The sequence below is a fragment of the Dromaius novaehollandiae genome, chromosome 8, assembly GCF_036370855.1.
Source record: "Dromaius novaehollandiae isolate bDroNov1 chromosome 8, bDroNov1.hap1, whole genome shotgun sequence".
NCBI classification, from domain to species: domain Eukaryota; kingdom Metazoa; phylum Chordata; class Aves; order Casuariiformes; family Dromaiidae; genus Dromaius; species Dromaius novaehollandiae.
Genome location: NC_088105.1, coordinates 30,468,668 through 31,028,434, shown reverse-complemented (window position 1 = coordinate 31,028,434; position 559,767 = coordinate 30,468,668). Strand labels below are relative to the sequence as shown.

Below are 559,767 nucleotides of genomic sequence, written 5' to 3'. Positions count from 1 at the left end.
CAAATTGCAGTAGGTACCACTTTCCCCGGGGCCAGGAACTTTTCTCTGGCCTCCAGGCTCCATTTAGGAAGCAGTTTTTCAGACCTTCCTCAACAATTCAGTTGTTTGGGCAGTTTTATCTTTAGAGTTGCAAAACAGGCTTGCTGGTTTCTGCTGATGTGCGCAATCTCAGCTGCAAGATGTCGGAGCAGAGCCCCCTCTCCTCGGGGCCTGAGACAGGCGCTTGTCGAGCAATCAGAGCTGTTCTGGTTTCTGCTTTAGAAACAAAAAGGATGGAGATTTTAATGGTCCAGGCTAAGCAGGTTGGCATTTTTCTTTCTTGCTGTGCTTCAGCGGGAACGTGGGGAGATGTATGATTAACGTTTTGCTGTGGAGTACATTGCAGCAGGCAAATGAGTAGGGGCGGCTTCCTGCGCCTCTTGCACTGCCCCATGCTCTGCCTGTGCCCAGGACTCCTTGGGACTCGGAGGTTAAGGAGGAAGGAAACACATCCACTACCCAGGCGAATACCACTTTGGCTCTTTACACCTGCCACGGGGGCTGTGAAGTGTATGCATTGCATGGCGAGATGTCCAGCTTATTTGCTTTTTGTGGAGCTGGTGTTCGAGGCTTTGGTATTCATACGATCCTGCTGTTTGGGACTGTCTTCTTAAAGTTCAGCCCTCATCTTCCCTTCCTCGCCAGAGCGTTGTTTTGAGGGTCTGCAGAAGACTTTCTTCTTTTGGTTTCCAACCATATGTCTCTAAGTGGAAGCACCATGTAATAGTCAGGTTATATGATGATTAGGACAATTTCTAAAACGCTTTGCTGAGGTTGTGGGTAAAACTCTTAAACTGTGTTGTCTCATATTACTGGCTCCCCCTTTCAAAGGGAAGAGAGGAATAAACTCTGGAGTCACTCATCTGTTTTTGCTTTTTACTTCATTTCTGTTCTGTTTTGATGAACTCACTGAGTTTTGATTGCTTCAAATTCCAAATTGAAATAAATCTTCTGATAATTATCTGGCATGCGTGGCATCTCCTGCCAGGGAGCCCTGCTTGGCTTGGGCTGCGGAGCAAATGGGGCGTCAATGCGAGCTCTCAATGGCTTTGGGAGGCTGGAGGGGTGGTGATTCAATTATGTGGGGCTTTCACTTTGTATTTCAGCCAGCGAGCAGATAGTTGCCCAGAATATTGCAGGACTCTTTCCCTTTTCCCTTTTCCCTTTTCCCTTTTCCCTTTTCCCTTTTCCCTTTTCCCTTTTCCCTTTTCCCTTTTCCCTTTTCCCTTTTCCCTTTTCCCTTTTCCCTTTTCCCTTTTCCCTTTTCCCTTTTCCTCTTTGTAGATGTAATTACTAAAATACATCTGTGGTTAAGGATGCCAGAAGGGCTTCATGCCACATAATGGCAGAAAACCCACTGCTAAATGGCTCACTTCACAATTTTCTCCTTTCCTTTCAGTTCCCTGGATTTAGTGTTAACTGCTCAACTTAGGTTTCCTTTTGTTTTAATTCTGACCAATTCCAAAGAGAACAAATGGATCTTTCCTTCGTTGTGCGTCTGCATCTTTTTTTCCTTTATATTGTAGCACCAGTCGTCCTGATGACAGTTCTTGTCATTATGCGGTGTCATTTTAGATGTTTGCACTGCACCAAAAGCAAACGAAGGAGCCTGCAGTCTAGTCTGTGTATTGAATAACAATGTTTTTCCAGCAAAAAATCTGTTAAGTTTTTAATCAGAAACATGAGTTTTACAGAGGCAGCCTGTAAACTGCCTCCAACCCAAAGAAGTGATGGTTCAGATTTCACTGGTTATCAGTTTTTGCAGCCCTTTATAATTCTGAAGACTGCTATGCAGTGGAGTCATCTTGAACTTGAAAAACAGAAGAACTAATGTTTTACAGTTTGTTGTGGGTCCTCTGGGACAGCTTTTTGGATTTCAGCTGAAACAGAGGCTCTTGATATGCAGTTGGGAGATCCTGGGGGGAATATTGGGCACAGGTATGGTCCCGTTGTATGAAATTAGGAGAAGGAACCGGAAGGAGCAAGTGTAATGTTGAAAGGCTTAAAATCACTGCACTAGAATCTGCTTCTCATGAAAGATCTTGTAGGGGGCTGCATACTAAAGAGGCTGAAAACTGCTGATCTTGAAGAGCTGAGCTTCTTTGTGAGGCATCTGTCTCCCAACTGCCTTCCTTTCGAGCAAGGATGACTGCTAGGGAGCTCTTTGCTCTGCAGACCTCCTGCTGCCTTCCTGACTTTTCAGGAGGGTCATGTGAAAACAATGTGATCAAAGCGGGTTTTTTAAGTGTTGTTTTATTTAAAGCGTGATTACTGTTCTGCAGAATGTTTTCATTGTGTAAAATTGGATGATTTGACTGCTAATCAAACATGACCCCAATCTTTGCTCCATGGACTCTCCAGAAAGGTGATACTGATAAATTTGTGTGTACTGGCCTTGCTTGGATTGGTCTTCTTCCTCTTAGATTTTCAAGTAGTTGCATTAGGAATAGTGCCTTGCTGTTGCCTTTGAAATGTGTTGAGCTTCGTGGATATCGGTGGACAGTGTTTCAGGGATACTTTTTGTAATATGATTTGTGAGTGTTGGGAAATTGCCTGGTCAAGAAGATGGCAAGGAGTCCGGCTGCTGTGGCACAGCTGTTGCAGTCCTTGGAGTTGACTCGGTATTTGTTTTAGTCAATTTGGGTGTGATCTGTAGTTTTGCTAGGACTAGTGGGAATGCAGCGAACACATGGTCCTTGTGGAAGAATCAGAAAACTCATCTGCCAGCGTGATTCAGGTGGTTGGGTTTGGGAGCTGCTACAACCCATTTGGATACTGTGCAGGTCCCTCCACTGGCTGCGCTCGGACTTAGTGCAGGTGCCTCACAGGTGCCATCAACATGTGTCACACACGGATGAAAACCTGGCGGTCCCCCAGGGATGTGCAGAAACATTGCCACCCCTTCCATAATGGGAAGCAGGGCATGGGGGCAAGTGATGTGTCCACGCAGAAAATCAAAAGCCATTTTAGGAAGAACTCTGACTGTGCTTCTCACCATGGGAAGTGTCCTGGTGTGGGAATGATGTTCCTCTTGGCTCTTGCTGTCAGAACCTGGGAATTAAGCTCTGCAGAAACCTACCCCAGCCTGCCATCCCCCTCCAGCTTTCCTGGGATCCATCTCTTTCAGGCTGTGCCCATCTTTTTTCTTCTGAGGAGGTAATGTGGGACCTGGCTGTGGGCAGAAGCTGCCTAGCCTTCTCCCAGCCCAGGCTAATGAGATATTCAGAAAAACTTCATCGGCCGGTGCCTTTTATGCAGTGGTTTAAAGGCCTGCATATATAGGGTTGGTGACCAACATAGCTACTACAGGGTGCTGTTCTGCAGCAGTTACTCGTGAATGACTCCCTGTCCTGGAGTTAAAGTCACATCCTTCTGGAATAATTAATACACTCACAACGTATTCCAAAATTTTTCTGGAATAAAGTGTCCACAGAGGGAGCTGATCTGGAATAGCAATTGCTGAATAATTTGTTCTGCAATAACAAGTTAATTTCCCTATATAGACCAGCCCTAAAAAGCGCTGAAATTTAAGCTATATTGGTTTGGGGGAAAAAAAATGGAAACCACTAACTTTTTGTGAAACTACCGAAGTGAGCTTAGCCTTTTAAGAATCATAATAACATTTCTACGATGTAAAAATGTTTGGCTGTGATCTCCTCAGTGAAATTCAATAGCAAAAGAAAGAGAGATGAGTTTATTATAAATTGGGGTTGTAAAGCTTGGCAGGAAAGTGCATCCTTATCTAATGCAGGCGCGTGCGGGGAAGCTAGCTGTCGGCATTGCAACCCAAATTGGGCTTTGCTGCATGGGGCTCCAGCTGCTCCGGATTGGGGGCCAGCAGCGGTTTGGACTGGTTGCTGGAGGGGAGGTGAAGCTGTTCCTTATTTACCTTCAGAAATACAGTTCCCATGCAGGGACAACTCTTTCCTTGGGGATGAAGTGTCTCATCTTCTGTAAAGGTCCAAAGACCTTCCAAAAACGTCAATCCAGCCTCGTTTTCTGCATCTGGAAGGGACGAGCAATAAGGAAGGAATGGCAGAAATGCAGATAAATAGCAGAAAAACAGAGCAAGCTTGACCCACCATCCTGAGACCACTCTTTGGAGATTAGCTGGCTGCTGCCAACACTTCTCCAAAGGCTGTTCTTGCAAGATGCTTTTATCAGGATGTGTCCAGGAGGGCTTTGAACACCCCAAGGGGCTTCACCTGCCCAGGCTCAAGGTGATGCGGGGTTGCACAGACCCCTCAGCATCGCTGCTAGCCGAACCGCGCTGCGTCCTCGCCCCAAGCCTGCGGCTGGGGTCTGGGCCCAGCTACACAATGGGTGGATGGAGAGCAGACAAGAAGTGCTGAAATTTCAATTTTTTTATCCATTTTCGGGGAGCGTTTTCAGTGCAGAGCCCTTTTCTGTGCTTAAAAACAAGGTTTACCTGAAGGAAGTTAATTGACCTTTGCAGCAAACCTGTTACTGAGACTGTTACCGCAAATGCTATTGAAATGCTCGATAAGTAGTAATGTTGACAATACTGCCAATAACTTAGAAAGTCAGATTTTATCCTCCATTTCTTAAAAAAAAAGATGCAGAGCTATTTTTAATGGGAAAAAAATATCTTTTGGGGGGAAGAATTTGGAGCAGATTTTGTTCTTGAATCTAGGCTGCCTCATAGCCTCAGAAGGCTTCTGAGGGCCAGGAAAATTATAACTAATAGCTTCCCTATAAATTGTAGAGCTGCTATTTTAAGGTCTGGTATCTCGGGGAGGACCAGGGTTGTGTTCTGCTTCCCTCCATTGCTGTGCGATGCCCTGGTTTCACTCTGACGCGGCGCGGGGTGCGCGTGCTGGACCGGCTGCTGGTCCTGCCCCTTGCAAAACAAAGACGTGTGAGCAAAACACATCACGATGCGCTGGGGCTTGCTTGGGCTTTTGAATTTGTTGGTGGGTATTGTGTCGTGTTTTTTTTCCTTTGGACGTGGCTTGTGTGGGGAGGGAGGTTAACACACTGCCTTAACACATCACCATCTGCAGGTCTGGGCAAACCTTCCTTTCTCTTCCCTCCCCATCTCCCTCTTAACCCCGCGCCTGACCTGTCGCCCCGGAGCTGCTTCTGGTTCGAGGCAGAAGCCAGCGCTGTTCCCCAGCCCGAGGCCAGGCCAGGACTGCGGGGAGCAAAAAGGCCCGGAAAAGTTGCCAACACAGGAGGGAGGCCGCATCTCGGAAAAGCAGGTCAACAATGGGAGCAAATTCGCGGAGAGAAAAGGATGTTACTGGCGCTGGAGTAACTTCTTGCCCTACCAGAAGGTGCAGCGGGACGAGCGCACACCAGGAGCCAGAAATGGCGAGTGCAAGGAGGCTCTGACCAATTTAACAGGATTACATAGACATAACTCACTTTTTATTCAGCCGGAGCTGCTGGCCCCATGGCTTCTCCCCTGAAGTTCAGCCTTTCTCTGTGGCTGGGTGCATCCGAAGGCTGGGTGTATCCGAGCGCTTTCTTAGTCCTCCCAGATTCCTTAAGCAAAGCTGCTCCTGAACTGCCAGGTCATGTTCACGTGCTGCTGCTGCCGTGACCCGCTAAACGGCCGGTTTGGTGCCTGCTGATTGCAATAAAGTGCGAAGCCCGGGGCTGACTAGGTCTGGATGTGAAATCCCTGCTGCCCCAGCCGGTTCGGCTTGCGGGCGGCACAAAGCGGCCGGGTCCTGCTGGCCATGGCGCGGCCACGCAAACAACGGCGGCGTTTTGCAAAGGCTTCTGGCGCACTTGGCATTTGCTTTTAGCAGTTGGGATTATGGTTTTTCTTTTGCGGGGCGAAGCGGGTTGCACATATCACCACATAAAAAAGACCACGGGGCAAACAGCGCCGCGAGCTCTCGAACGCGGCGAAGATCCACGAGTCCGCAGGAGCGACGCTTTCATGCGTGGATGAGAGGCATTTCCTAATTAAGACCCTTTTATATGTTACGAAGCCAGCTTCTCAGCTGCTGGAAATCTGGGTGGCTCCACTGAAGTCGGTCGTTGACCGCAGCTCAAGATCGAGCCTCGCGTGCGAGATCTGGCGTGCTGTGTTGGTGTCCCCGAGGCTTTTGGCGGTGGTGACGGCGCGGAGCTGGGCCGGCTCTGTGTGGCGGTGTGAACCGGTGGGACGCGCAGACTCCGGCCAAAGCGAATCTCCTCTTCGTGGGTATTTTCTTTCATGCTTGGAAATAACCCTGTATCTTGTGAGAAAACACCTGAGTAATAACAAGGAGTCATGTTGCTCCTTGTTCAGATACAGCCGTTAACAAACACAGAGAGAAGGTCGATACTTCGGGGATTATCGCACGGAGAAGCGCTCCTTTTTATCTCTTGATTTAGAGCCCTTGCACTCACCCGTCCTCCCAATGAATTTACTGCACGTACTGATGCTATCTTCCTAATTTTCTCTTGGTTTTAAGTAAGTTCTTTATTTTTAAGCTTACCGTGAAATGTACCGTAGCAGTCAAGAACAGAGACTTGACAGCGTTTTGCCACCAGTTATTATGCATGCGGTACATGTTAGCAAAGATGTGGTGAACTCTTCCTCTCTGCGAGCCCTCTATGTTGCTTATGTTGCTGCAAAAACGATGCTTGGATTTGGTCCGGGCTGCTAGCACAGGAATTCAGCTCGCAGGGCCGCAGATTAGCAGAGGAAATCAGTCAGGGCTTTAAAACTGATTGTGTTTTTTCCCTTCTTCCCCCAGACCGTATGCCCTCAGAGGAAGGGTTGCGTATCTGGATAGATTAAAACAACCACATGTGTTGAGGGGTGGCGGAAGGATGTGGCAGAGGATGCAGGCTGGGGCGTTTTCGCGCTTGGAGCCAGGAGCAGCGTTTTTAGGTTTGAATGGGCGACAAAGAGCGCTGCGGGCTGGGAGGAAGGTGGGAGCGGTTTTGGCTATTTTGGGAGAATGTCACTGAGCAGGACCAGCCTGCCGGAGCGCGGACATGGTCAGACCTCCCCCCCTGAGCTGAGCAGGGGCTGGGGAGGGGAGAAAGAACTGCATTTCAGGCTCCTAGATAAACAAACACCAGAAATCTCGTAAGGGTAATAATGGAAATCACTGGGAAATTGAGTTAATACAAGGGCATCTGTGTAAGTGAATGCTTGGGACAGGGAAACGGCATTGTCCTTTAACTCTACTAATGCTGGCACAGATGGGAAGCGCGGCGCGCTTCACGCATTAGCTGGCTCGGATAAAGAGCGGAGCAGAGGCCGGGCCGTGTGGCTGATTAGAGGTTAACAGGAATAGAAACTGGCGGATTGACTCTTCATTTGCAGGAGGTGTGCTGGGACGGGAGCAGATGGCGGCGCGAGCGTCCCTCCAGCTTACTCAGCTGCTCCGAGCCGCTTACGGCCACCTCCGGCACAAACAAGGCTCCTCGCAGCCTCCCTGCTTAAAGCTGCAGCCCGCGCTGCTTCCCCGGCATGCCCAGCGCCATGGCGTTTCTCCAGGCCGGTGGCGGTTCGGGCTGGAGGCCTCGGGCACGTGCCCGCGGGTGGACACGCTTGCGGCCATGGTGCTTCCCGTCCGTCCGGGTCCCGTCATGCTCCCGGACGAAGCTCCCCGGTTCGCCGTGGCTCTTTGTTACAGCTCCTCTGGCATCAGCTCAGCTGCAGCGGTGGCTCGGGGCTGGGGGGTGTAACCGTCTTCCGGAGCTCGGGGAAGCCGGGGCTGCTTTTCTTGGGTGGTAATGATGGAGGAAGGGAGCGTGTGTGTGGTGGGGGCAGGGTGGGGGGTGTGGGGGGGAGGCGAGGGGAAATGTCACGCACAGAAAGCACCAGGCGTCGCGCTGCATGAGCGTCGCCGGGTGATCCAGCACCCGTCCTCCCCGTGAAGGGCTCCCTCCGCACCTTCCTGTGCGGCAGCCGTGTATCGGGAAAGAAGTGACTTTGGGGAGGGGGCAGGATGCAAATTCAGATGCTCTCCTCTTGTTGAACCTCGCCAAACACGGATTCCCTATTTTGCAAGGGAGAAATTGCAATTGATTCAGCCTTTACCTCTTTCTTTTTGTCCGCTGAGCGCTCTGAAAAGGCACATTTTATCTGTGTGTGACAACACCTGCCTGGGGTGCCTCTCATTGAGCTCTGCTGAATCAAAAGAGCAACAAGAAAAGTGGGTTTAATTGCACACATCTTCAGCGGAGTCTTTCTTGCACTTGCAGCACAAAAGGCCAGCCCTGCGCTGCCTGAATGGAGCCTGGGAGGGCTGCGCTGAGCACTACTCTCCATTACTATCGGAGGCAGATGATTCACTTTGCCGGAGCATTGTCATGTGCAAATGAGTTCATGAGCCCATCTCCTTTCCAACTGCAAGGTCAGAGACTGAGCAATTGTCAGGATCAGCCGGCTGGAGGAATTGATCTAGTAGCTAGAAAGCTTTTGGAGATTTTACTAACCTCCGTTTCCTACCGCGTAAGCACACAGACACCTTCCTCCCAAGGGTGTTGTCTACATTACAAATATTGACTGATTTTAAGTTCGCATTTGGAAAGATGCTGTTTCAAGGCTCGGAAATGTGACCAAGAATGGCTTACAAATAACACTCAGCGCTGCAATTATTATTCATTGCTAGTTATGGCTTTCACACAGTGGAAAAACAAATGGTTTTTCCACTACAAGCTGGAGCTGCAGTCCGTTTAATCACTAAAGAGCTTGGAATCATTTTAGTTTAAAATACCTTTCCGCTGTGGCTTGGAAATTTTAAAAATATTTGGGTCATGTTAACCTAGTTGTATATGACTTGCGCTGAGAATTTCAATTTACCTTGTATGCATCTGCTGAGTCCCATAAATATCTGTGTATTCTTTCGCCTTTGCTTTCTCGGAGCTCTTGCTTGTCTGCAGGCCGAGCTGGCAGTCTTGCACGCTGCAAAGCAGCTGCTGCTGTGCCGGGAAGTCGTATTGCAGGGAGCAAAACACTGCCCGGTTACCAGCTCTAACGTTAACCCCACCGGGCATCACCCATGGGTGGGGGAGAGGAAGGGAGAGAGGGTACTCGAGGCCTCTTGGTTTATTAAGATTGATGAAACTGAATTCGGTCAAGCCCGGCAGATGCCACATCAGAGTCATCCCGGCAATGTCATATGATGTGTGCATTTATCACCATTACGTGCCAGCTTTCCGGGCGGCTTCATAATAGGGCAGCAGCCTGTCGTGCTGCGGACACGGATTTGAAATTGGGTTAGTCTGATTAGACGTGGGGCGCTGGGGGCTGCGCTCCCGCCGGGGCTGCGCAGAAGCAAATGTGGCTGACCGCTGGGAGCTGCCCCGGTGGCTTTGCATCACTGTGCCCTTGCTGGTGCTAGTGGAACCTGCTCAAACTATCATCCTCGGTTATTTGGAGGACGCTCGTGGTTTTAACTCCCAGATGTGGGGGTATGTTCTTCATCTGTAGTGTCTGCTTGCATCCAGCCAGTGGTGCCTGATTGAGGCAGGTGGCCATGCCCATGCTTCTCCCTCTGCGGGGCCATTCCTGGGTGTGCCTTGAGGCTCCTCGAAGACCTCCCAAGACTGAGGGGTGTCTGCAGGAGGCAGAGGGGCCACAGCGACCTGAAAACACGCTCCCTGCATTAGTCATGTGTTACTGATCCTGGTTGTCCATGCCTGTGCAGCAACCTCAGACCATTTCTAGAACCTGGTTTCCTTTGGGCCAGGGTTGAATCCTGGCAGAGGCCGATCTTGGGTAGAGGCTGCTTTACTGGCAGGGTTGCGTTCATGCTCCGTGAAAGGCAAGTGAGTGCTGCGCTTGAAGAGAGAGCTAATTTTTCAGAATGACAACTGTGACTCCTGCCCAAGCTGTGGTGTGAAATCTGGGGGATGGTTGTGAGCAGCAACTGCGAGGGGGAGCGATGCCGAGCTCTCTCGAGTTCCCGTCTAGTGTTGTATCTGCAGAGTCCTTCTCTTTCTTCTCTATGCAGGACTTCAGGGTGCTCTAGATGACACAATTAAGAGAAGGGAGCAGGTTATACCTGGGCTTTGCTTGTTTCTTGGGTTTAAATTTCCACGTGTGGTCTAGGACTAGGTTCGTAGCTGAGTTTGTTTTGGAAAGGTTGAGCAACATCACTTGTTTTGTTATGGGAATGATTTGAACTTACCACCTTCTGAACCTCAGATATTTTGATACAATCAGCTTGCACGTTGGTTTTACCTGCTATGGTTTTCTGAAGGACTCAAGACTGAGGTTATGTTTTGAGGAGGTTTCATCAGATTTAATATTCAGAATTTTAAGGCTGATTTGATTTTCTCCCTGTATGGATCACAGAAGCGGAGTTATAGAGACTGATTTATGAGCAGAGAGGGCAGCTGTGTGGTTTTGCTCTCTGAAGCAGGAACTGTTTTCTCCATCCTCCTGTCAGAGATTATCTTAGCTTCTAGGAGAGATCAGCTGCTTGCAGAGTCCTGGATAAACTAGTGCAATTTTCAGGATCAAATGCAAACTTTGGTTTTTCTTAAGATGTCAGGCTGTGAATGCCTGATCCAGCAGCAATGGCAGGAGCAGCCGAGTCATCCTTAGGTCAGGCAGTTGCACGCCAGGACCCCGCAGCCCGCCCCGGCTGGTGAACTGGAGCTGCAAGACAGTCTGATAGTTGGCTCATGGACATCTGGGTTAAAAATGCTTAGCTGAAAGCTTGGCTGCTCTTAAGGAACTAGAAGAGTTTGCAAAGCTCCTTTTGGTTGAGTAGATTTAGAGATCAAAGAAGTTTCCATCTCAGTTAAAGATGCTTTTGTTGAGGCCTTAACAGCCATGTCTTAGCAGGGAAGTCTTCTGTGTTGGAGCTCCTGCTGAAGGCTTGATTCTTCGTCGCTGTGTCAGAGCCCAGGGGTATTTTGTGGATGTGCATTGCTCTCTGCCTGCAGTGTCTGCAAGCAAAATGTTGTCCAGCTAATGAGTTTAGAAGTGCCACTGGTGTGGAGCTCATGAACTCCCAGAAGACATTTCTAGGGTCTGTTTTATTTTAAATCAGAGGCAAAATGATATCCTGTAGCACTAATACAACATCAGAGCTGAGACTACAGGAATTCAGAATTGGGAGCCCTCAACACTGAGGTTGGTGTTCTAGTACTGATGAACCGTCTGCATTTGGGTCTAGGAGTAAACTCTGGACTTTGGCGGACTGTGCAATCTTCTAAGCACCCCGGTCGTTATCCTCCCAGCTCTTCTGTGAGACCAAGGATGGAAAATCTCCTCCCTAGTACAGCCTGCCTCGTTCATTGCTGCGACTGCTTGACATAACTGTTGCCCCACTGGTGGAGGAGGAGCCAGGTGGAGCTGTCCATGCCATTCCTTTGTGAAGTGCATGGGTTGCCTCTGAGATCTTGGGACCACGGTTAGTCCTGGACAGAGGCAGGTCACCATCCTGCTGGCAGCAGCAGAGTTTGTTTCGGCTTGGGGCCAAGATCTGCCTTGGCAAGGAAAAGGTGCGTTTTGTCCCCATCCGATGGGCAAGCAGAATTAGGGAGAAGATGCGGTAATCCTGCACCATGCTACAGTGAGATCTGTGGCCGTGTTCAGTGCATTTTTTATGCTGGTTTTGTTCAAACACAGGTAACATTTTGATGCTTCCACAGCAACCTCCTGGGGCAGGTATAAACTCGGCCCTTTTTGCAACGTGGACCGAAGCTGTATTCATGGGGAAGTAACTATAAGGTATCCGCCAGTATTCAAAGCAGGAGAAGGCTGATCTGAAGCAGGGAGAAACCAAGCTGCAGCGAATGAAGCTGTTCCTGGGACAGAACTAGGCTCAGATGAAGTGTAATGAATCTGTAGTTACAAAGATGAGATTTAATTATTTCTTTTTCATGGTTTTCAAGCCCTGGCACTGTCACTTGCTGGCAGCAAATCAAACACCAAATTCGTTTATATTAAATGTATGCTGGGAACAAAAGATGAAGTCCTGGATAAGCACTCGGCTGTAGGAACTTCTTAAATTGAAACATGCAGGGGGGGACACAGAGGAAAATATTTGTTTTTGCTCTAGCGCTATCCAGGCCCTGCGTCCGCGGCCCGGGCTGCGTTTCTTGCTGCTGGAGTGCCCACATCGCCTGCCCCGCTCATGTGGGATGTGGGATGAACGCCGAGGAGGGCAGGGGACAACTGTCCTTTCCAGGGTTATCCGTGCTTGGAGCGGGTTCATACACTGTAGCATGGTAGCAACAGCGTTTTGCATGAACCAGGAGTGAGTGCTTGGTGGATGATGGAGTAACCATACCATAACCTACCTTTTAACCACCGCCTCTAATCTGGTGATACCCAACCCTTCATGAGAGGCAGGGAAAGGGTTTTGGAGCCCCAAAATGAAGGGACCGTCTAAAGGAATTGTCCTGCCCCATCAGTAGGTAAAAGCCAGGTTTTGAGGGTGAGAACGATGCTGGCTTGGCCAGTCCTTCTCCCACTGACGGGTGCGTGGGGTCGGCATCATAGCGGAGACCTGGTTGTCTGGTCGACGAGCCGGGCTGAGCATGGGGAGCTGCGCGCTTACCTCTTGTTAATGTAAATATTCCCAAATAATGCTGTTGTCCTGGCCAGCTCCCCTCTCTCTCTCTCTCTCTCTCTCGCCGTGTTTAATTTCCGACTAAGCTTTTGATAAATGCTTTGTATAGAGTTTCTAGTTTATCTTAAATAGACCTGCTGCCGTGACAGCTAGAATCTAAACTGACACTTGACTTCAGGCTCGAATGCCAGATTAACTTGGCAGCCGCGGATGCACCAAATGGTCCCATTCGGCATGAAAATTCAGGCGAGGAATCGCGAGGATCCTCTCGCCGGCTTCGGGAGTGGAGGGGGATCACGGCTTGTGGGATTTCTGATGTCACCCCGCTGGCGTCACACGCTTCGGCACCGCTTCTCCCGAGCGGAGCCGGGGAACGGAGGCACCTGGCAGGTTTTGCCGGCGTTCGTCCCTTGCCCGGCATGGGCCGCGGCTCGGCAGCGCCACAGGCACCCGTTTGGGGCAACACCGCGGCCCAGAGCAGCATGGGGAGTGTCGAGATTCAGACCACAGTTTATATATTTTCGGACATACACCTGTGTGAAACAGGTTGTTCGGTTAAATGAGCAGAGCTCCTCCAGCCTTACTCTGGCTACCCCAGTCAGGATCTGGCCCGTGATCCGGGTAACGTAAGCATTTTCAGGCAGCGTTTATAGCTACTAATTTGTCTTCGAGGGCTTTTTATATATGTGTGTGTGCGCATATGTGTGTATATGTGTGTATATACATATATTATTTCTCAAGAACGTCGTTTCCAATCCTTTCAACTTGCAGAAGTAAACTAGGGAGAAACTGGCAGCGAATTGGAGCCGCCTGCCAAGCGTTGCAGGCCAGAGAAGTGGTAAAACATAAACACTTTGGAGTTTATCCGGGAGATTTATACAGTGCGGCTGCCAGAGGACGCCTCCGTGCGGGGGGGGGGGGGGGGCCGCGGGCCCCAGCCGTGCTGTTCCCTGGCCGCGGCGGGGGGGGGGACGAAGCCGCTGGAGGCACCTTCCCTCCCTGGGGGATGCGGGTTGTCCCGTCTGGCCCCTCCTGCCGCTTTTGGAGGCTGGACGGGACGGAGCGGGGCTCCGTCGATGCCGGCGGCCCGGCGGCAGCACGGGTCCGCTCTCCCCTCCCTCACACTAAAGCGAAAGCAGACCTCCTTGACACTTAATCAGATTTGAATGTGGTTTTTGGCGTGGCTTTAAAGAGACTGGCAGTGAATAGCTGGGTTTTGATGCCATTTATTAAAAACCTCTGGTAGAATTTGTCTCGGGAAGCCTTTGTGAGAGCTGGCAAACGCACAAGGGTTTGTTGCAGTTAATGTATTTTAATCTTCCCCCCCCACCCCCTCTCCTCTTCTGCCGTTAATTGTAGGCCTCTCAGCTGTCTGCCGCCTTCTCCAGGGGGATGGCAGACTCCGCAGAGACCTCTATTCAAGCAGAGGCGTAATAAGTGACACGGGGAGAAGTGAGCATCCTCTTCGGGGAGGCCGGCAGGGCTGCTGCCGAGGCGGGCAGCCCCGGGATCGGGGCCGTGGCTGCCGCGCCGTTCTCCAGCACCGACCCACCGGGTGACCTCGGGCACGTTCACTAACCGGCCCGTGCTGCCGTGTCCTCCTCATGGGAAGGGAGGAGGCGAGGAGAAGGCATGGCGGCGTGTCCGGCTGGGGAAGGGGAAGGCAGATGTGGGGGCAGACAGGGATGTCCCTTTTCTGGGAGGGCGTGCAGGGGTTGGTGTTTGGCTCCCTTGGCAGCTCTCTTTTAGGGAGGGCTCCCAGGGAGAAGCTAGGGTGTCTTAATCCGGCCTTGATTTCAAAATGAGGTCAATGAGCATCCAGTCTCTTCTCTCTGACTTTATCTCGCATTCGTCCGGTATATCCACCTTCCTCGGACCCAGAGGACCTTCCCTTCCATCTTAGCCTATTTTTCACTCCTCACCTGCTTTTGAAAACTGTTGGGACTTTTTTTTTTGCCACAGTTTGCACCTGAAGGTGAGAGCAGGCGTTTCAGCCCCTCCCAGCACGGCCGGGGCTGGAGGCAGCATGGGCTGAGGGACGTTAAGCTTTTCATGAGCAACTTGGGCTGTCACGCAGGTCCCACTGGAGAGCGACTCCCTGGCCCTGAGGAGCTGCTGGGTTTTGAGGAAGGCTCGAGTGCCAGCAGCGGGTTCGCAGGGGGGCAGCAGATATGGCAGAGCTCTAAAAACAACCGGTTTCCTCCTAGCCCCGGGTCCAGGCGTTGTTCCTGTGGCGGCTCTTTGTTCCCCCTCCGTGGCAGAGCCTGGATCTGTGGTCGTGCCAGGAGCTGTCTACCTGGCCGAGGGACTGAGGCTGGAGTTGCATGTATTTATTTTTTATTTTTGTCTGCCTCATCAAAGAAAAGACAAGCTGGCCTTTCTCCACCAGCCCTTGCTCCTGTGAGTTGCGGTGCGAGTTTGGCGAGCCGGAGGTGTGGATCGCTCCCAGGAGAGAAAGAGGCTGTGAGAGTCTTAAACGCCCGAGAACCGAGCGGCTTTGCTCTTCCCCTGTGGGTTTGGCTGTTAAATAAACTCGCTGAAGAGACGGGCTGCGTGTTTGTGTTGGTGCAGAAGTGCTCTTGTACGCGGGCTGGATTTTGAGTGACGGTGCAAGCTGTCGGGACAGTGTGTGTTACAGCTATGCTCCCTGGTCCCTTGCACGGACATGTGCGCGCTCCTCTGGCGCTAGAGTTGGTAGGGCGCCTGCCTGGGTTATTTAAGCTGAAGTCAGCACACACAGGGTGTAAGTGAGAACGGAGGGGACCGAGTGGGTAGTGATCTGCCTTTCCTAGGAGATCGGCAGGCAGCGTAGGGGTTTTGTCCTTGGGTGATATGCTCCTTCAAGCAGTAATGCCCAAATGGCTTTTGGTGGCCTTGTCCACCACCCTGAGCTTGCGTGGGCGGTGGTGGTCAGTGCCAAGCTAATGTGGTGTCTCCTTGCTCTTGTTTTCCCCATCCAGGTTTCCACCTCAGTGGGACGGTCACGGAGCCTGCGACTGCCACAGAGCCAGAGGTGACCTACAAGGTGGCCATCAGCTTCGACCGCTGCAAGATCACATCGGTGACATGTGGCTGTGGGAACAAGGACATTTTTTACTGCGCCCATGTCGTGGCGCTCTCGCTGTACAGGATCCGCAAACCGGACCAGGTCAAACTCCGTCTCCCCATCTCAGAGACCCTTTTCCAGATGAACAGGGACCAGCTACAGAAGTTTGTTCAGTATTTGATCACGGCACACCACACCGAGGTGCTGCCCACTGCCCAGAAGTTGGCTGATGAGATCCTGTCGTCCAACTCGGAAATCAACCAAGTGCACGGTAATTCTTTGTTCTTTGGTGGCTCGGCACTAATATACTCCCTTTTTGGGGCTGGGGCCCCAAGGGGTGGTTTCACAGGGGTGGTTGTGGGCTTCATTTTGCCACGTTTGTCTAGCACTGCTTAGAGAGGGGTGACAATGTCAAACTGAAGCTAAAGCATGGGCATTGGTACCACACTGGTGTTGGCCGTGCATCACCATCCCACCCTTCTGTTCTTCCTCGTGTTTCTACCCATCAAATGCTGGCTTCAACAGACAAGAAAAGACGGAGCTGGCAGGCTCGTGGTGCACAAGGAGTAGTTCAGAATGGCACAGAAAAGTTGAGGGCAGAGGAAGGAAGCATGTTTGCTCCCCAAAAGAGAGGGCTCTTCTGGAGGCTCACTGCTGGGATGCCAGGGATTGGAGGGCGCAGCAGGGACGTGGCTCCTCCAGCGTGCAGTGACACGGTGCCAGCCCAGCCCTGCACGTTGCTAAGTCAGATGCAGCTGAGCCCGCGGGAGATAAAACTTTAATCTCCGCAGGCGTTAATTTGCCCATAATAAATGAGTGCTGCTGTCCTGACCTAGCGCACAAAGGCAGCAGCGATGTGTCATGGGGCTTTGTGTTTGGAAGGGGCTTTGGACTTCCTCGCATGGAAGGTGCCCTGTGGGGGACAGTGCCGATCCCAGCCCTGCTCCAGGTGACTGCTGGCCCGGCAGGTGCTCACCCTACCTGGGGAGCTGCCCTGGGGCTCCCCTCGGCAGCCTGAGCTGGGCACTGGGGCTGTGTCTTTCAGAGGAGCCGAGTAGCTGCAGTGACCCCTTCCCAAGGAGCTGAGGTTGCCCCTGGCCCCCAGCAATGAACTGCGCAGCACCGTGCCTGGCCCTCCACCTGTAAAGCGGAGATAATAAACACTTATCTGTCACGGAAGGGCGTTGCAGGGATTAACACATGCCTGTTAAGTGCTCTGAAGATGAAAAACCCCATATGCAGCCTAAAATAGGATCTGGACTGGTTGAATCCACATGTAGAGGTGAGGCTGGGGGTCCACCTCATCGCGCTGGTGATGGCAGCTCAGATCTCAGGCGTTTTCCCCTCCCCTCGGCTCCGACCTATCATTCCTGCTTCCACCTTGGGAGAGGCTTTTGTCTCCTCCACTGGGCCACATCTGCTATGTGTGTGGTTGTGCCCTCAAATTTCCGGTTTAGGGGGTTTCCTCATTTTTTGGCATTAAGAAAGAAAGAAGAGCTGTGGTACTAGATCTGCAAGACACTGGTGAGCTCTGCTCCCTCCCTGAACTGATCCACTGGCACTTAGATTGGGAAAGATCGCTTTTAAACCATTTTTTTGAGGCTGCTTTCTCCTAAACAGATTGAGGAAAAGCTTTTATGGCCCTGAATATTTATTGCTATAGAGTCAGCAAAAGACTGGTGATTGTGAGTCTTACAAAGATACAGATGTTGGCTCCAGTTCAATATCTGTCTCTTGTTTTTACAAGTGGTTTTGAAAAACAAAGCAAAAATTCTCTCTCCCCTGAGACTTACACAAATTCATGCCCTCCAGTGCATGAGTTTGAACTGACAGAGAAACGCTGTCTTATTCCACCAGAGAAGGCAACTACCCGTTTGGCACCTAGCTAGACCCACAAGCAAGTTCAGTCCTCTCTAAGGAGAAATTTAGCCTGACCTCATTCTGGAGAAGAATGCAGAAGATCAGCATTAAGATGTCAAATTAATAAATTTCTCACCCTGTGGAAAGGAAAGCTCAAGAGCAACCACCTTCAGGTTCAGAGAGGGCTGTTGTCCAGGGCTTTGGCTCACAATCCTTGACACCGTTGCAAGCTTTGCCCTCTCCATCCTGCCAGTAAAGCACAACCACAGTGCCACTACACTGCAGAGAGCTACTTGAGCAATGAACCCAAGACAAGGAGCCCGGGAAGGGCTGCAGCCCACGTCTGTGTGGGGCTGCCAATGTAAGAGTAATCCGGCAGTTCCTCCAAGGCTCGAGTTGAAAGAGATCCAAATTTTTCTCGCATCTTGCCCTTTGCGGCTGCAATTCACATGTTCATAGAGGGTCTCTGATCCTGGGATTTGGACTTCTTTTAGGTATGCTTTAAATAGAGCTTCATGTACTTACACACACGTTTCTTGGTCTTGATTAGTTCAGACCCTTGGGGTCGCACCTTTGTTGGCCTCTGGATTGAGGCCAAGGTGGCTTGTAGGAGGGTAACCTTGGCCACCCAACAGTGCCCTGGTGCCTGAGCAGAATGACACCTCAGAACAAGAGCAGCCTCTCCAGAAACCCTTTCTTTTTTTACTTCCTCTGGAGGTCTGTTTAGTTTCAGATAGGCATTGAATCTTCCACACCTGCCTCTGCTCACCAAAAAGGCTGCTCCTTCTAATTGCATGTGTCGCAGTTTCTCTGGCTCCAGGAAGAGCCCTCACAGTCTGTGCAGTGGGATTGCCCATTTTATAAAATAATGCTCCCCTCTCCGATGAGGGGCGCTCTTTCTCCCTCTGCAGAGGCTGAACAGCAAAGAAAATTACAGGCAATTGCCTGCATTTGAGAGCGCACCGGTGCCTGGGGCATGGCGCCTCTATCAGGGCTTTAGATCTTTGCTCCTTGCAGGAGCCGGCAGCCGCGGGGCTGCACACCGTACACCGTATGCCGATCTTCCAGGCTGCCTTCCTCGAAGGAAATGCAAACTATCCAGTAATGATGCAGTCTCGGAGCGCAGCCAAGGCACTTGCTTGTTCTCTAAGGATTCAATCAGAGCAGAGAGCCTAGGTGTGCCTGGCTGTCTGCTTCCCACTTGACCTCTGTATGCTTAAGTAGGTCACGTTTCTGCTCTAGTAGATCGCTGCAAAGGGCAGCGTGCTCATAGCGAAAGTGCCTCACGTGTCTAACTCCTCCACACTCTCCGTCTGAAGTGGCAGCTCGAATGAGGAGACCACAGCGGCTTTCGGTGCTGCTGTTTCCCCTCCCCAAGCACGTTCCTGCCTCTTGTGGAAAATGTCAGCGTGACCGTCCGGCACGGAGCCAGGCTGCAAGGTTGTCATTACACTGGCAAATGTGACTCGCTGCTTCCTGGCCTTTCTCGTTGGGGTAGCTGCTGGGAGCAGCCATGGCCTGCAGCAGGAAAGCTTTGGTTCAACAGCAAAAAGTCTTACAGGGTCAGGAACATCTGGCGGTGGCCATGGTGTTACCCTGTCCACCCCCATTCCCCACTTCTCTCCCTGGTGTCCCTTGGAGCAAGCCAATTCCCTGCACCCCCTGGTTTTCTGGAGCACCAGCCCATGGCTCATGTTGGTTTGCTGCGGTGCCAGTCTGTGGCCTTGAGTCCAAGAAAATGCAAGCAGAGAAAGTGGCTCTGGGCCACCAGCAGCCATGGAAAGTCCCAGAACTAGGTGCAGTTTTGCTGTGTGTGTGTGTGGGACTTGGTAGCAGCTGTGCCTTCTTCCATGCAGTACTGCCAGTGACCCGCGGGAAGAAAATGCCCCTTTGAAGTGGGAAAGGGGAAAAGAGAGTGAGAAGGAACTGGTTTGGAGTGGTAGAATATTGCAGAGAGGGCTGGGAGATGTTGAGAAGGGCAAGGCTAGGAAAAAGTGCTAAAACTGGATTGTAGACAGGCAGATGGCTTTCAGGGACAAAAGCAAGTAAACCAGAGGAGAGGGTGATAAAAAGCACCACGAGTTCTGACAGCACGAGGGGCTTTCACGCTCTGGCAGCATGGAGCCAGCATCCTGCAGCAGTGAGCATGTGGGGTCCAAGGCAGCTGCAGACTCGGGAAGTAACACATCTCCTCTGATGTTTCAGTTCACGCTTGCAGTGAATGATTTGAATTTATTTTAAGAGGAAAACCAGATCAGTGAGGGGAGTACAGGAGGAAAGCTGCTGTTTCCCTGCAGGCAAACACGTCCTTTGAGCCTGGTTAGGATGTCTGGACTTTGGAGGCAAACATTTGTTTCTTAGTGAGGGGGGAAAACAGTCTGTGGCCAAGGAAGGAGATGAGGCTGATGGAGACCATTGCAAGGCCAGAGACGGCAGTCATTAAAATTTTCAATTAGAAGCTTGAAGACAGGAGTGTATGGTGGGAAAAGAACAGTTTGCAGAGGGGCTGCGCTTTGTGTGCGGTGCCCTGCTGGCCTGAAGGGCTGCTGCAGGGCTCTGTCTTGGACCAGGAGGTGCAAGGAAATGTTGAAGCTGTGAAAAGTGGCATTTTCCAACACAGTGGCTCTGACACAGGCACTTAGAAGGGTCATGAAAAACATTTTTTTCTCTGGGTGTGGCATCTGGTGATCTAGGGCCAAAACATTTCTGCCTTGACCTGTTTCTCTCTTCATGTCTCAGAGCCCGTCATCTTGGTGAAGTCTCCCTGCTTCTTTCAGAGAGGAGCAGGGAGACAGGAGTAGGTTTTGGTGGTCCTTGTTTGCAGCTCAGTACCTCACCCTATTCTAGCGCTGTGCTTAGGCCTGGCAGGAGAGCTGCTGACCTCAGCCCAGGAGACATGGTTAGGGAGGTCTGTCTGCTCCATGGAAATGCTAGTTGATGACACAGTGTCTGTGGTGCTCAGCTGACCTGTCTAGAGGCTTTGTGTGTTCTTCTGAGCTCAAAGAGAGAAAAGCCACAAAACCTCTGCTGTCTTGCAATTCGGGACAATCCTGCAGAGAATCAGCTTGAATCACCAAGTGGCTTCTGTGGTCCTGCATTGAAGGTCTCTGGAGCTGCCTTGGAGGAGAGGACCCTCCAAAGGATCTCGGAGGGTGGTGCCTCAGGAACGGTGCAGGATGAGGTTCGTCTCAGACGCTGGTATGGGAATATCAGGTTCATCTAATGCAAATGCTGTAAGGATACCTCATCTTGCTTCTGTCCCAAATGTATTCTTGACTACCTTGAGCCTACTGGTTCCTGGGCTACTGCTGTCCTTTGCCTTGTACGCAGCGAGGCGGTTGCTAGGTCAGCTGGGTAGGAAATATCTTCCCACTTGTCCTGTCACACTGAACTGTGGTTAACATTTGAGAAGTCCTCAGGTGGTCTTCAACTCTTAGGTCATCCCCCAACAGTGCCTGGAGGGCAGAACAAGACACTGGTAAATCTGTTTGAAATTCTGCCTTTCCCCGGAGGAGGAGGAGAAGGTCAGGTCTCCAGAGGATTTGTGTTGTGAGTTGCTGAGCTGATATGACTTTAAGGGAAAACAATACACCTGAGTGCTTGAGAGAAAGGCTCTGCCAGCAGCTCCTTTCGCCCCTGTCTCGCGGAGCCTCTGGGGCTGTTGAATGCCCTCTGGAGTGCATGTGTGTTGCTCCTGGCAAAGGGCCTTCAAGCAATGGGGGGCCCTTAATGTTGGTCCCAGCTGTACAAGGGCTCTACAGGGCTCTTGCTGGGATTCTGCCCCAAGAGCACTGGGAGTCTCCTCATGATGCACAGCAACAATTAGCATCGTACTTTTACCACTTTTTCATAGCTCCCACCAAGAGACCTGTGAAAGCACTTGGCAGACCTGAGTGAATTTGGCCTCTATGCTCCTGCTGAGAAGGGCAGTGTTGGGCACGCGCAGGCAGCACATGGAGAAAAGTGAAGTTTGGGGAGTTAAAAGCCTGAATGAGTTGGCTTTGATCTTGGTGTCGCGTGGTGAGCCAGGTAGGGGAGCAGAGAAGTCTACAGAGGAGTTTGGGGCTTGGCTCCAAGGACCACAACAGGCATTGGGTGTCCGCGTGCCAACATGTGGCTGGACTGTTGGGCCCCGTTCTTCAAAACCAGACCTGTTTTTGGAGGTGCCTGTGGCTGGCAGCCGGGAGCTGGTCCGGTTTTGCTTGCTAGATCACTGTCAGATATTTTCGGATCTTCATTCTTCCTCAGGAGGCTCCATCCGATCTGCCTCCGCTTGGAAATGAAACGGGAGGCTTGGGAGGCTCAGCGGAGCTTGAGTCCTCCCCCCCTCGCTTTGCCGCTATTTTTATCTCTCGTTAGAGTTCATTTCCTTTCTGGTGCCTGGTTATTTTCTCTTTGAGGTTTTCTGTTGTTTGTTTATTTGGCCGTATCCTCCCCCCGCCCCACTCCCTCCCCGAGCTGGGTGGCTTTTCGTTCACTTCTGTTTTCTTTCCAAATGCTGGAGACGCAGCCCAGAGGCTTGCAGCAATGCCACGTGCAGTCATGAGATGGCCCTGGTGAACGGCGGCAACGACTGCTTCGGCACGTGTTGCTTTTACCATTGGTGTGTCAGCACCAGTCCCCAGTTAAAAATGGTAATTTCCCTTTCTTTTTGCATGCCACGGCTGGTGGCAGGTCTGGCTGTAGAGCACGTTGGCCAGAGGACTTCCTGCCTCTGAAGATCCACGTGAGGCTCCCATAGGGCAGCCAGGAAATATTTGAGCTTTCGCCCAAGTTTTGCTCTTCTGCTCTGCGCCTGCAGCGGGTGTTGGGACACGTCGTGTCTGCATGTGTGCAGAGAGGGTCTTGCCGCCTCTTCAGCCATGGAAACGTGCTTTTTTCCGTTCCAAGAGAGGACTTGGTTTTCTCGGCGTCTGGCAGCTGATTTCTGAGCAAGGTGTTAAGTTTTCCGTGTCCAGGTTTGCTTTGTTTTTCACTTTGTAGATTTTTCCAGTCCTTGTTCGTCCATCTTTGTATCCCCTCTGGAGAAGCCTCTCGTGGATGGCGAATAGTTAAGCACAGAGCCCGGGCTGAGGGAGGGCTCCTGCTCTGAGTGATTGATTGCATTTTTATCTCTGTTTCTACAGCCAGTGTAAATGGGCTGGTGAAGCACTCTTTCCACTCAAGATGTGTGTTGGTGTTTCCTTAAATCTGAATCCCGCCGGACAAAGATGAAGCACATCTGAAACAGGCTGTTTGGATCAGGAATGCTGCTATATGAGAAACGTGTTACGCAGGCTCGGGGCTGTTTTACATGCCGTTCCCGGCTCGTTTGGAGCAGAGACATGGAATCGCTCGTCGGCTGCGTCACAGCATGCCACTGGTGAAGTCGCCACGGTGTTAACATTGGCAATGGGAAGTGGACAAATCCTGCCATTAATATTTAAACACCGCACAAATCCCGTTGTTTGCTCTTAAATGTTTATCCAGCTCCCCAGAGTAATTGGGTAGCCCATTATCTGCCTGCTTGTGTTGCATGTGTAGGAATCTGATATTACAACCCTCCCTATGAATCTTTTATATGAGAGCAAAACAAATTTACAAGCACATTTAGATTGTATTTGGAGTTGTGGGATTTGCGTTACTAATTTGGCTGTGGTCAGAACCCAAACGTGAAACGTACTCAATGTGTTGCGTAGGAGGAGATTTTTATTTAGCTGTGCGCTCCTTGCCTCTCTGTTTGTGCTTGCCGTTGCTGACGCTGCTGGTGAGCAGCTAGCGCTGAGGGTAGGCCTGGGGAAGCTACAAAAATGATGCCCCTTTTTTGCATCTTGCAAATTCCTTAGTTTAGACTCGCTGCAGCGAATGCATGGCCCTGGTGAGGGACCAAGGATGGACTGAGCTCTGCAGCGCTCCATGTCCTCCCGGTCCCTATGGGTGCCGCCAGATGACCCTGCAGACGTAGCTGGGATGACGGCCAGGCTGGATAGCTAGCGCTGGGAGAGGCGGGCAGGGTGGCGGGAGGAGGATATTAGAAGAGTGCGAGCATCTCGGATACTTCAGCGATGGGGGCCGGATAAGTGCTCGTGGTAGACAGATTAGTCACCGGTTCCTGATACGGGATAATCGCTAGCTCGTCTGCCCTTTATCTGCAAGGGGGAGCGGAGATAAGGACAGGGCTGGGCGGGGGGGAAGGAAGAGGCATGGAAAAGCTGAAACGTGCTGTGGACAGGATGAACTGTCCCCGTTGCGCCGGCGAGCCCTCGTGGCTGATGGCAGGGCTTGGCCACCGGCGGTGGGGGAGCAGGAGCAGGTCACGTGCATTGCTGGTTCCCTCCTGCACAACTTGGGGCTCCAGGCAAGAGCCCATGTGCACATCCAGTGGCTGCGATTTTCCTGTCTGCTGCTTTAGATCCTGTCCCAATTACATTGTGCTGTCGACTATAAATTATTCTGCAGCAGGAGCACCATCGTCCTCTCCCTTCAGCGTGGCACGACTGTGCCTAGGGCTTGCTGGAAAGGCTCTGGGGCAGTGATTGTTAGCAGAAATTAAAGGAATTTTGTAAAGGACATTAAATACAAATAGCTGTATCTTATCAGGTCAGAAGCATTCTCAGCCTCTGCCAGCAGAGCAAAACCCCTCGGGTTGATGTCCTCTCGTTTATAAGCCAAGAAGAGACAGCCGCCCTGCCGAGGAGACATCCTGCAGTTGGCTTTTCATGAAGCAGGTTTGGGCCCTTGGTTCTGTGTCTCCTGGGAGGTGCTGGGCACCTCTGAGCACTGGGGCCCTTTGTGCCCCCCAAAGCCATGGCAGGGGCGAAGGAGCAGGGTTTCAGCAGCAGGCAGTCGTGAAAGCAGAGATGTTGGCTCCCCGCTCTGATGCCAGTCGAGCAGGGAAGACGTCATTAAGATTTAATTGGAGGCATCTCAGCTACACCTTTCCCATGGCTGTCCGTGTGGTGCCTCGCTGTTCCTGTGCTGACCTCCTTGCTTGAGAGGAGAGGTGAGGAGAGCAGCAGGTTCAAGCCAAGTGGCACGTGCCACCGTGGTCCCTCCTCATCACCACTCTTCACCGAGGAATTTCTGCAGAGTCCTTCTGCTTCGCAGAGCCGAGAGGCTGCGTTTCTGTTATGTGATGTTCAGCAGCAGGGCGCAGAGACGCCAATCGTTCTGCGCAAAGTCACAGCATCCATCAGTGCCTTTCGCAAAGCTGCCTTTGAAAAATTGGAAGGGTTTTCACAAAAAAGTTTGGGATTGGGATTTTTTTTCTTTTGGTGATTGCAAACTGACAGCAGCACCATGGTGCATCTTTAGGTTTAACAGGTGTCCTCTGGCACTGGGGCTTTTCGGCGCAGGTTGTGCAGGGATGGGCTGGCTGCTCGGTGGAGGCTTGCTTAAATAAAATCGTGACGTGGAGAAGGAGGAGGAGACCCGTGTGCGATTCAGGAGCCAGAGAGTGCAGGTCTTTACAGCTGCCTTGCCTTCACCCCGGGGGTTTTGAAGGAATGCAGGACCATGCTCTTCCTCAGGCTTATTTCACATGGGGCACAGAGGGAGAGGTGATGTGGCTTTTGTTGTGTTCCTCCCCATCATCAGGCATGATTATCCTGGCTGACCCTGGGCTGGCGATGAAATCTGAGCAAACATAGCCCTTGTTGTTGTCACCCCTGGACTCAGTGGGATGAAGGAGCAGGGCTGTAGACACTAACTCATTAACTCCGACAGCTGCAGCTACTGTAGCTGCTGGGGAAGGAGAGTGTGACACTGGTGTCTAGAGCTGGACACCTGGAAATCTGGCTGTGTTTCCCTCACCTGAGCTGATAAACACTCAGCAGAGGTGGGTCCATTTCTTCTTGCTGTCTGCTATTGCTGGTCCACTGCTATAAACTTGATTGCCTCTTTTTCCTCCCTCCCCATTCCCCCAGGTGCTCCTGATCCCACTGCTGGGGCCAGTATCGACGATGAGAACTGCTGGCACCTGGATGAAGAGCAGGTCCGAGAGCAGGTGAAGCTGTTCCTATCTCAGGGAGGGTACTACGGCTCGGGGAAGCAGCTCAACTCCATGTTTGCCAAGGTGAGGAGGAGCTGGCTGCTCTCTTTCTGCTGCCCTCTGCTCAGCGCATCAAGTCGCTGGCAGCTTGCTTGCTGCCCTGGCGCCATGCCTGTTGCAGCTGGGAATCCATGCTCCAGTGCCTTCTCGCCCGGTTGCTGGGTGGGCTGTTGTAATCCAGCCGCTGGGTCAGGCCTGGGTTGGCTCAGCCTCTCTCCAGGCCGGTCCTTTCCTCCTGCGCAATGGGGTGGCAGAGATTCCTGTGCAGAGGAGGACTTTTCCTCTGTCTCCCCATCAGCACGGTGTGGAGGATTTCAGTCCTGCCATCTGCAGAGCTGATCCAGACCATGGAGAGGCTCCTCTCTTTCTTCGCTCAAGGGCCCTGTTTCCAGGTTCCTGACCACTTGGGTCTCTTCGAAGCGTAGGATGTAGCTGGCACTCACTGGATGTTGACCACCCAGGTCACAGCCTCTGTGTGAGCATTATCCCTCCAGGGGACCTGGTTTGTCTTACAAAGGACCTTCGCTCTGCCCCCTCCAGGTCCGGGAGATGCTGCGCATGAGGGACTCCAACGGGGCCAGGATGCTGACGTTGATAACGGAACAGTTCATGGCTGATCCTCGGCTCTCCCTCTGGAGGCAGCAGGGAACAGGCATAACAGAGAAGTGCCGGCAGCTCTGGGATGAGCTGGGTAAGTTGCAGAGAGCCAGAAAAGGACCAAACATCCTGTGCTGCTCAGTTGAACCTTCTGGCTGGCCAGAGCTTGTGTTTGGTGTGCTAGCCAAAAGCCTTTGCCAGGACACAGGGGACTGGTGAACCCATGGGGGCTGCTGGATGTAGCCTGGACATGGAAGTGCCATTCCTAGAGGAATGGTGATCCCAAAGGGGAGAGGCAGATTCTTAAGCCTTGTCCTGCCTAACCAGCTTCTGCCTGCTCCGGTGTGTGGTGGAGTTGACGCAGCAGTCCTGGGCTGTCCCGATTATCTGGGACCTTGGGTGAGTAATCTGGTTTGTGCCACAATTTCACAGTGAGTGGGTGAGCTGTTCTGCAGCCTGCTGGCAGGAGGTGCTGTGTAAGGGCAGGTCTGGGGCTGGGGCCAAAGGCATGTTGCAAAGCTAGAAGAAGGATGAGGCTGGTCCAGGGGGTGGAGCCCCATCCGTACAAGGAAGACCTATGTGTGTGCATGCCCTTTGGTGTGGAGGAGATTGCTATAAAAATCTCTTAGGAAAATAGGGGAAGAAGGGCTGTTAAACACAAGTACAGCTTCTCTTTCAAGAAGTCCTTCAACCAAAGGTTGTGGGAGGGTGGATGGGTTTCCTGGTAAAGTATCTCTCCACACTTGCCCTGCTCTTACAGTTTTCCTCAAGTATCTGTCCCTGCCTGCTGTGGGAGTTGGCATACCAGGTAGAAGGAGCTTTGGTCTGAGCCATTGGAGCAGTGCTTATGGCAGGAATTCCTGGAATTCATTGATTCACATGCCATCACCATCCAGAGTGGTAGCACCGTGCATGGCTGGAACAATTGGGTTATGACGTAGCTTGAGAACCCCCGCTACAAAATCACACTGCCGTAAGCGGTCTTGTCTGCGAAGTGCTTGATAACTGACAATCAGCCGCCAGTTTGCTTTGGCTTTCAAAATGTCCTTGACCTACTCTCTCTAGCACTGTGGGTTGTAGGGGAGAAGCTCTCCCACGGAGCCTTCTCACTGCAGTATTACAGTAACGGGTAGAAACTCCAGCTGAGATCACAGACCCTTGTCCTAAATGCTGAACAAATGCAAACACAGCCGTGAGATTTGAGAAGCTGGCCAAACAACGCAGACAAAGGGCCGGGCAGGGCCAGGATGCCTCACTTCTGCGCGAGGTTCCCTAGATGGAAATCAGCGTACAGGCTCTGGAGAGCTCATCTGTGCTTGCTTGCCAAAAAGATATTTCCAGGATTTCAGGATGCTGCAGCTAGATGGCTGGATGCACAAGAATCCTGGAGAGGTGGCCAATCCACCAAGCCAGAATTTCCACATGGAAGAAAACACATCTGTGAAATATGGATATATGGAGGTCTAGGCAGGCCTGAAGGCAGGAAGCAGTTTGCCCAGAATTACAAGTTAGTTGGCCTGAATTCAAACCAGATATCCAAGCCAAGAGTGCTCCCTCCCTTGCAGTATACGTCAGGGGTAAATGGTCAGTTTTCAGTCCTGGCCTAACCATGCAAGGACCTGTTTGGTGCATTTAGTTTCACTCGGCAAAGCAGGGGGAAGTGATAGTACGTCCTCATCAGCAGATGGCAGGATGGCTGGGGAACGTCAAGCCCTAACGAGACAGGATCGGTATGACAGCAGGTGAAACGTGGTGCCAGCCAACACACGTCAGAGAGAACGGCTTGCCTGGCGTAGGCATGCTGCTCGGGGAGATCTCGGCACTGTCGTGCAGAAAAGAAGCCCCTGCAAGAGTATGGTGATGGTCCAAGTGGTGACCCCAAGGCGCAATGTGCACAGACAGGGTAGTTTTCAGAACGGAGAATATTCCCCCGCTCTTACACCAGGAATTTGGTGTATTGGGCCTTGAACAGTGTTGACTCTAGGAACAGAGCATCCCACTGAAAGGAAGAGTGGAAACACGGAGGCGTCAGGAACAGCAATGAATTGGTAATGTTCACTAGTAACAGATATTAGCAGGGTGGAGAGTGGCGGACAGTGTGGAGAACCCTTTGTGGTGGTGGTGGTGTGCACATCACAGGTCAGGTCTGCTGACAGTCCTGCTCCTGCTGCCAGGGCCAAGGGGCGTTCAGTGCGGTTGGGAAGGCAACCAACTAAACAAGCAAGAGGATGCCTGTTTTCGGGTATGGCATTGTAAAGTCCTTGTGGCAGCGAGTCGTGCAGGTGACAGCTTGTCCAAAAACATTGCTGGGTGGATAACAATAGCTGGCGTACATGGGGCAGCGAAGACACGTTGTCGAAACGCTTGTAGGCTGCAGATGCCAAAGCTGCCCAGCGTTAGCACTGCTGCGGCTCTGCCAAAGGGAGAGGGTGGGAGGGAGAAGAGAGGCCCTGCGCCAGCTGCCGCAAGGAGCCCTGGTGCAGACTGCGTTCCTCTGCCTGGCACTGTGAGGAGAAAGAGAAAGTCAGCCCTGACAAAATTATTTTGGGCACATGTTTAATAATTAATCATTGATTTTTAACAAAGACCGCATCGCAGACTTGTGTGGGATTGCAAGAAGATCAGCCTCAAAGAAGATTGTGGATTTATACTGGGTAAAATGTAAAGGATTTTGCAGGATTTTATAGTTTAAAAAAAAAGAAAGAGTGGCAGGGGGACAACATCATTTGTTTGTGCATGTGCGGCAAACTGAACATCTATTGCACTGTCTGCTGGGGAGCCAAAGGACAGACCTGTTGGGAAGGGAGCTGGGTGGCGTGGGAGTATTTGCCCTGGCGCATTAGTACTTACGATTAAAGCCTAATTACGAAAAATAGACGAAAAACCAGCTGAAGTTTAGCCTGACCTTAATCTGCCTGGAGACGGGTTTATTTATCTCGGCCACTTGTTTACAGTGGGGAATTTCAGCAGATTAAGCTGGGGAAGCGACCCTGTGGGAAAGGAGAGAATTTCTTTGATGGTTTGGAAACTTCAGTGCAGAATCAGAGTGCCTGTCCTCTCTGGGGCCCACAGCCAGGGATGCTGGGGTTGGGAGGCTTTGGTGACCCCTCTCCCTCCGCCTCGCCCCGTAATCAAAAAGCAGTTTTGTTTAGAGGCTTAGCTTAATCATGATCTGCTGTTGTGTTCCCCACTTAACCTTCTGCTGTCGGAAAGTTCAGATGAAGGTTTCTGCAGCATGTGAGCAGACACGAAGTCTGACCTAGCTCAGCGTATCAGCCCGTGGACAGGGTCAGCGGTGTTGTCAGCTGATGTCACTTAACCAAAGTGCTCAGAAAACCCATCTTTTCCATTTCCCAGATAGCTATCGTGGCATTTCCCCACCGAGATGGATGTGAATCCCTCTCCCCTTGTCCTCACCACGTCCTCCCTTGTACAGCAGAGCCCAGGGGAGTGGTTGAGCTCTCGGAGGGCTCCCAAGAGCAGGTTGCCAAGTCATGAGGATCCCTAGGATCACAACATAGCAGGGTTGCGGGAGCCAAAACTCTGGTGGGCGCATCACGTTCCTGGAAGCAGCGGAGCTGGAGCATCGAGCCTCGTTACAGACTGTCAGCCTCTCCGCTCTGAAAAATGAGCCCTGAGGAATCTGCCACGGTGGTTTAAGACTTGAGCCTGCAGTGGAGGCAGGGGAAAGTGGAGCGTGCCCATTGCCCCTCTCTCCTGTGCTCCCCGAGGCATGAGCCAAACCTGCTAGAAGTTGCTCTTTGCTGCAGAAACCCCAGACTGGATGCAGAGGGTGGTGACAGCCGATGGGAGCAGCGGTGGGGAGGGGGTGTCCGAAACCAGCCAGAGCCCCGGGGCTGCTCAATACAAGGAGCCAGACCTAGGATTTAGCTTATGCCAGCCCAAGGACGTGGCGTGTTTTATTCCCGGCTGGGGCGAGCAGCGAGCAAGCACTCAGCTGATGGTCAGTAAATCCTGGCTGTCCAAACAGGATCTCGAATCAGGGGCTTAAGGAAGACCTGACTTCCAGGGCTGAGGCCTGATTTTCCAAAGATGCCATGTCCGTGCAAGCTTCTCTGCAGCCAGGGGGATCTGGGGGCTGTTCAGCACCCCTGGTCGTCTCTGAACGCAGCGTGGCACAGATGGGGCTGTTGTCCCACTCTGTGCTCGCTGCCGTTGCTGGCTCTGGGCAGAATAATGCCTCTCTGTTTCTTTTCACTCCTGGGCATTTCAGTGATTAGGCAGTGGCTGAGGCTGGCCTGTCATGCTACCATACTTTAAGTTCCTGTTCTGTAGTTGCTGCTAAGCCACTTAGCAGAACATATGAAGTATTTAGTTTTCAGCAGTGGAGAAATGCCTGGCTTCGCATTCCAGTCCCTCTAAAGCACGTCTGTTTGCAGAGGGGAGATAATGGCGCAGGAGCGAACGACGTGGCCCTGCTCGGGGAGGGATGGGACCTACCCCAAGCCCTGCCCATTGAGGAGGGCTGCTGCCCCCCTGTCCTGTGCTATTTGACTGACTTCAGGGCAACTTTTCAAAGGGCTATTGAATGTTTTTGGAAACTGTGCTGGCCGTGGAAGCATTTGAAATATCCACCTGGGAATGTTGTCTCTGAGTGTAGCCAGAGGGGTCCCAAGAGCCCTAGATGAGACAGCTCCTCTCTTGTGTGTGCAATAATCTCTGATATTGCAGATCAGAAGGCTTAATTTGCCTCATTCGTCAGACCAGAGTGGAATTTCACCACTGTTTCCTGGCATGTGGGAACAGCAGTTCTGAGACACAAGTGGAGGTGGACCGAGAAAGGGCTGTTCTGCGTGTTTGCCGATCTCCAGTAGTTGCAATTGCTTTTCCTGTGCCCTTTCCTGGATGCAATACTGCTGCCACCATCTGCATTGTGATGCCCTGACGTCTCTCCCGCTGAGCAAAGCCGCTCAGCGCAGTTAAAGCGTGCACAGCCCTTGTGCATTACGTGCTGTGTTAATGACTGAAACAGCCATGCAAGTGTCCAGGCAGAGTGCAAGCTGCGCTCTGTGAATTGGGAGAGGGTGGTGAGGCTCAAACCATGTGTTGCTGCGGGTGAGAGGTTTCCACTCAGTCCTCTAATGTAGCAATGGGAATTTGGGCAGTTTGGCAGCAGCCCCGGGAAGGCAGCTGTGGCCAGCATCGTGCTTGGAGGCTGTCCTCTTCTCAGCTGCATTTGCGGGATGAAATGCAAAGAAAATGAGAACACAAGTGAGTTCATGGCAGTTTCAGAGCCTGAGAGTGATGGGGAGGAGGGGGACAGGAGTTGCCAGGACTTGCATCTCTGTTGTCCCACCTGCTCCTCTTGCAGCCCAGGGTGATGATGTTTGCACTTATTTGAGCTGCTGCAGTCCTGCTCGAAGCAGTGGGTCACCCAGGAGAGTGACCTAGGCTTGGTTAGCAGCACCAGTGTCAGCCCTTTCTGATGAAAGAATTAGTCGGATCTTAATGATGACAGATGCTCCTGGGCCTGGTTTTGCCTCTCATGTGATGGACAGAATTGTTGGGCACATGAGGTCCTGTGATGAGCCCAGTGGTTGTCCAGGTGCACATCCTGCTGATGCACACCTCCACTTGCAGGAGCCTTGTCCCTTGGAGGGCTCTCGCCTGCAAGACATCAAGCCAAACTCCAGGTTCCTCTGCTGCAATCTGGGAGCTACTGGGGATTAAATAAGAGGGGGGGGGGGGGAAAGAAAGGAAGAAAATACACCAAATCTCCTTTTTAAATAGTTGAATGCAAATGGCCTGAAGAACAATGGCAGATGAAATAGCATTCTGAGCGGGCTTTAAACTGCCTGGAACGTGGGTAGGATCAAAATCAGGTTAGTCTTTGGAGATACAGACTCTGCAGCTTGCCAGGGTGTTTTTAAGCATGCTTTGATGTGTAGTTCAAACACTAGATTTGTCCTGGCAGACAGCACTCACAAATTCATACACAGCCGATCTCTTCCTCCCTCCTCCCCACTGTCCCCCATCTCATGAGATTATAATTTAGCTTCATTACAGAGGAGTTTTACTTTTATTTAAAAGCTGTCTAAATCCCCCTCCTGGGTCTGTGCATTATGCTGCGATGAGTTTATGGATGCTGTTAAAATGTTCCTGGCTTTCATGAGGAGCACGGCAGCAGCAATGCAGAGGCCAGGTGGTGCTGGAGAGCATTGCCACACGGGTACGGCTTGGCATGTCCTTTATTTCTTCGCTTTGTTTAGGGGCGCTGTGGGTGTGTGTCGTGTTAAACCCCCACTGCAAGCTGGAAGAGAAATCCTGCTGGCTGCGGCAGCTGCGGAAGTGGGGCGAGATGGATGTGTGTCCCTTGGAAGATGGCAATTATGGCAACGAGCTTCCCAACATCACCAACGCGCTTACGCAGAGCTCCAGCCACAGCCAAGGTGAGTGTGGGCTGGGGGGAATGGAAATCCAGCCCATGGCCACAGAGTTTGGGTCCAGGTCAAAACTTGTCCCAGAAGCTTGACGTGTCTGTTGCTAGCTTGTACATGCCAGATGTTTCCTTTAGCTAGTCTATCCTGACCCCAGCAAGGTAAAAATGCTGCTTTGGTGGAAGGCAGTCCAGGTATGGTGTTTTTGCCACAAGAAAATCTCACTTCCCTAAATCACAAATTCTTTGGCTCGATGGGATTCAAGTTGTGTTTTTTAGAAGTTTGCTTTCCGTGGGCTTCTGGATTGCTCTGTTTAAAGCTTATTTCACGTGTGTCCATAGTACTGTGCAGCAACCAGAAAGGCAGTTCAAGCTCAGCACTTCGGTCACGTAGATGAAAATTGGCACTGCGCAGTCCTGGCACGTGGACGTGTGCGAACGCTGAGCACTGGCTCAGAGCTGCTTCTTCTGACGTCAACGGGAAGTTTACCCGGGGCTTCGTAAGGAGCAGAATTAGTCCAGTGCTGAGTGTTTCAAAAAAATCCCCCCCAAAGCAAATCACAGGGAAAAGAGACCCCCGCACGGCACAAAGCTGTGAGAACGCATCCAGACGCGTCAGTTGGGTCACCCTGTTCCCCTGCGGGCACAGAGCAGGGCACGGTGCTGGGGCTGAGTGTGCAGAAAGCAAACGTGGCTCTGGGCACTGCTCTCCCCGAGGACATCCAAGCCGAGCAAGTTGGCTTCCCTTATTTCGCTTGTCATCCCGTGGGTGATGTCTCTGGGAGACAGAGCAATGCAAAACACTTCATGGGAGCTGATTTTGGAGACTCATGAAAACGTTTGATTCTGTGCTGCACCTTGGGTGAGTTTACTGGCATTTTGAGCATAAAATCACTTCTAAAGACCGTTTTAGTGACTTGAGAGCTCGAGGAAGTTTAGACCTGTAGGAACAGGTATGCAAAAGCTGTACAGAAAGCCAGTGCTGCCTGAATCGGTGCAGAGCTGAGCTCTGCAGCCTTTGCTGTCGTGGGGCGGTGAGGCATAGGAGGTGGTGCAGAGCCCCTTTCCTAGCCGTTGAGCTTGGCTTACTGTTCTTTTATTCAAATCATAGCTGGAGCAGTTCAGTAGATAAGTCATTAGCCAAGGCTGTTAAAAGCAGTTCAAGTGCAGAGCACAAACGAAGCACCTTAGTTGTGGGTTTGTTCATTAGTGCTAAAATATTTTCTCAACCCCGACAAAGCATTTGATCCCTTTATATTCAAGCACTTTTTCCCTTTCCTTTTGCCTGAAATAGACATTAATTGAAACTTACTGCTCTTACAGTGCCTCCATCTGCTCTGCTATAATTGGTCTTTGGTGTATTACGTGCAGCCAAAGTGGGAAGAAGAGAGGGGGGAAGTCAGCCGTGCTGCGAAGGAAACTTCGCTCTTCTGGGTGTAATTAGTGCTCTTGGCCTCCCCTGCGGCCGCCGCGGTCCCCCAGCAGCAGCCCGGGAGAGGGGCCGGCCTGCCAGCCCCTTCCAGCTCAGCCCAGGACCATATGCCCTGCGCGCTCGCTGCGCCTGCCCGCCTCGCATGCACGTCATCGGGGATCGGCTTAATTTCACCCTGGCCTTGCTCCATCTCCTGCGGGGCCGCGCGCGGGCCTGGGACTCCCCCCCGGCGCTCCCAGCTCTGCAAAGGGTTTGCTCCGGCGTTCGGAGCAGGTCGCCAGGGCTAAGCAGGTCACGTTTTTAGATACGCGGAGACTTTCCAAAGCACCTCGCTGCCGCTCAGCCTATGCCGAGAGCGTCCCCCCGTCCCTCCGCTCCTGCCCGTCCAAGCCAGAGACTGAAAGCAAAGCTGATCCTGGAGGTGTCCCAGGGTTAGTGTTTGTGAATATGCAAATAGTGCTGCAAATTGTTGCCAGCTTCTTTTATTACTGAAGGATAATGGCTGTTTCCTGAAATCCTTCCTGTTAAAGTAAACCTGCTGGCTCGAGGAGGATTGGTTCTGTACATAGGAACACCTGTTTAATTTCTATCCACCTCAGGGTGCCTGCAGCATTCAGGCTAATTGCTTGTTGCCATCGTTTCCAGAGTGTGTTTATCCAGCCGCCCTGGTTCAGCTTTGAGCAGAGCCTTTTGTTTTCCCCTCTTGAATTCATTTAACTTGGCCGTCTCGCAGATTGCAGGACCTAACATTGAGCATTGCACCGTGCTTGGGGCTTCCTGTTCTGCAGCCTTTTTTTGCTGCCGTGTTCCAGCGTGGCTGGGACACATAGTCCCCTGTAGCAGGGGAGCTACAGCCAGGCCCTCTCCTCCCCACAAACCACCTGTGTGATTTGCCCGGCCGGAGTGAAAATCTTGTTCTGCCCCATCGTTCCCGGATAGGAAGCAAGCAGCCAGTTACCCTCTCTTGCTGCCCAACAGCACTGTCCAAGAAAAACGGTGACCCAAGAGAAATCTCAGCCCGGAAGAGCCAGACCAGACAGTTGCCTGATTCATTGGAGAGCAGGTAGTAACTGCAATAAGCACCAGTTGGATTTACCAGTAGTATCAGCCCGGTTGTGTGAGCAGACACCTCTGTCTTCTAAGGTAGAGGGACCACATGGATAGATGTGAGTGTAGGAAGCAGCCTGTTCCTTTTTATTCTTCCATTAATACATAGCAAGCTGTGTTATTTTGGGTTGCATAATAACAAAGCAGCACTCGCTAGCTTTGAATAATGTCATTTTAGTTACAGAGCAGCCTGGCTCTGAACACAGGCACAGACAGATGATTGCTGCAGAGCTGTGGGGTTTAGGATGGTGCTGTCTCTTCCCTTCCCAGCCCCCTTGCATGCCCTGCAGTGTTTACTGGGAAGGTGGTGGTTCCCGACTGCCCAGAGGCAGGTGGGACTTGCTAGCACAGGTCCCTTTGCAAGCCCAGTGCTGGCCCACAGTAGCTGTCTGCACTCTGTGCTTTCCCCCTGGAGGGCTGCAATTTTTTTTTTTTTCCCCTGAGGTACCAGCCTTGTATGTGACAGCAGATTGCCATCAGAAGGCTAACAGCAGCAGTCGAATGGGTCCGGCGCTGGGTCTGTGCTTGCTTCCAGGCTCCTTGAGGGAAGGACTTGCCATGTCTCAGCTGTTCCTGTGCTCCAAGCCTGGAGCAGCGCTAGCTGAGTCGTTCCCAGCTAACGTCCCTCACCGTCACCTTGAGCATCCTGGAGCTCAACATGAAGGCTGCAGACGGTCTCATGCAGGAGCTGTCTCTATTGCTGGGCTGCAGGAAGGTCCCGCTGCTGCTCCAGAGGCACTGACCGTATTTCTCTTTGCAGACTCCCTGGCCAGGCCCAGACGAACTGTGTTCACCCGTGCGATCGAGGGCTGTGACCTCCACTGGCAGGACAGCCACTTGCAGCGCATCATTAGCAGTGACTTCTATGTGTCTCCCTCTTACCAGCGCGAGGGTGAGAGCCTCCTCTTCAACTCCCAAGGGCAGCCGCTGTGGCTAGGTAAGTGTCCAAATCAATGGCCCTTGTGCGGCCTGGGTGGGTAGGGTTGCTAGCACAGGCGAGCCACCCCAGGCATTGGAGCTCTGCAACCCTGAGTCCTTCCTCCTAATGGAGAAACCCAGTGGTCTTCCTGTTTGTAAGCTTCTGCATCCTAGATTGAAAGCACCTCCTTGCCCTTAGCCTTAGGAATGGGACGAGCAGCAAGACTCGATGTGCAGGTGCACACCCGCGCCCCAGCCACAATCTCTATAGCAAGTCCCACATACACAGCCGTGGCAGGGAGGTCTGTGCAAGCCAGCCTTCCCTTGGGCAGCTTGGGCCAGGCTCACAGTGTCCTCTTTTATCCTGCCTGTGTTTGGCTGTCCCTAGTGCTGAGCTCCCAGTATTCCCTGTACTAAGGGACTGGGCACTTAGAAACAGAGTCCCTAGAGAGCTGGTGGGGAGCAGAGCTGTATCCTTGGGATCTTTTCTTCCTTGCTCTCACCTACTCTTTAGTCTCCCCTGAAATGCAATTAGCAGACAGTATAATTAAGCCTTGTGTGAGCTTAGGGCATACTGGGACCAGTGAAGCCCAGTGCTGTGCAGCCAGGGAGGTGACTGTACGTACATGGAGAAGGTCAAAGCCCACCACTGCACTGTAGTCTGCTCAGAAAGCCGGGGTCTGCAGTCACCTGGCCAAATGGGAAGAGAAAGTTTATGGCCACCAAGACGCTTGGTTTATGGAGCAGATGGCATTAAGTTGTCATTAAAGCCAGGAGATGGATTGAAAAGGGCTCATGTGAAGGCCACTGGTACGTCCTCTGCTAGTGTAGATAGAGCAGGAGAGGACATTATTTTTCTGATGTAGTCGCCTTTGATTTTGGATTTTCTGCTTTTGCTTTCTTGGTGCCCTTTCAGGGACACAGTGCAGGGAGAAGAGTGTGATTTGTCAGCGGCTTTCAATGATGAATTCAGCGAGAAGCTGAATGTTTCATCCGTTTAGCAAATAGAAGGAACCAACAAGAAGCTCTTCTGTAGATGTGCTTGTTCTTAACCCCCTTTCTCGTGTGTTCCCTGTGGGTGACTTTTGGAACATGGAAACCCCATTTGCGGAGGTGGTTGTTCGCATTTCCAAAGCTCTCTGATCTCTTCCAGGAATAGAAATTATCCCTTCCCATAACTTTAGATCTTATGTGTTTGCCTTCCACCCCCCACCCCCGGTAGGACATTTGCAAGAAAATGGGATTTTAGCCGCTTGTTATGCGGCATGTCTTGTCATCTGCTCCTGCTAATTTCTCAGTCAGTCATAATCCTCTCCACAGTTGCTTGTGATTTCAGGTGAGCAACGAGCAGCAGGAGCAGATGAATTTCTAAGCAACCATGAGTCTTGGGGGGGTTTCATGCAACTGTTCCTAATAATAAAACACCAGGTAGGAGAACTGCAGAAGAGACAGTTTCTGCAGAACTCGCTCCATGGAGGCATCAAGGAAGCTGTTCAAAATGTCATCCCAAATCTGCCAGCTCCCCCAGCACAGTGCAGGAGGCACACTGCCTTATCCCATATATCTCCTGTGTAATGAGAGCAGAGAGTTCTTGGAGGAGATGGAGAGAGGTTGTTGGATGAACACCAATGAAAGAGACCGTAAAATGGGCAGATCTTAGGAGCGATAAGAGGCAGGGTGTTTGGAGCTGTGGTGTTACAGGAGTGGCACACTGAAAATGCTTCCAGCAGACTAGACAAGGTTTGCGGAGGTCAGGGTTTAGGTACTGCAACGGCTGCCACAGGTTAACCATGATGGGAGTCCCATTAGTATTCCTGGGAAGCATCCCTGCCATGAGCAGTGAGAGTCTAATGACTTTAAACGGGAGCAGGAGTTTAGACAGGGCGTGGGGAAGATAACAGAAGAAAATGCTCAGAAACTGGATGCTGTCAAATTCTTTCCCCCATCAGTAACATCCCAGGGGTTTCTGTGCTTCTCTGCCTCAGCTGTGCCTGTGTTTGACCTTGCCTTGCAGAGCACGTCCCAACAGCCTGTGCTCGGGTGGATGCCCTGCGCTCCCACGGGTATCCCAGGGAAGCTCTCCGACTGACTGTTGCCATAATCAACACCCTGCGACTGCAGCAGCAAAGGCAGCTGGAAATATATAAGCATCAGAAGAAAGGTATGACCAGTGCTATCACAGAAGGATCCTGCCCGGGTCTGGGTAGTGGTGTCACAGTCGCTTGAGAAGGTCCTCTCCACCCCGGACTTGGTGCTGCCCCAGAGCAGCAGAGGTTTATGGTGGGCAGTGCTGTAGGTGACTGCTCGCACCCCAGAAGAACAAACTGATGGACGTGATTGAGCCAAACTGTGTTGGCACCCACATGTTGAGGACAGAGAGGTGCCCAGTAACACATGAGGTCTCCGGGCTGCTTGAGAAGCGCTGTTTGTGTTCCCACTGTTGCCACGTGTGCTTGTGTGTAAGGGTTGTGCAGGTGACTGCGGGTGGTACCTGCGTTAAAGAGAAGCCACTTGTCAGAGGAGCTGCAGTAACTGGCTGCGTGTGCTACCTCGACTTTGCAGTTGTGGAGTAAAATGTACCAGGAGACAAGAGCAGCATTTTTCATTTTGCAGTTGCAGTTGGCAGAGAGCTGGGGTCAGCTACTACAATGCAGCTGATGGGGGGTAGCTTCTTGGGGCCTAGCTAGCTCAGTCAGGTGGAGGCCATCAAAAGTTGGAGTTTTTAAAACTTACTGAGGGTCTTTGTTCCCTCCAGAGAGATTTCTACTTGTGTTTCCAAAACATACTCAGGCTACCATTGCGAATGAGTCCTTAAGGTGCAGGTCTTACTTTACAGACTCTGTCTTGGACTCTGCAATGCATTCACCATTTCTCTTCCCCCGTGTCCACCGGGAGCAAAGAACAAGCAGCTGCATCCTCTGTGGTCCTCGACCAGATTCCCACCAGCTTAGGGATGCCCTTTCTGTTGGGTGACTGCTCCCTCTCTTCCTGTGGCAGCCTGTGTGGCAGCTAAACTGCTTGTCATCCTCTCCAACTAATGTGCCAGAGTTGGCCCCTAGTCTCTAGAGGTCCCCTTGTCCTAAGCCGCTAGGGTAAGGAAAGGCCTCTGGTCTCAGAGACCTTTCTGAGTGCAGAAGCTGTCTTTACGTTCCTCATGTTTTGTTTTGTTTTGTTTCTTTTCTGCAGAGCTGCTGCAGCGAGGGGCAACAACCATCACTAACTTGGAGGGCTGGGTGGGCCACCCTCTGAATCCCATCGGCTGCCTCTTTCTCACACTGACTGAAGCCTGTAGATTAGAAGAGGAAAATTGCCTTGAAATTTCAGGTATCAAGGCTCCTCCTCATTCTCTTCCAGATGGCTCCAGCTGAAATGTGCCCAGCAGGCAGGTCCTGGGTTTAGCTTTTGGGCTCAGGACTCCTGGGCTCCAGATCCTTACTCTCTCCCTCTTTGCAGGAGCAGCCAGGACAATGCTGCAGTGCAGAGGGAGGGAGATGGTGCCTTGGGTTTGACTGGCCCCAGGATTGGCAGCCAGAGCAGAGCAGCGTAGCTGCATAGCAAAACTGGGCCAGGTGGTGCCAGCCCACGGGAAAGTTCTGGTTTTAACTGTTGCCCTGCGACACTTGGCTCAGGTCACTCTTGGCTCAGATCTCCCTGGTCTCCTGGTAAGAGCAAGAAGGAGGGCAAAGCCCCAAATCCTTGCCCAGGAGCTTTTGTCCATCAGTCAGGATATCCTGTTATCCCTGGCAGGCAGCAAGGGAAGCATGGTTCTTGCTTTTGAATTTCAGAGGTTTTACTCTCTGCTGTGGATCTTCCACCTGGGAAGGCTGCTCTAACCCTGCAGCATCTCTCCCCCTTCTTCCAGACACAGGGGACTCCAAACCCCCGGTGTACCAACACGTGCCCGTGGCCACTGGCAGCCAAGACAGCGCCGAGTCCTACCTGTCCCTGGCCTTAGAGGTGGCGCTGATGGGGATGGGTCAGCAGAGGGTGATGCCTGAAGGCCTCTATGCCCAGGACAAGGTGTGTCGCAACGAGGAGCAGATCATAGCTCGGCTGCAGGACCTGGAGCTGGACCCGGTGCTGGTGCAGACCCTGCGGAAGCAGTGCATCCTGCTGCTGGAAGGTGGGGGCTTGGCACTGGGGGTGGCCAGGTGGAGGGGGCTATGCTGGTGGGGCTTGTCCATGCGTGGGGCCAGCCCTCAGAGGGGCTGATGCATGTTGCGTTGCAGTGCAGAGCATTACTTGAGGTGCTGTGCCACCACCAACACCTTGAGCATCAAGGTTTTTACATACTTTCTCTGGTGACGCTGCTTGGCCGCACATATCTCATGTTTTGGGTTAGGCATCTGTTGCCTTTTGCTCCCATCGCGTTGGGCTGCTGTCTGTTTGGGTTATGAGCCTGAAGGCATCCAGGCAGCCGTGGGTTGGTGTATCTCTAGGAATCACTGACCCAAGCCAAGAGGCCATATCCAACTGCCTGTGCATCTTGTTTGCAAAGAAAAAGGGGTTATGGGGGATGCTCGCAGTGGTGATTTGAGGGAAACTCTGCTGTTTCTCTGGACCACTAGTGTGCATCTAGCTGGCTCCTGTGTCTCAGCTGGGTGTTGCAATGTCTCTGGGGTGCTCTTTCCAGTGTTTATGGCTCTCTGACCTGATCCTGACTTCTTCCTCTGTGCACATGGTGCTGAGTCTGTAGGATGGCTGCTCTGCCCCAGTGCCATGATCTGGCAAAGCAAGGGTTTGCTGATGTCTCTGGAGCAAGACTGCCTCAAAGGCGTTATGGAGGAGAGTGCAAAGCACGTGACCTAAGCTTCAGAGGAATTTTGACGTGAAAGGTTTTTTACAAAACAAAGCAGCAGCCATTTGCCCTGGATCCAACCTTATTAATGCGCCAGGGACTTGTGGAGCAGATCTGGGGTGCTAACCCCAGAGAGAGCTCCTGCTGTGCTGATTGCTGATGGGCTCTGCTTCTGCCTAGGTGGTCCCTTCAGTGGCTTGGGAGAAGTGATCCACCGTGAGAGTGTCCCCATGCACACCTTTGCCAAATACCTGTTCTCCGCCCTGCTGCCCCACGATGCAGATCTGGCGTACAAGCTGGCTTTGCGGGCCATGAGGTTGGTGCATGTTTTATTCTATCTCTGTCTCTGTTTTTCCTTTCTGCTCTGCTCCTCTGGGAAGCTGGGACTCTCTGCAACCTCAGAGCAAGGATGGGAGCAGAGGCAGGCCTAAGACTTGGGATCCTGCACTGCACGTCCTGGTGCCAGGCAGCAGTGTGCCTTCTCCATGTTTGGGTGATTCCTGGTTTTCAAGCTCCAAATTTTCAATTCCAAAGGCGTTTGCACAGGCTGGCTGAGGTCTGCTGGTCACATCCAGCCTTGCACTGCTGCTCTGTCCGTTTGGCAGCGAGTCCAGCCCTCTGTCCAGCTCTTTGCACTAGATCACCTGAGGTTGGGCCACCATCTGCCTGTCCTCGTGACAGCCAGTGCAGGTCCCAGGCACACACTGTCCTGTCATCTGCCTTCTGTCTGCAAAGCCTTGGGGGCCCTGCAGCCCCCCTGCCCGCAGGAAGGGTTGTTATCCTGCTTGGCAGGTGGAATGGCACAGATGGGCAGATGATTTGCCCCAAGCTCCAGGATGTTGCAGAGCTGAGCGGAGAGTGCAGCCGCGCTCTGTTGTCCATTAAAGCCCAGCTCCGTCTCTGGGACCAGAGGGGAGCCTATCCTGGTTCCCCTCAGCTCTGCCTGTGGGGACAGGGCCGATGCTGAGAGCTGCCCCATCTCCCTCCCCAGCGTGTGACACACTTGGTCATACCCATCTGCTGCAATTTTGGCAGGGGCTGGATGGGCTTGCCTTTGCCCATGCCCTTCCCCGGGATGTTTCAGGAGCATCCCGCCGGGCTGCGGTACCCCTTCCTGCGGCATCCCGGCTGTGGGGCCCCAGTGGAGCAGGACAGGGGTCTACACTCAGCAGGGCTGCAGGTCCCTCCCGCCATGCATTGTTGGGGAAGCTGCTCTTGCAAAGGCTGGAAATTCCCAAATGAGTCGCTGCCTGAAGGACAGGAAACCCCGGAGTGTCCTGGTGCACTGTCCCCCTGACACCATGAAAAGTCCCAGCCTAGAAAATCACCTTTCTTACGGCATTTCCCAACCATGTTGGGTCTTCTCTCCCCAACTTGGAGGGAAATTTTGAAATCCCCCTGCCTTGGGAAGAGCTATTTAGGGGACAGCCAGACCGAAAGAGCAACCAGGGTGCTCTGCAGTGCTTGGGGCCACCATGCCCAGCCGGACCTAAGGACACGCAGGTCGGTTTGTGCAAGGGGGACCCTGGGGAGCAAAAGGGGTCGTCCATGGCTGCCGAGCAGGAAAGGCACCCAGTACCCTGGGAGCGGGGCAACCCCACTGCAGCCCCCAGGTCCCATGGGGTCAACCCAGCTGGAGGAAGGGTTTGTCCTGCCAGGGCTCAGTCTCTGCCTCGTGCTGCAGGTGGGCAAAAAACACCATTCTCCTCAGTGGTGGAGGGGATGCACATCACGTTGCTCCCTCGTCATGTGTGTCTGTGCCTGGCCCTATGCCCAGCTGGGACCTCCTAGGTCAGGGGGTCTCTGATCTGGGTGGCAAGGTTGGGTCTTTGCTCTCGGGTGGGTGCCCCGAGCCCACAAACAGGGAAAGCAGAGACTAGCTGATCCTCAGTGACCAGGGAGACAATTTCCCTTCTGCAAGCCTTGGCTGGCTGTCGAGCTGGTGACACTAGCACCGACTCATGTCAGGAAATGGGGACGTGTAAGAGCTGACATGGTTGTATCGCTGTGGCTAGCAAAGTGAGACCTCCACTCCCCTTTCTGAGGCTTCCTTTTCCCCCGAGTTTTTCAGGCTTTTGCATATCGCCACACCAGCAGGTAACCCAAAACCACTGCAGGGGCCCTTGGGAAATGTGCCGCTGCTTCTGATCATAACTGGACATTTTAAGAAGAACCAGATGATAAAGCCAGGAGTTCTGCTGTGCGCTTTGACATAAAAGGAGCGCAGAGGGAGGAGGGCTTCTTTCTTTTTTATTCTTTTTTTTTTTTCTTGAGGCTTGTTTTCCCTTACAAGTTTATAAATCACTTCACGGATCATTTTCTCCCTTTCAAGTAGGTCTGAGCTTGATCCCTGTGCCCATGTGTTGTGCATGCAGCCTGGGGAGCCCCCACACATGCACAGCAGCAGGACACTTTCAAAGGCATCGCCACGGGCGGCTGCCTGAGAGCAGCCCCTTCCTCACCTTGCCAGTGCTGCAGGGACGAGGGGGCGACACCGGGGCTCTGATGTTGCCTCCTTCTGCTGCCCTTTTAGGCTGCCCGTGCTAGAGACCACGGCACCGTCGGGCGACGTGACGCACCCCCACCACCTGGTCTCGGTGGTCCCCAGCAGATACCCGCGCTGGTTCACCCTGGGGCACCTGGAGTCACAGCAGTGCGAACTGGCCTCCACCATGCTCACAGCAGCCAAAGGTTGGTGCGGGGCCAGCGCCGGAGAGACTGGGGGGGCCAGGGAGGTCTGGGGGAGCTGGATGCGTGGCGGGTTCGCGCCACGGTTTAGTTTGCAGTCTCTTGTCCCTCTGCCTGGTTGGTTTTGTCCTGCACCACAGTGATCTTCTGCTCAGGCTGCAGAAGGGAGAAGACTCCCTGGCTCAGCATGCCGCGGGTGGCTTTTGGCAGGGCTGGCGATAGGAAACGGATGTGTTGTGCGGAACACCAGGATCCCAGCTGCAGGTGGCTTGTAAAACACCTCCTCGCTGGTCTCTTGGGCCTCTTCATTTCCTACCCAGGCACGACGATGGAGGCTAGCAGAGGCTTTTCATTAAACTTCCATTTGTTGAGAAACCAACCCCACCACCTTCTGGCGGCAAACCTGCCAGGCTGGTGAACGCTTTGTGCCCAGCATGGGCTGGCGAGCTGAGCACTTGTGGCTGGCTTACCGTCCAGCACAGCATCCGTGAGCACCTCCAGAAAGCTCCAGCCTTGCTGGCTTTGCAGCACCCGTTCGCTCCTTCCTGCCCTCCTTCACCTCGCTGCTTTTCTGGGGCTGGCTGTGTCCTTTCCCCAAATTGTGGTGACCTGATGGAGAGCTGGTGCCTGGACAGAAGTGGTTTATCGTTAGTTTCTTCTCCCTGCCAGCCCTTTACGGGGATGAGTTTTGTGCTGGAGGTATAGGGCCATTGGATTAAATGTTTTTTCTGACAGTGCTGTTCCGTGGCTGTTCCCTCACTGCAGCATGTCCCAGTGCAATCCCATGTCCTCACAGCATTTCTCACCCGCGCCCCCGTTAACCATTTTAGGGAGACTTGGAATTTGGTGATGGTGCAAACGGCTGCTGTGCGTGGCAGGAGGTATTTTTAGCTATTAGTCATCCGAGCTGTCTGTGTGTGCCCAGGTGCAGCTCTAGGTTTGCTGTGTTGCTGTGCATTATTTGGTTTTCTTTACACGAAATTCAGCTGCTCAGTTTATGACTGTGGGAGTAAAGCTCTGTCTCAGATGTCTTGAGTCCAGTAAAGCAGCAAATCCGAGTAGTCCTGGCCAGGCCTTTGTAGTGGGAAGGGATTACTGCACAAAACAGTACACGTCACAGAGTCACAGGGTTGGAAGGGACCTCTGGAGATCATCTAGTCCAACCTCCCCTACTCAGACAGGGTCACCTAGAGCACATTGCACAGGATCATGTCCAGGTGGGTTTTGAATATCTCCAGAGAAGGAGACTCCGCAGCCTCTCTGGGCAACCTGTTACAGTGCTATGTCACCCTCACAGTAAAGAAGTTTTTCCTCATATTCAAATAGAAGTTCCTGTGTTTCCTGTGTTTCAGTTTGTGTTTGTTGCCTCTTGTCCTGTTGCTGGGCACCTCTGAAAAGAGTCTGGCCCTATCCTCTTGACACCCTCCCTTAAGATATTTGTATACATTGATAAGATCCCCTCTCAGTCTTCTCTTCTCCAGGCTAAACAGGCCCAGCTCTCTCAGCCTTTTCTCATAAGAGAGATGCTCCAGTCCCCTAATCATCTTCGTAGCCCTATGCTGGACTCTCTCCAGCAGTGCCATGTGTCTCTTGTATTGGGGAGCCAGGAATTGGACACAGCACTCCAGATGTGGCCTCACCAGGACTGAGTAGAGGGGGAGGATCACCTCCCTCGACCTGCTGGCAACACTCTTCCTCATACACCTCAGGATACCATTGGCCTTCTTGGCCACAAGGGCACATTGCTGGCTCATGGTTAACTTTTTGACTCCCAGATCCTTCTCTACAGAGCTGCTTTCCAGCAGGTCAGCCCCCAGCCTGTGCTGGTACATGGGGTTATTCCTCCCTAGGTGCAGAACCCTGCCCTTGCCTTTGCTGAACTTCATGATGTTCCTGTCCATCCAACTCTCCAGGCTGTCCAGGTCTCTCTGAATGGCAGCACAGCCCTCTGGGGTATCAGCCGCTCCTCCCAGTTTTGTATGTCAGCAAACTTGCTGAGGGTGCACTCTGTCCATTCAGGTCATTGGTGAATAAGTTGAACAAGACTGGACCCAGTACTGACCCCTGGGGGACACCACTAGCTACAGATCCCTCCAACTAGACGCTGCACCGCTGATCACAACCCTCTGAGCTCTGCCATTCAGCCAGTTCTGTTTGTGCGGCAAACAGCTTTTTTCTTTGATGTTCCTAAACAAAGACTGACCTTTCCCCAGCCATTTAGCACTGGGCATCTCCCCAAAGCCGTGCTTTGCTGGGAGAAGTCTGTTTTACAGCCATCAAACTTGAGCCCAGGGTAGATGGAATAAACCAGAGGTCAGAGCCCTTGGGAACATGCTTGACTGGAGACATCTGTCCTGGGACTAGCCAAGGAGCAGGCAGGAGATCGATCCAGGTCTCAATTTTCTGTTTGCAGCTGGAGGCTGATGTGGGGTGGCTGACACGGGGTGGCTGCGTTTGGCCGCACAGTGCAGGCAGCCTGTCTGGTGCTGAGACTGCCCGCGCGGCTCTGAGCTAGGGGGTGATTTGGGATCCAGTCAGTGTGGCTGTTTGAAGCCTGCCTGGAAAAGCAGCAAGAGCAGGGAAAATGCCGAATTGCACTGCTGCTCTTCCTAGCTCAGTGCCATGTCTGAGGCAGGAGATGCTGTTACATAGGAGAGTGCATAAGGGGGGGCAGCGGGCCCCGGATTTTGCGGTTTGGGCTGAAAGTGATGGCCAGAATGAATGGAGGAGGTTCAAGCTGTCTCTCCCCAGCTGGAAATCCAGCCTTGCTGCAGTTTTTCTAAGGACACAGAGTGAGGAGGCTTATACCGTCTTGCTGCGTGGCCATAGGGATCAGAAGTGTCGTGGCAACAAACTGCAGGTGGTTTCTAGCAGGAACACTGGGCAGCAAGGTGGTTTCCTGCAGAGCGTTGTGGTGCTACAGCCATAACAGGCACGAACAGGCAGCGCGTCCCATGCAATACAGCAGAGCGAGGTGTTACCGGGGGACTGAGCTGCTGTGGGGGCAGAGGGGGTTCCTGCTTGATGCTAGTGTATTGAAAAGTGTCTGGTGTCATTTGGGACTTTTTATCTTGGTGGGTTTATCCTCACTTTGAGTGAGGATGGATGCTGCTTCATCGGTGAGGACGGATCCTGCTTCATAGGCTGTGTTGCCTCAGAGGACTCACGGAGGAGAGATTAAAGCAGGTCCTGGAGGCCTGTGGCCTGAGCTGCTCCTCGTTCCTCCAAAAGGAGCCTGGCATTGGCACTTCATCAGCAAATGTACTAATCCCCTGGCCACGGGACTGTACTGCAGGGACAAAAAGGGACAGACACTCTGTTTTGCTGTCAGACTGCAGGGCCTGATCCTGCGTGCTTGCGCATCCCTCCACATGTGCGGCTGGAGGTGCCTCCATGGCTGCAGGGGTGCAGGCTGACCTTGCTGAAGGGCTGGTTCACCACGCGGTGCAGGAAGGGGACGGGATCCAGGGAGAGGGGGAGACAGGCTGAGTCATCTGACCATCCTTGCGTGCACCCAGGGGACATGCTGCGCTTACGCACAGTGCTGGAGGCCATCCAGAAGAACATCCACTCCTCCTCCTTGATCTTCAAGCTGGCCCAGGACGCATTCAAGATTGCCACACCAGCTGACAGCAACTCAGACACGACGCTGCTCAACGTGGCGCTGGAGCTGGGGCTCCAGGTATGAGAATGCGCTGGGGATGCCTGCAGCCCTTCTGTCCCCCTTGCTGTGGGAACAGCCCTGGGGGGCTCTTCAACTGAGCAGGTGGTCCCCCAGGTCACCTAGGACTTGCATGGAAGGAGTAAACTCATTGTGCGTGGCCTTGAGCGGGGCAGCTCAGTCCCAGGAGGTCCATGTGCCTGCTGCAGTTTGGGTGGAGGTGAGGCAGTGCCCGAAAGCCTTGGGGAGCCGAGAGGCATCAGGGCTGTGGGGATCTTTGCGAGAGCACTGTGGTCCCGGGTGACCTTGGGTGGTCCAATGGGGCGGCTGGTCACCCTGGGTTTGCCTTGCAGGTAATGCGCATGACTTTGTCCACCCTCAACTGGCGGCGGCGGGAGATGGTGAGGTGGCTGGTGACGTGTGCGACAGAAGTGGGTGAGTACTTCGCTACCTCGCTCCGCCAGGGGGGAGCTGGCCTGCATGTGGTGGGAGCATGGTGGGCACGGAGATCCCAGGAACAGTTTATAGTCTTGGGCCAGGGAGTTAGGGGAGACCCAGGAGACCTCCTTCTTTCTTCTTGGGCAACTCAGTGAACCCCCAGAGTATCAGCTGGCAGGACTGGGGCCATAGCAAAGGGTGGATTTGGGACTGGGATAGGCCCCCCAACCTGGGCCAGGCTGGAGGTGTTTGCTGTACCCTGTGCCATGGGAGTGCAGGGTGGCATCCCTGTGTGCCCTTCTCCAGACCTGTCCCTGTTGTAGTGGAGGCCATGGCTCTAGCGCTGCTGTGGACTCGCTTTCCTTGGCTGTGGGTCCAGGGTGGCTCCGGATGTCCGGAGATGCAAGAGGAGTCCCATAATCCAAGCCAGGCTCTGGGGCTCTGCCGTGACCCCTGTGTCTCTCGCAGGAGTGAGGGCCCTGGTGAGCATCCTGCAGAGCTGGTACTCGCTGTTCACCCCCACGGAAGCCACCAGCATTGTGGCTGCCACAGTGATGTCCCACAATACCATACTGCGCCTGAGCCTGGACTACCCGCAGCGGGAGGAGCTGGCCAGCTGCGCCCGCACCCTGGCACTGCAGTGCGCCATGAAGGACCCCCAGAACTGTGCCCTGTCCGCCCTGACGCTCTGCGAGAAGGACCACATCGCCTTTGAGACTGCCTACCAGATCGTCATAGACGCTGCCTCCACCGGCATGACCTACACCCAGCTCTTCACCATCGCCCGCTATATGGAGCACCGAGGCTACCCGCTCCGGGCGTTCAAACTGGCCTCGCTGGCTATGACTCATCTCAACTTGGCCTACAACCAGGACACTCACCCAGCCATCAATGACGTGCTCTGGGCTTGCGCCTTGAGCCACTCTCTGGGCAAAAATGAGCTGGCGGCCATCATCCCACTGGTGGTGAAGAGTGTGCACTGCGCCACAGTGCTCTCGGACATCCTTCGCCGCTGCACCATGACGGCCCCAGGCCTGGCCGGCATCCCCGGCCGCAGGAACTCGGGGAAGCTGATGTCAACCGACAAAGCGCCCCTGCGGCAGCTGCTGGACGCGACGATAAGCGCCTACATCAACACCACACACTCCCGGCTCACCCACATCAGCCCGCGGCACTATGGGGAGTTCATCGAGTTCCTCAGCAAGGCCAGGGAGACCTTCCTCCTGGCGCAGGACGGGCACATACAGTTTGCCCAGTTCATTGACAATCTCAAACAAATCTACAAAGGCAAGAAAAAACTGATGCTGCTGGTGCGAGAACGGTTTGGGTGAGCCCCGGCCGCTGCCACTGTCACTGGCAGGGTCCGGCCGCGGCACAGGGACACGGGAAAGAAGAAGGAACGAAAGCGGAGAACACCTTCCCCCAATCGGCAGAGGCTGCTCTGTTCTGTTCTTCTGTTTCTTTTTTATTTTCTTTCTTTTTTTTTCTTTCTTGGATTTAACCATTTCACATGCTGAGAGGATCCAGAGATTCTTTGGGCACAAACCAAAAGGCAACCACAGGAAAGGATGGTTTGCTCAGCCCTTGCCCTCCCTTGCCAATACCAAAAGCTAACCTGGAAATCTAATACCTCTTTCCTGAAGGAAGTCGTTGCTGGAGGGATCCGAAGGTTGCAAAGTGCAAAAATTTTAAAAAATTACATGGGGAAAAAGAAAAAGGAAAGAAAGAGCGAGCAAAGAAACCCGCAACACTAGAACCTCATGCGTCACCAAAAGCGATGGCTTAGCAAGAGTGCTTCTCCCGCCCGCCCGAGACATGCAAACTCCTCTATTTGTGAAGATACTTCAATAAAAACAAGTTAAAGTAACTGTTCTCAGGGATTGCTTACTAAAAGTAACACAAAAAAGCATTTATGATACTGTAAATACTATAGTATATGTGTCAATTATTAAATTGTAAAGTTATAATTATTTATAATTCTGTCTTTTATTTGGGGGATACTTGAAATTGTCGTGGGCTGGGGCGATTATTTTTATTATTGCTATTATTATTATTATTTAAAAAACCAACAAAACTACAAACAAAAAGAGGAGAAGGCACGCGAACATTTCTCAGGTTTCCATGGCATCGTCAGCAGCGAGAAGGGTGTGGGGGGAGGCGAATGTCCGCTCGACTCGCAGCCCCGGGACAGACGGACGGGCGGACAGATGGACAGAGGAGCGGCAGCCCAGCGCTTGAGGACAGCGAAGGAACGGACTTGGGCAGCGCTTGCTCGGACACGCACGGACGCCGGCCTCGCAGCAAGCCCTTCGCCCCCGACGGGCTCTGCCCGCGGTCTGCACGGCGGTGCCAAGGGCCGGACCGAGCGGCGAAGGACGGCGCAGCGGGCGCGGGAGCAGCGCGAGCCCATCTTGTACATAGCCCAGTTTTTAGCCTTCTCTCTGTGGGCACACGTGTGTGAGTGTGCAAGGTGCGTGAGTGCGCGTGCACGAGGGGTGCCTTTCTTAGGGGGAGGGAGAGGGGGGCAGGGGCAGCAATGCAGCCCCCTTGGGGCATTTTTACTTTCCTCTCCGTTTCCAAGCTGCGGCCAGTGTGGGGCTGCGCATGCAGCGGGCGCTCGGCTCTTCCCCACGAGCAGCCAGGGCCGAGCTCTCGCCCCGCTGGAGGGCGAGCCCTGCGCGGGGACAGACTCTCTCTTCGGCCCCAGGCCGGCAGCTCTTAGGTTTTGTTTCATTTTTTTTCTGAAAGGTCGGGAGGGCTAGGGGGGCCGGGGCCATTCTGGACAGTGACTTGTAGTTAGAGAACGTGGGCTAGTTATCTACTGTCTGGTTTGATGTTTATTTTTCGGAAAGTGACTTGTGTCCGCGCTCCGGCCAGGAAACCAATTGTACTCAGTATCTGTTGCCACCGAAATAGCATTCTTCAACCAGTCTGTTTCTCTCCTTTTTTTTTTTTTTTTTTTTTTTTTTTTGCGTGCGTGCGTGTATGTGTGCGTGCGACCTCTTCATCTGATGTTTAATAATAAAAGGGATGAACGTTACTGCATGTATCTCTACTGCCTTTATCTGAAGCCGGAGGGGTTTCCACGCATGCTGTGCAGCATGGGCAGCACATACGATCCAAGGAGGGCAGGCGCTGCAGGGGACGAGGTGAGGCCGCTCTCCAAGGCATCCTGGCTCCCTTGCCTTGCAGAGGGGCAGAGAGCAGCGAGACACCTTGGTCGCCCTGGGGTGTGACTCCCAAGTGCGCTTGGCATCAGCGAGTCCCAGTCCAACCTGGTGGCACAGCCTGCCCTGGCCACTCTGGCTGGAGCAGCGTCGGAGCAAGCGGTGGCCTCGTCTTGATTGATCCTACAGCCAGCTTTGACCGCAGTGAGTGGGCTGTGGTGTGGAGTTTGGGGGAGTTGGGGGGGGGGGGTGGCACAGTGTCATAGCCCAGGGCTTCTGGGTGCTACCAGCACCCCAAGGTGCTCGCTCTGGGGCTTGCTGAGCCCCAAGCAGAATTGTGTCCCCTGAGGAAGGGATGGGTTTGCATGGGGAATTTCAAGGTCTGGTGGGATCCCAAAGAAAGTTGGCAGGGAGCTGGGGAGGGTGATCGTTATGCTAGGGCCATGCTATCTGCACCCCCCCCACCCCCCCCCAGTGCAAGCAGGCTCTGCCTCCATCCCAGCCAGCGGGGCTTTGTGCAGGTAGTTGGTGGCACCTGGAGGACTCCTGCCACGTGGCTGGTGAGCACAAGCTGGCTGTCCCCAGGGTGAGTCCCACTGGGTCTGCTACCAGCACCGGGAGGCCCCAGCACTTCTGGGTTGGTGTTGCACTGCCTGAGGGAGGCTGTGGAAAGGCCAAGCCACAGCAGGGCCATGCCAAACAGTCACCAAGAGCTTTAGCAGTGGCCATGCTGAGCCTGTAGCAGAGGTGGGATGTGATCCCCAAGCCCCTAGGACGCATGGCACCTCTTCTTCCTTTGCTGGGCTGAGCCTATCCTTAGTGCCTGGAGCTGTGGTCTGGGCTCACATACCCTCTCACAAGTGCCTGGCAGAACACTTTCCAGCCCGGCAGGGAGAGCTGGCCTTGGTCAGGGCCTGGCAGTCACTACCCACCCCCCAAAGCTGCCCAGACCCTGCCTCGCTAGCTGGCTGCCCGCCACAGCCTTACCCAAGGCAAGAGGAGAGGCCAGGGGATGGCTGTGTCCTCCCTGTGGCCAAGGAGCCACCGTGCTTCCTGCTCCAGGGCCTGAGGGGGATGGCTAGACCCAGGCTGGACCTTGGTGCCAGGCCCTCAGGGCTGTTAGGGCTCCCAAGAAACTGCTTTACAGGTTGGGGGTCCCTGGAGTCCCTGTGTGCCCCATCCCGACTGCAGGACTGGGCTCAGGGGCTCCCTGTCATCCTCACTCACACCCCCACTGGGCTGGCAGCAAAGCCCATGTCCTCTGGGGCCAGCCAGTTCCCCGTCCCCACCCCAGCCAGAGTCACACAGCCTCCACGGAGAAGGTGCTGGTTTAATGCTACATCCCAACCTGGAATGAGCCCTGCAACCATGCAGCACTCAGGATGGCCATGCTTCAGCCACAGTCCTGTCCCCTGAGCCCCAGGGCTCAGCTGTGCTTGTTCACGTGGCGGGAGTGAGCATGCACGGCCTCCACGAAGGCACCCACGTGCTCGGGGCTCATGTCAGGGTAAAGGCCGTGGCCCAGGTTGGCGATGTAGCGTTGGGTTCCGAAACCCTCCAGCATCTTCTTCACCAGCTCCCCAATCTTCTCCTGCAGGCATGGTGGGAAACCATGTGTCAGCCCCATCCAGCCTGGGGTAGCCAGTTCCCCATTAGTCCCCATCCAGCCTAGGGTACTTGGCTCCCTGTGCCATAGGGCAGGGCGCACACACAGTAGCACACACTTAGTCCTGCTGGGACAGAAGACGACTTTCCAGGTGGGGAAACTGAGGCAAGGAAGCTTTTAACCCAGGCCAAAACTAGCCCCTGTTGCTGGCCACAGCCATCACTTACCTTAGGTGAGTAGAGGGCACAGGGGTCCAGGTTCCCTTGCAGGGTGATGTCTTTGCCTACCTGTGCACTGGAGTGGAGAGGAAGCAGGTAAGTTGATGTGTGCAGCTCAGAGAGCAGGGGCAGCCAGATGCTGGTCCAGCCCCTACTGTAGGGCACACGGGACACCTTAGTGCAGCTCCTGGTTGCTGTTAGCTCCATGTAGTGCTGGGGCTTGGCTCTCCCCACCTCTGGGCCAGAAATCCCCAGGCCTGTGCTGGCCCAGGGCAGAGGAAGGGGCCAGGGCACCCAGCCTGAGTTGCAGTGTGGGCATGCGAGTGCCATGCCAGCCTCTTACCGAGCTTCCTGTGGCCGGATAGTCCAGTCAAGACCAACCACCTCATAGCCAGCGCAGGCCAGGTCCCCCAGCGCGTAGTGTGCATCCTTCGCAAAGACAATCTGGGGAGGGAGGAGACAAGCAGTGACTCTGCTCTGGGCCAGGCCCCTCTTCATGGGCTGGAACAGAGGATGCTGAGGACAACGGGGGATATTGGGGAGGATGCAAGAGGTACCAGGAGCTGCAAGGAGGGATGTTGTCATGCTGCTGCTCCCACAGCAGGTTGGGGGAGCAATGCTTGTAGGGGTGGCAGGTGCCCAGTGCTGAGCGCCCATGATGGGCTGGTGGGGACTGAGTGCAGACACCGGCTCTGGAGCTAGGAGGGCAGTGCAGGGCCCTGCTCATGGGTGGGTTGTGCCCTGCAGCAAGGAGTTCCCAGACACCCTCTGCGCTGGTTTCTGGCCTGTTCTTACCCTCCTTCCTCCCCCACTGCTGTAGCAGGGAGCTGGCCATGCTCCTCCTCCTCCTCCTCCTCCCCATGAGCCCCCAGGCAACAGGACTACCCTGGGCAGCCCTGGACCCACCATGGGCACTAGAGGTAGCGCCTCAGCCTTCAGCTTGCTCTTCACATCCCGGGCAATGTCTCGGATGTAGGGCAGGGCAAAGTCCTGGAATTGCTCCGGGCCCAGGTGCCCCGCGTGGGATTCAAACAGCTGGAGTGCCTGTTGGAGATGCGGGGTTGGGAGAGCCGTGGGCACCACGTGCCCCAGTCCCCCCTCCTCCTCCTCCCAGCTGCTGGACCCCCTCTGCTCCTTGTCTCTAGTCTCTGCCCTCCTGCCTGGACTCGACCCTGGGACACACCTGCGCTCCAGCAGCCACCTGCCCCACCAAGTAGTCAGTGATGACATCTGCCAGCAGCCGCAGCAGTCGGTGGCTTGCATCGGGGTGACGATAGAGCCAGCTCTTGGCCTTGGCCATCGTAGTGGAGCCACCACCTTCAATCATGTAGGACATGAGCGTCCACTGTGGGAAGGAGAGAAGAAGATGAAGAGGGAGATGGAAGATGTGAGGGACCAGTCAGGGGATCCGTGCTGAAGGCAGGACCTGTGAGCGCCCCAGAGCCTGGGGCTCAGCTGCTCCCACATCAAACATCCCCACACCTTACACAGGATGGATTACACTACTGAAGCTGGTCCTTGCAGCTCTGGGGTGCTGGGGATGGCATCACCCCAGAGGAAGGAGTAGGGGAGACCATGCCCAACTGAAAATTCCACCTCTCGGAGACCCATCACTTACAGGTGCCCCGGAGAAGCCGATGAGGGGCACCTTGCCCTCCAGGCTGTGCCGCGTCAGTGTGATGGCCTGGAAGACGTAACCTAGCTCCGCAGTCACATCCACCTTCTGCCGCAGTTTCAGCAGATCCTCCACCTCCTTCAGGGGCTCCGGGAAGGTGGGTCCTTTGCCAGGTGCCATGACAACATCCATGCCTAGTGCCTGAGGATGGGGAAACGAGGAAGAAGCAGGAATGGGACAGTTCTGGACCAGACCTCTTCCCAGCCGCTGCTTCCCGCTGCCAACCACAGCACTCACCTGGGGCACCACCAGGATGTCGGAGAAGATAATAGCAGCATCTAAGGGGAATCGTCTGAGTGGCTGCAGATGGCGGAGGGGAAGAAGCAGTGTAAGTGAGGAGCCCAGGCCCCCTCCCCACAGATGGCTCAGACATGCACACAGCCACCCTGGACAATGGGGTTCCTGAGGCAAGTCAGGAATCTGCCTGGTTAAGGGTGGTTGTACAGCCCATGCTACCCTGTCCCATCTCAGTGGATCGCCTGGTGGCTGTCAAAGGGCCCCCAGGCTAGGCTTTGGGCTGCACAACTTCCTGGGAGATGCAGCCACCCAGGATAAAAGGCAGACTTAAGGAATAGGGAGAAAACCTGTCCCAGTCTGGGAGAGGAGAGGGGACACACAGACCTCCCCAAGGGCCTGCTCACCTGCAGCGTCAGCTCACAGCACACCTTGGGACTCCGGCAGGTGGCGAAGAAATCCTGCGCAGCCCGGGTCTCCCGAAACTCTGCAGGAGACAGGCACGAGCATGACAGGGTGCACATGGGGCAGCACCAGCTCTGCCCTGCTGCCCGACCGGCATCCATTCGTCTGCTCACCGGGCAGGTAGCGCCCTGCCTGCCGCATGCACCACACCGGCGTGTACTCTGTCTCCTCGCCACGGGCCGCTCGCAGGAATGTGTCATTCTTCAGTTTGGGGAAGCCCTTGGGGCTACAGCCAGGAAGGAGCAGAGACAGGCTGTCACCAGAGAGAAAAGGGGCCCGGGTGCCACTTAACCCTGCTGCAGAGCAGGCAGGACAGGCCAGGAGGATGATGCCTTGCACGGGGCCAGTAACACACTGCCCTGCCTCTTGCAATGGCATCACTAGCGCTGGCTCCTTGCCTCAGTTTGCCAGCAGGACGGGGTCTAGAAGAGACCCCTTGGTGCTGCCAGGGGCGAAGGGGATCTCAGAGAAGGCAGATCAGTGCTTTTCCCTGCTCGTGGCCAGGCAGGCTGCGGTGTGAGCAGAGCCAGGCTGGTCCCCAGGCACCAGACACCCGGAGCCCGGGGGCCGCGGCACTCACTGGGCTGTGCGGGGCCAGAGACCCCCCGGGGCAGCGCCGATCCAGGGCACGGCTCAGCCATGGCTCCTGGGGCAGTGCCAGCCTGGGGGCCAGGACCAGGGCTGGCAGCCTGTCCTCGCTGCCCAGCCGATCTCCTCAGCTGGGAGCGTTGTGGCAAATACCTCCCCTCACACATGACCTGGGATCTCTTCCCGCTCCGGATCCGGCCCTACAGGCCCTGAGGACAGGGCCAGCACGGGGGGCCTCCCTGGGGCCAGGCAGTGCCTTGCCCAGGGCCCTGTGAGATTATGTTATCAGGGGCAGCAGTTGCTTCCGCTTGGAGTGACTCAGGGCCACCAGGACCCTGGGCGGCCCCAGCGCGGGGTGGCCCTGTGCGCGCGCCACATTCCCCAACCCCTATCTTGGCCACACAGGCCCAGGTTGGCGGCACGGGGCTGAGCCCCCGCGAGCCAGGGCAAACTTGGCACACGTGCTGCTGCGGAGCGGGCGAGCCTGCACTTCGTTAGACAACCGGCAGTCCCCGACCCCCTCCCGGCGGGGCCATCACCCACGGGCTGAAGCCCGGCCGGGGCGGCAGTGCGGAGTGGGCACGGAGATCCCGGCCCCGCCAGGGTCCCCTGCGCAGCACGGTGTGGGGCTGTGGACCAGTGTCCCCAGTGACCCATCCCAGTGCGGGACCAGTATCCCCGGGGCCAGAGCAGTATGGCACCAGTGTCCCCAGTGACACACCAGTGTCCCCAAGGGAGGGCCCCAAGGCCACACTAGTGTCCCCAAGGGAGGGCCCCAGGGCCACACCAGTGTTCCCAGGGGAGGGCCCAGTGCCGCACCAGCGTCCCCAGTACGGGACTCCAGTAGCACACCGGTGCCACACCAGCGTCCCCAGTGCAGGCCCCCGGTGTGGCGGTGCGGGCACAGGGGAGGCGGCCGGACCTGGTCCCGTCCCCTCCCCCGCCGCACCGGAGGGGGCCGCGGGGCGGCTCTGCCCGCCACCCTGCTGGGCCCCAGCTACTCACACGAGCCGCTCGCTGCCCTCCATCCTCCTGCGCCCTGCGCCCCGGTCCGCCTCGGCTCGCCCCGCCCCGCCCCGCCCCGCGGGCGCCGCCATCTTGTCGTGGTCCCGCCCCTCCGTACGCGGCACGGCCGTCGCCATGTTGCCCCCTCCGTACGCCGCCATCTTGACCGGCTGCTGGCCCTTCCGTACGATGCACGGGCGCCGCCATCTTGCCCTGCCTCCGCCCCGCGGGCGCCGCCATCTTGCCTGGGCAGCGGGCGGGGTTTGCCGTAAACCCGCGAGTAGTGACCCCGGGGGGCTCCGGTGCAGGGCTCGGCCGCCGCTGCCGCGGGCCGGTGCGGGAGCGCGATGCGCGCGGGCGCGGAGGCGCCGCACCAGGTGCTGGGCCGGCTGCGGTTCCTGCTGCAGTGCAGCGAGTGCTTCCGCCGCGCCCGGGCGCTGCCCGCCGCGCTCTGCTACGTGCCCCGGGAGGTGCAGTACAAGATCTGCAAGGACCCCGCCGCCGCCGCTGCCGCCGCCGCCCGCAGCCTGCTCAGCGTCTGGGACAGCCCGGGGCCGGCGCGGGGCGGCAAGCGGGCGGCGCGGGCCACCATCGAGGTGCGGAAGGGCGGCTGCCTCCGCGCCACCGGCGAGGAGTACTGCAACGGCGCCGGGCTCTGGGTGAAGCTCAGCAAGGTAACGGCGGCGGCGCCCGCGCCCCCCGGCCGCCGCCCTCCCCGCAGGGTGTCCCCTGCCCCGCCGTGTCCCCGCCTGCCACCGGTCGCCTCCCCGTCACCCTCCGGCCATCCCGTCGCCGCCGCGTTTCGTCCCGTCCCCGGCGCCCCCGGGCTGGCGCGGCCCCCCGGCGCTGAGCGAGGCGCTGGGCCCTGCGGGAGAGGCGCCGGGGGCCGCGTCGCGGGAGGCCGAGACCGAGGCAGCGTCGGGGCGCGCCCCACGCAGCGGCGCGGGTGGCGGTTCGGAGCGGGACGGGGCGGGGGGCGGCTAAGAACCCGCGGCGGCTTCGCCGTCCGGGCAGCGCTTGGCTGGCTGTTGGGCAGCGGGGGCGGGCGGTGCGGGCAGCCCTGCCGCCATCCTGCCATCCCGCGGGCCTCGCCGCTGCCGGCCGCGCTTGCTGGGGCGTCCCGTCTGGGGCCGCCTTCTCCGTTGTGCCTCGACGCCTCTGAGCTCGAGCCGGGGCCTCGGGGCCCTCACGGGACGCGTCTCCCTGCGCAGGAGCAGCTGGAGGAGTACAAGAGCGGCTGCGACCTGGAGGAAGGCTGGGTGCTGGTGTGCAAGCATGCAGAAGGAGGGGACAGGCTGGTCCCGGTTGAGTCCACGGAGAGGATCCAGAGGCAGCAGCAGCTGTTTGGGGTCGATTACAAACCCGTAATCAGGTACAGGGCCATGGTCTTCCCCACAGGTCAGCATAAGCGTCCGCACAGTCAGGCCCCTCTGGCTGCTTTGACAGCCCACACGCAGCCCCTCGCTCTGCTGCTGTCTGGAAAGGGTGCAGTGCACGGGACAGGGCAACACCCCCCTCCAGACCCTGACCTGGAGCAGCAATCAGGATTTTGTTGTCCACAGTGAAGAGCTGGAGACCTGCACGTTAAACCTGGGTCCTCAGCTGTGATGTGCTGGAGGTTTTGCATATGGCAGTGATTCATGTGCTCGTGTGTGTTTGCACTGCTGCCTCACCTGTGGTCTCTGACGTGCAGACTAACCCTCCCATCTCTCGGCATCTCCCTGTCCCTGCACTGGGCATCTGCCCAGAACAGGTCAATTCTGCCTGAACTGTAACCAGTCAGCAACTCTCTTTCTAAGAGCAGCTGTGCTCTGAACTTTTCCCCATGATCCATGTGTGAATCCTGCTTTTTCAGGTGCACTGTGGTGCAGCCACAGTGATGGGAGAAGTGGGAGAAGTAGTCCTTGTTTAAAAAGATCAAAAATCCCATTTCCGCTGGTGCCTCAGTCTGACCTCCCACCCTCCAGAGCACTGGCCCTGACTGTTTGCTGGAGAGCACAAGAACAGCTGTGCTGTGTCAGGCCAAAGGTCCGGCTGACATGATATCCCCCAACACTGGCAAAAAAATGGCAAATGTAATAGTTCTTTCCCTAAGTTAGCCCTTCCACAGCCTCCAGCCATTCCTGGGTCAGGGACTTCCAGTGCCAGAGATGTTTAGTAACTCTCTAGTGGATTTTTACTCCTCCATAGGCTTTTCTGATATCTCCTTGAATCCATGTAAACTTTAGCACCTGCAATATCTTGTGGAAGGAATTTCTGCAGATTAACCACATGTAGGATGTGGAACCATCTTCCTCAGTGTGTTTATACTCTGAACCCGCTCTCATTGTTTGACATCCCTTTCTCCTTATACGTGAGTGCAGTGAGGTTCTCGTTGGCCTGTGAGCTGCTGCCTGTGATTTTGGTGTATTGCTGCTCCTCAGCCGCTCCTGCTCTGGACTGAAGAGTCCCAGCCCACTGGGCCATTTCATATATGAATGCGAGATAATAGGGAACCTGCATAGCTGGGTATGGCCTGGAAGAATTAGAGATGATCGGGAAGGAAAGGGCAGCCAATGAGGCTTGAGGTGACAAAAGGTGCAGTGTGGTGGGGGATTTCCCATCACCTCCTCCTAACTACTCCTTGACTGCTGGCTCCTTTCTCTGGATTCCTCTCACTTCCCCCTTCTTTGGGTTGTTTCAGGTGGGAGCAGGTGGTGGATCTGACGTACTCCCTGCGCCTCGGAGCAAAACCCAAGCCCATGGAGCAGGACGAGGCTGCGGTAGCGAAGCTTCGGTGCGAGCTGATTCCCGGTGTGCATGTGTTTTGGCTGTGGATGGGAGCAAGCTGCTGCCTCTCTCCCACTGTTCAGACAGCCGTCTGCTGCAGATGGGGGCGGGGGGGAGAGACAGGCAGCGGGGGAGCTGGGGGGGTAGCTCTGCTCCACACAAACAGCCTTGTCCTAGATAAGCCTGCACAAAGCACAAAACAGCGTGAGACCAAAGCGAGCAGGGAACAGATTCACCTTCCCTGATGCATTGGCCTAGCAGGGGTTAATGCAGCCTTGCTGTTCCTGGGTCTCCAGGCTCTTTAACCCCCATGCCCTCATAGGTATGTGCCCCCAACATGGACTTACGAATGTGATGAAGACCTGGTGCATTTCTTGTATGATCACATTGGGAAGGAGGATGAGAACTTGGGCAGCGTCAAGCAGTATGTGGACAGCATCGATGTCTCGTCCTACACGGTGAGTAGCATGTGAGGTGGGGTGCAGGGCTGCATCAGCCCTGCTGTGCCCTGGGGCTGGGTAGCGTGGATGGTGCTCTGTGTGCTGCGCTGTTCTGGTCTGTGTGTTGGAGGACGTGGGAATGAAGACCTAGGCTCAGAGGGGAGTGTCATGCGGTGTGTTGTGTGGGAGTAGTGTGTGACCTGTGATCTGCGAAGCAAATGCTGATGGTAGCTGCTGAGATGGCTTTAGGGAGTTTGACATCTTCTGCCCTGTGTGTGGCCCTAGAGCACTCTGGGATCAGCCCCAGTGTCCTTGTATGGGAACCTCTATCTTCTCACAGCCCAGCAAATGGAACTGGGCCAGTTGGACCCCCTCTGGCTCTGAGACTTATGCTAAGAGTAGCCTCTAAAGGGCAGATTAATCCTGCTCCCATCTGATCTTTGCTTCATTCACTCCCCTTTTCCAGGAGGACTTCAACGTGTCGTGTCTGACCGACAGCCATGCAGACACCTACTGGGAGAGCGACGGGTCCCAGGGCCAGCACTGGGTGCGGCTCAACATGAAGAAAGGCACCATTGTCAAGTGAGGTGTCTCTCCCCTTGCGCGCTGGCTTGTGGCTGGAGTGGGGCCCACGTCTGTCAATCTGTATGCATGTCCATCATGGCCCTAGTTCACCCTGCCCCCGCTGCCCCTTGTCCTCCACTCTGGACTTGAAAGGTTCCTAGCCAGCATCACCATAAGTAACTAGGGCTCCTAGCACCAGTTGCATGTGCTTGATACAGGTGTGGCCAGGCCATGAGGGGAGCAGCGGTGGATGCAGGGTGTATCTCCTCCTAATTTCATGGTTCCCTTTGCAGGAAGCTCCTGCTGACAGTGGATACCACCGACGAGAACTTCATGCCCAAGCGGGTCACCGTGTATGGGGGTGAGGGGGACAACCTGAAGAAACTGAATGACGTTGGCATTGATGAGTGAGTGGCAGGAGGCAGAGGGCAGTGTGATCCTTGCAGGGGCCAGAGGGTGCTGGAAGCCCTGACCCTAAGCAGTTATGCCATCACCAGCCTGGCTTAAGAGGTGCAGGACCTTGGGAGAGGCGTTCCCTGTCTCTGAGCCTTGGATTCCTTCTGCCTACAGTAGCAAGGCGCAGTGAGCACACAGGCAGGAATCTTCTGATCCAGACTTGCAGCCATCATCCGTATTTGTTTCCTAGAGTAGTGCTGGAATGGTGTAGTCTTAGGTGCAGACCCTATGCATGCCTTTTCCTCCTGGGCTGAGGTGTTGGGCAAACAGGCTGCAGATGCGCTAAAGTCTAAGGGATGCTGGGAAACCCCATGCCCAACTCCTGCAGGCCAGTCGAAGGGCCTTGCTGTGCCTGGTTGTTAGCACAGAAACACTGGCATAGCCCAGTAGCTGCTGGGTTAATTCAGGGAGCCATGTTTGTCTTGTAGGGCCAGTCAGGAACAGGTTGCTTAGACCTGAGGTACCAGGAGGTTGAGGGTTTCACGTAGGTCATGTTTTTGTGGTGTTGATGGAAACAGAAGGCTGGGTCTGGGTTCCAGTCACGGTTTCCTGTTTTGGAAGCTGCATGCCGTTTTACCTTGTGAGCAGTCAGATGGATTTTGGCAGGATGGGCAAGGAACAGCTCTGCAGCCCCTGTCTGTGCTGTGTTTGCAGGAGCTACATTGGGGATGTGTGTGTCCTTGAGGACATGACAGCACACCTGCCTGTCATTGAGATCCGGATTGTGGAGTGCAGAGGTAGGCCCGGGTGTTATGGCTGCATCTGTAACACTACTGTCCTGTAAGGTGCCCTATGTTTAGGGTTTGTCCCTGAGGCTTATGCCCTTGGCCCTGCTGGCTGTTCCAGCAGAAGATTCATGGGAAACTCCAAAGGGGCCTGAATGTTTGCAAGCTCTGTGTTTTCATCCCATTTTTTTGGCCTTTGATTTCCCCCCCCCCCCGCTGTGAAGCTCCCACTTCCTCACGGAGGTGTTTCAGGCTCTCAGTGCCCAGCCCCAGAGCTGGCAGAGCTGTTCACATTTCCAGCATATTTACTGGAAGCTGGCTCTGTTCTATCCCTGACTGGAAGTTGGCTCTTCACTGTTTCTCTGAGTTTCTCAGGTGGACAGTAAGCCCCAGGAGGAGAGCTATGAACACCACTGCTCAGGAGCTTTGCAGTCCAGCTATGCAGGGAGCAAAGCCAGCATGAGGCTGGAAGGGCCTTGTCCTTGCGTCTCTGCCAGCCAAGGCTTATAGCCCACTTGCGTGTGTGTGTACTGCCCTGGCTGGAGGGCTCTCTTTCTCCTGCGCTTAGCATATCATTCATGCTCTTCTTTGGCAGATGATGGGATTGACGTTCGACTCCGAGGGATCAAAATCAAATCCTCTCGACAGCGGGACTTGGGGCTGAGTGCCGACATGTTCCAGCTGGCTAATTTAGTGCGCTACCCCCGCCTAGAAGGGACAGACCCTGACCTGCTCTACCGGCGGGCCGTGCTCATTCAGAGGTACATTATGGAGGGAGCAGGCCGTGTCATGGTGTCACCTGCGGGTATCGGTGCCCTCTTCAGGCCAAGTATGGCCAGAAGCTGTGTGGCTCCCATGGGAAGGGCATCCTGAACCCTGGAGGAAATAGCAGATGCATTTGGGGACAAAGTGGGATCCTGGAAGTGAACTTCCCTACACTTTAAGCGGAGTCTTACAGTTTAAATTCACTGTGTCTTGCATGTTGCGAGTGCAGCACGCGTGCGCTGTGCTTGGGGCAGGCACACACAGAGTCCTTCGTAAAGGCTGCAGTGCTCAGGAAACAGGGATTTAGGAGAGAAGTTCTGTGATTTAAGTCCTCATTGCATTTTGTTCAGATCAGTTGCTGCTTTTCTGCCTGTGTCTGGAGTTGCCTGGTCTGGAATAGGTTTGTTCAGATCCCTGGCCCTCCTGTGTGTCACAGCACCTTCTTCTTTGTGATCTAGGTTCATCAAGCTCCTGGACAGTGTCCTGCATCACCTGGTGCCAGCCTGGGACCATACTGTTGGCACATTCAGCAAACTCAAGGTGGGAGGTTTCTGTCTCAGCTGGGGCCTGCGTCTGGCAGGGTGACTTCACCTGGGCTGTGTCAAGGGAAACAGTCACTGCACGTTGCCTTTTAAACAGCTCGAGAGACTTATCTGACTGAGCTCAATTCATTAAAGCTGTGAAAGACAGTATTGTTTGGAGGCTAGTTTCCTGTTAAAACACTGATGTGCAAATATTTGGATACAGGGTAGCAAGCAGAATCAAACTAGAGCTCTGCGGTGAGAGCACTTCACCCATGAAAGGACTCAGACCCTGGCAGCACTGGGTGTGATCTGAATGCATGTTGGCTCTGAGATCTCAGCCCAGGACACTCTTAAGTTTGTTCTAGAACTTGCTGCTGGCAGTGCTGAGCTGGCCATGTGAGCCAGGCTTTTTACTAATAAGTACCTTCTGGCTTTAAGCTTTTGATTTGCATCTTTCTCATCAGACTTGGCTCATCCCTCCAGTCGCTTGTTTGCCTCACAACCTCTCCCAGAGTTTGTGTGCTGGGCATTGGTAGGGCATTTCCTTTTTGTGTGCTTCCAAGCTATTTGTCAGAGAGCGTTGTAATTCCTGTGATAACTTAGTGTAAAACCCAAAGAATGTGAGGATTTTTATTTATTTATCACAGCTCGATTTGGTTACAAATAGGAGGGCTATAAGACCTGTGGTCTGGCGGGTGAGTGTGGGTAGAGTCCAAACAATGCCAGAGTGTCATATGAGGGCTGATGAAGAGAGAGTCAGGCATGGCATCTCCCTTAAACCAGAAAGCAAGGTGTCTCTGAGGCAGTGGGTGAAGTGGAGCAAAAGTTGTTCAGGAGAATGTGGCTGTGTGTGGATTGCAACAGCTCTGGGAAGGGGAGAGACCTGGCAGTGCAGTGGTTCCAGCAGGAAGCAGATGAGCTGCCTTGGGCACCGCCGGGCACCTCTGACATCTTTAACATGTCCATTGGCAGCATATCAAGCAGTTCTTGCTGCTGTCCAAGCGGCGCACAGCTCTCATTACCCAGTGTCTGAAGGACTCGGAGACCAGCAAGCCCAACTTCATGCCGCGGCTCTATATTAACCGACGCCTGGCCATGGAGCACCGTGACAACCCTGCCCTGGACCCCAGCTGTAAGAATGCTGTCTTCACCCAGGTACTGCCCCTCCTGGGAGGGGGTCGGGGGTCCCTGCTGCTATAGGGAGAGTGAGGTATCCCAAAACCAAAAGGAACCAGGAGAAGGTGGGTGGAAGGGGTGACTTGGGAGCTGGAGTTACCCAGAGACCTCAAGGCCTCTTTATATGACTCCTAAGCTCTGCAGATACATGTGCTGATGGTCCCTTATCTAGGAATGGTGCTAAATACATCTATGGCTCATCTTTCAGGGCCTCATCCTGCCTGGGCTGAGGCAGAGATTGATGGAGAGGCAGGGTGCCCCCGGTATAGGATGCTAGGAGGAATTTGGGAGATCTGAGCTGAAGTCTCTGCTCTACCCTAGATTCTCTCCATGATGTGTTATTAATGCAGAGGATAACAATCCTGTTACACTAAAGGGGCAGCAAACTTCTCCCTCCTGCCCTGTGGGAGTGACCTGCCCTTCTAGGCTGAGATGCCAGTCTTGATCTTCTCTGCTTGTTGCAGGTGTATGAAGGCCTGAAACCCTCCGACAAGTTTGAAAAGCCCCTAGATTATAGGTAAGTGGTGCCTGGGGGAGGGAGGGGGTCACACACTGCTGGGAGCTCTGTCCTCTGGCACAGCAGGATGTTTGGGAAGCACCTGTGTACCCGCTGTACTCTGGAGACGGGTTGCTAGGGCAGGATATGGCTCAGCCAGGGTATCAGGGACTCTTCCCCAAGGTGTTACCTCCCCACTAAGGATGCGACTGGCTTTGGAGAACTGATGTCTTGCCCTGTCTTAGGCCCAGGCTGGTCTGCTCTGGGCCTCTGGTGTCCCAGCTGTCCCTGCTGCCTCCCCAGTCTCTCCTCAGCTCTGGGTGCACTGAGCACCTGGGGTCTGAGCAGTAGCTCAGGCTGTGCCTGGTTTCCCACAGGTGGCCGCTGCGTTATGACCAGTGGTGGGAGTGCAAATTCATCGCAGAGGGCATCATCGACCAAGGTAGGAGCTGCATGGGGCAAGGCCCCTCAGTGGGGCAGAGTGGGGAGAGTTAGTTGAAGGGGACACCCCTTTGCTGCTGTGGCTCATGCTTGCCACCAGTGTTACTGCCCCTGGATGGGGGAGAGGGCAGGCAGGTCACCATGTCCTGGATAAGGAGACCTGCTTGCTAGGATGTAGATTGGCCCCCCATTAGTCACTAGCAGCAGCGCTGACAGTGCCGAATGCTCCCTGTGGCTGTCCTCCATGGGCCTGGCAGGGATGTTATTTTTCCTGTCTTATTTCCTCTGGTGCCACAAGGCACTGAGAGGAGCCTCCTGCTCAGCAGGGTCAGGTTTGACCAGCGTTCCTGATCTTTGTTTCATAACCCTGAGGGTCAGCATATGCAGAGTTTGCATCACTGAAAATGTGGGTCTTTTTTGGTTTGCAGGTGGCGGTTTTCGGGACAGCCTGGCGGACATGTCAGAGGAGCTCTGTCCCAGCTCAGCAGACACGCCTGTACCCCTGCCCTTCTTCGTGCGCACATCCAACCAGGTGCTGTGGGTCGGGATACCTGAGGCAGATCTTTCTGTGCCTAGCAATGCGGTGTTGTTTCTGTCCCCCTGCATGCCAGGATTGTACCTGCCTTTGCTGGTCCAAAACCTCTCCTCCTAGCTCTGGAGACTGCTTTGCTGCATCCAGTTTTAGGATATACTGGCAAGTGCCTGGACACTTGTCTCTCATTGGGAATATTACCAGGAAGGGCAGGGGTTTTTCAGGCTTGTTCTGTTGTGAGAAGTGCCTAGAGTCACTGCAAGAGCTGAGTCCATGGTGCGTTGTGCTGGGCTGAGAATGTGATGTGGAATTTTACTCTCCCTTGTAGGGCAACGGCACTGGGGAAGCCAGGGACATGTACGTCCCCAACCCCTCCTGCAAAGACTTCCCAAAGTATGAGTGGATCGGGCAGATCATGGGAGCAGCTCTGAGAGGCAAGGAGTTTCTGGTGAGCTGTCAGCCCTGTCCCTGCATGGAGGTTTACCCCAAAGAGAATCAATAGCCCTCTTCTGCAGCCCATCTGACAGGAACGTGGGAGGTCTCCGTGATCACATAATGGGGCAAAGCCTCTTTGTCAGGATTTGGGGCCACAGGATTAGGAGACCTCACAGCCTGAGTTTTGGGAGATTATGCTGGGAGCCTGGGAGAGGGTTTCTGGTCTCTGCTCAGCACCATGTGTAGGCCAAGGTACCTGGTAAGCCCTGCATGTGCAGAAGGCAGGACAAGGCCTGAGGGGACGGGGAGAGCAGGGAAGCTCCTGTGTGTCAAACTATAGCTCTGTGTCTCATCTGCACTGTTGAGCCCCATCTCCACCTCTGGGGACATCTCTTCTCCCACAGTAAAACTTCTTTTCTCTTTCAGGTCCTGGCTCTTCCTGGCTTTGTATGGAAACAATTAACAGGGGAGGAGGTCAGCTGGAGCAAAGACTTCCCTGCTGTGGACTCTGTGCTGGTGAGAGGGGCTGGAAGGTGGTGCCTATTGTGTTACTTGTGGTGCTTAGCAAGGGGGTGGTTTGTGTCCCTGTCACCATGTTGTACTTGCCTCTTATGATGTGTCAGAGAAACAGGCAAAAAAAGGGCACTCTTAGCACTCATGCAACCCACAGCTGCTATGGAGATGTAGCCATGCTGCCTACTGCTTCCAGCAGGCAATGCCCCAGGTTCTGCCAAAAGGCGAGTGCAGATCTAGACAGTGTATCCCATGCTGTGCTGCTGTCCCAGTCACTCCAGCCTTTGTCTGGGAAGGAAGGAGATGTGGGCTCAGGCACGTGGCTGCTTGCTGGGCATCTCTCTAATACACACTTCTCTGGGAGCTGAGCAGGTGAAGCTCCTGGAGGTGATGGAAGTCATGGACAAAGACACCTTTGAGTTCAAGTTTGGGAATGAGCTGACCTACACAACGGTGCTGAGTGACCAGCACATGGTGGAGCTGATCCCCAATGGCAGCAGTACTGTGGTGCGCTATGAGGACCGCAAGGAGTTCATCCACCTGGTGCAGAAGGCTCGGCTGGAGGAGAGCAAGGAGCAGGTAATGCTGTCCCAGAGCATCAGTGGCTGAGTTTGTGGGTATCACCTTGCTCTTGGAGACAACCCCTCTATTCCATGTCTGTTAAAATGCATTGCACATAGTGTCCCTATGCTTGTTAGTGCTATAGTAGTCAGTCCTTTCTGGTGAGATCCTGGAGCTCATGGGTTTGCTGAAAAGAAAAGTGGCTTGTAGCAGCATGGGATACATGTGGTTTTTATTTTCAGACCTGACATGGGCTTCTTAAATGAACTGGGATGCATCTCTGTGGGACCTCGTTCCCTTCTCCAGGTTCCCTGGAGCGTTTCCTGAGCAATTGCATGGCTTCAGTCCAGTGCAGTCCCTGGAATCAACTGTGAGCCAGGAAAACAAGCAGGACATGCGACTCAGCTGTCCCACCTCCTTTTCAGATCATGGCCATGCAGGCTGGGCTGCTGAAGGTGGTACCTCAAGCTGTTCTTGATCTCCTCACCTGGCAGGAGCTGGAAAAGAAAGTCTGTGGAGACCCTGAAGTCACAGTTGATGCCTTGAAGAAGCTCAGTAAGTGAAGGGCTCCACCAAAAACTATTTCCCTGAAAGTGAGATGATGGTCTTCTCCACCTCCTGGGACAAGGAGAGGCGTAGGAAACAGATACATTATCCTTCATTGCAGTGAGAAAGTGGGCCTGTGTACTTCTTGCCCTTAGCTGGGTGCTGATAGGGGCAGAGGTGCCTCTTGCCTCTCTGCTGGGCTGCAGAGGAGAGGCTGGGTTGTCCCTGTGTTCCCGGTGTCTGAGCCTCTCTGGAGCTGAGATCTGGATCTGGATGTGCTTTCTGGGGAGAACTTGAGTGCATGTGTCCCCACACCCTGGGTCTGCGTGCCAGCAGCCTGCAAGTACCTAGAGGTCTCTTCCAGTGCTGGCAGAGAGCCTGTGGGGGAGCAGGGGAAGTCCTGCTGTAACTTATCAAGGGAGGAGCCTAGGATGTCTCTAGCAGACTCCTTTTCTGTATCCTTTCTTCCAGCACGATTTGAGGACTTTGAGCCATTGGATACCCGGGTTCAGTACTTCTGGGAAGCGCTCAACAACTTCACCAACGGTGAGTGATTCGTTCTGCCCCTGCATGTCATCTTGTGTCGTGGCAGCCCCTGGGTGCTGTCTGCAATCTGGGAGAGGGAAACCACCTATCACTGCCTGGGGAACAGATGGAAGCTGAGCAGAGCAAGCCACTGGGCTGAAAGACCAACTCCTTGCCAGTGCTGGGGACACCTGGAGGTGGCTGAACTCCTCTCACATGTCCCTGGGATCAGCTGTTGTCTTTGCCCTCTCTTCACAGAGGATCGTAGCCGCTTCCTCAGGTTTGTCACTGGCAGAAGCCGCCTTCCAGCACGGATCTACATCTATCCAGACAAGCTGGGGTGAGTCTGTCCTTCTCTAAGCCGTAAGGCTGACAGAAACCATATCATAGGGAATCTGTCACCCAGTCTTCCCTGCTTTATTGGTCTGCTGGGTCTGACCAGTTTCTTACCTTCTCCCCAAGCTCTGAGACAACGGATGCATTGCCAGAGTCCTCCACCTGCTCCAGCACCCTCTTCTTGCCCAACTACGCCACGTAAGTTGTATTGCTCCCTACATGTGGTAGACTGTGTGTCTGGGCTCTCTTCTCAGCCTTGATGCTGACCCATAGGTCCCCATCACTTTGCCATATTTAAGCTGCCCTGACTGTACTATGTGGCTGCTGTGATTCTCTCTGTCTGGGGTTGTTGAGGCATAGCCTCCATCTCATAAAGTATCTTGTGATCTCAGCTGACAGATACAGCAATGGCAACTCCTCCTTGTTTTCCCCCCCCCTCCTGTCATCCCTAGAGCCAAAGTGTGCGAAGAGAAGTTACGCTATGCAGCCTATAATTGCGTAGCCATCGACACAGATATGAGTCCGTGGGAAGAGTGATGTTGTAGCCTGACCAAGCAGCATGGACAATTGTTCGACAAAACCATGCAATGGGAAGAGCCCCCTTTTACCCCCAGGATGTGTATATATAATAAATGTGTAGGTGCGAAGCCTGGCTCCCTGCAGTGGTAACCAGCACTGCTTTGGACAAGGAGGTTTGGGACTTTGGCAGGGTGGGAGCTAGCTCAGAGAGTAAATGTGATTGCAGGAATGAAACCCTGTCCCCAGCCATGATACATCGGAAAGGTCTGGGAGGTTTTTGTAATGAGTTTGTTCTCCAAATGTCCCTGCTGCAGCCCATATCTCACGCCCACCCTTCCAAGGCAGTGCTCTACTCCAAGTAGAGATAGGGTAGGGCCACAAAGCTGCACGGTGGCTTATGGTACAGGATGGAGAACTCTGTGAGGTGCTGCTGAGACCGTGGGGATGCTCAGAGATGCTTAGTGTTTCCTAGCCTGAGTGTCCTGACCGCATTCCCTTGTCTCATTCCTACTTTCGCATGAGAACATAGAAATGAGGTCATTTGTCTAGGTTTAAGAAGAAATGGGGCAGACTGGTGGCAGGCACTGCAGGGATGCCTCTGGCCACCAGGTGTCACGACAGACCTGCACACCAGGGCACAGCAGGACTGTGGGTGCTGTGAAGGCAGGGCTCCTGTGCTCTTATATCCCACCAAATCCCAGTTAGCCACACCTGTGTCGACCTGTGGTTCACCACACCTGTGTGCTGCAGTGTTTGCTGGGGGACCTGCTTCCCTACAGGAGATGGAAATTGTCTACTTCCCTCCTGCTCTGTAGTCTCCCAGTGAATGGCTGCTAGGCCTCCAGCATGCCCTGCTGCATTCTCCCAGGCCCTTCAAGCCTTGGTTTTCCCCTCAAAGCCTGTGTTATAACTAATAAGTTACAGTTCTTGCAGAAATGTGCAGGGAGGGCCAAGCTCTTCTCCCAGACAGCCGGGGTTAGAGCAGCAGCGGGCATGGGAGTGCCAGGCTCTGTTCCCCTCTGCCATGGGGAGGGAGGTGGAGGTCTCCAGTGCGGCGGGCTAGTCCTCACCCCAGGGCAGCAGAAGGACTGCAGATAGCAGATGTTGGAGCTGCTCAATCACATGACACACTAGTAGGTCAGCATGTGATGGAGGTGATGAAAGCTTTACAACTTCAAGACCATACAAAATGTTCTTTCACCTTCCCAGCACTGAGCAGGATAGCAGCCTACCACCCATGAGCTACCAGATGTCAGTTTGCTTTTATACCCCCTTCCACAGCTATATTGTCAGTCTTTGTGGTCTACTGGGCCATCATTACTACAGAGGCACTGAGCCACTATTGCTGGAGTGGGGCTGATGCGGAGAGTTAGGACTTATCCTATGTCTAACACCTCATACCTTTTCCTCCCTGTTGAAGAAACCTGCTATCCAGAAACTGCTTCCAGTCCTAAATGAAGTCCATCTCTTCACCAGTTTCCTTTGAAACTGCTGTATTCCCAGAGCTGCTGAGAGGAATTGTACTGAAAGGACTGTAGGATCAGGAGAGAGTATACGCTGAGGTTTCCCATATCACAGTGAGCAGGATCTAGGGTGAGCAGGGATATTGTTTCTGGTAGCTCTCGCCTGCAGCAGAGTCTTCCACACTCAGTTTGATGGGTGTGAAGTCCTGTCTGCTGCAGGGTTTTTTTTTTTTTTTTTTTTTGGAGCATGATGAGTTACCTCAGAATTGAGCTCTTCAACTTTGTGGCTGATTTCAACGTCCAGTGTGGACAGGAGCAGGGCCTCTGCATGATACCTTTCCATGCTGGAGGCTGAGTCATTTCCTAGGCAATTTGTTTTAAATGGACAGGGGTGAGCTGGTGAAAGGGTTGGTGAAGGAGCTTTTCCCTTCCAACCAAGCTGGGGAGCCCAGAAAGCAGCTGGGTAAGATGGGATTTGAAATGGACTTGTAGATCCTTTCTGGCCACCGATGTTTGGGTGGCTGTTTCTAAGGGAGATCATGTTGTTTATTTACTGAACAGAACTAGAAATAGCAAGAAAAAAAATGGACTCCTCTCTGATTTTTCTACTGCATTGTACACGGTGCTTTTAGCATAGATCTCATCAAAGCCACAGATGTGCTCTGTTGGCTGGGCAGCGGGTGGCTAGCTGGCTAAGATGGGTTGATAGCACTGACAGGTTGATGGGTCACTCAGGGTGATGTCCAGGCTGAGGAGAGGCACTGATTGCAGTGGGAGTTCACCATATTGGCGTCTCTAAAGCAGGGCAGCCAAGGCGTCAAGCTGATGTGGCTGGGCAGCAATGGATGTGGGCCTTTCCCCAGAAGCGCTGTGGCATCTTCATCCTTGGAGATGCTCAAATCTTATCTACTCATGGCTCTGAGCAACCTGATCTGACTTCCAGTTTCACCCTGCTAACTTCACCTCTGGATCCTCCCAACCTGAAGTATTTTATGACTGTTATTACTCTGGCTTCCCCCATTTGTCCTTCCCCGCTCTTTCCCCTAGTAAGGGCTTTTAGCCCCCCACCTTCTCCAACCGTTGGGTTTATTTCCTGCTATTGAGAAAACACTGCTCCCCAAGCTTCCTAGATTGAGTGCAAGGGCTCTGGGGGATGGTCCTAGCTGGTGATGGGGATGACTTTTTATTTTAAAAAGCACTAGCAGGAGGGTTGCATCTGGAAACTCATCCAGGGCATTGTGGGTTTTACCCATCACAAGCATACCGAGGAAAAAGGTTGTTTTATCATATAGTTTGGACCACTCTGCATTATGGCAATATATGTCTCGGAGAACGACAACAGCAGCTGCTATAATGCTGTGTGGAGGTGCAGAGATGTGTGAAAGCCCTTCCAGTCACAGGACAAGCCAACCACTGCAGTGAGGTCTTGACTGCAGTCAGCATGTGGTCAGAGGATATCTGGGCAAATGTGGCTGCTGCTGAGCAAGGACTCTAAAATAGCTTGCAGATGACACCATTAGTTTGCTGTGCAAAGGTGAACTGGGGACAGGGAACTGGTAACCTGCCTGGATTTCCTCCATGCAGTCCCATGTCTTGTATGTGGTGATTTAAAGCCAACTGCAAATTGAATTTCTGCTGTGATAGCACAGCGAATTGTGGAAAAGGTCAGCCTGGCTCAGCTCCAGCCAGGCTCGGGAGACAGAAGTGTAGGTGTTATTTCGGTACTGGGTCACGTTCCTCCTCTGATCTCTGAAGTTGTGGGTAGTGGCTGTTTCCTATTGTATTGACATTACTCAAGTTGAGTGTGACTCTGCCCTGCCTGGGAATTTTGCTGTGCTGTTGCCCAGGATGGGAGAGCCCTCATGGGCAGCGTAGGGAGCAGTAAGCCAGGAACCAAAGGCTGCACTGCCCTGCTCTGTTGCTGGATCTCAAGTAGGTAGGAGATCAATTTTCAAGCGAGTGACACCCTGAGAAAGGTGCTCGTGCCGACGTGCTGAGATGAGGCAGAGCTGCAAGGAAGAAGAGGTGTCCGTGTGTAGGCAGAGCTGCCAGCTCTGCAGGAGGACAGGGAGGGAGGAAGTTGGCACTGTTGGGGTGTGTACAGCTATGAGAGGAGCTGGGGACAGGACTAATGCTGTTACGGCTCGGTGTAACTGCTCGCTATACCTCTCCTGATTTTCAGCTTGCTGAATTGTCATAGAATAGCTTCAGGTTATTAATACGCACATGTAGACTAGCCGTTCTTGTTATTCCACTAATTAATAATTATTAACTAATAATTATTAATAATTAATACCTTGGAGTATTAAAAATTATAAATAGGTTGACAGGATCTGAACGTCCCTACCTCATGTAGGATCTAAAATAAAGTGAACTAACTATTCTTGGCGTTTCTGATCTTTTTTTTGTCTGGTGCGGCTGGGAATTCTGCATGCTCCCGTCGTGATAAACAGCGTCAGAGACTGATGGCGCAAGAGACAATTGAAGGTGAAGCAGCAGAAAGTGGCCCCCACGTTACCCTTTGCACAGAAACTGATGTCACCAAGGTGGCTCGGGGTATTAATTGATACAGCCCTTTGTAGCATTCTGCAAGCAGCTTTACGGGGTGACACAAGCCGGCCAGGGAGGGAGGGTGAGGGACAGGACGGGTGTTGTTCCCCCCTCATGCCTGGGGCTGCTGCTGGGCACTTTGCTCCCAGTCCTGGTGAGACTATTTGGAGACGTGGGAAGACATTCTTCCCCCCCACCCCTTTGAAGCACCACGGTCCAGGGCTTTTTCTCTTGCTTTGTTTCTTCCATAGATCAAATGTATCTGTGTTACTACTAAATTTTTAAGGAAATTGATTGGTTTGCATCTGGTGAGTGGGAAGCAGGTTACTTGGAGAGGCTTTTGCCTGTGGCAGGGTCACTTGTTCTTACAGGCCTGGAGCCGCAGCTCTAGCTCCGTGGTTAGTGCCTCAGGCTCGGTTTGTGAGGGTTGGGTTCTTGCCAGGAGGATCTGATCTTTCAACACCTCCAGGAGGTCAGCTGTAACTACCAGCCAGGGACCCAGGAGTCCTGCTCAGCGCCACCCTGGGGAGAAAAAAAGAGGACTTTGTGTGTGGAGCCTGGGGCATGCTGCCTACTCGCCTCCCTGGGCTGCGGTAGCTGGGGGAAAAAGATGCTCTTTTGCTGAGCTCTGACCTCTGCACAGTGGGCTCTGGGCCTGCGGCGGGCCATGCACCTGTAGCCCACAAGGCGTCCCGCTCTGTGGCAGGGCCTCGGGAAGCTGCTCTCCCTGCTGTAGCGATCCCATTCTTAACCGTAGCCCCTGCCCCAGGACAGGGGCACGCCAGCAGGGCAGAGCTGGGCAGGACCCATGCCCATCGTTGCCCCGCAGCGCTGTCAGTCCAAGCAGCAGGGAGGACTGCCTGGCCATCCCGCTCCGTGGGACAGACTCGCTGCGCTCGGGAAGATCCCGTTCAATAACTCCGCAGGGGTGACGGCCCGGCTCCCTGGGGCCGTGTCAGCTGCCTCTTGGCACTGTACCTTTGCAGGTAGGGATGGGCCTGGACTATGACCTGCCGTGAAAGCAGGCAGGCGCCAGAGGGGTGCTTGAACCTTTGAGCTCTGCCAGGCTGGTTGTTTGCTGCTCCTACATGCAGCACTCTGGGCACGACCCAGAGAAATGCAAATACTGCAGGGTGGAGCGGAGCCGCTCTGCCACCGCCTCGGGATGGTATGTGACAGGCAGCTGTGACATGTCACGCCACCAGCATTACAGGGTGCTTGGGTGCTGCTGGGTGTCGCAGCACCACTCCTGCTGCTGGGACACCACGGTTGCACGGGCCAGAGCTGCTCCTGGGCAGGGAGGCCGCGTGCCCTCCCCGACGGGGCTGCATGCTTGGAGCCTCCCCAGCCCACAGCAGCGCCCCAGTCCCCAGACGCCCCATTCCCACGCCCGAGGGGTGCCCGGAGCCCAGGGTGGCCGCTTGCCCGAGTGCCCGTGGTGCCGGGGTCAGGGCTCCCCCTCTGCTCGCAGGGGGGCAGGCAGGGCCGGGCAACACCCCCGGGGCGTGCTGGGCGGAGCGGGGCTGCCCGCGGCGGAGGCGGCGGCCCCGGCGGGCCGGGCGCGGCGGGAGGCGGAGCCGGGGGCGGTGGCAGCGCCCGGGACGCCGCGGCAGCGGGGGCGCAGCGGGAGCGGGGGCCGCGGGCCGGTGCGGGAGCGCGATGCGCGCGGGCGCGGAGGCGCCGCACCGGGTGCTGGGCCGGCTGCGGTTCGTGCTGCAGTGCAGCGAGTGCTTCCGCCGCTCCCGGGCGCTGCCCGCCGCGCTCTGCTACGTGCCCCGGGAGGTGCAGTACAAGGTCTGCAAGGACCCCGCCGCCGCCGCTGCCGCCCGCAGCTTGTTCAGCGTCTGGGACAGCCCGGGGCCGGCGCGGGGCGGCAAGCGGGCGGCGCGGGCCACCATCGAGGTGCGGAAGGGCGGCTGCCTCCGCGCCACCGGCGAGGAGTACTGCAACGGCGCCGGGCTCTGGGTGAAGCTCAGCAAGGTAACGGCGGCGGCGCGGGGCGGCACCGCCCGGCCTCCGCGCCCGCCGCTTGCGCGGGTCTGCGCAGCCTGCACCGCGCCCGGGCCGCCCCGCGCCCCGCGCCCCGCGCCCCGCGCCCCGCTCGGAGGAGCCGCCCAAAGCCTTCGCCCCGACGGGGCGCGGGCACCGGGCTCGTGACCAGCGGTGCAGGAGGGGGATGCGGAGCAGCAGAGCAGCGCAAGGGGCTGCTGCGGGGCACAGCACGGCCGGGAGAGCGGGAGCGAGGAATAGCTTTACAGGGGAAGGAGGGAGTTGGGTTAAGTTTAGAGACACACGAGCTGGATTCGTCCTCCATCACTTCTTCGGATGTTATCGCTTCCCAAAAGTCGGGCCTGGCTGTTCGGGGCTGGGTGACATCCAGGTGTATTTGCACAGTTGTCACAGTTCCTCAGGGCCTTGAAATCAGCGGCCTCAGGCCCTTTTGTGTCATGAAGCAGCTCAGCTTCTTAATAACCTTCCTGCAGCACCCGAGTGGGACAGGCCCCAGGAATGCGGCAGGGAGCTGGTTTGGGGTGTTGGGTCCAGACAGTTGTGGCAAGTCCAGCTGTGATTTCAGGAGCATCTAGAAGAGCACAAGGGCTGCCATGACCTGGAGGAGGGCTGGCTCCTGGTGCAGAGATTTGGAGAGGCAGGAGATAAGCTGGTCCCAGTCGAGTCTGTGGAGAAGATCCAATGGCAGCAGCAAATGTTCGGGATTGATTATAAACCCGCGCTCAGGTAGGGCCCAAGCCTGCTGCCTGGCACCCCTAGCCAGGGGACAGACATGTGTGTTGCTGAGTCGTGAGTGGCTGATACCCTACAGAGGACATGTGGCCCAGCTGTCCCAAATCTCTTGGGCAAGCCCAGCACAGCCCCACTAACCCCCTCCATCGCAGGTGAGACAAATGTCCCTGCCAAAGGGCCTGCGCGCAGGATGGTGCCACCTCTTAGGCTACCTGTGCTTGCTTCTGGCAATGCCCGTGGAGGGTAGACGTCAGGGTGTTTCAGCACTGCTCAGCTTTGGGCTAAGCACCTGGCCCTGGGTGCTGCTGTCTTAAAGGCTGAGGTGGTAGTTGCTGGGGCACGCTGAGCACTGACCTGTCTCTTCTCCCATGTAATTCCTCTGCTGGGGCTGTTCCAGCTGGGAGCAAGTGGTGGATCTGACATACTCCATGCAGCTCAGAGAGAAAGCCAGGCTTGTGGAGCAGGATGAAGCCGCGGTGCAGAAGTTTCGGTATGAGCTCATCTTGTTGAGCGGTCCCGCAGCGGGGTGGGGGTCAGGAGGGGAGGCCGGGCGCCATTCGATGCAGGCGACCTTTGCTCCGCGCACCCTCGGATCACTTGCATGGCACTGTTTCCGCTGGGCCGGGGTGGCCATAAACACCCGGCGCGGTGACGGCGATACAGCCACGTCTATCAGCCGAGGAGTGGTCCCCCTTTGGTGACTGTGGGATGCTGGGGTGCCCAGACCGGCCAGCGCTGATGGGTGGGCTGGGAGCCGGCTGGCAGGTCTGGGCCACAGACTGGTCCCCCCCGGCCAGGCGTTAACGCTGAGCCTGCTGCAGATCCGTGCCGCCGGCCTGGAGCTGCGAGTGCGACATGGAGCTGGCGCGCTTCCTGCACGATCACAACAAGAGGGAGCTGGAGAGACGGGACTGCATCAAGGAACACGTCAACAGGGTCACCGTCTCCTCGCAGGTGGTGCGTAGTGGGGCTCCTCCAGCCTGCGCAGGAGTGAGCTGGGCTGGGCAACTCTGGGAAGCCCCAGAGATGGGAGGAGTAATGACTCTTACTAAAACCTCCTCTCACAAGGGGAGGGAGCTGGAAGGTCTCCGGGTGTCAGCCCTTCGTTGGCCCTCGGGCAGGGAAGAGGCTCTGCTCAGGGCACGTCTCCTGGGCTCTGGGGGGGAGCTGGAGGTGTCATGGTATGCCTGGCACGTGCTGGTAAAAATCAGCATGAGCCACAGCCCGTGGGATGCATGAGCCCCACCGTGGCCTGGAGGAGATGCAGCTGGCAGTGCCTGGTGCCTCCACGAGGGGCACGGGCTGGGGTAGGTTTTAGCGAAGCTGGTGTGAGTTGGGCACCTGGAGCAAAACCCTGCTGCATCTCACTGGCACTCGCCAGCCTGCGAGGGGTTGATGGCAGTGTCCAGCTTGCTCTGTACAGGAACTGCCATCCACCAGCAGCCCGTCAGATGTGGGGACTGGCCTGGTCTGACCTCCTCTGGCCTCCTCCTGGGGGTGGCCCCAGCACACCCAAGGATGCTCACGCTGCCTCCTTCTGCCCACTGCGCTCTTCCAGGAGGACTTCAACGCATCCCATCTGACGGACGGACGGACAGACACCTTCTGGGAGAGCAATGGGCCCCTGGGGGGTCACTGGGTGCGGCTCAGCATGAAGAAAGACTCCATTGTCAAGTGAGGCCTATGGGTATCCCGTCCCCGGCAGGGATTGTGCCGGAGATGAGCAGGGTCTGGGGGCAAAGCGTCTTGTTCATCTTGACTACAGCTCTTCACCTGGGCTCTCTTGGCCACAACCTGAGGCTCCAGGTAGAGCTGGGAAGACAGCTGCCTCCCAGGAGGGAGTTGAGTGTGCACAGCTCTCCTGGCAGCTCCGGGGGCATCTCCTAGGTATCTCCACGCCCAGGAGGCTCAGAACAAAGCTAGTTCTCACTCTTCTCGTCTCTAGGAAGCTGTGGCTGGTGCTAGATTCGCAGGCCTCATCCTTCATACCCAGACGGGTGGCCGTGTACGGCGGGGAACCAAACAAGCTGCTACATCTGCGAAGCGTCTTAATCAGCGAGTGAGTAACAACAGAAGCAGCGTTGGTCCAGCTTGGGCCAAACTCCTAAATTGTATCTGTGTCCAGTGTGGAGACTTAAGGAAAGTGCTAGGATATATCTCAAGCGATGTGTCCCTGACATGGGCTATCAGCGGATCTTGGCTCCCTGAGCTGGAGGTTGCATCAGTTGCTTCAAGTGTGGTGGCCACCCATCCTCTACGTGCTAGCCAAGCACCTTCAATTGTACTTCTGGTCTGCATGCTGTTTTGTGGCTGATGGCCAGTGACTTTGGGGATTCTTCCCCCTCTTCACGTGTGGGAGCACACACGGCTGTCATTTCCTCTCTGAGCATCTCTCTCCCACGCTAGAGCCGAAGAGTCCTGGTGCGCTTCACCTCCCTCTTTGCTGCATCCTCCCAAGCTGGCTTGGGGCTCCGTGATGCCCTCTTTGAGGCAGGCACCCAGCCTACATGCACCGCTGTGTGCCTGGGATTTACACAGGGATTTGAAGATCTCCTTCCCCAAAACTGGCCTGTTTGCCCTTTTGCTTGAGCAGTGAGATTTGTCCTTGAAGAAACATCTGCAAGATGGTCTCTTTCCTGGTGGCAGGAGCTAATTCCTCGCTGCGTCTGTGCAGTCGTTGCAGGCAGTTGTTTTTCGACATGGCCCTGTAGGCCTTTGAAGGGGCTGTGTCCAAAAACTTTGTGTCCTTTTCTTACCTACTCGCTCATCTCCAGAAACTCACCATCTCCTTCGAAACACCTCACCCTCATGGGTGAGTGCTCCCCAGCCCTGTAACCTGCTGCCATCTATTTTACCAGTTCTGCTCAAAAAACGTTTGTGTCGATGCATACTTTTGAGATGTCTCCTGTGAGATCCCCCAGGAGCCCTGTCGGGAACGACACTGTGGCCATTTCATATTTCTGTTCTGCTCTCTCTGCTGAACTTATGCTCTTCTGGTTCTTCTCTGGATGTGGCTTCTGCCTTCTTCAGGATGTCTCTGTTCTGTGCTTCTCCATTCCCTGCCCTCCTGCTGCAGCCCTCGGTGAGCAGAGGGGATCGTGCTGTGGGGGGCTCAGAGTGTCACAGAGTCCTAGTCTGGGGTTTGCTGCCCACTTGCTGCTTGGCTGTGGTCGTGTTGCAGAAATACCCTTCTCTCCCCTTCCGGCAGCCCTGGTGGTTTCAGGTAGCTGGGGCTGAGGCAGGGTGCAGCAGCCTTGGAGGCAGTACAGAGACAGGAGCAGCCAGATGGGCAGCATGGCCTGAAGCGCAGATGCTGCTGGTGGGACCCCGTGGACTCCGCGAGGGCTGCGAGGGGCATCTCTGCCATCTCCCTTGGCCCAGGCGCCACACAGCTGGACAGCTCAGCAGCCTGAGCCGTGCAGCAGGGACAGATACGGGTGCTGTCGTGGAGCCCGGAGCCACTGGGGGTGGGAAAGGGGCTGTGCCATCTCCTCTGTGCTGTGTGTGCAGGAACAGCTTCCGTGACGTGTGCATCCTCCGCGACATGAAAATCCACCTGCCGGTCCTGGAGATCCGCATCCTGGAGTGCCGGGGTGAGCTCACATGGCCAGACTTGGGTTTGCCAGCTCAGCAGTGCCCATAAACCTCTTGTAGCCTTCACAGGTGCTTGTGGCTTTTCCTGTCGTGCTGGCTGCTTTGGTCCCTTGGAAGAAGGGCTGGGGATGAGCCCCATTTAGGATGCTGCAAGGCAAAGCTGGAGGTGGCCCCTTGTCCCCTATCGCAACAGCCCGCATCCAAGCTGCGCTGGCTGCAGGTCTGCACCCACATGGCATCTTTGTCCTTTCTTGGCAGATGACGGGTGCAACGTTCGCCTGCGAGGGATTAAGATCAAGTCCTTCTGGGAGTGGGACCTGGTCCTCAATGCAGACATGTTCCAGCCGGCCAGGCTGGTGCGGTATCCCCTCCTGGAAAGAGCGGACGCAGACACGCTGTACCGGCGGGCCGTGCTCATTCAGAGGTACAGCATGGGGATGGTCCCTTGCTCACAGCAAGCCCAGGCCCTGGGGAAGGACCATGCCCAGCCTCTAGAAGGGGGTTGCATGTGTCTTTCTTGAAGTCTGCTTGTTCCTTTGCTGGATGGGGCCAGCACTGACCCCACCGGGAGCACCTCTGCAGTGAGCCAGCCACACCACTGCAGCATGGGCCACGTGCTGGGGCTGCTCTTGATTGCACTTTTTCTTTGGGGGGGGGCGGGGGTTTGTCCAAAATAAGCACTTGGACAGAGGATGCTCCTTGGGCACACCCCCTCACCAGATCAGGGCCCCTCCATGGCCTGGAGGGGACCCACCACGTGTGGCGAGCTTGTGCCCTGGGCTCCGTGCTGTGCTGGGGCAGGCTGAGGTGGTCTGTGGGGAAATCCCAGGGATGTACTGGGCTCTGCATGCCCCCCAGTCCCATCGCGTCCCCGTGCTGCTCCTCTCCGGTCTTCAGGTTTGTCACGCTCCTGGACAGCGTCCTGCATTACCTGATCCCCATCTCGGACCAGACCATTGGCACCTTCAGCGTGCTCAGGGTGAGTGTTCGCAGGGCTCCCACTGCTCACTAGCCTGGGACGTTGCCATCAGCATGTGCAGGCTGGAGCACGGCCCCTAACCAGCCCTGCGTGTCCCTCGCTAGAGCATCAAGCCATTCCTGCTGCTGTCCAAGCGTTGCACAGCCCTCCTCACCCAGTGTCTGAAGGCCTCACAGAGCTCCCTGCCACACGGGCACCCAAAGCTGTGCATCAACCGGTACCTAGCCCAGGAGCACCGCGCCAACCCCGCGCTGGACCCCCGCTGCAAGAACGCCATCTTCACCCAGGTATCCTTGGCTCGGCTGGGGCACTGAGCAGGGGACGTGTTTGCTGTTTGAGCCACCGCTCAGCCTCACTGCAGCTTGGTCCCCTTTCCACCTTGTGCTTCTCTCTAGCTGTACGAAGGCCTCAGAGCTTCAGGCAAGACCGAGCAGCCCATGGATTACAGGTAGGGGCCGTGCTGGGATTTCAGATCTGTGTTTGCGGGACGCCACTGCCCCGAGCAGGACGTGGGTGCAGGGAGATGCCCGATGGGGCTGTTGCTTCCCCGCAGGTGGCCCCTGAGCTACAGCCAGTGGTGGGAGTGCGAGTTCATCACGGAGGGCATCGTCGACAACGGTGAGAGTTTCACGCCCGTCCCCGGGGCTCTTCCAAGGGCACCAGCTCTCCTGCGCCTGGCAGGGACTGGGGGCGGCTTGTGGGGGGTCACCCGCTGCTGCAGGGTGCCCATGCGATCCCTGATGCCTTGTGGGTGGCAGCCCTGCTCTGTGCCTGTGGGGGGGGTCCCTGCATCTCCCCTACCCCCTGCAGCGCTGCCCCTGCCCCCCGGCAGGACAGTCCTGGGGCAGCCGGCTTGGCCGGGCCCCGGGCTCTGTGTCCAGCTTAGCCCCCCACGCTAACCAGCCTCTCTTCACGTTGCAGGCGGAGGCTTTCGGGACAGCCTGAGTGACATGTCAGAGGAGCTGTGTCCCAGCTCGGGCGCTGCCGCCGTGCCCCTGCCCTTCTTCGTGCGCACGTTCAACCAGGTGCGGCAGGGCAGCACCCAGCAGCTGCCTGTCCCAGCCCCGGGGCACCCAAACCTGTCGGTGCTCCCCAGGCCCACAGCAGTCAGGGTGGTTGAATTTGGGCTCGGGGAGGTCCTGCAGGCTCGGCTCCCCCTTCTGCAGGGAGCCATGGGACAGGCTCTGGGGAGAAAATTCAGCACAGACTGGTACTGCCTGTGGGTTTGTCCCTCAGTTGCGATATTTTGGGGATTTAGTCTTTTCTTAATGCTTGCAGGGCCATCAGCCAGCCTGCTATGCACTCACCCATCTGATGGAGGTCTCCTGGATGGGTGTAAAAGGGGCAGGAAAGGCAGGCGAGGGGATGGAGAGGGAGGGTCTAAGGGTGGGCTGGGCTTGGCTGGCCCCGGCTGGCTGTGTTGCGTTTTTGGCTGTGGGTGCTAAACCCCTTTCCTTCTGCAGGATAACAGTGCTGATGACACCAGGGACATGTACGTCCCCAACCCCTCCTGCAAGGACTTCCCCAAGTACGAGTGGATCGGGCAGCTCATGGGAGCAACTCTGAGGGGCAAGGAGTTTTTGGTGAGCCCAGGCAAGGGGGGCTGGCGTGGGTCAGATCTGCCCCAGATGTTGCAGCCCAGGGGCATTGGTCTCCCTGCTGCCACATCCCGACTGGGAGTGTTGCCTGGGTGGAGGGCTGTGTCCTCGGCCGGTGCACAGTGAAGGGGATGCATGAGGAGGACACGCATCTCCACTCCCTCCTGCAGGTCCTGTCTCTGCCGGGCCTGGTGTGGAAACAGCTGTCAGGGGAGGAGGTCAGCTGGAGCAAGGACTTTGCTGCCGTGGATTCGGAGCTGGTGAGTGGGGATGGGGGCCGGAGCTGGCTGTGCATGCCTGTGGCCTGCTGGCTGCTCTTGCAGCAATGGCTTTTACCTATTTCGGTTCCAGGTGAAGCTCCTGGAGGTGCTGCAGACAGTTGACAGGGAGGCCTTTGACTTCATGTTCGGCAGAGAGCTGACCTACACAACGGTGCTAAGTGACCAGCGTGTGGTGGAGCTGATCCCCAATGGCAGCAGAACTGTGGTGAGCTATGAGGACCGTGAGGAGTTCATCCGCCTGGTGCAGAAGGCTCGGCTGGAGGAGAGCAAGGAGCAGGTAATGCTGTCTCCCAGGGCTGACTAGGCTGCAAGGGGGACCCTGCCCCATATGGCAGGCTCTCCCAGTACCCTTGTAGCCAGCAGCTGGCCTGGACCCTAACTGTGGGGTTGGTGGCTGCAAAAAGGGGTCCCTAGTACCAGTTCCAGCTGGGCAATCCTTCCATGCATCCCATGCATGGGCTGCCTCTGACCCCCTGGGGATGATTTCTGACTCTGTTATGAGCCATGGGCCCTCTCTGGGGTCCCTTAGTGCCTTGTCTCAGTGCTCTGGCCAGCTGCCCCGGGCTCAGACCCACCATGGCAATGTGGGACCCCTCCTGTGCTCCCCCAGATTGCGGCCATACGAGCTGGGCTGCTCCGCGTGGTGCCCCAGGCCATGCTGGACCTCCTCACCTGGCAGCAGCTGGAGAAGAGTGTCTGCGGGGAGCCTGAGATCACGGTGGCCGACCTGAAGAGGTTTAGTAAGTGCTGGAGCAGGCTGATGCTGCTCTCCACTCTGCAAACCAGCGCCCTGTGTTTCTTCACCTGGTTTTGGATAGGGCGCCAACCCTGCTTAGGGGTACCAGGGGCTCCTGGGAGCTCACTGAGAAGCCCAAGCCTTTCCAAGCAAGCCAAGGGTGACCTTCACCCCATTCGCATGTGTCTGCAGCCCCAAGCTGCAGAAGAATCCAGGCCGTGCTCTGCAAAGAGGGTCTTGGTGGAGGATCATGGCTGGGGGAGCCAAGGCAGCAGGCAAGGGGAGCTGAAGCCTGCCTGGGCTTGGGTAGGAGGTGGCCCCATCCTCTCCAGGAGCAGTGCCCTGGGTTTGCACCCTCAGCTGGGTGCTGGCAGGTGTCAGATGCTCAGTGTGTGCAGGGCAGAGGGAGAGCAGCCTGGCCTATGTCCTGAGAGTCCCTTCCTTCCTCACCTCCACTGTGAGGACGCGCAGAGGGGCTGCATACGTCCCATGTTCATTTTTCCTTGCTGGGAGTCTCTAACAAAGCTTTTGTGCGTTCCTTGTTGCAGTCACGTTTGAGGACTTTCCCTCCAACGACTCCCGCGTCCAGATGTTTTTGGAGGCACTTGACAACTTCACCAGGGGTGAGCAACCCCCAGGCCTTTCCTCACTTGTTGTGTGCACCCCAGGGAGTGGTGGGTCCAGCGGGCCAGGGCTACCCACTGCCCTGTGCCCCCAGGGAGACTCACCAGAGGCCATGAGCTTCCCTGAGAAGCCATCCCCGCGATGCTGAGACCGTCCCGTAGCTTTGCTGTGCACTATGTGCTCCTGGGGTGCTGCTGCAAGGGCAGTCCCTGCTGCAGCTGCGGGTGGCCGGGGACCCCACTGGCAGGTTGGGGAGGTCGAGAGCGGAGCTTGCTGGCCCCAGCAGGCCCTTTCGCCAAGACCTGAGCCTTCTCCTTCCTCCCAGAGGATCTCAGCCACTTCCTCAAGTTTGTCACTGGCCGGAGCCGCCTCCCGGTTGAGATCACCGTCTACCCGAACAGGACGAAGTGAGTGTGTCCTGTGCTGGCCTGGGTATCTCTGTGCTCTGCCAGGTGCTGGGTCCTGACTGGTTTCTCCTTTCTCCATAGCTCGGAAGCGGTGGACATGATGCCAGAGGCCGCCACCTGCTCCTGCACCTTCTACTTGCCCACGTACTCCTCGTGAGTGGAGCTGGGCTTGGGGCAGGGGCGCTCACCCTCCCTGGGGCTGGCATGGGGGTCCCGTCCCCCTCTTGGTGCCCACTGCAGCCGTGACCCCAACCTCTCCCTTCCAGGGTCAAGGCCTGCGAGGAGCTGCTGCGTTACGCTGTCTACAACTGCATGTCCATCGACACGGACAGGAACACCTGGGACGAGTGAGAGCCCCGCGGGGCCCACCGGCACGGGGAGCTGCTCTGCCGGTCAAGAGGAGCTGTCCACCCCCAGGGACACCAGATTCAATAAAACCGCAGGTCGGAGGCCCTATTCCCTCCATCCAGCTGCAGATCATGTTCGAGTCCGTGGTTTTTGAGGGCCAGCTTGGAGCATATTTATTCAGCACCCTCTGCAAGGCAGGCAAGTGGGGGGGCCAGTGCAGAGCGCCGTGTGCTGGGTGCTCAGGTGGTGCACGGTGCTGCAGGATGGCAAGGGTCGTGCGCATGCATAGGGTGCACATCCGGTGGTCCTGCACCCCGGACACGGCGTGCGCGTGGAGCCTGGCCTGTCCCTGGGGGCCGGTGGCCACCAGGTGCCGCACGCAGCCTGGCCGCTCCGGACCAGTACGGGGGCACCAGCGAGCACCCGCTCTGCGGGAGCTGTATCAATCTGCCGCAGGCTCAGCCCCGACACCAAACTGGCCCTCACCCTGCCTGCTCCCACCCCTTCCTCGGGCAAGCGTTTGGCGGTGAACGCGGGTGCTTGGCACTGCACGCGCTCGGTCCTGCACCCGCGTCCTCATCTCCTCCTCCGCATGGGTTTTCCTTTCGCCCTGGCAGGGCTACACCATGCTGAGCCTGGGTGCACTTGGAAAGAGCCTCCAGCTGTCCGAATTAACCCGAGATTCAAACTGTTTCCCAAGCCGGGCTGGTGTGGCCGGCTTTGCCCACACCCCACCCGGCACTTTTCCCTGTTTCCCCTCTCTGGGCCGAGCATCGCCCGGTCGCGCCGCCTCCCTCTCCTCCCCCTGTGCCCACCCACGTCGCCAGCTGGCCGGCCGGCTGCTGGAGCCGTCCCCTCAGCCGCGTCCTGGCATGCTGCGAGCCAACGTTTGCCAACCTACTGCGGCTCGTCGCTGGCGGCCGGGCACTGACGTCTCGGCTCAGTGGCATCTCCCTCGGGGCGCATGGCCCCATCACGCTGCTGGGAGGGCTGCACGGCACCCATGGGTGCTCTCCATCCTGCTGCCAAACCCCACAGCGTCGGCAGCGCCAGTCCTACCCCGGGGCTGGCTGCCGCACAGTGTGGGGAGACGCGGGGTGTCCCGTCCATCTCCATGCCCCTCGGTTACGCACGTGCCTGGCTGTGCAGGGCTGGCCAAACCCCTGCCTGCAGGTTGGCTGTGTCCTGTTGTCTCCAAGCGTTCGCTGCGTGAGGCCCCGGGTACCCCGGGACGTGCCCAGCCAGGGATGCTCGGCACGAGCGGGGCTTGTGAGGTCCGGCCCCACAGCAGGGCTGGTCCTGCTGGCTCCGGCCACTCTGGGATGCAGGATGCTGCCTTGCACGGCCTGTTTGCCCGGAGAAATTGCTCCCAGTGCCCTGCTTCATCCCGCAGCCTCCTCCTCACCCTTGTGCTGAGCCGCTGGCTGGAGAGGAGGGTTGGTGCCTGGTCGCTTGGCCTCCTGCGGCTCCCGGGACCCCAACCCATGGGGAGAGGCACCCTGGCATCCCCCAAACAGCCATAGGTGCATGAGCTGGGCGAAGTGTGGCAGGCAGAGCCAGGTCCGGCCCCCTGATTGCCATGCCCGGAGCTGACAGGGGCAAACCTCAAGCTTGCACAGTCCAGCAGCAACTCCACCAGCCCTGGCAAGGGCACGCAGCCCCCTCCCGGCCCCGGCTTTGCCACGTGGCCGTGCTGCGTTTCAGAGGGGAGGTGAGGCATGCTCCCTCCAGTCCCCGGCTCCCCCCGCACCGCGCGGCCCCAGCCCTTCCCCAAGGGGCTCACGTGCGTTGCCGGCGCTGGAGACGCAGTAAGGATCCGGGTACAGCTCGTCTCGCATCCCAGGCGCTTTCCACGTTGATGATGCTTTTCATGTGGTGCCAACAACAACCGCGGTGCTCCCCGAGGGCGTGGGGATGCTCAGAAACGCAGCCCCGCATGGAGCCAGCGCCGCGGATGATTTATGGTGCGCGTAAGGCTGTCTGCACGCCGCCGTGCCAGCCCAGCGTGTTGGGGCCGGAGCCCGTCTGGCGAAGGCAGCGACGCGGGAGGCGGCGCGCTTCCCGCTCGCACACCTGGCGAGGCCGCCAGCCGCCCACCCGCCCGGGGCAGCAGCCCCCTGGGAGGCTGAGGGGATGCCGGCCCCCCTGGCCGGGCAGTGGCCCCGTGCAGGCATGCGTGCGCAGGCGTGCGCCTGGCCACGCTCGCACCATGAGCCCCGGCAGCCCGATTGCTGTGGCCAAATCTCCAGCTGTGTTTTACGCAGGCGCCTGCCCTTGCAAAACAGCCAGCTCGCGTTTAATGCCCACCCCACCGGGGCGGTCTGGGCTTTGGCTCCTGGAGCCATGCGAGACCCCCCCATGTGTTGCACAGGTCGCTGAGCTGGGCTGGAGGGGGGGCAGCGCTACCTGGGGCTGCATGTTTGTCAGTGCATTTTGTGTTTATTCAGTCCAACCTTGAAATTCCCTGTGGCCTTGCTTTCGGCCAGCTCTTCTGCACGGCTGCTGAGTGCATATTGCCCAGAGACCCCTGCAAATGCCCCCCCTTGGCAATGCCCCTCTGCAAATGCCCCCCCTGTGGGCTGCCCTGTCTGCAGTGCACCCCTGCAAGCTGCCCTCCGGCAATGCCCCCTCGCAATGCACCCCTGCAAGCTGCCCCCTCGCAATGCCCCCCTGCAAACTGCCCCCCGGCAATGCCCCCCCGCGCAGTTCCCCCTGCAGGCCGCGCCCTGCAGTCCCTGCCCTGCCTGCAGTCCCCCGCCCGGCCGCGGGGGGATGCTGTGCCTCCGGGGCCCCTCCCCCAGCCGGGTGGAGATCCATGACTCGGCGCTCCTCAGCCTGGGATCCTTTCCCTCGGTATTCCTCTCGCTGCCCTGCCGGGAGGGCGTCGATTGCTGTGAAACGCGAGAGAGGGGGAGGATCCATCCTATCGGCTCTCCACCGCCGCCGTGAGCGATCGAGTTGCTCGGCTGTCCGCGCGCGTGCGCAGTGCGCTGGGGCCGCCATTGCCGTCCTGTCAGTGCGGCGCTGGGAGCCGGCGGCAGCCAGGGCCGAGGTAACGGCGGGTCGGGGGGCGGCGCGGCGCCGCGCACGGGCTGCGGGGGGGCGTGGGGAGGAGCGGCTGGCGGCTGAGAAGCGGTGAGGGCCCAGGTTCGGCGAGGCCGAGCCGGCCCGGCCCGGCGGTGCCCTGGCAGCCCAGCGCGGGCCTGCTGGGTCCAGCGCGGCCGTGAGCGAGCGCGGCCTGCCCGTGTGCTCCCGTTGCAGCATGGAGTTCCAGGCCGTGGTGATGGCGGCGGGTGGCGGTTCCCGTATGACGGACCTGACCTCCAGCATCCCGAAGCCGCTGCTCCCGGTGGGCAACCGTCCCCTGCTCTGGTACCCCCTCAACCTGCTGGAGCGCGCCGGCTTTGAAGGTGAGGTGGGACAGGGGTGGGGGAGGAGGAGACAGGCTTCCCCCGGCCATCTCCTGCTGCGTTTTGCCTCTCCTCTCGTTCAGCCTTGTTGCTGTTGCCCTGCTGACCAGGGCTGTTGTCTTAACCACAGGTCCCTTCTCCACTCCAGAGCGAACTGTGACTGCTGTTGGCCCTTGTTGCATCCTTTCCCTAGTGCTAGCCTGCCTCTCTTTTGTCCCCCTCCGTCAAGGGTTTTTCTGTCGGTATGCTTTCACAAATTTGTTGTCTCTCCTAGTGTCGTTGGATATCTCTCCCTCATTTCATTCGCTGAATCATTATGGTGTGAGACTTGTGTCAGCTCCCTTGGGATGTCCTTTGGTTTGTTGTTCCAGTCTGGCCTGAAGTTCAGGGTTACTTGCTGTATTTGAGGCACTTAGACCTTTGTTATTCCTGCATGGAGCCAGGTGGTGGGTTTTGTACAGAACAGGACAGGGGGAACTGGCAGAACTCTAATGCTGTTCCGTGGGCCTTGTTTTCCTAGAGTACTGAAACTGCAGATAGTATATAGTGAGGTTCTTTAGCATTTTCTGCTGTAAGTTTTCTTTACCTTTTGGGTGATGGACCAAATCTTCCTGTGGTGTTCCCTATGTTACTTTTAGCACTTTTTCCTCATACCCTTCTAGCCTCTTGCTAGCCTCTTACTATTGTAAGAGTATGAAGGAATGGAAGAAAGTGTAAACTTAAGCTTTTGGGCTTAATTTTATTCATTAATAAACCTTTAATAATTTTTTTCATTTGGAATTGTTTTTTGATGGCTGTTATTGAAGTCTGCTTTCTGAATGTCAGTTTTCTTTATTTGGCTGTTCTCTCTTCTCTTTTTCCTTAGGATCATACTTTTATCTTGTGGTATGGACATATGGGTAGCTAAAAGCTGCTTTGCAACCATTTCTGTGCTTTACATGACTCTTTTTAGCTATTCAGAAATAGCCTTTTCCATTTGATGTTCTTGGTGGTGTTATGGTTGGATCTGTCTTCTTTCTTTTGGTTGTTATGCAGAAATCTTCAGCTTGTTTATCCCCTACTAAAATTTGGACCATGCAAGCTTGTATATGCATCCTCAGGGAGCTAGCTACCACCTTCCTCCTCTTCTCTTACTCCAGTGGCATGAATTCTCCCCCCCAGTTTTCTGTTGTGTCAGTTGGATCATAATTTTTATTACTTGTTATGAGTGTTTGTTCCTTTCTCTTTGTTTCTCATATGTGCCTATGCTGATTGGCTCTTTCCTTTTTGTCTTCCTTGCAAGTGCCTTGTCTCTCCTTTGTCCGCCTTACTGGATTTGTGCTGAGAGGTGGGAGTTCCTTCTCCATCAGTTATTTTTCTCCCCAGCTCAAGATGTTGCTATTCTGTTGCTTTGTGTAGGTTCTTCAGCCTGTTTTGAATCCAAGTTGGCATGTCACATGGGAGAGGGGAAGAACCTCCCCTCTTTCTACTACCAAACTGCCACACAACTCAAGTTTACAGTCTCTCCATCTTTTCTGTTAACAGATGCAGTATGACTTCAGTTTTGACCTATACAAATTGATTTTTAGTGTGTTTTCAGCTTATAACAGAAGCTTCCTAGGCTGATGGCTATGTTGTTTGCTGTATTTCTCTGCTAAAATCCCATAGGTTTATGATGTTATGGGTTGGTTTTTTTTTTCTGTTTCAAGGTAAACTGAAGATTTGAGTCTTGGGTTTTCCTCTTTTTCCTCTGGCCTCAAAAATTGGTTTCTTTTGTGGGTGGTAGTCTTTTCCATAGAGAGTTGTACAGGATTAGGATGGGCAAAAGACACATCTAAAGTGTCAGTGACATTAATGCAGGGTCTCATGGTGGCATTCTTCAGTTCATACTCTTTGAGGACATAGTTTGAGGTCACTTGCTAATGATAGAAAACATCTTTGTTGTGTCCTGCTAACCCTTGTGTCGCTTTACATCCCCAGTGTGTCTGTCCCTTTGAGTAAACTCCCCGCATAAAGGAGAGAGTGTTTTCATCTTCAGTAGGAATTGCATCTCTTTTGCAAGACTTATTACTGGCAAGAGATTTTGAGACTCAAGCCTTTCGACACTTCCATTAGGCTTCATAAATAAAAAATGAACGTGTCTTATTCATGATGAATACATTAGTGTCTTTGCTTAATCTTGCCCTGCTTTCTTCTGTCATAGAGGTCATTGTGATTACAAGGAAGGAAATCCAAAAAGTGTTAAACCTGGACACAAAAATGAAGCTGGATTTTGTGTGCATCAGTGATAACATGGACATGGGTACAGCAGATTCACTAAGGCATATTCACCAGAAAATTAAGGTATTGTTGGCTCTTTTTTAACCTTGACCAGAAGACATTTATTTAAAATATACTCTGCTCTTCAGAAGATCTGAGTTTTGTCTAGAGTGTCCTGGGGGAAATCAAACGGGATTCTAAATGACTAGAATTGACATCTAGGAAGGGTGGAGCAGGCCTAGGCTTGGCACTAGCTTCTTAGTGTTAGCTTCCTGGCAGGGTAATAAAAATGTTGCATCTGTTCATACAGTTTTTGGTGTGACATATGATAGCTGTTGTCCAGCTAATGCTTAGGAAAGTAGAGTTCTGCACAGATGTTCATTTTGCTTTTAGCTTAGGCAATAAACTGATATGTAAGGAAAACTAGGTTCAGTTCTTAGCCCCATGACAGGCTTACCTGTGCCATTAGGCAAGTGACTTACTCTATGCTTCAGTTTTCTGCTTCTCCTATGCTTTTGTTGGCTTGGTCACATTGTAAACTCTTAGATTAATAGTGCCCCAAATTTCATAAAGGGCTGCTTTTCACAGTTGGGTGCTGTTTTAGTAACTATGTACTGTATTTTAACTGCTAACTATGTATGTAAAAATACTCCCATGTAAGGCTGAAATGCTGCTTGGAGTTCTTGCCAAGATGAGGGGTGGAATTTTGTTTTTGTGGTTGTCATACATAACCTTTCTGATTTATTCCTAGTCTGTTTAGGTCATCTTAGCCAAATTGTCTGTTTAAATAAATGTTGCAACAGAATACCAATGGACCATTTAATGTCCTGAGGTGTCTTTTGTCTTCAGACTCTTTTTGAAGGTAATAAACTGCAGGATAACAGGCTGTGTACTCCTGAGAGGAAAGCACCAATAAAGACAAGATGAGACTTAGCAGGAAAATGTGGGTGTCTGGATGATATAATGAGAGTTTTTTGGCCGGGGATTGATGCACAGACTAGCACGATTCAGTGAGCAAAGAGAAGGTATAAAGAGAAGAAGCAAAATCAACAAGATGATATTTTAACTTAACTGAAGGTTTCTGTCACGTGAAGAATTGCGCTCTGTCACAACTCAGTTTGGTATTATTTTTAAATGTGTGTATGCAATAAGGAAACAGCTGTCTGCCCTGCAAACTGTGACCATGGTCTTACAGTTTTATTGCCTGATCAGAGTGATAAGTCCAGCTGTCTGGTTAGATCTTTTTTTGGCAATTCTGGCAACTTTGCTGAGGAGGCCTGAGGGATGACAGCGAAGAGTGTGAGGGTAAGAAATAGAGTAGAAAATGGACTGTTTCTTCTGAGGAGAGACAGTGTTGGTTTGTGTTTATTTTCCCAAAAAAGACTTAGAGAAGATGGGAGGTAATACTGGGAAACGTACAACTTTTCAGTAAACTATGTATGAATGTCAGCAATTGTTTATGCCCTTTTTATTCTATGTCTTGATTGTCTGGCCAAAGAGGAGATAGCGCTCTCTTATTTGAAACATGCCTATACTAAGTTCTTGAGCAAATTGCTGTGGTGTGTATTTTGGAGTCATTCCATTAGTAAATGCATACCACTTGTATACTTCTTACAGGATATACCCTCTCCTGTCTGATATAGGTGAGGGAACTGCACAGTATAGGCAGACGAAAAGCTGCAGTATGTTGACTATATCTATGGTATAGCAGGAGAGGATTCTTGCTGAAGAATGAATTCCCCTGATGAAAACAACTGCTGCTTGTGGCCATAGTTTGCTGGCAGACTTTTTGTAGCCCATGCCAAAAGCCTCATGAGGAGCTTAAACTGGTTGCTGAAACTTTTATTTGTTGCAAATTGAGTTAATTGCCTGCAGACAGAAGAGCAAGTATGCTCAGTAAAAATGAGGTAACATGGCACAGTATAGACAGCTTGCCTGTGTGCAATGCAAGTGACATGGAGTGAAGCCAAGATTATAACTGCGCTGTAAGAAATATGTCTAAGGCTTGCTGAATGGCTGATCACAAATCTTGAGATGCACATAGGTACTGAACCACTCTAAAGCATAAAATCTCATGACTTTCTGCTTTGTCTTGTATTTAATTGAGGGGATTCCACCTGTGTAGCATTGTTGTTCACTATGCCTGCTTTAGCAGGCTTTTTTGCCGTGTTGCACCTTCATCAATAAAATTTGATAGTGTAGAGATTAGATATTGAGATTAGATTTACAGAATTGTATTCAGTAGTAGCGTAAGAATGCATGTGTGCAAAGCTTATAAGGGCTAAGGGAAGACAGTTTTCACTTTGTTTCATCACTTTTTCGTGCTAACTTTTTTGGGCAGATGAGACTGCCTCTGTTCATAGCAGCAAGCAGCTGACTCCACCAGACTTAGTGTTTCCTGGTTGTTCAGAAGTTGCAAGAGAGCAAAGGAAACCTGTTCAAGTTTCCTGTTTGCTCTTTGCCCACTCTACACACACAGGCTTTTTTGGACATCTTTACTTCAAGAGTTGAGGTAGTAGATATGTGCTCTTTGCCCTACTGGAACTCTTCCTGTTATTTTTGGCTGTCTCAGCCTACAACTGATTGACAAGGTGGCTGCTTCCTTAGGTGTTTTATATTCGTTACAAGTCTGAATGTATCCTTTTCTTGGATCCTTCCCACAACAAAGACACTGTGCTAAACTTACTTCTTCATAATGAGAAGTAATGAACAACAAAAGACTTGGTCCTGTAAGTTCTACTTCATGCGTTCCTAGGCCTGAGTGTCAGACTAACCTGTTCTTTGCCAGTAGTTACATAATTGACTTGTTCCTGTGTTGTTTTTAAGACATTCGATTCTGGTGTCTGAATAGCTAACACCAGTAGTAAGTTTGTCTTCACAATTCTTGGCCTGAGAACTGAGGCTTAAAGAGATGAAGTGACATACCTAGGATCATTTAAAAAGATATGTAACAGCACTGGAAACTGGACACCTATCTCAAATCTTTCATGGTTTTATGCACAAGATCATCAGTCTTTACTGTGTGCACATTGCACACTGTTCCTCCACCTTGACAAGGCCAGCAGGACAAGAGATTAAACATAATTGCTTTTAATGGAAACTGCTGGAACAGGACTGTAGTAGAGCTGCAGTCCAATTTCTGAACCACAAGTGCTTTTTCAGTGTATGCTAGAGTATGACTTTAAAATGGTCCTCAGTGTGGTATTGTGTTGGTTTAAATGTAAGTAACTGAAAACTCATTTTGCAACATACACGGTAGAAACTGATAAAGAATTTTTGTGTCTGTTCATGTTAAACTTTAATTGGGTAATGACAATGCACAACATTGATAAGTGTTTTATTAACATCCAGCACCTAAAATGACATGATCAAGAAGCAAAAAGTGCATGTAGCAGTTATTCATGTGCCTCCTAAATGTTTCCTTTTATATGAGGGTATGAAAACAATTGAAGAACTTTGTGACAACTATTGATCTGAACTTTTAATTGTTTTCCTGTCTACAATCCCAATGTTTCCTAGAATGCTGTCAGTTTGGGGATACTGATATAGTCTGTATACTTTATAGCAGTTTCTATGGCTATGATTTTAAGGTCTGTTCTTCATGTTTTTGGTATACTTCCCATATCACTGTCAGTGTCATTCTTTTGACCCTTTAACACCCTAGTTTTCTACCCATCTTTTGCAGGACTAGTAATGGGTAGCTTTTTTAAAACATGAAAATGGTGAAACTGCAAAGATTTAATTCTGTTTTCATTATCTATAGGGTTAGAAGTTATAGAACACAGGCTGTCTAGACTTGTAGTTGGTGGTATTATAGTACTGCTCTTGTTGAAACTGCTGCTTTATCACCATTGGAGTGTTTACAAGTCTCTGTCACCTGATGATCTATACTGATGGGAGAGCCTAAAAAGGTTAAACAGAGAGACAAACTGGTCTTGCATCCCTCTAGGTCTGGATGAAAAATTGATGAGCTTCCCTGGTCATGAAGGCTATAGTGAGCTGGCCTGTCCCAGATGGGTTACTTTGTTTTGTCAAGAAGCTGGTATATAGAGGAATTTTTTTGTATTTTGGAAGATGAAGGTGCTACCTTTATAGCTAAGTAAATTCATTATAGGAACATCAATTTCTGTGCCTTCTGATTTCCATTTTTCTTTTGGTCATTTGCATATGCAATTATACCAGAGTAGTTCTGAAGTAATTTACTTAATGAAAACTCCAGTACTTGAGCTGCTGCTGTATCTGCAGCATGGAAGCGAAAGAAGGTGTGGATCCAGCAGTACGCAGGACTTACTGGATGCAAAAAGAGGCACTACAGTAGACGTTTTCTGCTCACTGTCTGGCAGGTTCTGAAAAAGCTATGTAAAGTAGTGGAACGTACTCTTCACTAAATATTTTAAAGACAATAAAGAGATATGGCAAACCAAGCAGCTTTGATGGATTATAACAAGGAATAAATAAAGCAGTTATATCCTTAGATTCCCAATTGTTAAAGCATTGCAGGCATGGGAAGCGCATAGCTTTTGTGTGCTTTGTCAAGGTGCCTGTAGAGTTTGTAAGGGGGAAGAAGTAATCTGCTTTCCTAAGAGTCAGTTTCTCTAGAAGATAAACTTTCATTTGGGACAAATGGGAAAACAATTTGGATGTAGGGATGGCTTAAGCCAGCCATGGTCAGAAACAATTAAATACTTCTTCCACAGAAAATGAGAAAACCCCAAACTTACTATGAATTTGTCTTAAATTCGCCTCACATTCTTTATTGTGAAAGTATGTGGTGTTTCAAGATTAAAGGCTTTTAGAAGAGATCAGTGTTGGGCACATGTTAAAAACAGTATGACTGTTCAGCATACTGCTTTAAGCCATGAGTGATGTTACAGGTGTGACAGCAGGTGCTTAAGTAGAACTTGTTAACTTCTACATCCCTTTTTTAGCATCCAAACCCTGCCAGCTTCTGGGAGCAGTGTGGAAGTGTTTTTTAATCTTTTTTAACTTCTGTTTAAATCATATAATATTGGTTTCTCCTCAGTAACTATCTCCAGTCCTTGTTTCTGGTTTTCTTTGGAAAGCAGAAACGGCTGGAGCATTCAGATGATTTGAATCTGAAAAACAGGGACATTAGTAAGAGCCCTCACAGTGTCAGTGTTGCTACCTGATATGCTTTTCAGCAAGAGAAAAGATGCAAGTGCTGTCTACAGCAAGCAGTAGAAGATGATGCAGTCTTGCTTTGTAGGCAGCTCAGCTTGCAGTGGTGACTTTTTATCATAATTGTGGGCAGTAGACTGCCTCTTAAAATGTTAGCTTCTTTTGATGTCTCCTGAAATCTTACGTAATGTAATCCCCTAGCTTACTTAGGAAGGCTTTTCCTCTGTAGCTGGTGTTAGTACACTTTTTTTCGAGTTGTACCGTAAAGCCTTCTAATACGTCTGTCAAGGCTTTTGTAGGGTCATTCTCTCCTATATATTTCTCTGACTTCTTCAGTCTAATTTTATGTCTTCAGCTATTTGGCTTCTACCACCATTCTTGAGGGACTTCTCTCACAGTTTAGGAGACCTCCTTCAGATGATTCACAGGATTGGTATGTAAAATATGTGTGCCATGGCCTGCCATATTATTGCACAGTAATAGTGTCAAGACTTTGGTAATACAGAGTTCCCAATGTTGGGGATTAATAACAAGACATTCTGTTATGAGCTAGGAACCCAATAGTAAATTACAAAGTCCCAGAATGTACTCACTGAATGCGGGGTGATTGTGAGCATGAAAAGGTAAATGCAAGACTAGAATATATTGGGAAAGTATGTTTCAACAGAGATGAGAAATTATTAATGCTGTTGTTCAAGGCAGTGGCAAGATTTTGCCTGGAATACTCTACAGGTGTGGAACTCAAATGCATGCTTAAAATAAGGTGAATTCAAACTGGAACAGATGCAAAGAAGGACTGCTGGAACAAGGAGGAGGAAGGAGAGTTTGTATTATGAGTTTGACTTATTTCTGTGGCAAAATCAAGGAAATGTACTTGTTCTCAGTATTTTGGGAAAGGGGAACATGCACTAGGAAAGCAGATAAGAGATTCAGGATTAAATATAATGGGGGAACAAATATAAATGGGTTTAAATTTGCTATGAAAAAACGTAGAGTGAAAATTACAAAAAAGTTTCCATCAATCAGAGGAGAATAGGGTTATGGAAGAGTCTTCCAGAAGGAGTAATCAAGACAAAAAAAAATCCCCTAATTTTAAACTGGAGTGAAGGGTTTTTTTGTTTTTTTGTTTTAGTTTTTTTTTTAATGAACTAAGTAATTTGATACCTGTAATGGCAGGAGGCTAAGCTCTGACTCAGGAGACCTCTTTCAGAACTGTGTTTCTGTGACCTTCTACTTGTACCATTCATCAAGCTGCTGCAGAACTTCTTATGGGTTGTAGGTTATTGCTGACCAAAAAAGAAAAAAAAAAAAGTCATTGTAACTTACAAATGAGTTCCTGTGAAATTTAAGCCTAATACTTGGCCATTTTGTTTTAGTGCCAAATTTTACCAGACCCAACAGCCGCTGCCTGGCACCACCTCTCAGGCTGGGGCCTCTCCAGGCAGCAGGTTGAGAAACCTGGTTAAATCATGAATCTGCATTTCAAGCTGAAGTGGGAGGTTGATTGGGTGTGCCTGGATCAAGCATTTGTCTTCACCGAGTCTATATTATTTTCACCTTCTGTTAAGCTCCCTTGTGTCACTCAACTATACTCTAGCCAGTGATTAAAATGTGGCGTTCCAGCAGAGTAATAGCAATGGAACAATTTCACATTTTCCTTCCTTGATGAGCCCTTAGTTGCGTTAATGGAAGCCCTGACTAATATGCTGTGAACTAATCAGCATGCCTTCTGCTACTGTCACTGGTGAGTGCTTGCATATGAAATGTTTCATATCAGGTGGTCCACCTGCTTTTCGCTGTTTCAAAAAGTAAGATTTGAAAGTAATATAGCTCTTAAAGCAAAGCAAAACAAAACCTAAAAGGCTGCCAAAAAGAAGAAGGAAAAAAAAAACCTTTCTTTGAACAAATAAACAAAGATCGAAACTCCAGATCTTCCTGGTATGTGCATCTTTGGGAGCCATGTTGTGGAAAGTGTGATGTCACGGTGGTGGTCTGTATGCTGCTGAGGGTCACTGATCCGTGTAGTCTTGGACGGCATAGCTAAGCGCTTCACTTCCTCTGTTGAAAAATCTCCTTTCCAAACACATGATGTAAGTAAGCTTGCTGTAATGGCTGGAAGGTGGAATCTGAATCCTTCTGGTACAGCTGAGCAGCGTTTGGTGAGCATGGAAAGAAAAGCTTCAGTCCCCATAATATGTGGCTATGTATTATTGTACTGTCAGTGGAAATTAAAAAAAAAAAAAAAAAAAAAAGAATGAAATGCATTTGTAAGAGGTGAACAAGGTCCGTCTCCCTGTGAGCAAGACAACTAAACGTTGTATTCATCTATTTGGAATAGTAAAAAGTATCTCATCAGTTTTTTCAGTAGACTTGGTGGCAAATACTGTTTACTGTGTCTGCCTAAATTGCAAATAAAAGTGCTCTCTTGCCAGCTTTTTTGTCTCTGCTTTTCATGGTGGTGGTAGCACACTGCATGGGGAAAAGCAGATGAGTCAGGTGGCAGCACACAGGGTATGTAGCATCTTGTCTCCAGCTCTACCTCTGATTCAGTCAGGGTTGAAAGTTACCACCATCGAGGTACTAGGCAAAATTAATTGCTAATTAACATGCCCAAGTCTCATTCCCAAAGCACAGCTGACTGTCATAGTAAAAAGCCCACATACTGGCAGGTACTCAGACGGGTGCTGGTAGGAGTGAGATAGCACTGCCTGATTGATACCTGCTTGATGAATTATGTTCAGGACTCTGCTCTGATTGTTATTTTTCCTGGCAGTGAGGGAGTTAGAGAATTCAACAGTTTTTTTTCCCTTTTTTTTTTTCTTTTTTGAAGTTACTCAGCTTTAAAAGCATGTAGTTAATTAATTTTTTTTCTGCCAGTATTTGCTATGGATCAGGGTTAAAACAGCAGAAGTTTGAATGAGGCAATTAGCTCTGAAGGTTAGGATCCAGACTGGTTATTAGGGCATTTGTTCTTCTGTGCACTGTCAGCTTAGAGTGATGCTTCCTATTATGTACACAGGCAAAAAATATGCAAAGACTTTAGGCATTTTGCAGTAAGAGTCACTGACAGACCTGAGATGCCTGTCAGTTCTAATTGTTGCATCTCTCACTGCGTGTCCTTATCCTTTTCAAGCTCCTGGCAGCTCCAGTGCTATGCTTATTATGTTAACCAATACCTCTTGTTTCCATGTGGAAATTAATTGTCACCATTTCCCCCTGTATTACAGTATATGTTTTCATTCAGATCCTCAGTGTGCTTTCTGATGAATTGCACAAATTTTGCCTATTTTAGTTGCAGACATAGTAAGCTCTTTGCACATGTGTATAATTAAAATCATTTTCCTAAAAGCATCATGGTAAAAGTCTCCTGTTTTCTGTGAGCTACTCGGACTTTTCATTGTGTGGATGTAAGTAAAGTTAGTGTACTTTTTTTTTAGTTATAAAAGATGTTTTATTTTCCCTATTTAAAGCATATACAATCTTGTATAAGTAATTTTGTGCTATGTGTAAGGGGGAAATTAAACCTTTAATATAGCTAATCTCAGTAAACAACATTTTGCACTTTTTTGCTTTAAAATTGTAGCTTTCATGGGTACATGAAGGCAAAGAAGAATTAAGTGCCCTTTATTATTTTATCAGGCATTGAAAACCTTTTACATTGATAAATCAGAATCAAGTTTATAGTTACCAAAGCTGTTCTGTGATGAATGTTCAGAGAAGTGGTAAGTCTATATGAAGTGAATTTGGTCATTTTATTTCCTAAGAAAAGATAAAGTTTTAAGAGTGTGGAGGGAAAAATGTTGGAGAATCAACATCTCAAAGCTGCCATCTCTCCTTGGTGCTGTCAGTGGAGAGGCCAGAGATGTGGTGTGAACGGACATTGAAGACCTAACTGTCCCCGTGCACGAAGGGAGGTGTGAAGGCGTCTCTGATGTCCGTGTCTGCCTGGACTCCATAGAGCAAGAGCTGTGTAGGGTACTGTTTGGTGTTCTTAGATGACGTCCTTGTTTTAAACTTTAAGTCACCTTCTGGTCTGAAGTTTTATTATTTTTTGACTTGTAACTTCTGATCTCCTTAGCCCTTCCCCATGAGCAGGGCCTCCCTGGTGTCAAGTAGGGTGATACTTGCAAGGAGGTGTTCATTTGCATCTCCTTCTGGAGTAATGTTCCTTCCTTTCTATCTGCAGCCTTTTTTCTTTGTTTTGAGCCTGGATGACTTCTATTTATATATTTCCCCCATGACTAGATGGCTTATGGATCTTGATAGCCCTTCTTTCATCTGAAGTTGGGACATTTCTTGGCAATTGTGAGCTGTACAGCTGCCTCAGTTATTCTGCTGCAGGTGATGTTTCTTAGTGAGTATTCATCCCTCAAAAGACAGGATGGAATTGTTTAGATCAAAGAAAATTGCATGTGTTAAGTATGTAATTCCAGTTATTGGGGGATGTGGAAGGCAGCAGTTGCCAAACATCAACCCATGGACTTACTGTGCTAAAAAACCTCTGTTGGTTTTGCAGCCTGGTACAGTAGTGAGATCCTAATAATAACAGGAATAGTAGGATAACAGGAAGGAGGTGATGTGAACAGTATGGGCTTTCCTGGAAGGTATCATTTTGTTCATCTCCTTTTTTCTGTCACTGTTGGCTTTGTTACTTTGTTGAAACCATAGTGAAGATCAGTAGATTTGTGAGATGCCTGGAATATCATTTTGTGTTACACATTCATGTCATGTTATGTTAATCAGAAAACCCATGTAGGTTATGGGATTTGTTTTTTTCTGTTTGTTTTTTGCTCTTTTTTTTTTTTTTTTTTTTTTTTTTTTTTTGAGTTGTGTACTGAAAAGGGAAAGACCATCAGATTTCCATATTTTCTTGAACTGAATTTAGGCATTTTCTTGTAGTATACATTCTATTAGCTCCTTTGGGAATATGATGAGGATTTGGGGTGTAGACTAACAGTGCTGGAAAACTCAGTGGAGATCTTGAAATCTTGATAGCATATTAGTTACAATATTGATTACTGCAGACCAAATATCATGGAAAAATTGGAGAGATGCTAGAGGAGAAAAAATATGCCTACACAGTATTAGATGGGGAATAGCAAAGAAATCTAGGATTCAAAACCGTAGGTTGCATTATATATTATACATCTTAAGTATTCATACTCTTGACTTATTTTTACATAACATGGCATGACTAGTTTTTATAGGAAAAAACGTGAACAAAGCTAATCATGTTTCACTGCATGTGGGCACTCAGGCTACTATGAAGTGACAGTGCCACTGAGTTGTGTTTCAAAGTGGCTGGTTCTGTTGAGCCTGTATTTTGTGGAGCAGATTAGCATTTGTGTTTTCTGTTAGAGCTGGGTTGATACTGGATTTTGTGTAAAGACTTTTTGCACCTTGGAGGGAGAGTTTAACACTAGCTTTTATTTAAGATCAAATGAATATTAGCTATGGGATGGCAGAACGATTCCTGAGGACATGTGCTGTATGTCTTGGTTTTCATTAATATTCTGGTTTGAGACTGAAAGGAACTATTATGAGCCTCTAGTCTATAAAGTAATTTGCACAGAGTAATTAGGGCTGTTAGCCCCAAAACTTGTGGATGAGTTAGAGAATGTTTTTCTGAAAGATAGCAGGTCATTAGTCACATGCTTGTTGAGGAAGAGTCTATTAAACCCTTTGGTGTTTTATTCTAGATGATATTTATTATCACTCTGAAAACACTTTGTCTTTTACTTCCAGTTTGAACACTGCCGATTCTGATTTCTAGCCATTGAAAACAGTCATGCCTGCGTGGTGTTGTGTTGCTGAAATATCCTTTGCTGTTTAGGTAATTGCAGGCTGTGGGCAAAGGCCGTCTTTCTCTTCAATAAGTTGAGCCGTTTGAGCTCCATTAGGACTACTTTTTATTGCTATTGTTTGTATGACTACAGCACCTGACTGCCTAAGGCTCTGCTTACATTAAGTGTTAAGCCTGGGCTTGAGCTCTGGGCTTTGGCAGCAAGCCTGCTGAGCCACTGCTGTTGAGATTGGAGTCTGACTGTGGTATTCACCTTTCTGTTCATGTGAGGCAGAGTCCAAGATCAGCTGTGCAATGGGTCTGTTAGTGCTGCTGTCCAGGTAGTCCTGGAAACCTTCCTTCCATGAATAGGAGTGACGAGGAGAACTCCGTTTTTCTCTGGAGTTCTTCTGTCTGCGAAGAAGGGATCTGGCCATGCTGTACATTGAGCAAAGGGAGAATTCAGCTTGCCAGGCTGACCCTCCATGAGCTGGTGAATTCTGGGCCTGGATTATGCCATGCTCAAGCCCTAGATCAGGCTTTTAACAGTTTGTACAGGAGACAGATTTGGGCTTCTCCCCTGAGCTTTAGCATGTGTGGCTCTCATGAGTGATGGTGTTCTTGTTCTGGATGCCTTGCCTTAAATAGGGAAAAACAGTCTCTTCCATAGGGTGCTTCTAATCTGAACGCAAATCCAGGAGATAATGCTTCCCTCAGACAAATGAGGAAGCATAAAGAAACAAAATAGTATGTGTCAGTATGTTAGTGCAGCATCCCAGCGTACTGGTAGCCTGATGATTGTCAGTTTTCTGTAGGTGTAACAGTAGCAGAGTTCTGAAAAAGATGTTAATGATAAATACTGTGCTAGCCTGCAGGTGTACGCAGAGCACTTCTTAGATATGCCCTGGCAGGGAATAAAACCATGTCCTTTAGAAATTACAAGTAAGTAATACACTTGGCATACTCTGTTGATCTAAGAAAGAAGTAGACCTTTTGCTAAGTGAATGACGAATGAAAGGGATAGGCTCATAAGTGGAAGGTAAGCAACTTGCACTTGATGTTATAGACGGTGGGGAACCAGTGGAGAGGGGTATTGTGCCTGGAGAAGGAAGCTGGGAAAAGACTTTTGGAATACTATGCAAGCGCAGCAAGATCACATTAATCAGAACGAGAGTAAAAGATGCATTGCAAAGCTTATATTCCAGACCACCTGGTTTACTCTTCTCTAAGTGTCATGATATCAAAGTCCTGCCTGAAAAAAATTCATAACAAGTTTATGAGTTTATATAAGTTTATGTGCTCATCTCTAAACTTCTGGTTTTGGTTGCTGATGATTGTAAATTTTCCATCCCACATGTCAGCTGCAGCACTAGGTAACAAGACTTCCTCCTGGGAGGAGACAGGATGCCTTCAGGGCTTGAATATCTTTCCTGTTCTGAGCTTATATATATGTAAATCAAAAAATATTGATTTTGGATGCTAGCTCTTGAGATGTGAAGATAATGTAAAATAGTGTTTTCATTGTAGGATCCCATCTGATACAATACATAGGATGAGCCACACGATGGGAGCAGGGTTAAGTTTCCTCCCCAGCTCCTGGCATCTTTCTTCCAGCTGTCTTTGAGAAGATAAAGAGTGATGCTGACAGGTTACATATGCGAAGGCATTCACATTGCCTTAAGATATCTTCACCTGATGAATTCAGGGCCTTCCAAGAAACTAGAAGAGACTCCCTTGGCTCCTGAATTAGACTTCTCTGGTTAAAAAAAAAAAAAAGAAAAAAAGTCACCTTTTTCTTTCACTTTAGGACACTGCTTTTCCCACCCCAAAAAAAGAAAACTTTCACCTTTTGTTGAGGAAGGGCTGCTTTTGGATTTCAGATTGGGGAACAAGCTGGTCTGTCCCCAGTCTCATCCTTAAAAGAGTTATGAAGGTGCTAGTCTGCAGCAAACTTGCTGTTGCAATGTTGTTTCATATCTGCTAAGTACTAAATCATGATTTGCTTCTGAATCCTGCTATCAAGGTCATTATAAAAGCAGAGTGGGAATTCCCAGCCAAAGGCGGTCATTTATGTTGGTAGCTAACAAGATCCTGCAGACATCAAAAATAAATGAGGTTCCCTGATCCAGTTACAGCAACAGCCAAAAAGCTTCAAAGAGGTCACAGGTGTGGAAATTGGAGGACTCTTAATGGAGACGGAGATAAAAAGGGATTCTCTAAAGCCTTGGATGTAAGTCTCTGATGTGAGCCATGGTGAGTAATGCAATTGCTAGGAGGTATCTCTAGCTTTGCCTAGAGCATGCTAGCAACTAATCACAATGTTTGCCCGTAGCCAAACTGTTCTCTCCCTTTCCATGCTTTAGAATAACAAAAGTATTAGGCAGAAATGCCGCTGTTAATGCAACATATGGGTGAAGTTCCAGACTATTGTGTATATAAACTCTCGGTCTTAATACCAGCAGTAATTATAACTTGTTCCTCTCTCTCTCATAGTGTGGTGACACCCCAGGAAGTGATGCAAAGTTCTCTGTTTGTGCATGTGTTGACTTAGGCTGAGTGCAGGAGCAAAGTCCATGTAATCTCTCTTTTTTTTTTTTTCCTCTCTTTTTTTTTTCCTGTCAAAACTTCAGCTGTAATACTGTGCAATTGGAAACTTTTAGCATTTAACTTCAATGTTTTGTCTGTCTTCAGTTCTCTTAGAAGCTGGTTCTGCTGCTAGTGGATATGTTACTTCTTTTCTGTTTATAATGCAAACTGACATTTGTTTTTCTCTTTCTCTTGAGGCTGATTTTGTTCAAATTAGAGATTTCTTTGCAACATATGTTTTCTCATTTTCTAGTCTGTAGTTCTTGAGGCCCCTCAGCAGTTTAGGCTATGAGGTCCTGCCCTTGTCTGTACTTGATAGAAAAAGTATAGTGAATACCATTAAAAAGTCAGCTTTTGCTGCCAGCTATCTGTGGTAACCTCGATATCTCCTGTTTGAACAGAAGGGATCCAGCAGTCATTGCTGAATGTAGAAGAGTTTTTAGTGTTGCCCTTGGTATGTAGGGTGTGAGCAAGTCCAAGGCTTTTTGTTTGTGCTGGTATATTACACCATGTAATTGCATTCATCTTTTGATCTATGGTATGAATTAGTTCCATTGAAAACGTTTTCTATTTTTAAATCAGTTGTCTTGAATTTAGTTCTTGAAACGTTCTGCCTTTTGGTTTTGTTTTCTTTTTTGCATAGATGTTCCATGTTGTGCTGTGTTTAATACAATTGTTAACATGTTGGTTTTGAGGGTTTTTTTTATAGTGCTTTTCTCTGTTTTGTATGAATTTCTTGATGTTTTGTGTTACAATGTTGTATTTATCCAGACTGAGGGTGTTTGTTATCTCATAGTATCTGAGTACCTCAGAATTCTGAGAAGATTTGTCTCTAGTGCAGTGGTATTATCCAGAGTTATAGAGGGAGAGATGAGATGTGGAGGTTTTAAGTGCTGTGTTTCCTTATCTGACTTGACTGAACTGTCCGTGTTCAGTGTAGGCTGAGCTGGAAGCCCAGGGCTCCTTCCGCGCTCAGTAGAGAGGTAGACGCATCTTCTTGAAACTCAGATTATAGGTGGGATAAATTGACCTCGGTGGAGAGAAACTGGCTCCTGCAGATTAGAGGCTGAGTCTAAGTTTCTAACTTGAGTTCCTTTATTGCAAATCCAAGGTTAAATGGGATTATTGAGGACCAAGTGACTCTCCATAGGCCAGTGTCATAATCTGCTATTTCCCATGGCTCTTGTGATGCCCACACAGAACATGAGCTTGCTCCAACGTGCTAGAGCTGCTTCCCCCATACCATAGTAGCATTTCAGTGTTCCTTTGCATTCCCCAACCCGTAGTCGTTCACTCTTTTCTTTTGCTTGGGTCATAGTTTCTTTAAGACAGGGAATTATTTTTTTCACGTGGCCTGTTCAGCAGCTATTGTTACAGAGCCCTGGTCTGTCATTGTGCCACAGAAGTATTAAACAAAATGGCACGTAGCGAGTTTGGCAGAGCAGGAAAGTGAACGTGAACATCAAGAATTTGTTTTGTGCTCCAGCCATTAGATAGTCTTCCTTGACTTAAGCCCCTTGCCCTGTCCTCCCCCATGGTTGTAATGGGTGTTGAGGGTGCTGTTTGTAAAGTTTTGTGTGTGTAGTTTTCTTCCTTTGCGGTGGTTGTGCTTGGGGTGTGTGCTTGCTGGGTTTTTTTTAATCAGTTCATGTTGATTCTTATCGTGTGTTTGTATAATAGTTTGGGGTTGATGTAATCATTGTTACATCTCTTAATGAAATATATGTATGTGTGTCCTAGGTGTTTGCATAATTCATGAAGTCAAGTATGTTCACATACCACTTGTTAGCACATGAGTGCATGTAGTACATGCTTCTCTTCTTTGTATCAGTGGCTCATTGGGAAGGTGCACTATAATTATATGGTATGTATAGAAGTATATACTTAAAAAAAACCATAAGCTCTACCATTTATTTTCTTTCTGCTCCACCCGCCCTAAGAAAGTAAAGAAAAACACACACTTCTGCTAGGCTTCTAGGATAGTTTATTTTTTCATTCAGCCATTAGTTTATTCGTTCAGGAGTTGTACACTGGAAAAAAAGTGCGTCCATTAGACAGTGAGGGCTTTATTTATGAGGGTGGTGGTGTTTCAAAGGGGAGGCTGTCAAGTCCCAAAAGAGCCTTTCATGGTGTATTCTCAGCGTGCTTCTGAGGCCACTGCTCTGCTCATCAGGAGGAGAGGCAGAAATGTGGGCTTTACAGAGCAACTGTGTGTTTCACTGGTCCCTGCGCTCACTGACGTTTATTTACATATTGGGAGAGTAAATGGGTAGAACAGATGGCAACCAGACATTTGGTGGTTCTGTTCCCGTAGGCTCCTCAGGGGTCTTGCATTCAGTTTTTGCAAAAAGCTTGTCCTATAGTGAGGAGAAAAAAACCCAGGAGCCTGTTCACAACTATGAAAGGCTTGCTGGGATTTTACTATAGTGACAGATTAAAGCACTTAGTGAAATGTGAAATAATTACAGATTTGTTTTACAAGTCCAGATAATTGTTGTTTAAGATAAGTCCACTGGTGTGTCTGTGTCTCCCCCCGCAGTGATTTGAAGCCAGAGATCTCTTCCTTCTACAAAATGAGTTTGAAAAGAAGCAGTTTCTTTATCTAGGTCCTGGATACATTTTGGGCTTTTCTGCAAGTATTGTAACTCATTTGTGCTCTTGCAAAAATTGAATATCTGAAAATTTTGCAGGGCTTTTCAGGGTGTCTAGTATGTGTTACATTTTCCACTATTTGCAGTTATGAAACTGAAGTTTTACTTCCATACCAAGTTGGATGTTTTTCTCCCTTGCTTTTTACACACTGAAATATTGATTCAGGGCTGTTCCAGAGTAGCAGACAGGTTGCTTTAGTGGTTTGGGGTTTTTTTTCCAGTGTATGCATGTTGTTTGTTTTAGACAAGTGATAATTAAAACAATTCTCCTAGGCAAAACCATAATAAAAAGTACACATTTTGAAAATAAGTTAAAAGGGGAGGTGTAAGTCAGGTTTTGAATGTGTAAAACTCTCAACCTGCACATTGTTACTTCCCATAAAGCAACCAGGTGTTTCTCGGTAAAGTGGGGAGAAATCACATGAAAAGTGAAGGCCTTGACCTTATGTGCAGCGTGCCAAATCAGCATCTCCCATAGTTTGAAATGATGAATTCTCATGACTTACTGGTAACACTTGGAAGCTTCCTACCGTTTGTAGGAGAACCTGTCAAATAATGTATGTACCAGACCTCAGTTATTCTCATCTACAGTGTGGAATCTCCTAATACTAGGTAAAAATCTGTAAAGCAAACCTTCCAGGTCAATGCTGAGCTATTTCTCTTTCAACCAAGATGGCATTCAAAGTAAAAATAGAATTATTGATCCTCTATCAGTAAGTAACTCAGACTTTACCAAGTGTTTTCTAATGCCCTTCTTATTAAATAATGTCTTGGAAAAGAAAAAACTGGGAAACCATATTCCCCTCCTCAGAGAGGCTTATATAGTAAATTATGGCAAAGAAAGTGAAAATGGTATATGTCAAGAAACACTATCATCTTGAAACACATTTAGAAGGCTGATCATTAACAAAAAAAAATGAAGTGGAAACTCACTAATTTTCTGTAGGCCGTGCTGCAGAAATATTATGTTAAGATTAGTTTAAATGAAGATAATTGCCAAACTACTAGATTTTTGGCAGTATACTCCACAAGCCATGTAAAATGCAGAAAATCATTTCTCAGTAAGAGTTTTTAGCCTGACTGTATTGGTAGTGTGCAGTGTTAATGAAGCTGCTACGTCTCACCCAGTGTGTGATTACATTTCTGTGATATATGCAGCAGTTCTCTTAAATGCTTTGTAAAGCACTTTGAAATCCTGTGAGATCAAAATTAAATACAAACCTGTTATTAAATAGGACCTAACTTCCTCAGTTTTTTATATGGGGTGTTGCTGGTTTTAGGAAATGTATTTCTAAACTGAGCCCACCATCACAGCACAATTACTGAGTAAATCACATCCTAGATAGTCTTTGATTTTTTTTTTTTCCCCCTGATAAAATAACATAGTTTAAACCTTTTCCAGTGGTTTGTAGCCAGATGCAAAGTCAGCTAAAAAGATTTCTTCAGAAAGATTTCTTTTTCTACATCATTATGTAACTAAAACTAGCCATTATAAATACTGTAGAATTTCATGGCAGTCTTGAAAGTCATGACTTCTGTGTCCCAGTTCCTTCCATTAGGAGGAGATGGCAGTTTAGATGATCACATTTTCTTTATGGCCCAGAGCTGGATAAGCATATAGCTAATTCAGGAACAGCAGGACTCAAGCAATGTGAACTGGTAAAATTCAGTGCCTCAGAGTTAATTGTCTTGCGTCCAGTAAAAACCTATACCAGTAACTTTTTTTTTTTTTTTCAGTGTATGTTTGGCACACCTTGTGTAAAAAAGCTAAATGTTTCAGGCCGTATTTGTTGCTAAGTCATCAGATGCTAGTCCATATCTGGTCATGTGTCTCTCTGAAGGGCTTATTATTTTCTTCTGTCTGGCAGACTGATGTCTTGGTGTTGAGCTGCGATCTGATCACAGATGTTGATTTATATAAAGTTGTGGATCTCTTTCGGACCCATGATGCTACTCTCTCCATGTTGATGAAGAAAACTTATGAACCCACAGAAGTGGTACCAGGACAGAAAGGGAAAAAAAAGCCAGGTATGTAGATAGGAATATATATATATATATAAATAGTAGAGAAACCATTAATATGTATAATATGTATGATTATCCATCAGAGAGTAAAAGAAATTAAAAGGTACAGATACCCTATTTTCTCCTCAGATACCTTAGTGGGGGTGTGACTTGCTTTTTTCCAGTTCAGAATTAAGTATTAGAGTCGTGTAATCTTGCAGACTCTGGTCCAAAGCTCACAAGAGTTCAGGGAAAGGCTCCAGGTGACTTCAGTGCGTTTTGGATCACAGCCTAAATTTTTGTTACACATGAACATTAAAACCATTAGGTTTTTCAGGAGCACTCAGCATCAGCCAGATTGTAACTGGGAATTTTACCATTGACTTTAGGGAGCAGAGTTAGATGGGTAACAAATACTTCTGGAAATTCTTCCCTCTCATGGTATGTACTGAATTACTCTTCTGAGATCACATCCAGAAGCCTTTTACTAGGCAAAACTCCCACTGATTTCAAGGACTTGGTTAGATGATTATCTGGTCCCTCTTACCATAATATCTGAGTTAGTGCCTTGTAAGCTTTAATGTATCTATTCTCACAACACTGCTGTAAGGCAGGGCAGGGCTATTATCCCTGTTTTACCTATATACTAAAAGTACTGAACACCATACAGTTGTTCCCATACCTTACCTCTCATTTTCTTTTAATGATATTGTTAAATTGCTGAGGCTTGATTATTGCTGGTTGAGTGTGTCCTGGTCCATAATTAAAGCTCACAGGCATTACGGTAATACGAATAAGAAAGCATGGCTTCAAACTGTTTGAAAGAGGAGGGAAATGCAAGCCAACAGTTGTACTACGTGTGTGTCTGAAAGTGGAGGAAATGTGTGGTTGTTTTTTTTTTTTTTTTTTTTTTTTTTTTTTTTTTAAAGAAAGGTACTTAGACTTTTTACATGAAAAGATTCTCTGGAGCAAAATGTGAGAATAATAGAGCTGAAAACATTTAGGAATTTGACTCCCTAACAGCTCTAACCCCCGCCTGTTTTTAAAAAGGCAATCTAAATCATAATTGTGTGTATAACATTGTCAAGAACATTACTATAGCTGCACAGTTGAGCATTCAGGAGTTAGGAAGGGCCTGGAACCAATGGATCTACGATTAAACATCATATAGTTGCCCAGTAAGTGAGCTCTGCTCAGCACACAGGGCAAGGCAGGGGGAGGTCTGCGAGCAAAAACAAGATCATCTGAAGGCTCTTACCAAATGTAAACACATCAGGTTGCCCATGCATTCTTAATTTGCTTGTTTCCTAAAGTCTGTGTGCATGGCTTTGTAGCATTACTCTTCTTACATTACTTGTATAATAGTTTGTGTATGATTTCCCAGATCTGTAAAAGACCGAACTTCAGAACATTGAAATTCCATCATGTGGAAGCATTTTGACACCACAGTGTTTATGTGTGGGATTGGATGCTAAAGGTCTCCCACTAAGAGCTACTCAACTTGAGCTGTCCTGGATAGCCCTAGGAAGTTGCTGTTTTCTCTCTGAAGCATCTCAGATGAGACAGGTACCTTGGCCAGTCTTTTTCACAGTCATTTGCTAGCGATAGAGGAGTGGTGAGACTAAGGACTTTCAGGTTCTGAAATTCCAAGCTGTGGAGGGGGACAGTACGGTTTAGGGTGTACAGGCCCTCCTGCCTTTCACCCCTGCTTGACTGAATGTGCCCTATTGCTGCTAACATTGCCCAGTCTCACCTCATCTCTTTTCCCATGCTTGTGTCCTGCTGCTGCCAGCCTCTATTTCTCATCTTAGTCTTGGTCTCTTTGCTTAGTCTTTCCCTTCAAGCATTGTTGCCAGAAGTCCAGCTTCTCTTTCACATATCCCATTCTTCTTTCACTACCAGTCGAGTCCCCTATTCCATTTCAGACTTCTCATCTCATCCTGCTGCTTTTTTCTGTCCATTGGCCTCTTTTTTTTTTTTCCCCTCCCTTCAGATTCCCATCTCCTTGGTCCAGTGTCCTTCCATAGCCTGTCCCAGGTTTGCCCAGTTTTCAGGGATTGTTTTTCCTCCCCCTTCTAGGCCCAGTCTTGCTAGAGTCCTTGTTTTTTATGCTTTTTTCCCCTCCTCTGTCCCCGTCGCTTTCGTTTGTATGTTTGTTTTTTTTCCTCTGTGTTAGTAATGTTATAGAAATGCGACAGATTGAGCTCTTTTCCCTGGAGCAGTCATCACCGTGTGGCTGTGGAGCCTCATGCCTTGGGTGCTCTGTATGTACCACCTGATGGTCCAGAAGATCTTAGATGGCACCTGCTATTTAATCAGTTCAAAGAGTTGAGTGGTTGAAAAAAACCCCTTTCCATAGGTGTAAAACCTGCAAAAATTTTTGCAGCTAAAATAGACGACTTGCAAAAGTATGTGAAACTGCAGTTTTCCAAAGGTTTGTAACAGAACAAGATGGTAAAAGTTGCATTCTTGATTTGCAGATCAGCAGCCCTAACTAAATGTCACATTCCTTCTCCAAAGAACTGGCGTACTGGAACTTTTCAAAGGAAGGGCCCCTTTAAGCTTAGGCTAAACACTGCCTTAGAAGCAGCTGAACTGTTTTCTCTGAAATTTTCCAAATTTCCCTCCTAAGGCAGGCAACTGGTATTGAAAACTTCATCCCAAACAGTTCAAAATTGACGAGGCTTATAAACAGCTAAAGACAAGATACTAACACAAAGTATTGGGCAGCCTTTTGTGGTAGGTGGCACTATTAACTCCTCCTCTAATAAGTGGCATATCAATGGATCATTAGTTCTGATAAGCCACTAGATGTATTTGCAGCTTTATTTATTGTTAGACTGTTGCTACAAATTCATTATTTTTTTTGAGTCAGAGGAGAGCGAGACCTTTATCTCCCATACCAAGTCATTGCTTTTAGGATACTCTTGAACATTCAAGACCTGTGATGGAGGGAACAGCTTTTAAGTTATCGTGAACTGCAGCCTTCATCAGCTATAAATTGATACTGACGATTGTCTTAAATGCTTGGCCTAATTCAGTTGCAGGTTATAGAGTGAAGTTCACTGGCTTCTATACTTAGGGGAGGTCTCATATTGACTATAATCATCCCACTGGCTTTTAAAATTGATAAATTAGAGGCATGGCAATCAAAAAAACAAAAGAGTGCTAATGAATGGTACTAATCCAAATAAACAGTGTGTGTCAGAAGTTCAGGGACCCAGAATGGAGTCCCCGTGCTTAAAGATGACTTGCAAGGGACTGGATGGGGGAAGAGTGCCTGAACCTTCTGTGTATAAAGAAAAGCAGAAGAGATGGGGATGGTGACTCTTCCCTGCTTGTTTTTCTTGTCTTGAAAGCAGCAGGCATGTCATCACTGGTATTCCCTCTGTTTGCCAGAAGACCTCTCTGGTGGTCTTGCAGGCTGCGTTGTGTGAATTCTCTCCCCTTAATTGAAAGGGTGGAGATACTGAATCTTTAACAAAGATGTCTTTTTCCCAAATGTCAATTAATTATGTTTGATTAAAAAGCGTTTTGGATGATCTGACTGAAAGTTACTTCTTCTCCCCACTGAATGGCTCAGCATCCGTCCTCTCGTGATATCATAATTTCTTTAGGTCATTAAAGCCCTCAAAATTGATCTAATTTCTAGGGTACTTAAAAATTGCAGTAACTGTTTCAGATCCTTATTTATCTCATGAGGAGGCAAAACACATCCTGTATTCCATTTTTATACTTTAAATCATTTTTTAGTTAACGTCATTGCAGATTTAACATTTTTCTCATTCATTCCTCACAGGCTCTTAGTAAGCTAGCTAGCTATTCAGTCTTCCGTTTTATCTTTCCTCACCGCAGAGCGCCAGTGTGATTTGAAACAGCCCTCTTGTGTCTCTGGGTAATTGATTTTTAGTACTAAATTTTGTCTTTTTTAAATTACGAAAGTAATGCTGTTTATTGCCAGCGTACAGTGAAAAACTTACTTTGACCTGACGTTCACTGCATATAAAATACATCTCTCTAACATGATTTTACTGTCTGTTTCTTATCGATCCGCATGCGCCAGAGGAACTTGTTTGGCAGTAGTTATGTAGCCAATATATAGTTCTGTTTTCAGCAAGTTTTCTTTTTTCTTTTTTGGTGTGTAGACAAGACCTTTCCTATAGCGATGTAGTATGTTGCAAATAGAGATATCGTAGGTACATTTAGTAGATAGGCAGCAGCAACCTGAACTTTCTTTGAGAGAGGTTCGGGTTCCCTGACTGAGAAACACTGGCATTGCTCTGCCAGGAGACCCTGATTAGGTGGCGGTGGGGATAGTTGTCTAGCCCCTAGTCTCAAATTTCATCGTGCTCCCTAGAATGAGGTTTGTCACTGCTTTCAAGACTCGATTCTGATTTTTACGACGTGTGAGCTAATTGTACTTAATTTGTCATATTGTTGCATGTTCAGGCCTATTTTTGTACTCTTCTGCTGTATAATTAATTTCTGAGAAGGGGTGGGGAGATTTCTGAAGAGGGTATGCTTGATCACTTGGATCAAAGGCTGCCAGTAGGAGAGCTTTCAACAGCTGCATAGGTTTGACTGTATTTTGATAGTGGTTGTTACTATGGTAACTCTGATGGAACAAATATGAAGAAAATAAAGGATGAGGCTGAATTGGAGGAAATGGGGTTAAAATGCAGTTTAGCTGAGAAAAGATCTTAAAGAATTAACTTCTTATAGAGGATGCTGTTATGTGGTTAAAGGCTTAGGATTTAGGAGATTGAATATTTGCCAGTTTGGCCCCAAATGGGAATTAATGGGAAAAAGGAGGTTTTGTTAGGACTATGCATTCTGTATGTGTATTCTTGCATGGTCTATGTTTGTGTGAAGAGCAGTCTACGGGTGCCACCAGAATTATGGCTCATATTACCAAGTGCAAGAATAAGTTTCTTCTACTGTGTTCAGAAATAAATGCTTTAAATTTCAGTAGACCAAAGTCACTGTTAATGCACTATTACTGTTTGCAGCAAATAGAAATTGCCACAGTAATATATGTGAGTATTAAGTATTCTCTTTGGCAGTTTTACAAATAGATATTTAAAACAAGTTAACCCACCCAGAAACATCAAAGTGGTGGGAGTTTTCAAATCTGTGCTGTTTATATGTATTTATGTGCATGGTTTAAGTTTTCTATTGCTATCAGTATTCACCTGAAATAGGAGATCAGTTGAGAAGTAGTTATGTCTTGCCTAAATCGTAATACTCTCCACACCACCTAATTCTAATGTAAGAAATTGAATGATTTATCTTGAGGAGGAAACAGCTGGATTTTGAAGAATTTTGATTGCCATGGGATTTGTCATTATGTAAATTCAGGTAGTAGTTTAAAAAAAAAGAGAGGGAGAGAAGGGAGGCACAATTTAGCATAGCTCAAGATAGTGTTGCATGTCAGGACCTGTAGTTAGCATCTTCATAGCAAGGGTGCAAAAAGCTGCAGGGACAGTGTTTTGAATGTCGTGATCTACATATCAGCTACCCTGATTGAAAAGAAGTATATGAATATTGTGCAGAATTAGTACATATTTATTATTTGCTGGGTCAGTCTTAAACCTAGTCTTTCATGTTTCAGGGGTGGTTGGTGGTCCCATTTGTCTTTCCAGTCTGCATTAAGACAGGATTATGTAACGATTGTGTTTGATTTTCTACTTCAGTGGAGCATCGCGACTTTATTGGAGTGGATGACACAGGAAAAAGATTGCTCTTCATGGCTAATGAAGCTGACTTGGATGAAGAACTTGTCATTAAAAGATCCATCCTTCAGAAGTAAGCTTATGAGTCCTTGTAACAGAAACTGAACTTGGAATGGGTAGAATAGGAATGATCGATAAAGACAAAGTGGGATGAGGAGGGAAGAGGTAAAGAAGCTTTTGCAATTTTCAGTGAGCAGCATTTGATTATTCATTATATCATTACAAGCAGTTGATAGGCTTGTCTGATACCTTTATTGTGAAAAATTCCAGGAAAAGAGATGGAATGGATGTAAAGGTAACTTTTCTGGAAACGAAGCCAGTATGGTTACAGTTCAGATACAGCCTTTGTAGTCTGTCCCATACTGACAGTCAGGCTTCACCTCTGTGAGATTAGTCGCGTGTAGGGCAGCCATCTGAGAGCTGGGAAATTCATCCATGTGCACCTTGTAAATCAAGGATGTGGACATCCAGGACCTGCTCCTAGGTAATCTCTTCTGTGAAAGTATCACTGATGTATACTGTAGGCCATGTGAAGTGTTTGGGCTTTAATAATCCACTGCTAGGTGTTATCTTCCCTTGAACATCCCACTACCAGATGCAAGGTAGGTGCTATATGCCTATGGAAGGATGACTCTTCTGCCTGGGTTTAAGATTTGCCCTTGGAGAAAGGTGGCCAAGAGTGGGCCATGTTAACTACTGTGATGGCAAGAGCCTGTCCCACAGCATTCCCACTGTGTCTCTCCTCAGTTTTTCTTGAGCATGGCAGGGAGCAAGCTGCGGGCATGCCTTCTGTGCATGCACAGCGGTTGATTTGCACAGTATAGTAAATTCAGTACTGTTGCATTCTGTGTTTTTGACCAAATAAAGAATAATAGATCTATCCTGGACTAGGGAGGAATATTGTATCTACTGTTAGTGGTAGGCTTGTCTTTATGGTTTTCTCATAGCACAAGCGGGTGGCTATAACATAACAACTTAGAAATTGCTGTAACACATGTGATCTTAGTTGACCTCTGATTTTACAGGCTCATCTAAACAGAGGATTCTCATTCCTGCTACCCTATAGCTAAATTAATCAGACTCTATCCTGCAGGCCAAACTCTGCCTTCAGGAACACCTGTTCAGTCACATTGCTTCAGCAGATCTTCTTGAGTGTAACTGTTTGGATTTGGTAAATGTGGTGTGTTGGTGATGTACAGATGGGATAAAAATCTGTATGTCTGCCTGTGTTAGCTTTGATGGTTTTGCCTGCGTAAATGTAATGTAAAGTGTTAACCAGCTTCTAAGTAAAGCCCACAGATCATAGTCTAGAAGCACAAAGAAGGAAGATCTGCTAAGCATATACAAGTCACCAAGAACTTGATTTCATTTTATGTATTTTATTGAGGTTCTAAGGACGTCAAGCAGCCTGGCACTTTGAAGCATCAGGCTGAAGCATTGGGTCATTATCCACTTGAATGATCCTCTAATGCTGCTGTCCTCTGAAACCGCCTGCTGTGGATGCTAGTGCAGTCTCTGCGTTTTAGTGTGGTCTCTGGTTTTACAGCCATCTTGAAGAAGTCGTGAGGAAAGCAACGTAGTAAATGGAAATCATGAAATATTTTCAAGTGAGGGAGTTCCAGGGTAGCAACAACTGTGGGAGCTCTAGGAAGACAAAACGTTGGCAACTAATGATGTTTTAACCACTGCATTGTCTAGACTTGCTCAAGCCCCAACTTTCTCATGTGAGAAACAAAAAGCGACGCTTAAAACCATCTTTGAAGTCTTTTTTTTTTATACATCATACATCATAGTAAAGCAAGAAAAAAAGAGCAAGCCCAATCTTGCTTTTCTTATGGATCGCTTGAAGTGACTGACTTTCAGCTACCATGTTGGCCGTTTCTTGATCTCTGGACTTTGTTTTGATGAAATAACAGACTTTGTGGCACGATGGGAGAATTTCCAGTGCACTCATTGTTCCTTTGTAAAACACAATAGACATCTTGAGGGTATTGCTCTTGTTTGTTTTGCTTTTAGTGATCCCTTTGAAGGGTTATGGTGGTCTTGTTACATGAACTCTAGAACTCTTTCAGTGCTTGGTTTGTTCTGTGGATCCTTTTGATTTTTTTTTTCTTTTTTCCCTCCCTTTTAAGGAGGGGGATGGAAAGAGGGACAGGGAGGGAGTGGTGGAAGGAATGGGAAAAGGAAAGCTGAACTTCTCTTTAAAGTGTAGACTCTTGCTACTGGTAAAAATCTAGATCCCATACAAAAACTGTTCAAAGGACCTTTGGCTTCCCCTTCTCACAGGAGGGAAGTTCTGTTGACAAAACATCCAAAGCTGTAGAACGCTAATTTAAATCCTTGAAGAAAAACCTTTTTCTTGACCTTTGCTGCCTTCCTATCATTGGATTTCATGCTCTTTACTTTCCGGCCATAAAAGAGCAGCTGGTGGGGAGGGACAGGGGAAAATGCACATTCTCCTGTGTACCTGTTGAGTATTGAATATTTGTTTCCTCTTGACTCAGGCATGTTGTAATAACTAAAGTGTTACAGAATGAACATTTTAATGAGATTTATAAATTCCTGGTGTAACCTATTTTTCTCTCTGTTCTGTTCCTGAGTATGGTTAGGACTTCTTTTAAGGATTTGTTGGTTTGGTTTGGTTTGTGAGCTGCAGATAGTTCTTTTGGTTTTGAGAAACACCTGTCCTCCTTGTTATACCACAAAAAGGATTCTGGATTTTGCTCCTTTGATTGCCAGAGCAAATCTGACCAAGCTTTCTGTTCAGCTGTTACGACTGCCCATTTTTTCTGTGCAGTTAATCACTCTCAAGACAAGTCCCACAGGTAGCATCCTCCCTCTAGTAAACAAGCACGAAACAGTATCAAATACATCCATTCAAGCACATTTCTGTGTGTCTAACACTGCAGCAGCATGGGCTGGGAGGAAAATTTATTGGTAGTGCCTAGAGAGACTAATACCACGGGGGAAAGCATTTTCAAGGAAATGGTTCCCTGTTTGGGTAATGAGAGCTTATAAAAAGCCATGAACAGCCTGTTTGTGTCATTCACTCTGGCAAATAGCTGCAAGATGAGATACTAGAACGAAAGAAATACAGTTTGGGGAAGTTTTGGAGCCAACTCGGGGGTCCTTTGAAGAGAAAGAAAAGAAAGTTATGTGCTCATCCCTGGAGCCTGGTTTTGCCGGTGACATCTCTCTGACTTAGGGTTTGGCAGAATGAAAGACTGAGGAAATAATGAGAATTCCATAGCTGCCTGTTTTGTTTTTGGAGAGAGAGAGGGGGCAAAGGTATTTGTTTTCAAAGCGTGATTACAATGGATGGGGAGTTTTTCGCTCCACCTCTGATATTTATGGTCATGCAAAGTGAGACAGTAAAAGACACCTGTTGGAGCAGGTCTAAATTTGGAGTGTTTCCTTTTAAGATACTGTTGGCTGTTTAAGGGTGAGTTAAGTCTTCGTGGGTGTTCCAGCTGCACAGATGCAGGTGCAGGTCTTCTCCTAGAGAATACGTTAATAAATCACCATGACAATCCCAGCTACTTATTACCTCATACATTTCAGACAGAAAGGAATACCTCATCTCTAAATATATATATAGTACTAATATGACTAACCTTGAAGTAACAATACAGATCTGTTTTTAAGATACTTTAATAAAAACAGGGGGGTAAAGCAGGGGAGGAATCTTTTTCTTCCCTTTCCCCTTGCATCACAAAAGTAAAAATGAATGGTGTAGTATCATTTTAAAAGTCACTGTTGCCAAGTGGGTAGGTAGTGGGAGTTCAGAAATAGCTTTGATACACTTGATTTCCTTTCTGTTGCCTTGGGACGTTGCTTTTTTTCTGCTGATAATTTGTTTTAAATAAGTGGATCATCTATAAACGCTCTGTGACTTCCTTAGCGTTTCTGTTGTCCGAAACTGCCCTCCTTGGGAAACAAGCATCTCGGAAATACTTTGCCACTCCAATGGTGCTTCATTTGTTTTTGTTTCAAAATATAGCTCCATGAGAAAGAATGGGAGTGACACAGTTACAGGCAGGTGCTCCGCTGTATAAAACATCCTAAACTAGATCCTGGGCAGATGTCCTCTTTCAGACCCAGCTGTGCTGGTGAAGGGGGTTACCACCTCCAGGCTGTCCATCCAGCCCCCATCTGGATGTATGAGTGAGTACTTCATAAGCCACTTACAAAATGAGTCGGATTACTTTTAATAGATTAAACAGCAGGACTTTGATAACGTGGTTCATTTTGCTCTGTTCATTAGGGAGTCTTCCCACAAGCAGTACCACTGGCAGATCTGAAGAGAGGGACGTGATAACTCAACCCAGTAGGGGAACCCTGAGGAGCAATGGGGGAAAGGTCCAGGGAACCATAACTCCTTTGCTGTACTCAGCTGCCTGCAGAGCGAATATATATGTATTTGTTCTGGTGTTGTTCCCATGTTGGAAAAATTGGTAGTCTTCAGTATTAGCAAACTTCTGTTAGTAAGTTTTCTTTGCATACAGTGATGTTTTGAGGAATACTGTGAAAAGGGGTTGGAAGTTTTGCTTTTTCTAAAAATGTGACTTTTTGAGACTGATGTATTGGTCTTTTTGTCTTTGCTATTATTTCAGATCTGCTCTTTTCATAAATAAAAAATTTTCTGATTAGCATCCAGAAAACAAATCTGGTTCTTTTTTGCTCCTCCATCACAAAAATAAAAGTTGTTTGTGTGAATTTAGGTAATGATCCCTTTGCAGATGCGCAAGCCAGAACAGAATCTGGTTCCCCTTCCCAGAACTGAATTGGTTTCACAGTACTAGTAGGAATTTAGAAAGTTGTAAAAAGTTATTTTAGCCAGTAAAGTAAGCAGATCTGACTCTGAATCAAAACAGGGGAACTGGGCCTATTGAATAAGAGGGTGCGATTTTTACACACTAACTTTTCAGACTATAACCACACTTTTAAAACATTGGAGTAACTTTAATCATACTTCTCTACAAAAGAGGATCTTGCTGAACACTTAAACAACAACTCACAGGCCAACGGTCTGTTGCTGAAGCCACGAGTTGGGAATAGATGTTCTCAAGATGCCGTTGGAGATCTTGCTTGCCTGTTTAGAAGTTCTCAGTTTACTACGAGTAACTGCTATAACCTAAAATGAATTAATTTTCTCAGAAAGTATGCCTTTTTATTATGCATTTAAACTTTGCTCAACTTGTTATGCTTTTTCTGAAAATACATTGGGGATGACTATAGCTTTCAACTTCAGAGGTGGAATTTTTTTTAATAATGTGTTGTTTTTAAAATAGATATAGAGAAATATAAAATACTTTAATTCATTGTTTTTATATTTTATGTTTGTGCAACAAATATGAATATACTGTGAAAGCAGTTTTTGAGACATTGAGCTTTATATATTACAGAACATACTGTTATTGCTGTTTTTAATACTGTTGCATCCACTGGATTTTATTGTGTTTTGCTGTTGCTATATTTTTTTATTCATTCAGTGATGGGTTGAAAGAATGTACACCATATCCGGGTCCTGCTTATAAAGGCAAGGGCATGCCATGTCTTGATAGCTGTATAGGTAAGAAGTCATGAATCTTAAAATCTGGAATTTTTAGAATTGGAAATATTAGCAAGAACACTTTTTGAGTTTAGCCACAGAAAGACTTATTGGCAGTGGATCTAGCTGGACTACAAGCTTTTTGCCAGCATTACAGAAAGCGTAAGACTAAAAGCGGAGAGCACGGGACTCAGCATTTGGTTTCTAACCATCAGTAAACCTATGTTGCCTGGACTGTCATTAGTCATTTGTCTGCCTACTGCTGTGGTCTCAGATCAGCAATCAGCCCGTGATTCTGTTCTACTTTTCAAAGTTTTCAAAGGAGGAAGAGATGACTGTATTGTTTGGAGGCTGCGAGTGCATGTGACTTGCTAAATGCAGTGCTTCGTATGAGTCATCGCGCCGGACAATGCTGGGGCTGAATCTCATTGTTCCTCTAAACGAGGCTTGGGTCTCGAAAAGATGACAAATGTTCTGTTCATTTTAAAAAGATGTTTTAATATTTTAATACAGTTGCCGCTGTGTCTGTAATTTTTAGCAGTGCAATGAGTTTAGTTTATTTCACAAAGTAGGTGGGAGCTGTATCCGTCACTAGTTCTTTGTGTGTCACATTTACCCTGGTTGATCCAGATGTAACCTGTTTGAGCTAGAAGTTCCTCTGCATGGTCTGGTTGGGGGAGAGACACAGAATGATCAAGATTTTGCTTTGAACCTATGTTTTCAGCCATAGTACGTGTTTGATGAGGTATAATGTAGCTAGTTGTTGAAATCTTGGGGTTTCGGCTTGTGTCCGGCAAACCCAGGATGACCAGTAAGTGATGAAGGGGCACAGACTCCTTATTGTGCAGGCGGGATGGTACAGAGGAAAAAGTCAGAGGTCAGAGGAGTTATCCCTGCTTGTGTGAACGCTGTCAGGCTCTCCCCTACCACATGTCCGACATGTGTTACTCATCAGCGGGATGTGGGACTCCATGACGCAGAGCAGACTGGAATGCAGAGTTAGTTAACACCCGCTGTCGGGGAATTTATCAGCCAATGTGGAATACAGGGGGGAGGAAACTGCCTGGTTTAAAGCAAAGTAAGGGTGAAATGAGGCATGTGACTGTTCCTCTTCAGTTAAAAAGTCTAATTCTGCTTGGGGCTGAGGGCCTGATTGCTTAGCCCAAGCAAAGCTTACTCTTGTGGTTCCCTTACCATGTTGTCTGTCTGTCTTTTTTTATTATTATTCTCTACTGTCATGTTTAGCAGAAGCTTTTTCAGTGGGCTGGAGGGAAATACCTGTGGGATTTTTGCAAGGCGCTATTAATCTAGCTCATGCTAAGAAACCTGCATTTTGAAGAACCTTTCCTTCAGCCTGGTCATTGAGATCCCAAACCGCTAACTCGCAGGGATACATAAAAGTGATAGTGATAGCCTGTCTATTAAAATTAGCAACGCTTGGTATCAGTTGAACCACAGTTGCATAATTTTTTTAATGCTAACTTATTACACTTACTTCTTAGCTACTGTGAACTCTAACCTGGATGATTTGTTCTGGTGTTTAGCACTATTAAGAATAACGCAAAAGCCCTAATGGAAAGAGTCAGAATGTACAATTAGCTGCTTAAAGGTATATATGTGCGCTTGTGATCCTTATTTCACTTTCTGCTTTACTCCTAGCAAATATGTATCTTTCAAAATGTTTCCATTCATTCAGAATACAATGCTGAATTCCCTCTTGAATAGCCGTTGTGTGGTTCTCCCCGAACAGCATTGTGCTGGCAGTTTCTGGAATTACACAGGAAATGAAGAGCATAGCAAACTTTCCTTTCTCTTGCGAAGACGCGCTCCCCGGGGGTCTTCCAGTGGATCGAGCAAATAGCAGAGATCTCTTCCTAAGGGCAGCAGCATGTCCTCTACGTTTCTGCTTTGAGCAATAATCTTTGTTTTCTCTGGCTTTAAATCCCTCTTTTTCTCTTCTTCAAATTGACTGTACCTTTTCTCCAGCTAATAAAGATTGGATATAGATTGCTTCTGCTAGTTGTGAAATTTCTTATCCAGCCATCATAGAGATTTCTCATAGAACTCCCTCCTTCCCCAGCCACTGACCATGAAGTACTCAGCTAGGAATTAAGAGCAAGTGATGATTAGACCTTCATATGCTGACTGGCAATGCAGTGTTACACCTTCCACAATTATGCATTTTAAACATAACTTACATGTACCTGCATACCTGCCGATTGGCCAGCAATAGCTGTTGTTATTTCTTTAAAGAATTTCAAGATGACCAGCTAATCTTAAAGGAAAAAACCCAAACAAACAAAAAAGACCCCCAAAAAACCAAAAGAGGAGAGAAGTATTCTTAATTTCAGATTAGTGGAAGCTCAGGAGTTCAAAAAATGTAGGGTCAGTCAATGCATACAGATTTAAGGGTGCTCAGAGAAAAAATGGCTGATAGACTTTAAGCTCCAAGGGTTGGAAACAAACCAATAAGAAAGCAAGTGAAATTCAAGTTAAAGGTGAACTTCTAGTTTTTCTGCGTATAAATCCTCTGAGCAGCTGGTGATATTTGCAAGAGCACAAGAGACTTTTCAGTATTCCCTTTGATTTTTTTTTCTTTGCTTTATTATTCTCAAGCTGTAGCATTAAATATCATTTCAGAGGCCATGTATGTCCCTAGCTTCTCTCTGTCTTGCCTCTACAGTACAGGTGTTCATGCATATATATGTGTGTATGTGTGTGTATATAAATATATAGAGAGCATTGTTCACTTTTAATGCACTGGTACAGCATTTATAGAGCTCTTTCTTTATTATTATTATTTCTTTTGCTTCCTAATCACCCCCCATCCCCACCCCCAGATGAGCTACAGCATTGCTGAAAGTCTCTGAAATTCTCACTTTCATGACTTTGAATCTTAGCCAGGTAGAACAGTAATAACAGAATCATGGCCAGCGGTGCCATAAATTTCAGCTAAAGTACAGGGGAAGAAAGCTGATTTCTGTTTGTACTATTGTTAGAGATATTTATGCAGGGCAGGTCTTTCAGCAAGTGTGATTATTTTCAGAGAGGCCCTCTCTCCGTTCTTGCATTAGAATGGGCTGGGAATGTGTGTGGGGAACAGCACCTGAGGAACAGCAGCCATACAGAAGGAATAAAATCCCTTGAGAATAAGACTTCTCTTTATGGCCATTTTTCACTTCTAAGGCCACTTGAAAAATATTGTTCTTCAGGTAGATCTTTTTCCTAGATCCCTGGGTTAGCGTTTGGGTGCTTGCCATTTTCCCAGACCAAGAAGCTACTGGAGATTTAAGCTTTTCAAGTAGGAAAGTATGCAAGCACATATTTTGCAGCACCAGACGCTATTGAAAGAATAATGGACCCTTCCCACATTCAGCTCCATTCTTCTTACAGTCACTGCCAGACCTCTGGAGCCACTGCGCTAGCAAATGATTACATTCTGTTTCTCTTCCGTAACTCTTCCTAAACAAAATCTTAATTGAGACATTGATTTATACAATTTAGATTCCTTTGTTAGTGAGTTAAAGGTAGCCTCTGGTTATTGAGGGGATGGATCACTGAGCCAAATTACCGCTTGCTGGTATGTTTTTCTATATCTTACTACTTGAGAAAATGGTATATATTTAAGATCTGAGGAGTATGTCTCTTGCATGTGTTTGTTTTAGATGCAAGTCGTGATAGTGTAGCTCTAGAATGCAGGATTCTGTGTTTTTTTCCAATTTGCCTTATTATATGAAGGCAGAGACTCGAAAAAATTAGACTTTGACATGTTTTTGCTCTGCCCTTAATATTTGGCAGCTGAAAAGGACAGATTATGACACTAGGGAAACTATATAGATTACAAGGTTTTATATGTGGCAGGGATAACCTCATGCCTGGGATAAAAAATGACTTTTTGTGTCCTGGACATCTGTTGACTTGAATTATTTGCAGAAAGGTTATCTGACCTTATTTCCTAGTAATTTATAATTTTCTTTGGGGGGGGGGGGAAAGAGAGATGTTAATCTGTTTAATTGTTATAGAGAGCCATTAAAGTAAGCAACCTTTCTGTTTACAGAGGAAGAGTTCTCTTGTTCTGTAAGTGATCTGGTGCTGGAAAGAATGTAAATTAAAGTGTGAATTGATATACTCTCACCTGTTTGCATTAAGAAGATAGCCTTATAATTAAAGTATGAAAAAAGAGATCCTGCTTCTCTACCTGGCTTCGTGGCCCCTAATTTTTATCTCTTACTTTCTTCATTTTTAAATGAACATAATATTACTTTCCTGCCTCATAAGAGCATAAATCATGAATGTTCATATCAGCACTGTAAATATAAAATGCTGCTCCGAGTATGGGGTATTAACTGTTGGCTTTCCTACCTTTAGAATCAGAATAGTACTTCTACAGAAAGCAGCTGCTGTAACATTGCATACTGTATGAGTTACAAACCATGTTTAAATCTAGATGTTTGCTTTCAGCACTTGCATTTCTGCATATGTCAGACCCCAATAGTATTTAAATGTATTGCTGTGTAGTTTATTGTGTATTATATTGTTACATGCTGCTGTTCTTATAATCACTCTACTGTCTGTAATTTCCTTTCAGTTTAGTCATTTATTCTCCAGTCCTTCATACAAAAGCACTGGACATACGGTGAAAAATAAAATGTTTTGTTTCGCATTAGCAAGCCACTACTCCTGGGTATATGATCCAGATTGCAGATAGGTGGTTCCTTGTGTACACCTGAACTGGCTTTGCAAACAGTGGCTTGAACTGGTGCTGCTTGTAGCGCTGCACCTGAGCTCGCATGCAGGTGGCTGTACTGCTGCCAGGACCAGGCTAGCCGTGCCAGGGCAGTGGCGTAGCTGTGTGCAGAGCATGGCCTCGGAGCTAACAAGCCCTCCTGGGGCTCACAGCACGCCACAGAGGTCCCAGAGGGACTCGCTAGGAGCCAGCTTTGGTGCAGAAACAGTAGTAGCATTGTGTAGGTTTTCCGAGGTCTCTGTTACTCGGGATGAAGGAGAAAAGGTGATATTTCTTAATCCTAGTGTTTGTTTTGCTGTCGTCTACTTTCAGCACAGTCATCTGATGGCGGTTCTTGAACTCTGAAGAATGACATTTTTATTACCAATATGTACAACTTTGGTCAGCGCTTTCAGGTTCTACCAAAATGCAAATGTCAAGTAAGAGTTAAAATCCTTTATAGTTCTTACTTCAAATAGTTTACTTTTTATAGCAGAAAACTAATTCCCTTTAGAAAGTGATCACTCCCAAGAGTACTTGTTTTCATTTCTCCTAAGACGTTTTAAAAGCATGCCAACGATTTCTGCATTAAAGCGTCTTTTGACATGATTTGGGCTGCCAAGTGAGCTTCTCGTGTGTGCTTTTTTGTGAAAACTTTATTCATGAAGAGAAGGAGTTAGTTTTCCAAATAACAGATTGTGTTAATAAAGCAAAAGGTGATGCTGCCCTGCGAAATAGTGGCCCCAGAGAGATCACGTGCATAAATGAGGATATAATGAACATGTACGTCAAGAATACTACAAACAGCAGAAATGCCAAATGCTAGGGCTGAAGCACAGCTGAGGAACCTGCTGGAAAGAAGTGTGTCATTTTAGCTATTCCTTCGTTTTTGTGTTTTTCAGTTATAAAGGATAGTTTTCACCATAACGAAGGCAGAAGGCTGCAGCAAAATAATTTAAAGGCTAATTTCCCCTTGACACTCCTTCTGTCCATTGACTTCGTAGTTTTCATAAATAAAAATGTGTTGTGTCCACTGTGGAAGTGACTCGTAGATTCAATTCAGGACTCTTGAAAGCTTTCCATCTTTTTGCCTGCTCTATGCCTGCTGTACCACTGTTGATTTCCACTTTTCTTAAAATGGCAATAAGAAAACTTAAGTTTTAATTCAAGAAAGTCTCAGTGTGAGTATCCAGAACCTAGATGTCTTAAGGCACTGCTGTTTCCTAAGGTTTCCAGATATGCTGGCATATAGCTGGTGAGTCATTTTCATCATTGGTCAGATATTTCGGAAAGTTACTGTATGGTGGAGAGATGAAAGCTGAACTGAGCTGTTCATGGTAAGAACAATTAAAGTTCATGAGGACTGTGGGGAGGTACTACCTTATAGCAATTTGAGGCTACAGCCAGAAGTGTGCGGCGCATGTGTGATAGTCAAGGACAATGGCAGTGCACACAGGTGGAAGATGGCAGGGCCGTATCTTTGCAAAGGCTGAACTGATTTCAAAGTGCCATGTTACTGGTCAAAATTGTTGATGCCTGCTTGCTGCAGGCTGGATAGAGCCTTGGTATGGAGAGTTAGATGAAGTTATACAAAGGAAGGAAATTACTGAGCCTTGAAAGCATTCCTTGCAGGTTGGCGTTGACTTGAACGTGAGCTTTGTCTCTAAAAGTAGGCGGTCTTTTCTTATTTACACTTAAAATTGATATTCTAAAAATTCTGGGATGTTTGGGCTTCTAAATCTAACATGAGGAAGGACAGCTATACAGTGAAAGAAGTGTCCAAGAACCCATTCTTAGCAGTCTTGTTCGTTACCTTAAATAACGTTCCCCTAAGTGCCACTGTTAGTGTCCTGAGTAGAGTCCCACGCTGGTGTCTCTGAAGAGGTAACTTTGTAATCCACTTGGATAGTAAGACCCACAATAGGTCTTAATATAAAAATGATCGGTTGAGGTTAACTGTTACCAGAATGTACAAAGCAAAAGTTTTGCTGCTACTTGATCATTTTGTGCTTACTTGCTAAGCTGAGATTTTTACCAGTTATATTTATTTATCTTTTCTGAGAATCTTTTATTAATGTAGCTACTTCGCTGCTGAACGACAGCATCTTTTTGCACACTGCTGGGTCGCTTCTAGCTTCGTTTTGAAAGGAGAGGTTATCCTTTTTTTTTTTACTAGAAATGGAAATGTGCTGTATGGTTTGTACTTCCAGAAAATTCTTCTGGATTTTAGTTTGTATTTGATTTTTGGCTGGTTTGCAAGAATATATGCTTCAATTGATGCAGTCACGTTTTTGATTGAGAACATACATAGTTTGTATACATGGAAAAAGTATCATTTGCGTGTAGGGAAGAGCTCATGGGAGTGCGTTTGAGAGCGCTTATCTGCACCTGGGCATATAAGTTTAACAAATGATCTTATGTGTATCCGTTGTGTATTTGTTTCTTTTTATCAATGTACGTCAGAGGTCTGAATACAAATAAAGTGTGCTATGCGGGCTAATTAAATCAATGCCTCTGTAAAAGAGCTTAGTTTCTGGAATTGCTCTTGTAAATCTCAGATATAAACAAAAACCTAGTTATTTTTATATCGTTTCCCTCTGCCTCATGTATGTGATTCTGGGAGTTGGGGAGTTATGTTTGTGCTTTTATTTTTATAGCAGAATATTTGTGTGGCTGGATTTTTATTGAAGCATAATTCCTGGTTTCCTTAAAGCTGAGCTGTGCTACTGTACAGTCGAAACATGCATTAATTTCAGAGTAACTGTAAAAGGTTGTTCATTTTGAAGCCGTCAAGGCAGCAAAATTGTTTTCAAGGGTTTCTTCATTAAGAATTGTTTGCCACTTTTGTAGAAATTGCTGCTTCAGCCACTGAAAGTAAATGGGAAGCTTTTCCTGAAAGAAGGATGTACAAAGAACAGCATTTAGGCCACGGGGTCTTACTGTCCCTCCTTCTCCTGCCCTACTTGCCTGTGGATGATGCAGGTACCACTACTTTTTATTCTGTTTCCTTTCACTTGCGTGCTGGGATGAGCAATATCCAGAGGCTCCGTTTAAGCTGAAGTTGGCTTTAGTTCTTTCTTGGTTAGTTTATAGTTTCCTCACAGGCTGTGAACGCCTTGTGCTAGTTCCTTTGAAATGCAGAACAAAAAGACAGTACCTGTGTTAAAAGCTGAGAACCTAAATGGATTATACGATTATGGATACGGTCCTTGCTTGCATTAAATCTCATATTCCAGCTCTCTGAAGTAAACCCATCTTTTAATGAATTCCTATATAAATATTAAATCCACTTTTTGTTAATATAGAGGTATCTGAATTTTGTTATTCGCCATAACCAGTTTATTGCCTCTAGCCAGTGATGTCTACGTCACTACCACGAAAGGCATACTTGACAGAGGGCTCAGTTGCTGTCTTCTCCTTTTGCTTTTCAATCCTAGCTTGTGATCAGCAGTGGAAATAGTTCTGTACTATTGCTTTCATTATTAGGGACCATTAAAGCCTGGATTAATAACATTTCTCCTATCTGTTTCATTGCTGAAGCCAAGCTGTGTCTCCAAACAAGTAGTGTGCCCATGTCCCCTTATCACAGCCATAAGACACTTGCTAGTTTTAGCCAAAAACTGGGTTTTGCAATTGCATCTGCAAAAAAATATTATACCAGTATTTAAATTGTGAAAATACACTGAGCAGTGTCTTATTAGCTGTCAGGACAACTTTTCCTTCAAAAATATATTTTTTAAATGACCAATGACTGTCTCTTGTATTTATTACAAAGGCAGCTCCCTCACAACCCATCTGCTGTATGAAGTGCGCTAGCACACGCTGGGATATGCAGAACGATGCTCTTGTTTGCACGAAGTTTCTCGTTCAGCAGTAGCCATCCAGGAGAAGGAAGCTAACTTACTGCTCAAAATACCAGCTCACTGCATTGAATTTGCCAGGATTTTCTTCTGTCCATTGTGATATTCTAATTGCCACTGTGATCACCGTGAAAAAGGGAAAAAAGTCCTCCTACCCAGCCTTGAGCTGTTATTCAGGTCCTATTAATTGGTGAAAGAGGAGAAAGATTTTAGAAATCCAACCCTGTCCTTAGCATGTGGTGCGTATTTATGTTTATGTTCAGCTGGGGTTTAATGTTGTAGTGCTCCAACTTTACGTCCTCCCGAAAGCATTTTAGGTGTAAGCTTACTTTCTTATAGTAAGTAATATGATGCAGCAACTTCTGTTATAGCTATTAAAAGATCTGGAAATTTTAAATCATGAGTAATCTAGTTTAACCAGAAACTACTCCAGCATGGTTCTAACCGCTGTAATTACTTGTTTAAAAAATGTAAATTTAGACTTTGGGTGGATGTTTCACCCTTCTTGTGGTAACAATAGATTTTCCTGAGTGGGTTGGTGTTTTGGTTTTTTTTGTGTTGTTTTTTCTGATGCGTATGTTCATCATCCCACAGTATTTCTGATGGTGTTTTGTAAAATGCCAGTTAGCTCTTAAAATAGTTACTCATAAAGTTGTTCTGAGCTGAAAGGACAAGAGTTCTCTGCACTTGATTTCTGTCTGATTTCAACTCTCCTTTGGTTTTAAATTCAGCTGTTACTCTACAAAAAGATGCTGTATTTTTTAATTGCAAGTCTTTGTTTTAATGAAGCTCCTATTTGACTGTCAAAGTATTTGTTGACAAGTTAAATAGTATCATTTCATTTGAAACTAGAAAGGAATGCAAATATCCTAGTATTTCTTATGTGATGTTCATATCACTCAGGGGATTTCTTCACTGCAGAATTGGGCTATATTCTACTGCTGGCATTTTCCCTAGCCCTGATGGCTGTCTGTGCTCAGAAATCTCATGGCTCAGGGTTGATGTTGCCCTAAATCCAGACTAGCATGAATCTGTGGCTGTGTCTGAATAATTGGTTGAGTCACTGCTTCCGCTTACCCGAGCCAGGAAACCCCTCTGTTTTTCTGCAGGGAAGCAGCATTCATCACGTCTAGCTGTTAATATCTTACTGTAGTTTCTCCTAAAATGTATTTTCCTTATATGTAGACCAGTCTGTGTCCTGGCCACCACAGCCAGGCTCCTTCTGCATTGGTGGCAGAGTCTAGTTTTGTACCTGCTTTCTTTTAATTCCTGGCTGAGATGAAGCTGTTTTCATTAACTGATTAAATACTTAGACATTTATAGTTGTCTGTTAAGATCTTGTCAGGATGAATCATGCTTACTGTGTTACCAACTGCTAAAATGTCCACATTTAAAGTGGAGTTGAGATGTGAATAGGTATGACTGTAAAACCTTGTCATGAATCAAAAGTGAGACAGAAGCAGTAGGTTCCAGGGGGAAATCAAAAGGAAACACAGGTCAAAGCATCAGTCTAGGAAGCTACAGAACCTCAAGGAACAGGAGCTAAGAATAATTCACTTACTGTAGATGAAGGAAATGAGTGTTGCCAGATTTACTGCAGAGGACATCCTACATGGGCTGGATTTAGGTAGTTTTTGGTAATTTAAAACATAACACTTGAATTTTTCCCTTCTTCGGATTCAAAGCCCATGTTGTCTGTCTTGTTTTCTAGACTCTGAGTGTTGGGGGCAGTCAGACACCGCTCCGTCTAACACAACACATGCATTGCTGAATAATGCTTAAGATGTAAAAATTGGATGCGCTCTTTTCTTGTCTGTCTGTCTGTTTTGTTCTCTCTGTCCATTCTTCCTTCTAACCCTAATGGCTTGCTGTCAGTCTCTTGTCAGATCGTTCTTGGGTTCCATGAAATGTAACTGTGGAAAGAGAGATAAATATAATGCAGTGGAGTTTGCATGCGTTGCCTTTTAGTTTGTATTTTAAAAGGAGAATGCTGGCTGACTTTTGCAAACGTGGTGGTTTGAATGCATATATATATCTTCTAAACAAAGGGAGACATGCATCTTCTGTCAGAGGAGCCCATTTGCTTTTCAATTGAAGATCCTGCCAGAGGAAAGTGAGTGATCGGGTATGGCCTGTGCACAGTAACAGGTTGCAAGAGGGATTTTTAACTCTGATAAACTGATGGTGCAGAGGAAGGTGGCTTTCATGAGGTACCTGGAAGGTTGTTCACAATGGGAAATCTAAAGGTATGTGTGACAGCTATGGTTTGTCCTGCTTCTGGGCACTGCACTGTGAAAGGGAAATGCTTATTTTCAGCTTGGCTTTTCCGCTTCTGATTTTCCTTGCAATTGGGGGTGGGGTAGGGTGAGGGGTTCTTTTTGACTGTGTGCTTCAGTAGTCTGAAGGTAGGCAATGAGCTTAAATCTCTGAATTTTGCAGACCACAGATTATAAATTGTAAAATCCACCTTACCTGGGGGGCACAGAGTGTCTTTTGAGCCTTATTCAGCAAGGCTGTGACCAGTGAGTTGCACTGTTCTGGGTACTGTTTTGTTTGTCTTTGAGCCTAGGCTAGTGACATAAAGAAATTGTGGCAGCCTTGCTGTGTTCAAGCTATATATTGCTAGTGACCTATAGCTTTGACCTAGTATTTAGTTTCACTATTTCCCATGCATTTACTGTAATTATTTGATTTAAGAAAATATATCATATGTCTGCTGCTTAGCCCTTTGGGAACTGGCGTAGGAGGGATCAGCAGGAGCTGCTGTTCTTCAGTAGCCTCTGCACTATTCTCCAGCTTCAGCTGTTTGCTTAAAACTTGTTCTTCTTATGTGTTGTCATCCTTTCAGCCCTGGTGATTTTAGGGAACTGTTATTTACTAATGCGAACTTCCATTAAGCAGGAAGCAAAATGAGCTGAAGTTTGGAAATTATTAAGCTTACCAGGTGCAGGCTTTTAGCTCTTTCTCCTTGTTTAACAAAGAAAGCATTTCCCAAAGCTTGATTAAATCTCTTAAATCATAGTTTAGCCCTGCATAAGACAAATAAGCTCAAATACGAGATCTGAACCAAAGTGACTAAGCCATGTCCTGTTCTGTTGGAATTGAATCAGTTATAGTGTACAATAAACTATTTTATTGTCATCCTGGCCTTAACTGTAGCATAAGATGATTACATTGAATGCATATAATAATAAAGCTTACACTTTGTATATACTGCTTTAAATATTTTGGCAAACTATAGAAAGAACTTTTACGTGCAAGGCTTGATTAATTCTTTTCCTCTGTGTATAGAACAAGTAGCTGCCAGAGCTCAAGGGTAAAACCTATTAATAATGTCTCTCCCGCAGTTCCCTCCCTCTTTTACAGTGTATTCTGTTCATACTGAACTCTGTACTCATCATTTTGGTCTCTCTCTGTTGCTTTCCCAGTTTCTGCATGGCAATTTGGGGTGTTCTGGCAGAGTTGCATCTAGTAGAAAAGCATTACTGTAAAAGATTTGCATGAACTACGTGTTTCAGTGGAGGGCAGGGAAAGAGAAAAAAGGTAGGGTGGTTGTGGGGAGCCCTGGTTCTGGCTTTACTTCCTGCTGTTGTTAGATTATATAGTTGTAGTTGGTATAGTTGGTATGGCAGAGGCGACCTTAGATCCAAGCGTAGGGAAATGCCTTCCCCAGCAGCTGTGTCCAGCGTGCTCTCGGAGGGGTGCACATGCAGCCAGCGACACAGCCGTGCGTCTGCCAGGGAGCGTTCCTCTGATTTGTGCATGGGTAAAGAATTACTACTATTCTCATTTTTCTTTTTATATGGGGAAACTGAAGCAGGGCAAAGAAAAACAATTTGTGTAAGGTCACGGGAGGAGTTGGCAGCACAGCCATCAGAACCCCTAGCTGTTCAGCTTCAAAGTCAGGGAGATGGTAATGTTAAAGCACAAGGTTGGTGTCAAGATAATTACTCTTTTCTACAGGAGCTCACACTGGATCGTTATAAACCATTTTTTACCTGAAGCAAGTATTAATCCTGTGTACTAAGTGTTAACCTATACTCTTTATACTGAAGTGATTTAATCTTTGGCTGTCAATGATAGTAGGTTCCTTTACCAAAAAGTTTTCAGCATATTTTTGTCAGAAACAGGTTCATAACTTTTGTTACGTCTCATGGGCCTATTACAAACGTGATACAAAAAAAAGGCATGTGGTGAAGGTTTTAAATTAGAAATATTTATTATTCAGAAGACTTTCAAGCAGCTTAGCTCATTAAATCAATAAAATTTTTTGATTTTAAAAGTGCTTCCCACTCCTGATGCAGTGTCTCTTTAGAAGTAACAGCTGAAGGGATGGAATATTGTGTTCTCCTTAGGTAGCTGTCAGACACGTCTCCTGGCATCTGATGTTAGAGTTAAGTTGTGAATGTGGCATGTCCTCCATTTCCAGGTCCTCAAGGGACCAAAGTGTGTCTTTCTCTCTTTTGTTACAAAAGAGATTGTTACAAAATTGGGGGAGGAGAAACGGGGACAGCCTGGGGTGCCTCTGAGCTTGGAAACGGATGTCAGGGTCATGGGGCCCCTGGCACGTTTTGTAACACAAGTAGTAGTAGCCTATGCCTTCTTCAGATCCATCTTGGGGAAGTACATTTCTGCCAGACTGTGCCCCTTTCCCCTCTACTGCAGCTCTCTTATGCCACTGAAGTATTATTATTCTTCATACCGTGAACAGAAACAGTTTTGCCACTTGAGATCCTGCACCACCTAATTAAGCTTTACTCATTTCTTCTTTACAGTCTAGCAGAAAATAGGTGACTGAACAGAATTTTGCAGGATGGCCCAGAAACTGTCAAAGTTGTGCTGTGCACTGTCTACAGCTACTGCTCTTCAGCCCAGAGGTGGCAGCATTTCACTGGTGGGCAAAGTGGGCTTTGGATACAGTAGGGATATTCATTTTGCTAAGTGCTTTGGGATCTTTTTGGCCAAAAGCACTGTGTAAAATTAAGGTCATAAGGTGTCTGGGATTTTGAAGAGCCAACATAACAGTGGTCTTTCATTATTAGTGAGTTTACAGCCAAGAGCTGTCCCGTAAATGAGCAATGTGATTCTGAGATTTTTTTTCTTTAAAAGTAGGAATGCTTGAGACATTAAAGGTGGTCTGGCAGCTTTTGCTATAAGACTTCTTTTAGTGTTGATCTGTATACTGGTTTTATATCAACATGAGAACGCCTCTGCCGTGCAGACAATCAAGGGTCAGCCCTATGCATTGGATTAGATGGTAGGTTTCTTCATGTAAGAATACATATGGAGAATGTGATAGACTGGCTGCACAGACTATATGAGCTATGTGTGATTTAATTAGAAAAGAAATGAGAGTGGAATGCATAGTTTGCACTTACTGTGCTTTTATTTTTTTGAGAGGTATGAGGTTGGGGGAGGATGAACTAATACGCCACAAGTCAAGGGCGGACATAATTCGCATATCAGTTCAGAAGCCAGATTAATCATTGTAGTTATGATTGGTTTTTCACTGTGTCAGTGCTCGGATTAGAGTACAGATAGCCTCAGGTCTTGGAGCTTATTTAAAGACCTTCATATTTTCCATCAGCAGCTGTATGAAGTTAAAGGGAAAGAGGCCATGGGATTTCTCTTTCGCAGCTAGTTTATTTGGGAGGTGGTGAGGTTAATGTGGCAATATCCCATGCTTAGTAGAGAGGCTTTTTGGCTTTAAGCATTGTGTGTGCTCCCTTCAGATTTATGATTTTGACCCTAGCCTGGCATTATCACATTGTCAGTGGGAGTGCAGGGCTGGTTTGAACCTCCAGCTCTTGGCGGTAATCTCTCTTAATTAGTTTCCAGTTGAAACAATTGTCCGTCTTTTTGCCTTTAAACAGGGGAAGTTTGCTCTATCAGTGGTTGATTTCCCTGAGGGAGGAAATCCTGAGAGAGGTTATCAGGAAGAAAAAGCTCAGGGCTCCCCTTTCAAAGTAATGCCATGTATGAAGCATGCATCAATCCTGTTAGTACTGCTTATTATTTCACAATGGTGTGTGAGGAATTACATACACCAACCTTTCTAAGGACTCTTGCAGACCTTTATGCACCCTCACCCTGCATCAGGATTTTGTGGAATTACGTGCTAATAAAAGCTAATTTTACACATTAAATTATGTTCTTGGAAATTGCTCTTTTAATTGCTGATCTTTCCCTGACTTCTCAACAGATCTTGGAGGCTCCTCATTGTCAACTTTCTGCCAGGGAGCCCTCCATGCCTCATCGTTAGGGCTAAAATCTGCCATCACTTAACACACAGACCTTGCAACTGGGAGCAGCCCCTTCCCTTGCATGTAAGCACACACAAATAGCAGCCACTATAATGGCAGAGCCAATGGGAGTTTTACCATGTGTTTTAATGACTTGTGCTTGATTACATTTGCTAGATTGAACCGAAGTTCATTTAGTAATTGGTGTGATTCGGAGAGAGGGTTCACATTTGACATTCCTAGCTCATTAAAGAGCTCCAACAATGGCTGTTACAGCTTTCATCTCTATAGTGATCCTCTCAGATATATATCCAGTCATTTTCTTTTGCTAAACTGCCCACCCCAGCATTCATTAACACTTAACCATCTGCAGCTGGCCCCTCCTAGCACCTTCTCTGTTGCTTTGATGGTATAATTAAAAGCATTCTGTATTATCTCCCTCAGACCAGTAAGTCTAGGTGCACCAGCTCTCGGCACATGTACTATTTGTTATTTGATTCTCTCTGTATCAGCTGTTCCTTGTGACTGTCTCATTTTTCATGTGTTGTAAAGATTAGCTGATGGAGAGAGAGATCAGAGGCATGAGAAGAGTGTGGCTTTCAATATTAGTAACCAGATGCTCATTTGACATGGTGATGGAGTTTGTTGTTATCAATTAGATTACTTGCCTCCTTTTCTTTTATCTGAAGATAAACTGGCTTAAGCACTAGTCAGTGAAAATTAGTGTCATCTTTAGTGGCTTGTTATGATAGAGTACTCTTATCAGTCTGGTTTAGGGTGGCTATTCTCTCCTTGAGTCTGGTTTACAGAAATCACAGCTTTGTTTATGCAAGTGCCTAAACTTGCCTGTTTGACCTTTGAAGCTGTGATTATAATATTAATCTGTGGGACTGTTTGGTTGCAAGTCACTTAGGTGGTCTGTATTCCAGAGGATTTTCGTTGTGGGACCTCCCTCCTGTCCAGCGCGATGTTCCGTTATTGCTTGTATATGCAACACTGCAAGCTGACTTAAAGGGCTGTTTCTGTACATCTTGCCTGGCTGTACTTTTTGTGATGGAGCTGCAAGTAGGATCGCACTGTGCTACTGGCTGTCCCCTGTCACTGATTTGTGTAACTTTGTTATAAAGTGGCTTAGCTAGAGTAAAACTTTATCCGTATGCAAATATTGTACAAACCTCCTCAGGACCCTGCCCTGTAGCTAAATAGTGTTATTCCAGCTTGCAAGTGGAAAGACTGGGTGTATGAAAGCCACGCAGACAACTGGCAACAGAGCCAGCATTTTTTGAGGAATTCCTGTTTTATGCTCTCCTACTTGATCTCTCCCCTTGTAGCCTTCATGCCTTGCCTTGTGTTTAAGGGTGGCGGAGGGAGGTGTTATAGATCTGGAATAGGGAGGGAAAGCCTGGTGGCAGTCTGGCACTAAAGAAGCTGTCTCCTGTTTGTCCTCTTTAAGCTAGGAATTGTTTTCTTTCCTCACTTTTCCCTTTGCTTCCTGCTTTGTTTCCTCTTCTGTTTCAGTTTTTTATGCCTCGTTCCTTCTTGCATTGCTTTATTAATTTTCCCTACTTTGCTGCCTGCTCCATTTCTCTTCTTTTTTTTCACCCATTACAGTAAATTTATATATAAAATTAATATACACAATATAATAAATAAATACCAGGCAGCACTTTTTTCTTGGAGAAAATATGAAAATTCTCCATCTCTTAGAAATACACAAAATGTTGAAACCATCCTCAGGCTACAGAGCAGGAGGGAATCTACTGACTTGCAAATGCAGGAACTCATTATAACTAGTGGAGTCCTTATCCTCTTGGCATAAGAAACATTGCTATGTGGGCTGGCTTCCACAGCAACATCTGGGTCACTGATAACATCAGTACTGGAGCATTGCTAGGTGAGCTCATGTTTTGTTAATGAAGTAATCTACTAAAAGCATATATATATCATTTTTGAGTACAACGTACTTTACTGCAAGTGTTATACTATTATTATAAGAACTTTCCTTTGCAAGTGGGACTTAAGGAGATTGTCCCTGTAGTTAATAATATGCCTAGCTTGAATGGAATGACCTGCTTGAGAAATGCCATCTAAATAATAAAATTTTAGCACTTAAATACTTTGGTAGTTCAATTCAGTAATCAAGAGAAATGCACTGAAAAATGGCTTGCTAGAACTCCTGATATTCTCAGTAGCTTTAGTGTTGATAAATATTCCAGCATGCTAGTACTGGTTTACTAAATATACATATTAGCTCCAGACGTTGTGAGTGATCCCTCTACTGAGCTAACAAAATAATGAAAGTAAAAGCAAATGAAAGTGGTCTTGATCACAAACATCTGACTTTATCACATCGTGGAGTAAGAGAACAAAGATTGGATGGCATATAGTGATGATATAGCTGGTTCAAACTTCATTATGAAATTCAGGCATCAAAGGAGAAAAACTAAAAATACAGGCAGTTTCAGGTATGAATTGAATTTTTCTCTCCTTAATAACCTTCCCTGGAGATCACAAGTCTAATTACAGGTACCTCAAACAGCCCAGTGTAGTCCCAGTTTGCCTTTTTTGTTGTTTTGTTTTTATCTACAAGCTAAATACTTCTGTGGCTTTTCTGGCCTGTGAAATAGTGGAGGGCGTTCAGACATCCAGAACACTCTAAAATGAGGTTACAGGTGTGGGAGGGAAAGCAGTATTGGCATAAATGTGATTGGCATATCAGGTGGTTTTGAGATAGGTTGCATATAGGTTTTCCACTGTGTCCCAAGAGCAGAGAATGCACAAAAGGAAGTAATAAATGAGTCTTTCTGCTTTAGAGCTTTGCTCTCAACAGAGGTTTGAAGCTATTAGAGATTTCCGAGTTACTGAAATATTAATGTGCCACTGGTCTGATAGGTGAGGCTTCCTTATTTGAAGGCTGTTTGGCTAATGATGAGAGGGAGTTTCACTGACTTTGTCCATCTCACTGGGCAGACTAGGCAAATGCTCTGTAATTGAGCTGTGGCAGTTGTTTCTAATGTGTAGTATAGAAAAAGGAGGGCAGATGCCATCTCCAATCCCTATCTCCCTCCAAGAAGTGTTGGAAAAAATACAGTAGTGTTGTTGTGTTTGCTAGTGGAACATGCACAGCCTCGCATATTAAGGCAGGCACTTAGCCAGAAGCTTTGAATTATTGTACCCTGACATTACCCGCTGTAACTTTTAGCACTCTGGGCCCATTACTTTGGCTTCCTGCCCAGCAATGTGCAATTTCCACTTACAAAAATAAGAAGATGTAGCAGGAGTAATGACTCCTTGGAGGAGGTATGTTCTTTTGCAACAAATCAACCCAGAGCCAGCAGGTGTAAGTTCATAGACACAGTCCAATAGTGGCAGCCTGCACCATTCTCTCTGTTAATCCAGCAATAGATGGATAGGAATAGATCTGTGCTTGTAAACTTTTCTCTGTCCACTGACTTAATTGCAAAGTCAAGCTTTCAAAAATGGTCATGCAAAATTCCATTATGACTTTCCTTTTTTTCTTTTCCAGGCACCCTAGAATGCACATCAGAACAGGGCTAATGGATGCCCATCTCTACTGTCTGAAGAAATATGTGGTAGACTTCCTTGTAGAAAACAGGTAAGACACCTGGCAAAACATGAGGTAGCAGCAGGTGTTCATGCTAACATATGGTTCATAACATACCTTTTACAGGAAAAATTGTTTCATTAAATCAGCTGGCATAAAAGAAATGTAAAAGAAACCAGTTTTTAAAGCACTCTAACTACAATGAAAAGAATGTCAAACATTACGTCTGAGTTTCTTACTCAGATTTTTTTTTAAATCTAATAACAGCCTTTTAAAAAAAAATCTGGTAACAGCAAAAGTGAAGGCTAAAATTTTTGCCTCTTTTCTGCATCCCTTGTTTTCCTAATGTATCTGTCCTTCTTGGCTGCTCATTTCACCAGAGCTTCCCCATTGTTAGAGCTGTGAATACATTTCTGACCTTTGATTTCCCCTACCACAGTCTGTTTTGGTCTTTGAAATCACCTTTTCTCTCCCCCTTCACACCCACCACCACTGCAGGTGGGCTATCTCTGTAGCATCCTATGTTTTTAGCTTGTGGTATTCCTCTCTAAAAACTCTGAGACCACCCACTGAGAGTAAGAAAAACATCCATTTATGGAAGCGGAAAAGGATCTTAGCTATAATATTTCATGAAACGGACAAAAAAAAACCCTGTTTGTCTTTAAAAAACAAACAAATGAACAACCCCCTCACAGTATGTAGTTCAGTTTGGGAACGACTTCTAGTTCTTAGACTTTTTGTAGCTGTCTCCTGCCCACTGTACATATCGAATGCTCACTGAGTTCTCAGGAGTATTTCTCCCATTTTAAGTAAGATGAAAGATAAAGGGGTTGACTTAGTGTTGTGTTCGTAGCGCTTTTCCTTAACAGATAAACTGACATGTAAGAAAACACTGAGGGAAGAAAAAAGGAATTTCTGGTAGTCTTGATTGTATACAATTCTGGTGATGCAAGTCTTCAGCTGGATACATGTTTGAAGGATGGCTTCCAAGATAAGGTTCTGTGAGTGAGTTAAAGTTAAGTGGAAAATCTGTGTTAACCTGCAGGACAATTTCTTACCATGTGCAAGAGTAGAGCTTATCCATTGCTGTGACTGGCATGTGGAGGCATTGTACAAGTCGTTTTAGTTTTAGTTTCCATTTGTGTATAGGAGCATGTTTGAAGGTGAGAAAGCTCCAGGAGCAGCAGGTAATTTAGATATGGAACAGATCCTTTATTCAGGAGAAAGTCAGTGGCATTTTGAAGTCCTTATAAATCATATAGTAGCGGGAAGTAGTGTTTACTCCTTTCTTTTGTCATAATATAACATGTAGAGCTCATTTCTTGACATGCCAGCCATCTAGTTTTGCTGGAATTAGACATTTCTGAAATATTAGACATTTCACACATTCAGTTTGCTTTCCCCAGTACTTCATGCTGTCTTGAATTTAGATCATTAGGTCTGTGGGACAAGGACAGTCTTTGTTAGACATGTCACAGTGCATGACACAATGAAGCCTCTGAGCATAAACAGCGGTAATTTCAGATTTCAAGGCTTTATGCTATTTCCATTGAAACTGGTGAGATCTTTGGCTTTGTTAGTAGCAGGATTTTATCTTATATTAACCAAGGCCAGCAGAGTGAAATTCTGGTTTATACTTCTAGAGCTGTTTCCAGGGCTCTTTAGGAAGTCTGACTTTTTGCAAGTATCACCAGGGCTTTTCCCTTTCTGCAGAGATCATTCTCTATCTTCACTATTTTCATGGAACTGTTCTTCTTTTCTGTGACACTTCTATTACAAATACATAGTTATAGCGGCTAGACAGCATTTCTGTGACGTGATAGCAACGTTTGGATTACTAGGAGCAGGTAGCTGCTTCATTCTCTTTATTGCCTACATGCTTGTTCTGTCAATTGAGAGAAAGAGTCAATTGCAAGCAATGCGCTTTACTGGCAAATCTGGGGAATGGAACTTTTGCCATGATGAATAACGTGGGCTTTCAGGCTTCTGGCATTGGTGGGCATTCGCAGCTTGTTTTTCTTCTCCGAGGAAGGGGAGGATGGAGCATACTCAGAGATCTTTCCATGTTTGGCAGCAATATGCCAAGACTTTTGAAAGACCCCGTGGAATATTTTTGCCTCAAAAGTACTGACATCTACATAATTGTTTGGGTTTAAGGATTTTTTTTGTAATACTTTGTTTTTTAGTCCAGAGAGAAACTTTAGTAAGATTTTTGCCCCTCTGCAATCCCGCACCGGGACTGGAGAAGCTCATATGCCTTGTTTAAGTTGTGTGTGTTTAAAACTAACAGCAGGGATTGAAGTGAACAGTGAAGCTCTTGTACGGTGCCAGGAAGTACTGACACAGTGTACTTCCTCAATATTACAATATTTACATTGTGTTAATATTTTAACAGTGGGGTTGATGGCAGGCAGAACACCTTTTTTTCATTGTTTGTAGCTCAGCGAAGCATTTACATTTTTTCAAATTTTATTTTGACGTACGAGAGCAGAAAACTGTTGTCCAGCATTAAAAATATCAGACACTACAACTAGCTTTAGTTCACCATTTTGCAGAGGAAAATTATGATTACTTCCAGGTCAAAGAATTACATGAAAACTAATGTGGTGATATACCTAGGATCTGTTGTTCAAGGTGGGATACCCAGTGTAATCCTCAGCGCAGTTCTAAAGCTGTGGTTAAATGGCAAGAGCAAGCTCTGTGAATGTAGTTTGTATATGTACCTGTAAATTGTATTCCTTCACTTTGATTAAATCAATGTATGAGCTGTATGTGAAGTCCAAATTCACTCGTGACTAATGTGAAAGCAGGAAAAAAAACTTAGCAAAAGTTCAACTATTTAACATTTCGTCAAGTGTATGTGTTTTCCCTTAGGATTTGGGACAACTTTGTAATACACCATCTCTGGAAAAAAGCTCAACCCATATTCAGGTCCAGAGTGGAGTCATGATACAAAGGTTTCATTATCAGCTCTGTCACTGACTTGCTCTGTGATACAACACAAATCTCTTGATTTTTTTTTTATGCACTTGTTTCCTCCTCTGGGTGGGTTTATTTGGAGAATAAACAATATTTGTAAAGTGACACTGATATTCTACTACAGAGGATGTTAGGAGAGGTCAAAATATTATGCAGTAGTCCATAACACAGTTCATAATATTTTAATATAGCTTATGAACTGTTTTAACAAGACTGAATAATAGGTTCTCCTGCCTGAAGTTTTATTGCACTGTAGCAAACCAAACAAGTTCTTGAGTTTTAAAATGCAGAGATCTGTAGTGTGTTTGAATTAAGATCAGAGGAAATGGTCTGTGTATCAGAACCCCTTCAAAAATGTACGTCCAGACAAAAATCAAAAATATCCTATCCTTCACATTGTTTAAACCTGAGGTATTTATTTTTTCAGGGAATGAAACTGCTTGTTCTTTCCTCCCCTAGAGGGGAAAAAAAAATGCATTATGGCAGTTAAATCCCCATCTCCATTTATCGCTCATCTACTAGTTCAGTGCTGAATCTTAGTGAAATCCGTCCTCAAGCATATGACAGTCCCTGCCATGCCTGAATCTCCCATAGTCAAAGACCCGTGGCTTCAAACTGACTTTGGGAGCAGTTGAAGAAATTATTGCCCCCAGCCGTTTGTTATTCCCTTCAGCAGGGATTTACCCCTTCCCTTCTCTCCGCACTCCTGCATCACTGGGATGGACTGATTATCTCAGTACTGCCTAAACAGCTTCAAGGCACAGTCAGACTGCTCAGGTTAAACGGCCTTCACTGGCCTTGTCTGTCTTTGCCCTGGGGTGAGCAGGAGTCCTCGGAGCTCACGGGCGCCATCCTCCCTGGGGCTGCAGTGAGGACTGGCACTGACGGCGTCTGGAACTGTTCCCACTAGATTCACGAGAGGCCACGGGACCGTACCCTGCTACCGACCAAATGTATCCCTTCTTAACATGGACTTTGACCTAAATGTAAGCAAGGAGCAGCTTGTTTGTACTCATTTTTCTGCTGATTATAACTGTCCACGGAGATTTTCTCTGCAAAGACCTTTGGTTCGTCCCCAGGTTCCTTTCTGCGTCAGTGAGGTTAGAGTTACTGAGGTTGGTCTTGGTTTGGCTGTTGTGGTGAGTCTGCCAAATTGTGTCACATCTTCGTGCAGAGCTGGTATGAGGGGGGTTAGTTAAAAATCTGTTCTCCCTGTACTCAAGCAAGAGCTTTTCTTTCCTAAACATTTCCTTTCTCAGAATAAAGCTAACCTGAGATTCTCACACGTGGTGGTGTAGGTGCTGTGCTTTGTAGAGTGGGGAAGGACAGACAAGTACTGGCCGTGTGTTAGATGCAGGAACTACTCTGCCAGCACAGGGCAGGGATAGTTGAAGGTGAACACCTGCACCACATGATGAACGGCACAATATTGCTTTTCTTGAAAAGATCATTATGCGGGCCAAGCCAGCAGGCTGCAGACAGAAGCAGAGGCTGTAGCTGGCTGGGGGCACGGCTCCACCCCACAGCTGGCGGGCCTCACACCCCCGGGGCCTTGGGGTGGCAGCCAGCACGGTAGCCAGTCCCTTTTTTGGCACTCTCCTGAGTGTTAGGTTGGAATCCTGCCTTGTTGCTCCATTTGCAGCAGATGGAAGAAGAGAGTCCTTATTCCCTTTTCCCTTGTGAACTTCATCTGCAGTGGAGGGCAGGATCTGGGCCTGTGCTTTGTATGTGCTCACAGTTTGCTTGCTAACAATCCCAGCAACACTACTAGCAGAAAAAATGTGATAAAGTGAAAATGCATAGTAGTTTGTATTCTGTTTTTCCAGAAAGATTAAGCTGTAGCCTGGTGAAATAAAAGATACCTGATTTAGTCCAGGGAGGGGGAAAAATATAAAAACTCCTCCCCCGTAAAGTCTTAACACTGAAAATCCAAACTTGCTCTGAAAATTTATGCTTAGAAGTGTTGCAATGGGCCTCTATGTAACCTCTCTATATGCATAAAAGTATGTAGGTAATATGCATTTATAATACTTATCAAGCCTGCTTAAATCAAAGAAGTGTATGGTCCCACTTTAAAATTCCTTCCCAAAATTGCTTCTGTCAAATTTCATCAGTGCAGAGATTTTTTTTTCCCCAGAAGGGTATTTTCCCTAACTTTACAGGTTATCATTGATATGCTAACGAAACCTTAGTTACAGGTTGGACACGCAAAGCTACATTTAAAAATACCGAAATAGCAAAGTTAAATACTCAGCAGTTAGGAAGCGCAACAACTGAGGCCTCCTGTGCAACGTTTTGCTGCCGTGTGCGCCGCACATTATGGTTCAGTCTCCAGTTACACGATTCTGTACTGTTCTTCCTCTGTGACCATTGCCTCATTTGATGCATGAGTTGCTCAGTGAAGGGGATGCTGTTTAATACTTAATTTCTGTGGTTCAGATTAAGGCCACCAGGCTTGCTTGGTGCTCACTGTTTAAACCCTTAATAAGATAATAAGACAATTACTTTCCTTATGGATTCTTGATCCTCATCACCATGATACTGTAATGCTCCACATACATTTCATTAATTGATCTTTTCAGCACCACTGTGAGTGAAATAGTGGTCTTACCCAATTTTAAAGGGGGAAACTAAGGCACAGCACAACAGTTTGTTTCAGGTGTCTTTGTTTTAGGTACTTCATTTTTCAGTCTGTACTATGATACAGAGCTCTCAAAATATTGAAAGAATCTTTTCATTGATGATGGTTGTTCCAAAGTGACACTAATCAAATAAAAAAACCATGCAACCAGTGGCAGTCTGCAGAAGTTGTATTTATATTCTGCATTCAGCAGCATCTACAAACTCCTCTGACAGAAATGGGGGGGGGGGGGGGGAGAGGAATCCAGTTCTTTGGGCATCATTCATTTGCCTTAAATATCAACAGTTCTTTTCTCTCGTAGCCCTATGCCTTGTACATTTAACACACATGTTCTAACAAATGAGGCAGGCATTCTTCTGCCTCATTACACAACCCTGATTCATCCCCAGGGCATAGTCCATCTTTGCATTGGGTGAAGAAGAGATCAGGAAGGGGAGAAAAATAGGTGAACATGTTTTTAAGGATTGTGTCATAATGCGCACACAAAAGGATGTCTTAATTAAGGTTGCATAGGCAACATAATTCTAGCTTTTCTTAATTTGAGCACCTGAATTGTTATCCTGATGTTCATTTAAAACTGCACTGTGTGTGTGTGACATTTTTCACATTAATCAGTGAGACTGAGGCCTAAGTTTCTCACACAAGCCACTGTGATTCCAGCTAATGGAGCAGCTGTTATCAGCAGAGATTTATCACCTCTTAGGTTGGCCAACAGAAGGAGATGCGATGCTCTGAACTTCAAAGAAAATCCTGCTCAGTCTCTGTAACCTTGGCCTGGAGTGTACTCTCCTACTCTGTGGAGCTGTGCATAAGCAGTCCAATTACCTTGCAGGAAGAAAGAGAGAATGGAGTATGCCCAACATAGAGGGACTCAAAAAATTTAGCTGCTAAACAAACAAGTCTCTTTTAAGCATGTACAAACAGTAGTTTTTCAGATTTAGTTTGATGTAGTAGGGGTACTTTTTATGAGTTTACAAATCTAATGCCCTGACGAAAAGATGACCTTGTGCCAACTGCAAGCGTGGAAGTGCGAGAGCTTTTCAGTAGAGCAATTGAAATATTTTTAACATGCACAAAACAAAGTATTTTTCTGTAATTTTGTTCTTGGAAATAGCTGAGACATTTTTGATGAAGCTATCCAAAAAAAATCAGCTTGAGGCAAACACCTGGCATGGGTAATTTCAGCCAAAACAGTTAAACTTTGGCATAGTTTATGAACAGATGAAAACAGAGCCTTATAATAGGGAATGCTGGGCAACTCATCCATAGGCACCCCAACTGCACCACCTCTGAAAGCTCTTCACCTGAGTTTTTCTGAAAGCAGATGCATTGTGTATTTGCTCAGATGTTATGACTTCACTGTTATACACAAGACTGGTAATTCCAAGGTAAAATCTTTGTTGCATTTAATCATTAAGGCATTTTTCAAATCACTGTTTTGGTCTGAATCTAGTGCTTTTGAATCGTTGGATGAGGAAATGCCACTGTTTCCAATGTATAGTCACCTGGGATTTGGGCAGCTCTGTTTTGTGGCCAGAAAGAGTGATTTGTGATACTGGAAGGGCAAATTAGAACTGTCATGAAAGTCAAGAATGATGAACAGCAGCACTGTGGTCACTTTGAAAGGTCTGACTAAGCATTCCTGGTGCTCGCTTGCCACCTGGGAAATAACTCTCCCTGTGGAGCCTTCCTGCCCCAGGGTGCTGTGGCAGGAGGCTGAGCTAGGACTAAGGAAGCAGATCGGCTCCTCTCCAGTTTATTCAGCACTGGGGGCCTGCCTGCTGGAATTCACCAGTAAGGAAACTCTTCTCTGAACTGAGCACATTTGCAGCAAATTTTATACCCAAAGTCAGTGTGATTTGTGTGCAAAGTTACACATTGTGTTTTGAACTGCTGAAATAAATTGGAACAAAACGTATGAGGTCATAGAGCTCTGCCTTCCCAAACTGCTTCAGCTGCAGTCCCAGAGCAAACGTCTGCCTTCTCAGCTCCCGCTGTCATGTCCAAAAAGCCTCAGATGGGCCAGCGCTGAAGGGGAGAACAGGGTTTGCTGTCTCTGTGCTCTGTGTTCTGAAATCTATGGCCCTGAGAAGAGCTGACTTGGAGACACCCTTCTTCTCCCTGAAAAGTGGTAGGGACAGTGCGAGGAAGGCAGGGATCTTTGAAAGTTGGAGGTGAGAGTGACTCACTGCGAAGCTCCTGCTTGGATGACTCTGTGCTATGCTGTACACAAAGGCCCCTGCAGGTTTATATTAAGGTGCTGCCCAGACTAAACCAGTGCATTTTTTTTCTTTTTCCCCTCTAAATGCCTTTTTATCATTCAGGCTGTCACCTGTGTTTCCTGGCAAAGGCTGCTGGCTGGGGGAGGTCTGGCAGAGCTGAACACCCAGCTTGGTGGTCTTTGTATGGCTGCCTGAAAGATGGCTTAAAACAGAACCTGCTCTGTGAATACCTGTGAGTTAACATGTGTCAGCCTTGTGGCTGGAAGGTTTCTCCTTTGCTGTAAAGAGAGATTTTATAATGAATACTTTCCTTGTGATTAAAACGGGTAAATAAACAAATAGCTCCTGCAGGAAGTATACTGTGTGAAGACAGAGCAAATAGATTGTAGCTCTCCAAACAAGGAAAAGAAAAAAAGCCAGCTACTCCTTAGTGCATTTAATCTATTAGAATGTGAAATGGCAATTTATCTTTCCCATTTCCTTTCCTCGTCAAACATATCCAGCTGTTTGAGTTTTCTCTGCTCTGTACTAGAAATGCCAAGACTTGAAACTTGTTGATGTCCTCCTCCCCCAGAGGATCATTACCTTCATCATCTTTCCATGATACCAATCCAGCTCACTCCTGAAACCTTAAAATCCAGTGATCCAAACTAGATTTAAACAAATTATGCTTTTCAGCAAATCACTTCTGTAATATAATTCCTTTTTCTGTTAGTGGACTACTTGGAGCAGACGTGTCTTTGGATATGCTCAAATGAGCTGGTTTAACTTTATAAATAATTGCAAATCTTTCTTTGTGAGACCACAATATGCTGTATTGGCTATAAGCCTGAGATACTTAAGCGTGCTTGGTCACATGTAGCACAGTATTCTGTGCATGCAAACTGATTCTAATGCAAGTTTTTGTGAAGGTAATCTTAAAATTTGTTCATTTATCCTCTGGCAGTGACCTACAGTATCTGATAATGATCCTTTGGGTTCCCTTTGAAAAGTGAATATATGAAGGATGTGAAAATGGCCACTAACATGTTGATGCATTGTTTGGGAGGGATATCTGGCAGTCTTCTGTCTAACTCCCTGCTCAAAGCAAGGCTAGCTGTCAAGTTGCGCAGGGTTTTTTCAAGTTGAGTTTTGAAATTCTCCAAGGATTGAGACTGTCTCTAAGGACTGGAGACACTCTTGGCCCTGTCCTAGGGTTGCAGCCCTCACTGTAAAAAGTTTTATGTCCCAACTGGAATATCTCTTGTTGCAGCTTGTGTCCATTTTCTGTTGCCCTTTTGCTGTGCACCTCTGAGAAAAGTCTGGCTGTCTTCTGTATTGCTTCCCTTGAGGTAGTAAAAAACTGTAATCAGATCCCCCTGTACCCTTCTCTTTTCCAGGCTGAGTAAACCCAGCTCCCTCAGATTGTCCTCATGCATCATGTGCTTCTGGCCCTCTTGGTGACGTTAGTTGGACTGTCCCTGATCTGACAACAGACATTAAAAGCTCTTAATTACCTTTTCACTGTTCCATGCAGTTGTAGTTTTCTGGGCTAGACTTCAGTCAAACTGACTTTTGTCTTCATATGAGACATGGATTTTTGAACCAATGATGGTTCCTTCACCTATCTGTGTGCTTCTTTTTTTTTTTAAGCCATTGTCTCTTGGATAGTATTATCCTAAGCATTCTTCCATCATTGCCGTACCTTTGCTTTCACTTCCATGCAGCACTAATTGTGTGTAAGATTATACTTGGGGTGGAATGATTATCTTATCCTGCTAGACTTTATCCTGTGAGGAAATAGTCCTTATATGTGATATTATGGCATATTTCTCTTACAGTAGAAAACGTATTTTTTCTCCTGTATTTTCTGTTGAGGTGATCTGGATTTCTCCCTAAGATTTTGCCACCATTAAGAATTTCAAGATAATGTTTGCCTTTCCTCCTCTTTCCGGATTAGCTTCTAGATCTCTCTTCTTCCACACCACCACAGTCGCTGACTGATCCTTCTGAAATGGTGCACGTCTCCTTTCACTCAAGAGTTGATATTTTAGGAAAAAGATAAAATAGTGATTATTTCCCTACTATTCTACTTTTCATAGTTTTGTATTACAAGTGTTAGTACAATGTCAAGTTGCATTGCTTCTTAGCCCATTCAACTGAAACATGAATAATAATAAAGATGTCTATAATGCTATTACAGACTTCATGATGGGAGCTTTAACTTCCTATATATAGAAGTTCTTAAAGAAGGAATAAAGTGGCAGTTGCTAAATATACATATATATGTATGTTGAGTCTTATCAAAGGAGTGTAGACCACATTGTGAAAGCCACAGTACAGGGTACAAAAGAAATGTCCTTCATGGAGGATGGGGACAGCATTACTGACCAGTACTGAAGATGGGAGTAAAGGTAGAATGACTGATGGGGAGAAGGCTGTAGAAATGGTAATTATCCAGGTGGAAGCAGGACTGAAAGAACTGAGCATCAGAGCTTCTAGTTTATCTCCCACACTATTGAAAGAATCAGTGCATGTTTAGGAAGATGGTCAAACTGAGAATGGTCCCATTTGATTGCAGAATGGCAGACAGAGTATCTGTGTAAAGAGAAAGATCTAAGAAGTGATGCAAACATCTACCGTGCTTTTAATACAGCCTCCGTGGAGCAGGCTGAAAGAGCTTGGTCTGTCTAGCCTAACAACAAAGAATGAAGAAATCCCTGTAAATACACCGTGGGGGGAAGCAGAGGAGGAAATAGAGTTAATTAAGTCAGAGATCCGTATTGATACAGGAACAAATGGTGTCAATTGACTACAGATATTTTTAAACAATTTAGAAGATTCCTTTAAGCAGAAGTTCAATAACACTGTTGAGTGTGGGGGTCAGTTTATCACAAGGTGTAGCTGATATTGCTTGTCATGATGGCAGTTCCAAGATTCCTTCCCAGTATATATTCCTGTTAAACACTGTGGGAGGTGTCTCAGATGGATCTGTATCTATAAGCTCTACTATTTTGTGAGAAGTCTTCTCTGGCAGGCAAAGTCCAGCACTCCTTAGGAAGCTTTCTTAGTTCTTGGAGGTTACTGAATAGTTGAAGCTTTGTTTGAGGAACATGAACCAGATCTGTATCATGAAAGTGTATATATATGAACAGCCGCTTAATGCTACAGACATGTCTAAATTTTTGACATTTACACATTGTATGCAGACAAGTTCTGAAGTGTTTTAATGTAAACATATATCTAAATGTATATTTGTGCACCTTACGTTTACACAGCATATCAGTTTTACAGGCACACATCAACCTGACAGGTGCATAATGTACATATGTTTGTTTAGGCATATTATCAGAATGCCTCTGTGCAGTGCAGTCTTCAGAAAAGGAGCCTAGTTTCAAAGGCACTTAGAAAAGAGCTGAGAGCTGAGATACAGATGGCTGCAGAGGCGGAGGTGGGGAGAGAATAGGGAAAGATGAGTTCTGGCAAGGACTCGCATTTGGTGCAGGTGCGCCTGTCCTAGAAGAATGGGATGCTGTCTGGGAATGAATGAGATCCATTCCTCAGCAGTTCGTACGGCCTGCCAAACACCCTGGGTGGCCTCCACAGCCGCAGAGACTTCGGTGAGAGAGAAGTTCTAAAAATGTCTAAACCTGCTGGCGTTCCCATGCAAAAGATATATTAGTCTGGAGCTGCTTGGTGTTCCAGGCTGTCTTGTGAGTGGGCAGAGTTAGGGTTACTTAGATGACCTGAGCTGGGTGCATGCACACTTTCAAAGGATTGAGTATGCAGTTGAGGAGTTTTAATTTCTGTGGTCAGTTTTGAGAAAGCTGTCTTGTTTCCCAAAGGTCTATTGGCAGAAGTAGAATTTAGATCCCTGCTCCTCTAAGTGTATCCAGACTTGATGGAACTTGGAAGAGCTTTTTTTGTGGTTTGCATACACACCATCTCTTCCATACTTTGATCTGGATCTTCTCTGAGTTATGTTATCTGTGACTGTCACTTGTATGTCTTCCTCTGATTTCCCTCCATCATCCAGAGTGCAGGGATTTCAGAGGCAATTCTGCAGTCTTACGAAGTCATTCATAAACTTGAGTCTGCAAAGCAAAGCTGTGCAGTTAGGCAAGCTTGCTGTGCGATGGCCTTTGAAATATTGTCACACAGTGTTATGAATGTGGGAGTAGGTTGCTGTCAGATTTGAAGGTCTTGCTTAGAAAATAGTATGGAAAGACAAATGAAGCAGAAATGCAGTCACGTGGAATTACCTTTTAGTAGAACGTTTCTCAAAGTTTCCTTGCGTTGCCTGTAGGCTTTTAGCTCCAAAAATAATAGAAGATACTGACAAATATGTTTATTAATATGAAATTGGGGGTGTTGGGAAACAGATTTATGCTTTCTGTGATAACAGTTTGGAGAGCAGAACAGGACAAATAGAATGGAAGTAGAAATGATGTCTGTTTGAAGCCATGATTAGTTTGGGGGGTTATTGAGTTAGGCACAAGTAACCGCCTGGTAATTAATTGGTTCGCCTGGTTGCTTTGGAGTTGTTCTTTTAGTAAAATTAATCTTTGGTACACAAAACAAAGGCAGAAAAGAGTATTGAAAGATAAAAGAGCAGAATTTGTCTTCTGGAGGGATGTGGCACACCCTACAAATTTATTTTTTGATACTTTTTCCTTTTCTATGTAGTCCTTCTCTGCTTTCTCCACATTCTTAGCATCTCTCAGAAATTCCAGCATTTTTCGTAGTGAATCAATGAGAAAAGGGGAAAAGGCCTGTAATTGCTTTTTCCATTGTGCTCGTTAAAACCACATTGTGGGAAATGGACCCAAACACTGTCTTTTAAGTGGTGTTGAGTCTGAGGCAGGTGGTATTAACTCAGAACTGCATTAACTCTTTTCAAACCTCTTTCCTGTTTCCTTGAGGAAACATGCCTGGTGTATATATGTGGAAAGGGCTGTTTGCCTGCCTCTTGCATTGACATTTTAATTTGGTCCATGATATAAATATCATTTCCCTAATCCCCCTTGCCCTGACCCTGTTTTGTCTTTTCTTCAAAGTAAGTTGACTTTTTTTTCTTTAAGGAGGGGGGAGGAGATGGGAATGGTGGCTGGCTGCTCTAGTTTGGAGCATTAAATGCTCGGGGAAAAAATCTCAGAGTAACTGTTGTTTCTTTCTTTGTATTCACATGGAAATTTTTAATCTCCATCAAAGGATCAGGAGAAAATAACGTTGAGATTCAATAAGAGAGCTCCCAGCTTACATGGAATTTTTAAATGTTATTTGGCTTTATCCTTTAAGCGATGAGAACCATGAACTATGTACCTACAGGGTTCAGAATTAACTTTTCTCTTTCTTCCAACACACCCTCTCTTTTTTTCTTTCTCCCTCCCTTTTTCTTACATCTTTATTGTTCTGCATAAACATGCAGCTTCTTTTTGGCTAAAGCTATAAGTGCCTTAGGATTTGTTTAGTTTTATTTATGTATACATTTCTAACATTAATTATGAGCACCAATCTGAAATACTGCATCGTGTTCTCCTTTTGATGTGATCTGAAGAATCTCTATTGAAGGCCATGGAGCTAAGATCACAGCCCAGCCTATTCTGTGCTTACATAGTCATACAAGAGCTACCATTAGACTACTCAGAAAAAAAAGACAAAACTAGATAACAAAAGGGCTAATAATCTGCCAGTTTGTGGTTGGGGATCACAAATGCTGTCTGCACCTGTGGAAATAGCTGATTGTGCTAATAATGATAGCAAGGGAGACCCCCTGTAACTACCCCATGGAGAACAAGACAGATTTCACAGGTGGGTGCTGACAACAAGGGTAGATTTCACGCTTCATCACAGATTAATAAAAAAGGGAAGATATTAAAATGCTAATACTCATTAATACTATTTTGTGGTGTTTAACATTAAACATGGAAAATTAAAACGAATGACAGCCGGTAAATGGAACTGACAGTTGTGTTCAGCGTCTGAAGCTAGTGAAAAATAGCTGCAGGAAATGAAAGCTGAGGACGCTACCATTCCTACTGTGGGTCAAGCCAAACAGCACTTTATAGCACCTGGATTTTTGCAAGATTACCTAAACTTAAACTTTAATAGACTCTTCTGTTGTTACAAAATATTTGATGAGATTTTTTTTTACCAGCATTGGTCAGAACTGTTTTTTGTGTCATCTGAAAGACAGTCTCCAGCAATACATGCGTCTAAGAGAAGAAATCACATAGCCTATTGAAACATAATCATGCAATATATTTTTTTCAAGGGTAGGTGATCACCTTCCGTTTTTTTCCCCAAATTCTCCTTGTGCTTCAGTTGGCTCTATTGTTCTTCATTTCTCACTAGATCAAGTTTTGATAAGCTTGCCTTTGTCCCAGAGGCAGTTGCATTTCAGCAACAAGTAAAAGTTGGCCCTCTGTGGGCCATAATTTATGTGTGTATGTAATGTAATATAATATCACATGGATACAAACTTCAAATGTCCGAATAGACTTAATTCTGCCATATTACAGGCCATTCTAATTTTATTTATGGTTCCAAAATTTCACTGAAAACTTTGGTGTAGCTATGTTTAAATTTGATATTTAAAGATCCCAGAGTATTTTCACCTAAAGTTCTTCACAAGTGAAAATTTTAGTTTAGCACAAATCTTAACTCTGTTCTTTGTCATGCAAAAATTACAGGATTACTGGGAAGACGCAGTAGTACATAGGGACCGGGGATAAAATGGTTCTAAAAGCATGTCGCTTATTTTTCTCTGATGGTGACAGTACTTGGTAAAGTTGCAGTTGTTTGCCCCACTATAAATTTCCATACCTTAAAATTTTAGGATTTAAATAAAACTAACTTTGAATATGCTAGGTTTATAATGTCTAAATCTGAGGAGAATTACAAGGTCAGTGCAGCCTAGCTGAACGTGACTGACATATTCTGAGCTATAGCTACTTTTAATATAGAAATCCTGGGGGTCCCTTCGTTTTTAAAAATTTCATCTTCACTTGACTCTCTAGCTGTTTCTCTCACATGCATCATGAATTTCAGCTGCCCTCTCTTCTTTGTTTCCTCTGCATATGCACATCTTCCCTTGGTGTACTTGCTAGTTTCCCCTTTGTCGTGACTAACTATTTGAGTGGAGCATTGCATCTCAGAAAATATTTCTTCTTTTTTTATCCTTAAAATTTTATCAAAATTGACCCCTTTCAAAATTGTTGCTATCTTCCATTGTTCTCAAGGGGCTGAGGCCACATGGGTGTTCCAAGATTTTGCCCCCCTTCCATTACAAGCAATAATTCAGCAGCACTCTCAAATCTGTGGCAGTGTAGTTGAAAACCCGCTACTTTCTGTTGAAGTGAACACAGACATATAACTTTAAAAAATAAAATCTTAGGGAACGAAAGATCATGAAAAAGGCTTGTCACTTTGGTTGGAATTTTCGAAAGCATGTTTATTTTGGCAAATGTTTCTCAAAAGCAGGTTCATTTTTATCCTCTCTACCCTCTAGATTTTCCTGTGAGGTGTCAGACCATGGTAACTCAGATTTGGCTTAGAAATGGATTTCTGCCAGAAGTTTGTATGACCTCCTCTCTTTCTACCCACTCCCACTTCTTTCTCCCAGATATAGTAGGTTTTTTCTTATGTTGATCTCAGTGAGTATTTCATTCTCACTTCTTGGTGCTTAAGAATATAACAAGCTCAGACACCAGGGTGATACCAAGTTTTAAAACCTGAAGAGAATAAAAAAGACTGCTTTCTTCAGAATATACAGTCTTACACTTATTTCTTCTTAATATAGGCGTGTGTAGTTCAGGATTTTATTAAAAGAATTTTTTTAATAGAGTGGACCAGAAACCTCTTATGTTTGTTTTTTCCTGAATCTAGGTTATAGGCTAGTTGGTTCTTCCAAACTCTTGCTAATTTTTTCTCTTGATGAAGGCTTTTCAGTCCTAACCCTCCCTTATCTCTAATTCCTTTTCTAGCCTCAGCCAGATGTTTGTTTTCCCCTGTTGTTGACAGTCACTTAGATAATATTCTCATGCTGTCACTTTGTATATCCACGTTTGCAAGATCTGTCACAAAAAATTCCCAAATTTTTATCACTGAGTGCCTCACTGCAAATTTTGTAATATTTTCCAAATTCCTTTAACAGTCACATAAATCCTGCTTAAACGGCAAGCAAGGGTAAACCTTACCATTTTCTTCTATTCCAATAAGAAGGGTGTGTGTCTGAGCCACATCTTACAGATGACCCGGAGATTTACTCCACCTTTGCCGAAGGAATGTGGCTAGCACTTCAGAGAATTGCAGGAAAGCTTCAAGAATTTGGCCAAGAAAGAGTAAAACATCGAATACCAGGGAAAACTTTGTCTTTCCCCATTTCCACTGCTTTCATTTCCTACTGTGTTGTGTTGTCCTCTGCATCAGACTGTTTAAGGCTGCCAAATTCTTGGGTATTTTATAGGTAATATATCTTATAAATGCCATGGCCAGCCTCTGAGGGAAACACAGGATTGTCGGTTTTGGACGGAGTATAAAACCCAAGCAGGAAATCATTGCAGAATGGCACAGCTGCAGGCAAACATTTTAAGCTAGTAAACTGCCCATCTGCACACCCACACGTGTGTCAGAACGCAAGGCCAAGACAGCCATGGCATACGCGCTTGTGAACGGTTAGCAGGGAGAGATTTCGTGATTAAAAAACGAGGTGTTCTGCTTCATTAGTTCCTGAAATACAACTGTCTGAAGATGATTATAGTATTATTTTCAAGAACAAGGAAAGATCGTAGACTAGACCTTTTATTTCTCTTAAAAAAAAAAAATGATAAAGAGCAGAAGTTCAGATCTGGCGTGGTTCAGATGATCCCACAGCAGGACAGAAGATATGGCACAACCTGGCAGTGGAGACTTGAGGAAGAACTTTGTCAGGAAGAAAGAAAAACACTTTCTTTGTTCTCTAGGGCAGAAATGGTGATCACATCTGACTCTGAAACAAGTCGTCAGATTGTTTTGGTCCTCAGGTCTGTGTCCTCATGGTTCACCTTAACAGGGACCTCGGAGGGTTATGTGCTGTGTGTTTCTAAAAGTTTGGACTGTTTGAAATTCTGATTTCCTAGAGATTTTGCTGACCAAAATCACTTTCAGGAAACTCATTCTAATACTTTCCTCTTTTGTTTAACCTATAACTGGCTCCTAGTTTTACTATCTTCTGTTCTAAATAATTCCTCTTTCTTTGTGGGCTGTCATTTGTTGTTCCTTTATCAAAGCTCTCGGTGTTTAGTTCTCCCAATCCTTCATCAGAAATTTAGCACTTCCCCTTATACAGGACAAGTCTGAGTTAGCTTTCTGCATGGTTTTCCCAAGTGCTACTTTCAATAATCCACAATTTAGTAAATGAATGCAAATTGTTAAAATAACGAAGTAACAACCATAAAACTGTTTTAAGACTGCATGTCAGGCACTGCAACTGTAACAACTATTGATCTGGGGATTTTTTCCAAATGTATTGAAAAACAAAATTATCTTCTAATGATCAAAAATAAAATGCCAGGGCTATAATCCCATTGTACAGTTGACTTCTGACTTTAGTATTTGTCTGTCTGAAGGGTTATCTTGATGCACTGTAATGTATAAATCAATGTAAGAGGGAAGATAATCTCCTGGTCAAGGTCCTTGTTATGCATTGTGTACAGCTGAAGTCTTCAGAACCTTTCTGTTGACTTTGATGTATTTGGATTGGGGCACCTAAAGACTGTGAAACTCTTGGTTCTTAAACATGTTAAAATGAGTTCTTTTCTCTTGGTTAAAGGACTAAGTCTTTAAAATGTTCCTGGTATTTTATGTGAGCAGCAGATGAGGACATTATTGTCTATGATTTGTTGTCTTCATTTAAGGATCAGATATTTCAGATGTTCTTGAGCATTTCTTTGTCCATCACATAGAAAAGCTTCTTTGTTTTTTCCCCTGTGGGTACTTTAGCCTCTCTTTTCCTGTCAACCAATGCCATTTTTAAGCCACATAAATGAATTTTGGTTGTTACCATTGTGGTGTTGGTATTATTCTGCATTGCCTTTGCACAAAAGCATGGATTTCAGGATGATGCCATATTAAATTATAGGCATCTCTGTTAAACATAGGGGAATTAGGTGTGAATTGTCCTTATTCTGAAATCTCTTTTATATTTTAATGCATTAAGAAAGCACATGACTAGTGGATGCTGTCTTCTTGCCAGTTGTCTTGGAGTACTGGCATTTTGACTTATGTTGATGAAAAATGTGCAAAATGTCTGATAATGTTATGCTATGCAAAGAAAACTAAAGCATGTAAGTTTTAACATTCATGGACTTAATATGTGCATCTCTTTTCCCAGGACGATCACATCTCTCCGGAGTGAACTGATTCCACATCTGGTTAGAAAACAGTTCTCTTCTCCTACATCATCGCAGCAGGGACAGGACAACAAAGAGGAGGACCAAAAGAGAAAAGACCAATCATCCCTAGGTCCGTTCAAGTATCACAGGTTTGGTGAAGGTTTTAAAGCCCATATGTTACAGTTGAGATACTGGATAGAGCACAGAATTAGCCTGAAGCACTAGGTTCTTTTTTTTCCCTCTTGTAGTTCATGATAACAAATACTCTAGTAGATTTCTTTTTCAAACAGGATTGTGCGTTTTATAATTCTTCTTTCTCCTCCCTTATTTTGGTGTAAATAAAGAGCAAGTCAACTGAGTGCTCTGTACTTTTCTTCCAGAAAACAGTATAGCTAAATGTGCTTTTGAAAATGTAATTTTAGGAGGACGTTCCATTGGGTATGGCACCAGACTAAGCCTTAACTGCCCTACACTGGGAACTGGACAGGATCTCAGATCTTGGATTTTATTTTTAACATTGCCACAGTCTCCTTGTGTGACCTTGGGCAAAACAGTGCATCTGTCCTGTTCCCTTGATTCCCACCTGTAGAATAAAAATAAGCACTTACTCACTACGTGTGATAAAATCTGTTAATGATTGCTAAGTATCTAGCCATTCAGATGATGTGGGGCAAAGATTTTCCTTCACCAACAATATTTTAATAGTACTCCTCTTCAGAAAGTATTTCATTAAATCCTGTCTAACCTCATGCATGTATGTGTTCTCCAGACATTTATAGTTTCATAAAGGAAGATAATAGCTTGCTGAAACCTGCTTCAGATAACTCTTGTTGGAACGATCATAGAGGAGATATGAATGAAACTCTCCACGAAGGAAAAGTGCGCTGCTATGTCCATATAATGAAAGAGGGACTGTGCTTCCGAGTGAATACTCTTGGGTTGTATATTGAAGCTAATCGACAGGTGAGAAAGATACGGAACTGACGTGTGGGAATGCAGCAATAGTTTATGGGGCATTTTAGTCTCCGGGGGTGGTTCCCTGGATATAGCTGAGGAGTGCGTGGGAATTGAACCGGTGCCATATTATGTACGCGTATTGCCATGCTGGTTGCTGAATAGGGACATGAGACAAGAAAACAGTTCTGTCACTGACTTACTCCACACCTTTGAGTTAGCCAAGAAAACCCCCACCCCAGATGTTTTTCTATTTTTTGGGGGGGGTGACAAGACCTACAGCCAAAGAGCGAAGACATCTGCAAAATAAGGCTGGAAGGAGCTTCAAGAGATCATCTAGTCAATGTTCTCCCTGTCCCAAAGGCAAGATAAGTTCTGCCTGGACTCTTCCTAACAGACATTTATCTAAATGATAATGATGAAGATTATTAATGTTTTGGAGGAAAACTTAAAACTACCCATACATTAAGACTGCCTAATGCTTAGCATTATGAAAGAATTATTTTATGAACAAGTTTCATTGCAGTGCCTGTCCAGGTAAAGACAGAGGTGAAACATTGATCTGTTGCACCTTTCACTTACTTTCACACTACTGAGCATTCATAAAATAAAAGATCAGAGGGGAGGACTAGAGAAATCCTGTACTAGTTAATAAGCTGATGATTAAAAGTTTTTACTCTTAGTATGTTCTTTTTGCTGTACTGGCTGATACAACTTACAGGTTGTCACTTCACTCTCCAAGTGATGAACTTTGTGTTGTCAGGAGTGGACAGTTTCCTCTAGTTTTAAAAGACTGATAGCAAGTGCAGTAGGGAGAGACTCAGGATTTCAGGAAGTGGGGCTGGGAGTACTGGGAGCCCTGGAAGTGGTCACTTCCATGCCTCTGCTCTCAGATTGAGTTGATTGCTTTTTATTAAAATGAATGAATGAATTTATGCAAATTTGAATTGCAGCATGTCAGAATGAGTTCACACGCTGGAATTCTTCCTCCTAGGTGCCTGTAGAGGAGCACAGAAATAGATTTGTTTTGCACTTAGGGGCATGAGTTGGAAGTGAAGGAGACAGCACTGCTGTCAGAGACAGAAAGATTCCCCCAAGAATATCAGGAACAAGTGTGCCCAAAGGGTTAAGGGAGAATACCGCTTGCTAGGGGAGGTGTGCGTGTACATTTGGCAGCAGCCACTTCAGTAAAAAGTTATTGAGTTGAGCCAGTCAGACTCCATGTGGTTTTTTTGTGTTGTTTTTTTTTTTTTTTAACCTAAATATTCTACATTTTGGTCAGTTCAGGAAATGTGTTTGCTCCTGGGTGGTACGTAGAATTAGTACTTTGAAATCACATTGGGGCCTTCAACATTGGAGAGGATTTTCCTTGAATTTTTAAGTTTTCCAGAGTGGTAAAATTTCTAAGGAAACTGTGGAGGTAAAACATAGAGCAGAACTTAATGAGTGGTTGTGAGAAGGCAGTTCTTTTCTCAGTGCCACTGTATTTTGTTTCTCTTATTAATCCTGATAACAGATACACATTTACATTTATCTGCATTCTTTTACCTGTTTTGTTGGTTTCTAATGAAGACTTTTGGTGTCTTGTTTGCTCTTATCTTGGTCTTTACAGACCAGATTCTGATTCCCTGGCTGCAAAGCTGGGATCTATAACTTTGCTGTCCAAGAGGACAGACTCCCAGAGCAGTAGCAGTCCGGTCCAGTAGCCATGGGAAGGAATGGCATCCTAACCCATTGCCCTTCTGGTGAGGAAACACTTTACTCATATCATTTCACTTCCAGCTGGGTTTCTGGATGCCTGCAGCCTGTGTGTGGGCAGGTGGGTTCAGGAGGGAGTTATCTTCAATAGCAGGAAATAGTTTCTTTGTAAGATGAATTAAATCCAAACATATCTTAAACCTTCCCTTGACCCAGGCACTCCCTCTGACTCCTGCCCCCTATCTAACCTTCCTTTTCAGAGCAAAATGCTTGAGATAGTAGCTTTCTAGGGTCACCCCTCAGGCTGCACTGCCATCAACTGATTCTTATAAGGGGTTTGCTCTGGGCAGTAAACCCTTTATTTATTTCACCACACCACCTTTCCTCCAAGGAGGGCTTCTTGCCTTTCCTTGTTTCTTTCCCTTTCCACAGGCCAAAACTGGACAGTAGGAATCTTTCCAGCCTGCGCTGTAGGTATGCATTGGCATCTGTCTATTGTAGCTGTCCCGCTATGTGTGAGGTGAGGACAGCGTCCCCTCACCAAGCCAGCATAATCCAGATGAATTGGCTTAGTTCGTGGTGCTTTGGTTATATGGTGTTTTTCTTTAGCACCTGCATCTTGGACTGAAGGAACTAACCTCCTCTTTTGTTTTTTAAAAAAACAAAGAAAACACAAGCCTAGTGAGAAGGACAATCTCCAGAATGTGAAGAGCAATAGATGTAGAAATGTCTGCTGAGGACAGCAGTCAGCCTGAAATGAAAACTTGGGGGTGTGACTATTCCTCGTTCGTCTGAGTGAAATATCAACTGTAAAAATCTTATCATATAGAAAGCACTATTTAACCATCCTTGCATGCTGAAAGGGAAAGGTGCTGGTCATATTATGAATATCCAAACAATTTTCTGCAAGCACCTAATTTGAGACCTTGATTTTTATTTTTTTTTTTCTGATCTGATCCCAACTTCTTGAGATCTGTGGGATCTACTTCTTGAGATTCACTCGCAAGCCTTCTGCTCTTGTTATCGCAGCTTTCTAAGGAAGTGGTTTTTACACAATCATACTGCATGGCAGCCCCTTCATAGCAACTTTGGATCTTGCTGGCAACTTTGAGCCAGATTTAACAGAGCAGTAAAGATCTCAGAGATGTAACATTCCTAACAGTTTTGTAAAAATAAGTGCCTGGGTAGCGAAAAGAGAGAGACATAATGAGTGCCCCTTCCCGATCCCCTGATACCATCACCGTGCTGAGAGGCAAGCTGCCTTCCCAGATGGACAACAGCATGAGCAGAGCTCCACAGCAGCCCCAGCATGCACTGCTTCTCACTCAGGCATACTGTTTGCTGTGACACAGGCCTTTTAGCAGTTACGGATTAATTTGCCACCTTCTGTACATTCCTTGTTTCTTTGGCTGCCACCTCTGTCATACAGAGATGCATCATACATTGCATCACCACTGCAAGTAAGTCTCTACGGCACAGCGTCTGTGCATTGCTGTGAGGCTCCCACCGCCCCGAAACCCTCATCTGTGCTGTCATCACCTCTTCTGTGGTGTGTGACCTTGGCCCCAGCCTGACGCCAGGAGATGCAGAGTGCCTGAGGCTGTTCTTTCACCCAGAAAAGGAAGAATGATAGAGTGATATCCCATCCTCCTACTATGCTGGCTCCCCTTTCTTTTCAGGAGCCAGTTTCAGAATTGCTCTCCATGGATTTGTTCTTGGCTACCTCATGGACCTTGTCTCTCTGTATTACCATCTCTGCTTTGTCTGCTTATCTAACACCTGCCTTCTCTCTGTCAAGAGCCTTTTCTTCTGCAGCTTTCTACCATCTGGAATAGCCACTTGATCAGCTTCATTTCTTTCTCCTTAAACATCTGAAATACATTTCTGTTGCCTATACCTCAGCTTGCTACTTTATTGAGAGGGCTGAATGTAGTCACCTTTTTATGCCCGTTTACTCTGTTTTATATTTGGTACTACTTGGTTGTCTCTGTTGTATTACTGAAAGGTGCAAAACATGTTGAGTTGCATTGGAAATGGCAGATGCTGGACAAACCTGTGTAATTGTGTATGGGGTGTCGCTGTGTTCTGCTGGAGCCAGCCTGCTTGCTGCTGCTCATCCACTACTTCTCCACAGGTGGGAGGCTGAGTTGAGAGGAGACACGTAGTGCACTGCAGTGGAAGTATACCTGCCTTCTTTATAAAATGGGAAGATGATAAACCATGCGTATCTGGTTGTAGATTTAAAATGCAGGAACCTATATTTTCCTGTAAATTGTTTATTGGAGATGCATAAGTGCTGTGAAAACTAAAGCCTGCCTTGAGCAATTTATTTAACAAGCTGATATAGCACTGTCATGTTAACTAGTGATGTGGGTTTCTTCATCCAGGTTCCCAAGCTATTGCTTAATCTTGGTTTAGAAGAACCACTGGTTCATGTATCTGCGCAAGTCACTGACAGAGGCATGGTAAGTGTTCCTTCTGCCTCTCTCTGCTCCTTCAAAATTGTCTGCTTGCCCTTCGCTTCAAGAACTGCTTCCTAGAATTCAGTCCCACTGTTGGAAATGAAGCTAAGTTCTAAAGTACAGAATGACAGTGTGAATGATACAGCCCAGAGTCTCCTCGTGGACTCACCCATGGGTTCCTGCCTTTCAGTCTCAGTCATTAAAAATGTTCAGTAAAAGTGCTGCCTTACCCCCAAGTCAGACACTGCAGTCATTCATGACAGCTGATCAATCAGTTCAGTCGATTTGCTTCCCAAAGGGCATGAAACTTTGAAGGGGTCAGTATTTTAGCTCTGATTCTTCATTAAAACATTTTGGTTGAACCCCAGCTTCAAGCCTCCCTTTTACAAGTCTCACTGTGCAAACCCTAGTGAAACCATTGAGCACCAGTAGAGCTACTCTTAAAATGCTTGCCTTAATGCCTAAGGCCTACAAAGCTGGGCCAGCTAATGGAGTTTTGCTGAGCTCATGGACCTTGGGAAAACTGGCCAACTGTCTGTCTGGGGAATGGGGCCCAAATTTTTAAATCCTTCCTCTGCTGAGAATCCCTAAAGGAAGAGCGATTCTTTCTTAATGAGTACTTGAGACATGTGCATCCATATGGAGCACATGTACGGAGAATACATGTCAGAGAGCTCCAGATGCTTGGAGTGAATTCTGAGGTGATTTAATTTGCGAGTGTGGTGCTGTGCCCCAATTTCCATTCTGTTCCTGTCTAGGTTGGATCAGACAGCATCATTGGGTCATCCACGCAAGTGGGAGAGAAGACATCTGTTAAACACTCCATCATTGGCAACATGTGCACCATAAAAGACAAAGTTAAGATAACAAACTGCATCATCATGAACTCTGTCACAGTTGAGGAAGGGTATGTCACCTCTTTGTATCTCAGTCCCCTAAATTTGTTGTTTCCTTTTCTAGATAGATTCTGAGTCAGGAATTGTTGTCCTGTAAGAGATCCTCAGGTAGAACAGTTGATCCTAGGAGGTGTGTTTCTAAGGACTGACTCAGAACTAACTCTCTATAAAGAGGTCTCAAATGCACAAGTGAAATTATTTAATGAGAAGGCTGTAGAATTGAAACATAAATTTCTTCTTTTAAGAAGACATCATACCATCTTCAGAATGTGTAAGCAGATTAAGTGGATGAGCTTGTGTGTCATCCTCCCAAGCTTTATCTTAATGGCTAGATCTATGAGTATATCTAAATTATTTGGGATAAGAAATATATTTTAAAGTGGTACACTTACCAGCTAGAAATGCTCTTAACACTTTTGAACATTACAGCTCCACCTAAAATGTCATTTTCTTAGGTCCTTTTTTGTCATCTTGCAGCTTTACTTTACTATTGCAAATGCTGAGTAAGAGTCAGTGAATAAACTTTTCAAAGAGAAAATCTGCCAGCTAGTAGAGGTTTCCCATGCATTAAAGACAGTAACTAAGTAGGTAGCCTTGAGCGTTCAATTTCCAAATGTGGGAAAAGTGGCCTACGTATAATTGTTGATGTCTGCATGCCTCCATCTTTCCATGCAAGCTGGCTTCCTGTGGATGTCAGTGGAAAGGAAACTGCTGATTGAGTCTGTGCAGGCCTGTATAAATTCCCTGCTCCTTCATGGCTTGAGGTTTGCCTAGGGCCTCAGGAAAAGGGCCAAACTCTTAAAAAATGCCAAGTTGGCTCTCAAAGTTGCATATCTGAAAAACAAAAAACCCCAAAGGATGTGGGGTCTATGGAGGGATACTGCTGTTACATAACTAAATTACAGGTAAGTAGGGTACCTTACTGCCAAGTGTTTGTCTTTAATAGAAATCCACAGTAATTTCAAGCACATCATAAATCAAAATTCCTTTGAGTACAGAAAATAGCTAGTTTCCAGTTCAATTGCAAATGGATCCAGTATGGCTGTATCACAGGCGCTGCTGTCCTAAGAAGTAGCAGAACCTCTCTTGTTTGATCATGAGATTCCCTGTCATTTTGATTAATGAATTGATGGCACAGTCATAATGGTATGGTTTTGCATGTGAGGTGAGTAGCTTTACTGTTAAATCACAAAGGAGGCTAAGTGTGTAAACAGTGGTATTTTTATGAAGAGTTCCAAATCAGTTGTGTTTATCTCCACTGGTATGTAGTAATATTCTCTAAATCCTAAACAGAGCTCAAAGCTGTTATCTTAAGCACTCCACAAAATTCTGTGAGCATTATAAACATGGTATGATATTAATTTTTAAGAGGGAAAAATCAACATTTTGGGTAGCATTTTTTTGAATTTCTGAAAAATGATTTCATCCCTGGTCCCTCTCAGAGTAAAAACAATGTAGCCACCTTTGAATGAAAAATCTGATGGTCCCGGGAGTTCACACCCTCAGCTGCTCTATAGCCATTGCATGTTGACGCACTGGAGCCTAATTTGCTATGTTTCTTCTCAGCTAGAATTAAGATTTTACACTGCAGAGCTTTATTTCAAAGCATACTGTAATTCATATTGCAGAGAGCTGCACAAATACTGTGCTAATAAAGTGTTTCTTATTGCATCATGGTAATCTTTAAGATTAGAGGAGTGAGAAGTCACAGATATACAGGCAGTGAGATTTGGAAATAGTTCTAGCTGCTAAGCTTTATTGAAAGAAGTGTTGCTTGTAACTTCATGAAAATAATTTCTTTGTATTTTGGCCTTTGCTTCTTTCATGGCTTTAATTAAAGCTGATGGATTTTTAATAAAATGCGGATGATTCTGAAACATTTTGATGGATCCATTTGCAACAGGTGGATAAATTTGATGTGGTTTTATTTTAAACTGTCCACAGTGGACAGCTCCCCTTTACAAACATCTCCTCTCCCAGCCATCTCTAAATAACTCAGGCATTATCTAATCACTGACTTCATAAAACGTCTTGCACTGTAGTTGGAAAGTCAGTAAATATTGGCTGATATGAGTCAAAATGAGTGTAATAAAAGTGCCTTAACGGATATATTTCATTTTCTGTTGCATAGCGAGTATCTCAAAGGTCAGTTGGTTTTAACGCCATCTAAGGTATTCTATATTAGAAAAATCTGGAATTGCACCGACAAATGGATAAAAACTGCATCATTTAAAGAATATACATTATAATGCTGATGTGAGCTGCCTCACAAAACTAATGGGCTACTATCATATTATGCCCTAGTCACATGTGAGTGATAACTGAGGGCTGGTCCCAGTAGAGTTCATTGCAATAATACCAACTTGAAGTTGTAGGCTGAGAAGACTGCAGTAGAGCACATATTATGGAAAAGACAAAGTTGTTTAGACAACCCAAGGAAGAAAAAAAGACCAGATAAACCATTTTTGAAAGTTGGGAAGCTGGGAACAAACATGCAAAAATTGCTCAGCATTCTGAGTTTATTTAGCAAGAGGTGTGATTACGCGTGGCACTGCCTGGTAATTCGTTTACCACTTACATCATGTCTAGCTTCTCTAGGTTGAATCTCACTTTCTTTTTTTGTCCCCATCTCATCTGGAAAAGTGGTCAGCAGTTTCAATTCACTATATTAACACAGAAGAAAACAGATGAAAAAGTTTTATCTCTTGATGGTTTTCCTTTGATGGTGTGAATCCATGATCCTGTTGGACCTGCTATAGTTCCTGGGACTTTGGGATCCACAAATTACATCTCCAGACCAGAAAGATGTTTTGAATAGCCTCATAACATTTGGTATCAGCTTTTGGAAAGGATAAACAGATTCTTTCTGGGCAGTTGGGATACCATGGGGTTCTTAGCACAAAGCTAGGTTCCTTTTGTTAGGCTGTGGTTAATTCATTATCGGAGCAACTGAGGTTTTGACCTAGGCGATACCCTTTAAAACAATTCCTTCCAGACTAAATAGATCAAGGAACTGGGGCTCACTTGAACAGTGTCATTGCATACTGTTTGGAAATTATGAACCATTCTCAGCAATGGTTGATGTGTTTAATAGTCTGGAGGACCAGTAGCAGGGTTTTTGTTTCCTCAGCCCTGGTGTGCAGTGCTTCTATTACATTATATATGTCTTCAGTGAAGTGATTTGAGTAGATATGAATCCCCCTTAGAAGAGATTACAGGGGATTAAAGAAGTTAGTAACACAGCCAAAATAGTTGGTAGTCATCCTTTCTCACTGTGCAGCTAATTCTTCCATCAATGAGACAATAAAATAGCGAAGATTACATATGTGCTGAATGATGGACTTACTTGACCAAGCTGGGAGGGATGTAATTTACAGAACAGTGCAAGTGCTGAGAGATGCTGCCTGCCCAGGTGACAGGCTGCAGCAGGGAAAAGGTTCTTGTTTCCCTCTGGACGGCTCCCCAGAGCTCAGTGACAAATGACTGCACTGAGTTACATACTTGGAGAAAATCTATTAATTGAGCTGAAAATACAGGTCACTTGAAAACTTTGTGTATCTCAGTATGCCTGCAGTAGCTGTGTGTGTCTTCAGTCTGTATAGCATCTTGGGGTTGACCCTTCTGTTCTATTTGCATTAGAGGAGATGCTGCACTACGGCTTTCCTCCATTCATATGCCTTTGGTATAGAAGTCCTCTCGTTACAGTTCACTTACAAAGGAGCAATCTGTTGCCAGACTGACTGAAGCTGGTTGTGTAGCGAGACTGTTTGCAAATGAGACATGTATCTCTCTTACATTAACTCCACTCTGATCTCTTCATGTAACAGAAATTAGAGTTGCTAGAGCTTGAAGACAATCTTGCAATGGATTATGTTGACCTGAGCGTGCTAACTTTGTTTCCTTTGGTACCGGAAGATGGCATCTTATATGTGTAAACCCTACTGGCAACTCAAGTTGAAGTAGCGGGGCACACTTAGCCTCCATGAAATGAGACCTGGGTATGGATGGAGGAATTTAGCTTCAGGTTTTTGTTTGGGGTTTTGTTTTGTTTTTTAAAACTTGGCTTTATTTTTAGGAGCCTTGTAGTTTTACTTACTTTGTTAGCTCCTGGCAGCAGGAATTGTCTAATTGTTCTGGTTATATAGGACCTTGTGCTGAAGGGCTCCAAGCATTGCAAGTAATATTAACAGGAAAATTGTGTTGAATACTATATTCCATCCTAGCAGATAAAGATGTAGAAATCTCTTGTTTGTTAGTAAAATGATCTTAGTGTATACATTTACTGAAAGGAGCTGTGCCATTTTGTCATGTCTGCAGTATATCCTTGTTCCTTGGTTCTGGAAGCTGAAAGTTTTCCTGGGAAAGATTCAAGAGATGGAACTATAATAGGGGAAGAAAAAAAAAAAAGGTTGTTGGACTACTTACAGGTTAGCTGAGGAGACAAGATGTTAGAAGCTCAGATAATTATCAAGTTGAAAGGTCCACAGTAAGCCGTGCTTTGAAATGGCCCTGTTGACGTGCTGGGGATCAGTACCATAGGAACTCCATGGCAGATTTAGTCTCTGAAATGAAGTATTTTCCTTCAATCTTTATTCAAGAAAATGTAATGAAGTGATATGCAGTCATAACCATTTTTATGAAAGTCATTAATAGGCTGTTGTGATTATTTCAGAGGGGGTGACAGCAAGACACAAATGGCCCAAGATTACATCCAAGGTTTCACCTGCACAGCTAGAAAGTACCAGATCTTCACAGTGACCAGGGACACACAGCTTGTCTCACCAATGCTTTTATCAGAACAAACTGCTCACTGGGTAGGGGGTGATTATTTTTTTAAAAGCAGAAAAGATTATTATAATACCTTATCTGGTCATCTGCCTGGCACAGGCCAGAGAAATTTATGCAGTACCTGCTGAGTTGAGCTCAGCAGCTGTTGGTTTTAAAAGATGGCAGATTGTTTTCATTTCAAAATCATAAACAATTCAAAGGCTATCAACCACTTGAGGAAGCTGTTCCAGTGTTCATTTTGCTCTCCCTAGCTATTTCTAACACATTCTGGTTCTGCGTTTTACAGTCTGCAGACAGAGATGCTACATGTGGTACAGGGGCTTGCCAGGATAGGTGTAAGCTGCGGGATCTGGAGTCATAAGCTCTGACGGGCAGACACTGCTATTCTGTGATATTTCCATTGCTGGCCTTTAACAGTTCTCTAATTGTAACTCTGCAAGGTTCCCTGTTTGAGTGTAAGATGTTGTGTTTATCCTGGTGTGGATATACTTGGACAGGATGTGTCAGAAGATTCCTCACCGGAAGGTGCTACGAAACTCCTCAAGCTGTATGACAAAATGTGAATAGCAGTGGGAGAAGCAGCAGCTCCCTTCCAGAGAGGAGCCTGCAGCAGACAATTGCCAGAGAGTGTGATGCAATGGGCAGTCGCGGTTCAGGAGCTGCAGGACTGGGATTGCAGATGTGACTCACAGTATTGTGTGTGTGTGCAGGGGCATGAACTGTTGAACAATAACCTTGTCTCCTTATTGTGTTTGTAAAGCTGTAAGCATGTAGCTGGAACTACATAAACACATACTACCCAGAGAAAACTGGCGAAACTCCCCATATGACACTGTGCCAGGATTACCTTTTGGAAGGGGAAGGGAGTAAAAAGAAAAGCAGATATGCTTCAGATCACGCTGCACATGATGGCAGCAAACGGCAAAGCATTGCGGCATCAGGAAACTTGGAATGCAAGAGAGAGGCCGCTGAGAGCTGTAGGTTATGAAAACTGCAGGGAGGTGATTTGAATATTGAGGACAGAGAGAAAGTTGGACTAATCCCATTGGGAAATGTAGAAAGCCTTTAGGAGTTCTAAGTGCCTAGGCAGAAAGAACGGGCTGGATTAAAAATTCGTACGGAGGACTAAATTAGCCAGATTTGTGGAAGAAGAACTGGTACTGTTAATGTTGGCCAAAACTAGCATTTTCCTTGTTCAGTCATATCAAGACGATAAGTTGTGTGTTGGATTTCGTTAAACATGTTCCAGCTACCTGTGTTGAAATAGATGGCACAGTTGCTGTAATGTTACTCAGTGAATGGATTGAAGAGAGACCACATGTGACCAGTTAAATGCTACTTTAGTTTACCACATGTCTCCAATTTATTGCTGCTTTCTATGAGAAAATGTATAAAGGAAAAAAACAACAAGCAAGCTGAGTTGGATTGACTACTAACTGCAGATTGATTGTGAAGTTTATTGGTTGTTTCCTCAATAGTGCCAAATCAGCACCTGATGTAGAAACAGTGAGTGGTTTGAAGAAAGTTCTAATTAAAACCAGGATGGAATTGAGCATTTATAGGGGTTCAGCACATAAGTGGTCTTTCTCCCCTTGGATAATAGCAGTACAAAGGAATGATCCTATTGCCAAGGCAACATTTGTTGAAATTGTAAAATATATTTTACAGCACATTCCCTCATGAGAAGGAATGAGAAAACAAAGTTATTTCCAGCACCATAGCTTGCAAAAATGGAAATAAAGTTCTGTTTATGCCGGGATTCCCAAACATTTTATTTTTTCAGCTGTTTTTTAAGAGGGCTATTGTCTTCTGGACAGTTTTTCTCACAATACTAATCGCACCCCAGCCCTGGATAGCCCTAGAAAGAAAAGCAAGTTTAGGATAGATACCGGAGAGAGCAAAGGAAAAAATACGTACTTGATTCAGCACACATCTGATAAAAGCATACACATCTGCTCAGTTTAAGCATATGGATGAAGTGTATATGTGGATAAACATATCAAGTATATGGATAAGCATGAATGTATGGATAAAGTTAGGTATGGCGCTTGCCTGTAAGAAGGGCTCTTATTTCTCTTGGTTGCGTACTAAATATGGTCTGTCCATTCTGTCACACCTCTTGGTTTTATGCTGTAAACTCTTTTGGTCAGTAACCATTATTTTCATTCTGCTATTTAATTCAATGCACATGCTGTGTAAGATGCTGAATAGAGACAATCTCTGGCCCACAGAGTTTGCTTTCAGAAAGAGAGAGAGGACAAACTAGGAAACCAGTGAGCAGAAAACAGCTGAGCTACTTATAGGGCTAGTTTTCAGTTAGTTTCAACTGAAGTTGAATTGTGCTATATCTAATATATTTAGAGTATTTCTCCTATAGAACCTGTTATATCATGAATGTCTGAACCATTATTAACAGCAACTCCTCAAAAGCATTTTCTTCTGGATAGTTTCCTTGTACATCAATCTGTGTTAAATAAACCACCTGCTTTCTAATCTCAGATACAGATGTTTCCCTGATAGTGCAGGGAGCTCTTCCCGGTTTTTCAAACATCTTGTACATCAGATGTTGAACTTAAAGCATTCATCAGTTCTGAAAAGTGGCATTTTAAAACAGCCCCTCTCACTCTGCTGATCTACTTCTTTATGGGGCCAGAGCTGCATCTGATTTCAGAGCTATGCATAAGCTTCCCTGCCTCCTGCTAGCCACATGGATCTAATGGAGAAGGGATATGGAGTTTTTCTAAGGCACCTGATTGCTGTTGATTTCTGGTGGGAGCCTGTGTGTAAGTGCCTTTGGTGTTCTTGAAAAGCTTCCCCAACCTGGGTATGGAAAAGGAAGAGTTCTCATGTTGTGCCAGAAATGTTCCTGTAATTTCCTAAGGGAACAGTGGGACTGAACGAGTTCAGCTTAACTTTAAGAACCCAGGCTCAATTTGTAAGGGTGACATTTAGAAAGTCCTCTTTTACTTGTAAACCTAGCCCATATGATACAGGAGTTGATTTAACAAATAATGGCCAGTGGAGGGATACAGTTCCCAACCCAGAATTGCCCTTGAAAACCCCCAGAGAAAGTGTCTTTCTACAGTATGTGTTAACTATCCCTCTCAGTCTGGCTGTGCCAACTATTGAGCAAGTAAAGCAAACACAGAGCTGGGAATCAACATGCTTTGTTACCTTAAAATAGAAATTTGTAGCTTTTCCTGGGCATCAGCTGAGTGTTTTTAAATTCATGTGGGACATGGCCCTCCCTCTCTCTGTCAAGGAGTGAATCCAGAGAAAGGTCAGTTTTCCCATGTGTGAGGTTTCCTGCTGTAAAACATGTTTCGGTGCACTTTTGCTGAAGTGTGCAAAACTGGGCTTTCAGCTGCATGAAAGGCTACCAATTTGTTTGTTCCAAGATGAGCCCAATTTAACTGAAGTTTCAGAGGTGAGGCACAACCTTCCAGGCCACCTTCCCTGACAGCCCAAGTTTCACTTAATAAAACACATTAAGGTAGGTTAGAGGCAATTCTTTAAGGTCAGTTGAACTTTCACTGGAAAATACGAGTGCTGGCAAGTATATGCAATATGTAATGCAAAATGTTTAGGGTGTGGGGAAGTGTAAAGGAGCCATACCACAGTGATGAGCTTGGCTAGAAAAGAGAAATTAAACAAGTTCCTTAGTGAAAACACCCTCAGAGATGGGTTAAGAATTTAGGGGGTTGGTAGAATGTTTTTGTTACCCCCAAGGGGAAAAACAGGAGATCAAAGCCCAAATTCACATAAGAATGCTTGCTTTGAAATGTATCTGTAAATTATAGCACGTATGTTGGCATCTATTGTAGTCTTTGGTATTTACTTTAGTGTATAATGTGAGATTCACAGTACCCTGAGTTCTGCATCTTAGTGTGTAAAAATAAATGCTGATGAAGGCAGCATTTCAGGTTCTCAAGTTTCCTAATAGTGTTTTTGCCTCTTCCCTATTTTCCCATGGTCTTTGTGCCTCATCCCTGGGATTGTGTGTCCCAGCCACGGACGCTCTGGCTCAAGGGTATTCCCGTAGGGGTTGCTGGAAGGTTTCAGAGCTCCCTACCTGCCTCTCACCATTAAGGTGCCTGTTGTGGCTGTTACCTTCTTGGTCAGGGCAGAACGGGATGTTGCTCCTGGGGGAATCTGCAGCTGTTACCCCTCAGTCAGCAAAGTAGCTGCCGAGGCATGTCGCCCTTAATTTTTTACTCTTGAATCTGTTTCGTAGCTCATCCAGAGGAGCAGGAGCCCTGACTTCTTGGCATGGCAGAACATTACCAGCAGGCTGTCCTAAGCTTTATGCTTCAGGCTCATTCTTCCCCTCGAGTCTATATTTTTAAGCATTGCATTTTAGACACCTCATTTGCTTTGCTGCCCAACAGAGATTATGTTGGGTTTTTGGCACAATTGGATTAAACTAGCAGACCTGGATAGCTTCCATTGGCATTTCAGGAGATTTGCTGTAAGGCAAACCTGTGACATTCATACCTTCCTAAGCTTGCGCGACTAGGGTGAGAACTGCAGTTGAGGTCTTGACCTCAGTTACTTAAGCCTCTTTCTCCCAGGAGTGTTCATCACTTTAATCACAGAGTCCTAAATAATCGGTTGGTAGCCTGTAATGAGGGGTTGTGTCCTGGAATCCTGCAGCCTGCTCCCGGTGTGCCGAGCACTCCCCGTTTTGATTTCCCATTCCCCCCAAGGGTGTTTGATCTCAGATTTACACTTCAGAAAATTAAGAAAGGTACAGCACCTCAGTCCCCTGGCAATCTTCCTGCTTGCAGTGGTAGGTGCCTTTCTTTCCTTAAGGATCTCAACGCTGCAGCGATTGACACACTTGATTTAAGAGTTTGATTTATAGACTGATACTCAGCCTGAAAGTCAGCAGTTCCAGGGCTGCATAAATCAGCCTGTCTCTGGGCCTAATACTTCCTTATTTATAATTTCAACAGGAGTTGGAATTCTTTCTCAATTCTTTACATTTCTTTCAGATGTAATCGACCACCCTGTCCTTTGGTTTGAAGCTATGTGACTTTGCCACAAATAGAGGGAGAGGGAAGTAAGCTGAGGCCAGGAATTGCTGTGCTATAAAAGCTTCATATTGTATGCTTTTGGACTTTGCTTTCTCCCAGCTTCCTTCAAGCCCACACAAGAGATGGACTTGAGGTTTTTCGGCTTTCTTCCCCTCCCCCTCCTTGCTCCATACATACGCTGACCTTTTAGAAAAATAAATAAAAGATAAAGCAGGACCTGGAATGTTGCAGAATGTGTGTACATTTTGCTCTCTGTTGTTTTCTGCTGGGATTAGTTGTTTACAATGGGGGAGAGAGGGAGGGCAGAGGAAGGGGGGGTCTGTGGCCTTAACTGAAATTAGTGGCATTTCGGAGTGATCTTGTTAGGTGGTCCACAGTTTAAAGACCTAAATCCTTGTAATCCCCCCATGCCTCCTTGGCCACTACTCCTTTTGCTCTTGTTCTCTCACTTAAAAAAAAAAAAAAAAAAAAAGAAAAAAACCCAAAGTCAGCCTCTCTGTCTCTCTGATACAGGCACATAATATACACACACACACACACGCACGGGCACGCACACACACACACACACTCTCATATGCTTTCATTCACACATTGTACCTGTATAGCAAATTAATGTCGTAGCTAGCTGAAATCTACATCTGTTACCACTACAGGACTGGGCTTGTAAAACGCACTCTCTAGAATGCAGACGCACACTGAATATTTGTATTTATTTTCTAAAAAACACCGAGCTGCCAGACTTTCAGTTTGTGATTACACTTAAAACAAATTCAAATTGAAATTTCGGACATAAATCAATGCCCCAAATTAGTTCCTTTTGTGGGTTTGAACATGCTCTTTGGATTTTAAGGTCAGAAGATATCCGTTTTCACAGTGCTGAAAAGTTTAAAAATATACTGCGTTTTAGGAAGAAAAATAAATATGGTTTGCATTATAAAGCAGTACATCAAATATGTGCGTATGCACACACACAACAATGTTGGTGAAGCTGAATGCTGTCAGGTCACCTTTGAGGACTAAGAGCACCTATTTGTTAAGCAAGCCAGGAAACACAGCAGCTATTTATCCAAGGAGAATACAGCAGATTGTCGTGAGATGTGGTATTTACCCTGCAAGAGAATAAAAGTTTATTCTTTACTCTTCAATGTAAAAAAATAGTAAAAATTAAATAAACACACAGAATACTTCTCTTGGCAGGCTTTATGGCATAGTTTAAAGAAGGCATTTACAAATGGTTTCAAAATGGCTGTATTACATCTGTCAGCGGGTGAAGGGAACACCCACAAATTGTGTTTTTATCTCTCAAAGTTTTGTTCCACTTGAGCAATAAAAGCCGGATTCACTGCTGTTTTGTGTGATTGGAGTAATCCTAGTGTTGAGTATGGTTTTAAAACTTCTGCATTCAGTTGGTTTTATAAGTTTTAAGAAACTCCTGGGGTGGCAGAGTACTTTGTTTTTATTTTTCGCTGGCATTGGACAAGGATAGGTTTGCAAGCACCTGGCACAGACAAGGTCATCTTGGTTCCCTGGCCTGTTCGTCCCAACAAATGTTTTGGCAGGAAACCTCCTTATCTTTGATGTTAATGTCATCAGCAGTTTCTTTTTTACAATGCTCTTCTTTCCCTGGGAGTTGAAAAACTATCCCCAATAGGCTCTGAACACACATCCAATGTTCTCCAGTCCGAACTCCAGAACGACAGCTTAAATCCCTTTTCCGTTTGTGTTACAGCCCACGAGGATGATACTGAGAGGTATAGCATACCCAGGGCTCTTCTTGTGCTCCGAAGAAATGATAGCTGGTGGGAACCTAAAAACTGGGCCCTCCCAAAGCAGGGGAAAGCTCTCTTCTGAATGGTGCGAAGTGATGGAGGAGGAGGGTGTTTTGGAGTATGCATTTTGGATGGCAGCCATTTCAGTGGGAAACGAGGAATCTCTCCCATCACCTTCGCTAGTCTTCTTGAAAGCCAAGCCAGAGTCGCAGCAGCAGCAGGCAGTTCTCCCTCCACTGATTCATTTCCTAGCCTGGTTCCAAATGCTGAATGTTCTCTCTAAGCAAACACGGTTGCACAAGAGGATGGTCCGCGCCGCTCTACTGGGAAGGAAGTGGATTGTGACAGTGTGAGAGCAAAGGCAGGCGGGGGTCTGCTCTCTATCTTTGCCGCTTTTTGTCTTATTAACATGTTAGTAGAAACCTTGCCAGGGCAACCTGAGCTGATGACTTGCAGCATAATTGCTCATATTGCCTCCTTATAGGTCAGAGGAGGGGGAGTTTGGGCGAGTTGAAAGAATGATTGTTCAGAGGGGACAGTCTGTTCAAGGGGGGTCGTAACTGCTAACCAGTGTGGCTGAGGTCCACTTTATCTGCTTTTACTCCTGCGGAGTTCGTACTGTTTTTGCAAGGCAGATGGGTTCTGCTTTGACTAACATAAGCAGCAGAATTGTATATGTTTAATGCAAGAATTTGTATAATCGATAGTGAGGATGTGTTAGCAGGAAAATAGTGGCAATTAATTTTAGGATTGGCGGTGTGGAGTGAGGATTGATATTTCATTTTTTTCCTGAGGAACGCGGCTGGCTAGCTCTCCCCAGGACATTGAATTAGGCTGAGGGTTCTGCCCTGCCACCAAAGGCCCTCTGCGCTAGCAGCTCAGGCTCCACGATAGCTCTGCTGTCCATGAGCCAGCCTGATGGCGCAGTGCAGTGGTGTATCACTAGTGCAGTGAAAGTGTTAAGCAGCGGTAAACTTGTGACCAAGGCAGCTGGAAGTGTCACAGTGGTTCATTAAACTGCGGGAGTCACCACATAGAAAATCATTGAAGCCAAAAACTTTGAAAAGAGATCAGCTATTTGACGGAGGATAGCAAGAATATTCACAATTCTTATAATTAACATTAACAAAAAAGGGGAAGAGTTTTTAAATGCTATGATTCAGAGTGGGACTAACATGAGGGGGCAGATTATCTGCGTCTAACTGGGGTTATATATCTTGCTTATACATTTCTCACAATCTGCTGTTTTTGATGTGTTAGACTTGATAAAGTAGTATTTTTAAGCACCTTTTAGCTGGATGCCTTCATATTCTCTCTCCTTCAGTGATTTCTAGCTATCTTTGCACATGTAGAAATCAGGAAGCAAATCATCTGCAGAATAGCTTTTTTTTTTTTTCTCCATAGCTTTGAAAGAAACTACATTTAATACCATTTAACACTACTCATGGTGTTGACTGAGCAGCATTTGAGTACACATCATGGATATTTGCTAAGATTCACAATTTCCACGTTACTGCTTGGAAAGGCACAGACCAAAGCAGTAACCCCTTCAGTGTCCCTCAACAGGGGAGTTACGGAACCAGCACTTGGACTTTCGAACTTCTTTCCTATCTCAAAGATCGGATCAGATCAGCAGATCTGAATGCTTCTTGTTGCAGATTCAGAAACATTTTGCAAGAAAGAAGGTTACTTTTGTAAAGCTCAGTCCTGCTTGGCTGTGCCCTCTGCAGCATTTCAGACTCTGTGGTGTCTAAAGCTACATGGATGTGAAAATCTCCTAGGAGATTAGAGGAGTTCCAGCTTCCATTGGTGTGGGTTTCATTGGTTTAATATTGCAGAGCAATTTTATTTGGGTGCTTGAATGTAACATGAACAAGGTCCACTAGTTGAGGTATTAATCTGTATGAAACTTCTCAGCAAAATTCTCAGGAATGGGCTGCTTCTCTTCTTTTTAACTGGGCGACTGAGGCATAGAAGTGACCTCTGCAGTTCCCCAGGAAGTCTGTGGAAAAACTGAGACTTGATCCAGATCCCAAGTCCCAGGCCAGTGTCCTGTCTACGGAGTCCTCTGGCAATGTTTATTCTGTTAAAGAAGTATACAGGAAAGCAATTCTAACAAGAGGTAAAGCTAGAAACTTTTTTTGCAAACCCATTCTGACAAATGACATTTAAGTTTTTCCAGGAACAGAGTGTCAGGATCAGGACAAGAAAAGTGGAGATTCTGAGAAAAGAGCATACCTGAGTCTACTTACAGGATCATGTCGTAGGCTTATTAGATATTCTGGCAGATAGCTGTGTTTTATGCCTGTCATTTTAAATCATTTTCTTTTTTCACTTTGTGTTTGTTTTGTAGGTGCTGTCTTCAGGGCAGTGTTATCTGTCATAATGCTGTGATAGAGAAGGGTGCAGAAATCAAGGACTGTTTGATTGGTAGTGATCAGCGGCTGGAAACCAAAGGTAAGCAGAGAAGCTGTATTTGCAATGTATTTAGATTTTTTTTTTCAGTATTTCTTACTCATGATTTTACTCCTGTTTCTTCATGAAGGGCCAGTAAACAGTAGCAATTCTACAATGTGCTGTCCAGTAATACTAGGATTTGCTTTTTCATGGAAAGTACAGCTTCTTGGCATAGGAGTAGTTCAGGGACTTCCTCCTCTGAAGATGGCAGAAAAATGCTGTTTTATTATAAAGAACAAGATTGGGTGCTGAGACAGTCTTTTCCCAGAGACCACAGTTAGATCAGCCTTGAAGTTGTGCTCAGCAGAAGAAGCTGTTATTTTAACTAATAACCTTTGTCAGTGTCAGGGGTGATGCATTCGTAGTATTGGTTGCACAAACTTCCTTCTCTCTGTAGATGCTACTGGCCAAGGGTGCCAGCATGCTCCCATCCACCTTGCTCCAAGCAGAAGCTCAAGGTGGAATATCATACTAGGAGCTGCTGTGCTCAGTACTAAGTACAAGGGCAGCTACGTTAAGATCTGCTTTACTTAAACAAAATGCTATTTTGGGGCTTCAGAGGGGTTACCACTACATGGCCCTCATTTGGGCAAAGTCAGGCCATCCAATCAAACTGTGAGTAGCAGTGGCTCAGTAACCGCCTGAGTGGAACTGTTGATTTCCTGCCCTAACAGATAATGGGCAGGAAATGGCTGTCTCAATGACTGCATCCCAAGCAGAGGGCTTTTTAATGAATATTGGTTGGGGTTTGGCAGATCCCTGCTCTAGAGTGTGGGCTGAGGACAAAAGTGAGTTCCTTTGCAGGCTCCATGTGAAATTATTTAGTCAGACTAGGATTTGTTTGCTTGCTTTCTCTTTATAGCATATGGGTGAATTCCCAATTGTAACTGTCCTAGCACAGAGCAAGGTTTGCACTTACGAAGTATAGCATGACCTGCTGTTAGCTATCTATATGATGAGTTTTCCTTTAATTAGAAACTAAAAGTAAAAAAGATTAATGAAAACAAAGTATTGATACTGCAATTGCAAGTTTCACATACTCTAGGAAACATCTCTTGCATGTTCTCCTGTGCACTGTGGTCTTGGTCATGTATATCTCAATTTCTACTTACTCATGGCTTTGCCCATCACATCAATCTGAATCAGTGGCCTTAGTGTAACATTTGGTTGTTAAACTGCAGTGTGAACTATGAGGAGACAGGCTGTAGATTTAGCTAATATTTTATGAAATAAAACTATGCTTGCTTTCTTTAGTAGATCTTATCAAACTGGAATACCACCCTTTTGACCTTGCTCACATCTGCTTCAGTTGTCCCTTCCAGGATGCAGATCCTAGTCTGGTTGATTTTGGTATGGAAGCCATTCTGTCTCCTTGGTTATCTTTGTCATCCTTGTCTAAACCTTTTTCAGGGTCTCTAGATGTGTTTGGAGGGAGAGAAAGAGAGCTGAAACCCATGGTTCATTTGCCTGTTGTTGCAGAGGCTGGTGCTCACTTCTGCAAAGCTTAAACCCAGTGCTCAGTGAGCCTGTGGGCTCTCTAGTTGAACTTTTTAGGAAAGTATGACTGACATTAGCAAAGACACATTCAGGCAGATTATGAATATGCAATTATTCTGAGTGAGAAAAAATAATAAAGACTTAGTTCATTTCTCTGCCTCAGTTTCCTAACCGTTCTGGAATTTTTTTGGGCTGGGGTCTGGTTCTCCTCGGTGGTCTGGGATCTCTCTGTGCAGTTCATGACTTATTTCCTGAACTATGGAGTCTTTCCAGCCCAGCATGTCTCTTCTGACCTTGGCTGGTCCCACAGTAAACTGGACCCTCTCTTTCTCACTGTGAAAACATGCCCATGACTTCCCTTCCCCTACCCAAGGCTTCCTGTATCTTGTGCCAAGCTTTTGGTGTGGCCCTTTAAGTCTGTTTCCATATTCCCCCTTTCATCAGGACTTTGGCTGTGTTGTTCTGTTTGGTAACTTTTCCTTCCTCAAACTCGAGCCTCCACAGCCAGGTTAGAAAAAAGTAGTTCTCTTGGTTTGGAGCCACCCTTTGTTGCAAGCTGATCACACTTCAGCAGACATAAACGGTAGTGGCTGGCTGTTGATCCTGGTCTGGGAGCTACATGCTAGAAGCCTGCACAGCAAAGCTGCATACACCTTCCCAGAAACATTAAAAAAATACAGCAGTACCTTATTCCAAAGCATCAGCCAGGATTCGTCAAAGGTACAGAGATCTCTGCATCGTCCTACACAGTCCCAACCAAATCCCACAGTTGACTTTACTGCAGAACTGGCTGTTTGCTCCCTGCCCTGCTGTACAAGTCCTGGCCACACTGCCCAGGCGGTTCAAGGTACAAGAGCTCTTTGAGCCAGTGGTGCGCTGACCTCCTTTCAGAAAAAGAGCTCCATTTCCATGCAAGGAGCATGGCAGAAGAACAGCTACCACAAATGATAGGCAAACGTAACTCAAGCCAGCTCTCATGCTTTTCCTTCTGCAGAAGAGGCAGGGGCATATTTAGGGTGGTCCAAATGGTACAGCTGGGAGTAGTGGGACTGATTTAAACACAATTTAGGTTGGATAGCTGGCACGTTTTCCTAACGATGTGGTCTGGTGGGCTGTGGGATAATCTCCCTGGGGACATGGTGGGAGACCTCATCACTTAATAATGGGCTTGGCAAAGCTCTGGACACCTAACTAAAGCAACACACCAACACTAGCTTTTGGGGTAGATCGGATGCAACCTATTACTTCCAAACTGAAAAGAAAGTTAGAGACAGAGGGAGGCCAGGTTGCTGTCAACGGTGACTTCCCAGTCCTGTGTTGACTTCAGCCCCATCACACTACTGGCCAGAGATGGTACTTTTTAAGTGCCTCTGTTACTATCAAGGTATGGAGTCTTTTTAAACTTCTGGATTTGCAAGAAATGCCTCCAGAGAGCCCTACCATTCTCTCCCTCCTGCCTGTATTACCATGCTTAGGAAGCATCCACTTTCCTTCCTCTTTGTTACTTTAAGGTAAGGAATTTGCTAGTAGAGAATTAAGAGACAGGCTGTATGAAAGCTGCCTCACCCAGGTAGCAGTTTGAAAAACATGTTGGTACCTAAGAAAAAGGAGGGAATTGTTAAAGGGATAGAAATGGCAGGCAGCAGTTCTGAAAGAATTTAATTGCACAAAGCATTCAATCATTGTTTCTAAGACAGTTATTAGGATTATGCTCCAGCCTTTTTGATGAGCCTGTTTTTAAAGAGGAGCTCAAAAACAGCATGCACTCATTGCAGCAGGACTAGAGAGAGGAAGTGTTGCTGATGGGCCAGTCAAGGAGTCAGATGAGCCCTAGAGTTGGTGAGTACAGTTCTCAAAGGAGTGTCTAGGCCAGACTCAGCAGGGAATAAGTTGTACATCTGGTATAGGTAAGTCAGGAAGAGGCATGTGCAGTAAATAGTCATAACCTTTCCTCAAAGAAACACCAAGAAAGAGACATTGTGAAGACATGCACATAGGATAGAATCAGCAAAATCCACACAAAACTTCCCACCTTATCCCTCACCTTCATCTTTGTTGTCTTTGGGACAGGGATGTTATATGTGTTGGATATTAAAGGGCCAATGAAGTCCAGGGACTGCCTGAATCTTTGCACACCCAAAAACTGCATTACAGCAATGTTGTTGCTGCAAAGTGTATGTGCAGAAAGGGAAAAAATACCAGCATTCAGGGTGCTGGTGTAATCTTTGCTTGGCATCCTTGTACACACTTAGTAGTAGCATTAGCTCCATGACCAAGGTGTAGACTAAGACTTTACTGTGCTTGGTCCTGTACAGTTTTTGTGCAACCATATATTTTTTTTTCCTTAGTGCCCCTGTCACAGTCAGTGTCCAGAATGGGTAACATTTGCTGAATGCAGAGTTGTTCCATATTCCTCATTTTCCTATCATTTTTCAGTTTGTGGCTGAAACCTTAAATACTGCGCACTATGCAAGAGACAGGATCTTTCCTTTCTTATGGCCTTTCTGCAGCATTCATCATATTAATGCTTCACAACAGTTAACAACCTCATTTTCATCTCTTCAGTGTAAACGTGGCTGGGTTTTCCTCCTTTTTTACCCTCAGAGACCTGAGGGACAGGGAGATTCAGAAGTCTAGGACTTAGCGTTATATAGTACCTTACGGATTCAAAGCCAGGATGCCCTGCTTAATTCACTGTGCCTGCAGTGTGCTGTGGTCATGGCTGAAGCATGTACAAAGTGCCTAGTTATTGACCACTACTGAGATGAATGTGGAAATAGCATGCTAGTAAGATGTGTACAGCACAAGCAGGGGTAGAGCCAGGTTCTCCAGGGCAGCGTTCAGCATCCTTGACCAGGAGTATATCCTCCTGCTGTGGGCACCTTCTTGCATCTGCGCCTTCCAGAGCAGGCCCATGCTGTGCATGCACTGTGGCAGCAGGTGATGATACACCTACCAAGTGTGCACAGAGAAGCTCAGCTAAAGCTGCACATCACCTGTGGCAATTCCAAGCTATTACAGACTTGATATTTTTGCCTTAACATTCTCTTTGTAAACTTGGGGGGGGGGCTCAGTCTGAAAAAAGCAGTTTTATGGTATGGGGTCATATTGGCCCTTGCATGGATCATTAGCAGGGTCAGAAACTTGAACTCCATTGTACAGCTTCTGCTGCTCTTGTTAATGGGAACTAACAATAGTGGTTTTTCTTCCTTAAGGGGGAGCTGGATCTAGACCAGGACAAGAGAAGCTCTTTGCCAGCAGATTTTGCAGGTGTCCATGGACCTCAGAAGCCCAGAGATCCACTGCTGGTCCTGGGGGGAGAAGGCTGTAGTAACTATAGGCTTTACTGCTTCTGCCACCCAGCATGAGCCCTTCAGTCCCAGCTACATCAGCAGTTTCCTGTCTGATCCTAACTCCTGCTAGAAACCTCTCTGTTCTGGCTCTTTGTTCCAGGACCAGTCTCACCCATTCCCAGTCTTCTCTTTGGCTTCTCCTCCAGTCTTTGTCCCATGGAGATTACTTGGTTGTTCCCAGACACCCACCTGACTCCACCTCCGGTCTCTGATCGTAGCTGCTATTTCCAGTCCCCTTGCCTAGCAGTCCCATGCTCCATTTCCCGTCTGGCACTCGCCTCCTGACTGCTCTGAGTCAGACAGCATCCCTCTCCGAACCGCCTGAGTGCCCGGGCAGGATCATTCTGGCCACAGGAGAGAATCAGTTCTGTGCCTAGTGCTGCACTGGCCAATGGCCCAGGGATACAAGTGTCAGGGGAGTCCTGTTTTCCTCCTGCACTTCAGTGGTCAAGAGTGCTCAGTGCAAACAGAGTCTCTGGAGCTTTTAGCTGCCCTCCTGAGAGCATTTGCAAACTGAGATTTTTTTTCCAGTGGCTTATCACGTAGCCAAAACTGTGGTTTCTCACAAGAACAGAAAAAGGCACATATCCAGTAAGGAATGGCTCCTGTTTCCGATCATTTTCCAAGTCCTGTTCCAAGCCTGGAGTTCTAGGACTTCTCAATGAAACAGTGTAAGATTGTTTTATATTAATGAGGGCCAAAGAGCACATTTTTCTCTAATGGCATCCTCTGAAGGCAGGTACAGTTTAGGAAGCCTCCACATGTGAATGGCTGACTGCTTGTGAGGGTGCTTCACCCTAGCCAAGATGTGGCAGGATGGGGACAGGAGGGAACTAACGGACTTTCTGATGCCCTTTCTGCATTTAAGTAGGGCCCAGCATCTGCCCTTGTAAGATGCGGAGTGCTTCCTGGTGAAGTCTTCGGGAACTGAAAGCATTTAGCACTATACAAGTTGGGATTAGAAAGCATGCTGCAGTGCAGATGGGAGTTATGAAAGCTCCCAAAGAACAGACACAGACTAAACAGTGCACACATGTATATTGTGCACTGGAGCGCAAGATGAGCTGGAGAAGATGTAGGAATGGTGTAAAGTCATAGTGAAACTGAGAGGTCTGTGGGATTTGTTCCCTAAAGTAGTTTAACTGCTGCGTCTCCCTGACAAAGACATTAGTTAGCAGTTAAAATAGGTCTGTCTTTAAAAGTTGTCATTTTTTTGCATCAGTGACATGTTTCTTTGTGCTCCTAATAAGCCTGTTCTCCAAATTGTAAAAAAATTGTTTATGAGTTCTGGCCTTAGTGGTGGCATAAAATTTCCCTAGACTATCCATTCAATAACACTTTGTCCTCACCTCCGCTGCCAGGGACTGTTAGGTTGCACACACCATCTGTCCCTTGGCCAGGGAAGTTCAGGCTACCTAAATGAATGGGTTAAGTGAACTGCCGCACTCGCAGCATGTTGATTGTGAAAAATCTACCCGTAAGGCAGCAGTTCTTAACCTTGTGGAAATATTTTTACATGCTACAGGCGGAGAAAATAACCACTTGTGCTCTGCTAGAGCTCAGCCACATGAAAGAGCAAGGAAGAATACCCTGATGGATGCCTGAGAAAGGAACGGGACCTCTATTTGTGTCCAACATAGCAAGCAGCAGTCTCCAGGCAAATACGGCATCTCTGCCATAGCAGGAAGTGTGGATAGAGTGTTTCAGACTGACATTTCTGAGATCCATGCTGGCATTTGCTATGAGGTGATGATATCGCCATGGGAGCACATTGATCGCTATAATCCAGTCCCCCTCTTAAACGGGTTGCTAGGGCTCTGACATGTTACTAGGACTCTGAGTGTCTCCCACTCCCCAAGGAACTTGCTATCTCATGCACGTTCCTAGTTCTTGATCTCACTTTCCCTCGACTAACCTTTCTCTTAAAACCCCTAGTGATGACTTTCCCATACATCTCTTTCCAATTCCTTCACTCCCTCCAATCCATCTGGTCCAAGCTGCACTGAAATCAGCTCTTTTTGAGCACTGCATTCGTTGTTGCTTTCACCTTATGCTCCCAAGACATGCCTATACCCCTGGAAGGATTTGAGGGTGAAGGGGTTAATACCGATTGAACTGTCAGAAAAGCCTCTGCTGCACCAGGTGAGTGTTGGCGCTGTGCGTTGGTGTTTGCTCAGAGTCAGCGTGCCAGAGGAGTGAGATCTGTACTGACCGCTGGTGCTTGGGCTGGGAGCTGGGTCAGGGCCCCCCCAGCTGCAGGCCAGAGCTGATTTGCGTGCAGTCATTGCCAGCCCAATTCCTAGTGCTCCTGGAGGTGAGCTGCACATCCCACCTCTCGGAGCAGCCGGGACACGCAACCCACGGGGGAACATCGCGCCCTGAGACCTGCAGGTGTGGCTGACTGTTGCACGGTGGGGTTAACAAGGTGCCCGGGAGAAATCTGTGAGACCCTGCTGGCCTTTGGGGCCGCGTTTTGGTCACCCCCCGTCTCTAGCTATCACATAAGTAAAATGTAGCTAGGGAAAGAGCAGGCTTGGACTGGAAAGCCCTGCTGCTCTCTAAACACAAACAAATCAGCCCCCATCACCTGCTTCCCTTCTTTATCTCTACATGTAATTTAAAACACCCTCCAGCCTCCCAAAGTCAAGCTTCAGCTGCTTCCCATCCCCTTAAGCCCCTTTAGTTCCTCTCCCCCCACAACCTGGCTGCTTTTCCAGGGCCAGCCATCACTGCAGAGACAAGTTGCTCTTCTCTCCCACTCTCTGATCCTTTCTGTCCTGGGTGAATGTGGTAGGAACCACCCACAGCGTGTTTTCGTGCATGCGTTTCTGCAGCCACCCCTCCCCCCTTCCTAGTTTTTTAAGTTAAACTATCTCTTGCTTTAAAGAGAGCAAATACACAGCAGTGGCTTTCATCACTGCTGTATAATAGAGCAGTAATTCTGTGCCAGGGACTGTTTTCTATTTTATTTTAAAGGGTTTATAAAACAGTGTATGTAATTGAGTGAGTAAACTGAACGTTTTCTGGAGCCCCTGAGGGCTGGAGCTTCGTGGTGGTCCTGGGCCTAGGCCCTAACCTTTTTTTTTTTTTTTTTTTTCCTTTCGCCTTCTTCCCCTCCTCCTTTACAACCCAGCGTTGCCACCAGCAGCAGCAGCAGCAATCTGTCTGGGGCTAATTGAGCAAACAACAAGGAGATGCTTTCACATGGCTTTTAAAGGAATGCTCCGGCATCCCCTTTCTGTAAGCAGTTTCACAGGAACCTGCCAGGACGGCCGTGCTGGGCTGCAGGGGGAAGCGCTCGGGCTGCAGCCCCGTTCTGGTGGTGGTGGGGTTTGTGCTGGGATGTGGAGTCATTTCCGCCCCTCTGTTTATTTGCATTACAATTTGTTTTTAGCCAAGCACCAAAAGCTGTGCTGCTCCCCAGCTCGCTAGCTCTCCTTGTGCTGCGCGTATGTTTTTAAGGGGCTAGTGTACAGTATGTGTAAACAAATGTCTTGCAAAGCAGGAACGCATATATAACGCGTGACAGGTTTTTGATTTACGCTCAGTAAAATCTCTGTGGACATTCGGTTCAAGCACCCAGGCTGACTCCAGGCTGGGCTGCGTCAGCAAGTTGTAGCAAAGTGCTAATCAGAAGGTTGAATTTGTTGATCAGCTCTGGATTTGCTTAGCACCAGATGCTCCCAATCTGAGAAGATCTAGTTGAACATGATTTAAGATTGCAGAGTCCAACTCTAAGGCCTTCTGAAAGTCCTTTCTCTAATCCCTCTTCTCTCTCTGTGGGCTGAATGCATCTGTAACCCTGCCAGTGACAGATAAAAGGCAGCCTGGTAAGAAATCCCTAATGGGGAGCTGGAGAAGGAGAAGGGAGCTGAACAGCTAAGCATGTGAGGTACTTCCCCACCACCACCCCGCCCCGAGTTTCAGGCAGAGTTTCGCATGAACTGAGCCTGCTGGTACCAGCCAGAGCCACTGGCAACTGGCAGCCGTGGCTGATAATGAAACGCTATCCGCAGCTCCGCTCTCTTTGGCGCACGCAGTGGAGTCAGAATTCCCTTCCCTCTGCAAGGAGGGCTTTGGGAAGCAAGGAGGGAAGCAGGGTGAATCCTTATCTGCCTATCACATCCCTTCGGGGTGCGGAATTGGGCTTTGTTTCTAGCAAAACCATTCCCTTTATCGCTTAAAAACTTTCTTGCAGATTTAAGGCAGGCACATTCATGTGTTTTCTTTTAGCCTGTACAAGAAGAAGTGAGTTTGGCGATTTTATGCAAGTCTCTGAGGTAGCAGTGACATGCTGGGCAGGCTGTGTGTGCCCACTTCAGATTCAGCGTATCTGGGCCACACAGATCAAGGAGGTGAGGAAACAGGCAGAGGAAAGGGAGGTCAGGGAATGCGTGTTCTGATTTCCCGTGCGACTTTGGCAGGCCTTTTAGCTCTCTAAACTTGCTGCTGCCTCAGTTTCCCTATCTGTAAAATGAGAATGCGCTTATTCACCCATTCTTGAAAAGCATTTTGAGATCATCAGATGTAAAATACAAGGTATCAGAAGTGCCTATAAGCAAGGCAGTGCAAAATACAAATGTTTGGTACCACCTCTGCAGCAGAGTATGTGACAGGACCTATCCCAGCTCTGCAAGTTTAGGACAGTGCAGGATGCTGTATGAAGTGAAGGATAAAGTTTCTTATTAAAAATATTGCTACAGATAACCTATATATAGAACCATAAATTGACATAGTGCTTTATAAGCATAGATGAAGGCAAGTTTAATCTGCAGAGGCATAACGTAATTACTCTCACTGGATGCTAGCCAGGGTCTTATTCACATCACAGAAATCAACATGATAGGTAGTCTGCTTGGAGGAGGTTCAGGAATGGAGTCACAGGAGTTGCTACAGGGCCTGTTTGAGATATATTGGGAAAGTTGTTGGGAGTGAGGAATGTTATAGCAAGAAGTGCTGCAGGTTGGATTTGAGGTACCTTGGCAAAGCTGTGTGAGGTCCAGGAGGGGAGGAGAAAGATGCTGAAGGCTGGACTTGGGGCTATTGGCAGAGCTGTGCTGGAGAGGTTGTGTGGTGCTACCTACATCACACTTGCACCTGGCACTTGTACAGTCAGTCCCTCATTTTCCTGAGCACCCCATCCACCTCTGCTTGTCCTGCCCAAAGTGCTAGAGATTGGGCTCCAAGCTCCAACATCGCGATCCAAGTTCTGAGACGTCAGCGTGAGGCTCCAGGTTTAATTATCCGTTGTCACTAAATACCCTGAGTGAAGGATTGAATCACCTGATCTGAGGCTGAAAGTGAGAAGCGACTCCTTGTTCTCCTTGTTCTTTGTCCTCAGGAAGGGTCTCTGAAAGGCAGTCGTGAGGCTAACCCAACCCTATCCCCTAGGCTGAAGAGTCAAAAGGATTCATATGATTGTGGGGTTGGGGCTGTAGTTGGAAATTATCTCTCCACAGTGCAAATACTCCTTGAAGTTTCTAGAGTTGTTTTTAATCAAACTTTTTTCTGGAGTGATGGTTTGCCTGGTGCAAAGATGATGTCTTGAATTCTAAACCAAGAGAAGTATTGTGTTGGCCTGGCCAGTTTGGGGATTGCCAGGAATTTCTTTACGTAGCTGAAGGTAGCATGTTTGCTGTTTTCCAGCCGTCTTGCAAAATCTGCTCCCCTGAGGGGAGGAGTTTTAGGTGGGTAAATAAAACACAACTAGTTATTTACATCATCCTTGGCTCTCTATCTCCACTGCTGTGTAAGGTGTTGGAGACAACACAGCCTCCATTAGTATATCTGAGCACCTCATGGGCCTCAATGGATTATCCCAGACACCCTGGACATGAGAGCTGATTATTATTACCGATGTATAGAATGGAAAAAAGAGGTACTGAGAGCCTAGGAGCACCGTTCAAACCACCTGAACTCCACCTGAAGAGGTGTCCAAGTCTCAGAGGGTGATTTAGATTCCCTGCCGAGCCCTGACAGTACCCTGAGGACACCTACTTCGAGCACAGAGGCATTGTGTCACGTTCTGAGGCCCCATGCTTGCTTTTTTAGGCACTGGTCTTTCAGTTTTGTGTTTTTATTATTTTGGCCTTAGATGCCTTATTTGCAGTCCTTCCCGGACAAGCTGCTTGTGCATTTTAAATGGGAGGCTCTTTCAGTACAGTGTATTAGCAGTGCTGGGGCAGGGACTGGCACACTAATACGTCCAGTGAGGCTGTGCAGAACTCCTGGGAATAGGCAGAGGAGTGACCTTGTAAAAACGGCGCCTCCAACAAAGCTGCTCCATGGGAGTCTGCAGTGGGCTGTTCTCCGAATCACTGCACCCCTCAGCCCCGCAGAGGTGATAACTGTGCTCAGAGGCCTTGCTTCACGTAGCCAGCTTTGGAGAGAGTTCATCTAGATTTTTTGCATCCAGGAAGAAGTCAGATTTAAAAAAGAAATCCCTTTTTTTGCCAGAGTTGAGTTGGGGTTGCCGAGAGTCTCAGTGACTGCATCCCTGATGCTGAGCAGCTGCTCGCCTCCCGAGGCTCAGTGCGCTTTGGGGGCACGTAGCAGTCTTTAGGGCCAGGCTGGATTACTGATAACTAATTTTATGTCACGTTGCCATGTTGGGTGTTGACGGCTCCTTGCCCGGTTGTGGTTGTACACCTGTCAGCCGCAGCTGTGACTTCCGTGGGGCCTTTGTTGTTTAGTAGTGACACATACATGTAAAGACTCTCATTAGACAAACCTTCCGATGTTTAGTCAGTTGTTTAGGCTTTTGCCATGTGTGTGGGATACTGCCTGAGAGACGCTGGAGTGCAAAGAAAGGCAGCAAATCTGTGTTTGAGTTCCCTAAAATCTGCTTTTCTCATTTGTTTTAAAGATGCAGATTTGAAAAATGCAAGGTCTGAAACACGGCTACAAAACTCAATTCCTCTTCTTTTCCTCCCTCTCTCTCTCTTTTCAGCCAAACATGTTAATGAAGTCATTGTGGGCACTGAACAGCTGATGGAGATATAACCCGAGTAGGTTTTAAAGACGATTTTATGGAAGCCAGCAGCAGAACCAGATGTTCAGCATCGTAAGATCATCCGTACAGATCAGTACTGGCACAGTTTACCCTGTCATTGCTCCTTTCCTGTTCAGCTTTATATTTATGTCTTAATAAAGAAGTATTTACAGAGCGGAGTGTCCGTCATCCCCTCCCCCCTCATTGACATGCATGCGGGTTTGTGCTGGGTAATATCGGTTCCTGCACGCCGAGCGAACGCACTGTACTTTTCCAGTAGGACGAAGCGCGGGGACCACACAGATTGTGCCCAGTCGGAAGAACGACTTAGCTGATCTCCCTGTGATATAAACCAAGTCCCTGCAGTCTCGCACCGCCGTCCCCGACGCTGGGAGAAGCTGCTTGGGATGCTGCTTACGCGTCTCATCAACGCAGCAGGCAGGCTGCGAAACACAGCGGCAACGCAGGCGGCATCTTCGCAGCCCTGCAGCTTCACCAGCCGCCGCTGCCTCCTCCTCCTCTCTCTCATGGTGTTGCCCCATAGCACAGAAGTGTTTAATCTGCGCCTCTGCTAGTCTGTAACGCGGCTGAGGAGTGTGGCGCCCACTTCCACTAGGGCTGAATTGGGGCCGTTACTTTGAAATCCTGCCCAAGAGCAAGTATGTGAGGGGGCTGAGGGCTGAGGGAGTGTGGAAGGAAAGTGGAACATAAACAGTGGATACTATCTGCCTTATTTTGGTGGTGCTTGTGCTTGTAGGTCCACTGTTTCTCATCCCAGACAGGAGGTCCCTTCCCACATCTAAACGATCTGTGGATGACTATACATATGTGAGATGAGTGGAGAGCGCTAATGCGAAATGTACAGCCTTGTGGTCAGTGGTCGTGCCAGGATTGTAAAGCACCTGGATGGGATTGAAACACAAGCTGTTCTTTAACATTTAGAAATTGGACACAAGTTCCTACCTAAAAGCTGTTTATTAGAATCTAGTAGGATTCAACGGGACATTTATCTGAGCCTGGCAGTTTGACATCCAGAGGTGCTTACAGCAACTGGCTGGAACGATATTTCATTAACTAAAGTGATAAATTTTAAATGCATGCTTCATGGGCACCAGTGTCCCCTGAGGAAAATTACAATTTCCTAGGTAATTTGACAGGAGAGAGATTATAATCCAGACATTCCCTGAGTTTCATAAACAAAAATCCTACTTTAAAGGAACAGATTGGACTGGAAAGTATGGTTAAGGATGAGATTTTGTCTTCAAGGCCTTTTGCAAGCTGCAGAAAGAAGAAAAGTACTGCAGTTCAGTGCAGGCTTTGTGTTAAAGGTTTTACCTTGTGTATGTGTGCAAACATGTTGATAAGATATGGACCCTTTTTCATCCAAGGATCACAGAGGCTTTACAAAGGTTAACAAGAATCTTACATCTCTGTGAGGTAGGTGAGCATAGCATCCATCTTACGTGTGAAGAAACAGAGCGCAGTGGAGCTTAAAGAGCTTCCTTAGCATTTTAACAGAAGTTTATGGCAAAGCCAACAGGAGAGAGACACAGGTAGTTTGATTCCTGGTCCTTTTGCTTAAGCACAAAGCCCTTCTCTCTCTGTTTATAGGATACATCTTACCTTCTGAAAAGTCAACATCCCCTTGCTTAATAGCTACAGTTTTACCTCCTTGTGCCTTAATTATATGTTAACGTCTCACTTTAGTCCTTTTGTTTAGCTGATTTAAGAAGAGGGTGGGGGTCGCTTTACTGTGTCGGTTACAATGTAGCATTAATTTAGTGTTCTCTGACACTTGAAAACCTGGCTGGGATTTGAGGCGTTTTCTTTTCCTTTTTGCCTTTTACGACCTGCAGGTGTTTGGTGTGAGATAAAAGTAGATCCCAAAGTGAGATTTCACAGCACAAATTATCAAAGTGAAGATTCACTCTTGATGTAGTCTACGTGTGTGGCAGTAATTATGAAAAATAATTCGGGATAATAGGGCCTTCGGGAATCCCAAGGCGGGCACTGGGAGGTTAACCCTTCCTCATCTAACCTGGTCTCTGTGCTGCTGTCATCATCAGGTGAGCAGACGATGGGTTGAGTCAGGAATCGTTGCACATTGAGTGCTAAGTGTTACAGTCTGATCTAGGAGGTGAGCTAGGAGATGAAGTTCTGTTCCCAGGTAGTTCCAGGTCTTTCTGCAGAAGTTACCTGTACCTTCTGATCACCAGCTTTGAGGAAGAGTTCATCTGTGATTGCAAGGAAGTCTCCTCACCTTGCTGTGCTAGCAAACTGTAGCAACTGTGCATTACAACACTTGCCCATTGCAGTGGTATTGGGCACTAGGCACCATGGCAGTGCTTTAAAGCCAACATTTCTCTCAAAAGATGGAACTTCCGAGCTCTGTAGATGTAGATGCTGACGCTTTCTTGACAGGTTTGTCCTGAAAGCTGTGATGCCCAGGGAGTCCCCGCTGGATGACCCCCTCTGGCTCCTGAGAGTTTCGCTAGATTGTGTCCAGCCTGTGCTTGCCAAAAGTTTTTTTCTCTGTGGGGGCAGGGGATTGGAGTGGATGCTGAGCCAAGATGGAGTGTGTGCTCACACCCAGCCTGTACTTCTATATGTCCTTTGCCTTAGGCACAGGGAGAACCTCTTTCAGTAAACCTAGCGCACCATGACCGTGGCACCATCAGCCATTGCTCTGCCTACAGAATAGGAAAGAGCCCAGCCACTAGCTGGCACCTTGCTGTGTTAGTGAGGCCTGAGGAACCCTAAGGCTTCTGATCTGATCCCTTCCACCAGCTCCTGTGAGAGGTGGACATGGCACACAGCAGCTCTGCAGCAGGAGGGTGAAGGGGGTCCTTCCCAGTATGTTCGCAGCTGAGCCCGTTTGTAAGACACACAGTTGGAGAGAGCAGTTGTTGGGCAGTTATGCATATCAGGAGCTGTGGCTCTCCTGCCTCAGACATTCATGTTAGTATGTTGATCCTTCTGACAGAAGCGGCTCATTTGATCCCTTCTGTGGAAATGCTGCAGTCAAAACAAAGTGGATGGCTCCCATCTTCCAGGTATCACTCACTGGCAGTCTTGGTCTTGAGCCACATGAGGGGGAAGAGAACAGTCAGCCATTAGTGGGGACAGTGGGCTTCCTACCCCAGGAGTGTTCAAGGAGATATGAGACCCTTTGCACCCAGCTTGGATCTTGCTTTTGGGAGAGTATCTTTGGCTTGAGGGCAGAAGGGGAGAAGAGTTCCAGGCTGAGGGGTTGTGTGGCCTCAAAGTCTGCAGGTCTGGGTCCCCTATCCCCTATCTTCAGGTAGGCTGGGGAAGGTGGGATTGCAACTCCATGTGAAAGTAGTGCTTGCAATCAGATCTGGGGTGTGAGGGCCCTGCTGCTCTCTCAGAAGCTTGGGGAAAGGGTTTTTTTTCCTCCGATTCATCAACTTGCTTTCCTTTGGAGCATCAGACACCAAGCAGAACAGCAGAGGCATGGACCAGTGCTGTGGTCATGCATAGGCATGGACCAGGACATTGTCTGCCTGCTCTTTCTTTCTCACCTGATCAGACTAAAGCTAGCCACTGCATTTGGATCAGGGTCAAATGGACAGAGACTGTGCACCAGGGGAGCATCTGCATCTCCCTCCCAGTCTGCCCTCTGCCACCTCCCGCCAGTCCCCAGCTCTCTGCTAACGCGAACTTCTGCATGGTATGGAGTGAAATCAGCTTGACTCAGTAGAAATCCATGGCTCTGAGGAAGGGCTGTAGCACCTTCTGCAGAGGAGGAGGTGATCCAGGGGCCCTTCTCTTGCCTAATTATCTGTGGAACTTAGAGAAGTTGATATAGTGTGTGCAGTCCTAGCAGTTGGACTCCCCTGAACACCCTTTGGATCTGGGCATTACAAGGACTCACCAGTCTCTTACTGCTTCCAGCCTCCAAAGTTTATCATGCAGAGCCATGGTGATCTTGTACCCTTCCTTGCTCTCTCCTGCACCCCATTTTCCTTCTTCTGGCTGCCTCAAAAGAATTTTTTCACCATGTCCTGCCCATCCCTCTAATTTCAGTAGTGGGACCTTCTTAGGCTGGGAGACCATATTTTTCCTCATAAAATCCTGCAGGGCCTGGGAACATCAGTGTTTTCAAGAGGAGCCTTGCTGATTCTACATGGCCAAATCTGTACTAAGGGCCAGGGGCTTCATCTGGTCCCTGTCCGTCCTCTGCTCACTGGGATGTTTCTGGAGGGGGGCTGGCATGTGCCCATCATGACCTGGGCCGTGGCTCTTGCAGAGCACAGCCATGCTGAGCCTCTCGCTTCGCTTTGCACAGCTCACTTGGTGGTTTCTCCTCCCTGGGGGCGGCTGGAGAAGAACGCGATGGCTGTTGGTTGAATGTGTTCATTGCCACAGGTTTGCGCTCTGGGTCTCCTGGCTCCCCAGCAAGGAACGGTGGAGGATTTCCTCCCACCCTTCCCTCTCCCTTTATGCTCATTTGGGTGTGAAGAGCTTTCATCTTCTTCTCAGCCAGATTTGGGAGGTTGGATGGGGAGCCAGGGGCTCCAGAAATGCTATGAAGCCTCTGGGGACAGTCTAGCTAGTGTCTTGCTTATGGGCAGGATTAGGTTGAGCCTCAGGCTGGCATATGGAGAGGGATTGCCTATGCTGGCAAGGACTGCGTGAGGACAGCAGGTTGCACGCTGTAGTGAGTGGTACTGGTGGGCGTCACCAGTCCTGGGACACCACAAATGCCATCAGCGCTACCTTCCTGCCACATGTGGTCATTTTTGTGGCCTTTGGTCACTAGTTTTAAAGCACTGAAGATGGCAGAGAGCAGTCAGAGATAGATCACTTTGGCCCTTTGGCTGTGGCCGCTGGCCTGGGGCTGCTGTGATCCCTCCTAGCCCTGCGAGAGCAGGGCCTGGCCCCACGGCAGAGCAGCTGGGGCCAGCCTTCAGTGTGGCTTCAGGGTGTTGGGACCATGTTGGCCACCTCGAGCATATAGATGGGAGCAGAGAGGGGCCAGGAGGGAGGCATGGGGGGTGCTGGCCAGGAGGCCTTGGGACCACCCTCACTGGGCAGAGGTGCAGGGTTGAATCATGGACAAGAAGGTGCCCATGGCACTTGCTGTGATCCAGCACGCCGCAAACACCTGGGCACCTCTGCCTAAGGGCTGCGCAGCAGGCAACCCGCGTCGGTTTGCTCAGTCTGGGCTGAGCAACTGGTTTCTGGATCCTGTTGATTTTCACTCCGTCTCCAGGGAGCCAAGGTCCACAGACAAGTCTATGCCTCCCAGACGGGCCGGCAGACGAGAACTTCCTTCCAGGCCCTATAGACAGACATTTTATATACGTTAAAATACGTGTATATATAAATATGGAAAGCAAGAGCTTGAGAGAGCTTGAGTCTAAATAAACTTGTATGTTTAAGACTTTTAAAATGCTAATGTTGAATTTAAGGGGAAGGGGAAAGCAAGGGGATTGTTGGACTAAACTCCAGGACAGCTGATGAGCTTGGATCAGTGCCTTTACAATTCAAGGAAAATGGGATAGTTTGGGAAGGAAAAGGGGATTTTCTTGTTTTTGTTTTTAGTAGAAAATAAAAGAAGCTGCCTTCTTATTTGCTTCCCTCCCCCACTGCCGGAGCAGCAAGCGACTGGTGTTGTATGCATAAGCTATTCCTTTGTGCAACATCTAAATGGTTAATTGTGTTTGAGGAAGATGTACGGGCGAATGGAGGGACCACCCAGCAAGAGACAGACAAGAAAGAGCGATCTCTGAAATGTTTAACCAGAGAGAGAGCAAAGTTGTTTAAAAATATTTAATTTACAACATTCCACACTGCTGATTATAAATTGGCCGTCCAAAAACACTGCTGCGTGCGGGGAGGGATCCAGGCAGCATGAAACAAATTCTTGTGATTGTTTTTCCTATCTTCCTCTGTCGTTTTGTTGGGAAGTTTAACCCTGCAGCGGGATTCGGGTCACCTGAGGCAGGAAATACGGTAAACGCCGTCCTCTGCGAGCGCTCCGGCGAGGGCCGACAGCCCCTGGAGCTGCTGGGCGCCCCAGGAGCATCGGGTCCAGCGGTCCCGCGGCTGCTGCTGCCACCTGCCCGGTGTCGTGGCTGTTCCAGACCTGGAAGGAATGGCTGCGAAACGCTGAGTGGGGACGCTGGCAGAGTGCAGGGACGGGAGGCCAGTAGTGCTGGGGCATTGCTGGGACACGCGTGTTTGGGATGGCCGGCTGGTGACACCCAGCTGGCTGCCTTGTAAAGGCTCCAGGGAACAATTTTCCCTCTGGTTTTCACCCCTGGGCCAGGATTCCCTTGAAATGTTCAGCTGTGCTGATCAGGAACAGAAAGCCGGGAATTCCCTGGCGACAGTTTGAGAGAGGTGGGAACCCGACTGTGGCCAGGCTGGGCTGCGCGGGGAGCACCCCGGTCCCGCCGGGGCGCACGGGCTGGCCAGCCTGCCAGCGGTCCCCGACCACTGTGGCATTGCCTGTAATGCAACCCGGGTGGAAGGTGGCTCTTTGGGGCCGCAGCACTTGGCCATGTCCCCGAAGCCATTCGCAGCGGTGATGGGAAGGAGCCAGGGCCTGAACCCTTGCTGGATAATTGAGCAACAGCAGCGCCTCCTCCCCGCTCAGGCCTTTTTGCAAATGGGGTGTTTGGTGTCAGATGCCTGGAAGAAGGGATTTGGCTGCGCTCTGCTTGCAGCTGCCTCTGATCTGCAGCTGGCTTCAGTGCCCCAGCTGCCCCACGCCGCGGCCTGGCCCCCGCTCTCCCCACGCGAGAGGCTGGGACTCATTTACAGGAAAGGACAGTTCCCTCTGGGTGATGGTCAGGACATCTCCCATTGCTGGGGATCACTCCTTCTCCCACCTTGACATCCTTTTGTGCCTCCATAAAACCCGTTCCTCCCTTGGCAAGGAAGGTCTGGGAGAGCAGGACTCCTGGGTCCTTTACCCGCACCGCCTCTGGCCCCAAGAGAAACTGGGGAAGCCATGACCAAAGCCAGTGGCGGTGGCCTCCCCACCAGTGCTCCTGGGTCCATGGTTGGCAGCATTCCCACCCTCATGGCCCCCCCAGACTTGCTCTCCCCCTCCATGTGCTTGCTAGAAAGCTGCTGCTGCTGCATGGCTGGGGACAGCTCTTTCCTGCGAAAGGAGACGGATCTGTCTGTCCTGGTGTCTGTCCTTGGAGAGCACAAGCCCGGATACCTTCACGTCCGCATGCCCCGGACCCACCACTGACGTGGCCAGGCACCCCGGTAGTCCTTGGGAGCCCCATGGGCAGGACCGGGCCGCTGGCCTCAGCACTGATGGCGAAAAGGGAGCGCGGGGAGGGCTAATTGCTGGGGATCGCTGCAAGTTTCCTAACCCCTAATTAGCTGGGAAGCCTCGGCAGCCACCTGGGCGCTTCCTCGCGTGCGCCGAAGGCCTGTTAAGCCCGAGGAGCTGGGGTGGGTTTGGCTGCTTTCCCCGGTGGCAAGCTCGGCTCTTGGTGGCTGAACCGCTCCGGGCCCTGCCAGCCCCAGCCGGTGCCGGGAGCGAGAGTGGAGACAAAAGAGCTTGTGTCCTCCTGCCAGCAGCCGGCCCCGCCGCGCGGCCGCCCGTCCAATTAAACCGTGCCCGCTTCCCATGCGGCGGGGCGCCGGGCCGTCCCGCCCCGCTGCGAGCGAGCCCGGGGGACCCCGGCCCCTCGAGGCCTCCTCTGCAGGCGCCAGCGCCCTGCTGCGCCCTGCCCGGGTGCCTCGTCCCCGCCGGGGGCACCTCCCGCAGCCCATGCCGCTGCGTGGTTTGCCCCCTGCGCCCCACGGTGGCTCTCCCCAGCCCCGGGCATCTCCTCGGCTCCTGTTTTCCACTTCTCGCACCCCTGTGCTGTGCCGCAACCTCCCCCGGGCGCCACTCCAGATGTGTCCCCCGCCTGCTCCAGATGTGCCCTCATCTGTGCCTCTGTGGGACCCCCCAGCGGAGCCAGCTGTGGCCGGAGGTGCCGGATGCCGGCATCACTCAGGGCGCCCGCCAGGGAGACTGAACACCCCTCCCCATTCCCAGTCCCTCCCAGCACCGCACTGGTGCAGGCAAGACCTGGCGGCAGCAGCCGCCACAGCGCGAGCGTCCCCGCGCGCGGCCCTCCCGCGCCCCAGCCCGACCCGCGGGGCCGGTGTCACATCCACTTAGACCGCTCGGAAAATCCCTCGACCTGACACCTTGTTAAATACCCACCAGGGGTCACAGTTCCTGGGTTTCTTTTTACTGCTTTTCCTTTACCCCGCTGAGACGTTTCGGTTGGCAGGAACTCCCCTGCACTATTAGATATCTTTCGGGGAACAAGAAACCTAGATCACTTACAAATTAATTTGGAGTTAAACCTACAGAAAATTAGAAACATGCTGCTTTGCAGGAGAGAGCACTTGGCCAGCGATCAAGAAAAATACATCAAAACCGCCTGATTTGGTGCGTTCGGCAGTGGCCGGGGGAAGGGGGCTGCGCGCTCAAGGTAGCCGTCAGCGCGCTCGAGCAGGGCCGCAGCCTCCTCTCCCGGGAAAACCTGCCACGGACCAGTGACGGGGGGATCCCGCTCCCAGGCGGGCGAGGTGCAACGCCCCAGCCGCGGGGCGCCCTGGCCCCATGGGGCCGCCCGGCTCGTGCCCCATCCCCAGGGGCCGCCCGCTCCAGGACCGTCGCCGATGGGAGGGGGGCAGGCGGAAGAGCGGCGATAAGATAAAAGGTCCGGTTCCCATGCGCGGGGTGCCGGGGGGGCGCGGGGCGAGCGCCGAGGCCACCCAGGTTTCAAGCGCACGGCCTCGGTGCCTGACCCCTGCACATTCAGAGAGCACTTCCTAAATTTGTCTCCTGTGTTCCTGACTCACAAGCAATTTCCTCACCCATAAAATGGTGTCGGCATGAAAGGACCGGCCGGGACACCAATTACTTGTCACCGTTTTACCACCCCACTGCTCGCTGGTTTGCAGCCCCCCCCCCGGCAGTGCCCGGCCAGGACCTGCCCCCGCCGCGTCGCCCCCTCCCCGGCACACGGCCGGGCCGCCGGCATCCCCTGCGCCATGGGCGGCAGGAGGTCCCCGTGCCCAGCACCCAGTGGTGCCCCTCATCGGAGCCATCCCGTGCCTCCCGTGCTCCTGGCATCTCGAAGGCATCTCCCAGCCCAGCCTGCAACCAGGGGCATGTCAGCCATCTCCCAGGCCCTCAGCACCATGCTGACATTGTCCCCTCTCTGGCGTTGTCCCCACAGGCATTAAGGTCCCCACGGCTGCGCGGGAGGCAGAAGGGCTCCTTCATCGCCAGCTTGGTGGCACCATGCTCATTGCTGAAGGTGGCTGTGGCCCTCTTCCACCTGCAGCCAAATGGCTGCCTCAAATCCCCCCCCCTCCAGGGGACCCAGGGCCTGGCCATACCCCCCGGCCTCCTCCTGTGCCCTCTCTGGGGCTGCGGACCCCCTCTCCCCACCTGGACAAGCCGGGCAGGGCCGCATCCTCAACCCAGCCCGGCACCGGTGCATGGCCTCACCGTCCCATGCCTCCGTGACCTGCCTCGTCCCCCTCCCTGCCCCTCTGCACCGGCCGCATCCTGCCCCAGCACTATCCCCTGGGCTGGCACATCCCCAGCTGCCCCCGTGGCCGGGGGACTAGGCTGGGGCCGGAGCGGGCAGGACGCCGCTGGCACAGAGGGGGGGTCTCCAGAGGAGCTGAGCATGGCCTGGACCCCAGAGAGCTCCTATCTGTGGCCTGGGAGTGGGGAGGACATGGATACATACGGCCACAGCCCGGCTTTCCCGACCCACAGCAAGCCGTGCAAGGCTTCGTCCCGAGAGCGGGCGAGATCCGCTGCCAGGGGCTGCTGCGCCACGTCAGCTGCTAAATGGGTTTTATGGTGGGATTTAGGGACTTTTCTGCTGGGTAATTGATTTGCCCAGGCAGTAAAAGATCAAGGCAGGCGCTCAGACGGTGGCTCCCGGCATCTGCCCACCGAGCGGGCCGGGGCGCGGGCGGCCTGGGGCACAGAGGGGGTGAGCAGCCCCGGCGCCCTGCTCTGGCCGCGGGTCCCCCCGACGCCAGGGTGCGCAGCGTGGGGCGCCGGGGCCCGGAGCCACAGCCCCACCGCGATGGGGGGAGCCGCTCCGGCCGGGAGTCCCCTTGCAGCCCCCCCCCCGCCCCCCACATCCTTGTACCCCCCCCCAAGCCCCACCACAAAACAGCCCCCAAAGGAGACAAAAGGGGCTGTTTGGGGACCTGCCACCTGCTAGTCCCCATCCTACAATACCGCAGTAAAGAGGCACCAAACAAAGGCCTTAAAATCCTAAAGGGGCCCATTCATTAGGGTGACAAAGGGGGAAAGAACTACATTATCATAATTAATCCCGGTGCTGGCGGTGGGTGGCAGGGCCCTCTGTCTTCCAAGGTGGTGTGGGGACGGCCGGTGTCACCACGTCCACAAGCTATTGTGCGCCGTGGCCTTGCGGGGCTTAGGCGGGTTTTAAGCTCTGTAAACACCGAGGGACCCCCCCATAGCTACCGGGGAATGGTGTCCCCCCCCAACCCCGTCCCCTCCCCACGGAGACGGGTCTGTTTGTCTGCTTACTGCGGCCCCCCAAAATCACGGGGCTGGGATGGGTCTGCGCCTGTCCCCTCGGGGCACCTGCCCCCCCCTCCCCGGAGCACCAAGGATTCGGGGCAGGAGCTGGATGCCTGGGTGCTGCTGGCCATGCTGGGGCTGGCAGCTTGCCGGCCTGTCCCCAGTGCCATGCCGCTGGGGAACCGCACTGTGACACCCCTCTGCTCCCCTTCCCTGGCCTCGGAGGTGGCTCCTGCCAGTTTATCCCTTCCCGCTGACATCCCAGCCCGGTCTGGGGGAACCTGCTGGTCTCCGGCACAAGGACCGGCCTCTCTGCCCCTCTGCTCCATCCCGGCAGCCCTGGGGACCTCCCTGCTGTCGGGGAGGGGACACTGCCAGTGTGGCCTGGGAGATGCAGGGAAACTGAGGCACAGTGCAGCAGGCAGAGGTGCCCAGGGGCCATAGGGGACCTTAATGTCCCGTCACTAATCCTCTGTGGTGGGGGCCAGCCCCCTTCTGCATCTCTCCGGGATGCTCCATCCCTTCTGGACATACCCTCCCACCAGGCAGTGCATGCAGGGAGGCTGTGGGGGGGCCGCTGGGCACCTTGAAGCCCCCGGGGTCCCTGGGAGCGCCCGCAGCCGGCTCGGGGCCGGGGCCGGGCTGGCGGTGCCGGCGATCCCGAGAGCACCATCTGGTTTCCAACTAACAAACGCCCGGCGCTGGCTCCCGGCAGAGGAGTTGCTGCTGCGGCGGCGGCTGTTTACAGCATGCAGAGGCTGGGGCATGTCCCCGCCAAGTCCCCTCGCCTCTTCCCCGCTGGCCGAAAGGCTCTCGTGCAGCCACGCAAAGCCCAGCTCCAAGCCCCACTGCAGCCACGTCCCAGCCCCTGCCCGGGGGGGTGTTGTCCCCGGTTGCCCATCCCTGAGGACCATCTGCTGGGGGCCAGCGGGTGTGTGTCCCGGCAGCCCACGCTGAGCCCTGGCCTCGGGGATGTTCCCGTTTCATGCTAAGGGCTGGGACACGCCGTCTGGGGTGGCAGCTCGGGTGCCCCCAGCCCCACATTCCCCCTCCATGGGGGCTCAGCTGGCAGCATGGCGCCCCGCGCTCCCGCGCCCGAGCCCTCCCGCGCCAGCTCCAGGCCGGTGGGTGGCCTGGCGTGGGGGAAAGCACCGGGCTGCCGCCTTGCACCCACGGCTGCGGCTCTTGTAGCCGCTGGTGCTGCGGAGACACTGCGCGGGGTGGGGGCCGCACAGAGCCATTTGCCTTTAATCGAATTTATTTGTTGCAACCCCAAACAATGTAAAGCAGCTTCTCCCAGGCTCCAGCTGCCTGGCTGCCCATTAAAATACCATCTAGAACAGCAAATCCCCCTCCCACCTTGATACGAAACAGCCGGTCAGCAAGAAACGGCAAATGCTGTCTCCCTGTGCACAAGCCTTTCCCCGGGTCAGGGTCCTGTGTCCTGGGGGGGGCTCAGCAGCTCACCCAGGTGCCCTCCTGGGTGGCTGTGGGGGAAATAAGGATCCCAGCACCAAGACCCAAAACCCCTGGGTCTCAATATCACCAAGAGCCCCTCGCTGTGGTATCTGGGCAGGGGCAGGCTCAGCCCTGAGGAGGGGGTCACCCGCCCACTGGCATGTTTTCCCGTTGGCTTGGAGCGGAGGCATCCCTGGAAGCAGCGCCTGGGAGGCAGCCAGCAGGCAGCGACGCCACAGAGCGGTGCCCCAGCTGGGGGATGTCTCAGGGGGCTCTGGGAGCATCCTGAAACCGCCGGCACAGTGCCTCGCAGCAGAGGAGCCCCGTGCTGGTGTGAGGGAACCAGGATGGGGCCCTGCTGTGCTGGGAGCCCAGGTCCCAGGGAAGTGCTTGCTGCCCCAAAATGGGACATCGGGCAAACCCAGCTCTGCCCCAGGGCTGTCCCCTGGCCTGTGGGGCTGCAGCAGTCCAGGTGGCCTGGACCGTGCACTTTGAGAGGGTCTGTTATCACTCCAGCACCCCACAGAGCCAGGAGGGGAGATCTGGAGGATGCCCCAGAGGGAGCCATCAGGGAGCAGGGGGGAGCAGTGGGCAGAGAGTGGGCAGAGATGCTGCCCATGGCAGCAAAGGCATGGCAGTGCCCGTGTCCCCGCAGAGCTCTGCAGAGGCTCCGGGTCGCCGTCTGGCCCCGTCTCTGTACCGGTGTCACCAAGCAGCTCCCGTCCCTGGCACCTGGGGGCTTGCCACCCAAGCCGGGCTCTGTCTGCCCCACGTCAGCCGTCAGCGAGGCCACGGGCTGCTCTCCTCGGCGCCGGCCTGGGGACGCCTGCGGCTGCTCGGTTCTGGGCCAACCAGCCCATGGCTTTTCCAGCAAAACAGATGCCTCTGCCATACCCGCAGGGCACCAGCGGGAGAGCCACAGGTAGAAACGCGTGGTCACAAGTAGGAAGCGGCAGGCGAGGAAAGGAGACAGCGGGGACGGGGAAGCGGAGGAGGGCAGAGTGCCCCGCAGCGGGCTGCGCAGCATCCAAGGAGGAGGACAACTTCACTTTTAGTGCTAAGTTTATAAAAAGAAGCAGCTGCCCAGCGGTAGTACGGGTCCGCCGAGGAATAGGAATGGTGGAGCTGTTAATAGCAATCAGGCACAAGAAGTGCTGAATAGCTGTTTCCCTTCTGTATTTGGGGAAAAGCCAGATGCTACAGGCCTATCGCGGGATGAGGGAGAAACCCTTTCTGCGCTGCTAACGCCCGTGGAGGAAGTTAAACAGCGGCAGCCCTGGCGGGTACAGGCCATGCCCGGGGGTTGTTAAGGAGCTGGCCGAGTCCCACGAGTTGTTCGTGGGGCTTTTGCCCAGTTCTTGGCCAGTAATGAGATACCGGGACGAGGTAGCAGAGGCGATGGATACTGGCAGATGTGGGTTTATCGAACCCCCCTCGGGTGTCTTGCTAGGTCTGCAGGTGTTGCTGCCCCGCGTCCATGCACGGCCTGTGCCCAAAAGACCTGGGGATGGTGCAAAATTAGCCGAGCTCCCATAAAAAAGTAAAAGCTTGGCCAGCAGACTGGCCTGCCTTGGCGCTGGCACATGGCAGTAGGGTCGGGGACGAGCCGGGAGGCAATGCCGGTGCTGTGAGAAGCTGCCATAGCCGGCCGAGAGCCTGCCCCGGGCCCATGGCGCCTGGGCAAAGGTTGGTTCCCCAAGGAACTGGCGCTAAATCCCCCAAGAACAGCCCCAAAACAGGCCGGTGGTCGCAGGGACACAGCTGGCCTCCCTGGGACCCATTAAATTGTAATTATGCTGCACATTATTGCTAGCATTTACCACTCACCCCACAGATATGGGGGGCACTGCGTCCCTCTCCCTCCAGCCCTGGGCGCCTGGCTTGGCTCCCCACAGCGCTATAGGGGCAACATGCATGAGCACCCCAAAGAGTGGGGCACCTCGCTGCCCCCTGCAAGGCCCTGGGGGGGTATCAGCCGTGGGTGTGGGGGGGCGGCACCCTGCCCTTGAGGGGGTCCTGGGGAGGGGGTGTGTGGGGATTCTTGTTGCTGGAGGTGGCTATTGGAGGGGCTGCCCAGCCTTTGGGTTGGGATGCCCAGGCCTTGGGACTCCTGTCCCTTGGGGGGCTATGGGGGAGATGCCCAGCCTTTGGGGGGGGGCTGCCTGCCCCATGGAGTGACTATGGGGGGATTGCCCAGCCCTTGCAATGTCTATGGGGGGCTGCCCAGTCTTTCAGAGGGGTATAGGGAGGATAGCCAGCCTTTGGGGGGGTGCCTGGCCCTGGGGGGTGGCTATGGGGGGTCTACCTGGCCTGGGGGGGGATAGTGGAGGGGGCACCCATGTTTGGCTGCCCAGCACTGAGGGGTGGCTATGGCGGGAGGTGCTGCCCTTGGGGGGGACAGTGGGAGCAGGGGATGGCTGTGGGGGGGACGTCCTGCCCTTGGGGAGACACCGGGACCAGGGGGCGGCCGTGGGTGGCTGCCCTGGCTGGGGGAACACCGGGAGCAGGGGGCGGCTGCGGAGGGCTGCCCCGGCCGGCGGGGCACGTCCCCGCGGGGCAGCGGCGGGGCGCCCCTGGCTGGGGGGCGGCCGTGGGCCCCGCGGGCCCGGGGGCAGCTGCCTGTGCCCGCGGCAGCGCTGCCGCCTCCCCCCGCGGCGAGGCCGGGCCGCTGGGGGGGGCGGTCGCCGTGTGTGGCCGTTGGCGGCGGGCGCGCCGTTGCCTAGCAGCGGCGATGGGCGCTGCCGCGGCGGCGGCGGCCAATGGGAGCGGCGGCGGCGGCGCGGCCCCGGCGCCCCCCGCCCCCGCCTCCCCTTTAGAGGCGCGGCGGGCGGGCCGGCGGCCCAGAGCCGCGCCGCTCCGCACCGGCACCGCGCCCCCCGCCCGCCGCCGCCGCCGCCAACGGCCCCGGCCCCGCCGCGCGCATGGGGGCCGCCGCCGCCGCGCTCGGCCCCACATAACGGGCGCTGCGTGCCCCGCCGCGCCGCGCCATGCCGGTCGAGCCCCCCCGACCCGCGCCGCCGCCGCCGGCCCCGCGCGCCGCCGCCCGCCGCCGCAAGCGGCTCGCCGAGGTGAGGGGCGGCGTGCTCCGGCGCGGCCCCGCGCCCGCCTGGGAGGGAGGCGGGCGGTCCCCGGGGGACTCCGCGGAGGGTCTGCGGCGGCAGCGGGGTCTGCAGGGGCGGGCTGGGGGCTCCGGAGGGGGGTCGCGGGGGCTCCCGGGGGACCTTTGGGGGCTCCGGGCTCCCCGAGGGGAGGGCTGGGCTCTGCAGAAGGAGGCTCAGGGTTTGGGGGGGCATCTCGGCTCCTCAGGTGGAAACTTGGATGTGCAGAGGGAGCTTCGGGGTCTGCGGAGCGGCCCTTGGAGAGCCAGGGGAGGTCTGGGGTCTGCGGGGGGGTCCGAGGCTCTCCAAGCAGAGCTTTGGGGTCTGCAGGAGGAGGTTTGGGGTCTGCAGAGAGGCTCTCCGTTCCCCGAGCGGAGGTGCGGACTCTGCAGAGGGAGGTGAAGGTCTGCGGAGGGGTGCTCTGCTCTCCCCGGCAGGCTTGGGGTCTGCAGAGCTGGTTTAGGGTCTCCTGTTTGCGGCAGCCTGGGGACCCCCCTACCTTCCCTGCTGAGGCTGCCGCTGGGCCCCCTCGATATCACTGCTTGCAGCCCCCTGGGTGCCGCCTCTGATGGGGGGGGGAGCCGGGTGAAGCAGCGGGGCTGTGGGCTGCCGTCCAGCCCCGCTCGGCAGCATCCCCGCTGCCAGCCCCGTGGGGATGGAGGAGCCCGCGCGTCCCCCTGGCCTCGCTCTGTGGCCGCCTGGATAGTGGGCAGCTGCTGGGGGCATCCTGCCCCATGGAGGGGCCCTGGGGCAGGGTGTCCCCTCTGCTCCAAGCCTGATCCTTGCCCTCTCCCCAGGGCAGGGCCGTGGGCCAGAAGGCCCCGCTGTGGCTCCGGGCCCGGTTTCAAATGCTGCTCTTCGCCTTGGGCTGCCGGATCCAGCGGCACTGCGGGAAGGTGCTCTTCGTGGGGCTGCTGGTGTTCGGGGCACTGGCCGTGGGGCTCCGGGTGGCCTCCATCGAGACCGACATAGAGCACCTCTGGGTGGAAGGTAAGCACAGACCCTCTGGGGAGAGTGGGCGGGATCGGGTGCCCACCAGCACCGCGAGAGCAGATTTGGGAGCGCCGTCCGGCCGCCGCTGCCGGCACAGCTTTGTCCTCCCGTCCCACCGCTGCCGGTGCGTAGCTCCAGGCACGGAGGTGCGCGTCCGTCCCCAGCTGCCGGTTGCTCCCGATGAGCGTTTGTGCCTTAAAATCCTCTGGCTGCTGCTGGGCGGCAGGTGACAGCTTGAGCGGCGGGCGAAGGGCACGCAGGCTGTGTGTGGGGGGTTGGGGGTCCGTAAAGGTGGCGGTCTCCCACGTGCGGGTAGCCGGGGGCGCGTGGTGCCGCGTGTGCGAGCGCGGGGACGGCGAGTGCTGCCGGGCAAGCGTGCGCGTCTCCATGTGTGATTTCGCTCCCCGTGAGAGTGGTGTAGCTTTCGCTGCCGGGACCCTGCTCAATATCAATAGGAAAATCCTTGGTGGCCTGTGCCGGGGGGCACAGGGCTGTACCTCTGCGGGGCTGTCAGTTAGAGCCTGGCACAGGTCACATACTCCTGCCAAGAGGCAAAAAAGGAGGCTGCTCAGAGCACAAGCAGCCAACAGGCAGGGTCAGACGGGAGCAAATCCTCATTTCCTAGTGGAAACATTTGATAAAAAACCCGATTCCTTTGTTATTAAAGTTCAGCGCAGATTTTCTCTCCCCTCTCTGCTGCCGTCTCGTCGGATGGCAGCATTTTCCAGCGCTGGGATTTAGTTTTCCTTCGCCTCCCTCCCACTTGGGAACTTTCCACTCCCGGTGGTCCGGGTGAGGAGCGCCCCGTGTCGCCTCTGCGCTTGGGTGCTGGCTGCCACCCGCCGCGGCGTCGGGCTGGGCTCTGCCACCCCAGGGTCCGCGCTGGAGTCGGCGGGGTGCCGTGCAGGGGCAGATGTTGCTCGGCGGAGGGGTGTCAGCCATCTTTGTGCGGGAGCGCTGCCTCCTCCCCCACGCCCTGCTCCCTGTGTGGTCCTCAGCTACTCTTGGATTTGGTTCAACAATAGAAGCAACTTTGCTCTCCCACCCCCTTTTTTTTATTATTTAAAAAAAAAAAAAGGGCCCCTTGCTGCTCACACACACATGCGGGCACGGATGCGTGCCCGGGGATGCCAGGGCAGTCCCCACCTGCTTCCTCCTCCAGGAGGGGTGTTTGTCCCCCAGCCCTGTCTCCATCACCCCTTTGCTCCACAACACGTAGCAAAGAAATCCGGTGATACCTCCTGGTCCAAGCGGAGCTGCCTGAATGGTGGCTGCTGGAGGAGGGAAGCGCTCCCTCCCTGTGTTTTCCTTGCTCCAGGTCACGGCTCTGGCTCTGTTGTATTTCTTTATTGTCATTTTGGGGTTGGTGGGGGTGACCCCAGCCCTTGCTGTGCTTGCAAGGGGCTGGTGTTTAATGTCGCTACAGCTGGACCAGGGAAGTGGTTGCGGTTGTGCCCGTTGTGGTGAGAGAGTGGGACTCATGGCACACTGGGATGAGGAGTGGTATGGGGAAGGGGCTAAGCCTGGGCATGGAGACAGCTTGGCAAGGCAAGGCTGGAACTGCCCAGACGCCTGGCTTTTCTTGCAGACATGCTCTGCTCCATGCCATGCTTCCTGCTCGCATGGGTGCAGCAAGGAGAGACTCTGGCTGCTGTTAGCAGGATACTTCCATGGCACGGCACTGCACGTGCCATGGGGAGGCCATGCAGCCTCTCTAAGAAACTGGCTCTTGTGGCTAGGGCATCTTCCTGGGCGTTGGCAGCCCAGCTGGATCTTTGCCCCATGCCTTGTACACCGCTGGCCTGGGGTGTCCTGCCTCTTTCTGGCTGATGGGTGAGCTGCGGTATGCACGCAGCCCCCCTCTTGGACACCTGCTTCCCTGCAGACCCCCTGGCAGAGCAGTGCCCGGGGCTGGGGAGGGCTCATGATGCTGCAGGGGCATGGTGCTGGCAGCGCTTTGCAGGGTGTGGGCTCTGCCCCCAGGAGCTGCAAGGTGTGTGTGTGTGGGGGGGGTGTTGGACAGGCTCCCAGGTGGCATGGTCCTGGTGTGCTTGGGGAGGCTGTTGGCATTACCAAGGATGGCATGGCTGGTGATTTTAGTCCTGGATGGTCCCTGATGGGCTTGCATAGGTCAAGATGTGGAAGGAAGGACTTGCTGGTTTCCAGTGGCTCTTCCAGTCCCACATAGCAGCTCTGGGGCTGCCTCCCTTCCCTATAACCATCCATGGCTAACTCTTCCCTGCCAGATCCTCTTTCCTGGCCTTTGCTCCTGCATTTTCTGGGGAGATCAAAGCATCCCTTGGTGTCCTTGGATCCCTCCCTGATATCTGGACCCCTGTCCCATTGCAGCGGGCAAGTGCATTATTTGAGGGCAAGAAGACCTGGTGGCACGAGGCTGCCTTGGGGAACAGGACAGTTTTCTAGACTGTGCGGTTGTAGCTTGAGCATCTCTGCTTCTTCTGGATTTTCTCAGCCACCACTTTCTCCTCTTCCCTGGGGTGCAGCAGGGTGCCTGGGTGTGCATGTTGCTCTGTTGCTTCTGTGTGGAAAGTCCAGTCCTGCCACATCGGGTCCAGGCAACACAGCTCTTGGGGCTGCACTGGGCCTGCTCAGGCCTTGCCTGCAGGCTGGCAAACCTGGGGTGTCCCACTACCCTCTGGTCAGCTGGGCCCCCCAAAGCACTGGCAACCCCAGAGGTGCTGGGGGACCCTGGCTCCAGCCCGCTCTGGGTATGTGTGGGGAGATGTTTGCAGGAGCGTGATCTGTCCCAGCCCTGAGACAGTGCCATGAGGTGTCTCAGGGGCAGGGTTTATGCACCAGGGAGTCCTGTCCTGTCCTGCCAAGCCCATCACCCCTGAGCCAAGAGGCCTGTGCTGACCCTCCAGCTTGGAGACGGGAGGCCCCAGGAGGCCTCCAATGACCCTTTGAAGCAGGTCTGTACCTACACACCCACCTCTGTCTAGACACTGAGGGATGTGGGTTGGTTATGCTCCAACCCAAAACATCTCGCCCAGGTGAGATCCCAACCCTGCAGGAGCGGAGCTTGATCCCATGCCGGGCTGCCCCTGCCACAGGCGGAGTGGAGACTGCGGGAGGATGGGGCCAGCCGTCCTGAAGCCCAGAGCCGGGGACCAAGCAGGCACCGGTGGGCTGAGATGGGAACGATTCACATCAGGGCCTGGTGCCCCACAGAAGAGCAGGGGGGGAGGCCAGCCCTGCTTTGCCCTCACACAGCCGTCTCTGTGCTGCTGCTCGGGGCAGCATTACAGCCGTTTGGTGGGGGAGTTTCTGAGCTCGGATGGGGTTGCAGCCTGGGTCCTCAAAGGAAAACATGGGATCTCCTGTCCTGACTCAGGAGGAGGCCCCAACCCAGTGTGCCCCTGCTGGTGCCAGGGGGCTGGGATCTGGCTGGGGGGTGCTGGCTGTGCCCCTGGGTTACCGCCTGACCCACATCCCTGCCTGCAAGATGGAAGGAGGCCATGTCACCCCATAAATTGGACTCGACTGTGGAAATGTTCAATTAGGCTCCTCCAAAGCAATTAGCCACTCAGAGGCTTTGAAATCCCGGCTAGCTGCTAGTGTTGAGTTACCTCTAGACACCTGGCAGCTGTTCCTGGCTCTCCCCGGGTGTTTGCAGGGCCAAGGGGCTGGGGCGGCGAGCTCTGGGGAGGGCAGAGCCCTGGGTGGTGAATGGGCCTGCCTGATTTATAGTGCCGAGGGCTGGTTCAAAGGAAGGCCGAGTTAATTCCTAACCGGAACAGCCCAGCGCCCTGCGCAGCCGTCGCGCTCTCAAAGAGCTGCCGATTCTCCCTGGAGAAGACCCTGTCCGTCTTCTGGAGGGGTCAGAGATACCCCGAATGCTCTGGGGAGGGGGGGAGGCAGTGAGGGCCAAAAGCAGATGTTTGGTAGGGGGCAAAGGGGATTTCTCGCCCTGCTGGAGCACACTGCAGATTCCCCCCTCAGCAATAGCTTTTGTCCTCCCTTGACCTCTGCGATTGGACTTGGCAGGGGGTGTCCCGCTCCCCAGCACCTGGGGTGCAGCCCAGGAGCTGCCCCTACCACAGGGGCCAATGGGAGCTGAGCCCCAGCCTGGCCATTGGGAGCTTGCCTGAGGAGAGGGCTGGCCCCATCTTTGCAAAGAGGGGTATCCGAGAGCGGAAAGCCACAAACAAAAACCATGGATGAGGATTCAATGCCCTCCCTGCCATGCCTTTGCCCCCAGCAGCTTTGGAGGAGACCATCTGCGTGGCCTCTGGTCCCAGCCCATGTGGGATGGGGCCGTGGGAGGGGATAGGGTGCTGTGGCCATTTCTGGGTGGGCACGGTGAGAGATGGGTGGTCTCATCGCTGCTGCCGGGTGCGTGTTGTGTTGGGGGGAGCGGAGGTGAAGCCAGGGTGCGGAGCCAGGGCGGGGGGGGGGGTGGAGCTGCGCAGGGCTGGAGCCGGCTCCGTTCCCGCGTGTGGGGCTGGGATTGATGCTCGGGGGCTGGGGCAGTGAAATGCCAGCCGTGACTGTGGCAGCTGGTGTGAGCCAGCCTCCTGCCCAAGGGGCGGTTTCCAGCGCTGCTGCATGCCCGGATGGGCGTCCCGTTGGGACAGGGCCCTGGGTGTGGTGCCTTAGCTGTCACCCCCGTGGGGCAGGAAGGGGCTGCCTGGAGTCCCCAGCGCTGCCCTAGGGGCCCTTCCAGCCTGGCCCCGCAGGATCTTTGTTTCGGGACCTTGCAATCCTTTTTCTCACTCTTTTTGCGGGGTCAGGAAGGGCTGAGGCGCATCCCCAACCTCAGGGGGCTCGGCAAAGCGAGAGGCAGCTGGGATGTTGCTGCGGCGGGGTGCTGAGACCGCCTGCCCCGTTATCCCAAAAATCTGCTTTGTTTGCTTGCTTCACTTTGGCGTTTGCTCCAAAGCACCTTCTCTCCCGCAACCTCGGCTGGCTCTGAAAGGACCTTTCTTCTCGGAGACTAGCTGGGGCTTGCTGGAGAGCCTGCCTTCCCCTGAAGATGGGGAGCAGGCACATTGCCTTTATTTATTTATCTTTGGGAGGAGAGTGAGAAATCTCTCGTGCTTTTCCCTTCCTTGACAGCTCGGTCAGCTTTTCGGGCCGGAAAATTTTGCTAATTAACCAAAAAGACTGGGAGAGTTTTTTCAGATGGCTGTGGCTCATCTGCACGTATCCATTTTGCTTTGCTTTTTAACTTATTTCCCCCTCTTTTTTTTCCTCTTAGAAAGTTTTTTTTTTTTTTTTTTTAACTTGCTCAGATATATACATAGATCTGGGGAGGGGGTTCTTTTTGCGTTTTAAATGTTATTTGGCGGATGGGAGGGGGGGCAGTGCGAGGGACTGAGAAGAGGGTTTTATTATCTGCCTCTCCCTCGGGCCTGGAAAAGTGGTCTGAGTTCAAAAAATTCATTTCTTGCCTGAATGAAGCCAGCAATGTGGAAAAATTTCACCATTCAGAGCGGGATGAATGTATGTTTCAACCACACATTAAGTGACATTAGCAAGCAGTGGAGTGCCTAATGTGGCCATTTTTCACAGCAGCCAACAGAGGGGGTGATTAGCATAATTAGTACAGGCAGCCCTATACATATGGAAATGGCAAATGCCTAAATGCCAACACCAGTGGAAATTTATGTCAATGCTGACAGGAGTCTTAGCGGTGAATAGTTCCCAACTGAATCTCCTCTCCCCCTCTTTCGGGGGTCGCGCTGTCCCCTCGGTGCCGGCCGAGGCGGTGTGGGCTCCTCGGCAGCTCCTCGCCCTCCCCCCGGCCGCACTGGGAACCGGCGCTTTGGGATTTGGGGTAATAAAGACATTAATTTAGCTCCGCCATAAACAAAAGGCCGGGCCGGGGCTGGCGGATCGGGAGCAGGCCTCAAACGGGCCTTTTCAGGCCTTTCCGTCGCTGGCTTTTTGAAGGCAGGCCCTCTTTTTTTGGCCATGTTTATTTAGAAAGGCGTTGGGAGAGCGCTTTTGTTGGGCCGGGTTTGTTAGAGAACAAGCCCCGGGAGACGCCGAGGGAGCGACAAACCCGCATTCATTGGTGCTGCCGGGGACACCCATCTGCCACCCCCGTGGGGCCGGGGCCAGGGCCCGTTCCCCCCCCCCCCGAGCCCCCGTCTCGTGCCCGGCCCTGCACCGGTGCGCTGAATAGGGCCCGTTGGACGTGTTTTGACAGGATGGGGCCGCGGAGGCTTTTCACAAGGCCGGCGGTAGCAGCCGGGACAGGTAAAAATGGCTCTTTTAGCATGCCCTCGGCGAGACTTCCTCCAGAGCAGCGTGAGTCCTTTCACAGGCTCCCTAATCCAGCTAATCCGCCCCACAACACTTTGAAGGTGGCCTCTGGCTTGTGCGCCGTTCAGCGCAGGGGACACGGTCGGCCGTGAGATGCGGAGGGCGGCTGCGGGACGTGCCCCCGCCACGGAGGGACGCGGCGGCGCCGCCGGACCCCCTCCTCTGCCTGCCGGGCCGGGGCCGGCGTCAATCTGCCACCCCTCATGGCTTTAACCATGCAAGGCCGCCCGTGTGCCTGCCAAGGGGAGTGGCTCCGTGGCCCAGGGTTTGCAAGCATGCGTGTCCCCTGGTGCTGTCCCCACCAAGCGAGGGTTGCTGCAGAGCTCGCCCGGGGAGTTTCTCCGTGAGGACATCCTTTCCGGGGAGATTTCGGCACAGCTTTCCCGCGCGGCTGTGGGCTCGCGTGCTGGTCTTTGGGGCTGCCCGGCCTCAGTGGGTTGGGGTGGGGTGTCGCAGGGTGGAGAGGGGGCTGTTCCCTGGAAGGACCCTGCGCCCCTCCAGCCCTCTGGGGCTGAGCCAACTCCCCAGTGGCCCTGCGTCAAGTGTGCTCGCAGACCCACCTTCTGCCCAAATCCAGGACTCGGCATGTTTGTCACCACGTCCTGGAGTCCCATTGCGCCCAGGGAGGCCACAGGTTGGGGCCTGGCTTTGCCCAGGGTGGGGGAGAGCTCGGTGGGGGGCTGGCAGCCTGCCCCAACCCACCGCCCTCCTGGTGCTGCCTGGGCGTGCTGCCCCCCACCCTCAGCCCCCTGCCCCCCACCTGGGGGCGCCTTGGGGCTGCGCAGGGACAGGGCCACCTCTCGCCCTGGATAAGCATGACAGGACACCTGGGTCTCCTTCCTGCCGTGGCTGGTTTTTTGAGGGGTGAGCTGAGGGGCTTGCTGCTGAGCCTAGCCATCCCCCTGCCTGGGGGGGCAATGGGTGTCCAGTGGGACCTGGCACGGGTTCTTCCATCCCCCAACCCTCTGTGCTGAGTCTCAGGGGTGCTCACCGTCACTGTGGGGTGGGATGTTGGGGGCACCCCACTGAGCCAGGGAGCCCTGAGGGAGGTGTGGGTTGAGATTGGCTCAAGCCCTTTCCTAGGCAGGGGCAATGCCACCCCCGTGCAAAGGGATCGGGGCAGTGGGGGCTAGTGGCTGGCGCTCTGTCCTGGGGGCCACCTGGGCTGCAAGCAGGAGCAAACCCTTCCCCTCCAGGCCCATGGTCCCTGGTGCCAGGCTGGGGGTGCCGCGATGCTGGCACCACCCGGGCAGGCGAGGGCACGAGACGGTCCTGTGGGGTGAGGGTGAGCCAGCTGCAGCCCGCGGCTCCCAGGGAAGAAGCCACGTGTGCTGTGCCTGGAGGATTTGGGGAGCCGTGGCGGTGGGGGCTGCTCAGGCAGGGTGGCCAGGAAGGGGGCAGGGAGGCTCCCGCCCTGCTCTGTAATTTTGCGGCGGATGCCGTAATTACGGGGAGGGCTCCTGAGGCCCGCGGGTGGGAGGCAGCCGCCCGCACAGCCTCCCTGGCTGCCAATGACCCAGGCACCAGGTTCAGCACCGCTGACCCCTCCCTGGCACCAGCACCTGCAGAAGGTGGCCCTGTAGGGCCCCCCACAGTCATGCTGGGGGCCCCCTGCACACCCCAGGCATTTGGGCATGTGGGTGGGCTTGGGGTCCTGTCGCCTCATCCAGCTCATGTTGCTGCTTGCTTATACCCAGTAACCCTAACCCCCACCCCCACCCCCAAAATCCCCATCCAGGAGGCTGGTGGTACCCAGCACTGGCATCCAACCCATGGAGGATGCTTCTACAAGGCAGCGCCGCCTCCGAATGCCATCCTGGCACAGGCACGGCCGCAGGGTGGTCGGAGGCAGCCAGGGCCAGGTGGGCGGCCCTGGGCAGCAGAGCCCGGCGCGGAGAGCTGGGGGTCCCGTAGCTCCATGCAGGGCCAGGGGGTGCTGGAAGGGCAAAGCCAGCCCCCGCCAAGGAGCCCGGGTGGGTTGTTAATAAGCAGGACCGGGCGTTTGATTGGAACCAGAGGGCCCTTTGCATGAAAAAGCCAAGGGCTCCTTTCGTTAATTGGAGTAAAAGAGAATTTACATACAGTTCCTCATTAATGTGTTCATTGTTGCTATCATGGCGGCTCCCCCAGCGCCCCGGCCCCCTCCCCTCGCCTTGGGGACCGCGGAGCTGGGAGCGGCGGGGGGCGCACAGGGGAGGCTGCGCGCGGGCTGGCTCCGTGACGTGTGGGGCGTCTTGCCCCGGCCCCAGCCCGGGGCCCCGGCCCGGCCCGGCCGGCGGGCGCGCGCCCGTTTGAAGTGTCCTTGGCAGGCCCTGTGTGCGCTGCCTTGTCTTTTCATGTTGCTCTTTGGTTAATTAGGGTGTTGGAATTTGAGGCTTCCTCACTGCCTTTGAAGCTTGCTGACGGCTCGCAGTGCCCTGTTCCAAATTAACACTAATTACAAGGGGCGGCTTTTTATTTTCTTTTTTTTTTTTTTTAATTTTTCAGGGGGCTTCTTTCCCCTTCTGTGCTTGCAGATGTGCAGTTATTCCTGCGGCCGCGCTCAGCGGTACGCGGAGATGCCCGCCGGGAAGCCAGGGCTGCTGTGTGCAGCAGGATGCGTCCCCCCACCCTGAGAGCAGCGGTGGTGCCGGGCGCCCGGCTCCTGGCCCCCCCCGGCTCGTGTCCACCGTCCGTCTGCCCGTGGGGGTTCTGCGTGGGTGGTGTGGCTGAGATCAGAGCAGCTCGGCGCACCTCCTGCCTGACCTCCCAGCCTGCGGGGAGGCAGGGGCCGGGTCCTCTGCCGACACCCAGCCTGCCTTGTGTCCTCGGCCCCTTGCCCCGGGCGCCGACATCCCCTGTGAGACACGCGCAAAGGCCACGTCCGTGTCCCCCCGGCCCTGGCACGACCTCCATCGCAACTGGCATCTGATGGACACCAGCTGCTCCCCAGCCCAGCCAGGAACAATAAAGGCGCCCCCCCGCTTCGAAAAGAGAAAAAAAACCCCATGTAATAAGTCATTAAAAGGGAAGATTCTGCTGCTTATTTGTGGTCTTGCTTTGGCCTCCTCTGCGCTGGCCGGTGGCCAGGCCCGCCGGGGCCCTGGCCTCTTGCTGAGGGAGTGTCCCGGCACAGAGGAATCCTGCTCCATCCTCCGTCTCCCCAGCGCTGCACGGTGCCTCCTTCCCGCCGCGTGGTGACTCCTTCCCGCCCCGCGGTCCCCGCGCACCCGAGGGAGCTGGGCAGGAATCGGTGGCCTGCAGGAGAGAGCCACCCGAGGACATTCCCTGACACTGGTGTTTTTGAGTGCCCGTGAGTGCCCGGCCTGTGGTGTGGGGTGGCCGTGTACAGTGCCTGGCACCCTGGGGTGGCCGCAGCGGGCGGTGCTGGGATGGGAGGCTGTGATACGAGATGACCCTCCGGGAAGGGGTTGTGTGGATAGGCTGGGAGCAGGGCGGCCTTGTGGTTGCAGCTTGTGCCTCCTGGGATCTGCCTCTGCCCCCCTGCTTCTTTGGTGAGCTGGGCTGAGCCGCACATCCCCACTTCGCTGCACTGGCCAGGGATGGGAACCCCTCGTTTGATGGAGACAAGGAGAACAGCTGTCACTAGGATGCTGCTCGTGTCCCCATCTCCTGGAGCAGCCTGGCTCCTCCATGGAAAGAGCCAGAAAGGGTTTGATCTAAAACCCCAGACTTTTCCCTGCAGCTGTGTTGGAGGGGGGTGGATTTCACTTCCGTGCTGAAGCAGTTGTAGATAAAGTCTGTGGCTTTTCCTGGAAACATTGGCCCCACTGCATGCAGAGCTCTTGCGCTGCCTTTGAGGAACGAGCTGGCAGTTCTGGACATACTGCGAAGCCTTGGCACGAGCGGGGAGGGCTGGGGTTGGCACAGCCTTGAGGGGCTGCGGCTCACCTGGCTGCGGGGAGCTGGCATCAGAGCCGACCGGGATGGAGATGGGTCCCTGTGCAACACGGGGGCTTGTGCCTGCTATGCATCCTCTATGGGGGCCGGGGATGACATGTGGCCCAGGCCATGGGTGTCCTCACAGGGCTGCAGAGGCCATGCATGTGGCCCAGGCCACAGGTGGGCTCACAGGGCTGTGGAGCCAAGGGCTGGGTGAGCAGCCAGGGTCAGCAAGACTTCCCATGGGCGGTGAGATGCTGACGGTGCCCTGCAGGGCCTGTGGGAGCTGTTGGGGTGAAGGCACTGCTCTCGGCTTGTTGGGAGATGCCAAAGGAACATGGAGCTCCCTGGTGTCCTTTCCCTCCCCTGCTGTCCCCTTGCCTGTCTCCAAATGCCTCCTAGGGCAGCCTCCATCTGCAGGGGTTTCATGGTCCTGTTCCCTGGAGAGCCGAGTCTGACTGTCCCCAGCTCCATCACTGCACCCACTAGGGCAGCTTGGCCAAAATGCTGCCCACCTTGGGGTGCCAGGGAGCAGCTGGGGGTGTTTATGGGGCAAATCCAGCAGGGATGAGCTGGGAGGGTCCCTGGTTCTGCTTGCTGCGTCAGGAGCTGGTTGCATCTGGCATGCCTGGTGTCTGGCTGCGGTGCACGGGTGGGAGCGGGGGGTGGACAGGATATGTGAGCTATCCGCCGTGTCAGCCGTCTGCAGGGTTTTCCAGGGGAAACCAAAGCCAATGAGACTCTCTGGGGCTGGAAACATCTGTGTCAGCAGGAAGGGGGGATTCCTGGCCCAGCGTGGGCTGTTGGACAAGCCCTTGGGGGAGGGAGATTGCTGGTACTGCCTGTTTGGGTCTCACAGGGTGCAAGTTCCCGGAGGATGCAGCAGTTGGGACATCACGTGGCATGAAGTTCCCTGGATTAACACGGCACCATATAACGATGCACGGCCTTGTTCCTGCCCTGCTTTCCCTATGCATCCCTGTGGCAGCGTGATGGGCAGGGTGGTGGGTCATGCGCTCTAGCCAGTCTCAGTGCTCACGAGGTGCTGTGTGGTTCCCTCTGCAGCAGGCAGCCGCGTCAGCCAGGAGCTCCGTTACACAAAGGAGAAGCTGGGTGAGGAGTCCGTCTACACATCCCAAATGTTGATCCAGACCCCGAAGCGGGAAGGCGAGAACATCCTGACGCAGGAGGCCCTGCAGCTCCACCTCGAGGCTGCTCTGGCTGCCAGCAAAGTGCAAGTCTCGCTGTACGGAAAGTGAGTCCGGCTCCGGACAGGGACAGGGACCCCCACTGTGCCTTGCTCCCCCCTTGCCATGCCCTGATGCCCCATGCCCTCTCGCAGGATGGAGCCCATCCTCAGATCTCTCTTTTGCCTTTCTAGATCATGGGATTTGAACAAGATCTGCTACAAGTCGGGTGTCCCCATTATCGAGAACGGCATGATTGAGAGGGTAAGTCCAGGGTATGGTATGACATCCAGGACACTCCGGGCTCATGGCTGGATTGACAGGGGCATTTGCACGATGAGAAATTCCACCACAGGAGATCTCTCCCCTGGGAAATGGGCAGTAGATGGGCCACAACTGGGCTGGGGGACTTTCCTGCCTTGGATGCTTCAAAGGGACCTCCAGCTCTGTGTGGAGGGTGCCGCCCAGGGGGAACTGGGGACGGCAGGAGATGGAGAGGGAGGTGAGGCAGTGCTGGGGGCCTGGCACATCCCTGCCACCCCCTCACATCTCTTTCACCCCACAGATGATTGAGAAGCTATTCCCCTGCGTGATCCTGACACCACTGGACTGCTTCTGGGAAGGGTCCAAGCTGCAGGGAGGATCAGCCTATCTCCCGTGAGTGCGTGGGGACCGTGTCAGGGTGTGAGGGAGTTGGGACACCCCACAGGGCTGTGTAAGGCCGAGGGATTGGAGCAGAACACTGTGGGCACAGTGGCTAGCAAAGGTCTGGGCTTTCCAGCCCTCCTCTGTGCAGCCAGGCCCTGCTGTCCTCATGGCAGAGCAGTGCTGATGTCTCTCCACTGTGCTGCTTGTTCTGCTAAGCCCCAGGAGGGTCTTGGAGCACTGTCCTACCACTATCACTCACCCTGCTGGGTCAGCTCCAGGGGGCAGGTCCCTGTCCCTGTCCACAGAGCCCTGGTGGCATGGACAGAGCCACAACGATGAAGCAGGGAGCTCTGGCCCAGCGGCTTGTGCACAGCCTGCCCAGTCCTGCCTTGCCACACCGGGCCATGGCACCATCCATGGTCAGGAACACAGGGACAGAAAGACCTTGGAGCCGTGGCTTTGCCCCATGCAGGTGTCTGGGGACTGCTCCCTCCTCTCTCAGCCCCGCAGTGCTTTGCAGGGCTGTGATGATAGGGAGGAAGCCGTGGCATCCTGCACTCCTGAGCTGTGCCCGTGGCCATGTGCCGAGGGGCTTGGAGTCACCCAGGCTGGCCAGGAACTAGGGGCAGAGCTGAGATTTCCCTGTAGCAAGCACCACTCTTGCCATGCCCAGCTGAGCCCAGGGCTGGAGGAAGTCCCCTTGGCTGGCTCCCACACCGCGCCAGCCCGTAATTGTGTTTCTGTGGGGCTGGGGAGCCCATGGGCTGGGAGGAGGGGAGCCCGCGCATTCTTTCTGTTTACAAGTGTGTTTGTCTGGGAGAGACCGGGGAGACTTGTGCATTGTCAGCAAACGGCAGCCCCACGTATTCTCATGCTAATGCTACTTTGAAAGCTGCCAGTTGCCAAACAGATGAAATAGTGGCGTTATTCAGGCTGCTGCGGGATGGGAGGAGGGGGGAGGAGGCCTCAGCAGGCCCAGCTAGAAGTGGGGACCAGCTTTGTCCCCCCAGATCTTGGGCTCCCTCCAACTCAGCCTGGCCGGAGTGACGGGCTGGTGTGGTCATGCCAAATGGGGCACTTGCAGCCCCATCTGCCCAGGGTCAGCAGCATCCTCTGCTCTGGTACCCGCCTGGCAGGGTGACACCCGGAGCAGCGACAGGGCCCACCTTCCCTCCACACCAGGGCAAGTTGGCACCCAGATGGGCACCTCTCAGCGCGGCCGACCACTGGGGCTGCGCCGGCCAGCCCAGGGGACTTTCTTCCCCCCTTTTAACACCGAAGGGTGAGCAGGGCGGGAGCTGAGAGAACAAAGAGCAGCAATCTATGGAAAGACAAAAGGATTTGCCCTGGCTCAGTGAAGCAAGCGAAAGCAGATAAAAGGGGCTCTCTTTGGAAGCAGCAGCAGACCCAGTTGGTATGTGGGAATCTCAGAGCGCCCGGCTCCAGCCCAGCCAGCCTTCATGAATTATTAGACTGCGTTTCTCCCCAGAGCCCACACTCACTTGGGGCTTTTTCTTCCCTTCTTTGGAGCTTTGGGCTGGGTTTGTTGGCTTTTTTGTCTCTTTTCTCTCTTAAAAAGAAGCTGAGCGAGGCTGGGAGCTGGCCCTGGGAAGCGTGGCTGTGCTAGAGCCACCATTGGCCCAAGAGCTGGGCATCCCAGTATGCTGCCCTGCCGTGGAGCTGACAGCCCCCCATCCTGCTCCGTTCCCCAGTCTCCCAGGGCTGGGACAGATGTCTGGGACAGAGCATCCTGCATGGGCAACAGAAAAGCCCCTGCTACCAGAGTCCCCAAGTCTTGAGGGTGCTTGCTGGGCCCCCAAGGACCTGGTGCTGGGCATTGCTGAGCCCCAGGCTTGTCTCCGTGACCTGCTGAGGAGGATGCTCTGGGAGCGGCAGGACTTTGCTACTGTGCCAGGACGCATGATCACCAGCTGGCTGAGCTGATGGAGATGCCTCCCAGCAGATGCCTCTGGTTTTGTGGCGACCTAGGTGTGTGTCTGCATCTCTCCAGCCCTGTGCTGTGCCAGAGGAGCTGGACAGGCTGCAGCTGAGTCCCTGTGACCCATGTCAGCCCCCTCCCCATAGACACCCTGCACCATGGAGCACCCAGCGTGGGCACACAGGGAAACCAAGGCCAGCACTTGGCACAGGCACCCAGCTACGTGTGGCAGAGCAGCACGAAGCACCGTGACGAGTCCTCACCACATCTCTCTGCCTTCTCTCCATCCCAAGCTCCAGAGCTGCAGGGCAAACAGAAACCTACTCCTGAGCGCCAAAGCAGCCAGCTGGGGTGGTGGGATGGGCCTGGAAAGGCTGGGTGGGGAGGAGACACCGGGAGCCCTTGTGTGCCTGCTCCCCTCTATCAAGATGTTAGCCTGCGGGCAGTAATCGGCCTGACTGCTTGCACAAAGCGGGGCCGGGCGGCTGGGCGCGCGGGGCCAGCTCCCTGCCCTTTGTCGCAGCGTAACAGGATCAGGCATGCTACTTGACTCGGGGCATGGCCTGCTGCGCTGTGCAGTGCTGCACCGGGGCATACAGGGTGCCGCAGGCAGCCCCGGGAAGGGAGGGACAGGCTGGGGGCTGACACTGCTCTTCTGCATCCTCGCACCCTGGCTAGCCCTGCCTTTAAGGGCACCCCCAGGGCTGTCAGGGTGCCAACAGCTGAGTGTGCACAATCCCGGGCGTGGGATGGGGTCTCGGTGGCAGTCCCAGGTGTGGGTTTCAGCATCCCCCGTAACCCCGGTGCTGCTTTCTCCACAGAGGCCGCCCAGATATCCAGTGGAGCAACCTAGACCCTTTGCAGTTGATGGAGGAGCTGGGGCAGTTCACGTCCCTGGAAGGCTTCAAAGAGCTGCTGGACAAGGCGGAGGTAGGGCAGGCTTACATGGAGCGGCCCTGCCTCGACCCTCGAGACCCCCAGTGCCCCTCTAGCGCCCCCAACAAGCAGAGCCAGCAGGTGGGTCACATGCTGCAGGGACCAGGACGGGTACAGGTCCATGGGGCTTGCTGCTCTCCTGGCCACTGCCTTCCGTCCGGCTTGTGCTGGGGGTCCCGCATGCCTGACACAGCCTCCTCTTTGTCTGCAGAGCCCTGACATCCCAGCTGAGCTCTCCGGGGGCTGTCACGGCTTCTCCAGGAAGTTCATGCGCTGGCAGGAGGAGCTGATTTTAGGTGGCACAACAAAAGACTCCCAGGGCAAGCTACTAAGGTAAGAGCCACTTGGGTGCTGCAGGGTGGGCATTCACCTGGGCAACAGTTCATCCAGCAGCCAGTGCCTGTCCAGGACTCACCGGAGGGACAGCTTGGGGCAGTGTCCCCTCATCCAGGGCCCAAGGCACCCCTGCCCCAGTTGTAGGAGGGGCTGTGAGGCTGTGTGAACTGCCTGGGAGCTGCAGAGCGTGGGTGGAGGGAGGAGGAGAATGTGTGGGGCTGGCGAGCAGGGCAGTGTGTTGGAGCAATGCTGGAGGGGGTCAGGACTCCTGGGCTTTTCCTGCTTTTGGCAGATCAGAGCGAAGGATGAGTGACTGCACTCCTGGGTCCCCAGCCAGTTCTGGCTGGAAACATTGTGCAACGGGAGGAGGGGCTGTGCAGGAAATTGTGGCTCCTCTCCTCGGTGCTGCTGAGAAGAGCGAGATCTGGGGCTGAGGGTGGGCATCAGGACGCCTGGGTTCACTCCCCATTTCCATGGTGGGGATGGGAGCCACAGGGGTAAGGGTGGGCCCCGTTCCCAAAGCACGGGGTGCCACAGCTGGTCCCAGCAGGTTGTGTGCATGTCCCCCAGCGCTGAGGCCCTGCAGACCATGTTCCTCCTCATGAGCCCCCGGCAACTATTTGAGCACTTCAAGGACGACTATGAGATCCATGACATCAGCTGGAGTGAGGAGAAGGCAGGTGCCATCCTGGAGGCCTGGCAGAGGGAATTTGTTGAGGTAGGCACTGGGGCTGGCCTTCAGTCTCCATGCGGGGCTGCACACAGGTTACCCTGCACGCAGCATCCTCCTTGCACCCAGCTTTCACATGGCTGCGGGTCCTGCTGCCACTCTCTCATGGTCTAGCTATGCCTGGAGAGTCGTGGGTACCTGGTGGCCCTTGGAGGTGATGTTCACCCACCTGGGTGACTCTTGGGATGGGCCTGTGAGGGGCCGGGGGGCCCAGCCTGTGTAACAGAGTGTGCGTCTGCCAGCTGGCGCAGGACTCCATCCCGCCTAACGCCACGCAGAATGTCCATGCTTTCTCCACCACCACGCTCAATGACATCATGAAATCCTTCTCCGATGTCAGCGCCATCCGGGTGGCCGGAGGCTACCTCCTCATGGTGAGTATCCCCCCTCTCTCCATCTCCTGCCGTCCATCCCTCACCCCCATGTCCTCACTAACCCTCTGCCCTCTTCCAGCTGGCTTATGCCTGTGTCACCATGCTGCGATGGGACTGTTCCAAGTCCCAAGGGGCTGTGGGCCTGGCTGGGGTCCTGCTTGTGGCTCTCTCCGTGGCCTCAGGCCTGGGTCTTTGCTCTCTGCTCGGCATCTCCTTCAATGCAGCCACCACGCAGGTATGTGCTTGAGGAGGTGCTGGGTACCATGCGGCAGGCAGGGGTCTGGGGTGTTGGGTGTGTGGGTCCCCTCTCCTCTCCAGCGGTGGCTGTGTCCCCATGCTGACGCTGGCTGCTCTCTGGCAGGTCCTGCCCTTCCTGGCCCTTGGCATTGGTGTGGATGACATGTTCCTCTTGGCTCACGCCTTCACCGAGACCAGCCAGCACATCCCCTTCAAGGTGAGAGCCATGCCCTGCACTGGGACTCCCCGTCTGCCCCCAGCACCCTGCAGCCCCTCTCATCACTGTGCCTATCTGTTCCTTCCAGGAGCGGACAGGCGAGTGCCTCAAGCGCACGGGGACCAGCGTGGCTCTCACCTCTGTCAGCAACATGATTGCCTTCTTCATGGCAGCCCTGGTGCCCATCCCTGCCCTGCGTGCCTTCTCCCTCCAGGTACAGCCCCATGCCCTGCTCCTGCCTGGGTCCCTCTCTGGGAAGCAGAGACCCTCCCTGGGGATGGGAAGGGGTAGTTGCATCCTGCTCTGATGTGTCCCTCCATCCACAGGCTGCGGTGGTTGTGGTGTTCAACTTTGCTATGGTGCTGTTCATCTTCCCTGCCATCCTGAGCCTGGACCTGCACCGCCGGGAGAAACGCCGGCTCGACATCCTCTGCTGCTTCTACAGGTACTGTCTGCCTCCCACTGGGAATAGGGCACATGGGCACTGCTGGGCTCGGGCAGAGGATGGGTCTGACCCTCATATCCCTCCCTAGAAGTGGTCACGTGGGACAGCCCTGCAAATCTCCCTTAACATCTTCTCTTTTCCCTTCTTTTCTCTCTTCTCCTTTCCTTTCTTTGCCCACAGCCCTTGCTCCTCACGGGTCATCCAGATCCAACCCCAGGAGTTTGCAGATGCCAACGACAACCATGCCTCCCACCCATCCCCCTATGGGCACCCTGGCATGGCCACCAGCACCCAGATCACCACCACTGTGCAGGCCTTCACCCAGTGCGACTCCTCGGGCCACCACATTGTCACCGTCCTACCGCCCACCTCGCAGGTGTGCACTTCGCCGGCGGTGCTCCTGCCTCCCGCTGACCCACTGGGCTCACAGGTCTTCACACCGTCCAGCTCCACACGGGACCTGCTGGCCCAGCTGGACGAGGCCAAGGGTGGGCGGGAGTGCGTGCCCCTGCCCTTCTGCCGCTGGAGCCTCTCCGACTTCGCCCGGGAGAAGTACGCCCCACTCCTGCTGCAAACCCAGACCAAGGTGAGGTGGGGACAGTTCTGGCTATGCAATGCGAGGGGGTTGGTGGCAAGGGCACCGTGTTTGACCCACTATCCCTGCAGGCTGTGGTGGTGGTGCTATTTCTGGCACTTCTGGGCCTGAGCCTCTACGGCACCACCATGGTGCATGACGGGCTGTACCTGACGGACATTGTGCCACGGGACACCAAGGCTCATGCCTTCATCTCGGCCCAGTTCAAGTACTTCTCCTTCTACAATATGTTCATCGTCACCAAGGGTGGCTTTCACTACCCTGGGGCCCAGGCTGCTCTGCTCAGCCTGCACCAGGCCTTCAGCACCGTCAAGTACGTGGTACGTGAGGGCAACCATGACCTGCCCAAGATGTGGCTCCACTACTTCCAGGACTGGCTGCGAGGTGAGGGACATCCCTTTCCTTCCTCTCCATGCCCTCCCCTGCTCAGGGACCCCTCCGCAGCCTACACACTCCCCACCTGCCCAGATACACTTTCCCTGGTATGTGGCAGCCTCTGGGAGCCCCCAAGAGTGGGAAGTCCCACAGTGCCCATAGGGTGCCAAGCAGTGGCAAGTCAAGCCCTGGGTGTCTCTGCATGCCTGTTTTGTTGTCACTGCACTCCCTGGGGTGCCTGGGGGGCTGTGCGGAGCACTGGTCCCCAAGGGAAGCTCACATCCCATGCTGCATCCCCAGGGCTCCAGGCCACCTTCGACAGGGACTGGCAAGCTGGACGCATCACCCATGACAGCTATCGCAACGGCTCCGAGGATGGCGTGCTGGCATACAAGCTCCTAATCCAGACTGGCAACAAGAAAGAGCCCTTCAACTTCAACCAGGTGTGTGGGGATGGGGCTGGCACAGACAGCGGGTGGGCCCAGTGTCTCCCTGGGGTGGGGGATGCAGGCTGCCGTACTGTGGCACGACTGGGCTGGAGACAGAGCTGCACAGTTGGGCTGTGCCATGTAGTGTTGTGCCGCACCATGCCCACTGCCCTGCTCATGCCCAGTCCTGCTCTCTCCCCATAGCTGACCACACGGCGGCTGGTGGATGAAAATGGCATCATCCCCCCTGACACCTTCTACATCTGCCTGACGGTGTGGGCCAGCAACGACCCCCTGGGCTTTGCTGCCTCCCAGGCCAACTTCTACCCTCCTCCACCTGAGTGGATCCACGACAAGTACGACACCACGGGCGAGAACCTGCGAAGTGAGTGGCACATGGCAGGGTCCCCACAGCCTCCCTCCTGCCCTCAAGCATCCCCCTGCAGAGAAATCCCATGTTTCCTGCACTTTTCCTGCCCCGCAAGCAGGAGAAACCCTCCTGCTCCATGCATCCCTTACCCTATGAGCATTCCTCTGCAGAGAAACCACCCTACTCTTGATCCCACACTCATCCCCCTGCAGAGAAAACCCCTGCTACCTGCATCCCCTGACACTCTGAGCAGCCCCCCACACCATGAGCATCTCACTGTGGAGCCACCCTGCCCATGCCCCCCCTGCCATGTTGCCCAGCCCTCACGCTGCCCATGATCTCCTCCCCAGTCCCGGCAGCCCAGCCACTGGAGTTCGCCCAGTTCCCCTTCTACCTGAGCGGGCTGCGTCGCACGGCTGACTTTGTGGAGGCAATTGAGAGCGTGCGGGCCATCTGCCGGGAGGCCGCCCAGCGCCACGGGGTGCTGAGCTACCCCAGCGGATACCCCTTCCTCTTCTGGGAGCAGTACATCGGCCTGCGGCACTGGTTCCTGCTGGCCATCAGCATCCTGCTGGCCTGCACCTTCCTCGTCTGTGCCCTGCTGCTGCTCAACCCCTGGACAGCTGGCATCATCGTGAGTACGCGCCATGCTGCCTTCCCACCGGATGGGGGCAGGGACAGTCGGCCCTGCTCCCCTCCTCCTGGGTGGCCCTGGGTGCCTGCTTTATCTGGAAGGGGCGATGGGCAGGTAGCCAGGAACATCCTGTATGGGTGGGACAGGGTCTTGGGGACATGCCATATAGAGGAGGCAGGGGACATCCGTATGGAGGAGGCAGTGGGTGGGCGACACCCATGTGGAGGGATCTAGGAAATGCCATATAGAAGGGGCAGTAGGTTGGGGACACTCCCTATGGAGGGATCAGGGACACCCATACGGAGGTAGGTTGGTGACACCCTGTTTGGAGGTGGCAGTGAGCTGGGAATGGCCCTTACAGTGGATGGGCATTGGGGACACTTTGTATAGAGGAAGTGAGGACTACCCCCTATAGAGGGGACAGAGGGACACCCCAAAAGGAGCAGAAAGGGACAATGAGGCGGGGATGCCCTGTATGGAGGGGTAGGGACAAGGCTACCCATCAGGGCCACTCGCATTGACCTCCGCTGTCCACCAGGTCTCCATCCTGGCCATGATGGCAGTGGAACTGTTTGGCATCATGGGGCTGATGGGCATCAAGCTGAGCGCCATCCCTGTGGTCATTCTCATCGCCTCAGTGGGCATCGGTGTGGAGTTCACCGTCCACGTGGCCCTGGTGAGTGAGTGCAGACCTGGTCCGACTGTGGGGTGCCCCAGTTCTCACTACTGGGTGCCCAAGCCCTGTTAACCATGTGTCTTGGGGGGAACATGGCTGTGGCATGGGCAGCATGCTGGGATAAGCCCCGCGTGATGCCCCGACCCTCTGCAGGGCTTCCTGACAGCCGTGGGGAGCAGGAACGTGCGTTCAGCCGCGGCGCTGGAGCACACCTTCGCCCCTGTGATGGATGGTGCCGTCTCCACTCTCCTGGGCGTCCTCATGTTGGCTGGCTCTGAGTTTGACTTCATCATGAGGTAAGCACCAGGCACCGTGTGGCAAGGGGGAGATGCCAGCTTGCTGCTGCCCAAAAGCTCATGAAGTGGGGGGCGCTGAGAGGGGCAGCCCCCTTGGCTGGCAATGGGGACGTGGGGCACCTGGAGAGGACATGCCCTGCCATGGGATAGGAGACAGGCTGGTGGCCCTGTGCAGGGGCCTCTGCAGCTGGGGGAGGGTGATGGGCGTACCCCGCTCTGGGAGGTCCAGGGAGGGGAAGGCAGCGAGGGGAAATGCAGCCTGCCAGGAAATACAATTAATATCCCCAGTGTAAACATTTCCCCTCGGCCAAGCGTGGGACAAACAGCCCAGAGCTGCCTGCCAGAAGACAGAGGGGGACCACGAGGGTACTGACCCGCTTCTGCATGGAGCTTGGGGAAGTTTGGGGTTCCCCAGCAGGAACAGGGCCGGGGGTGTGAGTGCGGGAAGCTGTGGGTTGGGATGGGGTTTGTGGGCGGCAGCGCCTGCTCACCCACTCTGCCCGTGGCCCCCGCAGGTACTTCTTTGCGGTGCTCACCATCCTGACGCTGCTGGGGCTGCTCAATGGGCTGGTGCTGCTGCCTGTCCTGCTCTCTGTCATCGGGCCTCCCCCTGAGGTACAAGACCCCCATCCTGCTTCTCCCCATGCCTCCCTCACCCCATACCTGCCTCATCCTGTCCCCCATCACCCTGTCTCTCTGTCACCCCATACCCACCTCTATTTATGCCCCATTTCCCCCAGCCCTTTCACCTTGTAGCGCCTTCACCCCATACCATCCCTTATTTACCCAGTCTTAACCTTGCCCCATGTTCCCCTCACCCTGTATCCACCTCAGCCCATCTTTCACCCTATACCATCCCAGCTTCACTCCATTCCCACCTCACCCCATCTTTTCTTTGTCCCATCCCCAGCTCGCTCCATCCCTGCCCCACACTCCCCTTGCCCTGTGGTCACCCCTTTCCTGCATGTCTTCGGGTCCCCTGATGCCATCCCCTCTCTGCAGGCATTCCCCATGGATAGCAGCCCCTGCCTGCCCCCACCGGAGCCGGTGCCCCCCTGCCTCAGCCCCCGGGGGCTGTACATCCGGCGTACCCCAGCCTGGCCCGCTGCCTTCGCCGACGCCTCGGACACGGAGCTGGGTGGCCCTCGGGTGCCCTGCGATCGTGGCACCTTCGTCATGCCCCCCGCCCCGGCACACATCCTGCTGGAGGCCGGCAAGGACCCCAGCTTCCCCCGCATCACCGTGAGTATTGCTCTGCGCCCACTCCGCGCTTCCCAGCACCAGGGGCTTCAGGCACCTCTGCGGGCTGCGGGCTCTGCCGAGGTGGTTACAGCAGGGGGGATCAGGACTCCTGGGCCCTCTCGGTGGCTCTGCAGGGGAGTGAAGACATGCTCCAGTCATGTGCTTCCTGCCCCTTGGCGAGGGGATCCCTGCCCGGCTCGGACCCCGCTCACGTGCATCTCCCCGCCAGGTGCTGAAGCCCTACAAGGACAGTCCGGAGGTATCAGGGAAGAAGGAGCCGCCCGGCCCGCAGCAAGCGCCCTCGCTGCCCTTCGGGGAGCCAAGCCCCGAGCTGCCCAGAGACTACTCGCACCCGGCAGTGCCCCAGCCGGGGCAGCCCTGCTCGCCAGGCACCCGGCCTGCCCCGCACAGAGCTCCCCAGCCCCCACGGGCCGCCCTGCCCACCTACAGTGCCCACGTGCAGGGCCCAGCCGGCAGCTACGCCACCGTCACGGCCACCGCTTCGGTGACAGTGGCCCTGCACCCCACGCTGCCCGGCTCCTACCCCAGCTTTGGCCCTGAGGGCTTCGCCGGTGGTGAGACGGACTGCCTGGAAGAGTCCGGTGTGCCCGCTCCTCGGGGCACCGCTGTGCCCAATGCCTTCGAGCTGCAGAGCCTGGGGCGCCATGGGGCAGGCGCGAGGCACTAGGTGAGTTGGATTGTGGACGTGGTACCCTTCCCTGGCACGGCCCCTCTCCAGCCAAGAGCCCAGCAGCAGGGCTGGTGCCCGTAGGCAAATACCCAAGAGGTGCCAACTGCCCCGGCACCTCTCGCAGGCACAGGCGCTGCCATGGGCCTGTGCATGGCTGCTTTGCGATGCAGGATCATGCATGGGACGGGTTTGCAGGGACCCAGCTGACCCCCCGCTCCATCTCTCTGCAGGTTGCTGGCTTGCAGATGGCACCAACACGCTGACTCGTGGGCAGAGCATCTCCCCAGCGCCAGCAGGGCACGGGCCTGGGGCCAGAGGGTGCAGAGCAGGGTCACTCGTGTCGTGCTGCTAATCACCGGAGTGGCGATGTCCCAATCTTGGCCCCGTGCCGTTGAGCCAAGGAGGACCGGCACCCGTGTCCCCTCCGGAGGGGCTCGCCACGGCAGCGGGGCAGGCTGGCGTTTCTATGCAAGCTGTGTGCAGGCCATGCTGTGCCCCCTGCCTGGGGCTGTGCTGATGGCACCGCGTCTCCCCCCAGGGCTTGGGGTTCCCCTGCCCCAGGCCTGTTGCCCCCCAGAAATGGAAGCACTAACCCCCCCCCCCCCTCTGTTTCTGGAGCTGCTGGCAAAGGCAGGCTCTGTGCCCAGCCCTCTGCCGTGCCAACTCCTCCATCGCAGGGGTCACTGCCTGCTCCCCGTCACCTCCTCGGGGACCCCAACCCATCCCATGTGCTGGGGTGCCCAGACGGGGAGCCCCAGTGCCCCCATTCCCAAAAGGGGGCAGCCCCAGAGCCAGCCGTGCCCTGGGGTGCCATGGACAAGGCCTGGGGCGGGCACCCTCCCACCTTTATTTATTGCAAAGGGAAACTATCTATAGAGAGATATATATTTTTAAGCTTATTTTAAAAGATTTATTTCTCAGCCCGAGGCCTCGCGGGGCTGCCCAGGTGCCAGGCAGCGAGGGGGCAAGCCCTCCGCTGGTGCAGGCCTGCCCGCTGGAGGCAGCGCGGGCCAGCAGCGAGAGCCCGGGGCAGGGATGCTGGCGGCCGTGGGCACGTCCCTCCCCTCTGATGCCCTACCCCGTGCTTTGGTTTCCCCTTCGGTGAGCATGGCAGGGCCGGAGGTGGGGGACGCACCGTGGAGCGAGGGAGCCTGTCGCTCCCACTGAACAGGCAGGTTTGGGGAGGTCCTTGGTGTGCTCCTTGCTGTGCCAAGCCCCAGTGCTGTCCCACGGTCACAGGGTGCAGTCGCGTGTGCCGTGCCCTCCTGACTGCCCGTGCCGGTGCACATGCTGGCACGCCGTCACGCTGGCGCGTGCCTTTGCAATGGGCAGATCTAGCTGGAAAAGCCCATTTCTGTGTCCCCGTGCAACACGGCTGTCCTCCCTCCCAACCCCCCCGCTACAGGCAGAGCCAGGCGCTGTCCCCGTCTCCATCCCCGTCCCAGGCACCGTCCCGCGCTGTTACCCAGCACTTTAACTCCAGCAGTGTTTGCAGCGCCCGTGGCCCCGGCCACCCAGGCCCCTGGCCACGGCTGCTGAGCTGGGGTGGCCCCGGGGACCCTGTCCCCGTGCTAGGCGTGGGCACGGCGGGCAGCCCCCCCCCCCCACACACACACGCCATCTAAGTTATTTATATCAAAGAGAGCAAAGGTTTATTTTTGTAGTTTGTACAGGCGGTAGTGGGGACTGAAGGTTTATTTTTAAAGAGTAAATATATATATTATATATAAATTACCTGCTGTGTCCGGCCCTGTCTCCTGGGGGGCACCGCTCTGCATGTGAGCAGCACACAGTGCGTGTGCACTGTGTGCAGCATGAAACCGGGTGCACATTGCGCAGCCGTGTACGTGTGGCAAAGCTGTGCGTGTCATATCTGTGCGTGCAGAGCATCGCTGTGTGTGCACAGCTGGGGGGGCATAGCCATGGTCCCCGCATGGTGTGTGTGGGCCTGTGCGCGTGTCCTGGGGGGGGGGGGGGGGGGGAGGGGGGGTAGCTGGGGGGGGAGCACGTGCACACCATTGACGCTGGGGTCTGGTGCGGGGTGCCGGGCCTGGGCGCTCCCCAGGGAGACACCCCAGGGTGTCACGGGGCTGCAGGGATGACACTGGCTCCTCTCTGCCCCAGCCCAGCTGCTCCACTCCGGAGGCAGCTGTGTTTTGGACGTGGCTGCAGCCACCACCCCTAAGTCCTGCCTGTGCCGCCCACTGTGCCCAGTGCACTCCCCAGCCCTGGGCAGACACAGCCCCTTTGCAAAGGGAAACTGAGGCACGCACAGGCTGCAGTGTTGAGGTGCCGGAATGCCCTTGCTCCTTTGCTGACCCCCGCCCCCGGCCCCCCAGGGTGGCTGCTGGCAGAGGGGCAGCTTTTGCAGCCCAGGTGATGCCCAGCATGAAGCGTGGCACGGGGTGCTGGGCCCCACTCCTCCGGCCAGGGAAGGGCTGACAGTGGGGCCGGGAGCCCCACGGCCCACGGGCAGGTTGGGGCACAGGCTTGGTGCCCCTGCTGGCGCCCCCCCCCCCCCCGTCCCAGTCGGGGTTGGGCAGCTCTGGGGCGGGGGGTTGGGGGGGGGCTGGTGTTGGAGTGTGGTTGCTTGGTTTTGGGGGGGGGGGGGGGCTCCCCTCGCACGTGCGCTCCCCCTGCCCCGCACAGCCCCCAGATCTCCTGCTCCCCCCCCCCCCCCAACCTGGCAGCCTGGCCTGCGGTGCCCGCTCTCGCCGCCACTTGTACTGCGGGGACGCTGCCGTGGGGGGGCAGCACGGCCCTGGCAAGGGGAGCCGGGCCTGCTGGGTGCTGAGCAGTGGGGCTGGGGCACTGGGGTCACCCTATGGCCCCGGGTGTCCTGGGCCCTTCCACCCTCTGGAGTCACCCTGCATGGGCCCCACAACCACCCTGATAGCCCTGGGGTGGGGGGTGGGGGGCAGGGTCTGGCATATGGGTGCCACGGTGCCCCTGCACCGGCTCCGGCCCCCCCCCCCCCCCCCCCCCCAATCTCTGCACCCCACTGCCAACTGCAGTCCATCACCAGACAGCCCCAGAGCCCCCCCCCTCCCCCCGCCTCCAAGTGCACCACCTCACTCCCGGAGCCATGGCGCGGGTACAAGTGTTTTATTGCTGCTCTCGGCCGTGGCAGCGCCCACCTACCCAGCCCCGCGCTGTGCCCCACATCCCCCCCCCCCCCGGCCCCATGCCCGCAGGGCTCTTCAGCACCCTCAGTGGGGGCGTTGCTGGGGGGCCGGCCCCCCCGGCTTGGCTGGCCCCTACTTGGCGTGGGGGTCCAGGAGGCGGTGGTGGTCGCGGGGCCGTGTGCCCTGCCGGGGCCGGCAGAGGCGCGAGGGCACGCCACTGCCCTTCCTCAGCGCGTGGGACCTCCAGGCTGCCGCGATGCTCTCCATCTGCCCACGCCGGGACACTGCCATCAGCACCGGGGCGCCAGGGTGGCTCTGCCCCCCCGCCCCGAACCCACTGCGGTCGCAGGGTGCTGTGATGCCTGCTCACCGGGATGAGGAGGTCCCGCTGGTTGTGGGTCTCCAGCGTCGCCAGCTCGCTGGGCGCCAGCAAGGGCAAGCGCAGCTCGCGGACGGGCAGCGCGGCCACCTCGGGCACCGGCCGCTCCAGCACGGCCTGGGGGATGCGGGACGTGGGTGTGGGGCCGGGGGGCGGGGGGGCGGCACTGCCCCGGGGACCCCCCACCTCGGGGTTTGCACTCACCGAGCTGACGTGCGCCCACTGCCGCACGGCCTGGACCAGCTCCAGCTCGTCGACGGCCAGGCGGTCACTGCGCAGCACCCGTGCCAGCACCGCGTCCGAGAGCTCATGGAAGCCCCGCGTCCGCACCACCGCCTGCGGGCGCAACACGGCGCCGCGCCGCTGGCACCGACACCCCCCCAAACCCTGCTGGCACCATCCCTTCCCCTGCACCAAGACCCCTTAATCTGGCACCCCAGTGCTCCCCCCACCTTCCTCTTCCTGGCACCCAAGCACGCCCCTAGCAACCCTATCCCCCCCCCCTTCCTGGCACTCCTACATCCTCACCAATCACCCCTAAACCTGCCCCCAGCACCCCCCCAACCACCGGTCGCTCCCTTCCTCGCAGCCCCCAGCCGCCTCATCCCCGTGGGGGCCGACCCTCCCTGCAGTGGGGCTCCCCGTGCCCTGGGCTGCCCTGGGCCATGCCCCCCCCCCCGCCATGTTCCCACAGAAGTTGGGGGGGGGGGTCCCTGGTACCCCCCGCCCGCAGCCATACCGCAGTGTAGCCCTCGATGAAGGCCAGGCAGTGCTGCTGGAGGTCCGTCTGCCCGTAGGTCACTGCGGCCTGTGGGGCAACACCGACACCTGCGAGGGGGGGGGGGGGCAGGGCAGGAGGGAAATCCCCCCCCAAAAGGCCAACAGCGAGGGACATGTCCCCATCCCCATGCGATAGCAGCCCGGCGTGGCAGCGCAGCAAAGGGCACCGAGCGCGGCATCGCCTCCGCCAGCAGCCCAGCGGGGGCCAGCGCTGACGCAAGGAAGGGACGAGAGCGAGATGTTTTCAGCAGGTTTGTTTTGTTCTGGGGTTTTGGGGTTTTCTGTTTGTTTCCTCTGGGCCAGTTTTAGCTCTGTTTACGCCGCAGCAGTCAGGCAGCCGCGCGCGGCGGGCGCTGCTGCGCACCGGGACCTGCATCCCACCCTGCCAGCATCGCCTCGGCCCCCGGAGCCACGGAAAAGCCCCTCGCCAGCTTTCGTCAGCCGGGGGCATGGCAGCGTCTGTGGGGCATGCAGAGGTGGGGGGCCGGGGGTGCTGGGGAGGGCGGGCCAGGCTGGGCTGGTGACATGGTCCCACATGTCCTAGGAGTATCAGCTGCACCGTCCCACCCGTCCTTGCTACGAGACCCCCCCCCCCCCAGGGGATGGAGCTGCCCTGCCCGGAGCAGCGCCTGCCCTAGGGCCCCTGCTTAATTTTGGGTGCTGGGACTCTCCACAGGGTTTTGGGTGCTCCCCCAGGGTGGCCAAGGGAGGGACGCCCGGCAGGTCAGCATGGACACGGCTGGACCTCAGTGATGGTCCCCGAAGGACTGCTGGGTCGGTCGGGCTGGCCTCCGAACCAGGAGGGTCCCCCAAAATCCTGGGTCTTCCCAGTCTGGATGCAACCACCCATGACAGCAGGACCCCAGCATGGGGACTTCTAGGGGGACGCAAGGACATGGCCACGCCACGGGCTGCGCTGGCCCCAGAGTGACAGGCCCAGGAGCAGGCAGGGCCCGGAGGGGGGGCAGGAAACCCTGCCTGGCTGTGGGGCCGAGGGGAGGAGGGCCGGGCCTACTCAGGCATGTCCCGAAATAGGAAGGGTTATTTTTACCCACCGTGACACCACGTGGGACTGTCTCACCTGCAGGGCCTCGCAGACCTGCTCCACGCTCAGCGTGTCCTTGATGAACTCCACGCAGAGCTGAAAGGCAGACGGAGACGGGTCGGGCTGGGGGAGCAGAGCCACCCCGGGGCGCTCAGCAGCCCCCAGGCCCCCCAGCCCGGTGCAGGGATGAGGGACACCGTGACACAGGGCATGCAGCCATGGCCCCACCACGGGCCCAGCCCGTGTCCTGCTGTGGGCTGGGGGCTCCGGGAGCACTGCTGCCTCCACGGGGGAGCAGGGGACCATGTCAGGGGACCTGGGGGATCGTCGGAGTCTTGGCGCTGTCCGGGGCTCCGGCTGCAGCCCAAATCCCAGCAGTGCCAGTGCGATGCAGCCAGACTGGCACGTTTATCGAGCGCTCTCCCACCCATCTCACGGCTCCTGCAAAGGGGAGCAGGGCCGCGTGGGCAGAGCCACGGAGGGCAGCAGGAGCAGTCAGCACTCCTGGGAAGCCCGAAGGGACACGAGGGGCAGGGAGGAGCCGTCAGCAGCCGGCTGGAGGCAGAAGGGCTCTGAGTCACCAGCAGCGATGGAGGAGGGCGATGAAGTCACCGTGCAGCTGGGGACACGGGTTTTCCCTGCTGGGCAGGGGTCAGCCCCTTTCCCTGCCACCCCCGGCCAAGCGCCGGCACGTATCTGCACATCAGCCCCCGGATGGGACGGTACAAGGTTATCCCTCGTTACGTGCATTTGCTGGATTGTCCCTCCCAGTACTTCCAGCCCTTCCAGCTCCTCCCTCCCCGCAACTCTGGCTCCCGTTCAGCACCAGCAGCCTCAGCACCAGCAGCCTCGTTTCCTCTTGAATTTTTCCCTTTTCCTGCTCTTCATTAACTCGCCCATTCCAGGAGGTGGTCGGGCTCCCCCTGGTATTTCCACCTCCGTCCGGCCCCTCCGGCAGCCCTTCTTGCCCTGCATCGCTTTCACACCAGGCCAGAGCAGCCTGTGTCCATGTCGTCGGGGGTGGGGTGGAGGCATTGACCCGCACGGGGTAACCCGGGCGGCTGGCTCCAGGGCTCCTGGGGTGCCGGTCCCCTTCTTTGCAACACGTCTCGCTTGCCTTCCCCGCGCGCCTGGCAGTCTGAAAGCCCAGAGCCCCATGCGGGAGCCCGCCCAGCCGCTGCGCCCACCCCGGGGCCCCTCAGCAGCGGGCGTGCAGCAGCTGCGGTTATGGCCTCGGCAGGGTCCTTCCTTTCCGGTGGGGGAAAACGGAGGGGAAGTCCAGGCATGAGGCAGCCGGTCACGGGGTCGGCCCGGCCACAATCCAGGAATCCCTCCGATGACGTGTCCTGGCCGTGCTCCCCGCCAGGCAGCCACGTCAGCTCCTGCCCCCTCCTCGCCGCCGCTCCCTGTCCGTCCGTCCGGACACAGCCCCAGTGGCACGCGCTGGCTCCGAGGCCGCCTCTGCTTTCCGCACTGCTCCATGGCACCATGGCCAGGGTGCCGGGCACTTGCGGCTCCCCAGTGCCGGGGCTTTCCCTGGGAGCGTCCCGCTGGCAGCTGACCGGAGGGCAGAGGTAGCCCCGGGGGCGGTGAGAGGGGGCTTTCCTATTGCCCTTGCAGTGAGCAATCCCCGCAGCCAGGAGGAGGAGAGAGGCCCTGTGCCCTTCCCTGGGATTCCCCAGCACCCCGAGGTGGCTCCCAGTTCCCGGCCCAGCTCTGCGTCACCGCAGAGGGGGAACCCACCGGAGAGCCCCTCTGGGCTCGAGAAACAGGGCTGCCCTGGATGTGAGCCAGGCCCTACCTTGCACAGGTCCTGCAGGCCATACTCCACCGATGAGGTCAGCACCTCCAGGGCCTGAGCAGCAAGAGAAACCCCATGAGCACCAGCGTGCAGGGCCCCGGTGCCAAGGGCATGCGTCCCCCTCCTGGTCGCCATCACCCCATCTCTCCTCTTGCTACCTGTTGCACCCAGCTGCCAGGTCAGGAGGTAGGGGAAAGGTGCTGCCATGATAGGGGACATGGAGGTGGGGACATGTGGAGGTGTCCAGCTCCGGCTCTGGTGCCACCATCCCAGGGGCCTAGGTCCTCCTGCAGCCCTGTCCCAGGTGCCACGAGCTCCCTGTGGATTTTGGTCACATGGCACCAAGCTCCTGGGCAGGGGAGGCCAGAGCTGTCACCTCCCTGCCTGACATGCACGTGGCCAGGGAGCCAGGTCCTGGCTGTGCCAAGGCTGGGGCTGACACCCACGGGACGCGGTGCTCCAGACAACCCCTCCCACGCAAGGCTGAGGCCCCACACGCTTATTGCACCTCCCGTCGGGAAGGCTTTGTGCAGAGCCTCCCCTCCTGCTCTGATGGCCCAGGAGCAGCAATGAGCCCCCTCCCTGTGCACCCCAGCTCCTCCCTGCTGCACCCAGAGCACCCGGCCGGCCCCGTGCCCCACTCACAATGTGGCTGTTGAGGGTCACACAGTTGGTGTAGAGGAACTCAATGACGGCCAGGAAGACCTCGGGCTGCACGTTGCCCAGGACGAGGGGGCCCTGCGGCGGGACGCTGCCGGGGGGGCCCTCGCCCTCGCTGCCCGCCGGTGCCTGGCTCAACATCCCCTGGAAGGCCTGGCAGCGGCAGGCCAGGACGCAGCGATGCGCAAACACCTCCCGCTTCTCCCGGCCCACCACAAACGTCACGTCGCTGCAGAGAAGGAGAGAGGGCTGTGAAGCATCCAGCACCCTGGGAGGCAGAGGGGCCAGGGCCCCCTGGGGCTGGGACAGGGGGTGCTGGCCTCAGCGAGGGTGGGATTTCTCTTCCGCACATCCAGCAGCCAAAGCAGGACCCTTTATTTTTAAGGCAGGGGCTTTTCCCAGAGGAACCATGGAGGTGCCTGGGTGGGCTTTGCTCTTTGCTGCTTATGGGTGCCTGGGTGCTGCAGGCAGGCTGAGGAAGACGCGTCCTCTGGATGATGCGGAGACCCATGGGGTGCCAGCCCAGATCCGAGCAGAAAAGCCCTCAGCCTGCTGGAGAAAGTGGCCTTTGCTTTGAGAGGACCCAGGTGAAGGAGAGCCCCACCGTGCAGCTCGGCTCGCAGTGGCTGGCCAAGTGCTCCAGGGTGCGAGCAGCTCCGGCATCGCTGCTGGCGGGCTGGAGCGTGGGGCACACGGGGAGCCAGGGTCCGTCCCATCACCCTGCCTCCCCACGGCCCCCCACCATGGCCCAGGGCCTCGACCACCCCATGGGCCCAGGCAGGGAGGCAGCACCGAGGGGCAGAGAGGGGGTGAAGAGCAGGGAGGGGTTGAAAATTCTCCGGCCAGCGCTGAAGCATGGTCTGGAGCAAGGTCCATCCATCTCTTCCTCCTCTCCTCCGCTCTAGCCCCCATCCCAGCGAGCAGGAAGGGGCTGTGCATTGCTGTGACTTGCCCAAACCATGCTCCGCTCACTGCGAGGCTGCGCTCAGACGCACCGGGCACAGCCCGACCCTCACGGTGGCCCCAAGGGCTGGGGCCAAGGGCAGCGTGAGCACAGCCCCCCAGGCCCTCCGCGAGAGTTGCTGTGGGGGGAGTGGAATAAACTGCTCCATGGCTATGGTCCACGGGCAAAGTGCAGGATGCAGATTGCGGGATGCAGATTGCAGATGAAGGGTGCAGGATGCAGATTGTGGGATGCAGGATGTGGATTGCAGGATGAAGGATGCAGGATTCAGATTGCGGGATGCAGATTGCAGGAAGAAGGACGCACAATGCTGGTTGCGGGATGCAAGATGCTGGATTTGGGTTGCAGGATGTGAGCTGGGATATGCAGGCTGGGGCTGGGGGCAGCCAGACCCTGGCAGCTTCCCTACCGCGCCGCACGGCTGCTGGGGAGTTTTCTCAGGGATTTCTCTTCTGGTGGTCAGAGTTTCAGCAGGGGTGGGGATTTCCTCTGAGGCAGCCGGCTTTCGTGCCAGTCCTTAGCACGAAGTGGTCAAAGAGGCCCACGCAAGCCGGCCAGCTGCCAGGCAGGAGGTGGCTGGTAGGTGGGGGAGGCGGAGGAGACAGCTGTCCATCTTCCCTTCCCGAGGCAGAGGGACGTGGAGGGACAGACTAACTGAGGCCACAGCTGGAAACGAGCTGGAGCAGAGGGGCGGCGCACAGCCGGCTGCAGCACCGAGGACGAGGGCACCCCGGGAGCGATAGCGCGGGAGTTCAGCAGTGCCTGCGATGCCCTATCGCAGCGCCCGCCCCGCATCCCTGGGGAGGAAGGGGCCTGGCAGCACCCAGGGGTTTCTCTCCCGCAGAAAGCAGGCCGGCAGCCCACGGGGGCCCAGCACAAGCTTCAGGGCTGCGCCGCTGCGAGAAAGAACCACGGGAGCCCCCGGGACCCGCCTGCGGGCTTCCCCCGGGCTCCCCGGCGGGTGCTGGGCTGCGCGCCGCGGTGCCTGGGGGTTCCCGCGCCGCCCGGGGCGGGGGCTGGATGCGACCCCGTGGAGGGCCCCAACGCGCCAGAGCTGCACCGCGACGGCAGCGCGGGGGCCGGACGTGCTCCGCGGCGGCGTGGGGAGGGGGGTTGCGTCCGCGGCCCCTCACCTGAACTGCGGGTTGTTGACCAGGGAGCGGAGGGCGGCGGTGAAGGCGGCCGCCTCGCCGTGCAGCCGCACCGAGCCGGAGCGGGCCATGCCCGCCGCCGGGAGCGCGCCGGAGGAGTGCGGAGTAGGCCGGAGCCGGCGGGCAGGCGGGCCCGGGCCCGGGCGCGGGGAGGAGGCCGCCCCGCCGCGGCACGGCCCGTTGCTAGGGAAACCAGCCGCTCGGCCGGCAGCACCAGGACAAGGCGGCCCGCGCCGGAGGGGGCCGAGGGCCGAGCGGCGGACAGAGGCGGTGGGGAGAGCAGCGTGGCGAGGAGGCAGCTGGAAAACTGGCGTCTTGCTGCCAAGTCGACTCCGGCCGGGCGTTTTCCGAGCCGAGAGCGGAGTGAGGAAGCAGGCGTCCTGCTCCCAGCCCTGCTGCAGCCCCGGGTTGGGCTCTGCCCTGCATCGCTGGAAGGACGGGGGCACCCGCAGCCCAGTGCTCCGATGGGACAAATGGGGCAGAAGGCTAAAGGCAGGCTGGGATGTAGGAAGAGGCTGCATGGGCATAAGTTAAATGTGCAAAAATATCACCTCCCCCCCGGACATGCCCAGCCCTTCGCAGAGAGCTGGTGGGCACGACCAGGGCCGAGCGTGTGGTCCCCGGAGCCATGGGGCGAACACTAGCCCTGCAAGCGGCTCTGCCCCACGCAGTGACCAAGGTCTCCCCCACCTGCCAGTGCCATTGCAGCCTGGCTCTCTCAGATTTGCAATGGATATGAAAAAGCAGTGCTCCAAATGTTGCCGAGGCATGACAGCCTTGCCCAAGGCTGAGGCAAGTGAGGTGCTGGGGGATGCCCATTCCCCTTTGCGCAGCTCCTAGCCAGCCCCACGGACAGGGGACGGGTGCCCGCAGAGGGACCCGCCTTTGCTCTGCGCAGCCGAGCAAGGGAGAGGGAGGAGCAGGGACGGCAGTGAGGGAGCAGGGTCCAGCTGCCAGCGTGCTTGGCAGTGCTAGCCAGCAGCAGGCTATAAATACCTCTGATGGGCGATAGAAACACAAAGGCTTTCTCCACTTTCCTCAAATAGACCGGCAGCCGGGCCAAACAAAGACGCACTGATCCGGGCCGCCGCAGCGGACCAGCTGGGCTGGGCTCTGCCGGCCACGGGCAGAGAGAAAAACCCGCTCTGGGCTGGGAGCTGCTGGCCAGACTTGCCCTCTGGCTGGGGCACAGCAGTGCATGGACCCTGTGGCACGTCGCTGGGCTCACCACTGGTGCCCACCGTCCCATGTGGCCCGTCCGCAGGGATGCCGTGGGAGAGGTGGCCCAGGAGGAGTGAGCATCCGAGGATGCGCCCAGGGTCCAACCAAGCCCTTGGGCTCCTGCAGCTGGGGTGCGAAGCAGAGCGCGGTGGCGCAGCAGGCTTTTCTCCACCCATCACTCTCCCGTGGCACATTAGATACCTGCGAGCTCTTTCCAGGGCTGCTGGGAGGAGATGGGGCTGTCACGTCTCCAGCGCTGTGGTCCCTCTCCCTTGATCCTCCTTTTCTGATGCTCCAGGAGGTCGCTGGGGTCATGGTAATGCTCTTTTCCTGTTGAGGCTGGAGGACCTGTGCCGGGAGCAATCGTGCCCCCAGCACTGGCTACGGACCAGGCTGTAACTCCAAATGTGGGCCAAGACCTGGGACCACTTGGCCATGTGCTGGGTCACGTAGCTGGCACTGGGCTTCAGCCAGCCGCCTCCCTGGGCCACGTGGGGCAGCCGGATGAACAAGGACCAGAGTGTTGAAGGACCAGGAAGCAAAGAGTTACAGGAGCCGTGCCCCAGGGCTGGGGCCAGGCGTGTTTCGGTGTCACATAGCAACACTTCACGCTTCACCACCGACGCAAGGGGTTTTGCTCTGAGGCCTGCCCAGACCAAGGGGGACAGGAGGGTCCCGGGCCACGGAGCAGCCCCAGGGGCACGATACCAGCCAGAGCAGTGCCCTGATTTACCCCGGCAGGGGCACGCGTGGTGTTGGGGGTAAGCAATGGCTTGAGCCAGGAGGGCTGGGGAGGAAGGAGCTGCTAGCCCCAGCCAGGGGCGGGGGGAAGGACAGTGAGCTGGGCTGGGGACAGGCCCCGTGGGCCGGGACGTCCCAGGCTGCTGGGATAGAGGCACCGGAGACACAGAGACAGCTGCCATGGGCCAGGCAGGGAGAGCGGGGGGCTCCCGGGGTGTGAAGCTGCCCTGCGCCAGCCTGGGAACCCTGACCCCCCCCAGCACTGCGGGGCAGCAGAAAGGCGCTGGGGGCCCGGCCTCTGCCCTCTCCCACAGGGAGGAGATGGGGCAACGGGAGCACGGGAGGAGGGCAGGACCCGGCTTTGTGCCGCAGCCGGGGAGCAGGCTGCCCATGGCCATGCAGCCCCCTGCAAGGCTGGCTCAGCGCCTACACGGCTACCATGGGGCGAATCCTGGCCAGGGCCACCTGCCACCTCAGGGACCGGCAGCAACTGTTGTCGCGCCAAGGGCTGTGGTCCCGGTTGTACTGGGGTGACAGGTGCCCTCGCTCTGCATGCACAGCCGCTCTGCCCCCACTGCCTGTCCCCCCAGCCCACCTCTGCCAAGCTGTGCGGAGAAGCGAAGCTGAGAGGCAGTGGAGTGGTGATGCGAGGGGACACCCAGGCTCCCATCGGGTGCAGCAACGTCCCCGGGAGCAGCAGGACCACTGCTGCACCCATAGCTCGGGGCTTCATCTTCCTTCCAGGCCACTCGAATGGCCAAGCAGGAGCCGGCCCCGCTGCCACCGGCGGTGCCTCCGGATGGCACTGAAGCCCCTCCACCCCGGGCCGCGCCGGGGGGCACGCACCGCAGCTCCCAGCCCCCCGATGCACCACCCCGGCCCCCAGCCCCGGCGAAGAGCACCGAGGAGGCCAAGCCGCCCCTCCTGCCCTCCCGCCGCAGCTCCATCCTCAGCACCCTCACCGCGCCCTTCGCCAGCCGCCGGAGCTCGCTCTGCGCGGCGCCCGGGGGCAAGCGCCCCGCCGCTGGCCCCTGGATGCTCCACAGCCGCGTCAGCTTCTCGGGGCTCCCCCTTTTCCAGCCCATCCAGGAGATTCGCTATGAAAACACCTACAAGGTGCAGCCGGACGAGGGCTGCAAGTTCAACGCCTGCCGGGTGCAGCGGGTGCTGGAGTCGGCCCTGGCCGGCTCGCTGGGCAACACAGCGTACAGCGCCCAGAGCGGCGCCCAGCTGGCCCACGGCCTGGCCGACCTGCTGCGGAGCCGGGCAAAGGAGGTGGTGCCGCCCCGCTACAAGCTGGTCTGCCACGTGCTGCTGGGCCAGCAGGGCCAGCAGAGCCTGCTGGTGGCCAGCCGGGCGCTGTGGGACCCCCAGAGCGACAGCTTTGCCTCAGCCACCTTCTTCAACACCTCCCTCTTTGCTGTGGCCACGGTGCATGGGCTCTACTTTGAGTAGCCCTGCTCCAGCCTTGTAGCACTGCAGAAGAGGGGCTGGAAATAAAGAGATTTGCTCCAGCCACAGCTGTTTTAGCTCACTGGTTTTGGCCTGTGGTGCAGATGAGCAGCCAGGCACCTTGGATGATGGGCAGCATCAGTCCAGAAATCACAGGTCCTCTGCCTGTAGCAGCAGGATATGGCCAAAGCCTCTGCAGAGCCCCACATGCAGCTCCCCACACCACGGGGCTAGACTCCTGCCCTGCCTGCCAGGTTTGATGGTTCACTACAGCCCCAAGCCCAGGCTGGCACACAAGTTTTGGCTTCCCCTTACAGCCTGCAGCTTGCAAAAAGACCTAAGCTTTGGAAAATACAACCTGAAACATAGTGAGGTGTAAACAATCCAAAGCTCTGGAGCAGGCAGCAGCTCCAGGAGGACAGAGCCTGCTTCCCACAACACCAGCAGCTCCCAGGCAGATTGATTGCACTAGTACTAGGGAAGGAGGGCAGGAGGTAACAGATCATGTTCAAAGCACACCCCTGGAGCAGGATTATATCCTTGCACTTTCCTGGCTTTGGTCCCAGCTCATCTCCTATCACATGAGGCAGAGTGCAAAGACAGGGAACTGAGCCAGCCCTTCCAGCCAGAGCTGAAAGGGTCAGGTGCAAGAGTCAGACCCTGGGGCCTGAGACCCTGCTTTCCCCAAGCCAGGGCAGCACAGACTTCAGAGGAGTTGGATTTGATCCACGGTCAGAGTCAGCAATCAGCAAGAGCTAATCCTGGTCAGCCCTGGGGAGGGTCTCATCCCCACACCAGCTCAAGCCTATAGGGTTTCCAGCACGCCCAGCTCCATGACCTTGCCCCCATACCACTGCCAAGGAGGCTCTGGCATGCCAGGCAGAGGGAAGGCCTGAAGCAAGGATGAAGATGCTCTGTTCCCTTGCCTTGGGGAATTATAGCCAGTTTGTGGCACAGGACCCAGCACCAAGCAAGGTGGAGACTGTTTGCTCTTACAAGAGGAAATTTTTTATTGAGGTGAATCAGGGACAGGGGAGCTGCACATGAAAAGTCCAAGAGGAAAATAAATAAATCCATATAAATAAGATACATAAATAGTCCCACCCAGCAGAGACTCGAAACAAGAAACCTCCCCTAGGTCCCAGCAAAATGAGGGCTTCTCCAGACAAGCCCTCAGATCCCTTTTTCCTTTATCAAGCCTCAAGTTGTACCAGACAAATCACAAATTTGGGAGCAGCTGGAGCATGGTCAACTCTAGCACTGCTCAAAAGAGCCTTACTCCCCTCCTTAGTGTAGTGGTTGTGGAACAGCATGCACCAGTCCATGCACCCCACTGGCAAGGCAGGCAAGGCCCTTCACCTCTGTCTATCTCTTGGGGGGAGGGGTTATCCCCACCCCACAGCAACCTGAGCCTTCAGCTCAGGACTCTGGAGACAATTGTTAATATGCCTGAGCCTGATTTCCAGGTGAAGCTGGCAGCTGAGCACATTGCCAAGTGCCAGGACAGCCAGAGCCCTGGTGGCAGGCAACAGATAGCCAGGGAAGGCTGAAGCACCAGCCACTGCAAGGATGCACCAGGCTACAAACCCAAACCAGGCTGCAGGGCACTTACTTGCCCCCTCTGCTCTGCCCCAGTCTCCCAGGGCACTCCACCAAGACCAGCACCACCAGAGCAGGAGCTGCCAGCACAGAGGCAGTGATTGCCAAAAGCCAAGGAGCAGCAAGGACGAAGGGCACCCAGACCAGCTGCCTTACCACATCCAGGTGTCTTAGTCTATAAAGTCCAGCTGAGCACCAGAGTATGAGGTGCCCAGGTAGTCATCCAGCACCACAACACCTCCCATCCTGTGGGAGGGTAAGGGGAGACCTCTACATCCAGAGAGGGTCCCCCAGGTCCCAAGCTAGGCATCAGCCCGCTCCTGGAGGAGCTTGAGTATGTATCTGAGGCGGTGCTGGAGCTCAGGAGAGCAGCCCAGCTCCTGGATGCTGCACAGCTTGTAGGTGTAGGAGTTGCGCTCCCGGTTGATGTAGGTGACAAGGCAGGAGTGGTCAGGCTTGCTGATGATCACCTTGGTGTGATCATTGTAGAAGTTCACCTAGGAGACAGGTGGGGCCAGCATTAAGCACAAGCTTGGTATAATCCACACCTCCCACAGCACAGTGGAAGCGGAGATGGAGCCACACTTCCTGCCTCAACCCATTCCTCCTCCCCAACCAGCCTGGGAGCATCAGCCACTCCACACCCTGCAGGAGGAACACAACTGGCCCAAGCACCAGAGCAGCCAGAAGTGGCTGGCCAAAGCATGGTGCTTCCCTATGCCCTTCCAGAGGCTGGACAAGCCACAGCCAGCAGCTTTAGGTACAGGAGCAGCATCCTGGACCAACAGCTAGTTTCACAGTTGGACTTGTCCAGTTTGGGCTCCAGTGGACAAAATCTAACCCAGGCTGGGAGTCCCCAGCTGGTTTCTTTCCCATAGGGTCAGACATCCCCGCACATACCTGGAGGGTGCCACTGCTGAAGAGCATGAGCAAGGCTTGGTCAGTCTTCACCCATTGCAGAAGGAGCAGGGCTGGCTGCCCAAGGTCATCTATGCTGGGCAAGTCACCTCCCTTGGAGAGAAATGTCTACATAAGTTACCCATGCCAGTCTGGGGCAGAGGGAGTGCAAACAGTGGGGCTGGCTATATCCCTAGCAGGGGTCCTGCTACCAGGACACAGCAGGGTCCACCTGGCCACAGACTGCAAGCAGAGATTCCCATAACTCTGCATTGAGCAGTCAAGCTGTGACTGATGTTCAGCCTGCCTATGGTCCCAGCCCACTCCTCACCAGGGCCCCCACAGACCCACCTTCATGAGATGCTGCTCCATGTAGGATGCAAAGTAGCGCAAGACACTCATCTGTCCCTGCAGCTGCTCAGGGATGGCAGACACAGGGAATGCAATGTGTCTGCTGTTGGTAAAGTTGTAATGCACCATCCTAGGAAGGGGAGCAGACTGAGCTTCAGGGACACGCAGCACACCCAGCCCCAAGCCCACAACTGGTGGGGCCTCCCCCCACCTCCACCAGCCCCTTCCCACCCACCCTGCCAAGGGGCTGGCCCCAGAGACACCAGCACCTTCCCCCCTGCTTACTTGTGGTTGGGAGAAAGCATCATGTGCGTGCCATCATTGAAGAGGACCCCGATGCTGTGGTTGGAGAGCTGGTAGCCAAAGCCATACTTGTTGGAGTAATCCACCCACTTGCTCACCCAGACAAACTGCTCATGCCAGGCCAGGGAGGCTGGGTTTCTGTCTGCTGGTGGGATGGGGAAGGAGGTGAGCAGTCTGCCTCTGCCCAGCTCACCATCCCACCCCAGGCAAGCAGACCCTCCCAGCAGCAGGCTCCAACAGTATTTAAGGTACCCCAAACTGCAGCCCTGTCTTCATCCTGTGGAGAGGGGGGGACACAGTGCACTGTCCCGGGGCTGTTTCTGACTGGCTTACCTGGGGGCATGCAGGACAGACAGGTCCGCAGGAGCCGGACAGCTGACTCAATGACAGCAGAGGCAGTGACGCAGTCGTCAAAGGCTGCAGAGGGAAGATGACAAGCTTTGAGTCAACCATCCTGTCCCCTCTGCTATCAGCCACAGCAGGTCAGGAAGCTCAGGATGGGTCAGGGTGGCCCAGGTAGGTATTGCTCACCTTCACAGCTGCTGGCCATTGTCCCCCGGATGGAGGGGGACGCAGACTTGTGAGATGTCTCCTCTGCCAGCGTCTCCACAGGGCTGGAACTGGCACTGCGGCATGATACTGGGGTGGCCTGCAGAGAGACCTGGCATTAGCACCATCCCAACCAGGTCTCTTAAGGTAGGGTGGAGCTGGACTTGGGGACAAGCCCTGCTCTTCTCACCTCATTCCCTTCCAGAGTTTTGTAGCTCATCTGTCGGCAGATTGAGGTCTTCATTAACCCAGTGACCAGCTTGGAGATGTCATCTTTGTCCTCTGAAGAGCCCTTCTTGGCTAAGGAGAGAGCAGGCAATGAGCCCACTGCTGGGCATGGAAAAAAATAGGTATTTAGGCCACCACCCCCAATAGCTTGGCTCTCCCTTGGCCTCTCCCATGTCCATCATGGGAAGGATGGTGTCAGGCAGCTGCCTCCCACTTTCACTTCCCAGTTCTCATGCAACACAAGGTTTCCAGGAGGAACTACCCACTGCGGGTTACAGCCCAGCATCCGCTTGCCAGGCGAGCACACCCAGCGCCAGGCCACCAGCAATGCAACACCGGAAGGGCAGGGGTAAACCCAATTTGGGCCAGCCCCACAAAGGGGCTACAGAGCACCATCAGGAGGTCGCACCAGGACCCAGGGCCCACTTTTCCCTGGAGGAAGGGTCAGCCAGGGGCTCCTGTCTGCCTGGATGAGAACACAGCCTTACCCTTGGGTTTCTTCTTCCCAAAGAGTGTCTTGGTGACTTTAGCAAACAGACTCTTGGCTGGGTTGGGGGGACACAGCTCTGGAGCCATTACACAACTGCTGGGAGGGAGCTTCTCAGGCGTGTAGCCCTGCAGAGAGGTCAAAGCAGGGCTTTAGTTTCCATAGCCCACGTGCTGCACAGCAGAGCAGCTGCCCCAAGCTGACTAGTCACTCACAACCCTCCTGACAGCCAGCTTGCATTTCTGTCAAACCGCAGATCCAGGATAGGCATTTAAGTATCATCAGTATGGGAAACAGCTTGTGCTATAGGGACAGAGCAGCAGGGAGCCAAACTAGATTCCTCGGCATCCAGAGCAATTCCTCCAGCTGGCATTTCCACCGGACACCAACCACTTCCCTCAAGGGACTGCAGCCAGGGTGACAAGGACAGCACACCAAGGGCAGTGCCCTGTACTTTGTGCTAGGGGTTGCAGAGCCAGAAAAGCCTCATCCTGCCTGGAGAAGAATCACACCAGCCCAGAGATCTGATTGCAGGCTCCTGCCTGCTCACCTTGAAGAACTCATGGTCCAAGATCTCCTCGAGCGTGAGGCGATCCTGGGGGTTGCGCTTCAGGATGCCGGCGATGAGGTGCTTGGCAGGCACTGAGAGGAAGGCAGGCAGGCTGTAATCCACCTGCTTGATGCACCTGTAGGTCTCTTTGAGGTCAGAGGTCTCAAAAGGAGGGTTCCCACAGAGCAGGGTATACCTGGGAGGGGACACACATGCCGGGGTTACATCCCTGAAGGACTTGTGACTCAGCAGCACTTAGAGCAAGGAAGTTATTCACATGCAGCCAGCCACACCTGGCTGGGAGCACAGCTTCCCAGCTGGGGGAATGAGCAAGCAGGGCAGCCGCGCTCGCATCCGGCCACGCTTCCTCCTAGCAACTGTTTAGAGCAACAGGCAGGGAGCCCTTAAGAACCAGGGGAGGGCTGGGGAGGCAAAGGCCACCCCCACTCCCTCCCCCCTCCCCCCAGCCACTGCACTGCTGCTGCTCCTGCCCCAGCGCACCCCCCGTGCTGCTGAGGCTGCTTTCGCAGGCACCAGAGTGGAAAGTTCAGCAGGAAGCTTGTGGGTAGTGGCCAGGCAGGGGCTAGAGATTCATCGAAGCAGCACAAGCGACTCAGTGATCGCTCCCCGTACAAACAGGCACAGCAGCTGCCGCAGCCACCAAGATTTTCCATTGTTTATCATGTTTTCAAGTCGGTCAAGCCCGCTTTGAACCAGGGCTGAAAACAGCATGAGAGAGTTTGCAGGTGTGCAGCTCCCACTTGCAGAGCTCCTGAGCAGCATCCCAGCCCCCAAGACGGGATTCCTGCTCCAGAAGAAGCACTCAGACCCAGCCGCTTGCTGCCCTCCCCCTGCCTTTCAGCAGCCACTGCAAACCCACAAGATGAAGCACAACTTTCTCGCCGGCACTGCTTCAGAGCACCGCTCTCCCCAGCCCTGGGGACACATACAGAGCAGGCAGGACTGTGCAGACCCCATCCCCACCCAGCCCACAACCCTTTGCACACAGCAGCACTGACTTACATGACACAGCCCAGAGACCACACATCCGACTCGGGCCCATGGCCCTGCCGCAGCAGCACTTCAGGGGCCAGGTAGTTGGGGGTCCCACATATTGTCCTGTAGGGAGAGAACTGGGTCAGCACATGCTTCACACCCCTTTGCGACCAGCCTCTCCCCATCCAAGCCCTCAGTTTTAGCTTGCAGACTGTTCTACCCCCTCCTGTTTTACTCTTTGGGGCCAAGAGACTCCATCCATCTACAAGAGCCCCCACACAAGCACCACCCCCCCCAGCTCCCAGGGGTCAGGAGCAGCTGCTCCTGGAGAGCTGTTGGGAAGGGCTTGTCCTCGATACAGCAAGGAACAGAGCCTTTGTGTCCCCAGCCCTGCACACCCGGCAGGGCAGCCTGGCAGGCACAATAGCCATAGTGAGCACATTGTTCTGACAGCTTCGAGCTCCCTCCTGGAGGGGCTGCAAGCCCTTCACCCCCCTCTCCCTGCCCCAGCTGCCTGGGGCTTGTGGCTGCAGGCGAGAATTGCCCCTGCCACCCTTGCAGCCAGGAGGGCTGCTTGCCCCTCTGCTTCAGATGCTGGCCAGGAAAAAGAAGAGCCCTTGGAGAACAGCTCTGGAGCAGGGAACTTGGACTTACTTTTTCTTCTGGTCAGAGATATCCTGACAAGCAGCGAGACCAAAATCCCCCACTTTCAGCTCCATGTTTTCATTGATGAAGAAGTTACCTACAAGACGAGAGTGATGCATCAGCACTAATCACTGTAGGGCAGCCCAGTCCCCACACAGCTCTTTGCCCTGACAGCAGCACTCACCAAGCTTGAGGTCCCTGTGTAGGATACCCTTGAGGTGGAGGTATTTCAAGCCCGAGATGATCTGTTTGAGGTAATAGCGCACTTCTGGCTCCAGCAGGGTATGGCGAGCCTTCCAGATGTGAGCCAGGGACTGCAGAGGGAGAAAAGGCAGTTAGGGGACTGCAGGCAGGGAGAACAGGCAGCTGTACCCACTAGGCAAGGGGCAGGCAAAAGCTAGTTCTTCCACGAGTCACACACCCACAAATAATCCTTCTGCCATGGCCATGAACTCAAAGCATTGAGGTCACCACAGGATGCTCAGCACAACCAGTGGATTTATGGGCAGACTACAGTTACCAACACAAGCAGATTGCCTGTCCTGTTCACAGTATCTGAGGCGTATCCGATGCAAGCAAACAGCTTGGGGCTGAGCAGGTTTAGCTCAGAGGGTGAAACAGAGCAGGCAACAACAGAAACCAGGAGAAACAGTGCTAACGCAGCTCCTCAGATACAGCCTGGCACCAGCCACCTGTGGCTCATTTTATGGGAACCTTTGGCAGCCAGCACTCACCTTCCTACTGCAGTGCTCCAGGAAGATATAGATGTTCTCCGAGTCCTCAAAGTGATGGGAGAACTTAACGATGTGCTTGTGGTGCAAGTCCCTGTGCAGCTCAATCTCATTGGTGATCTGAAACAGAGCAAGAGCCGCGGGTCAGCACAGGGCTCCCCCTGCACCCCTGCCATCCCGGCACCCTCTGGCAGCCCCACACCGCCTACCTTCTCCCGCTGGTGGGGTTTAGCCACCCGGCTGTGAGGAATGACCTTCACGGCATAGGTTTTGTTGCTCGAGAGGTCCGTCATTTCGTAGCATCGTGCAAACCCCCCCTGCAAAGGAAGATGTGGTTAGGGATAAGCAAGAAAGTTCTTTGCTCTTGTCTCAGCCACCCTGGGCGCTTACAAGCCTCCTCGACTGTTTCCTTGCAACGCAGCCTGGAGAGCGTCATAAGCCTCTCTTCCTCCTGCTACATTGCCCACTAAGATCTGAACTACGAGGCTCTCAACTAGAGATTTTCTTTATTCAGTTCCTGTAAAGTCTCCAGGGCATTTTTCCTCCCACCACAGCAAGGCTCTGCATCTTTCCACAGGACAGATCACCCGGAAAGTCCTGCACGGGGCAGGAAAGTAGAACAGGCCGGGAGATCGGAGGCCACCGAAAGCGAGCAGCGCAGACAGGTTTTTCCTGCCGTGATGTCAGCGCGGATCTGCACACTCAGCTGCCGAGACGCCCGGCCGGGCCGGGACCGCCGCCGCCTCCCACGCGCGCCCCGAAGCCCGCGGCGGGGCGGCTGGCAGCCCCGCGCCTCCCGGCCCCCCCGGAGCCCCGCGGCTAGGGGCCGCCTCGCTTCCCCGGAGGGAGGGAGGGAAGGAGTCGAGCACGGCGCTCGGCAGCCGGGCGGCGCCCCGTACCCCCCCGCGGCGGTACCTTGCCCAGGAGGCGGCCCTTGCAGTAGGAGCGGCCCGAGAGCGGGTCCGTGATGATGCGGGTGGTCTCGGCCGCCCGGGGCGGCGGTGTCGGGGCGGGCTCGGGACGGTCGCGGGGGAGGAGGGCGGCGGGGAAGGGCGGGTAGAGGCCGGCGGGCTCCATGCCGGGCCGGGGATCCGCCGCCGCGCCCGCGCACGTGGTGGCGCCGCCGCCGAGCGCTCCCGCTGGGGCGGCAGGGAATCCCGCCGCCTTTATCAATGGGCGGCGTGACGTCACCCCGCCCCGCCCCCCGCCGCTCTTAAAGGGGCAGCCGCACGGCGGGGGCGGCACGACAGTGTCACCCCGCAGCCCCGTCTCACGCCCTGGGCTGCCCGAGACTCGAGAGGCGCCCTCGGCTACAGGGCCCTATCGAAGACAGCCCCCTATAGGCACACGGTCCCCACAGACATAACCCCCCCCAGATATACAGACCCCTCCCTAGGTACAGAGAACCCCCCTACACACACCGCCCCCAAAGACGAGCACCCCCCTAGACAAACACCCCCTAGACAAACACCCCATAGACACAGTCCTCCATAGAGAGAGACCCCCCAGCCCCGGCACAGGGAACCCCCATGGACACGGAGCCCCCCAGGGACCTCCCCACTGACACAAGGACCCCCCATAGAGAGAGCCCCTTCCCCCATAGCAATGAGGACCCCAGTCCTCACAGGCACAAAGTCCCCTCCATAGACACATGCCCCCCCATAGACATAACCCCCCCCCCAGACACAGATATACCCCCCAGAAATGCTGAGGCCCCTCCTCAGCTCCCTCCCCTCGGACACACAGCGCCCCCTCCCTGCACACAATCATAAATATATGCACAGCCCCCTCTCGCCCCCCCCAGCCCCTTCTTCCCCCCACCGCACCAGGCCCCCAGGCTCGGGCTTCCCCCGAGCTGCGGGGGCTCCCCCCAGGGCCTCCCGGGGGCGGGTGGTGGCAGCCAGCGTAGCTGCCACGGGGTTTGCAGACGTGGGGGAAGCAGAGCATGCAGACGCCCGCAGCACCCGCTGTCCCCCGGGACCGGCGGCTGGGCGAGGGCAAGGTGCCGGCAGGGCGGTGGAGCGAGGCTTTGCCCTGGCTCCGGCACGGCCCAGGGCCTTGCCGGCCCTCAAACAGCCCGGACAGGTCAGTCCTGGCGCTGCACGGCCCAGGACCGGCAGCACTGTCTGGGCAGCTGGCCACAGGGATGCGTGTGCGTCCGGGGGAGCCCGGGCACCCCGTGCGGGGTGCACCCCCCGCCAAGGCCGCTTCCTGGGGGCTCTGGTGCTGCACAGTGTCCAGCTGGCTGGCGCTGGCCTGTGCCAGCAGGACAGACGTCCAGCCGCGCGGCACAGCGATGCTGCTCTCTAATGGCTGCCAGCAGGACTGTTCAGCGCGGGCCATGCGGGTCCGGTGCCCGCCGCGGTTCCCCATGGGGCCTCTCTTGGCCACAGCCACGGCTGGATCGCCCGAAAGCAGCCAAGGGTGCTGAGGGTTTGGCATGAGCACAGCGCGTCGGCTTTCGTCCGCGGGTGGCGGGGAGAAGTCAAACCCCTCTCCGGCGGCAGCAGAGCGGCAGCGTGGGGAGGCGAGCGCGGGTGCCCACACCCCTCCGCAGCGTCTCTGCTTGTCGCTCGGGTTCCCAGCTTTGCACAGGAAGCACGCGCAAACCCACCGCCCCGGCAGCCACCGCGTCCCAGGAGCCGGCAGGGAGGCTCTGCCACTTCAGAGAAACCAGCCTGTTTCCGCCAGGGCCCCAGGCTCCCCGGGCACCGGCAGCGTCACGGGGCACCTCTGGTTTTCCGACGGAGGCCCCAGCCCGGAGGGTGCCGGGAGCTCCTCGGCGGAGCTGAGTCAGCGCATGGAGGCAGCTGCGGGTGGGGGGGGAGGCAGCCGGGGTGCCGCGGGGAAGCCCAGGGGACTTGCCCCGGGGCGGTTGGGGGGAGCCAAGCGGGGCTTGCTCCAGGGCTCAGGTGGAGATGCCGTGGGGAACAGCGATGGCTAAGAGCCATCAGCTCTGCTCCTGCTGGCTGCTGGCCCATGGGCCGGGCTCGGGGGCACAGGTGGGCCCTTCCTCCTGCCAGGGCTCGGGCACCTCCTCTCTGCGACGGATGGAGCCCTGGGAGCAGCTCCCTCCTCCACGCTCTGCCCCAGACCCAGGGTGAGAGGCTGAGCCGAGCCAGAGCAAGGTGCTTGGCAACATCTCCCTGCTGCTCTTCTCACCAGAGGCCCAGCACGACTTCTCACACTAGTGGCCAGGTGGACACACGCAGCAGCAGCCCAGCATGCGCAGCTCTCACACTGTCCCTGGCGCATGCACCTTCCTCCCAGCCCTGCCATCCTCTGCCTCGGCTTCCCTGAGGGAGCCTCGGCGCTGGGCTTGCTCGTGCCCAGCGCACGCGCGTGTGTGTGTTCACATGTCCCTGCGGGCACCCCTGGGTCAGTGACCGGCCGGCCCTGCTTGGCACGCTGGGGACAGGCGGCTTTCACGGGGCAAGCCAGTCCCCGGGCGGGGGCACGGCATCTGCCTGCCTCCTCCAGCCATGCCCACCGCCTCCCTGCCCACTTCCCTCCCTGGGGCAACGCCGGTGGGCTCCGGGCCGACACTGCTACCTGTGTGCTGGTCAGGGACCGGCCTTTTCCGGTGAGAATGGCTGGGAAAAGTGAGAATGTTTGATCCTCAGAGCAAAATGATGGAGGCATGTGAGGGAAGTGAGTGGGTCAGGCTGCCAGCTATGAGACAAGGAACAGACAGCTTGCCTGAGGTTTTTGAGGAGATGGAGGTCCTGGAGCTTCCTGCCTGCTCCCAGTCTGCAAGCTGACGGGGATCCTGAAACCAGGACTTGGACATTGTAACCTCAGCTGTGATCCTGCCGCTCCCAGGGGCCACGGGGCAGGTTGGGGTGCATTACTCCCTTTAACGAGCTCGTTCCCCCGAAATCAGCCACAGGCTTGCCGCCGTCAGCTTGGGAGGGTGCCCTCTTGCCCCTCCAAGGCACCCGATGTGCAATGGCAGCAGATCCCATGTTTCACCCTATTCTCCTTGGCCCTGCAGCACCAGGACTCATGGCCTGCAGGACCCCAAATTGCCCATGGCTGTGTGGGGCTGGTGCTTGCCCCACTGTGGGCATGGGTGCTGCAGGAGAGCCCCCACCAGCCCCAGTCATGCTCCAGCACCCTCTCGTAGCTGAAAGCACTCATTCAGGTGGGACTTCCCCCATGCAGCAAGTTGGCGGAGGGTGAGGACCGCGTGGTTTAATGTCAGCAGTCTGCTCCGTCTGGGGAGGAGAAGGCTTTCGGGTGACCTTGCTGCTGTCTGCAGCTGTCTGAAGGGAGCTGCAGGGAAAACGGAGCTAGGTTCTTCGGGGAGGTGCACAGTGAGAGCACGAGAGGCGACGGACACAAGTTGCATCAAGGGAAATTCCAGCTAGACGTTAGGAAACTTTTTTTCTACGTGAGCACGGTGAAACACTGGCACAGAGGCCTAGCGAGGGTGTGGGAGCTCCATCCTTCCCAATATTCAGAACTTGCCTGGACGAAGCCTGGGCGACCCAATCCAAGCCTGAAGATGGATTGGATGCCAAGGCTGGCCCTGCTGTGAGCGGGGCTGGACCAGCCACCCCAGAGGTCCCCCCAGCACACACACATTATTCGGTGATGCTCAGCTTCAGCAGATGCTGCAGGTCCATGACACCTGGGAGCGAGGTGTCCACGAGCTGCTCTTGGCCGGGGCACAGAGCTGCCCGTGCAGCTCCTCCCTCACGCCTGGGGCTGGACCGTGTACCCGGCCGCAGGCTGGCTGTGCCGCGCCGGCTCTGCTGTCGCCTTCCCACTCCGCAGGCATTTCGGCATTTCCGCTCCCTCCCTGCAGCAAGGCCTCCTGCACAGCACCAAGAGCACCCGGGGTGGGGGGAGATGGCAGCCAGTGGGAGACTGCGACCCTGCAAGCTGCCCCCGCAGTGCTGCTGCCCACCCTGGGCTCCCGGCTGCTGGCTCCTTCCCAGGACTGCGCCACGGTGCTCCTCGGAGCTGGGAAGGCCGCAGGGCTGGGACACCTTCACCTCCCCTCGTTTCCAAGGCTGGGAGCCAAGAGCACTCCTGTGAGAGCCCCGCAGTGCTGGCAGCCGACAGGCAGGATGTGCGAAGCCGAACCCGGTCGCGGGCTGGCTGTTTTTTGGTGGAGCCGCCTTCGCAGCAGCTGCCGTGCAGCATCGCGGTTTGCTCCATGTCTGGTGCCCAGGGCAGCCGGAGCAGCACCAGGCACGCACCGCGCTGTCCCCCTGCAGCCCCCAGGCTTGCCGAGATCAGGGGCAACAGCCCTGACCCTCCCTGGAGCAGGGTTTCTTCCTCTTCCTTGGCACTCTCGCCCCCTGAGCTCCTGCAAAACGCAGGCTTGCAGCACAGGAGGAGGAGGGAGGGAGAGGGCGGTGGGTCCCCTCGGTCAAGGCAGGGAAGGCAAGTGCTGTGCCAGCAGAGAGGAGCTGCCCTGGGGGCTCAGAGGGCTGTGCGAAGCGGAGGCTGCAAAGCTGGGCAAACCTGCCTGGAGGGAGAGATGAAAGGATGCCGATCCATCTGGTTAAAGGAGGCCCTTGGATCTGGGGTCGCATGTAAAATTCCCGGGCTGGCAGATCCCTCTCCCACCACCCTCAGCTCCAGCCCCTGGGGGACGAGATCCAGTTGCCAAGACTCGGGAGCCCTCCGAACTGTCCTGCAGCCGGGCAGGGGGTGGGGGGCCCTGGTGTCGGCTGCAGTCCCGACGCAGGGGCACCAGACAAGGCTTCCCCCCCAGCTGGCGGTGCTCGTGCCACTCGCATAGGGCGTTAGCAGGCTCCAGCACGGTGTGCAGTGGTGTCCGAGGCACCCTCGGACCCTGGTCCCTCCGCAGGCCAGCGCGCTGCTAGCACCTCCCTTCCTTGCAATGGTCCAAACTGCTGTTTCCTGCCTCCCACCCCAGCAGGAAAAGTGCAGCTGGGCCCTGGCTTCCCTTCCCGCCCCGTCTCTGCTTCCCCGGCTCTGCTTCGCAGCAGAAATCCCCCAGCAGGGAGCGCGTGGCCGTTGGTTGCTATGTTTGCAGCGTTTGCAGCACAGCGCAGGGCACGCGGAGCCGCCTCCACCCGGGCACCGCCAGCACCCTGGGCCCTACTGCTCCCGCCCCAGCTCCCCGTGCTCCTGGGGCAGCTCTGGCAGCAGGACTGGCCAGCTGAGCCCCAGGAATCCAGGCTGTGCTTGAATGATCCTTGCCACAAAGATCTGCCACATCCCACTGCCACCCCTGTGCGGGGGTTTCTCGCGTTCTTGGCTTGGGAGAGACCTGAGCAAGGTGCACGGCACATGGGCGATGGGTCTGCAGCGAGAGGAGATGCTTCTCCCGCTCCGGTGGTGACTGGCATGAGGCTGAAGCAACCTCGAGCTGAATAAGAGCCCTGCAGATGTGAGAGCAGGGTCAGAGGGCCCCAGCCGGTGTTGAACCATGGGCACATGGCAAGGGATGAAATCAAGAAGGAAACCCTTAAAGACTGGTGCCATCTCAAACATTGCTGCATCCTGGCCCCTATTCTCGCGGTGCACCTTTTGGGTGGCACAGATGGCCGCGTGCCTCATTTACCTGGTTCCTCGAGGTAGCATTCACACCACAGTGTCCACACACACAGTCAGGGTGCCAAAATGCAGCTCCCCTCTCCAGCAGCGTTAGTGCTGATTTGTGCTTTTCCTGTGGGTTGTGGTGCTCGTTTCCAACCCCAGCTCCTCCTTCCCCAGCTCGGACCTGAGCGGGGTGGAAGGAAGCCGTGATGGGTGCAGTGATGAGGGGGAGGCTGGCCCGCTGTTCCCACTCCTGCAGGCATGTCCACCCTGTGCCCTCTCCTCCGCCGGGCTGGCAATCGCGCTGCACACAGAGGTGGGGACCAGCCCGGCAGAGTCCGCTCGCAAATACATCCCCTTCGCAGGGGAGAGGGGAATTCAGCAGCCCCTGGGCTGGCAGAAAGGGGGGGATGCTCGCCCTGGGGCTGATGCTGGAGTATGGGGGGCCGGAGGGGGCTATGACTTGTGGGGAAAAGAAGGGGTGCATTTTGGGGGAGGCTGAAAAAGACTGTGGCTTCTGGGGGATGGAGAGTGGAGGGAGGGGAGGGGAGCCTGGAACATGGGGGCTGGAAGGGCCCATGACTGGGGGGGGGGCAGAAAAAGGGGGACCAGAGGGCAGATTGAGTGTAGGGGTGGGGGGGGGAATTGTGGCTCTTTGGGTGCCAGGGAACAGTGGGGCTAGAGGGACCATGGCTTGTGGGGGGCCAGAGAGGAAACGGGGTACAGGGGGCCCGAGGGAGATCGTGGCTCATGGAGGCGGGTGGAGGGAGGCAGGGTGCAGGGGCCAGAGGGAGACAAGGTGCAAGGCTGGAGCGGGATGAGATGCAGCGGCCAGAGGAGGGGCAGGGTGCAGGGGCTGGAGGGGGGACAGGGCGGAGAGTCCACACAGGTAGGAGGGTGCAGGGGCTGGGGACCGGAGGGGGGCAGGCTGCGGGACCGGAGGGGGCCGGGGCGCGGGGCGGGGGCCCGGGACGGCCGGGGCGCGGCGGGGCCGCCCCGCAGCGAGGCGGAGCCGGGCGGCGGCACCCGGCGGGCGCGGAGCGGCGCGGCGCGGCGCGGAGCGGGCGCGGCAGCATGGGGCGGGCGGCGGCAGGTGAGAGCGGGCGGCGGGGCGGCCTCCGCGCTGCCCCCCGGGGCCCGGCTCCCCCCCCGCGGCCCCCCAGGGGACACGAGCGCGGCGCCGGGAGCGGCTCGCTACCGCGGGCTCCCCGGCCGAGGCGGGTCGCGGCCGGAGCCGGACGCCGGGCGTGAGGCACCCCCGGGCCGGGCGGGGGGCGGCAGCCCTGGGACGCGGGTCCAGGCGGCCCCGGGAGCGGGGTGGCGGCGCCTGCGGGGACCCGCTGGGATCCCGGCCCCCCCGGGCACTGCAGGGGCAGGCGGAGGAGCAGGGTCCCGTCCTCGCAGGGAGAAGCTGGGTTCAGCCCCCAGAGCTGGGCAGGGTCCCTGGAGCAAAGGGAGCGGGGAGAGCTGGTCTGGGGGTCACCCATCCTCTCCTCTGCTCCCTCCGCAGCTCCTGGGCTGCGGACGATGCCCCTGTGGGGCAGCCTCCTGCTCACTGCCGGCCTTGCCCTGGACCCAGCACCGGAGCTGGATGTCGGAGCAGCACCGGAAAGCTGCAACTGCACGGGGCCCATGGACTTCCAGGACTTCCAGATGGCTCCAGTCCCTGAGACCTGCTGCCTCAACTTCACCAGCTCCAACATCACCCACCTGGACTGGGGCACCCTGGCGGGGGTCCGGGGCCTGCGGGAGCTCTACCTCTCGCACTGCAGCATTACAGCCATCAGCAATGCCCAGGGAGTCACCCCTACCTTGGAGATCTTGCACTTAAGTCACAACCAGCTGGAAAGTCTCCCCGGAAGCTTTCTGGAAGATGCCCCTAATTTGAAGGTCCTTTATCTGGACAGGAACCAGCTCCAGGAGTTGCCCGGGTCCTTCCTGAAAGCATCGACCCAGGTCCAGGAGGTCTACCTGGGCTTCAACGCTTTAACTTTCCTTCCTGCCAGCCTCCTGCAACCATCTCTGCTCCAGCTGCAGCTCTCCAACAACAGCTGGGACTGCAGCTGTGCTCTGCTCAGCAACCTGCAGAGCCAGCCCAGCCTGGCCACCGAGGTTACCTGCCACACGCCAGAGCGGTACCGTGGCACCGACCTCTGGAGCATCCCCCGGGATGAGCTGTGCCGCTCGCACAGCCTCACCGCCCTCTTCATCTGCCTGCCCCCGCTGCTCATCCTCGCCAGCATCACCTGCTGCTTCTGCAGGCGGAAGAGAAAGACCCACTACAGCTTTCAGAGCAGGCCTGAGAGCCACCTCGCCATGGCAGGGACGAGCAATGCAACGGCGCCCGCGGAGCCCCACCACTATGTCCCCTACGAGCTGCCGGCTGCCCCCTCTGAGACCGAGAAGAAAGTGCTCCTGGGGAATCAGGTCCTGCTCCAGCCCTCTGCAGCCCTGCTGGAGAGCAGCAAGGACCTCTATGAGGAGGTGGAGATTCAGGTGGGATCCTCCAGCAGTTCTTTGGTGCTGCCCAATGCAGGGCAGCCAGGCACGGGACCGGGCATGGAGCAGGACACCTTAGCACCACCAAAGGCAGAGGAGCTGGTGGGCAGTGAGGCAGAAGCGGAAACTGTGAGCGTAAGCGATGTCCTGAAGGACTCAGCTGACCGGGAGAAGATGTACATGAGCCAGTCAACGAACTATTACAACCTGGTGCCTGGCATCGAGCTGGAGGACTCAGACAACCTGGAGTATGAGAACATCGACCTGCACTGAAATTTGGCCGGGACTCAGGGCTGCGTCTCGGACGCCCTGGGAGGATGGATGGCAGGGGACTAGGATGTGCCTCTGGGCTGGCAGCGAAACCCAGCAGAGCGGGAGAGGCGCGAGCTTTCCTGCGTTGGCTTGCGCCAGCTGTTCACAAAGCTGCACCCCCAAATTCCCCTCCCCTGCCCCGCGCTGCCGCCTGCAGCCCTCGCGTGCTGTGCCAGTGGCCTGCCAGTGCTGCAGCCAGGCAGGGGTGCCGAGGGGCCCTTGGGCACTGGGGGCCACGGCACGCAGGCAGCGTTTGGGGATGCCTGGGCTGCTGGTGCCTGAGGTGGGCTGTCTCAGCTCGTTTTTGGGACTGGGCGACAAAATTGTGTGCTAGACCTACTGACTGTGGCCATGCTCTCTTTCTGGGGCCAGGCCACTGCCGTCTGGGCTCAATGGCATCCTGCACGGACCCCCTGCTTGCCAGCCCCCACATAACGGGGGCTGTGGGCCCACAACGGGGTTGGCTCTGCTTCTGCCCTCATGAGCTGCACCAAGGCTGCAGGGTCGTGTGCGGGCAAGGTGTCCTGGGCCTGGCAGGGGCTTGTGAGATGCACGGGCACGGAGGAGGGTCCCTCGCAGCCTTCCCTGCCTGACCCACCGCCAAACCCCGCTGGTGCCGGCTGTCAATAAGAAATAAACCGTTTTGCTCCCAGCTGTGCTGCTCCACTGCCGTGTCCGCTGGCTTCGGGGCAGCAGGGCGGTGGTGGGGTCCCACCAGCCTTGGGTCGAGCCTTCGCGGCTGCTGTGCCAGGCTGGCGAGGAGCCGAGCCGGGCCGGGGCAGGGTGGGGACAGGGGCTTTGCTCCCATCCCCTCTCCTCTCCCTGGGTGACGCCCCAGCCTGGGGCAGGGTCTCATTCGGCAGCCAAGGGGTGGCTGGTAGCCCAGGGGGCAGTTCGCCAGCCCAGCAGGGCACTGACTTGGGGCGAGCGGTAGCTCTGCCTTGCACACTGGCTTGGGCCAGCCAAAACCCATCTCCCCAGACAGCCCTGTTGCCAGAGCCAAAGGGCAGAGTCCTGCAGGGAACAGGGTTTTTTACAAGCATCCCTGGGACGTGCTGCCCAGGTCTCAAGTGCTTCCCCTGCTCTGTTTCGCAGGGGGCTGCGTGGCAAGGGGGTTTGCCCCGGTTCCTCAGTGGGGCTGCAGGTGTCCCACGGAAGCCTTCAGCCCAGCCCTGCAGCCCTGCACTCCCCAAACCTTTACAAAAACATGCAGCGCCAGCGCTGAGCCCAGCGGTAATTTACAGCCCTGTGGAGGAAGCTGTCCGCCTGCTGTAAACAAGGGCTTTGGCAGCCGGGAGCTGTGGAGCTCCTGGGAACCAGGGGAAGGGCAGGAGGTGCTGTAAATCATCATCTGTGGGTGCTCCCTCCCGGGGGGACGCAGGCGCCCTTGTCCTCCCACCATTGCCTGCACCCCCTCGCCAGCTGCTGGTGCTGGTGGAGATGGAGAAGGAGGCAAAGAAGGGGGAGTTTCCCAGGCTGGAAGCCCCTCGGCCGCCCCGCTCTCAGGCCCTGGCCGTCCCAGGTCCATGGGCAGGAAGGGACTGGGGCAGGGCAGGACGTCGTGCTGCGTCCAGCAGCGGAAACGGAGTTTCCTGCAGAGCTGCTGCTGCTCCGGGCCCTGGCGCGACTCCCTGCAGCCTGTGCTCGGCCCCGGTTCCCGTCCTAGCAGCGCGGCCGCCCTGTCCCGCAGCGCCGGGAGCTGGGGGATGCTGCCAGGACAACGACACGGGGGACAGGGGAGAGCCCGGCTCACAGGGCTCAGCACGCCGGTGTGGCTGGGGGACAAGGACAGGATTTTGCTGCATGTGTGTCTGTTCCACGTGGATGTTTCCCACTGTTTCATGCCCCGCTGGAATTTGCCTCCCAGGCCCTGTGAAAGTGGCCCCGTGCCAGCCTTTAACAAGCCTCCACCCCCCCCCCCGCCTCCGCCACGTAGCTCTGCCGAGGGCCCCCCACGGGCCCCTGGCCAGCCCCAGCTCTGCCGCACAGCCCCAGGTGGCCCGCACTCCCCTGGGGGCATGGAGGGACGGGGAGCTGCCACGCTGCCCAAGCGGGACAGCCCGCGGTTGCCACTGCTGCCCCGGTGCCACTCCGTGCCAGTGGCTGTCACAGCGAGGCAGCATGCGGCGCCCGTGCCCAAGCCCAGGGCAATGGGGGGCAGGGGTTTTCCGCCCCCCCGGAAGCTGGTTTTGTGCCCGGCTGAGCCCAGGTGTCCCCACATCCTGCCAGCCGCCTGGGACCGGCGAAAGGCGAGGGGCTGCTGCGGCAGCCCGGGCTGTGGGCAGAGGCGTTGCCTTTGGCTGGCAGCGGGGATGCGGGCAGCAATAAGCATGTTTTTTGCTCATGCTCCAGAAATAACCTGAGCCCTCCCTGACCCCACGGGTGCCAGCTCTGCCTGCAGCCCTGGGGGTCACATTCCCAGGGCTGCTGGGACTGATCCTTCCATCCTTCCTCCTTTTTCTCATGGAGCCTAAATTTGGCTGCAGCAGCAGCAAAGGAGAACAGCCCAAACCAGCCCGCTGGCCCCAGCACCGGCACCAGCAGCCCACCAAAATCTCCAGCTGCAGCCGGTTGCACAGAGATGGGACCTACCAGAGTTCCCCATTTCCCCATTCCCTGCCTGTGACAGCCCCAATCCATCACATGGAGGTTCGGCCGCCCGGGCCGGGGCCAGATATTTAGGGGGAAGAGGCGCTGGCAGGACGGGAGAGGAAGGCAGTGAGGGCAGGTAGGGAGCAGGCAGGGGATGCAGCAGTGGAAAGGTCAGGGGGGCTGCAGGGGCGACCCTGATGATGGGCAAGGAGGGAGGGAGGGACGTGCCCCTGGGATAACACCTCTGTCCATCTGTCCGTGCCAGCTGCAGCGCCAAGGTGCCAGGCTGTGCTGCTATGACCATCTCCTACACACTGAAAGTCGCCGACTCCCATTTCGGGAGCTTCTCCAAGCTGCTCTTCTGTTGGAAAGGCAGCATCTACATGCTGCTCTACAAGGGTTTCATTGTCTTCGTGGTACTGTACGCGGCGCTGAGCCTTGTCTACCGGTGAGCAGGGGCTGGCACATCTCTGCAGGTCATGTCGCTTGCTGCAAGCCTGTGCCCCCCGCCGTCGCCCATGCCAGGGGTCCCCTGGGATGCTGGGACAGGGACCTGAGAAGGTGCCCCATTTCTCCAAGCCCCCATGCTGGGGCAGCCACGGGGAGGGGAAGGCCACGGGAATACCCGGGGGGGCAGGCAAGAGGTCAGGACCTCGGCGAGGGGTGGGGGGAACCGGGCGACGGCTCTTTGCAGAGGCCCGGGACAGTGGCCCAGCCCTGCCACTCGCCCCTGACCCCGCTGCACACCCGGTGCAGGCGGCTGCTCACCGAAGACCAGAAACACCCCTACACCAAAGTGGCTCAGTACTGCAACCGCTCCATGGACCTCATCCCCATGTCATTTGTCCTAGGTACGCTTCCCTCCGGGGCCGTTTGTGCGCCCGGGCACCCGGCTCCCCCTGGCAGTGGCGGCTCCAGGGTGCTCCCAACACCCATCCCGACTCCTCGCTCTTCCCCAGCCCAAACATACCTCCAACATGGGGACAGGGGAGCCCCGCACCCTGGGGACGGCACCCAGCTCCCCAGCCTGTGGGACGCGGGAGCAGATGGCGAGGGAGGAGGAGGAGGAGGAGGAGGAGGAGGGAGCCTGCTCCGGGGCTGCCAGTGGGATGCTGTGATTTCCCCCCGGCCCCGGGCATGGGGCACCATATCCGTGAGCGGCAGCTCTCCTGCCTCCCACCATGCCTCCCGCACCCAGTGGCAAGGAGGAAAGACTTTGCCCCTTTCCCAGGGCTGAGAAGGCACTTGGCGGGAAGTAATCCGATGTGCCCGCTGCTGTTCCTGGGGAGGGCAGTCCAAGGGGAAGCACAATGTGCGCTTTATCTCCCCGCCACAGAGAGATCTGTCACCCCTAGAAACCTGGCAGGTCTCCTTGCGTGGGCTGGTCCTTGTCTCAACCCACCGCTCAGCTCTGGCAAACCTTGGTTTAACTTCCAGAAGGGCACACGCTGGCTTTGCCCCTGCCCCACCCCCCCGGCTGCTCAGGGCCCCCCCCCACGCTCTCTCCTGGTGCAGGTTTCCATGTTACCCCGATTGTGAACCGGTGGTGGGCCCAGTACACCAGCATCCCGCTGCCTGACCAGCTCATGTGTGTCATCTCCAGCAACGTCCACGGCAAGAATGAGAGAGGGCGGATCCTGCGGCGCACCCTCATCCGCTACGTCAACCTCTCGGCCGTCCTCATCCTCCGCTCTGTCAGCACTCGGGTGCTCAAGAGGTTCCCCACCATGGACCACATGGTGGAAGCGAGTGAGGGAAGAGACGGGGCAAAGCCCACAGGGATGACAGCTTAGCATAGAGGGAAAGAGGCCCCAGAGATGTCCCTGTTACCATGGGGGGTGCTGAGGGGCCAGGGAGTGGGGGCAGCATCCCAGCCCTCTGCAAGTGTTGTTGCCCAAAATCCACAGACAAGAGAGCAGGACCCGCGTGTGGGGTGGCAGTCAGCCAAGCCCCAGTGCGGGGGAAAAAACCCCAGAGGGGTTATTTCCTTGCATAGACATTTGTCCCCAAATTGCCCCACATCCCCAAAGAGCTCCATGTCCCCTCCATCTTCCTGGAGCATGTCGCACAGTGTGGCGCAGGGACCGGGCTCCCGGGGCTGTGGTTTCACTGCAGGCTGGGAAAACCCCGCATTCCCGCTGGGGACAGTCCCCAGAAGCAGCAGGTCACCATGTGGCTGCTGTTGGTTTCAGGACTTCTCTTCCTCACTGGCATGGGGGCCAGAACTGGGACGCTGAGCGTCTCCCCACTTGCTCCCTCCCTGGCCACAGGTTTCATGACGCAGGACGAGCGCAAGAAGCTTGAGAGCCTCCACTCGGACTTCAACAAGTACTGGATCCCCTGCGTGTGGTTCACCAACCTGGCCGCCCAGGCCAGGCGGGACGGCCGCGGCCGCAATGACGTGGCTCTCCGCTTGCTCATGGACATGAGTCGGCGCAGGGCAGACGGGCGCGTGGGGCACCACAGGGGCTGCTGCAGAGCCTGCGTAACCCGTCCCGGTGCTCTCTGCCCAGGAGCTGAACCTCTACTGGGCCAAGTGCAGCATGTTGTTCCACTATGACTGGATTAGCATCCTGCTGGTGTACACGCAGGTGGGTGTCCCCTCGCTCCACGTGCTGGGGGACCTCAGGGGTCCCCGAGCTCAGATCCCAGTATGAAACAGCTTCCTCCGCCCCACAGTGCTGGAGGAACCATGGCAGCCTTCTTCCTCCAGCCTACCGAGAGGCTCTCTCTCCCCCTTTATAAAAGCACTTTATTCCCCTGTTGCATCTGCTCCAGAGCAGCAACGTGTGGGAGCACGGGGCAGGAGGTGACTGCGAGGCACGCGAGGGAATTGCACCTTGGCAGAGTTTGGCCAGGCTGGGGGGAGGTGTAGCCCCAAGCGCGTGATACCCTCAGCAAGCGGCCAAGCCTCTTTCACCTAACATGTCCCATGCCGAGCACCCCCTATGCCCCTTCCCAGCCGGAGAGGCCCCAGGACGTGCTGCTGCCTCCACCAGCTGACCCCGCGCTCCCAGCAGGTGGTCACCATCGCCATCTACTCCTTCTTCGCCTTCTGCCTCATCCAGCGGCAGTTCCTGGAGCCCCTGGAGCCGGGGCAGGAAGAGGACCTGGACATGTACATTCCCCTCTCCACCCTCCTGCAGTTCTTCTACGCTGGCTGGCTGAAGGTGAGATGGCCACCATGGGCCCCCAGCTGGCCTTCGTGGTGGGGGTCCCCAGCTGTCCTGTGCCCTCTGGGCACCTCGGTGGCTCTGCACTCCCCAACACACCAGCACTGGCAGGGCTGGGGCACCTGGGACATGGCACTGGCCACATCCCTGCATGGACACATCTGCTGTGCCCAGCTATCACACCAGGGCCCCAAGGGGTGGAGGCTGCTCAGCACAGGACTCCGGGGCTGCAGGTTTTGTGAGCCCCATGGGTGGAGAGCGAGCTGGAGAGCCCCATGGGAAGGTGTCTGTGTCCCAGGTCCCTCCATGTCCCCGGTGCCCTGTCTCACCCAGCTGCCCCCCTCCCCAGGTTGCAGAGCAGATCATTAACACTTTTGGGGAAGACGACGACGACTTTGAGACCAACAAGCTGATAGACAGGAACCTGCAGGTGGGTCCCATGCTGCCATTTCGATGGACTGCTGCAGTTGGGGTGCAGGGACAACCCCAGGAAACGAGATCAGTGCCCTGCCGACCCCCTGCTCTGCTCCCGGCCTCGCAGGCCCTTGTCCAAAGGAGGTTCCCATGCAGAGAAGCGGGGCTGCACCTTGTCCCTCCGTCCCCTGTCCCTCCTCTGGTCTGTGCCCCCACAGTGGCTGTGCTGGTTTCTGGAGAGGCCTCTGGTGCAGCCCAAACTGCCTGGCTTGGCAGAGGACTTGGGGAGTCCCTGGGCTCTGCCTGTGCCCTGTGGCCGAGAGGGGAGGCATCTCTGCAGTGCAGGGAAGGGATGCAGCAGCCAGCCATGGGCACCTGCCGTGTGGAGGGGTCAGCACTCAGCACCCAGCCCTGGTGCTCATCCCCTCACCACTGAGGAAGCAATTGAAAAGAGGGAGACCCCAAAAGCAGCCAGGTGATCAGCCCGGCCCAGAGCCTCCCCAACCCCTTGCGTCCTGCCCCAGCAAGGTGGGCCCTGGGGGCAGGACCTGCAGACACGGTCCTGCTTGTGGCCTCACAAACCACCCCTGTTCCCTGCCTCTGCACTGCCCAGGTGTCCCTGCTGTCCGTGGACGACATGTACCAGAACCTGCCGCCAGCCGGGAAGGACAAATACTGGAACGAGTCCCCAGTGCAGCCCCCCTACACCACGGCCACAGCTGCCGAGACCTTGAAGCCCTCGTTTCTGGGCTCCACCTTCGATATGTGGTGAGCGCCTGGACAGCCCGATGGGGGGGGGTCCCCTGCAGCCGCATCTCCCCGCCATAGCACGGGACGGACCTGGGCATGCAGCGGCCGTGCCCCTGCTGCCACTGTCCAGGCTGGCCCTGAGGTGCCCACGTGAAGCCCGTCCACAGCAGGACATGGGCGCAGGAGAAAACGCAAGGGAGCACTCGGGGTGGCAACGGCACAACCAGGCTCGTCCCCCCTGGGCCCAATTACAGGAGGCTGCTGAAAGCAAACAGCAAACCTGCCTGGGGATCATGCTGCTCGGCACCCATGGGGCATGGGGGCTGCTCTGGGGGATGAAGCAGCCACGGGGGTGTAAGCACAGCCTGCCAGAGCTGCACTTGGCTTGCAAACACATCTGGGCAGAGGCCACGAGTGGTCCTGGGTGTCCCGGTCTAGCAGCCAAGCTGGGACTTTCATCCCATCAGTGCCGGCTGGAGAAGGCAACCTTTCCCACCAAGCCTCCCGCCCTCTCTCCAGCTGGAGAGGGTCCTATTTCCCAAAGGAAGGGTCTCTGGGTCCCCCCCATCGCCTTCACCTCTCCCATGCTCCCTCCAGCATGTGCGAGGACCCGGAGCAGAACCAGCCGGTGGAGGCCTTGCCGAGCTCGCCGCACACCCGCACACCCCTGCTCACCCACTTCCTGGCTGCTGCATCCCCTGCCGTCAGCCTCAAAAACTTTGGCTGGGGCAGCCGAGCCCACCCCCACCTGCGGCGTCCCCGGGTGGACAGCAGCTCCCCCTCCCCTTACTCCAACCACTCCGAGGACCCTGAGGCAGTGGTCTGCATTGAGAAGGAGCAGATGGAGGATGAGGAAAGCCAGGCCAGCAAGCCCCCCATGCCTGATGGCCACCTGAAAGCTCCCCAGCAGCCAGAGGCCTCCAAAGCGCGGAAGGAGGAGCTGCTGCAGATCCAGGCGAAGGCACCAGCTAGTGAGAGCATCAGCCCAGACCAGCAGGATGCTGCAGGGCTGCTATGATGCTGCTGTCTGCAGCCCTCCTCTTCCCAAGGGCAGAGCAGCTCCCCTGGCCTCCAAGCATCTGAGATGCTACCATGGCAAGCCATGAAGCTTCTTGTCCCCGGACACCTCCCCTTGTCCCACCCATCCAGAAGTGGAACTTCACCAGGTCTTTCACCACCTAAACCTGGGCCAAGACGTACCCAAGTTGATGGGAAGACCCCAGTGGGTTTAGGATTGGGCACACAACATTCAAAGCTACCTGTTAGCCAAAATACTTCAGGGTTCAGCCCATCCACATGATGAGCCTCCTGACCTGTAGCTGGCTCAGGCTTACTGCCTGCTGCCAGGTCCAGCCCAGGGAGAGGGGACAGCCAAGACCCTAAGCAAGGGATGGGACACAGGGCATAAATCTTGCAGAAAACCAATACGATGGAAATGTCCCCTCGATATTAATAAACCTATTGCCAACCTCAGCTCTGAGGGTCTTTCTTCTTGATGCAAATGATCCCCAGCAGTGAGACAAGCAGGAACATCACGTTTGTCCAGAAAGCCAGTGAATTCAGAAGTAAAGTACAATTGTCAAGGACCATGCATATTCTCCTGGGCAATAAGGGCATGGCTCCTTTGGCCTACACCAGTGAGATCTGTGGGGATCAATTTTACTGCTATTAGACCAAATGGAAAAGAAAAAAGCTTTCAGCCCCTGTGGAAGGGTTCCCACACCCAGAAACATGTGTGTTTTTCCTGAGGCTCAGGACAACAACTAACCTCACCTGGGATAAATTGTGGGCTGCTTGTTGTATAAAAAGTGGCTTTATTAATTCAGCCCTCACAACAGTCGACAGAACTCAGTGAAGTCTTTAGATTGGGCTTGGAAAAGGCTGTCACCTCCTTAAAGCTAGTCGAATTAAAGCTGTGTGTAACCCCAGCTAGTTACACGAACACCTCTTTCTGGCTCTGTGTATTCCAGACTTCCCTTTTCCCAGGCAGGTAAATCACTGCACACATCTATGGTGTTACGCCAAGGCTAGATTAGAAGTAGTAAATCTTATTTTCGGGCTGCACAAGGTCCTGCAGTCTGTCACCGTGGGAGCCAGAGGTGCTACATGCCCTGACCAGCTGCCACCCTGTCCCATTCCCATGTTACACCTAGCGCATGGCTCCAGTGGGCTGGAGGCGCAGGGCTGGCACTAGCTCAGGCCGTCTGCCCTGCAAAGCGCTGTTTTGTTCCCACAGGCCGTTGCCCTCAGCAGCTGCGTTTTTCCAAGCAGTAAGGCCACATGCTTTGTAAGCACTGTGCATTGATGAATTAGGTATAAACCTGCCCATCAGGAGCCAGGTTTGCAGTTCCTGCACTGACACTAACCTGGCACTTACTCTGTGAGCCTCAATTTCTCCATCTGTACAAAGTCCCCCAGAAACACCCTGAATCGTGTTTGCACTTTGCAGAGGGTGAGAGAAGAAACAAACCGAGAGGAAGCAGACATGACGCATCTCTCCTGAGCGCTCTTTATCGCGTCCACCCAACCTCTCTGGAAAGAGGGCGGCTGCTGGAACGCAGGGAAAGTTTATGCGAGATCACTATGGAGAAGGAATGTGCTTGTGCAAACGTCACACCCAGCTCAGGCCTGACTCCCAGCGACTCCCGAAGAGCGGCCAGCTATGCCTGTCCGGGCACAGCTCCGCTGCGCTGCTCGCACTGCAGACACGACCGCAGATCTGAGCTGCAGGAAGGCAGCAGTAACGCGCCCACACCAAAGCCGAGCTGCTGTGGCTGCTCAGGCAACAGGCACATTTATTTTGATGTGGTTGACGTGTCTACGTCTGCAGCATAGCAAAATACCTTCAGCCACCTGCCTCTGAGGGCAGGCTGAACCTGCACTGCTCAGGGCACGTTAGCCCGCTAGCACCTCCTGCTGTCACACGCCGCAGCCAGGGCAGGGCATCACAGGAAAAACAACTTTGCACCTCCCAAACCTCAAGCAATTATTTCTGGGGCAGACAGTCTGCATCAAGGCATCAGAGACACAGGATCAGCACCAATTCCCGTGAAGGGACTAAGGGCTGCCTGGTGGAAAAAGGCACCACAATCCAGCTGCACCCTTCAGTCACCCCAGTTCTGCTTGCAGTAAGCTGATCGTGGACTATCTCCCCGAGTTCAGAGCTAAAAATTGTGAAGTGGGGGCTGTAGGCACTCTCCCTCAGCAGGGAACTCCTGTGAATAAATGAGGCTTTTGTAAAAATAGTAGAAGCGGGGTCAAGTGTGAACTATGTACACTTGGCTAGCACACAGAAGTATGCAACAATCTGGCCTGTCCCCAGTCCCTCAAGGACCAACCCTTAGATCAGCTCAGTTCTTCCACCCTAAAAAACACAACAAACATTTTGCAACTAGATGTAAAGGTTTATCACACCGACTTTCTTTAAGGACAGCAGCCCTAAAGAATTAGCTTTTCCAGATTTTGGGGGAGAGGTATTTGGTGCTGTTTTGCTCACCACGGCTTTCCAACCCCACCAAATGCAATGAGGCAGGAAGTTGGAGCTTGTACCCGGCTTTCGAAAGAGACAGACCACAGGGAGAGCCTGGCCCTTCTGCTAGAAGGAATTCATCTCGCACCGGAATGAGACCGAGGAGGTCAGGGAAAGACCAGCTGGTCACTTAGCAGTGCAGCCAAGTTTAGCCAACAGTTCATTTGAAACAAAAATACAGGACCCAGAAGGCAAGCACACAACCTGTGAGGAAACAACGAGAACAGGCAAAAGGGGCAGCTGGCCCAAAACTGTGGATGAGCGGGTATGATCTGGAAAGCAGAGACCGGAGGTGCCAGCCACGGAAGTCAGTGGAGTAAGATACAAGTTTTCAGCCAGACTTAAACATTGTGACAGTTGCAAGTGCTAACAATGTGAGAGAGGGAAGTGCTGCAGCTCTGAAACTGCTAGCTGTACACCCTTCTCCTAAGGCAGCTGGACGTGAGCACAGGCCATTGACTGACGGCTGGGCCACTTTTCTCACCGATTTCACTCCCAGATCCTGAATGCAACATGTTTATCTTAATCATACCACAGGGAAAGTGGAACTTGTACCAACCAGACCCCACCAGCTCCCAGGAAGCCAGAACTCTAATGGGGATGGACATTTGTACCTTCCTGCTGCTGTCAGGTTTCCAGTACTGACCACACCAAGAAACTTGTCCTCGTTGCCCATCTAGTCCTTCCCTACTTGAGCTTCATGATACTTCTTCTACAGCTATGCAGGCAAGAGTAAAAAGTATCCCCAGAAGTTATACATTTAGAGTTGTCAGCACTGGGGTTAGGTAGCTGTGGACACATGCTTCATCTGACAGCTCTTCTCCACACCCATTTGTTCTGTTAAACCACTGTCCTAGAACCCAGTGAGAAGTTTCAACTCAGAGCATGCAAGGTCAGAACTCGCCTGAAGGTGCAAAGCGCTCAGGAAGTCCAGGAGAACCTTCTTGCTTTTACATTCTTGCATTTACATTACATACAGGCACAAGGAGCTATGCAGCCCTTTCCAACCTGCACACACAAATAACCACACTACCCACTCAATGTAGTAGTAGAGGCTCTTGGTTTTATTCGGTCTTTCAGTAGAATAGTTTATATTTATTTGCCTTTCCTGGCCTTGATCTTCCTCAAGTAGAATTCTAACTCCTTGCCTTCCAAAACATAACCATCAGCTCGGCCACACTGTCCGGGTCTGGAGGCAATGCAAGCTGCAAGGAGAAGTCATTCAGTTAAAGGGAATTAAACAAGTCACAATCCCAGCACATACACAAACCAAAAGAAACACGACAGGCGGCCTCTGCACGTGCATCAAGGCACAAAACCCAGTAACATACCAGTTTAATCACTGACTTCAGTACCTCCCCCTAAGAGATCTTGCTCTGGAATCTGCTCTACTAGATGAAGCCCCTGATGAAGTCCTCTTCAGATCTCCAAACTGTCATCGCTCAAATTCAGTAGCAGAACTGGACAAAGGTCTCATCACCAGAAGACTTCAAAACACTAAACTTTTACTCCAGAACTCAAAACTGTTAAATGCCATTACAGGTTTACTCTGGGCTCTTTCTGGCACAAAATGTAGCCCATGGATCTCTGCTTATTTTGTAAGTCTCATCTTATACTCCATGATCTCCTCCAATGTTGACGAGGAGTGAGCAATTCCAGGAGCTTTTTCGGGATGTACAGCAATTCAAGCTCCAGAATCAGATTTCCCCTTCCTGCCAGAGCAGGGCTATCTCCAGAGAAGATGCAGAGCACCAGTTAGGAGTATTTTGTGGGTATTAACTCTATGAATACCAAGGGCACCAGCACTACTTCCATTCTACAGTTAGCTTTACCACTGCTTGTAGAATTTTAAGTGATCACAAGACCAAGAATACAATCTGCTCTGCCACCTTGTTTGTGCCCTGACTCCCTCATCCCCACCCACACAAATGCCTCCAGGGACTGACCGAGTAGCTTTCCTTGCTGGAACTGCTCTTCAAGAATACTTGCTATCTTGGCATTCTTCTTTCGCTCATCGTATTTTTTCTGGATCTTCTTTGACCGCTTCTTGTTCAAAATTTCCTCCTCCTCAGGAGTCTAAAAACAAGGCCATAAATGGAGACAAGGCTAAGCATATGACTACCTTCTGCTAAGCAGGCTCAAAGCTGCACAACTTTTTCTCCACCAATACCAAGAAAACCCTTGTATTCTCAGCATCGCACTACTGCATTTCCTGAGTCATAACTTCCAAAGGTACAAATACTTCAATGCCCAATACCAGGTGCTGCTTTTCACTTTTGAGACCAAGAGATGCAACATCACTAACTAGAACTCGCCAGTGACAACAGAGCACAGCACCCTAGGGAAGGTTGTTCTCCAGACAAACTAAACTGCAAAGCTTTTCTTGATGTATTAATCCTCCTCCAAAATAAAGTGAATCCTCTCTCCCTTTCCAGACACAATGAGAAAGTACGTGGGTGAGGTCAGGTCCTGGCAGGACAGATTACAAGCTCTCCCAGTGCCTCTCAACTACACAGGGGTCAGCTCAGAAGTGATGTTTTTTAAGGCAGGGCGGCAACCTTGAACAAAATACAGCATGTAGGGGATTTAAACACCTTTGACAGCCTGAGGTTTGGATTTTAAAACAAAATTAAAGATGAAGAATCTGGACAGTTTAAAGATACTCAAAACCCTAAGCAAGCAGAATTCCAGTTAGAAACCAACAAGCATCTAATCAGAAGGAAGTGAGCATTCCTCAGCACAAGGACCTGACCTGCAAAGTCTTCCTCAGCATCGTAAGATGTCATCTCTCTCCCTTCAGTAGCAGAACTGGACAAAGCTATCATCATTAGAAGACCAAGTGATCTACAGGCAGGTCCTTGTGCAGAAATGGGTGCAATTCCCCAGAGATACTTTGTAGAACAGAGACAGATTTATTCCAGAAACTGATGAGAACACAGCCCAGGTGACCACGGCTATTACTGAAGGGCACCCAATCCCATTCCAGCAGGTGTCATTCACTAATAATGGCTAGCTGCACCTAGCAAGGAAGACTCTACCCTCTGTCAAGCAGTCAAAGTGACTCTCAGCCTTGTAGAAACTACACAATCCAAGACATACCAGCTTGGCACCCTTCTTGCGTCCGAGAGGCAAGGCATAGTGGGCTTCATACCACTGCCGGTATGGGGTGCTGTCAACAAGAACAATGCAGTTCTTCACCAGGGTCTTTGTCCGCACCAATTCATTGTTGGAAGCATTGTAGACAACATCGATGATTCTGGTCTTGCGAGTGCAACCTTTCAAAAGTAAAGTATAAATTCAAACCTACAGGAGTCAAGTAACTGAGAGTATAGTCCACAGCATCTCACACATACCCTAAATGCTGATCTCACACTTTGAAGTTCACCCAAACGTCCTCCAGCTTCCCTTGCACTGTCATCAGTGCAACTTTCTGTTGCTAGGACAGTAGCCTCTTCCCGCAAAACGATTCATTCTAGATGAAAAATAGGGATCTGTGGCCTTGCTGGAACTCATCTCACATAAGACTGAGTGGTGCTGAAAACAAAGTTTCTGGCCTGAAAGATACTTCAGCAGGTACCAACTATCAGTAACTGAAATAAGCTGTATTGAATGGGATTGCTCTGCAGCACATACTGCAAACTATTTTCATAGGACCAGAGCTTATGAGTAAATTGAGAGCAAGCTGCTGTTTTCACCCTTCATGCCCCACCTAAAACATTCAGCATTAGCTACCAGATTTGACTGTTTAGCAGTTGTCAGTCCCAGAGACCCAGCCCTCCGTGTATGCAAAGGACAGGCACAGTGTGGACAGAATCAAGGTGAGTTTCCTTCCCTTCACTCACATGCCTCATTCTTGCTCTGCAAAGTATTGTCAGTCCCTTCACTTCTGTGATATTGCCTACAAGGGACCGCAGCTTTCACAGTGTGGACAATGCTTTGTGATCACTCAGGAGAAAGCACGTGCTTTCTCCCTCATGCCACAACGCTCACTGAAACACAGCCTTACTTACCGTTGGTTTTTACCATTGTACTGACCAACAATGACTGGGCCCAGGCCCAAGATATATGCTTTCTACCTAGTAATTCAGAGAACAAAGATCACCTTGTCCAAGGGTTATTTTATTTAAGACTCCCCTCTCACTTCCATGCTTCCCACTCTCACTCAGCAATGCAGAAGTAGGAATTATAAAAAGCATATGCTAACATAACACCCTCTGGAGCCACTCCTTCTCAGAGCAATCCTTACGCTCTTCTCTCTTGTACAGGGCTATCTAACTTTTAGCAAATGTTCATTGATAAACTAGGTAGCAAACAAATCACATTTATACATCTGTACCAGCATTTAGTTTCCTAAGTGGTTTTTTTTAGGTGGTTTTTTTGCTCCTCTGTAATTCCCACCTACCCCAGGGAAAAAAGTAATACAAGCATTTCACTCAGTGTAACTATGACACTCCAATCACTGTGAGCTTAGCACAGACATCCAAGTCTCCTAAGCCCACGTAAGGTCAAAGTTATCATCATTATGCGTACTGCTTCAGACCCCCTTCTGCAAGCTCTAATGTTCAAAAGCAGCCTAGAAATTCATGCTTGCATCATCATTCCCTCTGCTCTACGGCAGCACTGGTGGCCAGCGCAGCTGGAGAAAGACTGCTCTCGAAACACATCAGGCTTATGATATACTTACATTCAGATCCCCAAGAGAAGTTGCCAACATCCAACCGAAGGGCACGATATTTCTTATTACCACCACGAACCCTCACTGTATGAATTCGGCGCGGGCCAATCTACAGCCAAAAACAAAAATTAGTGTCCTTGGTGCTGGTATGGTGCATAGCCCATGCAGAAGGAAGGAACCCAGCCAAGTCCTAGGCTCAAAGGCAATGTGGTCAGTGTAACTATGACAAACCCCAGCATCGGCAGATGCAGTAAGCAACCACAACGGTCTGCTACATCCACCTAAGGTGAAAATTTCATCACTCCAATTGCCTCTTATTGCAAAAATGTTACTGCATTTCTCGGGTGTTGGGAAAAATACCAGTTTAAAGAAGCAGTGACAGATATTTAACCACTCACAAAGCACAGGATGTACTTAAGCCTCCAACAGTATTTGACCAAAAAATCAAATTTGAAAAAAAAAAAAAAAGAAAAAACAACTACTGACCATCCTCCCTAAGTTACCCACCTTGGTGTTGGCAGGAGGTCGCCCCAACTCATACTTTCTCTTTTTATGGTAGGGCTTCCTCTTGCCCCCAGTCTTGCGACGCTTGTGCCAGTTATCCCTGGAGATACCTGGATGAAGAGCAGTGTGGTCAGAGAATGGTATGGAGGCCACCTGGCCATGACAGGTCAAGGCTCTGAGTCCTCAGCTCTCCAAGGTTGGTATCCGCACAGTGCACTCAGCCTCATGCAGCAGTCAGAGATGCTTCATCATTGATACTCAGAGATGCCTTGATCTCCTCCCTTCCAGCAGGGCCGCACATGGCAGGGAGACTCCCCCATCCCACACCGTCTGCCAGATCCCCCAGACCCTCCTTGAGAAGCAGCCTCCCATCCTACTCCATCTGCTGCACCCCCCCATCCTGCAAGGATTCACCCCAGCCTGCTAAGCACCCCATGGCAGACACCCCTCACTGTCTGCTGGTGCTCCACAGGAGCGCGGACCCCACCCCATGCAGTAAGGGAGACACCTCACTCCGCTCTCTCACCCTGCTGGGCCCCCTACAGCGGCCATTTCCCCACCGTGCCCCATCCCCTACAGACACTCCCCCCACCAGCTGGGCCCTGTAGAGGGGCCGCCCCCCTCCCCACCCCGCCTGCCCGCTCCCCTGCAGGAGCCGCCCCACCTCATGCGCGGGGTCCCCGCGGGCGCTGCTCCCCCGCCCGCACCCCGCGCACGGGGCCGCAGCGAGGCGCGACCGCCCCCCTCCCTCCGCCGCCATGTTGGGCCCGGCCGCCCTCCCCCGCCAGCGCCTCGGCGCGGCCGCGGCGGCCCCCGCTGGCGGGCAGCACAGAGCGGCGACGCCGCCCGCGGCGGCCCGTGCAGTGCCGGGGCGGGCGCCGGCGGCGGCGCGGCGGGCGGATGGCGGCGGATGGCGACGGGTGGCGGCGGCCGCACTCACCCATCCTCGGGCGCTGGCGCAAAGAGGCGGCGCAAAGGCTCACGGGGAGGCTTGGCGGGGCGAGCGCTCGCGAGGCCCTGACGTCACCGCACGGCGCCGGCGGGGCGGGGCGTCACTCTGCGGCGTCGCCGCGCGGCGGGGGGCAGCGCGCGGCTACGGCGGGTGCCGGTGACCCGGGCTGGGCCCGGCCGCCCGCTGCGGCCCCCCTTTCCCGTCTTCCCCGGCCTCGTACGATACAAATAAAACGGGCCTGAAGGCAGCCACCTTTGCTCGAAAAGCAGAGCCAAAGGAAAGCCGCTGCTCTGGAACACCGAAACCGCCCGGCCGCGGCAGCGGGGTGAAGGGCAGGGCCGGCTCGGGGGCTCCCGGCGGGGCAGGAGGGCTGAGGCGGCACGGCGGCCGCGAGACGCGCCTCCAGCACACGGCAGCGTGGCCTGCCCGGAGCTGCACTCTTTCCACAGGGAAATAGCAATGCTGCTGAGTTGGCCATGTCCCGAGAATAAAACACACGGCGCAAAGGGGGCTGTGGTCTGCCGAGGTGTTTCTGTAGTGTCCCCAGGCACATAATAGCTGAGAGCGATGGTGCTATGTCCTAGGGAAGCAAAACAGAGCGTGGCGAACACTTGTACAGTTAAAAGTCCAAGAACACGATAAGCAGGCGTTTGGGAGGGCTGTGCATGCTTTTCATGTCAGGCAGGCCCCAGCCAGGTCATGGTTTGCTATAAACAGCAAGAGTTTCAGTACAGATCTGCTGCTCAAGCAGGTCTCCCGAGCCGCTGGCTCACTGGCACCACACGGAAGGAGCCTGGTGGCAGCCAGAGTGCAGAGACAGGGCTTTCCGTGCCTCTGGCTCAGCATCTGAAATGAGCACAGTGTGAAATGGGGGCTGGTGACCTGCAGGCAGCAAAGCATGCTGCTGGTGGGCGTCAGCCCAGGCAGGCCCAGCTGAGCCTCTGGCACCCTGAGCTCCCTGTCCGGGCGCTGGTCACCCACTGCAGCGAGGCATCAGGAGATGGTTCCCAGGAACAGGGATCGCCCATGGGGGAAGATGGGCTCCAGCTGTCAGTTCTGGCTTTGCTCCCCTTGTCCCTGCAGACACAGATACCTCCTTGAATTTCTGGAGATCGGAGGTGTCCTGACTCTGCTGGAAATACTAGGGCTGAGCCATCTGAAAGAGGAGGACAAAAGGGAGTCTGTAAAGCTGCTTCAGCTCATTGCAAATGCTGGCAGGAAGTACAAGGAGCTCATCTGTGAAAGCTATGGTAGGCGGTGTGTCCATCCATGCTCTCTCCTCATTCAGGTGAGGATGTTCTCCCTGACCTCTGGCCCTGGGGGCTCCTTGCAGTGCCAAGCCCACTCCCTGCCTTTCACCCGCTGGACAGCAGATTGCTGCAGCCTTTGTCTTGTCGGAAGGAGTTCAGAGTCATCTGATGCTGAGTGGTGGAATTTCATCCCCTCTCTCAGGTTTTACTGAGCCCTCAATGCCCGTGCTGGAGCACGGCAGGGCTGGGATGCTGGAACACAGCCTGAACACAACGCTGTGGTTATGCGTCCAGCGAAAGGTCCCCAAGCCTAGCAGACACCATCTCTGGGCCATAAGCGGCTGGGGCACCAGGGACCCCTCAATCCTGATCTGAGGGCCTGGCGTGGAGGAGGAGGAGGTTGTTAGGGGTTTGCCTGTCCCATGTGTGTGCTCCCTGCCCTGATGGTCACCCTATACAAGCCTCCGAGGAGGGGACTCGCTACCTCTGCAGCCGGTTCTGGTGGGACCCCAAAACTGGCTGAAGCGCAGCCTGTTACCCCCTAGGACCAGTGACTTGTGGGGGGCTCGGGAGAATCTGGGTGCCTGTGTTGAGTCCTGCAGAGCTGGGCCGGGCCCTGTGCATTGGAGCCAAAGGCCCAGGTGCCGGTCCCAGCGGGAGCTGGGCCGTTCCCCCTGCCGGGGGCCGCTCCGGGAGCCCCGTGCCGTGGGGGGCAGCCGGGGTGCTGGGCCCCCCAGCAGCGGCGGGCCGGCCCGTGGTGTCCCTTATTAGCATGTTCCTCATTAGCATGCCGCTGATTAGCATACCCAGGCTGCACCGCGGCAGCACGGTGCGGTCCCGATCCCGGTCCGCTGCCTGTGGAGCCGCTCGGGGCCGGGCGCGGCGCCGCGCGCATCGTGCGCCCGCGGCGGGGCCGGAGCAGCCGGCCCGGGGCGGCGGGGCCGGGCGTCGCCGTGGGCTGGGGGGCGGCGGTGGGGCGGCTGCTGTTTCGGCGGTAGGGTGGTGGAGCATACTCTGGTTTCTCTTCAGATCGTATAAATCTTTCGCCTTTTACTAAAGATTTCCGTGGAGAGGAACAGGCACGAGTGTCGAGGAATTTTTGTGAGGCTCCATTTCGGTGGAGCTGCCCCTGTGCGTGGTAAAAAGCAGAGCGATCAGTGCGCAGTGCTGCAGCCGCCGTCCCTGGCGCTCCCAGATCCCCGGCGGGTGCGGCACCCGAGCTGCCCAGAGCCGGAGAGCCACCGGGCGGCGGTGCGCGGCGGGGCCGGTTGCAGCGCTGCCCGGGGCCCTCTCGGCGGCGCCGCCGGGGAGCCGCAGCGCCCGGGTCCGGCAGCGCCGCCGACACCTCCGCGCCCAGGGAGCCTCGGGCGCGGCGGCTCGTTGCGGCGCGGGCGGCGGCGATGCCGATCGGGCTAGGGCCCGGCGCCAGCGCTCGCTGCCCTGACGGTCCCGCTCCGCCTGCTCGGTCCGTGATATCCGAGAGCCGAGCCGAGCCGAGCCGAGCCGAGCCGAGCCGAGCCGAGCCCCGGCCCGCCCGCTTCTCCGCTCCACCCCGCTGCGCGCCCGGGGGCGGGCCGCGGCCGCCTCATTAACATGTTCCTCATTAGCATGCCGCTGATTAGCATACCCAGGGTGCACCGCGGGAGAGCCGCGCCGCGCCGCGCTGCGCCGAGCCCCCTCTCCGCCCGCCGCCGCCCCGATTTGGCCGCCGAGCGCGGGGCGGGACCGGCGCGGCGGCAGCGGCTGTGGCGGGGCCGGGCCGGCGGGGTGGCGGGGCCGGGAGTCGCCGTGTGCTAGGGGTCGTGGGCCGTCGGTGGGCCTGGGAGCGGTGGGGGTAAAAGGTATACTCTGGTTTCTCTTCAGATCGTATAAATCTTTCGCCTTTTACTAAAGATTTCCGTGGAGAGGAACAGGCACGAGTGTCGAGGAATTTTTTGAGGCTCCATTTCGGTGGAGCTGCCCCTGGTGCTGGTCAAAAACAGAACGGTGGTTGTTGGTGTTTCCTGCAGGAGCGGGGGTTACCGGGACTCCCGGGAGGCGGGCCTGTGCCCTGCTCGGCGGCTCGGGTGCAGGAGAAGGTGGCGGCCGGCCTGTTTCCCCGCTGCGCCCCGCGCCGTCCCGGGCCTTTGGGCGCCGGCGCGGCCCGACCGTGCCGGGAGTGGAGTGGAGTGGGGCGGGGCGGCCTCATTAGCATGTTCCTCATTAGCATATCGTGATTAGCATACCCAGGCTGCACCACGGCAGCACGGTGCGGTCCCGGTCCCGAGCTGCTGCTGCTGCCGCCGCCGTCGCCTCTGCCGGCGGCCGCTCGGGGCCGGACGCGGCGCCGCGCGCATCGTGCGCCCGCGGCGGGGCCGGAGCAGCCGGCCCGGGGCGGCGGGGCCGGGCGTCGCCGTGGGCTGGGGGGCGGCGGTGGGGCGGCTGCTGTCTTCGGGGGGGAGCAAGTGGACATACTCTGGTTTCTCTTCAGATCGTATAAATCTTTCGCCTTTTACTAAAGATTTCCGTGGAGAGGAACAGGCACGAGTGTCGAGGAATTTTTGTGAGGCTCCATTTCGGTGGAGCTGCCCCTGGTGCTAGTCAAAAACAGAACATTGTTTTAGCCCTCCCCCTCCCCCTGGGTAGATACACTTCTTCTCCTCGCCATCCCAGCTCCTCCAGCAGTAACCGGCCCCAGGCTCCGCCCCGCCCAGGCGTTTCCCCGCGGCCTGTCCCCTGCCCCGTGGTTCCCCCGCGGCTGCCCGAGTCCCGATACCTCGCGTAGGGAGCGGGAGGCGGTGGCCTAGGCAGGGACAGGGCGCGGCCCGGGGCCGCCCGTCCCGCCAGCCGGGGGCAGCGGCAGACTACTTCTCCCCGCCTGCTGCCGAGCCCCTGCGCGGCACCGCGGCCCAGCGCGCACGCTTGTGGCGCCGCCGCCAAGCCGAACTACAATTCGCGGCATGCTCCTGGCCCTCAGGAGCTGCCGCGGCCTTTCCCGTCCTGCTGGGAATTGTAGTCTGCGGGCCCGCGCTCGGCCGCGCCCCGCGGCATGCCGGGAGCTGTAGTCCGCTCTGCGCGCAGAGCAGGCTGGGAGTCGTAGTCCCTCGCGACGGAGCTTCCCGGTAGGCCCCGCGGCACGCCCGGCGCGCGGCGTTTAAATCAGCGGCGGTTGCCAGGGCCTGGCCTTGGCTGCCGGGGCGGGAGCGGGGCTGTTAGGGAGCCGCTCGCTCTCCTCGTCCCCGCCGCGCCATGGATCCCCGCCTTTGCCGCCACATTTGCCCCGGCCGCGTCGTCAACATCCAACGGAGCAACGGTGAGGGGGCGCGGGCCCTTCGGGGCGGGGGGGAGGCGAAGCGAAGCTGGGCCCCGCAGGGCCCCGGCCCCGGTGGTGGGGCGCGGCGCTGCCTGCGTGCTCCTGGGGCCGCGGGGCTCACCTGGGCTCTCTCCTAGGCCTCATCCACAACGCCACGATAAAGACAGTGAACGTGGAGCGCTGCTCTGTGTCTGTGGAGTGGTCCGAGGGCGGCGCCATCAAGGGCAAGGAGGTGAGTCCCCCGCCTCGGCTTTGGGCTGGGCCCGAGACCTGAAAAACTCTTGTCTGTCTAAGGTGGCACTCTGTAACGCCTGGCCTGTCTGGTGCCCTGGGTGCTGTGGGGCCCTCGGACAGGTAATGCTTCTCCTGTAACACTGTAGGTGACTCAGGACCGATGCACCTCTATGCTTACTTGACTGGGTTATGTAGATAAAATAATAAAATAAATGTATAAAGGTAAGACATGTGCAAGTTGTGTGTGCTGTGGCTGCTGTGGAGCCTTACTGGGACAGCGTGCTCAGTCTTCTGACCAAGCAGGTGGGAGGGATGTTGGGTTCCCGCTGCTGCTGTTGGCTGGTAACTTTGAATGCTGCAGAGCCAGAGTTTGCCCATCTCTGGGGACTTCCTTTTGGTGTTTGGTGCCCCCAGTGGTCTCCTTTAGGCTTTCCTTAAGGCTTCTCAGCTGCATGGTAAACATGGGATTGATACTTTGACCTATCTTACGTGTTGTTTGTAGCCCAATGTTAGAACCCAAGTCATGGTGGACCTGGAAGAATGTCTGAAACTTATGAGACACCTCTTGAGATCTCTTAGGCAGAAAGCAGTTTTATCCTACTTGTTTTGGAATCCAGAATTCTGAAATGCTCCCAACTAGATTTCAGTATTTTCAGTATTTCAGTATTCTGTTCTTGAGTTCCTCTGTGCCTTACTCTTTAGGGGCTGTTATATTTTTCTTAAAGCTATTTTTTCTTTTTTTACTTTTTTCTTTCTTTTTTTTTTTTGGTAATGAGAACTTTGCACAGAGATATGCTTCATAACAACAGATAGGGAATTAACCATGATTTGGGCTAGAATCTAGGTAATAATGGCATTGACTGAGTTGAAGCACTTCTTTGACAGTGCTAGTCAGAAGTGTCCTACTTTAAACATAGAGAATGGGATATGGGCCTCTGGTGATGGAACTGCTGTGTTTGTGTGGCCCTCCTTGCTTTACTTCAAGTCAGATTAAATCTTCCTTGTACTAGGACAAGCCTATGGGTTTTAGCGAGTGTGATTGCTAAGTTGGTATATTAAGAGAACTAAGTTTGATTTCCCAAACCTCTACATTAGTGTAAAATAAAATACTGTATGAAGTTGGTGGGGGGAGGTGGGAGTCCAGGACTCCTGAGGCTGATGCAGCTGAAGACCTGCCACTTAACAAAAGCTCCTTTGGAAAGTCAGCAAACATGTTTGTTCTGCCAGTTACTCTGGGAGCATATATACTTTAGAGTTTAGTTAAAATCTTTTGTCATTGGCTAGTTCTTTGAATTGGTCTTACACCATTTGTGTGTATGTTACATTCAAATATGCAACATTGTAAATACAATTGTTGAGTAAATTGTGTAAATATGATAAGAAGTCTCTATAAAGAGGCTGTTCAAAATACAGCAGCAAATTCTCTTATGCACTGTCCACATAAATGTATTTCTGAGCTGATTCACTTTCTGATTAAGTATCTATAGATTTTGTATAAAACCAAATTTTATAATTACCTCTCTTGCATGAGAATGTGGTATCACACCTTTACAGAGGCTCACTTGCTTATCTTTGTTCTTCGTATGTGGGTTTTTTTTTTTAATCAAATAAATCAAAGGTTATTTCAGGATGTAAGAACATCCCGGTGCAGTTTTTGTGTTGAGCGTAGGTGAATTCCAGTGTAAGCTGCTATGAATACCCCAAATTATTTTTGCATGCATGTGCTTTCAAACTCTTTTACAAGTTTAGGTTTGAAAAACCAAAACCAGAGATGCTGTCTTTTGTGCTTGCGGTTGCTCTTGGCTGTCTGCCTGCCCGTCACTCCCCTGCCCTGCAGCTGTTTGTGACAGGGTGCTTTTCCAGAGCTGCAGAACATTGTAAACGTGGGATTATGACTTCACCAGAGGGTCACGCAGAGGGTTGGAGCTGGCCTTAGGTGAAATCACTTGCTTGCAATAGCAAGGGAAAATGCAGGTGAACTGACTTGACTTTTCATGGATTAAATACTGAATCCTTCATTTTCCAAGGTGTAAGTAGCTCTTTGAAGTTTATTTCAGCAAGTGCAATTGCACAGTAAACTCTTAATGCTCTCCTAGCACAGAAATCAGAGCGGCTGAGATTTACTAAGATTAGCTGTGAGGGATTAAAGCAGTTGATGCCAAATATGCTTTGCCTATCTCTTCAGAAGTGCTCCATGGCTCCTGCAGAGCTGTGTGGTGTTTGGCAGTTGAGGGTAAATGGTTTAACCAGCACATTTCTTTTAGTGCATATAGGTGTATGAGACTCTTCAAATGGAATATGGACTACTTGACTGACAAGGCAACTTTAAGTTAACATTTGGCAAGTGGTGGGTCAGGTTTGTTTGCCTATAATGAAAGTCAATGTAAAAAAATTGCCTTAAGTGGTAGCAACAATATTCTGTTCTGTGAAAATCTTGCCTCTGCTGTTGTAGATTGAGATTGACGATGTGATAACAATAAATCCTGAGTTAGCAGAAGAAATACCTGCTGCAGATGTGAAAGAGAACCTTCCTCTGCAAGAGAATATAAGTGTACAGGTAAGTGTTTTTAAGTACTTTAGTCTCCTAACTGTCAACAGCAGGCTGGAAATTAGGTGTTATAAATAATACTGTCAGTTTCAAAGTCTGAGGTCTCTAACTTCTGTGTTATGTCTTGTAGTTGGACTTTGATCAGAAACCCTTTTTGTATTAATGTTGTGTCTTAGCGTTGTGCTGTGTTTATGGCTTATTCTGATTACTTATAGCACTTTCTTCCTCCAGAAACAGAAACGTAGAACAACCCTTTCAAAAATTCCTGCTCCACGTGAAGGTGAGAAAGTATTCTTTCCTCTGCTATAACCACGTGAAATAGAGGTGGTCTTCAGTTTTAGCCATAGTTCTGTAGTTTAACGCATCTTAAGGCTGCTCGGTTAGGCACCCTAATAAATGAGCATTCTGGGCATACTGGTTCATATAAACACTTTGGACTCCTGAGTGCAGACCCTTGCCAGCAGATTGCCGTCTTGTTCCTATGAGCTGGGGTTTGTTGATGTGTTGCCCTTTTCTGCAGCACTGCTGTAGTTCTTCTCTTGACACTGTTCTAAATGTCGCTAGGCAGTTCCTGTTGCAATGAGTTGTAAAGTTTCATGTGGAGTTTGGCTAATGCCAAAACAACAAAAGGTAAGTGACAGTAATTAAGATTAAAAAAAAGTCTCATTGAGAGTGGAAAGGGCAAAAAGAAATAGTTGTGGCAAATGATTGTCTCCTCTTCAAACAGTTTCTCTAGACAATAACTAGAGCTTTATTCCTGGAGACACTTCAGACTAGGCGGCCAAATAGCTTGAGCAAAGCCAGCACGGAAGGTAGAGACATCTGAAAGGGTGGGATTGCTGAGGAATTACTTTTCTTGAGGTGTCAGGAGTTAGAAGACTCCCATCTTCTCTACCTTCTGTTAACTTTTTAGTTGACTCTCTTGGCTTTTTGTGAGTTGAAAGTAGCAGCTACACTTGAGTGATGCTGAGGCTTAGTGGTTGCAGATTTAATGATTCTCTTACAGTGTATCACTTGCCAGAACTTGTGCTTTTCCATGCAATTGGTCTGTAACTGCTGGTTTTGTCTGACTCTTGTATGTGATGCAAGAGAGGGAACCTGGTACCAGAAGAAGACAGTACAGATCCCTTTGCCCCTAAGAGACAGGAATAGCCTGAGAAACTTAATCTGTCAATCATTCTGTACTACATGGTCTTGATCTTCCTCAAATCCAGAGAATTCTCCATAAACTTTGTGAACTGGCTAGAAAGGTGGTGTGGTAAAGTAGTGACTATCTGTGGACAGGTCAGTTGATGGAACTGGATAGCCAACTGGAGAAATAAAGGACTTTTAATCCAGTCATTGACTGATGGAAAAATGTTATTAGAGGTTACTGCTTTCCTGAAGTGTAGTTTCTAGTCACAAACCTGAAATGCCTGTTGCCTTTGCCCACTTGTCCCTGCACACTTGTCCCTGAAGACCTGCTCAGAGTACGCAAGAGAAGCAGTGTGTTCAGTATTCCTCAAATATTATTAAATCCTATGAGTGAACAGTCCTGTTACAAACTCAATGCTGCACTAATTGGAAAGCTAACATTGGCTTCAGATTTCAGTTTTAGGACTAAAAAAAATAAGATCAGGAGGTGTCTGTCTCCATCTCAGTATGTAATGTGTATTGCATCAAGTTCCTCAGGGAAATGGGAGAAGTAGAAGTAAATAGTGCTTTTAGAGTTAACTGAGAAACAGATACTGCCTAAGTTCTCTGACCCTAAGAATTCTGGAGGATGCTGTATACCTTCTTGTTAAAGAATTACTTGAAACAAACCCATTTAGATGCAGCAAATCCTTCAGTTGGTATACATGTCCAGGAGCACTGTTTCATTCCAGAAAAAACCCTGCTGAGTTTGTGTTGAGATCAGACCTGGGCATCTGTGACAAAAGAAAATGTAATGAAATGCCATCTCTGAGTATAATGAAACTGATTCTTTTTATCCCTAAAGTTGCAGCAGTGACACCTAATGTCTCTGCACCTGAGCGGAAGATTCCAGGTAAAGAGTTAAAGACATGAGCACTGAATTTCATGGGCACAGTTGTAAGGAATTTGTTCCAGAATTGGAATTAATCCTTGGTCTGAAACAAATCTTATTTCCTTGGAAATCATAATGATTAATTCTGGATAAATTATTGTGATTGTTAGAGGTGAGGGTAGTTCTAATATTCATATTGCACCTTGGATTTTTCATATCAGATTTGCTTTCCTTATGCTGAGATGCATGTTCTGATCCCTTCATCCAGAGCTTTGCAAGGGACTTTGGGCAGGGATTTGGTGTCAGGGAAAGAAATATACCTCCATATGTCACTACAGAGATTGCCTACAAAATGAGCCTTTCTAAAGATTTACTGTTATAATTGTATAAAGTCTGGCTTTTAGCTGAATTCAGTGTCATCAAGCTGTGCCCCACCCCACTGTGTACAAACAGACCATCAGTGCTTGGGTGTCATGGTGGTAGGCATGATGCTGCCCACAGTAAGTTTTCCCTTTAGAAGTGGAAGGCATCAGAAGGCATCTTGTCACCATCCAATTGTTCATCCATAGCCCAGCAAGCATGAAGCTTCACAGGGTTTCCCAGTTCCCTGATTTGAACTGCCTCTTTCTAGTTATTGAGGTTCTGGAACTGCTGTAGTAGCAAATCCTTAGTGCTATCTGGAAGGAAATTTCACTGGAGCTGCAAATCTGGAATGAACTGTTTGCTTTTTTCTAGTGGTACATTTCATGATCACTTCTTACTCACCTACCCTTGCAGCATTGTGTCATCTTGCACTTTCTTAATGCACCTGAGATCTGGAAATGGTCCTTTTAACCACACCTTGGTCCCCTCTGTTCTATACTTCTATGAGCGTATGATTACTTGCAAACTTCTGAGTGTCTGACGCACAATGCTGACCTCAAGTTTGTATCTCCAAAGCTCTGCGTGGCCGTTCCACCAGGATGTCTGTTATCACAGAGTCTCAGGGCAACCTCCAGGAAAATGAGATGGAGGTGGATCCCTGCACCTCTACACAAACAAGAAACAGTTCAGCAATTCCTGGTGAGTGCAGAAAGAACCCAGTGAATTGTTAATATGAAGCGAGATACTTAATATGTATTTAATTAGGTAAACTGCAAGTCCAGGAGGAGGAGCAACTCTCCCCCTGCCCCTTCAGATATCAAAGGAGGGAGACTGAGGTCTCTGACTAAATAAATATCCAAGGCTCCTTCCTGAAGGGGTTCTCAAAGGACTTCAGAAATAAGTGTTGAAGGAAGACATGCTTTGCTAACCAGAGAGCTGCAGTCATGCACGTGGATGGATATGGTATCTGTTTAAGAGCATAAAGTGGCATTAGCAGTGCTAGACTGGGGAGGGAAGTGTGTCTTAATACTGGTGACAATATGTTCTGTAACCTTCCCCATGTAGGAGCTTGATCTGAATAGCAGTTGATGCTCCTTTCTCAAAGCTGGTGGTCTTCAGTGTCTGTTGGGGGGGGGGGTTAAAATCTTACTCAAGAGGATGTTACTTTGTTTATTAAGTGAGACTGAGAGAGTTCTTGTTCTTGGAGGGTTAGACTGCTTATGAATTAGAGCAGACTAAAAGCTTATTAACAGGCTTATTATCCCTTTCTCGTCCTCTGTCATATGAGGCTTTACAAATTATAAAATTACTCTTGATCTTTAGGATCTAATTATTGTCTTTGATCTGGCTTCTTTCTGCAGCTGGCCGGACCAGGGCTAGCAGGCTGAGCTGTGCCCCAGAACCCTCACTGACAAATGTAAATGGAAATATAGAGGATCATCTGCCTCCTGCTAGAGTGAGCTCTTCAGCAAACCCAGGTAATGGGGAGCAGTGGATAAGAACTGACACACTGGCTAGCAGTGCATCACAGGGATTGCTGCTATGTACACTCCTAGGCTAGTGCTTAAAAAAGGTGGCTTTTAGTGGCTTAAGTCTTTGTCTTGAGTATGTATATTTATTTTAAATGTGTAATTCTAATAAAACAATATCTCCTCAGAAATACTGCCTTTACTTCAGAGTGATAGTGTGACTTGCTAGTCAGGTTCTGCAGTTGGCAGATCTGCTTTGGGAAAGAAGTACTGTAAAATGAATGAAGTTCATCCTCCTGAAGAAGATTGTTTTCTGTATGAGTTAGTCTCTCAGTAACCTGGAGAAGCTGAAAATATTTATAAAACACTTTGTGCTTAAAATGTATTAAATCAAAACATCTCCTCAGATTAAATTTTCATTTTTATCTAGTTCGGAGAAGGTCTAACATTGTGAAAGAGATGGAGAAAATGAAGAACAAGAGGGAAGAAAAGAGAGCTCAGATCAGTGAAATCAGGACAAAACGTGCACAGGTGGAGTATTCTCTGCAGTATGCTAGTAAGGGGAGATCCTATAGGATACTATATCCCTGTAGTTAACTAAAACATATTTTGGATGCAAGTGGAAAGATCCAGAGTACCAGACTTTGTTTTTGCATACCTGTATTTAAGGATGGATTATTTCTAGATCCATAAAATTCTGAATCTTGCAGCCTTTAAGTAAAAGAATTTCTAATCGTGTACAGTTGGTTGTTTAGTATGCTATGGCAGATTACTTAGCTTCTAGCAGACTGATTCCCTTCATGTTCATGGTTTTTCATGCAGGAGTTTGACAGCAGCTGTCCAAATTGGGAATTTGCACGGATGATCAGAGAATTCAGAGCAACACTGGACTGCCAACCGATATCTATAACTGACCCAGTAAGTAAATGCTGAGGCCACTGATGGCAGCATGTATATATTCTGACTTTTTTATTTTGTACTCAAGGTTTTGGCATATGAGCAGATTAGAGCATCATTGCTCTGTAGAGATTCTGTGTGGATATTGTGATTCTGAGGCACCCAGTGGTAAATGTGAGGTCGCTTACTCTCTCCTGTTTTGGGCTAAGCTTCCTTGTATTACTTTGTATGTCACTAGCTAAGAGGTTGCACTTGGACAGTTATCATGGAAGTTTTGGGTGGTATCATCAATATTTTTCCATTTGTAAATGGCAGAGCCTGTTATATAGCAGTTTAGTCTGTTGCAGGTATATGTATGAATAAGTTAAAGCACTGTTGCACTGTAATGGAAAATATTACCATTCATAAATCAGAGTAACTTTAAACTAGGTCAAAAAAGTGAGGAGCAAAAGTGGAGGTCAAAAACTAGGGAATAAAAAAAAAAAAAAGCAGATGAATGGGAGACATCTTCAGCTCTGGAGGTGGCATTGTTTAATACCAAGGAACAGTAGTTTCTGGCTAGCAAAAGCCTTGTTATGATCAGTGAAAAATGGTAATGTTTAAGTTCAAATAGAAAAGTAGGTGCTGACTAGCTTTGAACACTGGGTCATTTGCATACCTGCACTGCACTGAGCTGAGTACCAGCTGTTTGTGTAAAATTGCTGCATGACAGGAGATGGGTTTGTCATCTTCTGCTTTCTACCTCAGCCAATGGGATATGTACTTTCCAAAACTCTGCAGCTGGGCTGAACAAATAACTAAATTTACTGTATCATTAAAAACTCCAGCGCCACACCCCCCTCCTGCCCCCCCCCACCAAAAAAAGAAACCCTCTAGAGCAACTTAAAATAATGACTTGCTTGAATTTGACCCTAGCTGCAGTATTGATGTCACTGAAAAGTTGGCAAAGGACTGAACACTTACTAATTCTAATACAGAATATTTGGGGTACTCTTTTAGCATGGGAGCACTTTCACTTCAGATGAGCATGCTATATACAGTTGAATTGTCTGTAATGGTTTAGACTTCTTTTGTACTGAATGGACTTTAAAACTTAAATCCCTGCATGAGTGGCTAACTGATCTGTAGCAGAGGAACTCTACATATTGATTAAATATGTAGAAAGGTGGATGTGAGGGAACACTGAATCTTTGTCTCTGCAATGCTAAATGTGTGGATGTAATTGGGAGATAATTATACATGTTTTCTTACCTTTCTCTTAGATAGAAGAACATAGGATTTGTGTCTGTGTGAGGAAACGCCCCCTAAATAAACAAGGTGAGCATACTGACGGAACAGCTATGACTTGGAGCCCTTTGACATTGTTTACTCATGTTAGAACCAAGGGTCTTTTCTATCAACAGAACTTCTAAAAAAGGAATGTGATGTGATCACTGTTCCCAGCAAGTGTGTCCTGCTGGTGCATGAGCCAAAGCTGAAAGTGGATCTTACAAAATACCTTGAAACCCAAGCATTTAGATTTGACTTCTCATTTGATGAATCCTCTTCTAATGAAATGGTATACAGGTAATGCTTTCTTACTGGGAATGAGTTACAAGATAAAAGCACAGAGCTATGGCCAGATGGCATCCTTGCTTAAAGAAACTGCTACCTGAAGTACATGTAAAATGTTTTCTTTGGAGGAAATCAGTGGACTGAAAAGTCTAAAGCTTGGTTTTGCTGTGGCCTTGATGATTTCTTAAGAATTTGCTTTTATTGGCCTTTCAAGGTATTGTCATAAGTTTCTTCACACTCTGCTTCATCAGTTCTTGTAAACTACTTGCCTTAACTGTCTTTTACCTTCTGAATATCCAGGTTCACTGCTAGGCCTCTTGTACAGACTATCTTTGAGGGTGGAAAGGCAACGTGTTTTGCGTATGGCCAGACGGGCAGTGGCAAGACGCATGTAAGTTATTTGCTCTAAGGTCTCAAATTTTCCTCACTTTATCTAACATATATTTAAGTTCCTTGAGTTGCTGATAATGAATAGGATCCTATAAGGAAACTGAACTGGTTTTATTGTCTTAAAATGAGTTATTACATTGTCAATAGTTTATCTTCTTTTTCTATAGAGTATTAGCACATTTCCTTTGAAGTTGTGAGGAAAATCATGCTAAATTGTCCCACAGTTGGTTCATTAGAGACTTGGAGCCAAGGGTGTCCTGATGTGTTAGTAACAGAGCCAGGGCTACTCCTCACATTAGTCCTGCTTTGCAGACTGGAATTGGGCAGAGACAGCAGTTTATTTAGCCTACATCTAAGATGGATGAAAATATTGTCTATACTGTGCTTTGATTTTGGAGGAATTCCAAAAACTTGCAGTTATATAAGAATAAGACTCATGTTGTACATGGGCAATTAACTGGGTCTGATATTACCTGTGAAGTGGATAGTTATTCACTTTTTAACCACTCCTTCCAGTCTACCGGTTCCAGTCCTAAGAACTGGAGACTGCTTTGTCTCAAAAGTGTTAAGCTCTAAGTTTTCAGAAACTTGTCTTGTTTTTAACCTTTGTCTTCTGGAAACTATAGGGAAGGAAAGTAGGTAATTCTCTTCCCTCATGCCATGACATGGGAGCCAGTTCTATTCTCTTCTCCTGCAAGAAGCCTTTACCTCACACCAGAGTGATCTGGACTAGACTAGTCTGCTCTCTTCTAGTGTTAGATGCAAGTTTTAGGCTAGGAATTCCTATCATTAGTGTTAAGTAGTGAGCTGTAGGATTCATACATATCTGTATCAAGATTAAATCACTCAATATTTGCATACTACCTGGAGATTTTTCTTTTCCAGTAATAAAATAGGCTTTTTGGTTTGCTTTTTTTTTTTTCTTCTCTGATCTGACACAACCTTGAGACATTTAAATTGCAGGCAAGGAAGTTACTTTTCCTTCTTGATCCTAGGGTGCAGAACTAGTGTGAGGATCATAAGGTGCACCTGGAGACTAGAGTGTTGCCCTGGTAGATTGAAAATGCGTCTTGTTGGGATTGAGAGATGTCTTTTAAATTGACTCCCTGTTTAATATTAAAATGTTAGTGAGTCACCAGGATAGTGGTAGGCAAACTTTTGTTGGGACTGCAAGTACCTTGGTCGAAGGAATAAAAAGTATTGTCTGGTCTAGAAGTTGGATGTGTTTTGATTACCATGTATGGGTTTTTGCAAGCAGTGGCAAATCTAGCTCCTGACAAATTAGGCTGTTTGGTTTCACTGCCAGGCCATGCATTTCTGCTTGGAGGAACAACTCCTTTGAACTCTTATGGAGACCTAGTACTGCAGAGCCTTACAGGCATGCAGCTGCTGCTTTGTATAGTCTATATTATTTTTCTGAACTGATATGGAAGCACAAAACTGTATCCTGAATTGCACTGTGTTGTAATGATCCTACTGACATCAGAGCTTTATACATAATGACCTCCTACCATGTTCTCAGGACTAAAATATGGTAACCTGACTTGTTTGTACCAGACCTTACCTCAGTGATGGCCTTTCTCTTCACAGACTATGGGTGGAGACTTCTCGGGGAGAGCACAGAATGCCTCAAAGGGGATATATGCTTTTGCATGTAAGTTGATTCTTCTTTAGATACGTGAATCAAAATTGTGTGGTTTTATCCTTAAATAGTAAAATAAAGTGTTTTATAGATACTCAAAACATTCCCAGTAAAAGCACTTGTGCTTTCATCAATAAGTAGTGGAGTTTGTTGTGGGAGGTATGATTACTTACTTTTTTCAGTTTCACAAACAGTATTTTCTATTCAGCCTGTAACTTCCTAAGTCAGCTTGCTATTTAATGCTAACTCATCAGAAGTTATTTATTTTTGAGGCAAATTGACATATTTTCTAGTTTGACATTTGCTGGGCTGAACAATTTAATTTTGATTACTTCTGCTTTGTTTTTTCTTAGCTAAGGTGTTTGGAAATACCTGACTTAAATGACTGCAGAACACTATTCATTTCTGACATAAAGCTGCTTAAAAAGAAAGCATATGAAATATGTGGTCCTGATGTACTTTTTTCCTCTGAGCATTATATGTGAAACTAGCACATATGAAATGCTTTCAGACAAATGCTCTTAGCCCCTCCTTGCAATAATGCCTACAGAAGCACAAGGAACTCTGGCCACCTCTACTTTCACTTTTGAAAGGCTCATTGTGAAAATAGCCTGTAAAGCAAGGCTGTTGAAACAAGAACAACTGTTTGCTAGTCCCTGACAAATGAGCTGTTATGACCTGGCCTTGAAGTAAAACTTTCGCTTTCGAGCTCAATTTCAAAATGTAAAGCCCCCTAATCATGGGAGGCTGCACTGGATCCAGCCAAAGGACCAGCTAGTCTTCCAAACAGCAGCAAATGGAGATGCTTAGGGAATAGTATCTTATAGGCTGTCTACAAGAAGCTCTTCAAACAAAAATATGTGATTCTTCAAGCATGTCAAAAGCAATAGCAGATCCTAATGTTCTGCCAAAGTGGGAGATATGTGCTTGTACTGACCAAACCAGATTAGTAAGCACTGCTGTCTGCTGGTGACCTTAAAAGTAGAAGCTTCAATTTCCCTCCCAATCATGTCCTCAGTCCCTGGATGAAGATGCTGCTGAAGCAGTTCTCCAGATGGTAGAACAACTGTTACACTAGCATTTGGTTAAGATGTCTGTCATTCAGGTCTAGACACTGCCTTATAGCTGAGGGATATTTGAAAGGAGTTCAAGTAGTAACTAAAACATGTTTTAAACTGGTTATCTAAACATTCTTCCCCCCCCCCACTAGCACAAGATGTCTTCCTCCTTCTAAGCCAGCCCAAGTACAGGAATCAGGATCTGGAAGTCTATGTGACATTCTTTGAAATATACAATGGGAAGGTATGTGTTTTTTTCCTTTCCTTGACTATGTGTTTGATAAATAGCTGAATGAAAGTTATTTATATCTTGTTCTGGCATGTCTGGAGCTGAACTGGAAGAGTATGTTAAACATGTGCTGTTTTGGTATTAGATTTCTATAATGATGGTGCAAACTACATACAGAGAGACTGAGTTCAGATTTGCTTTGATCTTGTTGCCTGAATATAGGTGTTTGACCTCTTGAATAAGAAGGCAAAGCTTCGAGTCCTGGAGGATGGCAAGCAGCAGGTCCAGGTGGTTGGCCTCCAAGAGAGACAAGTTGGCTGTGCTGAGGATGTCATCAGAATGATTGAAATGGGCAGTGCCTGCAGGTTTGATGCCTTAAAACCAATATGGAAACAGTTATGTCATGTTGCACTTAATGGATGTCTTTAGCTCAGGCCCTTCAAGACTTCAAACAGGAGCAGGCCTATTGATGCTAGGGATAGGCAGGCACTGTCATGCAGAGCAGCACCTCTGCATGAAAGCAAGAGGGTTACAGAATAAAGGCTGGCAAGGATGGGTTTAGCCTTCTTTCCATAGTGGCCATGTGTCCTCACATCTCTCCAAAGAGAAACCATTCATGTGAGGAGACTGCTTGCACAGGTGCCACAGCTGATCTGAGCATAGTCTATGTATCAGCTTTTTAGAAGTATCAGCTAGTTGACAGAGGCACAAGTAGTTGCTTATAAAAACAATGAAGAGCATCTGTCCTCAAGCTACAGTTGCAAAAATACTTTGGCTTAACTGCAGGCCAGAAAAGCTCTCCTGATAGCAGAAAAATGCTGCAGGTCATGCAGGGATCTTGCCTGAAAATCTTTGAGAGAAGGTGGTGAGGGACAGCCACAAGCTTGAATCATCACCCTGGCAGGCTGACTGCAGGCTGTGGTCAGGGCACCTCTTGCCATCATACTGGTGTATCTTTATTTGGGAACTTCTGAACAGTGAGTCTGTATTAACAAGTCTTACCTGTGTGGTTATGCTGTGAGTAACTGTGGTGGAAACGTTACTTGGCAAATGAGAACTCCTCGGCTTCTCTATAACCTTGCATGTGCAGAGAAGTGCACATGCGCTAATAAAAGCTCATTCAGCACTCTGCTCTGCATGCTTTTTGGCTGACAATTCAGTCTCTGGCTTCCCACAGCAGTATTTTAGGACAACCTCCCTCTCCCCCAGCAGTGGGGATGCAGGTGGGGCAGTGAACCTGCCAGCCTTCTCAAGGGGTAAATGATAGTGAAGGTCACAGGAAGGTTTTTGGTAACTTATAAGTCCCCAGTCTGTCAGCCATAGTGATTGGGCAGCTGTGGTTGCTCAGCAGAGCTTAAGTGCCGAGCCAGCTTGGCTGGAGAAGGTGATTTGCTGTGATGTTAAACGCGCTAGCACAGCTAATGCTGTTAAGTGGGGAGCTTGGCTTGCTCACTGTGTAATGGCAGATGCATTAGGAGAATGACACATGGGCTGCTGTGATGCAGGGAGGTGCAATGCTGGCAGTATGTCTCCCAGGAAGCATGGGTACTGTACCAGCTCCAAACACATGTAAGGCATTAGCAGTTACGAAGGCATTCCAGTGCATGCTGGCTGAATTGAGAGAGGCAGCTTAAATAGCCTTCAGCTTCCAAAATTGGAATGTAGGTTCAAATATTTCTCACAACAGTCCCCTTGTGCTCTTATATCAGAGGCGATTCCATAATTCACGCAAACTGAAGGTATTAATATGTAGGATAAAACTAGGAAGGTTAAACTATTTAAACGAATGACTTCAGGACTTGTCTAGTGTTGTTGTGACCTGTTTTGTGTTCTGTGACAATTCTAATGCTTGTTTGCATCTTTGCTGTAGGACATCTGGGCAGACTTTTGCAAATGCTAGCTCTTCCCGGTCCCATGCTTGCTTCCAAATCATACTACGCCGAAGAGGAAAAATGCTTGGCAAATTTTCCTTGGTGGATCTGGCGGGAAATGAGAGGGGTGCAGATACATCTAGTGCTGATCGGCAGACACGGATGGAAGGGGCAGAAATCAACAAGAGTTTGTTGGCTTTGAAGGTGAGCATTTACACAGAGAGAAAATGGTGCTAATCAGCACACTGATTCTTTCTCACCTCCTAGGTTATCTGTTCTGTTTCTTTCCAGCACAGAGAAATAACAGCCTCCAAAATCCCAATTTTGTATTTAAACAACCCTGAAAATGATGCATGTGCTTCCATTTAGAATGACTTCAGAAAAGCAATATAGTCTTGTCAGGCCAGATGCTGCTACAGCCATTGCAAACTTTGTTCAGGTTGTCTTTTTTTTTTTTTTTTTTTTTTTTTTTTTTTACATATTCTAGATAAACCAGGTGTGACTGTGACAGTCAAATACCTGGGGTATATTTAAAAGGCTATGAGGTGCTTACAGAACAATGGAGACAACCATTCTCCAGCCCATTGGATTTACTGGCAGTTGTTTGCTAATAGCTTGCAGAGTTGTTTGAGAAGAGATGCAGACATTGCATTCACAAGAGTTGTCTTTCCTTAGGAATGTATTCGAGCTCTAGGACAGAACAAATCTCATACCCCTTTCCGGGAGAGCAAGCTGACCCAGGTGCTAAGAGACTCTTTCATAGGAACAAACTCGAGAACCTGTATGGTGAGTACGTGCATGGCAGTCAAACCCATGCCTGTTGGAGTGCCACAAAGCAACCAGATAGCTGCATGCCCCCCTTCTAGAGTGGGAGGATGTTGAAGCCACAAAGCTTCAGTTCTCTGTGAAAACCAGTCAAGCCAGTTTCTTCCTCCACTGACCATAGCAACTGTGATCAAAAAAACAATGAGCTTTGCCCAAGTTCCTGATGACTCGCAGTAGGAGCAGAGCTGCAGAAGTTGCTTTCATACAATGGATCTACACTAGAGCCTGGTGCCTTCTAAGGGCTTTGCTTCCTATGGAGGTGTAGCACAGTAGATACACACACAGCCAGTGAAAAGCTGGATACAGAGCCACTGGTTCCTGTTACTCTGCTTCCTGTCTTCTCACAGCTGTTGGCATGTCTCACAAGAGCCATAGAGGAAAATGGACTTGACAGAGTATCTTAACTCTGACCCTTCCCCTAATATGGCCACTTAAATGTGAGCAAAAGGCAGATGTGGAACTTACTGAGGCCTTCTGTTCTGTTTGCAGATAGCAATGATTTCTCCAGGCATGAGTTCGTGTGAGTACACCTTAAACACACTGAGATATGCTGACAGGTAATGGCCTTTCTGTCCTGGGTTTCTACTCCTGTTGCAGAAGGGGTTTTGGCTGCTTTTATTCTGATCAAAAGTTCTCTTGCTGTCACTGCCTGTGATGGCAGTTCGGAGGTTGAGGGCAAATTAGAGCTGGTTTCTGCAATTAACCTGGGTCTTCTCTGCCTAGAGCATAATAGATTGCATGAAAACTATGACTAATCTTTCCTTCCTTCAGAGGAGCAGTGTCTCACTCTAGACTTCAGATTCTTATTTTTTTGTAGTGAGTTTACCTTGCCAGAAAAATGTCCCGAATGGCGCTCTCCATACCCTTTGTTAGTGGTCTGTGCAGGGGCCTATCTGTATGTGTGTGCTAAGAATGCATCCCTGACCTGGCCCTACAGATGAGACAGAAGAATACATTGTGTCCTTGATAGACTTTGATATGAGTTAATAGAGTAGGGCACCTTGGAGACTTTGGGTGAAACCTGAAGGACCTGGAGAACTCAGATGCTTCAAGAAGCAAGTGGTGAGTGTGGGGTTTGAGTGCCCTATGGTTGGTGCTGGGTACCTCTGGGGCAGATCTGTAGGGACTGAGCCCCAGGTTTCCCTGTGGGTCTTGCTCATCCCTCAAACCCCTGTACAGAGCTGTAAGTGGCTCCCTGTAGATGCCTTTACAACTCTCCAGTGAGGTGGCAAGTGAAAAGGAGAGGCAGACTCCATGGCTGCAGGGACTTGAGTACCAACAGCTAGAGAATTGGCTTAGCTTTTCCCTCTTCCAGTGGGGTCAGTGGTGCTTGAATTTTTTCTTGCTGATATGCTGTGTGGCTCTGTGTACTGTAGCTGCAGAGCCTGTGACTTCTGATGTGAGTGTTGTCTTGTTAACATGTGACAGACCTGAGAACTTTCTTTCATTTTGTTCACAAAAAGCTGTTTGGTTTCATTCCCCCCTTTTCAGGAAGGGAGCGCTCCCTTCCACTCTCTGAAAGGATGTATGTCAATTTCTGTCATAAGCATTCAGGAATACTGTGAATCTTGACAGATTCCCAGATTTGGTTCCCAATTCAAAGTTGTATTTCTCTGGTCATGCCTGCTTACCTGAAAATATAGGACAAAATGCAACATCTGACTTAAGGTGTTATGCTTCCTAGGAAGATTCTAGCTTTGAGTCAGGCACCTTGGCCTCTTACCCAGTGCACGTTCAACTTGTAGGAATGTGATGTGTAGGCTGAAACTAGCTGGAAATGTGAAGCTGACACTAGCATAGAATGAAGTGCCCAGCTGGTGTCTGGCATCTACATGTAGCACTACATGATCTGCCATGATTTTTGTTGTTATAGTCCTGTCCTGGCATAGAGGGTCTCTCTATGAAAAAAAAATTGATTTTATTCCTTTTCTTTCCATACTGAAAGTCCTTTTGGTTGGTCATGAAAGACCAACATGGTTGGTCCACATTGACACATGGAAGGTTGCCAGTAGGGCCTTCCACAGAGCATTGTGTACTTGGACATATCTTGACTGTAGAGGTCCTAGATTGATATGGCTAGATTGAGAGACCAACATCTAGCATCCCTTCCCACAGCCATTTGAGGTTTCTGCCCATGTTCTGGGGCTGTCCTGCCCCACTTGTTCTGGGGGTGGTAATGTAGAATTAAGCTAAATGCTTCCTGGTGAGCACTGATCAACTACAATAGTGGGCTTGGTGATGCTGTTGCCCAGAAATTGTTGAAAGAAAAGTTGGAGTGACAGATCTTTCTGTTGCAGAGTGAAAGAGCTCAGCCCTCACAATGGAGGCGGTGAAACACAGAATCACATGGAGACGGAGAATGAGGAAACGGAGACCAGTGGAGAAGGCTCAAGTCTTCAACACAATGTATGTGTATGCAGTGGGCTGAACAGATCTCAAAGCTGGTAACAACTTGCTGTTCTTACTTGGGCTCTTTCTTGCAGCTCTCCAAGGATGAGGAGGAAGATCTTTCTCCCCACATGTTCAGCTTCCGTGAGGCTATGATTCAAATTGGTGAGCAGGAGGAGAAGGTTGTAGAACAGCTTAGAGAACTGAGACAGGTAGGTGGAAGAGGTGAGCTCAGCCTAAGATGCTTTCTATGTGCTGACAGCAGCTTACCTTGTCTGAGCCAAGTGATAATGTGTAGGCCATGGGCTGTAATGCAAGAATGGTGTCAGTGGTATTACCTTTCCTTCACTGCCAACTTATTCCTATGGTTTCCTGCCCAAGTGACTAAACAGGACCATTTCAGTGCTTGCAGCCAGCCAGTCCCCATTTCTCTCCCACTAGTGACCTTCATTTGCTGCTAATGAGCACAGAGAGCTACTGGTCTGCAGAAGCTCAGCTCTATTAATTCTTGGACTAGGTTTGAAGAAACTCATTGAATTTCCAGAGAGTTGCTTTCTCATAATGGTCCCTCTTTTAAAATATAGAGAATGACTGAACTTGACTACCTTTTGGGAATGACTGAGCAACCAGACTACGATCTCGAGACCTTTGTCAGCAGAGCTAAGTACTTCGTAGAGGAGAGCTCAAGAAATATCCTTAATGTTGGAGGTATGTTAGCACTTCTTGAGATAGTGACTGCTCCAGAAGGTACATGTCACTACTAGCACTATCACTAACAATTTCAAAGATCTGAAAATAATACCAACATACCTATGGTGGTTTGAGCACCCTGTCCTTCTGCCTAACTTACAGTTCTGATCATATTACTAGGTGATCATAGGAACAGACCTGAGATGTCCTATTGCTTGCACTTGACCAAGTAAAATTCTGGCTAGTAACTTCCACTTGCTTTTCACTGCCATAGAAAACTGCCCTGCCTTGAGCAGAAAGTAATATCCATTAAGAGCAGATGGACTGAAGTCTCTTTGGCTAGTTGGTTATGTAGTTTACCTTTTGCCTTAGAGAAAAAACAATGACTTTGAGAAAGAGGTCTCTGTGCCATGTCCTGGGGATTCACTGGGTTATGCCCATTGTTTCCATTTATGTTTTTGTGGATATCAGACCTTAAGACCCATCCATTTACAATTGTCTGCCAGGCATATCCTCATATGCCCTGTCTGCCAGCACCTGTTTGGCATGTGATTGCCTTAATATAGGGCATCACTGAATGTGCAGCAAAATCCTTCCAACTGCTGTTCTAACCTGGTTTGGAAGTCTCCCAGCTCTGTGCCAGAGGGATGTCAGCTGCCTGTTCCCTCTGCACTGCCTACCTCCTTTCAGAACATGATGGTTGAAGCAGTGGTGGAGAGGCAGCAAAGCAGATGTATGACCTTGGCTGATGCATGATAAGAGCTCTTAGGCATGGCCTGCCTGACTAAGACAAGGGGAGCTATACTGGTAACTACTATTTTTCTGCCACTGTTGCAGTAATCTGGGCTTTGAATGCCACTTAAGTCATTATAGCCTGGATAGCATTTGCCTATGAGGGTTTTCCAAATGAAGATGAAAACCATGGCCTCAAAGTGAACTGCTGTCAGGAAGAAGTTGTGATTTTTCTAAAAGGCCCTAACTGTCCCCCATCTCAGATGCAGAGATGCTCTGAGAGCTGTATCCCTCCATTCACCACCCCAGTGGAGGTGGGTGATGTGACAACAGGAGTCTTGGTGTAAATGCCCTGCCACCTTCTCTGTGCTACAGGCCAGGGAGATCTGGTCCTCTGGGGCTCTTGATGGATAGATTAGTGGCATTTAGCTTGAATTTTGCAAGCCTCAGGTTTGAGACACTTGATGAGTAGAAAAAAGAGCAAGTATACCTGCAGGGCTTTGTGGGACCAGCCATGATCTCATGTCAATTGAGCTGTTCTTGCTCTATTTACTTCCCTCTGTGGTCCCTGCAGAGCCCTGCTGACTTGCTGGGACAGACAGCTGGGCTGGTGAAATTAAGCTACCCAGGTCAGTCCCCCTGACACTCCTGTTTTCCTTTCCAGAAACGCTGGGTGCCCTGGTGGTTGCCATGCAACTGGAGGAGCAAGCCAGCAGGCAGATGAGCAAGCAGAGGCCTCAGTAAATATAGCAAAATGTGGTTCACAAGCAATCTTCTGTATGTCTTGCATATGTCAGTGGTTTGTGTAACTCCTATTTTAAATGTGGTAGAGTGTGTGTAGGTCAGGTGTGCCTGAAGGCAGCAAACATGGCAGCCTTTCTCCCTACAGGCCTGGTATCAGGGTATGTGGCAGAGACTCTGCTAGAAACACTCCCTGCAAGGCTTGGGGAGGGGGGACCTGAGATTCTGCCAGATGTCTAACATCTGGCCCTTCCTAAGTGACTATGGTCTGCTCTAATAGAACTAGATACACATGTATAGTTTTCTAGTGTACATACTATTTTTGGTTCCAGATGTGCTTGAAATGTTGCAAAACTGCAAGTCTGGCTTTTCTAGAAAGAAAATGGACTACATGTAATTGTAAAAAATCAGTATTTTAAGAAGTTTGCTTGATAAATAAATGTGTCTGGATTTAATTAACTTCTATCTTATAAAATATTTTTCTTGCTGATTTTGCTAAAGTCTGGCAGTCCCTAAAGACTGCTTGGTGTTGTAGAGGCGGGCTGACTTCTTGGAGGAAGCTTCATTTTAAAGTCTTTGCACTTGTAATGTTTACATAAAAAATCACTGGAAATAAATGTTGTCTCTTACTTTTGGGATCTTGCTAGAACTTGCCTAGCAAGGGGAAACAGGTGCCCACTGAAACAGTCTCTGTTGCAGTTGAGCAAAGCTCAATGCATTGAATGTGGTGGCTCAGCTCTTAAGGCAGTGGCTAAGTAGGAAGGGCCCTCTTGACTCCTTTGTACCTCTGGAGTTTAGCCTGAATTTGAAGGTAGCCCCAGGATCTTACTTCCCATGTATTTTTCCATGGGACCCTCTGGGAAATGGTAACACTCCACATAAAATAACACATTCAGCAGTCCACCACAATCTGTATTTAAAGGCAGAAGCTTACCTATGAAGAAGTCTTAGCAAAGCCACCAGCTCAGCTGCAGTATAGCCTTTCTGTGTACTGGGTGCCCAGGTGTCCCCACACAGCCTGTCCTTGGGGAAGGAGCAGGCACAGGGCTAGGGGAAACAGGTGGGAGGCAAGTGCTGCTGCCCTCTCCCCTACTTGTTCAGTTCACTCCAGGGCTTGTCTCTGAAAGAACAAAACAGCCCCATGAGCTCCAGGCCTAGCAGTGGAGGCAGGATGCAGCTGTCAACAGCACAAACACCCCAGACAAAAAAGGGACCCTTCTACTACTGCTCTCTTCTCCCAACCTCCACCATGAGCCTGGAGCTCTGAGCTGCCTTCTGCTCTGAAACTAAAGTAAGTAATTCTTGATAGATGCCAGTGTAAGATGGAGGGGTTGGAAATTGGCCTTTAAATGATGGGTCCCAGCTTTGCACACACCTTCTGTGGGCTGCAGCCTTGCCATCTCTTTGGGGATGTCCACTCTATTGGAGGCCAGTATTTCAGCCTGGAATGAATCCATTTTTGCATACCATGTCTCAGGACTATCCTGGAAGAGGCAGCAAAAGAAACTGTTACTACCTTAATGGGACCTGGGCAACTACCAAAGACATGTGCCAAGGATGGGATGCTCAGCTCAAATAGGATGCTACCCCTGCCCTGCAGCTTGGGTGCTTTGTGAGAAACAGTGTAGAGGCTGGGAGCAGTGTGGAGCTGAGCACCGCTAAGAGCCCTTGAATGCTGTTAAACAGCAGCACCCAGGCTCTGCCTGCATCATGCATGCATCCAGATTGAAAGGGCTAACTAGGGTCTATTAACTTTGGACAAAAGCAAAGCTGTTCCCTTAGTTCAGTCCTCCTCTTCCTCAAATGGCACTACATGTACTTAGGTGTACCCAGACTTGCGGTGAGTGAGGATGGATGGTGTAAGGAGCAAAATGGTGTCCCTTGTTTGCTCCGCCTTCCCTCTCTGGATCCAACATTGCCAGTCACTCTATCTCCACCCCAGGAGCTAGAGTCAGGAGGGACCTGATTTGGAGGGGATCTTGTCTCCTTGGCCCTTAGGCCACACTTCTGACACCCAAGGTCCCACTATCACAGCAGTAGCAGGAGTCCATGATCCCTCCTTGCTGTCTCGGGGTTGAGGTCAGTGATCGATCTTCCTGAACACCGGGATTGAAGATGAATGTTACCAAAAGGACAGCTTGGTTCATTCCCAGTCTCTGGGATCTGAGTCAAGACTTGATTTCTTTTCAAAAGTAGTCCAGTCCCCATGCCCCCACAGAAGGTCCTGAGGCTATTAACAAACCTCATAAGGGAGGCATGTTTACCATAAAGAGCTGGAACAGTGTGTTCCCTACTGCCGTCCTCACGTGCTCCTCCACAAAGGGAAATGTGCGGACAAAATACTGCAACAGAACAGAAGGTTGGTGCACAGGGGGTAGGGTGGGAGCTAAACATATGATGTGAGTCCAGATAACTTCAGCAGTGTCACACACTACTGACTCCTTGAGCTGTCTCCTCTAGCTCCAGCGCTGCTGATGGCACTTCATGAGTACAGCTTCACTTCATGAACACACCAAGATGGCGTGACATGTGGGTCCCTGCTCAAGCCTTACCTTGTCCCCACTGCCCTCCCCTGCTGCCAGTTCCCACCTTCATTGGCCAAGAAAAAAAGAGGGTATTTCAGTGAAATGATCACACTGAAATAGCTGCCAGGGAGTTCATCCTGCTGGGCTGTCAGTGTCTGCTGAGGTGAATGCAGCACTGACCCTCTGCATTACTGGGTAGGTTTGTGAACCCCTTTTCACACTGAGCAGCCCCTTCCCCTCTACTGAGAACATGTTCCTTCCCCTTCCCAACTGTCACCTGTGGCTGTGAAGCAGGCAGGGCTGTGCTCAGGCAGGTCAATATGGCTGGTCAAACACAGCTACCCTGTGAAGGGAAAGCCATGCCTGCCTTTGTGAACTAGCCTATTTCTGCTGTGCTTAGAAACACCCTCCAGTGCAGGGAGCCTTTCTGTTAAGGCAATCTGTGAGGACAACCCCCCCCCCCCCCAACCTCCCAACCCTACGATGGCTTCTGCCATATAGCACCGCACTCACCGCCAAGGACATGCTGGCTTGTCTCTGGCTACCCGCATGATCCTGATTCCCCATAGCAACCATAAGGCTGTGCACCACTTTCAGCTGGATCAGCTCTTCTGCCACTTCTGCTGACTCCTTGGCTAAAATGCTGCAATGGAATCTGCCATCAGCCCCCACCCTGCATGCGGGAAGCGGCAGGCAACAAACAGCTCTCATGGCAAGGAGCTGCACTAGGCTGCTCTGGGACCTCTTGGTGCAGAGCTAGTGAGACCCCAATGGAAAAGGATGTGCTCCTCTTTCTACACTCTCCCAAGCTAGTGGCATCATTGGACAGGAGACAGAAGTGGCTCAAAACAAGCAAGAAACTTTTGGCTGTGCATGGAGTGCCAATCATTTAACATGTAGATTTGGTGAAAACCAAGTGATAAATGATTGACAGGAGTTTCCAGGTGTGTCAGTTAAAGGCTAGCACATGTCCTGTGTGACCATGAAGAATCCAGGACCAGAAGTGGAAACTCCACCAAGATTGCTTCTGTGAGCCCATCCATTGGAAGACACCCCAATATGTCTCCCAGCCCATTAAGGGCTTTCTGTCATCTGCTTTTGCAGGAGAACTGTTGTCACAGCACTATCTTGTGGACATTGCAGGAAATTCATAAGAAATGTACAAAGTTTCGCACAAAAGGCTGAATGTAAGGACTCTCCAAACAGATACAGGCACTGGGTTCTTCCACTGGGTAGCTGATGTTAAATAATGGTGTTTCACGGCTTGCTGAGGTTACCAGCTATGCTGAGAGCACTTGAAGCTTCTAGGCCCAGCCATAGAGGGGACAGTGTGAATGCACAAATGGCCAGATCTGAAGGGATTCCACACTTCCTTGCAAATGAAATTTGAAGCCAGTTCACGTGTCAGTAGCAGGGAGGGGCTGAGCACTGCTACCTGCAGGCAGTATCTCTACCCTACTCCTGAACCACTCTGTCTCTGAGCTGTCCAGTGCAGGGGGCTTGGAAAAGCCACAGTGCTTAGCCAAAGTGAAGTGTCAGAGGTGAATGCTCCCTGGGAGGAACACGTCCTGGCCCTTTCCTACCCCGAGGAAGCTGCTTCTCTAAGCTCCTTCTCAAACGCCTGTGGGTTTGGTCCAGAGTTTCTTACCCAATGGCTTTTGCAGCAGCTGCTTGCTGAATATATACCAGGACAGGCTCCCTCAGACAAGGCAGGGCTGGGTCTGCATGAGGAACATTAGGAAGGTGAGAATGCTGCTTTGACATGCTTTTCCTGTGAAGTGTTAGAAGGGAGAGAAGGTGAGGTTACACTGCTAGCATGAAAGGAGGATACTGGTTTTCAGGAAATGTGCCTCAGGGAAGCCTGTGGCTTTGTATCATGAATGGTACTGCACAGATCTGTGTACCTGGCACCCACGGCAGCACAGACATGGTCACTGCAGCCTGCTCTGCTGAGTCAGGGAACAAAATACCCGAAGCTAGAATTGTTCATTGCCCTCACCCAGCAGATGGCAGACTTCAGTGGGTCTCTGAAGGCCTGTACACTAGCACTAGCGCTACGGGCAAGCATGGTCCAAACTCCCACCTGTTTTACCATGTGCAGCCCATTTCATGGCATTCATGTGTCAGGAGCCTTGCTGCCTTCCTGACCTTGCTGGACATGAGCTTTGCAGAACTGAACTACACAAAGTGGCCACTCTCATGTTTTTGAAGAATGGAGGAGCCCTGGGCCCTCAGCAGGAGTGCTGGGTCTCACTCTGGCCCCGACCCAGGCACCCTTTGCTGCCATTCCCCTCACCATGTGGGACAGCTTCCTGCACTCCCTCTCCTCAGAGACAGGATGACACAGGAGCCCTTGCAGAAGGAGACAAGGGATCACTGGAAGATGCACCGCTTTACCCGGCCTTGATCGCCCTGGCAAGCTGCAGCCTGCTGTGTACCCAGGAGCCTTCTTCAGCACTTTTACCTTGTGCAGTTTCACTGGAGAATGCAAACGCTTCCTTCCTGGGTGGTGTGAGTAGCGCAACCAGGCCCTTCAGCAGGGCTGTCCGAACCTCGCAGGCCATGAGGGCCCTCAGCAGCTGGATGGCTAGAGAAGAGAGGGAGCTGCTGTCAGCACCTCCTCTGCACAGGGCCTCTCACTGAGCGCCTCAGTGCGGGCCCAGCCATACAAGCCTGTTGAAGAAGACCAGAACGTGCTTGCAGGGAGGGGCAGGGTTTTGACTCAGTTTTAGAAACCTCCTGCCGTTGCAAGCAAAAAGCTTTGCGCTTCTCTCCTTGCGAGGTCTCTCAAGGCGCACTGCCGGCCAGCAGGCACGCGGCAGGCGGCAGCAGCGACCCCTGGCAGCGCCCACGCGCAGCCGCGCCTCAGGAGCGACCGTTAGGGCCAACGGCTTTAACTGCCGCGCCCCAGGAGCGACCGTTAGGTTCAACAGCTTCAACTGCCACCACGACCCTTCACAATTTCCGGAGAAAATCGCGACCCAGGAGCGAGTACAACAACTAACGAGTTCTACTTTTGACCACCGGCAGGGGCAGCTCCACCGAAATGGAGCCTCAAAAAATTCCTCGACACTCGTGCCTGTTCCTCTCCACGGAAATCTTTAGTAAAAGGCGAAAGATTTATACGATCTGAAGAGAAACCAGAGTATGTCCACTTGCTCCCCCCCGAAGACAGCAGCCGCCCCACCGCCGCCCCCCAGCCCACGGCGACGCCCGGCCCCGCCGCCCCGGGCCGGCTGCTCCGGCCCCGCCGCGGGCGCACGATGCGCGCGGCGCCGCGTCCGGCCCCGAGCGGCCGCCGGCAGAGGCGACGGCGGCGGCAGCAGCAGCAGCTCGGGACCGGGACCGCACCGTGCTGCCGTGGTGCAGCCTGGGTATGCTAATCACGATATGCTAATGAGGAACATGCTAATGAGGCCGCCCCGCCCCACTCCACTCCACTCCCGGCACGGTCGGGCCGCGCCGGCGCCCAAAGGCCCGGGACGGCGCGGGGCGCAGCGGGGAAACAGGCCGGCCGCCACCTTCTCCTGCACCCGAGCCGCCGAGCAGGGCACAGGCCCGCCGCCACCTTCTCCTGCACCCGAGCCGCCGAGCAGGGCACAGGCCCGCCTCCCGGGAGTCCCGGTAACCCCCGCTCCTGCAGGAAACACCAACAACCACCGTTCTGTTTTTGACCAGCACCAGGGGCAGCTCCACCGAAATGGAGCCTCAAAAAATTCCTCGACACTCGTGCCTGTTCCTCTCCACGGAAATCTTTAGTAAAAGGCGAAAGATTTATACGATCTGAAGAGAAACCAGAGTATACCTTTTACCCCCACCGCTCCCAGGCCCACCGACGGCCCACGACCCCTAGCACACGGCGACTCCCGGCCCCGCCACCCCGCCGGCCCGGCCCCGCCACAGCCGCTGCCGCCGCGCCGGTCCCGCCCGCGCTCGGCGGCCAAATCGGGGCGGCGGCGGGCGGAGAGGGGGCGCGGCGCGGCGCGGCTCTCCCGCGGTGCACCCTGGGTATGCTAATCAGCGGCATGCTAATGAGGAACATGTTAATGAGGCGGCCGCGGCCCGCCCCCGGGCGCGCAGCGGGGTGGAGCGGAGAAGCGGGCGGGCCGGGGCTCGGCTCGGCTCGGCTCGGCTCGGCTCGGCTCGGCTCGGCTCGGCTCGGCTCGGCTCTCGGATATCACGGACCGAGCAGGCGGAGCGGGACCGTCAGGGCAGCGAGCGCTGGCGCCGGGCCCTAGCCCGATCGGCATCGCCGCCGCCCGCGCCGCAACGAGCCGCCGCGCCCGAGGCTCCCTGGGCGCGGAGGTGTCGGCGGCGCTGCCGGACCCGGGCGCTGCGGCTCCCCGGCGGCGCCGCCGAGAGGGCCCCGGGCAGCGCTGCAACCGGCCCCGCCGCGCACCGCCGCCCGGTGGCTCTCCGGCTCTGGGCAGCTCGGGTGCCGCACCCGCCGGGGATCTGGGAGCGCCAGGGACGGCGGCTGCAGCACTGCGCACTGATCGCTCTGCTTTTTACCACGCACAGGGGCAGCTCCACCGAAATGGAGCCTCACAAAAATTCCTCGACACTCGTGCCTGTTCCTCTCCACGGAAATCTTTAGTAAAAGGCGAAAGATTTATACGATCTGAAGAGAAACCAGAGTATGCTCCAGCACCCTACCGCCGAAACAGCAGCCGCCCCACCGCCGCCCCCCAGCCCACGGCGACGCCCGGCCCCGCCGCCCCGGGCCGGCTGCTCCGGCCCCGCCGCGGGCGCACGATGCGCGCGGCGCCGCGCCCGGCCCCGAGCGGCTCCACAGGCAGCGGACCGGGATCGGGACCGCACCGTGCTGCCGCGGTGCAGCCTGGGTATGCTAATCAGCGGCATGCTAATGAGGAACATGCTAATGAGGGACACCCCGGGCCGGCCCGCCGCTGCTGGGGGGCCTCGCGGGCGCCCCCGGGCCCTACCTTCGTACTGCACCTCCAGGTGCACGGAGCGCAGCACGGCCAGCAGCGGCTCCACGGCGCTGCCGAGCGCCTCTCCCACCACGTCCTGCCGAGACAAGGGCCACAGTGACGCGATCCCCCACGGAAAAAAACACAGTAGCTGCTCTTCTGGGGTCGTGGGGTTAGTTGGTGTGCTTCTAAGCACGGGGGGAATGGCTCAGCTCCTGTAGGGAGCAGCACCTTGCCATTTATGTTCTGATGTGCAGGGCTGTTTAAACGCTCTTCTCTTTCAAGCCTGTGTTTTGGGCTGGGGGGCGTCCCTGCCGCCCCGGGAGCTTCCCCCCCCAGAGGTGGTGTCTGCTACGCTTGGGGGCCTCTTGCTCAATGGATAACCACGATGTGCTGATGCTGCGTTCCCACATCCCAGCCCTGCCGTGCTCCATAGTGGGCATGGGGGCACCGACCTACCGGCCTCCCTCAACACAAGGCACAGGCAGGTTAGGACTGGGCCCTGGAGCACCAGCTTCACTCTAAGCCGTGGGCCTGCCCCACATCGGCCCTTGGGGCTGGGCCCACAGCTCCCACAGGAGTGTCCGTGGGGGGTGCTTTAAATGGGAGAGAAGCATGCATTTTACAAGGGGAAGTCTCCCGCCCTTATTGCTAAGGAGCAGGATTAAACCTGCAGCACTGAAGTCCCAAAGAGCTTTTTCCTGCAGGGACTTGGAGAGGAGAGCCAGAGATGGGGATTGTCCAGGGCCGGGGGAATGCCGGGGAGAGCTAACAGTTGTCATTCACCAGGAAGACTCGCTACCCACCTGCATGACCCTAAGCGTCTGCAGAGAGAGCTGCTGGGCTCGCGGGGAGGTGCACAGCAGCACAGCAATGAGGCCTTTGTAGACTTGGTTCTGGTACTTGGGATTGCCGTGGCCCAAAGAGTGCAGCAGAAGCTGCACTTCTTCTTGAGTCTCTGTTGATCTGGATGTTGCCAAGAACTCGGTGATGGATCGCACCCCTGCACAGGGAAAGAGATGCCAAGTCACACACCTAGATGAGTTTGCGGGTCCCACATCTCAGCTGCTTTACTTGATACCCTAAAATAACCCAGCACCACATCCCACTCGAAGCATGGCTCAAAAAACAGAAGCTGGGAAAAATGTTCTTTGTTCTTGCCAGGAGCCACAACACCAATTGGGAAAGCAGATGGCTAACTTCTCAGTGGGAGTGGATGGCTAAGACCCTTCTGCAGGTGTTTACACCAGCAAAGAACCTGGCACTGAGATGCCAGCAGTGCTGCTAAGGATCCCTCTGCTGATGCTGCCGCTCTGTCTCTCCTGGAGGAAGCTGTGATGCCAGGTATCACTCCTGAGTCTCTCTGACAACAGGAAGTGTACTCTGAACTACACAGCTAATGAGATTTGGCTTCTACTACTGGGGGAGAAAACAGGAAAAAAACAAAGCTCTTTCAAGAGATACGAGCACAAAACCCTCCTGCCTCCAGAGGGGAAGTCTGGGAAAGCTTGCAATGGGTGGGTGAGCGCTGCAGGTAAGAACGGAGACTGGTTTGTGATTTTAACTGTAGCAGTTGCAACCAGCAGGGCAGCAATATCACATCAAAAGAAATGACTATAAGGAAAGTTGGCTTATAAAAAACAGAGAAGTGATGAAATTCCACCACTCAGCAACAGCTGAGACTGAACTCCTTCCAGCAAGACAAACGCTACAGCAATCTGCCGTCCAGCGGGTGAAAGGCAGGGAGTGGGCTCGGCACTGCAAGGAGCCCCCAGGGCCAGAGGTCAGGGAGAACATCCTCACCTGAATGAGGAGAGAGCACGGATGGACACACCGCCTACCGTAGCTTTCACAGATGAGCTCCTTGTACTTCCTGCCAGCATTTGCGATGAGCTGAAGCAGCTTTACAGACTCCCTTTTGTCCTCCTCTTTCAGGTGGCTCAGCCCTAGTATTTCCAGCAGAGTCAGGACACCTCCGATCTCCAGAAATTCAAGGAGGTATCTGCGTCTGCAGGGACAAGGGGAGCAAAGCCAGAACTGACAGCTGGAGCCCATCTTCCCCCATGGGCGCTCCCTGTTCCTGGGAACCATCTCCTGATGCCTCGCTGCAGTGAGTGACCAGCGCCCGGACAGGGAGCTCAGGGTGCCAGAGGCTCAGCTGGGCCTGCCTGGGCTGACGCCCACCAGCAGCATGCTTTGCTGCCTGCAGGTCACCAGCCCCTATTTCACACTGTGCTCATTTCAGATGCTGAGCCAGAGGCACGGAAAGCCCTGTCTCTGCACTCTGGCTGCCACCAGGCTCCTTCCGTGTGGTGCCAGTGAACCAGTGGCTCGGGAGACCTGCTCGAGACCTGGCTGGGGCCTGCCTGACATGAAGAGTGTGCACAGCCCTCCCAAATGCCTGCCCTGGACTCATTGTTTCTTTTATCTGTTCACCCCCTCGCCCTTGTGTGCCTTCTTCTCAGCACTTCTCACAGCAGTGACATGCTGTACTCACCCACTTGCAGCTGATAAAAAGATGCCAATGGACTTCAGCAGCTTGTCTAGGCAAGTGCCATACATGTAGCTGTTTGACAAGGTTAAGGAAGGAATTACAGACCATCTTGGTGTTCCTCAGGCAGCCTTTGGCAATGCAGAGGTCTGAATCTGGGTAATCTCTTCGGGAGAGAGCACAGACCTTCCTCCCACAGGCCACTGCAGAGACAGCATGCACATCCCAATATGGGTTGCGTGGCCCAGCCAGTGACAGCCTTGCAGAGAATTTGCATTACATTTCTTTGACTAGGACAGGATGTTCTGATGTGAGTTTTGTTGAGGTGAGAAAAAACACAAGTTCTAGGTCCCTGAGAGCCAGGCTACAGGAATTTCCTTTCAATTCCAGCTTTAGATAGCCATTTCCCCCCCCTAGAGAAAATGGCTGAATATGGATGCCTCCACAAAGAAACATTCTTTAAACAAATTTTTGCTAGAGAACTTTCCCTTCCTCTCCATCCCACTATTCCACCCCACCTCCAGCTTTCAAGAAAACAGATACACCATCCTGAGCCATGCCGTTAGGCGAGCCAGAAACAAGCTGGCTCCCTGGGAGAACTCCAGCTCCAGCTCTGGCCCTGTCTTGCCATGATTACTTTTAATGAAGTTGTCCAGGATGCGGCTTCGAGCAACTTTGCGGGCACTGTCCCATTCCCGCAAGAATGACATGAGCTTCTTGATGGCTTCCTGCTCTTTGACGGAAGTCATGATCTCTTCTGCCTCGAAGAAAATGAGAGAGAAGTTAAAAAAGGCCTTGAAGATAGAAACGGTCTGTACTAAGGAATTACCACCAGAATCACATTTAAGATCTTGTCTGGTAAATAATCATAAAACACTTAATAGCTGTTAATTGCATCTCATTTTCCTTTATACTCATTTCATAGTTAGGAAAACTGAGACAAAAAGAGAGGGGGATGTAGGGGGATGAAATGCCAGAGGACTAAGCTCTCTATCCATTCATGTAGACAAGAATTCCACTGACACATATGTATTTAGCTTTAAGATGCTGACTAGTCTCAAGGAGTCTTACAGTTAAGCATGTATAGAGATGCAGAGCAAGAAACAAGGCAGACCTGCCACAGACAGCTGTACTAACATGTGCGTTGTCCTCCACAAAGCTGCATCAACATGCCTGAAGTTAAGAATGGAATTCACTCCTTGTTTCATCCAGTTCTTGGACTACCTACATAAGAAAGCTGCCCTTTTAGGTTTTAATTAAAGTGTGATTTAAGAGCCAAAAACCTAAATTGACAAAATTTGGAGGGTTTTGGAATAAGAACTTTTTTTTCAGTGAAATACAAGTCACTGAGATAACCAATTTCCTATCTGCACAGTTCTTAAGACTTTTCTCCTAGAACTTGAAGCAAAATCCCAAATTAATTTCAGAAAATCCCCAAGACACCTGCTCAAAGGTAACTTTCTATTGCTATAACCTGAACCAATGAGAAGTGAAAATGAACCATACCTTGGTGACCAAAAACAAATAAACGAATTCTTGAAAAAGTTGGCTAAGAAACAATGTTTGAGAATTAAGACGAGATGAAATTTCATTTGGGAAGTAACAGTCTGTACTCTGTAAGGAGTCTGTGTCCTTGGCAGGGCATTTTCAGGATCTCCTTTGAGTGGAAGCAGGTTTAAAATAAATCCATTTTCCCAAAATAGTTGTGATTGAAAGTGTTATTAGCCATAACAAATGTTAGTGCTGACAGGAGAATGGCCTGTTAGGGGCCTTTGGTGAAACAGTCAAGTGAAAGTCATATTTCACATTATTGCAAGCATTTTCCTGTGATTTACAGAATATTTGTGAAACATTGCTTGCAAGGCATATGATTGATATTGAGAGAACTGCTAGTGTGTAGGGGGAACCTGTATTTCACAGAGACTGTTTGCATGAAATTTACAGTCCCATAAAGCGCTGCTCTGTCCTCAACAGAGATCTAGTTAAAAGAACTTTACAGTCTGAAACATCCCAAAATTGATTCTAAATTAACGTTTCCATATTTATGTCTTAGATGCTGGTGGTGTACTCTATCCCATTTTTATTAGAAAGCGGCAATAACCCCAATAACCCCCACTATTCAGAAACCAACCTCTGGACGTGAGGACTTTAGTGATACAAAGTACTTGCCTACAATTCAATGGCAAAGAAAATGGAGTTTGAAAAAATGATCGCACGGGGCTTCTGAGGATACAATGGTATCAATACCCAGCTGGTATAGTAACATAATCTGCTGACATAAAACGTGTATAATTATTTTTATCATGATCATTTTACATATGAGAACATGCAGACACAGAGAAGTTAGTTGACTTGCCCCAGTCATTTATCAGTGGCAATATCAGCACATAACTCCTGTTTGTTGGCTTCAAACTCCGCTCTCACCAGCGCTGTGCTGCCACCCCTGTGACTGGATCTAATAATCAAAACAAGCCTGGGTCAGGACAGTGCTTTTTTTCCCCCAAGAAAAGCACAAGTGATTTAGGAACTAACTCTGGCAATTCAGCAGTTCTTGATATCCTGAGTGTTGCTAAATCACCCGATTGAGACCAGAGTGTGCTGGTGCTGCAAGTGCCCACCCAGTCCAAATGTGACATGCAGCCTTGGACTTGTGGGACAGGGCGTGACAGTGGTTGGAGTTACCTTTGCACCTTGCAACATCAAGGTTGTGCCCAGCACCAGGCACAAGTTGGAGCTTCTGTTTCCCTGGCAGGTTTCACCCTCGTCTGCCGTACCCCAATCCCACACAAGGCACCTCCCCTTTCCCTAGGCATCCCTACTCCGTCCCAGTCATCCCAAGGTCCTACTGGCCCCTCAGTCACCCGTGTGTCCAACCTCCCACCCCCATCACCAACGTTAATCCCAGCCATGATGCTGACCCCAGTTCCTGCGTCCCCCTCACCCCCATCCAGCCCCTGCCCTGACCCCTACATCCATCCTAGCCCCTCCATCCCTCCATCCTAACACCTCATTCCAGTCTGGGCATTCCCCCCATACCCTGACCCCAGTGTCCACCCCAACTCAACAGTCCCACCTGGCCTGATCCACCACAGCCCCAAGCCCTGTGTTGCCCCACATCCTGACTCCAAAACTCACCACTGGCCCCACCCCCATCCCCAGAATCACAGAATGGTTGAGGTTGGAAGGCACCTCTGGAGATCATCTAGTCCAACCCCCCTGCTCAAGCAGGGTCACCTACAGCACGTTGCCCAGGACTGTGTCTAGAAGGCTCCAAGGATGGAGACTCCACAACCTCTCTGGGCAACCTGTGCCAGTGCTCTGTTATCCTCAGAGTAAAGCAGTTTTTCCTCACGCCCAGACGGAACTGCCTGTGTTTCAGTTGGTGCCCGTTGCCTCTCATCCCGTCACCGGCCATCACTGAAAAGAGTCTGGCCCCATCCTCTTTGCGCCCTCCCAGCTCCTACAATACCCCCCGACCCCAAAGCCCAACCCAGCCCCCATGTCCTCCCTGACCCCAACCCTCAACCCTGTCCCCATGCCCCCGGCCCCAGTGCCCGCCCCAGTCCCTGCAGTCCCCTCCCACATCCTGACCCCAACACCCAGCTTAGGCCCTACGACCCCCCGCACCCCAATGCTCACTGCAGCCCCCATGAGCCCCCCATGAGTCTGTCTCCCCCTGACTCCGACAGCACCTCAGCCCCTAGTCCCCCCTTACTCTGACCCCAATGCCCACGCAGCCCCCATGTCCCCCATCGCAGTCCCCCCCCCGCGGCCCTACAATCCCCCCCACCTCGGCCGCCATGTCCCCCCACCCCCCGACTCCCTCTCACCTTCCCGACAGAGGGCGGATACGCTGCAGCCTGACTGACACCACGGCTGAGCCAATCGCGGCCCGCCTCTGCTCCCCCGGCCCAATCGGTGAGCCAGCTTGGTGCCTAGTGGGCGTGGCGCCGGTGCCGGTTACTAAGGTCGCGTTGCTAGGGAAGCCGGAGGCGGAGAGGGGAGGAGAAGGCGAGTGAGGCGGGGCGGGCGCCTTTCCTTCGCATTGGCTGCGGCAGGCGCGGGGGGTGGGGCTTCCGGTGGGGCGAGCGGAAGCGCCGGGGGTGTGTGAGGAGAGAGCGGGCGGCTATGGGGAGCCGCAGGCTGGAGGCGGCGGTGGAGCTGGTGGCGGGTGCGGCCGGGGGACCCCGGGGGCAGGAGAGGCGGGGGGATCCCCAGGGAGGAGGGGCCGGGCCTGGGGACCCTTGAGGGAAAGGGGGGCCGAGTCTGGGCGACTCCCAATGTCGGGAGGCCCTGGGGGCCCCAGAGGAAAGGGGGGACCAGGCCAGGGGGACCCTTGAGGGTAGAGGAGGCGGGTACTGGGCCTGGGGCCGCCTAATGGCAGGAGGGTCTGGTGGATCCTGGGGCGTAGAGAAGGGAAACTGGGCCCTGGGGACCCCCAATGACAGAAGGGCCTGGGGAGCCCTTGAGGGAGGAGGAGGGGGAGGTTCGGGCCCGGAGGACCCCCCGGTGTCAGTCTCATGGTTTGTTGCAGAGAGCAGCACGGAGTGGGGGCCTGCAGGCAATCAGCCTGTGGTGATCCTTCTAGGCTGGGCAGGCTGTCAGGACAGATACCTAGCCAAATACAGTGCAATCTACAGTCAGAAGGTGAGTAGCTTGTTTGTATTCTCATAACACTATCATGCATCCCTCCGAGAAACTGTCTCTTTTCTGCATGTTGGCAAACTCACTCTAAAGCCTCTCGCACTCCGAAGAGTCACTGGGAGTAAGTGGTGACTTCTCGTCATTGAAAGCTCCTTGTGTCTGGGAACTGCTTAGCCAGTATTAGCTAAGCAGTTGCTGAGGTCATCTTTGTGTGTGCAACTGAGAGGCAAAAATACTTCCTCAGAGGAACAGTTTCTGCCTCTGTGTGAATCACTGGATTACGTTAAGACTTTTAAAACTGTGAGATTATTAATGAACCATGAAACGTGTGTGTTCTTTTTGGCCAAAAAACCCATGCATTTACTGCTTGCTAATAGGCCACAGCACAGACCTGGCAAGGCCAGTCTGGAGACTGAGAGAGCACATCAGCATCTGTCATTCCCTCAGCTTTTCCTTTCTGTTCAGATGGTTCATCTGCATGTTGCGTTCCAAATTCATTTTATTCTTTCTGAGAAACAGGCATCCTATGATATTAATACCTGGTCGTTAGCAACTCTTTGCGTTTGGACTAAAGAGGTCTGTCCAATTGCTAGTCCCCTCAGTTACGATATGTTCCTTTCTGATACTGTGATTTACTGGAATGATCTCAGCTTGTGGTGTTGGGACCCAGTTAAATGTTAGACATTTTATTTTTGTGAAAATGCCAGAATCTTGTTTTCTGGCAGAATCTGTTTTGGCCATGGGTGGCAAAGCTTGTACATTAACATATGTATTGTTAATATGTAATCCAGTGCAAGAGTCATTAATTGGCTTGTTCTGGTGAAGAATTGTTAAGAGATGCTGCTGATCAAGATGAGAAGCATGTTACATGGCAGCATGCCAACTTCTGATAGAAAAGTATTTCACAAAAGGATGATGGGAATGGAGAGAAGGGGTTTTCTTAGGCCCTTAATGAGGAAGTGGCTGCAGCCCTGGCAAAATGATATACAAACTTTCGATTTAAGACTGAAACTTGATATCCTCTGTTCTTCCTAGTTCACTGTTCAGGGAGCTGTGGGAGGGAGGGTGGTCTTGGTGCCTTTGCCTTACAGTGGTCAGTGCATAATGGCAGAGAGTTCAGGGTGGTATGAAACTCCTTTAGAGTTTCTTCCTTGGTATGAAACTCATTTAGAAACTTCTTTGAGGTCCTCTTTTCCAATCTACACCTAAATGTAAGATCTTAACTGTAAAGGCAAATTGCATAGGCCTTCTGACTCTTGGAACCAGTTCTTTTCACTTGCACAGCTAAAGAGTTTCAGAAAGGATTACAAAATCATGTCAGTGCTTATTGTGGGTGAGTCTCAGAGATGGCTGCAAATGGGTACTACCAAAGGACAGGAAGAAGTTCCTCCTCTTCCTTATATTTGTTTCACTGTCATGAATTAGATATGCATCAGGGTAAGTCCTTCTTCCCAAAATGGCCTTTACTGAAGGCTTATGAGTCAGAGAAAGGGCCTGTTTTCTGTTCTTGTGTGAAGATTAACACTCATTAACAGTGTGGGTGGTAATGTCCTTAGCGGCTGTGCCAGCTAGCATAAGACTTGGAAGGATCTTAAATGTCATCAAAGCTAGGCCCTCTGCTATTGCAAAAACTCTTTCATACTACTGTGTGCTATTATGATTATTACAATGCTGTTCATAGTGGTGCTGTGCTACTAAAGAGCTTCTCATGGTCCTGTGGCTTCTGTTTGAAACCTGACCCAAATTTTCATGTTCTCTGTCCTACTGCTTGTATATTTTGTGTAATTTACAGCACAGCCCAAACTGGGGTCTTTATCTGTTCTTCTTAGGGGTGCGCCATCATCCGCTACACAGCTCCATGGAAGATGGTATTCTTCTCAGAGTCTTTTGGCATCAGATCACTGCAGACCCCAGCTAGGAGCCTCCTGGAGCTGCTCTTCGACTACAGCATTGAAAACAGACCTGTTCTGTTTCATGTTTTCAGCAATGGTGGGGTCATGCTATACCGCTATGTCCTTGAGGCACTCCACAAAGAGCAGCCATTCAGAAGCCTCAGAGTAGTGGGCACCATTTTTGATAGCGCTCCTGGCAGAAGAAACTTGAGAGGAGGCCTTCGTGCCTTGGGAACTGTCTTGGTATCCACTAACGTGCTGCTCAAGTATTTCCTCTTGTTCAGTTTTGCCACTACAGCTGTCGTGATGAGGATCATCCTGTACCCACTGACCCGCTTCATCCATGAGAGCCATTACGATGCCCTGCTGAAAGCGCCCTCACGATGGCCTGAGCTTTACCTCTATTCCAAAGCTGATGCAGTCATTGAGGTCAGTGAAGTTGAGCACATGGCCAATGCCCGGCAGCGGCTTGGTGTCTCCGTGAAAACTGTAGACTTTTCAGACTCTGCTCACGTCAGCCATATGCGGGCAAATCCCACCTATTACAGCAAACTCTGTACGACTTTCCTGTCAGACTGTGTCAGGGGCTTACCTCGTTAGTGGTGTAATGACCTTCTCTGTATGCCTTTGCTTTGCTCAGATTGTATGGGAAATGTCACCCCCTTGCCTCTGTATTTTTGAAGTGAGGAAAGCAGAGACTTTCTCTGTTCTCAGCTTTTTTTCACCAGATAAATGTCTGAAAGCCTCCAGGCCAGCCTTTGGGCCAGTAAAGTCATAGCAGCAAGTAGATCTGGGGTAATTTTAAGTACTGAAGGTGAAATCCTAGCTTTACCTGCTTTACTAAGGTATCATGGACCAGAATTTCACCTGGGATGTTATTTGTTTCTTCTTATCCTGTGTTGTTCTCTGCTTTCCATGCTGTGTCCTTGTCTCTGGTATCTAATGTGCATGTTCTGTTACCTTGTACTGGTTCTAATGTTACAGCTCTTCAATATATTTGCTTTTTCTCTCTGCTATTCCTTTCATCTTGTAGTGAGCAAACAGAAGCTGCTCTGCAGAATTTCCCTCTTCTCTCAGCGCATTGTAACTATTGTTGCAGTCGTTGCTGGAGAGCAGGCCCAGGAACCAAATGTAAGATCTGGAAGAAGCTTGTGCATGGAAATATGACCAGACTGCCATCTGGTTTCATTAAAGAGCATAGATAGCACAGCCAAAGCACTGATTCCCTTGCCCTGGGAGGGGGCTCAAATGTTTGTGATAACTTTTGTGTTCTTCAGCCAAAAGATCAGGTTAATCTTTTAGTTTCTCTTCCTTTTTCTTTCCTGTGTTCTCCTGAGCAGTTTTACTTTCCTGGAGAAATGCTCATTTATTATTGCATGTCGTGGAGCAGCCTAGATTGTGCATCTGGGAATGCAGGGAAACTGGCATAGCTGTAACCCAAAAGACCTCAGAAATAGAAAGGTGGAATTGGAGAGAAAAATGAAACTGTCTCTCGGAGCTATGATTTATACTGGGTGTTTCTTAAATCACTTCCAGTGAGCTAGCCCACAAATGACCATGAAATTCAATGTTTTTCCCCATAATGTTCTCTTCAGATGATCAGTCTTTGCTGTCTGTGCAGCATGTACTTGTAATGCAAAGAAATTATTTCATTCTACCCAGTGAAAAAGTAGCTTGTTGCACTGCCTTTCAGCCATGTTTGGTCTTGGGCTTTGTGATTTGTTTTGGGGAGAGATGGGGATGAACTCGGAGGCAGAGCCTGCTAATAATGTATTTCCTCTGTGTCACAGCATTGCAAACTAATTACAGATGTAGTGGGCATTTTTAGCCAACTTTAAGTTCTTACTCTCAGATTGGCAGGAACGGGCCCTGGAGAGGCATGGTATAGGGCTCTTTGAACAACAAGGGGGCTGCCCTTGCGAGGTAAGAACATGAAAAGCACAAGGATTTTTATGGGTGTTTGCTGCCTGTGCTTGACTCGCCCACCCTTGGGGTGCTGTCATCCACAGTTACAAGGCACTTGCTGTTCTGAATGGAAACACAGACAGAGACATCTCTTGGGAAGCGCTAAAATTATTTCTAAGTTTAAAACATGAACCCTAACACCTCACACAAGAGGCAACGCAGGATGAGTTGTGGTCTGTGGCTAGACCAACTGTTTTTAGCAGAATAATGTGGCAACAGTTACTTAAAACTAAGAATAACCCCATGTTGGGCATGCCTTTAAAGGGTGGATTAGGGTGTATAGGATATGTGAGAATTGGCTGAAAAGGGGCTGACTGCTTGGTTTATTTTCAATTATTTAAGTGAAAACTGTCTCCAAGCATGGGAGCCCTTGCTGCTTGGGGCACAGTCTTGCGTAGGTGTGATCTTTGAGTTTTCACTTCTACTGTGAAGATCAGCTGTGTGGGCTACCCTGTGGTAAGAGAGCCTTCAATATGCTGCTTTTTGTAAAGAAATTCTTGTTTCGAGGGTTTGGACCTATGAAATCCAGACATGGTCCCCTATCCCAGGAAGTCTATCAGAGATCTTTTAGGTTTTTAAGCCTGAATCCGGCTTGTGCTGTCAGTGCCATAACTGCTAAGCTGTGATCTGTTTGCTTGCCTTCCTGGAGAGCTGTGCTGTATCTTTCTTTCGAGCATCCAGCCTGTTTGTGGGACTGTGAAAGTTCTTAGGGAGCAGAGGTGATAAAGGTATTTAACTAGCACTTGCCCTCGTGCTGGTTTCTACGGGTTCAGTATTTATAGAACACTTAAACACTTCATAATATACGTCTCTGAATTAATACAGTTGTGCTGGACTGGGAATCTGCTGTTGCTGTTTATTGCCTTGGGTGTTGAACTTCTCTGTGTGCCTTTTTAAGCACTTGGGCTGCTGTGGAGCATGGTTGGCAGGTGTTGGAGCTAAAACCTCTGTCTCTCTGCGACAGGATGGTCAAAATCCCTCTGGGAAGAGCCCCACACTCATGTCACCTACACCTTTAACCTCCCCCTTCATCTCTGCAACAGGATTGCCACTCCCTACCTCCTTCTAGCCGTGTCCTCCAACTCTGTGCTTTCCAGTGCCGCAGCGTGTGCTACCTGCCTGCCTCCAAGGTCTGGGTCCCTCTGCATCTTTGCTCCAGTGTGCGTATACCTACATACAGGCTTCAAAAGCTCCATGCCCTCATCCCTTTTCACTGGTCCTTACAGTGTTTATGTGCCATTGGCACCTCAGCACTGCACTTGGCTGGGGGCAACTAGATCAGCCCTCATTTCCAGGCCAAGCTGCATGTTTGCAGCTTACTGGCCTCTTTGGCTTTAGGATGCAGTGCGCTTGGTGCAGCGAGTAGCCCTGGCCTGTGACGGCGGATCAGCTGTTCCTGTGATCAGGTCCCCCAGAGCAGGAGCGAGGCCGTGGCATTGCAGTGCTGACAGCACGTGCCTTCTGACGGAGCACTGCATTCAAAGAAGTCGCATGATGTGCTTCACTTGTACCATAGTCCTGCCACCCCAAACTGCTGGTGTGACAGGGGGCACCTTTGAAAGAGGTGGAGAGTGCCCAGGTAGCTGAGTTGCACTTCCCTAGGCCACCCTATGCTACACGAACAGGAATTTATTCATGCGCACTTCCACCATTACAAAAACTATTTAAAATTCAGGGGTAATTCATGTATCCACCTTTCTCAAAGAGCAGTGGGGGGATCGCTAGCAGGCGAGTGATTTACAGAGGAAGTCATCAGCACCAATCTTCTGGGTAGGTTTAGTTTTCCATATCCCAGCAAGTTTTAATCATGATTATGAGCAGTGTGTTAAATGTATTGTGTGATATATTGCCCTTTTCTTCCCTATACAGCATGTATGTTTGCCCCCCTTTTCTGCCCTCTGTATTTCTGTTGTTTGTTATTTGAAACAGAAGGTTAATAACTTGGAGCCTGAAGGCACACAGCCAGGAACTGATCCAAGCTCTACTGGATTTTTAAAAAACAACCTCTAATCCTTGCTAAACTGTCACAGTTTGGTGCAGCCAGTGTTCCTAGAGAGCTTCAGCCTCAACAACGAGAGCCAAAGATTGGGATATCTTGGTAAATCGGAGTAATCTCCGAGACTAAGGGAGGGGTAATGCAGATCAGCACTTTGGGAGAAAACGCAGCCCCCTCGACTTGCTTTGGAGGTAGGGGACAGGATGTGACATTGGCAGTCACCTGCCAGTTTTCCTGCCAGCCTGCAGAGCCCTAAGTTCATTTTACTGCAGTCAAACCCTCAAGCGGGGCCTGTGGAGCTGCGCAGGTGAAATACCAGCTGCGGTGGGAGAGGAAGATGCCCAGCGTTCCCAGGGGCCAGCTGCTGGCATTGCGCATTTCCTATCTAGGTTAATTTTGCAAGAGCGCAAATTAACCTTTCCTCATGAACAAAAGCCATTTGCGAGTGTTTCCTGCAAGGGAGCTGGCTGCGTGCTCGGTCCCATGTGCAGCCTTTTCTGCACAGGCACTGGCGATGTTACGGAAAGGCTTATAGAAAGAAAAAGGCTGCTTAATTAGTGGTCAAGGTGGTTGTGGGCCTTGCCTGGAGAGCATTTAGCCTCCTCTGGCAGGCGGTGAGAGGGCACCCGCACAGCCAGGGTGCCCGTTTGTGGAGCTGGGGAGGCTGCAGAGGTGCCCTGGGTGGTACCGGGGGCCACGAACCAGCCCAGGCACGAGCCGGGTTTTAGACCAGTGGGAAGCTTGTGACGAGGGAAGAAGGCAAACCAGGCTGCTGGGTAAAGACTGATGTGTGCCCACACCTCCTAAAGGCTTTTTAAAAAACTCCTCTTGTATGTTCAGGAAATAAACTGTAGAGACTGAGGCCCTATCTTTGTACGTGTTGGCAAGCCACAGGCGTGTGCAAGAAATGAATAAGGAGTCATGGACACAAACTCCAAAAATCAGGACTGGAAACAAGCAACCCAGCTCCCTGTTCTTCTTCCTCAAAAGCAAACAGGAGGAAGCATGAAGCCAGCGCGTGTCACGCAGAGGGGCTGAGGCAGAGGTGGCATCAGGCGCCTGCCCCGGCGAGCTCCGACCCCGGTGGCCGCGCTGCGGCACGGGCTGTGCCCTGCTCTGAAGCAGGCGGCATCTCCACGAGTTTGGGCCACAAAACCGAGGCTGGGAAGGAGACGTCGTTCCACGAGGTGGCAGCAGGCCCTCTCTTTCCTCCAGCCCCCATCCGTGGAGACATTTTAGCCAATTTTTCTGCAGGTTCAGTCATTAGGAAAGAGGAAAAGCTTGTTAAGGCTGGAGGTGGTCCTTGCAAGGAGGCTGCTGGGCCCCGGGCGTTAGGGAGGCTGCATGCATGGGCTGAACTGGAAGGGTTTAAGGGGAGAGATGTCCCTTCGAGGAGGGGCGTGCTCAGCCCTCCCGTGTTGCTGCCGTGTCCTTGGGGCCGCTCGTGTCCTTGCGGGTTGCTGGGGCCGTGGTCGTCCCCCTGCAGATGCCGGGGACTGCACGGCCCTGGTGGGCACTGATTGCGCTGAAATAATGAGTGTGAGCTCATCCGATTTAGGAGACAAACACCGAGGAAGCACTGGCATGGGTGTCGGGAGGGAGACCTGTTGCATTCGTTGCATCGCTGAGCGGAGGCATGAGTGGCCGGACAGCCCCCTGGGACCGCAGCAAGGGCAAGGCTGCCGCAGCCACATCGTTCATCGGGGGCAAGCCCCGTGCATGTGAGCCCGTTGGAGCCGAGCACTTGAGGACTTAAAAAGAAGAGAGGGTAAGGAGTTACATGGGGAAGTAGATTATACAATGATAGGATTAAAATAACCTCTTACTTGGGAAGCTGTTAGGCTTCAACCCGTGTCCAACTGTTAGGAATTAGGAGGAAGGTGTAGCAGTATCCTGTTTCTTGCAGCAGCTTTGAAATTGTCTGGTGCTGTGGCCTGAGGCAGGTCCTGCACAAGACTCCAAGAGCGCAACTCAGCCTAGTGTTTTCCGTGTGCCTGGGAGCATCTCCAGTGAAAAGTCCTAGCTCGAAGTGAGGAAAGGCAAACCAGCAAGAGGACCAAAACATGACGCCGAGAAGCAGAGCTCGTGATTTAGTACAGAATAGCTACCTCGCCTTAGAGCTGTCTGCACAAAAGCTATGCTAGATCGTCTTTTTCAGCTTTAACTAGAAATTCAAATGGAAATTCTGACTGTGGGAACAGCAGGACCAAACACAGCCCCACTGGGGGCTCCGCGCTGGGACGGGGTTTGCGTGGCGACACGGTCCAGGCTGCAAAGCTCAGCGGGGCTCCTAGGTGCCCCAGCAGGGCCAGTGGGAGAGGGCAGGGACCCCTGTGTCCCCGGGGATATTATTCCAGTGCCAGCTCTCCTGCTGCCGTGAGGAGCCTGGGAGCCATGGTGGGGCTTGTGGCCTCCCTCTCTGTGCAGGGGACGAGGGGGCTGCCAGTGCTGCCAGCCAAGCCGGGGCAGCGCAGCGGTGTGCATGGCACGTGCCGGACCGCAGCAAGCATGCGGGGCAGGCAGACGCCCTCCCAAACCTGGCCGGGCTGGGGTAGGGAGAGCGCGGGCAGTCCCTGACCTCCCCGGGTGATTAATGAGCTGACAATAGGGTATTGATAAGGAATTAACCTTGAGCCCTTCTTGCTTCAGTGTCAATAGAGCAGGAGCCAAGTACACACATTTGATTGGAAATCTGTGTTTGGCCTCTGCTGCCTCTGCGCGCATCGATGAGCGAGTGCGGGGCGCCCGCGTCGGGCGGCGGTGACGGCCCAGCTGTGATGTGCATGCGAATCGAGCCGCCGCCACGTGCCTGCCGCCTCTCTCGGGGCTGCCCGCGTCCCTGCGGGGCCCGCACGGCAGCTGGGGCACGGCACGGCCAGCCAGGCGCGGATGCCACCCCCGGACCCGGAGCACCCTGGGGGCAGAGGGACGCGCCATGGGGCTGGCCCTGACCCGCAGCAGCCCCGCGGCAGGGGGGCTGTGGTGATCGACGTGGGTGCGTGGTGCCATGGGGCAACAGCAGCTCTCGTGCCGCGGATTGGTGGTGTGAGAGCCCTGCTTAGGGGGTACTGGGATGGCCCAGGACTGGCCCCTTTGGGGGGGGCCCCCTTTGGGGGCCAGTGGCCCATCCTGCCCCGGCGTCCACTCTGAGCGGTTTGTTTAATTAAGTGTTTTGCCTAATGGGATTGCCTCATTTCCATAACAAACTGGCTGGCTGTCATTAGGTGGGCTCCCTCATTCATTACTGTTAATTAGATATGGATCCCCCAGAAGGCGGTGCGGGGTGATGAACGAGGCCCCTGACACACGCTATTACACATTAGCATTTTCTCAATACATTCTATACATCACAGCCCTCCGCTTCCTAAAGATATTTTAAATAAAATATTAGCAGCCCGCTGTGGGCTGGGGGAGAGAGGGGAAGGGAGAGTTGCCAGCCCCTCATCCCGGCCTCAGGCCTCCTCTGGGCCCAGGACCCCCTCCGCAGCCGTCTGGCCAGGGCTGTGGCATGGCGTTGCTTGGTGGGGGCTTGAAAGTGCTGGGGGCTCGAAAGCGCCGGGTCCTGGAGCCTGGTGATCCCGCAAGGGGCTCAGGCTGGGCGGGAGGTGGTTTTCTGTGCTCAAAAAAGAAGTTTTTTGCCCTTTTGGCACAAAGCGGCCAAACCCTGCTGTCCGCCAGCCATGTCGAAGCAGCTGGAAAGAGGGCCCAGGCGTTCTGGCTGTGCCCCCCCAGCTGAGGCTCTCCCCCCCAGCACCCATCCCTGGGGGCACCCAGCTGAGGCGGGGGGGGCGGGGGGGTGCCCCCATCGACCCGTCTGCAAAATGTTTGTAAACCGAAAGTGTCAGCGCCAGCATGGCCTGCCCTGGGCCAGGGGGGCCCGACCTCCGGCCCGCGGTCCCGCCGCGGGTAACCCTACACCGCGCCAGCGGCCCCTAATGCAGGATGTATAGATCTGTTGGGGCTGGGTGCCACCTCCCCCCCCCGCCCCCGCACCGCCAGGGGGACGGCGAAATAATGCAGCTGCTCCGACTTCATTAGTGGGGCGGCGGGCAAACCTGAGCCCCCCGCAGCCCCTGAGCGCTGCCTGCCCTGCTGCTGTGCCGGCGGCAGGGCCCGGAGCTGCCCTCGGGGTGCCGGTCCATCCACCGCCCTGCAGCCTCGTCACGGCCCCAAATCTGGGCTGGTCGTGGCCTGTCAGAGACACCCCCCTGGCCTCCACGCCCTGCATGGGGGGGTTCGGGGTGCTGTGGGCCAGCCTTGCTCCACGCCGCAGCTGCCAGGAGATGTCAGCAGCCACCCACCCCGCCGAGCCCAGCTGCGGTCCCCGGGGCGTGCAGCCCCCCCCGCGCTCACTGCTTTCTTTTTTCTTTTTTCTTTCTTTTTTTTCTTTTTTCTTTTTTCTTTCTTTTTTTTTCTTTTTTCTCTTTTTTTTTTTCTTTCTTTCTTTTTTTTTTTAATGGCCCGATACAGTTTTTATCACAGGGAATTCGCTCCCAAAGATGACCTCCCCGTCCGGCCGCAGCGCGGGTGTAGGGGAGCCGCACGGATGCCACGCGCCTGCGAAAGGAGACACAGAGGAGGCGGGAGGGCCCAAGAAGATTTATACTTGTTTAATTAATGTCAAATGTAGTTTACAAACGGGAGTGACAAGTACCTCTTTGTATAATATACACTGACACACAATCATCGACACACCGGAATAGCGCTTTGTGCAACTGGGATTCTTTGGGCAAAGATAGGTAACTCCGATTTCATTTTTTTTTTCAATGGTTTAAACTCACTGCAGAAGAGAGGATGCGGCTGGTGCCTGTTCCGAAATGCAGCTGGCTCCTGCGGCAGCCAGCGATGAGCCGCCACTCTCCCCAGCCTCCCCCTTGAAAACAGGGAATGGCTTTACAATTAAAAAAAAAAAAAAGAAAAAAAAAAAGAAACAAAGAAACAATGACTAGTTACATATGGTTTTACACATACGTACATAGAGCACACGGTTGGTCCACAACCTACGCCAGCAATCCTGGCTCCCGGGGCCTATTTCCGAAGAAGGGCTGGGGCTGGGGGACCTGCCTTCGCCCCCTTTCCCTCCGCTGCCTTTCAGGACAGCCCACGGCAGCCTCCCAAATGCACCGCTGCGACCCCGGCACCACTGCTCGGGTTGTGCTCGCAGCCCTGCCATGCCTTGCCACAAACTTATTCCACTTCAAAAGCTCAGAGCCCATTTTGCGTGCCTGCCTTTCCCCTGTCTAAGTGCTCCCGGCCCGAGGACCGGGCAAGGGGAGCACGGCTGGTTGCAGCCTTTTCCTCTGCTCGCAGCCTCACCAGGGCAGGCTGGACCCCACTGCCGTGGCTCAGCGTCCTCTGGGTCCCGGGAGCTTTGCAGGAAGGTCCCAGGCTCCTGGGTGCCCCCAAGCAGGGAAGGCTGCAACCACCACACTGCTAAGAGCTTGGAGACCTGGAAACTGTCAGTTAAGCATTGCAGACTTTTGCCAAGATGATAATAAAATACAGCTCCCTCCTTTTGCTTTTCTTCAGGGTGCAGTGGGATCCTTTTGAAATCACTCGGGGGGCACTGAGGAATACAGCTGCTCTCTGGAAAAAGCATCAGGCACATGGCAGAGGCACAGGGATGGTGTACGAGACAGCCTGCCTCCCAAGCTGCCCCTCCTCCCGAAACGCCCCAGCAAATCCAGCAAAGAATACGTCCTGCAGCCTCCAAGCCACCTTAAAATGCCCCTTGCCCTGCCACATGGTGCTCCTAGCGTGGGATCTGCTTCGAATGACCCTGTGGGAGCAAGGGGAGATGTGTTCCCCCCTTCTCATCTTCCTGCTGTAGGGAGCTAGCACCCCGCGGCTGCCCGGAGGCTGCCCGGCACAGCGGGTGCCCCAGCGAGCCCCGGCGCCAGGACAGGGCACCGTGCAGACTCGCGCGGCTGGGGCGCCTGCATGCAGGGGGCACGCTCACCTTGGGAAACCATCAACAGCTCTGTGTCCTAGGTCCTGAAAATAAAAAAAAAAAACAGGCCACATGGCAGCTTTGGTTAAGGCTGAGGATAGGGGGGATATGGACAAGCACACGCGATCGCTGGGGACGAAGCTAGGGATGTGGGACCCTCCAGGAACCAGGTGTTCCTGCTGGCCCCAGCCCGCTTGCTCTGCCCGGCAAGCCCTGGCCTGCATGGGCCGAGGCAGGATGCTGTGGGGAAGGGGAGAAGGGGCTGGCTCGGCTCTGCCCGTGTGCCAAACCCTCTTTCCTGCTCTTTTGCAGAAGGCAGGCCTGGGTGAGCGGGGAGCTGCAGGAATGCAGCGCAGGAAGGGCTGGCCGAGCCGCTCTGCGCTGGGGAGTGCTGTGGTGCAGTGCAGCGACGGTGGCGATGGCTGGGAAAACTGCCAGGGGCAGCTCGGCCCCGGCCAACAAAGTCCAGCAGCAGGAGAGCGGAGCGAGGCAGGGGCTGGCTGCCGCGCGGCTGGGGCGAGGACGGGCTGTGCGGCCGCAGCCTTCGAGAAGACACAAGCGGGTTAGTCCCAACTTTGAGCAGCGCGTCCCCGCCGGGGGAGAGGGCAGCGCTCGGCCAGGCCGTTTCCTTGCGGTTCCTTGCCGTTTGCCCCTTCCCCACCTGGAAAAGGCAAAAGTGGCTGAGCCAGGCCTCCTCCCCCTGCCCCATCCCCTGGCGAGGAGTTAAAAGCCGTGTCTTTCTGGGGATAACGATTCTATTATAAATAGCCCCATTAGCTACAACTAATGACAAAAATCCACCTCCTCTACTCCCCATAAGTTCTGTAAGTTATGGGCAATGCTACAGCCATTACTAAAAGCTGTTAACTTCATATTTGAATGAGGAAATATACACCACAGAACATTAAACCATTTATATTATATATATGTATATATATACTTTTTTAAACTAATGACTTTAATGCCAAAACTTTGCTGAACCAAGAAAAATATGGGTTTAATGTTCTCTGCTCATTTTTTTTCTTCTTTAAAAAAAATACAACCCAAAAAAAAGAAAGGGAAACTTATTAGTATGTAATGTTTGAGTCTATCCCATTTATACACAACATTGTAAACATATATAATCTATATTACATGTGCTTCATTTCTGCCTGGGTGTGGTTTTTTTTCTTTAAACCTTTTTTTTTATCACTAGAACACCACAAAAAAACGAAACCAAACCAAACCAAAAACCAAAACAAAAAAAACAAACAAAAAACTGAACAAAGAACACAAGTTACAGGTTATTTAACATCTTTCTGTCAAGGGTCCCTTCCCCAGTCTCCTGGGGTCAGAGTGGTCAATAACACAGTCCAAAGGAGGGCTTGTGAGCCATCCGCAATGCAAAGCCAGCTCCAGGGAATGGGTCGATGGGGAACACTGGTTTTAAAAAAGGGGGCTTCACAACGAAGGGTTTGGTTTTGCCCGCTGCAGATGCTGAAGGAGGTCTCAACACGCGGGACCTGGGAGCCGAGGCTCCCCACTGCTCCTATATCCTCAAGTCCACATCTGGAGTCTCTGGGTCTTTGTTTTTTAAATTTTAAAACGTCTTTTTTTTTGTTGCTGTCGTTCTTTTCCCCCGTGGTGTGATGAGCTGAGCCGAGTAGCCGGGTTCCGCCCTCCCGCTGGGTCCTTCATAAGTAGATGCGCCGAAGGTCTCCGGGAGACGTGATGGTGTTACACTGGGGACAGAGCTTCTTGGCACCCTGCAAGCAGCAGATGAGACAAACAGCATGAGAACAACGCACAGCAAAGGAGGGCAACCCACACGGACCTCTCTCTCAGCCTGGCATCCCTGCCAAGGAAGCAGAGGAGCAGGAAAGCAAGGCCAGCCCCCTTCCCCTCCATGCAGGGCCCTGCAGGCGGCAGGGCAATGCCCTCCCAGCAGCAGGTCCAGGCTCGGAGAAGGGGCAGCCAAGCCCAGACTCATTTCTTCTCAGCCCCCGAGTTCCTCATTCCACCCCGGTAACAGCAGCAGGTCCCCATCACCGGGCCCCAGCATGAGGAGGCCAGGCAGGCTCCCAGCTGAGAGCTGAGGCTCGGGACCGAGACCCTTCTCCGAGCTCAGCATCTCTGCGGAGAGGAGTCTCTGTGGATGGATCAGCCTCATTGCGCTAAGCTGTGATCGCCAGCTGCCAGGCAGATTGGCTCCTTTCCACTCCCCTTGCTCATCGGCACCCCTTGGTGAGCCAGTTCAGGTCACTAAACAGGCAGAAAACAAACCCAGCAAAGTTTCCAGCTGGGGTGACCGAAGTGGCTCACAGTGTGGTTGGACAAATGCCAAGAGCGGGCACATGATCAGAGAGGGCCTCATGGCCGGGGGGACCATCCCATTCAGGGCAGCATGCTGAGGGACCGCCTTGGTCGTCCTGTGAAAGCCCTGGAGCTCCTGGCAGGAAGAAAATCCATGGCCTGTCCCATCCCAGCCTGCCGGCGCTGCCCCAGTTCATGGACCTGCCATGGAGACAGGTCTGCCTGTTCCACCAAGGCGAACTGAAACCAGCAAACCCTGAGCCCAGGTGAAGCAACGGGAGACCGACACGAACGCTACATGAAATAAAACAATGGCTGATGTGCCATCTGTCACCGAGCCTGACAGCAAGAGGGCGTTAATAAGCCTCAGAATCAGGGTCAGCCTAAGCCGGTCATCATTAGATTGGCAGATGTGACAGACAGCTGATGGCAAAAATGACAGAACGATGGCTCTGCTGCGAGGCAGCCTCCTGTCCACAGCACCAGCAGCGCAGGAAATGGGGATGCCTTGGCTTCCAACACCACCACCGCCTCAGCACAGCCTCCTGCTGCGCAGAACCGAGCACAGGCGCTGTCTGCGCGCCCCGAGTTTTACTCACGGCTGTGAGACAAGTCTTTCCAGCAGCTAAGGCCCAGTGCTCAGCAGGGCCAGAAGCGAGCTGACACAGGAGCAACATGCCATGTAAGAGCCTGCCAGCTTGCGCGGGGCTTGCAGACAGAACTGAAGCAGCTCAGTTCAGTGATGCTGCTGCTCTCCCCTGAGCAGCAGCGAGCGCGGCATGTTACATGACATAAACTGAGTGGCAGGGCAGGATCATGTCTTGCCACGCGGCTCTGAGTAGTGCCACCCACAGGTCAGGAAAACCCCTAGCAGGGGAGCTGGCACTGCTGCTTACAAAACCATGAGGGTCCGCTCTGCTGTGACCATGCCTGCACAGGGAGAACATGGAGGAGAGAGTCCCAGGTACACACAATTTACACTAGTGCAGGTATGTATCCTATATGCAGGGATGCAGCTCCAAAGAGGTCCAAGTCAAGTTTGCTCTGCAGTCTTGAGTGTCACTGAAAAGCCCACACAGACAAGCCCCAAATCCCAATGCAAGTTCCTCCTGGCAGACACTTGCTGCTTCCCGAGCTTCGCATTTCTGAGCAATCAGGTTCCAGTCAGGCTGACTCCCTTTGCTGCTGGTGGCTGAGCAACTGCCCTGATGCACGTGTCAACCACAGACACTTGCATTTGAGATCTAAAACAGCCACACACAAAGGCCTGTTGGCCTAGAGGTGAATGAAACACATAAATAGACGCCCAAGACATCTTGGACACATCACTCTCAGAGTACGAGGTGCAGACTGGCAATGGGACAGACCACTGGTGATCTGGATGTTGTGTCTAGCTCTGGCACTGGTGACTGTGGGCATGTATTTCTGGCACTCTGGGATGTACCTTATCTCCACTCTTAACAATTGCATCTACTTAGGCTTTAAGCATTTTGGGGCAGGGACTACCTCACTGTGCCTGTGCAATGCACTGAAAAGCCCCATGCACTGGTCTTCACAGCATGGACACAGGCATGTTAGATTCTGGGAAATGCAAGCACAAACCAGAACTGAAAAAAGCAGCTCAAAGACCTGATCAAACCGAAGAATGACTGTGCTGCACTCTAAAAGAGTCTGTCTATAACGTGCCTCTTCATTTACACTCAAGACTAGAACTTTGGATCTCCAGCCTCAGAAAAGAGCAAGCTCTTACCCTGTGTGTCCTTGTAAAAAGCAAGCTTCTTGCAGTGACTCCTGTAAGTAGGAGTGAAAAACGTAAAGATTTGCCCCTTCTGCCACATTTAGAGCCACTGTGGGTTGGACTATTTGGCAGCACTGCCAAGAAGACTCACTTATTTGGATGCAAATGTGGTGAAACATCATGTTTCAATTGAGTTCCTGCTCAGGCCTGCACCGCTTTGCAATCTCCTGGTCCTCAGAGGCACCTGTTGCATCTGGCTGGCCTCTTGGCATCATCTTTGTTGCTGGAGGGTCTCAAGGGAAGTGGCATGGAGGTGCTGAGAAATTCACACACAGCACGCTGTCAGAGGGGCAGCAGTTGGCAGTGGCCCCAATTGGGCTTTCCTGTGTGCCTTGACAAGCAGAAGTAAGCGTGCACAGGGACTTTAAGGCGTTCCACATGTGACCAACAACATGCATCTGTGTCCATGCTCTCCTTCCCACAACAGGTACAGCTTGTTGGCCAGTGGCAGCAAAGTGTTCACCTGAGTACTCAGAGCTCCTGCCTCTCTGGACAACACACTGGAGAGAGGTACCTTCTGCAGCACCAGTCTCCTAACACATCAGATGCCTCATCCTGCCCTCAGTCTAGCAGGGAAGTATGAAAAAAAGTGCTTGCTGCCACTTAAACCATGCCCCTCTCTATCCCTCAGTGCTCCTGTGCAATGCTGAAAAGCACTTCAGCAGCTACCTTCCTCTAGCCCTGCTGAAGTTGGTGGAGATGTCTGGCTGTTGACGGGTGGGGAGGAGCACTGAACTTCTCCCTTTAGTTCAATTTTGTCAGAAGCAAACCTCAACTGCTGCCATCTCACTGACTTGCAACTCGAACCCCATTCTGGGATTTGGAGATGGCCTGAGACAGCTGTAAGCAGATGTGTGCACTCCTTTTCTCCAGGGTAACCTTGCTAACACAGATCAGACAGCATAATGTGGGGAACCTCAGAAGGACAGGTTCTCTGGAAAGTCACCCTGCCCAGGGATCTCCACATGCTGCGCAGGCCCTTGCTCTCAGCAGCAGTTCTCCACACTCGACCCACAAGGATGGTGGCACAAACCTGATTAAACTGACTGCAGCTTTGCCCTTTTCTCTGCAGCCAAAAAAGGTCTGGCATGCAATTACTTCAAACCATGGGGAAAGGGAAGATGGGTGGATTTATGCTCCAGCTTTAAGCAGGCCTTGGAATCTCAGTCCCAGAGATGTGCTTTCTGCACCTCATGCTGATACCTTCAGGGGGATCCACCCTGCCCATCTAAGGCTGAGAGCTGCACAGAGGCAGTCTGGGCTGAGTGCTTGACCATGCCAGAAGGCAGAATCCAGGCACATTTTGATACTTTCTGCAAAATCTACTTGACTTGAAATCTAATCCAAGTGAACAGTCCTGGCAAAGTCTGGCACAGGGAACAAGAAACAGCTGAGAAATTCAGATCATACAGCCACCAAAGCACGAGAAAAACCCTGGTGCCTCTCCAGGAGCAGGTTACTTCAGCTGCTCTGGCCCTCAGTCTTTCCTTCCCAGTATCCCTATGCTGCAGGCACCTGGGCAGAGCGCTGCTGCCTGCACCAGCACACAAACACTAGCCACAGCACACACAGCGCCTGGATCAGGGAGGCCAGTGACTAGTTCCCACTAGGAGAAGGGCCCTGCTACGATTTATGACTGACTGCAGATTCATTTACGACAGTGGTGGATGTTGTTTCACCTGTGTGCAGGAGGAGGGCCCTGAAATTCGGGTACGTCAGAGGGGACAATGCGGTTTTAGGCACGTTCAGCAGCCTGGCCTGAATGCCAAGCAGGCTGACTCCACGTGGCGCACCAAGGCTCAGGCCTCTGGGTCTCCCTTGTATTTATGTTTGGTATTAAATAGATCAAGCCAAAATAATGACTTTGGACCCCTGGGGAAGCCTTTTTCTTTTTTTCCTGTTTTAAAATAAAACTGTCATCCTCTGTATACATCAGCATGTGTGTCAAATTCAGAACTAACTCCTGATTTTTTCTTTTTAGATTAAAATTGCTTAGAACCTTGTTCCTTACATCTGACTTTTCTGCGTAGGTGTACAACATTTATTGGCACTAGCATTTAAACTCTCCTCTCTTGTATAAAGGCACATAAGCATGTACACACGCACATGCTGGCACAGGCACAATGAAAAAGCGTTTGCTCCCCCACTGCTCACCTGCCAGCTGGGGTTACTAAACTTTTCCCTTGAAATAAAAATGCTGTGGAATAATAAGTCCCACCTGTCGGCCATTTCTTTCTTTCTTTCTTTTTTTCCAGGTCCTTCTGCTCCTTTCATCATAGCTTCATGGAAAAGCCTTGATGTGTTATAGCTGCGTGTGCTAGAGTAAAGGCCACCTCAGCTTTTCCATTATAAACCCCAGTTTTGAGGGGTTTATAAAACTCTGCTGCAAGAAGTTTGCTCCGGGGCTGTTACAAAGCAAAGAAAAGGGACTGGAACCAGGATGGAGTTTATTTTTTCTCCCCCTTTCTTAATTAAAATTTGGCAAGTGATTGATCCACAATACAGGCTAATCACTTGGGGTAGTAGTTTGAAAAATACATTAACGAGAGCTGAGATGTTGAGAAGTCGTTAGGGCTCAGATGGTGCCAGGAAGGACTGGAGTATTTTGTCTTAAATTTGCCTCTTAAAAAAAAATTGTGTGATGTCTGCTATAAATTGGCTAAAGCAAGAAAACTCAAAAGGAAGGGTTTAGGCACTTCTTGGTATCCTGTGGGCCTACAAATGGGCAATTTCCAAGCAGAATATGCTACCAGGCAAAGAGAAGAAAAAAGAAACACACCCAGAGCAACTTTACCTACAAACTACCATTGTCAAGCTGGGCTCAAAGCTTGCCTATTTTACAGGAAGGAAAATCGAGGCAGAGAGATGACAGGAGGGACCCAAACCAACAGCCGGTTTCTGCCAGATGAGGCACTGAACTCCAAGATCCAGTTCTCAAACAAGACGACAGCCCCCAATCCTGCACACACAGCGGCAGTAAATAGTAATTCCCAGAGAAGCAGCTGTTCACCACTGCCGACAATTACCCCTAGCTGTCAGGTAACAGGGTTAAAGCATTCGGGAGAGCATCCCTTTGCACAGAGCCTCCTTAACCGTTGGAACTCACTGCCACAGGTTGTTGGAGGCCAAAACTGAAATACGTTAATAAAAACCTGGACAACCTCACAGCAGAGAGGAGCACTGTGATCGATCAAGCACAGTGGTCTCCATGCAGTCGCGCTCTCAGAAGACCCTACACTGCTGGAAACACTGAGGATTCACCCAGAAGGACTGCTCTGTGTCTGCACTGTTTCTTACAAAAATACCCCTTCAGCCCACACGGAGTATAAGGTATTACAGCCTAGAAAAAGCTACAAGGCTAAGAACATAGTAGCATAATCTACCGAAGATATAAATGTGTCAATCGCAGAGAATATGTATATATCGCTGGATCCCCTGAAAGCATGTTCCATGATGCTTTTTAAAAGTCATTTTCTTCTGGTTTTGCAGTTGTCATTTTCAAATAAGCCCAAGACAGGCAAGTACAAGCCTCAGGTCAGCAAATGCACACAGGAAGTGCTGGATCTGGCACAGGGTAGGCCCAGCAACCTGCACCTCCTTAAAGAAACCTGCCCTCCATCTGCACCCACCAACAGCTCCAACCACTGGCCAGTAACAGTCTGACTTCACTTCTAATTTCACCCACTTAGGAAGGAAGGATACCTGGATTTGGGAGATCACAGAATCACAGCCCAGAAGGACTTCAAGAAGCCACCAAAATCCATCCCCCTGGCAAGACCACCTCAACCTGAATTACCACCGGCAGACACGCATCCAACCTGTTCTCACAAACCTCCAGGGACAGAGGCTCCATGATCTCCCTAGCAAAGCACTGCAGCAGATTGCCAACCTTTACTGTTAGAACATTTTTCCCAGGAGGAGGAAAACAGTAATCCCATCCACAAGTAACTGTATGGTCTCTCTCAGTTAATGGAGAGGGACACAGAACAGACAGATAAACCTGTTCCAAAGGGTAATTCATCCCACATGCCCCAGCAATGCAGGGCTACAGTCCAACAACCAGATTAGCACAGACACCCGCCTTGAGGACAGTCGCAGTGCGGGGAAATGAGCCCTGCCTTTCACTGCCCAATCAAAGTCTCCCTTGCTGCAAAGCTATTTCCTCTCCCATCTTTGAAGAACCTGAATGTGTTTTCAGAGGTTTCCAAAAGGGATCACAGGAAAGTCACTCAAGGCTTGTGTTCCCATTGCTGTTTAACCTGAAGCTATCGCTAGCTCTCTGCCTCCCCTTGGCATGGTATGGATGAATGAAAAATGTCACTGTGTTGAGTGCCAGAGACAACCAGCAAATAGGAGCCAACTCATCAGTCTGGTTTGAAACAGCAATGCAAAAGCAGCAGACAAACCTAGCTGGAAATGGCTAATGCCATTTCCTAGGAACCCAGGCAAGAATTGGCATGGCATTAAGCAACACTTCTTGTAACCCCCTCGCTGTCTCCATTCCTGTTGTGCCTAAAGAAACAGAGCTGCTCGCTGCGTGCACAGCACACATGGTGCACCTTACACCTGCGGCCACTGGACCAGACCAGAGAGGTCCATTGGCCTCGGGCAGACTGGTCCTGCTCGGGGAGCAAGTGGAAGGAGACAAAACCATTTATTCATAGTGTCTTGATGCTGGATGAAGGGATGCTTTCTCCTTTTCTCCAAGGCTACCCAGAAGAAGACTGCCTAACCAAACAGCTTCTATTGGTGCTGAAGTGCTGGCTAGCTTGACAAGTACCACAATCTCTGTTCTCTTAAACCACCTCTTGGATCTCCTTTTGCTATGCAGACCTGCACTCTGTTGTGACTCAGCCTTGCCTTCACGTTAACGAAACACAGCAAGAGGGGAGAGAGACGGAGCCTGCTCTGGCGGATGTTCCACCCCCAGCACTAGGAGTCAGTTTGACGCATTAAGCTCTAGTATAACTACCTAAGGCGGAGAGCCTGGCAGCCGTTCGTAGGGTCAGGGTTTAAAAATATCTTTTCTCCCTTAAAAAGAGAACAGTTATAATTTGGACCTGGGCATCAAGAGCCAAAAGTTGAGAAATTTTGTTTTCAGAAAGCCTAAACACTATAAAGATCTAATTCTTGTCAATGGCCTAGACACTACAGAAGTCAGAGGATATTACAGATATTCAGGTCACTGTAGTACCATACCCTAGAAAATGTTTAAACCTTAAGCCTTTTAAAAAACATTTCACCTCCTCTGCTCTGCAGACAGACAACAGCATCAAATTTCATCTTGTCTTCAATACCCCGCACAGCTTTAGAAGTGTTCCCAGGCACTCCGAGCCTTACTTAACACACAGCTCCCCCTCTATCTCACACACGCACACTCTAATTTAATATTACATCTCGGCTGCGCGCATAAAACACAGGCACACAAGAGAAACGGGACCTTTCACTCGCAGGGATGGCAGATCTCCAGAATGTTCAAAAGGGGCCGGAAGCCCAGCACAACCCGCCCGCCCCAACTCCTATTAACTCCAACAAATTGTTTATTGCACAACAGAAGAAAAATGTTGCCCCTCTCCCCCAACCAAGTCTTTCCATGTGTGCTGCACGCGCAGGCTCCCTCCGTTCCCCCTCCCGCCCCCACTGGGGAGCCAGCTTTATACCCAGGGAAAGGTAACAGCAGCGATTATTACACACACTATCCCACAGCTCCTCGCTTGTTAAAAAAACAAGAGTCTCTTTTGTGCCCGAAATAAAAGGAGATACCTTAATTAGAACAATGCAGGTTGGTGAGCATTAAACACTGAGCCCAGCTGCTGTATGCCATTAAATTCATAAAAAAGGAGGGGGGAAGGAGGGCAGTCTTAACGAGATTACACACATTGACTTTGATCAAGACACAAAAGCACCAAGGCGTTCCAGGGTTTTTATTGCTGTCTTCGGGCTACATTTTAATGGTTACATTAGAAACATGCGAACACAGGCTGGGAGATTTTTTTTGAGACGGGAAAGAGAGTGCAAGCATGCCTTGTGAAAAGGCCTGGTTTAATAAATTGGGGGCTGCAGGGAGAGGGTAGGACTGGGGAACAGATGAGTAGCCACTTATTAATTGCTTCCCCTATGCAAGTGCCAAGTCATAATACGATGTCTTGCTGGACTATTCCCATCCCGCCTGCCTGGTCGGCAGAAGAGCCATGTGTGGACAGCACAGAGCCAACTCAATCTCCACCTCCCTCACAGATATGTGGAGGGGAGGCAGCTCCCCCTCTGCAAGGGGACATGCTAACGCCTTAGTGCCTGGAGTGAGGTCTTCAAGCGTCCTTACAAGCAGCAATGACCACTGCGTATGACACAAAGGGGCTTGACTGAAGTTGAACTAAGTTGCTGCTGAGCCTAAGAACAGTTTGAAATAGGTGTGACAGGTTTAAAAGATCACTTAAGGCTGCTTAAGTGCACGAGGAACGGACAAAGACTTCAGAATAAAGAAAATGAAGAAAATCAGTGTTTTATCCTCTGCTTGCAGCACCTCTGAAGAATAAGACTTCTCTTCACCTAGCAAAGGTGGCAGAGCGCATGTAGCCACATATGTGTCTTTTATAACACGCTGCTAAAATGTTTACAAAAGCTTGTATAATCTAAATAGTGACGGGGTGTAGCTGAAGAGCTATAAAATGTAGCCCAAGGGATAGCTAAGTTATTGAGTTGCTATTAGTACTCAAGCCCACAGGCACTTCATCGTCCTGGTAACTTTTCTTGGACAAGACTTTTAAAAGGCAGGATTTAAAGGAGCATGATCGGCTTAATCGTAATTCCAAGTGTACAACATGTTCTATAAAGTGGATTTTGTAATGCCTTACAGGAATAGTTTTTAGGAGTGGCATTCCCTTACATTTTTTGCAACCCAACATTGTATCATCTTGCAAAGAAGAGAACTAGAAAGCACAGCTGAGTATTTTCCACTCCCCAACCTGACTGAAATGAAAGTTTGATTTAAAAGCCCCGTTTTAACAAAGGAAAGGAAAACACTTTGTTTAATAATATCTTAAATTTTAACCTGACGTCCTCTAATACACGTACAAATTCCTACTGTATTGGGTCACCAATTTAATATTCAAGATAATCCCTAATTTTCCAAATAGCATGGAGTACACTTGAAAGCTGCACAGTGCAATTTCAAATAATCTGAAAAATACAGATTCATATTCACAAACTCTCTCTTCCATATTATTTATCCTGAACATGATTCCCTTTGCCTCAGGTGAATATTAGGTTTCCTCGAAGCTACACAGACCAGGAGATTTCAGTGATTTGGCCTCCATTCCCACAGCTTTACCTCTGCATGGATGCCCCACAGGAAATTATTGTAATGCAAAGCTGTCCCAGCACAGAGCTCCAACAGCAGCGATGGCTGTCCCAATAGCAGCAGAGGAGCACGCAACGAGCAGCACTGCCCTTCGGTCACAACGATTCAAACACAACTCAGTGAAGTCAATGCCAGAGTGGGGTGTTAAACAGCAAAGGTTGGAAGCCTGCATGTACAGCACTCAGGTTGTTTAAAATAAAGCAAAAACCATCTCTCCCTACAGTGATTCAAAATAAAGTACCCTGGAGAGAGGGAAAAGTCTATGAGTCAACAAGAAAGTAGTCAAGTGCCTCACCAGAGTCCGCAGCCAGCATTCTTCACAGTGCACATGCCAGCACTGAATGGAAGTCAGGGGCATTGTGTACGAGTCCTGAGGAGAAGAAGCAAATAGGTTATTCCCACATAAGGGATCCACTGGTTTTTCACTCTCAATCTCCTCACGACACCCTTCTTTCTCAGTATGGCATCAGACACTCACTACAGATAATCTAATTGCATAGCAAGAGCGCCCAGGTCTGATCTTGATCTACCACATAAGGTGTGAAGCAAAGGAGAAACAAAGCAGAATTAAGATCGTCTTCCATCAACAATTTCCACTGACTTTGCATCTAAGATCTGTGCAGACATAGCAGGGTTTGTGTAATAGAGGCAGAAAGTCTCCTGCAGTCCATTTTTCTGGTTTCCAAGAACTCCTGATGGAAGCCCATAATCCACTCAAGTGGTGATCTGGCTTGGCTCAGTTATCTCAAGAGCATCTGAAGTTGCTGTGGTCACCTGCCATTATTCCCATCAGAAAGGCCACCAGATTGTACAAAAAAACAGCAACAGGGTAAGATTAACCCTTATCACAGCCATCTGCTCTGCAGGAACAGCTTAACTACATCCCAAGAACACTGCCACTATTTCAGCACACACACATTCTCCTGAGTGTTTTCTATCGTTGCTAATAAACCTCTGGAAATCAGCAGCAGGCTGTGGTCTCTTCTGTGGGATCAGAGATGGGGAATGCATCCCCATACCTGCCAGTCAGGAACTGAGGGAGGGCATCATACATCAAGCTGAAGTTGCATACAGAGAGCCCTTCGCAAAGCAAAATTTTCTTCCGCTATCAGCAGAATACAAACCTAACAGGAGATGAGAAGCTTTGCAAGCTTGACCATCAGAGGGAGCTGCTGCCCTTCTTTACAGAGGCCACATCACCACCACACAGAGCAAGCAGGACACCAGCAACTTTTAAATACTCAGCAAACATTCCCGTTCTCGATTCACCTGGTGTGTTTCAGATCAGAGATTCTGCTCTCTTATGCGTATGTAACTTCACACATGCAGGAAAAGAACATAACCAATGTCTGGGAGTTTTTCACAGTTAGGCTGAAGGGGGAACACTATCTACTGAAGTCAGGGCTTTCTTGTCTCTAATACAGATGGACAGCTACAAATGCCAGTGGAACGACCTAATGTATATAGAAATTTCAACAATTAAAAAGATTTAGCACCTTCATTCAAAGGGAAAGAGAGCAGCCCTTCTTGGTGTACAGTGAGAAAGACGAGTTCTCCCACCCTACCCCAAAACGACAACAGAAAAAAGCTTCTCCACCTCAGCAAAGATAAGGCAAAGGTATCAAGACATTTCTGATTCATGACCACAACTGGAGTGCTACTCACCATGCAAATGAGACATTTATAGCGGTCCCCACGGGAAAGCTGCCTTTCTAACTCACGGACACGAGCCTTTAACGCTTCAAATGTTGTCACTGCAGAGTCTTCTGTAATTCTACAAAAGATGATGGAGAGTCAGCATCACTGAGCATACAAGAATGTTAAGAGTTCAGGGAAAAAGGGTCTCATAGTAGGTATTGCACAGGAAATGGTAGCATTCAAACTAAAACATGCAACTTGTGCTGAAGAAGAGTTCCTGAAAGCCCAGTGTGAATTCTGTGAGTCCTGCTACTAAACACTTTTGGGGTTGTCAATGTCATACAGAGCAAATATCTGCAACACATGGAAACCGAAAAAATGGATTTTTTTTTTGTTTCCTGCCTCTTTTCCTATCTCCCTTTAGGGATTCTTTGGGACCAAATGCTTTGGACAAAATTCTGTGTGTTGCTCTAAAGTTGGTGAGCTAACTTCTTGCAGGCAGTAGCAGTTGCTCTTCCCCTTAAGGAACAGATGTCTTTCCTGGCCATGAACCATGTGGAACACAAAAGCAGCTCATTACGCAGGATCAACACAATGTATTGCTTCTATGCTAAATGAGACCTAGCTTGTTGGGTTCTAATACTGAAAAGGAGGAGAAACCAAAAGCAATGGACACTACCAATTGGGCAGCTATAAAAGCAACTTTACAATCTCTGCTTTCCCATTTCCTAGGGTCATTTTTGATGGGCAGCATTATCTCTTTTGTCATCCAGGCACTGTGCTGAGGGCAGGTGAGTATATTTTCATGGTTCTGCAAAGCTGATGAAAAGAGCAACTTGCTAACTTAAAAGCAAAGGCAGACAGCAATGCTTAGCAAATGAGATGCAGGGAGCATTACGGACAAGGATGTGTTGCTCCACCATGACGCAAAATCAGACTTCTACACTGCGTAGAGAGAGGGAGGGCCCCCCAAGCATTCCCCAGAAAAGGTTTACAGAACATCATACAGACATTAATGCTTTCACTTTTGGGGAAAAAAAGCCAGAGAGCAATCTTCATTTACTTCAGTGATTTTCAGGCCCATCCATGCAGACTCCAGCTCAGAAGAATCTGAAGAGTACCCGACCACCAGAAGCTCCATCAATCACAACATAAACCACAGTAGCACCTACATGTTGCACCATTTTAGAGGATGATCCATCAACAGGTGGCTAAAACATAAGTCCAGTGGAACTACAACAACTGATAAAATGAGCTGCAAACCCAGCACTCCCCCAGCATACACACGCTTGTTCCTTTATTCATCAGTCACTGCCACCAGCACCCAGGCAGGAACCTGAAGCATCTCCAACATGGTGATTCTGCTGGCTGTTCCCAAGGCTGAATGCAATCCTGAACATCTCTCCCTTTGCCACACAGGCTGGACAGAGCACGCAGGACCAAAACCCTAGTTCCGTCAGTGAAGCAAACAGCTGTAAGCTACACTGGAAATGGAGCTAGTTGTGAAAAGATCTTGAGTGAACTTCCTGATTAATCAGTCACTGACACTACAGAAGAAACTGGAGCTGTAGGAGTGCATGGGTTCAAGTACCAGTGGCATAAAGCTCCTACAACTTTACACCTAGCTTTGTACAGATCAGACACTGACTGTAAGGTTGCTCAGAGACTGCTCCCTACAAGACCCAACAGGGAGTTTTCAGGAGAGATCTTCCTCAGAAAGAGATTTATTGAAAATGACAGTTACTGGGAAATGGGGCCTATTTAAAAACTGCAAAAGAGGCAAAGAAATACATGTGTCCCATGGTAGCCTGGTGGGTAAGAACTCTCTGGAGAGAAGGACACTGTAGATTCAAGTCTTGGCATGAATAAATACTCTTTGGAGAAAAATAAAAGTGTTTCAACAAGAGACAGAGCTCCCCACTGTGAAACACCCGCTTGCTCCTACTCATTCATATAAATTATTGTCATGTCCTACTTTTGGTTTTCACCTGCAGGGAATGGTTTGTTGGTGTTTTCCAAAAAAATCCGGGAAGGTTTTAGTCTTGTCTGAGGCAGAAACAGGATTATTTATTTATAACTTAAAGACAACTGTGGGATGAGAAAATCATTTCCTTTCCAGTCTGGCCCATCAGCAAGCTCAGGCTGGACAGAGGCTGCAGCTGATTTTAACTTTCTGGAATCCATTTCTCCTTCTTACGTGCATAAAGGCACTGGAGCTTTAAAGGGAACAAGCGTGGCTCCTGCTCAAAGTGGGTGGCAAGCAGAACATCAACCCTTGCTGAACTCTCCTCTTACTATCTGTGGGGATATCCTTCCTCCTTTGAAGGGCAGGTGACCCAGTAAGGAAAGGGAAAATCCTTGAGCAGATCCAAGCAAAGGCCATTTCATCCCAGTCCTAGCCCAGCAACAGTCAAAGCTTGAAAAGGAAAAATTTGCCAATGCAACAACTAGAGGAGATAGAAAATGGCTTGTTTATAGAAGTCTAAATGGCTGACCCCCATCGTCCAATTTCGGAAGGTCTCTGAGATAATCGCACCTGTCCAGTAATAAATGAATGAATCAGAAAAGGAGGCTGAATGGAGGTATAAGCAATAACGCTCAGAGTCTGCCTGATACAATGGCCAATCAATAGGAGGGCTGTAGATCAGGGTGCTAGTTAGCTGGAAAATTACCGCACTGCTGCATGCGTCACGCTGTAGGGATCCTGGACAATCAATGTGGGAGGTATTGATTTAGTTATTATCACTTCATACGCTCCAGACATTGTTAAATATACATTTATTAACAAGACTGGGGTGCATTGGTAAGGGAGGGAGCTTTAGTCACTATGATATCTCCCAGCGCTGATCAAAGCTCAGCTCTGACAGACTTTAAACTTCATGTTCCTCCCTGCCAAGTGCGCTCTCAGGACAAATCCTGACGCACAGAGTAGTGGATAAGACGCAGCTTCTATTTCACAAGAGACATCATTTTTGGCCACAAGTGAGTATTTTGCACTTGAGATTTCAGGAAAGCCTCCTGGAGCAGCAGAAACCAGGGCCGTGGGGGCCAAGGGTCAACCCAAAGTGAGCGATAATTACATGGTTGCTTCCGAAAAGCCAGAGGAAATGAGGTCAAGGGAAATAGGGAGAACATTAGTAAATAAAGGAAACTGGAACTACCTCCAGGGATGGAATAAAGACAAGAGTCACTTCCCATGTGTCTGGCTCCTGCAGTGGCCAGCACACTCAGGACATATGCCATTCCATTTAGTGACATCTTACCGTCAACCTGCTGTTTGTATCCTAAAGATAAGCATCGCTTAGGAGCAACTCTTCCTGCAGCACTGATCTTGGGAACTCCGTTAGGCTTCCCTCTTGCGTGCACACCTTACATGTGCTTGCTGGGATATGGACAGTTGGGAGAAGGCTGTGCAGGATTTTTTACAGAGTGAGTAATGCCAGGGTGGAGTGAGGGTCAGAAAGCCAAACTCAATGGAAGGGGTATGGCTGTCTACCAGTTACCCTGCCAAGAGAGGCAGAGGGAATTACAGCAAAGAGGAAATTAGAGTCCAGGGCCCTACTCCCTGCTTTGCCTTGACCTGACGCTAGATGCGGGAAGACTATTTTACAATTTTGCACCTCAGTGCTCTGATTTGACGTGTGTGGATAACGTCATTTATCAGCCTCGGCAGAAATCTACCGAGCGCAAGTGCTGCAAAGGGCTATGCCTCAAGCTCCAGTTGCTAGTGCTTCTCCTACCACATGGGTACGAGCAGCTTTGCTGACACATGGCTTGTCTTCACTGGCAAAAGACTTCTCAGGAGGGTCCCGTCCATGCATAACTCACTGTGGAGCTACACTTGCACCGCAGGTGGGGGAGCATGAGGAGGAACTTTTACACAAGAGCAGAGATATGAAGGGGGCTCCTTTGCAAAGGAAGCTTTGATCTGCATTTCTCTCCGGACTTTGTGGTTAACTCTTCAGCAACTTGGCAGTCACATTTGAGGATGCTGGGTAACGAAGAGCAAGTCTGTGAGACTGGGGAGGCAGCACTTGATAGTTTCCAGTCTCTGCGCCCAACACGTTTTTCTGCTGTTCATAGCAGGGTTTTGGTCAACGTTGAAAACAAGAACAAAACTTTCTTCCTTTACCTCTCTCCTATTGAGTAAATCCTTGTTTTGTTCAGGTAAAAGGCCAGGAAAAGGGCACAGATGTGCTACATAAGAGGAATGGATGCATCTGTAACTTAGAGCTATTACTTAGCTATCACTTCCTAGGAAATCTCCCCCAGGAATCGGCTGCCCCCCTTCACAAAAAACTTTAACCCAAACACTGGCTATTTGTCAAACATTAGCATGCATGTGATCTTTGTTTCTCCAGATTAAATCGAGCAATTCCTACCCACTCTCCCAGTGGGCAATCACAAGCAATTCCGTTAATTAAATTATCTCTGATTCTGCAGCTCTGGAATCTCTCAATTGACTAAGTCTGTGCTTTATCATCAACAAAATACTGGACTAAAAAGGAAACAAAAAATGCTGATGCCAAAGTGATCGGTTTCAGTTAACCCTTCCCAGCTGGATATTAAGGGGCTGCTCAAGACACTGTTGGACTGGAATGGGTCCAAGATTAAGAGGCCCATACCAGAGATACCAGGAGCAGCTGTTCACCCGGGATTCACTCCATTATAACGCAAAAACAAAACAAAACAAAACCACACACTGCATTCAACACCCTGCCTATTTGAAAACCACAGAATGATGCAAACTATTAGCTGCTGAAGAGGCAAAAAAACACCTCAAAGATCAGTAAGCCCCTGTGAACACGTCACCCTCCCCTCACCCAGATCTCACTTGATGTTCCCAGCTGTTGAGGACTCTCCATACAACATTCCCCTTTGGTTTATTTCTACTGGATATAAATTTCCCTTCTTCATAAATGGCCACACTTTACATAGCATTCCATAGCTTTTTACAATTCCACTGTTTGTATGTACCTTGTAAAAAATGCTTAGCACTGATTAAATGCACCACCAATAAAATTTCATGGGCTACTTCTGACACTTGATATTCTGACCTTCCTCCCTCTTCCTCATACAGTTATTTGTTTTCATATGCCTGTAAACACAGAATGGCAGAGGAGAAAATTTACTGTACCCACTGACAAATCTGAGGGTGATGTCTTTATTATTAAACAAAGACTTTATCTTCCCTTGTCCAAGGTGGAGAACCTGATCCCAGTAGAACATACAAGCCATCTCCCTGCACTAAGGGCAGAAGTCAGGTCGCTAGCAGCTTACACATCATATATATTAGAAACAGACTGGTCGATGCTTTCAAGGCAGAGTCAGGCTAAAGTAAGATTCCAGGAGCAAAGAAATTGCCCTTGGCTATATCCAAAGATGGCCACAGATGACAATTATCATAACCACTATTATACTGCAGACAAGAAAGCCTACTATCTAGAACTCATTTTGTGGAGCACAAATCTTTAAAATTCAATAAAATGATGCAAAAATCCGAACATTAGTGCATAATCATTTAATTGTAACCCTCTCTCATGGCCAACTTAGTTCGCATGAGAAGGCAACTTCTTCAGAGCAGAGACCATGTTACTAGTCTGTAACATGCTGTGCATAGCCGCTGTGAAACAAGCAACAGAGGCATTCACTTAGCACTGAGCAACAGCACAGCATGATGATGTGGTCTTGGATCTCACTTACGTGTTATCTTCAAAGCATTTCCCTCACTGAGTTTCAAATAGACTGAAACAAACCTTAAGTTTTCTGGGATGAGAACTGTTTTTGTTTTTAATCTGGTGAAAGAATTTCAACTGTACCTCCTACCTGCCATCAACTTAGCAAGCATTAACTGCAGCATGTGCTATTGCTAATATTACGGGGAGCTCGTTTTGGCAGATGCGAATGAGGACTACTGAAGTTACTGGGAGACACATGGATACAAAGGCCTTCTGCATTTGCTGGAGTGCAAGAACATAAAGCTGAAAAAAAAGTTGGCTACTAACAAGCAAAATACCTACACTGACAAGTAAGTTTTTTAAAAGCAAAGTCACAGGTGGCTTTTAAAGGAAACAGGCACAGCTCAAACATTTTAAGTATGTTAAGACTCTGAAAGAAGTCTTCTGTCAGGCACTGGTGACAGATTGACTGTGAACCACCCCAGAAGGTGTAGGCTACTGGCTTGGCATGATGCACTGAGGTTTTATTTCACTAGATGAGCTGGCTAAGGCAGAAGAGGCCAGATCCTTAGCAGCAGAAATATACCCAGCAAAGCTGTAATCAGTGGAGCCATGCTGAATTACACCAGCTGAAGTTTGGACCCTTAGTCTGTGAGAATGCCAGTGCTACAAGCAAATCTTCTGGCAAGACATCAACAGTTTAGGAGCTGGCTTCCTCTTTATTTAGCTAAAAATCTCATTTATTGGTTTTATTTGTTTTTAGACTAACCTCCTTTAAAAAGGCTGACTTATAATCCTGTAAAACATTGTCACATGTATTGAGGAAATTGGCAAGGATACTAATTTATTGTCCTCTAGGAAAAAAAAAGCACTCTTTCTTGATTAATGTATGTTTTTGTATTGTAAGATATTAAAGAATGTTGCTTCACCTGTAATTATAGAGAATAGTTTATTTTGGCGAAGTGCCCTGGCTTCTGGTTGCCAAGTTATGAATAATGCAATGTTCCACATTCTAATTTCCGTGTTCTAAGTTGTGAATTCGGAGCGGGGTGCATGCAAGGGCACACACATGCGAAGCTGGGGCTCTCTGTGTCACGAGCGTCTCTATTTTATACTTGCTTGCACAACTTGTTAATACCGGCATCTGCTTGCCAAATTCAGAGTTTGCTTCTGACTAATTTCATCTTGATGCAAACCAAAAATGTTGTCTCTTTTCTCCCCACAGAAGAATTATTTCTCTTACACTTGCATGCACCGTCACAATACCACTGAGGGGAGCTTACGGCTGCACGAAGGCGTTCTAAGCCGCATTTAGTTGGGACTTGGGTAAAGATTCCCCGAAGAATTTAATGATAGAAGAATTCATTATGCTTTCATATCTCCTCCGCCTCTACAACACAGAACCCAACAATGTCTTTACAGAGCAGGAAGTAAATCCAGGCACTGGCTCTTTCTCTCTCTCTCTTTTTTTGGCCCGTGTTTCATTGGGACACATGTGTCCAGCCCCAATCAAAACAGAGACAGATGGCACTGCTGATCATTCAGAATGGAAGGAGCCTCAGAGTCAGCATGTTTAGATGCATTTGTAGGGCTACACAGTATCCACTGGCCACTGGGACTGATTTAAAAAGGAGGCTAGTGAAAGTCTGAGCTTGCGCCAAAATTTAAATGTGCCATTTGAGCAATTATGGTTCTACATGAAAGCTGGGAGAAAGAATGCATGGGTCATTCTGATTTCGATTTAGAGACTATGCCCTCTGCTCCAAAGAGAAAATAAATGCAATCCTATTGCTTTACTGAAGCAGCTTTGATGATAAAGGAAACCATGCTTTGAAGACTATTTTGCTGCAGCAAGGCTTTGTTGAAGCTGCATTCCTTGAGTTTGAAAATAATTCTCTATACAAAGCTCCTAAATACAAATAACTGTACATCCAATGCATTAATATGTCAGTTCACCTTTCAAACGCATCCTTCATCCCGGTGACCGTAAGTGTATTCCTAACAGATCTGTGAACCTGCATCATGTTTTCTATCTTAATACAAATCAGGGCCACAAAAGGCGGCAAGTGGCAATGGAAAATGCAACTCCCCTCCTCAATAAGGCACACAGGTTAGAGGTTCCAGCCTACTGAGACTTGCTTTGATTCACGAGTAAACATATTTGGATTATGACCAAGCTCCACGAATGGCTAGGGAAGTATATTTCTCTATTGGAAGACCTATGGCAGCTGTAACCCATCATGTTATTGCAGCCTGGAGGTAGCTTGGGATTATTAGTAGCTTCTGTTGGACAATCAGGGCATAAAATTATAAAAAAGAGGAATAGCAAATTCCTAAGACTGAAAGGATCTCAAAGTTGCCCAAGTCTTGCATCCAGCCTCTGTGCACAATGACATGCCTTCTACTCCCATGGCCTGAATCCAAACGGCTGAAATAAACAGGAAATATCTATGCTACTACAGCAGCGCTTGGATTCATTTGCAGCCTTTAAGGGCTTTACCGCATAGGTGATATGCTTTCCAGAACTTCCATTCATGACCACTGATTGGAGGTACACAAGGGCAGCACAACAACATCCTCAGGACAATTTCCTATAACTCCTGCAGCCTGGCCTAGAACTTTTACACTGTTACCATTTCCTTTAATGGGAAAAGAAAGAATCAGAATTAGCATCATTTAAGGTAATCAGGCCTTCAAAAAGAAACATGAGGCCATTTAAAGAGTCTGCTGCACATTAATATCGTATAACCAACTGTGGTCCCAGAGCTTGAAAAGGAAACCAGCAAAGAAAAGGAAGGCAAGGTCATAAGCTGGCTATCTGAGGGAAAAGCAAGAACACTTATGCAACTGAGTGGGAAAGAGCAGCTTTTGGGGACATAAATAGCATCAAAGAGGAAGAAAAGAGAAGTGAATGGAGAAATGGAAGCAGAAGATGAAGTGCACAGAGTGGTGGGGAGTGGGTAAGATTAGGACAAGCATCAATGCTGAAGCAAGGGCAAAAAGTATTTGACATGTTAGACAATGTTTATTACATTAGTTCTATTACATTGCTCTGTAAAGACACTTTTGGGTTCTGTGTTGTAGAGGAGATTTGAAAGCATAATGAATTCTTCTGCCATTAAATTCTTTGGGGAATCTTCACCCAAGTCCCAACTAAATGTGGCTTAGAACGCCTTTGTGCAGTTGTAAGCTCCCCTCAGTGGCTTTGCGATGGCACGTGCCAGTGTAAGAAATAATTACCGCTTCTACAGTTATCCCAGACAGCTTAGTTGAGAAGTAACACAAACTGTTCTTTTTTTTTGTATTACTTCATATTTGCATTTACTAACATAGTCTAAGAAATGCATAAATTACCCAGAGCCATAATTATGATCCTCCTGTTGTCATACAGCAGCTGGCACAGCACAAACACTTATTGAATCCTGCCATAATAGCCAGTAAATGCCAATGAAAGCAGCAGCTCTATTAACACCAGTATGCAGGCAGTGCGCGCAGCCAGGTCTGCCCTTAAGCAGATGCACAAGAGCGACAGCTAACTGACAACAGAAGGGGCACAACATGACCCCTTCGCAGAAGCTTCTGCTCTTCAAAGGAACATCCTCATCCAAATCGGAACACAGCCTACATTAAAAATAATTGTTACTTTTCTCCAGAGCATCTGGGCACCATACAAATGCTTACTAAAAAAAGCAGTCCCTGTCTCTTAATTCTTGCAATACAGGTAAAAGACATGAACAAACATTCAGTCACATCCTCAAAGTATTTTCAGAAAGAACACAGCAGGACATAGAATGCTCCATCAGAGACACTGTTAAACAGAAAAGGAAAATTTTAGGGACAAGTCCTCTCTCTGACAAGCCACTAGCACATCTAAGGGCAGAATCTGTCTGCTAGAAGGCAGCTGTTTGTGTTTTATAAGCTAAAGTTTCTCTTACCTATGGAATAACTCCAATATTTCACAAGGAATCATCATCCATCTAACTGAAGTACCCTCTAACGGACCATCAGCCTCATATCCCCTTTGAAATAGCACAGCTGAGCACTTGCTGGGCCACGATTTATTTTTTACCTTCTAAGACATCTTGCTAACTCTATAGCTCAATAGTGACAGTCGAATTTCACACTGCGATAGCCCCCCATCGATTTTTCACTCCCAGGAAGCAACTCCACAAATTAAAGTTAACAGCATTTCTGAAACCAAAAAAAAAGAAAAAGAAGAAAAAAAGGGGGAAAAAAAGGGCGGGGGCAGAGACATGAAGGGCAAGGATGTCTAAACTGCACTTCCAACATAAGAAAATTGCTTCTTGGGGTTTTGGTGAGTTGTGGGACAGGGAAGCTAGTGCCCCGAAGCCAGCAGCTGATCTCTGAGGAGCAGACACTTCACCTCTGAGACATTACAGGTACAGTAGACAGCAGAGGCCCTCTGCTATAAGAAGATGCCAAATATGTATCTATCAATAACTCCTCCAATGGATAAGATTTAGACCAAATCTCTGGATACAGCTGTGTTAAGCCAAGATACCATCTTTGCCCCAGATGTGAGCTCCTCTGGTTAGTCTGCCCACTGAGCTTCGTTAGCCTGTGATGAACAATGACACTGATGGAATTTCACTTGGCATAGTGGTAATTATGTTTAAGACTACTACTATTGGTACATACAATTTCTACCAAACAGTTAAGTGTGAGCAGAATTAAGAAACTCAGCCCAGCACTTTGCTTTTCACCAATATAATCTAAACACCCAACCTACAGGATGAACTAATGCAAATGTCTCATTTCATAGCTCCCCCCCAAACATTTATATGCGCACCCTTCCAACATAAAACACCAGTATACATTACATGCACATATTACATACTACTGAATTACTGAAAAGAACTAAAACCTCAAAAAATGTGGACACAAGCCCCTAGACGCAAGCAGCACTCAGCCCAGGCACATGGTGTTTTCCCAGCTTGGCCTCAACAAGCCCATGCTTCAATTCAGCCTCCTGGGTCTTGTCTCAAGTTTTCACAGGCAGAGCTGGGACTGGACCCTCCAGCTGCAGATCCTCACCAGCAGCATCATACTCTTGCTTTGCAGAGTGCAAAGAGTTCATTTACAGCTCAGGTTAATTTTTTAATTTTATCTTTGCTATACAATTTTCTTGTCTACCACCAAAGCCTATTAATAGTATAACATGGAGAAGGGCTGGGGAGTGCTTATCCTCTGGTGTGAATTCATAGCAGCTTCTCTCCGTTTCCCTCCAACATACCAACTTAAGCATTCCCTCTCCGTTTTAGGCCTGCGCTAATCCTCTGGCTTAACACCCGTTCTGCTCCAATCTTGACGTGTCTGCCTGGGCGCAGAGTACCCGAGAGCGAGACGCTGCCACCTCACGCACTGCTCTCGCACATTAGACTCTTTGCACAAGGAGACCACCCTAAACTTTGTTTAAATTGTAAGGAATGCTCCTTTGCTTGCTACAGCACCCCTTTGGAGCAGATGCTTTCAGAAAGGCTCTTTTGGAAAAAGGTGAGGTGGGGGGAAGGGGAGGAAAGAAGAGACAAGAAAAATAAAACAAATACAATCACTTTTTGTCTCTAAAACCCTCTTTTTAACCCAACAAGCATCTCATCTGATGAAGCATGATAAGCATGAAGTATTATATAAAGAAGATAATTATAAAGGGATTTAATACTTGGCAGGCTTATACAGCAAGGTTTACAGCAAAGGCAGCGTACTCACTTAACTAGCCTTGCGTCCGCGTTTGCTATTATGCGGGCAGCGCTGCCGGGGCCAAGCAGAATCAGAAACAAGATTTGTTTTAAGAAAAAAAGAACGCAGCCCCCTTCCCACCAAGGATGGCAGCTCCAGTCCCACCTCCTTCCAGTTCTGCTCCATCCCTGATTAATGATGTTGTCTGCCTGATTTATGACCCACCCCAACAGATTAGAGTTTCCCTCTTCAACCTCCCCTCCCTCCATCCCATCTCAGAAGGCACAGCCACACTCTGCTGGAAATATTAGAGAATTATTAAATAAACATTCATACGTCATGTCTCTTCCTATACTGAGCTCATCGTAGTCAACACTCAGCGGCCGGGCCCTGTTTGCTTTCAGGCTGACACCGACCAGCTGGAGTGATTCATGGAGAGGCTGGCTACAATGTTTCGTGTCATATATCATGCTAGCAGCGCTCCCTGCCCCGGCGGAGATAAACTGATCAACCACAACGGGCTGGAATGAATTTATGACAACACAAAATTGAGGAAAACAAATGGGAGGTGACCCAGTGGGCCACTAACCCAGACTCTTTCGCTGGCCTGCAATCTCGTTTGGTGGCAGAAAGCAAAATTGAACATTGGCACTCTGAATTAAGATGCTGGCTTTTAACCCCGGGGAGCCTTGGTTTCAAAATGGCACCAGGCCCCGCGGGCGGCACCGCGGGAGGGAGCCGCGCACGCCAGGGAGGGAGGGAGGGAGGAAGCCGTTCACAGAGAAAGTGCCTGGGTGGCTCGCAGCCGCCCTCTGCACATGGCAGCGCTGGCTCCGCTGCTCGTGGAGGAGTCAGGCCAGATGTCTGAGCAGTCAGGGACTGGCTAATCTCTCCAAGGCCACTGCAAAGCTGCCCCGTGAGTCCAGCCAGGGAAGTGTTTCACCAGCTGAGCTCTGCCCATCTGCTGAGGACCTCAGCCACCACCTCCCATGAGACCTCTCTCTCCCTCCGTGAGCCTTCAGCGTTAAGCATCACACTCCCAGACGCTTCGTGCTGGCACTGACGCACAAGGCTAGAAAAGCTTACCAAAGCCGAGAAACCCTGCAATGCTGCAACAAGAGAGCTGGGACCAAAACCAAGTCCCTCATTACCTGCAGCTGCTATCCGAAGTTCAAACCTAACACAGTTGAGGTCAACAGTGAGAAACCTGCCTGAGATATCAAAGACCTGTCATGGCATGAGGAGCAGGGGAATTGGCGTAACTTCCCTCGTATCCCGTCTAGTCATCCTGCACGAAGGAGGCTCTTCTAGGAAAGTCTGAGTTGAGATCCCATTAACTTTCAAGCAAAGAACTTCAGCTGCATGCCTAAATAAGAATGGTTTGCTGTGTTGTATTAACAAATTAAAAAAAAAAAAAAGTCTCCTTGCCTAGACTTATTTTTGGAAGAAGGGAGGGGGGAAGGAATGCCATTCTTATGAAAGCAGGATCGATACGTGGAATCACTGCTAACTCTATTACCCCTTGTTCTAAATGGACAGCACAGCTGACACAGGTGGTAAACCATGTGCTTCTGAACACTTTTAAAAATGCTAATTAGATGCTACACAGGGTTTAACATGCCAATCAATAACGTTGAGATTTAAAAGCAAAAATTAAAGTTACAAACAATAGAGTAAAGTGATGCTGCCAAAAACTTCCTGCAAACGCCACCCAAAACAAGAAAAATGAAACCAATTTAGCTCCAGATTAAGAAACAGGAACTGGAGATGAATCAATTTAGCCTGTTGGGCTGGGTCACCATATATCATGGCTCAGCAGTGGAGTGGGAAGCAGCCAGACAGTATGAAACCTTCCCTCCCCCTGCTTCTCTGTAGGCTTCTAGCTCTGATCCCTGTTATCAATTAATTTAACAGAACCCCTCTATACAGACAAGCACACAGAGCATTCAGACTCCTTCAATGGCAGGACAGAAACTATTTATCACGCATGTATCTCAAAGGAAAAAAGGGGGGAAAAAAAGCAGTTTGGAATCCTCCACCTGAAACACCATCTTGCCTTCTGAACGTCAGTGAAATAAAGGCCCTTAAATGAAAAGCTCTCCCCGCCACTTTCAAAATCAACATTATTGGAAAGACTCAGCAAGACACTAAGGCTTTTCCTGTAATTTCTATTGGGCTTTGCTGACCTTTTGCACCTTTTGCAGAGCTGAAGCTTTAGCAGGACAAGGTTATTGTGGAGCAAGGCGTGCGCACGCACTCACACACACACACTCCACTTCACAGTGGAGTTAGCATGAGTGTTGTTTGGATAGGATTCTGGGATTCTTCAAAAGGTGCTAGCTAAAGCCTCTTTGATCAGATTATTAAAGCTATGTCAATTTTATCACTTGAGCTCAAGTGTTCTGGAAAATGTCAAATCCTTTCAGCTCCCACAGTTTAAAGATTTTCAATAGGAGTGGATCTGGGAGGGAGGAGGGCTCTTGGGCTGACAGGCAGAAGGCCCAAAGGAAAGCCAAGCAGCGGCTGAAAGAGGCTGACAGATTAGGACAGAAGGGATGTGTGTGTCCTCGAGTCCCTTCCACCAAGACAACGTGCAACGGCTGGCTCACCCTAACGACAAGCCTTCCACATTCATCTGCCAGCTCCCAAACTCAGTGGTCTTTGGCCAAGCTCTGCTCACTGAGAAGCGTCAAACAGCAGAAAATCCTGTTTGAGGTATGCCAGCAGGAAGGCTTGGTATAAAGAAAGTGCCAAGACTACGAGGCAGTGTTAGTTTCCCATGCAGCAGGGAGTTTCCTCAGTTAACACCTGACTGCAAACATAGCTTTGTGAGGCTTTCTGAACTGTTGGAGATCCCAAAACATTCAAGGGATGCAATCCCTGGAGTCAGGATGAGAACAAACTACATTAACAAATAACTTTCTATAAAAACAGCTTAATTTCAATACCAGATTTTTCCCATTCCCAGTTATCAGTAGATCTCACCCACAAAATATAAGCACTGTCTCTGCTTAAATCCCATGCTGTTTCTTTGCTTCCTTCTCATTCAAGCTGTTTTGTTTCTTGCTTGCTGTACAGGCAACATTTATTTCAGGCAATAATCAATCCTCTGAAAAAAAATTAATTAACACAGTCCATGGTAAGAGTAAAAGCCTGTAGTTTTGGGCTTGGATAGGCAAAAGGGCCTAGCAGCTTATGGGAGGTGGCCAAGGAGAGAGGCTGTTACACAGTATGGAAAAAACAGTTGTTTCTATCCTACACTAGGCTGCAGGATATCCCGCTAGCAGAAAGGGAAAGGTAACAAGATAATTAGGAGCACCTGCGCTATCATACAGTCAAACACTGGGACTCGAACTTCTGAATCAACTGGAACAGCTGCAGGAACAACACAGTCAGTACTGTAAGTGACATATTTCTGTTAGTAACCATGCAAAGACGTCATCTGGACTCAGAAAGAAGAGAAATTCTCTCCGTGAGCCTCCCAGCAAGTTATGGGACTGCCAGAATCCCCCTGCCTGGAGAAATGGAGGGTGGAACATGCTGGTACCATGGAAAAGACAGAATAGAGGCAATGTGGGGAACTGCTCTCAAGAGCCAAGACACAATGATGAGGTCACTTCTCCAGTAAAAGGACGATCACATGGATACATTTACAGCTTATGTCTTGCAGGAAGAATCAAGAATTGCAAGTACAGCTCTACGCAGCAATTGTTTTTCTTGGGGTACAGTGGGTCTGAGTCTTCACCTCCTGCCCAGAGTCCTAACTCTAGTCTAGGTTTTTATGCACCCTACAACTTATTTTGAAAAGCTGCAGTACCTAGAATATAGCGAGAAGCATGGATCTATTTATACAGTTTAAAAGAAGGCAATATACAATAGATACGCTGTTCGGAAGCTGCTCTTAACTAGTTGTCACCTATTAACTGTCCACCCAGATATTCAGGGGCAGCGGGAATGCCACACACAACTCCCCACGGGCCCCCTGCGGACACAGCAGCGGCAGGTCAGGACACCATTAGCCCAAAGCTCAGGCTTCACACATGAGCAAAACTTCCCCTCTCAGTGGTGAAAGCTTCAAACATGCCTATCACTCAGAATAGCACTGCTTCCAGGAGCTCCAGATAGGCCACTATGGTCCCTAAAACAAGAAAAAGGAAAGCTATCCAATTTACACTCACTTTTCAATGTCACTGTTCTTGCAGGTCTTCTGCATGGTCTCTTGTTTACTGCTCTCACCATTACTCGTTGAGGGCATTTCTGTTGAGGGAAGAACAGCCAAATTAGTAAAAGAACATTTGAGCATTTAGATGATATACTCTGAGCGAGTTACAGGTGCATAAGCAGAGGACCCTGATGAGTCATCTTCATGTCAATTCTCAAAAAGAGAGAGAAGAGACTGATACTACGTGTCCCTGTCTGGCAGAAAGACCTTCTCTCTGGACAGCACACTTCTACGATTCAGGGCTGAAGATGCAATCCCCAACCTCTCCTTACTTCATACTGACTGAGCATTGCAGATTTGCCAGTTGTTTAAGCTAGGATTTAATTCAGAAAAGTTTGATGCAGCTGCCATGCCAGAGTATACTTCCAGAAAGGTGGGTCTGAAGCAAATCCATCCAGCCCACAGCCTGCTCTCAGGGGACAGGCAGGGAGAAAGCTGCCTGCCAGTACTGATAGGAACAGTCTGCTCATAGCTTTCTTCTCCACCAGCATTCCCATAGCTCTCCCCAACACTGGAGGGGATGCGAGCCCGCAGGAAAGATGACAGTCAGAAATGAGCCAGATGAACTGTCCTGGAAGTCAGTCCCTGGGCTGTAGGTTCAGCACTGCTGCTTTAGGTAAAATACACAAAAGAAAAGAGAGCTCATAGGAAGTGCCCTCAGAGCTGCTTCTTCATCACCTCTGTGGCTGTAGTTACTGAAGCAGAACACACCTACAAGCGAGTGATCCTACATCTTGGAAAATAAGTGTGATCGCCTGTCCCACAGAAGAGAGTGGCTGTGACAGACATCCTATGCTCTTCATTTAATGATCACACCCTTGGCAAAACCGGTTGTACCCAACCCCCCTTCCCACTGGCAAGCAATTATGTTTCATAGGTACTTTCAAGGCTGGAAATCAAATGCCCAAAGCATTACAGTAACAGAACAGGGAACAGAATAATCAGGACAAGGCTCTTCAGGTCGCTGAGCTTCAGTTCCCTTCCTCGGGGAGCTGGAACTGCACTGCCCAGCTCTGGAAATGGATTTGGCATCTACAGCTGGAAAGTGCCAGGTTTTATTATTCTCATATTTCCACAGCGTTGCTGCTTACACTTCCAGTGCTACTGGCATTAAATAAAACAAAGCAGCACTTATACAGGTTTAAAAAATACCAATAAATTCTATGAGCTTTCAAATAATGCAAGCAAAGGTACAATTTCACACCCACTCATTAGCTCTGTAGTCTCCACTACTGGTCACTAGTAGGACTGATCCCAGAGTCTCCATCCTAAATGTGCAGGCTTTAGAGCTATAGGCTTCTCTTGCCATACAGAGGGCAGCAAGGACAAGACCTACATATCAGATTAAGCCGTCTCTAGAATCCCCTTTTAAAGAAGGGAAGATGATAAGAAGCTGACTGGAAAAAAAAAGAACTGGTGCCTACATAGTTCAAACTCTCAGCAGCTAAACAATTCCACCACAGAGTCAAGCTCTGACATGTCCTTCTATGAAACAGCAGTTTGTCTTTCAGTGACAAGACAGCAGGTCATTGCAATCCCTACCTCTTATCCTGTACCAGTTACTGCTCAGCTGCCTTTTCAGTGCAAAACTGCAACCAGTCCTGAAGTTCCCCTCCAGAAACAAGCCGCACTGGTTACCAAAATTACTGGCTGGAGCACAGACATGCTGGGCCAGGCAGTCACCAGTGCTCTTTGAATGCAGATTATTACACAGGTAATGCTGTTCAGGAAACACATATGAGCTCTTGGGCCAAACACTGGACCGGGAGCCAATTGACTAGATGTCTGATCTTGGCACTAGCTTTGTATGCAGCTTAAATCCTCTCTCAGTGCCGCTATCCAATAAAAGGGGAGCATCTTTTTGCACCAACAGGTGCAGAATTCAGTCTGCTGATTTTCTAGGATCTGTCCCAAGTGCCACTGCATACACTTGGCTGCACTGTAAAGGTTCAAAAGGATAGTGCAATTGTGTACATGTCTGTAGATACACATTTGCTGGTACTGCGCAAGTACATTTGCAACTACCATTTTCAACTACCATATTGGCGGTCAGAAGACATGGGATCTCTACCTGCCCTCCTGTAGCACGAGGATGAATAATTTACATGTGTAACACTCACCATCGCTGGCCCATTTAGAAAATTCCGGCGTTATTCGAGTACTGGGTGTGCCACCACTAAAAGAGAAAAGGGCAGAATGCTAAAGGCTGGATATGGAAAACTTCACTGCTTGAAAAAAGCTGGTCCTTCCACCCACCAATCTACACACCATCTCTCTCTCAATATCTCTATCCATCAGTCAAGGCATCAAATGTGAGCAGCTGGCCTGCTGCAGAAGGTGTTTTTGTGCTGTGTCCACCAATATACTCAGAACCTGCTCTTCTAGCTGTGACCCCTACTGAATCACATGGGGCGTGTCATGTTGAGTGAAGGCTTGGGATTCAAACGGTGCCTGCCTGTGACCTAGGGCTCATTTTTGAAGCCATGATTTCAAAAATGAAAGCCTTACTGGTGAACAGAATGTCTGTGTTGCAGTAGTTTCTGCAGAATAACTGCACATCATAGGTCCCATCCTCTAACACTTCCCACTGAAGAACAGCATTGAAGTGCAAAGAACTTATGGCCCTGTCCATTCACTTGCAAGCCACTAACAGAGGCAGTAAGAGAAAGGAATCTTCTGAACAGCCTGGGTACTTGTGACTATGAAACACTTTAGCTCTGTGAGCTAAGAGAGCTACACTCAAATGACAATATAGGCTCATGCTTCAGGCTGTCAGCTAGCCCTGTTGCATTTCTATAGAAGCTTGCCAGAATTTCAAAGTGCTTTACAAGCAACATCATCACTCCTGTTTTAGAAATGGGCAAATGAGTCCAGGACATGTGCAAGGTGCAAGACAGCAGAACAATGTTTTAGTGTGAGAGTCATATAAAGGAACCAGGTCTCCTGGCCTCCAGTCATCTCACCGAGCACTAAGTGTCCATAGCCACTAACAAGGGATGCCTGGATGTCCTCCTGCTACAATCCCACTTTCCTAGCTGTGAAGGCGCTTCAGCATTTTTGAGGCACTGCCTGTGGACTAGCACCGTTAGCAAAGTATCAAATGGATCAATGGTTTGGATCCAGCATGGCAAATCCCACATTTCTATGGAGTGGAACTTAATTTTGAACTAGTGTTTGTGACAGGCTAAGCAGTAAGAAAACTTCATTTCACTGCTCTATCAATCACTTCAACCTTGACCTCACAGGATCACTCAGTCAAAGAGATAGAGGGGTAATTTAAACCCTGCTTTATGCAGGGAAGAGGGCTTGGAAAGCAATCCTAGCTCCTTGTTAAGACTCACTTTATTTGCCTGAAATGCTTCCCCATGTGCCCTGAACATGGGCTGCCTACGTTCTACACTTATGTATGTGGGCAGTGCACACATCCTGCCCAGGTCTGCCCATGCTCTGGAGCTGAATACAGAGGGATTAGTTTGTCTGTCCCTCAGAACATAATGGGATGCAGTGAAGTCATACCTTCGGGCCAGACTCCTAATTTGAGCAAGATTCAACTCTGATATGAGCAAGATTCAGATGTCATTGCATTATATGTGTTTTTATTAAGAGGCCACATTTCATCAGGAAACATGGTAAAGCATAAGGCCCTTGTGCAGCACAATTTCTCCCTGGCCAGAACACAGTTTCTGTCCAGCACTGTTCTGGGAGAAAACAACACTGGCTGGCCACTGGGGTGGTCACGGTGAAGGAGAATGTGCAGGGAGGCTTTTACACGGAGGCTGCAGTAGTAAAAATTCAGCCCTGTTACACACTGCTTGTTGGTAAGTCTTCCTTGTTGTGACTCTTGCACTTAAAAAGGAGCAGACATTTTCCACAAATTCAGATTCCGCAAGTATAACAAAAGCAAATTATAAAGGCACAGCACTTACTTTAAAACAGCACCACGGAGCGCTTCCCTCTCTTTGGCTTCACCTGGCTCTTCCCCAGTGCAAGGGATAACGTCTGCCTCGGTGTACCTGAGCACAAGGGGGTTAAGGAACATACAGCCTTGCTGCAGACAGTGGGCAGGCACTCTCCTTCTGAGGTGGTTGGGTACAGGGCAAATTCATTCCAACTGGGCACAGCTCAAAAGAAGAGGGGCTGGTATCCATGGAGGGACACGCTTTTAAATTCTGGATCAAAATTTTGTTCTAGGTTGAAGGACACAGACAGGTCCTTAGATAGCTGTTAGAAGAGAAACAATTCCTCAGCCTCTGCAAGGTAATTTGCACACCACCACTATTTCTATTTGAGCTACAGAGATCTTATACCAGCAAAGGACTGGGGCTTTGGTCTGAAAGGCTGGTACAGATTTCAATAAAATCCCATTCTAGAGCTATACATTCTTCCACATCACAGCTGATGAGTCTATGTCTGCCTTAATACCCTTGCAGAATTTCCTCCCGAGCGGCTGCACAGCTGCTGTGGGGCAGAGAAAGTCTGCCCACAGCTCTCCTAGAGCTGTGTACATATGGTCTAGCTCTCGGACAGAGGAACTCCAGGAAACTGCGTTTTATGATAGTTCTGCCCATGCTCTGTCTAATGAAAGGAACAAAAATGCAGCCTCACAGTAACAGTGGCAGATGAGCAGTGCTTGAAACTCTGCACAAAACCTCTGAAAATAAAGGGGTCAGAAAACTGCATGTCAAGTGGAACAGAGACTAAATTCTTACCAATGAAGCAGGAAAAAACTGTCTATGTGGAGGAAAGCATGGGTGGAGACATCACTGGTAATGAGCACGGCTTATGAATTACTCAGTAGAGAAACACTAACTTTATCTCATGCAACATCTCCTACACCTTTCACCACCTGGGTCTGAAGTAGTGTTGCGTGAACAGAAGGATCCCAAAGGGAATAACTGAGAACCCCTCCAAGGTTCACATAACAAGGTGACTGAGGAAGGTGCTGCCATTTCCAGTAGGGCTGGACACAGACCAGCCAGCATTACCCCGTGCTGTGCTCTATCAGAGCTAGCTGAAGCAGTAGATGCACCTCTAGGTTCCCTCTCAGCAACAGCCTTTCAAAAACGATACTGTGGTTTCCCGTATTCAAGTGTGTCGTCCCCATCCACATCCAGGTCAGCATCACTGTCTGGATTCTCCTTGCCGCTGCACATGATAAACCCAGAACCTGGAGGAAATAAAACATGTGGATGAACATTTGAATTGGAGACCAAGCGAAGGAGATCTCCTGAGGACAATGGGGCAGCACCAGTCTGCAGGGTGTCCTTTATTTGTAACAGACTAACAAAAGGTACCAGCTCCAAAGACTGCATAAGGATTAGTTTCCAAAGACTGCACAGAAAATGCTCACAGAAATGCTCCACCTTCCTGGATTTTATGTTCTAAAATGCCCCATAACACTGAAAATGAAACTTTCCTGTCCTCTTCCTCTCCACACAAGTTATTTGAAAGTGGAAGGTGCTAGAAGTGTCTCTCAAAGACAGAAAAAAGTAAAGCAAAACAGAGAAGACAACGATTGTGATTTTTCATAGAAGTGGGTAACACAAAAATCCCACTACTAGCATATAAGAGAAGGCCACAGGAATATTCTGAATTAGCCCTACATGCAGAGTGTGAGCACAGACTAAAACACAGTTAAACAATGATGCATTTTTGGAATGCATTATAGCTTAGCTTTTTCAATATAAAACATTTAAGAAAAATAAGCCTGTTTCCAGGAAATCACCAATAGCCACAGTTATTAATAGCCCCTTACAAGCACTTCTTATGTGAGCAAATTCCAGTGCAAGTCAGCAAGAGTCCTGCACCTCTAACAAGTGTCAGTCAGGTACAAACCCAGTCCCAACTCCAGCAGGAAGCAAGAGCACATGGTTGCACTCAAGACTGACCTGTTTAAGAATTGCTGCTTTCTAGCAATACATACATTTATTTTGGTCCTCGAGCATTTTGTTAACTGTTTTATTGCTAATTACAACCAGGCTTCCTTTAACCCAGTCTGTGTGCAAATACCTAGTAAAATGAACCTCCACTTGGCATTTACTGCCTAATATTTATTAATAGAAGGGAAACTAAGACATACATTTATTCTTTATGTGAGCTAGCACTGGACATACTCTCTCAGTGAGGTTAGAAATGAATCCAAGATCTCTCAAGTCCCAGGGTGGTGCAAGGTCCCCACTCACATTCAGTTCTGCAGCAGATCTAAGCTGCCTAGGGACATAACCTATGCAGATATCAATTTGCTCACTCTGGCTGACTCCAGTAGGCATCTTCACTTAGCATCCCACTGTCCAGACAGTAGATATGGACACCTGGCTCACAACAGAGAGTATCTGCTGGAGCACGAAAGACCCAGCACATCCAGATGGCTGGTGACCTAACTGTGTGCTTGGCAGACCAGGGAGCACATCCTACCTGCAAGCACACAAAGAGTAAGGCAGAGATAGACTTAGCTTTGCATGAACACCCCAGAGGTGGTAGATTTCTGTACTGTGAACCTGGTCCCAAGCGCGGAAGACAGGTTAACATAATGCAGGGATACTGAACAAGGGGCATGTCTGAAAAAAAGAGGATATTCCCAAGTTTTAGAGAAGCCCTCTTGCTGATGCAGATGTCTGAGTCTGCTCAGCCTACTGGTCTCTCACCAACACACACACACAAGCTTGCACTCTCAGCAGCAGACTTGTGCTTTTCCAGCACAAAAGAGTGAGCTGTATTTCTAGCAGTCTGCAACTGTGCTGAGAGCAGGGCAAGCTGAAGGTCTCATTTCCAAGGACGACACAGGGAAACAGTTCTTTATTGTCACTCTCTAGGAATGGATGCGCTCCCTGATTCATTAAGCCCCTAATAAAATTTGTTTATACGGATTTGATATTTCTCTTCTCTGAATACAAAGAAGGTCCTTAACGAGTGATAACCATAGCATGACAATGATTTTAAGGCTAACCTTTCCCTAGAAGCAGGAACTACTTTTTACTTTGATGTAATTGCCAGCCTTAATTCTTACTGGAGCTAACAAAACTAGAATGAACTATGCAGCATCTACCTTCTGCTTCAGGTAGTACAGGAGTCATACTCATAGGTCAACTCAGCAGTGGCGTCAGGGCAACCTTCTTCTATCAGACCCCATATAAAGTGTTTCATGTACTGGCTGCATGCTGCCAGCCAACATATGTCATGAGCTGCCTTCTCTTGCTGCAATGGCTTATCTAGTAAATCTTGAATCCTTCAGTTCATCACAATGTTTGGGAGAAGATTTAGAGTACTAAGAGAGACCTGTCAAAGAAGCTGGATAGTCTTTCAAAGCTGCCTGAGAAGTCACAGTGGGCAATGGAGTAGTAATTTACAGGCATGGCATTTAACCTGCAGTAACACCATCCTCTGAACCTGGCATTACTTTAGCCCATCACTTCTCAAAGGCCATAAACTTTGGACACGCAGGTCTTCATTTTTCTTTTGAAGATGTGGGAAACACAAATCATGCAAAGCTGGAGCTGCGCCTTGGCCAGTCCCATAGGTGATCCGAATGTTAGCCAGATAATGAATGCTTGGAACAAGTGCCTGCGGGGAGCAAGGGGTCAAAAGAGTGAATGTAAATGGGATCACTCCCCGCGTCCCTCTGTCTGCAAGGATGCCAAGCACACAGGAAACTGCATCTTTCCATCAGTTTTGTTTCTAAGTCATTCCATCCAACTAGTGGTTTATGGTCAGAGCTTAAGAACAGAAAATCTGCTTACTACGATACAATTCACAAATATTAAGGCACTTGGACTTCAGAATCCTAACGTCCTTGCTCTCAAAAATCTTTGTACTTAAGAAAATCCCTTTTAAATCTACAATGATAATACTATTGCAGCCCTTTTGCAGAACTTAACTCTGCAACAGGAACAACTGCACTCCCAACAGAGCATTATCCCTCCCACTGAATACACAGAGGGCACAGAGAAAGAGTCTGGACAGTCAGTATATGTTACGATGCCAGATATACACTAGAATGATCTGATACAGTAGCATGCCAAACGGAGAGGAGGGCATACAGAAGTTCACAGGTGAAGATGTGCCGCAGGAGTAGGGCAAATTTCCTTTCCTAATCAAATAGGGGGACTCTAAGGCCACAAATATGTTCCCAATGTGAATCAAAAGATTCATAAATCCCAGTACTGCCACTGCCTTCAGGAAAACACCAAAGAAAAGGATGCAAAGCTCAGTCAAGAGCCAGCCTGTAGAACAAAGTCTGTCACAGATGCTTCTAACACCGTTTCATCTGCAGCAGGGATGGATTTTGAGGCCAGTTCCAATGGACTGGGGTTTGGTGCCACAGTTTCAACCTGACTCTCCTCATCTAACTTCCTGGTGTTGCTTCCCTGCGCAAAGCCAGTGAAAACACCCACGCAGCTGTTCAAATATTTGACGTCTGAACTGCTTGACATTATTCATTCATCTCAGGCTCATTCAAACCAGATTTCTGGACAAGTGCTGTTATAAATGGATTAAGAAGGCCACTAAATGCAAGGAAGGCCTGACAGGATCACACCTGCTTCTCACTAACTCAGCCCAAGTATAAAGAGGGCTCCAAACTTCCACCTCATGCCTACAGCGTATGTTGCCATCCAGAAGTAAAACGTGAAATGGAGCACAGAGGGTGCTAAAATGTGCTTCACGGTGGCATTGTTTCAGAGCTATTAGAGGAGAATGGGAGCCTCCAGGAGACCCCCTACTATGACACCCAGGTGATCTGCAATTCAGTTGAGCGCTCCGGGAGCAGCGGGCGGGTTCCTCCGGCAGGCTCAGCACTCTGAAGGCCATGTAGTAATTCACTGCCATCAGCAATGCTGCCCAGAGCAGACCTCTAAAACCAATGCCACTCTCCAGAGGTCAATGCTCAGGACCAGAACTTTATCCCAACGCGTTAATAAAGTCAAATCCAACAACTGAATGTTAAGTTGCAAGTTTGACCTAGGAATTCATGAGAGACGTGATCCTGAGGCTGTTATTCACAGAAGCAGCAGCGAATCTCACAAGGAGAGTCACCTAAGGCCTAAAGAACATAATTCCACATGCGTATTTGAAAATGCTACTTTCAGATAAAAACAAAAAATGCAGGCTCTTCCATACCTTTCTCTTTGCTTGCTGAAGCATTTTTTTGTTCTTATTGTGCATTTGGTTGGAGGCAACTGCTTGTCATATGCTGCCAGCCCCAATACAATTAGCCCTCCCAATGCTAAAGCAGCACAATTCTCTGACAGTCTTAATCCCAGCTGCCTCCTTAAGGTCCAGACAAACAGGAGTGAGCACACAGGTCAGACGCAGGGGCCATTAAGCAGAGAAAAAACAAAGTTACAGCTCTGTCTCCAATCCCCATTGCTCTTGTAGCCAGGTGCTCTGACAAGCAATTCCAGCACTGGTATTGAGTGGCACCTCTATAAACCCTGTGACAGTTTGGGAGACAAACTCCCCCATCAATCAGAATGTACCTATCAAGATCACTTACCTAGAGCGCCCGCGACCCTCCAGCACTGTGTACACAGCTTTGCTTGGACTGGCCTCAGAGCAGGCTGCCTGAGCACCAATTCAAGTTAGTTTCTGAGAATTTTTGGTACTCTACACAAGCAACAGCATTTCTGAAATATGGATGCAGAGCTTTGAAAAGCAAAAAAAATTCATATGCCTCTGAGCCACCACCAGGCTGCAGGCACTGACAGGTTACAGGAATCAGTTGAGCTTGAAGGAGGCTGGATAACACTTCCCACTTTCTTCCATGTACAGATTAATAATGGCTGGAGATAAATCTCATCAGAAATCCTTTTCTTCCCCTTTGTGTAAGTTCTCATAGCACTTTGCTTTCTCCTAAGCTGTCCCCTTTGCCTAAGCATCCTCTCTGACCTCTGCACTGCTTCTCAAACCTCACTTCCTTGTGCAATCCCCTAGATGACAGGTCATCTCAACATATCTTAAGTGAATGGCAGCTCAAGCTAAGATCCGGAGTCATTAACATGATATATAAGCAGATTCACAGAACAGATAAAAGGGCCTCACATTCAAGTCCCTCCCTTTCTCCATCACGTTCAGTGGCAGATGGTCAAAGTGACAACATATGCTACTTCAGGTGCCGGCAGCACTGTTAGCTCTTGTACAGACATGAGCTCACATGGAGACTGGCAGTCTCAGAAGTGGAAAGGTAACACAATCATACTACTGCAGATCCAAACAACCACGGCCAACTTTCATCAGTGCAGCTGGGAAAGCAAAGACTTATCCTGCCCCAACTCAGCTGTGCAATCCCTATCTGAGCAGATAAGCCAGTTTTGGGGGCCAGTTATTTTGTACATGCTTAAGTACCAGGTCAAAGATGACTGAGGAACGTAACTAAAACATTATCATTACTATTATTAGTGCCACCATTACGACTGCAGCTACTAGATGCTGCTCATGCAGAGGATCAAACTCACCTACTTCACTAGTGATTCTCCTATTTGTCCTCCAAGGAAGGAATGTTTGAATCTGTATCAGGAACACACAAAATTCTGGATGTCTACTAGAAGTTCCGTAAGTGGGTCTAAATCCAAATCCACCTCAGCAGTGTGCAGCTTTCCTGGGGTCTGGAAAGAGGCTGGGAAGAGGCTTTCACGCTGCTCACAGGTAATTTACACATGTTCAGGAAGGAAAAAAAGCTTCCTGTAAAACTCCAGAACCATAGCCTTTGCTAATAACACTTGTTGCAGTAACCCCCTTCTGCAAAACCTCCCTTTCCAGCACGTCCACTCTATTTTCTTAACAAAATGTCACTCGCTGGCTTCTTGGAGAGTAAAAACAATGAGGGCAATAAAAGTAGTTTATGCAGACACACGGCCAGGGCCCACACACTTCCTGAGAATGGCTCTAAACTCGGTTTATTTCATCAGCTGCTAAAGTATCCCAAACTAGTACTAAGAGGACAAGATGGCACGGATGCTGTTTTATTTTAAAAGGTGGTTTGGGAAGAAAGAAAAAGCCATTAGGGATTCTTGAAAATAAGAGGAAAGCCGAGAATGAGGCCATCCTGAACAGCAGTCTTTCTCCAGATTTGTAACATTTCCCCAGCCGTATTTTTGGACGATCAAACTGTTCCCCCTTCTTCCCTAACATATACAGAGATACAGAAGCGCTCTTCTAGTGACTTTCACAGCCTGTTGCAGGAAAAAAATTACATTCAGAGGCCATGAAATGCTGCTTGCAGGACAAGGGTTTCGTTTCTCTGGAGCCAGATCCATTTCAAGCGAAACAGTGATTTACCTGGAAAACTGACACCCAACTGTGTCATTACGCTGAACACCTGAAATAGATGACCTCAGATTGACGCATCTGCTATTCGCTCCCACAGAGGCACAAACAAGCTGCCAGAGACCTGACTGCTTACCAGTGTCTTGGATGCTTACAGCGATCTTTGCTAACAGATCAGAGGAACAGCTGCCTTTAAAGAAAGGGCCATATAATTTTATGACCATTAACATCATTTTGCAGCAACATGCTGAACAAAGGGCAGGCAAGCTCCACTGTACAGGATAAAAGCCAGCTGCTGCAAGGCTCAGGGAAGAGGCTTCCCCACCCCTCACAGCACCAAGGAACTGGCTAAGAGTATTCCTGAGATTTATTTTATGCCTCTAACGCATCGGGTGCAGATCTTGGCTGGAGACAGGAAAATGCAGTTGGACCCAAAGGGCTGATCCAGTACAGCCATTCACGCACAGTTGCCTCCTAGAGCTTCACGGCAGTGTGATGCACGAAGGCGAGAACAGTCTCACATCTGCCTCAAAGGCTGCTCTTCAAAACCCAGAGCTGAAGTACAAACGCAGCAGCACAGCCACAGTCTTTGCAGCTATGGCTCGTTTTCCACAGTCAGAGAAGGGTGGATCTGAAAGCTTTTGTTCCCCTAGGGAGAGGGTGGAAACAAACAAAAAAGGAAGAGGGAGAATTAAAGTAATCTTGAATCACTAAGCAGATTCACATCACTGGATCAATAAGCACCACTGACAGGGATCACAGGAATGTCGCAACTTTGCCAATAATAAAGCAGCACAGCAGAGCTAGGAGGATGACTTTTCTAAGGCAGCCAAGCATGAAGCAGCAAGGCTGGTGAACAGCTGAAAGCGACACCCAGGCTTACAGTGGGCCGCTGCCAGCAGTGGGCCTCGGTGCAGTTTGCTTTAAATAACGATGAGTGCAGAGATTGTGAGGGAAAGACAGTGAACGACTGAAAAAATCCGAGGCCTAAATTTCACAGACCAAACCCATATGCTCTCCCCAAACTAATTCTTTTCTAGGCTGGAAAGAAGAAAGAAAAATCAGTGTTAATTTAATCAATTGATCAGCCTATTGATTGCAAAACTGGAGCTGCTAGTTAGCCATGTGCTGTAATGCCCTCAACTCTGAAACCACAAAACACACCATTGATTTCTTCACTTCCAGCTCCAAAATAAGAAATAAAGCTGTGCTTTCAGCAGGGAAGCAACTTTCTAGTCCAGGGAAAGGATGCAAGTGAACGCGAACACAAACCAGGAAACAGAGGCAGCCGCATCTTGCGAGTTTCAAACTGAAATTAGTTACAGATGCAGTCACGGTGTCTTGTGTAAACTCTATCGATTGGGTAGCTGACAGTCTTCGGAGCCTCCATACTAGGACAATCAATCCGGCTGCAGTGTCACCTGCCACTTTGCTGAACAGTTGACAATGCAATTATCCAGTGTGGAGGCAGGGAGTTGGCGTGTGTCAAACGCAGTTAGCCACTTTCCGGGCACTACTCGATAATGCGTTTCACCGCCAAGCGTAAGAGACGACACGCGGAGACAGGAGCTGTTTAAAGCCATTGAGACCCGTGCTCCCTTTTCCTTTAGAAAAATCTCACTGCCCCTGACTTAACAACTGTATTCTAAAATGCTATTAAATTCATGTCAATCAACTACTTGGTGCTTAAGGCTGAAGTTTGACCTGAGTCGCCAAGAACTAGGTTGCAGTTCTAGCAAAACTGCAGATGCTTGGGGTGGAGGGGGGAATTGTCAAATGACCGTCTTAAAGCCTGGGACTCTGAAAACCAAAGTGGAAAGAGCACTAGAAAAATGGATTGGCGAGAGCAACTCAGCAAGTGCAGCAGATGGGACTGGAAGATCTCATACTGCATGTCTAAGATCTAGGAAAATTGAAGTTTAAAGGGATGCTGTCAACTTGAAATCCAGTCAATTTCAAAAAATTGAATAGTTTTGGGTGCTCTACCTGCTCCCTTACTCCCCCTGCCAATTTTCATGGTTTTACAACTGCATTTTGTGTTTTCTTTTTAATTAATTTTTTTCTCCTTCCTCTGTTGCTGGGTGACAGACACCCCTTTTCCTTCCCCAAGAACTATACATAATACTGTCAAATGGTGAGAATTCCCCTTCTTCCCACACAAAATCTTTTTCTGGTTAGAGTGACTGTCAGTGTTACATAAATCAAGATTCAGTTGATTGTGCTCCTTCCAGCTAAATCTTTTTGGCAGCTTGAGCATAAAATTTATGTTCTTAGATTTTTAAATGTGTTAAAATTAAATCAGAATGCCTGAAAAATGTAGTATTAACAATCTTGACTTTTCATGTCTATAAGCACTGAGTTAGTGGGGGGGATTATTATTATTTTTTTTAAGTTAGTGCTTTTAACTTTGCGGAGTCCCAGTGATTACATTCTATGTTCCAAACTGAAAAAGCCATTGTTGCTTGAAGTGTTATGCAAACATTAAACACACATGATAGCAAGTATCAATTAATCAGTGGTTTACGACAGCCTTTGTACGTAAGCTAGGATTTCTAAAATGTTTTTTTAAAATCACGTACTGTTCTCATCTGCTTGTCCTGCTCACTAAAGTTAACTTTTGATTTTAATGTATAGTATAATATCCAAAAGACATTTACTAGCCACAGAATTCCTCAACTTGTATACATGAACGCAGCCTATGGAGAACTAGGCAGGTATAGCCCATCTGACCATTATATATTATGTTTTATATAAAACAGATCTCCCAGCCTTTTTAGGTCAAGTACCACCTTATGAACAAGTACTTGCTCTCAAAGGAGAGAGGTGCAAACATTAAGGAATGCTTGGGCTACTTCATGGGACAAGTACAAAGTACCGTCCTTCAGCAACGGAGGGATTACCAGGATTACCACCATTTTACACAAGGGCTGAGGTAAGGCATACAAGTGTTCTGGGACTTACTGGCCCTCTAAAGAGGGGACAAACCATAAAATAAGCACCTGAGAAATACAGCAATTTATACATTATATGCCAGTGACATCTTTCATTTCCTGCATAGTCTCTTAGAAGTCACACTTCTACTGTTCTGTAGAAATGCTTTTGCCAAATTTCAGTGGATGAGTTTATCCCTTCTTTTTGGTACAACCTTAGATGCTACTTTAACCTTCTGCCATGAAAAGATGGAAAACCTCACTGTCTTCTTTCCTGCCTTCCCAGTTATATTTTGTCTGAAAGAGGGCACAGCTGACTACTAGGTGGGCTTCTAGAGCAAGAATTTTAGGCTCTTCCCCAGTTTTCCCACCAACTTTGTAACATTGGGAAGTTGCTTTTTTTGTGCTTCAGTTTCCCCACATATGTACCAAACAAGCATTTTGTGAAGTTTTGCTATACAGTTTAATGTTCATAAAACGCACCAAGAAGTGCAACTGAAAAAACTTCCTCTTCTATTTGAGCTCCCAGGTAGCTTATATAAACACACCCAGCTAGTCACCAGACACAACCACAGTCACTGTGCTGCTGAGGCAGTAGAATTGAAAAGCATCTAGCTAGTTTTAGAAGATAGGACCTCATGCCTAGTGTTACAGATATTCAGAAGGAGCACAAAGAGGAAGAGCATATAGCTATTGCCATAATGCTCTCTCCTGGACAAGCTGACCTATGCTGGAAGAAGGTTGGCCTACAACACTTTCTGCTCAAACTGAACCACACCTTGATTCTGCAGAGATAGAAAGCTGGCAGTGGGACTGCAGCCATCTGCTGGAAACTTTTAGACATTTTAATATAGTCTCCCTTTCCAAGTAACTGCCCTAATTGCATGTGACACGAGATCCAATGCAAATGGGCATGTAGGGATGACTGTAGTTTGTTACAGCTTATAAGGCTTTACTGAATTCTTCTTTGTGTATGCTGACGGGTGCTGTTCTTTTCCCTTGCTAAAGACATGAACGAATGCACACAAGCCCTCTGCTATCTTAGGAGGAGAGCAGCATGGAGAAATAGAGAGAAACTTGAGGTTAAGTAATCCCTGTGTGTTTCTTTTTCAAGAGTCTCACAATCCATCTCAGTCAGATCCTTGTCATCTTGATCTTTCTTAGAAAGCATCCTTCCCTGAAAATGCCCTGTTTACCATTTTAACGCATTCAAAGTCTTTCCCTCTTCTACGTTATTTTCAAGGCAACTGACCTGCTGAAGGAAGAAAACCCACAAGAGCAATGGTGAATAGCTTGCTACTGTGCCCAGAGGAAGGCTTTTTGGTGAGGGAGACGGAGGGGAAAAAAGGAGGACCGTGCGGGTAGAGAGAACTTAGCTACAATTCTTCAGTCCTTTCATATCTAAAGAGGACAGCAATCTCTGTTCGATCAGACCGTGCGGTTCGCCGTTTAAATGGTACTTGCTGCTAGCTTGCTTTCCCTGTCTCTGTCTCTCTCCCTTTGAAGCAGACTGGACAGCTTCCTCAAGCTGGCGTTATCACTCCCTCTAACCACTCTTGGCAGGCAATCTAATTCCCCCTGAAAAGGTCACCGCCATTTTAACTGCCTTTCAATCACATTAAGCACGCTGCCGCTCGTGCTCAGAGCACTGCGCCTGCAGCTCTCCTGACTGAGGTGCGATCGATAAACTGACATCCTGTTCCCCCCACCCACCGCCCAGTATCCCCAACTGCTCCCCTCTGCTGCTTGCTCCTTCCCCGCTCCTGGACAAGCAGCTCTCCCAGAAGAAACGCAAGAGACTCGCTGACAAAAATCTCTCCTCAAATGGGAAACAGCAGAAGGGAGCTACTAACCTGACATTTACTGATCTACTTTGTCCCATCTGCTAAGAAAGAGAAGGGTGCAAATATCCCCCCACCTTCTCCTTCCCTAGACCTAGGGAGGCAGTGACTTCACAGGACAGTTTGCTTAGGCACCAGTCCAGACACCTTTGAAGCTGTGTTACAAAGAACAAGCCTCCCTCAAGCTTCCCTCAATGCAATCATTACCGTTATCTCTCCCCCTCTGATTTTTTTTTTTGCAGTTACCAGTTATGTGTTCCACCCATCGATCCCTGTGTAAGACACTGTTTTAAGTCTTCTTGCCTTTTGACTGTGCTAAGCCGTTTAAGAGATGACAGCAGCTTCTATCAGCGCGAAGCTGATGCGATTCTTTTCAGATAAAGCACTTTTTTCACTCCCCCCCTCCCTTTCCCTTCTTTCAAGTAAGAGACATACACACAAAAAGAGACACTGAATCTTTCAAAGAAAAAAAAAAAACCCTTTTGAACTTCCCTCAGGAATTCTTTAAAGGGATAACCTTACAGTGTAAACACTGAGGGTAATGTGCATCCATTCTGAAGAGGAACAGAAGAATTGCTACAAATATGTTGAGTGTTTAAGGAGAGAAAGAAAAAAAGAAAAGAGGGAGCCACTTGATGCTTTCACTTGCAAAGTCTTCTTGGCTTCCTAAACAGAGACTGGCGTGAACCTCATTAGACAAAGATTGCATGAAATAATCCCCTGCAACAAAGAGCATCGGAGAGGGAAGAAGCCTTTTACCAGAACCTTACCTCACTGACCAGAGACATGGGGTTATTGAATGCTCAGGTAATTTAAGAGAAATTCTAGTCTTGTGACACAGTTTTGAGATAGGGAAACACTTTATCTGGACTTCTGCATAGCTTTTCACTTAGAAGGAAGAGCTTGATTAAAACAAGACTAGGCACATATTTCATGCTGGTAGCCTTCTGTACTCATCCCAAACAAAAATGGAACAGAAGAAAACAAAACTCTTCTAGAAAAAAGGACAGATCACTACTTTAAACAGAATCTCCACTGAAATGAAGTAGTCCCAAATCCTGTACCTGTTAATAATCTTCATTTACACCTTGCGCTCTACCAGTTTGGGGCAATCGAATTAAGCAATAGCAAATGATGCTTTATGGAGTCAGGACAACCAAAAGTACCAAATAACGCCTGAATGAATGCCTACACCAAACCCAACAGCTTAAGAGCCAAAGTACTGATCTTAGCACTTCCTAGTCACGTCATACACCTACTGACTACCATCTCCTGTTCTTTCTACTTGCTGTCTCAAGTATAGCAAGCTACAGCAGACAAGAGGACGTGCTTTGGATCTGCTGCACTAGACCTGACTGGGGAATTGCAGCTGCAACATCAACACAGAAGACAAATTCCATCTTCTAAAACAGCCCCTCACGTCAGAGGGGTGAATATTCCTTGCAATAGTTTTGGAAGCATGAAAGCTTCATCCTAGGAACCACACAAGTGACAGCTGTAGCCTAAGTATTAGACTTCTTCCAGAAAAATCTTAGCAGGCTTATTCATTTCCCTTTTTCTTTTTCAAAAATAAAATAAAAAACCCCCACAATCTCCCAAGACTTCACCTCACCTGGGAACCTAACAGGATCTTTCATACATTAGTGAACAGCTTTCTTCACCTTGAGAGTGACACAAATTTTATCCATTAACCAAAAATAATAATAAAAAAAAGCCAGAACCTGTGTTAAGTTTGAGTTGCTTCCAAAATGCTGCCCAATGGCCTAAGCTGACTCATGCAATAAATGCTGGCCAGTTTCCTGCTCCCCTCAACACCCAGCTGAGACACCTCCTCAGAGCAACACACCATTAAAAAAGAAATTGATGAGACACATGGACATCTGTTCTCCCTCTGGTTTTAAACATTTCCCCATGTCACCTCTTTAGACACTGATGACATCCATGAAGCCTGGCAAAGGCTGTCTGGCATTAAAAAAGACCTTTGATTTCCACATCACTGCTACTACTCAGAAAAGGGAACAGAGCCAAACAGCCTCCGATGAGAAGGGTTAATGAGGGTCTTGCCAACTCCAGATAAAGCAGTTTTAAGTTTTGGAGAGCATCTCCAAAATGTTGTGCTGTGCTTCAGGGTTGTAAATCAAGAATTCTGCCCCCAAAACAAGGAAAGAGCCAATGTTGGCAGACAAAGGAAAAAGACTGTCACCTTAAGTTTACCTGAGAGTACACAGAGCAGGTCTGACTGAGGAAATCTGAGTACCAGCAGCCAGAGAAAAGATGAGAACTGCAAAAGGAGGCATGAAAAGGTATAGCTTGCTTAAAAAGAAATATAATCAGCTAACAAAGGGAGCTCATTCCAGCTTTGCTTTGGCTTCCCAAATTTCACAGAAACTTCTTGCACAGAGTAGGTAGGCATGCTGCAGATAGCACCTTGTCATCCCAGAACACCAGGCAGAAACATAGGGATAAAAATTTCTCCTGCTTAGGGAAGAGCGCACCTCACTAGAGGAATATGCCAGCTGTTGAATCTCCCTGCCAGCACAGGCATACTCTGGAGGAGGAAGCAAGAAAACATGCACTAGAGACATCCCAGTCACTCAGGCGGAGTCATGCTTTTAGCTGTGGCCTCTGCCACCCACAACACAAACACTACCGGGAGGCTCTTGCGCATGCCAGCTGATCTACAAGCAGCTCTCATCTTGCACGAAGAAAGGAAGGAGTCTAATCCAAAAGGCCTTCCCACCACAGGTAATTACCGGGGGTTTTAGAACTGTATCTAGCTGCGCTCTTCCCTTCTCCTAGTCCTCTGGTCCTCTTCTGGCTGCCCATGTAACCACTCTCAAAGACAGCATGAGGGTCTCAAAAAGGGAAGAAGAGAGGGACCCTGTACTTCCTGAAGGAAGCAAGGCTATTTGTAAGTATCAAATACAGAACTAAGTGTCAATGCATGTGGTTTTGGTGCAGCCCTCTAGCAGGGAAGATTACAGCATTGATGTTGCTAGAATCTGACTAACCTCTGAGGGAGGAAAGCAGCCCGCTTATGTAATGCAAACTTTAACAAATCTGAAAATTCCAATTAAACACAAAAGAAAAAGTATCAAGGAGCAAGCACCCTGTATTTACACAGCCTCATCACATCAATTACACACAATTTGCCAACCTGGAGTCTCATTTGAAAGACACCGTCCACATGGCTGGTGCAGAACGAAAGGTTCAGATGACAATTCAGTGAATTAATTAAAAGAAAAAGGGAATATTAATCAAGTGAAGACAGCACAATGTTGACATCAGAGAAAGTTAAAGATCATGCTCTCCTCAAAAACTCAGGTATTTTGTGGGGGTAAAGGAAGAAACTGCACATGCACACAGAGGGGCAGGAATGAACTGAGCAGCTTTTGTTCACCAGGACTAAGAGGATGATCTAACAGTAGTAGTGACAATGACAGAGGCACACAGACATCCCATGCTCATGACAACTGATTGTAATAATTATGCAACTAAGAGAAAAAACAACAAAAAGAACAGTTTAAAGCACTGCACAGTCCAACCAGAACCACACAGAGACATGATTCTCTTCATGTTAGCACAGAAAAAGTTAGGAAAAGGAAGGCTAAAGACACAGGAAGTGAACATCATGAGCTTCACTAGCTAGCCTTAAAAACACAGAGAAACTGCTCCTTCACCTCTATGCTCCTGATCATCTGCTCTGCTACTCCCTAGCTACAATTTAATTTTAGAGGAAGTTAAGGGCAGATCAGGAGTGCCAGGCTGTCACCAAGCACACACTGGCTTTTAAGTCCTACTCCCTTACTTAGTAGCCTTTCCCCTTGAGATATTTTAAATTAAAATCCAAGCTGATATAGGAAGAGATCGCATCTCATCCTCTTTATTGAATGGAGAGCGCCAGCATTCCTCCTCTCATTAGGCATGCTCTACGTGGATTGCTTGCGAGAGACTTAGTGCCAGAGGTTCATGCCAAAGAACAGTTTAGTAAATCCTCCTCTTCGAGCCCAAAGGGCTGAGTGTAAGAAAGGGGCCAGGTTTCTAGCTAAAATTACATTCACCAATAAAGCTCATGAGAGGTCAAATTTTGCCATAACTCACTCTCTCCTCAGTAACTGATTTCCCCGTCACCAGGGAAGGAGCAAAAGAAGGAGGAAAAATAAAATGTGTTTGTCTGGGAGCCCTAAGGGCTTGCAGCACTGGAGGTGCAGAGCAGGTTCCTGGATTCTCATTTATCAACCTTAAAAGGGATGGAGTGATAAATGCACAACCGGCCCTTTAATATTTTATGCAGGTGCTAAAGCGACTTAGCTGTCACCTTCAATACATCACCAGAGGCTGATACACCAGCTTTCGTCACTCCAGGCTGGGAATTTTTACAATTTCATTTCTATTTCCCTCTTCTCAGATATTTCCATGTATTTCTTACTATGTGTAACATATAAGAAGCTATTTTCCCCAAATGATCTCCCCATTCTATCCATTCCTACTCATTCCCTTTTCAGCCACATTTCTCAAGAAAGAAATAAAGCCATGCTTTTGTTCAAGATTTGCACAAATTTTGACTCTCATTGTTCTGGAGAGGCAGAAAGCTGGAATCACTTTACATTGGGGCAAAGCCTTAAAATCCCACCCATTGTGAAAGGAAAAACCCCAGGTGCTCATGCAGCCTGAGCCCCTCCCTCTAAAGACAGGCAGTGATCAAATTTCACAGCAGAACGGTTCACAGGGGATCACGGGGGCCCCCAAAACACTGGCGCACCTCGAAATCCTCCCTCCAGGAGAGTAGTAGCCCGTATCCTCTTCTGCCCACACCACTCGTACTCTTCAAAGCGGTTGCCATTCTCATTCTCGATGTCCACAGAGTCATCCTCAGTCATGCACGAACCTTCTCTCTGCACAGGGTAAAGTAGGGGCAGAGCGTTGAGATGCATGAAATAGCGCTTTGGGGTTAACAACTGACGAAGAAGAAAAGCTGGACTGTTCCCAGGGCAGCTAAGTATAGAGTAGACCACAGCATCTGCTCCCCCCCCATTCCCAGTGATCTGAACTTGAAAGTAAATGGGAGCTGGAAGAACTTGACATCCACAAGATCAAAACAATTGCCATGGTTCATCTCTCTCTCTCTCTCTCTCTCTCTCTTTTTTTTTTTTTTTAAAAAAAAAAAACACATAGGAATTTAAGCTCTGGTTCCCAGAACAATCCTGGTGTGCATTTCAGCATGCAATCCCCTACCTTGCACGCACAATTCTCCTATTTATCATGGAAGCAACAAATTCCTTTGATCTACAGCACAGAGAAACTCCCATCTACAGGAACTGAGAAGGAATGATCTCCTAAGGCATACTATTTGGGCACACTGATCAGAAGACATCTTTACACCATGCATCTCTTGAGAAAACAAGAGTGAATGTGTTACTATCTCCACTGTGGACTTTTCATAAAAAACAAGCTCAGAAAGCCTGATGACACAACACTCTCTCCTAGGGCTTGTTCTTCCTTCTTCCTCGCTGTCTTCGGGAAGACAGACGAGGGAACGGTTCTGCTTAGCTCTGAGACCTCTCACACACTTTCTGGAGTGAGGTGGTCATGCAACATTTAGAAATGCCAATCTGTTACCAAAAAAAAAAAAAAAAAAAGAAAAAAAAATCCAACAAAAGATAATTCTGATGTTGTCAAAGGCAGAGATTAGGAAGAACTCTTCTGTGCTGTGCTACATAGGAAGCATGAAGTCCTACAAAAGGCTTTGGAAACCTCAATACCCCATACTTTTATAGACTACAACCTAGACTTCATTAACAGAAAGGGTTCCCTAAATAAAAACGTTACTAATGCAACACAGGAGAAAATGCAGAATAATCCATCTTTCAAGACAAACAAAAGTGGCTACAGATCTCGGGCAGACACAGTTAGCATTGCCTGCAAGCTCAGCAATGTTAGTTTTTGCCCCGTGTTAGGTCAGCTGCAGACCAAGCTGGGAGTAGGGAGAAGGGAATGGCAGCTGGCGATCCTGCTGCGCCTCTACCTTTGCAAGGCATTGTTCCACATGCCTACTCATCTCCTCCTCGGATCCTGACAGAGGCCGGCTGCAGAGGGGACATACCTGCCCTTCGTCTTGCTTCCTCCGTTTCATTTTTCCAATCCGAGCTGCGTGGAGAAACCAGGGAAAGAAAACAAAAAGGGAAAACATGTCAAGTTTGTACATCAACTCTTCTCTATGTACTCAGCTCTGCCTTCTCTAAACAATAAAGCCTTGGTAGAATAGGTAAGATTTCAGACCAGAGGATCCCACTGCCATTCCCTACTCTGACCTCCTAAGAAGCACAAATAATTTCACTTTGCACTTTCTACACTAACCTGTGGCTTAGTTCAGCCTGATTTCAGAAAGGCAGCTACTCTTGATGTAAGAGCTAGGAGACGGAATAGCTGCTGCACATCTCTAGGTAAGTTATTCAAATGCTTAAATACCTTCTCTTGGAATTGTTTTCAAACCTGAGTGATCAAGCCACCAAATCCTGCTCTGGATTTTGCCTTCTAAGTCCAAAACCCATCCACTAACACATCTATTCCCTATAGAGGGATTTGCTTAGACCTTAGAAGGCTGATGTACTGCCCGAGAAGCCTTGGTCAAGTTACGTAACAGTCTCTTTCAGAATCGCACAATCTCTTGCACACCTTGAACAACCCCTTCCCAGAATGACATGAACAAGTCAGAGTAGCATCTCAGTAACAGTACCATTTCTGGAGAGGAAATATCCCTGCTGAGAAAAATGCGGCACCTACACTAGATAGCTTCTGGCTCTCTGTATTATTTTTATTTCATAATTTTCTAGCCATGTAGAGAAGAACCGGGGGCTACGCTGCCTTCTTGAGTGCATACTCTGGGAAACAGACATATTAGGAATCATGATGATTAGAAAAAGCAGCCATGGTAGCCTGTTGCTTAATCCAATCTCTGGTTAATTTGAGTCATCGTCTAATGTGATCAAAACATCTGGAACCAAATCATTTGCATTAAAAAGAACTTCTGTCCTTTATTATGATAGCTTTAGGCAGGTATTACTGAATAACTCAATCACTGACTGGAGGAAAGTTGTTGTTTAATTAATAAGGAAGGTCAAAATTCTGAATGAGAGACAAGGAAAAGCCCAAGGAAAGCCTATGTGATAATGAGAGATGACACCACCAAAAAGCTGCATTAGCCAGAAATCGTTATTGACATCGTGAGCACTGCAGCATGCTCTGAAAGCCTTCATGCCTGAAGACTGCGAGATCAACAGCTCCCTGCAGCCAACAAATAAGAGAAAGGTGCTGAAATGCCAGGAAGAAGAGGACCAGGTACAGGAAGGTTTCTGTCAAAGGCTTGCTGAAGTGCATCCACATCACCAAGTGAGTTACAAAGTTTTAGCTGAACACACCAACAGAAACATGAATCTCTTTCAGGGCTTTCTCATTGACTTGCCTGTACTCAGGGCTCTCTGGGTTGGGTATACTGTACCACAGTCCAAAAATAGGAATGGTCACCATCCCCTGTGATGCTCCAGGATTAAGAAGGCTTCAAATTGTTTCCTGGGCATTGCATTTCCTCACCGAAAGAGACAGATGTGTGAAAAACTCCCTTCAAAACATAAGCCTTCATTCTTGGCATCATAGAAAGGATTCTGCAAATGTGACATTCCTAGAGTAAGAGATAGCAACTTGAGACCATAACAAAAGTGTTTTTCAAGACCTGGCACTTCAGAGACCTTCTGAGTGAGTGCATTTCGCTTTCAGCAATCGTCTAAATTTCATCTGCTCATGCCAGCTCCACAGTCCTCTTTTGTGTCGAGTACAGCATACTGACAACCCCATAGCCCACCTGCTTTCTCCACATATTTCAGGTACTGAAGTATTTCTAGTGAGAAATTGCGCTAGCTTCCCTTTTCTCTGCTTAAACCTGGTATTTTACTTGTACTGCCAGCTTCTACTCTACAAGGTAAACTGCTTGACTTCCAATCAATACAGAAGCAAACATTAATTGTGAAGGGTTATTTCTGATTTCTCTGTGGCCAAATGAATTATGCTCCACTTTTAAATAAAACAATACCTCCCCGATGTGTCTGCCATGTTTTCTCTCTCCTTCCCACCCCTCCATGAACCTCCAAAACCTAACCCTCCCCACCTTCAAGATCATGCAGCCCTGTTACCAAATGTAGTTAGCAGAGCTGAACCATGCTCTCTCTCACTTGTACCTCAGTGCATGAGACTTCTGAAGTCTTGGTTTAGCAAATACTCATATCCTCTAGCTTGACTCTTTCAGATAAGTTTAGGATGCTGTTTCCTTGCCTCACTAACTCTGCAGAGCCAGCACAAAATAGGAGATGAAGCTGGCATCTGACATGACTTCAACATCCTCCAGTAAACACCTCTCTGACCAGAGAAAAACGCAGGAAGATGGAAACAAAGCTTTCTCTGTCCTCATTACAGACATCTTTCCCTCACCTCATCCTGCTTTTAAACAGGGAAATGGAAAGAAGGACCAGTGAGAATATTGTGGCAGGATCCCATGTGGCCCATCAATCCAGGTAAGCAAGTCTGTTTGGCAAATCTGTTAATATTGTTAACTTTTTTACTGCCATCCTCATCTAATCTATGCACTATGACAGTAATAGAAGGAAGGCAACTAGTTTTAGGTCTTGTCCTGATAAATTCTTGGGACCATTCTGCCAGAACAAACACCTGATCTGCTGTTGAAAGGTTACTGCAGAGCTGGGGACAGAACCTAGGTGTCTCTCAGCTCCATGCAAGATCCAGCAGACAGCACCTATCTTGGTTCACTTAGTTCCTCGGAGAAACAGCCCTTTAAGTCCTAGTGCCACAAGTGGAAGAGCCAGTGGAAGAAAAAGGTGTTGAAAACAAATCCCCCTGCCATTTTCATTCTGTGGTCATTAGCAGCAGCAGTGTTGTGCCCATGGAGGCCCAGGGTGCCCCTGGTGACAGCAGAAAACGAAAGGGAACACGGCAGCTTAGAAAGCACATCCTGAGCCGCATTCTCCATACCCGACATGCAGCCCAGCTATCACTTCCAATCAGTGCAGAAGGGACAGAGCGGCCCCAAAGGCAGGGGGTGATTGTGGTGCTGTCCCGAAGGGGAACAGCTCAAAAGAACACGCAAGTGAGACCACAGGATTGTTAATTAGTGCTGATAGATGCAATCATTTCTAATTAGCTCACTAATCCCTCTCCCCCACACTCCTGTCGCAGGAGCATAGGAGAGGAAAAAAAAAAGCCATTCCCTCTTGTAATTCAGGAAGATAAAAACACAGCCAGCAGACGACTGGATGCAAGAGAACCATGCTCAAGGAGATGGGTTCTCTGCACAAAGCTGCCCCATTTTCATCTCTGACCAAACAAAGACTCTCTAGTTATTATTCCAGCCTTTTGCCAGGAGGTGAGGAGTTCACTAATTTTTATTAGCATTAATAATTATTATTAGGCCATCAGAGAGCTTTTCAGCACCTTTGAGGCCTCACTTTTAACAGAAGTACTCTACTGGCTTTAGCCTATGCACTGCTGCATGTGTTACACCCTCAGGTTACACTAAAACATCGAGCACTTTGTCCTCTCAAGCACAATGCAAGTACCTGCCCTCATGCAGCTACTCCAGCAACATGACTAGTAGATTCCTCTAGCAGGTGAGTGGGACACAGCCCCCTTTCTCTGCAGCTGTAACGGGCTCCCAGGACAGCACCTGGAAGTCCCCAGGAAGAAGGTGGCCTCCACCCACGAAGAGCACCCCCAGAATTCAGGCAGCCACAGCACAGTAATGAGAAAGCAGCACACAGAGCTGAGAAAGAATCAGGATCAGGACCCTCTGGGAGGACTGGGGTCTAAGTTAAGGCCTCTGATCTGCTCCCAGAAACCCTGCTGGCTAGGAAAGCTGCTCTTTCCTTTCCTAAAACTAGATTATTGGGACTACACAAGGTGAGAAACTGCTTGCACTGGCAAAAAGAGGAGCCAAAATGCATTTTTCTGCTGGATTTTCAAAGCCTCTAGTGCCTTTGTCCTTCCATTTGGATCCCCTTCCACAGACACTGCTGCTATATGGGCAGAAGAGACAGAATCCTTTCTCCAAAGGGCTCTCCCCATCTAGGCTAAACTTTATTAATGCCTAAGGATATTATTCTCAAGCCCATCAGCTTCATGAGAAAAACACTGAAGGATTTTAATTTTCACTGGTAATTTATTTTTTTAAAGTAACCAAAACTTCACCTTCAGGACAAGGCACTCTAACTACCTCAGAAGCACTCTTATACAGCACCCAGCAGTAGACACTATGCAAACCACTACAACAGCATCAAAGGAGATGATTAAGTCCCTAGCAATATCTCTTATGATTCCCTCCACTAGTTTGAGTGGTCCCCTGAGTCCCATGCGGACACCATTAGCAACTCCTGCAATGGCAGGCCAATCAAATTAAATGGAAACATTTTTGTCTCCTTTCCAGTGAAAATAATTTGGTTTCATTCCTCCTCCACCCCTCAGCTACAAAAGCACACGGCATGCTGGTGGTGGTTCGAGTCCAATAACAAGCCATATAGTGACCACCTCCACGGAGATCTGCCCACAGAGAGGCAGCCTTAGGGCCAGCATCAATATAGGAATAGGTTTCTCAGGCAGCTGCAAAAGGAGGTTTGCAAGGATCTATTTTGCAGCTCTACTGAGAATGCAAACTTTACACACAGTCCTAAATTCAAATCAAAGGCATTCAAGCATGCGAGTTAGCACCTGCTCTCTACAAATCTACTAGAAGAGTCTTGAGGACTGGTTACACTTTGTTGGACCTATCAAAAAGCTTCTGTGGCCGATCAACTTATCCAAGAGCATGTGATCCAAGGGAACAAAGGCAGCAATGGCAGAATACAGAAAGCACCTCCAGGAACAAGCTAAAGCAAGAAAACAGATGGTCAAGAATGAAGCTGTTTCAAACCTTATGTATAATTTGCTGTTCATCTGCCTGAGAGAACATTAAGGGCCAAATTCACAGAAGGGTCTCACTGGGCTTTCACATTTGCGTGGCCAAACTTCCACATATCTGATTTTCAGCAGCCTTCAATCTGACACCATTCTCTGATGTTGGCATATACTTAGCCTACAGAATTGATGTTCCTTTACATTAATGCACGAATTTGTGCCTCTAATTTTGAGTGACTACCTAAGCAGATCTGCACTGTTAAATTCCATAAGCATCAATTTACAGGGTGGCTTAACGTTTCTTTGAGTTTGGCAACACTAGGAATGAGGCAAGTGAAATGCCTCTTTACGGCATGAGTTTATCAGAAATCTGTACCTCATACTCCTGGACTCACTAGGACACAACCTCTGCAGAGTGAATTTAGCACAGGTGAAAGGTGATGGATTAACGACTGACAGGGAACTTCAGACACAAACACAGAACCGAGAGACTTACAGACAGAACGTTAATCTGCTGCACCAGAGTTTGCAAATGCATTCAGCTTCCTTACAGTTAAATTTAAGTTAAAGAGTTTGATTTAAGGAATTAAAATTCTGGATCACCAGGTACTTGTGAATCATGTAACTATCAGAACCTAACCATGCCGCAGCCAGGCCAACAGCAGCTCACAGAAGACAACCCTCTCTCCACAATACAGTGAAACATATCTAGGAATTCGGACAGGATTTGGGCACGAAAAGGCTGAGCAGCTGAGATTTGAGTCAAGAACGGTTTGGGAGAACAGCAAACACTGTGGGTCCCTATTTATGGGGAAGAGCTTCCAGAAGGGATCCTGGAACTCAACTGGAAAGAAGCTTTACAGAGATACCAAGATAAACTATTTTCAACAATACTGAAAAGTGCCTTTAGAACATAACAAAAACAAATGAAATATGTAGGAAACGCAGGCTGTCTGTCAAAAAAAAACTACTAAGTTTCTTCAGTGCATCAATAAGACAATGAAAAATGAAAAGCCAGATGTCTTTGGACAAGTCCTACATAATTTCTGTCAATGTAAACTAACAAGGATGAGGAAACCATTCTCACAGAGCAAGCTATAAAATTTTGTGATTGATTAGAAGCTCATTAAGACACAAGATATAAACAAATAAGCATTTTTTTCTGATGCACTCAAGTGTTCTCCATCTGGAGCAATACTGCTTAAATAACTGTTTAACAATAATGTGGCAAAGCTTATGAATACTGCAAAGTTGGTGTAAACAACTGGAGAAGGAAACAAGAAAGCAGGCAGAGTTCAGTGCTCACAAATATCAAGTCACATGCGTAGAAAGAGGCTGTGTAACCTATCCAGCTGCCTGGCTGGATACTAATCCAACAGCATAGGAGCAAACTAGGCATCACTGTGGGTTATGTTCTGGGAACAGTAATAATCAGTCCTAAAAAGCTAAGGTCAGAAGGAACTAATTTTGATCTAGATTGACCTTCTCTGTGACCTAAAGTCAAACACTTCAGCTGATCATTTCTACATCCAGTTCCCTAACTTCTGGGCCTAGCTAGTATTGTTAGGGTATATAAGAGAATGTATAGGAAATATCAGAGCTATAATGCCATTATAAAAATCAACCAAATGCCCTCACCTAAAAGATGGCTGTCATTTCTGCTCACTGTACCACAGAGAGGATACAGGAAAAAAAGGTTTCAAAAAAAACCTGAATGTGCTGTACAAAACTGCCAACCTCCCCCTAGGTGATAAGCCCAGGTTCACAAAAACATCCAATAATAGGGCCCAAGAGAGGTTCCCAGCTTGCAGCCTACATAGATTGTGCTGTAACCCTACTTTGGGCCAAAGTCAGAAGCATAAGCACTATTGAGCCAGGTCAGCAGAGGATGCTGTCATCAAAAGCTTTACTTATACTGAAAAACTCCACAACACCAAGAACCTCACAAGCCTGGCTGATATTTTTTGTTTGTCTTCATAAGGTAAGTGCATGCTGTGCACTGAGAAAAGGTGTAAGCTTAACCTGAGCTATACAAAAATGATGAAGAAGCATTTGGCATCACTGGCTTCATAGAGCTTTGAATCTCTTCACTGTATCACTTAACAGACCTTCAAGAGTTCACGTTTTTTGCGCTCAGAGTCATATTTAAAAATCTCCAAGCCCGTTCTGGATTCAGTTATGTATCACTTAACAAAGATATTGGGCCAGAAACTTAATAATACTTCTATTTGTTTAAGACCATGCTAAACATGCAGTACTTCAAATTCAAGCAACTGTTTTGGTATCAGTATGATTCAAATCCTTTTGCCATTTTGTTTAAAACATCTTTATCTTTTCCTAAATAAACTGCATCAGCACAAGGTCACTGGTGTTATCTTAAACCATCAAGGAAGGAAGTTCAAAACTAACAAAACTCCTGCTACCCTGAACAACGGAACAGTGACTGAACCGTACTACAGCAACTACAAGCAATACAAAATTAGAAGATAAAGTATAACTGCAACTGTTTAAATGATAAGTTCTGATCTCTTTGCACTTTGAGAAAACAATCTCAACTTCTTTTGTTCAAGTAAACAAAAGTGTAATATTTTCAACTTTTTTTTGATTAACAAACACAAAGATGGGAATTCCTCTCAGTGAAATAAAGTGACTTCAGGTTTATTTGACTTTTAAATACTAAAGCACTTTTTACTGGATTTACTTGTTTACTTGTTGTTCTGAACACCTGGAAATAAAAGAACAGAAGTAACATGCCAGCGTCTGCAGGTCTGAGAGGAAAAACACAGGATGACGTCAGACACGAGTGTGCTCAGACTGCTGGTTTAAAAGTTTACTACAAGACCTTGATTCTGCCATGTGATTCACGAAAATACAGTAGCCCGGCCACGTAATTTCAAACACAGGACTCGGGGCCTGCTTTTAAAGTCATTTCTGGGATCCCAGCAGCAAAACCTGTTTCCTCCAGGAAGTCACAACTCGCAGGATCTTATCCTAACACAACGTGACCAAAACACCGCCTCCCGCGCGGCAGCGCTCAGGGGCGGCCGCGGCCCGCCCGGGGCCTGCGCGGCTCGGGAAGCATCGCCCCGCGGGGCACAGGACGGGGGCCGCGGGGCCGCGCCGGGCAGCCGCCGCCGCGCACTCACCATTCAGCCGGGTCTGCCTGTTCGCTCGCACCCGCAGGAAGGTCTGCAGAGGAGAGACAAGAGCGGAGAAGTGTCAGGGCCCCCGGGCGGCCTCCCCCGCCAGACGACAGCAGCCCCCCCCGGTAAACAAGGCCCGACCCGGTCCGCCCCCGCCCCGCTCATCACCGTCCCCGGGCCTGCTCCCCCCTCCCCCCGCACCCACCTCTTCCCGGCCCCCGCCGCCGGGCCCCCTCCTGCCGCTCTGCATAGCCGCGGGCGCCGCGGGCGGCTCGCGGGGCGGCGGCCCCGGGGCGGCCCCCCTCGCGCGGCCGGGGATGCGGGCGGATACGGCGCGGCCCGGTAGGCGCCGCCGATCAGCCCCCAGCGGCCGCCGCCATGTTGGCCCCGGTCATGTGACCCGCCGCCGAGCGGGTGAAAGTTCACCAGGAAACCGGCGGGGAGAAGCGCGAGAGGAGGAAGTTCCCATGGCAACCGACAGGCGGCAGCAGGGCCCACGCAGCCCCGGCCAATCAGTGCCCGGGGGGCAGCTAGAACCCAAGGGTACCCGGCCAATCACCACCCAGAGGGCAGCTAGAACCCAAGGGAACCTGGCCAATCAGCACCCAGGGAGCCGCTAGACTCCCCAAGGGCATCTGGCCAATCAGCACCCAGAGGGCATCTAGAATCCAAGGGAACCTGGCCAATCAGGGCTCTGGGGCAGGTAGACCCCAAGGCACCTAGCCAGTCAGGGCCGTGGGGCAACTGCACCCCAAGGTTCCTTGAGCTAATGAGAGGCCCAAAGGCATCCAGCCAATCAGGGCCCAGAGGCACTTGCATCACCAAGGTTCCTTGCCCAATCCAGTGCACCCCAAGATTTCCTGCCCAATGAGGGATCAGAGATGTCTGGACCCAAGGGCCCCTGGCCAATCAGGGCCCAGGAGGACCCAGGCCTACCCAATGAGGAGGCACTGGGTGTGCCTCGCCCAGCACCTGGGCCTGCGGGTGAGCAGGCTCCGCACGGCCCCGGCTTGGTGTTACAAGCAGCCCTGATGGAGGCAACTCACCTGCCTGAGGTTAAATCAAGCGACAATCCTTGTGGGACTGGACTTGGAAACAATATCACAAATGCGTAGGTTGTATAATGTATGAAAATTCCCTTAAAATCCTTAAAACACACCTTCCTCAATATGTGTTTTCTGCACATACGTGTACTCCCATGTTGTGCCCTCACCGCATCCAGTGCAATCAGGGCAGGCAGCAAAGTTTTGCTACACTTAAAAAATGCAGCCACTAAGGGGAGCTTTTTATTATGTGCCCTGTGTGCACGGGCGGGCAGGCGATCAGGGCACGACGGACCCCTCCAGACGGGACCGACCCAAATCCATGGGGTCTGAGCTCTTCTCAGCCTTCTGCCCGCGGCAGCGATGGCCCGGGGCGGCTGGCGCTGCTGGGAGGCCTCACCAGTGCCGCGGGCATGGAGGCGTCCCACAAGCTGCTCATAGATTTCGAGCCGCTTCAGTTGGGAAAAGGCAAGATCTGCAAGATGCACATTACGGAGAGGATTATTTGGGGGTAGAGGGATGTCATTCCTCCTTAACAACGTCTCCACGGCTGCATTCGCTCTGATACAATAAGCCCGCGTGCGCTTTACTGGGGTCTTGTTAGGGGCTTTAGCCGTATTACCGGAGGCACGCGGGTCGCTGAGGAGCACCCCTCAGTGACGAACCCCCGCGGGCTGTGAAGGGCTTTTGGTCCATCCCCAAAACGCACGTGCCGAGGGCAGCGCTGAGCCGGGAGGGCCACGAGCGCCACCGGGGCGCTGGGCAAGCCAAGCGTGATTTTGCTGTAATTTTGTCGATGGTGTAATTTTGCCCAGCTGCCCCGGCAGAAATACGGATAACACTGATGCTGTCAAAATGCAGCGCTGGGAAAAAAAGGGACACGGATTAAAAAGCCGTTTTTAAAAGCCTCATTGCCTCTGCGTGACTGCAGCCTGCTTGAGTCATGAAGAACTGTCACCTTCCCATTTGCTCTTCAGCTCTTTTTCTTTCTGCATTTCAACAAAACTGTTCAATCAAAACTGACTAATGAATCTCTTTCCAATGTCCATCGGCAGATGTGGCGAGGTCTCAGGAACTAGCAAAGGGGTAGGACAGAGCTAGAAATCAGGTAGGACCAGTTGCTAGACAAACAAAACCCAATTTGTTACCCCTCTCCTTTGCATAGTCCTCAGACTTTCTTTGTTTGAAGCAAATCTACATTTTGGGTCTCCAGTCTGACATCTGATAAACTGCCTTCTATATAGGGGAAATGAAAACAAACAAACAAAAGATTTCTTTTGCCATATCAGAAGATTTTGGGAAGTTAGCAAGTTCAGGTGCTGGCCTGTAAGCCTTGCAGAGCGCTCACTTACACAGTACATCCCAGCTCTCTCTGCAAGTTGAAATGCAGATGTATTTTCATACATGTGCTTTCTTACAAAATGAAAGCTGCTGATGGTTGTTTTTACCCTTTTAACTAATTCAGCTGTGTTTCAGGATGCATGCTTGCCCTTGTGGCTCAAATAGAAGGAGCTGAGGCTTTCCTGGACAAAGTTTTTAGGCTTTCGTTCATACTTACTCCACATGTTACTCAGCCACAAATGTCCTGCAGGCTCAGCTGACCCACTCAAAGTGCTCTCCGTGCTAGCGGAGGAGCCTGAAATGTTATCTCTGCAGTATGGTGAACAACTTATAATTTGCTGTTGCTTTTTCCACTTTTTCCAACAAGCAGGGCCACTAAAAGGGCTTTATTTTTTCTTGGAGCACAGGAAAAGCCCTGGGTGACAGGACACACTGTGTGTAGGAGGAGCACCCCCACTTGGCCCATACCATGATGTCCTGCACCACACGAGCTTCCATCACCTTGGTCAAAGCAGTGTCTGCATACCAAACACCAGCAATCAGGCTGGGCACAGGGGAGGCAGGGGAGAGCCAGCCCCCCACGTCTTGGAGCTGCCCCACTGCCAAAACTGTGGCTCCCTCTCAGCCCAGGGAGCAATGTGAACACAGTCCAAGTGATAGGCAATCCAGCATTTCTGTAGCTTCCTATTCACAAGCCTCCTTCCTCATACTTCATGTATATTCACAGGGTAAGTAAGCATGAGGACTAAGAAAACCAAGCCATAGGAATTGTGAAAACCTACACATCAATAACTCATATTCTAGTATTTTACTAATACAGCGTATATTTGCTATTAGATCATAAATAACATAAAGAACATTCATAGTTCCAGCACACCTCTGCATATGAAAAGCTAAATTTTGCAGCTCTTAATGTCTCAGTGAGAGTCTTTTGCTCTGCTTCCCAAGCATTTTGCTAGCTAAGCCAGGAGGAGTAAATTCTCATTCATACTGTGGCTTTATGAAGGCTACACTGAGGCTTTACACAGCCCTGGCACCCACCCTAAGGTCCCTTTACACTGCCAGACCAGCATAAAGCAGCATAAGGGTAAATGAAAATCAGGCCCCAGAGGTCTTTTCTCCCTGCAGTGCAGACTTACAACTCCCATTACACATTTGCATTAAGGGCTGCAACCCTCCATAAAATACACCGACAAACTTAAAACACATTAGAGTCTAGCTAGACTCAGCACATAGAGGGGGCTTCTGCTGCGAATATTTGTCCTCAAGTATGACATAATAAAAATTTATAGGAACAGAGGACTGCAAGGGACCACCAATTTCACAGACACTGAAGTCAGGAGACACGAGAAGGGAGGGGTATTCTCAAATGAATGGGGCCACTGCAAAAATCTCTTCCACATCCTTTTGGGAAGAATATTATTTATTTATCAGCCCTCATAAAGAGGCAGAAAAGAGAGCAGAATTACCTGAATCACACATTCCTGTGTCTTCTGCAGGATTTGCTTCTTTTACTTTGCACTAGGTTTCATCATTGATACAAGGGTAAAGGGAGCATGATGTGCCACCAAATTGTAACCAAAGACCTTCACTATAAACTGGGCTATGTGGCAGACAGAGGAGGATCTGGCCCATATTTGGTAGAATAACCAATAAATAGAATAAATAGAAAAAACAATAAAGAGGGCAGAGGACAGAATAATGGGCAACAAATGTGCAAATCTGGTACTAATAGGAGCCATCTTCAAGTATACATGCTTTAATTGGGGCTGCTTGGCTGGACCCCTATCACTGGTCACCTGCCTCTGCCTCTGCAGATCCAAACGCAGCCCTGGCACATGTGACAGTGGCCAATGTGGGAAGGCCTGACCTGTCTACCTGGCCTTGGGCATAGGATATCATGGCAAAGCACTGGAGGATTTAGGGGGATGGACTTATGTCAAGCTGGCACAGCCATGGCCCACCCAGCCCATCTGCATGGCAGGTGAAGGCATGCTTGCATCGATGCTAAAGACTTCAGCTATTTTATCTGCTGCCTTTTGGAGTTTACTTGAAGCCAGTGGCTGAGCACAGGCTTGCAGCCAAACAGTTTGGATGTGTGATGGGTTGGAGTCAAGTGAGCCAGTCTGCCCCCAAAATGCAGACAGCCTTACAAGCAGAACTGTACTCCTACTGCTGCTTTTCCCTCCTTCCTCTGCTCCATCTCCCTGAACTTTACTCACTGTATTGCACCAAGTCAAGACCTCCTGCTCCTCTGGGCAGAGTACATTTTCTGGCAAGGGTATAAAACACGCTGGCATGACTACAGATGCTCCAAAACTATGCGTGTTTTTGGGTGGGAGTCACAAGTCAGTTTGCTGGGCAGTGGCAGACCAGTGAAATTGAGAATTTTGTCCTGCTACAGGCTGACATCATTCACTGTTTTACAGAAAAGTCACTTCTCCAAAAGTTTCACGGTGGCATGGGCCAGGTAGTGACAAACATAGCCATGACAACTAGAGGTGTGATGAATAAAATGTAACAGAAACTACCACAAAGATTTAATGTAGTTTTGCAGGGCTGTTGTGTAAAATCAGAGCTAGGTGGACTCTACAGACACACAGCACACTTTCACAGCCACGTGGGGGACAAGGTGTTGATGTCTCACTCTGTAGGCAGACGAACTGGGACACCGGTGTGGAGCAGAGAGCCAGTGCACTCACTCACGGAGAGCTGCAGACGCTAGGCCAGCTGGTTCCCTGTCTAAGGCTAAGCCTAACGACTGTATCTGCCTGCTTACCTGGTATCTGTCCGAGTGATGGATGTCATCTGAAGAGTGGGGCGATGCTGTCGGAGAATCTCCTTCCCGCTTGATTGAGGCCGACAACAAAATTGACTGCAAGAGAAAGGAGAAATTCATGCTGTGAGCACTGCCCAGCTCGCCGCCCTTCGAGAGCGTGTCTGCTGGGCTTGGGGTAGCGCCGGCACTGACTGCCCGAGTGCAGGTGGCCATGGTGCTTCATGTGGGGCCATACCCTCTGCCCCACGGCAGACTGGGCTGTCAGGGTCATGGCATGGGCTGGCTGCGTCTTCCTGCCCTGGGCGCTCCTATGGCCCATTCTGTACCCAGCTGCAGTGGCTGCCGGCAGCACCGGTCCCTGCTGTTAGCTGCTGCCACGCTGCTGGAGACGGTGTGGGAGGAAGGGTGGTGGGAGCACCCCGTATTCTGTGCATGTGCAAGGAAAGCATGTGTGCATCCCTGGGCCAGAAAGCTTGCCTGGTGCATATGGTCCAGGGAGGCAACGGCAGGGTCACGGCAGTGAACGGCTTTAACCGTGCCTCTCCTGCCCTGGGAGAGCATCTTGAATGCAAGGCTCCCCCGTGAGCACCCGGTAATTTATCTCAGGTGTGTAGCATCAGAGCACTGCATGGATGCACGCTGCCCTGTAGATGCCACATGGCATCCATGAGATGCCCTGATATAAAGACCACACCAGCAATACATATAAATGATACGGTGGCATGAACGCACGCTAACGTGGAACAATGTTAAACTGCGCTTGTCCACCAGTCTAAGTCCCACTAAATCTCTCGATACCTTTGTAAACTGCACTAAAGCTCTCAACGCCTCTGCAGCACAACTGCCCCTTCGTTCCGTAATGATGCTATTTATTTTAATAAGTAGCACTGAAAAAAAGGGCCTTTTAGAAGGTTAAAAAGATCAGTGATATTTGAGAAACAAGAAATCACTGATAAACTTCAAGTCAATAGTAGGTAAGTCTAAATTCTACACACAATGAACTCCAGTGGGAAAATTACTGCAGGAGTTTGACAATATTTTAAAAAATGTACACTGGGTTGTAAGTGAACTTTATTATTAGCAGAGTTTGAGAGAAAAATCCAATTTAAAATTCTAATTTAAAATATAGATTAGCTAAACTGGATTAAATACAGTAAGACAATATACTGTAAAGAATATAAACAGTAAATGCAACTCTCCAGATGTTTGTTTCTAAGAATCAGCTGGCAAGATTCGACAATAAATGACTGCTCAGAGATGTGTATGTTTGCAAAGGGAAGTGTAGATATCATCTGAATTGGACAGGTCAAGTGTAGTGACAACATTATTAAAAAGCATAATACCTTGGAGAAAGGCAAGTATTCCAGAAACATTTGCCTCTGGGCTGAAATGAAATGTGAACAAATGTGCATTTTTCGGAAAGATATGAGCAAGTGGAAAAATGACTCAGCATACAAATACGTTTGGCCAGCAGGATGCGATCCCCAGGCTCCGACAGCGCTCCCAGCAAGCGGAGCAAGCCGGTGCGGGTGGCACGGGGATGCAGGGAGGGCACACGCAGGATGGAGGCAGGCAGGGCAGGTTTGGGAGGGCGGGTTCGATCCCAGGTGTGCCACGGGGTGAATAACCCCTCCTGCCGACGCTGGGGCTGGGACGCTGGGACGGGGACATCACATCATCTCGGCACTGGGACTGCCTGTCTCCCCTGCACCCTTGGGTCCGTCGGGGGCTGGTGGTGCCCCAGGGGACCGGGCTGCATCCAGAGACCCCCCAAGAGGCAGAGAAGGGACAGGCGCTGCCCTGTCCCAGCCTCACGCGGTGGCCGAACCTAACCGGTCCCACCGCGGCGACCGGTTTCGATGAGTGGCTCATTTGTTCCTGGAAAAGCCCTGTAACAGCCATGCGAAGCTGCCAGGAGAATTTCTGCAGAGCACACGCCCTAAGCTCTTGCTGTTGTTTAGTTTTTTTATTTCCTAAAAGGAGAATGAGGACAATTCTGGAAGAAGCAGGATTGCAAATGTCCTATGCAACAAAGGGACGGGGGCTCACAGCCTGCGGGTGCGATTTGGAACAACAGCCCTGACTGCGGCGGCGTCAACATCCTCCTCCTCCTAGAATAAGCAAAGCATCCTGGAGCTGGGAGGGTTAAATGCATTTTGTCTTCCAATGTATTCTAGAGAAGGGGAAAAAATACCCATCTCCCCATTCTTTGGCGACAGACAGACAAACCCTCCCTGCCTTCAGCTCCCCCCTCAGCTTCTGGTAGCTCTAATCCAATATTATTATGTGAAAAATGGTTGGGCTAGCTATGGAGACAGTAAATTAAACGTTATGTATTAGTTTTTAGCGTGTGGTCCCAGGAAGAACGCTGGCCCCATTTATTCCACAAACCTCCTGAGCACCATGGCGATGACCTCTGGAAAAACGCAGGGCTAAACTAATCCCAAAGATGTCAATCTCGAGGCCTCTTCTACATACACTTGCAGTTTAGATTAATAAACTGTCTATTTTTAAATTGTGTGCAAGCACTTCAATTCTAAATACCTCGCCGGCATGTTAAACACAGCGTTAGAGATGCCAAGTCACACTTCCCCTTCACTGTTAGGAAACTTGACTTCATTTGTTTTTCTCATTTCCGCGAGATGTGGCACACTTTGCCTTTCAGCCCGTGCAGGCAGGACTGCCGCCACGGCGGGCTCCAGGGCTGAGGCATTAGGAAAGGCACTTGATACCAGGGTGACTTCCATTTCTGCATTAGGCCAGCCTCTCCGCCAGCCTAATTTTGGCCTCTTTTTTTCCCCAAACTGCCGTGTCGGGGCTGCCTCCCCAGCCCTAAGTGGCCGGGATGCACTCAGCGCAGTGCTCTGCAAGCCCCGGCGCGGAAACATCCCTTTTCTCCTTGAGCTCCCAGCAAGCTCATCCCTGCTGGGTGGCCAGTGAAGCCCAGCATCCCCTCCGGGGTGAGTCCGAGCAGGGTTATGCCAGCGAAAGCACCTCCTCCCCTCCCCAGGACCCCCTTCCCCAGCTCCCGGCGTGAAAGACGGAGCAAGGGCCTCGTGCGAGTGGCCATGCAGCCTCATATTTCTCCCTCCCCTTTAAATCATCTCTCCATTGGGTAAAGGCACTCTCTGTGGAGGTTATAAACCCTGAGAGGATCAGCCTGAGCATTACACCTGGGGCAAGCTAAATAAAAAAAGGTCACCGGCGCTTTTTAAACATGGACAAAAAAGCAGTAAAATGTGTTTGGAAAAAAAAATCTGGCATTAAATCATGACTTTTTGCCTGGCTTGCCTCATTAAAAGTGGCCTTTTGGAAGGTAAAATTATCATTGTAAGTGATAAGATCTTTAAGAAAATAATTCACGGCTTCTTCACCCTTTAATATGATAGCCGCCACCGGCTAATTTTTTTCTTAATGGCAACGAGGCCATCAATCTTGTCCCAGCCATGTACTCACTCCTTCCTGCTCCCCCCTGCCGAGCCGGGCAGCCACGGCCCCAGCTTGGCTCACTGGGATGAGCGTCTGTGTCCTCCGGATCCAGCCTCGGTGCCTCCCCCCGGCCGGCACGGGAAGCTCGCGGCTGGCACCCAGACGTGCCAGGCCGAGGCTGGGCGTGCGCGTGGCCGCGGCGGGACCCCTTAGTCGTGTTCCAGCTTTCTGAGGGGTCCGAACTTCCTCTGGTCTCCCCTGCTAACCCTCACAGACTGCGCAGTCCTGCAGAGCTGGGCTGCGAAGCCTGGGGATGCTTCAGCAGCTTCATTTCAATCCTCAACAATATATAGGGTATATATATAAATATAAGGGCAGGTTCTGCACAGATGAGACGTGAATAATGCAACCGGTGTGGCAGCTGTTAGGCTCTGAGTGCAACGCTCCCCTGCCTGCCCGTGGACGAGCTCCTCTGTGCGCGGCTGGAGCAGCCCGCAGCCGTTCAGAGCCGATGCCGGCTGCAGGCAGAGCCGGAGGCAGCTCGGGAGTCCCAGGAGAAGAGGAGTCCCGGCCGGGCAGCGGCTCCGGCAGCAGCTGGCAGGAGGAGGAAGGCAATGGCTGGGGTTGGGAGACCTTCTTGGCCTTGGCACTACCAGTGGGTTGTGCCCTGGGCCAGCTCACGGGTGGACACAGGTGCGGCGTGGAGCAGCTGTAATTCAGCAGAGAATTTGGTTTCTTTAGAGATGTGTTTCCGCAGCCCAGTTCCACCCCAGGGGAGCTCGTGCGTGTTCAACGTACACACCTGGAGGCACCGACCCCAGCTTGGCACCCTGTGCATGTGGCTCCACACTTGCGTGCCAGCAGCGTACCGTGCACACGCAAGGACACACGAGCCAACATGTCCCGACCTGCACAGACCATGTGAGCGGAGGGGACGCGTGCCAGCATGCAGCCGCTGGGCCGAGGAGACGGATGGAAACTGCCCGCGCGCCGCCCCCAGCCCCAACCACCTTGGCTCCCGGCAGACAAGGCAGGTGTCAGCGCGGGGAGAGCCGGCCAGCGCCTCCGACACTCTGCTTCCTTTCAAGGCCAGTCATTTGAGAGTATTAAAGCGCTGGACTCCTGCTTTCTGATAGCCCTGGAAAAACACAGGGAGTCTATTTTTCTTAAACAATCCATCACAGCTGCTGTCAGCAGAACAAATACCCTAACCCCGCTTTTTATGTATCTATATGGCCTTTTTTTTAATCTATATTTTGGCACAAAGTGTTCCCTGCTTGATGCATTCAGCTTTAACTCTGCTGTCTAAATAGGTACTTATCACTTAACATGGAGGTGATGGTTTGACATGTTTTCTGTCTCCTGCCCTCCCCTCCACGGTAGGGAAGCCGTCAAAGTGTTGCTAATAGCTGTTATCACTTGGGAACTGTAACCCGAAAGCAATGAGTGATACCAGGCCTTGCTGTGATTTTTTCCCCCTTACTCTGCTAGCCATTTTTCCATGTTATTGCTTGATGATCCCTGACACAAAGATGCTAGTGTTAGAGCTGAGTTTCCCAGAAGCTTCCAGAAGGTCCAGATTTGCTTCTAGGAGAGTTAGAGGCAAAGTCATCCAGTGGCTTTTAGCTGGCGGAGATGGAGGTGGGGTGGAGCTGGGGATGCACAGCTTAAAGGCAAGACGGGTGTTAACGGAGAATGGAAATAATGGTATCAGCAGCCTGCTGGTCTTCACTGAAGGCTTCCAGTGGTTTGCAGCTGTACCAAACTTACAGAAATGTGAGCTACTGATTTATTTTTGTTCATGCGATGCTCACACCTGGGACTGCAATTGAGCTCTGGGTCCTTTTGGAGAAGGCAGCAGCTACGCAGTGGGAAAAGGAGCCCTTCTGGCAGGGTGGCTTATCAAAGCCAGAGGATGGAGAGGGAAAGAGATCTGGCCAAGGTCTCCCAGCCCATCTGTGGTGGAGCCGGGGCAGAAATGCAGACCCCCTCCAGGATCCAGTGCACCAGACCACCTCCGTCTCCACTCTTCCTGCCGAACGTGGTGTCTCCGCCAGCCTAATGGGAGGGCACAGCTGTGTGGCCCAAGGGGAGCAAGGGGCTCTGTTTGTTCATCGGGTAGTTTGTTTTATGGAAGAAAACCTGGCAGAGTTTTTTTTGGAGTGGCTCTGGTATTCATCACCCCGGACTGGCAGGGAGCATGGCCAGCCTAGACTCATCCTAGGTAATTTCCCCTCCTTCGCATATCTGTGGACTGCTCTCATGTCCCCTGCTTGGCTGTAGCTTTGCCACAGTGTTTGGCTTTGCCTTTTTAATCTTTCCTCATAAATCACAGTTACAGATGGAGGGGGAGGAGGGAAGAGGCACAGATATTTGGAGTGACTTCCCCAAGGCCCTCCAGTGAGTCAGTGACATAAGAGAAGGAGTTAAAACCCCAGGGCCCTGACACCAGTCCCCGGTTCCTACCACCAGACACGATATGGAGAAGTTAAATGATTGTGCTAGAAATTTCATCTAGAGCAAGGCAGCTGGGAAGGGCTTAATACAGACATTCTGTCAAGGTTTAAGGCTCCAAATCTCGCTTGCTTCAAAGCTCTTTCTCCTTGGAGGGCTTTAGTGGTCAGATTTCCCTCTAGGTGCTGTAATTCTCTCTCAAACTGCTCTACAAAGCCGTAAAATAACGGGAATAGGTGGGGGAATCAAAGGGCTCTGGCACCGTGGCTCGGTTCCCAGCTCAGCCGGAGGTCTCCATGCCGCACGCTGGCTGCCCGCCCACCAGCACCCTCCGAGAGGCTGGGTGCAGACCTAAGCAAACTGCCCGCAAGCACTTGCTGGGAGCGTGACATGGAATTTATTCCTGGCCACTCGCTTTGGTGTTTGTTTGCAGCAAGAGCCAGCGCACAGCGGGCTTGTTAGCAGCCAAGGCAACTTGCATTCGTGTATTAGGAAGCATCAGTGGCAAACGAATGCTGAACTCGCAGTAACCACCAGGGCACTTTGTGGAGCTCAGTCTCCCCCTTCAGTGGTCAGTCCCAGCAGTGTCAGAGGGGATATGAGAAAGTTTGGGGGATGCTGTTAGGGACATTCCTTCATGCCCCTCGAGGGGTGACAGCAGGGGCTGGGTTAGGGTTAGGGTTAGGGTTCTCCTCTCTGGGAAGAGATCCTATTGCACCCAGATGATATCCCATGGAGGGAGAGCCACAGGAGGCTGGACAGGCAATGGCAAAGAAGTGCTTTTAGGTAGCTACGAGGACTTGGGAACACTGATTCTGGGTCACAGCTGGCTGCTCAAGTAAGAGCAGGAACAGCCAAATTTGCACTTCTTATACCCCTAACCAACCCTGGTCAGATTTAGGGTGCCACAACATGCTTTCCTCTCCTGCACAACTCTGCGTGGGAGAGGCAGCCAAAGAGAGCAGCCGATGGGGAAAGGCAAGACCTGGGAATAATGCCGAGGAGAACTGAACTCTGCTGGCGGCCATGTAGAGACTCTTGGGCAACCAAGAGCCTGGCCAGAGCGTGTGGTGGTGTCTGTATGCCTCTGTAAGACATCCCTGCTGCCTGGCCTGCCTGATACACGGCTCTGCCCATGCTGGGAGAGTCCTGCAGGGAAACTCTGGGCTGGAAGAGGTCTGGAGCACGGCTGGCTTGGACACATGTTCAGAAAATGCCCTCCTGAGTGACTCTGGAGATGGATTTCTCCATGGTGACTGAAGGCTACAGTGAAAGGTTAGCGTATAATGTCCAGCCCCAGTCCAGAGAGTCAGACCATGAAGCCGTGGTTTCTAGCTCAACAATAGCAAGAACATCCTCCATCACTTCCGATGGCCCTGAAGTTTCTGTTCCCACTCACACTGAAACTTCTTGTTGGTGAAGAATTGCTTTTCCCACACCTCCTTCTTCTCCCGGTCTCTCACTCAGACTTGTCATCCAAGAAGGGCACTATGGGGTCCAGGACTCTCCTCAAAGTCCAATGCCTGAGGAAGACTTTTTCCAGAGCAGGACCACTGGGTGTGCTTTCTGCAAAGGAGAGGTGCTTTCTGCACCTTTTTGCACCTCTGCCTGCTGCAAAGCACGCTCACAAGGCAGCCCAGCAAATGCAAGCTGTCACCTTGACTTGTCAGGGCTTGATGGGCTCCTGGGTCCTCAGCAACCTGAAGATCAAGGCACCAAGAGCTACCCCAGGCCTTGGGGTGGGTATCAGACCCTGTGTGTCCCACTCAGCAAGGCCACTGGCAGCTGTCAGGTCCTGGAACTGCAGCTGGGAGTGGGGAGGAGACAGTGGTGTTCCTCTTGTCATCTAAGGGCTGAGGGCCCTCTCGCTGACATCAAGCAACCATCTCAGGCCCTATTTCCCAGCCGGTGGCTGGCAAAGCCCAACTTAGTGTCACCTGCTTTCCTAGCTAAGTGGCATCAGGGGTGGATAGAAATATCATCCCAAGTTTCTCAGCTGCTTGTCCAAGTGTTTTGTCCACACTGGCATACTATGATCGACGGGGTTTGGTCTCTAACAGAAAGCAAACAAGGACACTGAGCAGTGCAGGGCAATTTGGTGCTCAGCACTGCCCTTCGGGCTGCCTTCGCTGCAGCCGAGCGGTGGAGAGGGAGCCCAGGCACCAAGCAAATGTGTTGGCCAGAGCCCCTGAGTTCACAGCCTTCGCTTGGCTGTCACTGCCTCAGCCAGCTCTGATAATAGAGGAATTTGATACAATAATCCTGCATTCATCACATCCTATGTTGAGTGATTGGATTTTCTTTGACATATTGCCATGAAAATTGACCCATTGCAGTGAGTGACAGCTCTTCAGGGGCAGGAAAGCAGTGAGCAAGGAACATGCGTTTACATCTGGGCTTTTATTGCCAGGGGAGGCTTTTGCTGGGCTAGCAGCAGGGAAGGGATGGGAGCAGAGCCAGGAGAAGGGTGGGTGGGAGTTGAACCACCAGTCTCCAGCTGTGCCAGCCCCTGCTCCCCGGGGAGAGCCTCAGCCAGCGCAGAAGCAGGGACAGCCCATGAGACTTTATGCAAAGGTCCTAAACAAGTCCTAAAGTGGTCTTAAAGCCACTGGGGTGGAGTGGTGACCGTGGAGGTAACACAGCCAGCCCGCACCCCATGCCACCTCCCCTGTCCCTGAGCTGGGACTCCATCGAGGGTGGCCCAGAGGCCCTGCTTTGCCCTCAGTGTGTCCGGTGGAACTTCAGAGAGGGACTTCATATCCCAACAGGCTGCTCCCAGCCTGTGTTGCAAATGCTCAGCAGGCACAAAGAAAAAGAAGCGCCTCGTCTCCCCACCACCCTCCTCCTAAATCCTGCGTAATTACAAAGGGGCCTTTAATACCAAGCTAACATGAAGGTGAAAGTGTTGTGCCACACAGGACTTGTCTCCCAGCAAAAGCCACCTAGAAATAATGAATCCTCCTGGGCTGAGAGGCTTTCAAGCTCTCTGAGAAGGGAATGAAAGATTTCCTGATTTCACCCTCTCCCTCCCTACTCTCATGGCTTCTTGAAGTTAATGTTCTTAGGCCTAGACGTGACGGGCAAAGGGAAGAGATCCATGTGTTGACAGGGGACGATTGATCTCTTTTACATAGAACGACTCTCCAGTCCCAGTTTAATCCCCTCGCTCAAGGCAAATGGGATTCTTTGTCAATGGAAACTTCAAAAGCCCAGCCCTGCTGAGAGATGGACCTTCTTCTTTATCTGGTGTCTGTCAGTCACTTGGTGTATTTCCCTCCAAACAGCTAATCTGTCTTCCTAACCTTCCTTCTCCCTCTCAGGCGCTGTATTTGGGACTGTTGAGTTATCTACACTCAGACCTGACAACAAGTGAAAGGGAAGCGTGCAAAATCTACATGCTTTTATTCTGTAGGTGCCCTTTGCAGCTCCTTCAAGACATCTAAAGACAGCTTCACAGGCTGTGGCTTTTCAGTGATGGTTGGGTTTGGGGATTGTTTTTTGCACTGCTTGTTCTCCATGAGGGAAACAACAGTGCCCAATTTACCTGCGAGATGCTGGGACAGTGGCCCATCGCTCCCAACACACAAGCCAGGAACTCAGAACTGCCAGCCTGGTCCTACCAGTGGCTCCCTTCTGCCCCAGCAAAGTCAGATCTCTGCTCGCTTATCAGTCTCCTCTGGGGCAGTGTCATGGGGGAGAGGGACAGTCATGTATGAGAAGGGTGTGCCAAAGGCGTGAAGCACTAGGTTGGATCACTGTGAACTGTATTTTCTCTTTGATGGTTGGGGAAATTGTTGGATTTATTCAGTAGGCATCACTGACAGCTGAGTGCTCAAGGCAGCACCGTGGCTCCCCTGCCCCTTGCCTGGTGGGTCAGACAAGGTGTTTATGTGGTTGCAAGACAGTCACTGAACCCCAATGGGGAAACCTAGAGCTGAAATTTCAGCCTCTGTTTCTAATGTCACATTCCAGGTGCTCCCAAACCTGCCCAAAGCTTCCAGAAGAAAAAGGAAACTGAGACTTGATGTTTATAGTATTAAAACCAGCAGAAAGATGGCTCCCATGAGAGCTCCCCTGCCCCTCCTGGGCTGGGCAAGCTCAGTGATGCAAGTGGCCTCCCTAGGCAGGAGCCCCGCTGGCTGGAACTGTGTGGCTGTCGTAAGTGGGCAGGTAGGGGAGCCTGGGCCCCCTGCCTTTACTCACCTTCGGGAGCACTACTTGCCACCACTCGCTTCACTTTCCGAAGTGGTCCAGTGTCCAGCTCCCTGCCACCCATCTGCCTGTCCAGGCTCTGGTCCTTCCCCCTGCCATGTCTAACGGCCAGCTAACAGCAACACTAATTAGCAAATGATGCTCTCTGCAATGATACCATGATGCTTTATGTATTTTGTACCTGGTGAGCAGGACTTTCAGAGCCAAAGGATGGGAGGTGGGTGTTGGGGAGGGAGATCCGGCTGAGGCAGGGTCTCTTTGGTATTTGGGCGCACACAGAGGGCTCCTTTCTGGTGCGCTTTGCGCCCCTTGCAGCAGTCCTGTGCCCGTCTTCCAACACTGGCATATGGCTTTGGCTCCAGTAACTCCTGCGCACGATTTTACAGTCTGAGCTCGGTGTGCGTGTGATCAACTCTCATCAGCTGTCATTAGACACAATCTGGAGACTGCTGGGTCCTCCAGCCCATGATCCCTCAGCTGTACAGGGAAGGGCAGAGCCTGTGCAGGGACTCGGCCGCTGCAGCCCCATAGGGGAATGGGGGGGCAGCTTCCCCCTGCGCTGGACAGACCCCAAAGCGTGGCCCTTTGTGGGGCAGCCCAGGGAGGCCCAGTTCCTGGGGAACACCAAGTAGGAGGACACGGTGTGGGCTGGGAGGGCAAGGGGGTGTAAACAGCATCCCTCCTGGGCGGAGGTGTGCTGAGTTTTGCTCACTTACCTTGGGGGTACCCGCTGCCATGGCATCCTTCAGGATGGAGTTCTTGCTGCCAAGAGAGAAGAGAACGGGATCAGAGTGCTGCGGCGGGCAAGGAGGGGGGGGAAGTAACGGAGGTTAAACAGCAGCGAGCGCAGCTCCTCCTCACCCTGCTCGGGGGAGCGCGGGAAGGAGGCAGGGCAGGGCAACCTATTTGTCCAGCCTAGGCTGGAATAAAGTGGTCCTAAAAGTGGAGCCACCCAAACCCAGACCCCGTCGCTGGCACGTGCCTGGCACGAGACAAATCCCAACTCTTCCCCTCCCCAGGGAACGCAGGGATCCTGCCCACGAGGCGCTGGGAAGAAAGCCAAAGAGAGGGGAACGGCGGGTGGTGAGCCCTGCCTGGGACCAGGCACCATAAAAAAAAGGGGAAAGGAAAGAGAGGGAAACGAACCCCCTGCAAAAAGCACAGGGAAAAGATCCCCTCCGCTCCAGCCAGGCTGTGGAGGCAGCAGCCCTGCCGGAGGCTGGAATGATTTGTTAATTCAGCTCGTTCTCCATTTAGCAGGGAAGGAGGTCCCCGTCACGGTGCTCCTCCTCGCCTGCCCTCGCCAGCGGGAGATGCTATAGATTTAATAACACCTTCCCCCCTCCAGACAGGTTAAACTTGAAACAATTACATATCAAAGCCGACATGGCGGGGAGGCCTGCACTGTAATTTTTTGGTTATTAAAGTAATCTCTCTCATGTAAATTCTCCTGCTAACATGCTGCAAACAGCATTAGGAAATAAATTATTTCCCCATGATTCGATTTGTCAATGCAAAGCACCTGCAGCAGGCAAAAAGGATCTTGAAATATGTTGGCAACCCCAGTGCCTGTGCTTGTAAGTGCGTGGTGGCGGGGCGGCTGGCTCCCCTCTCCCCATCGCCCCGGGGAGATGATGGATGGGTGGGCGGAGGGGGAGGTTAGCGGCTGGAGGCGGAGGTTGGGGAAGGAGGGGGATGGAATTGTGTTTAATAACAAAATTTGTATGCAAGCCTGCATCCCAGGCTAAGGATGAGTGATCGGCAGCCAGAAAGTATTAAAAAGCCTCGCTAAACAGATGCTGACAATAGAACAAGACATATCAAATCAGATCTACTTCAGAAACATTAATATACACACGCACACGCACACCCCCTGCGCGCGCGCACACGGATCCACACACACATGCTCCTTTCTTCTCAATCACAGCAATATGGGAGACATCAATAAATTTTTATGAGACTTTTAGAAGATCAACATGGTACTAGATGTGACAAAAAAGCAATGTGCCTGTCATGTTCGCTTTGTCGGGGACACTTTAGCCCCAGATGCCGAGCTGCAGTGGCAGCGGGGAGAAATTGAATTTGGCTGGCTTTAATCTGCCTTGATTTGGCAGATGGCTGGGTGTTATGAAATGAGAAGGGATGGAGGAAGGTGTTTTCTCCCAGGGCTACAGCCCCCCTCCTCTCCCAGTCCCACTGCCCTTGCCCCCCCAGCCCCAAACGGGGTGAGACGAGCAGTTATCCGTCAATCAGGTCACCCCAAACACCGGAGATGGAGGCTTTGCTAGAGCCCTGCTCCCGGCCCAGAGCCGCAGAGGCACTTTCAACGCTGATCCGCAGCCGAGCAGCTGCGGGTCCCGGGGCTCTTCGATCCATATGAGCAAGCGCCGACGTGTTCCTGGGCATCGGCTCCTGCTCAGCCACCGCTCCCCGGCAGGAGGGCTTTTCCCCCCACAATTTCCAGCGCTATCTTGACCTTCGGAGTGACCCAAAGTGTAAAACAACTTTTTTTGTTTATAATCCAAACCCCAGGTTAAAAAAACCCAACTCATTTCCTCCCTTTTCTTGCTAAAGGTGTTTAAAATTATTCCTTTTCATGAAAAAGAGGAAGAATCTCATTAATTCCTCCCAGAAATGGTGTTGGTGCCAGGAAACTGGTGTTTTGCAGAACGAGAGTTTCTCCGATCAGCCAAAAGGCGAAGCTTCTGCCATTGGGAACGGCTGACAGGGAAGCAGATCGATTTAAATAATTTGGGAGTGTCTATGCTTCATTTGGAGGACGATTAAGGAACCCCTCCCCTCCCTGCAATTTAGCCCCCACTCCATTAGGAGTCATTTGGGTTTTATTTATTGCCAGGGAGAGGTTAGGAACAGGCACAAGCCCCGGTCATCCAAGCCACAAGGCACTGGGTCGCTCCAGGGTGCAGTTTATCTCCCAGATCGCTACCACGGGCTTTCTTGCGCCCTCCTCCAGAGCATCTGGTGCAGCATGCTGGAGACAGGTCCCGGGCTACGGAGACCCTGGACTAATCCAGTCTGGCTGCTTTCCTCCGTCCCACTAAATAACCGCCTGAATTACAGACGTCGCAGCCTGCCGTGCCGCCGCTGGGCCCCGCAGGAGGCAGCGCGCTCCCGGGCAGCCGGAGGAGCGGGGAACGGCCTCCAAAGCGAAAGGCCATCGGCAAAGAGAAACCTTCCATTCCATAAACACTGCAGACAAATTAAAAATGGTAAAAGGGAAATCAAGACCTTTAAAGTTCAAACACTTTTCGGTGCCTTTTAAAGTTTTTCGCTCTAGGCCCTTGCAGAGAGCACAATCTTTGGAGACCTTGGAATTCTCTTTAATCACCAAGCCAGTCTGCAGTGGTCTGAAATGATTACACATTTACATAGTAATAACCCCAACACTCCCCACATTATTTCATGGCTAGCATATTTCCACTCGGCGAGTGATCCATGTGTTTTAAATTATAACCTGTACATAGGAAATTAGTTACTAAGTACGATATTCACAGGCTCGTCTGACACTTCTAATTAAGGTGATTTACACAGAATTATTCTTCGAAATAAAAAAATGGTGTTTTGCTAGCTAATAAAATATAATTACTACCCGCTTTTATAAGTTACAGTTAGTTTTAATCTATTTGGGGAATTGTTTATCTAGTTCATTACAGCAAAACAACTTCTTTCCCTTTTAGGCAACCTCTCCCCCCACCCCCAAACTACCAAATAAGAAAGGAAATATCCTGGAAAGGCTCAGGGGTCTGGGGAGCCTCAGTCTCTCTCCCGGTGGCTTTGCATTTCCAAGACACAAGTGGATGCTTCCTTGCTAATCTGCTTTCTCAGGTGCTGCGGCACCGGCGGTGGCAGCGGCTCACACGTCCCCGCGTGCATGCGCACACTCATATGGGCGCCCTGTGCGTCGGCGGGGGACGCAAAATGTCCAGAGTGGCCCAGAGTGAAACCTCACTGGGTCTCGCTGCGGAGCCACGTGCGGCTGTTCAGCTGCATCGCCCCGTGAACGTTAACGGGAGCTGCACTGCCAGGTCCCCTCACAGCTCGCCTGTGACCCATCGCTCCCATCCATCAGGGCACACCGGCTTTAGTAGAAACACTTACCCACGGCCAGGCCTTCCGCAACTGAAGCAATAGCCATGCTATAGTGCATAGCCATGCAGATACCTTTTAAAAGCAGGCAGGGCCTTGTTTAGGAGCATCCCCAGACGCAAGGAGGAATCCCCTGGGGTCTCCCTGCGGGATCCCCAGGAGGCTGTTCAGACCCAAAACGTCATTCGTGATGTCCCAAGGGCAAAGGGCAGCTCACCATGCTGAATATGTGCTCTCCTTGCCCGTAATCTTGGGGTTTCTCCACCCCACCAGGGATGCTGTTACACACAGTGACCTTTAGATTTTTATTTAATTTTTTATGGCCCTTCCTTTCAGATTGTGCTTGCCATAGGAAAAAAAAAAAAGCAATATGCTGGAAGTAGCCCTGTTGCCACCCTCATGCACTGAAGCTGCAGCCTCTGTCCTTGGACACTTCTCACTGAACTTGGGACCTTGCTGTGTCATGATCAGGTCATAGGGGTATGATGGGTCTAACAGGAAGGGGCTTTGGCTCCAGGGTTTTGTTGGTTGCCCTCCAGAAACAGTGAAAAGTGCAAAGGTTTGGTCCCTGGAGCAGTGCTGGAGACCTTCGGGCAGGAACAGCTCGTCCCCCCGGCTGGAGCTGAGGACCAGCAGCATCGCCATGGGTGGGAGCAGCGAGCTGGGGGCAAGCGAGATCTAAGCAACACATGCAAGAAAAAACCCTGACTTGGAAATTGTGGGTTCAATTCCCAGCTCAGCCAGAAGCTACAGTTACTCCAGAAGCTCCAGTATGAAGCAGTTACCCCAGGAAAACAGGGGCAGCAAGCTTTCCTTCCCTCCGCTCATGGCAGTGCACATGCCGCCTGACACTGCCCAGGAACAAGGCTTAGAAAACTCTGTTGCAATTGTAGCTACAGCCTGAATGTTTGCTAACATAAGGCAACAGAGAGAGATGTGTTCAGAAGGGGAAATGAAGGCCCCAAGCGGTGACAGAATCTGCCCGAGGTCTCAGAGAAACAACAGCAGGGCCAGAAGCTGCCCCTCGCTGTGCTTCAGCCCGCTCCAGCCACTCGGTCTTGCAGCCACTTGCCCTCCCCAAGCACGTTCAAATGAGCTCTCCGAAGAGCCCTCACCAAAGCAGGTTAGGGCTTATGAAGAGCATCCGTCAAGGAAGGGCTGAGCTTGGGACCTGGTGCAGCAGCGGGGCCCCCCCCCGGCACCGCTCCTAACACGTAATTAATAACTACTGCAAGAGAAGAAGTTCCTTGAGCTCGGGTAGTTACAGTTGTTTGTGCTCATCCCTTAATGACATTGCAGCGAGAAGAGGTTTAAGGAGGTGGTAAGAGGGCTGACAACACCCACGGCTGCCACGCAGCTGCCGCTTCTCAGCTCTGCAACTCTTTCACGAAACAACCTCATCAGCCCTTCGGATTGACAGGCACCAGCCTGGGCACGCTCAGCTCCCGCGTGAGAGCCTGCAAAGCTGAGAGGCAGCGACGAGCTGCAGCCGACTGCTATTTTTCCGTAAGAACATCCAGTGGAAACAATTTGTTTTTAGCCGCAGGACTCGCGCTCGCACGCTGGGCTGCGGGGCGGGAACAGTGGCAGCGACAGCGCAGCCCGCACGGCGGGACGGACGGGCAGCCCGCAGAGCGGCGCGGAAGGAAACGCCGGGAGTAAATAAGCAGTAGCAGGGCAGAGAGGGAATTGGATTTTTGTGAACGCCAGTTTAAATAAGTGGAAGTGTCACTTGAAACCTAAATAAGGAAATGAGAGTTTGATTATTTTTTTTTTAAACTACATGGGGCCGAATCCTCACCTAGCCGCAGGTGACAGCTCCCTGGAGCTGCCAAACGTGATCTATACTGTCAGGGGAAGCATGCTGTGATTTTTAACCTGCCCTGGCTCTTCCAGTGGCACCTGCTCCCCACACCGGTTAAGAGACCTCCTGCAGCCAATGGGGAAAGGGCCGGGTGATGGTGAGAATTGGCAGGGGCTCTGGAGCCAGGCCTCGAAACGCTCTGCACCCAGGATCTCATCTGCATTTCCCAAATCCTCGCCCAGTCAGTATTTGTGAGACCTCAGCAGCCAATGTGCGGGCAGCGGTGGCAAGCCTGACCCCACAGGGCAGCCACCCACCTCCCTGCTCCCCAAAATAAATGAAGCTGCGGCGGAGATGCAGCAGGATCATAAACCACTGTGAGTGAGTGACCTGACCACAGTAAAATCCCCGGTTTGCTCTGTCACGTTGACACCCACAGCTCTCCCTTCCCTGCTGAGCTCTCCTTTTCTCCATCCCGGGGTGACACGGAGCAGAGCACGGTCTGGTGGACCCGTGCCTCTGCAAGGAGCCTCTGCTCGGGGCAGCCGACGGGCTCCTGTAGGGTCTGGCTGAGGATATGATATTCGTGGGGGGGGGGGGGGGGCAAAGCAGGAGGCTTGGGTAGGAGGGACACCTCTTTTCTTTCCCACTGTTTGCAAAGGAGGTGGCTGGAAAAATAAAAAGTTGGAGGGAAAGGTCATGTAGTAAATGGATCTGGGGGGCTCCTTGCTACCGTGGCTGTAATGACCGTTTAATTCAGCTCACGTGGCAGTTCGGAAAAGGCTCCGCAGAAGGCACACGTCGCTTAAGGGAAAATAACTGACCGAAGATTTTTTTCTCGCCCCTGTTTTTTTCATGCCTCCCTTCCAAATGCTGGGTGTCTCCATGCAGTGGTGCTTTACCCAGGGCTGCGCTGCTCTGCATCCTAGCAGAGGCTCTGGTGCCTTCCTCTCTTCAGAGGATTTCTCCCTAGCCCCATTTCACAGATGGAAAAGTGAGGCACACAGACAGCCCAGCACGCCCAAGGCTGCAAGGGGAGAGAGCAGCAGAGGAAAGCCTTGACCTCCAAACCCCAGCCCAACACGTTAACTACGAACCCATGCCCGGGAGCTAGTGAATCGGTTTTGGGTATGGGGAAGCTGGAGGCACTTCAAGGAGCATTCACGGCATTGCAAGGGCACTATGTAAGAGAGGACATGCGCAACCCACAAATTTCCTCACCCACGGTGCTACCCAAAACCCTGACCCATGAGAAATACTGTCACCCACAGACCCTGGGCAGCAGCCAGCTAGTGGGTGACTTGCCCCGCTTGGGGTCAGAGCTTGCAAGGGGGGGAGAGGAACGGGGCACCTTCAAGCGGGACAGGCAGCTGTACCTGGTACGCTCTCCCCACCGGCGCAGCAGTGGACAGAGGGCCAGGGCCGCCGCTATTGCCACCCTCCAGGCGCGTGGGAGGAAGCTGGAGGGTGCTCTCTTCCCTTGCTGTCCATGATTAATCTGCCACATCGAGGGGCAGGGTCACAAATCAGAGGGGGATGAAAGAGGATAAATCCACGGTATCAGCAGCACCACATTTGCTAGATAATAAACAGACTCCTCTCCTCATAAATTACCCTCCTCTCCCCCACCGCTCCCCGACGGTGACACCGGCAGGCGCAGCACCGGCTCCGGCATCCTGGCCGGTCGGGGGAGCAGTGGCTGAGCTGGGGCAGGGCTGGGGTCCCTGGGCCGGGCAGGCGGCCTTCGCCTCCGCACACACGGCCCTCGTGTCGCAGGGGCACGCAAGGCATCCCCGGGCTCGGGGGGCGATTCCCGTGTGGGTGCTGCTGGGCGGCACGGCAGAGCCCCTCCAGGACTGTGGAGAAGGCCCGGGGCAGCCCTGCTTCGCCCCAGAGCCGCCTGCGCTGCAGCAGGCGATGAGATGATTTATAGCAGGCACGTAGAGCGAGCGGGGGAAGCTCTGTAGATACAGGGCACTGTTTATTTTACTTGAGATTTCCACCCTCCATCCACTGCATCTCAATCTCCTCCAGCGCGTGGCTGGTCCCCTCTCCTCTCTGGGAGAACGGAGTTTCCTTGCTCCTCACTTTGGCAATAGCCGGTTCGCTACTTTTCTGCATGCCACGTGGGGAGGCGACCCTGCTGTTTACCTCTACACGGCCCTGTGCCCTGCTCGAGCGTCGCCGAGAAGCGGCTGCGTCCAGGTGGGTTTCTCCAGCGAGGGGCTGCGTGTCTAATTTCAGCCTGGCAGGAGTCGCGCTGAGACAGCGCAAGGCGAAGCCCCTTCCCACACACCCGGTGGTGCCCCCGGCGGTGCCCTGCACCCCGGCACCCAGGACTCCGGGGACAGTGTGCAGCTGCGAGCAGGGGCTCGCCGGAGGGCGGAGGCACACGCGTCATGAGTTGCTGGGGTGAGCGATGGGATGGGCAGTGCCTGGGGGAGCTGCGAAGCTCAGCGCCACTGCAGCCGGGGGAAGACACGCAGGGGGAGGGTACCCGGTCCTGCTGGCACAAAGTACTGTCAGGCACTTAATAGTACCTGTCCCCACGATCTCCCAGGCGCGGATTTATGCCTGGAGGGGTCACCTCTGGCGAGACTCTAATAACACGACTTTATTAGCTTTCTTGTTCCTTCTTTAAGATACAGTAGCAAGGGGGGAGGAGGGCAGCGGCACCTGGGGAGGGAGAGGGGGGTGTACGGGGAGGAAGCAGCTGCCCTGGCGATTCCCCTCCTCGGTGACAAGGGGGAGAGGGAGAAAAATGATGCTCCCTCGAAATTTATCATGCACCCAATTACAATGTTAATTGGCAAGTCCCAGAAATCAATTAATTCGCAAATTTTTTTCAATTAAAAATTAAGATAAATCATAAAACGTTATTAAGCAAAGGCCAAACTCTGTGAACTTTTTTTTTTTTGTAGGCATCTGGGTTTTTTTAATTTAAATAAAAAAAAGAGCTGTGTTGCCAAAGCCCGATGCCCTTGAGTGCCTTTGCTGAAGCGCAGGGGGCTGTCATCAGCAGGACTGGGCTGAAGACAGATAAAAAAATATCGACCAGTCGGACACACTGCTTCTGCTTTATTGATCAGGCGGGAATTTAACTTGCTGTGCATATCCACCGTGTCAGCAAGGGCCACGGGTGAAATTAAAAGTACTTGGCTTGGAGATGTCGCCTTGATACCGAGGGGGGGGGGGGAAGAAGAGGGAGGGGGAAGAAGAGGGAGAGAGAGGGAAGAAATCATGAAAAAGAAGAAGGTGGAAAAGAAGAGGGAAGAAGAAGGAAGAACAACAGAAGGAAGTTGAGGAGCAGGAGGGAGCTGCCATGTGGTTTCGATGCCTGCTTTTCCCTGGTTGCAACCTCACTTGTTGGCTAGGACTCCTTGCCCTCTCTGGAGCACTCTCAGCTATCTACTGCCTTTAAGGAAGGGAATTAGCATGTACTTCAGTGGAGCTTCGAGGAAAAAACCCTCTCGCTCAAAGTGTCTCTAATCTCCCTCATTCAGAGGCTCAGGGACCCACACTGTTCATGGCACAAGAAGCCTGGGGAAGTGCCTGGCTGTTGTGTTAAAGTCCCCAGGCATAAATCGAGGAGACCTGAGGTGAGAGCCGTGACCCTGATATGACACATGACAACTGAGCTAATTTGGGTTTTACACACTCTATTTATCCTGCTGGGCCTGGCACCATGGCCACCTCACCCTCTCCAGACCAGCCACCCCTTCCGGCCCCGAGAAGGTCTCTTCCAAGGGCCTTTTGGGGTAACACGATACTTAGCAGATCCCTTTGAGATGAAGCAATTTCAAAACTGTATTGCCAGACATCTGCTTCTTCCTTATGCCATTGGGCCTAGAGCTCCCTCTGCCCCCCGAGCAGAGCCACCAGCATGCCCATCTGCGTAAAGAAACGGGGAGATCAACTCCTCTCCTGGCAGGATGAGGATGCCCAACACAGTGCCAGCAACTGAAGGAGCACTTTCTGCTTCCACCCTGGCTGCCAATGGAGGGATGATTAAGAAAAGCGAGAGGAAGAGAGCACGCGTGCAAACGAGGGAGAGAAAGCTTAAGAGGGATGACAAAAAGAAGATTTAAGCCTGGGTAGAGATGCACTGAGAGCTGCTATAGGAGCTGGGGCCACCACGGGGCCTTGGCTGGCTCTTTTCCTCTGACATGAGTCAAGGTTGGCTCTGACTGCCAAACTCAACCACTGCCTGGGCATTTCACCTGCTTTGAAATAGGTGTTCCCACTGTGTCCTGCTCTGCCCTCCTTTCCCTGACAGCATTTGGCTCCCTCTTCCTGATGGCATCTCTGAGGTCACCGGAAAACAACCTGGAGCACTTTCCATTTGCACCAAGGCAGGAGACTCTGGTGCCCTCTGTGTTCAAGAAAATGTTTCATAATCAAAGAATCAGAAGATAAATTATTCCCTGATGTACCTTCTGGTGTAACTCCTGAGACGCCGGGCACACAGTGGCATCTCCCTGCTCTCGGCACGGTGACAGGGAGCAATGAGATCTGCTCACCCAGGCTGGGAACAGCTAATGGGGACGAGGAGGTGGGCATGGGCTTCAAAACATGGGTGCGCTCAGATAAGGTCAGGATTCAGGGTGGAGGAAAGACAGGAAGGAAAGTGGAGGGTTGGGGGGTTGTACAGCCATGGGGCACAGTGAGGATGGTGTCGTCTCCCCTTCGCTCACCTGGGAACATCCATCGGACATGTGTCCACACGGACATGCCGAGCTCCAGGATGCTGTTGGACAGACACAGCTAACAGTACAACATAGCACGAGGATATTGCTGGCTACATTTGCTAAGCTTACAGACCCCTGAAGCAAAGGGAAACAGTATAGACAGCCCCATCAGAGCTGAGACCGTCCTTCAGCTGCAAAAACAGCAACAGAGCTGACATGGTCCAACTCACCACTCCACCCACTGGACCGTTCCCCTGCTATAATGATACACATGATCCTTTTGGGGAAGTGAAATCACAGCTCTGAAGCACAGGTTTGTTGCTGGTAATGCAAGGAAGAATCCTCTAGCTGTCATACAGGGAAATAAAAATATCTCCTGCCAAATACATTTTTAAAAACAGCACTGCATTTTGAAGAACAGGGGACCATGTTGTTAGACAAACTGCATCCAAAAGCACATTTCCCTTGACTCAGCAACTGTAATATTTGTAAAGTGATTTCCTAAGATTTTTTTAAACGGCCAGTAAATTCATTTTCCTCCAAACTCCACCCAGGGGCTCAGAAAGCACCGTGGACAGACAGACCATCAACTGTCAGCACAGGCGGGCTCCACAGACGGCCCGGCATCTCCTGAGCTAGCTCTCAGAGACCCTTTGGTACTTTGGAGGGGCATGCGCATTGCCAAGCCATTTCACTGCTCTCCTGACAGCTGAGGACTCTTGTGCCTCTGACACCCCAGGATTCGGGAGGCAGACCCTGCTGTTCCCTCTCGGTAGAGCCTTGCCCCTTCCAGGACCTCCTCCTCACCTTCTCCCTCAACCTACCCAGTTTCTCTTGTCCTTCACTGCTAGCACATCCCCCTGGCTCCTGCCCCCATCTTGCTTTTGCTCTGCCCTCATTCCTTCCTCTGTTCCTCTTCTTCAGCTCCTTCTGCCTTCTTTCCTGTTTTTGGAAAAGAACTCGGCCAGGTGTCAGGCACATTCTCCCGGGAACCCAAAAAGTGTGTGCTCCTCAACAGACTGGTTGTAAGGTGGGTCCAACATCGCACAACACAAAACGCATTTTTCCTCAGCACAGTTTTCAGAAATGGTCAATCCATCATAGATGAAACTGCAGTCAGAGGCAGACACCCAAGCGGGGAAGTGCAGCAGGGTTAAGGACGGCAGTATTATAAGCAGCTGAGAACAGGAGCTTTCAAAGGAAAGCCCTGGCCAAGCTTAACCTTCGAGCACCACCAGCTCTGCTCATAATGTTTACCTGCAGTGACATACGCAGTGATACATTCACACGCACACGTGTGCCGGTGTGTGTCTGCCCTGAGGGACACCTACGGGCGCTGCTCTCACCAGCTCTAATGATCTACCTGCCTGCTGCTCGCCGCCGGCCCCGGCTCGGCAGATGCGTCTGTAGTTCAAGCGCGCAGACCTGGGGCCAGGGGCCATTGACATCTCTAGAAAGAGCCTCGCATTTCAGTGTGCTTTATTGCAAGCCTTTAATACGGATGAGTTGTAAAGCGGGTAAATATAAATCGTGTGAGCATAGGAGACCTGCATCTAGTGCACAGATCAGCTTAATGTACATGAGCCGGAGGATATTCATGTATTCTGCAGGGACTGGGCTGGTTGGGGGCACAGGGCACAAGTGTACAGAGAGAGTCGCTATTATTATTTCTTATTTTTACCTTGGTGACACTTGGCAGCTCAGCTGGGCATCGGCACCTTTGCTCTTGGAGCTGTACACGTACAGCGAGGAGAGCACCCCTGCTGCAAAGTGCAGCGGGGCCATCGCTCACCGGGCTCCTGCTCCCTGCTGCTTTGTGCTTGGGCTCTGCGGAGGTGAGCTACAAGGTAATTTCTCTCCGGAGGAGGAGTACCAACAGTCCTGCCCTGCAAGAGTTAAACCCCATAAAGCCAAGGCTTGTAGTTTTGTTTTCTTTCAATTTATACCCTTCACTTAAAGAGGGGTGAAAAAAGAAAAGGAAGGAGGAGGAGAAAAAAGAAAGCCAGGTGACATATTCTAAGAGGGAGCACCGAAAACGTGTTAAGCACTTCAAAATCTCATATATTCAATCAGCCTCTGGCAAGACATCTGCCTAATGTTAGCGCTTAAATATCCTTTTCCATTTTACATGCATTCAAGTCTCATTTGAGCGAAATGAAACGGTATTATTAAAGGGAGATTTTGCACAAATGGCCTGAATTTGACATGTCAAGTTCAATGAGGCTGTTACATATGTAACACCGAGAAGGGCTCGGAGGCTGCCGGCTCTTGAAACAGCGCCAGTGGCTCAGAAATGAAATTTGCATTCAGAGAGCCTTGCCTGGCCACGCGGAGCTGCACGGGGCCTCGGCCGACCCGCCGGGGCGGTGAGCCACGGGGCCAGAGCCACCCACTCCTGCCCCGCGCGAGGAGGGGGCGCCGGGAGGGTGGCAGAGTGCGGGGAGGACCTGCTCCATCACCCCCTCTTCCCACCTCCTCTTCCTCTTCTCGCAACTCCTCCGTGGCTGAGCCCCGGGAAGCGCCGGCGGCCACCGGCAGCCAACCCCTTCCCTCCTGCCTTCCTCCAAGCGATGCCCAGCTCCTTGCTCGGGCGATGCTGTAAATCCCCCCTTAGCAGAGGCTAAAGCCTCTCCTCTCTGCCCGGCCCTGCAGCAGCTTCTCCTTCGCCCGGCCCCACCGCGCAGCTCTCCGGCCGAGGCCGACGCAGCGCCCGCCAAGCCTCCGGGGCTGCAGGCTGAACGGGCACGAAGGGATCTGCCTTCCTCACCCCGAGCGCTGGAAATTTATGATTTCGCTGCAAATCATTAAGGTTTATTAAAACTTAACAGCGCAAGCCATGATTGGCTGCATCCTCTTTAAATTAAAAAAAAAAAAAAAAAAAAAAGAAGGGCCTTTGGAAAGCAGCCCCCAGGTTCGTTTCCCCCCATCAGACTGATACGTAACAGCTGCTCGGCCATTTCGGTAAGGAGTCGGCATTGGCAGGGAGCAGCCAGGGCTGCCGGTGCCCGTCACGTTTATAGGCCTACATTTTATTTTTATGTTTATTGGGTTATTTGAGATCATTATTAGTTTCTCTCTCCCCTCGTTGACGTGTTCTCACTCCCGTCTCTTCCGGGTGGCAAAGGTGGGGGAATGGGAGAAGGGGCCACCCCGCGCCTGGGGCACCCAGGGCCAGACCCGCTCGCGTCCTGCCGCCCCATGCCGCCGGCCCTGCCTGGGCATCGCCGGGAGATGCTCGCCGCGAGAGCCCGGCACCAAGCTGCCACGTCACAGATCAGCCTCCACCACCCGAATCCGCAGACTAGATTGAGCGTTATCTATCACGGTATGGAGCGAGTCGTTATTTAATAATTAATAAAGACCTCTGCCGCTTCTTCGCCGCGTGCGTGGCCGAGCGGAGCGGGCCGGGGAAGCGAGGGCAAGCCGGAGAGAGCTGTCTCCTCTCTAACTGCTGCTGTTATTTAAAGGAATAATGCCATTCTTTTTCATTTGTCAGCTGGCCCACAATGGCCCTTGTCATGCTTTATGATTTAGGGTTTCCTCTCCTTTCCCATTAAACGCCACCTTCCCATCAGTGCCTCGCGCCAGCCATCCTCCGCTCCTGGCTCGCAGTTTCAGTTTCGCTCTGATATTGGCCCAACTTCTTTGATGGGCTCCTCTGAGCACTAATTGCTTCTGTTCATTTAAACCTGTTCACTAATTTGCAGTGGCCCTTTATTAAGTTGGATGCAGCCCAAATTACGCCATAAATTACACTCGCAAGGGGACCGGGTGTTGCGTGGGATAAATGGGCTCGCTGTTCCCTCTTCCCCCTCTCCTCCTCCGCCTCCCTGCTCGAGGAGTGGGGGATGCTCCAGCCCCGTGCGCTGCAGGTGAGAGATCTCAGACCCATTTTGGGGGGTCTCTGCTTCTCTACTTGAAGTTCCCTCCCTCTCCCTCAATCCGTAATGGTTATTGCTCGTTTATAGGAAAAAAGATCCTACGCTAAGCACAGGCTGGGATGGATGCTGCTTCTTCTGTCCAAAGCTACGTGAACCCCTTTGCCCTGACACACACACGCACACGCACACGCACACGCACACGCTCTCTCTCTCCCTTTCCTACCACCTGGTGACGTAACTTAGCTCCTAGTCGGCAGTTTGATTTCTTTTCTCACCTTTTAATGACCGGGGAATTCATTAATAATTGAAATAAACACGCTCTTTTCCAAGGCTGCTGAGTTTTATTAAGGCAGGGGCAGGGATCTGCCAACCCTTGGCCGCAGCCATTTCCTAAATAACTGCTAGCAGTTAAAATGCAATTATTATTATTTTTTTTTAAAATAGGGGACTTTGCTGTGCTGGGGAAAGCAGAAGGCAGTGGGAGCTGAAGGCAGCAGAGGGGCAGCCCCGGCTTTGCTAAGGGCCTGCTCCACCACGGGATGTGCTCAGGTGGGACCTGCTTTAACCTCTTCTCTGCTGGAGCCCCGTACTGAGTGTGCCCATGTCCAAATAGTGCCAGAGCCGCTCACCTCAACACACCTTCCCGGGTATCCCATTTCTGTCCCATCCCTACCACTCTGCTGCAGGGAACACCAGAGAAATGCTTCTGCCCTGCTGGTTAGTGCTAAATGCCCCAAATTCAATAATTGAGGGGAACAGAACAGTGCTGGGGTAGGAGGAAAGTGGATCTTGAGCTTTTTAAACCCCCTGCAGAACGGTAGCTGTTAAAGGCCAGCCCTGATCCCAGTGGCATGGAGTCATCCTGCAGACCAGCCCCTCTTTGCTGGAGGCCAGAGATGACCATTGCATTCAGTGGGCCTGGATGAGGCCCCGGGCTCTTGCTGCACCACAGCTGCTGCTGCCCGGCGAGGCGCCGGGAGGCTCGGGCTGCCCCGAGGAGCCAGCCGGCCGCCGGTGGCTCCTTACCTGATGTTGAGCTGCGTGAGCTTCTCCAGCTCCTGCTCCATGTGCTCCTGCAGCTCGCCGGGGCGAAGGAGGACCTGGCAGATGGGGCAGATGGGAGCCTGGCTGTCAAACAAAGTCGCCTTCTTTTTGCCTGTGGGGAGGAAAAGAGGGGAGAAAGCTTTAACTCCTGCCACGGGGGGCCCCAGAGGCAGCTGCTCACTGCACCTCGTTTCTCATGCCCAACTGCCAGAGCCCACACCGCCGGCTCGTCCCCTTCGTCCCTGGCGCAGCACAGGCTGCAGGGCTACCCCTGCACGGGGGCAGGCTGCACGTATTTCAGCCTGGTGATCTGAACCCATACATTTTATCAGAGCATCCCATAGCACATTTTCCAACCATTTTTGCTCCTGAGCAGCAGGTGCAGAGAGGGTTTGAGCACCTGGTAGACGAAAGGCTCCACTGGGGAGAGCAGCCCCGGCTCCCTGGCTACCGCAGCAGGGTCTGAAAGTGGGGAATTTTCTCCCGGATTATCTCCATTTCTCTCCCCTTTTCACACTTTCTGGGGCTGCACCCATGCTCGGCACGGCTGGGCGAGCGCTGGGGGCCCACAGGGAGCCCGCTTCCGAGCTGGGCTGAGCCCCCGGGGCTCCCGTGGCAGTGGGGGGTGCGGAGCTGTCGGCTCGGCTGCAGACCCTCCCCGGCCCCCAAACGCTGCCCTTCTGCTTCGCCTGCACAGCCAGATTTCCCCGTTTCGGTCCCTGCTCCTCAGCCAATTTCCTCCGGCTTGGAAACTTTATTGCCCCCTCTATAAGGAATATACAGCGTCTATTTAACATAAAATAAAACTCAAAGCAAACAATGAAGTTTCAATAAAACAGAAAAGCCCACGGGTCTCCAGGCCCCTCTCTCCCAGCTGTATTAGCAGCTCTGCTCATGAGAGGGCGTGCGGAGCCCGGCTCAGATGGCTCCAGCGGGGAGAAACATGCTTTATAGCCGCCTGTTGTCATCTAATGTGAACCCTCCTGCTGGATTATTTATTTATGTATTAGACATGGATCAAATTGGTTAAATCTGAGTGAGAGGCAGTAACGCACAATAAAGCAGCCAGCACTGGATACAAGGGGGCTACATGCAACGTGGCCTTCCAATCAGAAGCCAAAAGGTGCCATTTTATGGCTCCTAACGATGGCAGAGCCCAGTTAAATGAATCCCCATTAAAGGAATAGACCTTCTCAAGGGATAAAACATTGGTGTGAGCAGCTTTACTGGGTCCCTGCTGCTCACTGCATAACCGCCTGGCGCAGGCGTTTAACGACAGGAAGGGTCTGAAAGAAGTTTGCGAGTCACCTTGGCTCATCCTTGCCTACGCGCAGGACGGCGCGTACGTGCCTGGCTGTAGCGGGGCTGCCTCCACGACACCCGTGGCCTTTTCTCCCACCTCCCGACAGGAGATGGGGGAAACTGAGGCACAGAAGTGGCAAATCAGAGCAAGCCAACGCTACGGAGACAGCTTCCCCTGCCTCCCCCTCTTGGCCATCCACTAGGAGCGCTCCCACTTGCAGACCCCGGAGAAGACCCCAGCCACCTGGACCGTCTCTCCTCTGGACCTGAGCTATTCCCCACAGTTCCCATGCAGAGCCATGGATGGATCCTGGCATCTCGCTGCCCGTCCAGATCACCCAGTCCTCCCCGGGCAGCTGGGAGCTCAAAGCGTGCAGCCTGTGTAGCTGGGAGTATCTGTCTCCATTTCTCCTCGTTCCCCCATGAATGCCCAGAAACCAAACCAAACCCAAACAAGCAGCTCCCGCTGACCCTTGCGGGAAAGGTCGGCATTTCAGTAATTCCACCTTCCTGTTGGAGCTTTTCCACTTTTGTGTAGCAGGGGCCCAAAATAGCCCAGGAGTGTCCCCTACCACCTGCTATTTATAACCCCAACTTCGCAGCAAAACAATGGAGCTGTCTGAGTCTCCCTCTCAAAATAAACAGGCTGCCTTTGAGCGGACGGGAAATCCTGCTGGATCCCCGCTGCGGGGCACGCAGATGGATGGGTAAACACGCTGCCCTCCGCCCTACTGTGCTCTGTCCCTGCTCCTGGCCCAGGTCACTGCCGTGGGGCCACCAGTCCCCACTCGCCACCCGCAGCGCACGCCGCCGGGCCACGGATGCCCTCTGCATCTCCAGAGGTTGATCCACAGGTTGAACATTCTCAGGGCTTTGGTGTCCAGGGAGCCGGCGGGGGGGGGTTGCTGGAGGGGACACGGGGCAGCCCTGGACTCCCGGACCACAGCGGCTCTGCCGGGATGGGTGGCCTCAGAGCAGGCAGCCTGCGCTAGCCAGAGCAGAGCGTTCTGGGACATCCCAGCATGCGGAGCTGGTGTCATGGCTGGGGACCAGCTCAGCTGCACTGTGCTGGTGGCCTTTTTAACCTCCTGCGTGCCCAGGCCCTCACTCCCTGCTTGTTCTTCGGGGCTCTTTGATGGGACGCATGCTCCTAAGCAGAGGCGACTTCGTATTTGAACGTCCCGGGGAATCGAGAGGGATCTCAGGCCGTGGGAAAGGCCCTTGCTGCCTTCCCCGGCTGTTCCCAACCCCAGCCCAGGCCAGCAGGAGAAATGAGCAGCAGTGGCCTTAACCACCAGCTACGCTAACGATATTGTAATGAATTCATGTCAAAGAAGGATGTGACAGCTGTCACGCTGCATCCGCTCAGAAGGGGCTGTGACAGCGGGGACAGATCCCCGTGCTCCAGTGAGCACAGGCGCCTGGCGCTTGTGCAAAAGCAAGGGCTTCAACGGGGCAGGAGACTGGGGCCCTGGACACGCAGCCAAGTCCCTGACGTACAGATTGCCAGGCTAGCACTTCAAAGCAGGAGACAGAAGGAGCCCCGGCTCCTGGCCCAAGGGGCTGACAACCTCGTTTTTGCAGGGGCTGGGGTAAGTGGCAGTGACAGGCAGCAGGGAGGGGACCGCTTCTGATTGCAGCAGGACACCTACGCAAGCCTCCCCAGGTCTGCAAAATTCACCACCCGCCCGCAGCGCCGCGGAGGCTGCCGGCTGGATGCGTCTCCCCGCATCAGCTGCAACTGTGTCCGCAGCGTGTCCCGGGGGCCCAACGCACGCCCACGCGCCGGTGTGCCAGCCCGAGTGGCGGTACCCAGCTGCATGGTGCGTGATGCTGGGCTGCAGGAAGGGAGAAGCTGGGAATCCTGAATGCTGAAGTTTTGTTTGTGAAAGCTGTGGTACAGACACGTACATCCCGCCTCTCCTCTCAGAGTGGGAGCATCCTGGTACTCACGGAAAAGCAAAGGATGCCGCCGTATGCTGCAGCACACCACGGGTGGCTGCTTACCCCGCTCGATGGAGCAGAGGGCATTCGCTCGGGGTAAAGTGACGGGGCCAAATCCCCGCGCAGGCTGGACCTGCGCCTGCCACGGCAGCAAGTGCTCCCCATTCCTCCTCCATGCCCCGCGCCAAACCTGCTCCTGGGAGACCCTGAATGGCTCTTTTCAGGCTTTTGTTTTTTGGCAGCTGTGTTTTTGTTTTCCTTGCCCCTCGCTCTCCCCTTCGCTCTCCGGTTACTCCGCAGGCTCAGCTCCAGTGTTTACCCTCCGCGGCTCGGCCGTGCTTCCCCCGCTGCTGACCCCCCGCTCGCCGGTGCCAGAGAGATGAAAAGGCAGAGCCTCGGTGCTCCTGCTGTTTGCCTGGTCTCCCGGGCTCCGAGGAAATGTTTAACTTGAAGTGTTGAAACTGAATATTTCCTGCTCTGAAAGCCGAGCGCCTGAGACACAAACGCACCCCTGCGCGGTGGAATTTTTCTGCTGGCTCCTTCGGAGGGAGCCTGCAAACAGATCCCAGCCCTGGCGGGGATGGAATCGAACCCTTCTGTTCCCGCTGGAGACTGTGGGCCAGATCCTGGTCTCACTTACACTGGTATGAAACCAATGTAATTCTACTGACTCCTCTCAGTCAGCCCCATTCACTGCAAAGTGACTGGAAACAGGACCTGGACTCCAGGCTTGCCGCTGGGCTGAGATATTGGGGAACACTCACAACATCAGCATCTGCCTTCCTCCACACCCCCATAATACATCCCAAGCAAAGTGGTTGATGTCCCAAGCCGAAAGAAGGGCCCAGCAGCAGCTTTGTCATCCCGGGGGGATTGCCTGGGAGGTGCTTGGCCACCCGGCGACAGGCAATGGTGTAAGATCCTACCGCAAGCACGGTGGCAAGTTCAGAGCCTGGCAAGGGCTCACTATGAACTGTTGCACAAAGACAGCAATCTCCTTCCTGGGGCGACTCATTAGCTTCTTTAATGATTTGCCTCCAGCTGGTTTCATCCCCTTGAGTTTCTGAGCTAGCTGATGTGGACATGCATTAGGAGCCCAGATACCAAGGGAGGCTACACTGAAACAAACCCCTTGAACGCCTGCTGCAAACAAAATGGGAAATTCTATTTTGGAGAGCATTTAACTGGAAAAACACAGACCCAGCCAGTCAACTGCCACAACAGCACATGATGTGTGTAGCCCCTCGTCACTACGTAGCACAGAGTACACAACACTCCCAAGTCACTTTGAATATGCAAAGTTTACAAGACGTGTGGGCTGGTTCAATCCAGGAGCTCAGCAGGTTGCCAAATTAATGGAATAAATTGTTCATAATTCTATCATTTGCTCCGTTGTGCTGGCAGCTTATCGGGCAGCCAGCGCATCCCTCCAGGTGCCTCCCCAGGCACACGAGGGCTGCCCAGGTGGCATACACAAGTGGGTGTCAGGTAGGAATCACTCTTGGGAGGATGTTCCCTGCTGAACATTTACTGGGGCCCTGCTTGCTTTTAAAGGCCCTTCCTGGGGAAGATAGTTGGAGGGCATCTTCTCACCACCTTGTCCTTCCTCATGGCCATCAGAAACTCTCGCTTTCTTCACCTTGCCCCTGGGAGGATGAGCACTTCTCTCTCAATTCCTAATTTTCCAGTATCTCAAGCAGTTTTCCACTTGTGTGAGTAGAGAACTCCCCTTCCCCTGAGATGCCTCCCTCCATTTCATCCTCCTATTTTCTCTCTCTCTCTCTTTTAAACACTCCATCATTTAAAACCAATCAAAGCCAGTTGATCTGAAACTCTTTTGAATAGAAATGACCCCATGCTGGGGCCTTGCGGCCCCGAGCAGTGCTTCTTGGGCTGCTCCGAAACCAGGTGGGTGGTAATGGAAGTGCTGACACAGGCTCCTTGACAGCATCACCACTGCCAGCGCCTGTAATAATCCCTCCTGGCTCACCCTCAACTCGGTTTCCGCGGCGATTATTTTCCATTCGATGATGGGCCTGCTGTTATTTGTGTACTGATAGCAGATATCTCGTGTGACAAGCCTCCTTTCCTTCCAGCTCAAAAAACAATAATTCAAAGAAAGCCCCATATTAGCTTGGAAATAGCCAAATGCTAGCTCTTCTCCCTGCAAGCCCGCGTGGCATCCAATGATGAGGACCACGCAGCAGCTTGCAAACCCCTGACAGTAAGTGGCAGCAAAGGGGCTGCACCGGTGCTGGGGGAGGATGACAATCATGGGGCGATTGAAGGGGAGACGGGCTCAAGTGTCAGCACAGAGTACCTAGGAATAACAGCAGAGCGACTTCAAGAAGCAAAAACTGTTCAGTAGTAAAGTTAGAGAGCATGAATAACGTTGCTCTTTGCTGTTCTGTCTCCCTGTCCGTGGATCTGGACCACGCAAGGTTATTTATTGGTGAAATGCTCTGATTGTGCCTGCTGGGAGCCTTCTTGGTCCAGCTGGTTTTGCCTGGGACCAGGGTGCTGGTCTGTCAGTAGGGTGGTGCTTCTGTCTGTCTGACGCCTGGGACTTTGCTCTGCCAAGCCACCTTTCTTGCAGGCACTACAGAGAAGGTACCTGCCCCCTCCGATGTCTGCGCAGGGGTGGGTTGGTCGGGATGCTTGCTGCCCGCTCCTTGCAGCACGGGCTGCCTGGTCGGGTGGCACACAGACTGGGGCTCAGCGCCTGTTTGCACGCTGTGTGGGCACGCTGCACCGGCACGCTGCCCACAAGCGGCTGGGCGCCTGGGGCCGGGCCCTCCTGTGCGGCTTTGCACAAGGCCACGGCCCTGGGGACAGTGCCGGGCAGGGAGGCGACTCCAGATCCACGTGCTGCTGTAACTGGATCCGTAGTACGACCTAATTCTGCAAACACCGTGCAGAACAGCGAGCGCATGCAGATCGCCGGGAAGGGACCCTGTGCAGAATAGACCTGCTCTTCTCTGGAGCGACTGAGGCTGAGCCGCATGTGTATTTTGGAGGTCCGTGTAGGCAAGGAAGGGAGTGGGGGTCCTGAGAAGTGGCTTTTCATGTACAAAAGGCTTTTGAGGAGGCACTTCTCCGCTCTTTTATTACAGAGCAAAGCTGCCGCAGGGCACCAGCGGAAGCTGGGCTCAGATTGTGTTTGACACTGCACAAGCAAGAGCACAGCACGGGGTGGTTCCCGCCTTGCATCTAAAGAGAGAAGAGAGCGGGGTGGGTGACAGCCTGTTTTATATAGCTGGGGGAAGAGAGGCACAGAAGGACCGAGCAACTTCCTACAGCCGCATGAGCAAACTGCGGTGCAGCAAAGAGCTGAACTCAGCCCCCAGCGTCCCGGCACAGGGCCTTATCCAGAGCACTGCTTCCGCGGTAAAGTGCTTGGGCTGCCGACCAGCATAGCAAATGTACCTATTTCTCCTGAGGCAAAAGAACTACAGATGGATCTAAGGCGGAAAAGCTTGCTAAAATATTGATTTTCTTCCAAAGGAATGAGCTGCTCTTGCAGCTGCCTCTCCAGGTGAGCTGGATACTGGAGGGCCCAGCTTTTCAACTGGTGTGAAGTCACGCAGTGCTGCTGCTGCTCCTCTGGCACCAGCTGGGGATCCAGTCTCAGGTGATCCCATGGGGTTCCCAGTGAAAAATGCATGTTCAAGTAACAACATGGGCTCCTCGGAGGCTGTTCCAAGGGTCGGTCTTTGGGAGAGAGGCGGTGCCCGTGCAGCTCTGTCCCGTCTCATCTGGCACCACGTTCCTAATGGCAGCTGGCACCGCGGCTCTGGAGGAAAGGCAAGAAACCCCTCTGGGCGGCCAAAACCCACCTCTTGCGACTCCCAGCCCCGGCTCTCAATCTGCAGAGATCACGGCTGCCCATCGCAGAATAGAGGAAGATGGATTGAGCTGGGCAATAATTTAAGAAACTGAGTGAGTCTGTACATCCAATCACTTTACAAATCAGGGGAAAAGGAGAGAGGAGGAAAGGCGGGGGGGGGGGGGGGGGGGGAGAAGTGAAAAGGCCGCGCAGGGAAATGCATCACAATTACTGTCTCGGCTCTAATGAGGAGCCTGTCATGAGGCTGTCATCCTGCGGAAAGCCACCTACTCAGAAAGATTCAATAAAAAAGTAGCAGAGAGATAAAAAAGAGATATATTTCAGCCCTTGCTAATATTCTTTTCATTTGTCCCAGCACAAAATAAGATACTGCACTTAACCGGCTCGGTTAAAATGAAAAGGGGGGGGGGCGGGAAGGGAGCAGCATTGATCAATACCACTAAAAGCCGGGAGACACGGTGATGGAGTGCAATTTTTTTGTCTGTGCTGAAGCATAGCAGAGGCCCGGGCGGGGTAATTTATGATTCGCACGCATGCTGGCTAACTAGAGGCTGACAAGACAATGAATTCTCGATGAGAGGAATGCGGGCCGTTGAGAGAGCTGGAAAGAGAGAGTGTGACAGAGCCCCGAAAGGAGGAGAGGGCGAGGAGAGTGGAGCTGGGACAGCTGTGGCCCCGTCTCCCTGCAGCGCTGTTTCTAGGCTCAACATGAGACGCGTCTTAGCAGAGCAAATCCAAAACATCTCCCCTGGCTTTATGAGGCAGGAGAAAACAGTGGTGGCACCCCAAGGGGCTGCATTCGCCTCCTTCCTTGCCCTCTTCTCTAGCTTTTGCCTTGCACGTCCGCCCATGCTGGTGGCACGCGACACCAGGCCAGGGAGGTCACCTGGGGCACCCGGTACAGATGTGTGATCTGCCATGGAGCCTGCGCGGCGCTGGAGATGGACCAAACCAGAAGGACAACAGGGAACACAAACAGGGACAGATCCCTTCATCCCACTCCAGATTCCCTGTCTGGTGTTGGTATAAGTCTGGACAAGCTCAGGGACACAGAACTGGCCTCTCCTGCTACCAGCCTCTGCCCCAGCAGGGAAGCTGGAGCCTTCTCCAACCTGCTGCCTCATCTCCAAGACACACAAGTGCCAGGGAGCAGCTGGCTCTCCCCAGCATCAGCGGGGGCTTTGGTTTGGCTTTGGTGGCAGGGCAGGGGTGCTCTGGGTACGTCCCGCAGTTCTGACCCTCCAGCCTGGGGTGCTGCCTGGGCACAGAGCGGCTCCCTCCTGCCGCATCCTTGGGCTGCCCTCATCCCGTGGGGCTTGTCCCGTCATGCAGCTAAGCTGCAGCCAGGGTCTGAACACGGGGCTGCAGAGCAAACCACCCAGGGCTGGTGGAACCCCAGGGCCATGCAGGTAATTCATGGTCCTCTGGCTCGCAGCGCTGGCTGGATAGCCAGGTCAGGTCTGCTCACAGGACAAAACACAGGGCAATCCCAGGACTGCACTTCACATCTGAAATGGGGTGCCAGCTACCTGGGTGGTGGGACTGAGGAGAAGAGGCAAAACGTTTCCTCCCTGGAAGCATGGTGCCCAGCCAAGTGCCTGTGTCCATCAGCCAGCCCTTTCTCAGGGGAGCTTGTGAAATGAAATGAGACACTGGGTCCCAGCACGCTTTCCAGCAGTTGGGAGACCCCCAAGCTCTCTTGCTGCGCTATGGTGCACAGCCACGGCTCGGCCAGAGTGCGGAGAACAGCTCTGCCTCCCACCATCGCCTCCTCTCCTCCTGCTCAGCGATGCCTAGGACTATGCCAAGCATCCAGGGCCTCTGGCCTTGTCTGCTGCTATAAGGTCACTTTTTGTCCCTTGCTCCACTGGCCCACTGAGCTGGGAAGGCTGCTGGCCTGGCGGGACGAGGTGGAGGGGAGTAGCTGCTCGGCCGCACCACCAAAGAGTGCCTTCATTCTCCGTGCTCCACGTGAATCCTTAGGGTGGAAAGACCTGGAGCAAAATACCTTCTTCAATTGCCAAAAAATAACCACAGTGGGAACTAGAGGAGAAGGTGGGAGTTTAACAAAGACGTCCCAGCGTTTGGCTGTGAGCCCACGGGAGAGCTGGGGCCTGCTGCCCCCAGAGCTGTCTGGGGTCCGCTCCATGCTCTGGTTGCTTCCTACCTCCTGGAAACCAGAGCACAGTCCTGAGCGGGAGCGACAGCCCTGCACAGGGGTTGCTGGGGCACTGCAGCGGCTTTTCCCTCCCTGCCTTGGGATCACTTGGTGAATCAACCTGAGAGACAGGAACATCCTGGAAATGGGACACTGTCTTCACTGTTTGGTGGTGAAACAAGAGCCTGGGGACCATCCCACCACCGTCCGGGCAGGGGGCTTGCGGTGGGTGTCCTGTGCAGCCCGGTGAGCCACCCAGTGCAAGGCTCCAGCTCCTTTAACACCAGCCCCATCCTGTCCCTGCCACACATGCGCGCAGGCAGCCACGCAGCTCCCATGCCCTTGACTTGGAGGGCAGCCTGTTAAGTTGGTGATATACTGATATGCCTATAATTTGAAGGGGTGATGGGGCAGAGTCTTTCCCTGCCTCCCACCCACTGCCTCCCCCCACTTTCCTGCTCCTCTCCTCTCTTCTCCTCCCCTGGGGGTGTGTGGGGCACATATCGAAAACACAGATATTGAACTGTCAAAACTATTTCCTACAAGAAAATAGATTCATCAGCTTGCAGCACGCAGGGTCATTGCCACATTTTCCCCTCGCGCCAGCACCTGCACATGCCGGCGCATACCCAATGCCTCTTCGCAGCACCGGCACTTTAGCTTGTAGCTCAGGGCCCTTAAGTGACTTTGAGAAATGGATAATCGATTATAATTCCATGGGCCTCTCTGCAGATTTATCCGGAGAATGTATAAAAGCCAGGGCTTGGGAGAAGCGGGTCCTTCTGGCCAACACGTCGATTGCCTGCACTCTCTGTGCCCGGCTCGCAAAATCGCATCCCGAGCACGACTCTGTTTAATCCATCAGTACACAATCAATGCACTCTGTAATCAACTCTTGATCACTTAATTTTACACATGTTGGCTGAATCCCTTTGTTTAATCACTAGATCAGGCTGCGTTGTTGCACTGCCCCCTCTCTGCTTCACCCTCCCTGACCCCCTGGCCCCCTCCCTGCCAGCACCACCAAATGCCTCCCGGAGCCTTCATTTCACCTTGAGGATGAGCTCCTGTGAATTTAGAGAGCTGCAAGATGGCAATGGAAGGAGAGAAAGGAAAACAGAGAGAGTGAAAAAATAACTCCGGAAAGAAAGAAAATATTTTCCCTCCTGTGTCTTCCTAGAACTTGTCCCAGACGTTTTTACCCACATAAAAGAAATCTCCACTGGAATTTAAAAAAGAGCTAGATGTTGAGCTGCACAAACCAAAGGCCTGAGCCTCTGAGGGATAACAGGGAGTCTGCGGGCCCAGTGTCACTGGGGAGGCACACAGCACCCATCACGCGGCCTCCCTGGCTCACTCTAGCCCATCCAGCATCCTCCCCACCCCATTATTATTTTGACTGTTTCAGCAGCCAAGGCCATTACGAGCAGCAGTTCTTGATCTTTCCCTCCCAGAGGCATCCTTGGGAACATCGCTCCCATCTCGCCAGGGTTCATCTTCCTTTTTATGGCAAGAGCATGACCCTTGGGCTGCGAATGCCTGTAACGCAGCTGTTTGGCATTTTAGTGTGATTTGTGTCTCCAGCCTGACGCCATGTCACCCTTCACACATACTCTGACAGCACACCAGGGTCACTGTCCAGGGGGATGGTCATAGGTGGGGACGGCTGATTACGTGACATTGAAATGCGCTGGGATTTTACATGTGTTCGTCTCATCCTGCTGTCAAATAACCCTTTCCAAGAACAGTTTGTAGCATTTTAATTGTGTGATGAGGATCTGAAGGCTCAGAAAAAGGGGACCAGGTACTTGCAATTCAAACTTGGACCTGTTTTGACCGGCCACATGGGTCACACAGCGCGTTCCTTGTACCTGATCAGAGCAGTGGGAATTCATAACCCGCAGTTGCAGGGCAAATCTTCCTTTTTAAAGAGGCCTTGATGCTGCTGCTCTAGTTTGGCACGTGGAGTAACTGCTGCTCATGCTTACTTGCAAGAATAAATGATGGGATATGCTTGAACAAGTGGGATCTGTAAGCACAATTGCCAGAGGAGTGTGCAAATGTTAGCTTTGCACAGGAAACTCACACAAAACTGCATGTTGACACCAAGAGGCCAGCTGTAGGACAAAGCAGGCGTGTATGTTTAAAGAGAATTCCAGTTGCTATCCTATAGCAAATAGTCTTCAAAGAGCCCCTGGAGCTCTCAGCTTCTCAGCATGGAAACAGGAGTTTGTACAAGATGAAACACAAATAAATAGTTTACCATATAAAAGATATCCAAGGCAAAGAGTTAGATGCAAGTTATAGCCAGTATTAGCCAGCTGTGGTTTTATTGGTCCCCAAGTCAAAACTGTAAATAAAATACAAACCTAACCTGCATGTTGTCAAACTGTATTTTTTTTTAAATGCTTAATTGCACTCAAGAGCACCAAGTGGGGGAACTGGTGAATAGTGCATCATGAGGCGGCCTGCCGGGCTGTTAGTAGAGTGTAAATCCAGGAGCTGGACAAGTGCAGCTTTTTACCTTGGGATCTGCTGACAGGTAAAGACTACTCCAGCTTTGTTAATGTAGCTCATACCTGCTCCAGAAACTCCTGGTAAAGTAAGAACAGAGACCAAAGAAAGCTCTCTCCTCTGTGCCTGCTGAAATCAGTGGAGGGGAGGAAGGATGGGTGACGCGTAGATGCTGAGACCTTGTTTCCTTGTTTCCAGATTCCTTGCTGGCTGTAGGGAGCATCTCTCACCCAGCAAAGGTGAGCCTGCACCTCAGGAGGGCATCTGAACCTGGCAGAGGCAACAGGCACTGCGGCTCCAGCTGAATTAGCCAGCAGGGAATGGGCACGAGACCAGAGCTGCTTCTCCTGTCGTGACCACCTGACGGTCGCAGTCTGTCAGCCTCGGCTTGTTTGCGTTGAAGCCCAGCCTTGCTGCCTGGTCAGGAGCAGGAGGTGGGGGCTAGGTCTGACAACGCAGCCCAGTTTACAGGGCTCTTTGCCCAGTGTCTCAGGATTTGTGCTCGTTCATGGTGGCTGGACTTCCACTGAACGGGCAAAGCCAGACCAGGCTGGCTCCAGCCCCGGAGCCCCTGGCCACGGGATCCAAGGATCCTCCTGCCTGGGATCTATCACTGAACTAGGTTGGAAGAAGAAGACAGCAGCAAAGACAGCAACAGATTTAAAAAGTCCTGGCCCAGCAGCAGTGAACCCCTCTGAAGAGGAGCAGGAAAGACCACAAGGCAAGACGGCACGCAGGAGACCGGCTGCCAGGCCAGAGGGGAGCCTTCCCTCCTGTCACCCACATGCCAACACAGGCGATGACAGTGTCACATCCCTTCTAGTTTTTTTCAGGTGGAGGGAGGGAAATGAGAAAAAAAAAACCAACCTGCCAAGGACTAATTAATATTTAATTTACTGCAAAATGTACTTATTATTCCCAAGTAATTGGCCGACTGCACAGCTGTGACCACTAATGAATAGAGGGGGGACAAGACACAGGGACAGGAGGCGGGTGGGGGGAGCGCAGGGGTGATGTTGTCTTTGATCAGACCATACTGCCTGCCTTTAATGTGCATAATAAGAAAACTTAAACAGCTTTGATTTTTTTTTTAAGATCTAAAAACAGCCGTGATGCCACTAATGGATTGCGCTTAGCTTACTGCACTGTAATCGCCCTATTATCACTGCAACTTTAACGAGGGGGAAAAAGGACTCTGGAAGACGGCATTTGCAAATAGGTTGTTGAATAACATTGCTGCTAAACACAGGGAAAACAGGTGAGTCCTGCTTATTGCGATTCCTTGCATAGATTGCCAATACCTGAGGCACTCAGCATCCCTGTCTCCACTGCTGCTTTTCGCTCCATGATTGAACTATTGCCTCATTTAACTCTAAGGAGGGGAAATATTTTTTTAGTTGCTAATAGAAGTGCGGCTCGGCTGTGGCCCAGCGAAGATTTCAGAGCAGTTTTTCTTGATGGCTTATTCTGCAGAGAGAGTTAATTTCAGCCCGGCGCAGAATGCTTAAGTGGGATTTAAGTGGCACGCGAGTCTCTCGCCGACCCCTTTGCACAAGGTGAGATCTACCCCGAGAGCTTCGTTTCCCCCGAGAGTGGCGCACGGCACGCCGCAGGGACGCGTCCCCACGCCTGGGGCTGTCTCCTGCTGGAAGCTGGCATTGAACGTAGCTCAGCCTTGCTCAGCCCGTCCTTGGTCCCTGCTGCAGGGTGCCTTAGATGCACCTTAGAGATGCTCCTTTGCTGTGCTGGGGGACGTGGAGAAGCTCGGGGAGGCACTGAAAGTCCAAGTTTTCCCTCTTTCTTGAGTGCCCTCGGCTGGGTCCCGGCTTGCCCGGACTTCTCTTGCTGTCCACTTCCACGATGGCAGCTGTCCCTGCAGCTGAGGACGAGGACAAGGCCAGGGCCACCTTCCCCCTGCCCTGAGCCTCACCCCTGCTCTCCTCCACCGCCTCTCCGCAACCGTGACCCCAGTTAAAAGCCTGGCCATGGATCCAAAGGCTCCTTCAGCGGCATGAAGACCTCGGGCCAAGTTCCCCTCTCGCTTCCACGGGTGTAAATCCAAAGCAGCTCCATGGACCTCATCGGCGCGAAAGCCAGATCAGCACTTGGCACCTCCGCTCCTCTCGGCGTCCAAGTCTGTCGAGTGCTCGGCTCGGAGACGTTTCGTCACGGCTGCCTGCTGCTCCCGCCTTGCGGGCCTTTCACGCCGCTGAGGCGACTTCTTCCTCCCCTTGGGCTAAAGTAAATAGCTGAGCAGACACCGTCCTGGGAAGAGCCGCGCCATGGCAGATAGCCACAGCACACAGGAGAGGAGGGAACAGCCCCAGCGGGGCGCTCGGCGCTGGCCGCGGAAGCAAAGGCGATACCGAGCGTGCTCGCCCCAAAAAGACACCCACCGGCTGGAGGGAGTTCAAAGCAGAACAGCGGGAAGGACCGGAGGGTTGCCAGCGCGGCGGCCTGCGTCGCTTGGCCAGGCGGCACGGCACTGCCGTGGCCCCACCGCCTGCATGCGCGGGACGGGCCTGCTGGCATACCGGGGTCCAGCTCGGGAAACGCGGCCCCGGAGGCCCGCGTGGCCCTGGCACTGCCTTTGGAGGGAACATGTGGGCACCTTGCTGCACTCGGGTGCCTAAAAACGGGCCGAGCAGAGCAGGAGGAGGCGCGCTGGCAGGGAGCACGGTCCTGCACGTGGGTTTTCTGATGTGGAATAAAAGTCCGAGCTGGCAGAGCTACGCCACGGCGGGGACTCGCACTCGATTCCCCGTGCCAGGGGGTCTCATGGGGGTCCTGGCCACACGGCAAGCCTGAGCACACGCTCCGCTTGAGCCCCGCAGTTCATCTCCTTGGTGTTGAACTGGAAGGGGGAACAAATGAAAGCCAGCAAGTTCGAACTAGAGACACATCTCAGCCCCAGTCCCGCAAGCATTTAGGTACAGCGGCATCTTTGTACCGGCGCGGGCACGTTGCTAAGCTGTGCCGTCCTCCCCGCACTGTGAGAGACCGGGAATTCCCCCTCCCGGGAGCTCTGGACCCCGGGTGGGATGGAGGGTTACAGCTCCCCGTCATCCCTCCGAGCATCCTGCTGCCTCGGGACAAACGCTGCCATCCCTGGGGGGTGCAAAGGTCCGGGGACCGCTCACACCTGCAACGCAGCCCCAGCCCCAGCTCGAGTCTGCAATGGCTGCACTCAGCTTCGAAAGCAACCCTCACTCTACTTTTTGACTACACATTGTGTATTATGCCCACAGTAAAACTGTAATGGCAGCAGAAAACTGCACGCTAACCCAATAAATAGTAACGGGCCCCCTTGGAGGCATTATGGGGGAATGTGGCAGCGCGCGGCCGGGGCAGCGCGGCGCGAAGCGCAAAGCCGCAGCGCCGCAGGACGCTGGCCGGCCGCAGGCAGCTGCACGGGGCTGCCCCTGCCTCCCCACACTCCATGTGGAGGGTGAAACCCAAACCGAAGCAAAGGGCCAGGCCGAACACGGAGGTGCCGCTCACGCCCCGCTGCCTCTCTGCGTGTTGCACGGGGCACGCTGCAAGTCCTGGCTGTTTTGTAGGCACTTGCGGGGAGCCAAGCCTGGGAAAATCTGACCCAGAGGGTTTACGGCATGAGTCGGAGCTGTTTTCCATAGATCCGTGTGTCGTGGTGGCATCTCTGGGTGGGAGAAGAGCCGCCTCTCAGATTTGGGAGAATGATGCTGCAGCCTGCCTCTGCCCACTGCCTGGTCCCCAATCACTTCTTGTGCCCCTCTTGGGCTGCGAAACGCCCCACTCCTCTCCTTCCCCTCCACGCTGCTGTGCTGCCTGGGCCAGGGCAACACTACTAGAAAATTCTCCCCCAAGCCGCATTTCTGCACTGTTACCGACAAGCAGCTCTTGCAAAAGAGAAATTGCCACCAGGCGTTAAAGGGGGAAAGCAATTTTGGTCGGGCTCTTGGCAAGCAGAGCTGGCACTTCTCTGCTGTGCTTGGTTTCCTTTGCTCTGGACTGCCTCTCCGCTTCCTCTCCGGGACCGGGAAGGAGCTGGCTGTCAACCCGCAAAGTTTTATTTTGTATTTTATTAAACTTGATCAGAGAGGAGCCTTTTTTTTCTTTTTTTTTGGTTCCACCTCAAGGCAGTGCTGAGCCGGCCTTGGCATCTGCCAAAATAATAATTAACATGTATTTGATTAGTGCCTTGTGTGCGGGGAGGCCGATGTGCTTTGCAAACAGGAATCTCAGCTGACTGCCACCCTGGGATGCAGCTCGCCACTGCCCCCGTTTGCAAGGAGAAAAGCGCCGCGAAGTGGGGAATAAGGTCTTGTGGCTACGGCATGAGGGGGTCCGCAGGATGCCCTACACGCTGGCGCTGCCCAAGCCTGCCTGTCTAATCTCACTCATCTCCCCATGCTTTGAGTACTCGCTGCTAAAGAGAAGATAATAATTCCTCATCTTTCCCACGTTTTGGCTTCCTTCTCCCTTCCGACCTCAAGCCCTTGAGGACAGGGACTGCCTCTGCACAGTGCCTAGTGGTATGGGGCGCTGGCCTAAGCGAGTCGCAAGATGTTAGGGTATTAAATAATAAAGAGAAGTCAGTTTTTTTCTGATTCCCATCCCTCTGCTTGCCTGGGCAGGCTTTTGCCCTCAGATGCGTCCCACTCATTCTTCCCCAGCAGTGCTGGGGCGATGCACAGCAGTATATTCCCGGTCAGACCCCCAAATATCCTCAATATCGGTTGCTGCAGCTTGGGGACTGAAAAGGCAAACAGGGAGGAGAGGTGGGGAGAGTTTTTCTGTGGACACCCCTCTACCCTCCTTCGCCAGTCCTCCCAAATAAAAACCTAGCACAGGCAAAAAAGCTGCCCCAGGGAATTTCAAAATCGGACGAGATAGGCACTATTGATGTAGAAATATAAACGCCTCTATTTCGGCGGCGGCTTCGCGGGCCCTAAAGCTGAGCTGCAAAGTGGATTGTTGGGTTCGATTTGTCAAACTCGGAGGCTGGCAAGTTTGGGCAGCTTCACAGACTGTGTTTTATGGAACCTTTCAGGAATCCTCAATAAAAAATGTATTAGATTAGTAATTTGAGTCCCAAATGACCAATTTGAAATGATTGCTTTCTTATGATTTTTCTGAAAGTGCCTGTTTCGTGAGAAATTGCTTGAAAAATCAGACAGAGTTTTTAGAGACAATTGTAACAGCACACACGAGGGCTGGGCATGATGGGTTAGGAGAACATTCATTTAATTGAGAAAGGGAAAAAAATCTTATTTCTTGCCTCCTCCGTCTTTCCCTGCCATCAGTATCACCATAATAAGGCCTTATTCTTAAATACTTCTCCAGGAAGGATGGTCTCTTATTATATGAGCTGCATCAGATGCAAGCATACGATGACCTCCCTGAAGTCCCTTACAACCTCAAACCACCCTATGACTCCACAACTCCATGATCATTGTTGTCTGTGCCTTCTGGTTTCTACACTTTAAGGACTCTGCTTATATCACATATTCAAGCTTTCTGCCTTGACCGCATGGCTAAAAGCATACCTTTGCTATTTATTTAAACGTAAACTGAGGTTGCTGTTGCACAGGCTGAAACTTTAAGGAGAAAAAATCCTGAGAGTCTTATGATAAACTTGTGAAATTTGGCAATCCTGAGCATGAATCACCCTGGGATACTGCTACCTGGAAGGTATTAAGGAATTACAATACATAGCCTAATTAGGATTATTAGTCAGGGCTGGGCTGCTTAGGAAACATAGAGAATTTGCAGGAGAAACAGGCAAAGGATTACCAGGCTAACTTAATCTCTCTTCCCTAATGCTCCTTTCACATATTCTATATGGTAAATCTTCCCTTCTTATGTCTTACTCCTCCTTTTTGCTCTTGCTCCTATGCTCCCACTATGGCACCAATTCCCCTCAGTTTCCCACTACTTTTTGAAGGAGATCTCACTCTTCTTCCTAGGAAATACACTCAAAGAGTGGAGTAACTGGCCTTTGGTGCCCAGCATCTCCACTCACCCCTGTGGGGATCAGCACAAATGGGGAAATCTGGGCACGACTGCAAGAAGTAAAATAACTCAGATCCCTAAAATAGCGAACAACTTTTGCAATACACAGTGACCGTTTATGTTTTGATCAGAGGTCCCAGTCCTGCAGACTCTTGTGCCAGTGTTGGACCATGCAAAGCTAAGCCTCACGCTGTAGGATTGGGGCCATTTTAGGATGCCTCCCTGGGTGGAGTGATGGGACCAACCCCACCAGTATTTCTATTGTTCAGCTTATCAACTAGATTAGTAATGAAAATGCAAAAAAACAGATCACTGCAACATCTTTACAGTCACTCCCATTAATTGCTCCTATTAAAGCAGTATTTTTAAACAGACCATTTTTTTTAAGAAGGAAAATACAAAGTCAGTAGGGTTTGCATAAATGGCAATTTGCAAAACGAAAAGGTGACATTTTTGACATGAACATTTAACAAAAAATTAATATTTTGTCTCTTTAATAAATGGGTATTTGCAAAAGAGAATCCATTATAAAAAGGGAGCTAACGCAAGGTTCTTGAAGCCATTTCCATCAATTGCTATAAGATTTATATGTAAATATGTTAATGGTACTATTAATAATTTAATGGGGGCATGGCAAGCTGTGTTTACATAATAAATATGATTAAGTGTTTCCCTCGAATGAAGTTGCTGAACTGTCACGCTACCCCAGGTTATTATCAACATGGCTTTAAAATGTTAATCAGACAATCAGAAGGAAATATTCCCCATCCCTGCTGGACTGTACATGTTGTTTTAAACACAGCTCGCCGTTAGCGCACCAGAAAGCCGTCCCCAGAAAACTCCAAAGATGCTGCTGCTGCAGCGTTAAGGGCAGAGGCACGGAGCTTTGCTCAGGTACATGGGTGATATTTTATCTTATTTTATTTTTTACAAGGGTGGACTAACACCATCCACTTGAATGGAATCACTTAAGATTTACTTGAGTGTAATTGAGAATAAAATCTTGTCTGAGCTAATTAAGTCACTGAATATGCTTACTGCTCCTTAAATCCACCGTTCACAACACAGGACTGGGAGAATTAAGGAGTCTTTGGGCGGTGGGAACTAAGCAATTTATGGAACAAACAGAGAGGCTGCTCGGATTGAACATTGTGGGATCCTACTTCCTTGACTGACTTTATCCAGCTGGAGTTCAGTGGGGTCCCTTCCACGCTCTGACTTAACTGCATATCCAAATGCCTGCGGGACCGGGGGGAGCTGTGGCAGCAACGGGGAAAAAATCCTGACTTCCATAGATTAAAACCCTCTAGGCCTGTGATGGACTTTGTTACGGCTGTTGGACAAATCACCTGCTCAGCACCTTAGCTCCCCTACCTGTAACGTCTGACATCTACTGCGGCCCCACTGCCACTTCCAGCAAAGGCCGTTAGTCTGAGCAGGCAAGGCACGGAAGGGGTTAATTTAAACGCAGTGAAGACCAATCACGCTGAGGTGTCAAACTGTAATTTTATATTAGGGCCTGTAATAGTTACTAGAGTTTTACTACAATAACTACATGTCCAAGCAGAGTTTAATGAGAAAATCTATAGTTTTGCTATGGTATTTTCTCTTAGTTTGCATAATTCCCTGAATGCAACCCAGTAAAGCTTTTGACCCAAGATAATAAAAAGGTGATAAAAATGGGCTGTAAAACCCACCATATACATACATATATATATATTAAACAGCCACTACAATGTTAAAGGTAATTTCCACCAGATAAGATGAAACAAAACCCTCTTCGGATGCAATTAATTCAGGGGAGGACAAAAATTAAACAAAAATGATATATTTAAGCCAAAAGCGTCCCTAGAGCTGTGGGTCACAGGAGCTGATCCTGCTTGAGTTCAGCATGGGTGTTGCAGGGACACGATGTGGCCCATCATGGAGAGGAGCCTCAACAGCAGGATGAATCCCAACCCCGGGAAAGGCACCCGTGCTGTCCGTCCACCCGCCTGCGGCAACGCTGGGCAGGGCTACGGAGAGCAGCTGCTGCTCCCGCACTCCCCAGGGATGGATCCTGACCCGTCAGAGCCACCAAAATCCCCCCAAGCACCAGCCCCAAGGCTGCCGGGCCAGGAGAAACGCCGGCGATGACACTGTCAGTCTCCCGGGAGATTCTCTGTTCCCCCTGACTTGGGGCTCCTTGCACACATTCACTTTATTGACCTTTTTTTTTCCCCCCAAAGTTTTATTCTGAACAGAGAGATTGCCAGCAGGCTCAGGCGCTGGCAGGCTTTATGGCCCTGCAATCATTTCCAAAGGACCACAGCAATGAAAGACCTGTAATCACCTTTCGTAAAACCCAGCCAGGACAGAGATGGGTAAAAGGAGGAGAGGTGGCACGAAGATACGCACAGAGACAGAAAGCCAGCTGCTGCTGCGACCGCACAAACGGGAACGGAAACATGGCTGGGGGGGCCTTCTGCCTCAGAAGCGACTTCAGGACCGGCTCAGGGGACCCCGCTTTACTCTACCCTTGGCGTGGGATAGTCCTTCCAGGAAAGAAAGACTGACTAGCGCACAGAAATAGAAGTGCTAATTCTCTATGAATTAGAAATACAAATAGTATGAAATGCTGCACCGATAGCTAGACAGACGGACAGGCAGCAGACAAAAATGCGGCACTGCAGGCTTTTCTCCTAAGCATCTGCAAAGAAGAGGGCAACTAATATATTGTCCATTTGGATGTTCGCACACTGCCCGCGACACTGTAGGTTTTGTTTAATGCAGATGTCACCATTCTTGTGCGTTTTTGACTTACAGAGCACCACCATAGGGCACTCCACTGATGATACACTGCCCGGTGTTCTTACCCCCTCCTCACCAGTAGAAAAGCTGAGACAGAGCTGAAGAAATCACTTGCCTAAGGGCATGCAGGGAAACAGCGGAAGACCTGGATTACCTGGCTTTTAAACCTGGCCTTGGGTCTGTTAAGAAACACATATGGGAAAACCGCTGCTCTCAGCTTCAAGCTGTCCCATGGCTGCAGGAGCTACTTTTTGCAGGGAGAGGAGCACAGCCTCTTTCCCAGAGATATCCCCTGCACGATCAAACATGCGCATACACTTCCGACAAAATATATCACAGCACCCAGGAGGTAACGGGTGCTCCCGCTCCGTCCTCGCCTCCTCCTTGGAGCCAGCGCTGGGGGCTGCTTGCTCAGAGCATCTGCAAGAAGGTGCTGGCCAAGGGCCATGTGTGCCTGGGCAGGAGCATGCCCACCGCCATCGCCGCGAGCTCGACGGGGGCAAACCCAGCAACATGCCACTTGGGCAATCACTCATGTGCCACCAGCAGAAACTGTGGCCAGTTTATGAGCCCATGGGCTGAAATCCACCAGGGGAAAAATATCTGTCCAGATGGTGTGTAAGAGCTGATAAAATGCAATGGCTCATCCTGCGCAGACCTCGTGCAGAGATACTCCTCTCTGCGAGGCTGCTCCCTACAAACACCAGCACAGATCTACTCGCTGGTGGTGGTGGTGGTCTCCCGAGCCCGTGCCTCACTACGAAGACCACAACCTCCGCGAAGGCAGGCGGGAAAGCTCCCCCTGCGCCTGGCCCATTGCGAGCCTGGGTACCACTAATTGCAGCGCAGCCTTTAGGAAGGACGATGAGGGCTTTGGGGACATGGGTCGCCAGGTTCCTGCCCCCACATTTTGACCTTGAGTCAGTCTCTCCTCCTGCCCCCCTTGCCCGTGTGGGGGCCCTGTCGCAAAGGGGCGAGGAGCCTGGTTGAGCACGTCTCTGTGAAGTAGGGAGGAGGGTCCTTAGCTGAAAGACACTAGAGAAGGACACATTAAATCATCACACACTCTCTCTGCATTTCCTTCTCCACCCTCTGGCTGGTTACGAGGATGTTTGGATTGTAAATACAGCAGTAACTTTCTCCATAAAAGTCAGCCTCTTCTCTCTGCCGGAGCCATCAAGGGATGGCACAACCCAGCGCTTGCGATCTAATAATAACAGGATCTTTCATTCCTATGGCATCTCCTGCCTTGAAGGCTACCAAAGGGCTTCACAAGAACACCTTGCACTTCTGGGCCTCCTCCTGAAATGCATCCACAGCTAGGGGTAGGCAACTGCGGCGCTACAGCCAATGGCAACGCTTTCAGATGGGCAAAGTTATTTATGAAATAGAAACTATGAGGGGGAACGCAGAGGAGCTGAGGCAGAGTGAGTCGGGCTGCAACCCATTTCAGACATCATGGCTAATGCAAAACGTGCCTTGGAAATTTTAATGTGAAGATGTAGCTTTGCTTTGGGTTCTGCATCACCCTCAAGATGGGACGTTTTGTACATCTGCACCCCGGCTCTGCTCCAACGACTGGGCTGCGATCCCATGGAGAAGCTCCTACCGCCAACAGGGGAGATGTCCTACGGCTCTCCCCACCTCTCCACCCAAAGAGCCTCAGTGAGGCCAAGATGCCCAGGCTGGGCTGCCACCTCCAGGAGTGTGGCCGGTGTCATCATCACCCCAGCAGGGCCTGCACCTAGCAGGTGCTCAGCGGCACAGGGGCAAGCGCGAGGCAGGTTGAGCGTGCCCAGGTGCATGTGCCCCAACCGGTGGCCCCTGAGGTTCATCTCCACGGGGTCTGTGTCTCTGGCGAGCTCCTGGCTCTCTGTCACCCTGCCAGCTCTGGGCTGTCCCTCTCCCATTCCCCCATCAATCACCCGCAACGGGGATGATGTGTTAATGTTTTTCCTATAGACAGACACATTATGTTTCCACACTGCCTCTGCACACGCCGTGTTTACGCCCCTTCTCCCTCCGGGGAGTAAATCAAGCAAATTGATGCGAGCCATGATTAATTGTGTATCTCGGACCAATCTTTTACCGAGTCCCTCACACGGGCAGGTTTCCCCCCCACCTCCCTCCCCGACAAACAGGGGAGAGTAGAGCGCGCTCCGCTCGCTCCCTCTCGCGCAGTTTGACGGATAGAGCCTGCCCGGGACGCAGCGAGATAAATTTGAAAGGCCTGCGCCGGGCTGTCAGCGTTAAAGATGATGAATGGGGGAGGTGAGGCGGGAGGGACCCGCCGAGCTCGGCGTAATGGATAAGGTTCCTCGGGAATGGATGCTCGCCCAGCGCTTCGGTGTTAATCTCTGGGCTCCGCCGAGGTGCCGCCGACTGATAACAAGGAAATAGGAATGACAACAATTTTTAGCCGAGAGATTCTTCACAAAAATGCCAGCCTGCTGGAGGTCTGACAGGCCCTGATTGAACAGGAGCGGGGTGGGGGGAGCCCACGAACACCTCCCGACTAACATGCAAAAGATGGATCATTTCATTCCCCCGCCTGACCATCTACATTTATTATCATTTCCCTTAATTCTGCCTCGCTTAGGTACCTGTCAGCACCGTTTCTCTTTGGAGGGCCAGCTGACGGGCTCTGAGCTGGCCGGAACCCCGTCCCTTCCCGCGTGGGGAGCAGTGGCGGCAGGAGCGTCTCGCCGAGGCAGCCGGCAGCGCGGACCTGGCCGCGCGCGAGAGGCGAAGCGGCTGCACCTGGGGTCTGCCCTCAGCTCGGCGCTGGCGGACAGGCAGATCGCGAGAACAGGCTTGGCTCTCCAAGGCGGCTCCATGTTCACGGCAGCATCCGGCACAGTGCCGTCGACACCGCTGGGCTTGGATCTTCTCCTGCACTTGAGCTTCCCTGCCTGTGGGAAGGGAACCACACCGAGATGCCTGTTGTCTCTTCCGATGGAGCAGTTTCTGCCGCCTAGGGCCAAGGCTTTCCCAGCCACCCGACGGTGACCACAAAGTCTGTCTCACACACAGGGAGTGGACGTGGGAGCGCTCGGCCAGGGCTTGGCCGTCGCTGCCAGCTTGGCCTGTGCTGCTTGGTGGATGCTCTGAGCACCACAGGCTGCAAAAGCCCCCAGCTCCACGCCCACGCTGTGCTCAAGCTGGAAGCCCTGCCTGCGCTCAGTGAAATGCCTCTCCACATTACTCTTTGCTCCAGTACCAGGAAAATCACAGCAGGAGGAAGACGACTGAGGGCTTGTGTCCTAGAACGGCTCTTTGGTCCAGGCAGGAGACATCCAATCTCACGTTTCCAAAGCTGCTTGTGAGAGCTGTCACCGTCCACAGCCACAGCATGGGCATTGCCTCCTCCCGCTTGGTGCCATGACTCAGCCAGGAGCCAGCAACTGCCTGCGTGCGGGGGCAGCGAGGATGCCGGAGGAGCTGGCAGGCATGTCCCCGCTCCGGGGCTGGGCATGCAGTGGGAGGAGGGAGCAGAGCAGGCCTGGGGACAGCCATGTTGCAGTGCCTCAGCAGAGGCTCCTCGGGCAGGCAGAGACGCCGAGATCCAACACAAGCCGGCAGGAGCACCGTGGGGATGCCCATCACATCCCCAGCCCTCCCAGCCAGCGAGGAGAGGACGGGGGCTTGCTGGCCCCTGGCCTGTGGCAGTGGGGACTGATACGCAAAGCTGCCCCACAGCTGTGCTTTGCAGCCCAGATGCCACAGCAGAGGGCTACAGCTGGGTCTGGCCATGGCTCCCCCATAGCTATGGGCAGGGGACAGGCTCTCTGGATCCAGCTGCCCCTCAGCAGGAGGAAACAGAGGGTGAATCCCTAAAGGAGAAGTTTCTAAAGCCCCAAAGCCTTCACAGAGACTCTGGACAGCTCTGCCGTATGCTGCATAGGAGGAGGACAACCCCAGGGAATGAGGTGGGACAGGCGTAGGAAAGGGGAGGACTGGTGAGCCTCAGCATCAGCAGATGGGGAAATCACCATGTTCATCATGAAACACAAATTCCCTCCTTGGACTTGGCTGGGACACGGACACAAGACTCCCCTCAAATCCCGTCCCTGCAGCACACCTCCGCACCATGGCACCCGCCGGGGCTCCCGCTTTGCTCCTGCCCTGCGCCACTCGCGTGGGATTTACTACCAGGCTTGGCCCACACCCTCTGCCTCTCCCCGCAGCCTCCTCTTCTCCTCCCTGTGTCGCTCTCCCTCTGTAGACAGCACCGGGTCCTTAATGACCCTGATCATACAACTATTTTCTGGCCACACATAAACGCTTTCACTCCACCCCCCCTTCTCACCCCTGACTGCCAGTGCTGTATTAAAAAGCAACCCGCTGCTGGGAATACATTAGTGACTTGCAGCAGATCCTTCTTTGCAAGGATAATTACAAAAAATAGAGGGACAATAACTATTAATATTTTATTGCAGTATTTAATGAGCTAAAGCAAATCGTCTTGCACTCCACTGGAACGACATGCTTTGTCATTCTTACGTTCCCTCCATCATTTTCCCCGGCTCCCCATCTGAGGAGCCCTCCCTGCTTTCAAGTTCTGCTCACTCAGTGCAATTTATATTTCCTCTAAGCTGCTTTTCTCCAGCTTGAAAAATGACCTTGCTACTTTCTGGGACTTGTTCACTTTCCCTGCAACCAGTTCGGCCTCCAGATCGGTCCACTTGCGTGACGAGCTCTGGGGAAAGAGCAAACCCCTTCATCCCAACAGAGCAAAGCTGCCCTCTCATCTCAGGTGTTTAGTGTCTCCATCGCACACGCGAGGAAACTGAGGCCTCCGGGGCTTAAGGGAGGAGTTTGAAAAGCACTCTGGGGCTCGGGGGCGCTTGTGTTCACGCCTCCCTTGGGCACTTTTGAAGCCACACACCGCACGGCTCGGCAGCGGGGCAGGCACAGACCCTCACCTCTGCCGCCGGCCCCACGCGCCGGCCCCGGCCCTTCTGAAGGCAGTGGGACTGCCGCGCCGTGAAAGCGTCTGCCAGACCTCGCTCGCCCTTGTGCAGACACGCAGGCCCACGGCAGCCAACGGGCAGCAGCAGCTCTCAAATCAGTGAAGTGAGCGTGCCCCACGTGGCTGGAGGGACCACGGCCCCACAGAGGGGCAGTCCTCGAGCGCTGACCCCAGGAGCGTGGCCTGAGGGTTGCTGCAGCCCCAGCAAGCTCGCTGCACGCCCGGCCTGCTCCTCTGCCGGCCGTTTCGCAAGGCCTGGTTGGCCAGCGAGTCTAATTGCTTGGTGCATCAGTGGCCTGAATCCAAGCAAACTGTGCCCTGGCTGTTTAAGCTCTTCCTTGCAGACAAACATCCCTCTCCACCTGTTGCAAGTTTTATTACTTTTGAAGCCCGCTACAGCACTCTGAGCTAAACTGGCCTCCTGGGCAATGATGATTTGTGTCTGAACCATCTCCTATTTGCTCCCCTATGTCAGTAATGCAAGCTCCCCGGGGCAGGGCCCACAAACATGGAGCTTAGCACCTTCTCCAGGATGGGAATAAACTGGATAGAGAGCTAGCATGAAGCTTAGTCATCCCCTCAGCACCACTTCAGTCCTGCTGTTGGCCATGCACTAAGAAGCGAGTTCGACCCACTGAAATAAGAAGCTGCTCTAGTGAAATGCATTATTTAAACAGAAGAGCACAACGCAAAGATAGTCGATTCATACATCTGTGTACTACCATTGTGCGTGCAACAGATACTGCCCATATAACACCTTGTAGTGCACAAGCCAAAGTCAATCAGCTTTCAAGAATACAAGCAGCCCTTAAGAAATATCCAACCCAAACAAACCTTAAACAAAATGAATTCATTTAAAAAGGATTCTGTAAGGTAAAATAAGCCCAAAGTTGAAGTTATTATTGGCACAATGACCTTTCCCATGAAAGCAAGAGTAACAGAAGACATTCCCCTGAAAAACACTAAAAATATCTTCAGTGTATATATAAGTGTGTGTGTGTGTGTGCATATATGTATGTATTTAATACTCCCATTCCCCTGCAGCATTTACTGAAATCACTCATGATTGGTTCAGAAGAAGAAGGATAAAAAGGGAAAGTGAGCTGAGCGGCATCACCATCTAAAAGGAGGCAAACAGGGAAAGTGGCAGCATCGCTAGCAAAGCCAAGCGGCTTGGTTGGACTGCTTCACCTGGGGGTCTCTACCATGCAAGTGCTGGCTAAAAACTGGGGCTAGGTGCTCCATGGGGATAGCTTCGATTTTGATCTATGTCAGCTGCGGGGCTGACCCAGGGATATCAAGTTGATGGGATCCTATTAACGTGTGCTCACGCTGGTCTTTGCAGTCCTTAGGTGACCAACTAGCAGGAGGGTTAAAACCACTTTTCCCCACTCTCGCTCGCAGTCAGGCAGCTGGGCCGACAGGACGGAGGAAGCAGGGAGCAGTTTCCTTGTGCTCCAGAAATAAATAATCGCTCCCCCAGCCTCTGTGAGCAGAGCACAGATTTAATGTGCTGACAGCCTGCATTTTTTACCTTTAGTCAATACAAGAAAGGCCCCGAGACTATGATTCCAAACATCTGGATTCCATCAATACGCGATCTGTCATGATGTATCGGCATCCCCCCCCCCGCTCCAGATTGAGCAATGCGGCTGGTTTTATTAATACGTCAAATACATTATCCGTGTAATACACTTGTCTGCGTCTGCCCTCCCGCTGCTCCTGCACAGCAGATTTGAATGTATGATGAATCAGTTTGCATTACACGTCTGTACGTCATAATTTGTCAGGATTAATAGAACAGCGTGCGGAGAGGGGGTGCGAAGGAGGGAGCGCGTCATGTGTGTTTAGCACGGAGATGTCTGTATCACTTATTTATCTCTACTCAGGCCTCTTGGTTCCCGGAAAACAGCAAGTGCAGCATGTCTGGGAATCGCTGAGCAACTCAGACCGCTGCCGCACGTGCAGCCCTGCCCGCCAGCGACTCCTGCTGCAGAGCCCAGGCAAAAGAGGCGAGGGTGGTACCCTGGGTGCCCGCGATGTGTTTTGGTCTCTGGGGCAATGTGCTCGCACGCAGCAGCAGGCAAAGGCTAACCCCGCATCTCCCCACAGATGGGGAGGGAGGAGTAGTGCTGAGATCTTCATTTCCCTGCCTTTCATCTGAGCTCTGTGTTTGGGAGGTCTGCACAAGGCTGAGCTGCACCCAGGCTTCCTCCAGTGCCGGGGGCAAGCTACCCCACTCCTAGTGTGGAGATCCTGTTCGGTCTCACATCGCCAGGGATCAGATTCCAGAGAAGCGGCTCTCTGGCCTCACAGACAAGGCATTCTATGTGGCACAAGAAGAGAGACACAGGGCTCCTGGGTTCTTCTTCCTGGCTTTGCCAGAGCCTTGTTACATGACCCTGAGGCAAGAGGCCGTGCCTCAGTTTCTCTATGCCCAACTTCTCCTTCTGCCTCTCCCCCCGATTCCCTACATGATATGCAGAACATCTTTAATTTTCACTTTGCTCTTTGCAAATGACTTTGGGGAAGAGGCGCTGTGAGCCTGGAGCCTTTTGGAGGCAATGAGCATGGCCAGAGCTGGAGGCAGCCGGCACAAGAGGGGGACTGGGGCTTCGCGCCTCTGCGAGACGCTGCAAAATGGGCACAAGAAACAGGTCAGGGCTCGGCTGGAGGCACCGGTGGCGTCTCCCCTTTGCATACAGCGCGTTTGTTTGTAGCTCTGCAGCTGGACTTTCGTTTGCCCCTGTAAAACACCGATTTCAGCTATAAACTTTATTTACAGTATATTACACAGGATTTAGTGGGAACCATAAAGACCACAGCACAGAACTAATCGTGCTGTTGTTTCCCAGCAGTTACTGCACTCCTGCTCCCCCTGGCCATGCGAGGAGCCCACCTAGACGAGCTGCGCGTGCCCGCTGCCGCGGGGACGCCGGCTCCGCAGGGCACCCCAGGACCGCTCCCGTGCTCTCGCGATGCGAGAGCGAAAAGCAGTGGGCTCACAAGCTTCTCCGTCACACGGCCCAGCCGACACACTGCTCTGGCTGGAAAATCTCCACCTGCCCCTCCCGGGGACCCCGGGCAGCAGGTTGGACACATGGCGCCGTGTTAGCGCTCTCTTAGCTAGCTCCTAATGAGCTCATATGTCCACCCAGGACAGCCCAGCACCATGCAGAGACTATCTTGTGTCCTGGCAGCAAGACAGCCCCCTTAACGCAGCACTACACACTGTCTCATTAGCGCTGCCTCTTGCCAGGACTAATTACCCCGGCTGTTAGCGTGGTTCGCTCTGCCCAGCGTGGCATGGCCAAGAGGAGGAGACGTGAGCTTTCCTCACTGCGCCACCACCGGCTTCCCAGCCTGGCACAGACAGGGACATTGCACCGTGGAAACCGCAGCTCTGGCTGTGCACGCATCCAGCCCCAGTCAGGAACACAGAAACTGCCTGTCTCCATGCACAGAAGTCCGGGATTGCAGTACCTGGAACAAGGACCGTCTGGCTCCTAATCTGCAGGAGCTGGAATCAGGTCTGGTGTGAGCGGGCGTTGAGCAAGTCTTGCTGCACAAACAACTGTCCCTGCTCCCCGCTGCTCTTTTCCACACACACGAACACTGTTTCAGTGCCGCTGCCTGAATTCGAAGGTGACCAACTTAAAGATAGTACAAATACAACGTTAAATATCAACATTATGGAAAATTATAAACTGATGTGCGAGGAACATTTTACAATATTGTCATTGTTGTTACTTTGCTTGCAGGGGAGAAGAAACTTGGATGCAAAATATTCCTTGTGGTGCTGAGCTGGGCTATGCCATACGTACCCCCGGCTGCCTTCATGCACTGGTCCGTCCTCGCGTCCCTCCCTGCAGGAGGACACGGCAGACTGGCCACATTGGCCAGGGCTTTGGGAACAGTCTCACACCCGATGACGGCATCTCACGGTTTACCAGCCCTGTGGCCTCGGGCACAGCGGAGCTGGGCTGCCAGCAGCAGCTTTTGCCTGGCAGACCCCCTGCACCCCGTACGGCCCCCGGCAAAGCGCCCTGGCTGCTCAGCCCCTTGCAAGGAGGGCCGCCAAGGAGCACCTCTCGGCTGGCCCCATCGCTCCCTCCGAGCAAAGCACCCACTGAAATGGTTTTGCTTGGATGAGGAAAGGGTTTTTCAACCGAAAGCAAACAGGGACTTTTTCCATCAGAAAACTGAAAAAATACGATTTCCCGCTTTTGCTTCTCTGGAGGGGCTGGGAAAAGCCCTGACAGATCCAACTCCTCCACTTCCAAAACACAGACCTTTAAGCCCCAAACCCACCACCCTGGCAGCTCCTTGAGGAGTTTCGACCCGCTCTCCCGTGCAGAAGCATGTGCCGTGTTTTGCCTCCCTCCATGCCGCCGCCGGGCAACCCCGTCCCTGTCTCGGTGGTGGCAACCGGCCCAGGACAAGGAGAGGAGCAGACCAGCCCCAGCCCTACGCGTCCCCACGGCTCCCCAGGGCCAGCGTCACCCTCCCTCCGGCGTGGGGGACACAGCCGTGCCGTGCCATTGCCGTCGAGCCGCAGCCCCCCGTCCCTGTGCCGTTTCCAGAGCGCGGCCGGGGGACGTGACGTCACGGTCCCTTAACGGGCAGCAGTCACATCGCTTTAATAACAGCTCCCAGAAACAATTGTACATTTACAACTGAGCGAGCAAGCTTGGCACGCCAAGCCCGCTCCCCTTCCAAGGCTTAATTTGATTTTGACATATTGGCTTGAGATTAAAAGGCTCTCGTAAAAAAAAAAAAAGAGAGAGAAAAAGAAAAAACACCCAAACACACACACACGCATGCAGCCCCCCCACTGCCCCCTTTTCAGGGCTCAAGCAAAAGTGCTAACATTGTAATATTTTAAGTAGAGAAAATCCAAGTGTGCTTTACCCCCTGCTGGCTCTTATGCTGGGCTTATAAAAATTAAGTGGAAACCTACACAGCTGTAGGCTATAAATCCTTTGTCGCTAACTCAGCCAGGCTTGGTACCTGCCTTCAAAAAAAAAACCCCCAAAAACCCCCAACAGCCCGCAAACCTGAAATGGCGACAAGCAGAAAGCGATGCACCTGGCGCAGGAGGGCAGAGCCCGCCGGCAGAGAGGCGCCGGAGCCGTCAGAGCCCTCTCTGCTGAAGATCAATTAGCATCAATTATCGACTTCATTTAATTGTCATAGAAGATGAATTTGTCATTTTTAGTCTGGAATTAACGGGAGACCTTCAACTTCCCCTGGGCATCCCCAGCAGGTCACTGCGTGCTTTCCCTTCTTTCGCCCGGGGAGGGATGCCCGATGCCCTGCAGCGGCTCCCGTGTCCAGGTGCCGCCCGAGCCCGAAGCACATCGTTTCCCTGAAATCCATCGTCCCCAGCGCCGTGCCGGCAGCCAGCCCCGGTGGGCGACAGGCAGAGCAATAGCAAAACCCACCTCAGGGGCCGGCGGCTTGCCCAGCGGCGCTGCCACCACTCGCTTTGTTGTTCCTTTATTTTCCTTTTCACCTTCCACTTTTTCTCCCCTTTCCCGTTTTCCGCCAGAAATTAATTTTGCAGCCAAGGGCCGTGAAGTGTTTACATTTTCCCTGGCAAACAGGCGACAGTAAACAATGAACGCTCACAGATGAAATTGAATTTATAACTGCATTACGGTGCCAGATAACGCCCTAAAATAATACAACGATAAGGAAATTCGATTTGATTGCCGCCGCGAATCAGCTTGGGCCCATCTGCAGCCGGGGCCTCCCATAATAATTTTAAATTGGGTTTGTAAACCTTATTTGTCCTTAAATATTTCTGTCATTTTTCATTGCCGGAGACAGATACTTGGGCACGCGGCCGGGGATTGGCCCCGGTGGAGCGGCGCGCGGGGCCGGGCGCGCGGCGGGCGCCTGGCGAGCCGCGCGGGTGCTGGCGCAGGCGGTGACAGCCGCTCGTCCTATCAATCACCGTGTCGACAGGTCGGGAGGGACGGCGGGCAGAAATCGAGTTTGCCTCACAGGGGACAATTGAACAAATTAATAGACCATTAGCCAAGCGGTGACCTGAGAAATGAGGGTGCTCCGGCTCCCTCGTGGTTTGGGAGGAGGCAGGGGAGAGCTGCAGGGGGACCCAACGGACTGGGATTCCTGCGAGCCAGGGCGCAATACAACACCACCATGATTTCTTTTTTAGCCCAGGCTCCGTTTGCCCATCTGAAACACGCGGGCCCTGGGAAAGACGACGACAAGTTCATCATCACCCCGCAAACTTGTTTGTCTCAGCTAACATCGTAGGGGCTGCGGGGCCGTGCAGCAAGCCGAGCCGGCGCCATTCCCGGGCACCGATCCGGAGCCCCGGCCACTCGGTGGTGCAGCTCCTGCTCCCGCCGCGCTGTTCAGGCCGCAGTTTTACCGATATTATTTTAAGTCTGCAAAACGAGGTGCTTTACGACGAGGCGCCGGGTTTCCTTTGTCTCCATGGGAGATAATCAGGTGCAGATAGGATGTATATTCTGTAAAAACATACACTCGCTCCCACTCACCAGTTACCTTTTTTTCCTGAGAGCTGTAAGGGTTTCAATTACCGGATTCTGGGATTTAGTGCCCAGGGCTTTTTGGTGTGCGTTAGATTTATTAGGAGGTTTAGTATCAGTGGAGAATTCACGCATTTACTCCCAGGAGCCCGGCTTCCGTTCACAGACCCTAAATCAAGAGCGGAGATGGGCCATTGTCACTGACGACATTAGCATGGTTAACGTACGCCGGGATGATTAATAGAGATACATAGGCAGGCTCCCAGCCTCCCGCTGCTCTGCCTGCCAGACCCACCCAGCCTGGGCCCGCGTGCCTGCCCCTGCGTCGGGGGCCCAATCCTGCACCGCGCTTGGCCCTGTGCTGATGGCCCAGCACTCTAACAGCGTCGTTGCTTTAATCTGGGTGTACATATATTTAAGCTGAACTATTTGAGGCACTCGAGCGGGCGGAGGGCTCTCTCTCGGGGCAGGGTTATGGGAACCCTGCACAGCTGCTGTCTGGAAAAGACGGAGGTATGTCCAGAGCTGTGCAAGCAGGCTGGCAAAACCCATGAGAGAGAGAGAAAAAAAAAAGAGATTATTCTAGGAGTAAACACAACCTTCCTGTCCAGGAACCACCCAACCCTGCAGCCTCCCGAGGCCTCCTTCTTCCCAAAGGAAACCTCAGGTCAAACGTGCCCCTGGAGGACAGGGAAGAGGAAGGAGGCTCTGCTGAGCAGGGAGCCAGCAAACAGGGCAGCCCCTTTGATCCGATCAGCAATCCCCCCAAAATCCCCCCGGGGTGCCTGAGTGCGGCAGCTGGAGGCGAGCCCTGGGCCCTGCCACGCTCCCGGGGAGATGCAACCGCACTTCTAACGAGCGAGATCCTGATGGCTTTTGTCCTTTTTCCAATACTGTGTTACTTACATTCTTTCTTTTTTAATTAAAACAGCCCCAGCTGATTTTACAAGCTTGCTGCTGCTTCTCTCCCAGTCTCTGTGTCTCTCATATGCTTGAGTGCTAGTATTAATTATTAGAGCCAATTTACTGTTTATACTCTGATGTTTTAACTAATTACCACTAATGGCAGACACCAGTGGGCAATCAACTTCATTTAGTTCCCAGTGCAAACCACTCATTACCATCTGAGAGAGGGAAAGAGAGTGTGTGGGAGGGATAAATAAAGACAGAGCTACATGGGCGGGTACCTTGGACTTGTTAAGAGCTCCAGCACTCGGGGATGCTGTTGCTTTGCAGTGACTCCCCTGCTGGCCACATTCACGGGGAGAATTCAAAGATCTGGTATGTGTGGTTGGAGACCGGGGGAAAACCCTTGCACGTAACTGTGCTGCAGGGGCTGTAAAAGCTGCCGTTACTTAACACTGTGTGCTAAGCCGTGCCTAGCTGCTAGAGAAAGGCTCCAAGCCTTCGCTACGGTTACAGGCTTGCAGCGTGCCCCTTTCCATGAATGGTGAACAGCTCCTAGGGGTTTCACACGAGGACTTGCCCCAGGGGAAAAAGCAACCGATGTTTGTGTTTTCTGCTTGGTTTGATGCCGAACAGAGCCAAGTTTTGTGACTCCCAGGTGCCACTAGTGTTAATCTTGCTGTGAAAGAAGGTGCAGTGGGCAATGTGAAGCCAAGGTGAGCTGGGGCTGAAAAGCCCTTGAGCTGAACTTGCTTGCATCTGAAGCTGAGCCTTAAGCTAGGCTAATGAAGCCTGGTCATGGAGCTAATGTAGCTGTGTCCATCCATAGAGACAGGGTCGGCACTAACCCCTTCTTAATGCAAGCACATCCTAAATCTCAGCCTAGCTCATATTTGCATCTTCTTGTTTCATCTGGAGCCCCAGGTAATCCATTAAGGCACACATGCAACACTTGGTGTCCATCCAGCTATTCTAGACCAACACAAGAGCCTGCAATGTTAACAGCATACAACCTTCAGGCGGTACAACTGTCTTGGCCATGCTCTGACACTCTACTCTGTTTTGGACCAAGAAACAAACACACCATGTAGAGAAGAGCCTGAAAGGAGGGATGTTGGAGCAAACAACTCTACCGGAGCTGGGCTGGCTCTGGGGCTCAAGGAGAGATACTTTTGGTGGGACCAGTCCAGAGCAAAGCATGAGGGAGTGAGCTCCCAAGTATCTCAGGGATGCGATCCCATCCACAGCTGAGGAAAGCTTCTAGAGAAAGCTATGTCCAGCTTCATTCACCTTTTAGTGAGGCCTGTTAACCCAAACCTGGGACAAATTTCCAACCAATTCCATTTGCCTATGGCAGCTGAGGCTCCAAGATCTGGGGATCTGGACTCCTCCAGCCCTTAGGAATGAACTGCTGTGGAAGAGGGACCTTTCCAGGGGACAGACATAGCTCTAGAGACCTGCCACCTTATTACCAGTAGTCAGAGTCCTGCTCTAACAAAAACGACCACAGTGTTTGAGATGTTTAGATTCAGCCGACATTTGATCTTAGTGTGCTGATGCTGTAAATAGCTCAGCTGGGAATCCTAAAACAGGGCACGAGCCCAGCCACAGCGGTGTGGCTGGGCACCGCCTTTCCAAAGGTACTGCAGGTCTTTTTCTCTTCCTTTTTCCCTTTCTCTCATTCTTTCTTTCTCTGATCTGCTTGGTTGAAATCTTGCTTTTGAAAAGGAGATGCAGGTTGGAGAACTGCTCTGCAGTGGTGGGGATGTGGTCGCTTGTATTGGGGAGGGGGGTTATAACTATGCACACATCTGAAATGTAATTGCTGTCAGCTCTCTCCATTCTTGCAGCACGAGGCCTTTAATCTCTCCCACCAGACCCATCGGCCCTGATATTGCAGCTCCAGAAAGGCTGGTTTTATGTACTTTAACCCTGCGACCTTTACAAATCCCATCATTCCAATCAATACGTCTCATTAGCGTTAGGTAAATGTATGGGATGGATGGGGAGCTGCACTGGGAGGAGCCCACGGAGGGTGGGGTGGAAAGAGCTTTTCCTGCCCGCTCTCCGGGGGCAGCACAGCCCCATCATGCTCCCAGTGCCGCGGGGGCATCCTTTCCCCCAGACATCCTTCCCCCTAGACCCACAACTTGGTCCATCTAGAGAAGTGGGCCAGTTAATGCAGAGCATGAAACAAAGTCCCTGCGAAGCCAACAGTGGAGTCAAGAGCCCAAGCTGTTAACTGGACCAAGCTGTTGAAGTCATTTTTTTCTCCCTCCTTGGGAAGCAGACATATGTTATACAGCTTTCCACTATGTCGACTAAATGAAAACACACGGGGCCTGTGGCAGGTGATGGGAAAACAATGCGGGGTGCGCCAGAGCCCTCCGGCTCGGGGCTGCCTGTGATCCCTCCCCGTCGGGCACGGAGCCGCCAAGAAAGGCAGTCACCACCAATGGCAAGACGAAGCCAAGGAGCGGAGAGAAAACCTAAAATCTCCGGTACTTCCTGCAAAAACGAGGGGCTTAAACCTTAATCTGTGGAGAAGTGCCGGTTTACACCACGTGAAATCTCACCAGCACAACATGGTGCTGGGGACCCTGCAGCGGAGACGGCCTTCCCCTGCCTGGCAGACTGGGACGGCCACAGTCAGGGACCCTGCTCATGCCAGGTGGGACTGGCCACAGCTCTGCAGGGCATCGGTCAAACAAGGATACTTCAAAGAAAGGATCAGTCCTGCCCTCGGCCAGGTGTAAAGGCTGGAGATGGGACAGCAAAAAAATCCACCTTTCACTTACCCCCAGGATCAGTGACTCAGCCAGCAGGGCTGTAAATACTATTACTGCCCATAAAACTACCAGCCCTCCTCTGAATCCTGCTCAAACGCTTGACTCAGGTGACCTGCCGGCAGCAGCAAATTCCACTGGGGCGAGCGGCTCTGGGGTGCCTGGGGCTGCTCTTCCCGCTGCCGCTCTGGGGCAGGGGCAGCCAGCTGCTCCTGGCGTGCCACGTGCTGCCAGGCTTCATCGCTCCCGCGCCGCCACGAAGGCGCTTGCAGAGGGAGCAGAGCACCTGCCGTGCGCGGGAGGAGGGTGGCCTTGAGCTCTCGGCACCCGCTGGCTGCCCCTGCGCCACTCTCCTCACACCTCCACCACCCGCAGTGTGACACGAAACCAGATCGGTGTCCCAGAGCTTGAAGCGGCTAAGCCCGTGCTTGAGCAAATGCATCCCGAAAAAATCCAGCTCCCAGAAAGGGGAACAGGACGATTTTGAGGGCTCCTCCTCCAGCAGGAGTGCCAGAGGAGGCCAGGCCAGGGCTTTTCTGCCTTCCTTGCCCTCTCCCAAGCAGGGCAACCTTTTGAAGTGGCATCTGGAGCTGGGTTTGGTTTCTGAGCTCTGCTATCCCCATCTGCAGAGCCGGCACGTTACTGCAGCAGAGCTCGGCCTGCGGGCCGGCCAGGCAGCCCACTTTCTGCTCCCTCGCTTTGGACAAACCCTGGGGGGAAGAGCAGCCATGGTCCCGTCTCAGCCCAAAGTGGTCTGATTACTGCCGAACCTGAAACCTGTTCATATGCATAGATCTATGAAAAGCAAGGGCTTAAGAAACATGGGCAAGCTCTGCTTTTTTACGTTAGAGCTGTTTAATGAAGATGTTTCTAACAGGCTTAAACTTACTTAGAGGTGGGTCAAATACACCTATGGTTGCTGTGTGGGACAGCCGAATTCTTCTCCGTGTCGGAGGGGACAGGTGGAGCGGGGTATGTGACATACCCATGTTCACGGAGCAGCACAGAGGGCTTGGTCCTGTGCTGCCCCGTCTCTGCCAGCACTGCTGCCTGCTCTCCCCACCTCCCTGCTGCTTTGTTTGTTGAGGCACTTCAGCAAGATCGCAGGCTTGTTGACAAGCCCTAAACTCCACGGCAGCAAGAAAACCATTTAAGCACTAAGCCCCCCTCGGCTTTAGCGAGATGACTGTGCGGCACAGGCTCTTAGCACAGCACCTGGCAGGAGGCAGAGGGAAGGAAAAATTAATAAATCCATCGGCGGGCCAATTTCACTCGCTCTGACACACTGCTCCTCTGGAATTAAATGGACATCTCCCGCGGCGCCCCTCCAGAGTGGTAAGCTGCTCAGCAATGCATCCGGATCCCATCCCACCAGCTGCCTGGATGCCAAGCTGGGAGCAACCATGAGACCTGTGTCTAGACCACGCTAGGAAAATTCAGAGCATAGCTTCAGAGCTGCTCTCCAGCAGCACAACAGTTGGGCCTGACAAAGCCCCAGCTCTGCACTACTCCAGGGTACCTCGTCCTGGCTGTAAGCTGCTACACACAGGGTACTGGGGTGCAGGCTCTGGCTGATGCCAGGAGATTCATGGGGTTTTGCTAGCTTGTTCTTTGCAACCAACAGCATAACTGTCGGGAAAAGAGCTCTGTCTGTGTGACAAAGGTGTGTGAGCTGAGGAACTCCCCAGATCTCTCTCCTGGGCCACAATGGCTCCCCGTGGTGGAGAGGTGCTGGGCTGGTCCGTCTGCTTCTCACGTGGCCGTGGACCTTCATCAGGCCTCCCTGAGCAGCGCTGTGCGGCTCGGCATCCCGGGCCCTGCCTGGCCATCGCCACCCCAGCACCAGGATGGTGGTGGGCTGAGTCTGGGGCAGGCTGCCGTGGAGGGCAGGCGAGGGGAGCGCTGACCCTGGGCAACGCAGTGCTCCACTGCGAGCATCCCGTATGGGACAGGCGAGAGCAGAGAGGTGCAAGTGCCAGCCCCCGGCCCTGAGGCTATCCTGGAGCTTGTTTAGCAACGAGGGGGTTGGTTGCAGCATGGCTCCAAGATGACACAGCTGAGCAGAGCAGGGGAACAGGGACTCCTCATCCTCACTGCTGTCCTGCCACGCTCTCCTCCCTCGGGAGTGCCAGAGCAGTGCCTGGTCTGCAGTCGGCTCCGCCAGCGGTCCCGCACCCGCTGCAGAGAGCTGCAACTGCCTCATGCAGGGGCTGGGAAGCACTGGGTGAGCACTGCCAGCTGTGACTGCCCCCCACCGCGCCCCACGGTTATCAGGGGACAGGACGGTGGCCTCGCTACAGGAGGGTGTTTAACCTTCCCAGGCTTGTCTGCTGGCAGTAAGCTTGGCGGAAAGAGAGAGATTGCAGATAGGCAGAAAGATTGGTGGGTCCAGAGATGCAGGGGGAAGGCAGCAGTGTTAGATTGTATCTGTGTCTCTGTATGGCCACACGACCTTGGACTCCCAATCAACAGTTGTTAAGAAAACAGAGGAGACAAGCAAGAGGGGATAAACACAGAGCATGCCACACATGGCTGTGCAGGAACGGAGTTACAATCGCTGATGGTGAGGGTACTAGATGTTGCCACTGCCTAGTCCAACACTGCACAGAGCACATAAGCTTTTTAGCTTTCTCTTTCTTGCAGATTGGAAAAGCTGCTTTTGGATGGACTCTAATGGGAATGGAGAGAATTCCCAAAGGCCTTGAAACCCGTCAAATCCAGATCTGCTCCAGAGCACACTTGCTCCTATATGCCTCAGGATGCCACCGCAGGCAGTAGAGACCTGTGTGCCTGTGCTGGTTCCCATGTGATGCCCTGAAGGGTAGGGATTGAACCCTTCCCTGGGGAAGACAGGGAAGAGGCTGAAGGTGGTTAGAGAGATGGGAACAGAAAGCCTCCCCGTTCTTCATTTCGCTACTGCACCCAATTTGCAATGTCCAGACCTCTGGACTGCTCTTCTATGTGGGCCCCTTGCCGCCATGCTTGGCCTGCATCTGAAGGCAGCCCCAAGGCTGGGAAGGGAAAGAAGAGCTGGTTCTGGTCATTACTGGAGAGAGCAAGCAGGTGCTGGAAGGGCTGGTAATTCATCTCAGAGCTACCTTCGCCTCCCTACTGCACCCGTGTCTTTTTCTCACCTCCTGTCTCGCTGAAACCTGGCCCTTACTCAGCCCAGCATTTCAATCCCGGCCGTTACAATGACAGTGGTGATAAGAGATCCTTATCGCAATGCTCAACATTGATTTGAAGCTGAGCCCCTTCCCCACACTTCTCCTCATAGCTCTTGGAGCAGTGAGCAGCTTTGCAGAGCAACTCAGCAGCGAGGGTTGTTTGTAAGCAAAGATAACACTTTGGGGTTCAGATCCAACCAGAGATATGTCCCTCCACCCTAACAGCTTCAGACATACTCCTCCCAGTCAAGATGGAGCACAGGACCAGGAGTCAGGACGCCTGGGCCCTTTTCTGCCACTCATTTGCGAGGTGAACTGCTTTGTGCCTCAGTCTCCCGGGCTGCAAAAGGTGGCAATACCGTGCACCTTCCCTGGATGGCACTGTGAACATCCATCCCGGGGAGAGCTGGGCAAAGGGCTATGACCTTCCAGCTAATCCAGAAGCTTGTTCTCCTCCTTACGCTCAGGGGGAAGAAAGGAGAAGGTCCTGCTGAGCCCACATGAGACATGGGGAGCAGCCTGCCATCCTGGATCCCAAGCCTGGAGCTCATTTCACCTTGTTTTATTTCAACCTTCCTAAGCGCTGTCACTTCCCACAGTTCAGCAGGGCTCTGCTCTGCCCCCTTTTCTGACCAGTCCTGCCCTCGAGTCCCCAGCTTGTGTCCCCCCCTTGGCACATGGACTCTGAGCGGCTGGCAGGAGGGAAGGCCAAGGACCTGGAGAGTGCCCTGTGCTGGCCAAAAGGGAAAGAAAATCTCCTGCGTGGAGGTGGACCTGGGCAGCTGGTGCACCCGCACGCTCGGCAAAGGGAGGGCAGCGCCGCGGCCCTCGTGGGGAGACGGAGGCGCGGGTGGGCTGCAGGTGCCCACGGGGAAGCGGCCGCGGAGCCCGAGCAGCTCCGGGTGTGCAGATGCTGAAAGTCCTCCCTCTCCTACGAGAATTGTTTCTGGGGACAGAAGAAACACAATGCGGTGGCAGGGGAAGCGCTGGCACAATCGGGGCTTGTGCGGAGGCGAAGAAAGGCTGCTTTTGTCGGCGAGTGCAGCAGGGGTGAGCCCGGGGGCCTCGCGGGATGGCACCCCCGTACCCCAGCTGTGCCAACTGGGGCAGGGGAACAGAGAGCCGGCTGTTGTGGCCCAGCCCCGGCACAGAGTGTTACCGCCCGTGTTTATTAATGGAGATGTTCTCCCTTTGTGTGCGCGGGCTTTTGCTCTGCTGACCCGCTTTGCTCCCGTCATCGCGCCATCCATCCACGCTGGCAATTCCCAGGCTCCGAGATGCCATTCCCAAGAGGGGAAAAGCACTATTTTTAGGGCAAGAAAAAGTATTTGCCCTCCTGGTAAGCTGTTAGGCTTCCTCCCGTCCCTGCTCGGAAATGTATCATTTGTGGTTTGACCCAGCCTGGGGACGGGGCTCAGCACAGAGCTGGCGGCAGAGGCGACAGGGATGGGGGGGACAGGGCTTTTCGTTTGGCCCAGCCCTGGCCTAGATCTCCTTGCCTACCGCTCGCGCTCCCAGCTGCCAGTGGAAAGAAGAGCTGTGGTTTTTGCAGTCTTCCTGGACAGATGTGCTCCGGCTCCTGGCCTGCCCCGAGGCCCCTGCTATTACAGATACCAGGCAGGCGGTGGCAGCCTGACCCGCAGCCAGCAGGTACCAGATGCAGGTCCTGAGAGGTGAGAAAGGCTGCCAAGCTGGCAGGTGCTCAGGGAAATCAGCCTGGCACTTTCCAAGCAGGCGCAGCCCTCTGCACAGCGCCTTATCGGCGCTCGCTACGGTAGCTGATGGAAAGCATTATTGCATATATCTCACTTTCCCCTCACCAGCCTGGTAGGAGACCGCACAGATGAGCTGGGAGTCCTGAGACAGAAGTAGGTTGTGTCGGGACTGGGAGGAGGACACCACAGTTCTGCCTGGGTGAAACCCCATCAGTGATGCCCACAGCTGCGTGGCCCCATGCCGGCAGGCTTGCGAGGAGGGGAAGCCTCCAGCAGCAGCGCGGGAGATGCTGCCTGCGGCTGACCTGAGTGCTAGGAAGGAGCAGGGCTCCTGCAAGCAGCTTTCCCCCTCTCCTCCCAGCCAGCCAAGGAAAGCTGGGCCAGGGTCAGCCCAGCAGAGCCGGACGTCACCCCGGCTCTCTCCAGCCTGCAGTCCCACGGCCCAGATCTGGGGCAGGGACCTCACCATCATCTGGGCTTTCTCCCTCCGCCCTGGCAATGCCACTTCAGCAGCAGAAACATCTGCCTCACCTCTTCAATCAATACTCCGCTCTTAATAGTCCTGACAATTCGCAAGAAAACAGGGGCATTAAACGTTAATTATATCTATTTGGATTCAAAAAATTTTATTACTCGAGTTAATTATAGCCGGAGTCGTAAAGAGGTGCAGAGCGAGAGGCGCTGCTGCTCGCCGGGCTGCGAGGCCGTGGGGCAAGCGGCCCGACGTTGGCATCGGCGCAGCCTGCTCCGCGAGCCCCGGCCGCGTGCGGCCGCGGGAAAGCACCCTCGGGCCGGCACAGCTCCCCACCGCAGGTGCAGGGCACGGCCGGACGCTGCCCCTCGGGCCGGCCGCACGGCAGGTACTCGCTGTGGCGGTTGTGCTGGCCTGCCCCAGCCTGTGGGCTTCTAATTTACTGCTTTCCTTTTACCGTAAAACCGAAAGGGGAAGGTGCACCCTTTAATCACTGCCTCCAGGGCCCCGCCTGAAACCACACAGAGACCGAGCGAAGGCTAGGAGTTAATGCTCCTTCCGACACCTTTTTATGATTCATGGGCCTGACCTTGAGCCATAAACCGCTCAACCTCCCCGACACACTGGCAGTATTTACAGCCTACAGGGGCCAGTACACAGGCACAGATGCAGATGCACAGCCGGGATGCACACACAGGCACAGGTACCCGGTCGGGGACGCAACAGGTACCCGGCCAGAGAGGCACACGCGGGGCCGTCTACGCCGACAGAGATGTGTGCGCAGGCGGGCTGCTGAGGTGTCCTCGTGCAGCGCGGAGGTGGAGACACACATTTGGCGTGTACGTACAGACATCACACTAATGAACACAGTTATGCATGCACATACGTGCACAGATACCCACAGTAAGAAGCCTTCACCGGGGAAGCACACGCAGATGCATGTAAAAAGCACCCTCAGGAGGGTGTGCATGGATGCAGGGGGGTGTGTGCCCACGTGCCTGAGGCCCCCAAGCACCCAAGTTGGAGCGGAGGGAGGTGTGCTGGCTAAAGTGAGGGGCGCAGAGTTGAGACGCTCTGGGTCCAGCCAGTCCGGGCAGGCACAGACAAGCCAGTGCCTCTCTTTATGCCTCAGTTTCCCCACTGCTGTATCAGGAAAAATAATCCTGACCCATCCTGTTTGCACGAAGTTGGGAGGCCGAGCTTGTTAATGTTTGCGAAGTGGGTTTGGCTCCTCTGATAGAGCAAGCCAGAAATGTGAAGGTCATTATTATTATTAGGATTAAAGCAATTTAACCTGGCAGTCGGGGGTACAGGTGAACATAGCAGCTGTACTGCACTCAGCAACAAATTGCATAGACATGCAACCTGAAAATAACGACAAGTACTGCGATTATGTCTTGTTTTAGTGAGTTTAGAAACATTAGGCAGAATAAGAGGATTCCCAAAGTGCCCTCTAGTACTTCTCCCCAGAAAATACCCTCCCTAAAGGCAGAATAGACTGAAGTATGTTGTTCCCGGAGACATCTGGACCTCGTATGAGGCAGCGAGCCATCAGCGCCCACTCCCCACATGCACAAAGCTCCTGGCACGGGCTCATGTGCATCACTTGCAGGTAGGGAGGCCCTTGCTCACAGCCCTACGGGTCCTCACCAGACAACCTCCCTTCTCCTCTGTCCCATGACTGGAGACCACAGAATTGGGCAATTTATCTTGAACAAAAATCTCACTCTTTTTTTTTTTGAGTTTACAGGTTGTTGAATCTTTTTTTTTTTTCCTCCTTACAAAACAAAAGAGGGAAAAAACATCCTTATCTCAGAAAGCAGAGTTCAGGAAAAAGCTACTGGTCTTTTGGACTCAGTAAGTCCCTATTGGTAGCCTCGCTTGTCATTGAGAATTTATCAGCCAAACACAGATCTGGTATAATGCGCCATATAACTAGTGCATAAACAAACTTCAGCATGATAAATGCTCTGCTTTGAAGCCATAAAGTTATTAGCTAGTGGCTGTTAGCTACTGCTTAGCATGGGACATAGTCCTTCCGTTAACCCCTCGCTGCCTGCTCCGGGCTCATAAATCCTCTGGCCCAGGGAGATCTTGGGAGCAAAGGGGAGGGCACCTCGCAGGCGAGGGGACACCGCGAGAAGAGGAGCTCGAGGTTTCAGGTGTGCGGAGGGATCTGGCTGGCACAGATGCCTCTGCTGGGACTTATCAGTGCACTTTGGACTTGCTGAGAGGAAAAGGCTGAACACTGGCAGGAGGGAAATGTTCCCGGGAACGAGGCTCTGGGGAGGCTGAAACCTCCCCGCTGGCCTATTTGAGAGCTTCTGCGGGTCCCCGCTGTCCCCTGAGAGGCAGACGCAGAGGGGAGCAAGGGCAGTATTGTACGTGCTCAGAGCACAGGCTTGCCACAGCTCTCTCCGTTTAAGAGATGGGCCTTCTGCTTTTTAAGTGCATTAGCGGCGTCACCGAGCTAAGACAATCAGTGTCCCCGCCGTCCTGCTCTGAGTGGGGATGTCCAAGACCAACCCCGATGGAGCTGGCCCTTTGGAGACCTCAGTGCAGCCCCCTGAGCCCAGGGCACCCACGCGGGGCTGGAGGAGAGCAGTTGTCCCTCCAGCGCTCAGGACACCTTCTTTAGAGGAAACGCTGCTGAGGACTTGGAAGCAAAGGTCCTAAATTTTTCTGGAGGCAGCCAGGCAGGGAGCTCTCATTAGGTGTTTAGAGTTCCCTCTGCTGCCCGCAGAGCAGGGTAGCCCACAGCTGCTGGTGAGCACAGCCGCGCCGGAGGCTCAGAGATGCCGGAGAAGCACAGCCGTACCCCATGGCCAGCAGTGCCGGCCACAAACAACCCAGGAGGAGCTGGCGGCACGCTTGGGATGGCTGTAGGTCTCCAGCGCTCACCCCAGGCAGCTCCAGTGCGGACGGGGCTCCAGTGCAGCAGCGTGGCCACTTCTCGGCCACATGGTCTAGAGCAGAGGAGCTGCACGGGGAGATGCTGGCAGCTGGGGGCTAACTCCTGTCCCTCTCCCTGTAAAACTACCCCTGCAAGGCAGCAGGAGATGTCTCAGCAGGGCCAGCTGGGGGGCAGCGGGACTCGGAGCTGTCTCAGCGCCTGTTCCTCATTAGAAGCCTGGTGTTGAAGAAACTCATAATTAGAGCCCTGAGTATTAATTAATCTCCATGACCCTCCTCTCATTCTCCTTCCCCTGCCCCTACGGCTCAGCAGGGCAGCCCGGATTATTAACACATGCAAGTACAGGATGGCAAGCTCACCGAGCACGTTGGCAGCAACGTTGGGACCAGACCCCAAGGCCCTGCCCCTGTGTTCGGGGCATCCGGAGGCGCCTCGTCCCTCCCTGCGCTGCGCCTGGTAGCCAGCACGGCTTCCTGGCCTTAGCTCCTCTCTCCTGGGGCTGGACTTGGCCTGGGCCATGTCCCACTTGCTTTGGCAGAACCAGCGCCTTGCGCACAGCAGTTGACTGGACTCAGAAGTGTCCTTGAATGAGCAGAGCTGCTGTTACAGGTGCCCGGCTAACTCTGCCTGCACAACCCCTTGCAGAGTGGCGGCGAGCAGACCCATGCATACTAGGGACAGGGTTAACCCTCGCTGCACATAACATAGCCCTGGAGGCTTCCTGGCACAACGGAGTCCAAACTGGCCAACCCAGCCCAAAAACCACCTTGGAAAGGTCTGCAAGGTTGTCATCTCTGCTTGGCCAGACCTTGCTTTAGTCTTGAAGAGCCTCACACTTAGGAGGCAGCCGCTGGATGCAGCCAAGACATGAAGGCCCTACATGCAGCATATGGCCACTGTGGCCCATAGCGGTTCTCCTTCACCCTCGCCTTGCCCGCGCCGACCCAGCTGCCTGGGGCTAGGACGCGGCTCCTGGGAACGCGATGCTCCCCAGCAAGATGCTGCCCAGGCTCAGTCTGAGGAAGAATGTGCTGCAAAGAGCAGCCATGGAGCAACAAAGCAAGATATGAAATAAACCCAAACTTTTCTGACTCCCTAGTAACCACCAACTGCTTCCCTGATCCTATTTTTCCTTTTTTCTGCTGGAGCAATAAAAAAGGGAAAAATCAACATCCAAATGATCTTGTTTATGGCGACTAAATAAGCTGCATGTGCTTAATCCGTTAGAGTTTAATGAATTTACGACTTGCTTTGGAATTTGACAGGGGCTGTAAAAGAGTAATTAACATTTATCAGTGTGTTTTTTACACAGACCCCGCCCTCCTCCCCGTCTCCCCCCTCCTCCTGCTGCCGGTCTCAAAGCAGCACCGGGTATCGGGGGGAATATAAAAGTGATCAATTAATTCTTAATAATCTCGGGGAAAGATTGTAGAGTTGCAGTATGAACTCAGGGAGTGTCAATAAAGGTGCCAAAGGTTGACCCCCCCTCCGGGCGCTGCGGAGGAATGCGCGCAGCCGGGGAGGGCCAGGGCTGCGGGACGGGCCAGCCCGGCGCCCCTCTCCTCCGTCCTCACCCACCGGCCTCCGGAGCGACATTTTGTCACCCCATCCAACACGCTGCCTTGGGGCCAGGAGGGAGCAAGCACGGGGCTGGTGGCAAATGGGTCCCCATGGAAAGCAGCAGAGGTGGCAGTTTGGAAGCCCCGTGCCAGCCCCCAGCTCCGTCCTGATAAACCTCGACCTGTTCAGGGTGGCCCCAAATCCTCAGCTCTGCAACCCACCACGACCCCAGGGCAGCTTAGATGGACAGCGCAGCTGCCGGCGCTGGCACACGCGCTGCCTTCGCTGCCACCCTGCGTAGGCGACAGCCGCGATTTCGGCCAGAGCAGGCACAGCACCGGTGCTGACCCCCGCGGCGAGTGAGCGGGGCTGGAAGCAGGGCTGCAATTTGGGGGTGCCCGTGCTGTAGAGAGCGGTCAGCGGTCCTGGGGGGCAGGAGGCTCCGGGGAGGAGACAGGGAAGCATCTGGGCTAGGCGGTGGGGCAGAGGGTCCTGGAGACCCACAAACAAAAGCTCAGGATGATAAATCCCCTGAGGCTTGAGACTGTCCGGGGATCTGCTCTGGACAGAAACAAATTCTCCCTGTCGAACATAATGGCCCAGAAATAAGCAATGAGGCAGGGAGAGACAGGGCCAGACCCAGGGGGTCTGGAAAATCTCCACCCAGCCCCAAGGCGAGCATCCGTGGGGCTGGGAGGGGGGGAGCGATCCCGACCCCGGGCGAGGATGGGGCAGGCGGCTGCACCCGGGGTCTCCTGCCACGCAGGGGCTGCTCAGGTCACCTCGAGCCGGATGAGCGCAGGACTGGGAGGTGGGAAATAACAGCATGAACTTGCCGCAGTTTTTCCTGAACAACTGTTTTCGCCCATCTCAGCGAGGGAGAAACCAAGGCAGAGGGAAGGTGGCTGTTTCAGGTCGGCTCCCGGCAGACCAGCACCAGCTCCGCTCGCTAGGCAGCAAGGCTAGACATCCGAAGGCTCCCCAAACTGCCTCATCCCGCTCCATGCTCAATGCCAGCCAGCCCGCCCCGCGGTGACGGTGCTGCGCTGCCTCCGCGCTTCTGTGCCAGCTTGGCACGACCTCGGGCTCTGCCCCAGCAGCGGGGAAAGGGCGCTGTGGAGCAGCTTATGGGCCGGCTCCCGGGTGAGAGGGGTCTGGCCGGTGGCTCCCCGCGCCACCGCCAGTGGGAAGGTGCGCTGCCTCCGCCTGTGCTGGCTCAGCCGCCCCGGTGTCAGTCTGTTTAAACAGCACCTCCTCCCACCGAGACCTTGCGCTGGGGGTCGGGGTCTGAGCATCTCTGGGATTTGTCATGGTCTCCAGAGTTATCGAAAAGCAGCTTGGACCAGGAATCCCAAATGGGAGAATGAGCCGGCGGAGGGGGAGAGCCGGGAAGCGGCACTTGGAGAGCCTGGGAAAGCCCTGGGGCGAGAGGGAGCCGGGCTGCTGGGCACAGCGGTGCTGCTGCTTCTCCCAGGCCTCCTCTCCACGGGAGCTCCCCAAGGCTTGGTGGCACCAGACGTGCCGCCCTTTGAGGCCGCATCACCCTTGAGCATCTCCCTGCTGTGCCAGGGCCTGGCCGTGCTCGGCAGGGACAGGCAGCCACGCGGGGCTTCGGGGCCAGGCAGCACCAAAATAAGGGCGGTTTCACTTTTCCCGGGTATCGGACTCCAGCCAGCTCAGCCAGCTCCACCAACACACAGCTGCCAGGGCAGCAGCCCCGGGGGGCTCAGGTGGGGCGGGGTGGTCCTCCTGCTGCCCCCCACAGCCGGGCACGTCACTTCACCCTCCACGTGGGGCTTAAACCTCCCCGAGATGAGCCACCCACGTCCCCACCAGTGCTGTGAGCAGGGGTGACAAAGAGCAGTTATCCAGGTGCACTTCCAGTTTTTGTCTCTTCCCATTCCCCTTTGCTAGCACTCAGGTGTGATGATTTTAATGCCCATAAATAATAATGCTGGTGATAACCGTAACAGCACATGCAGCCCTCTGGGTGCTTCCCTCCCGCTGCGGGAGAATGTGGGTCGCGCTCCGGATGGCGGCAGAGCTACAGGGGGTTAACAGGGGACTCCCACCTCCACTCGGCGTGTCGCCCAGGGTCTTAAGCCCGTGAGCAGTGGCGCTAAAGATGATTTTAAGCCATGATTATAAGAAATCTATTGATCTCTTGGACTGTATAATGACAGATTAACTATTTTAATAAAACACCTATTAATCATGCATTAACCCTTCTCAGCTATAGGTACATTGAACTGTAACACCAAATTGACAAGGGCATTGGGACTTCTAGGGGTCTTTTTTGAGGGGAAGGGAGTGAAAGGTTTCTTTAGATAACAACAACAAGAAGAAAATAATGCAAACTTACAGAGGGGGAGAGTTAAAATCATACGATGAGTGGCAGTTGCGGACGCCTGGGGCCCTCTTTGGTTGTCGCTTCTATCTGGCAATCAATTGACAAGAAATTGAGATTATGAAATATTGCGTCTATGATCAAAGGAGGCGGGCTTTCTTCCCCAATCTGAGGACAAATCTCCACTCCCCCACGGGCACAAACAACAGCCAGCATCAGTGATCTGGCCTTCAGGAGGTCCTGACTGATAGCACACCAGCGTGACTTTTAGCATAAACGTGCCCATCATCCCCACAGGTCTTGTTTGACACACTCAGCGTGAGGGTGCAACATCCTAAAGATGGAGCCTATGGGGGCAGATGTCTAAATGCTCATGAATTTTTTGAAGAGGAGACATTGCATCCAGCAATGCCTTCAGACAGGGCAGGGAAAGGGAGACCGAGCGGAGAGGGGCAGCAAACACAGGTATAGCTCAGCCGGGAATGGGCATGAGCTGCTCTTCCCCTCTTGCTGCCCGGATGTGGGGTCGTGGTGGCCCCATGTGTGGGAGCTGGAGGTGCGCCATGTGCGCGTTGGTGCACAACCCCGGGGGCCTGTTGCATAAGGGCTGGGGAGGGCAGCGGGCGCCGCTTCCTGCCTCCTTGAGCCGTTGAAGCCTCAGAAACCGCCGAGCCCCCGTTGCACTAGGAACTGCCTGGAGGCCGGAGCTTCCTGCAGGTGCCCGCGCTCATGAATCACCTTGTCAGGGGTCCGGGCACGGGACCGTGCAACGGCCGGGCGAGCGCGGGGGCCACCGAGCCCTGCCCCATGCCATGCTGCCTTCCCCACCGCCCCCAGCGCTGCCCTGGCCAGGCAAGGGTTAAGCAGGCATTCATCACCCTGTTTGAGAGACGTTTCAAAGCCTCTTCCAAATATTATAAAAAATGTCTTTAATCATCTAATAGCGCGAACTCCGCTCGTGATGGATGGAGAAAATTCGCCTCTCTCCTCCTGATCCTAACAGATGAGGCTGAAGAGCTGTGGGTCCGGAGGGGGGGAAAGTTGGGGAGGGGGCTGGGGGAAGAGAAGGACATTTCTCAACCTCCCACCAGAGCAGTTATAAATATGAGGTCATACAGCAAGAGATGATAACGCATTAAGGGCTCTTGAGATATTAGTCTGTCAGCCTCGTTAGACACAGCCTATTTGGGGCTGACTGCATAATTAGAGGCTGGGGTACCCATAACTCATTGGTGTTTATATGGTAGGAAGGGGCTACACTTACCATCACCCTCAGCACACTGAAAGTCATCTTCAGCAGGCATCAAATTCCATTCCCGGTTGCAAAAATAATGCAAATTCTTCTCTCCCCGGGAACAATTGCTCCCGTTCCCACCTCCTGCCCTGGGAAAGAGCCTTCTCTTGCGCTGGCTCAGCCTCTGCCCTTCCCGTAGCGCCAGGCCTGCTGCCTGTTCAATGCACCAAACTGTAACCCACCCTTGCAGTTCCTCTCTCCCATGGGCAGCAAACGGGGCTACAAAGGTGAAAGACGCCCAAGGTGCCCCAAGGTAGTTTGTGACCAAGCTGCGAAGAGACCCCAGGAGTCTTGGCCTGCAGTTCCCCCCCCCCCCCCCCCCACCCATGAGATGACTCGTTGGGGACCAGCCTGGACCTTGGTTGATGCAACCCAGCAAGAGATCACATCCTCTGGGCCCCTCCGGAGCAGGTTTGCCCTTCCTGTGCCCTTCTACCTTGCCAGAGAATAGCTCTGAGCTGGGCTGCCAGCAGCTTGGGGAGGGGGACAGGCTTGGCAGAGATGGTCCTGCAAGAGCCTGAGCAGAAAGGAGTCCAAGGAAAAGCATGCAGATGGCCACGGGGCAGCTTGTCACTCCTGCCTTCCCCTATCCCACTGTTAGCATCCCCCACTCCTGCCCTGCAGTCCCTCATCTGCAATGGGCACCAGGGACCTCCGTCAAGCAGAAATCCTGTCCTGGTGCTGCACTGTGTGGACAAGTCTCCGAGGGATGGACAGGGACCCATCAGTGCTGCCGCTGCCTTGGCAGAAGCAGAGCTTTTGGGCAGGAGCGCAGGGGCCCCATGAGCACTGGGGGTGCGAGCTGGGCCGGCTGGAGTCTGCGGGGAGCCAGTGGGAGCTGGGCTTCCCAGGGCTCCTCCGCTTTCTCTTCTCGGTTCTGCCGAGGTGGCTCAGCCCAGCGCCATGAGTGCTGACCCCGACAGGCACTTCCAAACCAACCCAGACAAAAATTAAACAAGTGAAACAGGGAAGGGGAGCGTTTCCCTTCTGCAACCGTGCAGAGCGAGGGCACCGCAGAGCCGGCTCCAGCTCTAGAGGGAACAGAGAGGGAGCAGGGAGCAGGGGGAGGCCGACGAAAGCTGACCCAGCACCTGCTACCCAGCACGCCACCTGCCTTTGCAGCTCCAGCCTTCCCCACTTTATGCTCGTCACCCTTTTGCCCTGCAACTTGGGTTGCCCCTATTATACAGGTGGGAAGGAGAAGGCACCCAGAAGGGCAGGGACACGAGCGGTGGCAGAGGTGCCCTCTGTGACCACCCGAGGTGGCTGCAGAGCCTGTCCCATCCCCTCTCCCTGCCTGCCCGACACAGCCTGGGAGGGTGCAGGGGTCTGCAGAGGAGGGGGCAGCCCCATGGCTTCCCGGGCTGAGGTAGGATAATGAATCCTGATGGGGGAAGTGACCTTTTCCAAATGCCACATGTCATTGGATTTTATATCACACCAGGACAATGTGCCATGGGTATTAAAATCGTTTTTCCAATAGAAGTGTGTGTGTGTATGTATGTGTAAGAGGGAGATGTGAGAAAAATAAAATTAAGACATGGGAATTAGGCTTCCTCCGAACACGGCCTTTAGAAAAGACCAGGTCCTAGCAGAGCTGGACTGACAGAGAAGATCCATGCCCTTTGCTCTTGAGATCACGGATGATTTTGTCAGGGAATTATGACTTGTCTCAAATTCATGACAGAACTAGGAAAAAAAATTAGGAGTCCTGATCCCCTGATTTTTAAAGTCTCGCACAGAGTTTCACCTCTACGCTGTCCCCTCGGCAGCGAAAGGACACCTCCAGAGCTCAGTGTCTACCTATGGGGACACGTACAAGTACATACAGAGGACAGGTTACCTTGCACACAAGCTCCTGAACAAACTCAGGGGTAAGTCTGGGCTGTGCATGCTGAGGGAGCAAAATACTACGTGACACCAAAAGCTGAGTTGCTTGGCCTCACCTGGGCTTTGAAGCAGACACCATCCCTGTTGCCCAGCACAGAGATGTACAGGGAGTATTTGCTTGCTATCCCTACACGCAGGTACAGACACACGCACACATTTATGCCAGAATACATTCCCATGGGAAAACACAATGTAAAAAGGGAGGCACTGGAAGCCAAATTCACTTGAACTCCAGCCTGTTCCCTCAATCTGCAGGGCAATTGTCCGGCTGAAATAACAACGCGGGGACAAAAAAAAAAAGCGACAAGCTGCGTTTGTTTATTCAGCTTCGTTCTCCCCCTCTCCTCTCCACAATGCCCTGACACCGTGTCCTGCCGCGCCGGGGCTGCAACCCCAACAGGCTAAATTTATCCCAGCTGGAGCCCTGTTTACAAGCCTTGTCCTGTTTACAGTGTGGCCCATCCTGCCTAGGCCCAACCAGTGGCCTTTTCCGAGGCGGACAGCGTGCTCCTCGCCCGCTTGCCCGGCTCTGCCGTCCCCGGAGGGAAGGGGCTCCCGAGCCGTGCAGGGCAGCGTGCGGTGGGGATGGCCGGCGGAGCGTGGGTGCCCTCCGTGCAAAGCCTCGCGCAGTGCACACCCGCTCCCTGGAAACGCTCTGCCAACGATGCAAAAGCATGTAAGCAAAAAAATGCTCCCGCTTGGCGGGGGTTAGACTCTGCTTGTCTGCCTCACAGCCTCCTTTTAGCCCCAGGGAGAGGCACGATGCCCTGCGCTGTCCCGGCGTTGGTGCACAGGGGCAGCTCACGGCTCCCTGCCCACTCAGGGGCTGCAAGGAGATGGAGGCTCACCTAGGGTGCCGTTTGCCCCAAGTGGCTCAGCAGTGGTCCTGAAGGCCACAGGCTCTGTCAGCACTGGCCTGCGGCATGCTGTCGCCTGGGAAAATGTCTACTACGAGCTCAGCAACAAGGGTGCAGAGCAACCCACGAGAAACCTGTTGGTGACAACCAGGCTCCATCATTAAGGCAAAAATGGAGCTGTGCACCTGCATGCAACCACGTGTGTGTGTGCTCCTCACATCTCCCACCTCCGTGCACAGGCCTGGGCTCACCTCAGTGCCAGAGAGCAGACAGAGGAGAGCCAAGGGTGCAGGCTGCCAGTCACCCATCCCTGTCACCTCAAAAGGCTCATGTGTATTGGAAAGATATGGCCGGCAGGCAGCCTCAGGCCCCCCTTCCCCATGACGGACCTAGTGCTTCAAGTCCCTTCTCTGGTCACCACCCCTGCTCTGGCCTCGCAGCCGATCGTGGTGGGCACAGCGCACACTGTCCTGCCCTGGACGCTTTGCCCAGCTGCTGCCATCCCTCTAAGCTGGGCAGCATGAGAAAAGGGGATGCAGTCCCTCGAGGGCAGGGCCACCTGTGCCCTGCCTGGCCCGAAACGCAGGTATTAAACCAGAGGACTGAACTGTTGAGCTTGGCTGGGCCTGATGGTTTCATGTGGGTACACACTGAGACCCTGGGGCTGTGGGAGAAGGGTGCCTGCTGCCAGCAGCCCCTGCTCGCACCCTTCCTGCTCTGATTCCCACCTCTGGTGGGATGTGGCTGGCGGCACGCAGGGTGTCTCCTGCAGGCGCAGGCTGCCTCACCCGCAGGAGGTGCCATCAGCAGGGCTCAGATGGCAACATCCGGGCTCTTATTTGCTGTTTAATGAGTCCCAGCTAATGAATCCCAATGCACGAAAGCTTTTCATTAACCCTTTGGCTTGCTGACAGCATTTGTTACTGGGTTGCAGCAGCCTAGAGTCACAGGACCAGTTCTGGGGGTGACTGCAGGTCCTCACCTACAGGCCAGCGTCCTACCTTACGCCCTGCCCGTGTCCCATCTCGGTGGCTGCAAAGGGGGTGCCAGCACTGGTGGCCATGAGGCCCTCCTGCCCGGGCCATCAGTCAGCAAAGCAGCTGGTCCCAGGCTCCTCCAGCCTCTCGTCAGGGGCAGTTCATAGAGATTTGCCTCCATCTCTGGTGGCAGGGCCATTGCTCAGCAGTGATGGATCCCTCTGCACCTGCTCACGGGCTGCGTGTGCTTAGGCTTAATGAGTAGGCAATGCTCCTCTCACGCAGATGACACAGCCCTTTCCCACACAGTCCTGGCCCAAACCGCAGACTGCTACCATCTAGGGAAGCCTCGTACTGAAACCAGGTAAAGAAGGGTCTCATGGAGAGACCTTGACCTAGATTCAGCTCCCAAACTCAACACTTCTGAGGGGTGCCTTTCTCACTACAGCTTTGAATTACCTTTTCAGTAACTTCCACTATGCCCACAGCCTATCGGACTGTAATTACAAGTGTTTTTATGATGCCTGTGTTCCCCCTGTCTCTCCTCTGCACCAATCTTTCCCCAAAATAGCTTCTCCACTGTCTCACTCTCTGCCCACCATGGTTTTCTTGTTGCTCAGGCTTTTTGGATAGAAGCAGACAGGCCAAAGAGGTCCCCACGGTGCATCATGCTGGGCTGAGTCATCTTCCAAAATGCCTCCCCATTCACACCTCCCCTGTTCCTTTGCTCTGGCCAACTTCAGGGCTCCTTGAACCCTTGGCAGGGAGAAGCCTTTCAGCTCTGCGGACCCCCAGAATGCACCTGTCAAAACCGTGCTGAGATGCAGAGCAGGAGGTACTGGGGAGAGGAGAAGAGGGGTGTTTGCCCTGATCTGCTCTCAGCTTGAGTTTTGGGTAAGGTCTGTGCACGATGGTGGATGGGGGTGAATTACAGCCTAGAGGCTTGTCTACTCAAGGTATTATTCCTGAGAAACTCCACATGCTGGACATTTCTTGTTCCAGAAAGAACAGTTTGTTCACGTTCCCCAGACCCACTCTCACTCCAAAATACAAACAGAGCTTTTTGGGAATATCTCACCAGTCTGAAAATCACCTACACTTTTAATCCACATTCCCTTCCAAGTACAGGCAGGACATTAAGGGGACGGCTAATGGAGAGGCACATCTGTACACAAACACATATGTAGGTGCTCCTCACATGTGCGGCTCCTCATCTCCGGAAGAAGATCTTCCAGTCAGGAAGTCACGGCCCTGATTACTTTGTCTTCCACGTTTAAGAACATCCCTAACTGCTCCTTGGATAGCTCAATTAGTAAAGTGAATATATTATATAAAGTCTAAAAGATTAAACTATCATAGGCAGCCCATAATTTCATGAAGAAGTCAGGGGAGCATATCCCTCTTATTAACTCTATAACAAATGTGATGAAAATGTTCAAATAGAATGTTAATGCAATGTTACGTGTAATTTTCCCAGGCGATTTTCTGCTGAAATATTTCTTTATTAATAGTAATTGAGGGTATAAATTATGAATGAGGCGATTTTCTCCTTTCACTGGGAAAGACGTACTAATGGCAATAATTCTTTATAATAATTTTTTGGGGGGAGAATGGGGAGGGAGCCGGGGTGAGGGGTTTAAAGAAAAAAAATCCTTTAAAGGGATTGCAAAATATATAGACTAGCAGTGCATGTTTTATTGCAGGGCGCTGTATTTTATATCCGCGTGCGCTGGGCATCCGTCCCGCGCGGGCGGGCCGGCGCTGCGCGTGCCTGGCGTGCCTGCAGGGGTCGGGGCTCTGGAGAGCGCCGTTCCCCGGGCCCTTCGCTGCTTTGTGCTTGTCTAAGGCCTTCACAGGGCTGGCGGCAGGCGAGGGGCACACGCGAGCGCCCGGGGAGGCGGCGAGGCTGCGGGTCTGCAGATGCTGGACTCCTCTTCCCGTTTCATTTTCTGAGCGAGAGAGGGGCCCTAACCACACCGCTGGCACAGGCGCTTTTTGGTTAGCGGTACAGGCTCTCGCCAATGTGGTGAGGACTCTGACACCTTTCCATCCCCCTACCACCACCAAAGGCACTGCTTTGCACTTGCCTTTTTTTTTTTAATTTAATTTTATTTTTATTACCAGTAACGCAGCCTGCTGTTCCTGACCCCAAGCGCCTCCATCCTAGGAAATCCGGCAGAGCGCCAGGCTTTGTCCTGCAGCAGCTGGACTGCACACACCACGATAAGCCGTCAGAGGGACGGGGAGCGGGCTTGGGGCTCCCGAACACCACCCTTTCATGGGACGCTGTTGTGGGACACATGGTGTGGGTGCATGGACTCGCGCACACCGCCGGCGTGGGGCCGCTCACTTGCGCCCCGCTGCAGGCAGCACCGAGCAGCACAGCTGCTCCGGGGGAACAAAAAGTCCATTTTCTGATGCCAGAATGAAAGAGGCGTTTTACAAGGATTTCGGAGCTTGCTCTCCTTGAGGTTGGTATGTTTTTCTGACAAACCGAACGGCTTCAAAATTTTTCCATTCAACGAAAAAAAATACTCGCTCGAGTGCAACTCTCAGGCCCTTCTTTCCGCATGCATCTCTCTTCTCAAAGAAAGATAGAGAGGAGAGGAAAGATGAAATCCCTTAAATTTTCATTAGATTCCAATTACTGCAAAAAGCTCTGAATGCTTTTATACCATAGAACCCATTTTCCACCTGTTTTATTTAAAACTCTTCCCAGAAGGTTCTGCTGCTTTTCAAATATGCGCCAGTCTACGAGCGTACGGAGACGCACAGATCCTCCTAACCCCAGGCCTTTGCCACTATGCAAGCTAGAGAGCATCCTGTTAACTGCTTAAACAAGCCAGAAAGCATCCTTGTTGACTGCTTAACCAAGCTAAAAGGCATCGTTGTTAACTGCTCGCGACCGAGGGACGGCAACGCGCACTTCCCTGCTGTGACGGAGCCTAGCACGGGGCAGGAAAGCCCACGCCGGCACGTGGCAGGAGCTCCTCCATGGAACCACACACGCCCACATCTTCTTTACACCCTCCATTTTCACCTGAGGTCCCCTCCAGGGCGTGCCCCGACCGGGCTCCCCCTGACCTCTCCATTGGGCTGGAAGATGGGGCAAAACCGGTCCGTGCGCCGGCAAGGCGGCCACGCTGCCCCATCCCTCCCCTCGGGCCTGCCCGTGGCTTCGCCTGCGCGGGGAGGCTGTGCGAGAGGCTGCGGCAAGGCGGACGAAATCAGCATGATCCGTCACCGACCCTCCTCAAAATTAGGTTAATAATTTATGATGTTAAATGGGACAGTTAATAGCTGGGCCAGATGATTCCTCAGCTAATCTAGAGCACGGGCTGAGCTGCAACGAGTCCTCTGAGAGTTCATTACGCTCCCCAGCCCTCAGCGCTAGGGCTTTTGGCTCCACTGATACCTACGGGAGGCTCTGGCTGGTGCCGCTGGCAACGCGCCCAAGACTTGCCCTCATCAATTAAGAGAAATAAGGAAATCGACAGGAAAATTAATTTCCAAAGAGACAATGCCTACAACACCTGCACTGCCCTCGCGGAGCCGGGGGTTAGCCAGGACACTGAGCGCCTTGCGCTGTGGCTGTGCCTGCCTCCTCGCTGCGTGAGGTTGGGCGGCCTCTCTCGGGGCTGGGAGAGCAGGAAGGGGCGCGAACAGGAGGTGCTTCTGCTCCTGGGTCAGCACCAAGCAGGCTCTTTGTGAGGGGATACTCAGGCCCATTTAGCGGGAGATGCAGGGCCTTGATCCCCTGCCCGCTCCTTAAAGTCCCCCCAGCATCCTCTCGCCAGCACACACACAGGAGCAGGGCAGCACGCCGCAGAGAAGATAGCATAGAGAAGATAGAAGATGTATCCAGTGTAAATAGGGTGAGCAGAGGTTTATGGCACCTCGAGGCAACGGACACAGACCCTCTGGTTCTGCTGGCACGAGGGTCCCGCTTTGCCCCAGGTGCCATCCTGCTCCCAGTTTGTCCTGATTCGCTCTCAAAAGACCCGATCCTGAAAGGCAGGTCTGAAATCCTTTGCTTTGCACTGGGGGCTCTGCAATCAGAAGTGTTCATCCTTGCAGGACTGAACCTCAGGAGGTGACTTCTGCAAAAGGCTCATGGCTCTGGGACTACTCTCAAGTCAAACAGAAAGTGCGTAAAGACCCAGCTCACTGACCCCAGCTGCATATGGACACAGAAATCAGCTTCTTTGCTCAGGCATCTCACTGGGGGACACTGCAATACAGTGCCAGCCTCGGCACAGTTGCTCCCCTCTTCAGGAGAGCTAGAGAAACGTACACTAAATATGTCCAGGACAGCTATACTCTATTTTATGTACGGAAAAAAATACAGCACAGAAAGTGTGCGTGGCTGGCCCAAGCTCACGTAGCAAACCCACCGAGATTCGGGAACAGAGCGTGGGAGCTGTGAACCCACCAGCCTCCACTACACTGCCCTTACCTAGGGGTGGCCTGATTTTATGTGCGTGCTGCTACGTGTGAAACAGCATGCCCTTCCCAAAGCAAACTAAGCGTCCAGTTTCTAAACTCTTCGCAATATCGGGTGAAGGGAGTAATAATTTCTCTATCAGCCTAAGGTTCCCTGTCCTGGTGGGGGAAATGCCCTGCCCTTAGTGGGAGCAGGAGAGAGCCCCAGTGATCTAAAATGTCTTTTCCAAGCCCCGTGACTGGTTGGGCTACCAAACGCAGGCTGCTGCAGCCAGATGTGCCCTGATGACTCATGCAGATGTTGGCCCTGCAGAGCATCTGGTCAGTATTTCCCCTTCTCCCTTCCACATTCCTGTTCTGCCAAATTCAAACCATGCGCAGGGCAGGGGGATTACCTGTAATTACAGCTTTCACACGTCAGGCCTGTTCCAGGCGGCTGGGGAGGGGAGCGATCCGTGAGACATAAGGGCATCCATATGTGGGCTTGTGCGGCCCATTCGCCCTGCCCGCGTTCGAGAAAGCCAGCCCTGTCTCGCCTCCGCAGCCCTCTTCCCTGCTCTGAAGGCGCCCTTGCCTCGGCCGTCCCCAACGGGGACACACGGGCCGGGGAGGGAGAGAGGAACCCCAGCCCCGAGCGGGCGACACGGCCAGCGCTCCCCCCCAACCTCTGCCAAGCACACGGGAGGGATGGCAATCGGGGGGGCAACAAATGAGGTTGCTGGACCCCAGGGGGGAAGCGTGCCATAACTGGAGGCTGAAGCAGAAATAGCTCCAGTCGACCCACTTAGAAAATCATCATTACTGTAGAATTTATGGCCAACGTGAGCTTGTCTGATAGATATGAGTATCTAAAGGCAGCGAAAGCCTCTGTTTATAAAAAAGTGAGGGATGGGGCGGGGGATGCAAAGGGAGCTGGGGCAGGCTGGAAGATCCAAGGGGCGCCAGGGAAAGGAGCCGGGAGCGGGTCAGCCCAGCAGGCTGGCGCCGAGAGAAAGCGGGTTGCAGGTAGGGGAAGGGCTGGTGCGGAGGGGCAGAGAGGGGCCCGGGCCCCGCAGGAGGGGAGCAGTGCTCTGCTGCGGGTCTGCCGCCCCAGCGCCTGGGGACATCCAACACTCGGCACTGGTTCCCGCTTGCTGTCGACTCGCCAGCATGGGCATGGACACCATGGCCAACTTGAGATGTGGTGCAGTGCTCACCAAGAGCTTGGGTTTAGTTAGATGTAGAGGAGAACACAATTGCTGAGGCTGGGAAGGAGAAAAAGCAGCAGCAGGTTTGGAGGACAACTTGCAAAACACCTGTGAAATTTAGATGATTTTCCTATTTTACTAAAAGGACAGAAGATGACTCCTGGGAATGAAGGCTGGCCACAGCGGTACCCAGGCCCTCAGCATATTCCTTGCCTGGGCATCCCACAGGGCTTTACGAAGCAGACGAGTAAAATCACTGGCCCTTCATGGCAGTAGGTTGTCAAGGGAGCAACCCGTCCCAGCAGCAAGGCTGGGCAAAAGACCTACCTGCCGATTCCTTGGGCCAGGCCATTGCTCACTGATTAACGTCCAGTTCATTGCTGATCACACGGAAATGCTGCAGGTGTGGTGGAGCCTGGACCCTGGAGTTCCCCGCTCAGCTAGAGACACCCCACACAGCTCTGAGCAAGTCACGGCAGGCCTCAGTGCCCCAGTTCCCTTTGGGGAAATGAGGGGATGCTGCACCCGGCGGTGAGCAAGATGGAAATGAGCTCGTAGGTGAGGACGGGGTTTCCGTAGCTGAGGACGGGGTTTCCGTCGAGACCTGGCGGTGCTCAGAGAGGGCTGGCGGATGGCGGGTGGCAGGACGCCGGGCAGCACTTTATGCCACCACGGGCGGGGCTCGGCTACCGGAGGGCACGCTCCCCGGGGACAGCACGGAGCCAGTCCCCAGAGGTCCCTGTCCCGGGCTCTCCTCCCCAATCTGCTCCGTGTCCTTTGGGGATGGCAGCGGCTCCTCACCTGATTGAATTTCCAGGCCATCACTCGCTCTCCCTGCAGCTGCGAGGCACGATCGCCCTCCCGGCAACCCCACACTCACCCCGCGGAAGGAGGGGCTAATTCAGTTAGCCCAGTGGCATTAGCTGCCGTGAAGAATAACCCGCCAACAAGGGCCTGCGAGCCTGACACAATATTAAAGACCCCACTGCCCTCACTTGGGGCAGATTAAGCTGGGCTCATTGCTTTAATGCTGCACTCCTCGGCCGGGCTCCCTCCAAGGCTCTGCACCTTAACTGTATTACCCCAGCACCGATGTGCTTGACCTGCCGATATAGCTCCCACTGATAATTCACCTCCCAGGAAACTTTGCCTTTTTGACCTGCTGCCTGAGCAGGCTCCAACCCCACGGAGCAGGGCTACCCCTGCATCCCAGCGCCGGTGGGGCTTCCAGCCCCTGCTGCCCGCTCACCTCCTCCCAGCACTGGCGCCTGCCTCCCGTCTTCCTGGAGCCTTGAGTTGCGTCGCTCAGCCACGCTCTCCCAGTCCGCCTCCGCGAAGGGGCTGCTCTGGCGATGCCAGGGTCCCGGCCCTGCCTGCCAAGGGCACGGCTCCTGGGGAGCAGGATCTCCGGCACAGGAGTGTCTGCCTGCACCGAGGATGGACCGTGTTATTTACCGGAACGTGCGGGACATCCCTGTTCACTAGCCTCACCTGGGTATCCCAACTCCTGGAATAACACCTCGGGAGCAACACATGGCGAATATGCAGAGGAAGCATTGGGTACCTCCTGCTTGCGGGGATGCACGCTTCTAGTCTGACTCAGGGAAGCAAGCAGGAAAACATCCAAATACCCTCCCAGAGGCAACCTGGCCTCCAAGGAACAAAACAGAGCAGAGCAAGAAGCACAGTCATCCCACTCACTGCCTACCAGCACAGGCAACACCAAAAACATCTTGGCCTGGCAGGAGCCGCTACCTCCTCTCGGCCAACAAGCTACCAGCAGCGCTCCTGTGCTCCGCTGCCTGCCTCAGCCTGTGGCCTGGGCAATATTGCAAAATCACTTTCCTGCTCGGCCAAAACCAGAGAACCGGTGTATCCTAAAAGATTTCAGAATGAAATGCTGAACCACGCAAAATGTCACCTTTTCTGAGTGAAAAGTTTGACTTAGCCAGCCTATGCTCAGCCAGGCAACTTCTGCCCTCCTCGCTAGAAAACCAAAATAATCTATATTGATCTTTTCCTCTTACTTATATTATTGGCCAAACTACATCTTTTCGCTCAAAGAAGTTTGATCAGCCTTGCTGCCTGCTCTGCCAGGGAGCTGCGTGTCGATAGCTGAATCTGTACTCCTCAGGGGGGGACAGCTTTGCGATAGCGAGTTACAATTTCAGCTCCGGACAGGAACAAGGCGACTGTTCTCTGCATTTGCCCAGGCGATATCTATACTTGCAACACACACTCAGTGCTTGGATAGTGCAGAGTAAGTTGGAAAGAGCTATGTAAAACTAGCCTGTGCTGCAAACCTTGTGCTGCCTCTGCAAGAGGCTGCACACTGCTGTCCTAGGACCATGTCCTGCTCCCAGAAAAACAAATACTCGTTTCTGAGGCTGAGGAGATTCATTTTGCTTCCTTATTTTCTGATTTCACTACTCAAAGGTGTGTTTCCTTTTTTTGAAGAAACAAAACTAGAAAAAGGAACAAACCTAAACTTCTGCCTAAAACTCAGACCACAACTCTTGGGTTTTTTTTTAATATTAAAAGACTCGGTGAAGGTCTGTTCGATCCAGCACTCCTGGCACAGGAAGCAGAAAGACCACATGAAAGGAGCATCATGGAGCAGCTGCGAGGCAGTGCGGTTCAGCAGCTGTCAGAACAGACGGCCTCTATTCTGGGCTCTGCCACCCAGCCAAAGTGTGGCCCTGGCAAAGGTACCGCCTGTGTGGGCTGGGACATCATTACATGTGGGAGTTTGCTCCTATGTCTCACCCGGTGCAAAGGCAGCCTTTATCTTTGCACCACGACGCAGCGCCCAGCAGAATCCAGTACAGAGTCAAATTCTGAGTTTGCTGGCTGGATCAGTGCTCCAACCGTGCTTGTGCCTGGCGGTCAGCACCGAAACTGGCTGGACCTGGGACTTGTACTGGCTCAGCTATGCTGAGCTAAATCAGAGGCAGAAAGTTATCGCTGTTCACAAATTAGACCTTCAAACAGGACCAGAGCTTGGACATGTAACTACACAGGAAACACAAAGGCTTATTCCTGCTAATGTATTCCAGCTCCTGGAAAGGATTTCTTCGATTGCTTTCGTATATATTACTGACCTGGGACTAAATTCTGTTCTCACTTATGCTGGGTGTGACGCTGCTGAAGTCAATGGAGATCTGCACTGCTGTAACCAAGAGCAGAACATGCCCTTGGTGTGCAGCCAAACGTGTCGGAAACAGGGAAGGGTGTATGACTTTTATGAGTCTTTCTTAAAAAAGGTAGATGGTGTCAGATTCAGGCCCAAAATTTAGGCTTCGGCAAAGCTACAGGAAACATCCTATTTTGTACTGCAGTGTGCATACTTCAGAGGTGAACGGAAAATGGTCTTTATGAACATTTTTTCCTAGCAGAGTTTATTTGTGTAAGTGCAATGCCTTAGCGTTGAAGCAGCTACGCTGCTGTGGGACCTGAGCTCGCCTCATGCTGCCGTGGGCCCCCAGCTGCAACAGCCTGTCCCTGGCTCCAGTGCCATCCCTGTGCCCTGTCCCACTGCAAGCGGCAGCCCCTGTAGGCACTGGCAACGCACAGCCTCAAGCACCTCCCTGTGCTTCCCACCCACTGGGAGCACCACGCAGAGAGGTGACCTCTGCAAAGAGATGTCTTGTGTGATGGTAACAACCTGGGCCACTGTCGGTACCACAGAGGGGTCAGCCTCTGCCACAGCCTCCTGGGGAGACAGTCACTGCTCAGCTGCTCACAGAGCGACAGAGCCACAGGAAACTTCTTGGAAGCTGCTTAGGACGGAGCCAGGAAAGTGAGTGAGCAGGCCAGCAACGTCTGCCCATTGGGGAGCCACCTGTCCCATCACGGGGATGGGGAGCTCCTATAGCACACTGGTGACACGGGACACACTGGGCCTTCTTCCCCCACCCTTGTGACTTGACCCCTCCTGTGAGGGGGAGATTTAAGGTGCTCTTATATCTCCCTGCTGTAAATGGCCTCATAAAAATGACAGAAAGATGTTCATATGGATGCTTGTTAAAATTTTATTACTAATAACCTCCAAAGTCAGCCGCTATATTTAATCCAGGCTGAGGGAGGGGACCCTGCCTGGGTGTGATGAAGAGATCAGGATCAGGAGGCGAAGGGAGGAAAGGGTGACAGGTGGTCTTGATGCAGCCCATGGACACAGCCAGGGGTCTGCTGGAGCAACGGCAAGTAAAATCACCAGAGCCTTCAGCCTCTGATTGACAGCAACAACCACAGTTCTTTTAAAAGCCATAATCCAAGAGCAAGATGGGCTTGTGGTGGAGTATGCAACAAATCAAGAGACCTCAGCTGAACTCCTACCTCTGCCACAGCCTCCCCAGGCAGCCCTGGGCTCTTCTCTACATGGAGGCTCCTCATGCATAAAGTGGGTGAGACCTGAAACTTACCAAGACAGCAAGCATCAGCGGGAAAGGACCCGTGAGGAGTTTTGCTCTCCCCGTACTGATAAAGACACTGACAGGAGTCAGGATGGTGGAAAACAAGGAGCATGTCCAAGGTGTTGGCTCAGTCATCCCTTCCGGACCCCACAGATTGTGGTCACCTCCCCAAAAAGAATGAAAAGAAAAGGACAGTCTGGATGGCCACCAGAGCAGGACAGGAATCCCAGAAAGACCAAGGAGATCATCACCCGTCATGGTCTGTCAGCAGCACGCTCAGGAGTACGTGGTTACTCCTCAGCCCCATGCTCACTTCATCAGAGGCTGCAGCACCCTGTGCTGTGGTTTAACTGCTCATTTAGCTAACCTAACCCCGATCTCAGCAATGATCTGAGTTAAAAATGCAGCCTATGGGGAAAGTGTCTGGCTGTTAACCCAGGTCATTTCATAGGTCTCAGCCAAGGCACAGCCATGCCAAGCAATAAATCAGCAGAATGGAAAGGGCAGTGATGCCCAAGGGGATGCAGCCTCGTGGGCTCCTCCGGTGCAGAACAGGCAGCCCGGGGAGCCTGGCACTGCTCTGCCAAGAGCGGGCCTCAGCAGGGAGAAGAGATAGAGACCGTCCATGTGAACTCTTGTGTACTCTTCTCCCCTGGGCAGGCAAAATGCAAAGAGCTTCTCAGTGAGACATAAGACAGGCAGGGATGGAGGGAGATCCCCTGGTGAGCGACAGGCAAAGCCCTGGGACCTAGACCGCCACGGGCACCAGGCGCTGGCCCAAGCAGAGGCTGCCCATGCTCTGCAGGTTCCCAACAGCATGTGGAGCAGTTGCAGGCTGGGGAGGCTGGGCCAGGGACCACTTGCACGCCTTGGCTGGACGCACCAAGTGGGAGGGGACCTGCTCTGCTCAGATGTTAATGAAGAGGCCTTCTGCAGCAGGGTAATGAAAAAGCTCTGATGATTTTGGTGCTCTGCTGTTTGTCCAGCACTGGGAGCGGATAGGAAAAGATTTGATGGATGCAGCATAGAAGGGAACAGAGGGAGAAAAATCTCATAGTGAAAATAAACAGCTCTGAGTGTCTCCTCAATTCAATAATGGCATCCAGGTGACCGCTGGTTTCTGGAGCATGAAAGACAGAGACTCTTGCTTGGAAGACCTCATCTGACATTACACCTGCCTGATCGAACAGCCAAGGGGAACAGGAGAGGGAGACACGCTCCTCTCTGAGGACACTCTCAGAAACACTGGCCTTCACGGTACTCTCCATCTGCTTTATGCCACCCCCAGGTGATTTTGGAAAGTCTCAGCATCCCCACTTGCCCTCATACTTGCTGCCCTACAGCACCCCCAAGACCACTGCCCCCTTGGCTCCCTGTCACCTCTTCCCATGTACCCCACGTGTGGCAATCTCCAGGAGCTGCTGTCTGTCTGTCAGTCCGCCCATCCATCTTCAGAGCCCCATATAAATCTCCTAGAGGCCTCTTCGCTCTCTATATATCTATCTAATTAATGTTAGTATAAGCAAAGCACAGCCTTTTCCCCTTAATAAGCAGAGTGCTGACTTTATTACAGGGTTTTTTTTCACTTATTGCTTCAGTGCTTTAAATCATGTTCAGGAAAGCGCTTACCAAGGGAAACGCTGCCTCCTGGCCTGCGTGCAGCACCGTGCTGTGCCTTTGCCCCGGCCCGGCTGGCAAGGGCCGCAGGGACCGAGGGGCAGAGGGCAGAGGGAGGAAATTTGACAGGATGTGTACAGAGCCGTGCCAAGAGCGCCGAGCTGCCAGGTTACCCGGGGTCAGGGGAGAAGTCAAAGGCCATCGATGTGTTGTCTGGCTGAAGGCAGAGTCCAAGCAAAACAAGGTGTTAAATGTCTGCTAATTAGAAGTGTCAAAACAGGACTGGAAATGAAGGCACGGCTGGGGGAAGGACTGGAAACATGATAAGTGGGGCTCGGCGAAGAGAAGCACGAAATCCTGGGGCTTTGGACCACCCGACAGGTGAGCGTGGGAAGGCCTGGCCAGCACGGGCACAGCTTCCCCGGCTCTCGGCACCAGGGACACAGGGCTGGGGAGGGCTGCAAGGCCCGTTGCGCTATTCCTCCTGGGCACCTGCACAACACCAGCGTGCTCCCCTCTTTCCCTTTCCCTGCAAGTATCTTCTCTCTCCTCATGCTGCCGGGCCCTTCCAGTTAACAGCATTTGCCCAGGGCTCAGGGAGCCCAGGATAAAAGGGGTAGAGATGGGACTAAATTCTGTCGCTGTCGGGGCAGTGGGAATGTGAGTGCGGGCTGGCGGCATGCTGCATGGATCCCACGTATTGAGCTGCAGCCCTGGGGCCCGTCCGAGCAGCACTTTGACAGTATTCAGTATTATCTTGCCAGGTCTTCTCTTTAAAAGACCATCTCTCTGCTTCCCTGCATTCCTACGAATTCTTGAGATTATAAGAAGCAGAGAAGAAGATACTATAAATGGGTTATTTCTCTCTTTGATGCTAATTGTCTCTCTGCCCCCTGCTCTCCTTCTCAGACACACACACACACACACACACACACACACACACGCCTCAGTTTTGCTCTCTGTCCCACTAGAAGTGCTCAGTTCTCCTTCCTGCTTCTCCTGCACCAGCCTCAGGCTGCCATGAACAGGGCACACACAGCGCTGACTGCCTTCGAGTGCTTGGGGATGCTGCATGCAGCGATGCCAAGGAAAACCTATCTTTCCTTCTCGTATTTATTTCTGGGCTTGTGTGAGTTGAGTGCGCTACTGGCACTCCCAAGCCTCTGGGAAAGAAGAGAGGCCCATATTTCCTAGTCTTCTGAGGCTGCAGAGCAAGTTACTGGTGGAGAACAGACTGAGGGAGACCTGGGCTGCAGGCTGAAGGCTAGCTCAGCTCTGTGGTGACCCGAACCCTTTGCCAGTTCCTTCTATTTGTGCATCACATGGGTGCAAGATCTGACACCTAACCCACCTGCACAATATGCCACAACACACCACGCTGCAAAGGACACTGGTGGAGGGGACCCAACACATTGCCACTGCTTACCCCACCAGGGCCTGACCACATCCCTGCCCTAAAGCACACACTTTTACAACCACATGATGGAGATCTTGCAGCCACTTGGCCTCTAGCAAGCTGGCCATGGCGAAGTGGTGCTGGCTCTGGGCCACCTTTGAGGCAGATCTCACCTCTTCACACTGCTAAGCCAAGCCACAACCAGTCAATGCCCCTGCCAGCACTGGAGTCAGAGGCCCGCCCTGAAAGGGTTAATGCTCCCTGTGCCCTGGGTGCTCGGGTGAAAGGGTTACCCGTGTTGTGCTCAGATTCTTTGGCTGTAATGTGATTTCTTGGCTCTCGGATATATATTTATGCAGTTTTGTGGACACTCTCGTTCACTCCCCCGCCATGGTGGCTATTGATCAGGCTAATGGAAGGGATCCGGTTGCACATGCTCTGACATGCTCCCACCCAGCCTCTCCAATTCTGGCCCAGCCAATCAATGCTGCGGTGCCCCCGAAAATTTGCCATAATCTGATTTGAAGATGTGTTATCGCTTAATAAAATCCACACTTGCCCTTCCTCTTCCCCCTACCTGGCTCTTAAATACATTTGCACTCTGGCTCACAGGCCAGGCCCTGTCTTGCCCCCGCATCCTGCTGGCCTCTAAGAGAAGGGTGCAGAGGGGCCAGGGCTGGGAGGTAGAAATGCCGTAAGTGGGTAAGGGAGGGACAGAGAAGACATCTGGCTTCTAAAGGATGAGGACAAGCTCAGCACACGGGCCCCTCAGCCACGGGCCAGGGCTCATGTGTGAGGGATACCTGCTCCCTCCTTGCTATTACAGCGCAGTGGCAGTAAAGCTGGCAGAAGAAAAGGGAATGAAAAATGTTCTTCCGGAAAACATGGTGAAAACCATGTTGTTGGTTTTCTGTAGCCTGTCAACACGCATTTCTATGTTTTTTGGAAAACAATTCACAACAACGTATGAAAACACCAAGGGTATTTGTCGTGCAAACAGGAGTCTGTTTTCGGATCAGCCTGCGCAGCAGTGACAAGAGGAAAGTCCTAGCTAGTCGGGACAAGATACCAGCAGGGCTTAAATGAGACACTCCCTGTGCCCTCTCCAGGGAGGCACAAGATTTGTTTTTTAAAGGAGAGCAAAGTTAGAGGTTCCCACTCTCTACCCAGAATAATCCTTTGTCCCTTCTGATCCAACAGAAGATCTTGACGCTTTCCACACCTCCACTAACGCAACTGCACATCTCCGTTTCACAAATGGGGACACAGGGCTCAAGGCTACTGACGTGGCAGGCTGGCCACAAACGAGACGCCTGATCCCTGCTGGGACGCTTCCCCGTACCTGTTCCTGACCACATCTGCTCTTCTTGTCTCAGTACTGGGGGGTCCCGTATGCCCAGCCCTGGCAATGTGGTCTCCCATACCATGCAGGATGGTGTGCACTCTCCCAGGACAGTGTGTGCTCTCCCATCCTCGCCCGGATGGGTGCATGCACGCTCCCATACCCGCTCAGGCACCCCTCTCTGGGAATCTGCTTCATCGTGCTCAAGTAGGGAGGAATTCAGTCCTTCCGTGCCATGCCAGTGACAACAGACCTGGTGCTGCCCCAAGCTTGCTCGAGGGGCAGTGGCCACGTTTGCCGCCTGGGGCTTCCTTCTAGGTGCTTCTCGGGCTTGCGCCTGCTGGGCCAAACCGCCCTTCCCCTGCGATACTCTCGCATCTGCTTTCCCTTCATTTTGTGCTCATCTCAGAGAGCAGGGGGGCTCCTATCCCCGCAGAAGCAGAAAGCAGCTCTGTTCCCAAGAGCAGCACATCATCAGAGGCTGTCAAATGCAAAGGGTGCCCACAGCTCCTCCAGCCTCGCCAGACCTCTCCACCCTGCTACACGGTCTGAGCGCTGAGGCCAGTGTACTTGCATGGATCAAAGAAAACCTTGTGTTTGGCTAAAGAAACATGCCAGCTTTGGGGGTTCAGTGCCCTATCCATGCAGACATACCTCTGGGTCTCTCCCCTCCCCTCTTCCCTGCCACCAAGCTGCTTGTCCTGCAGCCAGGAGCTGGGTATGCAGGACTGGGAACAAGTCCATCTCCTCTGATCCCTGTCAAGCACAGAGAGGACAATGGTGCAGGGAGGCAAATCCCAGAGGCAACACACTGCCCATCTGGTCCCAGCTTCAAAAGATGGGCACCACAGAGCAAGAAGCCGCGCACACAGGAGCCACAGCCACCTGGGGAGCCAGGGATGGGCCTGAGCCAGCAGTAGGCTGAACCTGAGCCCGGCCGATCAATGGCATGCCTCCGAGCCCAGCGTGTGTGGGGCTTCTCCCCTGGGCCCGAAACCTGACGCCGAGACTCAATAGTTCAGGGGGAGAGCTATCAATGGCTTCTCAGCTCTTCAGAGAGGAGAGCAAATTGAAAGGCTTGTCAGGAGTCAAAACAGAGCAGGGCAAAGCTGGGCTGAATGTCAGAGAGATTAAACAGCCCGAAGCCACAGGGATGGGGACGGGGAGAGGATGAGTAGGGCAATGACTGCTTTCTTCAGTTCGCTTCACCTCTGCAGTGTGACCCTGCCGCTGGGATCAGAGCAGCTCGGGAGCAAGGCATGGGGGAGCCACACCAGGGCTACGTCTCCCATTTTATACAGTGCCTCCATTGAGCAGAAGGAAGGGACCGGACTAGCGGTGGCCTCCAGTGCAAAATAACTCTTCCAGTCCCAGACAGGACGCTGCACCAACAGTGGATGATAAATAATGGTGATATTTCAATAGACACAGGTATGATAATGAAGAGCTATCCTTCTTTTGCAAAGATCACTTGTAGAATTAAATATTTATAAATGATATTTAGACTCCCAGCCCTGTAAAATGCCTTTTTTACACAGATAATATATGTTGACTTGTTGGAGAACCAAACCAGTTTGATATGATTAAATACAGAGCCAGGTGACATGATTCATGCCCCTCCACTTCTTACCAGCTTGTAGCACATGCAAGACTCTCTCAATATACTTCTACAGACATTCACGTAAAAAAATAAATAAATCCACCACCATCCCAGCTGCAAAATACATTGAAACCCTCCCAACGCCCCAAACGCCTCTATCAACTTTGCAGTGTCTGGCTTGTAAGACATAATATTTCGCACCACACCAGGCAGCTTTTTTATGGACGAAGTTTAATTTGTGCATTACATGCAACTTATATCCAGCTCTGGTGCCTGACCCTGCAGGCCCTTATGTGAGGAATGAGGGGCTGAACTGGAAGAGATGGAGCTGAGTGAGAGCATGATCCCAAATCCCATGTACAAGCTGAACTTGGGCCATGTGAGCCAGCAGAAGACAGACACCTCTCCCAGCAAACAAGCTTTCCTCTCTCACAGCGCTTTGATAACATGGTCAAACACTTTTGCTGCTTGAATGATCATTTGGTTTAAGAGGGATGTGAACAGGGGTATGTGTGCCTTTCCCAGAGCTACCATCACAGCCCACACTTGTAAACAAACATTGCTGCATTGGTTTCACATCTTGAAAGTACTCTCCATAGTCCCAGGGGCTAAAAACCAGAGGCAGAAAGAGGCAGAAAAAGGAGGAAGAGAGTCTCAAGTTGTCGAGCTGTGACCGGGGACACCTGCCTGGTTCAGCTCCCCACCACGACCTCAGAGACATCACAGTGTGGAGCCTTTATTTTGCAGTTTCACACATACCAGATAGAGAAAACTGTCCATCTTAAAGGAAAGAGAGACACATCTAGTTCAAGGTCTGAGAATGTAACAGAGGAGTATGAGTAAGCCGGAAGGGGACCAGAATGGTTCTGGCTGCTGCACTGGAGCAGGGCTTGGGCATCCATACGGGGCGAAGCTGGCTTGGAAGAGGTGAGAGAGAGGCCAGGGAGCGTGGGGAGAGCATCTCAAATGAGCTTTACTGCACAGAAAGGAAGAAGCTGAACTGTGCCCCACAATGTCTGGAGAGACCAGTGGGGTTGCTGAGTCAACCCCTAGGATGGCGGCAAACCAAGAATAGTTGATGGTGCATTTAGGAATGCAGGACTGAAAGAGCCCTGAGGGGCCCTCACCAGCACCACCTCGTACAACCCCCTCCATAAATGGATCCAGCTTCATCTTAAAATTAGCTAGGCGTTTGCTTTGTCCTCATTTCCTACCGAGAGGCTGTTTCAGAGACTCCCTGCTTGGAGAGCCAGGAAACTTATTCTAAACATCATCTTAAATAGAGTCACAGCCAGTTTACACCAAACAAACTCTTGTGCCAACATTCGCCCTTGTCCTAAGAGTAGCCAGGCTGATGCAAGGTACTGGCAGCCGTCTCCACCACAAGAAGCAAGGCTGGTTTCTAGCCCTCAGATCACACAGTCGGACTTGTTAAACAGCACAAGCAGCGCTATTGGAAGGAGAACTTTCCATTAATTTGCAGGTGCTGGGGGGAAGGGGGAAAGGAGAGACCAGGTGCTTTATGGAAGCTGCCCCCAGCAAGCTGCCCCCAAACAGTTCCCATTGTTCCGCAGCCGTCCCACGCGGTTCTGCCAAAGGGGATAACAGACTCAGGAACACGCTGAATGACAGCAGACACCTTATAAAATGCCTCGCAGAGCAGGCCTGGCGCCGCGCTGCAAACAGCGCACATGCCCGCAGCCTGGCCCAGCTCAGTCTCCGCGTGCAGGTAGCGAAGGGGGAGGCTCACATCAAAGGCTCTGGTTTTGCAAGGCTCAGGACGCGGGAGGGCGTGAATTATAGACTTTGATGTCTGAGCAGCGGCAGAGGAATCGGCGTGAAGATCATTTATAAATTGCTATTTATGGTCTCCACTAAGTGCCAGGCAGGCCCTTAAAGCAAGGGATCAGGTTTAACTGAGGGCCGCTGCAGAGAGCGGCTGCTGGAGGCCAGGCCAGGATTCAGGCTGCGCTCTGCATGGGCAGGACGCTTTTTAGACATGAAGTCCCAGACAGCCAAGTTCGAAAGTGTCCTGGGAATCTTCTCCGCGAACCTCCCCAGGGCCTTGCCCCTGCCCTCCAGGTCACCTCTCTGCTTTGGGGAACCCCCGCATGGAAGGCTGGTGGTGCCTCCAGGGCATGAGAGCCATGGTCTGAGGCAGGCAGCCCCCTGCGGTGGGACGGCAGTTTCTGGAGCTGACGTGCGGCTGCTTCCCACTGCCTGCTGAGAGAAGAGGCAAAGGGGAAATCTCCAGATCCTGCCTCTGCCCCTACGGAGGTCTTCTGGCATTGCCTCGCTGCCAACTTGGTTGCCCCCAGATGCTGTTGCTGCCAAAAAAACAAGCCCAGATAGAGCTGCTCTTGTCCCCTTAGCTGTGTCTGTGCTACCAGGCTCTGGCTGCCATGTCCCTCAAAGTAAGGACAGTGACACAAACTGGAGAGGTCAGCACTCAGCAGCAGGGGAGGGGACAGCACTCAGATCCCTGCTAGTCAACCAAAAGGTTGTTTCTGTCTGCAGCTGGCAGTCAGGTCCTAACGCACCCTGCCAAGAAAGGCACTGACGAGCACATGCAGGTCCCCATGTCACATGTGCATGCTGATGTTAAGAGGTATCTCCAAGCTGGAAATTAAGCCCCTGGATGCCAGCGATGCAAGCCACTCAGATCCAAACCCACTGATCTGGAACTGCCTCTGTGGGCTTGAATGGGAGCAAACCCAATAAACACCCGCTTCTGGGTTCCTCTGCGTCTTATCTGAGAACTAGTTTGGTGGGGTTTCTCCCACGTGGGACAGCAGCACAGCCATGGCTGGGGTCGTCGGGCAGCAGAGCCCCGGGGAGCTGCAGCATGGAGGATGCCTGGCATGAGGCTGGCACACACCAGTGACCCCATGGGGCCCTGCACCCCCAGCCATCTCCAAAGGCAGCAAGAAGCCCATGGAGGTGGCTGCGTCCTATGTTACTCTGCTCCTTCCCGCCCGAAACATGTTTCCTCACCCAAGGAAGGAACATTATGAGAATACTGAGAAACACAGCCTGGGAACACGTGTGCTGAAGCAACCTGCCATTCCTACGCCCCAAACTTCCCCCACCTTGCATGTGCCACCCGCTCACTGTTTCTGTGTCCTGATTGGTGTTTGCAGTTCCTTCCAGTGTAGCATCACCCAAAAATTCCTCAGCATGGCCTTCATGTCCTCTTCAGCATCATTAACAAAGATGCTGGATTAGGCCAGACCTAACACCGGCCGCTGCTTTTCTCCCTGAATGATGCCATCCAAACTGTAATCTATGAGTTGATGTGATCTACAATCCATCAGGCTGTTCTGAAGCCACAGGCTTCATAGCTCCAGGGTGACGGAGGTTCCTGGGCCAGGCACTTCTTGCTGTCCAAACAGCACAAAAAGCCTATCGCTTTTCCCCTCTATCTTCAATTGCAAGAAACTCAGGTCCAGCAGCCGTCTCAATCTTTTCAAATGCAGCTGCTACATTTTGGATGTCCATCATGAGAGATACTATGCTGCATTTTTTGATGAGTTACAAACCCCAGATCCAATTCTGGCACCCCAAATCAGTGGACATTTTTGCATGCTGACTACTAAATCGGGAGAAGAAAGAGGCTTTCTCATTGTCCTCTCCTTGCCTTACAGTGTCGGGCAGTAGCAGCACGCAGCAGGCCTGGTTCTGCCCTTGCACATGCACATATAAACTGTAGATAAGCACATATTTCTCCTTGTCTCAGTCACTCTCCAGGACCTATCTCAAGCAGGACGGGGAACCCTCCATCCCAGCCCAAACTGATCCCTCCTCAGACACAGTCATTTTTATGTCCAGGAATATTTATATACTTTTCACAACTGTTGTTTGCAGAATCTCTCTTGGTGGCTTCCACACTTTGCGGCAGTCCCTGTTTGAAGTCGGACCAGATGGGAGCCTGGACCAAGGATAAATAAACCAATCAAATCTGAGAAAACAAGCCCCCAACCATCCTGCCCCCTCCCCACGCCACTGCGAAGATACAGCCGGGGAGAAGGGGGGCAGGCTGCGCTCTGATGCCGGGACTGCTCCCTCCGTCCACCCTTGAAGTCCCTTCCTCCGGGCAGAGTTTGGTATGTGCTGTTTGCAGGGGGCTTGTTTTTCTAACATGGTGAACACATGCTCTCTCCCGAGAATCATTTATTTTACATCAGAGATCCTGGGGCTCCTGACCCAGAGTTTTGCAAGATGGTTTTGTGCTCTCCCCCAGAAGGAAGGAAGACATTTCTTCCAGCTACCACTGCAAGGACGGCAGGTCCCGGATGTGTCCTCCACAGACCAGACTCTCCCTCGTTTCCCTCCCAAGACAGAGGTTAAAAATGATGCACTGAGGTCAGAGGATGCTCCGAGGGGCTCCTCAACACTCTCCTTGGAAAAAAGCCTGTTTCTTTGGCTGATGATAGCCTTCTGTTTATGGGGTCCAGGTGGAGAGACTGGATAGATCAGGTGAGCAAGGAAACACGGAGCCTGGTTACATGCGACTGAAAGAGCACCTTGCAAGACTATCTACTACCATGTTTTGACTGTGCCCCAAAACTGCAAGCCTCAAAGGAAGGCACGAAAAAGTCCTGAGGTCATCCGCCTGCCATCAAGGTCTTGTCTGAGCTGCCAATAGCAGCTCAAAGTCAGACCCATCTCCAGCCCCACTATGGACCCAACTGCTACTGTGACCTGCAGCAAGTTGCTCTGCCCTCAGCACAAGCTGGGGCTGCATGGCACGCGGCTGTGGAGCTGTCGCCTTGTAGGAACAAGCACACTTCCAGGAACCAGGGTGCACCACAGCCAGTCCTCCTCTTCCCAAGGGTGAGAGAGTCCCCTGAAAAGCCCCGCTGGCCAGGAGTGGCCTTCCCCACGCAGGGACTCCAGCACCCACCTTCCTCCCCTCGCAAGGGGAGCGATGGCGAGGGAGAGCAATGCCTCTCTGCGTAACCCGATCCGTTAACACGCAGCTCCTCTGATGTGGGCAGCTTGTGCTTTACAGCATTAGAGGAGCAACATTTCATGGAAAATTCAATAAATACCCCTGTACAGCCAGACATCTGTAAACAAAGGCTTCCAAATTCAATCAGGCTGTGGGCTCAGAGCAGCATTTATAGGCTACAGCATGGAATATTATATAGGAAAGCAAAAGGTAGGGGGAGGGGGGAGATTCCTGGAAAATGAAAGATCTTATAGCTCTCCCTTACCCCTGTGAAGAATAACTGCATTTGTGCCATACCACCGTGCCCCTGCTTGACTGGCGGGGCAGCCTTGCTGTTCCCGGTCTGCCAACTCCCACATCAATCTGTACCAGGCACTTACCTAACACAGGCATCAGTAAAGCCATGGTAAGACTGGCAGCATGCAGGGCAACGCAGACTCCAGCAACTGCAGCCACACCGAGAGCTGGAGCACATCCCTGCTACAGGCAACATTGAGAGGGTGAGCCTAGGGATGTCAGGCTGATGATGGGTCTGACAGGACCATATCTATCTTGTCTCTTGTCCTGTGCTATCAGAGACCCAGTTCACGCTTGTATCGAACTGGCTAAACTGGGCAAAGTAAAATGGGAATGTCCAGCTAAGGCTTTGCTGCGCCCCTTGGCCACTTACGACACCAGAAACCCTGGCCTCTGGCAGTGGTACAGAAGATTTGCTGCTAGTGTTGAGCAATATGGGACTTGTGAGACACAGCTGAGCACCGAAGTGCAGGTTTGTGTACGCTTGTGCACAAGCACACACAGACATGCACAACGATCACAGTACAGCACTACAATATAAACCTCCCTTCCCTCTGTGGAGGCAGGCAGGACGCAGAGTTTTTGCCTAGGCAAGCAGCTAAGACAGCTTGCAGAGAGGTAGGGATCTTCTCCCTTCTACACAGTAACTGCAAAGGTCCCCAGCTTACAAATGCGATGACAGGCAGCATGGGGCAAGGATGCCGGCTACTCTGCCACCTTGACCAGGGGTTTTTCAAGTCCAGGGTGAAACATGGATGCTGGCAGGAGATCAGAGCACTGTCCTCCCCACTGTGACCAGACTGCCCGCCTGCAATGTGAAGGCGGACACCTGCAGACAATTTTGGTGCAGGCTAAAGTAGCCTCCGCCATTTCAGACAGACCTAAGATGCTCTTAGCATCCTCCAATGGCTGCAACACTTCTCAGGCTGTGAACTCAGCCTTCCCAGCAGTGCTGAGGTCCCATCTCTCACTGCTCAAAGCCAGACCTGTACGATCAGACATCTCTCTTTCTCTGAGCAGAACTGTGTAGCTCGGGTCATCTAAGTGAAGGGCATGCCACAGACTCAGAGTGAGCTCCTCGGGCACTCTCATGTTCCTGCAGCCCTTCGGGCCCGTCAGAGACAGCGATGAGCAGGGTGACTGCAGACCTCTCCAGAGGCTGCCCATGCCGCAGGAGGGCGGCTATCAAGGAACTGCTCTGTGCAGGTGGGGCTCAGCTCGGCCACATCTGGATGACCGTCTCAAACTCTGGCAGCACCCACCAAGGTTATAAGCCCATATTTAGGGCAGGCCAAATCAGGCATTTGTCTCCTCCTTCCCCTCGAGTGCACTTTTCCTTACAGCTCAATCAGCCTTTACGAACACACCACCACACACAGAGGCCAGTATATATAATAAATAGTGCCTAGCTCTGAGGGCAGCAGCGGTAAACTATTGCCCAGGGGACAGGAAGGTTAGTGGGATTGTGATCTAAAACCCGAGGCTGGCAGCTCTGTGCTCCCCAGGGAGAGATTTCCACAGCTACTGCGAGGAAAACAATCACCGTTTTGGTTATTACACTTCATTTATTGGTTTGTTCAAAGATCACAGCCAGGTAGGGCCTGAATTCAGAGATGCTGGGAGCAGAGGTGTCCAACCTGCTCTCCTTGGCAGAGATGTGGGCTCCGCAGGGCTGCTCTGAGACCCGTAGGATGCACATGCAGCTCTCCTGGTGGGAATGCCAGCAGCTTGCGCCCTTCACTACCCCAGGATGGCTCCTTTCTGACTGGTTCTGTGTGATTCCTCCCACCACAACCAAAGTGAAGCCTGGGAGCAGGAGCTAACTCCTGGGAAGAAACTATAGATCGGGAGAGATGCTAAAACAGGACCTATCACTGATGTCTACACAGTATGAGATAACAAACAGGCTATGCCACATCTACACTGTATCTATAGCATTTGAGATAACATGGAAAATTGTGGGCTGGAACAGACTCGTCCCAGCCTGCACCTTGGAGGCCTCAGAGCAGGTTGTACAACTCATTGCTCCTTGGCTGACCACAGCGCACTGAAGGACCCTGCAGAGTCCACCCACCTTGGTCAGTGAACAGGCCCTTATAAACCCTGAGAAGAGAAGTTTGCATCTACGATGAGTAAGTCTCTGATACGGGCCATGGGCACCACTTTGCATGGTGTCAGCTCAGGCAGGAGTGATGCAGAATGAGCAGCGACCCCCGAAGCAAATCAGAGCAACTACTGCCCCTCTAATACACAGAGAAGAGCATGGGGTTATGGCTGGGATTCAGGAAACATGGGGCACTTCCCTCGCCACCCCCCGAGCCAGCTGCCCTGGAAATGTTCCTATAAACTCCTATTAATTAGTTGACCCTTGGGCTGTGCAAACATGCTGCCCCCTCCCTGTGCTCCCCCAGGAAGCAGAGCTGGAGCAGGCAGCTTGGGGGCCAAGTCCTGGGCACATTCTTCCAGTTAATATTTCAGCCCACAGTTGCCAAGGAATCGGGGCTGGCGTTTCCCCCCTTCCTCCCCCCTCCCACCTCCCAAAGCACCAGTGGTGAGCAGATAACCAGGTTATTGCCTCCCCCTCCCTTTGCGAGCAGATGCATGGGAGCCCAAGGAAGAGATTGATGGGGTTTATAGAGTCTCCCTTCTGACCACCCACCACGGTTCCTTTGGCTTCCTTTGGCCCATCCACACCAGAGTCATGTCAATGGCTCCGCTGGTGTCCGCCACACGGGAAAAACAGGCTGGCTGCATTTCCTGCGTAGCTTGGCTCATGCTTTCTGCTTTAGAGGGCCTTGCTTCAGTCCCAGACATGTCAACCAAGATGGGAGAGAGCTAGGAGCTCCTCCCAGAGCTGCCTGGGCTTGGTCACATCCGCTCAGTGATGGGAACCCAATGCAACCAGAGTCTCAGCAAGATCAGGTCCCTGAACCACTTTTCACAGGCTGCACAGAACAAATTCCAGTCCTCTCAAACCCTTCAGAGAGTCATCGCAGCGCAAAGAGAGACCATCTAGAAGCTGGCTGTGAGCAATTCTGGACTGCACAGCGCTTGCACGCAGAGGCCCTCCAAAGAGTTGCCAGCAACTCCTCCTGAGTACACTAAGACCCTGCTTGGTGTGAGCTGGGCTGGCAGGTCACCAAGAGGCACAAGGAGACCAGGGTGAGAATAAAAGCCGTGGACTCAGCTCAGGCTCAAGATGTCTGTGTGCATAACACCCGGCTGGGACAGCAGAGTGTAGGGGAGGGGGCCGTGGACCCCAGGATGGGAAATACAGAGGGGGAGCTGTTCAGGAGGGAGGGACACAGAGTTAGGCAGCAAAGCCTGGGGAGAAGCCTTCAGAAAACCCAGTTCTCAGGAAAGTCATTTGGCCGCCAGTCAGCGCTAGCAGCGTGTCACTGCCACCAGCACCACGCTTGGCCGGAGGGGACATCCCAGCAAAGGCGAGGAGCTCGCAAGCCCCTTCGCTCTGCACGAAGGACCGGCTCAGGGACATGGCAACTGCTATTACATCCAACAATTCCGAAACAAAACCAACCGCCCCCCGCCGCCCCCAAAAAGGAGAAACAAATCAAATAAACTAGACCCGTTGGTAACATTTGGGCCATTTCCTGTATGTTTAACACATTTTCTATTAAGCCCACGACAAATGGTGAGGGCTCCAGGCATAGCCATAAAGGCTCCCTGCTGCAGCAAGCCGACGGGGCTTGGACCGAACGGGCAGATGGGAGGCAAGCGCGTAATTCACAGCAGATCCACTATTTGATTAATTTCCCTGCTTTTCCTGTTGGTGAATTCCCGGTTTTATTAGCCGTTAAAAGGCATCATAGTGCCTGATTTTGGAGCGTGGCTGTTGGGCCGTGGAGCCGAGGCGGGGACCGAAGGGGGCTGGCCGCATGGGTCAGACGGGCAGAACAAGGCCGATTAGGTATCGCCCTGGCTCGCGTGGGACACATGCCTCTGCGTCTCCTCCTGCCGGGACGGGAGGCAGGTGTAGGAGTTGAGGCCAGCGTTTGGGCGTCCAGGATCCCCTTCTGCAGGATAATCCCCCCGGTGAGCTAGAGATCAACCCTTTCTCCAGGCCGGTGGGGGATCCGAGGGGCTGGGAACGGTGCTGGGAACGGGACTGGGAATGGGCTGACCCGGGAGCGCCGCCCGCCTGCCCGGGACAAAGCAAAGTCCCTCTGCAAGTTAAAGGGCCCTTGGCAGAAAATTTCTGCCTCTCTCCCCTCCTTCTCCCGCTCCGCCGTCCCTCCCCCCGCCTCCATCCCTCTCTCACACTGAGCTGTTAGGATCGGCCCCCACAGAAAAATGCCCAATTTGTCATGTCATGTCCAGCTGTTAACCTCCCGTTGCTGAGCCATAGGGAAGACTTGCTTTCTTCTATTTATTTATTTGCCACTTGGACAATGGAAGGCCCCAGGCCTGCTGAGCTCTTCATAATAAAGCCACCAACGATCTCTGCTCCCCCTCGCCGGCTCCCCCCGCCGCCCTCCCCCACATGTCAGCAGCACCAGCCGAGCTGCAGGTGTCAGCGGGCATTAACCCGTGCTGAGCTCCCGGCCCCATTGAAAGGCAATCAGGCCCTGCTGGGGAGGGAGCCGTGAGGGCCGCCAGGGCTGGGAGGTCTCCCGGGCCGGACTCACGTGGAAGGCTCAGTACAAAGAGGAAGCGGAGGAAAAGGCCAGCCGATAACCATCGCTCCGGAAAGCTTATTGCGCTGCTTTGGGGACGCTCAGTCAGGGAGCGACCGGGGAAAGAATGGGGCCATCCAGCCACCCAAAGAGTTTCCAGGGGGAGGCCCGGGCCTGGCATAGCCACTGCAGCCCTGGGGACACTTAGCAACGGAGTCAAGGGGACAGTAGCCTGCCAGAGACGGCAGGAGGTGCCTGCCTCCCTTCGCCCGCCACGGCTCCCCCCACGCTGCGGCCCAGGGCAGCGATTTAGCCGGGCTGGGGCACGGAGAAAGGTTCGCGAGGAGGGGAAAGGCGAGCATGGGCAGCAGGCCGGGGCAACCAGCCTCCGCTCTTCCTCCCACCCAGCCCGCGAGAGCAGCCCCGCTCGGTCCCGGGAGGGCTGCGGGGCGCCACGGGCTGCCCGGAGCTCAGCGCCCTGCTCGGGCAGCAGGACGGAGGCACCACAGGGCACCGGGCGGAGGAGCTCTGGGGGACCCTGTGCAGGGATGTTGCTGCTCAGACAAGGGGAAACTGAGGTGCAAAGAGGGGAGGAATTCCACTTGCTTAAAGCTAAGTGCCCGGGTGTTCGGTCTGTGCTGCGACACATGTGCAGCCCAGGGTCACCAGTGCCATTCACCAGTCCCAGGGGCTTCAGGATGCTGGCATGGCGCAGTCTCCTGGCCCCAGGGCCACCAAGGCTTGGAGAGGTGGCACGGACACACGGGTGCATGGAGGCGCCGGTGCAGAGCATCCCTGTCCACTTCAGCACGAAGGCAGGTGAATCCGAACAGCGACAGTTTGGATAAAGCGTGTGTGCACCCCCAGCTGTCCTGAGGCCCCCCTGGACCCTGAACAAACTTCAGCTAGAGAGGGAAAAGCAGCCACTGCTGGGGCAAGGCACGCAGCACCGGAGAGCTGCCGTTCCCAGCGGGATCGCGGGAAAGCACCCGTCTCCTCGGGGAGCATCCTCAGGGACTGCCGCGACGCCGACAGGAGGCACGCCGGGAGCTCGCAAGCCACCGAACGGGTCCCTTGGTGGCGGCAGGCCTGCCAGCTCTGCGGAGATGCGAGGCCACGCGCCCGGCGCGCCCCGATCTCACAGGCGGCTCGCTACCACGGCTGGAAATAAACCGGAGCCTGGGTTCCTTTTGCATTTGCTCCTCTGACAATAAAATGCCTCTCGGGTTACTGCGAAGGTAGCGGCGCCGCGCAGACGAGAGGGGAGCACACGCGGGCCAGTAACTCCTTCCTGTCTGCCCGGCTGTCTGTCAGGCCTTCCTCTCTGTGTCAATGTCACTTTATTTGCTGCTGGGGTGGTGATAGGATCACTATTAAAAGCCCAAGTAGTAGGCATTAAAATGCATTTCAGTTAGTCCAGGATAATAAAGGAGAGTGAGGGGAAGGGGGGAGGTGAAAAGAAGGAAGTTTTAACTCACTAATAAAAATCAAATGCAGGCAGTTTGCAGGAGTGAGCAGCTCAGAGCTTCGCCTTTCTCTTGTTAAGGGCCCGGTGCCATAAATAACTTCCCTGAACGAAAGCAGAGGAGAGCGGGAGAGTGAGGACGCAACAACACAAAATTTTTCATTTTTCTCCATAAATCATTTCAGCGTGTGATAATATTTGTTTTTTCTAATGAGTCTCCTGTGATCCATTCCGGGAGCTAACATCAGGGCCTGTCAGGGCGTGATGTGTGGTGCACTTCAACGCTTTACAAAAACTGCCGCCTATACAGATTTTTCCTCCTCTTGCTTATGCTAAGTACGAATGCAGCCAATTTTTTTGCTCTGGGATTTGAGGATCTTTCTCCTTTGGCACCAAGCTCTTCCACATCCAGCCCTGAACAGACCCCTCCAAGAAAAGTGAGCATCCTTGCTGTTCCCACTTTTGTGCATTTCCCCCACCTCTCTCCTGTTTTTCCTTCATCAACGTGCTTTGCAACAGCAAATATCCAGGACTGGCAGCTTGAGGGGCAAGGAAAAGCTGGATACAAATGGGAACAAACCAAAGCAAACTCTGGCAGTGAACGCCCTAAGGAAGCATGCCGAAAGGCAGGGCTCCTCCAGCTGCCGAGGACAGGGCAGTGCCTGGCACCTGCCACGCGTGTCCTGCCCCGGGTGGCACAGCGCAGGCAGAGCCAGCCCCGGCTCAGGCCCTCTGCCCCCAGGCATGTCAGCTGGCTCCCCTATGCCCTTCCGAAGTCCCGGACACCCCTGGAGCAGTGCAGTGACTGCTTGTGTTTCCACAGGACGCACATGGCTCCCCACACAACATCTTTCGGTCAGAGCCCAACAACCTCCAGTGAGAGGCCTATGGGTACAAACCCGGTTGTTTTTAAGAGGGAGCTCGATATGCTTCTGGAAGTGATTGTGTCACATGAAAGCCAGGGTAGCAGGATAAGATTTCTTTCAGACGCCTGCCAGTCCCACCCTCCAGCCAGCTGCTCGGTGCTCATTGCTTCAGCCCAAAGGGTAATCTCAACAGAGTGAAACACCAGGAGACCATGGATGTGGAGAGAGGAGAGCAGACTGGGTCTGGGGGTGGGAACCAGACTGCACGCATTCACATCCAGGCAACCAGACTGGCACCAGTCCTGGTTATGACAACTGCAAATGATGGCTAACTGCTTGGCAGAGTCCTGGGTACTCAAGCGAGTGGTTCAGCTGCTGTGGGCAGAGGTGCTGCCTCATGGCACCCTGCTCACAGTCCCAGCAGAGCACCAACAGACCATGGAGACTGACTTCAGCCAGCATCCTGGTGCACATCTGAGTCAGGCTGGCAGGAGGGCCAGAGGATGCTGCCAATGCCTTGCACCCTGACTCAGATAGAGGGCTTCTATCTCCAGGAAGGTCTGTCCAACGTCAGACACACGGCTGGAAGACACAGACCACCTCAGTGAGAAATGAAGGAGAGAAGAGAGACTGGAACAGGAAGTAAGGCATACAGAAAAGAGAAAAGCAACAGCCACCAAAGCAAGCTTCAGCAGAGATCCATCCTCTCAATAGCCTGGAAATCTCCAAAGGGTTTGAGGATGCTTCACTCTCAGTGTCACACACCAAGAGCAGTAAACACACCACATCCTGTGCTCCAAGAAAGCAGGATGTCCCTGCGGGGCTGGAAACCAAGGCCGAGCCTCACTCCTCTGCAGCACTACTGAGGTGACGAAGAGCTCGTTCTGGCTCATTCTGATCCCTCTCCTTGCTCCTGCAATCATCACCATGACTGCCAGAGCCAAGGCTGCTTTTAGCATCACCATCATCATCAGGGTTATTATTATTATTAACATCATTGTTATGGTGTTTCCAGAGGAGGCTCTTAACTCCAGTCGTCGGGATAAAGGCAAGCTGGGGTATCTTCAGGGAGTCATAATGGTACAGGGCCCAGCTCAGTGTGTGTTTACTCTCTGCCAATGTATGTGAGAGAGAAAAAGAGAGAGAGGTAGTGAGATAAACACTGTCATGGGCCGCTTCCATCATCTACTCACAAGAGCATAATAAAGCCCTTGTAATATACTAGAACTTGTGTGGTCCCGGGGTCTAATTTGCATACTAATTACTCAGTGCAAATGGGAACGAGAGGTAGGGGGGAGGGCGTGCGGGTGAGGGGGACTGGACTATTTGCTCTGCCGTTTCATATCATGCTAACAAGCTAATCCGGCGTGCAGTTAGCTCCTGATATATAACTGCTCATTAGTATTATAATAAAGTACATGAAACAACCATAAAACGTTATATACTGCACAAGTGTTGTTTTCTTGCCAATTATCTGCGGGCGGATTTATCACCGCAGTTGTTGCAAATTCCCCTTGGTGAGGTTTGGGTCGAATAAAGAAAGGTGTTGGTGTGAGGGGGGAGTGGAGGGGCTGCTTTCAAGGGGGAGAACATGTGTTTTCTTAAGTAGCACTTACCAATGCGCCATTTCGTATGAGAGAGAGGGTGAATGCTGCATCCTTAGGAGGCTGAGAGGGGAAGGGAGCCTGGGGCTCCATGCTCAAATCAAACAAACTTCTGTCCATTAGGGAAGCAGGACCGAAGCCCTCCAGCCTCAGTCACCTCCTACTGTCATTTCAACTGGAGAAAATCTGGAGTAACCCTGACACCTTCAGCAGGGTTACTTTAGACCTACTCCTGTGTGGATTTGGATGCAGGGTGTTTTGTGCTCTCCAAAAAAGCAATACATCCTGCGCTTAACTGGCTCCGTACGCAAGCAGTGCTGGTGCTATACGGAGTCCTGCAGAGAGGCTCGGGGAGTTATTGCACAGGGAAACAGGGCACCAAGGGGGAGAGAGCTGCCCGGGGTCGTACAGCAGGAGTCCCAATTCCCAAACCAATGCCGAGACATCACTGCTCACCCAGTATTTCAGTTTTCACTGGCAGACTTGGCCCATGATGACCTCAGTTGTGAGAAAAGGACACAACAGTCCCAGGCTGCACACGAGCTCACTGGCTGTGGGGATCACCGGATGAATACACTTCTAGCAGTGTCACCATCGACACTAGTGTGGCCTGGACTGGGCTCTGCTTCAATCCATGTCTGAGCACTGACATGGCACTTCTGCAAATCGTCACAGCAGGACCAGATAGCCACCCGTGGCCAACCACTGGAAAGCTGTGCTAAAGTCAGCATTAAAATATTTCTTCCCTTGGAGGATCTGTCCTCATGCAACATGGAAGTATTTGGGAATAATGGACGGCGTACAGCAAGTGGGAATGTAGCTTTGCTCCCTCTCTCTTAGGTGATATAACCAAGCCAGCTGTTAACGAAGAACCGCGTGGGGGGCGACGGCACAGGTCAGCAGCAGAACGGTAGCGCGGGACCCGCCACGTGCCTGTTCCTTCAGCCAGAGGCTGCTCCCCAGACCCCATCCAATGCCACCCTCGGAGCATGCAGCTGGCACGCTCCCAACTCCATGGCCACTGCTCATTGCCACACTACAGCTCTGTTTGGTGACATCCCTCGGGCAGCTCCTGGGAAGACCTCTCCCCTGGCCAAGAACTGCTCTCATCTTCCCTTGCGTACTGACACAACCTTCTCCGTTCCCTTACTCAAAGATGCATGGATGTTTGGAGGCAGCTCTTGCTCCCTAGTAGATGGCTGACACTTAAATATCTGCATCAGTGTGAGTAATTATTTTATAGGTAGCCCCAGGAGCCAAAAGGGTTCTCCCATGGCCTCAGAGCTAAGAACAGGATGGATTTTAACCCAGCAAAAACCAGCGAAGGACAGGGGAGTGTCTCTTTTCTACTACCTCCTTCTAAGACCAGCCATCCCTAGGTCTACCTACGTGTCCCAGCTCAGCACTCTCCACCATGGCCAGTCATACGAGCTTACAGAGAAGCTTCATTTGACATGGCAAGTGTTTGCTCTGGCACATTCACCTGCAACAACCCAAATTCTTCAGAGCAGCCAAAGCCAGCCTGAGCCCTGATGCATCTCCTCCTCCTCCCCTCCACTGCTCTGGGAGCCTGCAAGGGTCCAGGCATCCAACACACTGAAGTGCAGCATCTCTCAGGGCTATGCACTGCTGCCAGCCCAGTGCGTATTTCTACCCTTTGCATCCTCAGCACTGCCCCAGAACTTGCTTCATGGCACAGTGCTGCTGAGCAGCTATGGATTGCAATGGAAATCAAGTGGTTCACTACTTCAACTGTCCAGTCAAAGGACACCATCTCCCTGCCTTCCAAAACACACACGGACAGGTACAAAACTCTTTGGCAGAAATAAACAGAGCATGGTGATTTACAGCCTGTGGTCTGTGGCCCCTGAGGGTCCATGGATTACTTCCAAGCTATCCAGGAACGCTGAACAAGAAAAGCAAACTGAAGATCAAATAATGCTTTACACATGGGCTCTACATCTCCACTGAAAAATCCCCAGGGCTCCACGAAATGAGAGGAGGCTGAAAGCAGCTAGAAAGAGGTGGATGGCAGAGCAGGGGGATGGACAAGGCCACCGGGCTGTGAGGAAAACCTGCTGCACCCATCAGCAGAGACAGGGCACCGCACGTCAACTCCTGGTTCAGCCTGGCGGTGATTGGTGACAGATCCATCCCACGGCCTTCCCAGGGCACACGCAGGAGTGCAGGCATGGGGGCCTTCACTGACATTTCCTCAGAAAAGCTCTGACAGGATCAGGGACCCTTCCTGCCTCAAACGAGACGTGCTCCCTGCCCCAGAAGCTGCATGTCCTCCTACCCCTGCAGGTGCTCGCAGAGCTGGCTGAGCGTGATGGGTGCTTCACGCAGGCATGCACGCCACCCGTCTCTACCACCAGCCCTGTCCAGAGAGGCTCTGTGCACATGAAAGCACTGACACCTTCCCCAACCTCACGCTTTACATCTCCCCAGCACCCGGGCACCGCAGCCAGGCCCACATACATACGCAACGGCCGTTTCTAAGCCTTCTCCCTCCTTCGCATCCCACCGCGTCCTCCCACCAAAATACCCCTGCAGAAGCCAGAAGAAACCCCATGCCTGCGCTCCCCTGCCTACGCGGTCTCACAAACGCGACCTGGGGTGAACGCGCTTGCATGCACCCCCCTTCCGATGTTCTTTTACCCAGATGTGCACGGTTTGGCATGCGCGGCACACCCAGGGTTATGTTTCCAAACACTTAAACGAGGCCATATGATGAAACGTGAGACTCAGTGACGTAAACTCACATGCGTTTTCCCTCTCGCACACGGAGGTTACAGGTTGGGCCCCCGCGCGGGTACATTCACGCGCACGCACACACACATCCTCTCTTTCACGCGCACGCACGAGCCCCCTCGCTGTGAAGCATTTGCTTATTTACGGCTTGTTTTTGTCAGGCGGAGGCAGGACTGACAGCTCGCAGTGGTGGGGCTCTGTCTGCCTAACTCCGTAATAAGACGCATGATATCCATTCGGCTGCCAGCGGGGAGCGGAGCGCGCTGGCCCGGCAGCCCTCCGTGGTGCCGCCACCAGCCCCGCGGCTTGTTAGCATCACAATATTGGGAGCAGAGCGCAACCCCGCGCTGCTGTGCCCCCGCCTCCCGCGGCCTCGAAAGAGGCAGAAACGCGCTTGCATCTCTGCATGGAGGGAATGCGCAAATCCCCTGCCGGGCTTTCAAAGGACTTAAAACCGTTTTAATAAACTGAGTGGCGAGGAAGCACCTCCCGCTGGGAGAGGGGTACCGAGCGGGCGGCAGCACGGACGCTGCCCACGCCGCAGCGGGCTTGGCAAGGGGGTTCCTGGCCCCGCTCTCGCCGGCTGCCCCCGAGACCTGCCCTCCCATGCCCGCGGGGCCAAGCGGGCCACGGTGAGAAGCATCCCAGCCGAGCGGGCTGACGGATGCTTGCCAGGACGCGCTTCCGGATGTCCCGGGCTGAGCCCGGAGGAGTCGTGGCGAGAGGCGGCACAGGAAACTGGAGGTTCCCCTCGGCCTCCCTCCCCGAGCCCCTCCGCTGACCGGGAGGGAAACTCCTACTTACAGCTCCTTCCCAGGAGATAAATAGACCTCAGTAAAAAGATTGCTACATCCTTTCAATAAAGATTTTTTCCCCTTGCCCAGGCAGCTTGTGAAATGTTTTAAAAGCTTCTCACATTTCCAGTGAAACCCACAGAGAAGAATTTTGCTTGTTATCAGCCCTGGAAGCCCCTGATAGACAGATGATATTTCCCCCCCCCCCCCCTTTCTCTCTCTCTCTCTCACTCTCTTTTTTTACAAGCTGAAAAGAGAGTCACAGTGTGTTTTATAACTGGCTCTCTGCATTTCAAAAGCTCTACGAGAGCTCTCTGCTAACCCCGATAAGCCCAGGGCTCTTAGTGTCTTAAATACCTTTGACAAGCTATACATTACAACGCTAATAATTTGCCAAATTTGCGCCCATAATATGATATCTGTAAAACGTCAAGGGTGGTAATGCGATTAGCGGCCTCAAATGAAATATCGAACATTCAGCGTTTAGGCCCTGAATAGGGGAGAAAGGAAAGGAAATCAATTTCAAAAGCAGAAGGGAAAGAAGCGATAAGCGTGTAATAAAAAGGGAGAGAGGGGAGCACGGACAGGCCGGGAGAAAGAGCATCGTGTTTTTCATTCTTCCCTTCCTGGCATTCAATCCTTAAAAGAAAAAAAAAAAAGGCAAACAAACATCTCTGAATTAAGTTGCTTGCAACACTGCAAAATAACATTTGGTCACCGTAACAACCCCAGGGTTTGGTTGATGGGGAAGGTGGGGGAAGGACTTGCTGTTTGCTCTCCGATCCCCCCCATCCAACTCCCCGCCCCGAACAGTTCGGGTCCATAAAACACAGGATGTGAAATTACAAGTAGTCTGAGGGTGGGCTGCCCCCTCCTTTCTCCCCCACTCAAGGTGGGGGAATCGTAATGTACTAATTATCTGAAACCACTCCGAGTAGAAAAGAAACTGTCACATACCAGGCTGTAGACTAAATAACAAACATCCCACACCTGCGGCTTTATGAGCGCCCACTGCGCAGGGCGGGCGGGGGGAACCCCCTGCTTCCCACCGGCACATCGGACCATCTCCAGCCAGGACGGAGTACCGCATGGCGTGACCTGGAGCTGAGCGGCAGCCGGCCCTGCAAGCGGCCCGTTGGCACGCGTGAATCTCACTGCAGTTGGTATGACGGGTTTTTTTATGTGGTTTGGTGTGGAAAGGTGTCTTCCTGCAAGGCCTCAATGGGAACCGGGAAAGTACCGAGAGGACCCATCAGAGGAGCAGGAGACATACCGGGGGGAAGAGGAGAGAAAGAAGGGGGCAGTCAGATCTGTCCTCCGGACACCCTCTGTCTGCTGATGCCCACTGTCCTGCATGCAACTGGCCGCTCCCAAGACAGCGAGGGGTGGGATGTCCACCACGGGAGTGGACCGGCTCTGGACAAAATTCAGAGGTGGATAACTGCTCTGGGCAACAGGGGCAGCAGCAACCCTGGGGGAGACGCTCCTTGCCATAGGGCTGTGGGGTCTCGGGCTCCTGTTGAAGTACAGCCCTGAAGTCCCAATGCTCAATCTCTAGGGCCTTGTGAACTCTGCAGACCTAAGAACAGGCTGCTGCAAATCTTCAGCACAAACAGACTGTCCACGGAAGTACTGGAGGTGGCATCAGGCCAGGAAGAGTGAGCAACCTGTCTCTCTGTTGCAGGCTGTCGGCAATCCCCCTTCCCCACAGCTGGAGCGCTGGAGAACCTTGTGTCTGGAGTCAGCATGGGTTGGGGGTGCCCAGCTGTGGTATGCTCTGCTCTCTGGGGCTCAGTGAGACCAAAGGGATGCAGCTGGGACAGCCCATTGCCAGTCCCACGCACCCAGTGGGGATAGCAGCAGCCTCAGGGCCTGCAGGAGAGCCAGGAGCTTGCACAGCACAAGCTTCGTTCTCCTTGACCCTCATGGGCTTTGGCCCCGGGTCCAAAGCTGACAGCAGGGGGTACAGTGGGGTCCTTGGCACTATGCACATGCGGCCAAGAACAGGGCTGAGGCCCACCAAAACCCTGTCATGGAGGATTAATGCTGGTACTTGGATAGCAGAAAAGCCACATGGGCACTGTGGTTATTGGACACCACCAGTCAGCAGGACACAACTTTCAGTCAAAGAAAGTTCAGCTTAGATTTGCTATGGCAGCCAGGGGATTTAAACCAAAGTCTATCAGTGAGCGGGACAAGGCCTGGAGGGGAATTAACCCCAAAACTGCCAACTGCAGAGCATGTGAAATCGTGCTAGACTACTGAGCTCCACTCATCATCTCAGGGAGGGTGCTAGATTAAACAGATGATTAGTTTGCTTCCCAGAAGGACAAGTCTGATGGGCAGATTTCACACCCACAGCAATTCACCTTTCTAGACAGAGCTGAAAATGGCCAAAGGGGCAGGTCCAGCCAGATGCTGTGCTGGCAGGATGGCCCTGGTCTCTAAAAGCTGTATGAAGGGTGCAAGGTCCAAAGCAGGGACCTTTCTGAATGGAGATCTGTAGCGATCTGGCAGGACAAGGATGACAAATGCTATTGATGTCTTTCAGCTGCACAGTAAGAAGGATTTTGAGCACAGGGCCATGCTTCAGGGTATACATTTCTACTCGAGTCCCAGAAGATAAGCCCAGTGCAGGTACATTGGGGCTCAGCAGCCCCTCGTGTAGGCAGTGCAATGCAGCACAGGTCTCTGAGCCCTACTTCCATCACCCACAGATAAAGCATTACCTGCCCTGGTGCCACAAGTTAAATCCAGTTGTGTGCACAGCACCAACAGTAGGTTTTAGAGATGGCTGACATCCCACCTGGTTCTTGAGGATGCACTCATGCTAGCTGAGTGTCCCTCCCAGCCAGGTTAAGAGCAATCCAGCTTATCCAAAGCTCAAGGAAGGCCTGAGCTGCTTAATACTCTCCTCTCCATTGACTGGCTCTTCTGTTTGCTCCAGAGCAGACCACTACAGAGGTGGCAGGTTTTTCTACAGTGAGAAGTCTAGCTCCACATGTAGTCTGGAGATGTCTGTGCCTGGGAAGCTCCTCAGGGAAACATCTTCCCTCCAAACCCAGCTCCAGCAGCACCAAGTAGTGAAACAGGCAGGACTGTTGCTCCAGACTCAGTGTGTACCCCTTCCCCTTCCCATTTCAAGTAGTAGGTTCATGCTCTGACTTGCCACCAGTTATGCTCCTGGGCCCAGCTTAGCCAGGACCTCTGAACCCACCTCGTGCAGAGAGATTTCACACTGGTCAAGTAACAGTGATGGGTACAGCAAAGCCAGAACACCTGGCCAGCCCTCCAGCAGCACACCTTATAGCAACCTGCAAATCCCTCAGCCCCTTCGTGAGGGCGCTGGGTCTCCAGGTGGCCCTGCCTGGGGCAATCCAAGAGCGGAAGGTGACGCTCCCCAGTGGGAATGGGAAAACATGCCGGCGCAGGGGCAGAGCACGTGCCCCTTGGCCAAGCATGGAATGGCCATTACAGGGCCACTTCTTGCGGCATCACGAGTCATTAAAGCCAAGAGTGCTTGGGGAATCATCAGCACTAGCCAAACGACTTCCCCAGATGTGGCTCATTCTCAGGATGTTGGAGCCCCCACGGACACCCACCTCCGATCCCCGCTCCTGCAGACAAAACATTCCCAGCATTCGAGCCTCCACCCAGGACCCCGCTCACAGGAGCTTTCTAGGCCATTTAGCAAGAGGCACTGTTTGGTTTTGAACAGATGTTGCCTTCCCCCTGCCCCCAAGGTCCCCAGCAGCTCTGCTGCCTTTGAGCTGGGAAGGCAAACGAGTTTTGCACACTTGTTTAAGGTCAGTCAGGTGCATGCGCACAAGCACATACGTTTACACACTTGCACGCACACATAAGCTCAGCAGTGGGGTGTGCAGGAAGGCACCCCAGAGCAGAGAAAATCAAGCACAGAGAAGAGTTATGACTATGCGCAACCTTTAGCATCAAAAGGGCAGCCTCTCTTCCCCGCAGCCAGCCGTGGCACAAGTGCTAGCCCTCTGCATTTCCTTACTCTCCCTTGGCGACCTTGGAAAGTCACTTTTCCTCTCTGTGCCTCAGCTTCCATCTCTAAACTGGAGTTAAGCACACTGTCCCCCACTGAGGGAGAGGAGGGGGGCTGACATGGCTGCAGAGGCAGGGGCCAAGGAAAGGCCTTCCCTGTGCAGACTACAGCAGTGGGTGATATACCACAGTCTTGCCCTCCAACTGAGACAGAAAACAGCTGTGTGGGCTTTGTGGACCAGCACAAAGCTTTTATGATGTGACTGTCCAGCTGCCTGGGTTGAAGAACAGATGACTCATAGTAACTTAGAGATGTGTTTGTTTATTCCTATAGCATCACTCTGGAGTGGGCTACTCTGGGTCTGCAAATTCATCTAGCGCCCAGTGAGCCCAGGTTACCCTCCCGGACTGTGGCACACCATTTCCGACTCAGTTACATGGGGAATGCCATTTTCTGAGATTAGTTATTTCACTGCTCAATCTGGTCCAAATGACTATTGATCCCTTAACACAGAGGTGTAACAACAGCCCTCAGGCATTTTCACTAAGATCCTGTTTTAAGCTCCTTGCCTCTTTCAAACTGTACTACTGCAAATCTACTGATTTCATTTTGGCCTGAGTGGGGGCTTTCCTCTGCGTGAAGACACCTGTACAAGCCTAATTTTAGCCATTCCCATGGAATAAATGTACACGCTCTGTATCCGAGCTGCCTTCTTAGGGTCGATCCTTGAAGGATGCTGCCCTACTTCTGCTATTCGGTGATGGACACAGGGAGCCCTGAGCCCATTTACTGGACACAAGTAAATGTCCTAGCATCAGCAGAGTGAAAAGAAGCTGGACTTATTTAAACATCAAACCAACACACAGGCACACATCCCAGTTCACCATTTCTTGTCCATGAGGCCAGCAGCCCTTTGTGCTAAGTCCAACCACATGCAGCTCAAAGACAGAGAAAGTTATAATTCAGTACACTGTAGAAAAATCTAAATATCTTCTAGAGTAGCTTTGTGATCCAAATTAGGTGACATACAATTTGTCACTGAGCTGTCACAGCTATGCATGTGACAAGCATGCTTACACAGTATGATGTGCGCACACCTCCTAAGGGCTCCTGCAGGGTCCTGCACAAGTATGGGTCTCCATCCCAAGCAGTGTCATCAAAGTCATACACACACATGGATGTTCCCAGTGCACCAGTTCCAAGCTTCACAGTTTGCAGCCACACTTCCAAGCCTGTCATCACTTTTAGACTAAGGGCCTTCAGTATGCAATACTACAGTACACAAGCTTTCGTTAACAAAACTGCTCCAAGGGAAAACAAGCTGACTGATATGTACTGAGCAAGAAAACACAACAGGGAAGCTGCAGTAGCAGGAAAAACCTGGGTGATGATAGGGGACATCAAGCAGGACCTCAGCTTGCACTGTGATATGGCAACACAAATGTCCGGTGTGGTTCAGGCCTGCAAAGGAATCACCACTCAGCACAGCCTCTTTCTCTGGCTGATGCTGACATGGCTGTATTGAAGAAGGATGTTCTTCCCTGGGGCCGCAGTGCTGGAGACAGGCAGAGAGACAACCTGGAGCATGGGAAGAAGACAGCATGCAAGATGATCAAGGCTGACTGAGCTGACTAAGGCTGGGGGAACTGTGGGTATCTCGAAGGAAAGAAGCTCTTAGGGTCCAACCATGTGTGATACGTTGCAGACCTCTGTTCTCTGAACACCGAAGCATGTGGCAAATATTAAAGGAAATTCTGTGTGCTCACAGCGAGGGGGGCTGCCGTGCAGCTGGCAGACATAGCACTGCCCTTTCCTTGGCTGGCTGGATGTAGAGTCCCATCCCTTTCCCTGCCCTCTGAGTGCACTAGCAGTTACGGCGCCTGCCCCTGCAAGGGGAGACAGAGAAAGGGAGACGGGATCTGGCGTGGCGGTGTGGACAGCAGAGAAAAACAGATGCCCCCTGTCCACAGTCCACCGCTGGTAATGAGGCTTCATTCCTCCACCTGTGCCCTGACATGCTCCTCTCTTTTCAATGCCACCAGCCTCGGCATAGCTGATCCTTGGAAAAATCTCAGTGGGGTCCCCACATCCCATTTCTCCTAAAGGAGACTTCAGCAGCACTGGCTTTCAGCATCTGACCCAGTGTTTAACAACGTGGGGCGCTGTGCGGAGGGTCCTCTTGTTCAGGGACCCGCATTCTGACTTTGATTAAGTGATGGACATGAAAACACACACAGACACAAACACAGTGCGAGGCAACGTCCCCAGGGGAATGGGAAAAAAAAGAGATAAAAACCAAACAGCCGTTTTCACCCCCCAAACCGTATAATTTTGTGTAAATTTTTACTTTAAACATCTCTTTTTTTCCTGAGCTGTGATATAGGCCCTGTCAAAGCCAGGGCCAATTACTGCCATTAGGTTCCCATTATGTCACTGCTTCTCCCCCCATTATGAAGGTCTTCGGCACACAGAGCTATAATCTTCACTCACTCTCGCTCCATCACTCCCAGAAGGAACAAAATTGTTTAAAAAAAAAATAAAGCCTTTATTTTGCCCCTGTCAACTCTGAAAAGGAAGGAAGGGAAAAAGAGAAAGAAAGAAACTGGTAAAGTTTTTAACTGTGAGGTTGCCAAAAGGACCAAGAGAAAGTGTTCAACGCAGCCGAGGCGTATGAAACCAGGGTTGGCAGAAGGACTCTGTGGGATCGCCCAAACAAGTTGCTCTCCTTATCCTTCACTGGGGAGACATTTGTTTCCCTTCTCCTCTGCTGACGCAGACCCATGATAAGCCAGACCCTGCCATTGGGAAGGAAAACACTGAGAACTACCACAGGGAGCAGCACACATGCCAAAATTCACGTTCCACATGGCACTCCTCATGCAACGGGTTATAGCAATCTGCTGCTGAAGCAACCAGCCCATCCACTTCCAAATAGTGACCAGCCTCTTCACCCAAAGTGCTGGCACTGAGCCTGGAAGTGGTTTGAAAGAGTTGTTAGACACACATGGACCTGACATCTGCTTCTGTCGAGGCGGGCTGGGAAATCGTGCCCAGAAAGGACAGCTAGCTGTGGTGAGCTGAGACAACCATGCTCTTGAGTCTCCAGGCACAAGAGCCCAAAAGACCCACCAACAAAGACATCTGGGAGTGGAGCTCAGCAAGGGTGTTAGGCAGTTCATGAAGGATGATGGACAGGCACTGGAGGGGGCTGCTCTCCTGTGAAAATAAGAGCAACCCTGCTCCAGGATACTTGGGAGATGTGCATCCAAAACGCATTCACATTTGGCCATAGCTGGCCAAGACCACATGCCTGGACATCAGAAGAGGGCTAGCAGGCATGTCCTCAAAAGCTCTCCTGGGGCTATCAAGGCTTATTTCTCCATGGGATGCTGGGAGTGGGGAACGTAACGTCTGCAGTTGTTTGCGGTATGCTCAGCACTTGACCACAAAGTGCAGTGGGTGCCGATTCCAGAGAGAGCAGCAAGAGGGTCTACCCCATCACACCCAGCACTGCATGTCCAAGAGATCTATATCTTCCTTGATGCTATTCACCGCTCTTTCCTGATTCCACTATCCTGAATATTGTGTGAGGCTCGTGTGAAAGCCAAGGGATGGCTCTATCCCAGCTCATTGTGAGAGCTGGATATGGTCAGAATGAGGAGACCTATCTGAAATGCAATACTTAATCCAGTTCTCTTAGAGTCAGTTTGTTCAGTCCTAGGGCTCTGTTTTGGTCAAGGCTGGAGGTGAAAGCAGCATGAGGATCTGATGCGGTATCAAGTAACAGCAGAAACTCAGATCAGAGCATTCAGGGAAAGCAATGGTTCAGCAGTCACATGGAGCTCATGATGGCCCCAAGACGTGAGGAAGGAGCACGTGTCCTTTCCACCCAGCTGCACTTCCCTGCGCCTTTCTCACATGCAGCTCCCTACACGCCAATTACAACTCTTCCAAACCTTTCTCTGTTCCCTTTTGTATTCCTGGGTCCTATTTAAACTGCTAAAACCTGCAACTGCCCTCTCAAACTGGAGTCCTTCCTCTCCCCTCGTGGCTCCCACACCCGTCTCTAGGGACCCCTGGCAGATAACAGCATCTGGCAACTCTGGAGTCACAGAGAAGGGGCACAATTTGCCCCTAAACAAAGAAACATCATCTCTGCTAAAGTGATTTCCACCCTCAGTAAGACCTCACAGAACCATCCTCCCTTTGAATGCAAAGGTCTCGCCCATTCCTCTGCCGAGAGAGGGAGCGAAAGAAAGGGAAAAGCAAAAGAAAAGGCGTGGGGGGACCCAGTGATAGACACTTTGGCTTTCCTGAGCGAAAGGCTGAGCCAGTGGAATGAAAGGGCTCAACAGCAGCCCACTGAGCTGTCACTTACGTGCCTGTGTGCGAGACACAGCACAGGGCCTGCGCCCGCCAATCGCCCCACTTTCCACCAAGCCCCCTTTTGTTTTTGTTTAAATCAAATCAAGGGCTGCTGTAAGATGTGCAGCACAGCAGTTTGCTGAGTATTCTTCCCCTCCGTCATGCCAGCAGCAGCCCCTGGTAACTGGGAGGCTGCCTGGGTGGACGGGGAGATCAGTCGCTGCTCTCTGAGAGGCTGAGGGCAGGGGCGGGAGCCCGGCGGGGAGGGCAGGGCGAACGCTGGTGAGCGGGCACCGGGAGGCTGCTGGGCTAACCTGGCTGCAGGCTCCTCCACTTCCTCTGTCTCTGAGCCCCTGAGTCCTCAGAAGCGACCAGCTCCAGCTGCCATGGGGGCTTGCAGAGGCCTGGGAGGGATGCAAGCACCCTGGGGACCCCCTAGCCTGGTTGGAGGAGTCAGTGGACAGGGGAAACCAGCTCAGCGGGCCAACTTTTTGCTTTGCCTGGTCACATCCAGCCCCATGAAATGGGTCTGAAGCAGAGATGCAAAGGCTGCAGTGATGTTATAGCTTTGCTATAGCCCACAGCCCACTTGTCCCAGCTTCTGCAGAGCAGGGCAGAGAAGCCTGGGTCCAGAGAAGCCTTTTGCTGGACAGCAAACCAGGCAGGGAAGGAAAGGAAAGGGCAGCACTGCTCTGCTCTGCAGCCACTGCTGCAGACAATCCCAAGGCATGGCAGAGAGGCAACATCTCTCAGCAGCACTAGCAGTTACACACATCACCCCAGTGAGCCGGGCAATGCATCCTGCCTTACCTTGGGTTTGCTCTGCAGGCCAAGGGAAAGCAAGGGTCCCTCGTCATCCTCTGACCTCAGCGCCATGGATGGAGCCATGGGCAAAGACCAGGCCCAAGCTCTGCGCCCTCTGTATGGGCACTGTGTGGGGACATCCTAATGTGCCTTTCCGTGAGGTCACTGCTGCGGCAAAGTGCTGCCATGCCATTAAGTGTCTCTCCTGGAAAAAGAGTTTTCTTGGAAAAGAGAACTTACTGAGGAGGAAGGCTGAGGAAGAGGAGGGAGTAAAGCTGGGAAGGCTCGGGAAGGCTGCTGAATTCCCTGGGGGGAGGCAAGAGATGAGCTGGGGGAGTAGGGTCCTGGGTGCCTCGGTCTCTGTGTGTGCACGTGACAGACTAGTTTCAAGAATTCACGCTCCCAGGTCCAAACGAGACACATGGAGGTGATGTGAGAATGAAAGGACTGTGCTGGATCCCCTCCTTAAAACAGCAACTTAAATCCATTGGAAATGGATGACACTGGTCACCTGGCGATATCTGTGGTGAGTCCCTTTGCTTCCTCATGCCTCATTTTCCCCTCATATTGAACTAATAACGATGTTCATCTTCCCTGGGAAGTACTGTTAGTCCTGCAGCCATAAAAGTGGCATATAAGATCAGAACAGTATGAGGATTACTGCAACTGCTAAGCCACAGGACTGGAGGATAAAAATGTTGGTAATGTATCTCAGATAGGCAGTAGGAGTGGCCGTGAGAGCTACGAATCAGCAAAGCCCTGCTTCAGTATCCAATAAACCAATGGAAACAATTCCAGAATTAAAGACTATACAACTATATTCAGATGACCATGATATAACACACCGCAAGCAGGGTGCCTCCTGCAAAGGCAAATGCTCTCTTCTCTGCAGAAATTCCCTGAGTGCCTCAGCAAAAGAGTGGCTAAAGAGCTGGCTGGCAATTTATTTGGATTTTCTAAATGCCTGTGACAAAGGAGCTCGCAAGTGACTACCTCAGAGAGCTGGAGTCATCACGGGGAAAGAAACTGTGTTTTTTCCCAAAAAGCATGGCTCTAAAGAGCAGCACAGACTATAGGGTCGGTCTGAACCACAAAAGGGGGGCTATCTGCTCTCCTACTTACGTGCATCAGAAGCCATCCTTTAGCGGGGATGCTGTGTCCCACGCCAGCCTGGACACCCCTAGTGAAAGCGGAGCTGTTCACACATTGACCACACCATCATCTGAGGTCTGGAGTGACCTTCTTTCCCAAAGAAAACAAAAACACATTTTTTTGTAGATGACAAATAAAAATGGTCTTAAAGGACACATACAAAACAGTGAGTCAAATGGAAGTAGTTTTAATAAAATAACTCATGTTTAGCCTTGCCCTGGATGAAAGAGGAGGGAAATCAGATAAAAGATGAAGATGAATAGCAACACACTTAAAACTGATCAAAAGGTAATACTTGTAGACAGTGCTTGGTTAACCCCTGGGACTCCTTGCCACAAGATAGCGCTGAATCTACAATCAAAGAGGGGAAAAAAGCCACTTAAACAGGATAATGAAAACATCCTAGGCTATACCAACAAGAGCAAATAAAAAATTGCCATTGTAATGTTTTAAAGGAATACACACTCTTTTCACCGATTTTCAGTTCCCCTGTGGCCTATTTATTCCAAAATCACATGCCTTTCTGAACCATCTCCTGACTCAGCCAGCCCTGCCCTGTCCCTGGACAAGACACCGGACTTTACCAACACTGTTCTGAGTCCAGGTGTCAACTTTTACTAGCATCGTGCCCTTGCTGAACCCCTCGTCCAGTATCCCCCCCCACCCAATGGCTTCCAAATGGTTAAAATAAAACTTCTACCCAAGAAGAAGAAGAAGAAAAAAAGAGCCAGAGAGAGAAAGTTAATTGAAAATGCTGTTTAATTTTTCAGCTCCACTGGATTACACTGTGGCACAGATGGTTCATCAAGACAGTCTCTGTCTGTATCACTGTCCGTCCCAGTCTCTCCCCCCAAACATGCAGAAGGGAGGGGGAGGAAAAAAACACAGCAGGCAGTGGCTCGAAAAAAAAAAAGGCAACTTAACACAAAAGAGCATTCTGTGCAGCTCTTTTCAAGGCTCTGGGACAATGCTCCCAACTTGATCCTTTCATAAAGAAAACGTTTCGGGGTCAGAAAACAGGACACATTAAGCCCAGAGAAGCACATTGGCCATTTTACTGCTGACTTTCATGGCTAGCTAGAGGTTTGCACTGGAGTTGGGTTGTTTTAGTTGTTTCTAAAGGTGGCAGCCCCGTAGGAACAATCACGTTTGGGGTTTCGGGTGGCCTCAGCTCTTGCCCGCCCTCACCATCCCCTCTTCCAACGGCAGCTCATCCATCCTTTTCTGCTGAGAAAAGCCTAACGAAGATGAAAGGCAGCCTCTTTAACTGGATTACCCTAACAAGCAACCAAACTAAAGAGACCAAGAAACAGCTAATTAAAGCTGTTCAGAAACACAGAGCAAATCCTTCCTCCTTCTCTTCCTTCTTTCGCTCAGCCCATTTCACTCATATTACCCCTTATGTCCTATTAATTACTCAGTCACTGCTCTAGGGGACAACGGGAAGGTGAAGGGAGGCAGGTGGGGAGTATGAGAAAGGGGACCAAACTTATCCATCGGTCAAATGTTCAGCATTGATTCATTTTTTGCTATGGCTGCAGCACATTGATTCTTAAGCTTAAATTGACAATTAGCACTTTCTGATTAAAATAACTCCTTGCTCCTTGCAAAGAAAAAAACCTTCTTTTGTATAATAATTTATTCTACTAATCAAGCCATTTTCCAGGGGCTCAGGGAAGGCAAAACTCTCTCATTTGTAATTCCCAGTAAACATCGTGCCTCGTGGCAAGGTGGGAAGAGGGGGTAAAGCAAAAAGTTGAATTTTTGCACATACCAGCTTCTGAGCCTGCTAGCTGCTGTTGCACTTGGGATAATGACCAAGCCTTAACTTCTGATCAAAATGCAAACCAAAGCTTTTTCAAAGATGGCATGTGTTCGGGGTTATTTTTGGTCTTTTGCATTTTCTGCACCAGGTGGCTATCACGTAGAAAGGCCAAATGAAAGGTCAGCTCTCAAACCGGAGCAGATTCTGGACATCTCAGAAGACTCCTACCAGGGCTGCTAGGAGAAGGCTGCAATCCCTTTACAGTCAAACCTTGTTCTGTTTCCTCCTAGTACACAAGTATTGCCTTAGCCCCGCATGCTGCTAGCAATGAGTGGAGAAAGGCCCCAGAGGTGTTTGGTTGCTCTGAAGCAGGCCCACTCCTCATCACCCATCCCGCCTCCCCAGAGGGGAGGAAACTGCTGCCTTTCCATCAGGGAAGGCTTCACCAGCATGGTGGAGGCCCAGGCACTCCAAAGGACTCCACAAAGCTGTGTCGATTAGCAGTGCTTTTTCTACTGCGAGAGACTGTATGAGAAATTGCAACCTTCGTTTTCTCCCGCCTCTAGATAGAGGACAAACAGGAGACTCCACAGCAGATCTCTGTCCCTGTGCTACAGCACTTCACTGCTGTTTATTAAATGGTGTCTCACAGTATCAGGCAGATTGGGAGCAATGGTCCCATTTCACAAGCTGGATGACTGAGATCCAAGAAAACCAAGCAGCTTTTTCAAGGTCACACAAGAAGTCTATCGCAGACTTGCAGTGCCTGCAGGACCCTGGCTGGCATTTAGGGGTCCCCTCCCCTCTCAGGTCTGTGCTGCAGAGTAGCCCCTCTGCCAAAAATAAATCTCACAAAAAAGCAATCCAGATTCTTTCATGCAAGGGAGGAGTGTACAGGTGGGAAAAGAGCTGGGTCAACTACCAGGGCCCTGGGATGATGGATGCACCCACTGTGGCTGCCCCGGCTTCGGGAGCCCCCATTGCTCATAGTGCAACTGCAGCTGCCTTTTATGATGAAGAGGAGGAAAAGGGAAGCTCCACATCGGAAGGGCCACAAATCCACATCTAATTACTCCTAACAAGGCAATTCTTGTGTACAGCGGGATGACACAAACACTCACAAGGCCCCAGCACCTTGGGATCTTCGTTTTTAAAGCCCACCTGCCTCCGTGACCCGTTCCTGGCTCCATCCTCCCAGGCGCGTGCAGCGTGGGCAGACATCACACCGTGGGCACCAAACAGCTTCCTCAGCTGCCGGTGCGTGTGGGTATCACCAGCGCGACAGAAAAGAAATCATTATTCTTGGGTTGGGACACGCGCTTGGATTTCAGCCTGAAGGACACGTCTGGCTTTGTATAAGAAGGCACTTTATGCCTTTATTTTTTTCTTTGCTTTTGAAGAGGACCTACCAGCTCCCACCTCCAATCTCACCTGCCGTAAAACAGGGTGCCCAGAGGTTGAACAGCCCGAGCGGCCGTGAGGGAGACGAGGCTGGAGGGGGAGGGGGAGCAGAGATGACTGGAGGGAGGTCGAGAGAGGAACGAAGAAAGAGAAAAGAAAAGAAAAACCCAGCAGTGCACCATGTTGCATTGTTCACGCTCAGACCTTCAATTTGCTCTCTGCATTCTCCTGCAGCGGGGAGAATGTTACGCTGGCTTAAGAGACAAATCGGACACAAAATAAAGACCAAGCACTCAGCAGTAAAGCAATTATCGCAACATTTTATGCCGGGCCTGTTCCTTTTGAAGGCAGCCTGGTGCTGCCCGCATGTACCTTAACCCGTTCCTAATAACCATAAAGTCACCATTATTTACGGTACAAGACATTAAATAAATAATGAAAAAGCTGCCGGCGACGGAGCGAGGCAAGTGGGGGTTGCAGGGGAATCTCCTGAGACCAGAGCTGGCACTGGCTTAACCTGCACTGCAGGAGGCAGAGGAAAACAACTTTGCTAAACCTGAGGAAGGCAGGGCACATTTTTATTTTTTGGTGGCACCCCAGGTCTTGGAATCAGTCAGAGAGTAAAAATTAGAGATAGGGTTTTTTTCAAAGGCGAGAAAAGCAAAATGGAGTTGCATGGGACATATGGGCAAGCCACAAACCAAAAAGGCCCCTGCAAGAAGAACAAAAGGTTCAGATCGGGGCCAGATTCTGATCTCCGTTACGCCAGTGTAAACCCCAACATAACACTGCCAGAGCCAGGGAGATCCTGCAGGCTCGCAGGGTGTAACCGAGGCCAGAAGTGAGTCCCTTACAAGGAGACATTCACTCCACACTCTCTTAAATTGAGAGATAAATAGATAAAAATCAAATATGAATGTAAACACAGGTCAGGGCAGGAGCTCCCAAGGCCACAGTTCAGGTTAACGTACAAACAAAAGGAATATATTCTCCTTGACGTCCACCTCTCACCGTTGCGTCCACGCTCAGCCCCAGCAGGAGCCAACATCTGCCCTCACGTGTCTGACAACGCGTTTCACACGTGAACATCTCTTGTTTTCAGGGTTTAGCTACCTTCCCCCAAACCTGTTGCTCTTTCGAAAAAATTCCTCTCTTGATAATCTCTCTCCTTTTCCTTTTTCTGAGCGATGTGGGGTGCGGTGGTTGCGAGCAGGTCTTGCTGCGCTCCATGCCCAGCCCTCAGCACCTCGACTCATGCAGGCAGCCTCCAGACCTCTCCTCCAGACTCACGCCAGGTTAGTGATCTAGCAATGAATACCCTGACAGCAGCACAGCAGCTCCCACCACCCACAACTGGTGCATCTCAGCACTGGGGCTCTCGGCTCTCATGTAACACCCCGTGAAGGAGCAGCCTTGCCCTGCTGCTGAGCACCGCACAAGTGGATTTTCTTCACCTTGTGGTTCTACGGGCAGCGACACACACACAGCTGGAAAACAGGACTCCATATACTGTTTTCCCCAAATGGCCTCAGAACCTCAAGTCACTTCTGAAGTTGCTTGGGGTGAGAGATACCAAAGCACCTGCAGCCACCAGTTAGGTTTGTCCAACCTAGGGGCAGACTGCTTTCTTTGTACACCTGCCTCGGGTTACAGCAAAGGTCCTGAAAGGGATGGCAAGTCTGCCCTGTCCACTGAAACTTTCTCCTTCTGACTGATTTCTAAAACAGGGCCCTGTGGCTCAGTATAGAGATGGTCAGCACAGACCCCTCCCTACCAAGCACCAGCTGAAAGTGTTGGGCTCACATCAAAGACTGAAAACAGTGAAAAACTTAATCATGTCCTGCACCTAGCATCACAGTGACCCTGCAAAGCCACTTTATTTCTCTGGGAAGGCAATCAATATGAATTCCGAGGTTGTTTTAAAGAAGAAGAAAACTCCACACAAGGTAGAAAGGGCATATGACAAAAATACCCCAAAGAAATATAATTTATATTGTGTGTTACTACATTGTAAGTACGTTCCAGGAGCAAAGCAAAAGTATTCTTAGAACTGCATAAACACAGTATGGAAATACAGCAGCACACCTCTCCCCAGGCAGTCTGTACCCTCTCACAGTAGGTGTGTGATCACCTGTAGCTGTGGAGGTGTCTGTGTGCTCCCCTACACTCTTCTCTGCTGGGGTTTCATACAGCCGTCTGTATTTGTGAATAGACTCAAATAACTTCACAAGAAAAATTCAAGATGAAATGAGACTCATTTCCAACCATTCCTCCCACTGTAGAAATTTCTCCCAAATTACACTGACACAAGGCTTGGGAAAAGGTGTTGTCCCTGCGGCAGGACTGAAGTTCTAACATCTTCTGACCTTTGAGGAACAGAGATAGGATTTTTATGTTTTCAGAATGTTGGACATCTCCATCTATAAGAACTAAGATGTTTCCTCTATTCTGGCACTATGTAGAAAAATGGGGTCATCTGGAGAAGTTTCTGACCTTTGTTCTTTTTTCTCTCTTTCTGAAATCTGAACCCTCCAATGCTGGTAAGGAGGGCTCATTGCTGTAACCGGAGGAGAGGCGAACAAAACCAGAACCTGCTCCTGATACACCCTCATCCCATTGTTCTGCTGCTTCTGAAGGATGTGCAAGATAAAGAATTTATTCCACCAGTATAGGCACGCTGATCTGGTAGCCTACACTGATTGCACATACGTGTATGGAACATAACATGTTTCTAATTAAAACCTAAAGGCTGCTGGTTTCATTTTGTTTAAACCACAAATGTCCCACTCTATGGTCTGAGAATTGGGACATAGGATCTAGAACTAAGGATTTGTCTCAAATATGGATAAGAACCATACAAAACTGTCTTCCTCCACTTTTCCATGAGCTCTTCCACATTTTTAACTCTAAGTTTGTCCCAGAAAGAACTGCAGAAACCAGGAGAACAGGAGAGTGTTTGATTTTTAAGATCAGAGGGGTACATCTGAGCAGTCCGCGTTAGGAGAGCTGCTATCTGTTCTTGGAAGGGCGTGCTTGCATTTTTCTTAAACAAGTCTACTCAAAACAAAGGAAAATGCGCTCTCCCGCAGCTGAATGGCAGAGTCAAACGCAGCCACACACAAAAGAGGACGGGCCATCTGCACCATTTGATACAACGCGTGGACGCTGGTACAGGTCTCCCCCACCACAGGGTAGACAAGGAACAAGAGACACGCAGCTTTGCCATGTACAGTACGGAAATGTTACTGGAGATGAGGACAAGCTGTCATGCGTGAAGCTCTCGTCTCCCCCAGACCTCTCCCTGGCGAAGCCCGGCCATGCAGAGAGGGTGCTGGGTAATCCCATATTGTGTCTGCGCTGAGAAGGGGGCGAGCAGGGCGGAGAGGGGAGGTGAACTGGCTCATGAAGGTCATTCTCTCGGCTCTCAATGCGCCGCGCTCTGCTCCGCGCTCCCTCGTCACGGTGCCATGAGATTGGAAATTTCACGGCGTCCAACCAGGGGGTTTTGCAGTGTCAGGTCGAACAAGCCTTTCTAAAGGCTGCTCCGTGGTGGTAGCCGTGTCCTCACAGCGGGGCGTTGCACAGTACACTATTCCCGCGCCAGCGGCGGGGAGGAACACACATAGCGATGCGCCCCACACGCTGGAAAACCAGGAGTGCCGACAGCACCCCCGGCACGGCAGCATGCAGGGGGCGAGAGACGAGTGTGCCGGCGTGTACTAGACCTGAACTCTGAACCTCAGGAGGCCCCGGACACCCCGTACCCCCCTTTCACCCCGAGGTGATAAAGCAGAGTGCAGGGGCAGGCAGACACCCGGGAATGGGCAGCTGCTCCCTGTAAGATCTGCTCCATTTCATTTCTCAGAAAAGGGGAGAAGGGGTGGGAAGGGAGGGAGGAGGCGGATTTCTAGGCATGGGTGGGTCCATTCTTCACCAGCTTACGCAAGTCAAAGCTGCCATGGCGGGGGGTGGGGGGGGTGGCTGGCGCTTCGCAGGGACAAGCCATTCGGAAAGGCCTGTATTTCACAGCGAGCACTTCAGATGGACGTGCCCATCGCGGAGTTACTGAGAAAGCAACCACAGCACTGTCCCATCGTCCCCCACCACCCCCTTTCTGTGTGCATGCCAAAGAAACGGCAGCTCCCGGCTCTGGGATGACACTTTTTTTTTGGATGACTAGCCCCAAAGCCAAACTGATGTCATTAAAGTGACTGCCCGTCCCCTCCCCTCCCCAGTGCCCGTCCACCAGGCTCGGCTGAAATGTAAACCTCCCCTCCTCTCCCCTCAACAAAAGCCAAAGGCTTTCAAAGCCCAACCTTATTGAAATTCAAAAACTTTTCAGCCCCTCTCCCTCCTCCCCACCTTGAAAAGCGAGTGTATAAAACCGGGAGACAAAGAGCCTTCCCCCTCATCCCACCCGGCATTGTCTCGCCAGGCTGCTCAGGGCCGGCTACAAGGAGACACCAGCCCCACGCTCGCCCCATCGCCCCTTCCCCCCTCGCCGCCCCGGCCCGGCCCGAGGGGGTCTCCGGCGGGCCAAAACACACCCCACACGCACAAAAATAAAACACTCGGAGCCTTTGTGTGGCGCACAAAGAAGGGCCCCACGATGATAGAGCCGGGCAGCGTGATTTACTCACCTGCCTCTCGGCCCGCCAAGAGCCACCGCGGCTTTCTGTGGCCGGAGGGGGTGGGAGGCCTGGCCTTTGGTCTGATGCCCCCCGCTAGCCCTGTTGCTCCCCCTCTCTCGGGACCAGCATCTTCTGGGTGATCATCTTTCCGCTAGCTGATGTCCCTCCCCTCCACACCAGTCCTGGGTATCCTATGAGCACTGATGGTCTGGATATTGAGTCCTGCAACTGCTTTGCCTTTGAACAGAGACATTTCAGGGTCCTCCCTTTGAGGTGAGCTCCTGCCCACACATCCCTTCCCTCTTAAGCTAAACAGTCACTGTTTCTGTCCCAGAGACTCCCCCCAGTTCTGCAGTTCCCTAGCAGGGAAGAGGTGTTTGTCTGCAAGCCTTGCTCGTGCCTGCTCCCAGGCTGTGTAGGAAGATGACTTAGCTAGCTCATCCCATCCCTTTTAGCCAAGGCTGCATCTCTCAAAAACTTCAGAAAGGCAATGACACTCCTACAGCCCTGTTGCACTTCAAAGCCTTGTGGTGTTAATCCACCTGCACAGTCCCATCAGCTCTGCCAGCAGGGAAGTCCCCATGTGGCCAGAGGGACAACTGCGATAAGCTTTAACACCCAAATAGCTCCACAGAGGTGCTCTGGTGTGTCTGAAGGAGTTGGGTACCTGCATGGCTCTGTGAATCTTGGCCTAACTGACTGGCCTACAGCAGCTGTGAACCATGCTCATCCTCATCTCTGTGATCCCTCGGCCTCTCTGCTCTGGCTTGTACATACGGGTGCTGAGCCCTCTGACACCCTCTCTCCCTATACTGGAAAAGCTAGCTGGAGTCACACTGACCTTGGGACACTGCTGTTTGCTCCTCCCCGGATGCAGCTAGAGAAGAGCAAGACCACACTGCCTAACCTGGGGGGTTTGGCCATAAACTCTTCTATGATAATCTTTCACAACTGTGCTTGTACCAATGGACTTTCACTGGGGCACAAAGAGGGCTTGGCACTTCTACCACCATGTCTCACCAGAGCTTTCTCAGAGGGAGCAGAAGACTCAGTGATAAAGAGAATCTGTAACTGTGTGTAGAAAGAAGAAATATCCAACCATACGCATGAATGGATGGTTTCCACCTTGAAAGGAAGTAAGAGGTAAGCTCATAGTATACAACAGTGTCAGGATTTCTTGTCCTTTCCTTTTATGGAGTAAAGAAAAGAGACCAGGTGACTCTGGGGACAAAGGTTTCTTTCCAGTCTGAGAGCAGACTCTCACAGGAGATCTCTTAGGAGGGGAAGATGGTATAGCCCAACATACAGTGACAGCAGCCCATTGATTCAGTGTTTGCTCCTACTTCCACCTCTGCTGCTGCTGCTCCATTAGCGCATCTTGAGCCTTTCCATTTCTCTCTGATATTGCTCCTGCTGTCTGTCTTCTCTCCTTGGACTGTAAGATCTTTGGAAGAGGCACTCTTTCCTGCGCTGTATTCCTCTGCTCCTAATCCTCACAGCAAGTCACACAGGACATGGCTGCAGACATTCCTATGCTGTGGTCCCTAAGTGATCCTGTGATCAAAGGTGGCATATTCCCCAGACACATGGCCTTAAAATGCAAGTTGCATCCCTCAACAGAGACATGTCCTAGCCTAGATGGTGTTACTGCATGATAATCCATTTTAAAAAAATCTTGGGAATGGCTGATGTGATGCATAAACAGAGACGCGGAAGTACAGACATCAGGTTCTACTTTACAACTACTCTCAGCATCAGCCTGGATAGTTATTTCTGTTCTCTGAGCCTTATTTTCACCATCAGTAAAAGGGAGGCAGTAATTCCAACTCACTCCTTTAAGCTGCTCTGAGATCTTATGGTGAAAACAAGTAAGTGCACAAAGTGCCAAGTAATTACTCTGAATCCAGAGCTGGATGACAGACCCGGCTCCTGACTCAGCTGCCTGCCTATCCAAGACAAACTACTAAATTATGCAAAACCTTTGAGTGAGCCTGGCTTAATAAAGTTTTAATTTTAGTAAATTACCAGTGTGGGAGTGGTTGAAACTGTGAACCATTACTCCAGCTTGTTTTGGATTTTATTTGGAAATAAGATACTTCATTACATCTCTGTAAACAAGATCTACTCAGAAAAGGGGAACTGGTACAGAGGATCAATACAGAAGTGGGAAGAGGAGATGAGAGGACAAGCAAGACAGTCTTGGAAAGCATGGTTAACCAAAGGATTTGGGAAGAGCCATCCAAGAGCTACCCAAACAGCACTCCAGTTCCCTCCAACCCAGGCCTTCAAAATGTACCATCCTCATCCCAAAACCTGCAGCACCATTTTCATCCATGGTAATGCTATGGACTTTGCATCAGGGCACATCTGCCTGGGACACTTTGCCTTGAGAAGTCTCCTTATCCTTATGCCCTTCATCCTTGGGGCAAGGCAATGTGAACAAGACAGGCTCTTCACGAGTGCACAGCTCTGATGTTAATACAGCTAAAATGGTCACCAGCCAGTGCTTCAAAGCAATGCAAGCAGCAGTAGCTCGCATAGCCCAGAAGGTCCACAATACCCCTACCATCATGAGCTGCTACTGTTGTCCGAAAAGCGGATTCGTTGCCCGGTGTGCAATGAGCCAATAATTACACACTCAGGAGAGACATTTATTTATTTATTTCAGAGTTGCGCAAGCCTGGGTGCTCGGTGGTCTCCCACAAATCAAGCACACCCCCCCAACTTTTCAGGTAGCATTTATACAATCAAATTTGCCATATTTGTGACTTCCTTCCTCTTATTGCCATATTTGTGACTTCCTTCCTCTTTCACACTGATTGGTTAATGATTTCTTCACATTTCCCTGGGTCCCACCCCTACTTCTCAAGGTCCTGATCAATTAATTAACACTGCCCCAGCTGGGTCAGTAGGTGTTATCTTCCAAGGCCCTGAGGAAGAAGACATAATCCAGACCCCTTAATCATCACTGTTTTAACAGTGAGAGGAAGCTTTTTACTTCCCAAGGTCCTGGCGTCCAAACAGGCCTTATTTCTCAGCCTTGGCATCCTCCCTTCTGGAGAGTGGGGCACAGGAATGCAGACTGCTTGTAACTCCCTTATCTTTCCAGCCTGCACCAGCTCTGAGGCCTTTTCTTAACGAACTAGGAGCACGGCCTAAGGCTTCAGCAAATTTAGCTACTTATGCTAAGCAAGTGTGCGGCTACTCATGCTAAGCAAATTCTATCTAAGATAGAAATTATCCAAATCTACCTACTTCAAACATTCTTTCTGAGCTTCTCAGGGTTGTCTTGTAACACTACTGCCCCCAACCCAGCAGTCACTTGGCTCCTAAAAAACTGCTGCCAGACAGAGGCAAGACCTCTGGAGTTGGCAGAAGCTCTGCCTCTTCTGGCTGGGACAGGAGAAGCCGCGAGCAGCAGTGGGATGCAAACACAGGTTAGGTACCAGGATCTGATCTTCTCTGCACTGTGCAGGGAAGTTCTGACTCTATCGTCCTAACTTTGAAACTGGTTTAAAAGTGTGGCGATGCTCGCTGGCATGGCAATGCCTCCTGGTGCCGCTGCCACTCCCGAGCGTGCTGCTGTCATCCGTCACAAGCCACAGGGCAGCACGGGGCCAGAGCACAGCCCTGAGGCCAACACACCCAATGAGCAGTGACGTCCCCTTCAGAAAATCTGGTGCTCTGGATGCAAACCAGGTTTTACTTTTCACAAACAGGACCTATTCCCAAGGGAACAAACCTAGAAAGTAACTAATTTGCTAGGTCTGGTACTTCAACAAGTTATTTCTAAGATATTGAATCTAATTTTTTAATCGAACACAGATCAATATCTTGTTAGTCAAATGTTACAGTGTTTATAACTTAAATATCCACCCAGAGAGAAAAATTATGATGCTTTTATAAATATCCCTTAATAGCTTAAGTTAAAAATAAACTAACCAATCCATCAAACAGCCTTATTCATTCATTGCAGCTATTGTGGGAAGAAAAGAAGGCAACATAGCAAAAGAGAAGCAAATGGTCTGAGAAGAGGCAGCTGAATGTATTGATCAGAGTTCAAAAAAAAATTGTTAGAAAAAACAAGACACACGTCATTTGCTTTAATGCCGCCCATACAAATGGCTCCAAAAGGCCACAGCTGCCTGCTGCGAGTTTTGCTCAAGTTGGTTGGTGACTTTCACCTAAATGACAGCCCTTCAAAGCCCACACGACCTATTATCACTGTTATTATTTTAAAACTATTCTAGCTTCTCTCGAATAAAAATATTGAAACAAAAGTCAACATTGTATCCTTAGGGCTCCAAAATAATAAATAAATAAACAGGAATGCTTGCAACTCACAAAGTCTGACAGCTTAAAGTGTGTGCAAAGAAAAAAACCCTGGTGAAAGAGTGAAAGCCATCCTTTGAACTCCTGCGCCCAGGCACTCTCAGGGGCGATGGATTTATGCATCTGCTCCGGCACACCAGTTCAGAGAGACCCTTTCTAACACATCTTGCCCCGATATGACTCTCAGAAGTCATTTGTGGCCTTCTCTCCCCCTTTTTGCTTTTATTGTTTAAACTTTCACTGTTTTCCTGCAGATGAAAAAGGGAAAAGGGAGAGAATCACCTTAAACTTCTAAGGTTATTTAAAAAGAAAGGAAAAGAAAAAGGAAATTATTTTTTCTCTCCTGAAAGGAATGGTTCGATATTATTTTGAATTTTTTTAAATTCTTTTTTTTTAATAACCTGACTTTGAAGGCCCGGGGCCCCCTCCACTGGATAGCGATCTCCCGGCTCCTCTCAGCCTGTTGCATTCACGAAAGGTGAAGAGGAACAACTCGTGTTAGGCCGATGGGAACAAATCTCTTCTTTTGTTCTCTGCAAAAGGCTTTGCTAATTGCCGTTGGCCGTACTCTGCCTTATCTGCTATTGCTCCCAGAAGGGGAGGGCATAAGCAGGTTCAAAGAAAGAAAGAACGAAAGAAAGAGAAAACATTCCTTTTCTTTTTCCAGCGGCTAGTGCAAGGCAAAAATACAGAGCGATAGAAAGAACAGGGCGAGTGAAAGAGAACAAAAAATAAATAAATGACCTGAGGCTGCTTCGAAGACCCTCTTTCTCTCCTATCAGCTTTTACAGGGGGCAATACATTTTATTCATTGCCAGGTCTGACTTATCGCAGCCTTGTTTTTAATGAGGTATAATAAGGGGAACATTTTGTAACAACACGGTTCCTCTATTTTATCCGACAAACAGCTGTGTCATGGCCGTCGCTGGGAGAATGAATCATATCTCCCTGCCTGCATATGCTAACTCCCATGTAATTACCCTCGCATCTTAAATAAAGCAGGCCCTAAACCTGTCGCTCAGATTACAAGCAAACGGTGCAGACCTCGTAACTGGGGCCTCTATCATTACAATTAATTTATCACAGGAGCGGCTGAGATTAGAGACTAGAATTAAAACACAGAGCATGGAGGGTGCCACAGGACTGACAGCGAGGGAGAGAGAGGAGCTTTATTGCAAAGGCTAGGCAGGCTAATTCCTTAACTGGAGCAATACTGGATTTTTTTTTTCCCTTTAAGTTATTCGCTCAGTTATTTTACTGAGGCTACAGCAGGACATTTTTCTCCCTGAAATGTCAGGAAGTAGAAAGCAAAGGGAACTTTGCCCTGTATTAAGCCTATTCAATAAACACAAATGTACAAAGGCCCCAGTCTAGGTGTGTGTGTATGTGTGTCTAGATACGTGTGTACCTACATTTTTACGGAAGACGTGCTGGGCTTGTGTACTTATATGTCAATGTATGTGTACATTACACACATACAGAACAGGCAGATGTGAGATACCGTCTCTTCTTAACTGCTACACAGAACTGTTTAAAACTAGGAAACATAAAGTTTTTAGCTTTCTGAAACTTCTCCACTTTTACTGCAACAGCTCATTGTCCATTAAAGCACTCCCCGTTCCTCCTCGAAGCTAAGGTGGCTCTCAGCAAACCTCGCAGCACTGTGCTGCACCACCCCACGGAGCAAAAAAGCACTTTGAGCAGTGCTGACTTCCCACTCGGTGAGCGCTCTGCAGCTCTCCTCATTCCTCTAGGCTCCTTCCACTAGCCCGCTTGCTAGTACACACCTTCCCACCAAGGACGTTTTGTTTTAAGATAACAAATTGAGTCTGTCACATCTTTCTCTCTTCATGCAAGAAAACAGCTTTCCCACTATCCTGCCCCCAGCCACTGGTTTGTTGGAGGAGAGTTTCCCCGAGCATGAATGCAACACGGGTTTGCTGTGGCACGAGCTCATTTGTTACTGCAGGGCTAACCGTAGACCCTGGTCTGCGCACCCCAGCTCATTGATACAAGCCTGCATATCCACACCAGGCTTCCCACACTGCTCCTTCTTTTCTTTTTCCTTGGAAGAAGGCAGAGGAAACCAAAGATGCTGAAGAGAATTCAAATACAGGCCTTGCCTACGAGGAGCTCTGGTAGCAATGCAGCTACTCTTATTGAAGATAACATGTTTTACCAAGGCAATCATACTAGTACCCGCGGGTACAACTGCCCTGCTGTGAACTCCCTTATACTTGTACTGTCCATGTTGCCCCTCCAGGAAGCTCCTTTCAATCGCTATGCTGTGGCCTCGCTAGGGATGCTGCAGTGATTCAGCTACCCCAGCACAGCTAGAGAAACACATCCTGGACACACAGATGATTTAAAGAACTGCCAGGCACCTCCAGCCAAGAGGAGAGGAGCTTCCTCCTCCCAGCAACCATCCTTGCAGTCCTTCAGAAGACTGCATGAAAGCACACCATGAAGAAGAGCACGTCCTACGCGAGGCCATTACCAGCCCAGCAGGTCCCTTCTCAGTAGGACAACTATGTCTGCTTAAGGCCAAACCTTGAAGCATTTAATCAGCACCAGTAAGGAGGGGAGGGAGGGAGGCAGGAAGGGGAAAATCCTTTAAAATCAGTCCCTTTAAGCTCTTCCTGCATTTGGAACAGCAAGTTTTCTGTCTGGTTTTAAGGTTCTCAGACACCCTCATTCTCAGAACCCCTCCTGCTGGCGTACGAGCTTTGGCATGAAAACAACCCACCCTCAGCCATGGTCTGTCACTGATGGCTTACAACATCAAGTAAAAATAACAAACACAAACAAAGCTGATTGAGGCTCTCACATCCAGAGTCAGCCCCTTGCCCACCTGCAGCCACAGCCTCCCTGCTTTTTTCCAATATCGTTCTCCCCAGAGGGTCACAGACTCAGGGCACAAGGACGCGGCTGGGGTGCTCCACAGTGCTTGCTTTACCTGTGGACAGGCATCTTCAAGCAGAAGAGGACCTGAGACATCCCAAGACATCACCTATGCAACTAGATGTATCAAGGAAAAGACCCTACAAACAGCAAAGGCCTCCTGGAATCAGAGGGAATAAGTTTATTCTCAAAAACATGCATCCAAAATAGATCTGACTGCATAATCAGGGTCTAATTCAGTAAAATAATAAGGAAACATGCTCTGATTAAAATCATATATAAATTTTTTTAAAAATAATCTCTATATATTTGTTTTTAGAAACTTTTGAGAGTGTTGCATGGGAAAGAATCATGAAAACCTATTTTACTTTCTACTATCGGGGCATTTTGGCAGTTTTATCAGTGTGCATATCAAAAAGAGCTTTGCTGTCTTCACTTCTGCTTCCAGTCACTCTATAGTGCCTTATCTTTCAGACTCTTGCGCACAAGCTGAACACTGCAAGGCCTGAGTTCCAAGGTGAATGCATGAAAGGGAAGAAGGAAGGTTGGTTTCTGTATGATTTGTGTACATACTTATTTCAAATTACAGCTTGTTTTTTTTCCTCTCAGGTTTTGTAAACATTTTTTCTTACAATACCTGGATTTGAGACCAAATCACACTGACACATTATGGAAAAAGCTAAAACGCTTAAATCAAAGCAGCCAAATGTCAGCAATGCACTTCAGCTAGCAGGAAGGTTATAATTTTATGGGCATAAGAGCTGTCACTTGTGGGCAGAACTGACCTGTAGTCCTTCTAGCCCAGTGTGGTGTCTCCAGCAATGGCCAGACCAGATGCTTCTGTGAAAGATCAAACAAAAAAAGACAAAAGGAAGACACCACTGTAAACAGTTACAGGGTAGCCTTAATTCAAGGGAAGTTTCCTCCCAGAAATCCGGTCGCTGGCATATGCTCTGCTCTCATGACAGAAGGCATTTAGCAACATCTTACAGGATTAAGCCCTGCAACTCCACACTCCAGCATCAATGGGATTGGAAAGTTGGAATCAAATTTCTCTTACTCAAAAGTGCAGCTTTTCACTGCTCTCTTTTGCCTGCTCATGTTTATTTTTATGATGCATTTGCTAATGAGGCATTGGAAATACGGGGGGGGGGGGGGGGGGGGGTTTGGACTGAAAGCCTGAGAGTGAGCCAACAAGGCTGATCTAATCCCTATGTCGAATATGTATCTGCATCATATCGCAAAGCAGTCCCTGCCAGTCCTGCCAGTATTTCCCTCTTCCTGCAGATGCGGCGAAGGGAGAAGTCGCGGAGCTCCGCCACGGCGGAGGCCTGCCGGCGCAGGCAGATGGGTGCATGGCACAGTGCTCTCCCTTTCACGCAGCCTTTTCAGGAGTGTCTGCTCCGCTGCTGAAGAGCAGCTCTGGGGGATGCAGGCTTGAAGGGAGGCACCGAACATGCCTCTTTTTATTTTCTGCTCACAATTGGCAGTTTCCTCCACCCACCCAAACAGACCCTGCAATGTTTTTAAAATGCAGTCAGCAGCTGGAAACTAAGGCAACTTCTGTCTCCTATTGAAAGTCTCCCAGCAAAGCTGCAGCCTTCCCTGGACCACCCTGGGTCATGTAAATTCAGCAGATTATCCATCCCTAACTCTCCTCATCTATCACCCGCCTCTGTTATTGATCTGTTCCTCTGAGTAAGTGGGGCCCGGGCTGTCCATTGCTGAGTCCTGCAAATCTGGCCAGACGCACGTGTGACCGCCTGGGAGAGTGAGGAGGACAGGTTCAATAATGCTGGGTTACTGCCACCGCACAGCCTGATCCGAGCTGATCTATGGTCTCTGCAAAGGGAGGATTCAAAATCAGAACAAGACTTGGCCATAATGCCACAGGACTCAATCTCATCCCGTGACACCAGCTTTAAAGGCAATATTGCCAGCTGCCAGCCAGGGCTGGGAAGTCACTTCCGCCACACAGCATAATAGATTAAGATCCTTCTTTCAAAACACAAGATACTGACAGGACCTCAGATGTCTGTTCCTCCATGTTGCAGCTGCAGTTCCCATCTCCCCATGCCCTGTCTGAGCTCTGCCGAAATCACATGAATTCCCAAGACCCACCACTTGGGACTATAAAATTCACCCATTTCAAACCCTGCAGAGTTATAACTCAACTAAACTCCATGATGTTTCACCCATGCAAACCCAGTAACTGCAGCCCAACTGCAAAACTTGGCAGAACGCAGCCCTCTGTTTGGGGTCAAAGCTCCAAATATTACACAAACAGCATCTGCTCCACAGATCTTAATTTTCATTAAGAATAAGTTTCTGGGCTTTAATTTATAAATAAAACTGAAAGATGAACCAAGTGTAGTCACACCAGCAAAGCATTCCTCCTCCCGTAAATATCTGGAATAATAGTACAGAGAGGGCTGCCTGAGTCTATTCACCCCAGTGGAGTGCTAATTCTGAAAGCTGAAGATAACAATTGAAATGGGAATAATGTTAACAGTTTCACTGCTGATCTTTTAGCAAATGCATATAGCTATGATGCTTATCCATAATCTCAAACTGCTTTCCACATCTCCCAAAGAGATGACAAAAACCTTGCACGTCTAACCAGCTGCCAAAACCTCACACTTCTCCCCACTTCTACAACACAGCTGAGTATTGTTAATATGAAAATCTTTGGCCTATTGATCACTCAAAATATGAGGGCGACAAAAATGCATTGAATTTAACATAAAAATAAACAACTCATGGCTGCTGTATTGACTGTATTATTCATATTATGCTTTAATTCATTCGCCTTTCATGAAGCAGCTGCAGATTTTCACCAGCTGTGTCAGACCGCTTCCGAAGCCCAGATTTCGTCGGCCTCACTTGCTGAAAGCAGTCAAGTCTCCACTCTAACAGCTACCACAGCAAAGACATTACAGATGGAGAAAACCACCCTACATGATGCTGAAATTTGAAACAACCTGTGGTGGTGTTTCCCTTTGCACATGAAGAGGTGTTACGGGACATAACAGCCTAACTTGGTTTCAAAGTCTGAATGGATGAGGAAGCTAATCCATCCTTTGGAAGAATATTCAACAGCCTAACTGACCTCAGCATCACTAACCTGACCCTAACCCTACACTGATGGTGTGTCTAGGCATTTATAATACGCTCATAATACTTGTATCTGAGCCTAGATTTCCACAGACTCCATAAAATGACTATACAGCACAGCCCAAATCATCTTTCTCCCAGTCAGTTAAAAAGGCCGAAAGCTCAGTCTGCAGTTTCAGAGGAAAACTACACTGACCACAGTGGTGGCACGTGCTGTCCCCCGCATGCAGTGCAGCATGCACTCTCTGCCCACCGCCCTTCGGAGGCAAGAAACTGCTCATGTGGAGGTTTCCTTTCCCTACTGATCTTGCAGAAATTTGGACAGCTGAAAGAACAGCAACCTGCAGCAGGGCCCTCGCCATACAGAGGTGAGGACCGTACCAGTCTGATCAGATGAACACTAAGCTACAATGAGTTATGGCATCTCCAAGCATTAGGGTACCCTAAACTCACTGGTGGATGGGGATGAACACAGAAAGCTCTGCAACTTCTCCAGTCCTTCTCGAGGTGTTTGAACAGCAGGGCCCGGGGGAAGGAAGGCTTGACTTTCAAATGGAAAGACAAGGTTGGGACCCCATCCCATTTCACACCAAGCACCACTAAAACCAAAACAAACCAGGCAGCCCCATATGTCATAAGAATTAAAGGCACGATTCCCCCTTTCTAACGATGCTTTTACAGAAACCGTTCCACTGTAAAACTTTATGATTTGAATCTTTATAGCCACCAGCAGAGCACATGTTCACCGCCTTAAATTATAACTTCATTTCAGTAGAATTTGTGCTTTCCAGCCCTCTCTAGATAAAGACCAAGAGGCAGAACTTCCTGCCTGCTGCCTACCTGCTTCCTTGGACTGCGACCTTGGAGGTACTGAGTGCCAGGAGGTGGAATTGCAGCTCATCGAAGCAGTACACGCCTGGAGAGGCTCTTGGGCACAGGTACCTAAACAGCACCTTACAGCAGAGGGATGGTGGTGCCCGTGGGGCACTATTATGGTGCTGTTTATCACCATGATTGCTGAAACACTAAAATGCTAATGGAGCAATGCGGATACCAATAAACATAGCAAAGGGGCCAGTGGCGATATGACAGCAGGCAGCTCAGCCATGCTTTCTGGGGCTGACTCATCCTCCTCGGGAGAACTGCACATGTCCACTGCTAGCAGAAAGTCCTTGAGGCAGTGAGGAACTCTACACTCATTCAAAGGCCAGAAAAGGTCCAAATCTGCAACTGCTGCTGTCACAAAAAAAAAGCCTTGCATGGAAGAATTACACTGGTTATGCTAGTTTTTTCAAACCGTGGTGCACATATCCAGAAGCAGGAGTTCTATCAGCAGAAACATAAAGCAGTGCACAAATATGAGTTTTAAGCATATCACATGACACTGGAAGAAGCCTATGCCCTGAGTGCATGCTTGCATGCAGCAAGATGATAGCAAAGGAAAATGCTGGAAGGAAACTGCCACCCATCTGTAGGAAGAGTAGTCTAGTTTGGTGGAGGAACTGGGAGCATTTTTCTCAATTCCTTCTCATCTTAACCAGCAAGACAGAAAAGACCAGTCACTCAATACAACAGTAAAATTTCTAACCCAAGTAACCTGTAAACACTAAACAATGTCATACTAAAATAAAACAAACCACTCAAAATCCCAGGTAGGCATTGAAATAGCCCTGGGTCAGCCAGACTGAGAAAACAGAGATGAAAGGCCTCAGCACTTTGCTGTACAGAGGGTCTCTGCTGAGATCTGGGCACCTACGAGAGGGTGGTCCTCCTCAGGCTGCCACACTCAGAAGCTTTGATTTTGTGAGTTCTTCTGGACAGATAATGCCATTGGATGGCTGGGGTCACCACACACCTGCAGCCCCTGGACTCTACTTCTTGAGGGGTATAAGGTCTACCTCTCTAGCTGTGCTCTGTGCTTCCACTCTGCGCACAATCCATTCACACCATTCCCCTTTGCATCTTCTTTCCTTTTCTTCTAGACGCCGAGCTGCTTTCTCCCTTCTTCCAATTGACTGCATGCTAGTAAACTTACATGGAAGCACTTCTGCTGCCAGCTACTGGTCCTACTCCTTAATGCCTCTTATGTATTAAAATATCTCCCCATCCAACAGGTTACTTAAACATTCAGCTCTCACAGAAACTGAATTGTGGTATATTCCGAGGAGAGCACCCAATGTTCCACATCTTGTGTCTGCACAACTGTGGGAACCTGATACCTGGAGAATCACAAAATCATTCAGAAGAGGTGAACAAGAGGTTATCTGCTTCTTCTGCCTGTCCCAAGGCAGAAGCAGCTACATTCAACACATTCCTGAAATAATTTTGCTTAACTTGCCCCTGAAACCTATCAGTGCTTCCCACTCCCTGAACTTTGGTTAGTTATCCTCATGTTAGAAAATCATGGTTGACAGAAATGCTTCAACATAAGCTCATAACTTCTTGCCCTATCTGCAGTGGGCACTTCTTGCTTGCCAAAACCTTTTACAGATCTGACATTAGTTATCAGCCCCGCTTTTAGTCCTATCTTCTCTCAGCTGGGTGTTTTCCAGATCCCTTATTATTTCTTCTGCTGTCCTCTAGGCTTGTCCCATGTAGTCCATCCTTCCCTTGCAGTGCTTTGGCTGAGCGCTGAGCAGACTTGACCATCGCCTCATCGTTTCTGTATATAACACTGCTGCTTGTACATGCCATGACTGGCCCAAGGTCAGACTGTGCTCTTCTACAACTCTAGATCCCTTTCTGCAAAACTGCTACTGAGCTACTCCTCCATCTTTGTTCAGCTGACTACTCTTACCTACGTGTATTACTTTGCACTTAAGAAAATGGAGGTGTGATCTCCAAAAACTCCTGAGCTAGACAGGAGAAAGCAGAGGGACTGAATGAAACCTGGATTCCAACATGGCAGCTTTCACATATGCTTCACCTCAGTCTCCCTGCCTCACTTGCAAAATGGGATTATTTGACTGACTTGGCAGAAAGAACAGTGTGTGACCTCCCCAGACTTGCTCATCATGAAAGCCTCAGAGCTTCTTCCACAGGCTCCTATTCAGCGAGTACAATGAAGGCACTGTGCAGAGCACGGTGGCTCTCTGGCCTGTGGTGCTGTACCCTGTGGTTGCTGCCAGTTCCTGAAGAACACAGAGCGAAAGATCTCTCCGTGCCAGGCCAAGATCTTCAAGGTCCATGAGCTGGTTGAGGATTAAGTCAGAGAAAGCTGAAGTGATGGTGGCACATGGGACAAAGCACTGTGATGGAAGGGTGAGCTGGCATCTCTTCCTCTGTCACAGATGTGCCACCTACCCTTGCTTTCACCTCCATTCCCTAGTCAGTGTCCAGAAATGCCACTCTTCTATCTGGTGGAATGCTCTGAGAATGTGCAAACTCAATGCTGCAGGCTGACTCACAAGCAGTGGAGCTTCTCAGCTAGCTGCTGAGTCTGACAGGCTTGAATGTGAACATGGGATGATACTGTTTTGCTCTGTGCTCTTACTTATCTCAGCCTGTCTAGTAGAGTTGTTGGTGCCCTCTTGCCTTGTATTTCAGACAGGCCCAGTAGCAATGAAGCAAAGGATCTCTTCAGTGACTTCAGTTTTGTGCCAAATGCTGTGCAAAAGCTCTGTTGTAATGGGAAGAGTTTGGCCAACAGGTTGGACAAAGTATTTCTTGTGCTCAAATATTTGGCTTTTCCTGCTATGAGCTAGTGACTCTCTTGCCCTTGGGGTCTTGGTGGCCTTGGAACAGGAGGTCCTCCCTACCCAGTTAGCAAAGAAGAGGTTAGGAAATCACAGTATCTCCTGCAGCATCTCCTGTTCCAGTTTGTAGAAGCCTGCGCTAGGGCAGAAAAGGGAGGAGAAGCATACAGAGGCCTGGGTGGGAGCTGGGAGACAGGAAGCACAGAAGCATATCTTCCTTATTTTACACCTGAGGAAAAAAGCAGTTGGTGTGAGCAGACCCTTCTGTTACACGGAAGCCCACAGCCAAAGCTGTGAAGTGCTGGATCTGTGATTCTGCTCCTTCACTCAGTTTGATCATAACTACTCAATCTGCACTACCCACTTGACATAAAGTACTCGAATGAGTGTGAACTCCTTTTCCACCCACCTGAGGAGACACTGACCCAACCTCCCCCCCCACCTTTGTTTAGGTAAATTACAGCTGAAATGTGGATCAGCAGGAAGAAATAAGAAAGGTAACAGCCTTCCGCCTTTTCTGCAGGACTATAAAGAATTTGTGAATAAACCTGAAGAGCTTTTTAATTTCTTTTATTTCCCCTGCTCTAATCTTCTCATTTTTTTCTAGGGGATGGGGATACAGAGCTCTTGCAGACAGAATAAGGGATTTGAAGGCTGTCTATGCTTTCCTCTCCCACATACCATTCTCTGATTCAAACTGGACATCTAGTACCTGGCAGATCTCACCTTTCACAGAGCCACACTTGACTAAGGGCTTCCCCTTGATGCTTTCTACTTCTGGTTCTTTTAGGCTGCAATCCAGTAACTTTCCTTCTTTAAAGGAAGGCCAAGGCAGTTTTGTTTCCTGACTTTTGAAGAGCTTTTCCTCTTCTTTCTTTGATCTGTGTAGTGAATTTGATCTCCCAGAAGAGCAGGATGAGTGTGTCTCCTTGCAGCTTGGTTCCGGACAGTCAGGATTTGATTCATTGATTCGTTTATTTTTATTTTGCTTTTGTGTTTGGCAAGCAGAATACAGGGCCCCAATTAAGACTCTTTCTTCAGGTCCAAGATAAGGATGGTGTTTCCCTGCATCTGGGTGGGTCCGTGCTTCCCTGCAGTGGGCAGGATGCCAGGACTGAGGCACCTCCGTGAGACACTTCCAGGGTCTCCCCAGGGTTGCGGGGAAGGAAACTCACCTCTCCCTCCTGCCCCATCGTGGGACGACATCTAAACGGTGCGTGCACAATAGCCAGCTTTCAAATGTTTCGGCTGCCCAGGGAAACCATTGGTTGGGTCACTCTTTTATTTAGGCATGCAGACCCTTACCCAATAGCTCCAGTTACCACACGAGGTACCCGAGTCCTCCAGGGAATCCCTTGCAGGCAGGGCTTGAACTTCCACCTTGTTTTCGCAGAGGAGGCAGCAGAGGAAGGGCCCTGGGTGGCCAGGAGGGCTCCCCACACCAAGCCTCAGGGAGAAGCACAGAGGACACATGGCTGCAGAGCACAGTGGTTCTGGCAGGCTCCGGGACAGCTATCTGCTAACCATTAGTGTTCCCCCCTGGCCTGGCAACAAGAGGAGGAATGAAGGGGAGGAAAGGAGAGGACCTAGCCTCTTTTGGGACAGAAAGGAGGCTGTAACAAACCCAGGAATGCACTCTGCAATACCCCTCTATCGAAGGATGAGCTGAAGGTCTTTGAGGATCTCTACCCCAGTGACAGCCCTTCCTGGACTCCAGTCTGACTGCTTCTTCCCAACAGCCACGCATGGTGAACCCCACAGCAAACCTCTTCCATGCTGTCACCACCTTTCCATTCCAAGAGGAGGAGAGGGAGGCCCTAAAACTCCCTGAGCAGCTCCTGCTGGTGGTTTAGAAAAACCTAGCCCAGTTACGAATCAAAAAGGTTGGGAAAAAGATAAAAAATAATTTTGAAAAGGTGCTCTGAGGTGACATGACCTGAGAGGGAAGAGCCAGTCCAACTGTTCAGAGCCTTCCTCCAAGGAGCAGACAGGGAGAGCATCATCAGCTGTGTGCTGGGACATAGTCCCTACACTGCTGCAAGGCTACCCACATCCGTGCACGTTCAGACCACAGAGTCAGACAGTCTCTGCTCTTGGGCTGCTGCCTGGGCAGAGGATTAGGAGGTGGGCTGGCAGCCTAACCCACGGTTTGAACGGGTCATTGGGAATCAGCTCCTGGCCGCACCAACTTCAAGAGCAAAACAAATGTTTGTATGGGTTTTACTAAAGCTGCGTTTTCGGGCATCCTGTGCGCATCCAGAAAGCCTATGACAGACTCCTTTTATAGCTGCACTAAAGAAAAATTAAGCAATTGGCTCAGCGCCTCAGACTGACCGGTGTCAGAGCTGGGATAAGAAAAGGAGCCCCTCGCTCCCAGCTCCGAGACAGACAGCAATTCTGTATATTCCAATAAATAACTGGGGGTATTTACTCAAATGAATGACTCTGAGTGTGTTCCAAGGAGTTAATTTAGTGCTAACTGACTGGATGAAAATGAAAAGGTCTCATTTTACATTAAGAATGATCACCTGACAGTTTTAGTGAATATATTACGACAGAATTTATATGGCTATATAATTTTAGGGTATATTTGGTAGATTATTATCCTGATTTAAATAAACATGATCTCAAGAAAATCAACACTGTGTTAGGAACTTTTCACACAAGAGTAAAGGTAAGGAACTAGTTCAGAAGTGAAGCTAAGTTGTTACACACTGTGCCTTCTATCAGCGGCTGCTTTGTAAAGTACAGGAGCCCAGAGTTCATAGTAAGTGGCAAAAATCCCAGGGATGTCCTCAATTATGCTAATTTACATATCACTAGTGAATACAGTCCAAACTTCTTATCATTGCACAGGGAGGGCAGCAGAGAGAAGGTCCAGTATATCTCATAGACTGGAGGGAGGAGAAGGTGGAGGGAGGCAGGAGGAATGGGGTTGGATGTCAAAGTGTCAGAAATGCCCCTTAGAAAAAAGTGTTTCTTAAAAGATCTTCTGAGAGGAGAAAACTGTGAGGAATCAAAGGCAAAGAAATTGTTGACTTGGGTAAAGGAAACACTTGCACACATCCTATTTTCCAGGGGATGCTCCCATTCTCTGAACTGAAACAGGGGGCACAAAGGAGGCTTTTAGGCACCTTTATCCCTTGCAACTCCTGGCTTACATAAGAGCCGCCCTGAAGTTGGTCTAAAATATGCCCCATTTTCCATAACCCATGGGATGGAGAAAAGACTGCCCAGTACAGCATGTTCCTATCACGCTCCCAACAGGTCTGTGATGTACTGGTAGCTGGAAGGGGGCGGTCAGGGCAAAGTTCCTTTGCCAAATCGATGCCGAAGTGGTAGGATCTCTGACCAGAGCTACTTTCTCTGAGGCTGTACCCATCCACTTCCAGCTTACTGACGTTGCTGAGAGTTGTAAGAAGGGGCCTTAGTGGAACTAAGTGTCTAAAATGCAATCAGTGCCTCTCTCAGCCTCCCAAGGTCCTGAATCCCCTTCCTTCTAATTGCGCCTCTAAGTGTAATTTTACACAAGAAAACCACTCTCAAGGCTTGTTTTGTTTTGCAGACTGCCTGATGGGATTATCTTTCTTGCCATTTTGAAGCTTGTGTAAGTGTGTGACTTATACCACTCAAGCTAAATCACACTTAAGACTAGGTCTTTATGCCTAAATTGTTCTGAGGACCAAGTCGTTTATCTACAGACCATGTTATTAATTTAGTAAAAAATAAATAAAAACATAAATGAAATATAAGTAGTAGGTAATAAGGATATTGCAGTAAAGTAGCAATATCCTGCGGCTCAGATAAGTGCCAAATAGAAATGATCTTAAATATGCTGAAAACCGCACAGTCTGGTCTTAGACCACACAAAGAAAAGGTAACTTATTTGGTCAGGCACAGTCTGCCTGGGAGGTAACGCGCACTTAGATATTACAGTGATGATAGGCAGCCTAGACATATCTAAGACAGGTAGATCGATTATTCCTGTAGCTGTAACCTTGGGGCAATATTTGTCTGTCATAACCCCAAAGCAGATCAACTAACATTTAGGGACTAATCTGATGCCCACTCCAGTCAGTGCAAATTTTTCCATTTATTTACTTCCATGGCTGCTGGATCAGATCTTCTGGGACTGCAAAATATCATATGAGCTCCTATTGCCACTGGAAGAGCTATAAACGTGCAAAGAGCAGAAGTCAGGAACTGCCAGGTGGAATTTGGTCGTGGGTTTATTAAGTAACAGAAATATCACCCTGAGTTGGAAGGTGTCAATACCCCGAGGGGAGATTCAGTGACACAAAGCAAGCGCACACACAGGCCTGCGTGCGCACTGCGAGCGGGCGCTCAGTCTGGGAACAAGCCGAGGACCAAGCCGGATACAGAGGCATACCTCCACGCTGCAAAAACTGCAGCAGTAACAGGGCACAAGGGTAAACCGGAATATCACAGTCCCACACGCATGAGCAGAGATGTCTATCAAAGAGCTATTAGATGAGGCCACAGTCTGCTTTCACTCCCTCCTGCAAAGACCAAGTACCAGAGCTACCTTTCTGGAGTTTATTCTGGATGTGAGTGAGTGTTTTTCTAAAAAAAAAGGGCTCATCATGGAGGGCACTGCGTGCTTTAAAGTGCCGCAGCAGACTCTGAGAGTCCACTTATTTCTGAGTGAAGATGGATATCTCAAGAGGTTCTTCTCACCAGTAAATAATTCATAAAAAACAAACAAGCCCAGGTCTGTTCGAATTAGAACAAAATATTTCTTTAGAAAAGTGAAGTGATTAAGCACAGGAGGAGTTGGAGATGACAGCTGGTGTCTGCAGCTCCTGATGAGTCACCTTCACTTCGCCAAGGCCCCTGTCTCCGGGAAGTGCTGCTGCTTTTTTTTTTTCTTCTTTTTTTTTTTTTTTTTTAACCCTTTGAGATTCCCCAGAATGATTTGTCACCAGGGTTATTAGCATTTCTCCCTTGATATCGACAGCTTGTCTTTCCTCCTTCCAGCTAGTGAGTGATTTCTTCACACGCTCGCCAAATATAGCCAAATCACCATGGTAAACGTATCGACAGAATCATATTAACAGCTGCTGAGCATTTACAGGGCCGTAAGTTATACAAAAAAAGAAGGAAGGAAAACACACATGGAAATAAACCAACTCTGATCAGCAGTGACAAGCATTTATTTAGGAGTCACTCGATGGAAATATTTTTTATGCTTTAATTGCTAATTATAGGCTCCTACAGCAGGGTGGCTTTAGACAAAATTCTCTCTTTAAAAGGGAGCATTAAGCCAGTGTTGAGCACATCCTACTTGGATGCATCTTAGGGGAGTAGGAGAAGAAGGATTTATTTTTAAAGTGTTGTACATGTTTAAATCAAGCCCAAAGTTTGCAAACCAAAGTTAAGTCTCTCCTGACTTATCAGGCAAGGACCTTTTATGTTTAAAGTCTGAAAACCTGTCTATTGAAAAAAGGGGAAGGCCTTTTCATTCCTTTAGTAGGAATGACTAAGCCCTGGTCTTCTTCTCATAGCTGGACACTGACCCTGCTGGGCTGGGTTTCCCTGCCCATGTGCACATCAGCTGCCCTTGATCTAAATCGGATCTTCTCATATTGCAGGTTGTGACCTGCTTGGGGTCATAACAGGGCCCAAAGGGGTCAGCAGGTACCAGGCAGCAGCCCGCAGAAGCCTGGCTCCTCCAGTCTGCAGCCGCTTAGGATCCTGGGCAGGGTTGTGGGAAGACGATGATGCATCCAGTTATGGCTACATTTAGCCAGGAAGCTGCTAACTTCCATCAGTCACCGGATCCAGGCCAGGTCCTCCCGCCTGGGGGAGAGTATAACCGCACAGCTCATCACGACCACCCACTTTCACCCTGCCACCCTGACATAATGAGCCGATGCCAACTCAAGGTGCTGCTCAAAGGCAGGTTAGCCGCAGGGGGACAGCCCTTTGGAAAGCTTCAGAAAGGCCCATGCGAACCACAGTGCTGTGTTGCCCCACAGCCCCAGCATAGTCTTCGGCTTTGGTCCTACACTAGGGTCCAGGATAGCTTTCTGGAAGTTCAGAGTCCCTCTTTCCCTCTCTGTTCGAGGCCAGCTTCTTGTAAAACAGCTGGGAGGAGACACTTTCTTCACTTCCACTCCCAGGGAGACCTCTGGACCATACTGACCAGGGGACCACAACGTGCTATGAGTTACATGCCGTAGTGTTCAGAACTGGCTTGCTTGGGATGGCAAACATCCACTTGCAGGAATACACTGCATTTGGATGGAGATCATCTGAGTTTAATGATCTCCTTTGTTGGCCTTGGACCACCACTTGCTAGAGTTTTAGTCCAAGATGGAGGTAGAAGGACCAAATTCAAAATCAAAATGAACTTACTTGACTCAAAGACAGGCAAAGCATTTTGTCATTTCACACGGTACACAAACAGAGCACAGACTCTTCCCCAAAACTGCCAAATAAAGCATCATATAATCATAAAGGTTAGAACTTGAGAAAAACTTGCCATTAAACCCCTTTTGCGCCTAAGATGGAAGCTTTTTTCTTTCCAATGCATTTTCAATATTTTGCCCAGTCAGGTTTTAAACATCTCCAGAGAGGAGTCAAGAGCAGTTGCATCGTATCAGTAATCAGGAATTTCCGATTTCTGAACATAGGCTCAGACTGAGATGACAATCCCCCTCTTAGTCCGAGCCCATTGCGTCTAATTCAATGTCCCCCATTTCCAGCACATAGTCCCTCCACCTCCTTGGACTAACACTGGTGTGCTGAGCTGGTTCTCATTTTGCAAGCTTGGTGTATTAAGTTCTTTCCATTTTCCCTGCAAGCCACCTCTGCTCCTGGTTTTCTCTGCACTGCCTCCCATCTGTTAATATCTTATAGGTATAAAAGCCGTGTCTCCCGGGACAGAAGAGCAGTATGTTTCTCATCCCCATGTCACGAATGGTGAGACAGTCATTGGTGACAACATGGAGCACTACGAATTCATTTAACACAAATCAGTCTTTTTTCATGCACCTACAACATCTTTGGCATAATACTTCCTTCTTGACTAGTGAATGAGTGAAAAGGGGTAAAAAGAAGGGGAAGATCAAGCGAGCTAGAATTCAGAATTGCCAGCTTTGCCATGAGTCTAAATGTTTCACTCCGAACAGCAGATGACGGCTGTGAATTACTGCTGAGAAACCAGCACCCCCTCAAAGCTGTCTCCAAACAATCCTGCACAGCACTGAGGCCCTGCTGTGCCCCCTGGGGAGCCACCCACTTCCCTCAGATGCTTATAAAAGAAAAATTAACTTTCTGTGCAAGGTCAAATGCATACAGAGGGGTGCCTGCATGGGGCAAAGAGCTGAGACCCATGGGGAACTCGCTCTCAAGAAACTTCGACGTAGAACAAAAAGGCTACTTTAACCTGGCTCTCAAACAGCAGACATCTGCAGACTCTTAAACTTGAGACCACAAGCGACACAGGAAGAGGAGATGCAGCATTTCTGCTGCATGGGGAGATCCATACCCCCTACCGAGGGCACTTAACCAAGCTGCCTGCGTGAGTAACACCGCCACACATACAATCCCTTTATAACCAGTGCAGACACTTTGGATTTTCGTTGCACTGCACTGCTCTCTGAAACAGCCCTGGCTTCCCAAGTGACTTGAGGGAGGACAGGGCCGGGATCCTCCTTGTGGAACAGCGCCGTTAGCTGCCACAGCTTGGGAAGCAGAAATCTCCACACACTGTCTGCTCCCATGCAATGCGTCTTCATCCAGCACGCAGGACAACTCACCCCAAGTAACGCACTTAAGTTAACCTCCACCCAGTCTGCATCCACAGCCATGGGCCAATCATCAAACCAACACTGGCATCATTTTCAAAGGCACAATTTTGGCATCTCAAGTAGCCCCCTACCCCAAGAGTCTACATTTAATAGCTGCTACTTCAGGATTCACAAGGACTAGTCTGCCACATTAATATTTAGGAAGCAGTCCTGAAGGATAATGCTGTCTCATTGTTTCCTAGAGCTACCAGAGCCTCTTTAAAGCTAACCATTAGAGTAATGGCTTGTTTTTTCCTAACCACACTTGGACAAATCCTCACAGAGTTGACTTTCATGAGAGTTGAATACAACAACGTGGCTTCCTCCTGTCATCAGAGAAAGAAATGGGATGGGATGGGGCCTGGGCAATATTAATATGCAGAGAAATTCACTGAAACCCCAAAGACGCATGCACCTATTCATCCTGCTCTCTCTCCAGCAACATCCTCCATCCTCTTTAGAAGTCCAGGTAAGATAACCTTTGCAATTAGCTGCTTCCTGAAATGTCCTCACCCCAACTCAGAAAAGTATGATTTGCTAGATAGCAAAGCAAAGACAGCAAGACAGGGGGAAGGCATGAGCATTTTCTGAGACACAGAGAGAAGAACAAGTCCTCAGGAAGAGTGCTAATCCCAATACCAGCTATTTTCCTCCGGTATTTTTCAAGCCAAATCAAGGGCTAGAATCTCAGTAACTTCTCCTCCCTCTGCTGCTCACGCTTCTGCCTGCCCTCACTGGCAAAACACAGAACATGCTACAAACTGAAGGCACACAAAAAGTTATTATAAATCCTTTCTTTAGAAACAAGATAAAAATATGGTTTAGTTCTCCATTTCTTGCCCCCAGTTATTTTCCCCATTTGGCTCCTCACCTGCATGCACACCCTTTCCTTCCCCAAACCCCTTCATTCACTTTCTCAAGACAGCAAAGCGAAAAGCACCCACAGGAGAATATGCTCTGTCATACTCCATCTGTCCTTAATTTCCCTCCCGGCTTTGCCTGTCTCAAGCCCTCTTCTAAAGCAGCCCAAATGCCCAAATGCCGGACAGTAGGATTGTGAAAGGGTCACCCAAAGCCCACGCAGCAGGGCCAGGATATTTGAATGGATGAATTCAGCTCTCCATCAACTCCGCCATCAAAGCTCTCTGGAGAGACTCCCTCAGTGTCCCACTTCTCCTTCCTGCGGAAACTCGGGCCCTTCTCTTTTCTGTGCCTAGGTTTCCTCACCCTCCTCTCACGGTGTTAGCCAAAAGACCCCCAGAGCTGGGTGGGGGGCAGCAGGGTATGTCACTGGGGGGTACGTCACAAATGAGACAGAAGCTAATTAAGCAAGAGCCAGCCCCCTCCTCGAGAGAAACAGCGAACAAGGAAATGTCCGAAAAGGGGGCAGTGACCAAAGTGGCAGCGACACGGCCGTAGCACCTCTTGCTCGCATTGCCGGGGCAGCACGGGCGAGAAAGGGAGACTCTCACCATCCCGCGGCCCTGAACACATGCCCCAAGGCAGGGCAAGGCCGTGCTGTCACCCCCTCCGCTGCCCCTCCAGCCCCCTGCCAAGCAACCCCCACCAGCTGAATAAAATCAGCTCCTTAAGGCAGGGGCTGTAAAAGAGAGGGAAGCCCCCACCATCTGCCTGTTGAGCCTCTTAGAAGTTAGAATGCTAAGACAGACAGGCAGACAGACAGAAAGACCGACCATGCCAAGCAGCTTAGAAAGGCCCGAAGAAGAGAGGGATGGGGAATGTGAAAGACATTAACTGCAGCAACAGCAGCTTTGGTTTAAACAGTGATGAAAATTACCCTTCTGAGGCTTTGGCTGTGATTGGGGGAAGCCTGTTCTGATCAGAGGGCTGGATTTCAGCGCCGCGGTTTCTCCGTGTGCCGCACTCCCAGCAGGTATGCTGAGGCTGAACGAGCCGCTTTCTGCTCTTTCGGGTGGTTCTTTTTTCACCTGAGACATGCATTTTGCAAACCGCAGGGATGCTGCCTCGGAGGGCAGAGTTTCCCCAGCAAAAACGCTGCCGGGGCAGTCCACCACCCTTCTGCCGCTTGCCAGGAGCAAACACAGCCACCACATGTCCTCGGTCCAATGGGGACACAGACCACTGGGGAAAGTGATGGAGCATCACCACTCTCATAGCTCGATCGCTCCAATACAGAGCTGTCTCTTTGGGCCCACTGTTCTGGGACAGGAGCTTTCTGGACCTGAGAAAGAATTGCTAAGCCCTCTTTATTCAGTCCTCCTTTGAAATGACACCTTGGACACCTTCAGCCATCCAACACATCTGTCCCAGTACTTCAGCAATTTCTCTTCCACTCTATTAAATCACTGGGTAGCCTGGAGGTGCAGAGTTACAGTCACTACCAGCATCCTTCCTACCCTGCAGTGGTGGGTCACCCCCAACATCCCCCAGCTCCCAGGATAGGGAGCATCAGTTCATCTACACCCAAAACATGGTGGCTTCAAATTCATGCAGCTGCAGCCACCCCGTAGAGGATGGAGGGACATGAAGCCATTTAAAAGCAGAGACCCAAAGGGAGCGACTGAGCCACCAGGGACCAGTGCATAAACATCTCCTTGGTGAATCAGCTTGTTAACAGCCTGTTCAGCAGCCAACAAAGGAATGTTTTCCAAGGAGAAGACCTTCCTCCTTGCCTTCCCCTTCCCACACCAATTCCCGATTCAGATTTGGAGCCTGCCCTCCAGATTTGCTTTTCCCCACAAAAGCAGAACTGAGAACACGTGTCTGGCACCCTGACAGATGTGACTCATCTGGGAGGTGAGACAGCTTTACTAGGAGCAGGAAAAATAGAAGAAATGTTATCACCAGAAGAAATCTGCATCAGCTTCCACAAGTAGCAACCTCGAGAGACTGAGGGAGGCTACCGTTCTGGCCACGGGACATAGCAAAGTCCGCAAAAGTTATCTGAGGGACTTCTCCAATGCTCTGCATGTCAGTCCCAGGAAATTTGGTACCCAGAAGCAAAAGCCGACAACGCAGGAGGCAGAAGTTTGCTAAAGACACACAAAATAAAAGCTGTTCAGGCAGGCTGAGCCAACAGTCTCATTCTTCATGTAAGAGAGCTCCCTCTAGGTTAAACACTTGGGTATTTCAGAAGCCATTGCTCATCTCAGAGCTACATTCTGCCCTGATGCCTTTATCTCAGGAGAAGTGTCTGTCATCCAACGAGCCTGGAAGTGCTGCAGAAAATACAGTGTTTGCTTTCTGCCTCAAACCTGGCCTTTCTGCTACAGGCAGCAAGTGCTGCCTGTGACACACAGAGGAACAAATTTGTAACTCACCAATACCAGAGTAAGAGTGCAATAATCCCATTCATTTCAGGAGATTTACTTCACATTTGTAGTAGCGTTACAGAAATCAGAATCTAGCCCACTCTGTGCCCGTGCCCACGTGTTCCCCTAAACCACAAGCATTCAATATTCTACCAGAACTACCCTGATACATTCTGCCATTTGGAGCAGGAAGGAGTCAACCCGCAGTTTCTCCAGCCAAAAACCCAATCTTTACCTTGATTTGAAATGTACATGAATTATTCCACACACTGATGAGCAGTGGAGTTCAGCAGTGCCTTTCAAATTCACAGAACTAGAAAAATCAGATGGAAAAGACTTAATGCCAAAAAATGCACGACTGTTCCCTGCACTGGTATCCCAGGAGCTTTGAGCAAACTCGTTTTAAACATCCAAGCTTTTAATACAACTTCCTGTTTTTTTTTTTTTTTGCCTAGACCGGTATTTACCAATAAATATGCAGCTTGCTACATACAGAACAGCAGGTAGCTCCCATTTACAGCTGTATATAACTGACTGCAATATTCAACACCCTTACTCTGCTATGCAGTATAATACTCGCAATATTTGCAACTGTGTCCATGCTACTATTCTGGTACGTGATACACATTAAGAAACAAATTCAGAACATAGAAAAGAATTTACCATTTACACAAAAACAGATGCATTGGGATTTTCAATAAGATCTAGCATAATACAGTATCATTTTTATATCTTGTCTGTTCCCTTGGTCTTGCTGATTTAATATCTTTTCTCTCTATAACCATAAACCTATATGTTGTATATAGATTTTTTTAAACCTAATATACTGCTTCAATGTGTATTTATAAAACTTTACCATAGAAATATAAGAATTGTCAGAATGGCTCAGTCCAAGGTCCACCTAGGCCAGTAGCCTGTCTCCAGCAGTTTTTCATGTTAACGTGGATGGGGCAGAAAGTAGAGTTTGCTACAATCCTCCCTTGTTTTATAACTGTGTTAGTGATAACGATACTATCTTGTATTTAAATACATATCTTTCAGAGGAGTTTTCTAGTGTACAGTGTTCGAGGAAACAGCATCAAGCCCACAGGGTGGGAAACTGAGGCAGGGGAAGTGGAGAAGGCTCTGCCGAGGTCCCGTAAGAAGCCAGGACCAAGCAAGAACAGGCAAGAGCCCTGGATCCCACCACCAGCTGCTGCAGCCCTTGCATCCTGCCACGCAGCCCCAGCCGGCACCGTTCCCAGCCATGGCCACGGCCCCGGGGATGCCGCCCTGTGAAGAGTTAATGGTGGAGGTCGCAAGTCTGCGCTCTGCAGGTGTCTGCTTTTAATTCTCTGCTGCTCTTCTCCCAAACAGCACAGGGATTTTCACCCTGCCTCCTTCTCCTTTACAAATGAGTGTTTAGCATAAGAAGAGAGGCAAGTGGAGCCAGGGCAGCAGGGAGATCTTCTACAGCCCTTTCTAGGCAACCTGAGCAGGCGCGAAAAGGCAGCTGGCTGGAGCCCAGTGAGAGAGCGGGGACCATGGGACAAGCCTTTTCACATCTGGTTAAGTACTGCTAAACCCTCTGACGAGCAGCCTAATTATTACAGCACTTCTGCTGAAAAATTAACGTGCTTGGCCGGCTGCACTGGGGCAGAAAGGGTAGGAAAGCAGCTGTCAGGACGCAGGCAGCGATGGGAGCACCAAGAAAAGGGGTTTGCAGCACGAGAGCCTGGAAGCAGGCACCAGAGAAGGGCCAGGGAGCTCTGCCTGCTGCATCCTGCTGCAAAACCAGCCTCCTCCCCAGCTGCTTGGGCAGTGCCAGCAGAGGTGTTACCCTGGCCCAGGCAGCCCTTGCAAACAGCTTGGAGATGCCCTGCCTACCAAAACCGGCAGAACAACCTGCCCGCACCCCCAAAAATACAGGGTTACCAGGAGGGCCCACCAGCGGGGCTGAGAGAGAGCCGAGAGCAGCACGCCGGGGCTTGGGCTCCCCCCACCAGACCTTCCTTGCTTTAGCAACCTTGCCAAAATCCAAGTGTGGCACCACAGAAGGTGGTGCTCAGTAGGTGCAGAGGCACTGTACTGATGGGGCATCATTCATACACACATCTCCTGCAAAAAAATTACTGAAAGGGCTGCAGAAAGGAAACAAATAGATCACTGGTACTGCTCCTCCAGGGAGGCAGTCTCCATCTGAGGCTATCACAAGCCTGCTGGTGGTTAAGCCAGTCTCTTCTGCAGCTGTGGTGTGTTTAATCTCTGTCTCTTTCTCTCGCTATACAAAAAGGTGGGCTTATTTCCCGAGAAGTATCCAAGTACACCCAAAGAACTCTGTAAAAGCAGCAGCCCGCTGGGTGCCTTTTACCCACAGACATTCGATGAAATTAATGACACAAAAGTAAGTATAAAGGCTAAGACAAATAGAACTGGCAACAACTTGAACCTTTGGCCTGTCCTTTGAAAGTCTCTGGCAAGTCTCAAATCTTCTTGATCTACTCACTAAAGGGATGACTGTCCCACAATTATTTTCCAAGCATTTGTTGGCAAGTTGTAGGAGGAAAAAGTCATTTCACTGAAGCTGTTAGTACAAAAGCTCAGTTCCAGCCAGGGCCCTGGACTCCACTTCAAATTATAATATTTTAAGTACCTGAAAATAAATATTTTGTCAGCTGCTGAGAATTAAGAAGTAGCTTCGACCTTTCAGAGAGGGGAACCCTGCAGAGAGCGGCGAGCCTCAGAGAGTGAGCTGCAAAACAAGCTTTGCCCGAACCATTCAACCTGCCCAGCGCACACAGCCTCCTGCTCCCCGGCTGTCTCGCAAGCTGCCCGGTCTCGCGGGGCAGCACGAGCTTGCGGCCACCAGCAGCTCCTGCCTTTCTGGGAAGCGTGACAGCAAAAGACGCCACAGCGGCGTTTTATTACAAATTGGATGCTACAAGGAAAATGAGCATCCCAGAGGCAGCAACGGTGGCATTTCAGTGCTTGCTGCGAAGAGGCAGAGTTGCCAGTTTGCTCCCACATCACTCATCAGTGCTGTTGTTTCATGCTGTACCATGTCACGTCCAAGGAATTTTATCCACATGCACAAGGATTAAAAATACTTTTTTTTTTTTTTTTTTTTAAACTGGAACATTAAGTCCGAGTATGACCAAGTATCTGGATGGATGTACTGGTTGACTATCAGATGTCTGAGCTACCATGAACACTGTTCTCACTCCCACTATGGAAAAATGAATCCCCACAAAGCAGAAGGTGCCTGTTCTTACAGCAGAGCTCAAGGAGTTAAATCCCTCTCCCTTCCCCCCAATCTCTCTGTCTTTGGCCTTTAGATCAGCCCCGGTTGCCAATGAGGACTCATCGAAACACCACGAGGCTGGGCCCGTCAGGAAGGAAACCAGCGCGTCCAGAGTTTTGTTGTTCTAAAGACTTTTTTTAATTTTATTTTACTGCTCAGGAAGGAAGCCAGAGCCTGCGCTTCGACTCCAAGAATGTCGATTACTCATCCTTCCCTGCATTATTTCTTTTATCTCTCGCTTTTATCTACCTTGCTCCAAATTTTTCCCTTTTCTTTCCCTACTTTTCCTAAGAACTGTTTTCAGGCTGTTCATCCAAGTTTCTTAAAAAAAAAAAAAATCTTGCAACTCTTTCTTCAGAATAAACCACAATAATAATGTTTATTAAACAAACCTCCATCCCTCTCCCTCACAGCTATTTCAATCCTGGTGTAATGATCTAAGTACCAGAGCTAAAACTATTGTGTTAGTACCCGAACACCTCTGAAACATGAGTGAAACTCCCCCAGCGTACTGCTCTGCTGCAAGGACACTGTAACCCTTGCTTTAAAGATGGGCAATTAGAAATGACACTGCTTGTCCAAGGCCAATAGGGTCTGCAACAGCCACACAAACTGCCCTCAGTGCTTTGCCCACACCGCCCTTCCCTCCTGCTGTTCCGTGCGGCTGTGAGTGGGAGACGCTCTCATTTGTGCCAAGAAACATGTCCTTCGTGTTCAATATCCCAACACTAGCCAAGCTAGAAACTTACAAAAAAGGTAAAATTGTCACTATTTGAAGAGTTAACAACACATTTCCTTAGCTGTAAAAATGCAAATCCTGGATCATCTGAATGCTAGTGACCCACCTGAACACATAGCCAAAGGGGCTATCAACAGTGTCAAACTATGTTCTCCTCCCCAGGCCTCCTCTGCAAAATTCATCACTCTACCCTGGGATTTCCCTTTCTTCTTTGCCCAGGTGCAGCTCACAACCAGACCCAACTGGCAACACCTGGGAGATCACCAACCCAGATGTTTTGCATTGACATCATAACCTATCCCAGCCCTCACCAGGGCACGCTCTGAGCAAAACTCAGCAGGGGTGGGAGGTGCACATGCTCAAGAGCAGACTTTGGTCCTTGTAGTGTTCCTAAAGAGATGTCCAAGAGTGAAGCATTTTTCCAGTTTAGGCTGCAAGCTTGAGGCCTGATGCAGACCACACTGTGGACAGTTTCCCCACAGTTAAACACCCCTCAGCAGCAGCTTTTGAGTTACTCTCAGGTGAGACCAATTCAAGTTCTCTCCATCTTCCTCTAAAACCACCCTCCCATGTTTCCACAGTCATTGTGTTGTTATTTTCAGAGGGAAAATAAGGAGATGGTGGGAACATTACTTCTGGCTGCTGGAAACAGATCTGCAAACTTTCACTGCAGAGTTTTTCCAGTACATCCCAGTCCTGATCCAATATCATCCTCTCCATTTCCTCTTCCATTGGACTCAACATACAGTTCAGCCAATTTAAGTCAGAAATAACGTGTAGTCTCTTTCTACTTCATAGTCTCTCTCAAAGATACCTTCAGAGCTGTGCTGACATTTAATTTCTGGTCTACAGAGTCCTTGCTTCCCCAACTACCTAATCTCTAGGCTCCCCCAATGCAGCTCCCCTCAGAACATCTTAGCCCTGATGCACAGCCTCTTCCAGCTATTTTAGCCCTGGTCCTGTCCCTGTCCCCCAGCTGTCAATACCTTTAGACCTGCAGGTTTTCCCCTCCATCTTCTCCCATCATCTATAATCCCAAGCTTGCCAATCTTGGCAGTCTGCTTTACGCACTGCCAATCATCATGCCTCTTCTATAACCAGAACAATACTTTGTGAGTAATAATTTTGGGTGTGAACCCAAAAGTGCGGAAAGAAAGGAGCAGCACAGACTGTGCCAGCTGGCCTCCAGAAACCGATATTGCAAGAGTAACACCAGCAGCCCTGTACAGAAATGTGCATCCTTCATCCCCTGAGCTAAGGGGACAATGGAGGGTAGAGAAGCAGAGGCATAATAGTTGAGCTCTCCCTCTCTCCCATCTAAGGGGCACCTCCAGATGTATTAATTCACTCAAACTGGCAACTTTTTGATTGTGACTGTTATGTTCCTCTGCCTGTGCTCTACTCAGGGTTACCCAGGTCACTGATTGCTCCTTCATCTCCCCACTAAAAAAGGCCAGTGGTCAAGCTGCCTCCTTGGAGAGATAGAAGACAAGTGTTCAGGAGTGAAAAAGCTGTCACCCTGGCTAAGGATGCTGCTGGAGGTTTAACTCCAACCAACAGCTCTGGTAATGAGAAGTGAAACTGGTTTGCAAGGAGGAGGATAAACAAGACAGCAAAGTGGGCTTCTATGTACAGGTACAGCAGCCCTCTCAACTGTTGCAGCTTTTTGCCTGAATCTCTCTGATCCGTACTTGTACCTGGCACCCAAGGTGGTTCTTTCCATCCACTCGCAGCAGTCAGGACCTCACAGACTCGTCCCTGCTGCAAACTGAGCTGCGAGAAGACAAGGTTCCCTCCAGCCTGCATGGGCCAAAGGTTGGCCGGGGCGCAGGTGGCTCTGCTACAGCACGGCCAGGCCACCCTGATAAGGCTTTTGCTGCACCAGTCCTAGGTGCAGCACCCAGGATGCCGTTCGCCCTGATGAGCAATTCCCTGTTCATTTACAGACTGCCTTCCATCCCCTCCAGCGCAATGTAAGAACTTCCCGGGTCTTTGGCCCCAGCCTCATTTCCCAACTGCTCGCTCCCACGCGGGGGCTCGACCCTAGGAAAACACAGCCCTTCATTCAGGGGAGGCACCGTTGACCTGACGTCAAAGTCGGTGGGAGGATGGGAAAAGGGCATCCTGCCTCAGGGGGTCCTAACACACGCGTCAGAACCCACGGACACGGCCCACAGTGAGCAGCAGTAAGGAGCTGTCTGCTGGCACTGCAGGGAGAGAGGGCTTTCTCGATGCAGAGCAGAGCGCTCAGATGGAGAAAGTCTGATTTAGAGCGACGGAGGCCAAGGTAAGGAATTTTGCAGAGCCCCTCGAACAGGACTGTGATAAAAAACTTCTAATGAAATTGTCAATATTGGAAACAAGGTTAGAGGAGAAGGCACAGCTGTATTCTGGTACCAAGTCTTTTCTCACACCAGCACAACTGTCAAAGCAGGCTCTCTATGATGAAGGATTATTATCCCATGCCTCCTTATGGTGAAGGATGTTACAGGACAGACAATTTCACATACTAAGTGGCTTTGCAAGTTGTTTCTTAAAGTGCAGGGAAACTATCAAAATCAGATGAAAAGGTCAAGTTATTCTTAATTAAAAAAAAAATCTTAATTAGAAACAAAGTGATTTGCACTGAAAATCCCAATGGAAGGAAGTGGGCCCATTAGGGACAGTTCTCCAAGTTTTACTTTTTGCTCTGTTTACAAAACCTATTGCAGTTTGGGAAGGCTGTTAAACAGAGCCTTTATCCTAGAAATATACTGCTCTCCTGCTAACTGATGCCCCAACACCTTCTGTTTCAGTTTTTATAAATGCTTTGCCTTCGTTCCAAGGAACCGGACCATGCTTGGGAAACCAGACCGGCCAGGAAGTACAGCACCTGCAGGTGGATGCATCCCTCAGGCTGGACCCTGCTCTTTGCTACAGTGTTATAAATCCACAAAACAGGCAAGCCTGTAGGATTATTTGTGCAAAAAGCTAATACATAAAAGCTCCAGTGTCTTTCCAAATTAAAAATTTGATTTTGTTATTCTGTCTAGAAGCAGTTACTAATAATCCGTGCTATTGAACAAAGATGCAGTTTCCAGTTCTTCCTTTTACGGGTATCCAGAGGCACTTAGCGCCTTCCTTTTCCCCCTACAGAACGATCGTGTACCGAGAGCCCAGTATCCACAAGAAAGAGTACGAAATGCATTCTTGCCCTGAAATTTAGGTAAGAAAGCAGCTCGCAGTCTCAAGCTTCCAAAAAGGAAAGAGAAAGGGTTTTAAAACAATGCTTGTTACAAACAACGTCCCAAGCGGGGAAAAACACCATGGAAGTGTTCCATATGTGAACTCGAAGAAGAGTTTCGGTGTCACTAGGACTTCTCCCCACGCTATCAGTGTTTCAGACAATAAATCTTCCTTTGCCCCACTCCTTCCCAGCTCTGCTTTTTCCCCCTCTTCTGTTGCTCGGGAACTGCTGCAACTCAAGATGCCTGCAAAGGGCTGAAGGAGAAGAGAAAGTAACTCTGCTTGCTGAGGAAGGACACCTGGCTTACCACAACCACCACCAATGTTTTAAAGAGAGAGAAAAAAAAAACAGAACAAGATGACAGACAAAGATAGTACCAAATCCTGCAGTCCTTATTCAATCAGAGCTCTCAGGGACTCAAGGGCTGGATCCCAGAGAAGCTTTATGCGCATAATCCTTCCAAATTGGTAGGATCCTTCACAAACCATTGTCAGTCTCCTCCTATGCTCCCCCTCTCCAGCCTAACTCGGTTTGCCTCCTTCCTTACATCAGCATAAGGGAGCGAGTGAGGCTCAACAGATCAATTACTGCACATGAGGTATCATGCACCAAGCCCTGGCTAAAAATCTGCAAGATTTGGCCAAAAAAATGTCCTAACAGCAACAGGAAAATACTTCAGCACCAAGGTGTGAAGAAAACTGAATGCAGGGCAATGAATTTAGCCAGAATTTCTGCAACCCACAAATTTATATATGTACATGGGACAAATATAGCACACGTTCAGGTCAGCAGAGCAAAAGAGGCAAACAGAAAGGTTGCATGAAAAGGGAGAGGACATGTATATAGATGAGACACGCAGAGCCTCCAAAAGAGACACACGCCCTTTTTCAAGAGGACACTGTACAGGAATCCAATCCCACGTTACAGGGCACAATTTCGCAGTTGAAAATTCATTATTCCTAAAGAATTTCCACTGCTTTGCATAGCAGCAAAATGTCCTCAGAAGTCCCCAAATCTGCTGTTCTCTCCTGAAGAACAGAGAGGTGAAAAATTCATAGGCTATCAAGCAAACTGACATGATCAAAGACCACTAGTGACATGAACTGCTGGATAAAAATTGTCACAATTCACTTTCAATGGCTGTTTTTCTTGGAACGTGGGTATTAGCAGAAAACAACTTTGCCCCCGCTATGAATTTGCATTAGAAAGCCATAACAAAAATAAAGCTTAATATTATACAAATGGTACAGTTCTCTATAGTGCTCTTGATGCAGATTAAGGTTAGACAGATTTTAGATGACAGTTATTTACCTCGCTCTAACACCCTGCATTCACAAATGGAATTTATTTTATAGTTGCAGATATTAACCAGAAAAAGAGATGAGAGGAAATCTTACAGTCTCACGTAAAATATAATTATGTCTGTTTTCTGCTCCTTGGAAAGCAAACAAAGAGGGGACAAATGAATCTGCTGCTAGCGTTTAATGGGACTTGTCGAAATGGTATCAAACAAATAAGAGCCACCAACAGTTCCCAAACACCCTGACATTTTTTCCACGGGGGAATTCCAGGAACTCCGAGCCCTCGGCACCTTGAACACTGTCAGCCCTACAGAGCAGGATTGGGCCCTTGGAGTCGGCATGCCTGAGTATGTCTCTTTCCTCCGAGACCTTCAGATTATCAAAGAAAAGAGCAGGGAAAAAAAATCACAGCGGCACTAATGCTTATTCCCTGCCTCCTTCCTTAACCGCATGCCCGTTCCTCCACGCGTCTCCCTGTTCCTTACGCAATCACCACGGATCAACCAGGAAACTCTCGCTAACTCCTGAATTTTGCAAGTTAGCAAGTAAAATAATAAAACAATGTTTTAACTGTCAGAGATCCTGGCTCGCAAAGTGCACTTTGGTCATTTCCTTTAATAACTGTAGTTTAGCAGTAATGATTTATAATAGTTCATAATATTCTACTAACTGTACTATATTAATAATACTAATACTTTGCCCTTGCGTAGTGTCTTCTGTCAAAAGATATCACAGCAGCATACGCTGCTGTAAGGTATCACTCTCCCTGTTTTATGGGAGGGGAAACCGCGATTCGGAGACTTGTCCAAGGTCAGGGTTTCGGCGAAGGCTGCCTTCACTGCCTGGCGACCCTGCGGCAGCACTCGAGTCTGACCAATGGGACTAAAGAGTTAACATGAGTAAAGCCTTTTTGCACAGCAGGATTTGGCCAGTGATTTTAGGTCCGTGTTTTTGATGAGAAATGCTGGTTGCTCAATTAACCGAGGGAGATGCAGCATTTGCCCTGCTGTCGTCCAACACATGCACTCACGCGAGCGTGCGGACACATAGAGCAGAAGAGGAGTGACAAATATTTACCACGCGCGGGCCCAGCCCCCCAGTAGGAGATGGATAAATAGGACATTGCTGTCTTGCTCGGCGCGCTCAGCGCGGCTGGCCCCGGAGGGCTGCGCGCATCAACTATCCAACTCTCGGGAAGTTCGAGAGGAAGAAGAGGGTGGCGAGTAAGCTCCAGCGTTCCCGCGACGACCCGCAAGCCGGCCGGATGGCCGGGGCTGTGCGGGGAGGCGTTTTGCAGGAGAGAACAGACCCTGCCCTCCCCCCTGCGAGCGATCAATTAAAAGCCGTCCTTCTGCCGGGTGAAGACGCGAGGAGGGCGCGAGCGCGCAGCCCCCCCCCCCCCCGCCTCGGCTCTGCATGACAATTGCTGGGCAGGGACGGGTGGAGGGGGCGGCTGGCGAGGCGGCGGTGTCCGTTTTCTCACCATGGTGATTAGCTATTCCGAGTGCGCCAGATAGCCCCAAATAGCAGAAAGAGAAATATAAACTGGAGACGGGCAGCTCCGAGCAAGGCCAGATGGCCCTGCAGCCGGCAGGGGCTGCTCCCATCCAACCCTTCCCCACTTTAACTGTTCAAACATTTCTTTATCCCGACAAGACAATTAAACCGAAAAGCATGGTGAGGAGTCTCAGCAACAGTTTACAGAGGGAGCGGAGAGGCTGTTGCCAGAAAAACAAAAAAAAAAAAAAAAAAAGGAGGACATTGCCGCATACTCCGGCGGCTAACGCAGGGCCAGCCTCTGACCCCGTGCGTTCGGCACTCCGCTCGGCATTTTCGGAGGCGTCGCAGGGATGGATGCGGGGCCCTCACCTGTGTTACCCCGCATCTGCCCGTCTCCCCGCGCAGGAAACCACCGCTGCTCCCTCGCTCCGCCACGCCACGCAATGCCTTGCACAACAGAGAGCAAGTGTTCCGCTTGATTTATTTGTTTCATAAGCAGTTTTAGGCTTGCAATTTCCCACAGTCACAGCTGATTATTATTAGCCACAAAGCATCACTTTGCATTAGGCCCCAAATTTTACCTGCTCTGGGAGCGACGCGTTACAGCAGGAGCAGCCCTGCTCATTCGGCAGTGCCACGCAGTACTCTGCCACAGGATATTGGGGGGAAAAAGAAAAAAATAACCTTCTTCCCCACAAAACACACACATGCACACAGAGCTCTCCACTTTACATAGGTCCCAGCACGCAAACACAAAACTAAAGAGGCGCCCGTCCAGCCGGGCTGCCGTGCCGACAGCCCTCGGTCCGCTCTCCGGAGCGCTGCGTTATGCAGAAACGCGAGCCGCAACCGTCATAGCCCCGACGTTCATCACCTTAACTGCGATTTCACATTTTCACAGCACTCGCTTAATAACGTACTGGTTGTTTCAAAAGCCAGCCTAACCCCACCGCGGAGGTGGTGTCTCAGCCCCGACGTGGAACAAAGAGCTCACCGCCACGGCGCGCGGCCTCCCTCGCCGGGGAGAAGCAGCGGCCAAGAGCTGCAGTCCTCAACAAGTCGCAGGCAACGTACGAGAAGACCAAGCAGCGGACAGCACCGGGAGCCATCCTCTGCGGTCCCCGGCACGGGCTGGGGAGCAAGGAAAGCCCCCCGCACGGGTCTGAGGTCGGGGGCAATGGCCCAGTCCGGCTGCGGCTCTTTGCCGAGCATCCCGGCACGGGCATGGATTTCTGCCAGCGCTTGGGGGGGACACGATGCCACAGTGACTGCGTACAGAAAGCCACTGGGACAATTTTTTTGAAGGTAAAGAATAAAACCAGATATCTTTATTTTTGGTGATTTTAAAATGAGGCTGTGGATCTCTCTTGCAGAAAGGAGCTTGCCATTTATTTCCGGACCTTCTAGGAATCTCAGCTACCATGTCTTTAGCTTGTGCTTCAAAGAGTTTAGGGGCTTCTTGTGACAGATGTCATCATTTTGCTCAGTAAGCATCTATCAGAACGGGCCCCATCCAATGCACGTCATGGCAGGTTCTCCCTGGAAGACTCCTCTTGTATACACTCCCTGGGCACTTCATCTCTCCAAATATCCTGAGTACCTGTGTTTTTACAGCAAGAGATGACTTGGCCACACACCTAAGTCTCAAACCATTTTTTCTGAATAACAAGGAACACAATCACGCCCAGGTACACCTCAAAGCAGAGCTATCCCTTCACGAGCAATCTCACAGACTTCAGGCACTCGTATAACTGGAAAGCACCACCCTCGATTAACAGAGAGAAGAGGTTCACCCAAGAGGTACCAGTATCTGCTGTATAAATACATATCTCATATGGCCAGGTCCTACTCTCAGTCACACCAGTACAAATCCCCCCAAATTTTAGCAAATTCAGTGGATTTTCTCCATTGGTGAAAACAGGATAAGACTATGCTCCCATGATGCAGAGGTCTACATAGGACAGCTTCCAAATCTCCCTGAGATGTAAGCACCTGCCTTTGGAGTCTTGTTTTGTTGCAGAGTATTTCAAGAGTCAAGTTATTTTTCAGGAACATTAAATCTCAGTGCATTGAATTCCTTTTTCTTTTCTTTTCTTTTTTAAGGCAAGTTTTTCAAAAAATCACTATTTAAGTTATGGGGCAAAACAAACATCTTAATGAACTATTAAAAAAAGTCCTTGTGCAGCGGTACAGAAGAGCCGCAGTGCAATTACAGGAATGCACCTTCCATGCAACACAAACCCTGCTAGGACTCTGAAAAATACAGCTAGACAGTCGAGCTCTGCAATTCTGAAAAGCACCCATTAGACATATAAAGGTGTTGCTGATCTAAGAGAATTTTACAATTTTTGCCAGCTCTCGTAGAAGCTATTACATTTCTGCCTAGAAGCTAGAGTAGCCTGCCAGCAACAGATTCTGCATCAGGAGCAAAGACGGGCAGTTGTTGCAAAGGTTATACAAAACGGTTACACCAGGAATCCACAAAACTTCTCAGGGGCCAATAATCAGAGACTGTAAACACCCCAAAGGAGACACTGATGTAAAAGGAGATAGAAACTCCAAAAATCTGTATGTAAATCTCAATGCAAAACAGAATTGCAGTTCTCTCTGCAAACTGTCCTCTCTCAAATTCCTCATTGAGGAAGTTTTTCTTCTCTGATAGTCAACATAAAAGATCATTAGGATCCACTAAAAAGCTCAGCTGCTCGCTCGCTCGCTCGCCCTCCAGCAAACACACACATACGTGTGTATGCACACAACAAATAAACTCGCTGTGTTAATGGAGCTAAGTTTCCATGGTGCAATATCTATATATGATGGGAATAAGATACAGAGCCAACAGTCATATTTAGTATAAACTGTCCTGGTAGTTACTGAGGAATTTTAATCTCGGTGAAATGTCAGGGATGCTGCGTTCGCTTGGCTCTACCGTGAGGCCAAATGTTTTAAAGGAATTCAACAATATGGGTAGGAAGAACAGCGAAACAAAACACCTTCTGCTTCTGCAGAAGTTCTCAAAGCTGCCTGCAAAGTTTCTGTTCCGCTTCCTCTCTACTGGCCAGCCCGTGCCGCAGCATCCCTCTGAGCAAAGCCCCCGCCTGCTCCCGGGCACGAGGGGACCCAGGCTCAGCACACGACGCCGGCAGAGACCAGGCGTGCCGGTGGGTGTGCCTGCGTCCATCTGTCCACAGCTGTGCTCCACGCGCTCTAATTCACTTAAGAGATTTACTTCTTTAAATGGGGTATCTGACAGGATTTTGCTAGGAAGATACATAGCGACTGATGCACTCTAAATTCATTTAGCTAGCGGACCCGCTCTTCCGTCGTTATCTCCCAAAGTACTCTTTCGGGCTAGCTTCATTTCCACTGGCAGGTTATATCGATAAGGGAAAGAGCATCAACAAAGGATATCTCAGCCTTGTCATCTCACCTGCCTCCTCTTCCCCCCCCAAAAATAATTTTATTAACAGCCCACACGCATCCACAGTCGTAGATGCTCCCACCTCTAGCCGCTCTCCCTACAGCTCCGAAACGGCAAACGGGAGGTGCTGAACGACAAGAGCAGCTCCACAGCACACGAGCAGCACTGACGGGGGTGGATCAGGAGAAGGGGGAGATGGATAAGAGAACACAGTTGCAGCGCAAAGAATACACGGCTTCTGCCTTAAGTGGGAATTGTCCCACACTCACAAATGCTGACATGAAGCATACACTTGCAGCATATTTCAAAACCAAGGAGCGATGGATTTACAAGGCAGGTTGATTTTATGATGACTTTTATTGAAAAGGTACGCTGGGTTTAGGCAGATGCCTTTTAGCGCTGGTAAGTTAACACTGTGCCTAATTCAAGGAGACAGCCTGAGGAAGCAGCGCCGACAGGGGAGAGAGAGCCACAATGTCTCTATTACTCTCCTCGGCATCATAAAGGGGAGAAGAAAAATCACATCTGAAAGGGAGAAGAAGAAGCTGCGCAGCAGTTTTTGCTTTGTAAAAAAAATATAGTAATAATAATAACAATAAAATTGTTTTCTAGGAAGAAAATTCAGCAGAACAAAGAAGCCCGCATAAAAACCAAACCACTCATTCTTTGGTCTACAGGTTTGGGTTTACCAGAAAACTCATTCACAACTTAGCACTCCGCACCGGGGTACTGCACTGTTTCCCCCAGATTGCTCCCCCGCTCGGTTCACCTCCTTGGTCAGCAAACCTGAAAGCCTTCCCTTCCAGCAAGGACAGCTCTGTCCCTCTACGTAGGCAGCAAGACAAGGAGAAAGGAAAATGGGGAACAGGGAGTCACAGTCCTGTTCAGTGGACTAGTTTTCTTCAGTCCAATCACCGATCTGCAAAAGGGCACATCACCTTGCAACAGTCACCAAGGGGGAAAGCACTCGGAGAAAGTACGTGGAGTATTTTGGGAAGCAGCTTATTGAATTGTAAGAACAGATTGAGGTTTCTGTCTCAAAGAGAAAGCCTGATGACCAGAAACATTCTTAAGTTAACCAGAGGGAAAGGTACCTTTTGTTCCAATCAGAGGCGCAAAGCCTGGAGGCTGATGCATGCATTTGCTGCAAGAATGGTGCGCGTGAAGAAAATGCCATAGAAAAAAATGTCTAAAACAGCAGTGTGCACTGTGTTTGCTATAAGCTCTGAAAAAGTTTCTGGCAACACACGTCAGCTGAATCCCTGTTTACACATACATATGTACCAGCATTTGTGTCCTCGCACTAGGGCATGGACATCTTTCTGCATGTAAAGCCAGGTCAACATTGTCTCTGCAGCTGTGTGCTGGAAGACAAGTTTCCTTCAAGGGCACCTCACCTTAAAATCCATCAATGTCCTTTTAAAAGAAGCAAGGCAACACTGAGTGGTTTAACTTAGGACGGAAAGGTTGTCTTTCCTCTGCTTCCAGCAAGAGCCACAGCATTGCAGGACAATCACCTGTTGAGCATCTCGACAAGGTATAACTAAAGTAAAACCAACAAGTCAACAGAGGTACTTACATCTGTCACTTCGGTCTTCGGGACTTGATGAAGTCTCCCGATCAGAAATGAGGCCGGAAACCGCAAAGATCTTCTTCCCCGTATCATCAACTTTGAGAGAGCCGGGGGAGCTGGAGGGGAGCTGCGTTCCAAACTCATACTCCTTCCCATCAGCGTCTGAGAAGCGCAGATGGGGCGAGTCAGTGTCATGGCAGTTTTTCAGGCGCTTGGCCGGTGTGAAGGCCGACTGGTAGCTCTCCCGATCTTCAGTGGATGCAAAGGGGCGAAAAGCCCCAACACCGCTGTGGTTCAACATACTGATTGGGGTGCAGTCCAGGTTGGGGGGTGCAAATTGGGGATGGAGGTGAAGCAAGGATGGAGGAAAGTCACGGTTTGCAAACGCTCCTGGCACCCCACCTTGCCGGTGATACATGGAGGCAAAAGTATATGAGCCATTGGTAAAGGGAATGTGCACGTCCTTATCTGCTGACACCGGGACCCCAAAAGGCCTCGGCTGCTGGCACGGAATGGAAGCATCACGGCTGGCTTCAGCGGTGGAAGCGAGAACCATCAGCGCTGGGGAGGCCAGCGGGTTGGGAAGATAGGGTGAGTTCTCCATCTTGAACGCTGCCCGGTGTAAGTCCATCGGAGTCTCTTTCCTCAGCGGGATCACAAGTGGAACAATCTTCCCTGGACGGAAAGTAAAACGAGGCCTGGGAACGGAGCAGGGGAAATTACTGGAGCATCATCACCCTCCGAAAGCTGCAAGGAAACAGAAAAGAAAAGAAAATACAACCGGTCAGGTTTCTGTACTCATCTCTCCAGGTTGCTCCAGCAGCAGGGTGGCCACATGTGCTACCACCAGCTGGCCAGAGAAGCACCACTGTTCTCATTCAGGAGAATCAATAGACGACTCATGCACTGGAGGAATCAGCTCTGGCCCTCTAGATTAAAGAGGGGTATCATCCAACATGGATGAATGAAAAGAAAACCAAATAAAATACTACAAACATTGTAAAACCCACTAATAAACAAGATTTGGTCTAAAATTAAGACATTAACTCCAAATTATTACTGGAATTCTATGTGGCAGAGAGGCGTGTACATATAATTACAATCAACTTACGAATGCCCACATATATACACACGACACTATTTTACTCAATATGTGTGTATATATATACACATATAAATACGTATGCAACCAACATAAAAATATCTATTGTACATAATTACACAACTAAGCCACTACGTGTCTTTATATTATACATGATGCCTGACACATACCTAATAGACATATTTTTTCTCTCACACTCCCAGCATATACGTGCAGATAAGTACCTGCACACGCAGTACTAGATACAACCATATATACTATTGGAATGGATGAGGGTGACCGCAGATGCGTGCGCGTGAGCATACGTAACCACAAACACACATGCACCCGCAGCACACGCGCTCCCTTTTAGCGAAAGCAGAAGAGACTTCACCAATAAAATGCCTGGCGTCTCTGACAATATTTAAAATCCTAATGGGTGCCTCTGCCATCCGATCTCTGCAAATGTCTGCCTTTCGGGTCGGGCACGAGAGAATGGATCAGTAATTTTAGTTCCTAATGCACTCACTCTTAAGTAGATTTGTAAACTGCCCTGGATGTGCCATTAACATTTAGAGGAAAATGTTAACAAAATTTCTGACTTGCATCTTGCTGAGCTTCCTAGGTTGGCTACAGCCAACCACAATCCCCTCCCCGAGTAAAACACAGAGAAACGCTCCCGTCTGCATCTGCCTTTGCTCCGGCTTGTTGTTCTGCTGTTTTCTCCCCCAATCAATCCAGCGTCTTTTCTTCCAGGCTTCCGCTGCCTACCGCTCAGGCCCCACAGCCCAGCCTAAAACACAAGGACTATAACTTTGAAACAATATACTAGCCGGCTGGGGCTCAAAGGGCCAGAAAAATCATATAATAATAAAAAGCTGTTACAAATTGTGCCTCTTAAATCCAGAGGGTCAAACATCTCAAATAAAACTTACTGAAAGAGTGTCTCCCTAATGGAGTGCCTTTTGTACTCCATGAATGAGGG

At 51.3% G+C, this 559,767-nt stretch overlaps 16 protein-coding genes and 11 non-coding genes across 38 annotated transcripts in view; 13 read left to right on the top strand and 14 right to left on the bottom strand.

The window, feature by feature from the left end:
- ZSWIM5 (zinc finger SWIM-type containing 5) overlaps positions 1-49,486 on the top strand; it is a 108,002-nt gene extending 58,516 nt beyond the window's left edge. The window contains exons 2-14 of the mRNA XM_064516122.1: positions 15,506-15,862; positions 25,356-25,504; positions 26,021-26,171; positions 32,308-32,487; positions 35,774-35,950; positions 37,946-38,092; positions 39,118-39,255; positions 39,794-40,054; positions 40,910-41,045; positions 43,263-43,420; positions 46,936-47,099; positions 47,432-47,513; positions 47,985-49,486. Of these exons, the coding sequence (XP_064372192.1) occupies positions 15,506-15,862; positions 25,356-25,504; positions 26,021-26,171; positions 32,308-32,487; positions 35,774-35,950; positions 37,946-38,092; positions 39,118-39,255; positions 39,794-40,054; positions 40,910-41,045; positions 43,263-43,420; positions 46,936-47,099; positions 47,432-47,513; positions 47,985-48,847 (2,963 nt within the window). The 3' untranslated portion in view covers positions 48,848-49,486. The remainder of the gene's footprint in view (positions 1-15,505; positions 15,863-25,355; positions 25,505-26,020; positions 26,172-32,307; positions 32,488-35,773; positions 35,951-37,945; positions 38,093-39,117; positions 39,256-39,793; positions 40,055-40,909; positions 41,046-43,262; positions 43,421-46,935; positions 47,100-47,431; positions 47,514-47,984) is intronic.
- Positions 49,487-51,995: 2,509 nt separating this feature from the next.
- Positions 51,996-56,674, bottom strand: UROD (uroporphyrinogen decarboxylase). Of its 4 annotated transcripts, none has more exons than XM_064516124.1 (10): positions 56,475-56,674; positions 54,995-55,134; positions 54,824-54,903; positions 54,420-54,482; positions 54,126-54,323; positions 53,691-53,852; positions 53,414-53,551; positions 52,851-52,951; positions 52,517-52,583; positions 51,996-52,274 (listed from the first exon to the last, which is right to left on the bottom strand). In XM_064516124.1, the coding sequence occupies exons 1-10, from the start codon at positions 56,633-56,635 to the stop codon at positions 52,110-52,112; spliced, it is 1,275 nt and encodes a 424-aa protein (XP_064372194.1). In that variant the 5' UTR covers positions 56,636-56,674; the 3' UTR covers positions 51,996-52,109. The 4 variants fall into 4 exon arrangements, with proteins under 4 accessions (XP_064372194.1, XP_025960106.2, XP_064372195.1 ...); XM_026104321.2 differs by having other exon boundaries at positions 54,995-55,107; XM_064516126.1 differs by lacking the exon at positions 51,996-52,274 and adding an exon at positions 52,281-52,413.
- A 13-nt stretch (positions 56,675-56,687) lies between these two features.
- LOC112985272 (E3 ubiquitin-protein ligase HECTD3) lies at positions 56,688-72,643 on the top strand. The gene is made up of 21 exons (XM_064516123.1): positions 56,688-57,148; positions 57,686-57,846; positions 59,158-59,250; positions 59,566-59,701; positions 60,150-60,265; positions 60,541-60,654; positions 61,358-61,440; positions 62,024-62,189; positions 62,652-62,733; positions 63,690-63,872; positions 64,358-64,410; positions 64,767-64,831; positions 65,259-65,362; positions 65,691-65,810; positions 66,224-66,313; positions 66,683-66,889; positions 67,297-67,426; positions 67,889-67,963; positions 68,201-68,282; positions 68,405-68,476; positions 68,731-72,643. The coding sequence occupies exons 1-21, from the start codon at positions 56,822-56,824 to the stop codon at positions 68,813-68,815; spliced, it is 2,544 nt and encodes an 847-aa protein (XP_064372193.1). The 5' UTR covers positions 56,688-56,821; the 3' UTR covers positions 68,816-72,643.
- Positions 72,644-74,403: 1,760 nt separating this feature from the next.
- On the top strand, positions 74,404-84,251 carry HECTD3 (HECT domain E3 ubiquitin protein ligase 3). The gene is made up of 21 exons (XM_026104332.2): positions 74,404-74,790; positions 75,386-75,546; positions 75,950-76,042; positions 76,374-76,509; positions 77,111-77,226; positions 77,498-77,611; positions 79,063-79,145; positions 79,405-79,570; positions 80,044-80,125; positions 80,230-80,412; positions 80,521-80,573; positions 80,679-80,743; positions 81,047-81,150; positions 81,589-81,708; positions 81,894-81,983; positions 82,075-82,281; positions 82,615-82,744; positions 83,289-83,363; positions 83,690-83,771; positions 83,853-83,924; positions 84,038-84,251. The coding sequence occupies exons 1-21, from the start codon at positions 74,470-74,472 to the stop codon at positions 84,120-84,122; spliced, it is 2,538 nt and encodes an 845-aa protein (XP_025960117.2). The 5' UTR covers positions 74,404-74,469; the 3' UTR covers positions 84,123-84,251.
- A 2,797-nt stretch (positions 84,252-87,048) lies between these two features.
- EIF2B3 (eukaryotic translation initiation factor 2B subunit gamma) lies at positions 87,049-187,874 on the top strand. The gene is made up of 12 exons (XM_026104345.2): positions 87,049-87,171; positions 87,381-87,529; positions 89,712-89,851; positions 107,794-107,953; positions 113,623-113,734; positions 137,567-137,656; positions 155,799-155,929; positions 156,569-156,762; positions 160,839-160,916; positions 161,672-161,820; positions 175,756-175,859; positions 187,659-187,874. Exons 2-12 carry the CDS (start codon positions 87,382-87,384, stop codon positions 187,709-187,711), a joined length of 1,359 nt encoding a protein of 452 aa, XP_025960130.1. The 5' UTR covers positions 87,049-87,171; position 87,381; the 3' UTR covers positions 187,712-187,874.
- A 14,760-nt stretch (positions 187,875-202,634) lies between these two features.
- Positions 202,635-228,085, top strand: PTCH2 (patched 2). Its single transcript, XM_064516120.1, has 24 exons — positions 202,635-202,799; positions 203,627-203,819; positions 215,061-215,250; positions 215,377-215,446; positions 215,748-215,839; positions 218,591-218,786; positions 218,917-219,038; positions 219,612-219,759; positions 220,014-220,145; positions 220,225-220,380; positions 220,507-220,599; positions 220,688-220,813; positions 220,926-221,044; positions 221,225-221,630; positions 221,711-222,023; positions 222,315-222,457; positions 222,647-222,827; positions 223,163-223,446; positions 223,985-224,122; positions 224,276-224,418; positions 224,934-225,033; positions 225,421-225,660; positions 225,890-226,348; positions 226,582-228,085. The coding sequence occupies exons 1-23, from the start codon at positions 202,719-202,721 to the stop codon at positions 226,346-226,348; spliced, it is 4,125 nt and encodes a 1,374-aa protein (XP_064372190.1). The 5' UTR covers positions 202,635-202,718; the 3' UTR covers positions 226,582-228,085.
- A 1,353-nt stretch (positions 228,086-229,438) lies between these two features.
- Positions 229,439-236,792, bottom strand: BTBD19 (BTB domain containing 19). Its single transcript, XM_026103666.2, has 8 exons — positions 236,239-236,792; positions 234,127-234,370; positions 233,482-233,535; positions 231,717-231,776; positions 230,595-230,663; positions 230,060-230,191; positions 229,847-229,972; positions 229,439-229,743 (listed from the first exon to the last, which is right to left on the bottom strand). Exons 1-8 carry the CDS (start codon positions 236,781-236,783, stop codon positions 229,609-229,611), a joined length of 1,365 nt encoding a protein of 454 aa, XP_025959451.2. The 5' UTR covers positions 236,784-236,792; the 3' UTR covers positions 229,439-229,608.
- Positions 236,793-237,877: 1,085 nt separating this feature from the next.
- DYNLT4 (dynein light chain Tctex-type 4) lies at positions 237,878-239,723 on the top strand. Its single transcript, XM_026103771.2, has 2 exons — positions 237,878-238,238; positions 238,963-239,723. Exon 2 carries the CDS (start codon positions 238,972-238,974, stop codon positions 239,671-239,673), a length of 702 nt encoding a protein of 233 aa, XP_025959556.2. The 5' UTR covers positions 237,878-238,238; positions 238,963-238,971; the 3' UTR covers positions 239,674-239,723.
- Positions 239,724-240,655: 932 nt separating this feature from the next.
- PLK3 (polo like kinase 3) lies at positions 240,656-248,179 on the bottom strand. 3 transcript variants are annotated; one of them, XM_026104676.2, is made up of 15 exons: positions 247,922-248,179; positions 247,216-247,323; positions 247,010-247,126; positions 246,460-246,589; positions 246,285-246,372; positions 245,658-245,753; positions 244,635-244,830; positions 244,086-244,212; positions 243,560-243,669; positions 243,352-243,469; positions 243,154-243,237; positions 242,803-242,965; positions 242,518-242,647; positions 242,170-242,280; positions 240,656-241,766 (listed from the first exon to the last, which is right to left on the bottom strand). In XM_026104676.2, exons 1-15 carry the CDS (start codon positions 248,081-248,083, stop codon positions 241,572-241,574), a joined length of 1,935 nt encoding a protein of 644 aa, XP_025960461.1. In that variant the 5' UTR covers positions 248,084-248,179; the 3' UTR covers positions 240,656-241,571. The 3 variants fall into 3 exon arrangements, with proteins under 3 accessions (XP_025960461.1, XP_025960477.2, XP_025960470.1); XM_026104692.2 differs by having other exon boundaries at positions 242,803-242,962; XM_026104685.2 differs by lacking the exon at positions 247,922-248,179 and adding an exon at positions 247,397-247,751.
- A 6,379-nt stretch (positions 248,180-254,558) lies between these two features.
- Positions 254,559-256,982, top strand: LOC112985332 (uncharacterized). The gene is made up of 2 exons (XM_064516119.1): positions 254,559-254,618; positions 255,036-256,982. The coding sequence occupies exons 1-2, from the start codon at positions 254,600-254,602 to the stop codon at positions 256,295-256,297; spliced, it is 1,281 nt and encodes a 426-aa protein (XP_064372189.1). The 5' UTR covers positions 254,559-254,599; the 3' UTR covers positions 256,298-256,982.
- A 2,242-nt stretch (positions 256,983-259,224) lies between these two features.
- BEST4 (bestrophin 4) lies at positions 259,225-264,283 on the top strand. The gene is made up of 9 exons (XM_026104356.2): positions 259,225-259,376; positions 259,685-259,779; positions 260,444-260,677; positions 261,199-261,380; positions 261,442-261,519; positions 261,949-262,098; positions 262,451-262,531; positions 263,129-263,283; positions 263,863-264,283. Exons 1-9 carry the CDS (start codon positions 259,225-259,227, stop codon positions 264,281-264,283), a joined length of 1,548 nt encoding a protein of 515 aa, XP_025960141.1.
- Positions 264,284-266,806: 2,523 nt separating this feature from the next.
- Positions 266,807-266,936, bottom strand: LOC112985866 (small nucleolar RNA SNORA35). Its single transcript, XR_003259852.1, has one exon. It is a non-coding gene; the product is annotated as a small nucleolar RNA SNORA35 (small nucleolar RNA).
- A 901-nt stretch (positions 266,937-267,837) lies between these two features.
- On the bottom strand, positions 267,838-273,041 carry RPS8 (ribosomal protein S8). The gene is made up of 6 exons (XM_064516118.1): positions 272,914-273,041; positions 271,977-272,083; positions 271,479-271,578; positions 269,894-270,069; positions 268,741-268,870; positions 267,838-267,999 (listed from the first exon to the last, which is right to left on the bottom strand). Exons 1-6 carry the CDS (start codon positions 272,915-272,917, stop codon positions 267,890-267,892), a joined length of 627 nt encoding a protein of 208 aa, XP_064372188.1. The 5' UTR covers positions 272,918-273,041; the 3' UTR covers positions 267,838-267,889.
- On the bottom strand, positions 268,209-268,280 carry LOC112985852 (small nucleolar RNA SNORD38). Its single transcript, XR_003259849.1, has one exon. It is a non-coding gene; the product is annotated as a small nucleolar RNA SNORD38 (small nucleolar RNA).
- Positions 269,556-269,628, bottom strand: LOC112985846 (small nucleolar RNA SNORD38). Its single transcript, XR_003259845.1, has one exon. It is a non-coding gene; the product is annotated as a small nucleolar RNA SNORD38 (small nucleolar RNA).
- On the bottom strand, positions 271,675-271,778 carry LOC112985858 (small nucleolar RNA SNORD46). The gene has a single exon (XR_003259851.1). It is a non-coding gene; the product is annotated as a small nucleolar RNA SNORD46 (small nucleolar RNA).
- LOC112985843 (small nucleolar RNA SNORD55/SNORD39) lies at positions 272,150-272,234 on the bottom strand. The gene has a single exon (XR_003259844.1). It is a non-coding gene; the product is annotated as a small nucleolar RNA SNORD55/SNORD39 (small nucleolar RNA).
- Positions 273,042-275,184: 2,143 nt separating the features above from the next.
- LOC135329126 (U5 spliceosomal RNA) lies at positions 275,185-275,300 on the top strand. Its single transcript, XR_010390345.1, has one exon. It is a non-coding gene; the product is annotated as a U5 spliceosomal RNA (small nuclear RNA).
- Positions 275,301-276,018: 718 nt separating this feature from the next.
- LOC135329127 (U5 spliceosomal RNA) lies at positions 276,019-276,133 on the top strand. Its single transcript, XR_010390346.1, has one exon. It is a non-coding gene; the product is annotated as a U5 spliceosomal RNA (small nuclear RNA).
- Positions 276,134-276,625: 492 nt separating this feature from the next.
- LOC135329129 (U5 spliceosomal RNA) lies at positions 276,626-276,741 on the top strand. Its single transcript, XR_010390348.1, has one exon. It is a non-coding gene; the product is annotated as a U5 spliceosomal RNA (small nuclear RNA).
- Positions 276,742-277,240: 499 nt separating this feature from the next.
- On the top strand, positions 277,241-297,720 carry KIF2C (kinesin family member 2C). 2 transcript variants are annotated; one of them, XM_026096774.2, is made up of 22 exons: positions 277,241-277,467; positions 277,605-277,699; positions 280,154-280,258; positions 280,481-280,529; positions 282,228-282,275; positions 283,194-283,316; positions 283,979-284,095; positions 284,517-284,617; positions 284,909-285,004; positions 286,246-286,300; positions 286,387-286,549; positions 286,838-286,928; positions 288,518-288,581; positions 289,780-289,871; positions 290,079-290,221; positions 291,727-291,931; positions 292,403-292,513; positions 293,042-293,109; positions 294,850-294,958; positions 295,036-295,152; positions 295,525-295,648; positions 297,027-297,720. In XM_026096774.2, exons 1-22 carry the CDS (start codon positions 277,404-277,406, stop codon positions 297,104-297,106), a joined length of 2,220 nt encoding a protein of 739 aa, XP_025952559.2. In that variant the 5' UTR covers positions 277,241-277,403; the 3' UTR covers positions 297,107-297,720. The 2 variants fall into 2 exon arrangements, with proteins under 2 accessions (XP_025952559.2, XP_025952560.2); XM_026096775.2 differs by lacking the exon at positions 282,228-282,275 and having other exon boundaries at positions 277,242-277,467.
- Positions 297,721-297,994: 274 nt separating this feature from the next.
- ARMH1 (armadillo like helical domain containing 1) lies at positions 297,995-310,943 on the bottom strand. 3 transcript variants are annotated; one of them, XM_064516116.1, is made up of 13 exons: positions 310,884-310,943; positions 309,478-309,508; positions 307,597-307,814; positions 307,060-307,128; positions 306,404-306,570; positions 305,369-305,565; positions 304,575-304,659; positions 302,093-302,215; positions 301,277-301,349; positions 300,142-300,271; positions 299,368-299,445; positions 298,479-298,587; positions 297,995-298,223 (listed from the first exon to the last, which is right to left on the bottom strand). In XM_064516116.1, the coding sequence occupies exons 3-13, from the start codon at positions 307,800-307,802 to the stop codon at positions 298,201-298,203; spliced, it is 1,260 nt and encodes a 419-aa protein (XP_064372186.1). In that variant the 5' UTR covers positions 307,803-307,814; positions 309,478-309,508; positions 310,884-310,943; the 3' UTR covers positions 297,995-298,200. The 3 variants fall into 3 exon arrangements, with proteins under 3 accessions (XP_064372186.1, XP_064372185.1, XP_025952561.2); XM_064516115.1 differs by having other exon boundaries at positions 307,597-307,810; XM_026096776.2 differs by lacking the exons at positions 309,478-309,508; positions 310,884-310,943 and adding an exon at positions 309,736-309,904 and having other exon boundaries at positions 307,597-307,810.
- LOC112981287 (U5 spliceosomal RNA) lies at positions 302,663-302,777 on the bottom strand. Its single transcript, XR_003258666.2, has one exon. It is a non-coding gene; the product is annotated as a U5 spliceosomal RNA (small nuclear RNA).
- Positions 303,317-303,431, bottom strand: LOC135329125 (U5 spliceosomal RNA). The gene has a single exon (XR_010390344.1). It is a non-coding gene; the product is annotated as a U5 spliceosomal RNA (small nuclear RNA).
- Positions 304,154-304,269, bottom strand: LOC135329128 (U5 spliceosomal RNA). Its single transcript, XR_010390347.1, has one exon. It is a non-coding gene; the product is annotated as a U5 spliceosomal RNA (small nuclear RNA).
- A 182-nt stretch (positions 310,944-311,125) lies between the features above and the next one.
- TMEM53 (transmembrane protein 53) lies at positions 311,126-318,412 on the top strand. Its single transcript, XM_026096803.2, has 3 exons — positions 311,126-311,224; positions 311,588-311,700; positions 313,527-318,412. Exons 1-3 carry the CDS (start codon positions 311,182-311,184, stop codon positions 314,187-314,189), a joined length of 819 nt encoding a protein of 272 aa, XP_025952588.1. The 5' UTR covers positions 311,126-311,181; the 3' UTR covers positions 314,190-318,412.
- Positions 318,413-322,145: 3,733 nt separating this feature from the next.
- RNF220 (ring finger protein 220) lies at positions 322,146-558,430 on the bottom strand. 4 transcript variants are annotated; one of them, XM_064516113.1, is made up of 15 exons: positions 557,708-558,430; positions 461,021-461,095; positions 413,076-413,205; positions 398,286-398,331; positions 387,475-387,570; positions 382,315-382,357; positions 374,319-374,362; positions 372,978-373,110; positions 357,256-357,352; positions 356,112-356,198; positions 354,306-354,361; positions 352,142-352,220; positions 336,616-336,724; positions 335,246-335,320; positions 322,146-325,245 (listed from the first exon to the last, which is right to left on the bottom strand). In XM_064516113.1, exons 1-15 carry the CDS (start codon positions 558,330-558,332, stop codon positions 325,174-325,176), a joined length of 1,767 nt encoding a protein of 588 aa, XP_064372183.1. In that variant the 5' UTR covers positions 558,333-558,430; the 3' UTR covers positions 322,146-325,173. The 4 variants fall into 4 exon arrangements, with proteins under 4 accessions (XP_064372183.1, XP_064372181.1, XP_064372182.1 ...); XM_064516111.1 differs by having other exon boundaries at positions 374,241-374,362; positions 557,708-558,424; XM_064516112.1 differs by lacking the exon at positions 461,021-461,095 and having other exon boundaries at positions 374,241-374,362; positions 557,708-558,428.
- Between the last annotated feature and the right edge of the window lie 1,337 nt (positions 558,431-559,767).

Excerpts from the sequence above, each read along its gene's own strand:
- UROD (XM_064516124.1), bottom strand. The coding sequence starts at position 56,635 with ATGGCGGCGTACGGAGGGGGCAACATGGCGACGGCCGTGCCGCGTACG. Across the intron at positions 53,853-54,125 it reads TCGGCTTCTCCGGGGCACCT|TGGACGCTCATGTCCTACAT; the intron begins GTAAGTGATGGG and ends TCCTTCCCACAG. Across the intron at positions 53,552-53,690 it reads AGGTGGCTGCTGGAGCGCAG|GCACTCCAGCTGTTTGAATC; the intron begins GTGTGTCCCAGG and ends CATCTCCAACAG.
- LOC112985272 (XM_064516123.1), top strand. The coding sequence starts at position 56,822 with ATGCGCGCGGGCGCGGAGGCGCCGCACCAGGTGCTGGGCCGGCTGCGG. Across the intron at positions 64,411-64,766 it reads GAAAAGCCCCTAGATTATAG|GTGGCCGCTGCGTTATGACC; the intron begins GTAAGTGGTGCC and ends GGTTTCCCACAG. Across the intron at positions 64,832-65,258 it reads AGAGGGCATCATCGACCAAG|GTGGCGGTTTTCGGGACAGC; the intron begins GTAGGAGCTGCA and ends TTTGGTTTGCAG.
- HECTD3 (XM_026104332.2), top strand. The coding sequence starts at position 74,470 with ATGCGCGCGGGCGCGGAGGCGCCGCACCGGGTGCTGGGCCGGCTGCGG. Across the intron at positions 80,574-80,678 it reads GAGCAGCCCATGGATTACAG|GTGGCCCCTGAGCTACAGCC; the intron begins GTAGGGGCCGTG and ends GCTTCCCCGCAG. Across the intron at positions 80,744-81,046 it reads GGAGGGCATCGTCGACAACG|GCGGAGGCTTTCGGGACAGC; the intron begins GTGAGAGTTTCA and ends TTCACGTTGCAG.
- EIF2B3 (XM_026104345.2), top strand. The coding sequence starts at position 87,382 with ATGGAGTTCCAGGCCGTGGTGATGGCGGCGGGTGGCGGTTCCCGTATG. Across the intron at positions 87,530-89,711 it reads GGAGCGCGCCGGCTTTGAAG|AGGTCATTGTGATTACAAGG; the intron begins GTGAGGTGGGAC and ends CTTCTGTCATAG. Across the intron at positions 155,930-156,568 it reads AAAAGACCAATCATCCCTAG|ACATTTATAGTTTCATAAAG; the intron begins GTCCGTTCAAGT and ends TGTGTTCTCCAG.
- PTCH2 (XM_064516120.1), top strand. The coding sequence starts at position 202,719 with ATGCCGGTCGAGCCCCCCCGACCCGCGCCGCCGCCGCCGGCCCCGCGC. Across the intron at positions 215,251-215,376 it reads CAAGTCTCGCTGTACGGAAA|ATCATGGGATTTGAACAAGA; the intron begins GTGAGTCCGGCT and ends TTGCCTTTCTAG. Across the intron at positions 222,024-222,314 it reads CTTCCAGGACTGGCTGCGAG|GGCTCCAGGCCACCTTCGAC; the intron begins GTGAGGGACATC and ends CTGCATCCCCAG.
- BTBD19 (XM_026103666.2), bottom strand. The coding sequence starts at position 236,783 with ATGCCCATGCAGCCTCTTCCTACATCCCAGCCTGCCTTTAGCCTTCTG. Across the intron at positions 231,777-233,481 it reads GCCTGCAGGACCTGTGCAAG|CTCTGCGTGGAGTTCATCAA; the intron begins GTAGGGCCTGGC and ends TCTGCCTTTCAG. Across the intron at positions 230,664-231,716 it reads AGGTCTGCGAGGCCCTGCAG|GCCGCAGTGACCTACGGGCA; the intron begins GTGAGACAGTCC and ends GTTGCCCCACAG.
- DYNLT4 (XM_026103771.2), top strand. The coding sequence starts at position 238,972 with ATGGCCAAGCAGGAGCCGGCCCCGCTGCCACCGGCGGTGCCTCCGGAT.
- PLK3 (XM_026104676.2), bottom strand. The coding sequence starts at position 248,083 with ATGGAGCCCGCCGGCCTCTACCCGCCCTTCCCCGCCGCCCTCCTCCCC. Across the intron at positions 247,324-247,921 it reads AGGGCCGCCTCCTGGGCAAG|GGGGGGTTTGCACGATGCTA; the intron begins GTACCGCCGCGG and ends CTTCCTTTGCAG. Across the intron at positions 243,470-243,559 it reads AAACTCTGGAAGGGAATGAG|GCCACCCCAGTATCATGCCG; the intron begins GTGAGAAGAGCA and ends GTCTCTCTGCAG.
- BEST4 (XM_026104356.2), top strand. The coding sequence starts at position 259,225 with ATGACCATCTCCTACACACTGAAAGTCGCCGACTCCCATTTCGGGAGC. Across the intron at positions 261,381-261,441 it reads GGCGCAGGGCAGACGGGCGC|GAGCTGAACCTCTACTGGGC; the intron begins GTGGGGCACCAC and ends CTCTCTGCCCAG. Across the intron at positions 262,099-262,450 it reads TCTACGCTGGCTGGCTGAAG|GTTGCAGAGCAGATCATTAA; the intron begins GTGAGATGGCCA and ends CCCCCTCCCCAG.
- RPS8 (XM_064516118.1), bottom strand. Across the intron at positions 268,871-269,893 it reads GCAAGAAGGGTGCCAAGCTG|ACTCCTGAGGAGGAGGAAAT; the intron begins GTATGTCTTGGA and ends CCTTGTTTTTAG. Across the intron at positions 268,000-268,740 it reads CCAGCAAGGAAAGCTACTCG|CTTGCATTGCCTCCAGACCC; the intron begins GTCAGTCCCTGG and ends TTCTCCTTGCAG.
- KIF2C (XM_026096774.2), top strand. The coding sequence starts at position 277,404 with ATGGATCCCCGCCTTTGCCGCCACATTTGCCCCGGCCGCGTCGTCAAC. Across the intron at positions 282,276-283,193 it reads ACCTGAGCGGAAGATTCCAG|CTCTGCGTGGCCGTTCCACC; the intron begins GTAAAGAGTTAA and ends GTATCTCCAAAG. Across the intron at positions 286,550-286,837 it reads TCTAATGAAATGGTATACAG|GTTCACTGCTAGGCCTCTTG; the intron begins GTAATGCTTTCT and ends CTGAATATCCAG.
- ARMH1 (XM_064516116.1), bottom strand. The coding sequence starts at position 307,802 with ATGACTTCCGTCAAAGAGCAGGAAGCCATCAAGAAGCTCATGTCATTC. Across the intron at positions 305,566-306,403 it reads GCTCATCTGTGAAAGCTACG|GGGTGCGATCCATCACCGAG; the intron begins GTAGGCGGTGTG and ends TTCCCTGTGCAG. Across the intron at positions 302,216-304,574 it reads CCTGGAGGTGCAGTACGAAG|CCATCCAGCTGCTGAGGGCC; the intron begins GTAGGGCCCGGG and ends TCTCTTCTCTAG.
- TMEM53 (XM_026096803.2), top strand. The coding sequence starts at position 311,182 with ATGGGGAGCCGCAGGCTGGAGGCGGCGGTGGAGCTGGTGGCGG. Across the intron at positions 311,225-311,587 it reads GGCGGTGGAGCTGGTGGCGG|AGAGCAGCACGGAGTGGGGG; the intron begins GTGCGGCCGGGG and ends GGTTTGTTGCAG. Across the intron at positions 311,701-313,526 it reads GTGCAATCTACAGTCAGAAG|GGGTGCGCCATCATCCGCTA; the intron begins GTGAGTAGCTTG and ends TGTTCTTCTTAG.
- RNF220 (XM_064516111.1), bottom strand. The coding sequence starts at position 558,332 with ATGGACTTACACCGGGCAGCGTTCAAGATGGAGAACTCACCCTATCTT. Across the intron at positions 398,332-413,075 it reads CTCACGCAGCTCAACATCAG|CAAGAACTCCATCCTGAAGG; the intron begins GTAAGGAGCCAC and ends CTCTCTTGGCAG. Across the intron at positions 387,571-398,285 it reads TGGCAGCGGGTACCCCCAAG|TCAATTTTGTTGTCGGCCTC; the intron begins GTAAGTGAGCAA and ends TTTCTCTTGCAG.